This window comes from Oncorhynchus mykiss, chromosome 29 (assembly GCF_057628025.1).
Source record: "Oncorhynchus mykiss isolate SJ-2025 chromosome 29, ASM5762802v1, whole genome shotgun sequence".
NCBI classification, from domain to species: domain Eukaryota; kingdom Metazoa; phylum Chordata; class Actinopteri; order Salmoniformes; family Salmonidae; genus Oncorhynchus; species Oncorhynchus mykiss.
In genome coordinates, this window is record NC_143050.1 from 32628682 (window position 1) to 33112593 (window position 483912).

The 483912-nt window shown below is 42.7% G+C and overlaps 2 protein-coding genes, 3 long non-coding RNA genes, 1 other non-coding gene and 1 pseudogene across 10 annotated transcripts; 3 read left to right on the forward strand and 4 right to left on the reverse strand.

The window, feature by feature from the left end:
• Positions 1-17156: 17156 nt before the first annotated feature.
• Positions 17157-27984, reverse strand: LOC149970428 (uncharacterized). Of its 2 annotated transcripts, XR_016493452.1 has the most exons (3): positions 27620-27984; positions 19277-19440; positions 17157-19065 (listed from the first exon to the last, which is right to left on the reverse strand). It is a non-coding gene; the product is annotated as an uncharacterized LOC149970428 (long non-coding RNA). The 2 variants fall into 2 exon arrangements; XR_016493453.1 differs by lacking the exon at positions 19277-19440.
• A 28128-nt stretch (positions 27985-56112) lies between these two features.
• LOC110509703 (netrin receptor UNC5D) lies at positions 56113-378964 on the forward strand. 4 transcript variants are annotated; one of them, XM_036967782.2, is made up of 17 exons: positions 56113-56455; positions 279317-279523; positions 290610-290753; positions 292091-292194; positions 315554-315728; positions 318998-319165; positions 321848-322012; positions 323283-323315; positions 327460-327645; positions 344356-344763; positions 345386-345473; positions 351753-351927; positions 354589-354819; positions 360697-360846; positions 371559-371723; positions 372075-372253; positions 376164-378964. In XM_036967782.2, the coding sequence occupies exons 1-17, from the start codon at positions 56368-56370 to the stop codon at positions 376405-376407; spliced, it is 2910 nt and encodes a 969-aa protein (XP_036823677.1). In that variant the 5' UTR covers positions 56113-56367; the 3' UTR covers positions 376408-378964. The 4 variants fall into 4 exon arrangements, with proteins under 4 accessions (XP_036823677.1, XP_036823678.1, XP_036823679.1 ...); XM_036967783.2 differs by having other exon boundaries at positions 56161-56455; positions 351756-351927; XM_036967784.2 differs by lacking the exon at positions 323283-323315 and having other exon boundaries at positions 56161-56455.
• On the forward strand, positions 200197-203442 carry LOC149970429 (uncharacterized). The gene is made up of 3 exons (XR_016493470.1): positions 200197-200925; positions 201294-201651; positions 203291-203442. It is a non-coding gene; the product is annotated as an uncharacterized LOC149970429 (long non-coding RNA).
• On the reverse strand, positions 333853-334346 carry LOC110509704 (uncharacterized). The gene is made up of 3 exons (XR_002471473.3): positions 334271-334346; positions 334084-334170; positions 333853-333958 (listed from the first exon to the last, which is right to left on the reverse strand). It is a non-coding gene; the product is annotated as an uncharacterized LOC110509704 (long non-coding RNA).
• Positions 378965-387376: 8412 nt separating the features above from the next.
• LOC149970430 (uncharacterized) lies at positions 387377-388500 on the reverse strand (annotated as a pseudogene).
• Positions 388501-407886: 19386 nt separating this feature from the next.
• LOC110509702 (tumor necrosis factor receptor superfamily member 10B) lies at positions 407887-446113 on the forward strand. Its single transcript, XM_021590749.3, has 10 exons — positions 407887-408176; positions 427618-427789; positions 429100-429231; positions 432578-432689; positions 437657-437790; positions 438871-438963; positions 439068-439126; positions 441059-441364; positions 441807-441843; positions 443263-446113. Exons 1-10 carry the CDS (start codon positions 408144-408146, stop codon positions 443562-443564), a joined length of 1380 nt encoding a protein of 459 aa, XP_021446424.2. The 5' UTR covers positions 407887-408143; the 3' UTR covers positions 443565-446113.
• An 8712-nt stretch (positions 446114-454825) lies between these two features.
• On the reverse strand, positions 454826-454897 carry trnaa-ugc (transfer RNA alanine (anticodon UGC)). The gene has a single exon. It is a non-coding gene; the product is annotated as a tRNA-Ala (tRNA).
• Between the last annotated feature and the right edge of the window lie 29015 nt (positions 454898-483912).

Below are 483912 nucleotides of genomic sequence, written 5' to 3' on the forward strand. Positions count from 1 at the left end.
TGCGCTTAGTGGGACTATCATTTCTATTTCTACAGAACAAGGACCCAAACCACATCTACAGGCTGTGTAAGGGCTATCTGACCAAGGAGAGTGATGGAGAGCTGCGTTAGATGACCTGGCCTCCACAATCACTTGACCTCAACCCAATTGAGATGGTTTGGGATGAGTTGGACTGCAGAGTAAAGGTTAAGCAGCCAACAAATGCCCAGCATATGTGAGAAGACTGTTGGAAAAGCATTCCTCAAGAAGCTGATTGCTAAGCTGTCATCAAGGCAAAGGGTGGCTACTTTGAAGAATCTCAAATATAACATTTGTTTTAAAAAATTGGTTACTACATGATTCCATATATGTTATTTCATAGTTTTGATGTCATCACTATCATTATACAATTTAGGAAATAGTACAAATAAAGAACACTTGAATGAGTAGGTGTGTCCAAACTTTTGACTGGTACTGTACATGACATATGTTTACTTATACAGTAACTATGATTCAGCGTCCTTACCTGTTGTTTGAACTCACAACCTCTTGGTTTACTATAGCATCCCAATCTTCCTGCTACACTACCATGTCTGTGCCAGCATCTGATGTCACCTGTAATCCTACACTTTGGACATCAAAGTAAATCTCAGCTTTGCAAAAAATACACAAAATGAAACAATAATATTTATCATAGTAATTCAGGAGTAACATTTGAACAGAATAATATGCCCCACCAACATAGGCAACTTAACAGAAAACCCTCAAATTGCTGAAATAAGTCATTGAAATCAATGATGAGAGAACAGTCAGAATAACTGATAACTAAAATAGCAGTGCAGATGGCATTCTTCTTCAAAGTGTAGAAATGCATTATAGATACTGAATGTTTAGGGGAATGTTACAGACTTTGTGGCACAGCAGAAAGATCAGCACAGCTCAGTTCCATGTCACATATGAAGAGTTCCAGAAACACGTTTTCACATTATTTCACATGTGAAACGTCACGTGTAGTGTTCCAAAACTACACTGTGACCAAAGTATGTGGAAACCTGCTTGTCCAACATCTTGTTCTAAAATCCTAGGCATTACTATGGAGTTGGTCCCCCCCTTTGCCTCCACACTTCTGGGAAGGCTTTCCACTAGATGTTGGAACATTGCTGCGGGGACTTGCTTCCATTCAGCCCCAAGAGCATTAGTGAGGTCGGGCACTGATGTTGGGTGATTAGGCCTGGCTCGCAGTCGGCATTCCAATTCATCCCAAAAGTGTTCGATGGGGTTGAGCTTGGGGCTCTGTGCAGGCCAGTCAAGTTCTTTCACACCGATTTCTACAAACCATTTCTGTATGGACCTCATTTTTTGCACGAGGCCATTGTCATGCTGAAACAGGAAAGGGCCTTCCCCAACTGTTGCCACAAAGTTGGAAGCACAGAATCATCTAGAATGCATGCTGTAGCACTAAGATTTCCCTTCACTGGAACCCAAGAAGGCAAAGGTAACTGAACTAAATGACTATCGCCCTGTAGCACTCACTTCTGTCACCATGAGGTGCTTTGAAAGGCTAGTCAAGGATCATATCACCTCCACCTTACCTGTCAACCTAGACCCACATCAATTTGCTTACCGACCCAATAGGTCCACAGACGATGCAATCGCCATAACACTGCACACTGCCCTATCCCATCTGGACAAGAGGAATACCCATGTAAGAATGTTGTTCATTGACTATAGCTCAGCATTCAACACCATAGTACCCTCCAAGCTCATCATTATGCTTGAGGCCCTGGGTCTCAACCCCGCCCTGTGTGATTGGGTCCTGGACTTCCTGACGGGCCGCCCCCAGGTGCTGAAAGTAGGAAACAACATCTCCACTTCGCTAATCCTCAACACTGGATCCCCACAAGGGTGCATGCTCAGCCCCCTCCTGTACTCCATGTTCACCCATGACTGCGTGGTCATGCACGCCTCCAACTCAATCATTAAGTTTGCAGACGACACAACAGTAGTAGGCTTGATTACCAACAATGACGAGACAGCCTACAGAGAGGAGATGAGGACACTTGTAGTGTGGTGTCAGCAAAACAACCTCTCAGTCAACATCAACAAAACCAAGGACATAATTGTAGACTTCAGGAAAAAGCAGAAGGAGCACCCCCCTATCCACATCGACGGGACCACAGTGGAGAAGGTGGAAAGCTTCAAGTTCCTCGGCGTACACATCACTGACAAACTGAAATAGTCCACCCACACAGATAGTGTGGTGAAGAAGACACAACATCCATATATTTATATGTATATTTTCTTATTCCATTCCTTTACTTAGATTTGTGTCTACAAGGTAGTTGTTGCGGAATTGTTAGATGACATGTTAGATATTGCTGCACTGTCGGAACTAGAAGCACAAGCATTTTGCTACACACGCAATAACATCTTCTAACCATGTGTATGTGACCAATAAAATGTGATCTGATTTGATTTGATCTAAGGGGCCCAAACAATGAAAAACAGCCCCAGACCGTTATTCCTCCTCCACGTTTCAGTTGGCACTATACATTCGGGCAGGTAGCACTCTCTTGGCATCTGCCAAACCCAGATTTGTCTGTCGGACTGCTGATGGTGAAGGGTGACTCATCACTCTAGAGAATGCGTTTTGACTGCTCCAGAATCCAATGGCGGCAAGATTTACACCACTCCAGCCAACTGTTGGCATTGCACATGGTGATCTTAGGCTTGTGTGTGGCTGATCGGCCATTGAAACCCATTTCATGAAGCTCCCGACGAACAGTTATTGTGTTGACGTTGCTTGCAGAGGCAGTTTGGAACTCAGTAGTGAATGTTGCAACTGAGGACAGACATGTTATTCTGTGACCTTGAGTGGTCTACTACTTCGCGGCTGAGACTTTGTTGCTTGTAGACGTTTCCACTTCACAATAACAGCACATACAGTTGACCGGGGCAACACTAGCAGGGCAGAAATTTGACCAACTGACTTGTTGGAAAGTTGGCATCCTATGTAAGGGAATACCCCCCTGATTTGGACAAAAACAAATGGCGGTATATTGGCATTGGACAAACCATATACACGATGGTCAATACCACCCAATTTGGCGTTGATTCATGCAAAGTATATTGCAAATGCCATATGGCAATTGCCAATTGTAACACTTCAAAATTCCAATAGGGGGCGTGTGCGTTCCACCGGGGCATTTCATATTGCAAATGGCACCCAAGTCAACATCCAAAAGCCAAATTTTGAAAAATGAATTTAAAAAAAAAAAACTTAAAACCCCTTAAAAAAGTGCTTTCTGGACCTTTGTTCGAAATTCTTTCGAGTTTTTTGTCAATTACACATGTGTAAGTACTGTATGAGTAAACTTTTGTCATCATATATATATATTTTTTAAGTACATGCGCATAAGGCATATGTTTTGTCCATTTGCAATATGATTTCATAGGAAGTCAAAAGTCAAAAGTCAAAAATGTCAAAATTTGGTAAAAAACTTTCTGCTTTCTGGACCTTTTTTCAAAATTCTTTCGATTTTTGTGTCAATTACACATGTATAAGAACTTTATCAACATACTTTAGTCATACTTTATTATCATATATATATATTTTTTTTTACTTGTGCATAAGGCATATGTTTTCTCCATTTGGAATATGATTTCATAGGAAGTCAAAAGTCAAAAGTCAAAAATGTCAAAATTTGGTAAAAAACTTCATACATCCTTAAAAAAGTGCTTTCTTGACCTTTTTTCAAAATTCTTTCGATTTTTGTGTCAATAACACATGTATAAGAACTTTATCAACATACTTTAGTCATGCTTTATTATCATCTTTTTTTTACTTGTGCATAAGGCATATGTTTTCTCCATTTGCAATATGATGTCATAGGAAGTCAAAAGTCAAAGTCAAAAGTAACGATTTTCCTCCGTGCAACTGATGATCTAAAATGTGCAACAAATTTTTTTTGATTTTTTTTGTTTATGTTTCCTTACTTTTTCAAAGTCACTGTGCATTTGCAATATGTTTTAATGGGCAGATACCATCACGAATTTGTCATGCTCAAAATTCAAACTTTACTTTGTTCAAACTATACCTTGGTCAACTTGTATTACATATTTATTTTTGTTTTACTTGTGCATAAGGCATATGTTTTCTCCATTTGCAATATGATGTCATAGGAAGTCAAAAGTCAAAGTCAAAAGTAAATATTTTCCTCCGTGCACCTGGTGATCTGAAATGTGCACCTGGTGACCTGAAATGTGCACCTGGTGATCTAAAATATGCAACTGGTAACCCAAAAAAAAATGTTTGGGATGTTTTTTTGTTTATGTTTCCTTACTTTTTCAAAGTCACTGTGCATTTGCAATATGTTTTAATGGGCAGGTACCATCACGAATTTGTCATGCTCAAAATTCAAACTTTACTTTGCTCAAACTATACCTTGGTCAACTTGTATTACATATTTCTTTTTGTTTTACTTGTGCATAAGGCATATGTTTTCTCCATTTGCAATATGATGTCATAGGAAGTCAAAAGTCAAAGTCAAAAGTAAATATTTTCCTCCGTGCACCTGGTGATCTGAAATGTGCACCTGGTGATCTGAAATGTGCACCTGGTGACCTGAAATGTGCACCTGGTGATCTAAAATATGCAACTGGTAACCCAAAAAAAAAAATTTGGGATGTTTTTTTGTTTATGTTTCCTTACTTTTTCAAAGTCACTGTGCATTTGCAATATGTTTTAATGGGCAGGTACCATCACGAATTTGTCATGCTCAAAATTCAAGCTTGTGATCTAAAATATGCAGCTGGTTACCCAACATTTTTTGGGATGTTTTTTTGTTTATGTTTCCTTACTTTTTCAAAGTCACTGTGCATTTGCAATATGTTTTAATGGGCAGGTACCATCACGAATTTGTTTATCAAATTTGTTTATGTTTCCTTACTTTTTCAAAGTCACTGTGCATTTGCAATATGTTTCAATGGGCAGGTACCATCACGAATTTGTCATGCTCAAAATTTTTTAGATGTATTTTTTTTTGTTTCCTTACTTTTTCAAAGTCACTGTGCATTTGGAATATGTTTTAATGGGCAGGTACCATCACAAATTTGTTTATCGAATTTGTTTATGTTTCCTTACTTTTTCAAAGTCACTGTGCATTTGCAATATGTTTCAATGGGCAGGTACCATCACGAATTTGTCATGCTCAAAATTTTTTAGATGTATTTTTTTTTGTTTCTTACTTTTTCAAAGTCACTGTGCATTTGGAATATGTTTTAATGGGCAGGTACCATCACGAATTTGTTTATCGAATTTGTTTATGTTTCCTTACTTTTTCAAAGTCACTGTGCATTTGCAATATGTTTCAATGGGCAGGTACCATCACGAATTTGTCATGCTCAAAAAATTTTAGATGTATTTTTTTTTGTTTCTTACTTTTTCAAAGTCACTGTGCATTTGGAATATGTTTTAATGGGCAGGTACCATCACGAATTTGTTTATCGAATTTGTTTATGTTTCCTTACTTTTTCAAAGTCACTGTGCATTTGCAATATGTTTCAATGGGCAGGTACCATCACGAATTTGTCATGCTCAAAATTTTTTAGATGTATTTTTTTTTGTTTCCTTACTTTTTCAAAGTCACTGTGCATTTGGAATATGTTTTAATGGGCAGGTACCATCACGAATTTGTTTATCGAATTTGTTTATGTTTCCTTACTTTTTCAAAGTCACTGTGCATTTGCAATATGTTTTAAAGGGCAGGTACCATCACGAATTTGTCATGCTATAAAAATCTTGCAGGAATGTGAAATTGACTGGCCCGATGAACTCGGGATGGCTTTGCAGTGATTCTGGGTCATCTCAATCGCTCGTTTGGGTTGATTTCAGAATGTCGCTTTTGGTGATGTTTTTTCACTATAGGATCATATTGCAAATGTACAAGAGTCAAGTGGACAAGAGCCCATCAGTCAATTAGATATCATTCTGACCACCAAACTGATACAAACTGACACCAAACCCACTTTTTCCAACTCGTTTAGTAGCCAACTATTACATACTTCAGAGCTGGCCCAAAATTCACAACGCCTTCGGTTCAAACCATAAAAAAACCATAAAACACGTAGTTACGTTCTAGCTGCGGGTCCATTTCTTATGTTATGTGTTGGCCTAGCTGAGGCGACCCCGAATCCCAAGTTTCGGCTCGATAGGTCATTTGGTGTCCGAGAAAAACCCTAATTGGTGCTGAAAATCCACTATTTTCCATGACTTGCTACGGGGTCCTTGAATGAGCTATCGGACAGAAACGTTGGGGTCTGTCTATATGGGCCGAGACGTTCGCAATGCACCTAGTCTTGCGACTCTGGGACATTTCTAAATGTCGTCATTTTCGTGATGCAAAAATGAATTGAAGTTATTTCAAATGTACGAGGCTGTTTCTCGGTCCGAGAACCTTCTAGAGCCACGTAACTCACCACGCACCATCTACGGGAGGTCTAGAACAGGTTTCTAAAGTTTCGGAACTCTAGGTCCGACGGTTCTTTTTTAGCTCCAACAAAGCTAACTATTGGAGCCACTGTCTGTCTCTACGCACCCCAATACGTCCCTCCATCCAAGTTGTGTTTTAGTGCAATTTTTTTTTCCTTTGATTTTTTTTGGGAAAAATGACTGATTTACAGTTCATGGGGGTTGCCTAATCACACATATGAAGTTTTGAAAAGATCAGACTTTTTTAACCCTTCGAAACAGCCCCTGAGACACCAATTATGGCACTTCCGGTTGGCACAGGAAGTTATAAATCAACACATATCCTCATTGGGGTATGCTGTTACAGAATCCTGAGTTTTAAGTCCTTACGTTAAGAATTGACTGATCTACACAGGGTTGAATGCACTATGTCTATCAAACTGCATGCATTGTATGGGTAAACACTTTTAGGGGCATTTTAACCACTTCCGGTTGGTCCAGGAAGCTTAGAATCGACACAGGTAGACCTCATAGTGGCCTGATGGACTGGTACCGAAGACAGGTTCATACGGCATTCATAACCCACATAGGCCTCAGGTTGAAATTAGGGGTGCAGGCAATGTATTCCTATGGGGAGAGATGACACTGTAATCTGTGAGATCAAAAAACACTGTTTTACTGTGAAGGGTTAATGCCACACGGTCAAGGTTAGGCTTGTTGAGATCGGGAGGACCTTAGGAACATTCAAGTGGTGGAATTTTTCTTCTCACCCTAACGGTTCTCTCACTGTCACTCAAAAGCAAATGACATTGTGGTGCAGGCTTCATTTTGGGCCTTCTATTCTAATGGTTGCTGCGCCTAGACCGAGCGAGCTACGGTCAAGCGGGATAGCTCGTTGAACTCAGAACAGTCTGGAGACTATGGTGATGCCATTTTTTGTGTTGATTTCAGAATGCCATTTTGGTGATGGTCCCTCTCCGTTTAAACATATTGCAAATGTACAAAAGTCAACTAGCAAGTCAGTGTCCATCAGTCAATTAGATGTCATTATGACACCAAATGGATATCAATTGACACCAAACCCACTTTTTCCTACTCATTTAGTAGCCAACTATCACATATGTCAGAGCAGGCCCATAATTCACAGCGCCTCTAGTTGAAAACATAATAAAAAGGTAAAACACATAGTTACGTTCTAGCTGCGGGTCCAGTTCGGACATTATGTGAAGTCCTATGTGAGGCGACCCCGAATCCCGAGTTTCGGCTTGATAGGTCATTTGGTGTCCGAGAAAAACCCTAATTGGTGCTGAAAATCCACTATTTTCCATGACTTGCTACGGGGTCCTTGAATGAGCTATCGGACAGAAACGTTGGGGTCTGTCTATATGGGCCGAGACGTTCGCAATGCACCTAGTCTTGCGACTCTGGGACATTTCTAAATGTCGTCATTTTCGTGATGCAAAAATGAATTGAAGTTATTTCAAATGTACGAGGCTGTTTCTCGGTCCGAGAACCGTCTAGAGCCACGTAACTCACCACGCACCATGGCCCGGAGGTCTAGAACAGGTTTCTAAAGTTTCGGAACTCTAGGTCCGACCGTTCTTTTTTAGCTCCAACAAAGCTAACTATTGCGGCCACTGTCTGTCTCTACGCACCCCAATACGTCCCTCCATCCAAGTTGTGTTTTAGTGCAATTTTTTTTTCCTTTGATTTTTTTGGGGAAAAATGACTGATTTACAGTTCATGGGGGTTGCCTAATCACATATATGAAGTTTTGGACAGATCTGACTTTTTTAACCCTTCGAAACAGCCCCTGAGACACCAATTATGGCACTTCCGGTTGGCACAGGAAGCTATAAATCACCACATGTCTTGATTGACATGGCCACTTACAGAATCCCGAGTTTTAAGTCTTTACGTTAAGAATTGACTGATCTACACAGGGTTGAATGCACTATGTCTATCAAACTGCATGCAATGTATGGGTAAACACTTTTAGGGTGATTTGAACCACTTCCGGTTGGTCCAGGAAGCTTAGAATCAACACAGGTAGACCTCATAGTGGCCTGATGGACTGGTACCGAAGACAGGTTCATACGGCATTCATAACCCACATAGGCCTCAGGTTGAATTTTGTGGTGCAGGCTATGTATTCCTATGGGGAGAGATGACACTGTAATCTGTGAGATCAAAAAACACTGTTTTACTGTTAAGGGTTAATGCCACACGGTCAAGGTTAGGCTTGTTCAGATCGGGAGGACCTTAGGAACATTCCTATGGTGGAATTTTTCTTCTCACCCTAACGGTTCTCTCACTGTCACTCAAAAGCAAATGACATTGTGGGGCAGGCTTCATTTTGGGCCTAATATTCTAATGGTTGCTGCGCCTAGACCGAGCGAGCTACGGTCAAGCGGGATAGCTCGTTGAACTCAGCACAGTCTGGAGACTATGGTGATGCCATTTTTTGTGTTGATTTCAGAATGCCATTTTGGTGATGGTCCCTCTCTGTTTAAACATATTGCAAATGTACAAAAGTCAACTAGCAAGTCAGTGTCCATCAGTCAATTAGATGTCATTATGACACCAAACCCACTGTTTCCTACTCATTTAGATGCCAACTATCATATATGTCAGAGCAGTCCCATAATTCACAGCGCCTCTAGTTTAAAACATAATAAAAAGGTAAAACACATAGTTACGTTCTAGCTGCGGGTCCAGTTCGGACATTATGCGAAGTCCTATGTGAGGCGACCCCGAATCCCGAGTTTCGGCTCGATAGGTCATTTGGTGTCCGAGAAAAACCCTAATTGGTGCTGAAAATCCACTTATTTCCATGCCTTGCTACGGGGTCCTTGAACGAGCTATCGGACAGAAACTTTGGGGTCCGTCTCTATGGGCCGAGCCGGTTTCAACGCACCTAGCCTTGCGTCTCTGAGACTTTTCTAAACGTCGTCATTTTCGTGATGCAAAAATGAATTGAAGTTATTGCGAATGTACGAGGCTGTTTCTCGGTCCGAGAACCATCTAGAGCCACGTAACTCGCCACGCACCATGGCCCGGAGGTCTAGAACAGGTTTCTAAAGTTTCGGAACTCTAGGTCCGACCGTTCTTTTTTAGCTCCAACAAAGCTAACTATTGCGGCCAATGTCTGTCTCTACGCACCCCAATACGTCCCTCCATCCAAGTTGTGTTTTAGTGCAATTTTTTTTTCCTTTGATTTTTTTTGGGAAAAATGACTGATTTACAGTTCATGGGGGTTGCCTAATCACATATATGAAGTTTTGGACAGATCTGAATTTTTTAACCCTTCGAAACAGCCCCTGAGACACCAATTATGGCACTTCCGGTTGGCACAGGAAGCTATAAGTCACCACATATCCTCATTGGGGTATGCTGTTACAGAATCCTGAGTTTTAAGTCCTTACGTTAAGAATTGACTGATCTACACAGGGTTGAATGCACTATGTCTATCAAACTGCATGCAGTGTATGGGTAAACACTTTTAGGGGCATTTTAACCACTTCCGGTTGGTCCAGGAAGCTTAGAATCGACACAGGTAGACCTCATAGTGGCCTGATGGACTGGTACCGAAGACAGGTTCATACGGCATTCATAACCCACATAGGCCTCAGGTTGAAATTAGGGGTGCAGGCAATGTATTCCTATGGGGAGAGATGACACTGTAATCTGTGAGATCAAAAAACCCTGTTTTACTGTGAAGGGTTAATGCCACACGGTCAAGGTTAGGCTTGTTGAGATCGGGAGGACCTTAGGAACATTCATGTGGTGGAATTGTTCTTCTCACCCTAACGGTTCTCTCACTGTCACTCAAAAGCAAATGACATTGTGGGGCAGGCTTCATTTTGGGCCTACTATTCTAATGGTCGGTTATTGTGTTATTTCAGAAAATCATAGAAAATCACAGAAATGTCGCAGAGCTCCGCAGCACACTTTAAAAAGATTCGTATGAACACCCTGCAACTGGATCTGTAACCGTTGAAAAAAAAAAACGCCTATTTGTGACCATCACCAATTTGTCATTGTTCCGTTTCTCTTAAATGACGATAGATAAATGGCTGGTTCTTTTTTTATTGACACCGGAGGCTCCTTGGCTTTGACCCGAAGTGGAAAAATAATTTCTCTACTTCCATTTTAAGCCTTTAATCCCAGAAAAATGGCCGTAGCTCAAAAACCGTCGAGGCCTAGACGCCATCCCGTTCGGGGCCAACTGCCCCTTGAGCCAAACCTACGCTCGCCAAGTTTCGGCTTCGAAATATTTTCAGTTTTTGAGATAAGGCCCCGTCGCGATTCGTGATGTTTTGCCAAATTGCCATATGATTCCGTATGCCATCTGGTGGGAGTGTCCGGGACGGCGGAAAAACGGTCCGAAACTTGTTTTTTTTTAAAAACGGGAACCGAAAGTCCGACAAAGTTCATTCGACGACTTCCCGGTAGGTCCGGCCCTACCGCACGTCCCGACGCCGACCGCGAATTTTACAAACGATTTCGGACGTCGGGTAAGGGACCGTACATTTGCAATATGGACTTTCTCACTGATCATACACGAAATGCCGAAATGTTCCCTTAAGGTATGACAGTGCCATGTTGAAAGCCACTGAGTAAGTAAGGCCATTCTACTGCCAATGTTTGTCTATGGAGATTGCATGGCTGTGTGGTCAATTTTGTACAGTACACCTGTCAGCAGCAGCTGAATCCACTATTTTGAAGGAGTGTCCACATACTTTTGTATATATATATTGTATATATGGATCAGACAATGTCGGTTTTTAAATCTGTAGTTGTCAGTGTCAGCAGAGTAAGCTACCCTGTAATATTTGTCATGTTTCTTTTTTAAATGCTAATGTCTACAGTTATAGGAAGTGTAGTAGAACTGCATGAAATGTTTTTGTAAAAGGCTAACATTGTCCTTTACAAAGAAAATACACAAAATGTATCTGATATACAGCTTGATATATAGCTGCATTGAGCAGTCTTTTTTGAAAACAGTGATTGAGTTATATTATTAGCCTAAATTATGACCATGCAATTTAATCATGACATTAGGAATAGCAGGCATACATATCTTACGTACAATGCATTCGGAAAGTATTCAGACCAGTTGACTTTTTCCACATTTTCTTACGTTAGTCTTTTTCTAATATGGATATATATTTTTTTATTCCCTCATCAATCTACACACAACTCCCCATAATGATAAAGCGAAAACAGGTTTTTAGAAACGTGTGCAAATGGATAAAAAAATACTCAACTGAAATATTACATTTACATAAGTATTCAGACCCATTACTCTGTACTCTGTATTTTTGGGTATGACGCTACAAGCTAGGCACACCTGTATTTGGGGAGTTTCTCCCATTCTTCTCTTCAGATCCTCTCAAGCTCTGGCTGGGCCACTCAAGGAAGTTCAGAGACTTATCTCAAAGCCTCTCCTGCATTGTCTTGGCTGTGTGCTAGGGTCATTGTCCTGTTGGAAGGTGAACCTTCACCCCTGTCTGAGGTCCTGTGTGCTCTGGAGCAGGTTTTCAACAATGATCTTTCTGTACTTTGCGCCGTTCATCTTTCCCTCAATCCTGACTAGTCTCCCAGTCCCTGAAAAACATCCCCATAGCATGATGCTAACACCACCATGCTTCACCGTAGGGATGGTGCCAGTTTTCCTACAGATGTGACGCTTGGTATTCAGGCCAAAGAGTTCAATCTTCGTTTCATAAGACCAGAGAATGTTCTTTCTCATGGTCTGAGAGTCTTTAGGTGCCTTTTGGCAAACTACAAGCTGGCTGTCATGTGCCTTTTGCTTCCATCTGGCCATTCTACCATAAAGGCCTGATTGGTGGAGTGCTGCTGATGGTTGTCCTTCTGGAAGTTTCTCCAATCTCCACAGAGGAACTGGAGCTCTGTCAGCGTGACCATCAGGTTCATGGTCACCTTCCTGACCAAGGCCCTTCTCCCCCGATTGTTCAGTTTGGCCAGGCGGCCAGCTCTAGGAAGAGTCTTGGCGGTTCCAAACTTCTTCCATTTAAGAATGATGGAGGCCGGGCTTCCGGTTGAGCGATGTAGAAAGAAGTCGCACGGGGTATCTCCTCCGACAAATATTTGTAAATAATCGTAAATTTCGCCTAAATTCATACTTCCCATGACCTCAAAATGTATTTCAAGTACCCAGTAATAGAGTGTACCTAAATTAACATGAGCAAACCAGTCACATGCTTTGGAAAATCGCTGAAAGAAAATGATAACTCTTCCAAATCAACTTGATCTAAAATAGCTACCATCCCACCTTCATTGAACGGTAATCAATGAATCAACGGATGCTGAGTAAGAGAGAATTCCTGCTGCTCGTCTCTTCATAATGACGAGTTTAGGATTTGTATTTTTCCTTTTTTTCCTAGAATGGTATTGTACTATCACTTTTTATTTTATTTTTGTGAATGTTCGGGGTGGTTGGGGGTTATGTTGGCATTCAAAGATTCTTGTGCTCTGTTTCTGTTTCTCAAAGGGATTTTAGTTTTATTTCATGCTGCTCCTCTCTCTATCTTTTTCTCTTTCTTCTACATTTGACTTCTCTAATAAGGATTAATGTCTAGTTTAACAACAAACCAGGGTGGTATTTTGGGGCTTCAAGTCAGACTGGTGACATAGAACATTTGTGGTTGTGGAGGGCAAATTAAGCGCCCCAGAGTATTTTCATATCTGAAGAGCCTGAATACTGATATCGTATTTCTTCAAGAAACGCACTTACAGTATATATATAAAAAATATCAAATTAAATAACAAATAAAGAACGGTGAAGGCCACTGTGTTTTTGAGGACCTTCAAGGCTGCAGAGATTTTTTGGTACATTTCCCCAGATCTGTATCTCGACACAATCCTGTCTCGGAGCTCTACGGACAATTCCTTCGATCTCATGGTTTTTCAGGATGCACCCGAGCTCAATTTTGAGTCTCATAGTAAAGAGTCTAAATACTTATGTAAATAAGGTATTTCTGTTTTTAATTTTGAATGCATTTGCAAACATTTCTAAAAATCTCTTTTCACTTTGTCATTATGGGGTATTGTGTGTAGATGGATGAGGAAAACATTGTATTTAATATGTTTTAGTCGATGGTGAGGTGAGGAGAGGTGAGAGGAAGACCATCAGACTGTGCTGAACCTTTCTGTGCCCTTGTATGTGGAGAATGCCCAAGTATCGATAGCAGAAAATGCTGCCTTAGAGCCTCTCCCAGGGGTCTTATTACCACCATTGGCCCCTGGCCCTGTCACTGAGAGCAGAGGAGGGCTGGGGCTGGCCATCACTCCAGAACACACACATATTGGTGCACAGTCGGATGCACACACACACACATGTATGTAAGACACACACGTGCACAGATGGATGTACACACACACAGAGAATGGCACTGGAATTTACAGCTGCCGTTTTACAGGATTCTGATATTTTGTGTGGGTTTTTTTGCTCTGATCTTAACTTTGTTTGTTAAATAATGTTTCCGCAATGGCCGAAAAGAGCTTTTGGACATCAGAACAGTGATCACTGACCTTTGGATGAAGATGTCTACTTCAACGAGTCGGCAGCGCAGGACATACTGCTCACATCGGACCAAGCCGGGATGGGCATTCTTTTTAATCCCCGAGACTCGGGAAGAGAAAATGACAGGAGCAAGAGAGGCCGATGTTCAGGCACCCTGACAAAACTACGGTGGCAGGTAAATAAACTACCTCCACCCTCCCGAGTTGGTGAACAAGAACAAACTGGATGAGCTCCATTCAAGACTATCCTATCAACGGGACCTGAAGAACTGTAATATCTTATGATTCTCGGAATCGTGGCTTTACAAGGACATGGATAATATACATTTAGCCGGGTTTTCTATGCATCGGCAGGACAGAATGGCAGCTTCGGGTATGCTCAAGGAGGGAGGTGTGTGTCTCTTTGTTAACAACAGCTGTTGAGTGATCTCTAATATTACGGAAGTCTTGAGGTTCTGCTCGCCCAAGTTAAAATACCTCATAGTAAGCTGTAGACCATACTATTGACCAAGATAGTTTACATCTATATTTTTCATATCTGTCTATTTACCACCACAAATCGATGCTGGCACTAAGACCACACCTAATGAGCTGTACAAGGTCATACACAAACTAGAAACACGTTTTCTTCCTTTTGCTTCTGTTTAAGAAACATTTTCCAACAGAATCGGTGGAATGAATACACCCCTGATCACATGAAAACACAGATCACTTTCATAGCAGCCATATACAAACAGCATGATCCATTTGATCATTGTGTAATTCCTTCTCGCTTCTACGCGCTCTCCTCCTCTCACCTTTTCTGTCACGCCCTGATCTGTTTCACCTGTTCCTGTTATTGTCTCCACCCCCTCCAGGTGTCGCTTATTTTCCCAATGTATTTATCCTTGTGTTTCCTGTCTCTCTGTGCCAGTTTGTCTTGTATGTTTCCAAGTCAACCAGCGTTTTTCCCGTTCTCCTGCTTTTGCATTCTCCTTTTTCTAGTCCTCCCGGTTTTGACCCTTGCCTGTTTCTGGACTTTGTACCCACCTGCCTGACCATTCTACATGCCTTGACCATGAGCCTGTCTGCCACTTTGTACCTCCTGGACTCTGATCTGCTTTTGACCTTTTTGCCTGTCCACAACCATTCTCTTGCCTACCCCTTTGGATTAATAAACGTTGTAAGACTTCAACCATCTGCCTCCTGTCTGCATTTGGGTCTCGCCTTGTGCCTTGATACTTTTCCCTTTGCTTGTGGACTTCAGTGCACAAAACATCAGCTGTCTGTGACCAGGCGAAAAAACCTTTCCAAGCCAAACCTTCATATCATAACCGTTAACTGCTACACAAAGCCTATATTGTTGTCACCATATTAGCTAATGTCATAATGAACATAGCTAATAGAACTAATGCCTTAGTAAACCAACTACAATCATGCAATTATTGTTGGGAGAGGGAGTGAGAGAGGCAGTGTGTGAGAGTGCCATAATTTAAGTCTTAGCAGTGTACAGTCAGCAAGCAGTTTAGCAGTCACACCTGTGGGCCTCTGTGGCAATAAATTAATTCAACCAAAAGCTCACCTTGACTTGGAAGAGTTCCAGTGTTGGATATTAGCCATAGCCAGCTAGCTAACATAGCATCCCTCTCTGTTTGAGCCAGGTGTTTGAATAGGCTAAACTCCATTCTCTAACTAAGTGAAAGTGAATACAAAATATATATGGCTATCTCACTCTTGCTCCTCGTTCATTTTTAAAGAAATGAATTTGTTTAAAGATGTTCAACTATTGTCTTTCTCTCTCGTTGAGTCAATTACTCCCCACATGTTATGCAATGCAGTGCTAGCTAGCTGTAGCTTATGCTTCCAGTACCAGATTAATTTCCTGATCCTTTGATTGTGTGGACAACATGTCAGTTCATGTTGCAAGAGCTTTGATAGGTTGGAGGACATCCTCTGGAAATTGTAATAATTACTGTGTAAGTCTATGAAAGGGGGTAAGAACCACGAGCCTCCTAGGTTTTGTATTGAAGTCAATGTACCCAGAGGAGGACAGAAACTAGCTGTCCTCTGGTGCTACCCTACAGAGTGCTGTTGGGGCTACGGAAGACCTTAATTGCAAAACAGTGTGTTTTAATCAATTATTTGGTGACGTGAATGTATTTACAATATTTTTATCTAAAAAGGATAACTTTTTCACTAATAATTTTTTTTGAAATTCAGTGAGGAGGATGGTCCTCCTCTGAGGAGCCTCCACTGGATTATATGTATGACCTCAACCCAATAAGCTGTTCAATATTTGGTGTGTGTGCTGCCCAAATTCCGTCAGTGTTAAGAAACGAGTAATTATATAATTTTGGAAACATGATTTCAATTTATCAGGGAGTGCTGCAGCAACTTCAGCACCCCTACTTCCCATGGCTATGCTATAGGGAGGAGGTTGGAGACTTGACAGTGTGGTGCCAGGACAACAACCTCTCCCTCAACATCAGCAAGACAAAGGAGCTGAAAGTGGGTTACAGGAAACAGAGGGCTGAGCACGCCCCCATTCACATCGATGGGGATGTAGTGGAGTGGGTCGAGAGCTTCAAGTTCCGCTGTGTCCACATCACTAAGGCGCTATCAGTGCTGGAAAATGTATCCAATTGACATATGAGTAAAAAAGGATACCTTAAAAGAAGATGACTCAAGTAAAAGTGAAAGTCACCCAATAAAATACTACTTGTGTCAAAGTCCAAAAGTATTTTGTTTTAAATATACTTAAAGATGAACTATCACTATTTCCTGGTTGCTAAAATTCTAATAGTTCAGTTAATTTCCGTTTATGTGACAAAACAAGCAAGTATAGTGTAGAGGATCATTATACCATCTAAACCACTATGAACTATATTTTACAATAGCTGAAAATACAATATTTTGGGTGTTTGAAGCTGGTGTACAAAACCGAAAGTAAAAGATGCAAAAACAAAACATAAGAATGGGAAGCATAGAAATAGCACACAGAACAGATCTAGCACTTGTTAGACTTGCTTTCATTGATAATAACAGATCTATAAAAACATGTGAATGTGTTCGGGTCGCCCAAAAAGTTAGACATTGCAGCTTTAGTTATCAAAAGTAAATGTAATAGTTAAAATATACACAAGTTTCAAAAGTAAAAGTATAAATAATTTCAAATTCCATATATTAAGCAAACCAGACGGCAGAAGGTTTTTTATTTTTTTGTGGATAGCCAGGGGCACGCTCCAAAACATAATTTACAAATGAAGCATTTTTATTTAGTGAGTTCGCCACGTCAGAGGTTGTAGGGATAACCAGGAATGTTCTCTTGATATGTGTGTGAATTGGACAATGTTCCTGTCCTGCTAAGCATTCAAAATGTAACGAGTACTTTTTTGGTGTCAGGGTAATGTTACATTATTTTTCATTAGGAATGTAGTGAAGTAAAAGTACAAATCTAAATATTAAAGTGTATATATACCCCAACAAGTACTACTTAAGTACTTTACACCACTTGGATCTATAATGGCTCACACACACCAACACACCCATGAAGGGGGCACGACAACACCTCATCCCCCACAAAAGGCTAATAAGATTTGTCATGGGACCTCAGATCCACAAAAAGTTATACAGCAGCACCATTGAGAGCATCTTGACCGGCTGCATCACCGCTTGGTATGACAACTGCGGTGTGTGGGTAAAATTAATGGGGAATCTCAGCCAGGAAAAAATTGTCATATTTGACAACCCATATGTTGTCAAAATTGCGTTGTTTGGTCTATATATCCTTTTAGTTCATATGCCTTGCCACCGTGATTGTAGCGTATATGCCAAGAGTCAGAAAGCAGGTGCAGAAAGTGAGTTTAATACTGGACAGATACAAAAGAACAAACATGGGAAGCGTACTGAATGTGAGAGAGAACCAATAACACCTACGGGCTGATGACAACTGAGGGCTAAAAAAAGGGGGTGTACTCAGGGTATTGATAAAGTCTAGGTGTAGTCTAGGTGTACCAAATTATGGGACGCAGGTGTGCGTAATGATGGTTGCCAGGTGTGTGTTATGATGGTTTCCCAGGACTGGTGGTTAGTAAACCACAGATATTGCGCACCGGAGTGGTGGAGCGGGATTAGACGTGGCAGTACATTCCCTGACGTGCGGCTCCAGCCACAGGACAGCCCTGAGGGCGAGGAGCGGGCCGGTCTGGATGGCGAAGGTGGAAATCTCGGATGATGTTGGGATCTATAATGTCATCCACCGGAACCCAACACCGCTCCTCTGGACCATACCCCTCCCAGTTCACCAGGTACTGTAGCCGACCCCCACAACGTTGGGAGTCCAGGAGGGATCTGATGGCATAGGTGAAGCTTCCCTCGTTGTCCAAGGGTGGCGGAGGGTGTCATGAGGGACAGCATCAGCCAGGGGACCAGGAAAAACCAACCTGAGGACCAGGAAACACCAACCAACGAGAAACAAGGGTAAGATCCGGTAGTCAGTGGGGAGCTGTAATCGGTAGGGTACCTTATTGACCCTCCTTTGAAAAGCCTCACAAACCGGGGGCTCAGCTTCCAGCAGGGCAGGCGTAGCGGGATGTTACTGGTCGTTTGGAACACGGGAACCTCACTGCGGTAGCGGTTTGCCTGCTCCTTCTGTCAGCAGACGGCAAGTTGGAGCTTCACGTGGGCAACGCTCCAGACCTCCTTTGCGCACCGGAACCACTCATCCACCACAGGGTCTAGCTCGGGGTCCACGGGGCCAGGGCCAGCTGGTACCCCAGGAAGCACTGGAAGGGAGACAACCCAGTGGAGGAGTTACAAAGTGAGTTTTGGGCGTACTCCGCCCAGAGAAGGAACCGGGCCCACTCCCCCTGCCGGTCCTGACAGTGACTCCGAAGGAACCTCCCCAGCTCCTGGTTGGTCCTCTCCACCTGCCCGCTGGGCTGAAGCCAATATCCGGATGTAAGGCTGACCCCCAACTTCTCCTTGAAGGCTCACCATACCCGCTGCGTGAATTGCGGGCCACAGTCGGAGACGATGTCCTCCAGAAGGCCATAGTGCTGGAAAACCTGCTGGAACAGTGCCTCAGTGACCTGGAGGGTGGTAGGGAGACCAGAGAGAGGGATAAAATGGCAGGATTTGGAGAATCTGTTCACAACAACCATAACAGTGGTAAAACCATCAGACGGGGGAAGATCAGTAACAAAATCTATGGACAGATGTGACCAAGGCCGAAGTAGTTTCCCTGCTGGAGAAAGATGGGGAGACTTGGATTGTGTACATATGGAGCATGAGTTGACATACTGGGTGTCCAGCGGCGAGGGATGTATGTGCCCTGGTCAACAGTCGATATCTCACCCCAATGGGGACATATATGTGTTCTGGATGGCAGGTCGCAGGAGCAGGTTCCCTCTCCAGAGCCTGCAGATGTCCACATCTAGGTACACTTCAACTGTGAGAGACAGAATCTAAAACAAAAATCCAGAAAATCACATTGTATGATTTTGAAGTAATTAATTTGCATTTTATTGCATGACATAAGTATTTGATATATCAGAAAAGCAGAACTTAATATTTGGTACAGAAACGTTTGTTTGCAGTTACAGAGATCATACGTTTCCTGTAGTTCTTGACCAGGTTTGCACACACAGCAGCAGGGATTTTGCCCCACTCCTCCATACAGACCTTCTTCAGATCCTTCACGTTTCGGGGCTGTCGCTGGGCAATACGGACTTTCAGCTCCCTCCAAAGATTTTCTATTGGGTTCAGGTCTGGAGACTGGCTAGGCCACTCCAGGACCTTGAGATGCTTCTTACGGAGCCACTCCTTAATTGCCCTGGCTGTGTGTTTCGGGTCGTAGCCACGACCCATCTTCAATGCTCTTACTGAGGGAAGGAGGTTGTTGGCCAAGATCTCACGATACATGGCCCCATCCATCCTCCCCTCAATACGGTGCAGTCGTCCTGTCCCCTTTACAGAAAAGCATCCCCAAAGAATGATGTGTCCACCTCCATGCTTCACGGTTGGGATGGTGTCCTTGGGGATGTACTCATCCTTCTTCTTCCTCCAAACACAGCGAGTGGAGTTTAGACCAAAAAGCTCTATTTTTGTCTCATCAGACCATATGACCTTCTCCCATTCCTCCTCTGGATCATCCAGATGGTCATTGGCAAACTTCAGACGGGCCTGGACATGCGCTGGCTTGAGCAGGGGGACCTTAGGTGCACTGCAGGATTTTAATCCATGACGGCGTAGTGTGTTACTAATGGTTTCCTTTGAGACTGTGGTCCCAGCTCTCTTCAGGTCATTGACCAAGTCCTGCCGTGTAGTTCTGGGCTGATCCCTCACCTTCCTCATGATCATTGATGACCCACAAGGTGAGATCTTGCATGGAGGCCCAGACCGTGGGTGATTGACCGTCTTCTTGAACTTCTTCCATTTTCTAATAATTGCGCCAGCAGTTGTTGCCTTCTCACCAAGCTGCTTGCCTATTGTCCTGTAGCCCATCCCAGCTTTGTGCAGGTCTACAATTTTATCCTTGATGTCCTTACACAGCTCTCTGGTCTTGGCCATTGTGGAGAAGTTAGAGTCTGTTTGATTGAGTGTGTAGACAGGTGCCTTTTATACAGGTAACAAGTTCAAACAGGTGCAGTTAATATAGGTAATGAGTGGAGAACAGGAGGGCTTCTTAAAAAAAAACTAACAGGTCTGTGAGAGCCGGAATTCTTACTGGTTGGCAGGTGATCAAATACTTATGTCATGGAATAAAATGCAAATTAATTACTTAAAAATCATACAAATGTGATTTTCTGGATTTTTATTTTAGATTCAGTCTCTCACAGTTGAAGTGTACCTATGATAAAGATGACAGACCTCTACATGCTTTGTAAGTAGGAAAACCTGCACAATTGGCAGTGTATCAAATACTTGTTCTCCCCACTGTATACCGTATATACACTGAGTATACCAAACATTAGGAACACCTTCCTAATATTGAGTTAGGAATATTATGCCCTCAGAACAGTCTCAATTTCATTCGGGGCATGGACTACACAAGGTGTTGAAAGTATTCCACATGGATGCTGGCCCATGTTGACTCCAATGCTTCCCACAGTTGTGTTAAGTTGGCTGAATGTCCTTTGGGGGTGGACCACACAGGATACTGAGTGTGGAAAAACTCAGCAGCTTTGCAATTCTTGACTCAAACCAGTGAGCCTAGCACCTACTACCATACTCCGTTCAAAGGCACTAAAGTCTTTTTTCTTGCCCATTCACACTCTGAATGGCACACACACACTCCATGTCTCAAGACTTATTTAAGTGCCTTAAAGTGACTTCTCATTCTTTAACCTGACTCCTCCCATTCATCTACACTGATTGAAGTGGATTTACCAAGTTACATAAATAAGAGATCATAGACTGTTCAGGTGAATCCAGGTGAAAGCTATGTAAATGGAAAGAGCAAAGAGTTTCGTATACTCAGATATATATATATATATATAGTGCCTTGCGAAAGTATTCGGCCCCCTTGAACTTTGCGACATTTTGCCACATTTCAGGCTTCAAACATAAAGATATAAAACTGTATTTTTTTGTGAAGAATCAACAACAAGTGGGACACAATCATGAAGTGGAACGACATTTATTGGATATTTCAAACTTTTTTTTACAAATCAAAAACTGAAAAATTGGGCGTGCAAAATTATTCAGCCCCTTTACTTTCAGTGCAGCAAACTCTCTCCAGAAGTTCAGTGAGGATCTCTGAATGATCCAATGTTGACCTAAATGACTAATGATGATAAATACAATCCACCTGTGTGTAATCAAGTCTCCGTATAAATGCACCTGCACTGTGATAGTCTCAGAGGTCCGTTAAAAGCGCAGAGAGCATCATGAAGAACAAGGAACACACCAGGCAGGTCCGAGATACTGTTGTGAAAAACTTTAAAGCCAGATTTGGATACAAAAAGATTTCCCAAGCTTTAAACATCCCAAGGAGCAAGCGATAATATTGAAATGGAAGGAGTATCAGACCACTGCAAATCTACCAAGACCTGGCCGTCCCTCTAAACTTTCAGCTCATACAAGGAGAAGACTGATCAGAGATGCAGCCAAGAGGCCCATGATCACTCTGGATGAACTGCAGAGATCTACAGCTGAGGTGGGAGACTCTGTCCATAGGACAACAATCAGTCGTATATTGCACAAATCTGGCCTTAATGGAAGAGTGGAAAGAAGAAAGCCATTTCTTAAAGATATCCATAAAAAGTGTAGTTTAAAGTTTGCCACAAGCCACCTGGGAGACACACCAAACATGTGGAAGAAGGTGCTCTGGTCAGATGAAACCAAAATTGAAATTTTTGGCAACAATGCAAAACGTTATGTTTGGCGTAAAAGCAACACAGCTGAACACACCATCCCCACTGTCAAACATGGTGGTGGCAGCATCATGGTTTGGGCCTGCTTTTCTTCAGCAGGGACAGGGAAGATGGTTAAAATTGATGGGAAGATGGATGGAGCCAAATACAGGACCATTCTGGAAGAAAACCTGATGGAGTCTGCAAAAGACCTGAGACTGGGACGGAGATTTGTCTTCCAACAAGACAATGATCCAAAACATAAAGGAAAATCTACAATGGAATGGTTAAAAAATAAACATATCCAGGTGTTAGAATGGCCAAGTCAAAGTCCAGACCTGAATCCAATCGAGAATCTGTGGAAAGAACTGAAAACTGCTGTTCACAAATGCTCTCCATCCAACCTCACTGAGCTCGAGCTTTTTTGCAAGGAGGAATGGGAAAAAATGTCAGTCTCTCGATGTGCAAAACTGATAGACATACCCCAAGCGACTTACAGCTGTAATCGCAGCAAAAGGTGGCGCTACAAAGATTTAACTTAAGGGGGCTGAATAATTTTGCACGCCCAATTTTTCAGTTTTTGATTTGTTAAAAAAGTTTGAAATATCCAATAAATGTCGTTCCACTTCATGATTGTGTCCCACTTGTTGTTGATTCTTCACAAAAAAATACAGTTTTATATCTTTATGTTTGAAGCCTGAAATGTGGCAAAAGGTCGCAAAGTTCAAGGGGGCCGAATACTTTCGCAAGGCACTGATATACATATATATATATATATATAATGTGTATAAGTGTGTGTTTTTGGGGGGGTGGGGGTGAAGGCCCCCTGAGCCCATGGGCCCACCTGCCTTGCCTGGGGTGTGGTACACCAGTACTCCGGTTACAGATCTTAAAGCTTGTAATATGAACTCACCGATGCACAGCCTCTACAGAGAAATGCATTGTTTTCGTCTGTGAGCGAGTCGTTTGCAATCGCCAAGCAGTAATCAAGTTATAGAGGGAGAAGACAGAGGAAGAAGGTGGTGGAGAAGGAAAGAGGGATAGAGATGGAAGGAAACCAAATTATTTTCCCCACAGAGAGGATCATCTATCTGTATCTTATTTAGCTGGGTCACTCACTACTCCCCTGGTCCTGATTACAAAATTTCAGCTCACATTACCAAAGCTATTATTAATTTACTACCATACAGAGAGAGCAACAGATCATTACTTCTTTGTGTGTTGGGAGTGGGAGTGTGTGCGTTTGTGTGTGTGTATGCATGTGCATGTGCGTCAAGCGTGCTTATGTGTACTCTCGTGCGTGTATATGTTGATGCGTGGAAGAGGGACAAAGAGAGAAAAGGAGAGACGTGTGTGTATATAGCGTCTGTGTATTTAGGCCTATACATTTTTTTTTAAAAGGTGCCAAGTAGGACCATATAGGGGAATATAACCCTCTGTGTAGGGTTTTTAATATAACCCCCTGTGAAGGGTTCTACCTAGAACCCTCTATAAATGGTTCCACCAGCCCTATTAGCCTTTAAAATTAAACTCTTTATGACAATACATTACATACAAGGCCTTTCTTTGAGTGACTAGTTATACTCTAGCACTAGTCACACTTTCGTGGGCGGCAGGTACCCTAGTGTTTAGAGCGTTGGGCCAGTAACCAAAAGGTTACTGGATTGAATCCCCGAGCTGACAAGGTAAAAATCTGTCGTTCTTCCCCTGAACAAGGCAGTTAACCCACTGTTCCCCAGTAGACCGTCATTGTAAAGAAGAATTTGTTCTTATCCGACTTTCCTGGTAAAATAAAAAAAAATACGGAGTTTGTGAACTGCTTGTTTTCAGGCCTGCAAGTCAAATTACGTTGGGCTCCCGATTGGTGCAGCGGTCTAAGTTACTGCATCTGCGCTAAGAGGTGTCACTACAGTCCCTGGTTCAAACCCAGGCTGTATCACGTCCGGCAGTGATTGGGAGTCCTATAGGACAGTTGGCCGTCATTGTAAAGAAGAATTTGTTCTTAACTGACTTGCCTAAATAAATAAAACAAATGTGGATTTGTGAAGTGACATGTAATTCCTATATGAATCCAGCCAGAGTGAGGCTATCCAACAATTGGAACTTTTAAACATCCAGAATGTCTGCCAAGGCAATTGAGACTACCATCTTAACTGGAACTACTAACAGATTTGATTGTATGTTATATATCTTTGTGTAGCATAAGATCAATCAAATAATGTATATGCAAAAACACAGATATCTAAACAAACAATTCTAAAAATCAACCTGCTAATAGAGCATGCTGGAAAATATATAAATATATAAATATGGGGCGGCAGGGTAGCCTAGTGGTTAGAGCGTTGGACTAGTAACCGGAAGGTTGCGAGTTCAAACCCCCCCTCTGTCGTTCTGCCCCTGAACAGACAGTTAACCCACTGTTCCCAGGCCGTCATTGAAAATAAGAATTTGTTCTTAGCTGACTTGCCTGGTAAAATAAAAATATGATAATTAATGATGGGTGTGGTTTTGAGTGTTTTACTCTACCATTTGGAAAAAATATATTTATATTTTTCAGATAAATTAGCCAAATAATGCATTTTCTATGCATTTGTAAATGTGTTTGGAATACATACATTTGTATGGAAATATGTCATTTGGCATTTTTATTTATATTTTACCATGTTTGGTGTGGGCAGAGTAAAAATTACACAATCACACTCACTTTGGATATTAACAGCAACACTTGGGTTATTTTACACCACTGAGTGTTTGACCTTAGAGTTAATTTCATTCCTGAATCAACTAGAAACATTACACTGAAAGATCTAGGTGACTAGGTAACTGGCTAATTTGATGTGTACAAATATTCCTATATAGGTACAGTTTAAATAATTCTCACACCTATCACTTTAAACTCTAGAGGATCAAAGTTAAAACACTGAGGTAAACACTAATGCCCAGGCAATATTTAAAATAAAACATCTCTAAAAAAGCTTATTCAGATTCTTCCAAAAACGGTTCTTAGGATGAGAAAGTTTCAGGTTGAATTATTTGCTTTACAAAGAACCCTTTTGGAACCTTTTTCTAAGTACTAGCACCGACACAGAATTGCAAGGGTTACTTTAATATACACTAAATATACGAAAGTATGAGGACAACCCTTCAAATTAGTGGATTCGGCTATTTCAGTCAAACCCATTGCTGACAGGTGTATAAAATGTAGGACATGCAATCTCACTGACATGCAATCTCCATAGATAAAGGCCCCTTAGTTCCAGTGAAGGGAAATCTTTTTAAAATTATTTTTTATTTTATTTCACCTTTATTTAACCAGGTTGGCAAGTTGAAAACAAGTTCTCATTTACATTTGCGACCTGGCCAAGATAAAGCAAAGCAGTCCGACACAAAAAACAACAGAGTTACACATGGAGTAAAACAAACATACAGTCAATAATACAGTAGAAAAAGTCTAGATACAATGTGAACAAATGAGGTGAGATAAGGGAGGGAAAGGCAAAAAAGGCCATGGTGGCAAAGTAAATACAATATAGCAAGTAAAACACTGGAATGGTAGATTTGCAGTGGAAGAATGTGTGAAATAGAAATAATAGGGTGCAAAGGAGCTAAATAAATAAATACAGTAGGGGAAGAGGTAGTTATTTGGGCTAAATTATAGATGGGCTATGTATAGGTGCAGTAATCTGTGAGCTGCTCTGACAGCTGGTGCTTAAAGCTAGTGAGGGAGATAAGTGTTTCCAGTTTCAGAGATTTTTGTAGTTCGTTCCAGTCATTGGCAGCAGAGAACTGGAAGGAGAGGGCAGGTGCAGGCAGCGATCTGTTGAAGAGCATGCATTTAGTTTTACTTGTATGTAAAAGCAGTTGGATGCCACGGAAGGAGAGTTGTATGGCACTGAAGCTTGCCTGGAGGATTGTCCGAAGAAGGGCCAGAAGTATACAGAATAGTGTCGTCTGCGTAGAAGTGGATCAGAGACTCACCAGCAGCAATAGCGACATCATTGATGTATACAGAGAAGAGAGTCGGCCCAAGAATTGAACCCTGTGGCACCCCCATAGAGACTGCCAGAGGCCCGGACAACAGGCCCTCTGATTTGACACACTGAACTCTATCAGAGAAGTAGTTGGTGAACCAGGTGAGGCAATCATTTGAGAAACCAAGGCTATCGAGTCTGCCGATGAGGATGTGGTGATTGACAGAGCCTTGGCCAGGTCAACGAATACAGGTGCACAGTATTGTTTCTCATCGATGGCGGTTAAGATATCGGTTAGGACCTTGAGCGTGGCTGAGGTGCACCCATGACCAGCTCTGAAACCAGATTGCATAGCGGAGAAGAGATTTGAAATGGTCGGTAATCTGTTTGTTGACTTGGCTTTCGAAGACCTTAGAAAGGCAGGTTAGGATAGATATAGGTCTATAGCAGTTTGGATCAAGAGTGTCCTCCCCTTTGAAGAGGGGGATGACCGCAGCTGCTTTCCAGTCTTTGGGAATCTCAGACGACACGAAATAGAGGTTTAACAGGCTAGTAATAGGGGTTGCAACAATTTCGGCAGATAATTTTAGAAAGAGAGGGTCCAGATTGTCTAGCCCGGATGATTTGTAGGGGTCCAGATTTTGCAGCTCTTTCAGAACATCAGCTGACTGGATTTGGGAGAAGGAGAAATGTGGAAGGCTTAGGGGAGTTGCTGTGGGGGTGTACAGTGCTGTTGACCGGGGTAGGGGTAGCCAGGTGGAAAGCACGGCCAGCCGTAGAAAAATGCTTATTGAAATTCTCAATTATAGTGGATTTATCGGTGGTGACAGAGTTTCCTATCGTCAGTGCAGTGGGCAGCTGGGAGGAGGTGTTCTTATTCTCCATGGACTTTATGGTGTCCCAGAACTTTTTTGAGTTTGTGTTGCAGGAAGCAAATTTCTGCTTGAAAAAGCTAGCCTTGGCCTTTCTAACTGCCTGTGTATATTGGTTTCTAACTTCCCTGAAAAGTTGCATATCAAGGGGGCTATTTGATGCTAATGCAGAACGCCACAGGATGTTTTTGTGTTGGTTAAGCGCAGTCAGGTCTGGAGAGAACCAAGGGCTATATCTCTTCCTGGTTCTACATTTATTGAATGGGGCATGCTTATTTAAGATGGATGATATATATATATATATATATATAGAAAAGATATGCAAAAAAAATATGTAAATATATATTGTGGCAAACCTCTTCAAGGTTAGGAGCGTTTGTCACAAATTAAGTGGTAAACTGTCACCAAATCACCCAAGAATGAGAGTTATTTCGAACAGGATAGTACCTGTGTGTTTGTTTCTCCGTCCTGGTCCACCCAGGCTGTAGGCGAGGTCAAGGATAGCAGGGTTCGGTACACGAATCGGGTTCTCGGTAGGTCCAGGTCCAAACGCCAACAGGTAAATCCAAAACAATCCAGCTCATACACGGTAAATCCAGCCAATCTATATTGTCTCTTTCTCTATTGTTCATAGATCCTTCCAGCACTCTCTCTCCCTCTTCCTGGTTTTTCTTGACCCTTTATCTGTGTGTCGGCTCCACCTTCTGAGGGTTCCCCTTGCTTCTGGGACTTGTAGTTTTGGCGGTCGGCCATTTTGTGATCTGTAGTTCTGACAGGGGTGGCCATTTTAGTGATCGGGCAGAGCCCGTTTATTAGTTATGCTCACATATCTGCCATTTATCACTCGACCCCCTTCTTTGCCACAATATATACACGGGACACGACAAGTCGAGGACAAAGGACGTCTGACTGCTATGCCATCTTGGGTCGAAAAAATTTGAAAATCTTAACACTACAGCAATACAATTACATTCTAGACGACTCTCAAATCAAATCACAGTTTATTTGTCACGTGCACCGAATACAACAGTGAAATGCTTGCTTACAGGCTCTAACCTATAGTGCAAAAAAGGTGTTAGGTGAATAAAAGGTAAGAAAATAAATAAAACAACAATAAAAAGACAGACTATGTACAGTAGCGAGGATATAAAAGTAGCGAGGCTACATACAGACACCGGTTAGTCAGGCTGATTGAGGGAGTGTGTACATGTAGATATGGTTAAAGTGACTATGCATATATGATGAACAGAGAGTAGCAGTAGCGTAAAAGAGTGGTTGGCGGGTGGTGGGACACAATGCAGATAGCCTTGTTAGCCAATGTGCGGGAGCACTGGTTGGTCTGCCCAATTTAGGTAGTATGTACATGAAGGTATAGTTAAAGTGACTATGTATATATGATAAACTCTGCTTACAACTTTGTGGCAAGAGTTTGGGGAAGGCCCTTTCCTGTTTCACCATGACAATGCCCCCGTGCACAAAACGAGGTCAATACAGAATATGGTTTGTCGGGATCGGTGTGGAAGAACTTGACAGACCTGCACAGAGCCCTGACGTCAACCCCATTGAACACCTTTGGGATGAATTGGAACACCGACTGTGAGCCTAATTGCCCAAAATCAGTGCCCGACCTCAATAATGCTCTTGTGGCTGAATGGAAGTAAATCCCCGCAGCAATGTTTCATCATCTAGTGGAAAGCCTTCCCAGAAGAGTGGAGGGTGTTATAACAGCAAAGGAGGGACCAACTCCATATTAATGCCCATGATTTTGAAATGAGATGTTCGATGAGCAAGTGTCCACATACTTTTGGTCATGTAGTGTATTCTGTTGGCATGTAAATTGATTAATCAACCTTTGAGAGGGTAATTAAAAAAAGGCACTTATAGAGCACACATCAGAGCTGAGTGCCCTTCACTATGGATGAGTAGGGATATCTGGGAGAGGTTTGCCTCTTGAAACGGTATATGAATAGGTTACCCTTTGACCCTCCATAAAATTATTAGAATGCAAGCCAAGGTAAACATTATCCTGGATGTTTTTAAATAACATCAAAATGTGAAATTCAACAACTTACAGTGCCTTGCATTATTCATCCCCATTGGTGTTTTTCCTATTCTGTTGTATTACAACCTTAGTAAATAGATTTTTATTTGGATTTCATGTAATGGACATACACAAAATATTCCACATTTTGGGAAGTTAAATGAAAAAAAAACTTCTTTTTTTTATACAAAAAACAGAAAAGTGTTGAGTGCATATGTATGCACCCCCTTTGCTATGAATCCCCTAAATAAGATCTGGTGCAACCAATTACCTTAATTAAGAAGTCACATAATTAGTTAAATAAAGTCCACCGTGTGTAATCTAAGTGTCACATGATCTGTCAAATGATCTCAGTATATATACACCTGTTCTAAAAGCTGCCAGAGTCTGTAACACCACTAAGCAAGGGGCACCACCAAGAAAGCGGCACCATGAAGACCAAGGAGCTCTCCAAACAGGTCAGGGACAAAGTTATGGAGAAGTACAGATCAGGGTTGGGTTATAAAAAAATATCAGAAACTTTGAACATCCCACAGAGCACCGTTAAATCCATTATTAAAAAATAGAAAGAATATGGCACCACAACAAACTTGCCAAGAGAGGGCCGTCTGGTGCAAACCCAACACCTCTCAACACATTGAGAACACCATCCCCACATTGAAGCATGGTGGTGGCAGCATCATGCTGTGGGGATTTTTTTCATTGGCAGGGACTGGGAACTGGTCAGAATTGAAGGAATGATGGATTGTGCTAAATACAGTCTTCCAGAGATTTGAGACTGGGAAGGAGGTTCACCTCCCAGCAGGACAATGACCCTAAGCATACTGCTAAAGCAACACTTGAATGGTTTAAGGGGAAACATTTAAATGTCTTGGAATGGCCTCGTCAAAGCCCAGACCTCAATCCAATTGAGAATCTGTGGTATGACAAAGATTGCTGCACAACAGCGGAACCCAGCCAACTTGAAGGAGCTGGAGCAGTTTTGCCTTGAAGAACGGGCAATAATCCCAGTGGCTGGATGTGTCAAGCTTATAGAGACATACCCCAAGAGACTTGCAGCTGTAATTGCTGCAAACGGTGGCTCTACTAAGTATTGACTTTGGGGGGGGGGGGGGGGGGGGGGGGTGTGAATAGTTATGCACGCTCAAGTTTTCAGTTTTTTTGCCTTATTTCTTGTTTGTTTCACGATTTAAACAAACATTTGCATCTTCAAAGTGGTAGGCATGTTGTGTAAATCAAATGACACAAACCCCCAAAAATCCATTTTAATTCCAGGTTGTAAGGCAACAAAATAGGAAAAATGGTGAATACTTTCACAGGCCACTGTACCACCCCTGTATCATCCCTTAAAAAGTCATATTTTTTTAATTTCCTGAACAAATCCTGAAGCAGTTTGTCATGAAAAGTGTATTTTAGGTTTTGTGATTGGCACTGGTAGAATGACCCTGTGAGTCAAGGACGTTGCCGACGTGCAGACGTTGGTCTCAACTGTGAATGGAACTCCTTAATCTCCCTCTTGACCTCAATTATACCTCCACCATGCATTGTGCAGAGCAGTGAAACTAGTTCTGCTTCCTGTGTTTTTTTTTCAGAATAAAGACTTATGAATGTGTCTTCCCAATTTTGTCAAAGATGTTTATACCATGAATCCTTCAGCAAGAAAAAGAAAGTGAAAGATAGATACTGGTGAAAGATAATGTTACCTTTGTTTAACTTTAAGAAGTCACTTCCTCAAGTGCCAAAAGTCAACTCGACTTCTCTATTTTGGAGCGTTTTAGGGAAACTAACCTTATATTCAAATGAATACTGTTCATGTGAAATAAAATACTGTGGCTGTACTATTACAGTCACAGTACAAGAGTGATTAAGATCTTACCACATTAATCTTGGGAAGCAGAGACTCTTAAATCCTGTCAAAGACCTCAAAGTCCTTCATTTCTCCTCTGTTTTATAACCACTAGTCCACGCTTTCTGATAATGTTTTGCAAATTAAATGCTGGGAGTGAATTAAAAACAAAGTCCACTGGACATTCCTAATCCACGAGACGAGACTGCTAAACAGCTACAGGAGAAAGTGACATTTTAGCAAAAACAAGACAAAAATATGTTGTGAATAACAAGATGTGCAGGGAAAGGAAGGGGCGGGGCTAGGTGTTGTGGCGGATCAAGCCGCATACTGTATCTCAAAGTAAACAGGTAGCACCCAGATGCAGGTCCCCCAGTGATTGTAGAGAATGTGTTTCTGTGTGTGTGTTTATTTGTTTTTTTTGTATGTGCTGAACGTCCATGTGTGTGTGCATGCATGTGTGGAGAATAGGGGAGTGTGAGTGTGTGTGTGTGTGAACGCTCACTCATTAGCAGAGGGAGACATGCCGATAGATACACAACCAATTTGAATTATCATGGTGACTGCTGCACGCACCAGGCAGAACCCTGCTGTTTGCTGAACTTCTGATAACCCTTATCGCTGACAAGCCAGAGCAATGAATCAACACCATGCTATCAACACTATGTTAAAGGAAAGATTCCTGTTCGCAGATGAATACTTTTTTATGAATTTCAAAAGAAAAATACAGTGCCTTCAGAAATCATTCACACCCCATAGATTTTTCCACATTTTGTTGTGTTACAAAGTGGGATTATAATGGATTTAATTGTAATTTTTTTGTCAACGATCCACACAACATACTCTGTAATGTCGATGTGTAAGAAAAATTTTGACATTTGTGAAAAATGTATGAAAATAAAACCCTCATTTATCTTTAAACACGTTTGAATCACCGTTGGCAGCGATTACAGCTGTGAGTCTTTCTGGGTAAATCTCTAAGATCTTTCCACACCTGGATTGTGCAACATTTGCCCATTATTCGTTGCTAGACAACCATTTCCAAGTCTTTCCATAGATTTTCAAGTAGATTAAGGTCAAAGCTATAACTCGACCACTCAGGAATATTCACTGTCTTCTTGGTAAGCAACCAGTGTAGATTCGGCCTTGTGTTTTGGGTTATTGTCCTGCTGAAAGGTGAATTCATCTCCCAGTGTCCGGTGGAAAGGAGATTTATCCAGGTTTTCCTATAGGACTTTGCCTGTGCTTAGCTCTATTCTTTTTCTTTTTATCCCAAAAAACTCCCCGGTCCTTGCCGATGGCAAGTATAAACATAACGTAATGCAGCCACCACCACGCTTGAAAATATGAAAAGTGGTATGCAGTGATGTGTTGGATTTGCCCCAAACATAATGCTTTGTATTCAGGACAAAAGTAAATTTCTTTGCCACATTTTTTTCAGGATTACTTTAGTGCCTTATTGCAAAAAAAGGATACATGTTTTGGAATATTTCTATTCTGTACAGACTTCTTTCTTTTCATTCTGTAGTTTAGGTTAGTATTGTTGAGTGACTACAATGTTGTTGATCCTTCCTCAGTTTTCTCCTATCACAGCAATTTAACTCTGTAACTAGTTTAAAATAATCATTGATTGGCCTCATGGTTTTATCCCTGAGCAGTTTCCTTCCTCTCCGTCAACTGAGTTAGGAAGGACACCTGTATTTTCGTAGTGACTAGGTGTAGTAGTGACTACACCATCCATAGTGTAATTAATAACTTCACCATGCTCAAAGGGATATTCAATGTCTGCTTTTTAAATATTTACCCATCTACCAATAGGTGCCCTTCTTTGTAAGGCATTGGAAAATCTCCCTGGTCTTTGTGGTTGAATCTGTGTTTGAAATTCACTGCTCGACTGAGGGACCTTACAGATAATGGTACTGTATGTGTGGGGTACAAAGATTGCATAGTCATATTTTTTTTTCTTAATCACCATTATTGAATACAGTGTTAGTCCTTGCAATGTATTATTGTCAAGCACATTTTTACTCCTGAAGTTATTTAGGTTTGCCATAACGAAGGGTTGAATATTTATTGTCTCGAGACATTTAAACTTTTCAATTTTTATTAATTTGTAAAAATTTATAAAAACGTAATTCCACTTTCACATTATGGGGTTTTGTGTGTAGATCAGTGACACAAACTAAATTTAATCCATTTTAAATTCAGGTTGTAACAAAATGTGGGAAAAGTCAAGGGGTTGAATACTTTCTGAAGGCACTGTAAGTGGGTCTTGATTGTGAATTGGTATGACTCAAAAGTTCCACAACTATTCAGTACATCAGAACAACACCATTGTGATTCATCAAACTTCTCCAACACCTCTGTTAAGTTTGTCTTTAAAGGGGGAATGTATACCACCACTACCTTGTCACAACATAACTGATTGGCTCAAACGCGTTAAAAAGGAAAGAAATCCCACAAATTAACTTTTAACAAGGCACACCTGTTAATTGAAATGCATTCCAGGTGACTACCTCATGAAGATGGTTTAGAGAATACCAAGAGTGTGCAAAGCTGTTGTCATGACGTTGCCCTGCATTCAAGAGGAAAGTTATTAGAAGTCATGAACCATGATCACACCAAGTACGACTCAATTCAGTGCTTAGAGAGTACTTCCGTTGTGAGGTTAGCTCCTCCGTGGATAACATAGCTATGAAATAGACTTCCTCATACCTACGGGACTTGTAGTAAAACCACTACAGACTCCTTCGACACCAATTCTGACTGACCTCCAGGCATTGACCTGAAAATGACCTGATTATGTCAGACTCATTCTGAACAAGTTGTAGTCTACCAGGATACTTGGTTTTCTTCCCTTGACATGTGCACTTGTGTAAGTATAAACACACATGTACAACGGAACATCCAATTAGGATTTATGCTAGGATCACTTAAGGGTTCGAGCAAAATACCAGCCTTAGTAAAGTTGAACATTTACTTTGAGTCCTTTGACTCTACAGCTACAGTACTCACCAGTTTTCTTCCCAGAAGTCCCTGTAGACTGCCCAAAACTAGTGCCTTACAGCTGTAGACTTATCATTTAGTTATCAACTGAGGATAGTGCCCTAAGCAACACACCACAAATTAGGAAAGCCCTAGAAATGACATTAGACAATGCCATGATAGGGTCATTTTGCCAAGACCATGGACGTATATAGAACAGTCCAATTAGATGATTAAGGTGGCATAACTATATTTTGTTTTGTGTATGCTTTCATTCATTTTGTTTCACTTTCTTCGACACTTAGAAAGTGATACGGCCATAAACAACTTCCCCATACAACCATCAGTTAGTGCCACAACATGGCTTATTTGGGAGGAAATGTAATGATATATTTCATGAGTGTGTGTGTGTTGTTAACATCTGCCTAAGTTACTGCCCAGATCTTCCAGTCTGGACGACCAAACGACGGGTCTGGAACGGCGATCCCAATCCGGACATCCGCTGCCCAGCCATGGAGCGGACTTCTTCATTTGCAGACATCCTACCCGGGTCGACCACCAGAGGGGGAATGCAATGGCGATTCCTCAACCCGGACATCCCCTGGCCATTCCTGTGATGCTTTGCAGCTTCAAAAATCCTACCAAGGTAGACCACCAGAGGGGGGGGACTGCAACAGCGATCACCAACTGGACATCTGCTGCCCAGCATTGGAGCGGACTTCTTCATTGGCAGAAACCCGACCCGGGTCAACCACCAGAGGGGAACCACAAAGATGGTCCACAACCAGGACAACCCACAGTAATTGTTATGTTGGTTTGCAACGTGCAGGTTAATCGCAAGATCAAACCCAACAAGGGGGGACTGTCATGACGTTGACATGAATACCTTTCCCCCTTTTCACTCTCTACTCTACAGATTGGACTCTTGGAAAGCCCTTTGTTAACATAGAGAGTCTGGTAACATCAAAAAGTTGGGAACGGAATCATATTTCGGTAATCCAACCAGTTGAAAATCAGTTGGTACTTAAAGAATATGATGTCAGATCAGTTGTCATCTGAGACATCATTACTGAGGATAATCAGTTTCACATGGAATTGCTGTGCAATTTAAATGTTAAATGTGAAACTCTTTGTGAAAATATTAAATGTAATTTTAGCTTCTAAATGAGAGAATTGTTTTCATAAGTGAACTATGCTCACTCGGTGGCCCCACCCAGGCATTGGTTGTGAACTATGAAACACGCCCTTCTCTCCCCCACTAAAAAAGCCCATTGATGAAAATCAACCTCTTGTGTTCCCAATAGGTGAGGACTGCTGTCCATATGTTTAAAAGGGCTAATATCAACTACAGAACTAAGCCAACCTCAGCGTGAGCTCTGGTTGTGAATGGTTGAACGACTACAACCTAACAAAATTAACATTGTGTTCCTGATGACATGAGGACTGATGTCCATACATTTCAAAGGGCGAATTTCAATGTGGAGGTGACGATCGACACGCTGGAAGGATGAATTTTGACTATACCAGCCAGAATATAGCGTGAGCTTATAGTATGGCAACTTGGTATAAACTTTTAACTCTTATTCACTAAAGAAGTGATCCATCCTGGGCGTCGAGTTATCAGCAGCAGCTGTGGACGTGCGTTGCCTGGGAACGGACTAAGCATCTCTTCGGAACGACAGGGTGCTACATCGTATTCATTCTACCACCAGACAACAGGGTACTAAAAAATATCCGTTCAACCACCAGACGACAGGGCACTACAACGTATCCGTTCTACCATATTCTTCAAAGGACAGGGGAGATCTCTGCTGGGCAACCCAGCCTTCCATCTTTGACCAATCTATCGAAGCACAGCTCAGAGTAAATATATTTATTGCATTTTCCTTTTCCGAATTGGCAGTTATTTAGAATGCATAAGATTCTGTATTTACGATAGCATAGCTTTATAAGTTCCGATAGAAAACCAATCCTTTTGTTCCTCAGTCTTCCCGCTCTTTCATCCAAACCCAACCACCTTTCTTTGTGTAACCACCCATCATATTGGTTTCGTCCGCTAGGGACATTTTCTTTTATGACATAATGAGTAATCAATGTATGATCAATCCTGTGTATATGTAATTCTGTGTGAATATTTAGTAAATTAGTAATTAAACCAAATGTTGTATTGCTGATTCAACTTGTTGGGTTCGTGAAGATAACCAAGAATATTATGACGTTCAGATGAGACTGAATATTCTGACGATTAATAATGGACTGCTATTGATATAAAAGATTACCAGGTCTTTAAGAGTTTATTCGGAAGGCAACCGCTCTATAAACATTCTTCCGTTTTGCCCCAAATTCCTAGTTAATTACATTTACATGATAAGTAATCAGGTAATATTAATTAAAGAGAATTGATTTGATAAAATAGCATGTCATATATCACGTAATCCATAGTAAAGACACGACACTGTCATCAAGACAAAGGATGGCTACTTTGAAGAATCTGAAATATAAAATATATTTTTGGGCTACTACACTTTTTGGCTACTACATGATTCCATAAGTTATTATTTAATATTTGTTATTTCATAGTTTCAATGTCTTCACTATTATTCTACAATGTAGAAAATAGTAAAGAATAAATTTAAAATAAACCCTTGAATGAGTAGGTGTGTCCTAACCTTTGACTGGTACTGTATGTTGTAACCATATCTGAACAATACATGTCTTGTTTGCATCAATGATTGTGAAAGATGTCCTCAATGATCACACATGGGATAGAAGAAAAAATGTTGATGCTTAAATTTCGATGGATAATGCAAATGTATAGCCTAATTTTGAAACATGCGCATTGCATTTTTGGGGGCTATTTGATTTAACTGGTTGTTAAAATAATATTTTTTATTTATTTCACCTTTATTTAACCAGGTAAATTAGTTGAGAACAAGTTCTCATTTACAACTGTGACCTTGCCAAGATAAAGCAAAGCAGTGCGACACAAACAACAACACAGAGTTACACATGGAATAAACAAGCGTACAGTCAATAACACAATAGAATAAAAAGAAAGTCTATATTTAGTGTGCAAATGGCTTGAGGAGGTAGGCAATAATAGGCAATAGTCGCAAAGTAATTACAATTTAGCAGATTAACACTGGAGTGATAGATGAGCAATTGATGATGTGCAAGTAGAGATACTGGTGTGCAAAAGAGCAGAAAAGCAAATAAAAAACAATATGGGGATGAGGTAGGTAGATTGGGTGGGCTATTTACCGATGGACTATGTACAGCTGCAGTGATCAGTAGGCTGCTCAGATAGCTGATGTTTAAAGTTAGAGAGGGAAATATAAGTTTCCAGCTTCAGTGATTTTTGCAATTTGTTCCAGTCATAGGCAGCAGAGAACTGGAAGGAAAGGAGGCCAAAGGAAGTGTTGGCTTTGGGGATGACCAGTGAGATATACCTGCTGGAGCGCGTGCTATGGGTGGGTGTTGTTATCATGACCAGTGAGATGGGATAAGGCGGAGCTTTAGCTAGCATAGACTTATAGATGACCTGGAGCTAGTGGGTCTGGCGACGAATATGTAGCGAGGGCCAGCCGACTAAAGCATACAGGTTGCAGTGGTGGGTGGTATAAGAGGCGTTGGTAACAAAACGGATGGCACTGTGATAGACTGCATCCAGTTTACTGAATAGAGTATTGGAAGCTATTTTGTAGATGACATCGCCGAAGTCGAGAATCGGAAGGATAGTCAGTTTTACCAGGGTAAATTTGGCAGCGTGAGCAGAGGAGGCTTTGTTGTGAAATAGAAAGCAGATTCTAGATTTGATTTTGGATTGGAGATGTTTGATATGACTCTGGAAGGAGAGTTTACAGTCTAGCCAGACACCTAGGTATTTGTAGTTGTCCACATATTCTCGGACAGAACCGTCCAGAGTAGTGATGCTAGTCGGGCGGGCGGGTGCGGGCAGCAAACGGTTGAAAAGCATGCATTTGGTTTTACTTGCGTTTAAGAGCAGTTGGAGGCCACGGAAGGAGTGTTGTATGGCATTGAAGCTTGTTTGGAGGTTAGTTAGCACAGTGTCTAAAGAAGTGCCAAATGTATATAGAATGATGTCGTCTGCATAGAGGTGGATCAGGGAATCACCCGCAGCAAGAGCGACATCGTTGATATATACAGAGAAAAGAGTCGACCCGAGAATTGAACCCTGTGGTACCCCCATAGAGACTGCCAGAGGTCCGGACAACCAGGTGAGGCAGTCATTTGAGAAACCAAGGCTATTGAGTCTGCCGATAAGAATATGGTGATTGACGGAGTCGAAAGCCTTTGCCAGGTCAATGAAGACGGCTGCACAGTACTGTCTTTTATCAATGGCGGTTATGATATCGTTTAGTACCTTGAGTGTGGCTGAGGTGCACCCATGACCATCTGGGAAACCGGATTGCACAGCGGAGAAGATACGGTGGGATTCAAAATGGTCAGTAATCTGTTTATTAACTTGGCTTTCGAAGAGTTTAGAAAGGCAGGGCAGGATGGATATAGGTCTACAGTTTGGGTCACCCCCTTTGAAGTGGGGGATGACCGCGGCAGCTTTCTAATCTTTAGGGATCTTGGACAGTATGGAAGAGGTTGAACAGACTGGCAATAGGGGTTGCAACAATGGAGGTGGAAAATATTTAGAAAGAGAGGGTCCAAATTGTCTAGCCCAGCTGATTTGTCCAGGTTTTTCAGCTCTTTCAGAACATCGGCCGTCTGAATTTGGTTGAAGGAGAAGCTGGGGAGGCTCAGGCAAGTAGCTGCGGGCGGTGCGGAGCTGTTGGCCGGGGTTCGGGTAGCCAGGAGGAAAGCATGGCCAGCCGTAGAGAAATGCTTATTGACATTTTTGCTTATCATGGATTTATCGGTGGTGACAATGTTACCTAGCCTCAGTGCAGTGGGCAGCTGGAAGGAGGTGCTCTTGTTCTCCAGTGACTTTACAGTGTCCCAAAACTTTTTGGAGTTAGAGCTACAGGATGCAAATTTCTGTTTGAAATAGCTAGCCTTTGCTTTCCTAAGTGACTGTGTGTATTGGTTCCTGACTTCCCTGAACAGTTGCATATCGTGGGGAATTTTCAATGCTATTGCAGTCCGCAACAGGATGTTTTTGTGCTGGTCAAGGGCAGTCAAGTCTAGTTCTTCTACATTTCTTGAAAGGGGCATGCTTATTTAAGATGGTGAGGCAATTACCTTTACAGAACAACCAGGGATCCACGATTAACGGAATGAGGAATGAGGTCAATATTCTTCCAGGATACCCGGGCTAGGTCGATTGGAAAGGCCTGCTTGCAGAAGTGTTTTAGGGAGCGTTTGACCCATAGCGGATGCAGGCAATGAGGCAGTGATTGCTGAGATCCTGATTGAAAACAGCAGAGGTGTATTTGGAGGGCAAGTTTATCAGGATAATATCTATGAGAGTGCCCATGTTTACAGATTTATGGTTGTACCTGGTGGGTTCCTTGATAATTTGTGTGAGACTAAGGTCATCAAGCTTAGATTGTAGGAGTGCTGGGGTTCCTCTTGGGGCTAGGGGGCAGAATTTTCACTTTTGGATAAATAGCGTGCCCAATTTCAACTTCCTGCTACTCATGCCAAGACTATAAGATATGCATATTATTCATAGATTTGGAGAGAAAACACTCTGAAGTTTCTAAAACTGTTTGAATCATGTCTGTGAGTATAATATAAATTATGGAGCAGGCAAAACCCTGAGGACTAACCGTTCAGGATAATTTTTTTTGAGGTCTTTGTCTGTTCAGTGCGTTCTCGTTGGAAAACGATATTTCATTGGAACTGGTTTTCAGTTCCTACCGCTTCCACTGGATGTCACCAGTCTTTTGAATTTGGTTGAGGTTATTCCTTTGTGCAATGAAGAACTCGGAACTGGGTAACACTGTTGAGAGTTGAGCCAGACGTGAAAAGTGGCGCTGGTTTGTTTTCATTCCTGTATTGAAAACAGATTGCCCCGTCTACAATTTGATCGATTATTAACGGTTAAAAATAACTAAAGTTGTATTACAAAAGTAGTTTGAAATATTTTGGCAAAGTTTATAGGCAACTTTTGAAATATTTTGTAGTGACGTTGCGATTTTTGGAAGCTGTTTTTTTCTGGTCAAACGCGCTTTATAAATGGACATTTTGGATATATATGGACGGAATAAATTGAACAAAAGGACCATTTGTGATGTTTATGGGACATATTGGAGTGCCAACAAAAGAAGCTTGTCAAAGGTAATGCATGTTTTATATTTTATATCTGCATTTTGTGTAGCGCCTGCAGGGCTGAAATATGCTAACCCCTTTGCTTACTGCTGGTGCTATCATCAGATAATAGCTTCTTATGCTTTCGCCGAAAAGCATTTTTTAAATCTGACATGTTGGCTGGATTCACAACGAGTGTTGCTTTAATTGAGTATCTTACATGTGTGATTTAATGAAAGTTTGATTTTATATAATTTTTTTATATTTGCCGCACTGCATTTTCCCTGTTTTTTGCCCAAGCGGGACGCAACTGTCCTGCCTATCCGTAAAAAGATTAAGCATATCCCAGTTTAGGTCACCTAACAGCACAAACTCTGAAGATAGATTAGGGGCCATCAATTCACATATGGTGTCCAGGGCAAAGCTGGGAGCTGAGGGGGGTCTATAACAGTGAGAGACTTATTTATGGAGAGATTCATTTTATTTCTGGAGAGATTCATTTTTAAAATTAGAAGCTCGAACTGTTTGGGCATAGACCTGGAAAGTTTGACAGAACTTTGCAAGCTATCTCTGCAGTAGATTGCAACTCCTACCCCTTTGGCAGTTCAACCTTGACAGAAAATGTTGTTGTTGGGTATGGAAATCTCCTAATTTTTGGTGGCCTTCCTAAGCCAGGATTCAGACACGGCAAGGACATCAGGGTTGGCGGAGTGTGCTAGAGCAGTGAATAAAGCAAATTTAGGGAGGAGGCTTCTAAAGTTAACATGCATGAAACCAAGGCGTTTTCGATTACAGAAGTCAACAAATGAGAGTGCCTGGGGACACGAAGGGCCTGGGAGTAGGATGAGGGTACGGCTAAAGGCTATCAAATCTGGTCTTCTAGTGCGTTGGGGACAGAGAATAAAAGGATCAGATTTCTGGGCGTGGTAGAATAGATTCAGGGCATAATGTGCAGACATGGGTATGGTGGGGTGCAGGTGGAGGTAATGTCACGGCTGGCTGAAGGACCGGACCAAAGTGCAGCATGGTAAGCATACATTTTGTCTTCATTCAAAAATGCCGCTGACAAAACGAAGAACAAAAACCAAACCGTGAAGCTTTGGGATATGTGCCCTGAACAAAGACAAAGTTAACTTCCCACAAAACAGGTGGGGGAAAAGGGTACCTAATTATGGTTCTCAATCAGAGACAACGATAGACAGCTGCCTCTGATTGAGAACCAAACCCGGCCAAGCACATAGAAATAGAAAATCATAGAACATAGACTGTCCCCCAAATCACACCCTGACCAATCCAAAATAGAGACATAAAACACTCTCTACGGTCAGGGTGTGACAGGTAAGCCCAGGATCTGAGTGATGATAAGAACAGATAGGACAGATTTTTACCTTGTCAGCTCGGGGATTCAATCTTGCAACCTTACAGTTAACTAGTCCAATGCTCTAACCACCTGCCTCTCATTGCACTCCACGAGGAGCCTGCCTGTTACGCGAATGCAGTAAGCCAAGGTAAGTTGCTAGCTAGCATTAAACTTATCTTATATAAAACAATCAATCAATGATTCATAATCACTAGTTAACTACACATGTTTGATGATAATACTACTTTATCTAGCGTGTCCTGCGTTGTATATAATCCATGCGGTGCGTATTCGTGAAAAAGGACTGTCGTTGCTCCAACGTGTACCTCACCATAAACATAAATGCCTTTCTTAAAATCAATACACTGAAGTATATATTTTTAAACCTGCATATTAAGCTAAAAGAAATCCAGGCTGGCAGGCAATATTAACCAGGTGAAACTGTGTCACTTCTCTTGCGTTCATTGCACGCAGAGTCAGTGTATATGCAACAGTTTGCGCGGCCTAATTTGCCAGAATTTTACGTAATTATGACATAACATTGAAGGTTGTGCAATGTAACAGGAATATTTAGACTTAGGGATGCCACCCGTTAGATAAAATATGGAACGGTTCCGTATTTCATTGAAAGAATAAACGTCTTGTTTTCGAGATGATAGCTTCCAGATTTGACCATTTTATTGACCTAAGGCTCATATTTCTGTGTGTTATTATGTTATAATTAAGTCTATGATTTGATAGAGAAGTCTTACTGAGTGGTGGTAGGCACCAGCAGGCTTGTAAGCATTCATTCAAACAGCACTTTTGTGCGTTTTGCCAGCAGCTCTTCGCTGTGCTTCAAGCATTGAGCTGTTTATGACTTCAAGCCTATCAACTCCCGAGATTAGGCTGGTGAAACCAATGTGAAATGGCTAGCTAGTTAGCGGGGTGCACGCTAATAGCGTTTCAAAAGTCACTCGCTCTGAGACTTGGAGTGGTTGTTCCCCTTGCTCTGCATGGGTAACGCTGCTTCGAGGGTGGCTGTTGTCGATGTGTTTCTGGTTCGAGCCCAGGGAGGAGCGAGGAGAGGGACGGAAGCTATACTGTTACACTGGCAATACTAAAGTGCCTATAAGAACATCCAATAGTCAAAGGTTAATGAAATACAAATGGTATAGAGAGAAATAGTCCTATAATTCCTATAATAACTACAACTTAAAACGTCTTATCTGGGAATATTGAAGACTCATGTTAAAAGGAACCACCAGCTTTCATATGTTCTCATGTTCTGAGCAAGGAACTTAAACGTTAGCTTTCTTACATGGCACATATTGCACTTTTACTTTCTACTCCAACACTTTGTTTTTGCATTATTTAAACCAAATTGAACATGTTTCATTATTTATTTGAGGCTAAATTGATTTTATTGATGTATTATATTAAGTTAAAATAAGTGTTCATTCAGTATTGTTGTAATTGTCATTATTACAAATAAATAAAAATCGTCCGATTAATCGGTATCGGCTTTTTTTGGTCCTCCAATAATCGGTATCGGCGTTGAAAAATCATAATCGGTCGACCTCTAATCTCTGGACACGCTGGTTATACTGGGTGAGGTCACAGCATGTGTGGGAGGTGGGGCAAAGGATGTATCTGAGGGGTGTAGAGTGGGACTAGGGGCTCTACAGTAAACTAAAACAATGATAACTATCCTAAACAACACTATACAAGGCATATTGACATTTGAGAGAGACATAAAGTGAGGCATAAAGCAATCACAGGTGTTCATTGGGAGAGCTAGCTAAGACAATGGGTAAGACAACAACAGCTAATCAGCAAAGACAACAACAACAGGTAAAATGGCGATAAATGGGCAGAGAGGGTCGGTTAACTACACACAGGGCCTGAGTTCGGGGCTAGGGCCGACAGATAAACAAAAAGGAGTACTGTGATAAATGAACAGTCCAGCAGACATCAGCTATGTAGCCAAGTGAACATAGGGTCCAGTGAACAGCAATAGGTGGAACAGGGAAGCCGCGGGGTAGTCGTTACTACGCTAGCACGCGGGAGACACAGCGTTTAAAGTTAGCAGGCCGGAGTAAGTAGAATCGTCTGCTCCAACGTCCTGCAAAGGCCGGTTGAGGGCACAGTGGATGGAATTACGTCTGCGGACCAGTTGTGGTGGTACGGCGGGGCGCCATGGCGACAAATGGTCCGGGCCAGATGGAAAAAGGTGTTGTAGTAATTTTGTTTGCTAGCCGGGAGATGCGCCTGGCTCGCGGCTAACTTGTGCTAGCTTCGGGGCAGGGGCATTAGCCACTATAGCCACTCGGTAGCAGCTAGCTAGTAACGATGATCTGATGCCAAGCTCCAGAACTTACTGCAAGTATCTGGTGGAGTAGTGGATTGGGGGAAGAGTCCGGGAGGCATCGGCTAAGTAGCCGGATGATCACAGAGTAGACCGGGAGGTGGGCCTGGCTCAGGGCTAGCTTCGGGGCTGGGTCACTCGGTGGCAGCTAGCTAGCTGTGATGATCAGGAGTAATGGTCCAGGGTTTACGGCAGGATTCCGGCGTTGTAGTGGAGAAAAACAGTCCGAGGCTGGCAGGTATTATCCAGGCTAAAGAAATGGCTGGTGCCAGTGCAGAAGGTAAAGGCCGTTAGCGGTGGCTAATAATGACTAAATAGCTAATAGCTAATAAGCTGGTTAGCCTCTGATGGCTAGCCTCTGATGGAGGTTCTGGCTATAAGGTCTAAAAAATATCATTTATAAAGCGGATCCGTGTCACATTGAGTGAGGCGAGTTACCGGAAGGTATATTTCATTTAAAAGAGATTGAAAAATACATTGAAATGTATACAAAAAAGACAACAAAGACAAAAAGTAAACGAGAGGACGACAAACCACGTCTGCACTGCTACGCCATCTTGGATTTTTTTTTTTACTAAATTGAGCAAATATCATCAGTATCCCCCCAGGAGTCTTAACACGTTCGATACCAATGTATCTCAGAGAGCTTATTTGACGAGCCTCCATGAAATGCGCAGCCACAGGGTTTCTGGTCAAGAGTCCTGATATTACTCCTGTGTTCTTTATCCTTGTTTTCAGAGCACGTTTCGTTTCTCCTACATACTGTAGCATAGACCACAAATACACTTGATCAGGTAAACCACATTTTGTGTGGAACACGTAATGATGCCCTGAATCTTAATGGAATTGCCCGTGACAGCTTGATTCAACATTGTGCATTTGTTTGTCAAGTTACACTGGGTACATTGGCCACATCTGTAATTACCATCCGGCACATTGTCTACAGTAGGAAGGTGCTCCGTCACCACCAGACTTCACCACTTGAGGCGCAATTGTGCATTGAATCGTTTCCACACCCACCATGCGTCATATGCATAATGGTCATGTGAGGTGAAATGTGTATATTTTTGGATGTCAGCACAAGATCTATTGAAACGTAGTCAATAAAGCAGTGAATTGGGAGCTTAAACATACCTTCCAGTATTTCATTTTCAACCACATAAAATATGCATTGAAGACAAACTCAAATACTATCAGAAACTTGTCGGATTGTTTTCACAGCTTTTCATTTCCTTTAAACCGGTCCAACTGATGTCATTTGGAAATCTCCCTGGTCCCTTAATGTCCGTGAGAAAAGCAGAAATAGAGAGAAAACTTTACCCATGTCAACTAGATTGTTGCCATTATTCTGGTGAGCAAGGCTTTTCTTTAGGCTTTATGACTGGTTTAGTTTATGCCACATTAAAAGGTAAGCTAATGCATTTTAAAAGTTAAAGGACAAATCTTTACTATTAGGCCCAAAAAGATCCTATTAAAGGAATAGGGATTCTATATGTAATTCTAGGAACACCCAAAAAATTGTAAATCGCGTGCACACATAAGAGGAACCCGTACCGGGAAGAAATTCAATTGACTTTTACCCCTTCTTACTCCCCTAGAATAAAAGCAACAACCCTACTACTGGGCTACTTAATCTAGACATTGAACACCTCCCTAGCTATTCCCATAAGGGCTTTGTCTCAATGTAATTCTCAGTTTTTACTTTATTTGTTCGACTGCCGTAGCCTTGAGGCTAGCGGTAGCTCGTGCGAGAGAGAAGCCAGGACATGTTGGCTAAACGTTTCTATCACGTCTTCGTCATAATCGCTTTGTGTTCACAAGGACAGAGCGTTTGCAGATAACCTGCTGTGCTCGCCGTGTGGGTTTGCTACCTTATTGAAATGGGTTTGGCCTCTCTCTCTCTCTCTCTAACACACATGCCTGTGGTGATACTTTCAGGAAGCACAGTAAGATCTAAAAAGCAGTATATTTTGAGCATTATGATGCGACACCATACATTTGCACTATAAACATGTGTCATGTGTCTATAGTGCATTACATGTGTTGTCACAGGTGCTGGACATCCTCATTAAATCAAACCAATGCTTGTGTCAAGTTATATTGTCCCTATAAAGGTGCTATAACCATTCTAAGCCTGATGTACCCTTTCAAATTCACACTTCAAAATTGAATCCCATTTTCATATGGAGTTCACAGCCATTTGTTCTTCCCCCTAAGTGGTGTTTTTCTCCCATACAGTGCCTACTCAACTCATATACCCACCCTCTCTCTTTACATGTAGAGGTAAGCCAATACTGCTCACACAGTATTTATCGAACAATCCTAACGCTACTTGCCGTCCTTGCATTGTAATAATTGAAAAAGACATTCACACATTGAGTGGTGGGGAGAGTGCTTTTTAATGGAGTGTTAAATGGTGCAATAGAAGGCACATAAATTGTGGCCGTAAAGAGACTCAAGGAGACGTAATTAGAGGTCATATGATATCAAAGTAATTAAAAAGGGCAAAGAAAGAATAAAGAAAATACAATTGTCGCATTCTCTTGGTTTCAGTTTCTTGCTCATAGTGCAGTTCATAAAATTTACTCAAATTATTTTATTTTACACTGAACACAAATATAAATGCAACATGTAAAGTCTTGGTTCCATGAGCTGAAATAAAAGATCTCTGACATTTTCCATATGTACAAAAAGTTTATTTCTCAAGTTGTTTTTGTGCACAAATTTGTTTACATCCCTGATAGTGAGCATTTCTCCTTTGCCAAGATAATCCATCCACCTGACAGGTGTGGCATATCAAGAAGCTGATTAAACAGCATAATCATTACACAATAAAAGCAATAACAGGGGTAAATTTAGATCCCAAGGGGTAAAAGATCGCATAATTTCAAAACCCTTTTTTTAATCCCTCTGAAATTTGGGACTTTGTCAAGCAACTAGTTACTGACAAAGAAAAACACGTAATTTACCACGATTTCTATGTTAAAATGGAGGAATGAGAAATAATTTATCTTGTGTTACGTCCGTCGTCGGAATGAGACCAAAGCACAGCATGGAAAGTGTACATCTTTCTTTATTTTCTAATGAACATCAAAAACCAACAAAATATCAATGAACGTAAAGTTCTTAACGCCAGCACCTTTCTCCGGAATTTTGCGTCAAGCTACTCACTCGACTCCCTGACTGGCTCTGGTTCACCCCTCGGCTCTGCCGCCCACTCCATGTGCCCCTACCCCCAAAATGTTTTGGGGGCTGCCTCTCGTGCGTCGTGTCCTAGCTTCCTGATCTCGTTGCCGTTCCTCCCTCGCTGCATCCACCTGCTTCCATGGCAGGGTCTTGTCCATTACCTTCTCCCAGGTCCTGGATGTTCTCCACTTCTGGGCATGCGCTTGGTCACTTGGTGGTGGGATCTTCTGATACATCCGTCGTCGGAATGAGACCAAACCGCAGTGTAGAAAGTGTACATCTTCCTTGATTTTTTGATGAACACCAAAAACCAACAAAAGATCAACGAACGTAAAGTTCTGCAGGGCTATACAGCAACTGTGCAAAAACAAGATCCCACAAACTAGGGTGGAAAACAGGCTGCCTAAGTATGATTCCCATTCAGAGATAACGATAGACAGCTGCCTATGATTGGGAACCATACCTGACCAACAAAGAAATAGAAAACTAAAATGCCCACCCAAATCACACCCTGACCTAACCAAATAGAGAAATAAAAAGGCTCTCTAAGGTCAGGGCGTGACATGTGTATAGCAGTTGTGCTGAAAATGTCAATGGAAAGAGGCTGCAGCTGAGCTCAATTTTGAGACTCTCCCCAATTTTGATCGTGTCTCATCGCTGCAACTCCCCAACGGGCTCAGGAGAGGCGAAGGTGGAGTCATACGTCCTCCAAAACATGACCTTCCTAACCGCGCTCCTTAACACCCGCCAGCTTAACCCGGAAGCCAGCCACACCAATGTGTCGGAGGAAACACCGAGTCAGCCTGCAGACACTGGCCCCCCACAAGGAGACACTAGAGCACCGTCATATAGGACTCCCGGCCACGGCCGGTTGTGGCACAGCCGGGAAATTAACCTGGGTCTGTAGTAACATTAGACAGCTGCGTCACAACGTTAGACAGCTGCGTCACTCGGGAGGCCCAGGTTTTATCAAATCAATTTTACAATAAGGCTGTAACGTAACAAAATGTGGAAAACGTCAAGGGGTCTGAATACTTTCTGAATGCAGCGTATATATACACTACCGTTCAAAGGTTTGGGGTCACTTAGAAATGTCATTGTTTTTTAAAGAAATTCCCCCAAAAAATCAATTTAAATAACATCAAATTGATCCGAAATACAGTGTAGACAATGTTAATGTGGTAAATGACTATTGTAGTTGGAAGCGGCAGCTATATCTATATAGACGTACAGAGGCCCATTATCATTAACCACCACTCCTGTGTTCCAATGGCACATTGTGTTAGCTACTCCAAGTTTATAATTTAAAAAGGCTAATTGATCATCAGAAAACCCTTTTGCAATGAATTATGTTAGCACAGCTGAAAACTGTTTGTGGGTTCGATTACAGGCTCAAAATGGCTAGAAACAAAGAACTTTCTTCTGAAACTCGTCAGTCTATTCTTGTTCTGAGAAATTAAGGCTATTCCATGCGAGAAATTGCCAAGAAACTGAAGATCTTGTACAACGCTGTGTACTACTCCCTTCACAGAACAGCGCAAACTGTCTCTCACCAGAATAGAAGAGTGGGAGGCTCCGGTGCACAACTGAGCAAGAGGACAAGTACATTAGACTGTCTAGTTTGAGAAACAGACACCTGACAAGTCCTCAACTGGCAGCTTCATTAAATAGAACCCGCAAAACACCAGTCTCGATGTCGACAGTGAAGGGGCGTCTCCGGGATGCTGGCCTTCTAGGCAGCTGGGCAGTTTGCTACAGTATATCACCGTGTTTCTCAATCCATTCCTCTACTGCAGCACCTTGAGCATTTTCAGGTAAACGACAAATTATCCTATTGATCTCACATATGGCATATTTTTTAAACTTTTGCTTTGATCTAGATGTAGCATGAAATTATTGAAGATGTACAGTAAAATAACTGCTGTGAAAATAACTTGGAGACAGCTAATATTACATAATTCTGGAAGCCAAGATAAACGTTTCTATCTTGTTCAGTCCTAAAAATTTCTGATTTGCACTGGACCCCGACATGAATACGGGCCTTATTTGAGCGTGAGCACAGGTTGTCTCACTCGTCTTTTAAAATAGATAATTTCCCAGTGTGTTGAGAGGCAATCAGCACCTGTCTTTGTTTCATCACACAACATCTCCGCTATCAAAGTGCGAGGGTTCTTATGTTCCATCTGGCGGAAAAGTGATGCCTCAGATCATCTCCAAAGTGTTTCTGTTGCAGGTGTGTCTTCACAGATAAATTGTAAAGCTTCAGCTCCAAATTAACCATGAGAGAGAGGCGTCTGGCTTATTAGCCACACCTAACACAACACTGAGAGCCCTCCGTGAGAGCCTGTTCTGGCCTCTATGGAGGCTGCAGTGCATTTAAAGGAACATTGTGAATCCATATTCAAGGCTGGAAAGAAAATTTAAGCTGAGGCCTTGGGTCTCTCAAACAAAACGTAGTTCTTCTAAACATGGGAGCCCACCGAAAAAATTGCAATGAGATATGCAGTAGAAGACTCAATGCACCGCTTGCACAATAGGCACTCGGAATGAGTGAGGAGTTTGTTTTGGATGTGGGCAAAGGACAAATAACTTAGACTATGTGTTATGAGTACTCTGATAATGGCTATAACCCCACTTTCTCAGAAGACTATAGGCCTATAGGTGTGGCACAAAGGATGAGTGGGTTAGAGAAACACTACAACCACCAACTAGTTAAGTGCATCCTAGGAACCTTTGTAAATAATGTCTTAGTTAAAAGTCAATGACACATTTCAATGGATGCTTTACATTGATTCCAAATCACACTTTACTGTCTGTACATATTAAGCCGTAAAGGATCAAGCTTATTTTTTTAAGTTGGGTCCAAACGCTAATGATAAGCAGAAATAAGTTGTTGCACAAGTATAGCTAATAGGACAGGATACTCCAATTACCAGACCCACTCTAGTTAATTATGGTTGTCAGGACCCGCCTAGCATCTACTTGAAAGAGTTCCCCGACCAACCAATGGAGGACATTTTTTTTTAAAGACTTCAATCACACTTTCATCTTTCCTTCATGGGAAAATAATTACTTAATCACAGACCAGATCACCATGCTATTCAGTTATCCACTAGTAGACAATGTTGCTTCGTGTTGATTGGCCTAACCAAAGCAAACTGTCTGCAATGCATTGTGTCAATTACATACGGCACTTTGGGCGGTATCATGCTTTATGATGATAAGCGATCTATGCTATCTGTAGAGATTTTCTAACTAAATGCTCTAAGTACAATTAAAATAATCCCCTAAAATATGCACGCAATAACACACTGTTATAACTGAGTGTTGACGGGAATAACCGCACACTTCCCGTGATGTGAGAAGCCACATTATACAACCTTATTAGTATATTGGTGAAACTAGTGGTTTGTTTACATCTTTATATATAGATCCTGTTGTTTTGTTGCCTATGGTGACTATGTCAACATTACTTATTTTGATAGGCCTATCTACCAGAGGGTTGTTTAAACCAACAAAGTTCTCAGGCTGACAGAAAGAGTAGCTCACATCCACTCAAAGGCCCCTTCTAGGGGTATACAGTCTTTCCACATCCATTTGGAAGAAACTGGTGTTTTTCTCAACAGGGTGCACGCATTAAGGTCCTGCCAAACAGCTTTGACAAGGCTGTGTCACCAACTTCCTCGTTTCCTTATTTTTAAAATATTTTTTTCACCTGCTTTTGCTGTTAGAAATCACATAAAATGGAACATTAACAAATGTGTTATCTGATGTTATTATCCTGCTGAGTCTGAAAGGACTGCCAGGCTGAACCCACGGAAAGAGTTTGACACTGACCAGAGGGAGTGAGAGGGAGATGTGCAGGGGAGAATGGTAGATGCAGAGGTGAGGTGGGAGCCTTTCAAAAACACATGTGAAATTTGTAGTTTCAGATGTGAAATCTTATTTTCACATGTGAAATAGCCTTTTCACATGTGAGTTGAAAAACATGTTTTCACCTATTGTGAATTGCAGTTTCAAGGGAAATGTGCAGTTTCACATGTTAAAAGCGTTCACATGTGAAAATCAGATATGCAGTTTCACGTGAAAAACATTCACATGTAAAAATCTAATTTTCACATGTGAAAGTGAGATTTTCACATTTTTAACACGTGAAATCGCAAATAATGTTATTCTCCTCAAATGTGAAAACATGTTGCAGTAGCAATGTTTCCACCGGTGGAATTAGGGTGACCACATCTAAAAAGCCCAAATTTGTCAGTGCTTGCATCCATAGGGCAGTCTATGGGTGGGTGGTTACATTTCTCCAGCCCCATCGCTTAGCTTTTTACCAAAACTGGCATGGAGAATGTTTGTGGATGTTTCAATTAAAGATTGCTGCTTTAAACATCTTTAATAGAGTAATTGTGTTGTTATACAATGCAATCCTTTAGTGAGTCAGTTCGTTTTGTGCCATTAATATCAAGCCAAAAATTGAAAACAAAATTCTTAGTATTGCAAAAAAGTAAAATTTGGGGGGGTGTAATTTTACCCCTATTTCGTGACATCCAATTGGTAGTTAGTCTTGTTCCATTTCCCCTACAGACTTGGGTGAGACGAAGGTCGAGAGCCATGAATCCTCCGAAACTGTCACGCCCTAACCATAGAGAGCTTTTATTCTCTATGTTGGTTAGGTCGGGATGTGACAAGGGTGGGTCATCTAGGTCATTATATTTCTATGTTGGCCTGGTATGGCTCCCAATCAGAGGCAGCTGTTTATTGTTGTCTCTGATTGGGGATCATATTTAGGCAGCCATTTCCCTTTTGTGTTTTGTGGGATCTTGTTTATGTTTAGTGGCTGGTTAGCACTGCATTGTTGTCACGGTTCGTTTATTCTTTATTTTGTTTTGTATTTGCTTAAAGTTGGCCTTGGTCCGACCATTATTATTACGAACATCGTGACAGAAACACCACCCTGCCAAGCCGCTCTGCTTCTTGACACACTGCTCGCTTAACCCGGAAGCCAGCCACACCAATGTGTCGGAAGAAACACTGTCCAGCTGGTGACCGTCGCCAGCTTGTAGGGGCCCGGCCACCACAAGGAGGGCCAAGGAAATGGGACAAGAAAATCCCTGCCGGCCAAACCCTCCCCTAACCTTCCCCTAAAATCCTCCCCTAAAACATCAACCCAAAGGGTTAAACAAAATATTGTAAGGAAATAATTTTGAGATTTCACGTGAAAGTTTTTAACATGTGAAACTGCAATTAATCTAATCTTAAGTGAAAACATTTTATTCTCCTCATATGTGAAAAGGTGGTGTTAAACTCTAAATTGAATGCATGTGAAAATATGGTTTCATGTTTAAAATTTAAGTTCAATATGTGAAAACGGCTATTGCAAATTTGACATGTTTTTTTGTAATGGAGATGCCTGCAGTATGTCGTTCTGATAGCAGCTTGCCATCTCTGGCCCTATCCTCAGCGTCAGGCTAGAAGCGATGTTTACAGCACCAGTTACGCCTCACTTGAGCAACGTTGTCAAGCACTTAACCCCACCTAACAGGCTGACCTCCGATGAGGACCCTGGGAAATAAACTATTGAATCTTCACTGAATAGGGTAATTGTGCCTGAGAAGTCAACTCACATTGATTTACATGTAATACAGATGCGGTAGGTTCTCTATGGTATTTAGGTTCTCTGTGTCATTGTTGTTTTTGTTGCTGCTATAGGAAATTGTATACATCTCTAGGCTAATGTTGAACATTTCACATTATCATAGCTATTCAATGTCAATCCACTCTGTGGAGCATTAGTCCATGAAGCGGATGGGAGATGTTTGAGATGTGAGAGAGGCTGACGACGTATTGTATTCTGCACAATGCTGTGTACTACTGTATATACACCAATTACCGCTGTATATACCAATGCTCAATCAAAGTGGTATGTTAACACATAATCATATAATCGATGGTGTGTCTAGTAGGTGTGCCCAAGGGCTAGCGGATACATACACACACCCACATGCACACACACACATACACACACATGTATATAGATAGACATGCGCTAGTGATGCTCGGGTAAGCTGTTTGTTCACTCACACATGCCCACAATTGTTAATAACCCATCAGCAACCGCCTGATTATGTGTGATGAAGTGAAAATCTGAGGCCTGCACCTGACCATAACCAGCAAATATAGAAAATGAGCAGTAGGCTACAGTCAGAGACAGCAGAATTATTTTTTGCCTCATTTAGATATGTTTCTGCTTATAATTTCAGATATTTTGTAAGGCCATTTGTTAATCAACTGGTTCAAAATTAGATACATGCAGCTTCTCTTCTGTCATTATGTGTTCCCCTAGAAGACTAAAGAAACCCATGCTCACCAGAATACATTAATACATCGATAGAATGAATGCTTTAATCGAGTTGACATCAGTAAAGTTTTCTTCTACATTTCTGCTTGTTTTGCAGATAAAATGTGTTTAGGGAGAGGAGAGAAAATTCAATAACAAAAAAAAATGTGAAAAGGTGAAATTTTCTGCACAAAATTGCCAACTGACATTAGTTTGACCAGTTGTAAGGAAATACAAAACGGTGAAATCGACCCAAAATGTTTCCGATAAGATTTCAGTTCAGCTTGGATGCATATTTTATGTGGTTGAAATACTATCTGCTTTTATGATGCTGGTAAAGATAGCACCTATACAGACCGTCCCTAACTGCCAGTAGCAGTGCATGGATAAAATCACTGAGGAAGCCAAGCCAGAAAAAAAAGCATATTACAACCTATGTGTTGTGATAATTGTGTTGTTTGCTCTATCACCTGTTAGTTCATATAACTTGCCACTGTGCTATAAAGGCCTAAGGCAGAGACAACAAGAGACAGAGTGGCAGAATACATTTGACCACGCCTTTATTTCAGAGAGTAACCTCTGTCTGGTGAAGTCCACAAAGCATATTGCTTGTAACAAGCAGTTACATGTCCTACAGCACGGTCAAGCAAGTTAATGTTTCTGACATTTTTGGACCACTGAACAAATATTGATTTAGAACCACAGAGAGTTACCACAAGTTCCAAAGAAAACAGGAGCTGCCTCCACTATTTCAACTTCAACATTTCAACATCATTAAATCAACTATGCTTAGTCTAATACAGTGACAATCAATGTGTGCTAAATATAATGTGTGTGTGTGTGTGTGTGTGTGTGTGGTGTGTGTGTGTGGTGTGTGTGTGTGGTGTGTGTGTGTGTGTGTGCATGCTTCTGCATTGCTTTCTGTTTGGGGTTTTAGGCTGGGTTTCTGTACAGCACTTTGTGACATTGGCTGATGTAAAAAGGGGATTATAAATACATTTGATTGATTGATTGATTTTTTTAAAAACATGTTGAAATGCCAATATCTTCCTCCTCCTCTCTTTCATGTTGACAAAACTGTATATGACTCTGTCATACAGTACACGCTTTTAGATTTTTGTTGTCCTAGGCTACCCGGCTAAATTTCTTGCTCACTAGCCTAACTTCCTTTCACAGGCAACGATGAGCCAGCTAGTTAACATTAGCCCACTACATCTAGCTACATATTGAACTTCCATTCTCTCAGGCCAGGAGAACAATGCATGAGTTTATGGTTAGATCAGAATCTATGTTATAATCATTGGCCAGTACAGAGAAGTAAAACTCCAAATCTGAATCTCTATCTCCATCCATTGATAATTTAGGAAAGGGACACTTTTTGCTAGCAAGATAGCCACCGGAGAACAACACAAAGTTGTCAATGACATTTCACTTTTGATGTGATGTGATTGGTGTGAAGCCAAATCCAAACTGGCTTCCCTTTACTCTTTTTTTTTGGTGCACCAGGACCATTCATAGTTGAGCTCACTCAGTTTAGCTTAATGATGATTGGCTATTGTTTTATACATTTTTTTATCAAGGGAGGACAAATGTTTGCTACACATACAAAGACAGAGGGGCACTGTTTCACTCGCTCAGATGCTATCTCTGGTGAGAAATTCCACCTCTTGTGAATTGAAGGAAAATTATGAATCAGAGAGACGAAAGATAAATGATTGTATTTGTTTTTTTTCTTGGTCAATGTTTTGTCGAAACCTGGCTTCCCTTGGCATCCATGAATACACCCCACAGCTAACTGCAGACTCGCATTCTCTCAAGATGCTGAAAAAATTTATCATATTTCTCCACTCCTGTTTCCGAGTGTATCATTTGGTGTATCATTTTACTGCAAGAAATGCTTAATTCTGACAGTTGGCTACAGTTCCCTTGAAGTGCTACATTTGAAGGCCTATTTGAAGTCTCCATATTGTGACTGTCGAATTTGTAGCCTATAGCTCCTCAGAATCATCAGTCTGCCACCGCCTCTGCCTCGGCGGACGAAGGCGGCATTATGCTTCACATTCGATTTGACCACTTCAACAAATCTTTACCAAATATTACTTTTCTGGCCCTTCTCTTTATTTTATTTCTTTATATATATATATTATTTCACTTCCTTCTTTTCTTCCTTTGACAATAAACTAAATCATGCATAGACAAAAATAACACACAGCTTAACATTTACATACATACAGTACACCTCCACAAACACAAATGGACTCTTTTTAATTTCAACTCTCCATTTCGCAGCTTTCTCTTAACTGATTTTTTTCTGCAAGTTCCCAAAAGCAGTTGGTGATTGGTGTGGTGAGCATACCGTTAGGCCCCGAAGACCTAAAGTTTAGGCTTACACACTAATGACAGATAGCCTAAAAAATAATAAAGGAAACACCTCAATGTAGCCTATATATAGATATTCCACAATTATACATGTATGGATTTTATAATGCATTGTTTTATCTTTATTCAACCCACCTGAACACAATATTTAATGACCTTAGAAGCCCATCCCGCGCGAGTTATGAGTCAACCCGCGCTAGTGCATGTCTCTCTCTCTCTTTCATTCTCTGCCCCAAAGCTGAGAGCTATTGGCTTGCGCGCCTTAATTATTTCACTCTCTCTCACACAGTTTGCCCGACCACCGACACACAGACACCGCGCTCCATCTGTCTGTATTGTGAAGCAGAGATGCAGTCGCTGCTCGCCATCCTCCGCGACAGACTGGCCCTGTGTAAACGTTACCAGTGCAGGGTAACCTGTTACTGGTGACAGTCTACGACGACAAATGCAGCATACCCGGGTCAGATTGGTAGGAAGACGAACGGCGCAATGATGGGACAGTTTTCGGGGGTATGCTACCGGAGTTTGGTCATCCTCTTGTTTCTCGGTTTGCAGTTCCCGGCCACGGCGGCACGAGGTAAGAACAGTTCAGAATTTGTTATTCTTGTTTTTGCCAGAACAGCTGTGTGTTGTGCAAGTGCAGGAATTTGCACTTGCACTATAGATTAGTCATGGTGTGTTCTATGGTATCCAATCGCACAAACTAACTGTACTATGCTTAACTTTGTCAATATTATTTTTGGTATTGTAAACATATTTTAAATGCTTTCCCTTCTTTCGTCAACGTCCGCAAATATAGGACACCTATCGAATGCAAAAGAGTTAAAGGCTACAAATGTATCGTCATCTGACCCTGGGCTAATTATTTTAGAAAAAATGGTTCCAAAAGGGTGATTTTGCTGTCCCCATAGAACCCTTTTTGGTTCCAATTAGAACCATTTTTGTTTCCATGTAGAACCTTCTGTAGAAACGACGGTTCTACATGGAACCCAAAACGATTCTACCTGTAACCAATAAGGGTTCTTCAAAGGGTTCTAGATAGTATTCTGTCGGCCCACACCGAAGAAGGCAGACGCGAAAATAAATCATACAACAATATTCAAGATACTACTGACTGGTTGTTGGTCATGATCCAAATGTTTCTCAGCGATAGACGCCTTTTGGCTTTTGAATTAAAACACATTGATTGTGCACAGCGGGGGAACCGCTCGGCCAGTTCTTCCATGCGTTGACATGTGTTGCTGTGATGGTCTCTCCGGGAGAATGATGGGTTCACATCCCAAAACACTGCTCTTTGAAGTAATGCATAGTCGATAGTGACAGCTCAGACATATAGGCTTGAGACGTGTGCTGTTGGGGTGTGCAGGAAGCCTAGTGGTTAGCGCGTTGGGTCAATAACCAAAAAGTTGCTGGATCGAATCCTCGAGCTGACAAGGGGGAAAAAACTGTCGTTCTCCCTCTGAACAAGGCAGTTAACCCACTGTTCCCCGCTAGGCTGTTGTAAAAAGAGAGTTTGTTCTTAACTGACTTGCCTAGTTAGATGAAGGTTATATTTGAAAAAACAACACCTCTTTGGATAACTACATTATGTGCTTCTTATTTTTATTATGAAAAGATTACATGAAATAGGCAACACATTGAAAACAATACTATTCGGGTAGTTAGGCTGTTAGGGACGATTCAACTCCTGCTATAGGTCTCACTATGGACCCCATCACATGCTCTCCTCCCTACCTTGACCTCTTGACACCCACTTAACTTCTAGCCTATCATGTCTTACCGTGAGTCATTTGCAAATCAATGACCAAATTAGCCATAAGGATTTTATTATTGCATATCAAGTATGGAAAGAAACTGTACCTGAGTAATATAAATATTAGATTAGGGCTCTATTCAGCTTCAGTGGTTTAGCTTTTTGAGGCTGATAGTTGAGATAGTGTGAGGTATTCTACTGTGTATTGGGAGACAGAAGTTCATTAATAAGGAATTGGGCCCATCCTTTTAAGCTTGTAAATAACCCTTATTGTCGTTTTCACTCTTCCCTCCTCTGTCGTTTTTCTCCTCATTCTTACTCTCTTGGCACCAGAAGCTTCAGAAACCTAATGAATTTTGTTGTTCTACATCCCAATAGAGGACATTGATATCTCCAGACCATTGATAATCTGATCAGATCCTATGTATGCTCACCCAGCCTTGGGTGATAATATCCTAATGCCGGTTCCCGACCGTGTGATATTGTTCTGTTATGTGTACTTATTTCATGATCCACTATATCAGAGACACAATTGAGACATAGCCTGCAGGTGTATAGTAAATTGAGTGATCTGAGTATTGGGGTTGAGGAGAGAAAAGAGAGACAGACACACAGCACCAGCGGCAGGTTTGACAGTGCCGTTTGATGTTTCAGTTGCGACTCTCGCCATCTGATATGGAGAGAGAAAGAGAGAGAGGAGGGAGAAAGTGAGGGGCAGTGAGATAGAGAGAGATATGAATAAAGGGCTACAGATAGGAGTTGTCTGTGGGAGAACCCATGTATCCCAAATATGTCAACTCGTCTCTCCAGCCACCTCTTTGATTTAACTGACATTTAACATGAGAGGAATTCATGAGCTCAATATGGAGAGGATGCATGGGATTATCCAGGATTTTTTCTCTTCTCCTTTTTTTGAGAATGCCAAATCAAATTTTATTTGCCACTTGCACCGAATACTATTGGTGTAGATAATAATAAGAGTATGAATAAAGAACAGAGTAGCAGCATATGATGAGAGTGAAAGTGTGTGTGTGTATGTAGTGTATGTGAATTAGAGGTCGACCGATTAATCAGAATGGCCGATTAATTAGGGGCGATTTCAAGTTTTCATAACAATCGGAAATCAATATTTTTGGACACCGATTTTAACTTTTTAATTTTTTGTATATTTTTAACACCTTTATCTAATCTTTATTTAACTAGGCAAGTCAGTTAAGAACACATTCTTATTTTCAATGACGGCCTAGGAACGGTGGGTTAACTGCCTTGTTCAGGGGCAGAACAACAGATTTTTACCTTGTCAGCTCAGGGATTCAATCTTGCAACCTTACAGTTAACTAGTCCAAGGCTCTAACCACCTGCCTCTCATTGCACTCCACGAGGAGCCTGCCTGTTACGCGATTGCAGTAAGCCAAGGTAAGTAGCTAGCTAGCATTAAACTTATCTTATAAAAAACAATCAATCAATCAATCATAATCACATGTTAAAAGGAACCACCAGCTTTCATATGTTCTCATGTTCTGAGCAAGGAACTTAAACGTTAGCTTTCTTACATGGCACATATTGCACTTTTACTTTCTTCTCCAACACTTTGTTTTTTCATTATTTAAACCAAATTACTTCCAGACACAAATGAGAGAACAGCTCACTGACCATTTTACTCGCCATAGCTAGGCTGTTTTTATATTATGCATAGCATTGGTGACTGTAACTGTGCTGCCGGCATCAATTTACGCTTTTTTGCCAACGTTTACTGACACCGGCCATATTCAATGGGGGTTGAGCGTTCGTAAATCCGTCAGTTATTCTGCGCTCTAGCACACTCAGACAAGAGTGCTCTGAAATTGCAGTAGATAGAGAGAGCGAATTTACCAGCCACTTCTATCAACAGTTGTCGCAGTGACAATCTATTGAAATGGTTACTTGTATAGTGGAGTCTTTTGTTAAGATATGTAGTTAGCTAGCTAGGTAAACAATTAACCATAATTCTTGCTCATTACTACCCTGCATTAGGCTATAACTAGCAAAGCAAATGGCTCTGAGATACAAATAATAAGATCATACACGCAACGTTAGCTAGCGAGCCAGCCAGCTAACGTTAGCTAGCTAACATTACACTTGGGGTAACTTGAAATTAAAATTACTTTCTGTCAAAATTAGTAACATGTAATATCTGAAAATGTAGCTAGCTAGAATGCCTTACCCATTGTCACGTGTGCTCCATCTACGGACTCTAGGTCACCAGGCTGCTCATTATGGCGCACACCTGTCACCATTGTTACGCTCACCTGCGTGTCGTCAGATTCACCTGGGCTCCATCACTTCCCTGATTACCTTCCCTATATATGTCACTCCCGTTGGTTCCTTCCCCAGGCATCATTGTTTCTGTGTCATGTCTGTGCGTTGTTCGTGTTTCTTGTTTTGTATTTAGTTGCATTTATTTATTAAAAGACTCACTCCCTGAACTTGCATCCTGACTCTCAGCGCACTCGTTACACCCATATACATCATGGAGGGACGCTTCTCCCTCTCACGGATGCCATGATTGCCCTGTGGTTAAAGATGTAATCCGGAGACAGGTGTTTTCTCCTCTCCTTAGCTATCATACTCTAATTCCACTGATTTCAAAACTCGGTCCTCCAGAAAGTGGAGAGCAACACTTACAGTGGCTTTAGAAAGTATTCGCCCCCCTTGGCATTTTTCCTATTTTGTTGCCTTACAACCTGGAATTAAAATAGATTTTTTGGGGGTTTGTATCATTTGATTTAACAACACTTTGAAGATGCAAATGATTTTTTATAGTGAAACAAAAAAGAAATAACTTGAGCGTGCATAATACTTTCAAAACTGCTCCAGCTCCTTCAAGTCGGATGGGTTCCGCTGGTGTACAGCAATCTTTAAGACATACCACAGATCCTCAATTGGATTGAGGTCTGGGTTTTGACTTGGCCATTCCAAGACATTTAAATGTTTCCCCTTAAACCACTTGAGTGTTGCTTTAGCAGTATGCTTAAGGTCATTGTCCTGCTGGAAGGTGAACCTCCGTCCCAGTCTCATATCTCTGGAAGACTGAAACAGGTTTCCCTCAAGAATTTCCCTGTATTTAGCACCATCCTTCATTCCTTATTTTTCAACCAGTTTCCCAGTCCCTGCCAATGAAAAACATACCCACAGCATGATGCTGCCTCCACCATGCTTCACTGTGGGGATGTTGTTCACGGGGTGATTGAGAGGTGTTGGGTTTGTGCCAGACATAGCGTTTTCCTTGATGGCCAAAAAGCTAAATGTTAGTCTCTTCTGCACAGAGTACCTTCTTCCATATGTTTGGGGAGTCTCCCACATGCCTTTTGGCGAACACCAAACATGTTTGCTTATATTTTATTTAAGCAATGTTTTTTTCTGGCCACTTCTCCGTAGAAGCCCAGCTCTGTGGAGTGTACGGCTTAAAGTGGTTCTATGGACAGATACTCCAATCTCACGTGGAGCTTTGCAGCTCCTTCAGGGTTCTCTTTGGTCTCTTTGTTGCCTCTCTGATTAATGCCCTCCTTGCCTGGTCCGTGAGTTTTGGTGGTTAGACCTCTCTTGGCAGGTATGTTGTGGTGCCATATTCTTTCAATTTTTTAATCATGGATTTAATGGTGCTCAGTGGGATGTTCAAAGTTTCTGATATTTTTTTATAACCCAACCCTGATCTGTACTTCTCCAAAACTTTGTCCCTGACCTGTTTGGAGAGCTCCTTAGTCTTCATGGTGCCACTTGCTTGGTGTTGCCGCTTGCTTAGTGGTGTTGCAGACTCTGGGGCCTTTCGGAACAGGTGTATATATACTGAGATCATGTGACAATTAGATTGCACACAGGTGGATTTTATTTAACTAATTATGTGACCTCTTAAGGTAATTGGTTGCACCAGATCTTATTTAGGGCCTTCATAGCAAAGGGGCTGAATACATATGCACTCACTACTTTTCCGTTAAATAGTTATTTTTTAAATTTCGCTTTACCAATTTGGACTATTTTGTATGTCCATTTCATGAAATCCAAATAAAAATCAATTTAAATTACAGATGGTAATGCAGCAAAATAGGAAAAATTCCAAGGGGGATTAATACTTTTGCAAGGGACTGTACACAATCCATGTCTTATTTGCCTCGAGGCTTAAAAGTCCTTCTTTAACCTGTCTCCTCCCCTTCGTTCTACACAGATTGAAGTGGATTTAACATCAATAAGGGATTGTAGCTTTCACCTGGATTCACCTGGTTAGTATATGTCATGGAAAGAGCGGGTGTTCCTTAATGTTTTGTACACTCATAAAGGGAATACAATAAAATTGGAAAATTATTTAATTCCAACTCTCACAATTTCACGCATTTTCAACATATACTGTATTTTCCCCATTCTACGCTTGACAAGCAGTTAACTTATTCCACCACTTGGCACTGCTGTTGTCCCCTCTTCACGACTGTGCAGGTGTGTGTGGACCATGTTAAGACTTAGTGATGTGGACGCCAAGGAACTTGAAGCTCTCGACCTGCTCCACTACAGCCCTGTCGATGTGGATGGGGATGTGCTCTCCCCTCTTTCTCCTGTAGTCGTCGATCAGCTCCTTGGTCTTACTGACGTTTAGGGAGAGGTTGTTGTTCTGGCACCACACTGCCAAGTCTCTGACCTCCTCCCTGTAGGCTGTTTCATCGCCGTTGGTGATTAGGCCTACCACCGTCTTGTCATCAGCAAACTTGTTGATGGTGTTGGAGTTGTGTGTGGCCACCTAGTTGTGGGTGAACATGAAGTACAGGAGGGGACTAAGCACACACCCCTGAGGGTACCCCGTGTTGAGGGTCAGTGTGGAGGAGGTGTTGTTGCCTACTCTCAGCACCGAGGGCCGGCCCGTCAGGAAGTCCAGGATTCAGTTGCAGAGGGAGGTGTTCAGTCCCAGAGTCCCAAGCTTGGTGATGAGCTTGGAGAGGAATATGTTGATGAATTGAGTTGTAGTCTATGAACAGCATTCTCACAAAGTTATTTCCCCTCTTCTACAGGTGGGAGAGGGCAGTGTGGAGTCCAATAGAGATTGCGTAATCTATGGATCGGTAGGGCAGTATGCGAATTGGAGTGACACCAGGGTTGGGATGATAGTGTCAATGTGTGTCATTACCAGCCTTTCAAAGCACTTCATCATTACAGATGTGAGTGCTACAAGGCGATAGTCATTTAGGTATGTTACCTTGGTTCTTGGGAACAGGGACAATGGTGGTCATCTTGAAACATGTTGGGATTACCGAATGGGACAAGGAGAGATTGAATATGTCAGCCAAAACAATTGTCTGCTGGTCTGCGCATACTCTGAGAACGTGGTCAGGTTTTCCCCTTGGCCTCGCATCTGCTTCATCGGACCACTTCCGTGTTGAGCGTGTCACTGGTATTCCTGGTTGAACTTTTGTATGTAAACAGAAAGCAGGAAAATAGCGTAATGGTCTGATTTTCCGAAGGGAGTTCTGTATTCAGAATGTGGAGTATATACACTATATATATATATATATATATATATATATATATATATATATATATATATATATACAAAAGTATGTGGACACCCCTTCAAATGAGTGAATTCCGCTATTTCAGCCACAACCGTTGCTGATGGGTATATTATATCGAGCACACAGCCATGCAATCTCCATAGACACACATTGGCAGTAGAATAGCCTTACTGAAGAGCTCAGTGACACGTGGCACCGTCACAGGATGCCTCCTTTCCAACAAGTCAGTTAGTCAAATTTCTGCCCTGCTTGAGCTGTCCATGTCAACTGGAAGTGCTGTTATTGTGAAGTGAAAACGTCTAGGAGCAACAAAGGCTCAGCCGCGAAGTGGTAGGCCACACAAGCTCACAGAATGGGACTGCCGAATGCTGAAGCGCGTAGAATGTAAAAAAATTATCTGTCCTCGTTTGCAACACTCACTACCGGGTTCCAAACAGCCTCTGGAAGCAACGTCAGAACAAGAACTGTTCGTTGGGAGCTTCATGAAATGGTTTTCCATGGCCGAGCAGCCACAAACAAGCCTAAGATCACCATGCACAATGCCAAGTGTCGGCTGGAGTAGTGTAAAACTCTCCGGCAATGAACTCAGGAGCAGTGAAAACATGTATTCTGGAGTGATGAATCATGCTTCACCATCTGGCAGTCAGACGGACGAATCTGGGTTTGGCGATGCCAGTTAGAACGCTACCAGCCCGAATGCATAGGGCCAAATGTAAAGTTTGGTGGAGGAGGAATAATGGTCTGGGGCTGTTTTTCATGGTTCGGGCTAGGCCCCTTAGTTGCAGGGAAGGGAAACGTTAACGCTACAGCAATCAATGACATTCTAGACAATTCTGTGCTTACAACTTTGTGGGAAACAGTTTTGGGAAGGCCCTTTCCTGTTTCAACATGACAATGCCCCGTGCACAAAACGCGGTGCATACAGAAAAGTTTTTTGTTGAGATTGTTGTGGAAGAACTTGACTGGCCTGCACAGAGCCCTGACCTCAACCTCATTTGGGATGAATTGGCACGCCGACTGCAAGCCAGGCCTAGTTGCCCAACATCCGTGCCCGACCTCACTAATACTCTTGTGACTGAATGGAAGCAAGTCGTCGCAGCAATGTTCCACAATCTAGTGGAAAGCCTTCTTAGAAGATTGGAGGCTGGTATAGCAGCAAAGGGGGGGGGGGGGGGGGGGTACCAACTACATATTAATGTCCATGATTTTGGAATGAGATTTTCGACAAGCAGGTGTCCACATAGTTCTGGCCATGTACTGTATGTGGAGCAATCATGACACAATTTTCTGTATTGCATGCTTTCAGGGGCACTATTTTGGGGGAATTGTGTCTCTCCTGTCCCCATATGCCTCTCTCTGCCACATTTCTTGAATATGGCCAAGCTTGGCAATTGCGACAAAGCAATAGCGTTGTGACAATGCAGCTCTGATTTAATTACTTTCCATGAGTATGAACATTTTACATGGAAAGTCAGCCAAACCCCTCAAATTAAACTAATCTAATCAAAGATATGACTCACTCGGGGTGAATTGGATTGAAACACGTTGGAGAAAGGTTCCCATTCATTATGGTAGGAATAATATGTACAGATGCAATATGTAGATACTGTATCAACCTGTTGTTTTCCAATTTAGATCCACACATTTTTAAACCCCCAATTTCATTACTTGAGAAGAGTCCTATTCTTTACCAGCGGGACACCAACCACAGTACAGTACACAAAATAATACAAGGCCTACTCAGTACCATCATGATAAGATGATGGACTCCATTCAGGTCCAGCTTTAGAGATTTTACTCAGTTACCGCAAAAACATCATAATGAGCCATACAATCTCCTTTTGAAATATATGTCAGGCAGTTACATTATTAGTATTGATTAATTTCAAGATGAGGTTGTAGTTTACACCCTGATATTAGGCTAATTATATACTCTATAGGCAGTTTTTAAAGCAGTGTGTGAGTGAAGGGTGTTTCCATGAAATAAACAGTAATTACATATATTAACACAAACCTGAAATTAGTCTTTCCATATTCTGATGTTGACACAAAACATCCTAGAACCAAATTGCACAAGAACGTGTGTGTGTGTGTGTGTGGTCTTCCCTGGTTCCATTGGCATGGGATTGAATGTACTGTTGCAGAATATTCTGTGAGGATATTGAGGTGGAATGACAATAGGATTCAGTGTGTGTGGATTAATACAGAATCTTGTTTGTCGTTGGATTTGTTTCTCCGTGGGGTTTCTTTGAAGGCTTAGAGGAGCTGTTGTCATTACAAACCTCTGCTGTGACCCACCTCCTCACTGTTTTGGTTTGTGTTTTGTGTGTGTGCACTCCATTAATGATCATTTCAATGTAGTTTACCTCAATTAGTTGACTGGTTGATGGTTTGGTCGTTAGGCTGTTGGTCGACCGATAGTCGAGCAGTAACAAATATATATATACACTGTGGGCCTAGACTAAAAGACCATTTATGCTTGATCTGAAAATGGGTTTGGAGGCTCCATCTGGAGGGTGTGACGCAATTGTCGAGTTTCCAGTGGCATGCAGAGGCCAAATCGAGCGCCATACCGCATCGCCATGTGCCTACCAAATTGTGTAACAATGTGGAGGGCTCTATATAGCTAATTGACATGATTGGTTGATGGTAGGTGGGGGCAGTACATCCTTTATAAACACAAACTCACTTCCTTGACAACAGCTCTGCACTGCTCCGCAAAGCGCAATAAGTATGAATGCCCTGACTTCTGCTGAGGCCAGATCACGGTAAATATTGCATGGCCAATGCAGAAGTCAGATTGACCAATGCAGTTCTCTCCAGAATCTCCCGCCAATTGTGTGAATTGTTTGTGTTTGATTGTTAGTGTATTTCAATTCCCCATTACATACAACACCAGTTTTACATGTACTGTTAATTCCTATCATTTCTAATATACAATGTTTGTTACTTTGGTTACGGTAATTTCTGTTAATACATTCAATATTATTATTCCAGTCTTCCCGTTGGAGTGGACACATTGTTTGCAGAGTGCCCAACCTATGCTACACTTGTGAGTAACAAGTGTTTGTTTATGTCATTCCATTTACGAGTTTTGTCAATTTAGTCATTGTCTTTTGTTTGGGGCACTCCTGTCATTGTTGAGTAAGTACGTGCACGCATAGAAGTAGGCCAATAGGCTACCTGGCCTGCGCGCAAATGTAGGCATACAAATCCACCCATTTGGGGATCTGATAGTATTTCTGATTGGCTTAACTCACCACCACTAATGACCTGTGGTCATTTTTTTGTTGTTTTGTTTTTAGTTTCTTTCACCCCCCTCCCCCCCCCCCCCCCCAATTTTGGGAAAGGTGAAGGTCGAGAGCCGTGCATCCTCCGAAACACGACCCTGCCAAGCTGCACTGCTTCTTGATACAGTGCTCGCTTTACCCGAAAACTAGCTGCACCAATGTGTCGGAGGAAACACTGTACACCTGGCTACCGTGTCAGCGTGCATACACCCGGCCCGCCACAGGATTCGCTAGAGCGCGATGGGACAAGGACATCCCAGCCGGCCAAACCCTCCCCTAACCAGGACGACGCAGGGCCAATTGTGTGCCACCTCATGGGCGATGCAGTGCCTTAGACCGCTGCGCCACTCAGGAGGCCCAGTATGTTTTTACATTCATTGAGAATTACAGTAGTTCCTCAATGTATTTGAAAAATCTTTCCAGTTCTTTCCCTTTCGATAACCACTCAGCGTGAAATGGAAAAATGTCATGCTCTGATCCAGTGGAAAAGTCATAAAATAGGCTTACATGATTACTTCTTCTCAGTGCTTGACTTGGACTGAAATAAGTTCTGGTACTCACTTTGGGTGCTGATAATGTTTATATTTAGGTGCGGGAGCTCCACAATACTTTTTAGCTAATATTCTATAAGAGGAACAGGAGCTCAAGCAGTACAAAATTGGAGGTGCCGGTATTTGGCTCCGGTGAGCTCCTGCCCAAGTCAAGCATTGTTTCTCATCCCTTGCACAAATAACCAACAACTGTGTCTGGCCAGAGCTCACTGGCACTGGAAACTCTGAGGGGCCAGAATATTTAATACAATTTTGCAAGTTCGCTGGTGCAAGCCTAAGGCCAGACCCAAGTTAATAGTTGATACAATGTTTCAAGTTCATTGATTTATGGGATATTTATTTTTATCAGGATATTTTCTACCTGCAGGCTGCAATGTTTTTATTTGTTGGCTTTTTTTTACATTAGTAGTTGGCAATGGCTGTAGAAGTTACTTTTTAGGTTTGTATAATTTTCATTTAGATTTGAAATGAAGTCTGATTTACCACATGATAATGCTAAATGTAATTTCACGGAAAATGGCATTAGAAAACCATAACTGGCACCCGTATCTGTAGAAATGGTAAGATAAATTGGCATTCCACATGAAAAAGGTTGCCGACTCCTCGTGTAGCCTATTACTGGCAACTTCAGGAGAGTAATGGCACAATCTACGAAGGCCAGCAGTATCGGGAATAGTTGGGCCAGGTAAATATTTTTGTTCTTCTGGTTATCTAGATATCTTGAGGGATTTGTCTTATTTCATCAAACCTTAACACCTTGATCACACCGACAGCGTCATTGCGCAAAATGGTACGCAGCATCATCTAGATATGCGTGCAACAAAAGTTCAACATTCACCTTCTGCTACCATTTCTGTCAAGCCATCTACGCATACAGTTTGACGTATGCAGCTCACAGAATTCCCTACAATTGCCTCTGCAACGCAATGCTGCAAGGCAAATGTAGCGTTTCATTGGAAATGAATGTACTTCTGGTGTACGAAAATGCAATGACGCTGTCGGTGTGATCGAGGCAGATGCTTAAAGCATCAGACAAGCTCAATGCATATAGTTGATTTTATTAAAACACATAGGGTGTGTGTAGTGGCATGTATCCTAGTGGTTAGAGCGTTGGACCAGTAATTGAAAGGTTGCAAGATCAAAACCCTGAGCTGACAAGGTAAACATTTGTTGTTCTACCCCTGAACAAGACAGTTAACCCACTGTTCCTAGGCTCTCATTGAAAAAAATAAGTTATTCTTAACTGACTTGCCTAGTTAAATAAATATATGAAAAAATACACATTTAAACATTTCAAACAATGGATTGGTCAAAAGGACATACAACTTCAATGTCAAGCCCTTAAAATTCTCCTCTCCACATTCATACTCTTTTTACCGGTCTCTCTCTCTTTCTCTTTCTCTCTACTTCTACTCCTCTCTCTCACTCTCTCCTTACCTCTATGCCCCCCTCTATGCCCCCCTCCGCCAGTGGGAAACGCTTAACTGTCCAGAAAGCTTTCATTTCATAAATATATCCTCCCTTTCTCCTCCGTGTTTTTTTCTCTCCCTCCCTCGCAGCTTCTGTCAGTGTAATTTGGTTTCAGCAGATTGTTGCTGTGACAAATGCTTAGGCTCTGGAGCCATTCCTCAGCTCACCTGATGGAGGGAGGAAGACAGAGTGGGATAGAGGGACGGATGGAAAGATAAGAGGACTCGGCAGAGGGGAAGGCAGGAGGTTTGGAGAGTGGCATGCCGGGGTATCTGATGTTATCCCTCATTGCCACGGCAGCATTCATCAATACCAGCAACCATCTGTCATCATGCTCCCTGACAAATACATTTGGAGAGTAATCAAAAGCAAATAGAAATGTGATGACTTTGAGGGCTGAGAAGGGAAAGAGGTGTGTGTTTGGAAAGGTTTTGATCCCGGGAAGGGAGAAAGTAAAGATTGGTGCCTGGATGAATCAATGAGAATGCACTTTGACAACATTGATACCTTTCAAATCAAATATAATTTTATTTGTCACATGCTTGTAAACAACAGATGTAGACTAATAATGAAATGGTTACTTACGAGAAAAAAAGACAAATAATAGAAAAATAGTAACACATGGAATAACAATAACTTTGCTATATACACGGGGTACCAGTACCGGGTCGATGTACAGGGGTACGAGGTAATTGATGTAGATATGCACATATAGGTAGGGATAAAATTACTAGGCAACAGGATAGATAAACAGTAACAGCAGTGTATGTGATCGAGTCAAAAGATTTAGTGCAAAAAGGGTCAATGCGGATAGTCGGTGTTAACTATTTGGTTGACTATTTAACTACCTGTCTAACAGTCCTATGGCTTGGTGGTAGAAGCTGTTCAGGGTCCTGTTGGTTCCAGGCTTGGTGCATCGGTACCGCTTGCCGTGCTTGTGAATGCTTAATGCTTGTAACACATCCATCTAATATGAAAGATAAACACATAACAATTTATGCATCAATACTTTGCGCTGCTTACTGTATATAAAACAACAATATAAGCTTTGCCATAAACCTTATTATATGAAAGTAGTTTGATGCAATGTGTAGTAATAGGTCAGTGAATTACCTTGACAGTTCAAGTTAGCAAGGACAAGTTTTCAGAGGATCAACTGTATTTTGAAAACTAAAACATTTGATTTACTGATACAACTCAGTCTAGCAATTTATGGATGTAGCTAAATGGTGGACCAGTTCATACATATTTCATAGTGCCTTTGCCCTGTCTGTCTGTCCATCTGTCTTGTCCTCCCAGCCTGATTGGAGCGTTTGTCAGTGAGGTGCAGCATGAGGGATTTGACATCACACAGGTGTGATCATTCTACAGTGGTCCCTGCAGTGTACGCTCAAACCGGTGTGATTAGAACGCTTATTTAGAACGTCCAGTTATGATTGATGCAATAGTCAGCGTTTGAGCTGGCCACACTTTTTTCACAGTAACATTTTGCACAAACAGTCCTTACAATGTTATGTCCTGAAAATGACCAGTTTATTTTTGGATGCAATGTTCAGACGGAAAATGTAGGCTACATTAGTCCTAGCGCTAACTGAGGAAAGATTGATGTAACACAAGAGGTCATATTTAGCTAACTCTTGGCTGACAGAAACCATAATATGAATTAGCTAATAGCAATTACTATTTACAATTCATCACATCACAGATAAGCTTACCACTGTTCAAAATAGAGTAAAACACTTTTCAAAAATGTCAAGTAATCCGACGATACGTAGTTTGTGCGTGCCTACATGTTTGTTTTTTTGCGTCAAAGATAAGAGGCAAGATGAGTTTGGTCTGTTTGCAGTATGCATGTTCAAGGGGGTGTGTCATCTACCATCATTCACTTCTGAAAGTTTACTTGAAAGATCAGCCATCACCCAGAATGCATTGTAGGATGTCAACAAACATGGCGGCACACATAAGCTGGCAAATAGCTTAGGATTAGCTCATCATAATCAGTACAACCTTAAAAATATATATTTTACACACATCATTTGTGTCCATTATAATTTATGCAAGAATCGGAATGCATGCTTTTTCACCAGTACTTGAAAACATGAATAGAACAGTAAATACATTATGATCCATACATACGGTATGCTACAGTAGAAATGACAACACAATATACAGAAAATAAGGCTGTCAAGGGCGTCGTAAGAAGTAGACCAAAGCGCAGCGTGGTGAGCGTACATTTCCTTTTATTTAAGATAATGTCGCCAACAATACAAAACGACCGTGAAGCTTAACAGGGCATTAGTGCCACTAACAGAGATAACTACCCACACTGAAAGGAGGGAAAAAAGGGCTACCTAAGTATGATTCCCAATCAGAGACAACGATAGACAGCTGTCCCTAATTGAGAACCATTCCCGGCCAACACATAGAAACACAAATCATAGAAATAAAGGACATAGAATATCCACCCAAATCACACCCTGACCAAACCAAAAAGAGACATAAAAAAGGCTCTCTAAGGTCAGGGTGTGACAAAGGCACTTAATTTGATTAGAACGCACATGCCCAAAGTTATTATTTGTAAGGAAAACAACAATGAAGGCAATGCGGGTGCCAGCTGGAAAATGTGCCAGGGGGAAAAGTTTGTGCAAGGCCTGTTCTGACTGGAGATGTGCAAATCTCTGCATACTTGATCTGAGGAAGTGCTTGGGCTTTTGTCAAAGACAGAAGTTTGTACGGCTCAGTAAACCCTCAAACATAAATTGTCCACAACATTGAAATTGGCTACTTCTATGTGAATTAGGTGGAACACATCTCAATTAAAACTCTTGTCAGAAAATGAAACTTGTTAGAAAATAATATGAAATTGACAAGTTGAAACATAACCTATAGATTATTAACAGGCGGTGTGCCTTGGTTTGAGGGCCTGTTGCGTAACAATCACATTTTGGAAATGCATTCTGACATCACATAAAAAACTCATGCTGGTGCGACCGTTAGAGATATTTGGAACTCACCGGTGAAAAGAGTCCCCGCTCGACGAATGAACCTTGCCTCATTCCCTCTGTCGTCAGGCACCGTGGCTTGAAAAACCAGCAAAGCACTTGCTTACTTACAATAACATTTCCAAAGCCCTTTGAAGATCTCCCCTACGCTCTCTTTTTAATAGCCAAATCAGAAATGCTCAACTGCAGAATATGCTTTAATGCAATATTAGCACTCAACATCAGCCTTGAACTGAACTGTTCAGAAGGCTTATAGGTTATTCTGGGCAATCATAACTTTAGCTTCCTGTCGAAGGGTTCACGTAATAATCGCTCAATTAAATTCCTATTATTCATCAACACAAAAACATCCTTATTCTAACAACTTACTCTAACTACTTAAAACATTGTCACACTTTCTTTAATTATTTAATTCACCATGTTACAACCTGTATTACTGTAGGTGATATGGCCCCTGCAGAGCCAGGCACTTTCTTCTTTGAGCTGTGTTTTTCTTCCCAGAGTGGGTTTTGCCTTTGTCAGAGTATTTCAGTGGATGGGTGTATAACAGCAAGCCTCCTGCTGTTCTGCTGTGGTGAGAGACAGAGCACTACGGGACTGAGAGGCACACCTGCGTATGTAGCAGCTGGTGGAGACCGCCCCACGAATCATCGCAAACCTGTCCCCACACTTCCTACCCCCCTCCCTTTCTACCTCCCTCTAGGTAACGCTCTCTGACTCCCTCTCCCCATCTCCCTATCGCTGTATACTATTTCCTCCTTTCTCTCTCTCTCTCTCTCTCTCTCTCTCTCTCTCTGATGTGCTATGCTGCTGTGCCGGTGTCTACGACAGAAAGGCATTATGGGTTTAATCGGCATACAAAAACTATTTTGCTATGGCACAATAGCAACGGAACTTCAAATGGAAAGGGGGTAGGGCAGGGGCGGGGGTTGCCATCCATGAGAAGACACAACTGCACTTGTCTGTCTACCCCTGGAGTTCACCCACCGCACATCAGCTTGTTGTTTTCTCCCCGGCGGTCAGTAAGTGGGTGGTCCAGGGCCCTCCGGTGCTCAGGGTTGGTGGGTGGACGAGTCGGTTTACTCTGCCGATGACTGTCAACGTAATACCATTTGCTCCCCCTCATTTACATTTAAATGAAAACAAATGACAATTCATTTAAAAGTTAAATATGAGCGAGCGCGGTAACACGAGCCCCCCCTCTCTTTGAATTCTTCCTCTCTTCCTTCCTGTCTATAGGCAGAGGGGATATTGAGTTGAACAGCGTAATCTAAATCTGTTTATCCATTGGGATACTGTTGTAGGTAATGTTTCCTTTCGATGCATTTGAGCAACAAGGCCGTGGCAAGGTTACGCAGCATTGAGTAAAGAGGGAACTTTGATGAGTGTCTCCTTCAACCCAAGGACTTCTGTCCACCATTAAGACTGATAACATCTGTTGTTTTCATCAATGCGGAGTTCGTGGACCGCATTCATCTAAGGCCACCTTTGTTTTGCAACACAGGCAGGTAGAATCGATAAAGAGCCGTGACTATCTCTGTTTAATTTAATCTCATGCGTTTTAAAGCACTCGCTGCTCTTCCTTCATAGTAGAGGACAAACCAGCCTCGGGCCACAGCGCCCTGCATGACTCTCATAATGTATGTACACATTATTATGGCTAGAGAGAGATTAGTGAAGGAGAAAAGCAGAGAATGACCTCTGCATAAGTTAACATTTACACTCTGGTGCCCTTAAATTGAGATTTTGTCTTCTTATCCCTCTGCTGTGCTCTGTGATCTCTGCTGTTTGAGTGACATGTCCTCATATTGCGCCTAGTCACAGCCTGAATACATATTTGTTAAAAATATTTATACTAGCAACTGATGAGGTTACCAGCGATGTCAAATGGCCACTGGCGAATGTGCGGTATCTAACAGCCCTAGCTCTGCAGTCAAGAACTGGTGCGATTGAGCGTTACAAAACGCTGAGTATAAGATAAGTGCCAGTTTGATACCCTACTCAAAACAGAGTGGCTACACGTGTCCTGACAAAGCCTGTGTTCACCGCAATAAAGCGAACAAACACATCTCAAATTGAAATGTCAAGTTGAACAGCCCTCGAATTGAAATGCGGAAATTGAAAAGAGTGACCAGCACCAGCAGACTTGATACAGTAACATCGCTTGTGTGGCTGCCTCCACAGGCATAACCAGGCCAGTATCCCACTGGGCACAAACTGGTTGAATCAACGTTGTTTCAATGTAATTTGTCACCGTATTGTGAGGTGGAATCTATGTGTAAAATACATTGGATTTGCAAAAAGTCATCAACAGTTGTTTGAGGGTGAAATTTCCACCACAGGATGTGGTCACCTTGGTAACCGATTTTCAAAATAGACAACGCCTGTTTAAAATATGTTACATTTGTACCTCTGAAACAACATCAGACCTTCAACGTTATGTCCACTAAAATAACAAAAAAAATGCCTGGGCAGCACCTCCTACTGGAGAATTGATCTATATACGGCAGAGTTTTCCAACCTTGTTCCTGTAGAGCTACTGTCCTGTAGGTTATCACTCCAACCCCAATCAAGCACATCTGATTCTAATAATCAGCTGGTTGATAAGCTGAATCAGGGGAGCTACTATTGGGTTGGTGCAAAAACCTACAGAGGGCAGTGATGTAAATTATTTAAGTAAAAATACTTTAAAGCACTACTTTGGTCGTTTTTGGGGGTATCTGTACTTTACCATTTGTATTTTTGACAACTTTTACTTTACTACATTCCTAAATGGGCTAATGTACTTTTTACTCCATTAATTTTCCCTGACACCCAAAAGTACTCGTTACATTTTGAATGCTTAGCAGGATATGAAATGGTCCAATTCACGCACTTATCAAGAGAACATCGCTTGTCATCCGTACTGCCTCTGTCTGGAGGACTCACTTAACACAAATGCTTCGTTTGTAAATTATGTTGGAGTGTTGGAGTGTACCTCTGGCTATCCATAAATAAATAAAAAACAAGAAAATTGTGCCGTCTGGTTTGCTTAATATAAGGAATTTGAAAAAAAATATTTAAAACCATATACTTTAACTGAAGGAGTATTTTACTGGGTGACATCATTTTCTATTAAGGTACACTATATATACAAAAGTATGTGGACATGCCTTCAAATTAGTTTATTTGGCTATTTCAGGCACAGGTATTGCTGACAGGTGTATAAAATTGAGCACACAGGCTTGCAATCTCATAGACAAACATTGGCTGTAGAATGGCCTTACTGCAGAGCTCAGTGACTTTCAATGTGGCACCGTCATAGGATGCCACCTTTCGAACAAGTCAGTTCGTCAAAATTCTGCCCTGCTAGAGCTGCCCCGGTCAACTGTAAGTGCTGTTATTGTCAAGTTGAAACTTCTAGGAGCAACAACATGAAGTGGTAGGCCACATAAGCTCACAGAATGGGACCGCCGAGTGCTGAGGTGTGTAGCGTGTAAAAATTCTGTCCTTGGTTGCAACACTCTACCAAGTTCAAAACTGCCTCTAGAAGCAACATCAGAAATAGCCGAACTGTTCGTCGGGAGCTTCATGAAATGGTTTTCCATGGCTGAGCAGTCGCAATGCCAAGTGTCGGCTGAAGTGGTGTAAAGCTTGCCATCATTGGACTCTGAAGCAGTGGAAACACATTCTCTAGAGTGATGAATCATGCTTCACCATCTGGCAGTCCGACGGACTATTCTGGGTTTGGCTGATTGCCAGGAGAACTCTACCTGCCCGAATGCATAGTGCCAACTGTAAAGTTTGATGGAGGAGGAATAATGGCCTGGGGCTGTTTTTCAAGATTCGGGCTAGGCCCCTTAGTTGCAGTGAAGGGAAATGTTAACGCTACAGCATACAATTACATTTTAGACGATTCTGCGCTTCCAACTTTCTGGCAACAATTTGGGGAAGGCCCTTTCCTGTTTCAACATGACAATGCCCCCGTGCACAAAGCAAGGTTCTTACAGAAATGGTTTGTCGAGATTGTTGTGGAAGAACTTGACTAGTCTGCACAGAGCCCTGACATCAACCCCATCAGTGCCCGACCTCACAAATACTCTTGTGACTGAATGGAAGCAAGTCCCCACAACAATGTTCCAACATCATACTAATGGCCATGATTTTGGAATGAGATGTTCAATGAGCAGGTGTCCACATACTTTTGGTCATGTCTTGTATCTTTACTTTTACTCAAGTATGACAATTGGGTACTTTTTCCCACCTCTCGAGGAGGGTAACTCTCCAGGAACAGGGTTAGAGGGCACTAATCTACAACTATACCTTTGGTCTCCAGTCCAGGTTTGTAACCAAGCCAAGCTTAGCTTTGATATGTCATTGACTATTGCCACTGTGCTATTGTGAGAATGATTGTTGAGAGATCTCCACTTAAAAATGAAATAGATTCAATGCTGCTGTCGAAAACCTACCCTTTGGAATGACTAACAGAACAAATGAAATGTACCCATACTTTATCAGTCATATAATGTCATACTAATGTCATAGTAATGTCATACTTTCCAGGTCCATACCCAAACAGTTCGAACTTCTAATTTTAAAAATGAATCTCTCCAGAAATAAGTCTCTCACTGTTGCCGCCTGCTACCGATCCCCCCTCAGCTCCCAGCTGTGCCCTGGACACATTTGTGAATTGATCGCTCCCCATCTAGCTTCAGAGTTTGTTCTGTTAGGTGACCTAAACTGGGATATGCTTAACACCCCGGCAGTCCTACAATCTAAGCTAGATGCCCTCAATCTCACACAAAGGAACCCACCAGGTACAACCCTAAATCTGTAAACAAGGGCACCCTCATAGACGTTATCCTGACCAACTGGCCCTCCAAATACACCTCCAAATACACCTCCGCTGTCTTCAATCAGGATCTCAGCGATCACTGCCTCATTTAGATCCAAGATGGCGTAGCAGTAAGTCGTCCTGTCCTGTCGTGTCCCTTGTATACATCGTTTCTTTTTCGTTTTTTTACATATTTTTTCTAAGCATATCTCTTTAAAAACATTTTGCTAAACCTAAGCTTCCAATACTCTCCTGCAACCCGCCTCACCCAACGTAGCTATTTTTCTTAAAGTATTTATATTTACTTCGGAACCGGAACCCCTCAACTGAAGCTAGCCAGCTAACCACCAGCTGTGCTAGCGGTCTTCAGCTAACCGGTCATCAGCTAACCTTTAGCTCGGAAAGCTCTCGCCAGTTCGAACAACGCGACTCTAACCAGAGCACAACGGATCTATTTATTTTTTTCATCCCCGGATTCCCACCGCAAACGGAACATTTCTCAGCTGGATCTTCACAACTAGCTATCTAGCTAAACCGCAACCCCGGATGATTGCTCCTGGCTAGCGTTTCCACCCACTTAGCTTGAAGCTAGCCCGGCCAGCGCACCTGTGCTACCACCGTAGCATACTCCTGGGCTACAATACCCGGGCCCATGACCGGTCTATCGATGTCACCGCATGAAGAGGAATAAACAGACTCACCCCATCGCGAAGTCCCCCAAAGGCTAACTCTCTAGCCCTCGCTATCTCCCTGCTTGCTAATTAGGCCTGCTAACTGCTAGCTTGTCCAGCTCCGGTCCGCTAACTGCTACCTTGTTTACCCCGGGCCTACAAACTGTTAGCTTGTTAGCACAGGCCTGCTAACCGTCTGAATCGCCGCGTCCCAAACACTCACTGGATCCATATTTACTTTCTATCTCTTTTTGATTTTTAACTTGTTTATACCTTCCGGAAACCTGCCTCACCCAATGTGATACGGAATCGCTATTATTTTTAATTTTTAGTACACACTCAAGAACCCCCAGAAGCTAACCAGCTAACTAGCTACAAGCTATTTAGTCATTGTTAGTTTTTAACCTGGATAACCCTCGCCAGTCCAGCTTCCCTGCCCCATCCACCGCTGCCCCCTGGACACTGATCTCTTGGCTACATAGCTGATGCACGCTGGACTGTCCATTAATCACGGTACTCCATTCTGCTTGTTTGTTTTATCTGTTGGCCCCGTTGCCTAGTCAACGCCATTTTACCTGCTGTTGTTGTGCTAGCTGATTAGCTGTTGTCTCACCTACTGTCTAGCTAGCTTTCCCAACTCAACACCTGTGATTACTGTATGCCTCGCTGTATGTCTCTCTCAAGTGTCAATATGCCTTGTATACTGTTGTTCAGGTTAGTTATCATTGTTTTAGTTCACAATGGAGCCCCTAGTTCCACTCTTCAAACCCCTGATAACTCCTTTGTCCCACCTCCCACACATGCGGTGACCTCACCCATTACAACCAGCATGTCCAGAGATACAACCTCTCTCATCATCACCCAGTGCCTGGGCTTACCTCCGCTGTACCCGCACCCCACCATACCCCTGTCTGCGCATTATGCCCTGAATATATTCTACCATGCCCAGAAACCTGCTCCTCTTATTCTCTGTCCCCACCGCTCTAGGCGACCAGTTTTGATAGCCTTTAGCCGCACTCTCATACTACTCCTTCTCTGTTCCGCGGGTGATGTGGAGGTAAACCCAGGCCCTGCATGTCCCCAGGCACCCTCATTTGTTGACTTCTGTGATCGAAAAAGCCTTGGTTTCATGCATGTCAACATCAGAAGCCTCCTCCCTAAGTTTGTTTTACTCACTGCTCTAGCACACTCTGCTAACCCTGATGTCCTTGCTGTGTCTGAATCCTGGCTCAGGAAGGCCACCAAAAATTCAGAGATTTCCATACCCAACTATAACATCTTCCGTCAAGATAGAACTGCCAAAGGGGGAGGAGTTGCAGTCTACTGCAGAGATAGCCTGCAAAGTAATGTCATACTTTCCAGGTCCATACCCAAACAGTTCGAACTACTAATTTTGAAAATTACTCTCTCCAGAAATAAGTCTCTCACTGTTGCCGCCTGCTACCGACCTCCCTCAGCTCCCAGCTGTGCCCTGGACACCATTTGTGAATTGATCGCCCCCCATCTAGCTTCAGAGTTTGTTCTGTTAGGTGACCTAAACTGGGATATGCTTAACACCCTGGCAGTCCTACAATCTAAGCTAGATGCCCTCAATCTCACACAAATCATCAAGGAACCCACCAGGTACAACCCTAACTCTGTAAACAAGGGCACCCTCATAGACGCCATCCTGACCAACTGGCCCTCCAAATACACCTCCGCTGTCTTCAACCAGGATCTCATTGCCTGTATCCGCTACGGAGCCGCAGTCAAACGACCACCCCTCATCACTGTCAAACGCTCCCTAAAACACTTCTGTGAGCAGGCCTTCCTAATCGACCTGGCCCGGGTATCCTGGAAGGACATTGACCTCATCCCGTCAGTTGAGGATGCCTGGTCATTCTTTAAAAGTAACTTCCTCACCATTTTAGATAAGCATGCTCCGTTCAAAAAATGCAGAACTAAGAACAGATACAGCCCTTGGTTCACCCCAGACCTGACTGCCCTCGACCAGCACAAAAACATCCTGTGGCGGACTGCAATAGCATCGAATAGTCCCCGTGATATGCAACTGTTCAGGGAAGTCCGGAACCAATACACGCAGTCAGTCAGGAAAGCTAAGGCCAGCTTCTTCAGGCAGAAGTTTGCATCCTGTAGCTCCAACTCCAAAAAGTTCTGGGACACTGTGAAGTCAATGGAGAACAAGAGCACCTCCTCCCAGCTGCCCACTGCACTGAGGCTAGGTAACACGGTCACCACCGATAAATCCATGATTATCAAAACTTCAATGAGCATTTCTCAACGGCTGGCCATGCCTTCCTGGCCATGCCTTCCGTTTTTCGGATGACTGCCTTGCCTGGTTCACCAATTACTTTGCAGACAGAGTTCAGTGTGTCAAATCGGAGGGCATGCTGTCCGGTCCTCTGGCAGTCTCTATGGGGGTGCCACAGGGTTCAATTCTCGGGCCGACTCTTTTCTCTGTATACATCAATGATGTTGCTCTTGCTGCGGGCGATTCCCTGATCCACCTCTACGCAGACGACACCATTCTATATACTTTCGGCCCGTCATTGGACACTGTGCTATCTAACCTCCAAACAAGCTTCAATGCCATACAACACTCCTTCCGTGGCCTCCGACTGCTCTTAAACGCTAGTAAAACCAAATGCATGCTTTTCAACCGATCGCTGCCTGCACCGGCATCCCCGCCTAGCATCACCACCCTGGATGGTTCCGACCTAGAATATGTGGACATCTATAAGTACCTAGGTGTCTGGCTAGACTGCAAACTCTCCTTCCAGACTCATATCAAACATCTCCAATCGAAAATCAAATCAAGAGTCGGCTTTCTATTCCGCAACAAAGCCTCCTTCACTCACGCCGCCAAGCTTACCCTAGTAAAACTGACTATCCTACCGATCCTCGACTTCGGCGATGTCATCTACAAAATGGCTTCCAACACTCTACTCAGCAAACTGGATGCAGTCTATCACAGTGCCATCCGTTTTGTCACTAAAGCACCTTATACCACCCACCACTGCGACTTGTATGCTCTAGTCGGCTGGCCCTCGCTACATATTCGTCGCCAGACCCACTGGCTCCAGGTCATCTACAAGTCCATGCTAGGTAAAGCTCCGCCTTATCTCAGCTCACTGGTCACGATGGCAACACCCATCCGTAGCACGCGCTCCAGCAGGTGTATCTCACTGATCATCCCTAAAGCCAACACCTCATTTGGCCGCCTTTCGTTCCAGTACTCTGCTGCCTGTGACTGGAACGAATTGCAAAAATCGCTGAAGTTGGAGACTTTTATCTCCCTCACCAACTTCAAACATCAGCTATCTGAGCAGCTAACCGATCGCTGCAGCTGTACATAGTCTATTGGTAAATAGCCCACCCATTTTCACCTACCTCATCCCCATATGGGGCGGCAGGGTAGCCTAGTGGTTAGAGCGTTGAACTAGTAACCGGAAGGTTGTGAGTTCAAACCCCCGAGCTGACAAGGTCAGCATGTATTAACTATGTTTTTTCTCACCCATCTACACACTAAAACCCATAATGACAAAGTAAAAAACATGTTTTTATATTTAGCTATTTTATTGAAAACGAAATACAGAAATAACTTTGCTGTGACACTCCAAATTGAGGACAGCTGCATCCAATTTCCTTTGATCAACCTTGAGACGGCACTACAACTTGATTGGAGTCCACCTGTGGCCAATTCAATTGTTTGGACTTGATTTAAAAAGAAACATACCTGTCTATATAAGGTCCCACAGTTGACAGTTCATGTCAGAGCAGAAACTATACAACAAAGTCCAAGGAAATGGCTGTAGATTGCCAAGGTAGAATTGTGACGAGGCATATCCGGGGAAGGGTAAAAAACCTTTTCTAAAGTGTTGAAAGATTCCAAGAGCATAGTGGTCTCCACCATTGGGAAATGGAAAAAATATGGAACTACCCAGACTCTGGCTAGAGCTGGCCGTTCGACCAAACTGAGCAACTGGGCAAGATGGACCATGGTCGAGGAGGTGACCCAAGAACCCAAAAACCACTGACAGAACTACAGAGTTCCTTGGCTGAGATGGGAGAACCTGCCAGAAGGACAACAATTTCTACAGCACTTTTCCAGACGGAAAGACCAGGTACAGCTCATCACTCGTCTTAACACCATCCCTACCGTGAATCAAGGTGGGGGCAGCCAGGGATGGTAAAAAATGGCAAAATACAATTACAAAATACCATGAAAGTCAATGTATCAAAATAAACTATAAACTATATACATGTTTTAAGATACATTTGCAAGTAGTTGGCCTGAACAGCAACAAGAGTGTCTGCTAAATGACCAAAACCTATATGTGAAAATGAACATACCAAAATGAACTGCAAAGTACACTGGGGTATTATTATTGGGCTTACGGGAGCGTTTTGCCTGGGGGGGCTTTACTTGGCATATTGCGCGCTAGCTACTCCTTGTGGCGGGCCGGGTGCCTGCAGGCTGACTTCAGTCATCAGTTGAACGTAGTTTCCAACCGACACATTGGTGCGGCTGGCTTCTGGGTTAAGCGGCGGGTGTTTTGGAGGACGCATGACACCACCGTTGCCTCTTCTGAGCCTGTTGGGGAGTTGCAGCGATGAGACAAGATCGGAATATGCAAAAAAAGGAAGGAAGAATGGGAGAAAATCCCCAAATCCAGATGTGCAAAGCTGATACAGACATACCCAAGATGGCTCAAGCTGTATTCTTCTCCCAAAGTTGCTTATGCAAAGTATTGACTCAGGAGTGTGAATACTTATGTAAATTAGATATTTATGTATTTAATTTACAATAATTGTGCTAAAATTTCTAAAAACATGTTTTCACTTTGTCATTATGTTTGTGTGTAGATGGGTGAATTCAGGCTGTAACACAACAAAATCTGGAATAAGTCAAGGGGTATCAATACTTAATGAAGGCACTGTAAATGTTATGTGGTTGCATTGTCAACCAAACACAATTCAATATTACTTTTTTTTATACAGTAATAGCCTAAAATTAAGGCTTACAAACTAATGTACCAGTATTTAGTAAACATGAAGACAAAACACATCCACAGAGGAGCCTCTTAAATAAGTTACAGGTCTGTGAGAGCCAGAAATCTTGCTTGTTTGTAGGTGACCAAATACTTATTTTTCACCATAATTTGCAAATAAATTCATTAAAAATCCTACAATGTGATTTTCTGGATTTTTTTTCTTCTCATTTTGTCTGTCATAGTTGAAGTGTACCTATGATGAAAATTACAGGCCTCTCTCATCTTTTTAAGTTGGAGAACTTGCACAATTGGTGGCTGACTAAATACTTTTTTGCCCCACTGTACATACAGTTGAAGTTGATGTTTACATACACTGAGTTTGGAGTCATTAAAACTCGTTTTTCAACCACTACAATTTTCTTGTTAACAGAATATACGTAGTTTCGGCAAGTTGGTTAGGACATCTACTTTGTGCATGGCACAAGTAATTTTTCCAACAATTGTTTACAGACAGATTATTTCACTTATAATTCACTATCACAATTCCAGTGCGTAAGAAGTTTAACCTCTAGCGTCGAGCAATCCCGTATCCGGGAGCGTAATCATAGCCTCAAGCTCATTACCATAACGCAACGTTTCCTATTCATGAAAATCGCTAATTAAATGAAATAAATATATTCAAACACAAGCTTAGCCTTTTGTTAACAACACTGTCATCTCAGATTTTCAAAATATGCTTTAACCAAAGCTACACAAGCATTTGTGTAAGAGTATTGATAGCCTAGCATAGCATTAAGCCTAGCATTCAGCAGGCAACATTTTCACAAAAACAAGAAAAGCATCCAAATAAAATAATTTACCTTTGAAGAACTTCGAATATTTTCAATGACGAGACTCTCAGTTAGATAGCAAATGTTCATTTTTTCCAAAAAGATTATTTGTGTAAGAGAAATAACTCAGTTTTGTTCATCACGTTTGGCTAAGAAACAAAAACGAAAATGCAGTCAACACAACGCCAAACTTTTTTCCAAATTAGCTCCATAATATCGACGAAACATGGCAAACGTTGTTTAGAATCAATCCTCAAGGGGTTTCTCACAATTCTATTCGATGAAAAATCATTCCTGGCAGTCGGTTTCTCATCAAAGGCAAACGGAAAAATACTTCAGCTGGAGATTACGCAATAATTGCGACGGAGGACACCAAGCGACCACCTGGTAGATGTAGTCTCTAATGGTCAATCTTCCAATGATATGCCTACAAATACGTCACAATGCTGCAGACACCTTGGGGAAAACGTAAGCTGACTCCTAGCTCCTCCACAGCCATATAAGGAGTCATTGAAATGAGGCGGTTTAAAAAAATGCAGCACTTCCTGATTCATTTTTTTATCTGGGTTTCGCCTGTTAACATCAGTTCTGTGGCACTCACAGACAATATCGTTTCAGTTTTGGAAATGTCATAGTGTTTTCTTTCCAAAGCTGTCAATTATATGCATAGTTGCATCTTTTCGTGACGAAATATCTTGTTTAAAACGGGAACGTTTTTCATCCAAAAATTAAAAGAGCGCCCCCTATATCGAAGTTAAATACACTACGTCGACTGCCTTTAAACAACTTGGAAAATTACAGAAAAAGATATCATGGCTTTAGAAGCTTTTGATAGGCTAATTGACATAATTTGGGTCAATTGGAGGTGTACCTGTGACTGTACTGCAAGGCCTACCTTCCAACTCCGTGCCTCTTCGCTTGACATAATGGGAAAATCAAAAGAAATCAACCAAAAAATGTAGACCTTTACAAGTCTGGTTCATCCTTGGGAGCAATTTCCAAACGCCTGAAGGTACCACGTTCATCTGTACAAACAATAGTACGCAAGTGTAAACACCATGGGACCACGCAGACGTCATACTGCTCAGGAAGGAGACGCATTCTGTCTCCTAGAGATGAACGTACTTTGGTGCGAAAAGTGCAAATCAATACCAGAACAACAGCAAAGGACCTTGTGAAGATGCTGGAGGAAACATGTACAAAAGTATCTATATCCACAGTAAAATGAGCCCTATATCGACATAACCTGAAAGGCCACTCAGCAAGGAAGAAGCCACTGTTTGCAACTGCACATGATGACAAATATCGTACTTTTTGGAGAAATGGGCTCTGGCCTGATGGAACCAAAAGAGAACTGTTTGGCCATAATGACCATCGTTATGTTAGGAGGGAAAAGGGGGATGCTTGCAAGCCGAAGAACACCATCTCAACCGTGAAAAACGGGGGTGTCAGCATCATGTTGTGGGAGTGCTTTGCTGCAGGAGGGACTGGTGCACTTCACAAAATAGATGGCATCATGAGGGAGGAAAATTATGTGGATATATTGAAGTAACATCTCAAGACATCAGTTAAAGCTTGGTCGCAAATGAGTCTTCCAAATGGACAGTGACCCCAAGCATACTTCCAAAGTTGTTGCAAAATGGCTTAAGGACAGCAAAGTTAATGTATTGGAGTGGCCATCATCAAAGCCCTGACCTCATTCCCATAGAAAAATTGTGGGCAGAACTGTAAAAATGTGTTTAAGCAAGGAGGCCTACAAACCTGACTCAGTTACACCAGCTCTGTCAGGAGGAATGGGCCAAAATTCACCCAACTTGTTGTGGGAAGCTTGTGGAAGGCTACCCGACGCGTTTGACCCAAGTGAAACAGGTTAAAGGCAATGCTACCAAATTCTAATTGAGTGTATGTAAACGTCTGACCCACTGGGAATGTGATGAAAGAAATAAAAGCTGAAATCAATCAATCATTCTCTCTAGTATTATTCTGACATTTCACATTCTTAAAATAAAGTGGTGATTATAACTGACCTAAGACAGGGAATTTTTACTAGGATTGAATGTCAGGAATTGTGAAAAACTGATTTTAAATGTATTTGGCTAAGGTGTATGTAAACATCCGACTTCACCTGTGTGTATATATAACACCGGAAGATCATGTTTTTGATTGCACTACCTCATTAACAATTGATGTAAGGATAAACAATCCTTGGGCTAACATGGCTAAATCATCAAGAGAGGCTTGACTTGAGAGTTTGTGGTTAGAGCTACCTTATCACTGTAATAAACAACACATACCACCATAACTACTGAATGGTAGTCATGCTAACCAACTTCCATTCTGCCACTTCATTGTGACAACAGTCCATCCCTCTAAAGCAATGAACGATACTGCAATCTACCAGCACCCTTGTAAAATTTTCTCTTCTAAAATCTGTATGTTAGATATCAGTCATCCAAAACAAGACGCTGAAAAAAGAGGGTGATAAACCCCAATCGCCCGGCAGGCATGCTGAGTCACCGCCCTCCTCCCTTTTGTTCTAGCCATTTTCTCCGTTCCTCCGTCTCATCCATCACTTTATCTATCTCTACCTGTGTGGTTTACCCAAAGAGTGAACGGACTGACCGTCAGAGCTGATTGCAATCTTTAGAAAGAACGAAGAGAAAAAATAGAAGGTAAAGTAATAGTGAGTGAATCGATAGGGCGATGGAGAGGAGAGGGAGACGTGGAACTCCAGCAGAGGACACTAGGGGAATCTCTTTTCTCGGCAGTGTAATCTGGCTGTGCAAGGAGAAGAGGAGGACGAGTGGTGTGTGAGGCAGGCGCTTGGGGGCCTAATTAAAGAAAGGTTGTCGTAGAGCCGGAACCTGATCCGCTGCTCCTCTCCTCACCATACCGAAGCAGAGTTGACACGATCCATATCCCGGTCAATACAACCAGGCCTACCCAGTCAAACCCAATGAGTGTGTATCTGAGCATGGTCCCACAGGAAGTGAAAACAAAAGACTACTATTGTTCACAGGTAGTTCCATTTGGGAGGTGTAGGCTACCATTAATTCTACCTCTGTGTCTTAATTACAAATCAGATTTTTATCGTCAGTTTCTTTGGTCAATGTGTTATTGATTTGTTATTTATGGAAAACTGGGTGTGGGCTGAAGGAGGAAACTGCCCTTTAAGCAGTGTTACAGGTTTTGTTTTTTCTATATATATTTTGAGGTAGCACGTTAGCGCATAGGGTGCATCGATTGATGTCACAACTGTGCTGGCTTTCCCATCTCGGTAGTCGGAAGGTGTCTCATCTGTGTTAGTCCAGGTGATATTTAAGAGTGGCTGGCCCAGTGCTCCAGTTGCGCTTGAGAAATGATGGGAGAGCTACAATTCACGTCGGCTGAGGTGTGATTTCGAGCTCAACCTATATAAGTTTGAAAGAAGACAGTATTTTGTTTTGATCTGCTTTATTTTTACCTCTCATCCTAAGTTTATTTATTTATTTTTTATTTAGTTTGTCTTTTCGGAGGAATACCTAGTGGACATCCATGGTTGGTGTCTTTTAGAATCCCTTACTAGTGGCTTTGCCAACTTTCAGTGGAATGGATGCCTTTCAGGATGCCTTTCAGAACCCCTTTTGAACCTCTTTTTGTTTTGTTTTGGTTGTTAGTGATTTTCCTTGTTAGTTCCCTTATTGTGAGCGCCATTTTGAGTTTGTCATGTGGGAACGTAACAGAATGGAGAATCGACCGGGATAATTGTTTCCCATGAGTATGATAGTTGCTCTAATCACCACATTTGAAGATCTGCTGTGCCCAGATATTTGTGCGTTCAGAATACACTTTTGTGGTAGAGTTTCTGACTCTGACATCCACCCAAAGGGGTTATAAGATTGGAATAATTGTGAAAGTTGCATGAAGACATTCTTATAAATTAAAAACCATTAACTTTAAGTTAATAGGAAGCATTTGTGGAAAATCTTACATGGGAGATGCTAGATCAATGTACAAAGGCAAATCTGCTCGTCATTGCAAAGCATTATGACATCGAAGTTGCACATGCTGATTGAAAAGCAGTAATTAAAGATTTAGTCTATACTGCTTTGGTGGAGGAGCAAATCCTTCCGGAGAGGGAGGATGATGACCAGGGTCCTACAGGTGGTAGAGTACACCCCATAGACATACAACTGTGAGAGGTAGAACTAAAGGCAAAATAGGAACATAAATTAGAGCTTGAGCACAAGGAAAAGGAAAGAGAACGTGCGACCAGACTAGCAAAAAGAAGCATGCCATTCAATTGAAAAAGTAATCGATCTGGAAGTACTCTGAATCCAGGCAGGCCATCCTGCAACCTCAACAGAGTTTGATCTTTGTCGGAACAGCAAGCTTGTACAGCATTTTTTTGTTGTTGTGTTTTGTCCCCCCTATTTTTTTTCTCCCCAATTTCGATCTTCTCCCCAATTTCAAGTTACTCCGAAACATGACCCGCCTAACTGCGCTCCTTAACACCTGCAGGCTTAACCTGGAAGCCTGCCACACCAATTTGTCGGAGGAAAAACCACCCAACTGGTGACCAGGATCAGCTTCCAGGCACCCAGCCCACCACAAGGAGTCGCTAGAGCGCTAGAGCCAAGTAAAGCCCCCCTGGCCAAACCCTCCCCTAACATGGACGGCGCTGGGCCAATTGTGCACCGTCCTAAGGGACTCCCGGCCACGGCCGGTTGTGGCACAGCCCGGGAATGAACCTGGGTCTGTAGTAACGCCTCTAGCATTGTGATGCAGTGCCTACAACTGCTGCGCCATTCGCGAGGCCCATCTTGTACTGCATTTAAACTAAAAAGAGGTGGATGTATATTTTACTGTGTTTGAGCTGATTGCCACATCCCTAAAATGGCTGTGAGACATTGGGTCGCTGCTCCCCCAAAGGGTTCTTTGAGGAAAAGCTCAGAAAGTGTACGCCATTTTATCTCTTGACCAGAGGTCAGATTATAACACTCTTAAAGCTGTTATCCTTTGGGCTTACGAGTTGTTCCGATGCATACAGACAACAGTTCTGTAAATTAGAAAAGACAGAATCACAAAGCCATGTTGAGTTCGCAAGGGAACAAGCATGTCCTTTTGATCAGTGGTGTGGTTTTCAAGAGGTCAAGAACCTTGAGGATTTGAAGACACTCCTCCTTCTTGGGCAGTTCAAGAATTGCCTTCATAAAAGGGTTGCTACCTACATTCATTAGCACAATGATCTCACTTTTGAGAAAGCTGCAGTTCTGGCAGATTAGTTTGTTGTCACATAAAACTACATTTAACATCAAAGCACCCAGTAGTTATCCCTACACAAAAGCAGTCCAGAGAAGTCATCTCCTACTGGGAGGTTTCAGTCCTTTTCTACAGTGCCCAAAGATAAAGATTGACAGAAAACTGTTTTTTCTTTTCCACCAGTTTTTCATTACTGCCGTGAGAAAGGGCACATTGTCTCTCAGTGTCCTAAGTTGAAACAGAACAATAAGATGGAGAAAAAGCTATTTCTTCTTGTGGTAGCACTCCAGCCCATTAAGTCTTTGGTTTGGACTGATGTATCTCCTAAACAAGATTTTGGATCAGATGTGTATGAACCCTTTGTTTCAGACGGGTTTGTGTCTCTGCAGAGTGGGAATGTTAAGCAGCTGGTGAACGTACTGCGAGACACTGGGGCAGCCCAATCCCTCATTTTGGAGGGTGTTTTGCCATTGTTTGGTACTTCAGCATCTGATTACAGTGTGTTAGTACAAGGCATGGAGATGGGTTGCATGGAAGTTCCTTTGTATAATATGAAATTCGAGTTGGATCTTGTTTCTGGTTCCGCTGTTGTTGGATTGAGGCCTAGCCTACCAGTGAAGAGGGCTCATTCATTTTTGGAAACAATTTGGCTGGAGGGAAGGTTGTGGCAAGTCCTGTTTGTAAGGAACCCAGAGTAGAGGAACCCAATGGGTTATCAGAAAAGTACCCTAGAGTGTTCCCAGAATGTGATGTTACATGTGCTATGTCTAAGAAGATTACTGGGATCAAGTCTAGTGTTGAGGAGGATGTCAGCGATCCCACCATTGTCGATTTGTCTGAGACTTTTATGGGTGATCCTGATTTTGGTAAACCTCCTGATTTTACGTCTCCTTTGAAAACCCCAGCGAGTTTGTAGGACCACGGAAGGAAGGGTTCCTACAGTTGACACTTCGATGTCTAGGAAGCAGCTGACTGCTGAACAGAGTAAAGATATTTCCCTCTCCACTCATTTACCTGAGATACTGTATGTCTAGAGGAGGAGTTTGATGAAGTTTGTGTGGGTTACTTTGACAGAGATGGTGTTCTAATGAGGAAATGGCGTTCTCGCGCCACTTCTGGGCAAGACGATTAGCCCAATGTATCCGAAATTGTCGCTCCAGTTAGTCTTTGACAAGAGATAGTAAGGTTGGGTCACGATGGTAGTATGGTAGGCCATTTTGGGGTCAACAAGATGTATGACCCTATCTTGCATAAATCTACTTCTGGCCTAGTCTGAAACAGGATGTTGTGGCTTAATCCTGTCATTTTTTTCCAGCCGACAGGTAAACCAAATAATTTTTTATTTTTTTTACCTTTATTTAACTAGGCAAGTCAGTTACCCTCTCTGGGATATGTGGGACGCTAGCGTCAAAGAGAAAGCATATTTCAACCCTGCAGGCGCGACACAAAACGCAGAAATAAAAATATAAATCATGCCTTACATTTTTGCGAGCTTCTTTTGTTGGCACTCCAATATGTCCCATAAACATCACAAATGGTCCTTTTTGTTCGATTAATTCCGTCGATATCCAAAATGTCAATTTATTTGGCGCTTTGGATCCAGAAAAACACCGGTTCCAACTTGCGCAACGTGACTACAAAATATCTCAAAAGTTACCTGTAAACTTTGCCAAAACATTTCAAACTACTTTTGTAATACAACTTTAGGTATTTTGTTAAAGTAAATAATCGATCAAATTGAAGACGGGATGATATGTGTTCAATACAGGAAGAAAACAAACTGACGCTACCTTTCTGGTCACGAGTCTCTATCTAATAGTACACTTGAAGTGACCCTCGTTTTGAACAGGACTACTTCTTCATTACACAAAGGAGAAACCTCAACCAATTTCTAAAGACTGGTGACATCCAGTGGAAGCGGTAGGAACTGCAAGAAGGTCCCTTAGAAATCTGGATTCCCAATGAAAACACATTGACAAGAGTGACCTCAATAAAATAAAAATCAGAATGGTTTGTCCTCGGGGTTTCGCCTGCTACATAAGTTATGTTATACTCACAGACATGATTCAAACAGTTTTAGAAACTTCAGTGTTTTCTATCCAAATCTAATAATCTAATAATAATATGCTTATCTTCTGGGGATGAGTAGCAGGCAGTTGAATTTGGGCATGCATTTCATCCTGACGTGAAAATACTGCCCCCTGTCACAAAAGTTAAGAACAAATTCTTATTTACAATGACTGCCTAGGATCAGTGGGTTAACTGCCTTGTTCAGGGGCAGTACAAAAGATTTTTACCTTGTCAGCTCGGGGATTCGATCTAGCAGCCTTCCGGTGACTGGCCCAACACTCTAACCACTAGGCTACCTGCCACCCCCAATCTGTACCGGGTTGCACCTTTGCAGCCTATTCCTGCTTTTGACTAACCTTTCAGCAGTGTTTTGGTAGACTGTGTTGGTCCTTTGCCCAAAGCAAAGAGTAGTAATAATTTTCTCTTGATTATTACAGTATGTGTGCGCCCATTCCACTGAAGAAAATCATGGCTCCCAGTATTGTTAAGGCACTGGTGAAATAAATGTCAACCTTTTCGATTCCCGCGGGTCGTGCTATCAGACATATAGAAAGTGCTACAACAATTGGGTGTTACCCATTGCCCTTCTATTGCCTACCACCCAGAGTCTTAAGGTTCTCTTGAGAGATTTCATCAGGCTTTGAAGTCTATGTTGAGAGTTTACTGCTTTGAGTTTGAGAAAGACTGGAATGAAGGGGTTTCTCTTGTGCTGTTTGCAGCATGGGAGGTTTTTCAGTAATCTCTCGGCATTAGTCTGAATGAGCATCTCAAAGGTCCTTTGAGCTTGCTGAGAGAGGTTGGCAACACCTTAAAGAGAGAGGCAACACCTTAAACACAAAAACAAATTTGTTGTCGCACGTTAGCACTTTTCGATACAGATTGCACCATGCCTGTGAGTTTGCCAGTGAGAATCTGGAAAAGGCGCAAACAAAAATAAACTTTTGGTATGATCAAATCTGGGTTATTTATTTGCCATACCAGTACAGGAAAAAACCCTGGCTGTGTTGAACATGTTGAAGCTATGATTTGGTGGAGAAGTCGGTGGAAACCTGTAGTGATGTTCTACCTGTGGCCATTGACTAGAGTCTTCTTCAAGAGCATAAAGAAAGCCCAATACAGAATGAGATGCTCGCTTTGGTACTGGCTCTTCAGTACTTCAAGGTTTATGTATCGGTCTTTACACCTCTGGTGGTCTATACCGATCATAACCCCAATATGGAGTCTCATATTGCAGGAGTTGTCCCTTGAAATCAGACATATCCGTGGTAAGGAAAACTTGGTTGTTGATTGTCTTTCAAGGGTGGGCAGTCAATAAGTTTTGTGTTTTGTATTTAGCCAGTGTGTTGCCCTGGCTCACAATTTATTTTGACTGCACATTTTGACATTTTGTAGAAGTTTTATTTGGTTGTGTTCTTTGCAAGGGGATTACATTATTTTACCCTTGTTTCTCAATACTTTTTTGTCTTGTATAATTGTTGACAGCCAGTAGACGCCATGTTTTTATTGGAGAAAGCGACACACATAATTAACAACACATTTAAGTTAATTATGTTATGAAGTTAATGTTTTCTGTTGGTGGTGAACATACTTGACCATCAAAAATATAGGATATATTTGTTGTCTTAAGGGGGAAGGTGTTACAGGTTTTGGTTTTTCCATTTATATTTTGAGGTAGCACGTTAGCACGTAGGGTGCACCGATTTGTCACCTCGTTAGTAAGTATGTATTACACCTGTGCTAGCTTGTCGATCTCATTAGTCGGATGGAGTTTCACCTTTGCTAGCCTAGGTGCTATTTAACCTTTTCACGTGTGAGTTCCAAATATCTTGAACAGTCTAACAGTTAAAAAAAATAATAATTATGCGCATGAATGTCAGAACGCACTCACTGTTCCAAAATCGGATTGTTACGCAACAGGACAGTTAACAAGCTCTGCCCTCAAACCAAGTCACACTGCCTGCTAATTACTGTATCTAAAGGCTATGTTTCATTTGTCAATTTCAAATTATTTTCTAACAAGTTTTATTTTCTAAAAACAGTTTGGATTGAGGTGTGTTCCGCCTCCTTTAATTCACATAAGAACTAGCCCATTTCACTGTTGCGGACAATTTATGTTTGAGGTTTTACTGAGCCGGACAAACTTCTCTCTTCAATGAGAGCCCAAGTGTTTCCCCAGATCAATAACTTCTTCTCCGGCACATTTTATGGCTTGCGCCCGCATTACCTTCATTGTTGTTTTCCTTCCAAATTGGACTTTGGACATGTGTGGGTTCCAATCTAAGTAACTGCCTTATTTTCTGTACATTGTGTTGTCGTTTCTACTGTAGCATACTGTTGTATGTATGGATCATAATGTATTTACTGTTATTCACATGTTTTCATGTCCTGGTGACAAATCAAATCCGATTGTTGCATAGCTTGTAATGGAAACATATGATCTGTGTAAAATACTTTTTTGAATGTTGTACTGATTATGATGAGATAATGCTAAGCTATTTGCCAGCTATGTGTTGCGCCATGTTTGTTGACATCATACAATGCATTCTGGTTGTCACGTAAGCGTCTGTCAGACCAAAGATGTTATAACAAGTGATAGTTCACTCAACTGTCTTATGGTGCTTTCAAGACAACTGGGAAAAAAATATAAAAACTGGGAAAAATATATGTCAGTGATCTTCAGATCGGAAGGTCGGAGCTCTAGAAAGAGTCCCGAGTTCCCAGTTGTCTGGAACGCACTGAAGTCAGAGATTTCCAAGTTCCCAGTTGTTTTGAACGCGGCATCAGACTGTAACTATGGTATCTCAGGGTTGCCAGCTCAGACCCCCATTTCCAGTTTTTTAAATTTTATTTAGCGTATAAACATCTCCTGTGTTGGCCCCCCATTTATTGATAAATCCCCCATCATAGTCATATTTCTTACCCTCACGATACCTTCCCCCATTTCAACCTCCCATGGAGTTGAAAACCCCCCACAACCCCCCCTAAAATCACGCTATGGTTAGGCTAGGCAGTAGGCTTGTATTTGGGGTGATGATCTGTAAGGTTATAACATTTTATGAGCCTTGTGATTGGTCAAAACAGTAAACGACTTCTCAAGTCATGTGCTGCAGTTCTTGTATACACTGTAACATGTACATCGAAGATTTGTAATAGGAAAAGTGGCCAAACTAAGTTAATATTTTTCAGCCAATGGGTGCAGCCATCTTTGACTTTGTTTATTTGCGTCTTATAGTGAATTACATTTTGGGATTAGGGAGATTTTCCTTTTCAAACATAAACAAACATGGCTGCCATCATAAAGAATTTAGCTGCTGTTAGCTTAGCTGACACGCATCTCTTTTCTAAACAGTATGACATTTCTCCCTTCTCCCTTGTTCTCAACAGAGATGTGGTGCATTGTAAACAAGTCTATCTGTTAAGTTGCTAACTTGTGTTTTTGTTTTTTTTCAACGCAACTTGTTATTTAGACTGGTTTATTGAATTAGTGTGGGTGTGTTCTGTGTGATCAATCAATCAAATGTATTTATAAAGCCCTTCTTACATCATCCAATGTCACAAAGTGCTGTTCAGAAACTGAGCCTAAAACCCCAAACAGCAAGCAATGCAGATGTAGAAGCACAGTGGCTAGTAAGGCCAGAACCTAAGAAGAAACCTGGAGAGGAAACAGGCTCTGAGGGGTGGCCAGTCCTCTTCTGGCTGTGCCAGTTGGAGATTATAACAGAACATGGCCTAGATGTTCAAACGTTCATAGATGACCAGCAGGATCAGATAATAATAATAATAATAATAATAATAATAATAATAATAATAATAATAATCACAGTGGTTGGAGAGAGCAACAGGTCAGCACCTCAAGAGTTAATAATGTCAGTTGGCTTTTCATAGCCGATCATTCAGAGTTAGAGACTGCAGGTACGGTAGAGAGAGAGTCCAAAACAGCAGGTCCTGGACAAGGTAGTACGTCCAGGGAACAGGTCAGGGTTCCATAGCCACAGGCAGAACAGTTGAAACTTGAGCAGCAGCATGAGCAGGTGGACTGGGGACAACAAGGAGTCATCAGGCCAGGTAGTCCTGAGGCATGGTCTTAGGGCTCAGGTCCTCCGAGAGAAAGAGAGAGAGAGAGGGAATTAGAGGGAGCATACTTAAATTCACACAGGACACCGGATAAGACAAGGAGAAATACTCCAGATTTAACAGATTGACCCTAGCCCCCTGACACATAAACTGCAGCATAAATACTGGAGGCTGAGACAGGAGGGGTCGGGAGACAATGTGGCCCTATCTGACGATACCCCCAGACAGGGCAAACAGTGTCTCACATGGATAGGCAGACCAATCCATAAAATGTTGGGCTGATGTTTGGACAATGAGGTTGGCATTCATCTTTTACAATAAAAGGTGAAATTGAGGAACAAGGTTGTGAAGATCGTTTTTTCCTATCAGTCCAAAACATTGTTTAGATGCTTTTCATACAACAATGCTGTTTAGACGTGTTTGTTGCATTGTACGTTCTGTGCTACTGTTCCAATCACATATTTTTAATGGCACGCTGCAGTGACTACTCAACTGATCGTAAATATGTGATTGTACGCATCAAAGGGTTAAGAGTCGCTGGCCCAGTGCTCCAGTTGAGCAGTTGAGTTCAGAGATGTTAGGAGAGCGACACTTCACGTCAGCTGAGGTGCGATTTCGAGCACAACCTACTTAAGTTTGAAAGAAGCCTGATATTTCCCCTGTTTATTTTTAATCTGCTTTCTTTTTACTCCCTATCCTAAGTTGTTGTGGGTTTTTCTTTTAGTTTGTCTTTTTGGAGGCTAACCTAGTGGGCATCCATGGTTGGTGTCTTATCTTTTTAAAACCCCTTAATAGTGGATTTGCCAACTTTCAGTGGGCAACCACATGGATGCTTTTCAGAACACCTTTTGAACCCCTTTCTGTTTTATAATTTGGTTGTCAGTGATTTTTCTAGTAAGTACCCTTTGTTGTGAGAAACATTTTGAGTTTGTCGTGTGGGAATGTAACAGCACGCAGATAGGATGAGGTATCCCAGCCAGCCCAAGCTAGCCAGCCCAGCTACGCTTTGCATACTGTAGTCCATCAGAGTGTAGAACAGCACCACGGGAAATGTACATTTGGCAGAGCTGCCTCACAGAGAATACAGGCTACTTGATGAACATGTGAGTGTGTGTGCGTTTCTCCTTATCTCCCTGTGCATGTTTTATGTCCTTATGTCCTCCTTGTCCGATAATCACTGTGTTTATTATAGTCCTCACATTATCACGCCAACCGGTTTTTGACATTTGGCCCTCTCCTTGCAGACCCGGCGTTTCTCCAAAGTGTTTAATAACCCAACAACGCTCTGTTTAAAAATGCCAGAAAGACACAGGTAAAACACTGACACAATGACTCGCCTCAGGGGGAATACTTACGCTCCCGATTTGAGCATTTTTCCCCTCCATGCTCCCCTTTGTCCAAGGAGGTCAAAGGTCCCCTCACTCTCCGGCAAGAGGGTGGTGGAGAGTTCATCCACTCATCTCAACTGTTGCTCTGCAATTCACTGGTTTGAAGAGTATGTTCAAAAGCCTTGGCACTTTCATAGAAAGACAATCAGTGTACTCGAATATACTGTATGATACTATACAGTGTAGGCTTGGGCGGTATACCCGGGTATTTGCCACGGGATGGTTTTTCAATACATTTTAATATCTGTAGCTATTTTTTTTTTTAAAGTAAATACCTGCAGTCAACTTGTGCAATGTGTTAGGAGATAAAGTGTGTGTTCTTATTTCACCTGCCACATTATTTTACCTTATGAAGCTTACTAAGTTCCCCAGCACAGTTGAGCCAGGCACTGTTTGTTTGTAAATAGCACAACAGGAGAAAGCGGGAGCAGGTGGGTCCAGCTGTGTATTGACAGGGGTCACATTTTATATTTAAAGTTGTGTTTTTTTTTCTTCTTCAATGGACTGATCAGGGACATGCAACTATAGTTTTCCTTCAAATGAAATATATTAGTGCAACACATTCAACATAAAACATTTTCATCAGATGACAACAGAAGTGCAACGCTATTTGGCTGGCAGGCTGGCAGTTTACAATGAAAAAGCAAGGTATATTTTGCAAAAACGATGTTTAGACCTATCATAGAAAGAATGTAGCCAGCTACATTTTCAAATGTTTTCCTTAAAGATAGGCTGACTTCACCTAAAAAATGACTGGAGAAAAGAAGCTACACCATCAGTCGGAGCGCTGTCTGCTCATAGAATCCCAGCTCTTGAATTCTCATCAGAGTTTCGAAGTGCAGCTGAAGCACAAAATTATTCTGACGCCGAGTAGAAATTACAATAAGTAGCATTTTAGATCTGTTTTTACAAAATGCAGCAAGAGTTTTCTTATGCGTTTTATCTTTTTTTCCTGCGTGAAAAATAATTATGCGTTTACACGACCCTGACTTTAACTTGCTATCTAAGTAAGTGGCTGACTTAATAAGGTGATAGCTTTCTGCTGTGTTTGAGAAGGCAAAGCCCTTTGGATTAGTTATTTGTACAGCTGCCACTGCTATCTTGATTTCCTTTCCGTTCTCAGCCGGTCTGCTCCTTCCCCCGAGCAGAGCTGGCAGGTCCGTTGCCCTAGCGACTCCAGACTCCACACAGACACAGCATGTAGACATGCTGCTGAAGAGACAGTACTGCATGTGTCAAAACTTTGTTCATTTGTACAGTACAATGTCTCTCGTTTGCTTGTAAATGTACAAACTCACCAAAAATGACATTCGGTTGCTCCTACCTACAGTATCAAATTTCACCTTACAGTGAAATGCTTACTTACAAGCCCTTAACCAACATTGCAGTAAAGAAATTGCCTAAAGTAAGACATAAGAATAACAAATAATGAAAGAGCAGCAGTAAAATAACAATAGCGGGGCTATATATAGGGGGTACCCGGTACCGAGTCAATGTGCGGGGGCACCGGTGTCGAGGTAATTGAGGTAATATGTACAGGTAGGTAGAGTTATTAAAGTGACTATGCATAGATAATAACAGAGTAGCAGCAGCTTAGAATGGGGGGGGGGGGGGCAATGCAAATAGTGTGGGTAGCCATTTGATTAGATGTTCAGGAGTCTTATGGCTTGGGGGTAGAAGCTGTTTAGAAGCCTCTTGGACCTAGACTTTGCCGTGTGGTAGCAGAGAGAACAGTCTATGACTAGGGTGGCTGAAGACTGACAATTTTTAGGCTCTTCCTCTGACACCGCCTGGTATATACAGTGGGGCAAAAAAGTATTTAGTCAGCCACCAATTGTGCAAGTTCTCCCACTTAAAAGATGAGAGGCCTGTAATTTTCATCATAGGTACACTTCAACTATGACAGACAAAATTAGAAAAGAAAATCACATTGTAGGATTTTTTTATGAATTTATTTGCAAATTATGGTGCAAAATAAGTATTTGGTCACCTACAAACAAGCAAGATTCTTCTTTAAGAGGCTCCTCTGTCCTCCACTCGTTACCTGTATTAATGGCACCTGTTTGAACTTGTTATCAGTATAAAAATACCTGTCTACAACCTCAAACAGTCAAAGAACACCAGAAACAAAATTGTAGACCTGCACCAGGCTGGGAAGACTGAATCTGCAATAGGTAAGCAGCTCGGTTTGAAGAAATCAACTGTGGGAGCAATTATTAGGAAATGGAAGACTTACAAGACCACTGATAATCTCCCTCGATCTGGGGCTCCACGCAAGATCTCACCCCATGGGTTCAAAATGATCACAAGAACGGTGAGCAAAAATCCCAGAACCACACGGGGGGACCTAGTGAATGACCTGCAGAGAGCTGGGACCATCTGAAGTTTGCTAGAGAGCATTTGGATGATCCAGAAGAAGATTGGGAGAATGTCATATGGTCAGATGAAAACAAAATATAACTTTTTGGTAACTCAACTCGCCGTCTTTGGATGCAACTCATCATTCTTTGTCCTCCAAACAACACCATATCTACTGTGAAGCATGGGGGTGGAAACATCATGCTTTGGGGCTGTTTTTCTGCAAAGGGACCAGGACGACTGATCCGTGTAAAGGAAAGAATGAATGGGGCCATGTATCGTGAGATTTTGAGTGAAAACCTCCCATCAGCAAGGACATTGAAGATGAAACGTGGCTGGGTCTTTCAGCATGACAATGATCCCAAACACACCGCCCCGGGCAACGAAGGAATGGCTTCGTAAGAAGCATTTCAAGGTCCTGGAGTGGCCTAGCCAGTCTCCAGATCTCAACCCCATAGAAAATCTTTGGAGGGAGTTGAAAGTCCGTGTTGCCCAGCAACAGCCCCAAAACATCACTGCTCTAGAGGAGATCTGCATGGAGGAATGGGCCAAAATACCAGCAACAGTGTGTGAAAATCTTGAGAAGACTTACAGAAAACGTTTGACCTCTGTCATTGCCAACAAAGGGTATATAACAAAGTATTGAGATGAACTTATTTTCCACCATAATTTGCAAATACATTTATTAAAAATCCTACAATGTGATTTTGTGGATTTTTTTCTTCTCATTTTGTTTGTCATAGTTGAAGTGTACCTATGATGAAAATTACAGGCCTCTCTCATCTTTTTAAGTGGGATAACTTGCACAATTGGTGGCTGACTAAATACTTTTTTCCCCCTATGTAGGTATCCTGGGTGGCAGGAAGCTTGGCCCTGGTGAGGTACTGCGCCGTATGCACTAGAGGTTGACCGATTTCTGATTTTTCAACGCCGAAACCGATTTATTGGAGGACCAAAAAAAGCCGATCCCGATCAATCGGACGACTTTTATTTATTTATAATGATGACAATTACAATAATACTGAATGAACACTTATTTTAACTTAATATAATACATCAATAAAATCAATTTAGATTCAAATAAATAATGAAACATGTTCAATTTGATTTAGATAATGCAAAAACAAAGTGTTGGAGAAGAAAGTAAAAGTGCAATATGTGCCATGTAAAAAAAGCTAACGTTTAAGTTCCTTGCTCAGAACATGAGAACATATGAAAGCTGGTGGTTCCTTTTAACATGAGTCTTCAATATTCCCAGGTAAGAGGTTTTAGGTTGGTTATTATAGGAATTATATGACTATTTCTCTCTACCATTTGTATTTCATATACCTTTGACTATTGGAAGTTCTTCTAGGCACTTTAGTATTGCCAGTGTAACAGTATAGCTTCCATCCCTCTCCTCGCCCCTACCTGGGCTCAAACCAGGAACACATCGACAACAGCCACCCTCGAAGCATCTTTACCCATCTCTCCACAAAAGCCGCGGCCCTTGCAGAGGGAAACACCTACTTCAAGGTCTCAGAGCGAGTGACGTCACCGATTGAAACGCTATTAGCGCACACCCCGCTAACTAGCTAGCCATTTCACATTGGTTACACCAGCTTAATCTCAGGAGTTGATAGGCTTGAAGTCCTTAACAGCTCAATGCTTGAAGCACAGCGAAGAGCTGTTGGCAAACGCACGAAAGTGCTTTTTGAATGAATGCTTATGAGCCTGCTGGTGCCTACCACCGCTCAGACTGCTCTATCAAATATCAAATCATAGACTTAATTATAACATAACACACAGAAATACAAGCATTAATATGGTCAAATCCGGAAACTATCATTTCGAAAACAAAACGTTTATTCTTTCAGTGAAATACAGAACCGTTCTGTTTTTTTATCTAACGGGTGGCATCCCTAAGTCTAAATATTGCTGTTACATTGTACAACCTTCAATGTTATGTCATAATTATGTACAATTCTGGCAAATTAATTACGGTCTTTGTTAGGAATAAATGATCTTCACACAGTTCAGGCTTTTTCAACAGTCTTGAAGGAGTTCCCACATATGCTGAGCACTTGTTGGTAAAAAGAAAGAAAAACCCTGGAATGAGTAGGTGTGTCCCAAATGTTGACTGGTACTGTAAATATTTATAACTTTATGAGCTGGATTGCCTGTCTTTTCAATTTGTTTATTTTTCATTTGCGCTCATTAGCATTTTAGCTAGCAGCCGCCATGCAAGTTTGCTATTACTTGTGCAAATGTTGTTAGCTTTCTGGTAATAAACACCCAATGGGCTTTTTAGCATTTTGTTGGCGCCCACTTGTGTACTAAACCGGTAATAGTGCTTCTGTGCTTTTTACACACAACAGTATCTAGGGTTTCCCTAGAATGTTGCAACAAACAAAAAACATCCAGTAAGCGGCAGTCCTGTGGGCAACAACAAGCTGTTTATGAGAGAGGTCGAAGGAAAATGGCAAGAATTGTGCAATCTCACATGCAGGCCACAAACAAATAATGGCGCAGTACAACAGTGGTATGCGGAACACCATCTTGGAATGCACAACTCGTCGGTGCATTCACAGGTGTCACAGATGGGCTATTTCAGCAGATGACCACACCGGGTTCCACTCCTAAAAACAAGAAGAAGCAGCTCCAGTGGGCACACGATCACCAACACTGGACAATTGAGGAATGGAAAAATATTGCCTGGCTGAATCCTAGTTCCTCTTGTATCATGCTGATGGCAGTCAGGATTGGCATAATCAGCATTAGTCCATGTCAACGGTACAGACTGGTGGCGGTGGTGTACTGCCATACAATCTGCAGCAGCTGCATGATGCCATCGCGTCAGCATGGACCAACATCCCTGTGGAACATTTCTGACTCGTAGAATCCATACCCCAAATAATTCAGGCTGTTCTGGAAGCAAAGGGGGATCCGACCCAGTATTAGATGGGTGTACCTAATAAACTGACTAAGTGTAAAGACATTATAGCCAGTTGCCACCTTATTGTGGTATAGTTTCATAATGGCGGTACTGTGTGCATTTTGCTCCAATGACCTGCGCCATTCCACCCAGGGCCTATAGGCTCCTTCCCTTCTTCTGTGCCCTCTTATCACCCTGACCCAGGATCATTTCACCTGATTCAATCAGCCCGGGGAAGGAGATAATGTCCCTCAGCTGATCCGTCCTGGCCTTCTGTGATCCCTAACAAGGAATAAGGTTTACATGATAAGGGCTAAGGATCCCCGTGCCACACTTCCTCACGCTTCCCTTAATTCCACATTAGGCTAATGGGCACCTATTCCCGCTCCCTGTTCGTTCCGGCATTCCATGGCATGGAGCTGGGATGGGGAAGGTAATGACATGCTGCTCGCTGCCACAACGGCCCAATTATTTCCAAAATGAGATTCTGCCTTTCTCCCTCTTTCCCTCTGTCTATGTTTTTTAATGACCATGGGAGTCTCGTTTTGGTGTCTTGCGCCTCATTTGAGTGTTTAGATGTGGACGCTTAGGTCATAGGTGAAGTCCTCAATAGAGTTGTTGATGTGTGTGTTTTAAGAAGGGGTGGTGTGTGGGTGTACGGCGTTAGTAGGGATTGTGTGAGTTGTTGTGTGTGCGTGCATGTATGTGTGTAGGTGCATATTCTGTGCTCCTCTGAAGGGTACTATGCAGAGGCCAAAAGATCCCATGTGGTCTTATTAAGGTTTTAGACAATATTAATTTCTATCTCTCGCTCTACCCACTTTGTCACACCGATCTACCTTATCTGTCACTATTCTCTCTTTTACATCATCACTTTAATAATTTCATCAATATTGATTTTACTGGATGTTAGATATTTGATCTAACAGCTTGTTAGATATTTGTATTCATATATTTAGATAAAAAATAACAGAAATTCCAGTATTTGTCTACCACTACATGTCTTTGCATCTGCTCGTTCAAACCCCATAGAGCGGTATATGCACCTGTGTTTACCAACATTGAGTAAATAGAACACCTGGCAAATATTGGTGTTTATCCAGCATCAACACACCAAATATTGATGTTCAGGATCATCGCTTCCTCATGGTGGACGTATGCATCTATTCCATTCTCCATTTGACACTGGCCCGTGTTGATTCTCTATCTCATTCTCCATCTCTTCTCTGACACAGAGCTGTTTCTATGTTGTCACCAACCCCTCTGAGGCCCTGCCTATGCAACGCTACCTTAGGTATGTTGTATGAACTGCATCACCAAACAGCTGACTCGATGCCAACTTGGCTTCATGGTGTATACTGATTACAAGATGAAAGTCATGATGGGAGAGCATGGCACCCTGTTGTAAAGTGGTGGGAGGGCGCTTGGTTGTTAGAAGCACATGCTTTATGGTTCACTGCTTCCACACTGTGCAGGTCTCATACATTTTACAAGAGGGGAGATTTCAGATTGACTCCACATAAACCAACCAAGCCATATATAGTTAGTAGCCCTCATCCAAAGAGAGGTCAATTTATGGCAATAGTCATTTTTATAACACTAGGCACTAAGCCAGGGTTCCCCAACTGCCGGCCCACGTACTGAATTTGGCTCACGGGTGGTTTTTATTTGTCCCCCATGTTTTCTGAGCAAAAAAAAAGAAGTTTGGTTTGGGATTTTCACATAAAAGACTGTAAAAAGAACACCAGGAAATCAGCGATGGCCAGCATCCCGGAGTCGCCTCTTCGCTGTTGACGTTGAGACCAGTGTTTTGCGGGTACTATTTAATGAAGCTGCTAGTTGAGGGCTTGTGAGGTGTCTGTTTCTCAAACTAGACACTCAAATGTACTTGCCCTCTTGCTCAGTTGTGCACATGGGCCTCCAACTCCTCTTTCTCTTCTGGTTAGAGACAGTTTGCGCTGTTCTGTGAAGAATAGTACACAGCGTTGTACGAGATCTTCAGTTTCTTGGCAATTTCTCGCATGGAATAGCCTTCATTTCTCAGAACAAGAACAGACTGACGAGTTTCAGAAGAAAGGTCTTTAATTCTGGCCATTTTGAGCCTGTAATCAAACCCACAAATGCTGATGCTCCAGATACTCAACTAGTCTAAAGAAGGCCAGTTTTATTGCTTCTTTAATCAGAACAACAGTTTTCAGCTGTGCTAACATAATTGCAAAAGGGTTTTCTAATAATCAATTAGCCTTTTAAAATGATAATCTTGGCTTAGCTAACAGAATGTGCCATTGGAACACAGCAGTGATGGTTGCTGATAATGGGCCTCTGTATCACTATGTAGATATTCCATATAAAATCATCCGTTTCCTGCTACAATAGTAATTTACGTCATTAACAATGTCTACACTGTATTTCTGATCAATTTTATGTTATTTTAATGGACAAAAAATGTGCTTTTCTTTCAAAAACAAGGACATTTCTAAGTGACCCCAAACTTTTGAACGGTAGTGTAATTGTATGAGTCTATTTATCTAGCTGCCAACTGTCCCTGTAATGTAGTTTTGATTGAGTATGTGCTGCAATCGCTGCATTGTCTGAGTACCAATAGCTCTGCCTCTCGATATTTTCAAACCAACAGCTGCTATGATTGTTCTCTATTTGGCTGGGATAAGCTCATTTATCCACATTTCAACGTATAGATGTTCTTGTAGAGAATTATGTTCTTTATACAAGCTCACATGAATTGCTGTATCGCTGTTTGGAAAGAGGACACTTCTGTGTTCGATCTGTTTGTTTGTGTGTTTTGTTCACCTAATTTTTATATTCTGTCATAAAGAGCATATGGTTAATATGTATAAAGATATTCTCCTGTACTTTAAGATACTTTTTAGCCAGTAGTTCTGAAAGTAGTGCCCACGAGCCAAAAGTGGTCCCCGGAATTTGCATACTATGTCACAAAGTTGCAGATATGTGCATCATGCTTTCTCTTTTGCTCTAGTGTGTGTGTGTGTGTGTGTTTGTGTGTGCTTTCGTGGCCAATTCAGGTAAGACAGTAAATCTACTCATAGATTATGCATGTATGAACTAGAAAAAGTTGACACATCCACCCCAAAGTGGGAGGTGTAAAAAAGACTTAATATTCGCTAAAATACCGGAGCATGTCTTTAATAAAAAAACATTTTCCCATCTCGAGGTTAAATAAAATTACTATAGTAAGTGCTTATTGAGTGCCAAATAAAGTAACAAGGTTCACCGTTCAGCCATAAATACCCTTGTGACAGAGGGAATGGAAGCTTGTTATTTTCACCGGGGAGGGGTAATTGAATGGAAGCTCCACAAATGTTTCATTTATTGTTAAAATATTTCTAGTCTGTCTATCTATGGGTAACAGGGTTGACAGGTTATTCTCGACCCGCTCAGTTTTCAACCACAAAACACCAGAAAATATCCAAAACATTTTGCACAAACACCATTTTTACAAACATTATGTCCTCAATGTAAGCAGTTTATTTTTGGATGCAATGTTCAGACATTCACAGAGGTAGAGAAAGCATAACACAATTGTCATCCAAACCGGAAAACATAAGCTACGTAGGCGCTGAGAAAAGAGTGACATAACACAAGCGGTCATATTTAACTCTCGGATGACAGAAACCATCATTTGAATTAGCTAATAGCAATTACTATTTACAATTCATAACATCATGGGTGACTTCACCAGTGATCAAAATAATTGTGTAAAACACTTTCTAAAATTCCAAAGTAATCTGATGATGCGTAGTTTGTGTGCGCTGCCATGTTTTGTTGTTGTTGAGTCAACCAAAGACAAGATGGGTTGGGTCTGTTTGCAATATGCATGTTGAAGGGGTTGTGTCGTCTTCCACCATTAACTTCCGGGAGTTTACTTGAAAGATGATTAAAACATCCCTTCACCTCGTTTTGTTATAACATTTTTGGTCTGACAGACATTTACATACAACCAGAATGCATTGTAGGATGTCAACAAACATGGCACCACATATAGCTGGCAATTAGCTTAGCATTAGCTTATCATAATATGTACAACCTTCAAAAAAGTGTTTTACAGACATCATACGGTACCTTCTGAATGTATTCACACCCATTAATTTTTTCCACGTTTTGTTATGTTACAGCCTTATTCAAAGATGTATTAAATTTTAAAAAATCCTCATCAATCTACACGCAATACCCGATAATGACAAAGCATAAATGGGTTGTTTTGAAATTTGTGCTAATTTATTCAAAGGAAAAAACGGATACCTTATTTACATAAGTATTCAGACCCTTTGCTATGAGTCTCAAAATTGAGCTCCGGTACATCCTGTTTCCATTGATTATCCTTGATGTTTCTACAACTTGATCGGAGTACATCTGATTTGTAAAAACACGCACCTGTCTATATAAGGTCCCGCAGCAAAAATCAAGCCATGAGGTTGAAGGAATTGTCCATAGAGCTCCGAGACAGGATTGTGTCGAGGCACAGATCTGGGGAGGGGTACGAAAACATTTCTGCAGCATTGAGATCCCCAAGAAAACAGTGGCCTCCATCATTCTTAAATGGAAAAAGTTTGGAACCGCCAAGACTCTTCCTAGAGTTGGCCACCTGGCCAAACTGAGCAATCGGTGGAGAAGGGCCTTGGTCAGGAAGGTGACCAAGAACCAGATGCTCACTCTGACAGAGGTCTAAAGTTCCTCTGTGGAGATCGGAGAACCTTCCAGAATGACAACCATCTCTGCAACAGTCCACCAATCAGGCCTTTATGGGAGAGTGGCCAGACGGAAGCCACTCTTCAGTAAAAGGCACATGACAGCCTGTTTGGAGATTGCCAAAAGGCAACTAAAGATTCTCAGACCATGAGAAACAAGATTGTCTGCTCTGATGAAACCAAGATTGAACTCTTTGGCCTGAATGCCAAGCACCACATCTGGAGGAAACCTGGCACCATCCCTACGGTGAAGCATGGCTGTGGCAACATCATGCTGTGGGGATGTTTTTCAGCGGTAGGGACTGGGAGACTAGTCAGGATCAAGGGAAAGATAAATAGAGCAAAGTAGAGAGAGATCCTTGATGAAAACCTGCTCCAGAGCACTCAGGACCTCAGACTGGGGCGACGGTTCACCTTCCAACAGGACAACAACCCTAAGCACACAGCCAAGACAACGCAGGAGTGGCTTCGGGACAAGCCTCTGAATGTCCTTGAGTGGCCCAGCCAAAGCCCGGACTTCTCTGGAGAGACCTGAAAATAGCTGTACAGCGACCCTCCCCATCCAACCTGACAAGGCTTGAGTGAATCTGCAGAGGAACGCACAGATGCACAGATGTCAAAAGTTGTTATTATTAGTAGGGAAGGCAGTGCAGGTGCCAGCCAGAAAATGTGCCAGGGAGGAAAACATTTGTTCTTGGGCTCTCATCAAAGAGAAGTTTGTCCAGCTCACTAATGCCTCAAACGTAAATTGGCCGCCACAGTGAAATGGGTACTTCTATTTGAATTAAAGAGGAAGCGGAAAACACCTCAATTCAAACTGTTAGAAAATAAAACTTGTTAGAAAATAATTAGAAATTGACAGGTTGAGACATAGCCTACAGATTATTAGCAGGCAGCGTGCTTTGTTTTGAGGGCAGAATGGGTTAGCTGTCCTGTAGCATAACAATCACATTTTGGACATTTTAATGCATTCTGACATCACGCTCATAAAAGAACTCACGCTGGGGCGACCATTAGAGATATCTGAAATTGACGTGTGAAAAGGTTAAGCGGCTACTACATAACCCCGGTTCTATGAACCCAAGCACAATTTATTTCCCAGCGTTTCTCTCACAAACCCATTTTCAAATCAGGCGTGACCCCTAGTTTGGGAAATGCTGCTCTAGCTATTGGGAATGCATCCCAAAAAGTCCATCCCTTTGAGCCCCCCGGTTCGATAGTTTCATCTCCCTCCCTTCCTCTCTCGCTCCCTCCGTCCCTCTCCTCTGTAGGTAGTAGAACATTAACCTTTAGCCAATGACTCTTTAATGAGGGCTGGGATTTAGGGGGTTGAGGGGACTAAGGAAGCATGGGGCCTCCCCTGGCCTCTCCGGTCCTCTGGTTCCTGGCCCTGTGAACCCTGCTCACACTCCTAGAGAAGAGGCAGTGGCATAGCGGATAGCTTTTGATCTGCCAGGGCCCCTCCCCAGCCACCCTGGGCCTGAAGCCTCTTAGCATCACCATCAGAGTGTGTAAACTGAATAACGTGTGCTAGCACGCTATGAGTTGTGTGGACCTGGCTGTAGCCTAGATGCAAGGAGAGCATGGGGAAATGTCTGACAAAGACCCAAGGACCTTTGGCCTCTCTTTGTTCTACTATCGAAGTGGCCCAGTTACGATCACCACGTCCACAATTTGAACCCGCAGAAGGGTGCATAAGTGGGTCTATAAGAGGAATGCAGTAATTTATATGCAAGCGTTTGAGTTACTTCACCAATTAGCGATGTAAAGTAACGCTAACAGTCGTTGTGATTTGCATAAATGTTCTTGGCATTGAGTCAAAGCGCATTTTGCTAATTCAGCCACCACAAATCCTGGATTTCACTGAGTTTAATGTGGTTTATGAGCAACTGAAAACTATGGAAATTAAAGTGTAATGATTGAAACAGAAGGTAACAGTATCTGACTAATTCACTGTTACGGTCTATTTGATCTCAACTGAATCCCAGCCATTAGGCCAGTAATTAACACAGTATTTATTCATCTCATATTACTGAACTTAAGTGTCTGAGGTTGCTTCCTTTGTACTGTACTCAAGTCTGTTTTTAACCGTGCATTTAGGATCTGACGATGTTAGTATCTCTTCTTGTTTCATACTGTAGTGTAGGGCTTTCATGTTATCCTGACCTCCTGCTACGGAACAGGGGGAAGTTTCCTGAAAGCTCCATGACATTAAGATAATTTTCTTCCATTGCCCACAATGGACTTAATTTTAAGTTACAAAGCTTTTGGGAACCTCACCCCATACCTGTTTCTCTATCTCCACTTCAGCTAGTCAGTCAGTTTTGTTCACGTTACACAGCAACAGTAAATCAAATCAAATTGTATTTGTCACATGCTCCAAATACAACAGGTGTAGTAGACCTTACAGTGAAATACTTACTTACAAGTCCTTAACCAACAATGCAGTTTTAAGAAAATACCCTCCACAAAGTAAGAGACAAATAATTAAAGAGCAGCAGTAAATCACAATTGCAGGGCTTTATACAGGGGGTACAGTCAATGTGCGGGGCACCAGTGTTGAGGTAATTGAGGTAATATGTACATGTAGGTAGATTTATTAAAGTGACTATGCATAGATAATAACAGAGAGTAGCAGCAGCATAGAAAGGGGGTGGGCAATTCAAATAGTCTAGGTAGCCATTTGATTAGCTATTCAGGAGTCTTATGGTTTGGGGGTAGAAGCTGTTTAGAAGCCTCTAGACTTGGCGCTCCGGTACCACTTGCCGTGCGGTAGCAGAGAGAGCAGTCTATGACTAGGGTGGCTGTAGTCTTTGACCATTTTTAGGGCCTTCCTCTGACACCGCCTGGTATAGAGGTCCTGGATAGCAGCAGTATGTGCAGTATGTGTTCATATGGCGCCTTGGTATATCCTTAGTGAGAAATACAGGAGCTCAGTGAGGATATCGCCCTGCTATATTGTCCTCACACTCACTGAGCGCCATAACGCTTGGTGCAATATCACTTCAATGTGGGATATCTTAGGATCTAGCTTCATAGCCCTATATTTAACTGGTCACTGGAGATTGTATACGATTTAATGGAAAGTAGCACAGTTTATATTTCAAAGGAGGGTAGATGGGGCACGGGATATTGCTGCTGAACCCCAAATGAGGTCTGTATATCTAAATAAATGCCAGAATAAAAACCCTGCATTTGGAATGGTTTCTAAGAGAAATGGAGCTGTTTTTAGTGGCAGTGATGGGAACCGAGGGGCAGTGTGTAGAGAACAGCCATGCTAATACTGTATCTGAGATTTAAAAAAAATATGAAATTGAGCTAGCTAGCACCTTTAGCCATCTGCTATCTCTCTATTTCAGGCTGGATCTGGGGCTTCTCTTTGACACACATTTAAGTGAGCTGACCGGTATTGAGTGTGACAGTCCCAGTTTTCTAACCTTTAAGAAAAGGCTAAGAATAAACAGAGCATCTATTTTATGATGGCTGACAAGCTGTGTAGGTCTGGCTACCTGGTCATCTAGAAAGCCCCCAGGTGCTGAACGGTTGCTCTCCCCAACACATGCGGATAATTGGACCACAAATAACACCTTTAATGTTTATCATGCAATGTTGGTCCTCTCTCATAACGTATACAAGGTACCGCAACCTTCCACCTGTATACAGAGGTATTGTCCAATTATTGTGTCTGTTTACCTACTGTAAGTGTGTCTCTCAAGGTAGATGATATGTCAATTTTTTTGCCTGTTCCTGTCTTCCTGTCTCCTCACAATGTTATTGTTTTGCATGCATTAAGTGAAAGCAACCATTGCAATCTTTTTGATATTGAGCTGTTTTATAACAGTACATTATACGACTCTTGTAGGCCACTTGTCATATTGTGCAAGTTATGGGCCATTGATTCCCTGTTTTCTGTAACTACACAGCATACAAATATTTATAGTCATCAGTTTCTAAAAATGGAGGATGAGTAGCCCGCCCACAAAGAGATGTCGTGCTCAACCCTCTGTTCCATTGGGAACTGAAATTTATGTCACCATACATCTATTCCCTGTGCTTTGTTTATGAATTTCTTTACTTTTGATGGATGGCGATGATGTGCGGTTACGGCATTCGCCTCTCGCGCCTCTCCCAGTCCACTGCCTGTGGTCGATGCAAAAAAAAACACCTCCTTATTGATTTTCCTGCGGCTACCTCAATGTCAGAACATCAGTGGAAATATGTTATGTTTGCGTGGCGGCAGGGAGGCAGGGGTGTTTCTGTTTTGTCACTATGGCGGTGGCGACGAGAGCAAGGCCATCAATTAGTGAGTCATATCTGTCTCTATTGCCTAGACCAGGTGTGGCCTTGTCATTCGGAGGGATGGTAAGGGATGATTGTGTACCTCCCTGTCCTGTCCCTTCCGTGACACGCTCTAGCTCCTTCATTACAACAAGCAGGGTCGGGCACACCATGACTGACAAACACTGGAAATGAATGATCCCAGCTATCAGACACAGAGTGCTTTGCCTACTCAGAATTTCGAGGAGCCATTTGAAAATGCATTCCATAGATTCATATCTGTCCTATTGGTGTGAAATAAACCACTCACATCTTAAAATGTGAGATGAGGCTGTGTTTGGGATGCTCCATCCAACCTCTAGCTGTCAATCGGGTTGTTGTTATTGATGGTTTGTACTTTGCATTGTTTTGATGAGATGTGATGAAACAGATAAGCCAAGGGTGTTTTAGTGTTGTAGGGTTGATCACTTTAATAAGGGAAGCACAGGACCACCATAAACAGGGAATGGACTGAGCCTATCAAAGTAGTATTAAATGGGATCAAATGAAAACCAACCAGTATGAGTTTACTTTTCACTGTTTTTACCCTGGTTTGATTGACATACTACTAGTCGAAGGACCATATTTGATTTACTATTACTAATTACCCAAACGAACCAAATTCCCTTGTCTATTTCCCAGCTGTGTAAACCCTTCACTATTTGCTAATTAGGCATCTCTTTACATCCTAATCAGAACCTCCTTTGCAGCAATTCCACTCCCTCGGTTTCTAGTTTAGGGATCTGTGATGTTATTTACTCGTATGGGGGTGGGAAATGGGAGTTCACAGGGAAATGCCAACGCCTCGGGGAAATGTCAAGCTCTGATCCACATTCCAGGGCGTTTATCGATCCAACTGCGTGCGCCTGCTGCCAGCTAGCCTAGAGTGGGAGGCCTGCACCCCGTGAGGTGCCCTCTCCTCCACCACTCTCTCCATTCTGTCTTTCCCAACTCCTTTTTTGTTCTTTTTTGATCGGTGGGATGAGTAAGAGGACTTGTGTCCTGGAAGCATTTTCATGCACTCTCCAGACCTCCTCCAAGCCTCCTCTTTAATGCCTCTCTTACTCGGTTCGTTTTTTTCAGCTTGCATTTTCCCGAGCCTCTTTTCCTTATTTAAATTCTGGTACCAGAGTTCTTGGCGCTCTGCTCCGTGGAAGTTTGCACCTTGCCTGAAAGTGAAGCCTCACTGTTTTCATCCAGTTTCCCGAGGTAGCACAGGAAAGCAAAGAGCAGCTTTTGTTGATTTTAGCTCCCTCGCACCTACGCCACCGAGCAACTAATTCTTGCTGTTTGAAATCCCTGCTCTGGCTCGTGAGTTGGGATACAGGAGTTTGGAAGAGAAGAAGAGAGAGAGGAGGAAGTGTGACAGGGTAACTTTTCAAATCTCTTTGTCAACAGCACAAAGGAAGATAAAAACATCTGGGGATTTGAGTCCAACGGCCGCTGCTAAATAGTAAAATTGACATTTTGGCCGTCGAGACAGAATGTCTAATTTTTCATAATCAGGTATACGCTGGCTTATATCGGTGGTCTCATGGCATTTCAAATATGGTGAATGAGGGTAGGCTCAATTATGTTTTCCCATCAGGAAGTTGGAGAGAATAGCTTTTACAGTAAACATTTATTTTTATTTTTTATATCCTACCACATTCTCTCTGAAGATCAATACGCCTTCCCCTGGGTCGTAGGTGTGATTTCTCAATGACAACGAGAGCTGTGTGAGATAGTGGAATTATATGAAAGGTGTTGATAAAGTTTCTCCTGAAGCAGTAGTGATTACATCACTCTTGGAGCTGTGCGTTGACTTTGAAGAAACAGATGTATAGTATGTGTGTAAAAAGTTTGGACACAATGTACACAGTCAATGGTTTTTCTTTATCTGTACGATTTTCTATGTTGTAACAGTGAAGACATCAAAACTATGAAATAACTCATATGGAATCATGTAGTAACCAAAGAAAGTGTTAAACAAATCTAAATATATTTAACTTGATGACAGCTTTGCACACTCTTGGCATTCTCTCAACCAGATTCATGAGGTAGTCACCTGGAATGCAATTCAATTAACAGGTGTGCCTTGTTAAAAGTTAATTTGTGGAATTTCTATCCTTTTTAATGCGTTTGAGCCAATCAGTTGTGTTGTGACAAGGTAGTGTTGATATACAGAAGATAGCCCTATTTATTAAAAGACCATATTATGGCAAGAACAGCTCAAATAAGCAAAGAGAAATGACAGTCCATCATTACTTTGACTGACCTTCATGTCTTAATCTGGAAAATGTCAAGAACTTTGAAAGTTTCTTCAAGTGCAGTTGCAAAAACCATTAAGCGCTATGATTAAATTGGTTCTCATGAGGACTGCCACAGGAAAGGAAGACCCAGAGTTACCTCTGCTGCATAGGATAAGTTCAATATCAGCCTCAGAAATTGCAGCGCAAATAAATGCTCCACAGAGTTCAAGTAACAGACACATCTCAACATTAACTGTTCAGAGGAGACTTTGTGAATCAGGCCTTCATGGCCAAATTGCTGCGAAGAAACCATTACTAAAGGTCAACAATAATAAGAAAACACTTGCTTGGGCCAAGAAACACGAGCAATGGACATTAGACCCGTGCAAATCTGTCATTTGGTCTAATGAGTCCAAATGTGAGATTTTTGGTTCCAACCGACGTGCCATTTGTGAGATGCATAGTAGGTGAACGGATGATCTCTGCATGTGTTGTTCCCATTGTGAAGCATGGAGGAGGTGGTATGGGGGTGCTTTTCTGGTGACACTGTCAATGATTTATTTCAAATCCAAGGCAAACTTAACCAGCATGGCTACCACAGCATTCTGCAGTGATACGCCATTCCATCTGGTTTGCGCTTAGTGGGACAGTCATTTGTTTTTCAACAGGACAATGACCCAACACACCTCCAGACTGTGTAATGGCTATTTGACCAAGAAGGAGAGTAATGGAGTGCTGCATCAGATGACCTGGCCTCCACAATCACCTGACCTCAACCCAATTAAGATGGTTTGGGATGAGTTGGACAGCAGAGTGAAGGAAAATCATCCAACAAGTGCCCTGCATCTGTAGAAGTTTGTGAGGGTCTTAAGGGACAAGCCAAGAGGCACCGTTGCGCCTTCCTTCCCACAGTGTCTGTGTGGGCGGACCATTTCAGATTGTCAGTGACGTGTACGCTATGGATCTTAAAGCTTTTCACCTTCTCGGCGGTGGCCCCATCGATGTGGAGGGGGGCATGTTCCCTATACTGTCTCCTGAAATCTAGGATCAGCTCCTTTGTTCTGTTGACGTTGGGCGAGAGGTTGCTACTATTATTCTGACATTTCACATTCTTAAAATAAAGTGGTGATCATAAGTGACCTACGACAGGGAATGTTTACTAAGATTAAATGTCAGAAATTGTGAAAAACTGAGTTCAAATGTATTTGGCTAAGGTGTATGTAAACTTCCGTCTTCAACTGTAGGTATTCGTCTTGTCCAGATGGGATTGGGCAGTGTGCTGTGCATTGGTGATTGCATAATCTGTGGATATATAGAGGCGGTATGCAAATGGCAGTGGGTCTTTGGTGTTGGGTAAGGTGGAGGTGATATGATCCCTAACTAGCCTCTCAAAGCACTTCAGGACAGAAGTGAGTGCTACGGGGCAATAGTAATTTAGTTCAGTTTCCTTTGCTTTCTTGAGTACAGGAACAATGGTGGACATCTTGAAGCAACAGACTGGGATAGGGAGACATTGAATATGTTCGTAAACACTCCAGCCAGCTGTTCTTCGCATGCTCTGGGTAGGGGTAGGGTAGGGATACCGTCTGGACCAGCAGCCTTGCGAGGCTTAACACTTATAAATGTCTGACTGTTTAGGTTGTCAAGGAGCAAGACGTCGGTGTCCGTGACGTGGCTGGTTTTCCCTTTATAATTGGTGACTGGCCACATACGTCTCTGTCTGAGCGGTTGAATTGTGACTCCACTTTGACTGTTTGTTTGCCTTATGAAGTGCATAACTAGATAGTTTGTGAAACCATATTCCCAGTCACCTTGCCGTGGTTAAATGCGGTGGTACACATTTTCAGTTTTGCGCGAATGCTGCCATCTATCCACAGTTTTTGTTTTGGATAATTCTTAATCATCACAGTGGGAAAAACATCCCCTATACACTTCCTGATTAACTCACTCACCATGTCAGTGTATACATAAATGTTATTCTCAGAGGCAACCCGGAACATTTCCCTGTCCGCGTGATCAAAACAATGTTGAAGAATGGATTCCGATTGGTCAGACCAGCGTTGAACAGTCCTTACCATGGTAGTTCCTGTTTGAGTTTCTGCATATAAGAAGGGAGGAGCAGGATGGAGATGTGATCTGATTTGCAGCAGGGAGGGCGGGAGAGGGCCTTGTAGCTGTCCCGGAAGTGAGAGTGGCAATGGTCAAAAGTTTTTGATGCATGTGTGGCGCAGGCAATGTGTTGATAAAACTTTGGTAGTGTTTTTCTAAAATTTGCTTTATTAAAGTACAAAAAGGATGCGTTTTCCAGTTTGCTCAAATCAAATCTCATTTATTTATGTAGCCCTTTGTACATCAGCTGATATCTCAAAGTGCTGTACAGAAACCCAGTCTAAAACCCCAAACAGCAAGCAATGCAGGTGTAGAAGCACAGTGGCTAGGAAGAACTCCCTAGAAAGGCCAAAACCTAGGAAGAAACCTAGAGAGGAACCAGGCTATGAGGTGTGGCCAGTCCTCTTCTGGATGAGGGGTGGCCAGTCCTCTTCTGGATGAGGGGTGGCCAGTCCTCTTCTGGATGAGGGGTAGCCAGTTCTCTTCTGGACGAGGGGTGGCCAGTCCTCTTCTGGCTGTGCCGGGTGGAGATTATAACAGAACATGGCCAAGATGATCAAATGTTCATAAATGACCAGCATGGTCAAATAATAATAATCACAGTGGTTATTGAGGGCGCAGCAAGTCAGCACCTCAGGAGTAAATGTCAGTTGGCTTTTCATATCCAATCATTAAGAGTATCTCTACCACTCCTGCTGTCTCTAGAGAGTTGAAAACAGCAGGCCTGGGACAGGTAGCACCTCCGGTGACAGGTCAGGATTCCATAGCCGCAGGCAGAACAGTTGAAACTGGAGCAGCAGCACGGCCAGGTGGACTGGGGACAGCAAGGAGTCATCATGCCACGTAGTCCTGAGACATGGACCTAGGGCTCAGGTCCCCCGAGAGAGAGAAAGAAAGAGAGAATTAGAGAGCATGCTTAAATTCATACAGGACACCGGATAAGACAGGAGAAGTACTCCAGATATAACAAACTGACCCTAGCCCCCCGACACATAAACTACTGCAGCATAAATACTGGAGGCTGAGACAGGAGGGATCAGGAGACATTGGCCCCATCCGATGATACCCCCGGACAGGGCCAAACAGGAAGGATATAACCCCTCCCACTTTGCCAAAGCACAGCCCCCCACACGACTAGAGGGATATCTTCAACCACCAACTTACCATCCTAAGACAAGGCCGAGTATAGCCCGCAAAGATCTCCGCCACGGCACAACCCAAGGGGGGGCGCCAACCCAGACAGGAAGATCACGTCAGGGACTCAACCCACTCAAGTGACGCACCCCTCCTAGGGACGGCATGAAAGAGCACCAGTAATCCAGTGACTCAGCCCCTGTAATAGGGTAAGAGGCAGAGAATCCCAGTGGAAAGAGGAGAACCGGCCAGGCAGAGACAGCAAGGGCGGTTCGTTGCTTCAGAGCCTTTCCGTTCACCTTCACACTCCTGGGCCAGACTATAGTCAATCATATGACCCACTGAAGAGATGAGTCTTCAGTAAAGACTTAAAGGTTGAGACCGAGTCTGCGTCTCTCACATGGGTAGGCAGACCATTCCATAAAAATTGAGCTCTATAGGAGAAAGCCCTGCCTCCAGCTGTTTGCTTAGAAATTCTAGGGACAATTAGGAGGCCTGCGTCTTGTGACCGTAGCGTACGTGTAGGTATGTACGGCAGGACCAAATCAGAAAGATAGGTAGGAGCAAGCTCACGTAATGCTTTGTAGGTTAGCAGTAAAACCTTGAAATAAGTACTTGCTTTAACAGGAAGCCAGTGTAGGGAGGCTAGCACTTGGATTAAAATGATCCAATTTGTTGGTTCTAGTCAGGATTCTAGCAGCCGTATTTAGCACTAACTGAAGTTTATTTAGTGCTTTATCCGGGTAGCCGGAAAGTAGATCATTGCAGTAGTCTAACCTAGAAGTAACAAAAGAATGGATACATTTTTCTGCATCATTTTTGGACAGAAAGTTTCAGATTTTTGCAATGTTACGTAGATGGAAAAAAGCTGTCCATGAAACAGTCTTGATATGTTTGTCAAAAGACAGATCAGGGTCCAGAGTAACGCCGAGGTTCTTCACGGTTTTATTTGAGACGACTGTACAACCATCAAGATTAATTGTCAGATTCAACAGAAGATATCTTTGTTTCTTGGGACCTAGAACAAGCATCTCTGTTTTGTCTGAGTTTAAAAGTAGAAAGTTTGCAGCCATCCACTTCCTTATGTCAGAAACACATGCTTCTAGCGAGGGCAATTTTGGGGCTTCACCATGTTTCATTGAAATGTACAGCTGTGTGTCATCCTCATAGCAGTGAAAGTTAACAGTATATTTTCGAATGACATCCCCAAGAGGTAAAATATATAGTGAAAACAATAGTGGGTCTAAAACGGAAATTTGAGGAACACTGAAATTTACAGTTGATTTGTCAGAGGACCAACCATTCACAGAGACAAACTGATATCTTTCCGACAGATAAGATCTTAACCAGAACTTGTCCGTGTAGACCAATTTGGGTTTCCAATCTCTCCAAAAGAATGTGTGGATCGATGTTATCAAAAGCAGCACTAAGGTCTAAGAGCACGAGGACAGATGCAGAGCCTCGGTCTGATGCCATTAAAAGGTAATTTACCGCCTTCACAAGTGCAGTCTCAGTGCTATGATGGGGTCTAAAACCAGACTGAAGCATTTCGTATACATTGTTTGTCTTCGGTAAGGCAGTGAGTAGCTGTGCAAAAGCTTTTTCTAACATTTTTGAGAGGAATGAAAGATTCGATATAGGCCGATAGTTTTTTAAATATTTTCTGGGTCCAGGTTTGGCTTTTTTGAAAGAGGTTTTATTACTGCCACTTTTAGTGAGTTTGGTACACATCCGGAGGATAGAGAGCCGTTTATTATGTTCAACATAGGAGGACCAAGCACAGGAAGCAGCTCTTTCAGTAGTTTAGTTGGAATAGGGTCCAGTATGCAGCTTGAAGGTTTAGAGGCCATGATTATTTTCATAATTGAGTCAAGAGATATAGTACTAAAACACTTGAGTGTCTCTCTTGATCCTAGGTCCTGGCAGAGTTGTGCAGACTTAGGACAACTGAGTTTTGAAGGAATACGCAGATTTAAAGAGGAGTCTGTAATTTGCTTTCTAATAATCATGATATTTTCCCCAGAGAAGTTCATGAATTTATTACTGCTGAAGTGAAAGCCATCCTCACTTGAGGAATGCTGCTTTTTAGTTAGCTTTGCGACAGTATCAAAAATACATTTTGGATTGTTCTCATTTTCCTCAATTAAGTTGGAAAAATAGGATGATCGAGCAGCAGTGAGGGCTCTTCGATACTGCAAGGTACTGTCTTTCCAAGTTAATCGAAAGACTTCCAGTTTGGTGTGGCGCCATTTCCGTTCCAATTTTCTGGAAGCTTGCTTCAGAGCTCGGGTATTTTCTGTATACCAGGGAGCTAGTGTCGTATGACAAATGTTTTTATGGGTGCAACTGCATCTAGGGTATTGTGCAAGGTTAAATTTAGTTCCTCAGTTAGGTGGTTAACTGATTTTTGTCTTCTGATGTACTTGGGTAGGCAAAGGGAGTCTGGAAGGGCATCAAGGAATCTTTGTGTTGTCTGTGAATTTATAGCACGACTTTTGATGCTCCTTGGTTGGGGTCTGAGCAGATTATTTGTTGCAATTGCAAACGTAATAAAATGGTGGTCCGATAGTCCAGGATTATGAGGAAAAACATTAAGATCCACAACATTTATTCCATGGGACAAAACTAGGTCCAGAGTATGACTGTGACAGTGAGTAGGTCCAGCGACATGTTGGACAAAACCCACTGAGTCGATGATGGCTCCAAAAGCCTTTTGGAGTGGGTCTGTGGACTTTTCCATGTGAATATTAAAGTCACCAAAAATTTGAATATTATCTGCTATGACTACAAAGTCCGATAGGAATTCAGGGAACTCAATGAGGAATGCTGTATATTGCCCAGGAGGCCTGTAAACAGTAGCTATAAAAAGTGATTGTGTAGGCTGCATAGATTTCATGACTAGAAGCTCAAAAGATGAAAACGTAATTTTTCTTTTCTAATTTGAAATTTGCTATCGTAAATGTTAGCAACACCTCCGCCTTTGCGGGATGCACGGGGGATATGGTCTCCAGTGTAACCAGGAGGTGAGGCCTCATTTAACACAGTAAATTCATCAGGCTTAAGCCATGTTTCAGTCAGGCCAATCACATCAAGATTATGATCAGTGATTAGTTCATTGACTATAACTGCCTTTGAAGTGAGGGATCTAACATTAAGTAGCCCTATTTTGAGATGTAAGGTATCACGATCTCTTTCAATAATGGCAGGAATGGAGGTGGTCTTTATCCTAGTGAGATTTCTAAGGCGAACACAAAGTCCAGTGTAGTTCCTTGAGAGTCGTCATGGTATTGCTTGAGGGGGGATATACACGGCTGTGACAATGACCGAAGATGATTCTCTTTGGAGGTAATGCGGTTGTCAGTATTCTAGGTCGGGTGAACAAAAGGACTTGAGTTCCTGTATGTTACCACAATCACACCTTGAGCAGTTAATTAATGAAACATACACCTCTGCCTTTCTTCTTCCCAGATAGTTATTTATTCCTGTCTGCGCGATGTACTGAGAACCCAGCTAGTTGTATGGACGAGGACAGTTTTTCCGTAGAGAGCCATGATTCAAGGGATTGAACATTAGTGAGTAGTATACTCTGAAGCGGTGGATGGTATGCATGCCTCTTGAGTCAGACTAAAAGTCCACTCCGAAAAAAAAGTTTTCTCCGCCGGCGGCTTCTTCGAGCAGTCTCTGGGATAAGTGGAATTGCCTTGGGGGTTACGAACAAAGAGGCCAATTCAGGAAGTCGTGTTTCTGGTTATAATGCTGGTGAGTTACCACCTCTCTAATATCCCAAAGTTATTTGATTGCTGTATGTAATGGTGCAACAGTCGTTCTGAGCTAATATTGTGAAAAATAACGCACCAAAAAATACTGCATGGCCTCCCGGGTGGCACAGTGGTCTAAGGCACTGCATCGCAGTGCTAGCTGTGCCACTAGAGATTCTGGGTTCGAGTCCAGGCTCTGTCGCAGCTGGCCACGACCGGGAGGCCCATGGGGCAGCACACAATTGGCCCAGCGTTGTCCAGGTTAGGGAGAGTTTGGCCGGCAGGAATATTCTTGTCTCATCGCATGCTAGTGACTCCTGTGGCGGGCCAGGCAGAGTGCACGCTGACACGGTCGCCAGGTGTACGGTGTTTCCTCCGACATTAGTGCGGCTGGCTTTCGAGTTGGATGGGCATTGTGTCAAGAAGCAGTACGGCTTGGTTGGGTTGTGTTTCGGAGGACGCATGGCTCTCGACCTTCGCCTCTCCCGAGTCCATACGGGAGTTGCAGCGATGAGACAAGACTGTAACTACTAACAATTCGATACCACGAAATTGGGGAGAAAAAAGGGGTGAAAACATATAATAAATAAATACTGTAAAGTTGCTTAGGAGCCATGAACAGGGAGACCATGTCTATCAGCACCAACTTACTGCCAACTCTATTAGCCAACATGTTACAAGATGCTAGTCAAAATGATAACCAGCATGACCGCATCCCGTACGACATTCTCAGACAATTCCTTGGGGTCAAAACCATTATGGACATTATGACACAATCTAGCGTGACAGACATCAGACACAGCTTGATCATCCTGATTACTCATAACGGTGGTGCTATGACAAAATAGCCACCCTGTTAGCGTTATGTGACTCGTAGCATTGACCATCTGCCCTCTGTTGCCCTGAAATATCAGTGTGGGGCCAACAGTGACCCTCTGATTCAAACGCCAAACATCAGTCAGCAATCCAATCAGCTGGGGCAGGGTGAAGAGCTCCTGGCGGTCTGTGTCATCCACTCTCCACTGTATGACCGCTACAGAAAACCATGGTTGCCCATTGTTTCAGAATACCATAACAACCTGTTGGATAGTGCTGGGAGTGATGGATATAACATAACTGGAAGGTCGAGGGTATAACTGGTGTTATTTCTGTAATTTAAAAAAAATGGGTTCAAATAAATAAATAATTGAATATATTTGAAATATCAGGGGGATAATAATCCTACAGCACATCATTAGACACATACCTGCATAGATTGGTTGGATAGAATGGGTGTCTGTGTTCAAAAATGTAGAACGATATTTCAGATATTGATCCGTATGATTTGAATAGATAGATTAGGTAGATACTGTAAGGCTCCAATGATAAGGTGGGGTTATTGGTTTGCTATGCATTTTCAAACGTTCAATAGCAGTATGACGTTTCATTTGTTCCCCCTCAGATGCTAAGGGTTTTAGTAGCTATTGATTACGTACATTTAGATTGGTATAATCGATTGAGTAAAATTTCTCAATCAATATTACCATAGATATAAAGTCGATATTTCCATTTACTTTATATATCTGTGTTCCTTTTACACTCACATTACCTCTTTTTTTTTTAAGCTTCTGGAAAATTCAGCCCTATATCCTTAGAGCTAGTGTTCCTTTTTGTCATTGCGTATTAAACAAGGAATTGGCACACAATCTGCGGTCGTTGTGTCGTGTGGGTTTTGAAATAGTCTGAATCCACTGGGAGCTTCTGAAACGTCTAAATATACATTTCTGCTGCCATTACTGTCCTTGTCTCCTATGCCTCCTTTTGTCTACCACTGAAAATATGATACAGGTGGATTCAAAGGGCTTGATCCCAAGTCGCCCTTCATTTGATATCGGTCTAGAATAGACCACTGTGTTCTTGCCAGGTTTATTAATTCATGAATCAGTTGTTGATGGCACACAGCATATTGCAGGCAGGATGAAACACTGCTGCAGCAGTCAACGTAGGGTTAAGAGTGTTTTGTGTGTGTGTGTATGCGTGTGTGTGCGTGCGTTTTTGTGTGTGTGAGGACATCTCCACATGACAGCGCCAATCCCTTGGGTGGGGGCAGCGATTCAATTACTGGATGAATCTTTTTTTTCTTGCATCCATCCTTTTTATCTTTCTTTTTTTTTCTCTCAAGGAGTTTAGAAGAGTCTAAACCCTAATGGTCTATACTATTTAAATCAATGAATGTGTTGAAGGACAGGTATATTTCTCTCATTCGCTCAATAACTCTCCACATTATCCTCTCACTCCCCCTTTCACCTGTCTATTTCTATCATCCACCCCTTTCTTCCCCTCCCATCATTCCTCCTCTTTCGTCTTTCTGAAATCCACCGCTCTAAAGCGGAAATCTCAACCTCCATTATCTCTTCTTCCGTGTCATCCACTCTCCTTCCTTCCTTCCTTCCTTCCTTCCTTCCTTCCTTCCTTCCTTCCTTCCTTCCTTCCTTCCTTCCTTCCTTCCTTCCTTCCTTCCTTCCTTCCTTCCTTCCTTCCTTCCTTCCTTCCTTCCTTCCTTCCTCCCTACCCATTTTGCCACATTTCTCTTTTTCTCTTATCCCTTACCACACTCCCTCTTTCTCTTTGTCTCTCATTTCCCCCTTTTTCTTACTATCTCTTATCCCTTACTCCTTCCTGTCCCCCCTCTCTCTTTCCTTCCCCTCTCCTGTCATCATCCACCCACCCTCCGTCCTGTCTTCCCTTTACCTCCGGTGAGGTGGCTGGTGTTGCATGCCCAGGGCGTGCTGCTCTCTCCCAGGCTGAGGTGGCTGAGGTGTGAGGGCACTGTTGGAGCCAACAGTGAGCTTACATGTCTGTCATGTCATCAGTGGAGGGAGGGTCACAGCGCTCTCTCCTTCTATGGTTCATATTTTCTCTTGCTGTCACTCTCACACATTCTCTCTCTCACATTCTTTCTTTCTTTCCCATCGTAAGATTCTCACTGACACTGTTTCTCGCTCTCTCTCTCTGTCCCCCTGTGTCTACCTTTCTTTTTTACTGGTATTTGTAAAGAAAACATGACCACGAGAGGACCTTGCCTTGCTCCTTCTTTCTACAGGGTGTGACAGCCTTTCCCACCAAATCCTCAGTATAAACGTCGCCTTTCATCTTACCATCTTTGGCACGCATTAAATCATGAAGCTTTTACATTTGACATTTTAGTCGTTTAGCAGACGCTCTTATACAGAGTGACTTACAATTGGTGCATTCATCTTAAGACAGCTAGGTGAGACAACAACACATCGTATCACATTTTCCCTCAACAAAGTATTTATCAACAAAGTCAGTGCTAGTAGGAGAAGGCAAGTGCCTTTCTTTCTTTATTTGTTGATAATGGTAGAAACAACAATGTTGAATGTATCTTGCTCCTTGCCGGGTAAAGCAATGGCTATATTAAAGGCTAATGCCAACAAGAAAGACGTAATAAATTGGGCTGTTTGAAAGGGGATTATATAAACATTGCCCAATTGTTTTTGCAGGCAACATACCATGCATTCTATGTGACTGGAGTATTTGTATTTCTCTCTGTCTCTCGCATTCTCTCTCTGTGGGTCTGCATTCACATCTCATTTCCCTCTCTCCACTCTCCTGTATCTCTCTCTCTCTCTCTCTCTCTCCTCTCTCTCTCTCTCTCTCTCTCTCACACGCTTCGCCTCTCTCTCTCTCTCTCTCTCTCTCTCTCTCTCTCTCACGCTTCGCCTCTCTCTCTCTCTCCCCCTTCTCTCGGTCTGTAATTGGGCACCCCTGGTTCAAGGATCATTAGCCAGCAGAAATTAGGAAGTGTCATAGTGTTTACAACATCGGTCCCGGGCATCAATAATTCAGACAAAGCTGCACATAAAGCCATTCGGATAATTGTCGTAACCCCAAGACATTCTAACCTCCCCTATTATTGATACTGGTGAGATGTCACGAATCATTCAGGATTATCCGTAATCATAGTAGCATCCACATGAACACAATGAGTCCCACCATAGCGGCGGCATGATTCAGGTCTTCTAGCCCCTTTTAAGGATTGTGTTTTTGAGCTACAGACTTCGTCTATTTCTTCCGCATCCATTGGTACCAACCATTAGTATGTGTGATTAACGTGAGCTAAAGCTGTGCTTGTGCGACAAGGGCGGATCCCGAAGGGGGACCCGGGGCCGGGTCTGAAAAAATAAAACATCTGTGGAGTCCGAATGATTTGCACTACAAACTAATAAAAGCTACCTATGAAAGTCTCACACAGTCTCACGAAAACGCACGTGTAACATGTTTTGTTCTATGACGCTCACATGCTACGCAATAGTTGTTAGAAGGTAAGGGGTTCTTCTACATAGACGATCATAGGACACCTCAGGACGTAGTGTCTATAATGCTGTAATAACATGGTTGATGTCCCAAGCTCCAAACTCCACACAGTTGTCACTGACAATTTGGATATTCATTTCTGTACCTACAGAATAATGAGTGCAACTGTTTATGTGAAATTGTTTTGTGTAGCCCTGGTTGTCCTGAAAAGAAAATGGTAAAGCACTTCATTGTGAGGCTAAATATAAGGGCTGGACATGCAGATAAATGATAGTCAGATAAATGGGATCTCGGGACTGATAGGGTTATTGATATCGATGTGTTTAGACACATATTCTGTTCTTATTTAAAATGAAAGTGACTCCAAAATGACACAATACATTATTAACCATATATTTATATACAAATGCTTCCAACAAGTTTGTAGTTGCAGCCAACAATTCTGTAGAGTCACAAGCCAACATATTGACTCAACGTTAGCCACTTTAATAATGGACAAATTGATGTAATTAATGTATCACTAGCCACTTTAAACAATGCCACTTTATATAATGTTTACATACCCTACATTACTCATCTCATATGTACAGTGGGGAGAAAAAGTATTTGATTATTTTTATCATAGGTACACTTCAACTGTGAGAGACGGAATCTAAAACAAAAATCCAGAAAATCACATTGTATGATTTTTAAGTAATTAATTTGCATTTTAATTACTGGCTCTCACAGACCTGTTAGTTTTTCTTTAAGAAGTCCTCCTGTTCTCCACTCATTACCTGTATTAACTGCACCTGTTTGAACACGTTACCTGTATAAAAGACACCTGTCCACACACTCAATCGAACAGACTCCAACCTCTCCACAATGTCCAAGACCAGGGAGCTGTGTAAGGACATCAGGTTTAAAATTGTAGACCTGCACAAGGCTGGGATGGGCTAGAGGACAATAGGCAGGCAGCTTGGTGAGAAGGCAACTACTGTTGGCGCAATTATTAGAAAATGGAAGAAGTTCAAGATGACGGTCAATCATCCTCGGTCTGGGGCTCCATGCAAGATCTCACCTCGTGGGGCATCAATGATTATGAGGAAGGTGAGGGATCAGCCCAGAACTACACGGCAGGACCTGGTCAATGACCTGAAGAGAGCTGGGACCACAGTCTCAAAGAAAACCATTAGTAACACACTACGCCGTCATGGATTAAAATCCTGCAGTGCACGTAAGGTCCCCCTGCTCAAGCCAGCGCATGTCCAGGCCCGTCTGAAGTTTGCCAATGACCATCTGGATGATCCAGAGGAGGAATGGGAGAAGGTCATGTGGTCTGATGAGACAAAAATAGAGCTTTCTGGTCTAAACTCCACTCGCTGTGTTTGGAGGAAGAAGAAGGATGAGTACAACCCCAAGAACACCATCCCAACCGTGAAGCATGGAGGTGGAAACATCATTCTTTAGGGATGCTTTTCTGCAAAGGGGACAGGACGACTGCACCGTATTGAGGGGAGGATGGATGGATGGATGGATGGATGGATGGATGGGGCCATGTATCGCGAGATCTTGGCCAACAACCTCCTTCCCTCAGTAAGAGCATTGAAGATCGGTCGTGGCTGGGTCTTCCAGCATGACAACGACCCGAAACACACAGCCAGGGCAACTAAGGAGTGGCTCCGTAAGAAGCATCTCAAGGTCCTGGAGTGGCCTAGCCAGTCTCCAGACCTGAACCCAATAGAAAATCTTTGGAGGGAGCTGAAAGTCCGTATTGCCCAGCGACAGCCCAAAATCTGAAGGATCTGGAGATGGTCTGTATGAAGGAGTGGGCCAAAATCCCTGCTGCAGTGTGTGCAAACCTGGTCAAGAACTACATGGAACGTATGAACTCTAATTGCAAACACAGGTTTCTGTACCAAATATTATGTTCTGCTTTTCTGATGTATCAAATACTTATGTCATGGAATAAAATGCAAATTAATTACTTAAAAATCATACAATGTGATTTTCTGGATTTTTGTTTTAGATTCCGTCTCTCACAGTTGAAGTGTACCTATGATAAAAAATTACAGACCTCTACATGCTTTGTAAGTAGGAAAACCTGCAAAATCGGCTGTGTATCAAATACTTGTTCTCCCCACTGTATATACTGTACTCTATGCCATCTACTGCATCTTGCCTATGCTGTTCGGCCATCACTCATTCATATATTTTTATGTACATATTCTTATTCATTCCTTTACACTTGTGTGTATAAGTTAGTTGTTGTAGAATTGTTAGGTTAGATTACTTGTTAGATATTACTGCATGGTCGGAACTAGAAGCACAAGCATTTCGCTACACTCGCATTAACATCTGCTAACCATGTGTATGTGACAAATAAAATGTGATTTGAAGCTTGATGTAGTCAATGGGTGCTAGGAATATGGGACCAAATACCAAACTTTTGACTTTATTTATAGGAATCTTTAGAGGTGTCAATAATTTTGACCCCTACCTTTTTGAGGAAAAAAATGTTACTTGTTGTTTAACACTATATATTTCTCTGAGCAATTTTATTAGGATAAAATAATATAATTTCCCAAAATGTTTTTGCATACAATATAGCTCAGTATTTAAATTATTTATTTTATACAGTCATTATTACTCATCGTTATCAAGGGTGTGTACATACAGTGCCTTGCGAAAGTATTCGGCCCCCTTGAACTTTGCGACCTTTTGCCACATTTCAGGCTTCAAACATAAAGATATAAAACTGTACTTTTTTGTGAAGAATCAACAACAAGTGGGACACAATCATGAAGTGGAACGACATTTATTGGATATTTCAAACTTTTTTAACAAATCAAAAACTGAAAAATTGGGCGTGCAAAATTATTCAGCCCCCTTAAGTTAATACTTTGTAGCGCCACCTTTTGCTGCGATTACAGCTGTAAGTCGCTTGGGGTATGTCTCTATCAGTTTTGCACATCGAGAGACTGAAATATTTTCCCATTCCTCCTTGCAAAACAGCTCGAGCTCAGTGAGGTTGGATGGAGAGCATTTGTGAACAGCAGTTTTCAGTTCTTTCCACAGATTCTCGATTGGATTCAGGTCTGGACTTTGACTTGGCCATTCTAACACCTGGATATGTTTATTTTTGAACCATTCCATTGTAGATTTTGCTTTATGTTTTGGATCATTGTCTTGTTGGAAGACAAATCACCGTCCCAGTCTCAGGTCTTTTGCAGACTCCATCAGGTTTTCTTCCAGAATGGTCCTGTATTTGGCTCCATCCATCTTCCCATCAATTTTAACCATCTTCCCTGTCCCTGCTGAAGAAAAGCAGGCCCAAACCATGATGCTGCCACCACCATGTTTGACAGTGGGGATGGTGTGTTGCTTTTACGCCAAACATACCGTTTTGCATTGTTGCCAAAAAGTTCAATTTTGGTTTCATCTGACCAGAGCACCTTCTTCCACGTTTGGTGTGTCTCCCAGGTGGCTTGTGGCAAACTTTAACCGACACTTTTTATGGATATCTTTAAGAAATGGCTTTCTTCTTGCCACTCTTCCATAAAGCCCAGATTTGTGCAATATACGACTGATTGTTGTCCTATGGACAGAGTCTCCCACCTCAGCTGTAGATCTCTGCAGTTCATCCAGAGTGATCATGGGCCTCTTGGCTGCATCTCTGATCAGTCTTCTCCTTGTATGAGCTGAAAGTTTAGAGGGACGGCCAGGTCTTGGTAGATTTGCAGTGGTCTGATACTCCTTCTATTTCAATATTATCGCTTGCACAGTTCTCCTTGGGATGTTTAAAGCTTGGGAAATCTTTTTGTATCCAAATCCGGCTTTAAACTTCTTCACAACAGTATCTCGGACCTGCCTGGTGTGTTCCTTGTTCTTCATGATGCTCTCTGCGCTTTTAACGGACCTCTGAGACTATCACAGTGCAGGTGCATTTATACGGAGACTTGATTACACACAGGTGGATTGTATTTATCATCATTAGTCATTTAGGTCAACATTGGATCATTCAGAGATCCTCACTGAACTTCTGGAGAGAGTTTGCTGCACTGAAAGTAAAGGGGCTGAATAATTTTGCACGCCCAATTTTTCAGTTTTTGATTTGTTAAAGAAGTTTGAAATATCCAATAAACGTCGTTCCACTTCATGATTGTGTCCCACTTGTTGTTGATTCTTCACAAAAAAATACAGTTTTATATCTTTATGTTTGAAGCCTGAAATGTGGCAAAAGGTCGCAAAGTTCAAGGGGGCCGAATACTTTCGCAAGGCACTGTACACTGCAGAGAAATTGCATGTACTTTTTCAGACTTATTTTTCAGACTGTGGACTGGGGATGGGAATTTGACTTTCTGAGATATAGGGTTCAGCAGGAATGTCTAAAACCGATATATTGATGATGGTGATGCTAATGTTCTCTTGAATTAATGGGCCAGCATTCAGACATCATAATGGATCAGGGCAATGTGAGCGAGCGGAGCACAGAGCAGAGTCTGGCTTCTATTGAATTGATAATCTGCTCCGCCACTGCTGTAGGTGAGAGAGGGAGAAAGAGAGAAAGAAAAGGAGGGTGGGTGGGGAGGGAGGGTAGAGAGAAAGTAAAGTAGAGAGTGTGGGAAATGGGGTGAGGGAAGTAGAGATAGAATAAGAGGGGAGAGAAAAACACCCTCTGGGCACACCACTTCATTTCAACTAAATTCCAACTAAAAAACTATGTCAGATTTTTGGTTTAGTTGTCAACCAAATGTCTATCACTGCACCTTCAACCATGTAAAAGCACAGCAAAGTTGAAATGGGATTACAATGCCAGATATTTTTTTATTTATACAACAGATTAATGTATTACATATCACTGTGCGTAATCTAATAGCTGAACCAAATGACCTGGATTGCAGGTGAGAGTACATGGTGCAAGGTATTCGAGATTCTGCGCAGATTATTTCAGCAATTGTGAATACTTCCACAGACCTGCGACGACCTATACATTCTATCTGGAACATGCGCGCTTTAAATGATTACATAAAAATACATTGTATAGTTACAGTAACCTCAAAATGTGGCCATGGATGTGTTACTCATTTTAAGGTTGAACGTTACATTAGTTTGTAAGATAACCTTAACTTAAGGCTATTTACCCTATTACAAAAGCAATATTGACTTGTGTTTTGTTTGTCAACACAACCAAATATCAACATTTTGAGGGAGATGTATCTTCTGATTGGATAGTTCCATCTGTGACATTGCCTGGCTTTCATTCCAGTTTGTCTGCAAAGAATTAGTTTGTAACTGACTTGCCTAAAGGTTAAATGGAGAAAAAAATCACGAATAATCAATATGTTAGATTTATGTCTACATCTCAACCAAAAATCCAAGTTAAAGAATAGTACTAAATCCGTGAATCCAACATATCCATTTTTCATTTGAAAACATTCAAGGCGGACTATCAGTTGCACAGATGGAACTATCCAAGCAGAAGATCTCCTTCAAATGTTGATATTTGGTTGCGTTCACAATTAAACGCAATTCAGCATCACTATCATTCAACTGGAAATCAACCAGAAATCAACCAGAGCTTGAAACCCTTGGCCAATACATAGTGCCTATTTTTTTAGTTGAATCCTGGGTTGAATTGAAACAACAGCTGTTGATGACTTTGCAAATGCTATATAGTCTTAAATAGCATCATTGATGATATACTGTATGAATGACAGAGTATGATCCCATTTCATTTGCTCTATTAAACCTACCCTTTTGGAATGACTGCAATGGCAACAGTAAATGTATTAGTTGAAGTGGAGATTGCGCAATAATCATTCTCACGATAGCACATTGGTAAAAGTCAGTGACGAGTATCATAGCTAAGCAGGACTGGCCTTGGTTACGAACCTGAATGGGAGGACAAAGGGCAGCTGTAGATGGATCCAGTAGGACGTGCTGCCTTGGCCCAGCCTGTTGTTTTTTCTGATGGTGGATATAACATTGTACAAATTCTACATAATATATACAAGGTATGACTATGTTGATCTTTGGTCACCATGATGACATAATCCTGTGGTTCAAAATGTACCCTCAAAACAACAGTTTACGTTGATGACTTTTTTCAAAGCCAATGCGTTTTCCATGTAGATACCACTTCACAATACACTGACAAATTACTTTGAAACAACGTTGATTCAACCAGTTTGTGCTCAGTGAGTAGTCTTGATTGATTTACTCTCTCTTTGTGAAACACAGAGGTCATTAATTGTTCTTCAGCAAAGGGCACAGGGTCTGTCTGTCCGTCCGCCCGACCATACTATCTGCCTGTATCTGTCTGTCTATCAGTCTGTCTGCCCCTCCCGTTCTGCCTCTATCCATCTACTGTATATCTATTCTGCCAGTCAGATCTGTCTATATAATAATAGTTTGTCGTATCTCTTCGTACCAAAGTGGTTAACTGGAGTGGATAAGTCCCTTGGCTGTGGCAGACTGATACTGATGGTGACACTCTGAGAACAGTTGGTTGGAAGCAGAGTTTGGATATTTGTTCAGGGCTTTAGTGCATTATCAGAGCCAGAATGTGTCTCTAGTCTAATCTACTGTAAACAATGTTCTATAACCTGTCACTGTGCTCCTCTCTATGCCCTTACCGGCTCTTTACATAACCATTTTGGAAACAGTTGAATATGCTGCATTGAAACAGGCTCTTTCAAAGGTTGAAGAAGAACACAGTCAATTTCTATCTCAGTTGTACCTCACACTTGGAATTTGAAGAAGAGGATTGGGTCATTCCACCAGTTCGGTGGCCTTTTGAGAAGTGTAACTTGGTAAAAAAAAACAACAACTTTGATTTCACCTAATAATCGCCTGCACACGTTTCCACCACAAAACACAAGAAAATGCCCAAAACGAGTAGAACCACCTCACCTGCTATTACACTGATTTGACTATTAGATGTTAGATGTTTCTTTTGAAAAATATATTAATAATGGAATAGTTTCACTATATTAAAATTCAGTTCAGTTCACGTAACAGGGTTGACCTTAAAAGGTGGGACAGATGTAAATTAATCACTAATCACATAAAATAAATCATTTTCAGAAATGACTTTGTCAATGCCACAAGATAACTACAGTGATGTTGAGAACTTTTGGGGGTTAAGTGGGTTAAAATCTTCCTAGAAGTCACAGATGGTGCACGGAGAGACATGTCAAAATGCTGAATTTTGGCACTTTAGCCAGTCTTTATTCAGATTGAAAATCTGATTAATTGAATTCTCCATATTGTATAAATTATAGGGCACTTCTTTTAATAAAACAGGCCTTTAAAATTCAATTCTGGTGCACAATGTCTACTTAAAATATCAAAGAGACGCAAAAAGCACTCTTCATTTAACGACCTGACCACTTGAATGAAAAACAAAGAGAAAGTTGTTGAATACATGAACCCTATATTTGCAGAAAAGAGCAGTTGATTATATTGAAACATGTTTCTTTCAAAGGCTAAACAACTAGATTTTCATCTCCGTTATGGTTGCTTCTCTCTACCTCCCGTTCTCCCGTACCTCGATCTTCCATGATGACCCGTAATGAGACATTTTTCTTTTATTTCCTTCCCCCGAAGCCCCACATGCTAGCTGGTTCCACCATTAACTTGCATCATGTATCCTCCTTGCCATTCTCCCCTAGCTCCAAGCCATTCCCTGTCAAGAAGACCGAGGCTGTGGCGTGTCACTTTTAATCCTGCTGGTCTGTTCTTGGCCATGTTCCTGTGTGTGTAAAGGGCTGCTATGCCTGGACAATGATGGCCAGCTTTACAACTAGGCCCATGTTCATTTTAATTGGACCCAATTTATCATGTATCTGAACTCCGACCTCACTCAACTGTGTACAGTATTAGTGTACGGCTGGCTAGTGCACTGCCTGTTTTAGTTGGTTTGTTTTGTTTCTTCTCTCCCTCTCTTGTTGCGTTCTGGTTTGTGTTCTGTAGCTTTAGATATTTTTGTCAGCTATTGGAGATACAGTAGCCTAACAGTGTCTTGTGACAGATTGAGTCGTGGAAGAGATGAAGGGAGCAGAGGCTCGGGCGTTTGTTATTTTGAGATTCACTTGTGGAGACGCGATTGATTTCCATGTGACCGACAAGGGACCTGCTCAACTTTTTCAAAAGGGGGCCTCATGACTTATTCACCGACTGATTCCGGTTGCCTGTCAGTTAGTCTCTCTGCGGGAGAGAGCAGGAGGGAAACGCATGAGTTTCAACTTGCAGACAAAATGAAATAAATAAGGTGAACGAAAGCACTCTTTTTTTTCTTCTCCTTTTTTTCCTTCTCACTTATTTTTTGTGTTTTGCTGTTTTTGATTTGGTTGTCAGTTATTTTTTGTGCTCTGCCATTTTTCTATTTTCTATCCACATTATGTCAGCTTAGTAAAGCTTGTAGCCAGAGATTTTGGGAGGCGCACAAGGAGGTTTTGAGACCTCGTCATAGACAAGCACAGGGGCTTTCATGTGCTTTTCCACATTCATGTGCTTTGTTTCTTTCTGTCACCTGTGGACAGTCAGTTGATAAGGGGGTTCAGTACCTAAGTAACCCGGTGCAATGTAGAGCAGAGAGATTGTGTGTGTGTAGAGGCAGAGTTTAAGAGGGAACTGATTTTCAGTATTTCACTGAAGTTGGACAATGCAGCTTGTTCACAATTTTTGTAGCAATCACTCTACTGTGTCGTCTGAACAAAGAGGAGAATGCCAAAAATGCATGCCTCTCTCTACTACAATCAACCTCTTACATCAGAACTTCTTTTGGAGCTTTTTCCCATTCTCCTATCTACCAGACTCAACTGTATCCACAGAACACAGAACTGCCGACCCGACACTGTAAACAACTCTTACCTTATCAGACCCAGGCAATCCCTAGGTGAAAAAAGAGAAATGCACTGCTTTCATTTATCTGCTTCTCTGCCCTCATATTTAGACTCACGTTGAAGTTTTTTTGTGTTTTCTTTTCAGGACAACCAGGGCTACAAGTAGAACAAAAAAAACAATTTGAAAGTAAACAGTTGCATTCATGAGTTTTATTGACAAATGTAAATTTTAAAAAACAAGGTCCGCCAAGCAAAAACCAAATCGAAAATGTATTTATAGAATGGGGCGGTAGGTAGCCTAGTGGTTAGAGCGATGGACCAGTAATCAAAAGGTTGCAAGATTGAATCCCCGAGCTGACAAGGTCAAAATCTGTCGTTCTGCCCCTGAACAAGGTAGTTAACCCTCTGTTCCTAGGCCGTCATTGAAAATAAGAATTTGTTTTTAACTGACTTGCCTAGTTAAATAAAGGTAAAACAAACAAAAAAGAAAATGCTGTAAGTACATAAATTGTTTGCTTAGTTGGAAATATCCAACTAGTCAGTGACAACTGTTTGGAGTTTGTGACAGCAACTATGTGCGCTTATTACAGTATTATAGACACTATGTCCCGGGATATCCAATGATCTTCAATATAGAAGAACCATTACCTTCTAATGACTCTTGTGACTCTTGTAGCTCAAACCGTTCAGACTTTACAGATTTTTTTGTAAGAAGAACCGTTTTTAGTATCAGCCCTTGTCTCGCAAACACCGCTCTAGCTCAGCCCCAGTTAATTGCACAGACAAATGGTTGGTATCCACGGATGCAGAAGAAATAGACAAATCCAATGCAAGCAGCAGTCTGTAGCTCAGATATAAAATAAAAAAAAGTTCACCCATCAAAATATGGGCCTGTGTGTTTCTCATCCCTGCAGTGAGTCAGGAGTGCCCATGGCGTTAAACTCCTAGTTGACCCAGGACAGACCAGGATGGATAACCCAGGGTAAAATCACCAGAACTCGTTTTTTGAGTCACTGTTGCATGGACTGGACTGGCTTTAAAGGAAAAGCATTGCTAGGAAAGCAGTTTTTTGTCCACACACATTTACGGGTTTGGCTGTGCTATATCTGGGTTTGGAGGTACTCTTTTTTTTCTTCTTTTTCGTTAAAATAAAATGGGAATGTCTGTAAATGCAGTTTATAAAAGAGGACAAGATACTGAGCAATATCATAAACCACGATTGAAATTCAATAACTCTGGTCTGCAACTATTAGTTCTGCTCCGAAAAACCTGCTCCGTGTTAATTTAAGTGATTAATTACGACAACAAGAAAGCGTTCACCCTTGGAAGACACTGCAGTGCGCTAATTATTTTTGCGTTCGCTCAACAAAAAATGCAACTGTTCAAATCTGTGTTTTTTCTTCATAATTTGTTCCTTTTTTGAAAAGGCACTGAAATGGACGACTTTCCTTGTCTCTTCGGTCTTCAGCAGGGGCCTGAACAGATGATTAGACTAGACCAGAGTAACCTTCATGTTCTAAGTCCGTCCAGTGAAACGCTGATGGTAGCAGACACACTGCTTTATGATGAGGAAATAGTGCCGTCCTTTCATATTTTCCGTAATCTCGTCTGTATTAGCCCTGGTGTTTCCAATAAAGCCCCACACCGTGAATTGTGCTGACGGGAACGCTTTGCTAGTTGCGAAAATCCAGGATGAAATTCCAACGGAAAAATAGCAACTCCTAAACCCTCTCATCTTCTACCTGTTGACAGACATTTACTGTAGCTCCTCTCTGTCTCCAAGCCTCTCTAACATGCTTTGAGGCTTTTCCCATTTTTGAAAGCTTGGGCTATTTACTGTTTTTCATTTGTTCCCATACTTTCTTGTTTTGTCAATGTTTTGGTTTTCCTTTTCCTTGGCTTGCTTCTAGCTGCTTGTGCTGATAGTTTGTTCTCCACTATAGTCTGCCTCTACTGCTTCCACTAACCCTCCTCTTTTAAGAGACAGCATCATCCTTCTGTTTGTAACAGACATGAGACCATGAGTCAGTTTGTCAAACCTGACTTCTTTGCCATTATATAACAAAAAAGATTAAGAAGAGCTAATAAACTGTAGTTGCTAATAGCTCCTAATATGGAGATTACCTTGTGTTGCACTATGCAGCATCTGTCTGAAATGTGTAATTAATTATGACTTGAACACAAAGTTCGGGGTGCCCCAGGGTACTGTTGATATCTGTGCCTACAACCAGCCAGGTTTTTCATCTCCTCTCAGACTGAATTAAAATAAATAATCATGTTTTATTGTCACATTCACCAGATAGGTGCAGTGAAATGTGTTGTTTTACAGGGTCAGCCATAGTAGTACAGTGCCCCTGGGCCAAATTAGGGTTCAGTGCCTTGCTCAAGGAGACATCAACAGATATTTTTCCTTGTCCACTCAGATGTACAAATCAGCAACCTTTCGGTTACTGGCCCAATGCTCTAACCATTAGGCTACCTGCCGATCTTTGAATCACTTCACCTTTGATCTTATCTTGGCTGTTGTTGATTCACTCTCCCTCTTTGCCTGCCTGCCCTCTCTTTCTCCCTCTCTGTTTCTCTCCTTCATGATCTCGCTCTCTCTCCCTCTCTATCCCTCACTCTCTCTCTCGCTTTCTCTCTCTCTCACTCTCTCTCTTCTTGCTCTCTCGCTCTCCCTCATCCTCTCCCCAACACATAAATATCACTACACTTATATAAAGAGATGGGCAACCTTGCCACCAGCTCAGACGAGCAGAGAGAGAGGCGGTCGACTTGGTACACTGCACCACAGGGCTCCACCAATGTAGGCTGTGCAGGTTGGGGGCAACATCTAGTGTCATATAAGGAGATGTGTTTTGTGGGGATGTGTGTGTCTACATGTGTGTTCTCTTTATTACTTTTTAATGGTGTCTGATTATCCAGTGTTCCTGTGGGCGGGTCTCGACCTCTCGCTGTCATTGCCGCCCACTCTCTCCATGGCTACCAGCATGCTTCTCCGCTTCTCCGTCTCCGCGCCTAGCAACACCGAACCCAACTCGGGGGGGGGGGGGGGGGGGGGGGAGTTTAATGACCACGAATGCGCTCGCCCACCGCGGTCACGAAACTAAACTGCCAATAGCCTTCTCCTAACATTCTCTTCTTCATCATCGCTGGGACGCAACACAGCTCTCTTAAGCTCTCTTTACTTCCTATTCCTTTTTTCATTAAGTGCTGAAATCCTATCTGGAGGCGTTGAAACCTTCTAGTGTGAAGTCACAGGTGTCTGGTAGAATACAATAGACCTGTTATGTGAAATGAAGGAACACACTGTCATTGGTTCCAAAAGTGAATATGCAAAGCTGTCAAAGTCAGCATTAACTGCCTCTATCAGCTTGTAGCAGCGTTAGCAGTTTGCAGATATGGGCACCATTTTCTGCCTTGATTTACCTTTGAGGAAAGCAGGTACCGCAGCTCAACCTTATAAAACGAAAATAATCTTTGGTAGGCGCGTACAACCAATAGTCCAAGATGAAGGGTGGTGCTTCGATTTATCTGTCTAGAAAGAATCCACAGCAAAAGTGGCACGAGGAAACTCACCATTAACAGTCTCAGATACTTCTCCAAGCGTTTGGGAGGAAAGCATAAAGTGGAGTAGAGTATGTCTCTGGCTTGGTAATGAAGGAATTTAGAACTCAGGTGTTTGAGGTTTTCCCTTTAAAGGCCTTCAGTAATTGGAGTGTCAGTACTGAAGGAATACACATCAAATACACATCAGACTCCCCCGCTCCCTCACATCCTTCAGTGGGAGAGAGGAGAGGAGAAAGAGTGAAGGGAGGGAGAGGTAGAGGTGGCTTGAGACAGTAATTACATTTCACTATCACCGAGTAGGCAGCAGTTAAGCCTTGTTCAGTGGCAGTTATTTTCACAGTGTCAGTTATTTTTTTGCATGTCTGACAGCCAAAAACCACATGTAATCAGATATTTCAAGACACATTTCTGATCTGATTCCTGGCCATGCCACTTGTTTGTTAACGGTCAAATCTGGTGTATTTGCCCTCAAGTGGTTTTTGGACTGTTATTTGGCATATCTTGTTGCTTGCTAGCTACTCTGTTGACCGTTTGACAAGAACATGTGGCTAACTAGCTTGTTAATTGTTTACAAACACATTAGTGAATGTGCTAGAACGCTAAACAGCTACCTAGCTAGCTAGTTGACTACTGTGGCCAAAAAGGACTCGTTTTGAAAGTTGTATCATCTTTTCCTTTGAGGCTTTAAAAGTGTTCATACACTATGATTTTGAACATTCAAAGCAACTGGGAAATGTCCATAGCAGGGATTGTTGTCACCTTAGTTTGCTACATAACTTCTGAAGTAATAGGACGCATGAACACCACCACCAATCAGCCTACACCGCTGCTCACACACCCGCTGTTACTATGACAACTAGCGTAGCCATGTTAACGAATGACACACAAATCTGATTTAGTCACTTGCAACTTGCTGTTTGGACAGTCAGTATTCCAAAACGATTTGAAAAACCAATCTGATTTGAGCATTAAGGCCTGCAGTGTGAACAAGGCTCAAGACCAATTTCACATACAGACCAATGAGTTTCATCACGTCACGTGTTGTCGAACAAAGTCTGTGTGTGTGTGTCTTTGTGTGTGTGTGTGTGTGTGTGTGTCTTTGTGTGTGTGTGTGTGTGTGTGTGTGTCTTTGTGTGTGTGTCTTTGTGTGTCTTTGTGTGTGTGTGTGTGTGTGTGTGTGTGTGTGTGTGTGTGTGTGTGTGTGTCTTTGTGTGTGTGTGTCTTTGTGTGTGTGTCTTTGTGTGTGTGTCTTTGTGTGTGTGTCTGTGTGTGTGTCGTGTGTGTGTGTGTGTGTGTCTTTGTGTGTGTGTGTCTTTGTGTGTGTGTGTGTGTGTGTGTGTGTGTGTGTGTGTGTGTGTGTGTGTGTCTTTGTGTGTGTGTGTGTCTTTGTGTGTGTGTCTTTGTGTGTGTGTCTTTGTGTGTGTGTCTTTGTGTGTGCGTGTCTTTGTGTGTGTGTGTGTGTGTGTGTCTTTGTGTGTGTCTTTGTGTGTGTGTGTGTGTGTGTGTGTGTCTTTGTGTGTGTGTGTGTGTGTGTGTGTGTGTGTGTGTGTGTGTCTTTGTGTGTGTGTCTGTGTGTGTGTCGTGTGTGTGTGTGTGTGTGTGTGTGTGTGTGTGTGTGTGTGTCTTTGTGTGTGTGTCTGTGTGTGTGTCGTGTGTGTGTGTGTGTGTGTCTTTGTGTGTGTGTCTTTGTGTGTGTGTGTGTGTGTGTGTCTGTGTGTGTGTGTGTGTGTCTGTGTGTGTGTGTGTCTTTGTGTGTGTGTCTTTGTGTGTCTTTGTGTGTGTGTGTGTGTGTGTGTCTTTGTGAGTGTGTGTGTCTTTGTGAGTGTGTGTGTCTTTGTGAGTGTGTGTGTCTTTGTGAGTGTGTGTGTCTTTGTGTGTGTGTGTGTCTTTGCGTGTCTGTGTGTGTCTTTGTGTGTCTTTGTGTGTGTCTTTGTGTGTGTGTGTGTGTGTGTCTTTGTGTGTGTGTGTGTGTGTGTGTGTGTGTGTGTGTGTGTGTGTGTGTGTGTGTGTGTGTGTGTGTGTGTGTGTGTGTGTGTCTTTGTGTGTGTGTCTTTGTGTGTGTGTGTGTGTGTGTGTGTGTGTGTGTGTGTGTGTGTGTGTCTTTGTGTGTGTGTGTCTTTGTGTGTGTGTCTTTGTGTGTGTGTCTTTGTGTGTGTGTGTCTTTTTGTGTCTTTGTGTGTGTGTGTGTGTGTGTGTGTGTGTGTGTGTGTGTGTGTGTGTGTGTGTGTGTGTTTTTGTGCATATGTATTAGAATGTATTAGAGCAGACAACAAAGATAACTGAGTGCGGCAGCCTGTGTGCGTGCATGTATGTGTGTGTAGGAGATGCCAGTCAGTCTGTGCTAGGAAGTAAGGTGGGGGGAAAGGCAGTAGGTAGATGTTTTTACGTTAGGCAGTTATTACTGGCCTGGGAGATTGGCCTCTATACTGTTCTCTCTCTCTCTCTCTCTCTTTCTGTTTTGTAATTCATCACACCGCAGAACAACCATCAGCGCTCTTCAGGGAGTGTTTTGTTCAGTCCTGCAAACGCCTTCACTGTATATATCTGGCCTGCCTCTTTGAATAGTAAAACGTAGAGGGAAAATATACCCTGCAGGATGAATGGCATACTACTACAGTGCTGCTCAGGGTTTTAGTGATGGAATGTGCTGATCGGAAATTTTTTGCTATTTTGTGTTTTTTCACGATGCTAGCACTAAGACCTTACAAAACGAGCTGTATAAGGCCATAAGCAAACAAAAAAATGCTCATCCAAAGGCGGTGATCCTAGTGGCCGGGGACTTTAATGCAGGGAAACTTAAATTAGTTTTACCTCATTTCTACCAGCATGTTAAATGTGCTTACAAAGGGGAAAAACCGCCACCTTTACTCCACACACAGAGACTCTCTCCCTCGCCCTCCATTTAGCAAATCTGACCACAAGTCTATCCTTCCAATTCCTGCTTACAAGCAAAAACTAAAGCAGGAGGTACGGAAGTACCAGTGACTCGCTCAATACGGAAGTGGTCAGATGATGCAGATGCTAAGCTACATGACTGTTTTGCTAGCTCAGACTGGAATATGTTCCCGCACTCATCCGATGGCATTGAGGAGTATACTACATCAGTCACCGGGTTCATCAATAAGTGCATCGATGTCGTTGTCCCCACAGTCACTGTACGTACATACCCGAACCAGAAGTCATGGATTATAAGAAATCCCACTATGCCCTCAGACGAACCGTCAAACAGGCAAAGGGTAAATACATGACTAAGATTGAATCCTACTACACCGGCTCCGACACTCGTCGGATGTGGCAGGGCTTGCAAAGTGTTACGGACTACAAAGGGAAGCCCAGCCACGAGCTTTCCAGTGACACAAGCCTACCAGATGAGCTAAACAACTTCTATGCTCACTTCGAGGCAAGCAACACTGAAGCATGCATGAGAGCACCGGCTGTTCCAGACGACTGTGTGATCATACTCACTGTATCCGGGATGCTCGCCTTCTAGGCAGAGTTCCTCTGTTCAGTGTCTGTTCTTTTGCCCATCTTAATCTTTTCTTTTTATTGGCCAGTCTGAGATATGGCTTTTTCTTTGCAACTCTGCCTAGAAGGCCAGCATTTCAGAGTTTCCTCTTCACTGTTGACGTTGAGGCCGGTGTTTTGCGGGTAGTATTTAATGAAGCTGCCAGTTGAGGACTTGGGAGTTGTCTGTTTCTCAAACTAGACACTCTAAGGTACTTGTCCTCTTGCTCAGTTGTGCACCGGGGCCTCCCACTCCTCTTTCTATTCTGGTTAGAGACAGTTTGCGCTGTTCTGTGAAGGGAGTAGTACACAGCTTTGTACGAGATCTTCAGTTTCTTGGCAATATCTTGCTTGGAATAGCCTTCGTTTCTCAGAACAAGAATAGACTGACGAATTTCAGAAGAAAGTTCTTTGTTTCTAGCTATTTTGAGCCTGTAATCGAACCCACAAACGCTGATGCTCCAGATACTCAACGAGTCTAAAGAAGGCCAGTTTTATTGCTTATTTTATCAGCACAACAGTTTTCAGCTGTGCCAACATAATTGCAAAAGGGTTTTCTAAAGATCATTTAGCCTTTTAAATGATAAACTTGGATTAGCTAACACAATGTGCCATTGGAACACAGGAGTGATGGTTGCTGATAATGGGCCTCTGTACAACTTTGTAGATATTCCAATAAAAATAATCAGTTTCCAGCTACAATAGTAATTTACAACATTAACAATGTCTACACTGTATTTCCGATCAATTTTATATTATTCCAATGGACAAAAAAATGCTGTTCTTTCAAAAACAAGGTCATTTCTAAGTGAACCCAAACTTTTGAACGGTAGTGTGTGAGAATGCTATTCATTTACTACAGCTCAGCATTCAACACCATAGTGCTCTCAAAGCTCATCTCTAAGCTATGGACCCTGGGACTTAACACCTACCTCTGCAACTGTATCCTGGACTTCCTTACGGGCCGCCCTCCGGTGGTAAGGATAGGCAACAACACATCTGCCACGCTGATGCTCAACACGGGGGCTCTTCAGGGGTGCGTGCTTAGTCCCCTCTTGTACTCCTTGTTCACCCATGACTGCGTGGGCAAGCACGACTCCAACACCATCATTAAGTTTGCAGACGACACAACGGTGGAAGCCCTGATCACCGACAACGATGACACAGCCTATAGGGAGGAGGTCAGAGACCTACAAAAAACTATCTCTCAACATGATCAATACGCATCCATTCTCATCGACGGGGCTGTAGTGGAGCAGGTTGAGAGCTTCAAGTTCCTTGGTGTCCCCATCACCAACAGACTAACATGGTCCAAGCACACCAAGACAGTCGTGAAGAGGGCACGACAACGCCCTTCAGAAGACTGAAAAGATTTGGCATGGGATTTGGCTCAGATCCTCAAAAGGTTCTACAGCTGCACCATCGAGAGCATCCTGGCTGATTGCATCACCGCCTGGTATGGCAACTGCTTGGCCTCCGACCGCAAGGTGCTACAGAGGGTAGAATGTAAGGCCTAGTACATCACTGGGGCCAAGCCATCCTAGTAAGACTTTTTCTAGACTCCAGCCATCCTAGGTCCAAAAGGCTTCTTCACAGCTTCTACCCCCATGCCATAAGACTGCTGAACAGCTAATCAAATGGCTACCCAGACTATTTGCATTGACCCCCCCCCCCCCCCCCGGTTTGTTTTTCTACGCTGCTGCTACTCGCTGTTTATAATCTATGCATAGTCACTTAATCCCTACCTACATGTACATATTACCTCAATTATCTAATCTAACCTGTACTCCCGCACATTGACTCAGTGCCAGTATCCCCTGTATATAGCCTCATTATTGTTATTTTATTGTTGCTATTTTATTTTTACTTAACTCTTATTTTTCTTGAAAACTGCATTGTTGGTTAAAGTAGGCATTTCACCTGTTGTATTCCACAAATGTGATCTATAAAATGTGATTTAATGATGTTGATGACTATGATTATTACGATGACAAGGACAATAACGATGATGGCAATTAGGGCTAGACTTAAATAGTCAAACTACTTCACTTTCAAGAGCCACCAAGGTCAAAGAGGACTGACTGGGGCTCGAGTGAGGTCTCTAGAGCCACATCTTGTAATTGTGTCCTTACGTATTTGACAACTTGTATAAAAAAGTCTAATGAACTTCGTCCTCCATGGAGCCTATTTAAAATGGTGTTGGGGTAATCACGCATTCTATTGTTCCACCTTCATCTGATACTGTAAGTGGGTCACCATCTCCCCGACTGGACCCAGGCATCACACACACGCATGCACACAGCCATGCACACAGCCATGCACACAGCCATGCACACACACACACACACACACACACACACACACACACAGTAACATGTATACACACACACACACACACACACAGTAACGTGTACACACACACACACAGTAACGTGTACACACACACACATACACACAGTAACATGTACACACACACACAGTAACATGTACACATACACACACAGTAGCATAATGCATGGCCAATTCATTAGGTCAGAATTGCCTGAATGGGGCTTGTCTCACACACTACAGAGCAGTATGTAACGTCCCTTATAGCTCCCGTCTTGAACATCCTACCACTCGAACAGAGGTCAATACACACTGCATCAGCCTTTCCTACGAGTCTGTGGCGTGTTACACTACATGATGTTTAAGGACTTAATTTGTGAAGATTTTACTCACTGAAGGGTTTTGTATATGCCGATGATAGGCGCTTAGTTAAAAGTAGTAAGTGCAATATGAAGCTTTTCCACCGGGATTTCTTTGCTTGAATGTCATCACAAGCTGAGGATAGAATTGAATTTAAATTCACTTCTGGGCAGAGTGCATATGAGGTAGCAGGTAGAATGCATACTAAGTAGTGTGCCCTTCAGTGAAGTGCTATGCAGTAGGCGGTCAGGGAGGATTAAGTTTCTCTGACTTGGAGGTGTTATATAGTGAAACTAATGAGTCTATGAGTCTAATGGCTCCTTTTTGTGCGAGGGCCCCGACATTTGTCTTTTTAACAGTGTTCTCTGCCTTTTCTTCTTCCCTCTGCTCTCTTCCCTCACTCTTCTTTTTTGGTCCTTCGATGGAGGCTTCACGTATTCCTTTAGGTTTCGTATCCCTTTCTTGTGAAAGGAACACATTCAATAATTAAATAAATTAAAGCTCCTCTTAATGTTTTATGAATGGTGTGCTCATTTCGTTCCAGCGAGCTTCACTGCCTGTGTTTTCGGTCTCACTGATCGGGCTTAGTTGAAGATAGTGTGTGGCGCCGGCATTACTTTTCAGGTGAACTGATTAGCTCAAGACTGATCATGGCCTGAAGTCTTGTTGGAGAGACCTGTCTGTTTCAATGGTGTCCGAAGGGACTTGAATTATGGGTCAGCCCATGGAAATCGAATTGGTAGAATAGTTTTTTTTTTTTTAACACTAAGAAAGCCAGAGTGTTAATGTGATTAATGATGCATTCAATTGATCGAGAATTTCAAACCCACCCAGTAGTGCTGCCATGTGTCATTTCAGTCCAGTTGGAATAGAGTGCTTTTTTGTACATTTCTCGCCATATCCCTTTCTTTGTCTCTCTTTCTCTCCCTCCCACCATGATATTATAACCGTCTTTCTACTCATAGTGCATTTCCCCCCTCTCAACAAACCTCTCACTGTTTCGAGTTGGGCCAGGATGTGCAATGTTTCAGGACTGCTTCGTTTGCCAATTCCTATCTATCCCCTTTCAAGAAAATACATGAAAAAATCACATGAAAAAAATAAAGTACCTATACGAAGGTGTTTTATCGGTGGATGACGCACACACGCATGTTCTCTAACCTTGAGTGTGAGCTATAGCCCAGCACATCACACAACTAGTGGCTAATGTGTTTGCCCGGCCCATTATGGCTCTTGCCTCCTCTTCCTGTTGGTCTGCCACTTCTCTTTTGATGAGGAAATATTGAGTGGAGGCTGGTAAACCCCTGGGTGGTGTCTCAGCTGCTCACACCAGCGATGTGCTCGGACTGCGAAAACGGGGGAAGGGAGGAGGGGAAGGAGAGGAGGGGACTGGGTGAGAGGGTTTGCAGGCAGGTGGAATTGCTCTCCATCTGTTGGGCTGGAAAACCTGCCTGAGGAAAGAGAAGATGTGTGGGAGGTGAGACGGAGGAGCAGCAAGACGTGGTAATGCACTGTGTGAATGAACAGCGTGCAGAATGCACTGAAGAAAGTTTATCCACAATTCCGGCATGGTCCACACAGTCAATGTGATGGCATAGCAAGGCATCACAACATTGATGCCAACAGTTAATCCTGAGAGCTGGTAATCAATGTAATCAATGGGAAAAACAGTAATATACTATACGTTTCCCATCAGGACATATGGCTTGGGAAACTACTGTAATATACGGTCATAGGCCTTTACCGATTTACCATGAATAAATATGGCCTGGGAAAATAAGACGTTTATAGTTACAGAGATTCTCTGGTACTTTATAGCCAATAGTTCTGAAAGTAGGGCTCACAAGCCAAAAGTAGTCCCTGAAAATTGCGTACTATGTCATACAGAATGTGCAGATATGTGCTCCACTTCATTGCTCTCGCTCTCTCTCTCACTCTGCTGTGGGTGCATTATGTGCATCTTGCTAGCTGTCACTCAAATTGCTAAAGGGCTGGCCTACGTGGGTGAAAATGTAGCCCCGTCGATGCTCCTTCATGTTACTGATGTTGAGAGAGAGAGAGAGGTTGTTGTCCTGGCACCACACTGCCAGGTCACTGACCTCCTCCCTGCAGGCTGTCTCATCATCGCCGGTGTTCGGGTTTACCACCGTCGTGTCGTCAGAAAAGTTGATGATGGTGTTGGAGTCATGCATGGCCACGCAGTCATGGGTAAACAGGGAGTACAAGAGGAGACTAAGCACACATCCCTGTTGTGCCCCCGTGTTGAGGGTCAGTGTGGCGGAGGTAATGTTGCCGACCTTCACCACCTGGGATCGGCCCATCAGGATGTCTAGGATCCAGTTGCAGAGGGAGGTGTTCAATCCCAGGGTTCCAAGCTTGGTGACGAGCTTGGAGAGGACTATGCTTTTGAATGCTGATCTGCAGTCAATGAACAACATTCTCACATATATATATGTATTCCTATTATTTAGGTCAGTGAGGGCAGTGTGGAGTGCAATTGAGATTTCATTGTCGTTGGATCTGTTGGGGCAGTATGCAAATTGGAGTGGGTCTAGGGTGTCTGGGATGATAGCATTGACCTGTGCCATAACCAGCCTTTCAAAGCACTTCATGATTACAGATGTGAGTGCTACAGTGAGGACGGTGGTCATTGGCAGGTAACCTTAGAGTTCCTGAAAACAGAAATGATGGTGGTCAGCTTGAGACGTGGGGATTATAGACTGGGACATGGAGAGGTTGAAAATGACTGAATATGCCTGCCAGCTGTTCGGCACATGCTCTGATAATGCACCCTGGAATACTGTCCGGACCCGGGGCCTTACGGGTGTTGACCTGATTTAAAAACCTTTCTCACGTCAGCCTCGGAAAGCGAGATCACCCAGTGCCCTGGGTCAGTGGGGGCCCTTGTGCACGGCTCTGTGTTATTTTTGTCGAAGCGTGCATAAAATGTCACGATCGTCCTCCTCTTCGTCTGAAGAGGAGAGGCGAGAAGGATCAGAGGACCAATATGCGGCGTGGTAAGTGTCCATGGTGAATCTTTAATAAAGAAAGACTGAACACTATGCAAAAGAGTAACGAAAACAATAAACCAAATACGACCGTGAAGCTACAAAATGAGACCTGTGCTGACACAAGCCACTAACATAGACAATCACCCACAAACAAACAGTGCAACCCAGGCTACCTAAGTATGATTCTCAATCAGAGACAACTAATGACACCTGCCTCTGATTGAGAACCATACTAGGCCGAAAACATAGAAATGCCCCAAAACATAGAAAAACAAACATAGACTGCCCACCCAACTCACGCCCTGACCATACTAAATAAATACAAAACAACGGAAATAAAGGTCAGAACGTGACATAAAATGCATTGAGTTCGTTTGGTAGAGATGCATCGTTGGGCAGATCACGTCTTGGTCTTCCTTTGTAATCTGTAATGGACTGTAGCCCCTGCCACATGCATCAGGTGTCTCCACCTTATTTTTATATATTCATTTGCTTGTTTGATAGCTCTGCGGAGGCCGTAGCAGGACATCTTGTACTTGTTTGTGTCCTCAGTCGAAGCCGCGGGGTTGGCTGCGATCGCCCTGTGTGTTGTAGCTTTAAGCTAAAGTGTTTAGCACCACCTCAGTGTTAATCCAGAGAAACTTCACGTCGGCGATGCAATTCCTTATTTTAAATGTTTACTTTTTTCTACCCCAGTTACGATCTTGTCCCAGGATGGTAAGTGCCGATCTGATGATCGAAAGTTCTTGTCTATCATAACAAATAATCATGGACACATTTAATGCAACAAAAAAAAGGAATGATAAATGCAAAACAAATCACAAAAATCCCCCCCCAAACACACACAGGCCTAGGCTCACTCTAATATGCATAAGGATGTAAGAGATCCATGAATAAGGCAGAGCGGTTGGCTCACTTAGAGCTGTATCACATGGCAGTGGAGTGTGTCGGAGCAGAGCGCTGCCGTCAACAGCCCAACATAATGGATGGCTGTGGTCGGAGCCCTGAGAGCCCAGGTGTTTCACTGCCACACACACACACACACACACACACACACACACACACACACACACACACATATACATAACCATGGACACTCATATGCTAGCACACGCACATTGGCACACACATTGTTTCCACGTCATGAAGGACCCTGTTAGGTTTTAGATAGCACCTTTTTTTCGAAGAGTGTACAGTTATGTGCATATCTGCATAAACACGCAAACACAGATACCAGTTCCTGCTCATGATGCTTGTGGTTATTTCAAGCGGGCTGCCACCTTAGATGATCAATTTGTTGTAAGCTTTGAGCTGTTATTTAAAAAATGTATCAGTGCAGAAACCCTTAGCCTTAAATCTACATGATGAAATACTATCTACAGCCTACACTAGGAATACATAAATAAATGACGTGTAGTTATTTATCAAATATAAAATGCTATATTGTGTAAAAACACTGCGATCATTTTAACTGTAACGCATGTATGCAGGCAGAGCTGTGTGCGTGCGTATGACATGAGTAAACATGAGAGCTCACTTATTGTGCCATGTTGTTTCACTTCAGTGGTTTTCAATAAGCTGCATTAAGGTCATTGCAGATGTGTATGGGTTGGTGACTGGTTATTGTAGAACTCCCAGACCTATACTGTATAATGAAATCGATTGTTAAGCAGACTCTGTGTGCGAAGGTATTGTGACGTCACTGCTTCTTTTCTTCTCTCTATATTACAACAATAGTATAGCAGTCATTTGTTTGCTCTTTCTTTCTCCTCTCTTCTTCGGTGTCCCTTATTTCGATGTCTAGCCTCTCGCTCCCTTCTCCCTCTCTCTCTCTCTCTCTTTTGTGTTTCTCTCCCCGCTCTCAGAGTATAGATTACCATTGTGTTTGGTCTTTTTTCAGTCTCGTTCGTTCAGGGCACGGTAACGCAGCCTGCTGCCTGTGGTAATTGCGTTTCAAAGCGCCGGGATTAAGGTGACTTTACGCCAGTAAAACAGGAATAAGAGACAAACAACGTTTCAAATGGGTCACACAGATTCGATTCTCTCTACCGGCGAAAGAATAAACCTCTCAGTCCAGGAGGAAAAACGTTTTTTTTATGCAATTTCCTCTTCAATTGGGAATCTGATGAATAGGAGGAAACTACCTCTTCGGGCCTCCAGATGCCGCTTGGAGAAATGCTTCCCTATTAAATTGCACAGACGAGAAGACCCCAACTCAATTTAACATGATGGCGATGGACCCGAACGATTTAAAGCGGTGTATAATGAAGACCGATTGCCTAGTCATCTTCCTTATTGTCCAAAGACAGACCCATTCGAGAACTTTTTTTTTTTTTGTTTTTACACAGGAAATGTTTGTTCATGTAACAATACATAGGAAGTAAGTGTCGCCTGCTGGGAGAAAGTTGTTTTTGTGCTGAGTCGTGGAGAGAGCGAGAGAGAGCGAGTTATGGCTTGGAAACAACGATGGGAATAAATTGCAGTGCAGATAACAGAGCCTCAAACCTTACTGTGTACAGCCATAAGAAACTACATTTACAATAAACCCTGATGCCTCGCTGTGTAAGGCCATAAGAAAGTACATTACCCTTTAACCCCAGCATCTATATGTGTAGTGATGTCTGTAAGAAACTACATTTCCCATAAACCTGGGTAGTAGTGACACTTGGGACACACACTGTAGGTGGTCATGGGCTATGCCAGTTAAATATACTGTATATTTTCTGATATATTTTGAGGCAGTTTGTGAGTCTCTCCTATGACTGCTCTGTGATATGAGCTGGGCAGAAAACAGAAAATACAAAGGGAGAGAAAGGGTGGAGGGATGGAGGAAGAGAGAGAAGAAATATGTCTGTGAGTGCTTGCTTTTGCGTGTGTCTCACTGGGCGAAAAGGGTCAGTATCAGGGGATATCTTTCTCTAGATATATCTGACATTTTATTATATATAAGTAGACATGCTCCTGATACTCATGTCCTTAATTTCTTATATTGAGCTAGGATATTTTCTGTAATGGGACAGTTTCTACATGCATCCAATCCAGACCTCAGAAATCTCCCTGCTACCAAATGAGTCCAGGGAGATATCTGGGATGAGATCACTTCAAGACACTCCCCTGATGCGCGTGCACCCGCTTCCACATTTGTCTAATATTTTAACTCTGGAAAGGGTATGTGTCAATATGCTGACATATCTAAGTCTTTATACTAAGGCATGAACGAATCCACATGCTTTTAGAAATGTATCATATCTGTAGTACTTACCTGATCATTTATGTATCCGTATTCCTTACATGATATGAAATTTTCATCCTCATATGTCTGATTGAAAAGGAGCTAAATCTGACACGTGATCAACGTCCAGCACCCAAAATGATTTACCTGTTTAGGCACCAAAAATCATTGTGCTTCTTAACATGAAGGTGACATAACTGAGCATTTGAACTACAGTGAATCCTCCTTTAGAAGTTGCGAGCTTATGCCACGGGACTTAGAGGTAATATGTGGTTTAGTATGGTACCCCGCGTCACCACTTCATTGCTCCAGACCAGTGCAAGGGGGAGTTAGATCACTGATTATGCTTTGGCTCCTACTGTGTCTCTAACTGACATTGAATGGGCGACATAAGCCGAAATAGAAACTGATAATTGTGCACGACTTCAGTATTACTTACTTACTAAAACTTTTGAAAACACTAACGTTTTCACTATTTAATTTTGTTAGGATTATTTTTCTCTTACTGTTTTAATGTAGGCCACTCCCGACCAGTCACATTGTACAGCACCTGAGTGGCGCAATGGTTCAAGACACTGCGCAGCAGTGCAAGCTGTGTTTCTACAGATGTAGGTTCAATACCCGGGGCAGCCTCAACTGTGAGACCCATAAGATGACTGTAGGTTTTTGGTTTTTCTCACTCTAAAAACAAAAATAAATAATTCCAAACAACAAACTGGCTTTATTTATAAATTAGTAATAATGTCTCACACCATGTTCAATAATGGCCTTTTTCCTCGCTCATTTTACATAATTTGAAAACAAAATAATCCCCAAAATATGTAAGGGGCATTGCACTAATAATGGCGCTGACTAGGGAAACTTTCCTAATATTCTGTTCTTAGTGCCAGTCTGCACATTCAAACGAAAACAATGTAACTAATAATGCCATCTTTATGCTTTAATTAATAAAATAGTGATAAAAATACTCTTTCAAAATCTGATGTATATTTAGTTATGTATCCATAATGAATTACTATGGGAATAAATATCACTGAATTACAGAAATATCCTCATAATCCTATATATGCAATGTATTCTATGCTTAAGTACTCTGAAGTGTTACATTTCTAACTCAAAACAGTGTTTCTTCATCAACCTCTTGATGCTTTTGTTAATATTTTATTTTATTTATTTCACCTTTATTTAACCAGGTAGGCTAGTTGAGAACAAGTTCTCATTTACAACTGCGACCTGGCCAAGATAAAGCGTAGCAATTCGACACATACAACAACACAGAGTTACACATGGAATAAACAAAACATACAGTCAATAATACAGTAGAACAAAAGAAAACAAAAAGTCTATATACAGTGAGTGCAAATGAGGTAAGTTAAGGAAATAAATAGGCCATGGTGGCGAAGTAATTACAATATAGCAATTAAACACTGGAATGGTAGATCGGCAGAAGATCAATGTGCAGGTAGAGATACTGGGGTGCAAAGGAGCAAAATAAATACATAAATAAATACCAGTATGGGGATGAGGTAGGTGTTTACAGATGGGCTAACTGTTTACAGATGGGCTATGTATATATGTATAATTAATAATGATAAAAATACTCTTTAAAAAGGCTGATGTTTATTTAGTTACGGATCCATAACAAATTACTATGGAAAAAAATATCAAACAAATTGTTGCTTACTGGAAAATACTCTTTCAAACACACGGTCACGTTGTACAGCGCCATTATGGCTATAAGCAGGGATATATTTGGGCCTTTATGGGTGGCGCACAATTGGCCCAGCGTTTCTCTCTGTCTAAAAACAGAAATAAATGTTTTGGCCTTTACTCAGATTACAATCGCTCTCTTTTGTTTAATAAAAAAGAAATAACATCCAAAATGTAATTATATATTATCAAGTTGATGACACAGTCATATAGCCGGCACCTAAATAAAGCTAAGTGATTTACTCATTCATGGCTTTGGATCAAAATAAATTAGTACCAACATTAAATAAAGAAATGTTTTGGTTATCCTGACCTGGACACCATGTACAGTATTATAATAGCCATTATGAACTATTAGCAGAAGAGTATACCTTTACCAACACCTCTCTGTATTTTGATACTTTGTGGATGGGGGCACTAGAGTGAATGGGGGCTCCCACAGTGCAAAATGCGTTGCTACAGATGCAGGTTCGATACCTGTGCCGGCCGCCATCGGGAGACTCGGGAGGCTTTTGGTTTTAATTTAGAATCCTCCAATCCTCTATATGTAATTATTGACAGAGTCATGTCTTGTTTTTCGATATAAGCCTTCCGTAGGCGACATGAGTCTCACTAGTGTTGAGGTATGTGCTGTTAAAAGTGGTGTAGGTCTTACTTATTTAAAGAGCATATTGAAGTTAGAAGCAATAGGATTTGAAGTAAGAGCCTACAACTTTTTTAGCACCGTTTCACGCTGCTCTCAGGCAAGCATGGGGACTGGTCTTGTTAAATCAAGAGAAAAAAAAATCAAGAGATTTTTATTTGCACTTAATCTCCGTTTGGCTATTGGTTAAACTACAGTTAGAAAATTAGGGTGCAGAAATGTTACGCTCTTAGTGTAAACTTTTTTTAACTAGGCAAGTCAGTTAAAAACAATTTCTTATTTACAAGGACAGTCTACTCCTTCCTCCCCATCAGGGAATTGATCCCCGGTCTCTCACATGCCCTGCCTGCACGACACAGGAATTCTTTAGCTAAATAGCCCAGTACTGTACTCCCGACCAACACGTTGTACAGCACCATATTTTCCATTCAATCCTAAAGGAAACCCACAGGGTTTTTTGTTTTTCTTCGGAATGAAAGCACCATAATATTAATCAAATTAATTAAGCAAGTACCAGTAAAAAGTTGACACACCGACTCATTCCAGGGCTTTTGTTTATTTTTACTCTTTTCTACATTGTAGAATAATAGTGAGGACATCACAACTATGAAATAACACATATGGAATCCGTTGTTATTTACAAGGACAGCCTACTCCTTCCTCCCTGTCAGAGGATTGAACCCCAGTCTCCCGCGTGCCTGCGTTCTGTAGTGCATCCGTTATTGAAGGATGTCAAATGCTTCTCAAAGATGCAGCACTAACTAGCATGAATGGTACCAGTGGTTCACATTTAAATAACGTGCCATAGAATTCTGCGGCAACATGCAAGCTGCGCCATAGTACGCTGCAACTTTTAAAGGAGGAACCACTGTATATTCAGTAGTAGGCTACAAGGAATGGAAAAGCAAACATTGTAAAATGTCTACCAAAACATATCTCTGCTATTTCTTTCAAAATGGCAGCATAGCAAATCCAGAGCTCCAATCACAACACATTTTCTGTAAAGATGCAAACGTAGGCCAATGCTAGAAATGTATTTTATTATTTAACAAAAAATAAAAGTTGCACACCCAATACCCCTGCCTGCCCTGTTTGTTATGGACGATGGATGTAGATTGAGTCATTAGCGGAGCAGGCGGTGGTCCCTTGCAGTCCAGACCCAACGTGTTGGTCTGTGATCCACTCTAAACTATCAATGCATAAATCATGAATCAAAATTGTGTTGTCATTGCAAGATAATATTGTAATTTTACCACAAGGTAGCTAGCTAACCGGAACAGCTAACTGGAACAAGCTAGATAGCCAAGTTGCTAGTTAGCTAGCTAGCTAAGTTAGTTAGCTAACGTTAGCAATCTTATATTTACCAGTAATACAAAATATGCCCAAGCGTTTTAAAACATTAGCTGTCACCATGAGGCTTGATATTGGGTAAAAAAATGTATTCCTGAAAGGAAGAAAATGTTATTTGTTAGCTAGCTTTTATCCCATTATCAAGCCTAACTAGCTGAAAATATACCCCAGGGGTACGCGCAATGCCGTCTGGGGTAGAGGTCGACCGATAAATTAGGGTATTAGGGTAAATTAGGGTATTTTTGGGCGCTGATTTGCCGATTTTTTTAAAATGATTTTTATTTAACTAGGCAAGTCCATTAAGAACACATTCTTATTTTCAATGACTGCCAAGGCACGGTGGGTTAACTGCCTTGTTCAGGGGCAGAACGACAGATTTTCACCTTGTCAGCTCGGGGGACCCAATCTTGCAACCTTACAGTTAACTAGTCCAACGCAATATCGACCTGCCTGTCTCTCGGTGCACTCCACAAGGAGACTGCCTGTTACGCAAATGCAGTAAGCCAAGGTAAGTTGCTAGCTAGCATTAAACTTATCTTATAAAAAACAATCAATCACAATCACTAGTTAACTACACATGGTTGATGATATTACTAGATATTATCTAGCGTGTCCTGCGTTGCATATAATCTGACTGAGCATACAAGCATACAAGTATCTGACTGAGCGGTGGTAGGCAGAAGCAGGCGCGTAAACATTAATTCAAACAGCACTTTCGGGCTTTTTGCCAGCAGCTCTTCGTTGTGCGTCAAGCATTGCGCTGTTTATGACTTCAAGCCTATCAACTCCAGAGATGAGGCTGGTGTAACCGAAGTGAAATAGCTAGCTAGTTAGCGCGCCCTAATAGCGTTTCAAACGTCACTCGCTCTGAGCATTCTAGCAGTTGTTCCCCTTGCTCTGCATGGGTAACGCTGCTTCGATGGTGGCTGTTGTCGTTGTGTTAATGGTTCGAGCCCAGGGAGGAACGAGGAGAGGGACGGAAGCTATACTGTTACACGGGCAATACTAAAGTTCCTATAAGAACATCCAATAGTCAAAGGTTAATGAAATACAAATGGTAAAGAGGGAAATAGTCCTATAATTCCTATAATAACTACAACCTAAAACTTCTTACCTGGGAATATTAAAGACTCATGTTAAGAGGAACCGCCAGCTTTCATATGTTCTCATGTTCTGAGTAAGGAACTGAAACGTTAGCATCTTGCATAGCACATATTGCACTTTTACTTTCTTCTCCGTCACTTTGTTTCTGCATTATTTAAACCAAATTGAACATGTTTCATTATTTACTTGAGGCTAAATTGATTTTATTGATGTATTATATTAAGTTAAAATAAGTTAATTCAGTATTGTTGTAATTGTCATTATTAAAAAAACAAATTAAAAATTAAAAAACACGGCCAATTAATTGGTATCGGCTTTTTTGGTCTTGGCGTTGTAAAATCATAATCGGTCGACCTTTAGTCTGGGATACGCCAATTGAAAATGTGATTCACATTTTAAAGTACATTATTATTTTCCAACGGGGCTATACATTTGGGTGAGGTTCTGTTCTCGCCTGAAAAGCCTTGTGGCGGGCCTGGCACTGCTCCTGACATATGTCCATTACGTTTATGGGGGTCAATTAAGGAAGAGATCCTTTTCTGGAAACCAGGACAACATGAGAGGATATTTTTAAAGTACTGGACAGCTTTGTGACAACAAATGGACTTTGGTGGTCAAAATGTGTTGATATCTGTACTGATGGCGCAAAAGCCATGACAGGGAGACATAGTGGAGTGGTAATGCACGTGCAAGCAGTTGCTCTTCACACCACTTGAGTAAACTGCAGCATCCACCGAGAGGCTCTTGCTGCCAAGGGAATGCCTGACACATTGAAAGACGTTTTGGACACTACAGTGAAAATGGTTAACTTTGTTAAAAGTAAGGCCCCTGAACTCTTGTGTATTTTCTGCATTATGCAATAATATGGGCAGCGACCATGTAACGCTTTTACAACATACAGAAGTGTGCTGGTTATCAAGGGGCAAATTATTGACACGCTTTAAAAAAAAAGATAGACAATCTTAAAGTTTTCTTTACTGACCATAATTTTCACTTGTCTGACCGCCTGCATGATGACGTGAATCTCACACGACTGGCCTATCTGGGTGATGTTTTTTTCTCGCCTGAATGATCTGATCTGATCTGTTAGCTACTTGAGATGTACTCTTGATGGAAGCTTGGGAGGTGTGAGAATGGTCAATAAAGTGCTAGGGAAGGTTAAATCCAGGACGAAGTTTTTGGCTAGAAAGTCCAAGCTGCTTGATAAGGACTCCATGAAAGTGCTAGCTACTGCCCTCATTCAATGCCATTTTGACTATGCTAGTACTTCCTGGTTTGGGGTCTTATCTAAACTTATGAAGGGGAATTTCAAGATAGCCCAGAATAAGCTGATCAGGGTAGTATTGAAGGTGAGTCCACATACTCACATAGGCAGGAGATGCTTTCAGGAACTAAACTGGCTGCCTGTTGAGGCTAGGGTATCCCAGATTAGACTAGGTTTGGTTTACAAGAGCATTTATGGTCCTGCGCCCAGATATCTAAGTGATTACTTTCCTCGTGTTAGGGATGCACACAATCATAGCACCAGATCAGGTGTTGCTGATGTGTGCTTATATAGGTTCAGGAGTAATGCTGGGAAAGGTACTTTCTTGTATACTGGAGCCTCAGAATGGAATGAGTTGCCTCTGTCCATAAAAACAACGTCCTCTCTGGGCAGCTTTAAAAATAAAGTAAAAATATGTTTGATGTCTTCTGTGCACCTATCAATAACCCCTATGATGTAACTGGAATGATGAGATAGATGTTCTTCTTCTCTGTTTTTGTTTTATTATTTCACTGCCATACTGTGTTCGATCTTGTCTAGCCATCTTGTCTCAAGAGAACCACAATGGAAATAAATCCCATACTTTATTGTGTTATTCTCAATGATTTTTATGGCTTTTTCAAGTTTTATGTGTGCTTGTTTTTTCAAAATGGTCGAAATTAATAAACTAAACTAAAACTGAATCTAGGATTACAGGGACTACCCGCAACTACAGTTGAAGTTGGAAGTTGGAGTCATTCAAACTGGTTGGAGTCATTCAAACTGGTTTTTCAACCACTCCACAAATGTCTTGTTAGCAAACTATAGTTTTGGCAAGTCGGTTAGGACATCTACTTTGTGCATGACCCAAGTCATTTTTCCATCAATTGCTTACAGACAGATTATTTAACTGTATCACAATTCCAGTTTGTCAGAAGTTTACATACACTGAGTTGACTGTGCCTTTAAACAGCTTGGAAAATTCCAGGAAATTATGTCATGGCTTTAGAAGCTTCTGATATGCTAATATGTATAATTTGAGTAAATTGGAGGTGTATCTGTGGATGTATTTCAAGGCCTACCTTCAAACTCAGTGCTTCTTTGCTTGACATCATGTGAAAATCAAAATGAATCAGCCAAGACCCCAGAAAAAATATTGTATACCTCCACAAGTCTGGTTCATCCTTGGGAGCAATTTCCAAACCCCTGAAGGTAACACGTTCATCTGTACAAACAATAGCACTCAAGTATAAACACCATGGGACCATGCAGCCATCATACCGCTCAGGAAGGAGAAGCATTCTGTCTCCTAGAGATGAACGTACTTTGGTGCGAAAAGTGCAAATCAATCCCAGAATAACAGCAAAGGACCTTGTGAAGATGCTGGAGGAAACTGGTACAAAAGTATCTATATCCACAGTAAAAACGAGTCCTATATCGACATAACCTGAAAGGCCTCTCAGCAAGGAAGAGGCCACTGCTCCAAAACCGCCATAAAAAAACAGACTATGGTTTGCAACTGGACATGGGGACAAAGATCGTACTTTTTGGAGAAATGTCCTCTGGTCTGATGAAACTGTTTGGCCATAATGACCATCGTTAGGTTTGGAGGAAAAAGGGGGAGGCTTGCAAGCCGAAGAACACCATCCCAACCGTGAAGCACAGGAGGGACTGGTGCACTTCACAAAATAGATGGCGTCATGAGGATAGAAAATTATGTGGATATATTGAAGCACCATCTCAAGGCATCAGTCAAATGGACAATGACCCCAAGCATACTTCATAAGGTTGTGGCAAAAAGGTATTGGAGTGGCCATCACAAAGCCCTGACCTCAATCCCATAGACAATTTGTGGGCAGAATTGAAAAAGTGTGTGCGAGCAAGGAGGCCTACAAACCTGGCTCATTTACACCAGTTCTGTCAAGAGGAATGGGCCAAAATTCACCCAACTTACTGTGGTAAGCTTGTGGAAGGCTACCCGAAACATTTGACCCAAGTTAAACAATTTAAAGGCAATGCTACCAAATACTAATTGAGTGTATGTAAACTTCTGACCCACTGGGAATGTGATGAAAGAAATAAAAGCTGAAATCAATCAATCATTCTCTCTAGTATTATTCTGACATTTCACATTCTAATAAAGTGGTGATCCTAACTGACCAAAGACAGAGAATTTTTACTGGGAATTGTGAAAAACTGACTTTACATTTATTTGGCTAAGGTGTATGTAAACTTTCGATTTCAACTGTATATTCAATGTGGGGGACAATTTTTTTTTTTGCGTGCAAATGAACTCAAACTTACGGACAATGTCAAATGTGATATAGCAAAGCACCTGAGTGAGCTGGGTGCGCAATTACGCAGGTACTTTCCCGAAACGGATGACACAACCAACTGGATTTGTTATCCCTTTCATGCCCTGCCTCTTGTCCACTTACCGGTGGACAAGAGGGCCTCATCGAAATTGCAACAAATGGTTCCTGAAAATGTTATTTAAATCAGAAGCCACTGTTAGAGTTTCTTGCCTTGGCAAATCGCACTGTTAAGACACTGATGCCCTTTCCAACCACGTACCTATGTGAGAGTGGATTCTCGGCCCTCACTAGCATGAAAACTAAATACACAGACTGTGTGTGGAAAATGATTTAAGACTTAGACTCTCTCCAATGCAACCCAACATTGCAGAGTTACAGGGGGGCAAAAAAGTATTTAGTCAGCCACCAATTGTGCAAGTTCTCCCACTTAAAAAGATGAGAGGCCTGTAATTTTCATCATAGGTACACTTCAACTATGCCAGACAAAATGAGAAAAAAAAAATCCAGAAAATCACATTGTAGGATTTTTTATGAATTTATTTGCAAATTATGGTGGAAAATAAGTATTTGGTCAATAACAAAAGTTAATCTCAATACTTTGTTAAATACCCTTTTTTGGCAATAGCAGAGGTCAAACTTTTTCTGTAAGTCTTCTCAAGGTTTTCACACACTGTTGCTGGTATTTTGGCCCATTCCTCCATGCAGATCTCCTCTAGAGCAGTGATGTTTTGGGGCTGTTGCTGGGCAACACGGACTTTCAACTCCCTCCAAAAATGTTCTATGGGGTTGAGATCTGGAGACTGGCTAGGCCACTCCAGGACCTTGAAATGCTTCTTACGAAGCCACTCCTTTGTTGCCCGGGCGGTGTGTTTGGGATCATTGTCATGCTGAAAGACCCAGCCACGTTTCATCTTCAATGCCCTTGCTGATGGAAGGAGGTTTTCACTCAAAATCTCACGATACATGGCCCCATTCATTCTTTCCTTTACACGGATCAGTCGTCCTGGTCCCTTTGCAAAAAAACAGCCCCAAAGCATGATGTTTCCACCCCCATGCTTCACAGTAGGTATGGTGTTCTTTGGATGCAACTCAGCATTCTTTGTCCTCCAAACACGACGAGATGAGTTTTTACCAAAAAGTTATATTTTGGTTTCATCTGACCATATGACATTCTCCCAATCTTCTTCTGGGTCATCCAAATGCTCTCTAGCAAACTTCAGACGGGCCTGGACATGTACTGACTTAAGCAGGGGGACACATTTGGCACTGCAGGATTTGAGTCCCTGGCGGCGTAGTGTGTCACTGATGGTAGGCTTTGTTACTTTAGTCCCAGCTCTCTGCAGGTCATTCACTAGATCCCCCCGTGTGGTTCTGGGATTTTTGCTCACCGTTCTTGTGATCATTTTGACCCTCACGGGGTGAGATCTTGCGTGGAGCCCCAGATCGAGGGAGAATATCAGTGGTCTTGTATGTCTTCCATTTCCTAATAATTGCTCTCACAGTTGATTTCTTCAAACCAAGCTGCTTACCTATTGCAGATTCAGTCTTCCCAGCCTGGTGCAGGTCTACAATTTTGTTTCTGGTGTCCTTTGACAGCTCTTTGGTCTTGGCCATAGTGGAGTTTGGAGTGTGACTGTTTGCGGTTGTGGACAGGTGTCTTTTTATACTGATAACAAGTTCAAACAGGTGCCATTAATACAGGTAACGAGTGGACAGAGGAGCCTCTTAAAGAAGAAGTTACAGGTCTGTGAGAGCCAGAAATATTGTTTGTAGGTGACCAAATACTTATTTTCCACCATAATTTGTAAATAAATTCATAAAAAATCCTACAATGTGATTTTCTGTATTTTTTTTCTCATTTTGTCTGTCATAGTTGAAGTGTACCTATGATGAAAATTACAGGCCTCTCATCTTTTTAGGTGGGAGAAATTGCACAATTGGTGGCTGACTAAATACTTTTTTCCCCCACTATGTGCATCTTTTCAAGCACACCCTTCTCATTAACCTGTGGTGAGTTATTCACAATTTTTGATGAACAAATAAGCTTTTATATGCAAGATGGCTCAATAAAGAGCAAAATTATTTATATATTATTATTTTTATTATTTGTGCCCTGGTCCTATAAGAGCTCTTTGTCACTTCCCACGAGCCCGGTTGTGACAAACTCACACTAATTCTTACATTTAATAAATGTATTGTATAGTGTGTGTGTGTGTGGCAGGCTTTCAATGATGGCAAAAAACAACATTTGAGATTGCGCTGACTCTGGTGCTAGAGGGGGTACTCAGCTGGAGGTTGAATGTTTGAAGGGGTACGGTAAAATAAAAAGTTTGGAAACTACTGATATAGAGAAAATAAGATTTCCACATAGGCCTTTCAGGAGAACGTAATGAGTCATTAACCGGCCATAAAATGTATGATATCCAGAAGGAATCCAAAAATTATTTGTGCATGAAGAAAAACATGGATTTCACGTTTGACAAATTATTGAGCATGTACTGAAAACTCTGAAATGCATCAGAAATCGTCCTTATTTTCAACATATCAAAAAGCATATCAAGATCTGGATATGAGCCTCAGCCAAGAGAACCATATCAGGAAACAATATAGCTTAATATCTTGAATGTGCTGAGAAAACACATATGTGATGAATACAGTCAGTAGTTGTCAACATGAAGAGAGAAAATAGGATGTCACACATCTCAGGAAATATCCATGTGTGATATTCGGAGTAATTCCAATATCATATATGTTTAAAAGACACATCTGGATTCAGAATGTGTCAGAATATGTTGCAAATCTACAAAACTCAAATATGCATTGGAAATGGTCTGTATGCTGTAAAATATAAAAATTTGTCATGTAAAGATATCCCTTTTCGCCCATTGCCTGTGCATGTGTGCTTGTTTGTGCATTCGTGTGAGTGTGTGTGTGTGTGTGTGTGTGTGTGTGTGTGTGTGTGTGTGCACGTGTGTGTATGATGTCTATGATGAGTGTTTCCTATGGTGTGGAGGACATAAGCAGGTCACACACACACACATATACATATGCCTCATTCCTGTCGCAGCAGACCCAGAGGATTAATTTAACGAGCTGTCGAACGCTTATCCTTGACAGCCCTCGTTACGAGCGTCATGTAGAAGAATCTCCATTTGACTGCCGCCTGCCGTAACTAATTGACTTATTTTGCCTGTCTAAGCAGTACTGAAAGCTCTCATATTTCATATTCATTTATTTTCTAAGGGAAACGTCAGAAAACTTCAATGATAAGACATAAGAGTGATGCGTCCTCAGAATACCAGCTGGGGGGACGATACTTCCGAGACTATTACGTCCAGTGGATTCAATGTCCCCAATGCCAAATGTGCCACCATTTTAACTTAATTTACTGCTTTAGTTAGCAACTCTTACAACTTTAATAGCTCGAGACAGAGCTTATGTACGATTTGCGCACAGAATGTTATCCTGTAACTGAGATATCTCTTCATCTCATTCTAACTACATTATATTTTATCAAGATTGAAGAGGTCATCTTATTTCCCTCTCAGGTCCCCCTCCCCTGCTCGCCTGGCGCAGTAATGAATGCATCAATCTGGCTTTAGCTCGATGCTATGCTTATACCCAAACAGATCGGCCTGTTTGTGTTTTGACTGTAGTCCCTCTGCCATAATTACCAATGTTGTCTGACACTGTATTAGACTGTGTCAGACTCTATTAGACTATCAGACTTTGAGACTATATTGGACTGTGTTAGACTGTGTTAGACTGTGCGAGAGTTTGTTAGACTGTGTTAGACTGTGCGAGACTGTGTTAGACTGTGCGAGACTGTGTTAGATTATGCTGTGATAGACTGTGCGAGACTGTGTTAGATTATGCTGTGATAGACTGTGTGAGACCGTGCGAGATTGTGCAAGATTGTGCGAGACTGTGTTGGACCGTGTTGGACTTTGTTCTACTTTGTTTGACCTTTTTAGACCATTCTAGACTGTGTTAGACTCTGTTATGCCATGTTAGACTGTGTTAGACTACACTACATTACTCTGTAAGTATGAGACTGTGCTAGGTGGTGCAAGACTGCGAGTACACATCCACACACACTTTCCCCTCTGCGACCTCCCTCACATAAAAGCAGCCGTATTGACTTGAGTGCAGTTTAATTTGTCTCCTGGAAATGAGAAACAATGCCAGAACGCTGCACTCTCGCCCACATCCAGCTTAATTTAAGGAGGAACCTCAGCCAGTTGTCTTTGTTAGAGAGGAAAAGTCTCTCTCTCACTCACTCACTCACTCACTCACTCACTCACTCACTCACTCACTCACTCACACACACACACACACACACACACACACACACACACACATGTAACATTGTTTCAACTGAACCCTCACGGTTTCCCTCACCAATGAGCTCAGGGCAGACAGACAGCTGTATTTGCGTCCTTTTCAGGTGTCCCGACTTTTCTTTCTACAAAAAAGGTAAATTACACTTTTTGGTGTTTTGTAATAGATCATCTTTCCATTCATCATCTGGCGCGTGCACAGTCCACTGTTTGGATGGTGGAATTATTTTTGGAGTGGACGAACGTGCACAGGTAGCATACTTTTTTATGTGATTTGTTTTGAAATCAGATGAAACCTCATGACTGGCTGTGTTCATGCCACATTAAAACGTACATTTTTACAGTTAAAATACACGTTTTTACTATTATTCCCATGAAAAAAAAATGTATGGGCCTAATAGCGCGTGCACAAATAGGAAGTCCTGTGAAAGAAATAGAGCCCCCCGAATGTCACAGTAAAATTCACACTTTGGCCTGGAGGGATGACAGACATGAGGACAAAGTACACATGCGCACACGTACAAAGACAGATATAAGCACACACAAACACACGCATGCAGACTCACACAGGCACACACACACACTCTCGGTCCCACACACATTCACATGGACAAGCCCCCCCCCCCCCCTTATGTAGCGGTTAGGGAGTGGTGATGGATTGACAGGATAATTGAAGTGAAGCTGGGCTGTGTTCCCTGTGCTAGATGGAGTACTACAAATGAAAGGCACACAGGCAAAACCGATACAGTAGAGGGCAAGAGGGCTGGACACACGCCCACTCACTCAACCATACTATCCCTACAACCCCACCAGAGGAGGAAGAGAGGAGAGATGGGGGACTAAGAGAGGGGGAAGAGTGGAGAGACTGATGAAGGGGAGGAGAGGTGGTGGGGTTGAGAGATTGAGAGGGGGAGAAGAGGTGCGTGGGTGGAGGGAATGAAATAGAGGGAGAGAGAGAGAGATGGAGGTGCGTGTGAGAGCTTGATGGTGAGGGGAGGGAGAGACCGAGGAGACTCTTTGAGAGGAGGAGCAGAGAGACAGATTTTGTGAGAGGAGAGATGGGCGGGACCTCGTTAAGACTCCTCGCTCATGTTGGAGCAGCAGGCCGTCCTGTGTTTGTGTGTTGGGGGGGTAGTGTGTCTTTGTGTGGTGCGGAGGGATGGTAGTGTGTGTGATAGATTAACCTTGCACATGTTTGTGAGAGAGACAGAGAGATAATCCCCCAACATGTTTTCCATAATGTGTATGTTGTATTTGATGTTTGGTGTGACATGGTGCTTTTATTGTATTGCAGAGCTCTCCCAGAAATAAGGGAATTTATCTCAGTGATTTATCAGTTAGATGGACATGTCTAATTCTTTTGTATCCTCTATTCTCTTCCATGTGCTGTGGACCTTTGCCACCACCAACTTGCACTGGTATAGGTAAGAAAGTCATTTTAGCTTTCTCTCTACTTTTTGCATCTGTTTGTGTTTTTGCATGCCTGCATGTGTGTGCATACCCAAACGCATACGTGCGTGCCTGCATGCTCATCTCTGTATGCATGTGTGTATCTGAGAGACAGCCAGAGTCTGGTAAGGGCTTGTGCTCCCCAGCATGTTGACAGTGAACATGGCAGTTCATTAATCCGCCTAAATCCAAAGTTATTCAAGTGTGGATTCTATTTTCACATTCCCTATTGGTTCCTCTTTGTGGATTAAGCAGTAGTTCAAGAGCGAGTGGCAAGCTCTTGCCCATTGCCCAGTACATCTTATAACTATAATTGGCTTGTAATGGATTTGGGGTCGCCTTTGCATCAGTGATACGGCTGGGTCTGAGGGCGAAAAGATGACTGCTTTTGAGCCTCTCTTGTTTTTTTTTATTGTTTTTTTTATCCAGCACATGTTGGAGCCTCTGGTTTTTGGATAATTCCTCTATTCTCGACACAATGTCATTTTTATCCCTGTGGTGGTACGGGGTGGAGGAGGAACGTGTCGGGGCTGGAGATTCAACATGTCATGTGTCAGCCAGGCTTAAGGCCTCTGTCACCACCTATGTCGCTACCGCCAAGAACCCCACTCTCTCTATCTAGTTGAGGCCATGTGGAGGGCTCTGTCCTTACTTATTTTCTTGATTATTTCCTTTCAAGTTGTCTTTTTCATGGTGGAGGGTTTATGGACTGTTAGTTTAGCGGTACCCACTTTTTTTTCAAAGTTAGGGAGGAAGAGGACAGAGTTTTAGTTTCCTGGGGGTTTTGAACGGTGTGGTGTGCGCGGTGGCTTCGCAGCCTAGCGCGGAGGAGGCGCTGTCATTACGGCATGGGTTCAGGTATGTTCCTGAGGTTGGAGTTAAGGTGGAGAAGGTTCTGCTTGCAGTCGGCGAACAGGTAAGAGCTGAATTTATACATTCCACATCCAGAATGATCCAAGCTGTGGTTGTGTTCATGAACAGAGTAAATTTGGTGGGTAGGCTCATTGCCAGTGGAATATTTGTAAGCAACTAGGGTGGTAGTTGCGAATCTGCCTTCGTTTATTGCGGATGATCAAATCTGTGAAGAGCTCGTAAAGAGTCCGTTTGGTAAGTTTGCTAGCAGTTTTCGTGTACTGTCGGGAGGTTTTCATGCAGAGGCCGTTAAGCTTGTTGTTTTGTTCCGGAGGAAAGTGTTAATGTTTCTGAATAACAATGAGCAACAGTTAAAAGTGAGGCATGGGGGGGGCTCTACGTTGGGTTTGCCAGCACAGACACTCTACGGTGCTTTGAGTGTGGGGATTTGGGGCATAAGAGCTTTGCATGCCCACAAAGGCCGTAAACAAGGTGAGGGTAAAAGCGCCATATGGGGACATCGAGGTCAACGTGCAAGGGGCCATGAGACTCAGTCAGCAGAGGCTGGGCCTAGTCATGCTATAACTGGTGGTGTAGATGAGACTGGGCCTAGTCATGCTAGAAATGGTGGTGTAGCTGAGGCTGGGCCTAGTCAGGTTATGCCAGTGGGTGAGTATAGTGGGGAAGGGCAAGTGACTAGGGGAGGTGGTGGAGGGTGTCAAGCGGAAGACGAAAAAGGAGGAGAAGAAAGAAGCTGTGAGGGGCGAGGCTGGTGTAGTCAAAATCACTAAGGGACCTTTGCCTGGTGCTGGGGGGAAGGCCCCGACTAGTGAGAAAGGGCAGGTGGTCAGTATGAGAGATGGAGATGAGAAGGAGGAAGGTGAGTCTGAGGAAGAGGACGGTGAGGAGGCTTTCTTTTCAGACTCCTCCTAAATGGGTCCAGTCAGGCAGTGGTCAAAGTACACAGTGAGGGAACTGTTAAGGTTCCTGAATGAGACTAAAGGGAAAAAGGTTCATCTTTAAGCTTTTTTTTTGCGATCTGGGAAAGTTTGTAAGATCAGTACAACACGGTATGAAAATTGAAGGGCATGGTGTCCTCTCAAGCAGGAAACGTTTTACGTTGAGGAAGTGGGTTACAACCATGTGTAAGGGTCTACCTTCAGATGCTGTTTACATTTTTTTTTCTGGCACTGGGGCTTTTTGAGCTTTGCTATTGGTCTCTTTCTTTGCTGGCTTTTCTCCCACTTCCTATGGAGACTCATCGGGCAGGCTCGCTTAATATAAATGGCACAAGAGATACAGGAAAGAGGAGTCTGTTGGGTGAATATGTAAAATAAACAAAGGTGTTGTTTCTGCAGGAGACTCATAGTGATGTGGTGAATGAAGATGATTGGGGGCTCTGGTGGAAAGGGGCAAATGTTCTGAGCCATGGAACAAATGTTAGTGCAGGGCTGGCGGTCTTTTATGCACCTGGTTTGGCCGTAAAACAAATGCTCCTCAAAGGAGGTGTGTAGGGGTAGACTGCTTGTAGTAAAAGCAGAAATTAACAACTGGGTTTTGTCCTTATAAATGTGTATGAACTCAAGCGTAGTATCAGTGAAGTGGTTGTAGAGCTGGTGGGGCAAGGCAATGTAAGTCCCCGGGCTAATTTAGCTGAATTACATAGGGACCCAGGTTAAAGCAAAGGGAGCAGTGGTAAGAGCTAGGTTCTCCATGCTCAAGGAGATGGATGCTCCCAGCTCCTTCCTCTTTGGTTTGGAAAGACAGAGCGGTGGAGCCAAGGGTACGCATTGTCCACGGCTGTCGGATAGGCGGGTGACCTCTGTGGTGGGGGAGATGCGGGACTGGACTGTGGAGTTTAATGCTGAGTTGTATAGGCCAGAACTGTGTGATCCTATGTGTGCTCAGGTTTTGTTTGCACAACTCTCTAAGCTCTCTCTGCCACTGAGGGATAAAATGGACATTCCCCTGTTGTCCCATGAACTGGCAGATGCCGTAACCCAGATATCCCCCACCCGTGCACCGGGGATGAATGGACTCCCAGTGTAGTTTATAAAAAATTCTGGGGAATTATTTAGACAAATTGTATTTAACCTTTATTTAACCAGGAAGAGATTGAGATTTGAAATCTCTTTTTCAAGAGCGTCCTGGCCAAGATAGGCAGCACCAAGTCATTACACAATTACAGACAGACAACATGAAAAACTACAGGTAATCTAGTAAAAACAAGAATATTACAGAATCATAAAACGGCAAATTTAAAACATTGACAGGTGAAGGATTTTGAGGCTGATTCCTTCACCTGTCAATGTTTTAAATTTACATTTTAAATCAATGTTTTAAATTTGCCTGATTTAAAAGCATCAATCATCAACCAGTTTAAAAGTATTTTGTAAGGCCTTCCAAGACGATGGTACAGAGGACATAAAAGCCCTTTTACCAAATAATTAGAATAACTGGACTGGACTTCTTCTGCGTGTTGCGTGAGTGCGTCGGGGTAGGAGAGTTGCCAATGAGGTGTCTTCGGGTGGCTCTGACTTTCCTGCCCAAAAAGGGGACTTGTGTGAACTTAAGAACTGGAGGCCTGTGGCATTGCTCTGTGCAGACTACAAGAAAAAGAAGGTCCTTGCTAACAGACTGAAGTCCCATCTGGACTCTATAGTGCACAAGGACCAGACGTATTGTGTACCAGGATGCTCAATCACAGACAACTTGTTCTTAATCAGGGACATGTTGGACTTGTTGAGAGTTTCTAATTTGAACTTTATACTGGTTTATACTCATAAACACTCTTAAACCTCTGCATTAAGGTGAGGAACATTAGGAGCCTAACAGGAGTGAAGTCACATCAGTGGCAGGGGTACATGGGGTGGAGAGTACAGTGGGTTTTAGATAGAGGGGACTCTATAAACTCCCAGTACCAAAGAGGTCAGGGGACCTCCAGTGGAGGGTTCTACATGGAGCCCTGGCCACTAATAGCTGGTTGGCACGGGTCGACCTGGGAGTCAGACAGGGGTGTCCTTTCTGTGTCATGAGTGAAACTGTGCATCGTGTGTTTTCTGTGTGCACCAGGTTAATGCCATTCATGTCTCTGTTGGAATGTCTGTGTGAGAGGTTGTGTAATTACAATGACGGCCTACCCCAGCCAAACCCTAACAACGCTAGGCCAATTGTGTGCCGCTCTGTGGGACTCCCAATCACATCCGGTTGTGATACTGCCTGGAATTGAACCAAGGTCTGTAGTGACACTTCTAGGATTATGATGTAGTGCCTTACACCACTGCGCCACTCCAGGTGGAGTGTAATGTCAGGATGTTTATAATGGGGTACATGTATTCGAATACAAATGGAAAAAAAATACTAAATGTGTGTTGTTGAATTTTCTGTTTGCTCAGGCAAAGTTTGCTATTTGGATAGCAAGGAGGAACAGGGTCAAAGGTAACAGACCCTTTACCATTATTTAATGGGATGGTCTCTGCTCGCTTTAGGGTGTAATTTGAGTTCCATCAAATTATAAAAAGTATGGAGATGTTTCAGGAGATATGGTGTGTCGGGGAGGCCATCTGTATAGCTGGGGAAGATGGGTTGGATATACGGTAGTAGAAGTGGTGGGGTTTTGGTTATTGGGATGTGTGATGTTCTAGAAGTGGTGGGGTTTTGGTTATTGGGATGTGTGATGTTTTGTATCGTGGGGTAGAGGGCAATGTGAGTATACAGCACAGGGGATTTTAGTTTTTTAAAGTGGGGTCGGGTAGGGTGGGGGGTGGTGTTGAGGTTTTAAAGAAATGGCGATGCATCATTAAAGACAAAAAGTCAAGTCTCTCTCTCTCCTATTTCTTGCCCTCTGCTCTTTCTTTCTCTCTCTCTCTATTTTGTCTTTACAAACATATTTTTCTGTCTCTCTCTCAGGAATTCAATATGCAATATTGAACGGTACCTACAGTGGTATTCAACAGCATACATACAGCACATGTTACTAATAGGCTTGCATAGGTGTGAAACACTTGCCACCTCTAAGGCTGAGTTCACTAATTGTTTTTTTTGACCAATCAGATCAGCTCTGAAAAAGAGCTGATGTGATAATAGCTGATGTGATTGGTCAGAAGACCAATTAGTGGAAAATAGGTCAGAATTGGGCTGCCTGTGTAAACGCAGCCATACACACACACACACATAGCACTGTAATTAAAATTACGACTCTCTTGCCACTGCTAGACAGATACAACATAACACACAATAGACACACAACACACACTTATGTTTAAGGTCAGAGGGTAATGGCAATACAGTTTCCACCTACATGACTTTGTGTGACAGAAGAGTTCTCAAACTTCACGGAATGTTGCTAATCGAAATGTAGCATACCAGCTTCTGTATGGTTCATTTACATTCTGGCACACCTCATAACGTAACGTATTGAAGTACACACACACACACACACACACACACACACACACACACACACACACACACACACACACACACACACACACACACACACACACACACACACACACACACACACCAGGGTGTAATGGCCCAGCCCAAACTAACGAGACTGGAGTGTGCTACCTCGTTTTCATCCCAGAGTCTGATGGTCCATGGCCAATTATCACTTGGGCTAACGAGCTGGTCAATTAAGGATGCTCACTTATGTTCATTTAAGATGCAACGCCATAGAAGATGCCTGCGTGCAAATGATGGAAAGACACTCACACGGTAGGACAGAGAGTGGTGCAGCGAAACAAGATGCTGAAGGGACAGAGTGTGTTTTCTGTGTTACACTCTATGCCCCCTGTGGTTTGTGTGTATGTTTTGCACATACTGAATGTCTCTGTGTTTTTGTTTGCTCTCCAAACCATCTGTGCATTGTAATATGATCTAAAATTATGTCTTGTGATGTTTTTTGTTTGTGTTACGAAATTAATCTGTGCAATATGCGTGTTAGAGTCTGGCCTGGTTCGGGGTGAGATCTGAGTGATCTCTATTTGCGGTGGTGAGCCTCCCCAGTGTCACTCAGTCACGGTCCAGTTGAACGCGTGACCAACCCTTTGATCTCCTCTTCTTGTTTTCTGCCTTCTCTCTCTCTCTCACGTACACAGACACACTCACTTTCTCCTTCTTATTGACCCATCAATAAGGGTCCATGTGGACTGAAGCTCACACTCACTGTTCATCTGTAATGGCTGCTCTGAATAGACAGAATGCATTAAAAATCCCCACTGGGCAATAATGATGGCACAAAATGAAATACCATCCCACTGGGCACACAACTTCATTTCAACGTGGATAATTGTGTAATATTTGTTGAGACATTTGTCAATGAAATTACAACCTATATTCACACAATCACTATGCTTTCAACCATCTAAAAGCACAACCAAATTCCAATGGAAAAACAATGTCTGATTTTTGGTTAAGTTTACATTTACATTTAATAACTTAGCAGACACTCTTATCCAGATCGACTTACAATTAGTGCATTCATCTTAAGATAGCTAGGTGAGTTATGTCATCATGGACATCAACCACCCGAGCCAAGGCCTGTTCACCCCGCTATCACCCAGAAGGCGAGGTCAGTACAGGTGCATCAAAGCTGCCACTGGGAGACTGAATAACAGCTTCTATCTGAAGGCCACCAGACTGTTACAGTGCCTTGCGAAAGTATTCGGCCCCCTTGACCTTTGCGACCTTTTGCCACATTTCAGGCTTCAAACATAAAGATATAAAACTGTATTTTTTTGTGAAGAATCAACAAGTGGGACACAATCATGAAGTGGAACGACATTTATTGGATATTTCAAACTTTTTTAACAAATCAAAAACTGAAAAATTGGGCGTGCAAAATTATTCAGCCCCCTTAAGTTAATACTTTGTAGCGCCACCTTTTGCTGCGATTACAGCTGTAAGTCGCTTGGGGTATGTCTCTATCAGTTTTGCACATCAAGAGACTGACATTTTTTCCCATTCCTCCTTGCAAAACAGCTCGAGCTCAGTGAGGTTGGATGGAGAGCATTTGTGAAGAGCAGTTTTCAGTTCTTTCCACAGATTCTCGATTGGATTCAGGTCTGGACTTTGACTTGGCCATTCTAACACCTGGATATGTTTATTTTTGAACCATTCCATTGTAGATTTTGCTTTATGTTTTGGATCATTGTCTTGTTGGAAGACAAATCTCTGTCCCAGTCTCATGTCTTTTGCAGACTCCATCAGGTTTTCTTCCAGAATGGTCCTGTATTTGGCTTCATCCATCTTCCCATCAATTTTAACCATCTTCCCTGTCCCTGCTGAAGAAAAGCAGGCCCAAACCATGATGCTGCCACCACCATGTTTGACAGTGGGGATGGTGTGTTCAGGGTGATGAGCTGTGTTGCTTTTACTCCAAACATAACGTTTTGCATTGTTGCCAAAAAGTTCAATTTTGGTTTCATCTAACCAGAGCACCTTCTTCCACATGTTTGGTGTGTCTCCCAGGTGGCTTGTGGCAAACTTTAAACAACACTTTTTATGGATATCTTTAAGAAATGGCTTTCTTCTTGCCACTCTTCCATAAAGGCCAGATTTGTGCAATATACGACTGATTGTTGTCCTATGGACAGAGTCTCCCACCTCAGCTGTAGATCTCTGCAGTTCATCCAGAGTGATCATGGGCCTCTTGGCTGCATCTCTGATCAGTCTTCTCCTTGTATGAGCTGAAAGTTTAGAGGGACGGCCAGGTCTTGGTAGATTTGCAGTGGTCTGATACTCCTTCCATTTCAATATTATCGCTTGCACAGTGCTCCTTGGGATGTTTAAAGCTTGGGAAATCTTTTTGTATCCAAATCCGGTACAACAGTATCTCGGACCTGCCTGGTGTGTTCCTTGTTCTTCATGATGCTCTCTGCGCTTTTAACGGACCTCTGAGACTATCACAGTGCAGGTGCATTTATACAGAGACTTGATTACACACAGGTGGATTGTATTTATCATCATTAGTCATTTAGGTCAACATTGGATCATTCAGAGATCCTCACTGAACTTCTGGAGAGAGTTTGCTGCACTGAAAGTAAAGGGGCTGAATAATTTTGCACGCCCAATTTTTCAGTTTTTGGTTTGTTAAAAAAGTTTGAAATATCCAATAAATGTCGTTCCACTTCATGATTGTGTCCCACTTGTTGTTGATTCTTCACAAAAAAATACAGTTTTATATCTTTATGTTTGAAGCCTGAAATGTGGCAAAAGGTCGCAAAGTTCAAAGGGGCCGAATACTTTCGCAAGGCACTGTAAATAGCCATCACTAGCCATCACTAGCCAGCTACCACCCGGTTACTCAACCCTGCATCTTAGAAACTGCTGGCCTATCTACATAGACATGGAATCACTGGTCACTTTAATATTGTTTACATACTGTTTTACTAATTGTATATGTATATACTGTGTTCTACTGTATTTTAGTCAATGCCACTGCGACATTGCTCGTCCTAACATTTATATATTTCTTAAATCCATTCTTTACTTTGAGATGTGTGTGTATTGTTGTGAATCATTAGATACTACTGCACTGTTGGAGCTAGGAACACCAGCATTTTGCTACACCCACAGTAACATCTGATAAATATGTCTATGTGACCAATGAAATGTAATTTGATTGGATTTGAGACAACAACGCATCACAATCGTATCAAGTACATTTTTCCTCAACAAAGTATTTATCAGCAAAGTCAGTCCTAGTTGTAAAAGACGTGTTTTATTATTGAAATTTTAGATTCACATCTCCAACTCAATAGAATAGGACAAAATCAAATCAAACTTTAAATGCACTGCAAATAACATGGGATTTGATTTAATTGAGATGGAGAGCCACCAAATGCGTTTTGTATTTGTAGACAAACTGGGATTAAAGCCAGACTAAATCAATGGCACAGATGGAACTATTCAAGCAGACCATACATCTCCTTCAAATGTTGATATTTGGTTGTGTTGACAACCAAACACAATTCAATATTATTAAATATAATTTAATTTGAATTCAACCAGAACTTGAAACCCTAGGACTATTCCATTGTCAATTATTTTTTATTCTGTGTTGAACTCAAACATTTGCTGTTGATGACTTTATACATGCTATATAGGCCTACATAGCATCATTGATGATTGACAAAGTATGGTCACATTTAATTTGCTCTGCTAAACCTACCCTTTGGAATGATATAAGAAAAGTGAATATATTTAGTTAAGTGGAGATCTCTGTTATCATTCTCATGATATCACATTGGTAATAGTCAGTGACAAATATCATAGCTAGGTTTGGTAATAACCAGCAGCATACCACCACTGCTGGCTTGCTTCTGAAGCTAAGTAGGGTTGGTCCTGGTTAGTCGCTGGATGGGAGACCAGATGCTGCTGGAAGTGGTGTTGGAGGACCAGTAGGAGGCACTCTTTCCCCCAGTCTAAAAAATATCCCAATGCCCCATGGCAGTGATTGGGGACACTGCCCTGTGTAGGGTGCTGTCTTTCAGATGGGATGTTAAACGGGTGTCCTGACTCTCTGAGGTCATTAAAGATCCCATGGCACTTATTGTAGGGGTGTTAACCCTGGTGTCCTGTCTAAATTCCCAATCTGGCCCTCAAACCATCACGGTCACCTAATAATCAACAGTTAACAATTGGCTCACTCATCCCTCTCCTTTCCCCTGTAACTATTCCCCAGGTCGTTGCTTGTTCTCAGTCAGCTTACCTGGTAAAATAAACCATGGATTGGAGACCAAAGGGTAGCTGTAGATAGATCAATTCTCCAGTAGGAGGTGCTGCACAGACAACAACAAAAATATTCTGATAGTGGATATAATGTAGAGAATATGATGTTGTTTTAAAGATATAAATTCAACATATTTTATACAAGCTTTGTATATGTTGACATTTGGTTACCATAATCCTGTGGGGTATAGTTTCACTCTCAAATCCAATGTATTTTCCATGTAGATTCCTCATCATAATACGTTGACAAATTACGTCGAAACAATATTTCAACCCTTTTCAACCATTTGTGGCCAGTTGGATATCCTTTGGGGAAAAGTTTAACTATTAGTATCAGATTACTTTTTTGTACTTAAAGGCCCAGTGCAGTCAAAAACATGATTTCCTGTGTTTAATATATATTTACACACTATGGGGTTGGAATAATACTGTGAAATTATGAAAATGAGGATAATGCCCTTGTTCCGCCTATTTTGGTGGGATGGAGTTTTGGCCTTCCATGGTAACATCACCATGCAGTAAATTAGTTAATTGACCAATAAAAAAGAGTTCCAAACCTCTCTACCAATAACAGCTAATTTTATATTTTCTGTTCCCCGCTCAAACCACTCCCAGATAATTCTTGCTTGAGAAAATACCATTTGCTAAGAAGCTATTTTTTGTTTCTTTTCAACCAATTTAATTGAAAACAACACAGTAAGGTATTGAATTGTTACCCAGAAATGATTTCATATTGAGATAAAAACTTTGGTCCTTTAATATTATTATTCACGTAGTCATTAATGTGTATGATGAACACTGGTTTATATTTATTTTATTTTTGCATGCATAACAATGAATGAGTATTTCATTGAGTGCTTACCTGTTCGGTGTGTGAGAGGAATAAAGCAGTAGACAGAGCCATCTCTAATGGACATCTCACCTTTGCCCCCTGTAGATAATTTAATAATCCAATCATGTGGCCAGTATCTATCTGTGACCATGACAACGGAATATTAACACACCTCAGAGTCTTAGTCCTTGACATATAATAATACATTTTTAAACCCATAGTGATATTCAGTTATGTGGTAGAATGGTAATCACTCTCTTCCCATCAGTAATTTAAGAGCAGGGTAGGCCGATGGCCAGTCTTTCCTGCAAAGGGCCGACGTGGCTCTGGGCGCAGATTCAACTTATCAACGTCTATAATGCGATATTAATTAAATCAGTAGTGTTGCTGCTGGGCTGGAACCAAAGTTGGCACCCACACCACACCAGCCGTTTGAGGATAACATTGGCCAGAGTCTCATAACACTGTTATGACATTGCCCCACATAGCTCTTGATGGCCAGTGTCACACCTCCCCCCTCAACCTCCTCCAACTCTCTCTGTTTTCCTCTTTAAGTGAGACTGCCTGCCTGGCGTAGCCTAAGTAAATGAACTCCTTCTTTTTAACACCCCAAGAGAGAGCCCATTATGATATGTACTGACTCTCCCTTTCCCCCCATTGTCCCCCTAATTTCTATACACACTGTGATTTAGGCTCAAATCACTTTAGCTCCCATTAGCACCATCCAACCTCCTCCTGCCTTAGATTGGTGAAGCACAGTGGTGTGCTAACGCTAATGCTACCGCTAATACGCTAGTCTCCTCCAACGCACTGCGGCAGCCATATTGTGTTGCAAATGAAGAGCCACGGCATTATGATGAATGACCCGTTTGATAGCGGCTACATTAAAGCTACATTAGCTCACCCCCCCTTCACCACCACCCCTCCATCTTTCTATCTATCATATTCCTCATGCTCCTATTCCCCCTCTCTGCATCAAACAAAACTGCCAACTGTTATAGTTCATCATTTATTTATGCATGGCATTTATTGTTGTGTTTTTATTTGGGCCTCCTATTAATCACTTGCTTAAAGGCAGGAGATTGTCGCCTCGCACTCTAGTGCACCGTCTCTCTCTCTAACTTTTACTCTTTTGCCCTTCCTTTTCTCATTTTCTCTCCCATTCAACCTCTCTCTTTCTCTCTCATCCTCCTCCTCTCCTCCGGTGGATAAAGGGGAAAGGACTTTGAAGGGAAAATTAATGAAGGAACCCCAGGTCCTCGGTGCAGTAGTTTTTTGCAGAGCAGTGATTATCATATGATTATTAGTGATGGACAATTGGCCTCCCAGATCTTCCATTATGAAGGCGCTCTCAGGGATCTCATTAGCTGTCTCAGTGTAAAGGAGAAAGAGCCGGGATGTACGTCGTTCTGTTCAGGCCTAGTCCACTATCCGCTCTTATTCTGCTCTGATCTATATAGACTCTAGGGAATTACGTTCGATCACTAGGGCCTCACTTAGCAAGGCTGGACTAAAACACTGTGAGGATGCATAGAAAAAGTGTATGAATTAGTAAGAGTGCTGCAATGTGTTCAGCCTTATAGTGTGTAAGAGGATAGGCTTTTTGATTGCACTAAAGCACTGTGAAGCTACATCGGAAAAGTGACTTAGTAAGAGTTCTGCAATATGTTTAAATCTGCATTATGTAAAAATATGGTTTTTGTTTATATTTTCATTGCATTTTATTGCAACAAATAACATTAGCAGCGTCGAATCTGGAGGCGATTATTATTGACGTTCAAGGGAAGATTTCTAGCCTCTGATGTTGTTTGCATTTGTTTTTCTCTCCGTCCGACAGGTGCATCCATCATCAAAATGCAATTTCATTTTTTTCTACCTCTCCTCCTTGCCATTGATAAAGTTGCTGACTTGCACCAATCCTCCAGGTGGGATCGATACCCTGTTTGCGGTAATAACGGCCTGAATGCACAGTACCCCTGCTGCTTGAGGTGACACCCTCCAAGGACGAGGACTGCGGCGCGTTACAAGAGGCCTGCGCTGTTGAGCATAGGACGCATGTTTGCCTTATTCACACTATAGGGCCAAACTGAGGCCTATAGTGTGAATCCGGCATCTGTGTGTATGTACCTGGCTCCTCTACATCCATTGACAACTTAAGGAATATGATGGCTCCCAGGATGTGGATGTGGCCTCCCAGGCCACATCCAAAGAGGTTATTAAGTTAGAAAGTACAGGAATAAATATTGGATTGTTGTAAAATAGCTTCGCTAATTTAATTGAAGACTGCTGCGTGTTTTTGACCTCTCGGATTAGTTTGGAACTCATTTGGCTTGAGGTAGTTCTTACCCAGCAAGGTTCTTACTAGATTCATCCTTAGTCTAAGGAGTTACAGGTTTAGGTAGATACCGTACACATAAACCAATAAAGTGAGCCACAACAAATGGATGTGACCAAAAAATGTTTTGTCGTTCAGTCTCGTACAGGGCTTTTTTTGTTGTACAGTGTATCAATAAAGTCTTATGTCCTACTTCTTCTCTTGACCTTGTCTGCTATCATTGTTAATTTAGAGCTAACATCACACATTAAAATATACTGGCCCTTGGGGTTGAAATGATCTTTCTGACAAGAATCTTTGTCCTTGGATGATAACTTCTGATTTTTTTGGGCAGGCAACTGAAATGTCTCAATATACTTCACAGTTGACTCCTAATAAGTGCACTTTGGGTAAGTGAACTCTGCTGGTGATATCCATGCCCCATTTTAGTGCACATTGTCACAACAGGCCCACAGCATTGCATTCATCAATCGACTGTATATCAATTTATCAATCGCGTGTCAGACGTCTCAAGATGCCATTGTGCCCTAAAACAGAAAGTCTGAATAACTCAACATCGCCGAGCAGGATAAAGATGTAAGATAGACAGGCAGTCGGGCCCCAGCTATAGCTGCTTCTTGCGAGCGTCATTTGTTTTTCACGTGGGCGGAAAAGATTAGCCGAGTGAGTGATGGAGGCAACCTTGATCAGCCCTTTCGCTGGATCCGGACGTATATCAGATCCCACTGCCACTCCCGCACAACCATCAACCAATCACCGGCCCGGAACGTGCATATTTACCCTGGGTAAACACCCCTGTTTTTCACCCCGCCGTCAGCGCGCGGTGACGAGACTATATGAGGCATCGTTCGCCATACGTTCACTGTAATTGCCAAGCGGGATGATGACTGGGGGTAGTTCCCCCCCCCCCGGCCTAAAAACGACAAGGAGCCATTCCCGAGGAGAGAGAGAGCGAGAAGGAGGAGAAGAGGGGGAGTGGGTCGGTAGAAGATAAATTCTGCTGCTTTTCTTTCTTTTTTTCATTACGGCTTGCCCTTATTAAACTGCCAGGGTTTGAGTTGTTTGAATTCATCAAGTCGATCCGAATTAGCTGCAAGTCATTTTGCCGAAACGGGCAAAACCGGAAGCGCTTGCGGAGATGGAGAGGGTGAATCAGTTGACTGAGCAGGGAATGGAGGGAATGGAGCAAGGAGCTGAGTGGAAGGATACAAGGGGATAGGGAAATCTGCTAGTCTCATTAGTTGTACTAATGATCATAGGGACAAAATGCACATATCACTACTGCTTTTATAATGGGGGCTGGGGATAAAGTCATATGGCACGGTCCAATTGAGATTACATGGAGGAGTGAATTATAAACCCTGAAGGTTCTACTCTATGGTTTCTATACTGAACAAAAATATAAACGCAACATGTAAAGTGTTGGTCCCATTTTTAATAAGCTGCTAGAAATATCCCAGAAATGCTCCATACGCACAAAAAGCTTATTTCTCTCAGACTTTGCCCACAGACTTTATTACATCCCTGTTAGTGAGCATTTCTCCTTTGCTAAGATAATCCATCCACCTGACAGGTGTGGCGTATCAAGAAGCTGATTAAACAGCATGATCATTATGTAGGTGCACCTTGTGCTGGGGACATTAAAAGTGCAGTTTTGTCACACAGATGTTTTGTCACACAGATGTCTTGAGTTTTGCACACTCCCTCCACCAGAGATGTTGCCAGATCATTGAATGTTTGTTTTAGAGCCCATAGTTTTAGAGAATTTGGCAGTACGTCCAACCGGCCTCACCACTGCAGACAAGGTGTAACCACGCGAGCCCAGGACCGCCACATCCGGCTTCTTCACCTGCGGGACTGTCTGAGACAAGCCACCCAGACAGCTGATGAAACTCTGGGTTTGCACAACCAAATAATTTTTGCACAAACTGTCAGAAACCATCTCAGGGAAGCTCATCTGCGTGCTCATCTTCCTCACCAGGGTCTTGACCTGACTGCTGTTCGGCATCGTAACTGACTTCAGTGGGCAAATGCTACCTTTGATGGCCACTGGCACACTGGAGAAGTGTGCTCTTCACGGATTAATCCCAGTTTCAACTGTACTGGGCAGATGGCAGACAGCATGTATGGCGTTGTATGGGCAAGCGGTTTGCTGATAATGTTGTGAACAGTCTGCCACTGTAACGGTTGTCTGTTGTGGAAGAAGGTGAGGACCAATGCGCAGCGTGGTAAGTATACATTATGCCTTTTAATGAAAACGAATACTCGAACAAAACAACAAAAACGATAAACGACACAGTTCTGGATGGTGAACATACACTACAGAAAATAATCACCCACAACTCAAAAGTGAAACCAGGCTAACTAAGTATGGTTCTCAATCAGGGACAACGATTGACAGCTACCTCTGATTGAGAACCATACCAGGCCAAACACAGAAATCCCAAATCATAGAAAAAAGAACATAGACAACCCACCCAACTCACGCCCTGACCATACTAAAACAAAGACATAACAAAATAACTAAGGTCAGAACGTGGGGTTATGGTATGGGCAAGCATAAGCTACGGACAACAAACACAATTCTATTTTATCAAAGGCAATTTGAATGCACAGAGATACCGTGACGAGATCCTGAGGCCAATTGTTGCTTCATTCATCCTCCGCCATCCCCTCATGTTTCAGCATGATAATGTGCGGCCCCATGTCACGATCTGTACACAATTCCTGGAAGATGAAAATGTCCCCAGTTCTACCATGACCAGCATACTCACCAGACATGTCACCCATTGAGCATGTTTGGGATACTCTGGATCGATGTGTAAGACAGCTTGTCTTTGCAGCCATTGAAGAGGAGTGGGACAACATTACACAGGCCACAATCACAGCCTGATCAACTCTATGCGAAGGAGATGTGTGTCCATGTATGCTGATGATTCAACCATATATGCATCAGCAACCACAGCTAATGAAGTCACTGAAACCCTTAACAAAGAGTTGCAGTCTGTTTGGGAATGGGTGGCCAGTAATAAACTGGTCCTGAACGTCTCTAAAACTAAGAGCATTGTATTTGGTATAAATCATTCTGTAAGTTCTAGACCTCAGCTGAATCTGGTAATGAATGGTGTGGCTGTTGAAAAAGTTGTGGAGACTAAATTACTTGGTGTTACCTTAGATTGTAAACTGTCATGGTCAAAACATATAGATTATATGGCGTTTTTGACGCCACACTCCAAAAAGCAAATCCTGCAGGCTCTAGTTTTGTCTTATCTTGATTATTGTCAAGTCGGGTGATCGAGTGCTGCAAGGAAAGACCTAGTTAAGTTGCAGCTGACCCAGAACAGAGCGGCACGTCTTGCTCTTCATTGAAATCATTGTAATTCAAAAAACAGATAAAGCAACACCTCACAACACCTCTCCCATATTTGACCTATATAGTGTTTATGTATTAATATGTATGCTACGTGTGCCTTTTGAAAAAATGGATGTAGTTCTGTCCTTGAGCTGTTCTGGTCTTTTCATGTTCTGTATTATGTCATGTTTTACCCCTTATTATCCTCAATTTCGTGGTATCCAATTGGTAATTACAGTCTTTTCCATTGCTGCAACTCCCTTACGGACTCGGGAGAGGCGATGGTCGAGAGCCATATGTCCTCTGAAACGCGACCCTGCCAAGCCGCACTGCTAGTCACCATGAGGGTAAGGGTTATTACCCCCAGAGTCCACGCAACATGGGACACACTTTTTAGATGAAAAGGAGGTGCATCCTATTTGCTTCGCCCGTGCGCCTCTCACGGTTAGGTTCTCATACGTTATAGCCCCTCTCTTTACAAACTCTAGAGGGTATGGTCCTGTCTCATAGGCCTGTTTAGCTTGATGGCCCTCCAACCTGCACTTGCTTGATGGTCCTCCGACCTGCAATAATTTTTTGCAGGTATATATGTGTTGCCTTTCTTTTAGTGTATTGCCTGTTTTACTATCATCCTGAGCTCAGGTCTCCTTAAGAGAGTCATAGTTAAAGACCGCCGTTTACCTGCGCGTCATTGAATTTCTTCACTTTGACACTGGGCAGAAATCACATTGTGTCAACATTTACCTCGGGCCTTTGTGATGCTTTGTTTTAATTAAACAGTCGGATTCCCCTGGTCCGCACCATTTCTAAGTCGGCTGCTAGGCGCCGGCCGGAGACCCTACGTGAACGGTGCTGGCGAGCACCGTAGCTAGGGAAATCAGTGAAAAGGGCCCAGCACGCTTCCAGAGTCACCGCCACCGACCGCCGGACCCAACCTCCCACCAGCCCACCAGCGGACACCGAAACCCCACGAGAGCCCTCGAGACAGGCCGAACAATGAACTTCCAATGGTGTCTAGAGGAGGGCGATGGAGCGACTGCTCCCCCAGCCGTGGCTCGAGCCCCGCTGCGCACCCCTGCTTCGGCCCCAGCCCGACCGATCCTGCCCTTAGAGCCAATCCTTATCCTGAAGTTACAGATCTGAGTTGCCGACCTGCCTTACCTACATTGTTCTAACATGCCAGAGGCTGTTCACCTTGGAGTTCTGCTGCGGATATGGAGAAAACACAGTCCAACTGACGACCAAAGTCCACTTGCAGGCGCCCGGCCCACCACAAGGAATCGCTAGAGCATGATGAGACAAGGAAATCCCGGCTGGCCAAACCCTCCCCTAACCCGGACAACGCTGGGCCAATTGTGCACCGTCTCATTGGTCTCCAGGTCACGGCGGCTGTGACACCTCCTGGGATTGAACCCAATGCTGTAGTGACACCCCGCTGCACTAGTTGGGAGGCCCCCATGTTTCATGTTTTGTATGGACCGCAGGAAGAGTAGCTGCTGCTATCGCAACAGCTAAGGATGGTCCTAATACCCCCCACCCCCACCAAAAAAAAAGAAAAGATCTGTCGCACTGCAGTCACACCAGATACTGACTGATTTTCGGATCCATGCTCCTACTTTTTTTTAAAGGTAGAGTATCAGTGACAAACAGAGGCATATCTGTGTTCCCAGTGATGTGAAATCCATAGATTATTGACTCATTTATTTATTTATTTAAATTGACTGATTTCTTTATAAATTAACTTTGACTCAGTAAAATATGACATTTTTGCATGATATGTTTATATTTTTTTTCAGTGTATCGTTTGATTTACACAAGATGCCTACCACACTTTTTTTGTGTGTGAAACAAACAAGAAATAAGACAAAAAACAGAACTTGAGCATGCCTAACAATTCACCCCCCCAAGTCAATACTTTGAAGAGTCACCTTTTGCAGCAATTACAGCTGCAAGTCTCTTGGGGTATGTCTCTATAAGCTTGGCACATCTAGCCACTGGGATTTTTGCCCATTCTTCAAGGCAAAACTGCTCCAGCTTCTTCAAGTTGCATGGGTTCCACTGGTCTACAATATTCAAGTGTTGCTTTAGCAGAATGCTTAGGGCTATTGTCCTGCTGGAAGGTGAACCTTCGCCCCAGTCTCAAATCTCTGGAAGACTGAAACAGGTATCCCCTCAAGAATTTCCCTGTATTTAGCGCCATCCATCATTCCTTCAATTCTGACCAGTTTCCCAGTCCCTGCCGATGAAAAACATCCCCAAAGCTTGATGCTACCACCACCATGCTTCACTGTGGGGATGGTATTCTCGGGGGGATTGAGAGGTGTTTGGTTTGCTCCAGAATTGGTGTTTTCCTTGATGGACAAAAAGCTCAATTTTAGTCTCATCTGACCAGAGTACCTTCTTCCATATGTTTCCCACTTGCGTTTTTCTTTTCTTTAAGCAAATGGATTTAATGGTGCTCTGTGGGATGTTCAAAGTTTCTGATATTTTTTTATACCCCAACCCTGATCTGTATTTCTCCACAACTTTGTCCCTGACCTGTTTGGAGATCATGGACCTATCATGTGACACTTAGATTGCACACAGGTGGACTTTATTTAAGTTATTTTTTTCATTTCACTTCATCACTTTAAACTATTTTGTCTAAGTCCATTGCATTAAATCCAATTCAAAACCAATTTAAATTACAGGTTGTAATGCAACAAAATAGGAAAAACGCCAAGGGGGATGAATACTTTTGCAAGACACTGTAGGTACTTCAACTTTGTATTTTAGCCTTCCAGATTGGTTGTGTATAGCGGGGAAGAATAATATTCCATTGTGATTGGAGGGATTGTGAGTGATGTCACAGTTGGTGTGAAATGCACTAGGTGAAAAATGTCAATATTAGGGTTTATCTTTATCTATATACAGTGCATTCAGAAAGTATTCAGACCCCTTTTTCCACATTTTGCTACATTACAGCCTTATTTTAAAATTGATTAAAATATTTACTTTGATCCATCTACACACAATACCCCATAATGACAAAGCAAGTCATAAATGTAAAAAAAAAAAAAAAAATAGAAATACCCTATTTACATAATTATTCAGACCCTTTGCTATAAGACTTGAAATCGAGCTCAGGTGCATCCTGTTTCCATTGATCGTCCTTGAAATGTTTCTACAGCTTTATTGGAGTCCACCTGTGGTAAATTCAGTTGATTGGACATGATTTGGAAAGGCACACATCTGTCTATATAAGGTCCCACAGTTGACAGTGCATGTCAGAGCAAAACCTAAGAAATGGGGTTGAAGGAATTGTCTGTAGAGATCCGATTGTTAGGATTGTGTTGAGGCACAGATCAGGGGATGGGTACCAACAAATGTCTGCAGCATTGAAGGTCCCCAAGAACACAGTGGCCTCCGTCATTGTTTTATTTTTTATTTTATTTCACCTTTATTTAACCAGGTAGGCACGTTGAGAACAATTTCTCATTTACAATTGCGACCTGGCCAAGATATAGCAAAGCAGGTCGGCAATACAACAGCACAGAGTTACACATGGAGTAAAACAAACATAGTCAATAATACAGTAGAAAAATAAGTCTATATACGATGTGAGCAAATGAGGTGAGATAAGGGAGGTAAAGGCCATGGTGGCGAAATAAATACAATATAGTAAGTAAAACACTGGAATGGTAGATTTGTAGTGGAAGAATGTGCAAAGTAGAAGTAAAAATAATGGGGTGCAAAGGAGCAAAATAATCGGGGGAGAAGGGCCTTGGTCAGGGAGGTGACCCAAGAGTCAGATGGTCACTCTGAAAGAGCTGAAGAGTTCCTCTGTGGAGATCGGAGAACCTTCCACTAGGACAAATATGTCTGAAGCACTACACCAATCGGGGCTTTACGGTATAGTGGCCAGACAGCAGCCAATCCTCAGTAAATGGCACATGAGAACCCGCTTGGAGTTTGCCAAAAGTCACCTAAAGACTCTTAGACCATGAGAAACAATATTCTCTGGTTTGATTAAATCAATATTGGTTTCTTTGGCCTGAATGCCAAGCGTCACGTCTGGAGGAAACCTGGCACCATCCCTACGGTCAAGCATGTTGGTGGCAACATCATGCTGTGGGGATGTTTTTCAGCGGCAGGGACTAGTCAGGATCGAGGGAAATATGAACAGAACAAAATAACACTGTTCCGCTAGCGGAACCCCCCAGCAACGGCCAGTGAAACATTTAAAATATAAAATTCTCGTTAATCCAGCCACAGTGTCTGATTTCAAAAAGGATTTACAGAGAAATCACCACAAATGATTATGTTAGGTCACCACCAAGCCACAGAAAAACACAGCCATTTTTCCAGCCAAAGAGAGGGGTCACAAAAAGCAGAAATAGAGAAAATTAATTCATCACTAACCTTTGTTGATCTTCATCAGATGACACTCATAGGACTTTATGTTACACAATACATGTATGTTTTGTTTGATAAAGTTCATATTTATATAAAAAAATCTGAGTTTACATTGGCACGTAACGTTCAGTAGTTCTAAAACATGCGGTGATTGTGCAGAGAGCCACATCAATTTACAGAAATACTCATAATAAACAATGATAAAGATACGACTATTATACATGGAACTTTAGATAAACTTCTCCTTAATGCAATCGCTGTGTCAGATTTTAAAAAAACTTTACGGAGAAAGCAAACCATGCAATAATATGAGTACAGCCTTTATACAACAAAACAGCCAAAAAGATATCCGCCATATTGTGAAGTCAACCTTTCTCAGAAATAGCATTTTAAATATTCACTTAGCTTTGATTATCTTCATCAGAATGCACTCCCAGGAATCCCAGTTTCACCATAAATGTTTGATTTGTTCGATAATGTCCATCAGTTATGTCCAAATATTTTCTTTTGTTAGGGCGTTTGGTTAAACAAATCCAAAAGCGCGTTCAGGTCATGCCGAACGTTGGACGAAAAGTTCAAAAAGTTCCGTTTCCGTAGAAACATGCCAATCTAAGTATGGAATCAATCTTTGGGATGTTTTTAACATAAAACTTAATTAATGTTCCAACCGGACAATTCCTTTGTCTGTACAAATGAAGTGGAACGTAGCTACCTTTCACGTGAGCGCGCCAGACCGAGGCTGTGGCACTCTGCCAGACCGCTCACTCAAAGAGCTCTTATGAGCGTTTTCTATCCAAATGTACTAATTATATGCATATTCTAGCTTTTACGGCTGAGTAGCAGGCAGCTTAATTTGGGCAAGTTTTTCATCCAAGCTACCCAATACTGCCCCCTAACCCAAAGTTAACTTTCAAAAATCTATGTACTGCCTTGTAATTAGGCAGCATCCCATTGAATCAAGCTTAGGCTGTGCCATTTTGGGCACCTGTCACGTTACACTCAGCAATTACAGACTTGCGCCAAATGAGGTAGCTAGTTAGCTAGCAAACATAGTGGCACATAACCAGGAAACATGGCATAGCTAATAAGCACATTTTACAAAAGATACTTCAGAATGTTTTTTTAGCACATATGATGCCCAAATCCTTATGTTTAAGCAACTAACGTAAACTCTCTCACTTTTGTACATCGCCTTGGTCCGTACAATTGACCTTATTTTAGCGCCCCAAAAATACTTTCAGATCAACTGTAATGTCATTACCATTGTAAAGCACAATTTCTCCACTTTCCAACAGAATCAATTACATGAACTCCACGCTGCCCGTTTCTGCATGATTCAAGAAGGCAACGAGCTCCGTCGGGTCTTTTTAAAAATGGCAGGTGGGGAAGCGAATCTAATGCGTGGTAGTGAGAAGGAGAGATGTGTGTGGCAAAACTGCTTTTTTTCACTTGATCTGTCCAACTTATCACCTTATCGCCTCTAAAATGTAAATAAAACACTATAAAGAGTTTATATAATGTGTCATTACATACCTATTTGAAAGTCTGTGTCGAATTTGAATCGGGTTTTTAGAGCGGTGCTAAAGTGATCTTCAGAAGCAAACAGCGGCTTTGAGAGTCATGATGCTTGCAGTGATGATGCAAAAATGCGTCACTGTCCATTTCTTGTTTTTAAACCATGAGAGAAGTGCTACACCTGGTGGAGAGAGATTGTAAGACAGAAATAGTTGCTTTATGTGTGCTGTATGTTACGGCATGACACGTCACAATGTAACGCAGGGTCAGTTTTTTAAACTTTTCTCCAATACTATAGAGCCATTACCATGTCGATCAACGCTTGAATAGAAACATAGTTCACACCCCTGATTTTGAAGTCAACACAGTTGACGACACAGCCTCGTTTGAATGTCGCGGTTGCGCACATTTGTACGGAATTGGGTGAGTTTACTTTAGCTAGTTAACGTTATCCATCAACACTTTTTTACAGCGCGTTGGTAAGTTAACTCGCTAGCTAACGTGTTTGGAACGTTTTAAAATTCAGATAGGGATCTTGAGAATGGATATATTCTCCAAAGAAACACTACCACACAAATGATGTTCAAACATTAAATGTATAGCTACCGTTATCCTTTGAAGCAAAGTAATTAACTTACCGTGTGAACCCTATGTATCCCTACGTTACTTCCCCACCACCGGCATTTTCAAATCATACTATCTAACATTAGCTAGCTAGCTTTAGCCAGCTAACCTATCTGGCGCCTAGCTAACTAGCTAACGTTAGCCCTGCCTAGCACTTGCCAGTTAACCAGATTGCTAGCTTGACTGATATCCATTCGAAGTTCGACAAATCATACACGCACGATACAGTTAATAATCATTAATACATCTTTACCATTAAGAAATGATCCGCCATGTTGGAAAGATTTTGAAATGCCACATGCATGCCTTTGAACGTAGACGTATATGACATCAGACGTAATCAAGGTCAAACCTGACAGATATGTGTGCCTGTCAATCTATCATCAGAAGTCCTTTTTAAATAAACACTCCGATACATTTCATCTGAATAAAAAAATACCAGTCTCACGAAAACAAAAGTCAGGTGCATGTTATGGGAATCTTACACAGTTACGTTACTACAACGTTTTCACATATATTATGTTTACAGAACTTAATCCAATTATTGAATAGTACTGTTCGGGTTTACATTGTAGCTTCTCACTCTAACGTTAACTTCTTTGAGTTATTTTCTGAACAGCTTTTCACTCCTTTGTTTCTCCAGTTGTCAGTTCGACCAAATAAAAAAATTACAGTTGGAACTCCCCAGCAGAAAATATGGGATTCTTCTTGCTATAAGCCAATATCCGGCCATACCATATATGATATCCAGAGGGAAATTCAAAAATGATTTGTGATTGAAAGAAAAGAGAAGCGTATCTGGAATCAATATAGCTTCATATCTTGAATGTGCTGAGAAAACACATATGTGATGTATACAGACAGTATTTGTCAACTTGAAGAAAATTCAGAATTTGATTCAGAATTTGTCAGGATATGGTTGATATCCACAAAACTAAAAATATGCATTGGAAATGGTCTGTGTTTTCTGGAGTATCAAAAGTATCCCCTGATATGGACACTTTTCGCCCAGTGGCGGTTGAGGAAACGTTAATGTTATTCAACGTTAATTGGTTGAAGTCATCAGGCGTGTGATACAGGGCCTGTAGAGAAATGGATGGCCTTGTGGGTTTCCTAGTGTGGTTTTCCTGTTCTGTGAGAGATTCCTTATACCCCAACCAGGTTTCTTTCAAGGGCACACACAGCACGTGCACGGCACGGCACATGCGTGGTGCGAATATACACACGCACACACACATAGTTATGCTGTATACTCCTCTGTGCTCTCCCTAAGCCTATTCTGTTTGGGAATCCCTGTGTATAGAATGCTGATGTTGTTTGGATATCCTCCACTGTAAGGTTAGCCCAGGCCAACTTACTATTCTCCAGCACACTAAGGAGCAGAGGGAAAAACACTACTGGAGAATTTAAACAAGGATATATATTAGCCTTTTTTTACTGGGCCTCATTTGAATAAAATGGTCTTTATTCTACAGAAAAAGGAGGCTTCTGAGCCACATGGTTCCGATTTTTTTTTTTCATGGATTGTTACAGTGAGAAGGATGACGACTTGACCTACACTTGATTTGCGTTTTGCATTAATTGACTCATTCAAATAACGCTTTGATAGTTAGAATTGCAGCATCGCAGATAGAGAAAGAGTATATAACTAATGAAGCTTTTAAAACGGTTGACTTTTGATATCTGACTTTAACCTTTGATGTAAATTTAAAAGCTGACTGAACAAATTAATTGTTAGATTTAAAGCACTCACATCCTAATTCTGCAGAGAGTGGGTAGCGTACTGCATGTTAATTGGTGAAACACAGTGTCCCATCCCACTTTACTATGGTTACATTGAAATACATAAATACCACTTTATATTATGACTAGAGGTCGACCGGTTATGATTTTTCAACGTCGATACCGGTTATTGGAGGACCCAAAAAAAGCCAGTATAGCTTCCGTCCCTCTACTCGCTCCTACCTGGGCTCGAACCAGGAACACATCGACAACAGCCACACTCGAAGCAGCGTTACCCATCGCTCCATAAAAGCTGCGGCCCTTGCAGAGCAAGGGGAACAACTACTCCAAGTCTCAGAGCGAGTGACGTTTGAAACGCTATTAGCGCGCACCCTGCTAACTAGCCATTTCACATTGGTTACACCAGCCTAATCTCGGGGGTTGATGGGCTTGAAGTCATAAACAGTGCAATGGTTGAATCACAGGGAAGAGCTGCTGGCAAAATGCACAAAAGTGCTGTTTGAATGAATTGTTACGAGCCTGCTGGTGCCTACCATCACTCAGTCAGACTGCTCTATCAAATCATAGACTTAACCTTTCTGATCTCCCCATCCCGGATCCGGGATCGTGAATACAGACTCAAGCTCATTACCATAACGCAACGTTAACTATTCATGAAAATCGCAAATGAAATGAAATAAATATGCCATCTCTCAAGCTTAGCCTTTTGTAAACAACACTGTCATCTCAGATTTTCAAAATATGCTTCTCAACCATAGGAAAACAATCATTTGTGTAAAAGTAGCTAGCTAGCGTAGCATTTAGCGTTAGCATTAGCGTTAGCATCCAGCACTCAACATTTCAACAAAAACATAAAAGCCTTCAAATAAAATAATTTACCTTTGAAGAACTTCTGATGTTTTCAATGAGGAGACTCTCAGTTAGATAGCAGATGCTCAGTTCTTTCAAAAAGATTCTTTGTGTATTAGAAATAGCTCCGTTTTGTACATCACATTTGGCTACCAAAAAAAACCGAAAATTCAGTCCTCAAAACGCGAACTTTTTTTCAAATGAACTCCATAATATCGACTGAAAACATGGCAAACGTTGTTTAGAATCAATCCTCAAGGTGTTTTTCACATATCTCTTCGATGATATATCGTTCGTGGAAGTGTGCTTTCTCTCCTGAATCCCAGGAGAAAATGCCCGCACCTGAAGATTACGCACAAATTTAGACAAAGGACACCGGGCGGACCCCTGGAAAATGTAGTCTCTTATGGCCAATCTTCCAATGATATGCCTACAAATACGTCACAATGCTGCCGACATCTTGGGGAAACGGCAGAAGGTCTAAGCTTATTCCTGTCGCATTCACAGCCATATAAGGAGACATTAGAAAACAGAGCTTCAGAAATTCTGCTCATTTCCTGTTTGACGTATCATCTTGGTTTCGCCTGTAGAATGAGTTCTGGGGCACTTACAGACAAAATCTTTGCAGATTCTGAAACTTCAGAGTGTTTTCTTTCCAAAACTGTGCATAGTCGAGCATCTTTTCGTGACAAAATATCGCGCTTAAAACGTTTTTTATCCAAAAATGAAATAGCGCCCCTAGAGATGCAACTGGTTAATTATAATATAATAACACACAGAAATACGAGCCTTAGGTCATTAATACGGAACCGTTCCGTATTTTATCTAACGGGTGGCATCCATAAGTCTAAATATTCCTGTTGCATTGCACAACCTTCAATGTTATGTCATAATTACGTAAAATTCTGGCAAATTAGTTCGCAACGAGCCAGGCGGCCCAAACTGTTGCAAATACCCTGACTCTGCGTGCAATGAACGCAAGAGAAATAACACAATTTCACCTGGTTAATATTGCCTGCAAACCTGGATTTATTTTAGCTAAATATGCAGGCTTATAAATATATACTTCTGTGTATTGATTTTAAGGCATTGATGTTTATGGTTAGGGACAGTCGTGCAACGATTGTGCTTTTTTCCGCACCGTGCTTTTGTTAAATCATCCCCCATTTGGCGAACAAAGCTGTCTTTGTTAGGAAGAAATAGTCTTCACACAGTTCGCAACGAGCCAGGCAGCCTAAACTGCTGCATATATCCTGACTCTGTTGCAAGAGATGTGACACAATTTCCCTAGTTAAAATATATGAATGTTAGCATGAAATAATCACTAAATATGCAGGTTTAAAAATATATACTTGTGTATTGATTTTAAGAAAGGCATTGATGTTTATGGTTAGGTACACGTTGGAGCAACGACAGTCCTTTTTCGCGAATGCGCACCACATCGATTATATGTTGCATATAATCGATGTGGTGCGCATTCGCGAAAGAGGACATGCTAGATAAACTAGTAATATCATCAACCATGTGTAGTTAACTAGTGATTATGATTAATTGATTGATTGTTTTTTAGAAGATACGTTTAATGCTAGCTAGCAACTTACCTTGGCTTGTTACTGCATTCGCATAACTGGCACGCTCCTCGTGGAGTGCAATGTTAAGCAGGTGGTTAGAGCTTTTGACTAGTTTGAATCCCCGAGCTGACAAGGTAAAAATCATTCGTTCTGCCTCTGAACAAGGCAGTTAACCCACCGTTCCTAGGCATTGAAAGTAAGAATGTGTTCTTAAATAATTGACTTGCCTAGTTAAATAAAGGTGTACATTTTTATTTTATTTTTTTAATCGGTGTCCAAAAATACCGATTTCCGTTTGTTATGAAAACTTGAAATCGGCCCTAATAATCGGCCATTCCGATTAATTGGTCGACCTCTAATTATGACCACATCGTATACTCACGGGTCATTGGTCAGTACTGTTTATTGTTTGCTGAGCCTCATGGTACACAGTAAAAATAGCACTTACCCATATCCATAAGTGAACAATAGGATAATGTCTGGGGCAGAGATGCACAGCTTCGGTCCTAGAGAGGTGCTGGCGTGCAGGCTTTTGTTTCAGCCAAGCAGTAACACACCTGTTTCAACTTTTTGTGGTCCAGATTGCAGACCATTATTACTTCATTGAACACAAACTGGTTGAATCAACCAATTTCAACGTAATTTGTCAGTGTATTGTGATGTTGAATATGCGTGGAAATTATGTTGCATTTGAAAACAGTAATCAATGCTAACTGTTGTTTTGAGGGTGACATTTAAACCACAGGATTATGTCATCATAGTAACCAAATTTCAACATAGACAAACCTTGTATAAAATATGTTGAATTTGTACCTTTAAAACAACATCACATCTTGAACGTTATCCACTGTCAGAAAAAAAACTATAGTCTGGCCAGTTGTTTGTCACTGACTATTACCAATGTAATGTCTTTAGAATGATTGAGAATGATTGAACGACAACTACAAATACCTAGGTGTCTCTCCTTCCAGACTCACATTAAGCATTTCCAATCCAAAATGAAATCTAGAATCGGCTTCCTATTTCGCAACAAAGCATCTTTCACTCATGCTGCCAAACATACCCTCGTAAAACTGACCATCCTACCGATCCTTGACTTTGGCGATGTCATTTACAAAATAAAATAGCCTCCAACACTCTACTCAGCAAATTGGATATAGTCTATCACAGTGCCATCAGTTTTGTCACCAAAGCCCCATATACTACCCACCACTGCAACCTGCATGCTCTCGTTGGCTGGCTCTCGCTTCATATTCGTCGCCAAACCCACTGGCTCCAGGTCATCTATAAGTCTTTGCTAGGTAAAGACCCACCTTATCTCTTCTCATTGGTCACCATAGCAACACCCACCCATAGCACACGCTCCAGCAGGTATATTTCACTGGTCATCCCCAAAGCCAACTCCTCTTTTGACCGCCTTTCCTTCCAGTTCTCTGCTGCCAATGACTGGAACGAATTGCAAATATTAACGAAGCTGGAGTCTTACTAACTTTAAGCATCAGCTGTCCGAGCATTGCACCTGTGTAAATAGCCCACCCACCTACCTCATCCCCATAATGTTATTTATTTTTTTGCTCCTTTGCACCACAGTGCCTGTACGTTTGTTTATCCCATGTGTAACTCTGTGTTTGTGTCGCTTTGCTTTATCTTGACCAGTTGTAAATGAGAACTTGTTCTCAACTGGGCTACCTGGTTAAATAAAGTTGGAAAAAAATGTTATAAAAAAATTGTTGAGATATCTACAGTGCCTTACAAAAGTATTCATCCCCCTTGGCGTTCTTCCTATTTTGTTGCATTACAACCTGTAAATTGATTTTTATTTGGATTTAATGTAATGGACATGCACAAAATAGTTTAAACTGGTGAAGTGAAATAGAAAAAAAATCACTTCAAAAAACAACATACAAAAAAAGTATGTGGTGTGTGCATATGTATTCACCCCCTTTGCTATGAAGCCCCTAAATAAGACCTGTGCAACCAATTACCTTCATAAGTCATATAATTAATTAATTAGATAAATAATATCCACCTGTGTGCAATCTAAATGTCACATGATCTCAGTATATATACACCTGTTCTGAAAAGCCCCAGAGTATGCTACACCACTAAGCAAGGGACACCACCAAGCAAAGGGCACCATGAAGACCACAAAGCTCTCCAAACAGGTCAGGGACAGTACAGATCAGATAAAAAAATATCAGAAACTTTGAACATCCAACAGAGCACCATTAAATCCATGATTAAAAAATTGAAAGGATATGGCACCACAACAAACCTGCCAAGAGAGGGCCGCCCACCAAAACTCACAGACCAGGCAAGGAGGGCATTAATCAGAGGCAACGAAGAGACCAAAGATAACCTTGAAGGAGCTGCAAAGCTCCACAGCGGCGATTGGAGTATCTGTCCATAGGACCACTTTAAGCCGTACACTCCACACAGCTGGGCTTTACGGAAGCCTTTACTTAAAGAAGAAAATAAGCAAACGTGTTTGGTGTTCGCCAAAAGGCATGTGGGAGACTTCCCAAACAAATGGAAGAAGGTACTCTGGTCAGATGAGACTAAAATTCAGCTTTTTGTCCATCAAGGAAAATGCTATTTCTGGCGCAAACCCAACACCTCTCATCACCCCGAGAATACCATCCCCACAGTGAAGAATGGTGGTGGCAGCATCAAGCTGTGGGGATGTTTTTCATCGGGAGGGTCTGGGAAACTGGTCAGATTTGAAGGAATGATGGGTGGCGCTAAATACATGGAAATTCTTGAGGGGAAACCTGTTTCAGTCTTCAAGAGATTTGAGACTGGGACGGAGGTTCACCTTCCAGCAGGACACTGACCCTAAGCATACTGCTGAAGCAACACTCGAATGGCTGAAGGGGAAACATTTAAATGTCTTGGAATGGCAAGGCCCAGATCTCATTCCAATTGAGAATCTGTGATATGACAGAGATTTGCTGTACACTAGCGGAACCCATCCAACTTGAAGGAGCTGGAGCAGTTTTGCCTTGAAGAATGGGCAAAAATCCCAGTGGCTAGATGTGCCAAGCTTATAGAGACATACCCCAAGAGACTTGCAGCTGTAATTGCTGCAAAAGGTGACTCTACAAAGTATTAATTTTGGGGGGGTGAATAGTTATGCATGCTCAAGTTCAATTTTTTTGTCTTATTTCTTGTTTGTTTCACAAACAAGTGGTAAGCATGTGGTAAGCATGTTGTGTAAATCAAATGATACAACCCCCCCAAAATCTATTTTAATTCCAGGTTGTAAGGCAACAAAATGGTAAAAATGTCAAGGGGGTTGAATACTTTCGACAATCACTGTACACCTAAAAACTAATTATATTCAATACAATAAGCCTAGTGATGTTGAATTGTGTTTGGTTGTCAACACAAACAAATATCAACACTGCTTGGATAGTTTCATCTGTGCCACTGACATAGTCTGTCTTTAATTCCAGTTTGCCTACACATTTATAATAGATATGTTGGATTCACGTCTCCATCTCATCCAAGAATCTAAGTTAAACAATAGGATTTAAAGTTTGATTTAGTTGTATTCTTGTAACTTTCAACCTTAAAATGATTAACACAGCCATGGCCACATTTTGTATTCAGTGTACTTAAGGTAGCCTAGTAAAATACATTTAAAAAAATAAAGATAGCATACATAGGTCTAAGGAGATCTTCACAAATACTGTAAACATTTGCGCAGGGTCTTCACACCAAGTGTTTCCATTACCCATTCAGACAAATTACGCATTAATAAATTGGCGACAGCCTGTATGCCAGCTTTTCCCAAAATCAGTCCTTGGGACACCACTCTTTAGTTTTTGCCCTAACACTACACAGCTGATTCAAATCTTCATGATTAGTTGATTATTTGAATCAGCTGTGAAGTGCTAGGGCAAAAAACAAAATGGACCGAGTTTGGGAAACCGTGCTGTATGCGAAAGCCAGCATGGATAGAATGTAGTAATTGACTAATAGTTGCCATATTCTAATAATTCCCATGTGCCAACGTATTGCCACGGCTATAGTTAAAAAAAATATTTTGCAAGCAGTAGACATTTATAATTAAATGTGGAGTGGAGCTTTATAGTTATGCGGTGACACCACGTAACTTCAAAATCATTTGGCAATCGTGGTTTATTTGAAAAACAGCATTTTCATCATCATTTGTCGCAATATAGAAAGTTCGACTCAAGAAAAATCCACCCCGTTGAATGGATAAAAATGTTGCCGATTTCTGCTATGTCGCTATGATTTTATTTACAACGGACCACCAGTCCTTTTGCATAGCAACTATGCAAAAATAATTAACGACTGGGTCGCATCTGTAGCAACATGACCAAAATAACAAACAAAAAATATTTTGCTCCGGACTTTTTATTATCTTCTGGCGGATGAATGAAATCGTATGAATTTACTTATCAAAATGAAGTTGTAATGGAAATATGTAATTCATTGTTGCTGCCTCATTATTACTGCCTCTTGCCTTATTATTTAACTGTAATACATGTCATTTGGTTATTCTATTAGAATAAACACAGTGATAACACTTTAATCTGTTGTATAAATAAACAAAATATCTGACAGTTTATTCCAATAAGAATTTTGCTGTGCTTTTAAATGGTTGAAAACACGGCGATAGACATTTGAAATTCAGCAAACTTTTGGCTGTCTTTTTTGAGTGAGTAGGTGAATATGTAATCTAATTGATTGACGATGCAATCAAATATTACCCAATTATTTACGTTAAAATTACGTGGTGTGCCTAGTGGGTTGATTGTTTGAAACCGCTGTAGTAGTGCAGGGTTGAAACAAAATCCTGCACACCCACGAGCTTCCCATGTACATGGAGTTGGAGATTCCTGGGTTTTTACACAGCATATGGTAGATCTCTTTGAGAGGTTTGGTCAGGTTTCATGTTTCGGAGAGTTATGATCTCTGTGAGCAACATGAATATAAATTGGTGTAAAAGTCACAGCGATGGTTTTCCACACGTTAAAGACAACCTCTTGACTGGACAGGCTCAGAAAATTGGTTTTCTGTCTCAACTCTCACATGACTCCGGCAACAGCCCAACAATTAAATATTCAATCGGATTCTCAAAGCTTCAAAATTATCCTAGAGTTTTTGATTAGTGTTGCCTTTTTGTGGATTGCTTTTTAACGACCAGAAAATTGAATTCGTGAGTATGCCATATTCTCTCATAGTATGATTACATTTAGCCTATCACCATGAAATGTAGAATATTTCTTCCGGAGAACCTTTTCAGTCATCAAGCATGATTTTAGAAAAATGGATCCAATTAACCCCAGTGATGATTATATAACACACAATGTATTCAGAACAAGAAAGGCCACGGATTGATTTACCTTGCTAGAGGTCAACAACGGTACAAATAAATATATATATATGAAAACGACTTGCAGATATTCAAACTATGTGCAAGATACATCATAATTACATCATATTACAATATGAAACTGTAGATAATATGATACAGTGAAGCTATTGTTAACATTGACATGAATGTAAGAAAATGATGCCGTGTTTAGCAGCACTGACATTAATAGTAAGAAATGCTGCAGTGTTTACTACCAAAACATGACAGAACTGCCTGCCAAGGTAATGTGGCAACCAACCTGGATGACTTGTCTTAGCAACATGGTTTATAGTGCATTTGACGCAAAGCTATGTTCATGTTGTTTTACTTCGAGACGATTCAAGTACTTGAATAATTAAATATGAGAAATTCCACAATGCCAAAGATGCTCTTCTTCAATTACATGCTGTTGGGTTTGGTGGAGAGATTATTATTTTGATGAATACATTTGGTAATGGTGGCTTTTCCCCAATCTGGTGATATGAAATATGAAGTTTAATGAGTCAATTCTCAGATCCATGACTGCAAATTCACCCGATTTGATCCCACCTCTGCTATAGTGATATCAAAATGGGATGTGAATTTCACACAATAAACTCAGCAAAAAAATAAACGTCCTTTTTATCAAGACCCTATCTTTCAAAGATAATTCGTAAAAATCCAAATAACTTCACAGATCTTCATTGTAAAAAGTTTAAACACTGTTTCCCATGCTTGTTCAATGAACCATGAACAATTAATGAACATGCACCTGTGGAACGGTCTTACAGATTACAGATGCAATTAAGGTCATGAAAACTTAGGACACTAAAGAGGTCTTTCTACTGACTCAAAAACACAAAAATAAATATTCCCCGGGTCCCTGCTCATCTGCGTGAACGTGCCTTAGGCATGCTGCAAGGAGGCATGAGGACTGTAGATGTGGCCAGGGCAATAAATTGCAATGTCCGTACTGTGAGACGCCTAATACAGCGCTACAGGGAGACAGGATGGACAGCTGATCGTAATAACACCTGCACAGGATGGGTACATCTGAACATCACACCTGCAGGACAGGTACAGGATGGCAACAACAACTGCCTGAGTTACACCAGGAATGCACAATCCCTCCATCAGTGCTCAGACTGTCCTCAATAGACTGAGAGAGGTTGGACTGAGGGCTTGTAGGCCTGTTGTAAGACAGGTCCTCACCAGACGTCACCGGCAACAACGTCGCCTATGGGCACAAACCCACTGTCGCTGAACCAGGCAAGACTGGCAAAAAGTGCTCTTCACTAACGAGTCGCGGTTTTGTCTCACCAGGGGTGATTGTCGGATTCACATTTATCTTCGAAGAAATGAGCGTTACACCGAGGCCTGTACTCAGGATCGATTTGGAGGTGGAGGGTCCGTCATGGTCTGAGGCGGTGTGTCACAGCATCCTCAGACTGAGCTTGTTGTCATTGCAGGCAATCTCAATGCTGTGCGTTACAGGGAAGACATCCTCCCTCATGTGGTACCCTTCCTGCAGGCTCATCCTGACATGACCCTCCAGCATGTCAATGCCACCAGCCATACTGCTCGTTCTGTGCGTGATTTCCTGCAAGACAGGTATTTCAGTGTTCTGCCATGGCCAGCGAAGAGCCCGGCTCTCAATCCCATTGAGCACGTCTGGGACCTGTTGGATCGGAGGGTAAAGGCTAGGGCCATTCCCCTCAGAAATGTCCAGGAACTTGCAGGTGCCTTGGTGGAAGAATGGCGTAACATCTCACAGCAAGAACTGGCAAATATGGTGCAGTCCATGAGGAGGAGATACACTGCAATACTTAATGCAGCTGGTGGCCACACCAGATACTGACTGTTACTTTTGATTTTGACCCCCCCCCCCCCCCCCCCCTTTGTTCAGGAGCACATTATTCAATTCCTGTTAGCCACATGTCTGTGGAACTTGTTCAGTTTATGTCCGAGTTGTTGAATCTTGTTATGTTCATACAAATATTTACACATTTTGCGTTGGTCATAACCACCAGATCCAATTACCCTCAACTGCATTGGTAGAAAACAACAATTGTCATTGTAAGACTTGATCCTACAGCCACTTGTGCACTTTTTGAAAAGCACAAAATAAACAGATTGAAGGCATACAGTATACGCCAACACTGCATAATGTCACGTAAGTCAGTGAGGAACGAGCGAGACATATTTATTGTTTATTTTTCTGTGTTGCTTCTTTTATTCATTCGTGACTTGGCTGCCTCATTTGCTCTATCACTTGTAATCAGGCATTCAGTTTGACAGCTAGCTCAGGGACTCCCAGGACCCAGGGAGGCTTTTTGTTGAGGATTTATGCAGGTGTGTGTTAATCCGTTGGCAAACCTGGCAGTTGTACACTATTTGCAGTATTGTCAGTCTGACAAGCGATGATCCCACATAGGACCACAGTAAACTGAGAGAGCCACAGACTATCCACCCAGCTTAGCCACGGCAGTCTCAACAGTGGGGATAAACAGAGACACAGAGAGAGAGTTGAAGAGAGAGAGATGAGTGAAGGCTGCGGAAGGGTGTAGAGAGGGCGGAGTGAGATGGAAAGAGTTCATAGAGAGAGATGAAGTGAAAGAGACATATGAGGGAATACTGAGAGGGAGGAGAGAGAGAGTGTGTGTTGGGAGACACAGGGAGAGAGAAGAGAGGTGGAAAGATCAGGAAAGCTAACCTATGAAATGTAACAGACTTCGAGAACGGCAGAGAAGTCAGGCTGAGAAGTACCGCAGGAGAGGAGGAGGAGAGGGAGAAAGGGAGGGAGAGAGGGAAGGAAGGAGGGAGAGGTAATGAATAGCAAATCAGCTTCTTTATAAAACTCCTGCCTTCAGTGTTCAATCAGGCCGCCCCATATTGGCAATTTTCCTCAGGCACAATGGAGCAGGCCCTAGAGGACCCTGGCGCTGACTCTAGCAAGGAGAGAGAGAGTGAGAGGCGTGGGTGTACCTCGACGAGGTGGTGTCCCCGTGGTCTTTCAAGCGTGGTGGATGGATATGTGCGCAGGAGGTGCGGTGGCAGGCGGTTGTGGGGGCAATTTGCTCTTTGTCCTCGCTTTTGTTTCATCTTTATTCCTTCTCCTCTGTAATGTGACAGGTAATGAAATGGCGTGCCGGGGAGAATCAAGCCCACTTCCTGACCCACCTGATTTGCATAGCGGGATTTCCTCTCCCCCACTGTGGCAGGAAATAGGCTCTGGGATGGCAGAGGTGATTGGCTGGGGTGTTGTACAGTGTTCCTGGTTGGGGTCAATGACGTAGAGTTGTTGTGTATTCTAGACTGAACTGAGGACTTTACTGTTGCTCCAGCTAACCCCACTTCCTCCCTGGGCTCTTTCCATCACTTCACACACACAGCCTTCTATGTCAGATCTAATACACTTATACAGATTAACACATACAATAGCTAAGCATTGAACATGCACTTTACACAGTAGTAAAGTAAAAATATGGCAATGACTAAAATGTGACGGAGGTGATGGAGGTGGTGGTGATGATGATCATCATCCCCCCCACCATCATCATCATCATCAATCAAAATGTATAAATATATTTACATCAGCAGTTGTCACAAAGTGCTTATACAGAATCCCATCCTAAAACCCCAAAGAGCAAGCAGTGCAGATGTAGAAGCACAGTTGCTGGGAAAAACTCTCTAGAAATGCAAGAACCTAGGAAGAAACCTAGAGAGGAACCAGGCTCTGAGGGTTGGCCAGTCCTCTTCTGGCTGTGCCGGGGGAGATTATAAGAGTACATGGTCAATAAGGCCAGATCGTTCTTCAAGATGTTCAAACAGTGGTTATAGAGGGAGCAACAGGTCAGTACATCAGAAGTAACTGTCAGTTGGCTTTTCATAGCCGAGCATTCAGAGGTTGAGACAGCAGGAGCGGTAGAGAGAGACCTGCATAGCGTCATCATCAGTGGTAACGTGTCATTCATGCGTTATTTCATAGTTTCGATGTCTTCACTATTATTCTACAATGTAGAAAATAGTAAAAATAAAGAAAAACCCTTCAATCACAAGGTGTGTCCAAACTTTTGACTGGTACTGCAAGTATTCAGACCCTTTGCTATGAGACTCGAAATTGAGCTCAGATGCATCCTGTTTCCACTGATCATCCTTGAGAGTTGAGTTTCTTCAACTTGATTGGAATCCACATGTGGTAAATTCAATTGATTGGACATGAATTAGAAAGGGACACACCTGTCTCTATAAGATCCCACAGCTGACAGTGCATGTCAGAGCAAAAACGAAATCATGAGGTCGAAAGAATTGTCTGTAGGTTTCCAAGACATGATTGTGTGGAGGCACATATCTGGGGAAGGGTACCAAAAAATGTCTGCGGCATTGAATGTCCCCAAGAACACAGTGGCCTCCATCATTCTTAAATGGAAAAAGGTTGGAACCATCAAGACTCTTCCTAGAGCTGGCCACCCGGCCAAACTGAACAAGTCGTGGAGCAAATCAAATGATCAAATCAAATTTTATTGGTCACATACGGGTGTAGCGGGTGTAGTGAAATGCTTGTGTTTCAAGCTCTGACAGTGCAGTAATATCTAACAATTACACAACATATACCCAATACACACAAATCTAAGTAAAGGAATGCAATTAGAATATATAAACATATGGACGAGTAATGTCAGAGCGGCATTGTCTAAGATACAGTAGAATAGTATAGAATACAGTATATACATATGAGATGAGTAATGCAAGATATGTGTACATTACCAAAGTGACTAGTGTTCCATTTATTAAAGTGGCTAGTGATTTCAAAGCTATGTATATAGACAGCAGCCTCTAATGTGCTGGTGATGGCTATTTAACAGTCTAATGGCCTTGAGATAGATGCTGCTTTTCAGTCTCTCGGTCCCAGCTCTGATGCACCTGTACTGACCTCGCCTTCTGGATGATAGTGAACAGGCAGTGGCTCGGTGGTTGTTGTCCTTGATGATCTTTTTGGCTTTCCTGTGACATTGGGTGATGTAGGTGTTCTGAAGGTTAGGTAGTTTGCCCCTGGTGATGCGTTGGGCAGACCGCACCACCCTCTGGAGTGCCCTGTGTTTGCGGGCGGTGCAATTGCCGTACCAAGCGGTGATACAGCCTGACAGGATGCTCTCAATTGTGTATCTGTAAAAGTTTGTGAGGGTTTTAGATGCCAAGCCACACTTCTTCAGGCTCTGACAGGTGCTGTTGTGCCTTCTTCACCACGCTATCTGTGTGGGTGGACCATTTTAGTTTGTCAGTGATGTGTAAGCCGAGGAACTTGAAGCTTTCCACCTTCTCCACTGCGGTTCCGTCGATGTGGATAGGGGGGTTCTCCCTCTGCTGTTTCCTGAAGTCCACGATCATCTCCTTTGTTTTGTTGATGTTGAGTGATAGGTTATTGGTCAGGAAGGTGACCAAGACCCGATGGTCACTCTGACAGGGCACTAGAGTTCTTCTGTTGAGATGGCAGAAACTTCAAGAAGGACAACCATATCTGCTGCACTGGCCTTTATGGGAGATTGGCCAGACGGAAGCCACTCGACAGTAAAAGGCACATGCTTGTTGTATGCCAAAAGGCACCTTAACCTGTTAGAGCTCTAGGGGCGCTATTTCATTTTTGGATAAAAAACGTTCCCGTTTTAAGCGCGATATTTTGTCACGAAAAGATGCTCGACTATGCATATTCTTGACAGTTTTGGAAAGAAAACACTCTGAAGTTTCAGAATCTGCAAAGATTTTGTCTGTAAGTGCCCCAGAACTCATTCTACAGGCGAAACCAAGATGATGCATCACCCAGGAATTAGCAGAATTTCTGAAGCTCTGTTTTCCATTCTCTCCTTATATGGCTGTGATTGCGCAACGAATGAGCCTACACTTTCTGTCGTTCGCCCAAGGTCTTAGCAGCATTGTGACGTATTTGTAGGCATATCATTGGAAGATTGACCATAAGAGACTACATTTCCCAAGTGTCCGCCTGGTGTCCTGCGTCGAATTCGGTGCGCAATTGCCAGCTGCTTCCACTTTACCATTTGATTCAGGGGAGAAAGCATGTGTCCAAGAACGATGTATCAATGAAGAGATATGTGAAAAACACCTTGATGATTGATTCTAAACAACGTTTGCCATGTTTTCAGTCGATATTATGGAGTTAATTTGGAAAAAAGTTTGCGTTTTGAGGACTGAATTTATGGATTTTTTTTGGTGGCCAAATGTGATGTATAAAACGGAGCTATTTCTAATACACAAGGAATCTTTTTGGAAAAACTGAGCATCTGCTATCTAACTGAGAGTATCCTCATTGAAAACATCAGAAGTTCTTCAAAGGTAAATGATTTTATTTGAAGGCTTTTATGTTTTTGTTAATGTTGCGTGCTGGATGCTAACGCTAATGCTAACGCTAAATGCTAACGCGAAATGCTAACTCTAGCTAGCTACTTTTACACAAATTATTGTTTTCCTATGGTTGAGAAGCATATTTTGAAAATCTGAGATGACAGTGTTGTTTACAAAAGGCTAAGCTTGAGAGATGGCATATTTATTTCATTTCATTTGCGATTTTCATAAATAGTTAACGTTGTGTTATGCTAATGAGCTTGCTGATAGATTTACACAATCCTGGATACAGGGTTTTTTTCATAGCTAAACGTGACGCAGAAAACGGAGCGATTTGTCCTAAACAAATAATCTTTCAGGAAAAACTGAACATTTGCTATCTGAGAGTCTCCTCATTGAAAACATCTGAAGTTCTTCAAAGGTAAATGATTTTTTTGAATGCTTTTCTGTTTTTTTGTGTAAATGTTGCCAGCTGAATGTTAATGCTAAATGCTACGTTAGCCATCAATACTGTTACACAAATGCTTGTTTTGCAATGGTTGAGAAGCATATTTTGAAAATCTGAGATGACAGTGTTGTTAACAAAAGGCTAAGCTTGAGAGCTAGCATATTTATTTCATTTCATTTGCGATTTTCATGAATAGTTAACGTTGCGTTATGGTAATGAGCTTGAGTCTGTATTCACGAACCCGGATCCGGGATGGGGAGATCAGAAAGGTTAAGTCTCTCAGATCTGATGAAACCAAGATTGAACTCTTAGGCCTAAATGCCAAACATCACGTCTGGAGTAGTGTGCAAAGCTGTCATCAAGGAAAAAGGTGGCTATTTGAAGAATCTCAAATTTGAAATATATTTTGATTTGTTTAACACTTTTTTGGTTACTACATGATTCCATATGTGCTATTTCATAGTTTTGATGTCTTCACATGATTCTACAATGTAGAAAATAGTAAAAAAATAAAGAAACTCTTGAATGAGTAGGTGTTCTAAAACTTTTGACCGGTAGTGTATATTATGATTAGTTTGCTTGTTTTGCATGTTATTTTGGCATTAATACGTGTCAGATATCAGTTTACAAACAATGTAAAAAATAAATCGGTTAATAAATCTGCATACAAATATGGTCTCTTTTTTTGAGTAAGGCAGCTCCAAATTGCAGGTGTTTCAGCTTAGCTCAGTGATTTCTGTGGTTTTTTATTTTATTTTTTTATTTCACCTTTATTTAACCAGGTAGGCTAGTTGAGAACAAGTTCTCATTTGCAACTGCGACCTGGCCAAGATAAAGCAAAGCAGTGTGAACAGACAACACAGAGTTACACATGGAGTAAACAATTAACAAGTCAATAAAAAAAGAGAAAAAAAGACAGTCTATATACGTTGTGTGCAAAAGGCATGAGGAGGTAGGCGAATAATTAACATTTTGCAGATTAACACTGGAGTGATAAATGATCAGATGGTCATGTACAGGTAGAGATATTGGTGTGCAAAAGAGCAGAAAAGTAAATAAATATAAACAGTATGGGGAAGAGGTAGGTAAAATTGGGTGGGCTATTTACCGATAGACTATGTACAGCTGCAGCGATCGGTTAGCTGCTCAGATAGCAGATGTTTGAAGTTGGTGAGGGAGATAAAAGTCTCAAACTTCAGCGATTTTTGCAATTCGTTCCAGTCACAGGCAGCAGAGAACTGGAACGAAAGGCGGCCAAATGAGGTGTTGGCTTTAGGGATGATCAGTGAGATTCACCTGCTGGAGCGCGTGCTACGGGTGGGTGTTACCATCGTGACCAGTGAACTGAGATAAGGCGGAGCTTTACCTAGCATGGACTTGTAGATGACCTGGAGCCAGTGGGTCTGGCGACGAATATGTAGCGAGGGCCAGCCGACTAGAGCATACAGGTCGCAGTGGTGGGTAGTATAAGGTGCTTTAGTAACAAAACGGATGGCACTGTGATAAACTTCATCCAGTTTGCTGAGTAGAGTGTTGGAAGCTATTTTGTAGATGACATCACCGAAGTCGAGGATCGGTAGGATAGTCAGTTTTACTAGGGTAAGTTTGGCGGCGTGAGTGAAGGAGGCTTTGTTGCGGAATAGAAAGCCGACTCTGGATTTGATTTTAGATTGGAGATGATATGAGTCTGGAAGCAGAGTTTGCAGAAAGTTTACAGTCTAGCCAGACACCTAGGTACTTATAGGTGTCCACATATTCTAGGTCGGAACCATCCAGGGTGGTGATGCTAGTCGGGCGTGCGGGTGCAGTCAGCAAACGGTTGAACAGCATGCATTTGGTTTTACTAGCGTTTAAGAGCAGTTGGAGGCCACGGAAGGAGCGTTGTATGGCATTGAAGCTCGTTTGGAGGTTAGATAGCACAGTGTCCAGGGACGGGACGGAAGTATACAGAATGGTGTAGTCTGCGTAGAGGTGGATCAGGGAATCGCCCGCAGCAAGAGCAACATCATTGATGTATACAGAGAAAAGAGTCGGCCCGAGAATTGAACCCTGTGGCACCCCCATAGAGACTGCCAGAGGACCGGACAGCATGCCCTCCGATTTGACACACTGAACTCTGTCTGCAAATCGATGGCGGTTATGATATCATTTAGTACCTTGAGCGTGGCTGAGGTGCACCCGTGACCGGCTTGGAAACCAGATTGCACAGCGGAGAAGGTACGGTGGGATTCGAGATGTTCAGTGACCTGTTTGTTGACTTGGCTTTCGAAGACCTTAGATAGGCAGGGCAGGATGGATATAGGTCTGTAACAGTTTGGGTCCAGGGTGTCTCCCCCTTTGAAGAGGGGGATGACTGCGGCAGCTTTCCAATCCTTGGGGATCTCAGACGATATGGAAGAGAGGTTGAACAGGCTGGTAATAGGGGTTGCGACAATGGCAGCGGATTGTTTCAGAAATAGAGGGTCCAGATTGTCAAGCCCAGCTGATTTGTACGGGTCCAGGTTTTGCAGCTCTTTCAGAACATCTGCTATCTGGATTTGGGTAAAGGAGAACCTGGAGAGGCTTGGGCAAGTAGCTGCGGGGGGGGGCGGAGCTGTTGGCCGAGGTTGGAGTAGCCAAGAGGAAGGCATGGCCAGCCGTAGAGAAATGCTTGTTGAAGTTTTCAAATCATGTATTTATCGGTGGTGACCGTGTTACCTAGCCTCAGTGCAGTGGGCAGCTGGGAGGAGGTGCTCTTGTTCTCCATGGACTTCACAGTGTCCCAGAACTTTTTGGAGTTAGAGCTACAGGATGTACATTTCTGTCTGAAGAAGCTGGCCTTTGCTTTCCTGACTGACTGCGTGTATTGGTTCCTGACTTCCCTGAACAGTTGCATATCGCGGGGACTATTCGATGCTATTGCAGTCCGCCACAGGATGTTTTTGTGCTGGTCGAGGGCAGTCAGGTCTGGAGTGAACCAAGGGTTATATCTGTTCTTAGTTCTGCCTTTTTTGAATGGAGCATGCTTATCTAAGCTGGTGAGGAAGTTACTTTTAAAGAATGACCAGGCATCCTCAACTGACGGGATGAGGTCAATGTCCTTCTAGGATATCCGGGCCAGGTCGATTAGAAAGGCCTGCTCACAGAAGTGTTTTAGGGAGCGTTTGACAGTGATGAGGGGTGGTCGTTTGACTGCGGATCCGTAGTAGATACAGGCAATGAGGCAGTGATCCCTGAGATCCTGGATGAAGACAGCGGAGGTGTATTTGGAGGGCCAGTTGGTCAGGATGACGTCTATGAGGGTGCCCTTGTTTACAGATTTAGGGTTGTACCTGGTGGGTTCCTTTATGATTTGTGTGAGATTGAGGGCATCTAGCTTAGATTGTAGGACTGCCGGGGTGTTAAGCATATCCCAGTTTAGGTCACCTAACAGAACAAACTCTGAAGCTAGATGGGGGGCCATCAATTCACAAATGGTGTCCAGGGCACAGCTGGGAGCTGAGGGGGGTCGGTAGCAGGCGGCAACAGTGAGAGACTTATTTCTGGAGAGAGTAGTTTTTGAAATTAGTAGTTCGAACTGTTTGGGTATGGACCTGGAAAGTATGACATTACTTTGCAGGCTATCTCTGCAGTAGACTGCAACTCCTCCCCCTTTGGCAGTTCTATCTTGACGGAAAATGTTATAGTTGGGTATGGAAATCTCAGAATTTTTGGTGGCCTTCCTGAGCCAGGATTCAGACACGGCAAAGACATCAGGGTTAGCAGAGTGTGCTAAAGCAGTGAGTAAAACAAACTTAGGGAGGAGGCTTCTGATGTTGACATGCATGAAACCAAGGCTTTTTCAATCACAGACGTCAACAAATGAGGGTGCCTGGGGACATGCAGGGCCTGGGTTTACCTCCACATCACCCGCGGAACAGAGGAGGAGTAGTATGAGGGTGCGGCTAAAGGCTATCAAAACTGGTCGCCTAGTGCGTTGGGGACAAAGAATAAAAGGAGCAGATTTCTGGGCATGGTAGAATATATTCAGGGCATAATGCGCAGACAGGGGTATGGTGGGGTGCGGGTACAGCAGAGGTAAGCCCAGGCACTGGGTGATGATAAGAGAGGTTATATCTCTGGACATGTTGGTTGTAATGGGTGAGGTCACCGCATGTGTGGGAGGTGGGACAAAGGAGGCATCAGGGGTATGAAGAGTGGAACTAGGGGCTCCATTGTAAACTAAATCAATGATATCTAACCTGAACAACAGTATACAAGGCATATTGACATTTGAGAGAGACATACAGCAATCACAGGTGTTGATTGGGAGAGCTAGCTAAACCAGTGGTTGAGACAACAGAGAGGGTCGACAGATCCTCTAGGCAGAGAGGGTCGGAATAACTACACACAGAGCCTGAGTGCGGCTGGGGCCGACAGATAAAACATAAACAAACAGAATGGAGTACCGTGATTAATGGACAGTCCAGCAGGCATCAGCTATGTAGCCAAGTGATCACAGTGTCCAGGGGGCAGCGGTGGATGGGACAGGGAAGCTAGACTGGCGAGTATTATCCAAGCTAAAAAAACTGGCTGGCTGTGCAGAAGGTAAAGCCGCTAGCAGTGGCTAACAATGACTAAATAGCTTGTAGCTAGTTAGCTGGTTGGCTTCTGGAGGTTCTTGAATGTGTTCTAAAAATTTAAAATAATAGCGATTCCGTATCACATTGGGTGAGGCAGGTTACAGGAAGGTATAATCGAATTAAAAATCGAAAACACATTGAAAGTAAAAATGGGTCCAGTGAGTGGATGGGCTGGCTGTGGACGCGGCGATTCAGACAGTTAACAGGCCTGTGCTAACAAGCTAACAGTTAGTAGGCCTGGGCTAAACAAGCTAGCAGTTATCAGGCCGAATTAGCAAGCAAGCAGATAGCAAGGGCTAGAAAGTTAGCTTTTGGGGGAAGTCGCGATGGGGGTTAAGTCTGTTTATGCCTCTTCATGCGGTGACATTGATAGACCGGTCGTGGGTCCGGATATTGTAGCCCAGGAGTATGCTTCGGTGGTAGCACAGGAGCTCTGGCTGGGCTAGCTTCAAGCTAAGTGGATGGAAACGCTAGGAGTAGTCATCCGGGGTTGCGGTTAGCTAGTTAGCTAGTTGTGAAGATCCAGATGAAAAAAGTTCAGTTTGCGGTGGGAATCCGGGGTGGTGGGGTAGCCAGCAGAAAATACATAGCAAACCTACTGGCAATCTACTGGCAAATCCTTTTCAATCCTTGTCATATCAATTGAAATTATAGCTAAAACCTATCGGTGCTCATCAGCCATTAACATTACACAACGAGTTGGAAATCGCAAAGGGGTTTGGAAGGTAACAGTGACTAACTGCAAGTATTGCAAAGCAATCACTAGCCTGCTATTCAGTGGAGTGGGTGTGTGGTTCAAGTTTGGGTATCGTGGTATCCAATTGGTAGTAGTTACTGTCTTGTCTCAACGCTGCAACTCCCGTACGGACTCAGGAGAGGCAAAGGTCAAGAGCCATGCGTCCTCCAAAACACAACCCAACCAAGTCAGCCATATCAGCTATGTTTTTTTTTAAAGGCAGTAAATGAGGCTGAATGAACTGTTTCGCTGCCAGACAAGGATCTGCTGATAGCCAGGTGTAGCGGTGGTAAGGATTCACTCCATGGTGCTGCTTCTTGACACAACGCACATCCAACCCAGAAGCGAGCTGCACCAATGTGTCAGAGTAAACACCCTACACCTAGCGACCTGGTCAGCGTGCACTGCACCCGGCCCGCCACAGGCGTCACTGGTGCGAGATGAGACAAGTATATCCCTACCGGCCAAACCTTCCCTAACAGTGCTGGGCCAATTGTGCGCCGCCCCATGAGCCTCCTGGTCGCAGTCAGTTGCGGCAGAGCCTGGGCTCGAACCCAGAATCTCTGGTGGCACAGCTAGTACTGCGATGTAGGGAGGCCCTTCTTTTCCAAGTTTAAATGGATAAACATTCAAATGCCATGGGCCAGAAAAGGTTGAATACATTGACCAAGCTGTCAGTCCAGCATGACTTCTTACGCGTTCAAAACAACTGGAAACTTGGAACTGGAGAATCTCAGATTTCAGTGAGTTCAAGACAACTGGGAACTCTGGAAAAAAAAAAGCTCAGACTGGGAAAATACATTTTGAACAGTCATCCAACTCGAAATTCCAGGTCGGGAACTCTGCCCTCTTTCTAGAGCTCCTACCTGAAGATCACTGACATCATGATTAAACCTTGTTTTTTTCCGAGTTCCCAGTTGTCTTGAAAGCACCATAAGTTTGATAAGGACCGCCGCGCCACCTTCCTGTTCAAATGAGCACAGAACAACAAGGTGAGTCCAAAAATGTATTGTATGCTGCTGCATACTGATGTAATATGCCAGGGAGATTTGTATACTGTAGGTAAGAAAGTCATACTTTTTGTATGTTATGTAGTAAGCTGTTAGTTGCCCATGTGCCTCACCCTAATAATGTGGTCCCTTTCCCCCTCTTAATTTAGCCTACTGTTCTGACATGGTGGTGCTCATTTTGCCTTTAGCCTGTTTAAGAGAAATGTGATCATTGAATATTGTGACAGTTTCATTGTCTGCTTATATGCCCCCTTTATTTATCCATGGTTCTGACTTGGTGTACAGGGAGAATATTGTAAGAACGGCCCATGTTATGAATTCAGTCGCTGTACATTTCAACCGTGCTGAACAAATAGTTATATTGACTATATCCGTCCTAGCTCGCTCATTAATGTCTTAATCGAAATTACGGATTGCCTCTTATGCGCTGATCGTTCCCTTATGCCATAGTTTGTACATCTCAAATGTCAGTAGAAACCACATTTGTTTAAGCAAGTCAGCCATATCAGCTATGTTTTTTTTTAGAGGCAGTAAATGAGGCTGAATGAACTGTTTCGCTGCCAGACAAGGATCTGCTGATAGCCAGGTGTAGCGGTGGTAAGGATTCACTCCATGGTGCTGTAAAGAAAGCTCTGCAGTTGGGACAGCTTTATATAGGCCATATAGGCCACCGTTTGTCACTGTTTTAATGCAATTAATGTAATGCTTAGTGTTGTGTTGTGTGGTGGCTTTGTTAGCATACTGTGCATCTAAAAAAGAATTGGGAGAGTTTACCCCACCAAGATTTACATGTTAAGATCGCTCCTGGTCATCATCGCTATCACAACAACAATGGTGTGGATGAGTTTCATAAACCAGCTATCAGTCCTTCCACAGATCATTGATCCTGATGAGATGACCCGCTTCTCTCTTTTGTCTGACTGCAATTGGTTTTGTGTCATGTCAACAGACATTTTCAAATAAAATTGCTCATTAAAAAGTGAAGTGAGCGTGAGAGAAACACAGTCACACATAACTAATTTAGCCAGGCCTAATAGGACACTTGATCATGGCCGCTTGAGCATTTATGTTATTAATTTGGCCGGGCACAGTTTCCCCTCCTTCAAACTGTGGTGGTTACATAAAGGAGGGAAACAAAAAGAGCATGCTAATTGGCTCTGTGAATGTGTGATGAAATGTTGATCAGCCTGCCTTACAAACATAAATGTTAAATGCCTTTGTTCACTCACCAAATACAGTACACATTCACTCTTCCTCTTTCTCGCACACACACACACACGCACAAATAATACACAAACTATTTTACCTAATGTAGCCACAATTCAATATACAGTACAACACACACTCACACACCCATCGAGAATCTCCTTCACACACACACTCTCAAATACACACACACCCACAAACACACAGCCAATGTGATGGACAGTAGGGGTACTCAAAGGAGGTAATTACACTGGGGAGTGGTGGAGCTGACTCCAGATGGGCTTGGCAGGGCCCTACTGAAACCTGCTGAGTGTACACATCTCCCACCTCACAGCAACACACACAAACACACACACACACCAGCCCAGCCTAAAAAAAAATACACATTCCCCTGCATTAGGCAATGTGGAGCTGGGCAGCAATCTGGAGCGATGGCTCCTAGCTACGCAAGCTGACATTTTTTATCATTTTTTAAATTTAATCTTTATTCAACCAGTTAGGCCAGTTGAGAACAAGTTCACATCTACAATTGCGACCTGGCCAAGACAAATCAAAGCAGTGCAACAAAAACAACACAGAGTTACACATAAACAAACGTACAGTCAATAACACAATAAAAAGATCTATGTACAGTGTGTGCAAATGTAGAAGAGTAGGGAGGTAAGGCAATAAAGAGGCAAAATAATTACAGTTTAGCATTAACACTGGGGCGATAGATGTGCAGATGATGATGTGCAAGTAGAGATACTGTGGTGCAGAAGAGCAAGAAGATAAATAACAATATGGGGATGAGGTATTTGGGTGTGCTATTTACAGATTGGCTGTGGACAGGTACAGTGATGGAGCTGCTCTGACAGCTGATGCTTAAAGTTGGAGAGGGAGATATGTTTCCAGTCACTGGCAGCAGAGAACTGGAAGGAAAGGTGGCCAAAGGTGGTGTTGCTATGGTGACCAGTGAGCTGAGATAAGGCGGGGCTTTACCTAGCAAAGACTTATAGATGACCTGGAGCCAGTGGGTTTGGCGGCGAATATGAAGCGAGGGCCAGCCAACGAGAGCATACAGGTTGCAGTGGTGGGTAGTATATGGGGCTTTGGTAACAAAACGGATGACACTGTGATCCAGTTTGCTGAGTAGAGTGTTGGAGGCTATTTTGTAAAATACATCGCCGAAGTGAAGGATCGGTAGGATGGTCAGTTTTACAAGGTTATGTTTGGCAGCATGAGTGAACAACAGACCCTCCGATTTGACACCATGAACTCTATCGGAGAAGTAGTTGATGAAACCAAGGCTATTAAGTCTGCCGAAAGAATGCGGTGATTGACAGAGTCGAAAGCCTTGGTCAGGTCGATGAAGACTGCTGCACAGTACTGTCTTTTATCGATGGTGGTTATGATATCGTTTAGGACCTTGAGCGTGGCTGAGGTGCACCCATGACCAGCTCGGAAACCAGATTGTATAGTGGAGAAGGTACGGCGGGATTCGAAATGGTCGGTGATCTGCTTGTTAACTTGGCTTTCAAATTTTTGGATGGATATAGGGTCTATATTAGTTTGGGTCTAGAGTGTTTCCCCCTTTGAAGAGGGGGATGACCGCATCAGCTTTACAATCTTTGGGGATCTCAGACGATACGTAAGAGAGGTTAAACTGGTTAGTAATGTGGGGTTGCAACTATTTTGGCGGATAATTTTAAAAAGAGAGGGTCCAGATTGTCTAGCCCAGCTGATTTGTAGGGATCCAGATTTGTAGCTCTTTCAGAACATCAGCTGTCAGGATTTGGTTGAAGGAGAAGCGGGGAGGGGGGCTTGGGCAAGTTGCTGCGGGGGGTGCAGAGCTGTTTGCAGTGGTAGGGGTAGCTAGGTGGAAAGGGATTGATTATTGTAGATTTATTGGTGGTGACAGTGTTTCCTAGCCTCATTGCAGTTGGCAGCTGGGAGGAGGTGCTCCTTATTCTCCATGAACCTTAGAGTGTCCCGAAACTTTTTGGAATTAGTGCTACAGGATGCACATTTCTACTTGAAAGAGCTATCCTTAGCTTTCCTAACTGACTGTGTGTGCTGATTCCTGACTTTCCTGAAAAGTTGCATATCACGGGGGCTATTCGATGCTAATGCAGAACGCCACAAGATGTTTTTCTGCTGGTCAAGGGCAGTCAAGTCTGGGGTGAACCAAGGACTATATTTGTTCTTAGATCTACATTTTTTGAATGGGGCATACATATTTAAGATGTTGAGGAAAGCACTTTTAAAGAGCAACCAGGCATCCTCTACTGATGGGATGAGGTCAATATCCTTCCAGGATAGCCGGGCCAAATCGATTAGAAAGGCCTGCTCTCTGAAGTATTTTAGGGAGCGTTTGACAGTGATGAGGGGTGGTCGTTTGGCCGCGGACCCATTACGGACGCAGGCATTGAGGCGGTGATGAGATCCTGGTTGAAGACAGTAGAGGTGTATTTAGAGTGCAAGTTTGCCAGGATGATATCTATGGTTATGAATTTAGGGTTGTACCTGGTAGGTTCCATGATCATTTGTGTGAGATTGAGGGCATCTAGCTTAGATTGTAGGATGGCTGGGGTGTTAAGCATATCCCAATTTAGGTCACCTAACAGTACGAACTCTGAAGATAGATGGGTGGCAATCAATATACCATATCACATATGGTGTCCAGGGCACAGCTGGGGCCTGAGGGGGGTTTATAACAAGCGGCAATGGTGAGATACTTGTTTCTGGAAAGGTGGATTTTTAAAAGTAGAAGCTCAAATTGTTTGGGCATAGACCAGGATGGTATGACAGAACTCTGCAGGCTATCTCTGTAGTAGAGTTACAACTCTGCCCTTTTTGGCATTTCTATCTTGTCGAAAATGTTGTAGTTGGGAATGGAAATTTCAGGATTTTTGGTGGCCTTCCTAAGTCAGGATCGGGACTCGGCTAGGACATCCGGGTTGGCGGAATGTGCTAAAGCAGTGAATAAAACAATCTAGGGAGGAAGCTTCTGATGTTAACATGCATGAAACCAATGCTTTTACAGTTACAGAAGTCAACAAATGAGAGCGTCTGAGGAATGGGAGTGGTGCTGGGGGCTGCAGGCCCTGGGTTAACCTCTACATCACCAGAGGAGGAGTAGGATGAGTGTACGGCTAAAGGCTATAAGGACTGGTCGTCTAGTTCGTTAGGAACAGTGAGTAAAAGGAGCAGATATCTGGGCGTGGAAGAATAGATTCAAGGCATAATGTACAGACAAGGGTATGGTAGGATGTGAGTACAGTGGAGGTAAAACTAGGCATTGAATGACGATGAGAAAGGTTTGGTTCTCTAGAGGCACCAGTTAAGCCAGGTAAGGTATGTGTGTGGGGGGGAGGCAAAGGGCTATCTAAGGCATATTGGGCAGGGCTGGGGACTCTACGGTGAAATAAGACAATAATCACAAACCAAAACAGCAATAGACAAGGTATATTGACATTAGGGAGAGGCATGTGTAGCCGAGTGATCATATGGTCCAATGAGTAGCAATAGATGACTCAGGGAGCCTATTCAGTAGTCGTTGCTACGCTAGGCGAGCTGGAGACACGGCGATTCAGACAGCTAGCTGGCCAGGGCTAGCAGATGGGCCTTCGGCATCATGGCAACGGAAGGACCTGTTGAAACCACCTTGGAGAATTACATTGGCAGACCAGTCGTGATGGATCGGCGGGGCTTCGTGTCGGCAGTTGGCAAAAGCGGTATTGTAGCCCAATAATTACCTGGTGGACCTCTTCGGCTAGCCGGGAGATGGGCCTAGCTCGAGGCTAGGTCAAGGCTAACTGGTGCTTGCTTCAGGACAGAGACGTTAGCCAGGAGCTAGCTAGCTGCAATGATCCGGTGTAAAGGTTCAGAGCTTGCAGTAGGAATTTGGAGATGTGGTAGAGAAAAAGCAGTCCGATATGCTCTGGGTTGATATCGCGCTGTGCAGGCTGGCAGGTATTGACCGAGCTGAGGCTGGCTGGAGTCTGAGTTAACGGTGAAGACCGCTAGCAGTGGTTAACTGACTACTAGCTAGTAGCTAGTTAGCTGGGGCTTAGATGGGGGTTCTGGTTCTAAAGTATAAAAATAGCAGATCCGTACCACATTGGGTGAGGCGGGTTGCAGGAGAGTATATTCAGTCTGTATATGGAAAGTGAGATTAAAATATATATGAAATATATACGAAAAACGAGGAAAACAACATTTTCACGGGACAAGACAAAACACACGTCTGACTGCTTCGCCATCTAGGATAGGACATGGGCAGCAGTTCAGGAGAAGGAGAGGAAGGGAGAGAGAAAAAGCACGGGGAGGGCAAGAAGGGATAGAAATAGTAGGATGGAGTGCACTGCGTAAAGGAAGAACAGAGAGGGAATGAAGAAGGAAGAGGTAGTATCAAAGTGCATATATACAGTGCCTTGCAAAAGTATTCGGCCCCCTTGAACTTTGCGACCTTTTGCCACATTTCAGGCTTCAAACATTAAGATATAAAACTGTATTTTTTGTGAAGAATCAACAACAAGTGGGACACAATCATGAAGTGCAACAACATTTATTGGATATTTCAAACTTTTTTAACAAATCAAAAACTGAAAAATTGGGCGTGCAAAATTATTCAGCCCCCTTAAGTTAATACTTTGTAGCGCCACCTTTTGCTGCGATTACAGCTGTAAGTCGCTTGGGGTATGTCTCTATCAGTTTTGCACATCGAGAGACTGAAATGTTTTCCCATTCCTCCTTGCAAAACAGCTCGAGCTCAGTGAGGTTGGTTGGAGAGCATTTGTCAACAGCAGTTTTCAGTTCTTTCCACAGATTCTCGATTGGATTCAGGTCTGGACTTTGACTTGGCCATTCTAACACCTGGATATGTTTATTTTTGAACCATTCCATTGTAGATTTTGCTTTATGTTTTGGATCATTGTCTTGTTGGAAGACAAATCTCCGTCCCAGTCTCAGGTCTTTTGCAGACTCCATCAGGTTTTCTTCCAGAATGGTCCTGTATTTGGCTCCATCCATCTTCCCATCAATTTTAACCATCTTCCCTGTCCCTGCTGAAGAAAAGCAGGCCCAAACCATGATGCTGCCACCACCATGTTTGACAGTGGGGATGGTGTGTTCAGCTGTGTTGCTTTTACGCCAAACATAACGTTTTGCATTGTTGCCAAAAAGTTCAATTTTGGTTTCATCTGACCAGAGCACCTTCTTCCACATGCTTGGTGTGTCTCCCAGGTGGCTTGTGGCAAACTTTAAACGACACTTTTTATGGATATCTTTAAGAAATGGCTTTCTTCTTGCCACTCTTCCATAAAGGCCAGATTTGTGCAATATACGACTGATTGTTGTCCTATGGACAGAGTCTCCCACCTCAGCTGTAGATCTCTGCAGTTCATCCAGAGTGATCATGGGCCTCTTGGCTGCATCTCTGATCAGTCTTCTCCTTGTATGAGCTGAAAGTTTTGAGGGGCGGCCAGGTCTTGGTAGATTTGCAGTGGTCTGATACTCCTTCCATTTCAATATTATCGCTTGCACAGTGCTCCTTGGGATGTTTAAAGCTTGGGAAATCTTTTTGTATCCATATCCGGCTTTAAACTTCTTCACAACAGTATCTCGGACCTGCCTGGTGTGTTCCTTGTTCTTCATGATGCTCTCTGCGCTTTTAACGGACCTCTGAGACTATCACAGTGCAGGTGCATTTATACGGAGACTTGATTACACACAGGTGGATTGTATTTATCATCATTAGTAATTTAGGTCAACATTGGATCATTCAGAGATCCTCACTGAACTTCTGGAGAGAGTTTGCTGCACTGAAAGTAAAGGGGCTGAATAATTTTGCACGCCCAATTTTTCAGTTTTTGATTTGTTACAAAAGTTTGAAATATCCAATAAATGTCGTTCCACTTCATGATTGTGTCCCACTTGTTGTTGATTCTTCACAAAAAAAATACAGTTTTATATCTTTATGTTTGAAGCCTAAAATGTGGCAAAAGGTCGCAAAGTTCAGGGGGGCCGAATACTTTCGCAAGGCACTGTAATCAAAGAAGAGAGACCAGGACAAGACATTTTAAGAGAAGGACAGAGTGAATAGGGAAGACGGAGAGGAGAGGAAAAGAAAGAGGGAAAGAATTGAGTAGACAACAGGTATTATATACAGTAAAGATTTGGGCCAGAATAGAGGGGAAAAGCAAGAAGAGGGCACTTTACAGTTACAGGTACAGTATGAGGGAATGGAAAGGGAGGAAGGATTTCCCAGAAAGACTGCATAATCAAGATATGACAGCATTCTGTTAGTGTATTACATTTTTTTTAAACATACATTGCTACCACCTGGTTTGAAAAAAGGGTTTGATTTAGCTATATAGGCCTCCAGATTTGAGCTTACGATTATTTGATAAATGAGGGCCTTTTTTATTGTATCCCAGATTGCCAGTCGAAAATTAATGATTTGGAGCCTTTCAGAGGCTCTCTGAGAGCTTTTCCCAAGGTTTCAGCCTGAATACCTGTCAATGGAACACTGCTGGGCATTGATGTGCTCTTTGTTATCGCAAATAATTTATATTTGATGTTTGAAGTATTACATAGCTTTTATTCTATTACTGAGCTCTCGGGAAATAAGGGAACATTTCAAACATCTCAATTATGTATTCATGTCTGTGTGTTAGATGGACATGTGTAATTATTGAGTATCTCTATTCTCTTTCGTGCACTGTGGACCTTTGCCACCATAAATCTGTGCTGATTTAGGTAAGAGTAGAATTTTTTTGTTGTGTGTGTTTGATCAATATACTTGAGCCCAGGGAGTCTTTTCAGCTTTGCTTCTGGAGATAATGGATTTTAGGTTTGTTTTGTTGTGTGCTGTTGTTCCTTAATAATGTCTATCTAACACTGCTCTATACGCTCTTAACAGTATGAGTGAAGGTTGAGATGCCTGACTTCAGAGATGCATAGCGTTAATCCTTTAGTTGGAGGTGGTAATGGCTATTTCATGTCTGTACAGAACCATGCGTTCTAAACATCTCAGACATTTTAATGGCAGCTACCCTTGGTATGGCTTCTGTTTCCCTCCATTCACCTCTCCTCCTGGTGCTGAGGCCTAGTTTGCAGGCGTCATGTGGCGCTTCCACGTTTAGGCATTGACCACGTTTGGCCACATGCAGTTGGCCTGCTTTCAGTGGTCTAGCAGCGTGCCCCATGCGGCCCCCACGAGGACAGACACACAGATGGCCACAGTGGGGGTCCGCATGATGGGCAGCCTGGCTACCAGACCACCCTGGCATCCCAGCATCTTTCTCTCCGGATGACAGTGCTCCAGCGCCGCAGAGCAGCAACATCAGAGCCCCAACGTGTTGCGATTCACGCATTAGCACTGAGATGATCTAAATGCTAATGTAGCCTCTCTTTTTATTTGCTCCAGATAATATGTTGTTGTTCGTAGGCTAATGGACATCTAGGCTTGATGGATCTGTGGATATGACCCCTCCCCCTTCATCCCCCTCAGTTCAGGCTGCGAGGGATGTTATTACAATGACGAGTCAATCATTAAAATTGTAGCTACCTTATGATGGGCGAGCACAGCATCAGAATATGATTAACCACAACAATGTTCAGCGGTAAACAGTTGCCGTGCCTTGTTATTTGTTTAGTTAGTTTGCATTAATCAGTATTAATTTTACAACATGTGCCCGCAACAAGGTTTTTTCTTCTCCAATGAGGCTTGTGTAGTTAAATTATTAAGCTCCCAGTTTTTAAAGGTACATGGTTTTAAAAAAAGCGAGGAAATTAACACAAATTCTGAATCTAAGCGGCTACAGAAATCGAGGGATCCAATTCCATCTCGAAAAGCGAGCTTGAAGATCAAAGCCGTGACTTTATCTCCAAACTAAGTCAGAAAACATTTAAAGAAGAAAGCAGAGAAAAGGTTATCAGTGAAGAGCATGTCATTTAGTTGGCTCTTTCTAAACTGATCCCTCGGATAAAGGGATGATTTAGGGAGAGAGACTTTGGCTTTCTAGGCCTGGCGAGCAAAAATACTTTTGTTTTTAAAACTTTCATCTCCAATGATTGTCGTATTTGTACTTTATATTCTAGCTTTTCAGTGCGGCATCGCTTATAACATTCCATGTAACTATAATCAAAGCCTGTCAACATCTTTGAGAGCCTAGGCGGTGGAATCTGCGATAATCCACCACTCCAGCAACACTGCAATTACCAGTAACTGACACAGTTTGATGTTTGACAGGTAATTATTATTGTGAATTATGTTGAAATGGCAAATCACAGCGTTTCTTTGATGGCGTCTCATAATGGTTTCTCCATTAAATCAATGGGGTTTGTGGACATAATGTTCTCAGCTGGTCTTCAAGTTCTATGAGATTTCACTACAGGAACATTGCTTCATAATATTTGTGAAAAGGAGACGTCTTCCAAATATAGACTAATGTATAACCCAAGAAGATAGAATATAGGAAAATGGCTAATGAGTGTTATTTTATGCTGCTGTACAGAGTCAAATATGATGCATTGTATTACACCGGAGTGTACAGAACGTACAAACTTTTAAGCAAGAATGTGAGACGCAAGCTTAATTGATGCAGGGAGGGGAAAATGACACTTATTGTGTGTCTCGAATGACTAGGTGGAGTGATGGGTGAAGTGCTTCTTTGGAAGCATTAAAAGCCATCAAGCTCTCGCTGGAATGATCAAGTGGCAGATGAGATGTCTCCAGGTTAATTAACATCATCATGACTGAGTTCTTAATTGAGTTTGAGAGCTGCTTTCTCATCAATCTTCTTTAGAGTGCCACAAATCACTCTCAAATAGTCGCCAGGGAGTTATACATGTTTAAAGTATGTTTATTTACATTACTGGAGCATTAACGTGGTAATTCACTACAAAATCAAAGTTTGTCAGACATTTTCAAACGTCTGATGTTGAGATGAGTTGATGGTGCATTTATTTCCCATTCATTGGGGTTGAGCCATATAGCTGGGATGGGATGTGTACTCTTCTCAACTTTAGACCACTTTTGAGGTGAACTATCACTTTACAATTGAATGCAATGATAAAGTATGATCAATAGTAATTTCAGTATAAAAAAGGTAACGGTACTAGGATAAATCCAGTGGGGTGTCAGTGTGATAAAACCCATGCTTCTTATTAGTTTGCTAATTAGGCAGACTATTATGTCAAACTAAATAGAATTAGTCAAATGTTTGCCTTTAGATCATTGCTGCAGTCAAGTTTGGACATGAACACAGTGTTTTTTAAAGGTGTTCTAAACCAAGATCTGGAAACAGAAACTATTCTATTCTGTCACCTTAGCAGTGCTACTTAGGCTCAACATTATTGAAGGTTCAATTTAGTTAAATCCAATACCTTGATGACGTTCTGTGGTCTTGAAAATATTGTTAAGCAACACACATCTTAACGCAATCTCTACCTTGTAATGAACTCCCTTAATGTACTGAGCAAACATTAAATTGGGAATTGATTTGGTTGGAGATGTGTATTTGTCAGACAGACCAGTATGTCTATGCTTTAGTCTAAAACTCAGCCTCCCTAGCCTCTATCTCTACTGTGATTAGAAATTAGGTGCCGTATGCTGTACATGTCCTCTGTGCTTCATTGGCTATGCAATTTACTGTTCGTTTTAGGTGAAAAAGCACTCTGGAGTCTAATTCCGCATGTTGTTGTGAAACCGTAATCATTTATTTATTTTCCGACCCGAATATTCATTAGCGTTTTGATGTATAGGTAGGTATATTAATTTACTTCCCATTTTGTTGTTAGGAGACCAGACATTTTTGCATATTTTGTGTGTAATTAACTCAAGGCGTGGTGTTGACAAAAGGTTTGGCTGCATTATGGGGGATGGATGATGCCGTAATTATCTCTTAATTTATCCTAACAATGCCAGACTAATCAAAAGCCCCTTTAATTTCCTTATTGTGGCCTTGATTTAAAATGGATGCCTTATACCCACAGCATCCATCACCCGACACGGGAAACAAGCAAGAAGGGGATGATTTGGTTAATGCCTCATTATGACAATGTCTCAAGCCGCTGGTGAAATTGATAGGGGTAGTTTCATCCACTGTCAGTGGCATAGATCGCATATTACCCTGGCATACTAGGCTAATTGTTGGCTAGTCATGTCACTACTCTGTAGCTAGAGAGTGCCTCACTCTCTAATGTCTCCCTGGTCTCTACATTGGTCTGTAGAGTGTGCCCATTAATACCTCATTCTTCTTTCTCTCTCTGCTCTCAAATATCTCTATTGATTGCTGGTTAAGAGTGACCATCTCTGCCTCAGTCTCATATCTCTCTTTCTCTCTGGTCTCTTATCTTGTCGTTGGTCTGTAGTAGTAGGGACAGTCGCCTTGGTCCCTGTACTCTCTCCTCTAACGAGGCCAGTGTTTGGCATTGAGATGGAGAGCATCCCCAGGTGGCAGGGGACAGGGATCGGACCTCTGATAATTAGCAAAGGCACCTGGATCGTCAGGAGAGGAAAGGCACTGACATTCATTGCTCTTAATAGTGTTTCCTGAGCCTCGACCACCTCTCTGTCTCTCTCTCTCTCTCTCTCTCTCTAATCTCTCATCTCTCTGTTTTTTCCCTCTCTGTGTGCTCTGTCTCTCTCTCTCTGTCACACATACAGTACACACGCTTTCTCCCTCCCACTCTTTCTCTATATTGTTCCCTCACTCTCTGTCCTTCTCTCTCTCTCTGCGGGTCACCGTCCTCTGTTTCCCTGACGTTGTTATCCTTGGCACCTGAGAGATAAAGTCACTCGCGATGACTGATGACCACCGGCCCCTGCAGAGCCACCTCAGAGAAAGCATAATGATACAGACATGCTGTGTATTATGGCTCCTCAAGGCTATGTCTAGAAAGCCATATCAGGGCAGTGGCTGGGCATCAGCCGTAGCATTAGCAAGTCCATCGTAAATGTCCTGGTAAATAAAGCAAATGTTCGTTCAACCAATGTCCCAATATGGCAGCAAAGGCCTTGAAACAGGTTGACTGTTAAGTGTGAGTATAAGCAGCTTTATTAGACATGGTGGGCCATACAAACCGGGAGCGCACAGGGTCTTTGAAAGAAGCGCACAGGGTCTTTGAAAGAGCTGTTCATGATTCTGCGGTGATGGTGTGTTCATAATCACCAGCTGTGGTCACCTCTCTGATGCAGCGTCTCGGGAATCTCTCTGGAACACTGAAGGAGCTCATTATGACAAGTTCCAGATGTCACCTCTGCCTCTAGTGAGGCCTTGCTGACGTCATGTTGGCTGCCAATCCTAGCTGTGTGTATGTGTTTGTGTCCATGGCGACGCTCTGCTGGCCTGACAACCTGGCCAACGGTCAGGGCCAATGGGCTGATTGTTGCTGAGGGCCAAGTTTTCACGTTCTGTATGTTGCTCACTCTCACTGTCACTTACTCTCACTCTGTTTTCACTGCCTGCTCTACCTTCATGCTTCGCTATTTCTCATTCTCATAGATCATCTCTCTCCTTTTCACTCTCTTTCTTTCTCATCTTTCCCCCCCTTACTCCCTCTGTCGTGCTCTCTCTCGTTCTCTCTTTTTTAACGCACTGTCCTATACCGAGTCCCAACACTTACACATCACCCACCATGCATCCTGTTTGCAGCCTTAGGTAGTGTGGGCAGGGTTGATGAACTGAGATTATGTAGGCCGGCCTTGACTCACTACACAGGTGGCTATAATGAAATATAGAATATACACAGAAAGAGAATACTGTATGTGAATCCACACCACTCTTATTCCTCATATGCAGGTGTAGGATCTTAATTTGACCACTCTGTTGTTCCTGAGAATTCTCACAGAAATGTTGGCCAGCTAATAGTCTAACCACCGATCAAGCAACATTACATCGTCGGAAAAATGCAAATGGACTAAACGTTTAAATCCTGTTGCTCCAGGATTATTTTGCTGCGACAATAATGGTCAAATTAAGATTCTATCTGTAGGAGGCAATGAAACCATTTTATCACTTAAATTAACCTCTTTAAACCACCTAGTTCTACCTACACTGTGTCATGTAAGGAGAGATAGTATGTTGGGTGTCTCTTAAGTTATTTACATTCCAAGCTTAGAATTTATTGATTAGAATATGCATGAGCCATTATCTCGCTATATTTCCAGCCCAAAGACAATCTAAGGAAATTGTCAGATAGCACTAACGCAGAGGCCACTTGCACTTTGTTGCACTAACTGCGTAATCACACTCAAAATGATTGTAATTGCATCCTAGCAATGAGACAAAGATTATACTTTAATGGATTGAGACTCGGTCAGATTCAAAGCTATTTTCTCTGACATTTACACGCAATCTAACTGTCGCATAGTCAACCCTACAAAACTGTAATGGCAAATATAGCACTGTTATTTAAGTATTTACTTTATGGAATAACTAGAGTGTCATAAATGTGCATAAATGTTTCCTTAAATGGCTTTTTGTACTTTCCTTCCAGTGAGGGGTGGCCTATATTCCTGCTCTGATTGGACTGATACGATCTGAGACTGAGATATAGAATGGCGCTAACACTATTTGCCTAATGTTTAGCCCACTGATGAAGGATGTGAAAACATGAACTAGTTTCTGGCAATGTGCCTAAAAAAAAATAGAACTTAAAGTATTTCGTAACAAACCATTTTGTTTTTTAATTACCAAAAAGTTGTACTGGTAATGTTATTGTCACGTGTGCTCCCTATCCGGCCTCTAGGTTACCAGGCTGCTCGTTATGATGCACACCTGTTACCAGCGTTACGTGCATAATGAACCTCACCTGGACTCCATCACCTCCTTGATTACCTGCCCTTTATATGTCACTCCCTTTGGTTTCTTCCCCAGTCGTTGTTGTTTCTGTGTCATGTTGGTGCGCTGTTCGTTTATTTATTACATGTATTCACTCTCTGAACTTTCTTCCCAACTCTCCAACTCTTTGTTCTTAACTGACTTGCCTAGTTAAATAAAAAAAAATGAAATGGTTTTGGAGGCAGCTTTGCAGAGTGGTCACTAGCTGGCACAGCCACAAAGTCATAAAATCTGATTTTAAACCTAACGTTAACCACACTGCTAACCCTAATTCCAAACCCTTACCTTTTTACAAAATAACCAATTTTGACTTTGCAGCTGGCCCATCTAGCAGAAATCACTCAGTTTTGCCTCAAGGTCATGACTCATTGCGTTTGTTTTGAACATCAACCTGCTTCTGTCTTCGGCATGCATGGCTGATCTAGAGCAGTAACTACATGTATGAATGAGTTAGGCTGTTGTATTAGCTGCTGTGTGTGTGGGGTTGGGAGATATCCACATTTTCATATTTCCAATTTGCCCTCATGAGGAACAATATCACATATACAGTGGGGCAAAAAAGTATTTAGTCAGCCACCAATTGTGCAAGTTCTCCCACTTAAAAAGTGGAGCTCTGCATGGAGGAATGGGCCAAAATACCAGCAACAGTGTGTGAGAACCTTGTGAAGACCTACAGAAAACATTTGACCTCTGTCATTGTCAACAAAGGGTATATAACAAAGTATTGAGATAAACTTTTGTTATTGATAATGCTTATTTTCCACCATTTGCAAATAAATTCATAAAAAATCCTACAATGTGATTTTCTGGATTTGTTCCCCTCATTTTGTCTGTCATAGTTGAAGTGTACCTATGATGAAAATTACAGGCCTCTCTCATCTTTTTAAGTGGGAGAACTTGCGCAATTGGTGGCTAACTAAATACTTTTGCGTGTGTGCATATGTTATATACTGGTCTTCTTATTAAAGAGCAACGGAACACGTCCATTTGTACGTGTGTTTTTAGAAAAACGAGATTTCAGTCTTGGATGTGTGTTTCCTGACCTATTCCGCGTTTGGTTAATGATGTTTGTTCTCCATGGAACACTATTTCACTTCCTCGAAATCCCCGTATTGAATCTAAGATAACTCTATTATTAATTCTCAAGTTTTTGCTGAGGATGTTTTAGTTGCGCAAGTTTACATCTAACTAAGGTGTTTGGTGCAGTAATTCTACAAAAACATTTTTTTTAAATGCACGACGTGTTGTCTTACTGTATGTAAACAAAGTCGTAGTTGCTGGACAGGTCTGTCTCACTGTCTATGCTATTGGATAGAGAATAATCACCGCAGCTGTTCATTCCATGTTAGTGGGAAAATGGACATCAAATCAAAACCCAACCTGTATTTACCCGTTGTGACCCACGGATCTTCCAATCTCTGTTTTATACGAGACAGACCTTATGACCAAAAGTATCCTATTTATACTTTGTAGAGTATTTTAACCCTAGAATAACTGTTTCTGACTCATATTGATGCCGACATTCGTTGATTTTAAAGGCAGTCGCTCTTTAAAGACGTATCTGTAAGTATGTCTCCCCTAGCCCGGCTTGAGCTATACAAGAGGACCCAGTTCATGACTGTTTCCCACAGGACTCATTTGAGTGCAGAGAGAAGCACTCAGATATCAGTAGCAGTGATGTTCACCAATTAGCCCCGAGAGCCATGATCACACAGATGATCAAAGCGTTTGTGCCACTTTGTGTGTGTGTACATGCGTGCGCATGTGTTATCCTTTGACCTGCAGAGTTGGTTGTTGTGCTTTCACCGAACACACACTTTCTCTCTCTCTATTCAACTTAAGGGGCTTTATTGGCATGGCAAACACATGTTCACATTGTCAAAGCAAGTGATATAGATAATAAACAAAAGTGAAATAAACAATAAAAAAATGCATAGTAAACATTACACTCACAAAAGTTCCAAAAGCATAAAGACATTTAAAATATCATGCAATGTTGTAATGATGTGCAAGTAGTTAAAGTACAAAAGGGAAAATAAATAAACATAAATATGGGTTGTATTTACAATGTTGTTTTTTCTTCACTGGTTGCCCTTTCTGTCATGCCTGCTCCTGCTCCTTATCCTGCTCCACCAGGCTGCCCATCATTACGCCCACTTGTCACCATCATTACGCCCACCTGTCACCATCATTACGCCCACCTGTCACCATCATTACGCCCACCTGTCAGCATTATTACGGCCACCTGTCACCATCATAACGGCCACCTGTCACCATCATTACGGCCACCTGTCACCATCATTACGCCCACCTGTCACCATCATTACGCCCACCTGTCACCATCATTACGCGCACCTGTCACCATCATTACACGCACCTGTCACCATCATTACGCGCGTCAGCGCTTCATTGGACTCGCATGGACTCCATCACTTTATTGATTGCCTCCCCTTTATCTGTCTATTCCTCAGTTTCATCCCCGTGTCAGCATTGATGTCGTTATGTTTCCCTTGTCCAGGCTGTCCGTGTTGATGTCCGTGTTGTGTTTCATGTCTGTTTTATTTATTAAATATTCACTCCCTGTACTTGCGTCTCGTCTCCCAGCATCTATCCTCACATTTTCAGGTCACAAATCTTGCTGCTGTGATTGCACACTGTGGTATTTCACCCAATATGGGAGTTTATCAAAATTGGGTTTGTTTTGAAATTCTTTATGGATCTGTGTAATCTGAGGGAAATATGTGTCTCTAATATGGTCATACATTTGGCAGGAGGTTAGGAAGTGCATCTCAGTTTCCACCTCATTTTGTGGGCAGTGTGCACATAGCCCCTCTCAATAGCAAGGCTATGCTCACTGAGTCTTGACATAGTTTTTAATTCATTTTGGGTCTGTCACAGTGGTCAGATATTCTGCCACTGTGTACTCTCTGTTTAGGGAAAAATATCATTCTAGTTTGCTCTGTTTTTGTATTAATTATTTCCAATGTGTCAAGTAATTATCTTTTTGTTTTCTCATGACTTGGTTGGGTCTAATTGTGTTGCTGTCCTGGGGATCTGTGGGGTCTGTTTGTGTTTGTGTCCAGGTTCATCTCTCTGTAGGTGATGGCTTTGTAATGGAAGGTTCGGGAATCTCTTCCTTTTAGGTGGTTGTAGAATTTAATGGCTCTTTTCTTGATTTTGATAATTAGTGGGTATCGGCCTAATTCTGCTCTGTGTGCATTATTATTTTGTTGTACACAGAGGATATTGTTTTAGAATTATGCATGCATAATCTCAATTTGGTGTTTGTCCCATTTTGTGAATTATTGATTGGGGAGTGGACCCCAGACCTCACAACCATAAAGGGCATTGGGTTCTGTAACTGATTGAAGTATTTTTTGCCAGATCCTAATTGTTATGTCGAATGTTTTGTTCCTTTTGATAACATAGAAGGACCTTCTTGCCTTGTCTCAGATTGTTCACCACTTTGTGGAAGTTACCTGTGGCGCTGATGTTTAGGTCGAGGTGTATATTGTTTTTTGTGTGCTCTAGGGCAACAGTGCCTAGATGGAATTTGAATTTGTGGTGCTGGCAACTGGACCTCTTTTGGAACAACATTATTTTTGTTTACTGAGATTTACTGTCAGGGACCAGGTCTGACATAATCTGTGCAGAAGATCTAGGTGCTGCTGTAGGCCCTCCTTGGTTGGGGAGAAAGCACCAGATCATCAGAAAACAGTAGACATTTGACTTCAGATTCTCGTAAGGTTCTAGTGTCCTCGACAAAAATATATGTTTTTTTGACAGTTTTAACTGCACACTATGTTTTCCGCCAACACCATTTTCCATCAATTTGACCCTCATGCCAAACTGAGTCAAAAGCTTTTTTTTAAGTCTACAGAGCATCTCTCTCTCTCACACACACACACACACATACACACACACACACACACACACACACACACACACACACACACACACACACACACACACACACAGACACAGAGACACAACACAAATCGTCAGCACTTCAAGCACAGTCAATGACACTTAACATTTGAAAAGCTGTGAAACTCGAGCTGCCGGATCTATAGAGGGCAGGAGGGTCATAGTTCCTGCCTCGCCCCGGTTATATCCCCTCTGCTGGGTTAGCTGATGGGGGCTCGGCTAACTGCTTCAATTCATACCTGGTGTTCCTGTCTCATTGGTCTGCTAGCCTAGTAGAGCCTGTTGGCTTCAGAACAGAACTTTAATGAGGAGAGATTCAGTGTGTGTGTGTGTGTGTGTGTGTGTGTGTGTGAGAGAGAGTGAGAGAGTATACATTCAGTACTAGCCAAAAGTTTGGACACACCTACTCATTCAAGGGATTTTCTTTATTTTAACTATTTTATACTACGTAGAATAATAGTGAAGACATGAGCACCATTAAATAACACATGAAATCATATAGTAACCAAAAAAGTGTTAAACAAATCAAAATATATTTTATATTTGAGATTCTTCAAGTAGCCACCCTTTGCTTGATGACAGCTTTGCACACTCTTGGCATTCTCTCAACCAGCTTCATGAGGTAGTCACCTGGAATGCATTTCAATTAACAGGTGTGCCTTGATGAAACTGGCTCTCGTGAGGACCGCCACAGGAAAGGAAGACCCAAAGTTACCTCTGCTGCAGAGGATAAGTTCATTAGAGTTACCAGCCTCAGAAATTGCAGCCCAAATAAATGCTTCACAAAGTTAAAATAACAGACACATCTCAAAATCAACTGTTCAGAGGAGACTGCGTGAATCAGGCCTACATGGTTGAATTGCTGCTAAGAAATTACTACTAAAGGACACCAATAATAAGAAGAGACTTGCTTGGGCCAAGAAACACGATCTATGGACATTAGACCGGTGTAAATCTGTCCTTTTTGTCTGGTGAGTTCAAATTTGAGATTTTTGGTTCCAGCCGCCTTGTTTTTGTGATACGCAGAGTAGGTGAACGGATGATCTCCACGTGTGGTTCCCACTGTGAAGCAGGGAGGAGGAGGTGTGATGTTGTTGGGGTGCTTTGCTGGTGACACTGTGATTTATTTAGAATTTAAGGAACACTTAACCAGCATGGCTACCACAGCATTCTAAAGTGAAACACCATCCCATTTGACCAAGAAGGAGAGTGATGGAGTGCTACATCAGATGACCTGGCCTCCACAATCACCCGACCTCAACCCAATTGAGATGTTTTGAGATTAATTGGACTGCAAAGTGAAGGAAAAGCAGCCAACAAGTGCTCAGCATATGTGGGAACTCCATCAAGACTGTTGGGAAAGCATTTCAGGTGAATCTGGTTGTGAGAAGGCCACGAGTGTGCAAAGCTGTCATCAAGGCAAATGGTGGATACTTTGAAGAATCTAAAATCTAAAATCTATTTAGATTTGTTACACATTTTCATGGTTACTACATGATTCCATATGTGTTGTTTCATAGTTGTGATGTCTTAACTATTATTCTACAATGTAGAAAATAGTAAAAATAAAGAAAAACCCTTGAATGAGTAGGTGTGCCCAAACTTTTGATTGGTACTGCACGTGGGTGTGTATATGGGAAATTCAAGCCACGAACATAATTCTGCATTATTTCAACCTTTCCTCAAACTGCTGTTTAACTCTTAACAAAAAGCAGAGTTTGGCAATGACCTGCTAGGTCTGTCAGGGAGCATAAGGCCAAATCTAGTGTTCCATAAGACAGCTACACTACAATCATCTATCAAATGAATTGAATGTAAAGAAGATTTCATAGTAAAGATTCATAATTGCACCATTCACTGCAGAAGAATGTGGGAGCTGTCAGAGAGGTGAGGACTGGAAGGTCAGAGATATTATCCTCTGACAGGGGAATAGGAGAGGTGTGACAGAGATGGAGGGAGAGAGATAGACCAAGAGAGGTAAAGGGAAATAAGAGCGGTAGAGAGAGAAGAGAGAGCGAGAGATAGAGAGAGGGTGGGAGAGAGGTAGAAGTAAAGGGAAATATGAGAGATATGAAAGAGAGAGAGGGAGGGAGATAGAAGGAGTTAGAGAGAGAGGCATCGGTAAAGGGAATAGGAGAGGAATAGCAGGAATACACGCAGTATATTTCATGTGTAGGAAATGACATGACACAGAGAGTATTGAAAATGCCCCCTGAGCCTCTTGCTCTCTCAGTCGTGAAACAATCCTCCCATTTTTACCTCTCCTGCCTCCACTCCTGCTTTATTCTCCTCTCCCTCTCCCTGATATTACCCGTGGCTAGGGATGGACACACTGAGAACGATTTTGAATTAAAATGACAAAATGGAGATCATCATCATCTCCCCAAGATCAAGTGAAAGGAAATGGCCCATGAAAAAGGCCTACGCATGCTAGTGTGGGTTTTATGAGCATGTGTGTGCACGCTTGTTCTTGTGTGTGTGTGTGTACTTGTGCGTTCGCATGTGTTTGTATGCGTGCACGTGTAGGTGTTTGTTTGTGTGTGTGTATTAATATGTGTTTATTTGGGTGTGTATCGTCATATGACAGAAGCCCACCTTTGTGTGTGATGTGAGGCATCAGAGATTGGGTTCCACTCAGATGGATCGTGGGTAATGTAGCGTATCAAAGGGCGGTGGGACGGTTTGGTCCACTCGTTTCTCCTATTGCCATCACATCTAGTATGCACCCACACTCAGGACGGCTACCTCAATTCCCCTCGTAGTGATGTCAGCAGTTTTGGCTGTTGGACATATACTTGCATCCTACATGTAGCGTCCCCCGATCCCCGATATTCATGGTCCCTAATTAGTATTCCACTTAGACTCTCCCCAAATACTTTGGAGGCGAATGTTCAGTTTGAACTTGGTTGTGATTAGGCTTGCAAAGGGAGTGTATATTACTCAAAACCTTTTCTCCCCAATTGGTAGTTACAGTCTTGTCCCATCACTGCAATTCCCGTACGGATTCGGGAGAGGCAAAGGTCAAGAGCCATGCATCTTCCGAAACACAACCCAGCCAAGCCGCACTGCTTCTTGACACAATGCCCGCTTAACCCAGAAGCCAGCCACACCAATGTGTCAGAGTCAGCGTGCATTGTGCCCGGCCCGCCACAGGAGTCACTAGTGCACGACGGGACAAGGACATCCCTGTTGGCCAAACCCTCCCCTAACCCGGACGACGCTGGGCCAATTGTGTGCCACCCCATGGGTCTCCCGGTCTCGGCCAGCTGCGACAGAGCCTGGACTCAAACCAGAATCTCTAGTGGCATGGCTAGCACTGCGATACAGGACCTTAGACCACTGCGGCACTCGGGAGGCCCAGGGCTGAATATTTTAACAACAGAATAAAACAATGCATAAAAGTCCCATGATGGTAGTGATTGCCCATTACAGCTTATCACTTATTAACCATTATTTATACACATTACTTTACTTTAAGAAAATATATACATTTGTTTTAGTTGATGACTTTATTATTTCATTACATTTCATCATCTCATCTCGATAGAGCTGCTGCCTTTGCTGTCTGACAAAATCACTATTTTAATCGTTCTTCAAAGTAAATAAGGCATATATTTATGACTGCTGAATACCAACTATTAATCACTTAGATTGTGTATTTGCAGGTAGAGATACCTCAGGAAGCAACAGCAGCTCTCTATATCCCCTCATGATCACATTCTTCTGTCTCTTCCGTAGGATGCGTAAAAGAACACAGACCGGACAAGTAGATGTGCAAAGGATTATGGTCACTTTAGTTAATTACCAAGTTTTATGCTCTAAACTATGTATAATATTGTACTTTTGTCTGTTGGAAACTATACTGAGTGTGCAAAAGATTAAGAACACCTTCCTAATATTGATTTTCACCCCCCCCCTTTTGACCTCAGAACAGCCTCAATTCATCGGGGCATGGACCCTACAAGGTGTCGAAAGCGTTCCACAGGGATGCTGGCTTATGTTGCCTTAAATGCTTCCCACAGTTGTGTCCAGTTGGCTGGATGTCCTTTGGGTGTTGGACCATTATTGATACACACAAGAAACTGTTGAGTGTGAAAACCCAGCAGCGTTGCAGTTCTTGACACAAATCGGTGCACCTGGCACCTACTACCATACTCCGTTCAAAGGCACTTCAATATTTTGTCTTGCCCCTTCACCCTCTGAATGACACACATACACAATCCATGTCTCAATTCCTTCTTTAACCTGTCTCCTCCCCTTCATCTACACTGATTAAAGTGGATTTAACAAGTGACATCAATAAGGGATCAAAGCCTTCACCTGGATTCACCTGTTCAGTCTATGTCATGGAAAGAGCATGTTGTTTTGTACATTCAGTGAGTGGCACACCGGTCTAAGGCACTGCATCTCAGTGCTACAGACCCTGGTCACTACAGACCCTGGTTTGATCCCGTGCTGTATCACAACCAGCCGTGATCGGGAGTCCCATAGGGCGGCGCATAATTGGTCCATTGTCTTCCGGGTTAGGGGAGAGTATTGGCCCTGGGTAGGCCGCCATTGTAAAATAAGAATTTGTTCTTAACTGACTTGCCTAGTTATATAAAGGTAAAAAAAACTAACTGAAATAGAATTCAAATCATTTAACCAACGTTGGTCGTTTAGTTGTTTAAAAACCGAAAAATAACACATTTCAGTTAATTGCTCAGCACGAATAAGATAATAGAAAAATAGGCTCTAAAACATTATCCGAAATATAAACCATCGACATAGTGAATACCATTGGTGTTTAATATGAGGGTTCAGCATGAAATATCCTTTAGATTTTTGACACACTTATTTAGATGCATTTTTTATTAATTAGGCTATTGAACCATACAGTCTATCCACTGGAAACTCATGGACAATTAAGGACACATACAGTATATAGAAAAATGTATAATATATATGCATTTTGTTTTTGTTATTCAAGTAGAAAAGTGACCATAAATGACTGAAGATTCCGGTAACTTTGGTAAATTGCCGTTTGATTTGCAACCCTGGTTGTGATACAGGGAATTACTGTTATTCTCTGTCGTGTGTTTTTCTATTTATTTTAGCTTTCACTGTCTGTGTCTTCCTTCTTGTTAAAAGAGATGGTCTATTAAAGTTGAACATTGTTTTTTGGAAAGCACAAACCTAAGGCCATTGAGATCTGGTTTTTAGAATTGGCTTAATGACACAACATTTAACAATGGTGTAAAATGCACAGTATATTCCCACATAATCAGACACTACCCACTGGGCACAAACAACATTTCAACATTTATTTTGATTTAGATTTGGTTGTTTTTTTAACTAACGTGAATTCAACATGAAATCAACCAAATATATATTTCACATTGGATTTAGGTTAAACGTTGGATGAAAACATTTTCTTACATTGATGACTTTTTCTCAGTCCAAGCTGTTTTCCATCATATTGAATTTGAAATGATGTGGGAACAACGTTGATTCAAGCAGTGTTTGCCCAGAGGGTATATTCCACAATCCATGTCTGAATGCTATCCAAAAAATGTCTTCATTCTAAATAGTATGCTATTGTGGAAATTGGGGGTGCTCATCTCAACTGTTTCCCACTCCAGGCGGTCACTGCCATCCATCCCCACCCTCATCTTTAATTACACTGTAGTCAGAGCAGCCAGACAGACAGACTGACACCTCCCAGACGCCAGGCTGATCAATACGTGGACAGGCTCCAACACCATCACATCCCTGGGAGGAATATGATCATGGAGCGAGAGTGAAAAAGAGAGAGAGAGAGAGAGAGAGAGAGGTGCATGGGAGAGAGACAATGAGAAAGTGGGAGGAGTGAGATAGAGGGAGAGGGAGAGCAGAGTGGAAGGGGGGGAAAGAGCGGGAAATTAGAGAGAGAGAGTGTGAGAGTGGGGAATAAAGAGACAGAGAGAAAGAGGAAGGAAGAGAGAGAATGTGAGAGAGGGGAATAAAAAGAGAGAGAGAGGGGAATAAAGAGAGAGAGAGAGGGGAAGAAGGGGAGAGAGTGAGAGAGGGGAATAAAGAGAGAGAGGGGAATAAAGAGAGAGAGGAAGGAAGAGAGAGGGTGAGAGAGGAAGAAAGAGAGAGTGTGAGAGAGAGGAATAAAGAGAGAGAGAGAGGAAGAAAGAGAGAGTGTGAGAGAGGGGAATAAAGAGACAGAGAGAGGAAGAAAGAGAGAGAGTGTGAGAGGGAAATAAAGAGACAGAGAGAGAGTGTGAGAGAGGGGAATAAAGAGAGAGAGAGAGAGAGAGAGAGGAAGAAAGAGAGAGAGAGGGTGAGAGGCCTACGTCTCGTTACCATAGTAAATACACTGCATTTCCTCAGCAGCACCTAAGGAACTAGCTACCACTTTTATCTCATTTAGTACCTGGCCCTCATCCTCTTGCTCCTCCTCCTCCTTTTCCTGCCTTTCATCATCTTCACAAAGAACAAGATCCCTCGCTTTGTTTCAGCACCAGAGTGGAGGGATGTACTTTATAATACAGGATACGGCTCCACAAATGCATTAGCCTCTTTCTAAAGAGAGTGGTGGTGGGAGGCATTTTTCTCCCTACAGAGCTACTCACAAATAGTTAAATAGCTCCTCCATATAAAAGACATCCCCGGGTGGATTGTTTGTGTGCCCGGCTCCATATCTGGAAATTAACATAGAGACCACTCAACCACAGATCTCTTTGCAGGGGAATATGTTGCACATGGTGACTGTAGAGAAGGCTGAAGCAGAGACAGAGAGAGGTAGAGGGTCCAACGTTACTTTTGAGAATATGTATTCTGATATTCAGATGTAAACACTCTGGGGAGGCTGCCGAGAGGAGTCACAGAGGCATAAGAAGGAAAGGAGAGAAGGAGGAATGGAGGGCTGAGTGAGTCATTAGAGCTTACCACATGCCCAGAGAGAGAGGAAAGAGTGGGAAAGAGTGGTAAAATGAGTTAAAGAGAGAGAGGGGGTAGAGAAAGGTAAAAGAGAAGTAGAGAGAGGTAAATTGACGCAAAAGAAGAGAGAAAGAGTTGGCGGGAGGGGCGATAAAAAGAGTGTCAGAGAGAGGCAGAGACATAAATGTGGGTGATTTACAGAACAAGGTGGGGAGAGAAAGAAAGAAAGATGAGATGGAGGGAGAGACGTAAAGAGGCCGAGTCAGGGCTACAGTGTAGAGGAGGCGTCAGCGTCAAGGGTGTCTCAATGAGAACACATAAAACACTCCCTCATTCTGTCTGCTGTCAGCACTCAGACACTGGCCCACAAATAGGGGAGTGACACACACAGAGACACGTACACACACACACACACACACACACACACAAGCAGGAATACACTGATGTTTGAAATAGGAACACCACAAATCATCAAAGTGCATACTGACTGTATGAGATACAGTATATCTGTTGGTACCCCTGCTACGCTGTTATTACACAACCACCCACATTAACAGGCCCAATTTTGTAAACATACACTTTAATATAAAGTATGGTGCTATAGTAGACAGTCAAGCTGGCAGGTGAGAACAACCCAACTGAGGGAGTAGAAACACAAAGGCCAAGTCCCCTTTTAAAGTCCACAGTTAGAGGCATCCCATTGCCTGTACTGTATGTCAAAGAGGACCTGAGTTGTGCGCCTTTCACTCAGGTTCCACTTATGAAGTGAGGGCTGAGGACAGAGGATTGTGTGAGCAGGCAGCACAGTGCATGTGTGTGAGTGTCGCTGCCAGGGAGAGGAAAAGGTCAATGAGGCTGCTGAAGTGACATACTCAGGCTCAATAGCCCTAATTGACATGTTAGAGAATGGAGACGTGGAACATAACTTCTTAGTAAACACATCCTAGTGATGACAGGGAAAGGTGCGTGCGTGCGTGCGTGTGTGAGTGAGTGTGTTAGAGCTGGTGCGATATGAATGAAAAAGTAATATCGTAATAAAATGAACTATTTTGCTGGACAGTTACTTTACATTAGCGGCATGGCACTGATCTATACATTTTTTCCCCAGTGCCAAGTAAGACGACTGAGATGGTAGCCTATGATTCAAAAGGTAACATATTTGATCTAACATATCCAGGGAATGCACAATTGATATTTTGATGTGGAACCTGTCAGAATAGGATCCAGAATGATCCGATTCTTTGGGGGCTCTTCAGAGAATTTGCTGACATCTTTGTGCATATTGGCCTGTAGGCTACATTACTCACCACCTGAGGAAGTGGGAACTCAAAACACTAAGCTAGATTGCTAACTCTAAATATGATATCATTGGTACAGTATATAGCCATGTAGGCTAATTAATGAATCTATCCGCTCCGCGGGAGCATCAAAACCATACTACAGCCTACTTGGGTTGTAAAGTGGTGCCATTAACTCAATATTAAGAGGTAAGAAATCAATTATATACAAACAGAAAGCTGTGACCTTCCTCTCTGTAACTATAACATTAGTTGCATTTAAAACTGTATTTTTTCCTGCAATTCCATTTTGAGCGACGGTCATAATGTTTGTGCTTCTCAGAATGTATCTCTTCCTCGTCTGTGCGCACAGTGGGGAGAGGGAGTGAAAGGGGCTTGCTCACACAGCAGCCGAGAGTGAAAAAGGGACAGGCAGATATTTTCATAGCAGGAATCAACATAATGCATAGTGGTTTTAGAATAATCTACAGGATCATTGTGTAGCAAAATTACAGAAAATTACCCACATACTCAACAGGCAATGAAATGTTGATGTAGGTCATTTCATCACAGCTTGTCCCAGCTCGTGTTGTACAGTATACCGAAACTTACTTTTTCAATACTAGAACATGAAAACGGTTCAGTACTATAATTTTTGTTACTTTTGGTACTTGTGTAAAATGTCATTTTTTAAGGGGGCAGTAGCTAGTCAGGCTACTTGCACATGCAGGTGACACAGTGTAAGCCACTTTTAAGAAGCAAGCGAGGGGAGAGAGAAAATGCTGACAGCATCGCTTCTTCTAACGAAAACATCATACCTCTAAGCCCGCGCCTTGTTGACAAAACTGTCTGCAGAAGCGAACTAGGGAATACTTTGCTTGCAGAGCAGATGAGGGCCAGCCCTCCGAAATAGCTAAGCAAAAGGTGTTACAAAGCAGTGCATTGCAAGGGAGGTTTAGTTCCAAAATGACAAACTATTTTACACATGACATTTGCATTGTAATGTTAGTCTACAAGAAACAAAATGTGAATTATTTTTGAGTGACAATGACATGAACACACATTCAGTATGACATTCATGTGAGCATTATAATATGATTAGAGCCCAAAAGTAATGTGAAATGCATTCATAACAATATTATCAGGTTTGAAGGCAAGACCCAGATGCAGACTCCCGAGAAGGTGGAGTGGCCAATGAGACGGTGCTGCTAGCAGCTGGGTTACTGAGGGGCTGTGGGGTTACCACCGTGGTAGGCTGCCTCCCAGACAACCTGCGGAATTTCTCCAGCAAACTGTCCAATGCCCGGTCGTGGCTTTCCGCCAACGTTTGGAACCCGTCCATAAGACCACGAAGCAGTTCCTCGTGCCTACCGATGGTGGCTCCTTGGGAGGAGATGGCGTCACGCAGCTGGCCTGGGTCTGCTGGGTCAGTCATGGCCAGTTCATACTATCACGTTTGAAGGTAAGACCCAGATGCAGACTGTGTCGGAGTAAAAATGTTTATTACAGCAACAGGGCAGGCAAACGACAGGTCAAGTCAGGCAGGGGCCGATAACCAGAGTAGTGGGGGAAAGGTACAGGACGGCAGGCAGGCTCTGGGGCAGGCAGAGTGGTCAGGCTCAGAGACAGCACAGGCAAGGGTCAAATCCATGAGGGCGAAAAAAAATTAGACTGGGGAAGACTTGGCAAACAAGACGAACTGGCAACAGACAAACAGGTATAAATACACAGGGGATGATGGAGAAGATGGGCGACACCTGGAGGGGGGTGGAGACAATCACAAGGACAGGTGAAACAGATCAGGGTGTGACAAATATATTTATACTACTACGCGTTTGCCTGGGCTTGCTAGCAGTAGCCAGCGAGCAGCCCTGGGGTGAGCATTGCACCCTGGGAAGTGAAATGCACTCTGGGATTTGTAGTATGCGGTGTTAAATCCATTGTATTTCTATGGTGTGTCGACTATTGCAATATCAAATCAAATCAAATCAAATGTATTTATATAGCCCGTACATCAGCTTATATCTCAAAGTGCTGTACAGAAACCCAGCCTAAAACCCCAAACAGCAAGCAATGCAGGTGTAGAAGCACGGTGGCTAGGAAAAACTCCCTAGAAAGGGCAAAACCTAGGAAGAAACCTAGAGAGGAACCAGGCTATGTGGGGTGGCCAGTCCTCTTCTGGCTGTGCCGGGTGGAGATTATAACAGAACATGGTCAAGATGTTCAAATGTTCATAAATGACCAGCATGGTCGAATAATAATAAGGCAGAACAGTTGAAACTGGAGCAGCAGCACAGTCAGGTGGACTGGGGACAGCAAGGAGTCATCATGTCAGGTATTCCTGGGGCATGGTCCTAGGGCTCAGGTCCTCCGAGAGAGAGAAAGAAAGAAAGAATTAGAGAGAGCATATGTGGGATGGCCAGTTCTCTTCTGGCTGTGCCGGGTGGAGATTATAACAGAACATGGCCAAGATGTTCAAATGTTCATAAATGACCAGCATGGTCGAATAATAATAAGGCAGAACAGTTGAAACTGGAGCAGCAGCACGGCCAGGTGGACTGGGGACAGCAAGGAGTCATCATGTCAGGTAGTCCTGGGGCATGGTCCTAGGGCTCAGGTCCTCCGAGAGAGAGAAAGAGAGAAGGAGAGAATTAGAGAATGCACACTTAGATTCACACAGGACACCGAATAGGACAGGAGAAGTACTCCAGATATAACAAACTGACCCTAGCCCCCCGACACAAACTACTGCAGCATAAATACTGGAGGCTGAGACAGGAGGGGTCAGAAGACACTGTGGCCCCATCCGAGGACACCCCCGGAATATACACTCAGTGTACAAACATCGTAATATTGAGTTCAAATCAAATCCAATTTTATTAGTCACATGCGCCGAATACAATACACCTTACAGTGAAATGCTTACTTACAAGCCCCTAACGAACAATGCAGTTTAAAAAATATGGATAAGAATAAAGACAGAAAAGGAACAAGTAATTAATGAGCAGCAGTAAAATAACAATAGCAAGACTATATACAGGGGGGTACCGGTACAGAGTCAATGTGCGGGGGCACCGGTTACTTGAGGTACATGTACATGTAGGTAGATTTATTAAAGTGACTATGCATAGATGATAACAACAAAGAGTAGGGTGGCTACCCTCTGTAGTGCCTTGCGGTCGGAGGCCGAGCAGTTGCCATACCAGGCAGTGATGCTACCATGCTCTCAATGGTGCAGCTCTAGAACCTTTTGAGGATCTGAGGACCCATGCCAAAACTTTTCAGTCTCCTGAGGGGGAATAGGTTTTGTTGTGCCCTCTTCACGGCTGTCTTGGTGAGCTTGGACCATGTTAGTTCGTTGGTGATGTGGAGACCAAGCAACTTGAGGCTTAACCTGCTCCGCTGCAGCCCCGTCGATGAGAATGTGGGCATGCTCGGTCATCTTTTTACTGTAGTCCACAATCATCTCCTTTGTCTTGATCACGTTGAGGGAGAGGTTGTTGTCCAGGCACCACACGGCCAGGTCTCTGACCTCCTCTGTATAGGCTGTCTCGTCGTTGTCGGTGATCAGGCCTACCACTGTTGTGTCATCGGCAAACTTAATGATGGTGTTGGAGTCGTACCTGGCCGTGCAGTCATGGGTGAACAGGGAGTACAGGAAGGGATTGAGAACGCACACCTGAGGATCCCCGTGTTGAGGATCAGCGTGGCGGATGTGTTGTTACCTACCCTTACCATCTAGGGACGGCCCGCCAATAATTCCAGGATCCAGTTTCAGAGGGAGGTGTTTAGTCCCAGGGTCCTTAGCTTATTGATGAGCTTTGAAGGCACTATGGTGTTGAACACTTAGCTGTAGTCAATGAATAGCATTCTCACATAGGTGTTCCTTTTGTCCAGGTGGGAAAGGGCAGTGTAAAGTGCAATAGAGATTGTATCATCTGTGGATCTGTTGGGGCGGTATGCAAATTGGAGTGTGTCTAGGGTTTCTGGGATAATGGTGTTGATGTGACCCATGACCAGCCTTTCAAAGCACTTCATGGCTACAGATGTGAGTGCTACGGGTCTGTAGTCATTTAGGCAGGTTACCTTAGTGTTCTTGGGCACAAGCACTATGCTGGTCTGCTTAAAACATGTTGGTATTACAGACCCAGATAGGGAGAGGTTGAAAATATCATTGAAGACACTTGCCAAGTCGGTAAGCGCATGCTCGCAGTACACGTCCTGGTAATCCGTCTGGGCTTGTGGCCTTGTGAATGTTGACCTGTTTAAAGGTCTTACTCACATCAGCTGCGGAGAGCGTGATCACACAGTCTTCCGGAACAGCTGAATGTTTCGGTGTTATTTGCCTCGACGCGAGAATAGAAGTAGTTTAGCTCATCTGGTAGGCTCTTGTCATTGGGCAGCTCTCTTCTGTGCTTCCCTTTGTAGTCTGTAATGGTTTGCAGGCCCTGCCACATCTGACGAGTGTCAGTCGGTGTAGTATGTTTTGATCTTAGTCCTGTATTGATGCTTTGCCTGTTTGATGGTTTGTCGGAGGACATAGCAGGAATTCTTATAAGCTTCCGGGTTAGAGTCATTGTGGGGACGACGTCATTGATGCACTTATAGATGAAGCCAATGATTGATGTGGTGTACTCCTCAATGCCATCGGAGGAATCCCGGAACATATTCCATTCTGTACTAGCAAAACAGTCCTGTAGCTTAGCATCTGTTTCATCTGACAGCCTTTTTACTGATCTAGTCACTGGTGCGTCCTGCTTTAATTTTAGCTTGTAAGCAGGAATCAGGAGGATAGAATTATTGTCAGATTTGCCAAATGGAGGGCGAGGGAGAGCTTTTTATACGTCTCTGTGTGTGGAGTTGAAGTGGTCCAGAGTTTTTTATCCCTCTGGTTGCACATTTAACATGCTGATAGAAATTTGGTAAAACGGATTTATGTTCCTGTGCATTAAAGTCCCCAGCTACTAGGAGCACCGCCTCTGGGTGAGCATTTTCTTGTTTGCTTATGGCGGAATACAGCTCATTCAATGCTGTCTTGGTGCCAGCCTCTGACTGTGGTGGTATGTAAACAACTACGAAAAATACAGGTGAAAACTCTCTAGGTAGGTAATGTGGTCTACAGCTTATCATGAGATACTGTACCTCAGACGAGCAATAGCTCAAGACTTCCTTAGATATCGTGCACCAGCTGTTATTTACAAAAAAATACAGTTGAAGTCGGAATACATTTAAACCCAGTTTTTCACAAATCCTGACATTTAATCCTAGTAAAAATTCCCTGTCTTAGGCCAGTTAGGATCACCACTTTATTTTAAGAATGTGAAATGTCAGAATAATAGTGGAGAGAATGATTTGTTTCAGCTTTTATTTCTTTCATCACATTCCCAGTGGGTCAGAAGTTTACATACACTCAATTAGTATTTGGTAGCATTGCCTTTAAATTGTTTAACTTGGGTCAAACATTTCAGGTAGCCTTCCACAAGCTTCCCACAATAAGTTGGGTGAATTTTGGCCCATTCCTCCTAACAGATTTGGTGTAACTGAGTCAGGTTTGTAGGCCTACTGACTCGCACACACTTTTTCAGTTCTGCCCACACATTTTCTATGGGATTGAGGTCAGGGCTTTGTGATGGCCACTCCAATACCTTGACTTTGCTGTCCTTAAGCCATTTTGCCACAACTTTGGAAGTATGCTTGGGGTCATTGTCCATTTGGAAGACCCATTTGCGACCAAGCTTTAACTGATGTCTTGAGATGTTACTTCAATATATCCACATAATTTTCCACCCTCATAATGCCATCTATTTTGTGAAGTGCACCAGTCCCTCCTGCAGCAAAGCACCCCCACAACATGATGCTGCCACCCCCGTGCTTCACGGTTGGGATGGTGTTCTTTGGTTTGCAAGCCTCCCTCTTTTTCCTCCAAACATAACAATGGTCATTATGACCAAACAGTTCTATTTTTGTTTTATCAAACCAGAAGACATTTCTCCAAAAAGTAGGATCTTTGTCCCCATGTGCAGTTGCAAATCGTAGTCAGGCTTTTTATGGCGTTTTGAAGCAGTGGCTTCTTCCTTGCTGAGCGGCCTTTCAGGTTATGTCGATATAGGAGTCTTTTTACTGTGGATATAGATACTTTTGTACCTGTTTCCTCCAGCATCTTCACAAGGTCCTTTGTTGTTGTTCTGGGATTGATTTGCACTTTTCGCACCAAATAATGTTTATCTCTAGGACACAGAACAGTCTCCTTCCTGAGCGGTATGATGGCTGCATGGTGGCTAGCGATATGATGGCTGCATGGTCCCATGGTGTTTATACTTGCGTACTATTGTTTGTGCAGATGAATGTGGTACCTTCAGGCATTTGGAAAAATGCTTCCAAGGATGAACCAGACTTGTAGAGGTCTTCAAAAAAAGATTCTGAGGTCTTCGCTGATTTCTTTTTATTTTCCCATGATGTCAAGCAAAGAGGCACTGAGTTTGAAGAAGGCCTTGAAATACAATTGACTCAAATGATGTCAATTAGCCTATTAGAAGCTTCTAAAGCCATGACATAATTTTCGGGAATTGTCCAAGCTGTTTAAAGGCACAGTCAACTTAGTGTATGTAAACTTCTGACCCACTGGAATTGTGATCTGTCTGTAAACAATACACAAAGTAGATATCCTAACCGACTTGCCAAAACTATAGTTTGTTAACAAGACATTTGTGGGGTGGTTGAAAAACACGTTTTAATGACTCCAACTTAAGTGTAAGTAAACTTTCCGACTTCAACTGTACGTGTGCACTCATGTCAATTTATCTAAGCTCACATCAAGCGCAGTTTTGTAGATATTATTTTAACATTTCCCAAACTCTAAAAACCTGTTTAGAGTAGTTTCTCTGATACTATACTTCTCATTAATGTCGGTCTTCGAAATTAGCTGATATTTCCTCTCAGTAGAGTACATACCACCTACCAGCTGCTGAATAGACAGATTCCTATTAGAAAGAAAGCAATTCCCTTCACCATTTGGGCCACCTTGTTGACCATTACTCTGGTACTGCAGAGTGTAGTAATGTAAACGGTCATGTTGGGTAGTTTTCAGGGTTGTATACCAAGTCTGGCACAGTTTCGTCTTGTTATTGCTTCATACTCTTTTTTGTTAACTTGTGTTTTATGGGACTTTTAATAATGGGGAATGCATGGGAATGTGCTGTTTAAGGGGGAGTAGGTTGCTGACTAGTGTGAGCTCCAGGGGTAGCTGAGTGTGCATATAGAAGTAAATTCATCTGGGTCGGAAGGACAACTCCAAGCTATCCCCCAAAGGTTTCTTTACGTGGTCATACATGCACACACACACACTCTTAAACTCTCCCTCAAGATCCATTCTGCCAGCGTCACACACATACCGACACACAAACAACCATCTTACAGGCCATCCATTTGCTTAATGTCCTTAGGCTGTGAACATGAAGAGGGTTGAAGGAGAATTTTAGGAGACAAGGTATCATGTCCTTTTTCGTCTCAAGGGTGATTTAGTCTGTCGCCAGGCAGGAGAGGAGGGCAGGGAGAAGGAATTTGTGAGCGGACTGCCGGCGGTCTAAAGCCGATGTGTCTGATTGATGTCTGGACCTGGCCCGTCAGACTGACCTGTAGGTTGAGCCTGTAATTTAGGTTTCACTACAGCGAGAGTGGAACACACTACCTCACACACACACACCCACACCCACATTCACACACACACACTCGTTGCTGAGTCCATTTCACCTCCATCAGCAGTGCCCGACACTGACCATTTAGTTAACCAATCACTCTAAATGCACTTATAAACTGACGATGGCTGTGTCTTATCTCTCAAGACAAGGAAGAAAGAAGGGAAGGAAGGGGTGTTGAGAGGAAGAAATGAAAGGGACGAGGGATGGCTGTTTGAGGTGTAAGTGATAGCCCGCATTGGCAAAAGAAATTGAAGGACTATTCAACGCTGGTTTGACCAATCGGAATCCACGCTTCAAGATTGTTTTGATCACGCGGACTTGGATATGTTCAGGGTAACCTCAGAGAATAATATCGACCTACAGTGCCTTGCGAAAGTATTCGGCCCCCTTGAACTTTGCGACCTTTTGCCACATTTCAGGTTTCAAACATAAAGATATAAAACTGTATTTTTTTGTGAAGAATCAACAACAAGTGGGACACAATCATGAAGTGGAACGACATTTATTGGATATTTCAAACTTTTTTAACAAATCAAAAACTGAAAAATTGGGCGTGCAAAATTATTCAGCCCCCTTAAGTTAATACTTTGTAGCGCCACCTTTTGCTGCGATTACAGCTGTAAGTCGCTTGGGGTATGTCTCTATCAGTTTTGCACATCGAGAGACTGACATTTTTTCCCATTCCTCCTTGCAAAACAGCTCGAGCTCAGTGAGGTTGGATGGAGAGCATTTGTGAACAGCAGTTTTCAGTTCTTTCCACAGATTCTCGATTGGATTCAGGTCTGGACTTTGACTTGGCCATTCTAACACCTGGATATGTTTATTTTTGAACCATTCCATTGTAGATTTTGCTCTATGTTTTGGATCATTGTCTTGTTGGAAGACAAATCACCGTCCCAGTCTCAGGTCTTTTGCAGACTCCATCAGGTTTTCTTCCAGAATGGTCCTGTATTTGGCTCCATCCATCTTCCCATCAATTTTAACCATCTTCCCTGTCCCTGCTGAAGAAAAGCAGGCCCAAACCATGATGCTGCCACCACCATGTTTGACAGTGGGGATGGTGTGTTCAGGGTGATGAGCTGTGTTGCTTTCACGCCAAACATAACGTTTTGCATTGTTGCCAAAAAGTCGTTTCATCTGACCAGAGCACCTTCTTCCACATGTTTGGTGTGTCTCCCAGGTGGCTTGTGGCAAACTTTAAACGACACTTTTTATGGATATCTTTAAGAAATGGCTTTCTTCTTGCCACTCTTCCATAAAGGCCAGATTTGTGCAATATACGACTGATTGTTGTCCTATGGACAGAGTCTCCCACCTCAGCTGTAGATCTCTGCAGTTCATCCAGAGTGATCATGGGCCTCTTGGCTGCATCTCTGATCAGTCTTCTCCTTGTATGAGCTGAAAGTTTAGAGGGACGGCCAGGTCTTGGTAGATTTGCAGTGGTCTGATACTCCTTCCATTTCAATATTATCGCTTGCACAGTGCTCCTTGGGATGTTTAAAGCTTGGGAAATCTTTTTGTATCCAAATCCGGCTTTAAACTTCTCCACAACAGTATCTCGGACCTGCCTGGTGTGTTCCTTGTTCTTCATGATGCTCGCTGCGCTTTTAACGGACCTCTGAGACTATCACAGTGCAGGTGCATTTATACGGAGACTTGATTACACACAGGTGGATTGTATTTATCATCATTAGTCATTTAGGTCAACATTGGATCATTCAGAGATCCTCACTGAACTTCTGGAGAGAGTTTGCTGCACTGAAAGTAAAGGGGCTGAATAATTTTGCACGCCCAATTTTTCAGTTTTTGATTTGTTAAGAAAGTTTGAAATATCCAATAAATGTCGTTCCACTTCATGATTGTGTCCCACTTGTTTTTGATTCTTCACAAAACAATACAGTTTTATATCTTTATGTTTGAAGCCTGAAATGTGGCAAAAGGTCGCAAAGTTCAAGGGGGCCGAATACTTTCGCAAGGCACTGTATACGCTGATTCGGTGAATGAGTTTATAAGGAAGTGTATAGGAGATGTTGTATCCACTGTGACTATTAAAACCTACCCTATCCAGAAATCATGGATAGATGGCAGTATTTGTGCAAAACTGAATGCGCAAACCACCGTATTTAACCATGGAAAGGTGACTGGTAATATGGCCGGATACAAACAGTGTAGTTATTCCCTCCGCAAGGCAATCAAACAAGCAAAATGCCAGTATAGAGACAAACGTCTCAGACACGAAACGTATGTTGCAGGGTCTATCACGGATTACAAAAGGAAAACCAGCCACGTCACGGATACCGACGTCTTGCTTCCAGACAAACTAAACAGCTTCTTTGCCCGCTCTGAGGATAGTTCAGTGCCACCGACCCAGCCCGCTACCAAGGACTGTGGGCTCTCATTCTCCGTGGCCGACGTGAGTAAGACATTTAAACGTGTTAACCCTCGCAAGGTTGCCGGCCCAGATGGCATCTCTAGCCGCATCCTCAGAGCATGCGCAGACCAGCTGGTTGGTGTGTTTATAGACATATTAAATCGTTTCCTATCCCAGTCTGCTGTCCCCACATGCTTCAAGATGGCAACCATTGATCCTGTACCCAAGAAGGCAAATATAACAGCCCCGTCGATGAGAATGGGGACGTGCTCGGTGCTCCTTTTCCTGTAGTCCACAATCATCTCCTTAGTCTTGGTTACGTTGAGGGATAGGTTGTTATTCTGGCACCACCCGGCCAGGTCTCTGACCTCCTCTGTATAGGCTGTCAGGCCTACCACTGTTGTGTCGTCAGCAAATTAATGATGGTGTTGGAGTCGTGCCTGGCCATGCAGTCGTGGGTGAACAGGGAGTACAGGAGGGGACTGAGCATGCACCCCTGGGGAGCTCCAGTGTTGAGGATCAGCGTGGCAGATGTGTTGCTACCTACCCTCACCACCTGGGGGCGGCCTGTCAGGAAGTCCAGGATCCAGTTGCAGAGGGAGGTGTTTAGTCCCATGTTTAGCTATGAGGGTACTATGGTGTTGAACGCTGAGCTTAACTCAATCAACAGCATTCTCACATAGGTTTTCCTTTTGTCCAGGTGGGAAAGGGCAGTGTGGAAAGGGCAGTGTGGAGTGCAATAGAGATTGCATCATCTGTGGATCTGTTTGGGCGGTATGCAAATTGGAGTGTGTCTAGGGTTTCTTGGATAATGGTGAGCCATTACCAGCCTTTCAAAGCACTTCATCGCTACGGACGTGAGTGCTACAGGTCTGTAGTCATTTAGGCAGGTTGCCTTTGTGTACTTGGGCACAAGAACTATGGTGGTCTGCTTGAAGCATGTTGGTATTACAGACTCAGTCCGGGACATGTTGAAAATGTCAGTCAAGACACCTGCCAGTTTTTCAGCACATGCCCGGAGCACACGTCCTGGTAATCCGTCTTGCCCCGCAGCCTTGTGTATGTTGACCTGTTTAAAGGTCTTACTCACGTCGGCAATGGAGAGCGTGATCACACATTCGTCCAGAACAGCTGATGCTCTCATGCATGCCTCAGTGTTGCTTGCCTCGAAGCGAGCATAGAAGTGATTTAGCTCATCTGGTAGGGTTAAGTCACTGGGCAGCTTGCGGCTGTGCTTCCCTTTGTTGACTGTAATAGTTTGCAAGCCCTGCCACATCCGACGAACGTCGGAGCCGGTGTAGTATGATTCAATCTTAGCCCTGTATTGATGCTTTGCCTGTTTGTTGGTTTGTCGCAGAGCATAGCAGGATTTCTTGTAAACTTCCCGGGTTAGACTCCCGCACCTTGAAAGCGGCAGCTCTACCCTTTAGCTCAGTGTGAATGCTGCCTCTAATCCATGGCTTCTGGTTGGGGTATGTACGTACAGTCACTATGGGGACAACTTCCTCAATGCACTTATTGATAAAGCCAGTGACTGATGTGGTGTATTCCTCAATGTCATCGGAAGAATCCCGGAACATGTTCCAGTCTGTGATAGCAAAGCAGACCTGTAGTTTAGCATCTGCTTCATCTGACCATTTTTTTATGGACCGAGTCACTTGTGCTTCCTGCATTAATTTTAGCTTGTAAGCAGGAATCAGGAGGATAGAGTTGTGGTCGGCTTTACCAAATGGAGGGCGAGGGAGAGCTTTGTACGCGTCTCTTTGTGTGATCTATAATTTTTTTCCCTCTGGTTGCACATTTAACATGTTGATAGAGATTTGGTAGAACTGATTTAAGTTTCCCTGCATTCAATTCTCCGGCCACTAGGAGCGCCGCCTCTGGGTGGTTTCCTGTTTGCTAATTTCCTTATACAGCTGACTGAGTGCGGTCTTAGTACCAGCATATGTCTGTGGTGGTAAATAAACAGCCATGAAAAATATAGCTGAGAACTCTCTAGGCAAGTAGTGTGGCCTGCAGTTTATCACAATATACTCTACTTCGGGCGAGCAAAATCTAGAGACTTCCATAGATTTCGTGCACCAGCTGTTATTTACAAATATGCACAGACCGCCCCCCCTCATCTTACCGGAGTGTGCTGTTCTATCCTGCCGGTGCAGCGTGTATCACGGTGGTAACACCCACCCGTAGAACGCGCTCCAGCAGGTGAATCTCACTGATCATCCCTAAAGCCAACACCTAATTTGGCCGCCTTTCGTTCCAGTTCTCTGCTGCCTGTGACTGGAACGAATTGCAAAAATCGTTGAAGTTGGAGACTTTTATCTCCCTCACCAACTTTAAACATCTGCTATCTGAGCAGCTAACTGATCGCTGCAGCTGTACATAGTCCATTGTTAAATAGCCCACCCAATTTACCTACCTCATCCCCATACTGTTTTTATTTATTTACTTTTCTGCTCTTTTGCTCACCAGTATCTCTACCTGCACATGACCATCTGATCATTTATCACTCCAGTGTTAATCTGCTAAAATTGTAATTATTCGCCTACCTCCTCATGCCTTTTGCACACAATGTATATAGACTCCTTTTTTCTTTTTTTTTCTTTTTTTCTACTGTGTTATTGACTTGTTTATTGTTTACTCCATGTGTAACTCTGTGTTGCTGTCTGTTCACACTGCTATGCTTTATCTTGGCCAGGTCGCAGTTGTAAATGAGAACTTGTTCTCAACTAGCCTACCTGGTTAAATAAAGGTTAAATACAATTTAAAAAATAGAAAATATCCAGCTAGCTGAATATCTATGTCGTCATACAGCCACAATTCCGTGAAGCATAGGATATTACAGTTTTTGATGTCCCGTTCGTAGGATATTCGTGATCTTACCGCGTCTAGTTTATTGTCCAATGTTTGCACGTCGGCGAGTAATATTGACGGTAACGGCAGCTTTCCTAGTCGTCTTCTGTGGACCAGACGAGGCATCCGGCTCTTCGTCCTCTGCGTCGCTTCCTTTTGCGAATAATTGGGATGTCTGCCCTGTGGGGTGTTTGGTGAATATCGTGTGAGTCATGCTTGCTGCTGTTATTGTTGAAAAAATCTTCGTCAAATCCGAGGTGAGTGATCGCTGTCCTGATATCCAGAAGCTATTTTCTTCCGTAAGATACGGTTGCAGAAACATTATGTACAAAATCATTTACAAATATCGCAACAAAAAAACCCACATAATAGCACAATTGGTTAGGAGACCGTAAAACGGCGGCTATCTCCTCCGGCGCCATTTTCAGAACAGGAATCTTACTGCTCCGTAGCACTCACTTCTGTCATCATGAAGATTCAAAAATCATATCACCTCCACCTTACCTGCCACCCTAGACCCACTTCAGTTTGCATACCGCCCCAACAGGTCCACAGACGGACAAGTGGAATACCTACGTAAGATTGCTGTTCATTGACTTCATTAAGCTTGAAGCCTTGGGTCTCACCCCTGCCCTGTGCAATTGGGTCCTGGATTTCCTGATGTACCGCCCCCAGGTGGTGAAGGTAGGAAATATCATCACTTTGCTGATCCTCAACACTGGGGCCCCACAAGGGTGCGTGCTCAGCCCCCTCCTGTACTCTCTGTTCACCCATGACTGCGTGGCCATGCATGCCTCCAACTCAATCATCAGGCGACAACAGTAGTAGGCTTGATTGCCAACAACGACGGGACAGCCCACAAGGAGGAGGTGAGAGCTCTCGGAGTGTGGTGTCAGAAAAACAACCTATTACTTTATGTTAACAAAACAAAGGAGATGATCGTGGACTTCAGAAAACAGCAGAGGGAGCACCCCCTATCCACATCGTCGGGACAGCAGTGGAGAAAGTGGAACGTTTTAAGTTCCTCGGCGTATATATCACAGACAAACTGAAATGGTCCACCCACACAGACAGTGTGGTGAAGAAGGCGCAACAGGAGGCTGAAGAAATGTGGCTTGTCACCTAAAACCCTCACAAACTTTTACAGATGCACAATTAAGAGCATCCTGTCGGGCTGTATCACTGCCTGGTAAGGCAACTGCACCGCCCACAACCGCAGGGCTCTTTCAGAGGGTGGTGCGGTCTGCACAACTCATCACCGGGGGCAAACTACCTAACCTTCAGGACACCTACAACACCCGATGTCACAGGAAGGCCAAAAAGATCAATAAGGACAAAAAACACCCGAGGTCAGTACAGGTACTTCAAAGTTGGGACCGAGAGACTGAAGAACAGCTTCTATCTCAAGGCCATCAGACTGTTAAACAGCAATCACTAACTCAGAAAGGCTGCTGCCTACATGCAGACTTGAAGTCATTGGCCACTATAATAAATGGATCACTAGTCGCTTTAATTATGCCACTTTAATAGTGTTTACATATCTTGCATTACTCATCTCATGTATATACTGTATTTTATACCATCTATTGCATCTTGCCTATGCTGCTCTGTATTTGCTCATACATATATTTATATTTATATATTCTTATTCTGTTCCTTTACTTAGATTTGTGTCTATTAGGTAGTTGTTGTGGAATTGTTAGATAACTTGTTTGATATTGCTGCACTGTCGGAACTAGAACCACAAGCATTTCGCTACACTCGCAACATCTGCTAACCATGTGTATGTGACCAATAACATTTGATTTGATTTGAAATGGTTCGGAAGATAATGCTTCGTCAAGCAGCCAACCGGCCAGGCATGAATTTAATCTTCTGCAGTGTCCTGGATTTGACCATGTCACTGGCAGATTGAAAAGCTTAAGTGGGTGTTGGGGGTGCATTCACTCGCCTGAGATCACTACAGCGCAATGCTCCTAATGGGGCCCAGATTGGCCCTAAACGCTGGAGGGAAGAGACAGGATTTGAAGAACATTTCAGGACGGCAGGCAGAACTGGTCCCCTCAGGACTGCTAACGATCAGGTGAAGCCACACAAACACACAGAGGCAAGAACCGACACACACAGTCACACATACTGTACACAGACACATCCACACAGACATACAGTACAAACAGGTGAAGCCACATAGACAACACACAGAAATGCAGGCACATACACAAGTGCATATGTGCTCACACACACGTTCACACCCACACACACACACACGCGCACACAACACACACGCGCACACACGCACACACACGCTATTGACTTTTGCATGGCTTAGTTTGGTCTCATAACACCCAAGTAGATCCTCTCAGCTCCTAGACCATCGATTTACATCTAATGAATATGCTAATATGTCTCAGGGAGCTCACGGTGGTTACCTGTGTGTGAGGACTAAGCGTCTGATTAGGTCCGATAGATTTTAATGTGGCGTGAGGATTAAGCGTTGCTGTGATGTTTATGTGTAGGAGGGAGAAATTGCCACCTACCCCCATAAAAAAAACTTAAAAGTTGCTTTAATTAAAAGTATATATTTTTAGATTTAGCCCCTCCTCGTGTTGCATTCTGGGATGCGTCAATGTCCGGGATTAGCAGTAAGCCTGGGTGTTTGGTGAATGCATTCGTTAATTGAGACACACACGCAGACAAGCACACACTCTTAGACCCTCAGTCAATGACTGCCACATATATTTAGTTAGGCACACAGTTAATCCACAAACACACGCACACACACACATTTGTACACACTCACACACTTGTCTCTTTCTCTCAAACACACACACACATCTGACAGCCAGCAGGATGAATAAACAGGAGCCACCCAGGTGTAATTATGGTCCACCACGGACCTATGTCTCATGTTTATAAGATGAGGTTGTGGTCTCTCCTTGACCTGCTGTAACTTTGACATTGTTTGGTATGCCACTAGGGCGCCCAGGACTACCATTAGGAAGCATATTTGTCCAAGGCCATCAAAATAATATTAATTTATAACTATTTTATGGTGATTACTTATTCCCATCTCTCATTAATACGCACAAGACCCACTTTGGAGAGCTTTGTTTATACCTTTACAGTTCATTTAAATGTGCACACACATAAGGGATAGGGACTAGGGCAAGGGACTAGGGGTGATTTTTGGACCAGCCTTAGCTTTTAGAAATACGTAAAGTATCAGCATCATCCCCTACGTAAATGGTGCTGTTTGTGAGGAGAGCTCTTTGGAATTTAAGGTTATTAGTAGAGAAATGGCTCAGCGTTGGAACCACAGCTAGCAGTGGGCAGACATAGTTGATTGTTCTGTCCACAGTCAATCAAGACCATGTAATGGGAGCTTTATTGCCTGTGATAGCTGGGTTTTGCAGGAGGTTCATAGCGGCTGTCACCTCTTAATTAAAGTACAATAATATCTCTAATGAGGAGAGATCAGGGGCTTCTGTCAGCGGCCATTACTCATATGACACTCCATTTACCATATAGTGCTACTTTTGACCAGAGAGCCCTACATATATGCTATTTTAATTTGACCAGTTTCTCACAGCAGGAAAATAACCCTGCAGAAACAGGAAATGTGAATTATTATGTGGATTATAATAAAAGAGATTCTCTAGTACTTTTGTATACTTTTTAGCCAAAAGTGGTCTCTGAAAATGGTGTACTAACAACACAGCCACAGATGGGTGGTTGATATGTCTCCGCTGAATGCTTTCAAATGACACTGTCAGCTGTCACTTCTCTCTTTCATCTTGATCCCGGGGATGTGCTGGCTTTTGTGTGTGCTGGCTTTTGTTCCAGACCATCACTAACAAACCTGATTCAACTAGTCAATGGTTTGATAATTAGTTGATTAGCTTGTGTGTAAGTGCTGACCATGGTGGAGGAACAGGAAGAACACTGCTTTCAGACAACTTTATTTTCTCCCTGTATCCCTTTGTCCCTCACCTTAAACAACCTTGTGCTGAGACAAGCAAACAGCAAACCGTGACTCTGCTGCACCGCACAGGTGTTCCTCAATGGAATAGTCAGGCAGGCGGGAGACACTGAGCAATGACTGTGACTTTCTTATTTGTGTTTGTCATGGGCATTTGTGTATAGTGTGTACTGCACTGCACACATAACCAGGTTACGTAAGTCGCGCCTGGAACACAGTGTGACCAAGAAGTTAAAAGGAGCATACTGTGATGCACCACAAGGCTCCCCTATGGTCATTCCACCCCACCCCCTCAACAGTCTTTACTCTGCCTCCTCCCCAATGGACATGTATATATTCATCACTGCCACAGCTATTATGATGTCTATAGTGCTATTTCTATTTCTGTTGTTTTTCTTACCATTTTCATAGTTCTATTTCACTAATCCTGCATGTTGGAGCTCGAAGACTAAGATTTTCACTGTACCCTGCAATCCCACCTGCAACCTATGTGACTATTAAACAATCTGAATCTGATCTGAATCTCTACCCCCCTCTCTACCTCCTCCACCCTCTGTAAGGGGAAGGGGGAGGCCTGTGTGTGAAACAAGCCGAGAGCGATTTTTAACATGCCCTTGTGTCAGAGCCTGAGAAATGGGTGTAACCATCCTTGAAAGATCATACACATCTTGTTGTTGTTGTTGTTTCATGAGGCGACATCAGAGCGTACTTAATAGTTGGGGGCATCTGAGGCGATCAAGAATGAATTGGGGAAATTTTACATTAGTAATGTACAGTAGAGTGAGTGGTTTCTGTTGTGGAGCTGTTTGTGATGGGGTTGACACGAAACAGTTGAATCTCAGAGTACATTTCAGGGCTGACTGGCTGTAAATTGAAACACCACATTTCTACTCCATTGGTTAGAGATGTACGATCGTAATTTGAGCCAGGTTGGTACAGCAGGAAAATAACCCTGCAGAAACAGGAAAATATAATTATTATGGGGATTATAACTAATGGACATTTTTGTAGGGGTTGATACATTTGTCTTAAGGGAAGTCTTGAATTTCTAAGTGGAATTTACAAACTTCAAGTTTGAAATTTCCTGCATTGCAGGACATTTCTCCTGCAACAGAGTGATCAAATTAAGATCCTACATCTGTAATTGCTGATAAATGTAGGTATAACTGTTTCTTCTTCTTCTTTCTGGGTTCCACTTTTTGGTTTCAAACCGTACCACCAAAGATGCTTTAGTATGAAGATGCCTAGACACTTCTCCAATAGAAATCCCGGATCAAGAAGGTGATGTCATGGCAACGTTAGCTAGCCATGCTAATACGCAGGAACACGTAATTGGGTCTAATGGTTGTGTCGCTCTGAACTGCGCATGTGCATGCTGTCAGATCAAAGCACTCCGTCAATACAAAGTTGTCTTTGAAGAAAATGAAAACGTGTCAGTTTGCTACTTTCACGAGGTTGAAGTAGTAACATGTAACGGCTTCAATCTAGGTCGTGCCGTTAGAAATAGAGAAAATGAACAACTAAGGAAGATTTTTTTCATTTATGTCATTGACTTCCCGGAAGTATCGCAATGTTGGGTCTCTGGGTTTGGAAACTCTGTGGTACCACCATGTCTACAACAGTACAGCATGCGCGTACTTGCTGACATAAACACTAGTCTCATTCCTCTCAATGTATCCGCTCCTCTTCCTTTAGTGAGCAAGAGGTCTGATTCCGACACGGCCTTGTGTCTCAACCCTGTGTCTCCTCTCTATTATTCATGCAGTACCCATTTAAAAGTCTTCTCAGTTTACTGTTGATGTTTTTTGGTTTGGCTAATGTCACCACCAACCACTCAGGTCAGATTACCAGACTGGTTAAAAGTAATGTTCAGAGCCCTCCACTGGGATTCAAAATGGAGGACCGGTTGCCCTGGCCCAATGTGCGCCAGCGACTACTGCTCAGCCCACACATAAAGACACGCTTGAGTGGAAATGAGAATGGATCTGCAGGGGAGAGTAGAGGTGAGATTTTTTCCATATCTCTTGGCTTTCATGAGAAGGACTGAGGAGATGCACTGCAGATGAAAGTGGCATGTGTGAAGTATTGTGCTCTTTATTTATTCAAAGACACTGTGAAGTAGGGTATGGGGACATATAAGAGCTGGAGCATGACTGTCTTATTATTACATTTTAATATTTACTCCATCCTACTAGGTTTTGTTAGTAGTAGGGATTAGAGGTCGACCGATTATGATTTTTCAACTCCGATACCGATTTAAAAAGCAGATACAGAATTTGGTTTAAATAATACAAAAACAAAGTGTTGGAGAAGAAAGTAAAAGTGCAATATGTGCCATGTAAGAAAGCTAATGTTTAAGTTCCTTGCTCAGAACATGAGAACATATGAAAGCTGGTTGTTCCTTTTAGCATGAGTCTTCAATATTCCAACTTAAGAAGTTTTAGGTTGTAGTTATTATAGGAATTATAGGACTATTTCTCTCTATACCATTTGTATTTCATATACCTTTGACTATTGGATGTTCTTATAGTGTAACGGCTGTTGGAAGGAGAGGACCAAGGTGCAGCGTGGTATGAGTCCACATTTATTTAATGAACACAGAAATAAAAAAAATAACAAAGAGAATGACCAAAACAGTTCTGGCTGGTGCAGACACACAACAGAAAATAACTACCCACAAATCATAGTGGGAACACAGGCTACCTAAGTATGGTTCTCAATCAGAGACAACGATTGACAGCTGCCTCTTATTGGGAACCATACCAGGCCAAAAGCAGAAATAGAAAACATAGAACAAAAACATAGAATGCCCACCCCAACTCACGCCCTGACCAAACTGAAATAGAGACATAAAAAAGGAACTAAGGTCAGGACGTGACATATAGGCACTTTAGTATTGCCAGTTTAACAGTATAGCTTCAATCCCTCTCCTTGCCGCTACCTGGGCTCGAACCAGGAACACATCGACAGAAACACATCGACAACAGCCACCCTCGAAGCAGCGTTACCCATGCAGAGCAAGGGGAACAACCACTCCAAGTCTCAGAGAGAGTGACGTTTGAAACGCTATTAGCGCGCACCCCGCTGACTAGCTAGCCATTTCACATCGGTTACACCAGCCCAATCTCGGGAGTTGATAGGCTTGAAGTCATAAACAGCTCAATGCTTGAAGCACAGCGAAGAGCTGCTGGCAAAATGCACGAAAGTGCTGTTTGAATGAATGCTTACGAGCCTGCTGCTGCTTACCATCGCTCAGTCAGACTGCTCTATCAATATCAAATCAAAGACTTAATTATACCATAATAACACACTGAAATACGATCCTTAGGTCATTAATATGGTCGAATCCGGAAACTATATCATTTCGAAAACAAAACGTTTATTCTTTCAGTGAAATACGGAACCGTTCCATATTTTATCTAACAGATGGCATCCCTAAGTCTAAATATTGCTGTTACATTGCACAACCTTTCAATGTTATGTCATAATTCTGGCAAATTAGTTTGCATTGAGAGAGGCGGCCCAAACTGTTGCATATACCCTGACTCTGCATGCAATGAACGCAAGAGAAGTGACACAATTTCACCTTGTTAATATTGCCTGCTTTCTTTTAGCTAAATATGCAGGTTTAAAAAAAACATATACTTCTGTGTATTGATTTTAAGAAAGGCATTGATGTTTATGGTTAGGTACACATTGGAGCAAGGACAGTCCTTTTTCGCGAATACGCACCGCATCGATTATATGCAACGCAGGACATGCTAGATAAACTAGTAATATCATCAACTAGTGATTATGGTTGATTGATAGTTTTTTATAAGATAAGTATAATGTTAGCTAGCAACTTACCTTGACTTCTTACTGCATTCGCGTAACAGGCAGGCTCCTCGTGAGGCAGGGGGTTAGAGCGTTGCACTAGTTAACTGTAAGGTTGCCAGATTGAATCCCTGAGCTGATAAGGTAAAAATCTGTCTTTCTGCCCCTGAACAAGGCAGTTAACCCACCGTTCCTAGGCCGTCATTGAAAATAAGAATGTGTTCTTAACTGACTTACCTCGTTAAATAAAGTTGTACATTTTTTTATCTGCTAAATCTGCTTCCAAAAATACCGATTTATGAAAACTTGAAATCGGCCCTAATTAATCGGCCATTCCGATTAATCGGTCGACCTCTAGTAGGGAAGGTAGTGGTAGTGTATAGCATGCATGACATTGGTTGGAGTTGTAATAGTAGAAGTGGTGCCAGTAGCGTAAGGAATAGGCCCATTCATATCTGTGACATTTGCATTTCATTCATTCAGCAGACCCTCTGACACTTTATATACAAAAGTTTGTGGATTAGTGGATGTGGCTATTTCAGCCACACCCGTTGCTGACAGGTGAATAAAATCGAGAACACAGCCATGCAATCTCCATAGACACACATTGGCATTAGAATGGCCTTACTGAAGAGCTCAGTGACTTTCAACGTGACACTGTCATAGGATGCCAGCTTTCCAACAAGTCAGTTGTTGGAAAGGGGCTGCCCCGGTCAACTGAACTGTAAGTGCTAATATTTTGACGTGGAAAAGTCTTGGAGCAACAACAGCTCAGCCGTGAAGTGGTAGACCAAACAAGAACAGAACAGGACTGTCGAGTGCTGAAGTGCGTAGGTTGTAAAAAAAAAACTTCTGACACACGCCTGAAATTACCATGCGCAATACCAAGCGTCGGCTGGAGTAGTGTAAAGCTCGCCGCCATTGGACTAGCATTGGAAACATGTTCTCTGGAGTGATTAATCACACTTCCCCATCTGGCAGTCCGATGGATGAATCTGTGTTTGGTGGATGCCAGAGAATGCTACCTGCCCAATGCATAGGGCCAACTGTAAAGTTTGGTGGAGGAGAACAAATGGTCTGGGGCTGTTTTTCATGGTTTGGGCTAGGTCCCTTAGTTCCAGTGAAGGGAAATCTTAATACTACAGCATACAATGACTTTCTAGACAATGATGCACTTCCAAGTTTGCGGCAACAGTTTGGGGAAGGCCCTTTCCTGTTCCAGCATGACAATACCCCGTGCACAAAGCGTGGTCCATACAGAAATGGTTTGTCAAGATTGGTGTGGAAAAACTTGACTGGCCTGCACAGAGCACTGACCTCAACCTCATTGAACACCTTTGGAATGAATTGGAACGTCGACTACGAGCCAGGCTTCATCGCCCAACATCAGTGCCGACCTGACTAGTGCTCTTGTGGCTGAATGGAAGCAAGTTCCCACAGTAATGTTCCAACATATAGTGGAAAGCCTTTCCAGAAGAATGTGGGCTGTTATAGCTGGAGGAACCAACTCCATATGAATGCCTATGATTACCAAGATTACTTTTTGGAAGGAGATTTGACGAGCTGGTGTCCACTTACTTTTGGTCATGTGGTGTCTGTCTGTACTGTATATGTAAAATGATTTAGGGAATACCAGATACATGCACAAATACCCATGTATCGGTACAGTTTAAATCATTCTGTTTTTTATTAACTCAGCAGATTACTCAAACTCCTGATGTTAAAGTTTAAACATTTAGGTAAACACATGCTCAGGCACTATTTCAAATAAAGAAAATCTGATTGCAATGAAATAGCGTATTCAAATTCAGAAGGGTTCTTGCCTTCCAAAGAATCCTTTTTGCCTCCCAAAGAATCATCAAAGAACCATTTTTTTCCAAAAACCTTAGGATGTTAATAGTTCTAGGTAGAACACTTTGCCTTACAAAGAGCCCTGGTCTTCCAAAAAGAGTTCTTCAGATGAAAATGATTCTTGGTAGAACCCTATCCCTCTGCAAATAACCATTTTAGAACCCTTCTTTTCTAAGTGTGCCATTCATTCACTCTGCAAATGCATCCAACAAATTTGTAGAGTCACAAGCTTTTTGTAGTCATTGCGTGCTAGGAATATGGAACCAAGTACTACTACTTTAATACTACGGGTGACCCCATTTAGTCGACTGGTCAATTGTTTGGTTGATAGGCTGTTTGTCATCCAAGAATTCTTTAGTCTAGCAGTAGCAGTAAAATACACCTGTCTGTGGACTAATCAATTGTGGAGGCCGTGGGGATGGCACAGTCCATCACTCTAAGATGTGCTACTGAAATAGTATATGGTTGTATTACATAAGAGCAATGGTGCAACACTAATAAAAAAGTATATTATTTTTATAACAAATGCACATTCTCCCGCGTTGGAAAGCGGTCCCTGTTCTGAAACATCAGTGCGCTGTTGAATTGCAGCCTTCTTAGACCATGTTGCTATGTGCATAATAGCAAAGTCAACTTTGGTGTTGAGGACAATGTGGTGGAAGCAGAAGTGAAGACAGGAGACAAGAAAACAGCCCTTGCCTTCATTGTCTAAGACAAGTGAAGAGAGAGGAATTGTGCTTGGCTTTATGAATCATCCATATATATCGACAGAAACAAGACAGATCCTGCTTCTGTGACCTGTTTGAGTGTTTGTTTAATAGCCGACAGATTCCCGAGCACCAAGCCTCATGCAACCACATGTCGGATAAACAATTTCACAAATTCAACTGTTTTTTATCTTTGCTATGCTGTAATAAAGGCTTTATACTTTTTTCCCCGTTAGAACAGCCACTCTGGTATTACTTATAATTGAATTAGTGTTGTTTACACTGTTCCAAATTGTCAGAAAAACTCTATTTACAATAATAATAAAAACCCAAATTCTTCTTAATCTCCTTCTTATTGTTTTTATTACTATTATTATTATGATCATAATTATAATAAGTCATGTCATTATCATTAGTAGGCTTAGTATAGCAGCCTTGTATATTCACCGTCGAGATGTATGCCTAAGAGCGCATCCTGTCTAACTTACTAAAATACTTATATAGGCTACTGTATGAATCAATCATTCATTCATTCATGTCATCACACAGCATATCAATCAATCAATCAATCACATTTCTTTATAAAGCCCTTCTTACAACAGCTGATGTCGCAAAGTGCTGTACCGAAACCCGGCCTGAAACCCCGAACGGCAAGCAATGCAGGTGTAGAAGCACGGCATTGGAGTCATTCATGACTTGAAATGCAATCAAGAATTTTAGTTGTAAAATAAAATAACAAAGCTACCCTTGAATAATTTGAATAATTAGCGTAAACAATAAATAAACATGTCGGCAATTGCATTCATGAATGCGTACGACTGTTTTTAGTCTTTGTTGACAGCAAATTAGAGTTGTATTAACAACATGGCCAACTTAGCTAGCTAATACGTCTCTTAATATTATTGGTGTCCTTTAGTAGTGGTTCGTTTGCAGCAATTTGACAATGAAGGCCTGATACACACAGTGTCCTCTGAACAGTTGATGTTAATTGTCTGTTACTTGAACTCTGTAAAGAGTTTATTTGGGCTGCAATTTCTGAGGCTGGTAACTTATCCTCTGCAGCATAGGTATCTCTGGGTCTTCCATTCCTGTGGCGGTCTTCATGAGTGCCAGTTTCATCATAGCGCTTGATGGTTTTTGCGAGTGCACTTGAAGAAAAGTTATTGAAATTTTCGGCATTGACTGACCTTCATGTCTTAAAGTAATGATGGACTGTCGTTTCTCTTTGCTTATTTGATCTGTTCTTGCCATAATATGGATTTGGTATTTTACCAAATAGGACTATCTTCTGTATACCAACCCTACCTTGTCACAACACAACTGATTGACTCAAACACATTAAGAAGGGAAGAAATTCCACTATTTAACTTTTAACAAGGCACACCTGTTAATTGAAATGCATTCCAGGTGACTACCTCATGAAGCTAGTTGAGAGAATGCCAAGAGTGTGCATAGTTGTCATCAAGGCAAAGGGTTGCTACTTTGAAGATCCTCAAATATAAAATATATTTTGACTTGTTTAACACTTTTTTGATTACTACATGACTCCATATCTGTTGTTTCATATCTTTGATGTCTTCTATTATTCTATATTGTAGAAAATAGTTACAATTATAGAAAAACCCTTGAGTGAGTAGGTGTGTCCTAACATTTCTAGAAAACAAGTTATATTAAGTTGTAGCTAGCTAGTATTAGCAACGTTTGGTGGTCAATGAGACTGAGAGCTAGCTAACCAGCTGAGCTAGCAAACAAGGTAACAAAAGTATCATTTCAGATTAAAAATAGTACATCAACAGGCTCTGCATTTCATGAATCACAGTAGCAAGTTCCTCTCATGCACTGTTCAATTATTTAAACATTTAAACAATTAAGCACTTTTATGTTTTTCCCAATGCCCTCACTGGCTATTATGTGTTTCAAACATGAGCTTGTCTGAGGTGTCGGAACTCGACGACATTTGCTATCATTTGGATTTCTGTGATTGGTTGCACAAAATTCTAGGGTGGGGCTTAGCGAAGGGTCAATTACACCCTCACTTTCTTTCCCTCCATATCATCTTTGATCTGTTACGTCTGCTTCTCCGTCATAGGACAGACAGGGATATAATTAAAAGCATTGTGTGGAAGAAATATACAATCTGAGCGGCAATCACACTCTGGCAACCAGACAGCTCACTTGGCTAATGCAATGAGAACTCTATTATTAAAATGATTTATGAATATATTAACTTTTTTTGTCGCTCGCCGACGTTAAGACAGGTTTAGGATATTGAAAGGATAAAATAAATCTTAAAAGTTTTCGTTTTGTCATTTCATTAAATGTCTGGCAGAGAAGTAGAATGGGACTCAATAAGAAAAGTTAATATCCTGAGAAAATAATGTCAGCGGATCGTTCTGGCGAATATATTAATATCATTACTCATCTGTCATCGTGCGCGAGGAAGACTATGTGGGGAAAGTGTCACTCTTGGAGCCCCCCCCCCCCCCAATAAACATATCTCCTCTGGCTAAATTCATTCCATTGGAGCACCATAAAACAGTGACCAGTCACATCGCTCAACCACAGAACAGCGCAGTCATGATAAAGACAAAATATTGGGCTATTTCCTAGTGTTCAATGGTTACACTTCTCCAATCCCATCCTTCAGCTTTATACCAAACCAAGTGGCGGGTTTACGTTAGGGATTGAAACACAATTTCAGGATTGTGCCTTTAATTAAGGCCATCATTTCAAATGATCACCATATGTGTCAAGAATAATAAATAAAGACAATGTCCTTCAAAATAAGCCTTAAAAAAGTCACAGTAAGACAGTATGAGACAGAGGCAGAAAGAGAAATGTAGTATCAGAATATATAATCTCTCCATCTGTCTGTGTGTGTCACCCTCGCGGCTACAGCCGCTAAGACCCATACCTTTCTATCCCCAGGCCCAAATGTCACACCTACAGCAGGAGATTAAGAGATCGTCCGAGGCTTAAGTTCAGCTTTAAGGCATCATGAAAAAGTTGGACACGTTCAAAGCCCCATCTTTCATGTGAAAGGCCTCTTCCTAATATACAGACAGGAGATATAAAGGTGTTAACTGCCACTGTCTATCGGCCTGATTCGTCCTGCAGCTCTACATTCTCCACTTTCTTCTTCTGCCTAACAGGCAAACGTTGGACATGATGGCCCAGCGTCTTAGTAAAATACAGTAGCTACGCGGCTCTGAGATCACTGTCCGTGGGGGATGCGCAGCCCGACCGCTTACCTCCCCAAAATTCCTAACCAGCGCAGTTCCACATACGCATCTTCTATTCATTTGGATAGGGTGATGGAGACATTTCTGGAGCCTGGCTGAGAATCTAAAAAGTATGAAAGCCAATGATCCAATATTCTCAAAAACTGATGTGCGTACCCTTACACGCTTTTGGACTCTGATAAGCGCTTTACACCCACCAGCCGACAGCATATTACACACAACCATCCCCAAATAAGCACCGAAAGCAAAAAGTTGAATTTACTCACTCACTTCTCCAACTCCCCATTTTCCCCATCTATGAGTTAGGAAAAAAGCTCCTCTGAGATCCCTGTGAATTTCCTGACATATTGGATGCGAGAGATGGATGCAAATGAGGGTGGTTTGAGGGATTTATTTAGGTGCATTGTTCGGCAGGATGTTAATGTGAGTCTATGAGAGGGGAGCTTCAGGAGTCGGGGCTGATGGGATGGAGATGGGAGGCTCTTTGTCAGTTTGACATCCAGGTAACCCACTTTTACTTTGCCGCTTCTTACACTTTGATTGCGAGAAGAGCTGAGGGAAGCACTATCTCCCTACCTGTCAAGCTGAGGCTGGATGAGGCTGGCATGCTGTCACCTAGGTGGATACACAAACCCTCTGAAGATGCACACATATATACACATACACACAAGGATGCACACACTCTCTGAAGTTTTGGGATGGAAAGATACACAACCTCTATGAAGTATGCAGGACACACACACACCTCCCGTGACATTTCGGAGAACACACATGTCCATTTTGGGATGGGGCGATTGTTCTGGCAATTCTCACATAGAAACTTAATTGTGAGGAAGGATGTTTGACATGCTTTTTACAAATATATCACAAACAATTTATTTTGAACCTCTAAGGTTCTATTTCACATATGTCAAAAATGAGTTAGTAACATATAATTGATCTTTAGATGTTTCTTCATATGTTTGAAGTTACATTTTAATTGAAAGAAATTAAGTTATACAGTGTGGAGAACAAGTATTTGATACACTGCTATTTTTGCAGGTTTTCCTACTTACAAAGCATGTAGAGGTCTGTAATTTTTATCATAGGTACACTTCAACTTTGAGAGACGGAATCTAAAAGAAATCTAAAAAAAATCACATTGTATGATTTTTAAGTAATTAATTTGCATTGTATTGCATGACATGAGTATTTGATACATCAGAAAAGCAGAACTTAATATTTGGTACAGAAACCTTTGTTTGCAGTTACAGAGATCATACATTTCCTGTAGTTCTTGACCAGGTTTGCACACACTGCAGCAGGGATTTTGGCCCACTCCTCCATACAGACCTTCTCCAGATCCTTCAGGTTTTGGGGCTGTCGCTGGGCAATACGGACTTTCAGCTCCCTCCAAAGATTTTCTATTGGTTTCAGGTCTGGAGACTGGCTAGGCCACTCCAGGACCTTGAGATGCTTCTTACGGAGCCACTCCTTAGTTGCCCTGGCTGTGTGTTTCGGGTCGTTGTCATGCTGGAAGACCCAGCCACGACCTGTCTTCAATGCTCTTACTGAGGGAAGGAGATTGTTGGCCAAGATCTCGCGATACATGGCCCCATCCATCCTCCGCTCAATACTATGCACAATGATGTTCCCACCTCCATGCTTCACGGTTGGGATGGTGTTCTTGGGGTTGTACTCATCCTTCTTCTTCCTCCAAATACGGCGAGTGGAGTTTAGACCAAAAAGCTCTATTTTTGTCTCATCAGACCACATGACCTTCTCCCATTCCTCATCTGGATCATCCAGCTGGTCATTGGCAAACTTCAGAAGGGCCTGGACATGCGCTGGCTTGAGCAGGGGGACCTTGCGTGCGCTGCAGGATTTTAATCCATGACGGCTTAGTGTGTTACTAATGGTATTCTTTGAGACTGTGGTGCCAGCTCTCTTCAGGTCATTGACCAGGTCCTGACATGTAGTTCTGGGCTGATCCCTCACCCTCCTCATTATCGTTGATGCCCAAAGAGGTGAGATCTTGCATGGAGCCCCAGACCGAGGGTGCTTGTCTATTGTCCTCTAGCCCATCCCAGCCTTGTGCAGGTCTACAATTTTATCCCTGATGTCCTTACACAGCTCTCTGGTCTTGGCCATTGTGGAGAGTCTGTTTGATTGAGTGTGTGGACAGGTGTCTTTTATACAGGTAACAAGTTCAAAGAGGTGCAGTTAATACAGGTAATGAGTGGAGAACAGGAGGGCTTCTTAAGGAAAAACTAACAGGTCTGTGAGAGCCGGAATTCTTACTGGTTGGTAGGTGATCAAATACTTGTGTCATGCAATAAAATGCAAATTAATTACTTAAAAATCATATTTTCTGGATTTTGTTTTAGATTCTGTCTCTCACAGTTGAAGTGTACCTATGATAAAAAAAAAGTACAGACCTCTAAATGCTTTGTAAGTAGGAAAACCTGCAAAATTGGCAGTGTATCAAATACTTGTTCTCCCCACTGTATATGCATAAGCACATTTTAACTTTTCTATCTGCAATCCAATCGCAAGGCTGGACAAATACAGACAGACCAATTAGAACACGTCTTTGCCATCTCTCTTTAAGTATAGTCTAGGCTAGCCTGGCCAGCAATAATGGCATACAAGCAAAGAAACAACACTGTCAGAAATCCTAAAATATGAGTATCTCAAATGTAGCCCTGTTGTTTATTTTAAGACAAATCATTTGGAACAATATACCATACAAGTACATAACATTTCCAGAAAAGGCTCTCTGCTAATTCTGAATTTCTGATACATTTTATGAGCATGACCAACACAGTGAAAGGTAAATTGATTCAAAGGAAACTCCCTCTGCTGGATATTTGCTGAATGTGAAATCCTAAAGGAGGGCTGTGATTGGTTAATGACCTATAACCTCAATTTATATTTATTAAATGGGTCATATCATTAAAAGTACCAGAGAGCCCATTCTGGAAATTGGACGTGTTACGAAACTACATATATTTTTTATTTCACCTTTATTTAACCAGGTAGGCTAGTTGAGAACAAGTTCTCATTTACAACTGCGACCTGGCCAAGATAAAGCATAGCAGTGCGACACAAACAACAACACAGAGTTACACATGTAATAAACAAACATAGTCAATAATACAAGAGAAAAAGTGCATACAGTGTGTGCAAATGAGGTAGGATAAGGGAAGTAAGGCAATAGATAGGCCATAGTGGCGAAATAATTACAATATAGCAATTAAACACTGGAGTGATAGATGTGCAGAAGATGAGTGTGCAAGTAGAGATATTGGGGTGCAAAGGAGCAAAATAAATAACAGAATGGGGTGAGGTAGTTGGATGGGCTATTTACAGATGGGCTATGTACAGGTGCAGTGATCTGTGAGCTGCTCTGACAGCTGGTGCTTAAAGTTAGTGAGGGAGATATGAGTCTCCAGCTTCAGTGATTTTTGCAGTTCGTTCAAGTCATTGGCAGCAGAGAACTGTAAGGAAAGGCGGGCAAAGGGGGAATTGGCTTTGGGGGTGACCAGTGAAATATACCTGCTGGAGCGCGTGCTACGGGTGGGTGCTGCTATGGTGACCAGTGAGCTGAGATAAAGCGGTGCTTTACCTAGCAAAGACATATAGATGACCTGGAGCCAGTGGGTTTGTCGACGAATATGAAGCAAGGGCCAGCCAACGAGAGCATACAGGTCGCAGTGGTGGGTAGTATATGGGGCTTTGGTCACAAAACTGATGTCACTGTGATAAACTGCATCCAATTTGCTGAGTAGAGTGTTGGAGGCTATTTTGTAAATGACATCGCCGAAGTCAAGGATCGGTAGGATAGTCAGTTTTACGAGGGTATGTTTGGCAGCATGAGTAAAGGAGGCTTTGTTGCGAAATAGGTAGCTGATTCTAGATTTAATTTTGGATTGGAGATGCTCAATGTGAGTCTGGAAGGAGAGTTTACAGTCTAACCAGACACCTAGGTATTTGTAGTTGTCCACATATTCTAAGTCAGAACCGTCCAGAGTAGTGATGATGGACGAGCGGGCAGGTGTGGGCAGCGATCGGTTGAAGAGCATGGATTTAGTTTTACTTGCATTGAAGAGCAGTTGGAGGCCATGGAAGGGGAGTTGTATGGCATTGAAGCTCGTCTGGAGGTTAGTTAACAGTGTCCAAAGGAGTGCCAGAAGTATACAGAATGGTGTCGTCTGCATAGAGGTGGATCAGAGAATCACCAGCAGCAAGAGTGACATCATTGATGTATACAGATGAAAGAGTCATTCCGAGAATTGAACCCTGTGACACCCCCATAGAGACTGCCAGAGGTCCGGACAACAGGCCCTCCAATTTGACACACTGAACTCTGTCTCAGAAGTAGTTGGTGAACCAGGCCAGACAATCATTTGAGAAACCAAGGCTGTTGAGTCTGCCAATAAGAATGTGGTGATTAACAGAGTCGAAAGCCTTGGCCAGGTCGATGAATACAGCTGCACAGTATTGTCTCTTAGTATTGGCTGTTATGATATTGTTTAGGAGCGTGGCTGAGGTGCACCCATGACCAGCTCGGAAACCAGATTGCATAGCAGAGAAGGTACGGTGGGATTCGAAATGGTCGGTGATCTGTTTGTTAACTTGGCTTTCGAAGACGTTAGAAAGGCAGGGTAGGATAGATATAGGTCTGTAGCAGTTTGGGTCTTGAAGAGGGGGATGACCGCGGCAGCTTTCCAATCTTTGGGGATCTCAGACAATACGAAAGAGAGGTTGAACAGGCTAGTAATAGTGGTTGCAACAATTTCGGCGGATAATTTTAGAAATAGAGGGTCCAGATTGTCTAGCCCAGCTGATTTGTAAGGGTCCAGATTTTGCAGCTCTTTTAGAACATCAGCTGACTGGGTTTGGGTGAAGGAGAAATGGGGGAGGCTTGGGCGAGTTGCTGTGGGGGGTGCAGGGCAGTTGACCGGGGTAGGGATAGCCAGGTGGAAAGCATGGCCAGCCGTAGAAATTCTCAATTTCCACGGATTTATCAGTGGTGACAGTGTTTCCTAGCCTCAGTGCAGTGGGCAGCTGGGAGGAGGTGCACTTATTCTCAATGGACTTTACAGTGTCCCAGAACTTTTTGGAGTTTGTGCTACAGGATGCAACTTTCTGTTTGAAAAAGCTAACTTTCCTAACTGTCTGTGTATATTGGTTCCTAACTTCCCTGAAAAGGGTTGGTATTTGGTTTCAAATATACTTAAGTATCAATTTGTCATTTGAATGCCAGGCACACCGGCTTGTATGTGTCAAGAACTGCAACGCTGCTGTGTTTTTCACGCTCAAAATTTTCCTGTGTGTTTCAAGAACATTCCACCACCTAAAGGACATCCAGCCTATGTCAGGCCAGTGGTCAAAAACCGCTCATTGATGAAAGAGGACAAAAGATGCTGACACAAATTGTGCAGAGTGTCACGTTCTGACCTTGATTTTCCGTTGTTTTGTATTTATTTAGTATGGTCAGGGCGTGAGTTGGGTGGGCAGTCTGTTTGTTTTTCTATGTTTTGGGGCATTTCTATGTTTTCGGCCTAGTATGGTTCTCAATCAGAGGCAGGTGTCATTAGTTGTCTCTGATTGAGAATCATACTTAGGTAGCCTGGGTTTCACTGTGTGTTTGTGGGTGATTGTTCCTGTCACTGTGTTTGTTGTCACAGGATAGGACTGTTTTGCGGTTTCACATTTCTTGTTTTTGTTAGTTTGTTCATGTGAAGTTATTTATTAAAACATGAATCAAAACAACCACGCTGCGCTTTGGTCCGCCTCTCGTACAGACGAACGTCGTTACAGAATCACCCACCACAACAGGACCAAGCGGCGTGGTAACGGGCAACAGCGGCACAAGGAGGAATGGACTTGGGACGATGTGTTGGACGGCAAGGGTTGCTACACATGGGAGGAGATCCTGGCGGGAAAGGATTGCCTTCCATGGGAACAGGTGGAGGCAGCGAGGAGAGCAGAGGCAGCCGGAGAGAGGAGCCGGCGATATGAGGGAACACGGTTGGCAAGGAAGCCCGGGAGTCAGCCCCAAAAATGTATTGGGGGGGGGCAAACAGGGAGTATGGCTACGCCAGGTAGGAGACCTGAGCCAACTTCCTGTGGTTACCGGGGGGCTAGAGAGACCGGGCAGGCACCGTGTTATGCTGTGGAGCGCACGGTGTCGCCAGTGCGGGTGCACAGCCCGGTGCGGTACATTCCAGCTCCGCGTATCGGCCGGGCTAGAGTGGGCATCGAGCCAAGTGCCATGAAGCCGGCTCTACGCATCTGGTCTCCAGTGCGTCTCCTTGGGCCGGCTTACATGGCACCAGCCTTGCGCACGGTGTCCCCGGTTCGCCTGCATAGCCCAGTGCGGGCTATTCCACCTCGCCGCACTGGCAGGGCGACCGGGACCATTCAACCGGGTAAGGTTGGGCAGGCTCGGTGCTCAAGAGCTCCAGTGCGCCTGCACGGCCCGGTCTATCCGTCACCACCTCCACGCACCAGCCCTCCGGTGGCAGCCCCCCGTACCAGGCTGTCTCTCCGGCCCATCCTTACAGGGGCTCCCTCCTGTCCAGCGCTGCCGGAGTCTCCCGCCTCTCCGGCGCTACCAGAGCCTTCCTCCTGTCCAGCGCTGCCGGAGTCTCCCGCCTGTCCGGCGCCGCTGCCGGAGTCTCCCGCCTGTCCGGCGCCGCTGCCGGAGTCTCCCGCCTGTCCGGCGCCGCTGCCGGAGTCTCCCGCCTGTCCGGCGCCGCTGCCGGAGTCTCCCGCCTGTCCGGCGCCGCTGCCGGAGCCTCCCGCCTGTCCGGCGCCTCTGCCGGAGCCTCCCGCCTGTCCGGCGCCTCTGCCGGAGCCTCCCGCCTGTCCGGCGCCTCTGCCGGAGCCTCCCGCCTGTCCGGCGCCTCTGCCGGAGCCTCCCGCCTGTCCGGCGCCGCTGCCGGAGCCCCTCTGTCCCGAGCAGCTGCCCCTCTGTCCCGAGCAGCTGCCCCACCTCTGTCCCGAGCAGCTGCCCCACCTCTGTCCCGAGCTGCCCCTCTGTCCCAAGCAGCCCCTCTGTCCAGTGGGGTCATTAAGTAGGGTGGCCATGGTGAGAAAGCCACGGAGGCGGACAATAAGGCGGACTAAGACAATGATGAAGTGGAGTCCGCGTCCCGCGCCAGAGCCGCCACCGCGGACAGACGCCCACCCAGACCCTCCCCTATAGGTCAAGGTTTTGCGGCCGGAGTCCGCACCTTTGGGGGGGGGGGGGGGTACTGTCACGTTCTGACCTTGATTTTCCGTTGTTTTGTATTTATTTAGTATGGTCAGGGCGTGAGTTGGGTGGGCAGTCTGTTTGTTTTTCTATGTTTTGGGGCATTTCTATGTTTTCGGCCTAGTATGGTTCTCAATCAGAGGCAGGTGTCATTAGTTGTCTCTGATTGAGAATCATACTTAGGTAGCCTGGGTTTCACTGTGTGTTTGTGGGTGATTGTTCCTGTCACTGTGTTTGTTGTCACAGGATAGGACTGTTTTGCGGTTTCACATTTCTTGTTTTTGTTAGTTTGTTCATGTGAAGTTATTTATTAAAACATGAATCAAAACAACCACGCTGCGCTTTGGTCCGCCTCTCGTACAGACGAACGTCATTACACAGAGCAACAGACAGGCTACAGTTAGTCAACTGAACTACTAGTACAAGACCCATAAAATAATTCACAACTCGTTGTACCTTGACATGAATGGGGTATGGCAGCCGATGACCTTATGGAGTTCCACTTCTTTCAGCAAAAAAACAAGAATCTGCGGTTGCAGTGAGCTAAGGAACAAAAACACTGGACACTGGAGAATTGAAAAAACATTGCCTGGTCTGATAAATCCCGGATCCTGCTGTTCCACGCTGATGGGAGGACTAGGTTATGGAGAAAACCACATGAATACATGCATCCATCATGCCATGTGTCAACATTGCAGGATGGTGGTGGTGGTGTGATGGTGTGGGGTGTGTTTTCATGGATTGGGCCCCTTTATTAATAGCGGGACAACATTTGAATGCCACAGTATATCAGGTGCATCCCCTCATGGCAGCAGTGTATCCATTTATGAATATATTTTTTTCAGCAGGATAATGCCCCATGCCACAAGGCTAGAATTGTTCATGAACGGTTCCATTAATATTACAGTGGATTCAGCTTACTGCACTGGCCTGCCCAATCACCAGATCTCAATCCAATTGAGCATCTGTGGGATGAGATGGAACATGCTATTCGGAGTAGAGGTCCACTACCAGCCAACTTGACACAACTGTGGGAAGCATTGGAGTCAACATGGGCCAGCATCCCGGTGTAATGCTTTCGACACCCTGTAGGGTTCATGCCCCACCGAATTGAGGCTGTTCTGAGGGCAAAAGGGGGTGAAACTCAATATTAGGAAGGTGTTCCTAATCTTTTGTACACTTGGTGTATATTTGCATTCTAATCTAGAACTCAGGGCATGTATTCTGATTTCGAACACAGGCCATACTTTCTGATCTAGAACTCAGGCCATATCTGCATTCTGAACTAGAATTGTGAGGTGTTGGACAATCCATATTTTACACCCTTGATTTAACCTGAGGACATACTGAATCCTCTTCCATAGCAGTTCGCAGCAAACATCTGCATTGTTTCCCAGCTGTGTGTTTCAGTGTGTGCTCTGTTGCTGCTCTGTAGCCTGTCACGTACCACAGCAGCACACCTCGGGCACTACATCATCTGTGTTGATGTGTTTGGAAATTGTTGTGGAAATAGTATTGTAGGCAATACGCTGCCCCAGCCAGTGCCTCTGCAGGACTTTGATGGCAATCACGACTCCATGGCGCCCTCTCCATCTTCCATTGTGTTTCTGAAAATCCCCCAGTCGGAGATGGATCCAGGAATCTCATCTCCTACTTCCCTCCTCTCTTCCAGTCCTCCTCCTCCTCCACTCCTTCCTGATGGAATACACTGCCCTACCTGTCAATCATCCACCAGAGAACTGGCCTCCTGCTCCCAATGCAGCCCGCATGTGTGTCCGTGTGTATGCGTGCGTCTGTGCGTGCGCATATGTGTGGACAGTATGTATTTCCCCCATCGGGTGAAATAATTGATGCCTTGTTGACTATTGACAAGCTGTGTTTCTCTACGTGTTTACAGAGACACATGGCCTGTGTAAGTAGCTGTGTGCACAGATAAAGGCAGATTTGACAGGAAGTAAAAAATGGTGTGATGTGTTCTTGTCCGTAAGATGAGACGAGGAAGAGACACAGAAAGTTAATGGGCTTTCTGTGCCTTATGCCTCAACCCTGTTCTCAAATGTCAACACGGTCATGTGTTAGTAATTAACAGATTATTATTCCGCTTTCCTACTTAATTAGCAAACAAAGAATTCATTAGAAAATGTGTTTGTTAATTTATGACTAAGCAGCCGGCTCCCGGCGGCATTAATACTGTATGTTGTGCAAAGCGTAATGATATGCTATCTGATTGGCTCGAGCAAGAGGAATTATTATTATTTTTTTCTGTTTCATCAATTTTTTCAAGCTCTGGTTGTACTCAGGCCCAGTTAGTGGTTAGGAAGAGAGAGTGGAGTAATTCAGCCGTACATGTCTCTGTGAAGGTAATTAAAGGATAGTTGAGTTTGTCTTCTGAAACAATGACCCTGAAAATTACATTTTTATCATGCTATATGCCATGTTCTATCTCTTTCTCGCTTTCTCTCCCTCTTTTCCCTCCCACTCCTCATTCCCTCCTTTGTTTTACTATCTTTTCCTCTCTATATCCATCTCACTCTCTCCCTTCTCCCTCTCATTCTCTCGCTCACTTTCTCAGTCTGTCTCCCTCACTTACTCACTTAGTTTCCTCACTCACTGTCTTTCTCTTTCGCTCTCTCACTCTCTTTTTCTCTCTCCACTCTTGTTCCTGAGTCAAAATGTACATGTGGGCCTCCTGAGTGGTGCAGTGGACAAAGGCACTGCATTGCAGTGATAGCTGTGTCACTAGAGATTCTGGGTTCGAGTCCAGGCTCTGTCGCAGCCGGCCGCGACCGGGAGAACCATGGGGCGGTGCACAATTGGCCCAGTGTTGTCCGGGTTAGGGGAGTGTTTGGCCGGCAGGGATGTCCTTGTCCAATCGCACACAAGCGGCTCCTGTGACGGGCCGGGCACAGTGCACGCTGACACGGTCGCCAGTTGTACAGTGTTTCCTCCGACACATTGGTATATAGCCTATAGATATGAATTGCACAAGAATTATAGGCAACATATATGGATTTTTGACACCTACCCGCCCTTCATCCACGCAATATTTCATGACCCTAAACCCGCCCGAGGATTTAACTGTGGGTACTGCAGGTTGTGAGTCAACCCGCGCACCACTAACACACACAAACACACACACACACACACACACACACACACACAAACAGAGAGCCTGTTTTCTGTGTCTGCAGTCGGCTCTTTCTGTGTGAACAGCCTGTCTATGACTCCCAAAATAACTCAGTCAGATCAGGACTCCCTCCATCGATACTTTTTACTCTCCTTCAAAATGTTCATTAACCCCATGTACCGTGCATTCGGAGAATATTAAGGCCCCTTGACTTTTTCCACATTTTCAGAAATACCTTAAGTTTTCAGACCCTTTTATATGAGACTCGAAATTGAGCTCAAATGCATCCTGTTTCCATTGATCATCCTTGAGATGTTTCTACAACTTGATTGGAGTCCACCTGTGGTAAATTCAATTCATTGGACATGATTTGGAAAGACACACACCTGTCTGTATAAGGTCCCACAGTTCACAGTGCATGTCAGAGCAAAAACCAAGTCATGAGGTCGAAGGAATTGTCTGTAGAGCTCCGAGACAGGATTGTGTAGAAGCACAGATCTGGGGAAGGGTACCAAAGTAATCGGGGGAGAAGGGCCTTGGTCAGGGAGGTGACCAAGAATCCAATGCTCACTCTGACAGAGCTCCAGAGTTCATCTGTGGAGATGGGAGAACCTTTCAGAATGACAACCATCTCAGCTACACTCTACCAGTCAGGCCTTTATGATAGAGTGGCCAGACAGAAGCCTCTCCTCAGTAAAAGGCACATAACAGCCCCACTTGGAGTTTGCCAAAAGTCACCTAAAGACTCTCAGACCGTGAGAAACAACATTCTCTGTGTATCTGATATAATATATTGGTTTATGGTGTTATGTAGTTTATTCTGCTTGGTCACCTTTATTTGGGCAATCCATGCTGTTCTGTGATAGACCATTCTTTGTGTAGGTCCTTCCGGGTTGTTGCTGTGACACGCGCACTGCATCAGCAGATTGTGTCTGCTCCAGAATGTTTGTGTGTGTGATAGAGCCATCACTCACCCCCATGGCAGTGACATCTTGTTTTCCTCTCACGCTGTGTGTGATGTATCTGTGGCCCCTTTGCGTTTTTGCCGGGGTGGCCCTTCGGTCATAGATCAACGTGGAAACGCTGCGTAGCGAGACGGGCGTGGCAGTCTCCCCTGACAGCGGCGGAGTGGATTGAGTGTGTGTGTGTGTGTGTGTGTGTCGGCTCTCTCAGCCCTCTGGTCTCACACAAACACAGACACAAATACACACTGACCATATGATTCACAGACACACACACACACACACACATACACTGACCACATGATTCGGATGACACACACATACATACTGACCACATGATTCACAGACGCACACACACACACTTACCACATGATTCGGATGACCCTTGTTAATGGCTGTCTGTACGGCAGACTGGAGAGCCATGACATCAGCAGTCAAAGGGCTAAAGCCTTGCCACCTCTCCCTCTAACAGACACTATCAGACGCTGGCCCTAACCACAGACATATAATCAGATGACTTCTTTTTACTAGGTGATGTTCTAGCTATCAAATGACAGGAGAATAGCAGCTGTAAATTGGTTGTTTATCCACATCTGATTACTGAGTCCTGAGGTCTATTAAAAAAACAGAAGTCCTCACAAGGATAGTAAAACAAGTACAATATGTGACTTTTTGCCGGTCCCCACAAGGAAAAGGGCTATTTTAGGCTTAGTGGTTAGGCTTAGGGTAAGAATTAGGGTTAGGGTAAGAGTTAGGGTTAGAATTAGGGTTAGGAGTTAGGGTTAAGCTTAGGTATAGGTTAAGGAATAGGTGTAGGGGTTAAAGGAAAATAGAATTTTGAATGGGAATAAATGATTTGTCCCCACAAGGATAGTAAAACAAACGTGTGTGTGTGCGTGCGTGTGCGCTTCCATGTGCGCATCCACACCGGCAGTCATGAGTCATGACCGCAGTAAAATTCCACATGACTGTTGAGTCATGGTAATCTCCTTTGATGCACTCTGGAGATGCTTTGGTTGTACCCAACTTGCTAACTACCATCAGGTCCTAATAGCCTGGTACTCAGGGCTCTATTGTCCCTCTAACCACTTATCGAGAATCACATCAAACACTTATCATCAAAACAGTATCGTGATTTTATAACTCACCTCACTGTGATTGATCAACTTGAAGAAAGGAGTTCAGTAACAGGTTGAACCTGAGTGGAAAACATGGTCCTTTTGGATGTTGTATCAAAGCCTAGCACATTGAAATGGACAGAGCTTTCTAACATGCTGACCACAAAATAAATGTACACGTACATGTTATTCAGTCATTGCACTCGCACTGCTCACGCGCCGCCAACGAGTGTCTGCGTTGCCAAGCGCTAACATAGAAGTCAGGTTGTATTTGTGACGCTGAGCGCGGTGCAAGTCCTGCCTCTCTCATCTCCTCATTGGTTTATAGAAGCATATGCCCACGTGCCATCTTCTAATTGTTTATAACCACGTGGGTGATTGAAAGATGAACTGAGGTTGGTCGGTCAGCTGTGGTAATACACCTTGTTTTGAAAGTTAAATGCCAATCACCATATAAAGTCCAAAGAAGAAAAAGACGGGACGGAGGAGAGATGACTAGAAACGATTTGGTTGACCGTTTTATGTGTGGATTAATTGTCGGAGTAGAGGACCTTAAAATGACAACTCAACGTTTAGATCTCAGGACAAATTAGCTAGCAACAGCAAGCTAGCTAAATAGGACAAATTAGCTAGCAACTGCAAAGCTAGCTAGCTAACTTGCCATAAATGTTTAATGCTTTTTGAACTGTCTCCAAATTAATATAATTGGTTCAGAGTTTGTTTTGATATTTCAAGCTGCGTGTCGTGATCGCGTTTGGTGTGGGGGGACAAAATTAATTTGCGCACGATGGCATCCGGTTTGGGTATGGTGTAAGGTGATGACTAATTCAAAACACCCATACACATAATGGAACTTATGCAAAAGCATAGGCATATGTGCAATATGAGCCCAAGCCCACCCCCCCCAAAAACGTAATTAATATAATGATCGTGCCGTTATACAATACATAGCCTACCGCATATTATGCATGGCAGAAAAACATACAAGAAAACTCATTGAAGATATCTTTGGTACATAATTGGTCTAGCCTATACTCCAAAAATAAACCAATTATATTAATCGCCTTTGAGTGTGGACTGTATTATTACGCACAATGGATGGACTGGTAACCTTATGATACACACCAAACTTTCTATCCATGAGTCTCGGAGAGAAGGTATAGGCCTAGGCGTTGCTTTTGGTTCATTGATTGTGCGGGGCGGCTTACAGAGTTAGCCTACAATTATAGTGAATTTGTATTTGATTTAGAATATCGTAGAAATAGGGACTTTTTAAATATTTTAATAATTAATAGGCTGACACATTACCTTTAGCTACATAATCTCTCCCCACAGTGTGTTTCCATCTCCTCCTCTTTCTCCTTTACTTTCTCGAGACTAAAGATGACAAATAACTCTAAATCAAGCATATAGGACCTGTTTCAAATGATCACTTTCCTGCTCACTTCATATGCGCACTTGCTCCGGAATGGAAAAAATATCCTTTCTATTTATTCAGTTCAATTAAAATAATATAACAAATAATGGCACGGGACTTAAAAGCATATTTGGTGCTGCTAAATGATCAAGCCTGTAGCCTATGGCATGGAGCATAGCCAGATAGGCTAACATACGGTACAAATAAATAATAGTTTTACTGTGATGGTGTATATTACATTTATTTATTCGACTTTTTTAAATGTAGATGTTCCAAAGGCTCACATCAGCAGCTTGTATGAGTGGAGGCCTAGAGATTCTGCAAGGGATTATGTTTATTAATGGTCAATTACCATGAGACTGGCAGTCTTTTGCATGACAATAACCGGCTGACAAAATGTCATGACCGCCACAGCCCTACAGTATGTGTGTGTATGTCTCTCTGTCAGTGTGTGGGCGTGTGCTGGCGTTGTAAGGTTTTGTCGCTATCCAAACACAATTAATGCATGTCACCTCTCCACGCACCAACAAATTGGAGTGCTCCAGGCAAGAAGAGATAGCTAGCCCAGGGGCTAGTCATTCTAGTTATTTCTAAATGAAAAGGATGTCTCTTTTGTTCAGTTCCACGAACCAGAGAGAGAGAGCGTAGTGGTGTGGGTAGGAGAAAGGTAGCTGCCAGTGAGAGCTGTAATTTTCACAGCCAGAAATCGCACACACAGACACAGTCAGAATATCAAACACACACACACACACACACATACACACACACGTTAGAAAATCAATTATACACACACACCAGGGCTTGACATTAACTTTTTTAGTTGGACTGATATTTTACTTGTCCGAAAGTTCAAGTCACTTGTGTGTGTGTGTGTGTGTGTGTGTCCACCATGGGCCAAAAAGGTGATAGAAAAGTATGTTGTATGATGCAAGCAGCCACTTCACAAAAAAACGTTCATTATTATTACTGATAATGGGAGGCTGCTGGTCTCTGATCCCATGAATTATACAGTATCTCCTGACTTTGTGGCCTTGAGCAAGGCTTTTGATCCAACCCTGCTCAAACGCACCAGATTCAGCTTATCAAGGCCCTGTTGGGCAGCTGATTGTTTTTACAGTGTGGTGTGTTCGAGCAGGGCTGGAGCAAAAGCCTGCACACCAGTTGCACTCCTGGACTCTCTTGGAGGATGGTTGGCCACCATGCAACATTACAATTACAACCAAATAGTTTTTGTCTTTTAAAATAATTCCCTCATTCAATGAACCAGGGATCAAATTGCTAAGGTGGGCGAGGTAGCTAACTAAGATGTTTATCTACACTGAACAAAAATATAAATGCAACATGTAAAGTGTTGGTCCCATGTTTCATGAGCTGAAAAAAAAAGTTCCCGGAAATTGTCCATACGCACAAACAGCTTATTTCTCTCATGTTTTGTGCACAAATTTGTTTACATCCCTATTGGTGACAATTTCTCCTTTCCAAGATAATCCATCCACCTGACAGGTGTGGCATATCAAGAAGCTGATTAAACAGCATAACCATTACACAGGTGCACTTAAATGTGCAGTATTGTCACACAACACAATGCCACAGATGTCTTAAGTTTTGACGGAGCGCGCAATTGGCATGCTGACTGCAGGAATGTCCACGAGAGCTGTTGCCAGAGAATTGAATGTTAATTTCTCTACCATAAGCCAATTCCAACATAATTTTAGGGAATTTGGCAGTACGTCCAGTCGGCCTCAAACCGCAGACCTTGTGTATGGCGTCGTGTGGGCGAGCGGGTTGCTGATGTCAACGTTGTGTACAGAGTGCCCCATGGTGGAGGTGGGGTTGTGGTATGGGCAGGCACAAGCTACGGACAACGAACGCAATCGCGTTTTATCGATGGAAATTTGAATGCACAGAGATACTGTGATGAGATCCTGAGGCCCGTTGCTCGTGCCATTCATCCGCCACCATCACCTCATGTTTCAGCATAATAGTGCAAGGCCCCATGTCTCAAGAATCTGAACACAAATTTGGGAAGCTGAAAATCTCCTACTTCTTCCATGGCCTGAATACACACCAGACATATCACCCATTGAGCATGTGCGGGATGCTCTGGATTGACTTGCATGACAGCATGTTCCAGTTCACGCCAATATTCAGCAACTTCACACAGCCATGGAAAAGGAGTGGGACAACATTCCACAGGCCACAATCAACACCCGGATCAACACTATGCAAAGGAGATGTGTCGTGCTGCATGAGGCAAATGGTGGTCACACCAGATACGGACTGATTTTCTGATCCACGCCCTTACAATTTTTTTTTTAAGGTATCTGTGATTTACAGATGCATATCTGTATTCCCAGTCATGTGAAATCCATAGATAACGGCCTAATTTAGCTATTTCAATTGACTGATTTCCTTATATGAAATGTGACTCAGTAAAATCTTTGAAATAGTTATATTTATATTTTTGTTCAGTATGTTTGTAAGGTAAAAATATCCAGTGTTCAGTGGAGATATTGACAGCATAGGAGTTACTGGTCAATTAGGCTATTCTAATGATATTTGTTTACTTTACATAGCTGGTATTTAAAAAAAAAAATGTATTTAACCTTTATTTAACTTTGAACTATTGAGTAGAGGAGAATCCTAGCCAATTTGGAGCGCTAGAGAGGTTTTACATTCGGAGGAGGCAGCATTGGTTTCATCCACTGTGTACCTGTATCAACTGCGTGTCGGCCAATTGAGGTTTTACGCGAGTGCCGGTGGTAAGTTATTTTAGGATATTGGACATGGAAAGGAGATTAATACATGCTAATAGCTAAATAGTTAACTAGCGAGATAACCAGCAAAACTACACTATGTTTTGAGCTCTCGAGTTTGTCTGTTGTACATCATTATTTTACCTGCTGCTCAAATGTTTCTCTCTCGTTCTCGCCTTCTCTCGCTCTCTCCTTCTCTCGCTCTCTCCTTCTCTCGCTCTCTCCTTCTCTCGCTCTCCTTCTCTCGCTCTTCTCTCGCTCTCTCCTTCTCTCGCTCTCTCCTTCTCTCGCTCTCGCCTTCTCTCGCTCTCTCCTTCTCTCGCTCTCTCCTTCTCTCGCTCTCGCCTTCTCTCGCTCTCTCCTCTCGCTCTCGCCTTCTCTCGCTCTCTCCTTCTCTAGCTCTCTCCTTCTCTCGCTCTCTCCTTCTCTCGCTCTCTCCTTCTCTCGCTCTCTCCTTCTCTCGCTCTCGCCTTCTCTCGTTCTCTCGTTCTCTCGTTCTCTCGTTCTCTCGCTCTCGCCTTCTCTCGCTCTCTCCTTCTCTCGCTCTCTCCTTCTCTCGCTCTCTCCGTCTCTCGCTCTCTCCTTCTCTCGCTCTCTCCTTCTCTCGTTCTCTCCTTCTCTCGCTCTCTCCTTCTCTTGCTCTCGCCTTCTCTCGCTCTCGCCTTCTCTCGCTCTCTCCTCTGGCAATGGCCCACTGGCACACGCAGACTTTTCCAGGGTTTTCATTGCTGACCAAAAATAAGCTAGAACTGGGCAAACATTTCAGGTACTAGCAATGAATATCAATAAATGTGCAGATGCGACTCGCTTTAATCTCAATAATGCATCTTGCGACTGCATGATTGAAAGACCGCTCGTGTCTGTCAATGCAGGCCTACAATAATTATACTCCGATGTGCTCTGCAGAGATTGGGAGGACAGTGTGCAACGCAATGCATCCAGAGGCCACTGATCCAATTATGATCGAAGTAGCCTAATTGTTTGATATTGTACATTCTTTTTGTCCCGCACAAGCGGAACACCGTTAATGTCGAGCCCTGCACACACAGATACTCAAACACACAGCCAGAACATAGCAGACACATTTATTAATCTATCTCCTTCAATCGGTAGTCTTCCTCCTGCAGGAGAGCTTCTGTAGTGAGGTAGAGGGATTAGATGCTGGACAGACTTGGTTAACTATAATCCTGGAGATGGAGTTGGAGAATGCGTCCCCGCTACCTATAAAAAAACATACACACAGGGGACGTTCAGCTCTTCAAACCTCTCGATCACATACACATACATACACACACACACTCACACATTTATACATATTCACACACACTCTCACATTCACACACACTTACAGGTGTTTTCACATTTAGAAAACCCTCACACATACACAAGCACACAAACCTCCCTAAATCTCCCTAAACCCCCTCAGACGACACACAGGCGAGGTTCCAGGACGAAAGCTGAGGGATTTAGTTTGAGTGTAATTACACCTGATAGGCTTCACATCCTTCATAACAAGCACCGGCTGCGACACACACACACACACACATACTGATTACTGTGTGAGTCAGACAGAAGAAATGTGGTAGTTAATTATTGTTACCAAATCACTCCCTGAAATGAGCGGATTGTGAAGGGCTTGGCTTTTGAAAGATCAAAGAGTGTCAATGAAGTGTAGCCTGTCGTCATATTGAGGTGGTTAAGCAGCATCTATTGTGGGAGTGTTTTCTACGGGAATGTGGGAAGGCCTGGGTGTCATCGTCACTCAGACTCTCCTGATTCTTTATACATTGTTGCAGATGTTTTGTTGTGGATTAAGGTCTGTGGATTAGATTTTCTAAGTAATTCAGTTGCCTGTGGTGAACTTTTGAGATGTTGGGATATTAGCGATATTTGTGGAATGTTACTGATATTCTACTCTACTTTACCTTACTCTACTCTGCTCTACGGCAGGCGGCAGGTAGCCTAGTGGTTAGAGCATTGGGCTAGTAACCAAAATGTTTCTGGTTTGAGTCCCCGAGCTGACAAGGTAAAAATCTGTTGTTCTGCCCCTGAACAAGGCAGTTAACCCACAATTCCCCAGTAGGCCATCATTGTAAATATGAGTTTGTTCTTAACTGTCCTGCCTAGTTAAATAAAATAAAAAATATACATGTTTTTTAATACTCTTACTCTCCTCAAACATTGTCCCGATCCCTGTGTCTCCCCAGGTTCCAGGAGTGATGCTCTGCAGCTTGGCCATTCAGTCATTCGACTTTATTCTACTGTGCTCTACTCTGTTTAATGTTATGTTCTTTGTCCCCAGGTTCCAGGAGTGATGCTCTGCAGCATGGCACATCAGGGACCCTCCCCCACTTCCTGCAGGAGCCCGATGATGCCTACATCATCAAGAGCAACCCCATCAAGCTCAAATGCCGGGCTCGCCCCGCCCTGCAGATCTTCTTCAAGTGCAATGGGGAGTGGGTCCACCAGAGCCAGCACCAGTCTCAGGAACACACCGACCAGGGCACAGGTGAGACACACACTGACGTGGAACATAGAGACACACACTCACGTGCTAATGCAGGCTCACACACAAATGCACTCACAAAAACCTGCATGCACAGATATACACACTTTTATGGATGTACACACACATGCTCATGTACTTACATGCACACGCATATACACACATACATTATACAAAACTTCCAATCGCCCCATAGGCTCTCAATTCATTTGGAGTGATAAAATGGTGCTCATAACGTAAAATGTGAAGGCCATTGGAGGTTTAAAGGAAACCTATTGACTGTGCCCAAGACTAGGTCCAACTCGTCAAATACTGTTGCCTTGCCACGTTAGCGTACATCTCACACTTGATCCAAACTAATATGACATCATTGAGAGATTTGACTTTGATCTCTTGACTGTGGAGAGGATTGTCTTTTTCTGATGCAACTTGAACAAATACAGAATATTGTGTTTTTATTCAACTTGCGGAGAACTAGAGAAAACCCCTGGGCTGTCACTCCTGTACTTTCTCTCTTTCTTTCTCTCTCTCTCCCTCCTTCTCTCTCAGTCTCTATCTCAGCAGACTCTCAAAACTTTAGCTCTATGCTACTCCCCACTGTGACATTGAATTATCTTATTATTTTCCAACGTCCTCATTAAGCTGTGACGGACAATAGACTTACAGTGGTAAAATGTTCAAAATCAACGGCAAAGTAACAGCGTTGTTCAGCGTTAAATACTTTGTCATTAGACAGAGTCAGATCTCTCCTTCATCTGTGTTCTCACTTCTAGATGCCAGTCACACACACACACACACGCACGCACGCACACACACACACAAATACACACAAATGAAGGTCACGTTGATTCTTCACTTTAAATACACACGCACACACACACACACACAATCAGTGAATCAACACAGGACATTATCTTCCACACAGTTACAATCGAGCTCCTGCCGTCTCTTTATTGCCTGGTGTCTGCTTTTGCCGAGTTACCTCCCCATCTGGCTCCTTATCAGGGTTCATATGTCTGATGTGTGCTTGTGTGGCTGTGCTTGCGTGTGCGCGCGCATGTATGCGTACCTACCTGCGCCTGTGTGTGTGTGTGTGAACCTTAACAGTCCACCTGTGCCATGCAGAGGGCAATAAAACAGCAGCCTGGCTGGCTGCATCAGAGGCTTGGTTAATAGACAGAGCTGAGTGTGAGGGTCTGGAGGCCTGGTTGACAGAAACATGGGACTGTAAACACTTGGATGTGTCTGAGCGGATATTTGCATACAACGCACTGTGAAAGTGTAGACAGAAAAATAAAAATATAAAAAATAAACAAGAAATTCATTAATATCAGAACAAGCAATATCACAACAAGCAATGTCAGAGTCCAGAATAGAAATACTTGGTGTGTATGGACAATATTTAAGTAGGACCAAGGTACAGTATGTGCAGAGGTAGTTATATAGGATGAGTTATGTTGAGAATACAGTATGTACATATAAAGTGATTTGATTTGATTTGATCAATTAGCTTAATTTCTCAGAGCTCAAATAACATTTCAACAGAACAACATTGCAGGAATGCTACTCTTATCTGTTCTGCAAAGGGAGTACACCGCGTTGTACAAGATCTTAATTTTCTTGGCAATTTCTCGCATGGAATAGCCTTCATTTCTCAGAACAAGACTAGATTGACGAGTTTCAGAAGAAAGTTCTTTGTTTCTGGACATTTTGAGCCTGTAATCAAACCCACAAATGCTGATGCTCCAGATACTCTAGTCTAAAGAAGGCCAGTTTTACTGCTTCTTTAATCAGGACAACAGTTTTTAGCTGTGCTAACATAATTGCAAAAGGGTTTTCTAATGATCAATTAGCCTTTAAAATGATGAACTTGGATTAGCTAACACAATGTGCCATTGGAACACAGGAGCGATGGTTGCAGATAATGCGCCTCTGTAGATATTCCATAAAAAATCTGTTGTTTCCAGCTACAATAGTCACAATAGTTCAAACCAACCAATAGACATGAATATTCAGTAAAGATAAGTGCAGTGAGTGTTCATTCCCAACAGATCACATAATTGAAGTGTGTGTGCATGTGTGTCAAATCAAATCAAACTTTATTTGTCACATGCCCCAAAAACAACAGGTAGACCTTACCGTGAAATGCTTACTTACAAGCCCTTAACCAACAGTGCAGTGTACCTGTGTGTGCGTGTCCCTGTGTGTACGTGTGTGCCTGTGTGTACGTGTGTGCCTGTGTGTACGTGTGTGCCTGTTTGTACGTGTGTGCCTGTGTGTACACGTGTGTGTGTGTACACGTATGTGTGTGTGTGTGTATGCGAGTCTATGCATGGTTATGTGTATAATAGCATGTAGGTGGCATCTTATTTCCCCTTTGTATGAATGTTTTTAACCTGCTGCAGATGCTGTGATGTTGTGTTGTCGCTAACAAAAACACAATGCCTAGCGTGATTAGTATCAAGGCTAGGCCCTGATGCTGCGTGCAGTTCTACCTTATAGGTAAACAGGCCACAGAAAACATGAAGCGTGAGTCTGATGGAGGTTGACAGTCGCGCTGCAACACTTCCCCTAAAAGCAAAGTGAAAGTCTTCTCCGCAGGGAACAAGTCTGACTGCAATCTGAACCCACTGTCAACTCTGTCTGCGGCGTGGGGTTAATGTTTCATTGTGTCTGTGGGGGGAGGGGAGGAGTGTATGTGTGTGTGAGAGGGTTTATGCCTGCCTGTGTACGCCACACGTGTGCCTGAGAAAATATCTAGGGACTCACACAGGGAGATAATAGCGGGCCACTGATTAAAGGATTATGGAACATCGCCAAGATGAACATTCCCCTTCCGTGTTCCAATCTCTCCTCTGCTGTACCTTCCATGTTCAATCTCCACTTCCGTGTTCGAAAATCTTTGTTTCCATGTTTCTCCAGAAATCCCATGTTTCTCTATATTCCCTAAGCTTTCATGCACTGAGAGCACAACATACTTCAAGCTCAGTTTACAGGCTATTGAAAAGAACAAGGTGCAAAGAGCAGAATGCCGCAGCAACAACATGAAAGTTACAGTTCTGAGGATGTTCATGTGGCAGCACATTTCTCCTCCTCTCATTCATTTATCCCTCTACAAGTTTCCCTCAGTCTTTTGATGTTGCAGATCAGAACAGTCTTAGACGCAAAGTTGGTAGGATTGCTTGTGTAATCGTTGCTTACCAGATTGAGCTTCCATAGCAGAATGCTATGACGCTGATAAACTTAACCCGGGAGGTTTTAGGAATGGTATCAGTTCTGTTCAGGTACAGTATTATAGAGGATCACTCCTACTGGATTTGGAAATATTATAAGGTACTCAGATGAGGTAGCAGAATTGGGTCCATAAAGCATTAGGAATAAACCCAAAAGTGCAGCTCTTAGGCCTGATTCCAAACCCATGTCTGGATAAGGAGGGACTTGAAAGAATGGCAGTCAACAAAGAGGACGAGTGACCATGTTGCTGATATCTATCTTATCTATCTATCTGCAAGGAAAGGGTAAGGGGCCTATGGAGAGGAGACAGGCATTGGTTTGGAATTGGGTCTTTGCATGTGGGAATGGAGACAGGTGTATTGCAGGCCATGGTCCCAGATATACATTGGTATTGGAGTGGAGAAATGGTTGAGTAGGTTGAGAGACATGGAGAGAAAGAATGAAAGGAGAGGAAGGAAAGGAGAAGGGAGGTTATTTGTCCCTGACGGTATCTTTGACTGGGAGACAGTTGATACCCAGATGAAGATGTCGAGATAAAGAGAGATGGAAAATTGAGAGAGAGGGGGAAGGATAGAATATCCGTTCCACTGCTCCCTATGATGGAAAGATGGCAGTGATAGTCAAAGAGGGAGAGGAGGGAAGAAAAGAAGGAGGGAGGGGAAGCAGAGGACAAGAGGAGAGGCCATCAGTTCCCCCAAAGTCTTTGTTGAAGAGATATTTGAGGAGGAGAGGGGGGAGAGAGAGGCAGGAGGAGAGAGGAAGGGATAGATGGCTCTGTTTCTGAGGAGGTCCATCATTTTGTATGAGGATCACAGTCGACCTGCAGAGACATCATCTACCTCCCACCAGGCAGGGGCTCAGAGAGAGAGAGAGAGAGAGGCAGAGGATGAATACTCAGTCATCAAGAGGAGCAGAGAGAGAGAAGATGAGAGATATGGATACAGAGATACAGAGATACAGACACAGTAGCAGAAGTAATACTCCACTATGGAGACAGAGAGACAGAAAAATATAATTGACAAGTAAACGAGAAAGGAGCAAGACGTAATTTGTACGTATTGTTTTCTAACTACAGATGCCATATCTTAATTTGAGTGAGGAAAGCAGGAAAAAAATCCTGCAGCAACAGGAAATGTGAATTGTTATGTGGATTATAATTAATGGACATTTTTGTTAATACATTTTTCGTTAGGACAAATCATGTCTGATAATTTTAAAGTGGAAATTACACATTTTAGAAGCCTTTTAAAACCTCAAATGCATAGCAGGAAAAATTCCTACAACAACAGAATGATCAAATTAAGATATGTCATCTGTACAGGGGTCCTAAAATACAACATCAAATAGCTAGATGGTCCATTTTATTAATATCCAAACAATTCCATATGTCAAGTTAGTAGATTTCTTATAAAAGGGTATTTGACCTACAGGGGTATGACTACTACTCACAAGCTTATTTACATGTGGGTTAATCAGACAATGTGGAGACGCCATGAACACACGTGACTTCCAGCGTTTTAAATGGCTGAATTATCATGCCTTAATGCATGCGTCCCTTTGGTTCTGGGATGAAGTGTGACACACAGCTGGGATCAGACTGAAGATGTTGCTGGGAGCATGTTCCAATGTTCCACTTGTCTGCTAGGGTTCATCTCGTGTCTGGCCCTCAGCCAGCCAACCACCATCCCCCCCAATGTCACATCGCACAAACGTTTCCCTGAAGCAGCGTTCAGAAACAGCAAATTAGTCATACGCTCCCCCTGAAGCTACCCGCCAGTCGCAGCGACCCCTAACCACGCCACGTTGACAACAAGCCTCGCCTGTGTCTACGTCCATGTGCGCGTCTGCCTCGTGAGCATCTCTAGTGTCTAGGAAGAAATAGCATTTGGTCATGATGCTAAGTATGACAGAGACATCCAGGGCCGAGCGGAGCACTCACACACACAAACACTAAACCACACATACACGCACGCGCACGCACACGCACATGCACACGCACACACACACACACACACACACACACGCACACATACTCTCACAATCACATACGCACACACAAAATACACACGGTGTTCTGCCAAGCTGTGCTGGGTGGATCAGGAGGCACGTGTAGCTGGCGCAGGGCTACTCCACGCGGTGCCTCTCCACAGACCCAGCCAGAATCCAGACAATGGCACAGAGAACCAGAGAGAGCTCACAGCACAGGATCACTGCCGGGGAGAGGGATGTAGGGAAGAGAGGAGGATGGAGGGAATGGGGAGTGGTAGAATGAGGGTGTTGTGTCACGTCTGCTCCCGCCCTCCCCCCCCCGGCATGTGAGGGCGCCAGGCTGCCCTGCATCATGCACTCCTTCCATACATTACGGACACCTGCCTTCCCTCGTCACGTGGATCAACGATATTGGACTCACCTGTACTCACTCATTATCTGTTTATTTCCTCCCCTATATTTATCAGTTCCCTTGCTCTGTTCCCGGCTGCTGCATGAATTGTCTTTTGTTTGTGCTACCTGTTTGTTGACGCTGTTCCTGTCTCGTTCCATGTCCGTTATTTATTAAATGTTTTACTGCTTCATCTCTCCAGTGTCATTCCATGTGACAGAGGGGTGCAGGGAGAGCGGGGGAGAAGGGAAAGAAGGAGAAGGGGAGGAGAGAGGGAGGGGAAAAGAGCAGCATTATCCATGCCACCTTTAGAAGGAGAGGGTAAAGGGAAAAGAAAAGACATGGAGAGAGAACAAGGGTGGAGGAAAGAGAACAAGGGATGCTCTACTCCTCCTCAGGGTCTGTTGTCAAGGCGTCATGGCACTCTGTCAAGAGCCATTGGCAAGACCTAAGACACAAGAAAAGTCATGAGCCACAGGGAAAGACCTGAGCCACAGGGAAAGACCTGAGCCACAGGGAAAGACCTGAGCCACAGGGAAAGACCTGAGCCACAGGGAAAGACCTGAGACACAAGGAAAGACCTGAGACACAAGGAAAGTCATGAGCCACAAGGAAAGTCATGAGCCACAAGGAAAGACCTGAGCCACAGGGAAAGACCCGAGCCACAAGGAAAGAGAGGGAGAGACATGGGCAAAGAGGTACAGGAAGAGAGGAAAGATAGAAAATAGGGGAGAGAGGGATGGAGATGTACAGAAAGAGGGGAGGTAAGACAGGAATGGAGATGTACTGGGATTGACACACACACACACTAAATCCATTTAGAAGCACACAAAGAAAGCAAATGAGGGGAAAACGGTTAAATAGTGGAATACCAGGTCACTGATACTGCGCCTAAGCTTTTTGATCTGCACACAGTGTGGAGGATTCTTGGAGAGAGTGTGACTTCCTGATTTTCTCTTACTCCATCTCCCCCTTCAGCCAGCCCCTCACACTGGCACTCACTCAATAAGACATTAGTTTGGGAGGATTATTTGATACCATTAGTCATGGATTTCCTTGTTTGGGCCACAAATTCATTCTTGGATGCACACTCACACACACATACACATACAGGCCGACAGACAGACAAACACACAGCACAGCACACACACACACACACACACACATTGCTCCTTTATGCCCCTTTGCAGAAATGACGATCTATGTTGCTGTTCGAAATCTACCCAAACCGCATTTTGCTTGTATTTTTCTCTATTGAGAGAGAATCGATTTTCTCTGAGAAACATGGATGTGCCCCTTAGTTGTGGCACATGCAGACGTTTAATGTGTCTCCACAGCACCAGTGCACAGAGTGCGTCCGGATACTTTTTGAAAGAAAAACTACTGCGCACAGTGGACTTCTGAATGTTCTGACTATTATTCTGTGGAATAAAGCAGAATTCAAAAAGCATATTAAAGATGATAATCGCGTCGTGATGACTAAATCTGCATCCCAAATGGCACCTTATTCCCTTTATAGCCCTATGAGCCCCGGTCAAAAGTAATGCAATGTTGGGAATAGGGTGCCGTTTTGGGACACAGGATAAAACATAGGTAAAGTAAATTAACTAAAACAGAGTGCCTAACCACACAATTTTATGGCCTTGTCAGCATTCACTCGCAGTTCTACAATATCTTACATTGCTTCATAGTGAATAAAGATGAAGCACTTCTCCCAATGGACAGGGAGTCATTGTGATTTAAAAGATAGCTGAACCCAAATCCCCCTTTAGACGTCTTATTGTATTTAAATCATAAACTAAGTCGCTTGTCAGTAAGCACTTAAACTAGAGATTACAGAATCAATGGCATCAGTATGAAGCTTTTAGACAGACAGACAGACAGACAGACAGACAGACAGACAGACAGACAGACACAGGCCTTAATATGAACCCAAGAGGGGGCTCAAACTGAAATCTCAAGACTAACGAATGTCAAATGCACTTGAAAAGGATCTACCGTTTTAATGTTGTACTTTATAACAGTAATTTTTCTGGTGATGGTGCTCCCCTGGGCTATTCAGCTTATCTTATGACAGGTGTGTACAACACAGGCCCTTAGGTTCCACAGTTGTGTTGGTTTTCGTCTCTCCTTGGTACTTGATGCTTCTGAACGGCTGTAGTGTGGACACACCTGCTTTAACTAGTAGAAATCAGTGTCAAGGATGAAAATCTGCAGGATTGCAGCACTCTGTGTACCCTTGTCTTATGACTTCCATATTTCTGTTTATCTGTCTCAATAAATATCTCCCCAAACACATCTCTATCAAACAGGTATGACCTACAACTGACAGCAAGTTTCAATTTTGTCTCAACCCATTTGTGGTCCTGTCTGTCTGTCTGTCTGTCTGTCTGATGGTCCTGTCTGATGCATATTGTGGATAAAGAGCTACCTGTCTAACAGAACACAGAGGTTGTTCTTTAATGGAAGCCTTTCCAACATAATCCAGGTAGAATCAGGAATTCCCTAGGGCAGCTGTCTAGGCCCCTTACTTTTTTCAATTTTTACTAACGACATGTCACTGGCTTTGAATACTACAGCGATTGAAATGACTGCAACACTTAACAAAGAGCTGCAGTTAGTTTCAGAATGGGTGGCAAGGAAGAAGTTGGTGCTAAATATTTCAAAAACTAAAAGCATTGTATTTGGGAAAAATTGTTCACTAAACCCTAAACCTCAACTAAATATTGTACTGAATAATGTGGAAATTGAGCAAGTTATGGTGACTACAACACTAGCTAAAATGGGGAAAAGTCTGTCCATAATAATGCGCTGCTCTGCCTTCTTGACAGCACTATAAACAAGGCAGGTCCTACAGGCCCTAGTTTTGTCGCACCTGGGCTACTGTTCAGTCATGTGGTCAGGTGCCAGAAGGGGGGACTTAGGAAAATTGCAATTGGCTCAGAACAGGACAGCACGGCTGGCCCTTGGATGTACACAGAGAGCTAATATTAATAATATGCATGTCAATCTCCTGGCTCAAAGTGGAGGAGAGATTGACTTCATCACTACTGGTATTTGTGAAAGTGCACCGAGCTGTCTGTTTGAACTACTGGCAAACAGCTCGGACACCCATGCATACCCCACAAGACATGTCACAGTTCCCAAGTCCAGAACAGACTATGTAAGGCGCACAGTACAACATAGAGCCATGACTACATGGAACTCTATTCCACATCAAGTAACTCATGCAAGCAGTAAAATTTCATTTAAAAAAAACTGATAAAAATAGACGTTATGGAACAGCAGGGACCGTGAAGAGACACAGGCACAGACACATGCATACACACACACAATAACATACGCACACGTACATATTGATTTTGTGTTGTAGATATGTGATAGTAGAGTAGTGGCCTGAAGGCACACACTTAATGTGTTGTGAAATCTGTTGTGAATATATTGTAATGTTTTTAAAATTGTATTACTGCCTTCATTTTGCTGTACCCCAGGAAGAGTAGCTCCTGCCTTGGCAGCAGCTAATGGGGATCCATAATAAATACAAATACAAAATGCATGCTGGGAGTGGCCCGCTGAGAGGACTCTTGGAGCCGAAAACACACACACGTCACGTGTACAGACACACAAACACACTCTCTCACTAACCCCCAACCGTGATGGGCAAGTTTGGAACAGTCTGTGAAATTAGCTTTATATAGCAGGCAGGGAGAATAAAGTTATCATAGACAGAGCTGCTTTCCCCTTTGGAGAGCGGCCCTGAAATAGTTTTGAAAACTGTTCTTTCTATGATATCCAGCAGAGCTTCCCTATTATGCATTAATGTTCCAATATGGTCTCATATAGTTTTTTGTATACGTACAGTCTTGTCGCTGTTGGAGAGACTTACAAAATAAAACAACCAATTCCGTACCAACCACATATTTGTTCATGATTATGGATTGAATCACAGCTTGAGATATGCATAAATAAATTGAGGTTCAGAGCAAATCGTACACACACTATGGTTTCTGTACATCAAGTTAAAAGGATAATCCACTAAAAAAAAAATATTTAGGAATTATTTGTATTAGTCCAATGTTGATACAGTCTCAAAATGCATGATTGCATGTCAGAGAAAAGATACATAACTTTCAAAAAGCAAATTGTAACTTGCCACATCATCATGATGATGCGTTTTACATAATATGATTGAGATTGAGTCTTTTCAATACCGGGGTGTTGACGAATCACAACGCACCTTGTTGTGAATAACCGTTTTGGAACCATTTTTTCTAATGTACTGTATCCATAGAAATAATGTGAGGATACAATGCAGGTGGCAGACGTCCAATATACCATATCCATTTGAAACCATTTCCTCCCATTTAGTCTCTTGATAATCTGCAGAGATGTATTAAGGCATTAGTAGAACTGAGTAATCAAAAGAGGGTCAAAAACAATCCCTATCTCATTGGCATCATCATATGTCCTCCCTATTGCCAGTCTGAAATAGATTACAGTGGTTTGTGAAAGTATTCACCCTATTGGCATTGTTCCTATTTTGTTGCCTTACAACCTGGAATTAAAATGGATTTTGGGGGGGTTGTGTCATTTGATTATTATTTTTCCACCATAATTTGCAAATAAATTCATTAAAAATCCTACAATGTGTTTCTCTGGATTTTTATTTCTCATTTTGTCTGTCATAGTTGAAGTGTACCTATGATGAAAATTGCAGGCCTCTCTCATCTTTTTAAGAACTTGCACAATTGGTGGCTGACTAAATACTTTTTTTTTGCCCCACTGTATATACTGAGATCATGTGACAGATCATGTGACACAGATTGCACACAGATGGACTTTATTTAACTAATTATGTGACTACTGAAGGTAATTGGTTGCACCAGATCATATTTAGGGGCTTCATAGCAAAGGTGGTGAATACATATGCACATATACATGTGCACGCACCACTCAATTTTTTTATTTTTTTAAACAAGTAATTTTTTCCATTTCACTTCACCAATTTGGACTATTTTGTGTATGCCCATTACATGAAATCCTAATAAAAATCCATTAAATTACAGGTTGTAATGCAACAAAATAGGAAAAACGCCAAGGGGGATGAATACTTTTGCAAGACACTGTATCTGAGTGATAGTCAAAATGATGATAATAAGAAAATGTCTTTATATAGATTTGTCAGGCTTCAGAGTAATCATCTGTGGATAATAATATGACAGACACTCATCTCTCTGCACACCTCTTCATCTGTTTGGGACTGATAATCTCTTATCGCCTGGATATTTAATCTCTTCTCGCCTGGATATTTAGTATTTTACGTCTCACCAAGTCTTCTGATTACGTTGTGTGATAATCAGTTTTGATAATTTTAGCGATTCAAGTTTCTGATCATCTGGGATATATTCGGATTATGTAATCTGTGATGGTAAACTGTGTTGGTAATCTGAGATTATAATCTGTGTGTTCCTGCAGGGCTGAAGATCCGGGAAGTGATGATCAACGTGTCCCGTCAGCAGGTGGAGGACTTCCATGGCCCTGAGGACTACTGGTGTCTGTGTGTGGCCTGGAGCCACCTGGGCACCTCCAAGAGCCGCAAAGCCACTGTACGCATCGCCTGTGAGTAGCAGAACCATACCAACAGGGGGGGCGGGGAGACGTGAGTGGGGGAAGATGAAAGAGAGAGAGAAAGTGAGTGTGGGAGAAAGAGAGAATTTGTGAATTTCTATTTGATTTTAAATAGCCAAGTAATAGGTAGTATCTATACAGAATATCTCATCACCATGCGTTTCCATCTCCTCCTCTCTCTCCTTTATTCCTTTCATGCAGATTGGCTGTCAACAGTTTCGTGATATATGTTTTGTTGTGAAAACATGTTAGGAGGAAATGGTGGTGAGATATTCTGAATAGCTAAAGGTAATGTGTCAACCAATCAATTATTAACATTTAAAAAATTCCCTATTGAAAATGTAATAGAAATACTGTATGCTGCCCTGCACAATCAATGAACCAACCGCATCGCCTAGGGCTATACTTTCTCTCACAGACTAGCATAAGGTAACCAGTCCATCCAGTATGCATAATAACACAGTCCACACTCAAAGGCAATTACTCAAATTTGTTTGATTTTGGAGTATAGGCTAGACCAATTATGTGCCAAAGACATTTTAAATCACTCTTGTTTTGTGTATTGTAAAATGGCACAATCATCATTTTAAGGTTTTTCCATTCGGCTGGAGCTCATGAATCTATGCATGTGCATAAGCACTAATATGCGTATGGCTGTTTTTAATGAATCGTTACCTTTTTATTACACCCAAATTACGGTGTGCCGTGTAAAGGCACGGGGACGAAGACCAAACAAACACGATATAAAACACAGGGTTGAAACCCAAACAAAAGAGTGAGGAGTACCTCGAAGAAATAACACACACGCACAGTGAGACCTGTAATCATCTGCGCAATCCACAATGACACGAAAGCCAAAACACACAGCACAAGTACTCACACGCACCAACGGACATTGTAACCATAATCGACAGGACTCTCGTAAACCAAGGGCACACTTATACCATTACTAATCACTGGGAATAGGGGCCAGGTGTGCATAATGAATGTTCCAGAGGGATCCGTGACACAGTGAGGCGAGTTTTAAAAGTACTGTAGGACTACTGTTTTGAGGATAAGTGTTTGATGTGATTTTCTATTGTATTTGCATTGACCTCAGAGTGGTTAGAGGGACAATAGAGCCCTGAGTGCCAGGTCATTAGGACCCGATGGTAGTTAGCAAATTGGGTACTACCAAAGCATGTCCAGAGAGCATAAAAGGAGATTATCGTGACTCAACGGTCACATGGAATTTTACTGCGGTCATGACTCATCACTGCCAGTGTGGCGGTAATACGGTCACCGCAACAGCCCTAATCCTGTCTCCCTGTATCCCTCCTCTCTCCCAGACCTGAGGAAGAACTTTGAGCAGGACCCCCAGGGGAGGGAGGTGCCCATTAAAGGCATGATTGTGCTGCACTGCCGTCCACCAGAGGGAGTGCCTGTCGCAGAGGTAAGGCCTGCATGTTTTAACTCACAGTATATACCGATTTTTATAAGGCTTTTCTTATGGAAAGTGTTATAATGCATTATAGCAGCATCAAGTCGTTTTTTTGTTGCCCACAAAGCATTTGTCAGTTACATGTATTTGTCATATTTGGATATGTCTACTCCAGGTTTACAGCATCCAAAGGCACATCCTCATTTCTCTGTGAAGAGATGATTGTTCCCATTTGAACTGTTTCCACTACTAGCCCCATTCCCTTCGGCATCTGAGTGACTGGCTCTTGTTATGTGTTTACCTCAGAGTGGAGATGGTGATATAGGCCTGCTGTATGCTTCAGGCCATATCTATCTACTCGCATCCCTACGTTGTATTGTGAAGGGATGTAGAGTTATGACTTATTAAGGTGCCATGGATATTATTTGTGTGGCTGCTCCTCTCCGTTCTCATGTCGCTTTCATCTTCAGGGTGAATAAGAAATCAGGTTTTCACCGGCATGTTTACTTTCAGTGGTATGAATGTGTGTCCAACCATGTGTGTCTTGTACATTTGCATGTTTATTGGATTGCCTTGGATTGGTGTGTGTGTGTGTGTGCCTGCCTGCTTGCCGGCGTATGTTTGTGGTGTTAATGTGTGTTCACACCTTCCTGCCACTGGCTTAACGCAGTTTCTCTGGACACCTCCCACAAGGTCAGAGCCCCCCCCCCCCCCCCCCCCCCTAAATCTAATGAGTCATCCAGACAGCCACTCACAAAGAATTGACTACCGATTGCTGTCCATGGTGCTGAAATTGCAACGTGTATATGCAAAGCAATGATAGGCTTTCTGTGGTGCCAGAGCATGTTGCCTATAGCTTTGCTTTAGCTAATGAATACATCTTTATTTGTACGCCTATTTGGTTGTAATTTTCACATGTTAAGCCTGACATTTCACAAAGTTATACACGGTGTTGCAAGGCTGCCATGCTGGGTGGTTCGATACAATCGCATACTAATCACCATACTAATCAGCAACCAATAGATATTTGTTGAATAAACAACTGCCCTGTGCAGCCTACTTGAACCTGCATGACATGAGCCATCCTCACGCTCTCTCCCAGCTTGGATAGAAAGTTGTTGTGTGTTAAACCAGTCTAATAATGCAATCAGTCCACCCTCAAAACACGAGCTTACCTTGGATTGTTTCATTATGCAGTCGAGCCTACTATCTTAAGCTGTATACAGTGTTTAGCTGCTATTTAGAAACTTGTTATAAAAATTACACATCAAATAGCCTAACAATGAGGAAAAAAGTAGTTGGCTTTGGAAAATTTTTACCATTATTGTTGAACCTCAGGAGGTTTTGTCTGGCTAATAGCCTAAACAAATGGGCTGCAATTAAGGTACATTCAGTTAAATCAAATTTGAGAGCCTCCCCTGTCTTCTCAAGTCCTCTTTCTGCTTCTCTCTCTCTCTCTCTCTTTCTCTTAGAAAAAAATCCTCTGTGTCTGGGCTTTTTTTTAAACATAGAGGCCTATAGTAGCTACAGTATGCGACTGCGTCATCTTGCATTTTTGTGTGTAAATGTTTTCACCAAGGGCTGTAGGGCCAGGTTGCGGGCCCAATTGTTTTCTTTACCGAGTATTGACAACCCAGACAGTCTTTCCTGAGACATTTTGCATTATATGCCCATTGCTCTGCCCATAATTGAAATGTAGTCTTGAATGATGCATGGCAAGATATACCAGAGATAAGGGACAGTTGATATTGCAACCACACAACTCAAACCACTTTTTTTTGTTTGAGCCCTCAAGAACTGTTGTCCGCTATAAATTATATTCTGTTTGCATCTGCCAATTTATTGGCTGTCCAGTATCCAGACGACCTGTCCCAGCGCTTCCTATCCACAGGGTTGGGGAGAAACAGATGACGTGTAATCCGTTACCTTGTAAGGGCGTTCGTCTATAGGAGGAAGAGAAGCGGACCAAAGCGCAGCGTGGTGGTTATTCATGTTTTAATAAATCACTACACATGAACAAACTAACAAAAACAAGAAATGTGAAAACGCAAAACAGTCCTATCCTGTGACAACAAACACAGTGACAGGAACAATCACCCACCAACACACAGTGAAACCCAGGCTACCTAAGTATGATTCTCAATCAGAGACAACTAATGACACCTGCCTCTGATTGAGAACCATACTAGGCCGAAAACATAGAAATACCCCAAAACATAGAAAAACAAACATAGACTGCCCACCCAACTCACGCCCTGACCATACTAAATAAATACAAAACAGAAATAGAGGTCAGAACGTGACAGTACCCCCCCCCAAAGGTGCGGACTCCGGCCGCAAAACCTTGACCTATAGGGGAGGGTCTGGGTGGGCGTCTGTCCGCGGTGGCGGCTCTGGCGCGGGACGCGGACCCCACTTCACCATTGTCTTAGTCCGCCTTATTGTCCGCCTCCCTGGCTTACTCACCATGACCACCCCTCTCAATGACCCCACTGGACAGAGGGGCTGCTCGGGACAGAGGGGCAGCTCGGGACAGAGGTGAAGCAGCTGCTCGGGACAGAGGGACAACTGCTCGGGACAGAGGGGCAGCTGCTCGGGACAGAGGGGCGATAGCAGCTCGGGACAGAGGGGCGATAGCAGCTCGGGACAGAGGGGCGGCAGCTGCTCGGGACAGAGGGGCAGCAGCAGCTTGGGACAGAGGGGCGACAGCTGCTCTGGACAGAGGGGCAGCTGCTCGGGCGGCCCCTGGCTGACTGACGGCACTGGCGGCCCCTGGCTTACTGGCGGCACTGGCGGCCCCTGGCTGACTGGCGGCACTGGCGGCCCCTGGCTGACTGGCGGCACTGGCGGCCCCTGGCTGACTGGCGGCCCCTGGCTGACTGGCGGCACCTGGCTGACGGGCGGCACTGGCGGCCCCTGGCTGACGGGCGGCACTGGCGGCCCCTGGCTGACGGGCGGCACTGGCGGCCCCTGGCTGACGGGCGGCACTGGCGGCCCCTGGCTGACGGGCGGCACTGGCGGCCCCTGGCAGACGGGCGGCACTGGCGGCTCCTGGCAGACGGGCGGCGTTGGCGGCTCCTGGCAGACGGGCGGCGTTGGCGGCTCCTGGCAGACGGGCGGCGTTGGCGGCTCCTGGCAGACGGGCGGCGTTGGCGGCGCTGGGCAGACGGACGGCGCTGGCGCCGCTGGGCAGACGGGAAGCTCAGCTGGCGCTGGGCAGACGGGAAGCTCAGCTGGCGCTGGGCAGACGGGAAGCTCAGCTGGCGCTGGGCAGACGGGAAGCTCAGCTGGCGCTGGGCAGACGGGAAGCTCAGCTGGCGCTGGGCAGACGGGAAGCTCAGCTGGCGCTGGGCAGACGGGAAGCTCCGGCAACGCTGGAGAAGAGGAAGGCCCTGGTAGCGCCGGAGAGGCGGGAGACTCCGGCAGCGGCGCCGGACAGGCGGGAGGCTCCGGCAGCGGCGCCGGACAGGCGGGAGGCTCCGGCAGCGGCGCCGGACAGGCGGGAGGCTCCGGCAGCGGCGCCGGACAGGCGGGAGGCTCCGGCAGAGGCGCCGGACAGGCGGGACGCTCCGGCAGAGGCGCCGGACAGGCGGGACGCTCCGGCAGAGGCGCCGGACAGGCGGGACGCTCCGGCAGCGGCGCCGGACAGGCGGGAGGCTCCGGCAGCGGCGCCGGACAGGCGGGAGGCTCCGGCAGAGGCGCCGGACAGGCGGGAGGCTCCGGCAGCGGCGCCGGACAGGCGAGAGGCTCCGGCAGCGGCGCCGGACAGGTGGGAGGCTCCGGCAGCGCTGGAGAGGAGGAAGCCCCTGTAAGGATGGGCCGGAGAGACAGCCTGGTACGGGGGGCTGCCACCGGAGGGCTGGTGCGTGGAGGTGGTGACGGATAGACCGGGCCGTGAAGGCGTACTGGAGATCTTGAGAGCAGGGCTGGCACCAACCGCCCTGGCTGGATCTTCACCCTAGCCCGGCAGATGTGGGGAGCTGGGATGTAGCGCACCGGGCTAAGCACGCGTACTGGGGACACCGTGCGCACAACTGCATAACACGGTGCCTGACCAGCACCACGCCCGCCACAGTTAGCACTGCTAGGAGCACTGTAGTGCTGAGATGGCACAGGACGTGCAAGGCTAGGGAGATGCACAGGAGGCCTGGTGCGTGAGGCTGGCACAGTCTTCACCAGACCCCTCGCACGCACCTCAGGATGAGTATGGAGAGCTGACCCCGGTGCCATTAAATCCCTGACACGCTCCGTCGGGCGAATGTCGTGCCTCATGCACCAAACCAGCAAGTCCCTCATATCACTCTCCTCCAATTTCCCCATTAACTCCTTCACAGTCTCTGCTTCGCTCACCTCCAACACCAGCTCTGGTTCTGAGCTCCTCCTTGGCTCCTCACGATAAACGGGGGGAGTTGGCTCAGGTCTGACTCCTGACTCTGCCACACTCCCCCTGTGCCCCCCCCCCAAGAAATGTTTGGGGGTGACTCTCGGGCTTCCGTCCGCGCCGCCGTGCTTGCTTCTCAGAATGCCGCCTCTCTGCATTTGCTGCCTCCAGCTCGGCCTTGGGGCGGCAATATTCTCCTGGCTTAGCCCAGGGTCCTCTCCCGTCGAGGATTTCCTCCCATGTCCAGAATTCCTTACTACGTATCTCCTGCAGCCGCTGTTGCTTCTCCTGCTGCTCCTGCCTGTTGACACGCTGCTTGGTCCTGTTGTGGTGGGTGATTCTGTAAGGGCGTTCGTCTGTAGGAGGAAGAGAAGCGGACCAAAGCGCAGCGTGGTGGTTATTCATGTTTTAATAAATCACTACACATGAACAAACTAACAAAAACAAGAAATGTGAAAACGCAAAACAGTCCTATCCTGTGACAACAAACACAGTGACAGGAACAATCACCCACCAACACACAGTGAAACCCAGGCTACCTAAGTATGATTCTCAATCAGAGACAACTAATGACACCTGCCTCTGATTGAGAACCATACTAGGCCGAAAACATAGAAATACCCCAAAACATAGAAAAACAAACATAGACTGCCCACCCAACTCACGCCCTGACCATACTAAATAAATACAAAACAACAGAAATAGAGGTCAGAACGTGACATACCTGTAACTGATTACAAAAAAAACTGTAACAGTAATCTGTTACGTTACCAGTAAAAATGTTGTAATCAAATTACAGGTACTTTGAAAAACTAGATGATTATTTCTAGGATTACTTTTAAATTCAGAAAGCATACTTTGTGGCATCTTTCTATGTTTTGACATTCAACATGTAAAAAAGGCAAGTTTAAGTTTGTTCCGCCTATAGGGAGTCTGACCACAAGTCAGAGACCACTATGACGACACACCAAATACTCGTGATGGATTGCGGGAAAAGAGCAGGCATACGTTTTTTTGTAGGCTTGTGCAAGCTACAGTGCCATTGAAAAGTATTTGCCCCATTTCTGATTTTCTCTATTTTTGCATATTTTTAATACTGAGTGTTTTCAGATCTTCTCCAAAACCTAATATTAGATAAAGGGAACCTGAGTGAACAAATAACACAACAATTACACTACCGGTCAAACGATTTAAGACAACTACTCATATATTTTATATTTGTGATTTTTTAGCTTTGATGACAGCTTTGCACACTCTTGGCATTCTCTAAACCAGCTTCACCTGGAATGCTTTTCCAACAGTCTTGAAGAAGTTCCCATATATGCTGAGCAATTGTTGGCTGCTTTTCCTTCACTCTGCTGTCTGACTCATCCCAAACCATCTCAATTTGGTTGAGATCAGGGGATTGTGGAGGCCAGGTCATCTGATGCAGCACTCCATCACTCTCCTTCTTGGTAAAATAGCCCTTACACAGCCTGGAGGTGTGTTGGGTCACTGTCCTGTCCAAGATGGCGTAGCAGTGAAGACGTGTTGTGTTTTGTTCGTGTCTCGTGTATTTTTGTATTTTTCGTATTTATATTTCAACTTTATTTTCAATCTCCTTTCGATGTTTAATTCGATTATACCTTCCGGTAACCTGCCTCACCCAATGACATACTTTATCGCTATTATTATTATTTTTTTTACTTTAGAACACATTCTAGAACCTCCAGAAGCTAACCAGCTAATTAGCTACAAGCTATTTATTAGTCATTGTTAGCCACTGCTGGCGGCTTTTACCTTCTGCACAGATACCAGCCCTGTTTTTAGCCTGGATAATACTCGCCAGTCTACCAGTATCGGACTATCTCTCCACAACAACGCCGGATTCCTGCCGTAATCCCTGGACCACTACTTCTGATCACAGCTTGCAGCTAGCTAGCTCACAGCTAGTTTGCACACACCGTGGCACCCAGTATCAAAGCTATCCCTGAGGCCAACCTCCCGGCCTACTCAGCTGTTCACCCGAACCCCACTCATACACGGCTAGAGCCCAATACTCCACCGGATCCTTGCTGTATACTCTGGCACCGGTTCACCGCTGCTACCGATTGGCTATAGTGGCTAACGCCACTGCCACAAAGCTATCACCAGTTAGCCGTGAGCCAGGCGCATCTCCCGGCTAGCAAACTAAATTCTACAATACCTCTTTCGCCATCTGGCTTGGATTCTCTGTCGACACGGCGCCCCGCCGCACCACCACGACTGGTCTGCCGACGAATACTCCATCCGCTGTGCCTTCATCCAACCTCCGTCGGAGCAGACGCTACTAACTTTAAACGCCGTGTCGCCCGAGTGTTAGCGTAGTGGCGTCTCCCCTGTTCCATCTACTGCTGCCCTCTGGACACTATGATCACTTGGCCACATAGCTGATGCCTGCTGGACTGTCTATTAATCACGGTTCTCCATTCTGTTTATTTATTTTTTATCTGTCGGCCCCAGCCGCGAACTCAGGCTCTGTGTGTAGTTAATCCGACCCTCTCTGCCTAGTCATCGCCATTTTACCTGCTGTTGTTGTGTTAGCTGATTAGCTGTTGTTGTCTCACCTGCTTTTTTAGCTAGCACTCCCAATCAACACCTGCGATTACTTTATGCCTCGCTGTATGTCTCTCTCAAATGTCAATATGCCTTGTATACTGTTGTTCAGGTTAGTTTATCATTGTTTTAGTTTACAATGGACCCCCTAGTTCCACTCTTCATACCTCTGATACCTCCTTTGTCCCACCTCCCACACATGAGGTGACCTCACCCATTACAACCAGCATGTCCAGAGATACAACCTCTCTTATCATCAGCCAGTGCCTGGGCTTACCTCCGCTGTACCCGCACCCCACCATACCCCTGTCTATGCATTATGCCCTAAATATATTCTACCATGCCCAGAAATCTGCTCCTTTTATTCTTTGTCCCCAACGCTCTAGGCAACCAGTTTTGATAGCCTTTAGCCGCACTCTCATACTACTCCTCCTTTGTTCCGCGGGTAATGTGGAGGTAAACCCAGGCCCTGCATGTCCCCAGGCACCCTCATTTGTTGACTTCTGTGATCGAAAAAGCCTTGGTTTCATGCATGTCAACATCAGAAGCCTCCTCCCTAAGTTTGTTTTACTCACTGCTTTAGCACACTCTGCCAACCCTGATGTCCTTGCCGTGTCTGAATCCTGGCTTAGGAAGGCCACCAAAAATTCTGAGATTTCCATACCAAACTATAACATTTTCCGTCAAGATAGAACTGCCAAAGGGGGCGGAGTTGCAGTCTACTGCAGAGATAGCCTGCAAAGTAATATCATACTTTCCAGGTCCATACCCAAACAGTTCAAACTACTAATTTTAAAAACTACTCTCTCCAGAAATAAGTCTCTCACTGTTGCCGCCTGCTACCGACACCCCTCAGCTCCCAGCTGTGCCCTGGACACATTTGTGAATTGATCGCCACCCCATCTAGCTTCAGAGTTTGTTCTGTTAGGTGACCTAAACTGGGATATGCTTAACACCCCGGCAGTCCTACAATCTAAGCTAGATGCCCTCAATCTCACACAAATCATCAAGGAACCCACCAGGTACAACCCTAAATCTGTAAACAATGGCACCCTCATAGACGTTATCCTGACCAACTGGCCCTCCAAATACACCTCCACTGTCTTCAATCAGGATCTCAGCGATCACTGCCTCATTGCCTGCATCCGCTACGGATCCGCAGTCAAACGACCACCCCTAATCACTGTCAAACGCTCCCTTCTGCGAGCAGGCCTTTCTAATCGACCTGGCCCGGGTATCCTGGAAGGATATTGACCTCATCCCGTCAGTTGAGGATGCTTGGTCATTCTTTAAAAGTAACTTCCTCACCATCTTATATAAGCATGCTCCGTTCAAAAAAGGCAGAACTAAGAACAGATATAGCCCTTGGTTCACTCCAGACCTGACTGCCCTCGACCAGCATAAAAACATCCTGCGGACTGCAATAGCGTCGACTAGTCCCCGCGATATGCAACTGTTCAGGGAAGTCAGGAACCAATACACGCAGTCAGTCAGGAAAGCAAAGGCCAGCTTTTTCAAGCAGAAATTTGCATCCTGTAGCTCTAACTCCAAAAAGTTCTGGAACACTGTAAAGTCCATGGAGACCAAGAGCACCTCCTCCCAGCTGCCCACTGCACTGAGGCTAGGTAACACAGTCACCACTGATAAATCCATGATAATCGATAACTTCAACAATTATTTCTCAACGGCTGGTCATGCCTTCCTCCTGGCCACTCCTACCTCGGCCAACAGCTCCGCCCCCTCCCCGCAGCTACTCGCCCACGCCTCCCCAGCTTCTCCTTTACCCAAATCCAGATAGCAGATGTTCTGAAAGAGCTTCAAAACCTGGACCCGTACAAATCAGCTGGTCTTGACAATCTGGACCCTCTATTTCTGAAACTATCCGCCGCCATTGTCGCAACCCCTATTACCAACCTGTTCAACCTCTCTTTCATATCATCTGAGATCCCCAAGGATTGGAAAGCTACCGCAGTCATCCCCCTCTTCGGAAACACTGGACCCACTCCAATTTGCCTACCGCTCCTACAGATCCACGGAAAATGCCATTTCCATTGCTATTGACATGGCCGTAACGCAACTGGACAAGCAAGAGAACACCTACAGTATGTGAGAATGCTGTTCATTGGGTACAGTGCAGCATTCAACACCAGCTCCTCTGTCAGCTCAGTGTAGGCCAATGCAAGGTTCACTCTGCACAGGAGGGACAATAGTTGATCATCTTCCAATGCTAGGTCTGCGTTACAAATGGCACCCTTTTCCCAAGACGGGGTGTCAGTGTAAACATGTTTGATAGTTTACTTTACTAGTGCATACAGTACCGACTCATTCACTGACTCATTCAAGGGTATTTCTTTATTTTTACTATTTTCTACATTGTATAATAATAGTGAAGACATCAAAACTATGAAATAACATAATAATAATTTGTTTGAGATTTTTCAAAGTAGCCAACCTTTGCCTTGATGGCATTCTCTCAACCAGCTTCAGCATATGTGGGACCTCCTTCAAGACTGTTTGAAAATGCTTTTCAAACAGTCTTGAAGGAGGTCCCACATATGCTGAGCACTTGTTGGCTGCTTTTCCTTCACTCTGCTGTCCAACTCATCCCAAACCATCTCAATTGGGTTGAGGTCGGGGGATTGTGGAGGCCAGGTCATCTGATGCAGCACCCCATCATTCTCCTTCTTGGTCAAATAGCCCTTACACGGCCTGGAGGTGTGTTGGGTCAGTGTCCTGTTGAAAAACAAATGATAGTCCCACTATGCGCAAACACAATGGGATGGCGCATCACTGCATAATGCTGTGGTAGCCATGCTAGTGTGCCTTGAATTCTAAATAAATCACTGACTGTGTCAGCAGTAAAACACCCCCACATCATCACAACCTCATTCTCCATGCGTCTCGTTCGGAACCAGACATGTGGAGATCATCCGTTCACTTACTCTGCGTCTCACAAACACATGATTCATCAGACGAAAGGACAGATTTCCACCTGTCTAATGTCCATTGCTCATGTTTATAGGCCTAAGCAAGTCTCTTCTTATTGGTGTGATTCACACAGTCTGCTCCGAACAGTTGATGTTGAGATGTGTCTGTTTTACTTGAACTCTCTGAAGAATTTATTTGGGCTGTAATTTCTGAGGCTGGTAACTAATGAACTCATCCTCTGCAGCAGAGGTAACTCTGGGTCTTCCTTTCCATGAGAGACAGTTTAATCAAAGCGCTTGATGTTTTTTGCGACTGCACTTGAAGAAACGTTCAAAGTTCTTGAAATTTTCAGCATTGATTGGCCTTCATGTCTTAAAGTAATGATGGACTGTCATATCTTTTTGCTTATTTGAGCTGTTCCTGCCATAATATGGACTTGCTCTTTTACCAAATAGGGCTATGTTCTATATCCCACCCCTACCTTGTCACAACACAACCGATTGGCTCAAAGAAGGAAGAAATTCCACAAATTAACTTTAAAAAATGCACACCTGTTAATTCAAATGCATTCCTCATGAAGCTGATTGAGAGAATGCCAAGAGTGTGCAAAGCTGTCATCAAGACAAAGTGTGGCTACTTTGAAGAATCTCAAATCTAAAATATATTTGGATTTGTTTAACACTTTTTTGGTTACTACATGATTCCATATGTGTTATTTCATAGTGTTGATGTCTTCACTATTATTCTACAATGTAAAAAATAAAGAAAAACCCTTGAATGAGTCGGTGTGTCCAAACGTTTGACTGGTACTGTATGTCCTCAATGATTCACACTAACTGGAGTGTCACAACCTAAAGCAATGTACCAAAGCCAATTATTTCTAGAATAGTCCTCCAGTACACTGAAGATTCACTCTTTCTGTTCTGACAATCAGCCAAATGTTAGTGTGGTCTTCGATCAGATTGTGCCATATAGTCAACTCCTATAGAAACATGGCATGACAATAATTTGGCTGGTGGGGCTTTCCATGGCTCATCATGCTCTAGCAACTTCTTGTGACAGAGCCGGGAGCCTTCAAGCTGACTCCGGTCGTCAGTCGAACTGTGTTTCCTCTGACACATTGGTGTGGCTGACATCCGGGTTGTTAGCGAGCAGTGTGAGAAGAAGTAGGCGGCCAGGCAGGTCATATTTCGGGGGATGTATGAATCAACCTTCGCCTCTCCCGAGCCCAATGAGGAGTTGCAGAGATGAGCCAAGTGACCTAATTCAAGGAGGGAAAAAAATGGCTTGTGGTAGTACCACCCTGAACTCGCCTGTTCAGGATCGTGTCTGGTTAGTAACGGGACCAGAGACGGACTGGGAATACCAGATGCCGTAAGCAAAAAAATACACTGCTCAAAAAATTAAAGGGAACACTAAAATAACACATCCTAGATCTGAATGAATGAAATATTCTTATTAAATACTTTTTTATTTACATAGTTGAATGTGCTGACAACAAAATCACACAAAAATGATCAATGGAAATCAAATTTATCAACCCATGGAGGTCTGGATTTGGAGTCACACTCAAAATTAAAGTGGAAAACCACACTACAGGCTGATCCAACTTTGATGTAATGTCCTTAAAACAAGTCAAAATTAGGCTCAGTATTGTGTGTGGCCTCCACGTGCCTGTATGACCTCCCTACAACGCCTGGGCATGCATGCTCCTGATGAGGTGGCGGATGGTCTCCTGAGGGATCTCCTCCCAGACCTGGACTAAAGCATCCGCCAACTCCTGGACAGTCTGTGGTGCAACGTGGCGTTGGTGGATGGAGCGAGACATGATGTCCCAGATGTGCTCAATTGGATTCAGGTCTGGGGAACGGCGGGCCAGTCCATAGCATCAATGCCTTCCTCTTGCAGGAACTGCTGACACACTCCAGCCACATGAGGTCTAGCATTGTCTTGCATTAGGAGGAACCCAGGGCCAACCGCACCAGCATATGGTCTCACAAGGGGTCTGAGGATCTCATCTCGGTACCTAATGGCAGTCAGGCTACCTCTGGCGAGAACATGGAGGGCTGTGCGGCCCCCCAAAGAAATGCCACCCCACACCATGACTGACCCACCGCCAAACCGGTCATGCTGGAGGATGCTGCTGGCAGCAGAACGTTCTCCACGGCGTCTCCAGACTGTCACGTCTGTCACATGTGCTCAATGTGAACCTGCTTTCATCTGTGAAGAGCACAGGGCGCCAGTGGCGAATTTGCCAATCTTGGTGTTCTCAGGCAAATGCCAAACGTCCTGCACAGTGTTGGGCTGTAAGCACAACCCCCACCTGTGGACGTCGGGCCCTCATACCACCCTCATGGAGTCTGTTTATGACCATTTGAGCAGACATGCACATTTGTGGCCTGCAGGAGGTCATTTTGCAGGGCTCTGGCAGTGCTCCTCCTGCTCTTCCTTGCACAAAGGCGGAGGTAGTGGTCTTGCTGCTGGGTTGTTGCCCTCCACATCTCCTGATGTACTGGCCTGTCTCCTGGTAGCGCCTCCATGCTCTAGACACTACGCTGACAGAAACAGCAAACCTTCTTGCCACAGCTCGCACATTGATGTGCCATCCTGGATGAGCTGCACTACCTGAGCCTCTTGTGTGGGTTGTAGACTCCGTCTCATGCTACCACTAGAGTGAAAGCACCGCCAGCATTCAAAAGTGACCAAAACATCAGCCAGGGACCATAGGAACTGAGATGTGGTCTGTGGTTATCACCTGCAGAACCACTCCTTTATTGGGGGTGTCTTGCTAATTGCCTATAATTTCCACCTGTTGTCTATTCCATTTGCACAACAGCATGTGAAATTTATTGTCAATCAGTGTTACTTCCTAAGTGGACAGTTTGATTTCACAGAAATGTGATTGACTTGGAGTTACATTGTGTTGTTTAAGTGTTCCCTTTATTTTTTTGAGTAGTGTATATAAAAAGTGTTTTAAATAAATCAGGAGTTGGCAAGACAGCATAAACAGATCTGGGACCAGGCCAGTCAAATGTTGACTCTCTGCCAGTCAATGTTCGCCTGCCTGTCCTGTGTGTGTGTGTCCTCTTACCCTGGCCTATCGTAGTGTGCTCATCTGGGCTGCGAGGGTGTGTCCTGTGAGGGTGTGATTGTCCCTCAGCTCTGTCTGCTACCTCAGCAGCATGTAGTCCAGTCTCCCCAGTCTCTGCCTGTCCTTGTCACCGTAGGGACAGCTTCTACAGTGTCCTCCACACGAAGGTCTGAGAGCCGACAGTCCACCACACTGTCCTACAGAGAGAGAGAGAGAGAGAGAGAGAGAGTGAAAAGATACACTGAGTGTACAAAACATTAGGAACATGTTCCTAATGTTGAGTTGCACCGCCTTTTGCCCTCAGAATAGCCTCAATTAATCTGGGCTTGGACTCAAGGTGTCGAAAGGTGTCGAAAGCGTGTCGAATGCGTTCCACATGGATGTAGGCCCATTTTGACTCCAATGCTTCCCACAGTTGTGTCAAGCTGGCTGGATGTCCTTTGGGCGGTGGACCATTTTTGATACACACGGGAAACATTTGAGCATGAAAAACCCAGCAGCGTTGCAGTTCTTGACACACTCAAACCGGTGCGCCTGGCACCTTCTACCATAATACATTCAAAGGCACTTAAATCTTCTGTCCTGCCCATTCACCATCTCAATGGCACACACACAATCCATGTCTCAATTGTCACAATGCTTAAAAATCCTTCTTCGACCTGTCTCCTTACCTGTATCTACACTGATTGAAGTGGATTTAACAAGTGACATCAATAAGGGACCATAGATTTCACCTGGATTCACCTAGTTACGTAGTCTATGTCATGGAAAGAGCAGGTGTCCTAAATGTTTTGTGCACTCAGTGTATTCCTGCTACACACACATCACAACTGCTACTCCTAGACTCTTATTTTGATTGCTAAATACTGTAGAATTTAAACTCTTGCCCTCAATCCTCCCTTCCACAAAACACATGTAAACATTGGTCTATAAATTGTGCATTCCTGTATTGTACTTATGCTCAAATCTTTCATCTATTCCACTAAGCCATGTACCTTATGTTCACCATTCTTATCTTTTATTGTTTCTTATTGTTGTTGCATTGTCCAGAAGTAACGTGCAAGTAAGAATTTCAGCGGAGAGTGTTTACCATGTGTATCCCGTATATACGGCTAACAAGACTTGAGACTATCCATCATTTTTGGAATGTTCTATGGTCCCCTAACTGTCTAGCTTTCATTTTGCCGATTATTAGCAAGCTGGACACGGTCAAGAAACTGTCATTTTAAACTATTTTGAGTTAGTTTACACATTCATGAATGTGACTCTAGTGAAGGAAGACAGTGGTTAAAGAATACATAGAAGTCCAGCCGTTTCTCCAACATGGCTCTCAACCAAGGAGATATCCTCATCTACAGTGGAAATGTAACCATCTGAACATCTCCACGTGAATCTGGGGAATAACTATAACTCCTCTAACCAAACATCACTTAAAGTGGAACTGACAGCGTTTGAACTACTTTGCATATATGAAACAATCAGACATCATATACTTTATAAGAGGTTTTAAAAATAGGTTTTATTTGACTGCAAATTCCATGACATAGAGTAAGGCTTTGTTGGCAGAATATATGGATGCAGTTCAATGCAGTGGAAAAGCATTCTCTGGAGTAATGAATCACGCTTCACCATCTGGTAGTGAGATGGATACCAGTCCGATTGCATAGTGCCAACTGTAAAGTTTGGTGGAGAAGGAATAATGTTCTGGGGCTTTTTTCATGGTTCGAGCTAGGCCTACAATGACATTGTAGACTATTCTGTTCTTCCAACTTTGTGGAAACAGTTTGGGGGACGCCCTTTCCTGTTTCAGCATGACAATGCCCCCGTGCACAATGCGAGCTCTATACAGAAATCATTTGTCGAGATTGGTATGTTAGAACTTGACTGGCCTGTACAGAGCCCTGACCTCAACCCCATCAAACACCTTTGGGATGAATTGGAATGCTGACTGAGAGCCAGGACTAATCACCCAACATCAGTGCCCGACCTCTCTAATACTCTTGTGGCTGAATGGAAGCAAGTCCCTGCAGCAATTTTACAACATCTAGTGGAAGCTGTTATAGCACCAAAGGGGGGACCAACTCCATATTAATGGCCATGATTTTGGAATGAGATGGTCGACAAGCAGGTGTCCAAATACTTTTGGTCATGTTGTGTACCTTATTCACCAATACATATTGATATCAGGATGTAAACCTCATTGTTTGCTGCCTCCAGCACTTCGAGATGCCCTGTTTAAGTCAGTCATAACGTGGCTAATAGGTTAGCTTATCTATTTATGTCGCTATTTATTTAGAAAGTTAATTATATGGATCCTAACATTAGCTAGCTAGCTGCTGGGAAGGTGACATGTCATTGGAGGAGTGGGTGAGTGGACGACTTTTCCGCCATATCGTATTTCGGTGGCTACAGCTAGAGATGCAGGTGTCATTTGGTTATCTAGCAAAGATTGTGAATCACCTTGCCATCTAGCTATGTTGTTAGCATATCTTTTAGGTGTCAATCAAATGTATTTGGCATCAATCAAATGGGAGGGCAGGCAGGCAAGTTCCCATTCAGTTGTCGAAACATGGGTTGGGACAAGCATGTATTGGCAGGCAAGCTACAGAAGGGTGAGCAGGCTACTATTCCCCATCGTTTATCATTGCAATTTTGATGGTCAACTACAAGTTTAAAAAGTTTGAGAGGGTTTATCTACTATTTCCTCATTAGATTTTTAGCTCATCTGGCTCTGGCTAACATTGATTAGTTGCTGATCTCTTTGTTGTTGTTGATGTGCATAGTTAACTGAGGGAGAGAGAGCCTACATGTTCATGGTTGTTTGACCAATAGGACTGTAAAGTTCCCACATGTAAGTGGACTCCCATGGTATTTACATATTTACAGAAATCCATAGAAGTGTATTTTGTGTATTTTGGTAAATGCTTTCTAATGATCTAAAGTCGTGCTGTTGTTACTGCCTGTAAGCACACAGTCCAGTTCAAAGGTAATGATGGCAGGCCCATTTGGCAAATGGCTTATTTGCATATAGGCCTACTGTAGCTCTGATTGGTTATGGTGCACCGTTCTGTGTCGAGTCCGGTCCTGATGTGCGTTCAGTTCGCTTGAACGGTTGCTGCGTTGCGGAACAGTTTGTACTGAACGACACGTTTTCCAAAATCATTATTTTATGTTCTTGAATGGACTTTGAGGTATGTTTTCTCCCATTAGGTTTTATTTACTGCAGGGTCTATCAATTGTACAAACACACGGCTGCTTTCCCACTCTGTATTGCTATAGAATATTCACAAATGCCTCACTCTATGTCATTCCCAAGCATTCTATGAAAGTATGAAAATGTGAACATATCCATATCTAAGTGCTTGCTTCCCAGTTAATGTAAAAAAAAAAGAAGTGTCATCTTCTTCCTGGGGGAGTATGTGAACAGATTATAATATGATTTCATGTTGCTAAAACGCTGTCAGTTCCACTTTAATGGACTTTACCACCCCTGTTGTGAATGTAGCTCGGAAGACATTTTGGATCAGAGAAAGGTTCAGAAACTGTTTAGAGTTGATCAGCTGACCTACTGTGTTTTTTGGGCTGCCACGACTTAATTTACTTTGGTCATGCTGTTTATTTGAATGCTGTGTCACATTTTGATGCAATTTGCATCGTGTTATGATTTCATGAAAACACATTATTGCTGAGCTAATACAAGCAGTGCACAGATGAATCAACATTTGACTCAACATTAACTAACTTGCCGACAGTTCACCCGATTTATCTATGCATATGTAATGGTTGTGATTGTCCATACTGTTTGAAAGCAATGCACCATATATCATCACAGCATCCTCTCTATTTCTTTGTTGTGTTCGCTCAGACAATGTCAACAATGGTGTGGTGCTGTTTTGTTAGGTACTTTAACGCCCCCCAAAAAATGTAAATAGTGTTATAATTTCTCAATCAATGTTTGTACTGACAGATTATCGTTTAGCATTTTAGAATATGCGTAAAATGCATCCTTAAGTTCTCCTGTGTGACACAGTGGTCTAAGGCACTGCATCATAGTGCTAGAGGCGTCACTACGGCCCCGGGTTCAATCCCAGGCTGTGTCACAGCTGGCCGTAACCGGGAGACCCATGAGGCAGTGCACAATTGGCCCAGCATCGTCTGGGTTAGGGAAGGGTTTGGCCTGCTGGGATTTTCTCGTCCCATCGCTCTAGCAACTCCTTGTGGTGGACCGGGCGCCTGCAAGCTGACTTTGGTTGCCAGTTGGACGGTGTTTCCTCTGACACATTGGTGCTGCTGGCTTCTGGGTTAAGGGAGCAGTGGGTCAAGTAGCAGAGCGGCTTGGCAGGTTCGTGTTTTGGAGGACGCATGGCTCTCGGCCTTCCCCTCTCCCAAGTCCATAGGGGATATGCAGAGATTGGACAAGACTGTAACTACCATTTGGGGAGAAAAAATAAGTACATTTTTTAAAATGCATCCCAAATGCAACATCTGCTTATACCCACAAATATTATCTGAAGAAATGTTTTGACACCAAATTAGGCATACTTAATCTGTAGATCGTGAATAATAAAGTATTGTTTTACTGATGATCATTTGATATCAATCAGTTTCATGGGAATATGCATTTAGATCTTGAATTATCTCGGTTTCGTGAGCGAATTAGAGCAGATGGTGGTGACCAGAGATGGGCAGTATTGTTAAATGTATTTAAAATATAGTATTTTGTCACTTGTATTACACTGGTCTTAACTACTCTCCAATGTCTTTTGTATTTTGTACGTACAAACTACTGTAATTTGTATTTTCAAAATACTTTTCTACACCCTTTTTTTGTGGTTCACATTTTGTTGCCCCCGTTTCACCGTGCATTGGTATCAGAAGTCTGATAGCACTATGGTGTGATAAGAGCATCTGTTAAATGAACTATATATAAATGTACATGTCAAAAATCTTGATAAATACTTTGTTGAGGGATAATGAACTTGATATGATTGTGATATGTTGTTGTGTCACCAACTGTAGCTATCTTAAGATGAATGCACTAAGTCGCTCTGGATAAGAGCATCTGCTGAAATGGCAATGTAAAATTTAACAATTGTAAATCATGTTGAGTATTACTCTAATGGACTTCGCCCTGAAACAAAGCCAATAATAATACCCAGTGTGCTTTGCAGTTCATTTTGGTATGTTCATTTAAGCATTTACATTTAGCAGACACTCTTATCCGGAGTGACTTGATCAACTAAGGTAGATAAACAACAACATATCACAGTCATAGCAAGAAACACATTTTTTGTCACCGTTACTGAGAATGTTGATGCTGTTCTTGCACATTTATTGTTGTATTTTACAATACAAAATACATGTATTTTATTTAAATAATTACAAATACAAGTATTTTGTAGTTTATTTTATACTTTGACTTTTATGGTATTTCAAATCTGTATTTTGACGTTTTTGCCCGTGCCTGGTGGTAACAAATAGCATAGCTAGGCCTACTTTTATATTGTTTCAATCAAAGCACATATTTTGCCTAGTGATGCCGTGGCACGCGCACACTGTTGGCTTTTAGCCACGTGAGACAAATAATGTGACCACTCAGCTAATCATCCTAAAATCTCATAAGAAATAAAGTGGTGTTTTTGGTCTTAACGGTATCGTTATACTTTGCTATTCTATTCGGTTACGTTGTGTGGAATACTAAATAGTATATGACTTTGCAGACATTGATTCAGCTTTGATCTAACTTAGTAAACAAGCACCACTGTGAGAAGTGGCGGAGCGAGGCTCTGGTGCGCTCCGGCAGCACTACACCCCTGAATGTCACTCCATCTGGCTCAGTAGTAATGGAGCCAAAATGGCAAAGTCAGTCGCTGCTTGTGTCCCAGAGTACAGCTGGTGGGGACTGTGACTGGAGCAGACACATCTGAACTAGATGCTTGATGGCGCTATCTACACTCCCCTCTGTATGTATTTGGACAGTAAAGTTAACATTTTGAATTTGGCTCTATACTCCAGCATTTTGGATTTGAGATAAAATGTTTCATACCAGGTGACAGTACAGAATGTCACCTTTTATTTGTGGGTATTTACATACATATCTGTTTTACCTTTTAGAAATGAAAGCACTTTATTACCTACTGTCCCCATTGGAAGAAGTCATAAGTATTTAAACAAATTCACTTATTGTGTAATAAAGTGGTCAAAGGTTTAGTATTTGGTCCCATATTCCGTGATCAAGTTGTTGGATGCATTTAAAAGCTTGTTTTGCTTGTGTTTCGGGTTATGTTTGCCCAGTAGGAATTGCATTTTCTTAAAATGATTGTGTACTTTTGGAGTCACTTTGATAGTAAGTAAGAATATAAGATGTCTGTGAACACTTCTAGATGAATATGGATGCTACCGTGATTATGGATAATCATAAATGAGTCATGAATGATGATGAGTGAGAAAGTTACAGAGGGATAAAGATCATACCCCCAACAAATGCTACCCTACCTGTCACGCCCTGACCTTAGAGAGACTTTTTATTTCTCTATTTGGTTAGGTCAGGGTGTGATTTGGGTGGGCATTCTAGTTTGTCTGTTTCTTTGTTGGCCGGGTATGGTTCCCAATCAGAGGCAGCTGTCTATCGTTGTCTCTGATTGGGAATCATACTTAGGCAGCCTTTTTTCTCCACGTGTTTGTGGGTAATTATTTATTTTCTGTGCGTTTTTGTGTGCGCAACGGTTGCGTCACGGGCGGTTTCTGTTAACCTGTTTTTTGGGAAGGTTTCACTTCGATTAAAGATGTGGAATTACATGCACGCTGTGCCTTGGCTCATTTATGACAGGAAGTTTGAGAAGACAGTGAACGTGACACTACTCCGTCATAGGTAATGGTGAGAGGTTAGTATGTTCTTTTTGTAGCCTCTAACTTTGTAGCCTCTCACTCATCATTATTCATGATTAATTTATGATTTTTATTAATCATGGCATTATCAGGATTCATTTACATGTAGAAGTGTTCAGAAACATCATATAAACTGACTTAGAAAGTAAATGACTCCAGTCATTATTCACCGTTCAAATCCAATTGGGCAAAACATAACCCAAAACAAACTGTAAATGCATCCAACGAGTTTGTAGAGCTTGATGTAGTAATTGTGTGCTATTGGACCAAATGCTAAACTTTTCACGACTTTAATACACTATAAGTGAATTAGTCCAAATACTTATGACTTCTAAATCAGATACCGTATGTTTGGAAATATCCTCAAATTAAAGGTGACATTCTGTACTGTTGTGTCATATGAAACATTTGATTTGAAATACAAAATCCTGTAGTATAGAGCCAAACAAATCAATAAATAGCATCACTGTCCAAATACATGCGGAGGGAAGTGTATAAACACCTGGCTGTTTTGTTGAAAGTGAAAAGCAAGAACCTAGAGCTACAATGGGGTTCCTATCCGAGCCAAGATGGTTCCACTGTGCACCTGGTTTATTGATAGATCTGTCAGAAAATAAAATATTTTTGTCATGTTTAATTGTGTTGCAAATGTAGCGCGATAGGAAGTGAAGGATCATCTCTGGTAAATGATGAAAGTAGCATAATGAAAACACAATTACAGTATCAGCCACAATGAAAGGCCCATATTAACTGTCACGAAGATGATCACGCAGATTACTCAAGGCAATAAAGGAAAAAACTTTGAAGATGTGGAGAGGAAAAAAATACTTTTCAATAACTTTGGGAGGAACATTTTTTACTTCACAATCATTAGGCTTCGTATTAAGCAACCAATCTTCCACCACCAAATTGTAATTAATCATTAAGTCGGCTGATCCAAAGTAATTTACAGTGCTTAAAATGTCATTATTCACTGATAAACATAACATTTCCAAACGACGGCGAGGTAAGACAAGGACACACCGAAGGTTTAGTGCACAGCCTCCACCACAGCGTAATGTCACTGTCACATTCCGAAAGCTCATTTGTTTAATGTGATTTCTCCAAAAGTCACCGGAGCGTCGATGGGGAAAAGGCTGGACATGATTGAGGGAGGAGGGGATGGAGAGGAAGGAGTGATGGAGGAGGCGTAAGGGGCTTGTTAATGAAACTCATAGTTAATTGAGTTGGATGGAAGGAAACGGGCAAATGCCGCAATGTTTGGTAATTGCCTTGTTGTCGCTTTCACTTCCACTGTAAATGAATGTAAATGTGGCGGCCGGTTACTTTTTTGTTTCAGAGTGATTAGTTATTACACCTGATTTTTATGTATGGGCTGATTGGAATGACCTGATTGGCGCTTAGCTTTGTTGTTGAGTCAAGGTTAGGAAGTAGTAGCTATGGCTCCTTTGGCTAATTCTCTGCAAATGAGGGGCGCTGCCACGGATGTCAACTTTTTCATCTCTGCAATTTCGAGCAGCTTCAAACCGTCACAATAAATATCAATGCCTCCATACCGCTCCCACCGTGGGCGTGCCAGTCTCCCCGCTCCCTGCTGGCTCGCTCCTGTCATGACACCAGTAGATATGGCACAACCCTGTACCATGACACACTTGAGGACAATCTGACCAGTCAAACGAGATGGGTTATCAAGACAGACTGCCACACTGTCAGTATCAGTTTGTCCAGACGGAACAGACACAGGAGTAACAGATGGTTGTGGGAGACCGAGGCCATGAAAAGCCCTGTGCTTCTCATTTGTGGAATAACTTTTAATTAATGTATAAAGCATTTCCATTACATATGTGTGTTCTATTTTGTTTGCGCCTTCAGCTTAAGACATGTGCTTCACCAATTAAAATGTTTTGTAACGGTTTAAGAACAAATCAACTTGGGGAGACGGCATCAGACACTTAACACACACACACACACACACACAAACCTTCATTATGTGCAATCACTCGATCACACACTTCATATACACACACACCTCAGAGTGGACATGGCTCAACCCAGTGCTACTTGATGCCTTCTAATTGGAACAAATGTGGCAAATGACTGTAAACAAATCCATGTCCCACCCTCCCCAAGCTTTATGCCCCTACGTCCTTATCACAGTCTCCGTATCCTCCACTCCCAACCAACCCCAACAGCCAGACTCCGGGACTGCCACCACAGAATGCAAATCACTGCCCACACACACACACACACACACACACAGAGACAGACAGAGAGAGAGAAATTAAACAATAAAGCAGAAACATTAGAGAGATGGAGAGAGTGGGGAGGAGGAAGAGGAAGTCTGGATGAGCAACAACACAAAAATGTCATCATTAGACAGTGAGAAATAATACATGACAAGTAAAGACAAATGGTGTGATGGTGAAAATAAGTTGAATAACCCGGTTTTATGTGTGAATAAATACATCCACAATTGGGGGTGGGGGGGTGGGGGGGAATCATAAACAATATGGCTTCCTTTTTTGGAGGTTTGACCCCCTCTGTTGAGTACATGTCGTTGGTAGCAGTGCTGGAGAAAGTAGTTGGAAAGGCAACGTGGGGGTTGATTAGTCATTAAAGGCCAGGAACGATTGTGTGGAGAGAAAGGAAGAGAAGGGCCACCAGCTTAGTTTCTCTTGGCGCTCTGGAGCAGAACTGTGAAAAGAGTGAAATTAAAAGCACATGATGAAAGACTTCTCTGGCCATCAAAGGGAGAGAAAAAAAGCCACTTGTGACATGACTGGTGATTTATGGATTTCTCTGCTCGCATTTGTCTATTGGGGGCATTACCAAAGAGCAAAGCAATCTCTGAGGTTGTCTGTTATTGGTGGTTCTGGTATTCCACTGGCAAATGGACACACACACCAACAGGGCTCCCAGTGGGGTGGGGAGAATTGTTTTTGTCGTCAAACACACAGTCATAAATCAAGCTTTGCTCCCAAATGCCCTGGCTAGTCGCTCTCATTGAGCACCTCCACCCAAAGGCACATTCATTTCAATTTACTGGGCCAGCCATGCGATATAGGGAAGCATCAGTGGAGCGTTAGTTTAGTTTGTAATTCCTAATTACTTTCGCTCGCAACATGGCTTCTGAATTGCTAATGGTTGGAGTGTGTGACCCTGCTGAGAGCTTTGCTTTGATTGGTTGAGGGGGGGGGCTGGGAATCCCTCTGATTGGTTGAAGGGAGGCTGGGAGTTGCTTACATAGGCTGATTCTAATAGTGAGGGTTGGAACGCCTACTTCGGGCCAGTGAATTATATATATATATGTAGTGATCGATAGAGCATTGACATTAAATTCAGGGTGAGTCATTAGGAAATATTTAGTTTACAATGTTACTCCAAACCTGTGCAAGAATTGTTTCAAATGTACCTTTTTAGCAGCTTCACTCCCATTCTTCATTCTGATTGGTGGATTTCTGATTTTGACCAATGGCAGCCTCACTCCTTATTAATCTCTGTTGTTCTAGGTGGAGTGGTTGAAGAATGAGGAGGCGGTGGGCTCGGATGGGAATATCGACACGCGAGCGGACCACAACCTGATCATCCAGAAGGCGCGTTTGTCTGACTCGGGAAACTACACATGTCTGGCCAGCAACATCGTGGCCAAGAGACGCAGCCTCACCGCCACTGTGGTCGTATTTGGTAAGACAACTGGATTGTATTCATTAGGACACACCGTAGCAAAATATTTCAAAACATTGTGCAATTAGCGTTTCTTATTGGACAACTTCAGGTAGCCCGTCCTTGCTTCAGTCTGCTTTATTCTATTTCGTACCTAATGAATACTACCTTTCCCTATGCAGCAGACCTTATATAGCAAACCCTTTATTTCGATTACTTTGAGCATTTGATTGAGTCAGTCTTGAGAGACAGCATTTTCACTTTTGGGAGCATTCTTTTTTGAATTTCCCCCCTTTTTCTCCCTAATTTCGTGGTATCCAATTGTTTTTAGTAGCTACTATCTTGTCTCATCGCTACAACTCCCGTACGGGCTCGGGGAGAGACGAAGGTTGAAAGTCATGCGTCCTCCGATACACAACCCAACCAGCCGCACTTCTTCTTAACACAGCGCGCATCCAACCCAGAAGCCAGCCACACCAACGTTTTGGAGGAAACACCGTGCACCTGGCAACCTTGGTTAGCGCGCACTGCGCTTGGCCCGCCACAGGAGTCGCCGGTTACGACAGAGCCTGAGCGCGAACCCAGAGTCTCTGATGGCACAGCTGGCGCTGCAGTACAGCGCCCATAACCACTGCGCCACCCGGGAGGCCCCTTTTGGGACTATTCTAAATAGGTCCATTGCACAAAGGCAAGCTCAATCAAGAGCAGCTTCATTTTGAGGGGTGCTCAATTGTTTCACTAAGTCACAGTGTAGTCAGACACAAAGTACAACAAATAAACCATACAGAGTTGTGAGAATTTTCCTTGCAAACAACATCCCTTGTATTCTCTCTCCTATTTTACATTCAGCCTTTGTATTTTTCCGTCATTCGCCGTAGCCTGTCACATCACATGTAATTGTCTTCCTCTTTCTTCTAATGTACCTGCATAGGTACGCTCCACATCCATTTTCACATTGTTAGCATCTCCTTTCTCTTGACATGTATCTGAAGAAGATGTTTTCTGGCCTTCTGTCAATTCATTTACTCCAATCAGTCTCTCATAGGCAGCAGACAGCAGTAGGTGTTAATAGCAGTCAGAAGCTGACATGTCTTGGTGTTATGTTCCATCTTGTGTCGGGAATGTGATGAGCAACTTCCTGGTTGAGCTTAAACACGACGAGACGTTTCAAGACATCGGGAAGGCTTTGAGATAAGCTGTCAACTCCACAGCTGCGTGCCTGCTAGCTACCTGGAGGCTAGGATTCTCTGTTGCTTGTGCTTTCGCAGGCTCGTACTGTAGGAAGGAAGGAAAGAGTGATAGGAACCGAATAGCACCTATCATATCGCCACAGGACTGTGTGAACAGAAAGACAACGATAAAATCGAATTAATTAAACCTCATGAAACATCTCTGAATATTATTTTTTTCCTCTTCTCTTATTTTTTCAATCCCTCTCGCAAACCCACTTTGCTAGTTCAAAACCTCCTCCTCTGTGTCAATGACACCAAATCACCACACTGACAGTCATTTAAGACAGCTGGAAATCCAGCTACTGTTTTTGTCTATACACAGAACCTGTTGAGGTCTATCAGTCATCTGTGTAGCTAAACTACTTGGCCAAAAGGTTGTCAAACATCTCATTCCAAAATCATGGGCATTAATATGGAGTTGGTCTGCCCTTTGCTGCTAGAACAGCCTCCACTCTTCTTGGAAGGCTTTCCTCTAGATGTTGGAACATTGCTGCGAGGACTTGCTTCCATTCAGCCATGAGTTTTAGTGAGGTCGGGCACTGATGTTGGACGATTACGCCTGGCTCGCAGTCTGTGTTCCAATTCATCCTAAAGGTTGTTTGATGGGGTTAAGGTCAGTGCTCTGTGTAGGCCAGTCAAGTTCTTCCACGCCGATCTCGACAAACTATTTTTGTATGGACCATGCTGAAACAAGAAAGGGCCATCCCCAAACTGTTGCCACAAAGTTGGAAGCCAAGAAACGTCTAAAATGTCATTGTATGCTGTAGCATTAAGATTTACCTTCACTTGAACTAAGGGGCCTAGCCCGAACCATGAAAAACGGCCCCAGACTATTATTCCTCCTCCACCAAACTATACAGTTGGCATTATGCATTGGGGCAGGTAGCATTCTCCTGGCATCCGCCAAACCCAGATTCTTCCGTCGGACTGCCAGATAGGGAAGCGTGAGTCATCACTCCAGAGAACATGTTTTCATTGCTCCAGAGTCCAATGGCGGTGAGCTTTACACCACACCAGCGACGCTTGGCATTGTGCATGGTGATCTTAGGCTTGTGTGAGGCTGCTCAGTCATGGAACCCCATTTCATGAAGCTCCAGACAAACAGTTATTGGGCTGACGTTGCTTCCAGAGGCCGGTTGGAACTCGGTAGTGAGTGTTGCAACCGAGGACAGACAATTTTTACACGCTTCAGCACTCGGTGGTCCCGTTCTGCAAGTTTGTGTGGCCTAACACTTTACTGCTGAGCCGTTGTTGCTCCTAGACATTTTCACTTCACAATAGCAGCACTTACAGTTGACCGGGGCAGCTCTAGCAGGGCAAAATTTGATGAACTGACTTGTTGGAAAGGGGACGAAGCCATGTTCAAAGTCACTGAGCTCTTCAGTAAGGCCATTCTACTGCCAATGTTTGTCTATGGAGATTGCATAGCTGTGTGCTCTACTTTATACACCTGTCAGCAATGGGTGTGGCTGAAATAGTTGAATCCACTAATTTTAATTGGTGTCCACATACATTTGTATATATAGTGCCTGACTGCCTGTCATGTTAATGATGAGCCTGGAGGCCCTGCTGGGAGAGAGAGCCTACAGACAGACAGACAGATGTAGTGGAGTAATGTGTTCTCACACTGACATTTGTTTCCTGTCTGACGATGAATGATGATCAATGGACTCATAATCAGTCAATCACTCAGCTGCTTTTGAGCCTCGCACATCAGAGAGAGAGAGAGAGAGAGAGAGAGCGAGAGAGAGTGAGAGAGAGAGAGAGAGAGAGAGAGAGAGCTCTCTGACATGCCTTTGGTTTCTTGGCCTGTCACACTCCAGTGTTTTAGGCAGTTAGCCTGTGTGTGTGGAGGTTTTTTACTCTTCCCTCCCAATACTCTGCTTTCATGTTACATTTTACATGCTTCTCTCCTTTTCCCCCCCTCTCTTTTTCTCTCCCTGTTCTTCTCTCTCTCCTTCTATCCTTTTCCTTCGACCTCCTTCCCATCTCCTTTGCCTATTTTCCATCTCTCCCTCTACTTCCTCCCTCCTTCTACACCTTTGTCCATCTCTCCAGTGAACGGAGGGTGGTCATTGTGGACAGACTGGTCCGCCTGTAATGTGCGCTGTGGGCGAGGGGTCCAGAAACGCTCCCGTACCTGCACCAACCCCGCCCCTCTCAATGGGGGCACCTTCTGCGAGGGCATGTCTGTCCAGAAGAGTACCTGTAATGCCCTCTGCCCAGGTCTGTTTGTCTATCTGGCTGGCTATCTGTCTGTCTATCTGTTCTCATTCTATCCAACTGTCTTGACAGTCTGGGAGGGGGGATATGTTTGTTGTAAGGTTGCATTATTTGCCAAAGCAATCTGTATTATGACAGCACTCCTCTCCAAGGAGGAGGTGGGCTCCCCTGCTGCTGTTAGGATCATTTCCCTACAAACCGCTTTCATAAACCGCTTTCATCATCTGACCCCATTTCTCCCCTCCAAGAGAGCGAGAGAGAGCGAGAGAGAGAGAGAGAGAGAGCGAGAGAGAGAGAGAGAGAGAGAGAGAGAGAGAGAGAGAGAGAGAGAGAGAGAAGATTAGAAGAGTGTGAACATGGATAAAGAATATCATGCGGTATGAAAGGAAAGAACCAGAAAAAGACTCCAGCCACCCAAGCCATAGACTATTCTCTCTGCTTCCGCACGGCCAACGGTACCGGAGCAACAAGTCTGACACCAACAGGCTTCTGAACAGCTTCTATCCCCAAGACATAAGACTGCAAATTGCTAACAAAATGTCTAAACGGACTATCTGCATTGACCCTGATATATACACCACCGTTCAAAAGTCACTTAGAAATGTCCTTGATTTTGAAAGAAAAGCACATTTTTTGTCCATTAAAATAACATCAAATTGATCCGAAATACAGTGTAGACATTTTGTAAATGACTATTGTAGCTGGAAACGGCTGAATTTTAGTGGAATAATCAGCAACCATCACTGCTGTGTTCCAATGGCACATTCTGTTAGCTAAGCCAAGATTATCATTTTAAAAGGCTAATTGATCATTAGAAAACCCTTTTGCAATTATGTTAGCACAGCTGACAACTGTTGTTCTGATTAAAGAAGCAGTGAAACTGGCCTTTAGACTAGTTGAGTATCTGGAGCATCAGCATTTGTGGGTTCGATTACAGGCTCAAAATGGCCAGAAACAAAGAACTTTCTTCTGAACCTCGTCAGTCTATTCTTGTTCTGAGAAATTAAGCCTATTCCATGCAAATTTTCCAAGCTTTTAAAGGCACAGTCAATTTAGTGTAGGTAAACTTCTGACCCACTGGAATATAGTGAATTATAAGTGAAATAATCTGTCTGAAAACAATTGTTGGAAAAATTACTTGTGTCATGCACAAAGTAGATGTCCGAACCGACTTGCCAAAACTAGAGTTTGTTAGCAAGAAATTTGTGGAGTGGTTGAAAAACAAGTTTTAATGACTCCAACCTAAGTGTATGTAAACTTCCGACTTCAACTGTATATGTTGATGCCTAATCACCATACACCTAGACATATTTACCCCTACCCTTCCAGTATCCCTGTACAATGTAAATTTAAATATGGTATTGGCTGTGACCCTGGAACTGACCCTGTGTATAGCTTACTTACTTTCTTGTGTTCTTCTTATTTCTATTTCTCGTGTGTTTTTGTTCTACTTGAATGTATTGTACTACTGACATTGAGTACTGCATTGTTGGGAAAGAGCTTGCAAGAAAGGCTTGTGCATGTGACAATAGAACTTAAAACTTGAAAAGAAAAGGATAAGAAAAAGTGAAGCAGAGAGAAAGAGAAAAGGGAGAAAGAGAAAAGGAACTTGAGTGCAGGATAGTTAACAACAGAAGGGTTTAGAATAGCCCTTACAGAGCAAGTGAAAGAAAGAAAGACAGAGCAAGAGAGAGGGAGTGTTGCTCGTTATCAGAGCATCTGTCTAATCAGCGCTGTCCAAGTGTTCCTCTACATGCGGTGAAATGTATGGTTTCAGACCACCATACCAATCACCAGGGAAACGTGTTGGAGAAAATGGAAAAAGTTATCTGGCGAGGGCAACACTACCGCCAACACAATCTCAATTCATCTCAACCACTTCTCTCTCTCCTCCTCCCTCTCATTCTCTCCCTCTCTTATTCTCTCTCTCTCTCGCTCTCTCTCTCGCTCTCTCTCTCTCTTTCTGTCTCTTTCCTCTCTTTCTCTTCCATAAGCCTCTCTCTTTTTCTCTCTTTTTCTCTCTCTCGTCCTCTCTCTTGTTCTCTCTCTTCCCCTTTCTCTCAACTCTCTCTCTCTCTCTTCCACAAGACTTTCTCCCCCTGTGAGTCCCAGCCAGTGTGCAAACACAGCATTTGCATTTAGATTAGCGAGGCAAAGGGAAACCTTGAAAACCTATGGAATTGGTAAGGTGGTAAAGGAGACTTGATGGAACAAGACAAAAAAGAAAACTGTCTTTTGTGGCTTGAGTCAGCACCAGGATAGGACATAACATGGTATTATTTCTAATGCCGACCCTGGAGAGAAAGAAGAGGGGGTTTTGTTTGGTGGGCTATAGGGCTGGTCCATTGTATGTGCTCTATCGGTAAGTTCCATATGGGGGTGCAGTTATGTTCCGCTCAGCTGTTTGCTAACTCTAGGAATTTATGATATGTGTTGGGTCTAAGGCTCTGTGTGTTTCTCTCTCTTTCTTTCTCTCTCTCTGTGTTTGTGCGCGCGTGTGTGTGTGTGTGTGTGTGTGTGTGTGTGTGTGTGTGTGTGTGTGTGTGTGTGTGTGTGTGTGTGTGTGTGTGTGTGTGTGTGTGTGTGTGTGTGTGTGTGTGTGTGTGTGTGTGTGTGTGTGTGTGTGTGTCTACATGCCTGTATTAAGCGTGTATGTTTTTTTTTTAACCCTACCTTCCCTCTCAGTGGATGGTGGCTGGGGAGAGTGGACAGATTGGACGGTGTGCAGTGCGGAGTGTGCGAGGCAGCGCAGCAGAGAATGTACAGCCCCGGAGCCTAAACATGGAGGCAGGCTGTGCGACGGGGCCGCCCTGGGAACAGATAACTGCACCGGGGGCCTCTGCACCCAGAGTGAGTAACGTCACATGCAGCTTCACCTGGTAGATATTGTCATCATTCAAATCTTCATTATAATCTTCACCATCATCGTCTTTGTGATCGGCAGAATGTTCCTCTTAGGGATCATCATCATTATCGTCATCATCATCGTCAATGCCACACTTATTTTGTTGAGAATTAAAACATTGCCAAAGATAAAGTAGTCTTCTATTGGCTGGCTCGTTTCCAATTGCAACACCAGCAGTGCTGTGGACAAATCCATCCTTAGTTCCTTAGTGCTGCCATAAGCAGTGACCCACATACAGTGGTTTGGCAGCATGGGATGAAAGCAGAGTTTCAATTATATCGTGACATTCGAGGGCTTTTTTTTCAGGGGACTTAGTATTTTTATTTTGTATTTAAAATAAAAAACTATTAAAATGTTTTATGGGCCTTAAGACGTGTATTTTAACAGTAAGAAGGTCTTACCTTTTATTGTGGCATGAACCCAACCAGTCATGTTGATTGTCATCTGAATGTCACTTCAAAAAGTAGGCTACCTGCGCACGTTCATAATACAGTCCACTCCCAAATAATTCCAGCATCCAAACAGTGCACATTAGTTATAAAACACCAAACAGTGTAATGACATTGAGGGATGTTCATTAAGCCTACACTCCATTAGCCTGAATTAATGTATGGGTTTGGGCTGACAAATTGACCTTTTTTGTCAAAAGAAAAGTCAGAACACCTGAAAACAGGCTGAAATATTGGACGCAAATACAAATGAGAAAATAGGAGAATGATTAACGTAGAGCCCCCCCCCCCCCCCCCCGTAATCCACACACTGGATGGAAGTCCATACTTATTTCTTAATTCTTCTGCTGCCCATATTTTCTCAAGTCCTTTTTTAACCCTCCATCCATTCTCATCCTCCCTAAGGGAGACGCGGAAAGACAATCAGCCTGATGTTCGTCACGCCAATATCCACACGCACTCACACATCCCCGGGTGATGGAAAATCCTATCACCCGAGGCGATCTCACTACCTACCGTAAAACACACACATTGTGATCATGATCACATTTGGGCATGTACACACGTGCGCGCACACACATACACTCCCCGTGTCATAAAGAGTCTGGGCCAACCTCACTACCACGACAAACTCACACACACACACACACACATTGTGTACATGCGCACACTTAAGGGTGCTCATTGTAAAACGACTGCAGGTCACATCCTGTATTATTCCATCCAAGTAGAAGTGAAATGACACGGTTCCTCTGTGTCTTTGCAGATCGAAAGCTGCTACACGACGCCAAGCCAGAGGGTGAGTTCTCCCCAACCACCATCCTGCTTTAGAGCACAACGTAGCACACTAAAACCACTATGGCTACTCTGCTCTAACAGCCATTATATGTTGTCATGCCACCTCTCACAGACACAACTCTCCAACCCAGGGCTCCAACATCATGATCCAGATCCATTATTCCCACAAGCATGATCATGTCAACCAATATTGAACATTATCTTTCCACCAGCATCATTATCCTATCGTTATTAACTACACCGTCAATGTAGTTTCCTCAATTAAAATGGGTCTACTTACCACTATGTTCAGCCAACTGCACAAAGTTTCTACCGGTAGCTTGTAAACATTACCAGCTAAGAAACAGTACATCCTCAAACGCGCCCTTCTGCTGCTTGACAGGCAGAGCCCACAAAGGATGGGAAATAACCTAAACCATAGTTGTCAGGTATAGTTCATTTGATTTTATATCATTTAAATGTCCAGTTAATGGTGGCCAATATTGAGCGATATTGTCAGGCTACCTCACGTATCTGAAGTGACATGATCAATTGATGCAGTTACTGCTGTATAACTCTGATGATAGAGCGACTGTAAATGTGCGCAATTGTCTTGCATGGAATAATCGGAACTGTCTATTTCTGATTTATGCTTTTCGAGAGGTGATGATATTACAACCAAATATGATTATTCTTTTAAATTATTTATTCAATTAAAAAAATTGACCCCTTTTTTCTCCCCAATTTCGTGGTATCCAATTACGTTGGACATACCAAGTACGGACTCGGGAGAGGCGAAGGTCGAGAGACCTGTGCTTCCTCCGAAACACAACCCGGCCAAGGCACACTGCTTCTTGACACAGTGCCCACCCAACCCGGAAACCAGCCGCACCAATCTGTCGGAGGAAACACCGTACACCTGGCGACCGTGTCAGCATCCACTGTGCCCGGCCCGCCACACGAGTCGCTAGTGCGCGATGGGACAAGGACATCCCTGCCGGTCAAACCTTCCCCTAACACGGACGACGCTGGGCCAATTGTGCGCCGCCCCATGGGTCTCCCCGTCACGGCCGGCTGTGGCAGAGCCTGGACCCAGAATCTCTATTGGCACAGCTAGCACTGCGAGGCAGGGCCTTTGGGAGGTCTACAACCAAATAGTTAACATTTATTAAACAATCCTTTGAAGATGGCATGCAGTTGTGAATGGTTTTAGCAGAGCTGGGATCTCCTTGTCCCCCAGCAGGCAAATCGAACGCTCTGCACCTTATTGTGTCTTTTTATTGATAACAACCTATACAAGAAACCTTATTGTCATGATGAACACCATCAAAATAATGATCTTAATCATAAAATGCTATTTTAATGCCAATTACTTGTGACACCACAGCTGTCCCATTTTTACTTGTGACACCACAACTGTCACAGTTTTAGTTTTATTTTCTTCTTCGTGGGAGTGAGGGAAAAAGACGCAGCCAGTCTGCCAAAACTTAGCGAGCCCCCAATTAACCTGCCACTTTTAGCTGCTAATGCCTCTTTTGCATATTTTGGCAAATGCTCCTTTTCTTGGAGCTTCAGTCTACTTAGTGATTTTCTCAGTTCTGTTCCTGTGCAGATCTCATTATCTTTGGAGAACAAGCTAAGCCAGCAGTGTTTCCCTTTACACACAAACAAACTTTTTTTTAAAATCTGTTGTGGTGTACTGGTGAGACCAGATACAGCATAATCATTGCAGATGAACTCATTTAATGAACTGGTCTTGTCACAATATAGGGTGTTCACCCATAAAATCATTAATTCATTCAAGGTTTATACAAATCAATAGAGAATTACGTCAGAAAAACAATAGTTCAAACCCTGTCTCTACCACACCTGTCAAAAGTTTGAACACACCTACTCATTCAAGGGTTTTTCTTTATTTTTACTATTTTCTACATTGTAGAATAATAGGGAAGACATCAAAACTATGAAATAACACATATGGAAACATGTAGTAACCAAAACATTTTTACAGTATTGAAATTCTTCAAAGTAGCCACCCTTTGCCTTGATGACAGCTTTGCACACTCTTGGCATTCTCTCAACCAGCTTCATGAGGTAGTCACCTGGAATGCATATGAGCCAATCAGTTGTGTTGTGACAAGGTAGGGGTGGTATACAGCACAGCCCTATTTGGTAAAAGACCAAGTCCATATTATGGCAAGAACAGCTCAGATAAGCAAAGAGAAACGACAGTCCATCATTACATCAAGAGATGAAGGTCAGTCAATGTGGAACATTTTGAGAACTTTTAAAGTTTCTTCAAGTGCAGTCGCAAAAAAACATCAAGCGCTATGATGAAACTGGCCCCTCTCAACGTATATTGATCGCCAATATACTGTAGCCAATGTAAGTCAATGAAAAGCCGAGGATCTGGAGATGAAAATGGCAGAGGGAACATGATTATTTCGGAAACAACTCCACATCTCCAACGCCAAATATGAAGAGCTACAACCATGAGCGGCAACGGTCACAGCAAATTAATGTTCTTATTTCATCAACACTGTCAAGTACAAGTATATTAAGGTAATTTTGCAGAGAACAATAGAAAGATGAATGCTATAATATTTATAATGACATTGGTGCAAAGAAAATGTTTTGACATAAATGTCATAGATGCCTCTTGAATTGCCCAGTCTTTCTCTATATTCTAGAGCAGTGAGTGAACGCCCTACACAATATCCCAGTAGAGCGCTAAGGGCCTTCAGAGTGATGCCAGAGCGAAACAGCCCTTTGAGATGACAGTCAGGTGCTGGGCTTGATTAGAATCCTAGTTGTGTGCATGTGCATACAGTGGGGCAAAAAAGTATTTAGTCAGCCACCAATTGTGCAAGTTCTCCCACTTAAAAAGATGAGAGAAGCCTGTAATGTTTATCATAGGTACACTTCAATTATGACAGACAAAATGAGAAAAAAAATCCAGAAAATCACATTGTAGGATTTTTTATGGATTTATTTGCAAATTATGGTGGAAAATAAGTATTTGGTCACCTACAAACAAGCAAGATTTCTGGCTCTCACAGACCTGTAACTTCTTCTTTAAGAGGCTCCTCTGTCCTCCACTCGTTACCTGTATTAATGGCACCTGTTAGAACTTATCAGTATAAAAGACACCTGTCCACAACCTCAAACAGTCACACTCCAAACTCCACTATGGCCAAGACCAAAGAGCTGTCAAAGGACACCAGAAACTAAATTGTAGACCTGCACCAGGCTGGGAAGACTGAATCTGCAATAGGTAAGCAGCTTGGTTTGAAGAAATCAACAGTGGGAGCAATTATTAGGAAATGGAAGACATACAAGACCACTGATAATCTCCCTCGATCTGGGGCTCCACGCAAGATCTCACCCCGTGGGGTCAAAATGATCACAAGAACGGTGAGCAAAAATTCCAGAACCACACGGGGGGACCTAGTGAATGACCTGCAGAGAGCTGGGACCAAAGTAACAAAGCCTACCATCAGTAACACACTACGCCGCCAGGGACTCAAATCCTGCAGGCCTCTCTCATCTTTTTAAGTGGGAGAACTTGCACAATTGGTGGCTGACTAAATACTTTTTTGCCCCACTGTATGTGTGTGTGCATATATGTTTGTGTCTGACACACCAGTCAGGTGCTGGGGTGATTAGGACGACTTTCTTAGCAAGCTTCCTCATTAGTGCATTAACTGGATGCAGTGGGGGGAAATACCGCACCACCGCGGAGTGAGGAGACAGGAAATGGAGAACAATAAGCCACAGAAGGAAGCAGGTTGAAACCTGGAATGGTTCTGCCCAAAAATAACTCCTGCTAGAAACTTTTCAGTAGTACCTTAGAAGTTTTCAGGAGAAGCGCATTTAGAGAGGTTACTGTGAAAGTTTGGGGTGAACATGACTTTACTGTGCCTCTCCCAAAGCGTTTTAATTCAACATATTTTAAAATGAGGTGGAAACTTTGTGCAGCAGCGAAAGCTGTGTTGGTCTGGCCAGTATAGCAAGAAATATAGATGCCACTTGACTTGACCCTACCATCATTAGGCCCATATAACACTATTATAATATGACCTTCTGAATATAGCTCTGAGTTGATACCTTGCCTTTTTCTCTGATGTTTATACTTTGATTAAAGTATCTCTCGCTCTCTCTCCCAGGTCTGGAGGTTAGCAGTGACGTAGCACTGTATTCGGGCCTGGCGGCAGGGGTGGTGACTGTGGTGGTGTTGATTGTGGCAGTGACCCTCTACCGGAGGAACCAGAGCGAGTACGGTGTGGACGTCATTGACTCCTCCGCCCTCACTGGGGGCTTTCAGTCCTTTAGCTTCAAGACCGCCTGCCAAGGTGAGCTCGGAGAACACAAACAGACAGACAGACAGACACACATATACACACACAGACACACAGAGACAATAACACACAGCTGAACACACATGAACTTTGGATAAGATGAGCCAGGGAGGGGCACACATACACATACACACACACACACATACACACGCCAAGTTGAAGCAGAAAGACACACACACTTACACTGCTCAAGACACACCTTGCTGTGGTCCAACAGAAGCTCAGTGTGTGTGACTGACTGTCCTTGGTGGGTACTTTGCGCTCCATTCAATCGATGTATGTTTAATTACTTCATTTAAAAAAGTCCTTGTGTCCAACAGCAAGGTTGTGTTTGGTTTGCTCAGTAACACAGTAGGGTGGTGTCAGCACTGTCTAACTTATCTGTCTCTCTCTCGCTATCGTTCTCCCTCTCTCTCTATCTCTCCCTCTTGCTTTTGCTCTCTTTTTGTCTCTGTCTTTCTCTCTCTCTCATCCTGTCTGGAGTGGAGTGGAGCAGAGACCAGACACAGCTCTCATTTCTCATGATCTTGTCTCTCTCTTCCAGACAATCTCTCTCTCTCTCTCTCTCTCAAACACACACAAACACACCTCCCCCCAACTGTTCAGCACCCCCATGGTGTTGATGATGGGGGAAAACGCTGTCCCAGGTGCCGCTCCAGAATCTCCCATAAGTGTTCAATTGGGTTGAGATCTGGTGATTGAGACGGCCATGGCATATGGTTTACATCGTTTCAATGCTCATCAAACCATTCAGTGACCACTAGTTCCCAGTGGATATGGGCATTGTCATCCTATGGGAGCATGGTAGCCAAAATAATGGCCTACCCAGCATTTGTATACATAACCCTGAACATGATAGGATGTTAATTGATGAATTAACTCAGGAACCACACTTGTGTGGAAGCACCTGTTTTCAATATAATTTGAACCCCTCATTCACTCAAGTGTTTCCATTATTTTGGAAGTTACCTATATATATCTGCTCTACACTGAGTGTATAAAACATGAGGAACTCTTTCAATGACATAGACTGACCAGATGAATCCAGGTGAAAGCTACAGTGCCTTGCGAAAGTATTCGGCCCTCTTGAACTTTGTGACCTTTTGCCACATTTCAGGCTTCAAACATAAAGATATAAAACTGTATTTTTTTGTGAAGAATCAACAACAAGTGGGACACAATCATGAAGTGGAACGACATTTCTTGGATATTTCAAACTTTTTTAACAAATCAAAACCTGAAAAATTGGGCGTGCAAAATTATTCAGCCCCTTTACTTTCAGTGCAGCAAACTCTCTCCAGAAGTTCAGTGAGGATCTCTGAATGATCCAATGTTGACCTAAATGACTAATGATGATAAATACAATCCACCTGTGTGTAATCAAGTCTCCGTATAAATGCACCTGCACTGTGATAGTCTCAGAGGTCCGTCAAAAGCGCAGAGAGCATCATGAAGAACAAGGAACACACAAGGCAGGTCCGAGATACTGTTGTGAAGAAGTTTAAAGCCGGATTTGGATACAAAAAGATTTCCCAAGCTTTAAACATCCCAAGGAGCACTGTGCAAGCGATAATATTGAAATGGAAGGAGTATCAGACCACTGCAAATCTACCAAGACCTGGCCGTCCCTCTAAACTTTCAGCTCATACAAGGAGGAGACTGATCAGAGATGCAGCCAAGAGGCCCATGATCACTCTGGATGAAATGCAGAGATCTACAGCTGAGGTGGGAGACTCTGTCCATAGGACAACAATCAGTCATATATTGCACAAATCTGGCCTTTATGGAAGAGGGGCAAGAAGAAAGCCATTTCTTAAAGATATCCATAAAAAGTGTTGTTTAAAGTTTGCCACAAGCCACCTGGGAGACACACCAAACATGTGGAAGAAGGTGCTCTGGTCAGATGAAACCAAAATTGAACTTTTTTGGCAACAATGCAAAACGTTATGTTTGGCGTAAAAGCAACACAGCTGAACACACCATCCCCACTGTCAAACATGGTGGTGGCAGCATCATGGTTTGGGCCTGCTTTTCTTCAGCAGGGACAGGGAAGATGGTTCAAATTGATGGGAAGATGGATGGAGCCAAATACAGGACCATTCTGGAAGAAAACCTGATGGAGTCTGCAAAAGACCTGAGACTGGGACTGAGATTTGTCTTCCGACAAGACAATGATCCAAAACATAAAGCAAAATCTACAATGGAATGGTTCAAAAAGAAACATATCCAGGTGTTAGAATGGCCAAGTCAAAGTCCAGACCTGAATCCAATCGAGAATCTGTGGAAAGAACTGAAAACTGCTGTTCACAAATGCTCTCCATCCAACCTCACTGAGCTCGAGCTGTTTTGCAAGGAGGAATGGGAAAAAATGTCAGTCTCTCGATGTGCAAAACTGATAGAGACATACCCCAAGCGACTTACAGCTGTAATCGCAGCAAAAGGTGGCGCTACAAAGTATTAACTTAAGGGGGCTGAATAATTTTGGACGCCCAATTTTTCAGTTTTTGATTTGTTAAAAAAGTTTGAAATATCCAATAAATGTCGTTCCACTTCATGATTGTGTCCCACTTGTTGTTGATTCTTCACAAAAAAAATACAGTTTAATATCTTTATGTTTGAAGCCTGAAATGTGGCAAAAGGTCGCAAAGTTCAAGGGGGCCGAATACTTTCGCAAGGCACTGTAAGACCCCTTATTTGGGCCTCCGTCCTCCCAGAGAATTGGAGTAATACACACACACACACACTGTAAAAAGTAACTGCCTATCTCTTTAAAGAAATTGAGTAGTGGCTACTCAACCATGGTCAGTAGACACTGGCGGTGAGGTTCCCCCGGAGGTTGGGCCCCCCAAAAAGTATATGAACCATGAATTACTTGATTTTTATTACAGGAAATTGGCTTGAATGTCAGGACAATCGTTGTCCGGCAGGGAAACATAATTTTTCTAGTTGAAAAAAAATATTATGTTGCATTATTTGAGTTTAAAATGTACATTTAGGGGAATTTTATATGGAAAATATATTTTTTTTTAAATTTTCAAAATACTAATAATATTAATTTCCATGTCGGCTTTATGCCTTTATGCTCCATGACTCCATGATTTCAGAGAATCCAAAATGAATCAGGACTGAGCAGGGTCAGCTATACCATAAGGACCCCTTATTCATGTCCTCAGTACATGAAGCACAACAAGACCACTCATGGTCTGGAAAGTTCTCTACATTTGATAGATGTAAACAAATTATATTGGAATCACTAATAGAATATGAATTTTGGTTAAAATATGTTACATTTAATTAGGTTTAAGAGTCATAAAGCAACTGAAGAAAAACTAAATTGCTACTGTGTATGCCACAGATAAGAAAAATCTACATAAAACATCAACTCAGATTTTTGTCTAACGTCCACTCCGTCAGAGTGAAAGATCTGATAGTTATGTTTTTATTAAGGATTTACAAATGTATAGTTTTCCATATTTTACAAATGTTTGTATTGAACTTTTATTTTTAGAGGCAAAAATATGTCTGTTTCGAGTATCTGTTGTCAACGCTGTCAGTGGCTTGTCAACTAAACTCAGCAAAGAAAGAAACGTCCCTTTTTCAGGACCCTGACTTTCAAAGATAATTTGTAAAAATCCAAATAACTTCACAGATCTTCATTGTAAAGGGTTTAAACACTGTTTCCCATGCTTGTTCAATGAGCCATAAACAATTAATGAACATGCACCCGTGGAACGGTTGTTAAGACACTAACAGTTTACAGACGGTAGGCAATTAAGGTCACAGTTACAAAAACTTAGGACAGTAAAGAGGCCTTTCTACTGACTCTGAAAAACACCAAAAGAAAGATGCCCAGTGTCCCTGCTCATCTGTGTGAACTTGCTTTAGGCATGCTGCAAGGAGGCATGACGACTGCAGATGTGGCCAGGGCAATAAATTGCAATGTCCGTACGTACTGTGAGGCGCCTAAGACAGAACTACAGAGAGACAGGATGGACAGCTGATCGTCCTCACAGTGGCAGACCACGTGACACCTGCATAGGATCGGTACATCCGAACATCACACCTGCGGGACAGGTACAGGATGGCAACAACAACTGCCCGAGTTACACCAGGAACGCACAATCCCTCCATCAGTGCTCAGACTGTCCGCAATAGGCTGAGAGAGGCTGGACTCAGGGCTTGTAGGCCTGTTGTAAGGCAGGTCCTCACCAGACATCACCGGCAACAATTTGTCCGATTTGCGTTTATCGTCGAACGAATGTTACACCGAGACCTGTACTCTGTAGTGGGATCGATTTGGAGGTGGAGGGTCCGTCATGGTCTGTGGCGGTGTGTCACAACATCATTGGGCTGAGCTTGTTGTCATTGCAGGCAATCTCAACGCTGTGCGCTACAGGGAAGACATCCTCCTCTCTCATGTGGTACCCTTCCTGCAGGCTCATCCTGACATGACCCTCATGCATGACAATGCCACCAGCCATACTGCTCGTTCTGTGCGTGATTTCCTGCAAGACAGGATGTCAGTGTTCTGCAATGGCCAGCGAAGAGCCCGGATCTCAATCCTATTGAGCACGTCTGGGACCTGTTGGATTGGAGGCCACACCAGATACTGTTACTTTTGATTTTGACCCCCCTTTTGTTCAGGGACACATTATTCAATTTCTGTTAGTCATGTCTGTGGAACTTGTTCAGTTTATGTCTGTTGTTGAATCTTATGTTCATACAAATATTTACACTTTAGGTTTGCTGAACATAAACGCAGTTGACAGTGAGAGGACGTTTACATCACTGATCTAGGGTCCCACCAAGCCTCAGTTTTCCCATCTGATCAACCATTTGGCTCCCGAGTGGCACAGTGGTCTAAGGCACTGCATCTTAGTGCAAGAGGAGTCACTACAGACCCTAGTTTGAGTCCAGACTGTATCACAACCGGCTGTGATTGGGAGTCCCATAGGGCGGCGCGCAATTGGCCCAGCGTCGTCCGGTTTAGGGTTTGGCTGAGGTAGGCCGTAATTGTAAATAAGAATTTATTAACTGTCTTGCCTAGTTAAAGGTTCAATAAATAAAACCATTTACCCAGCTTTGGTGCACAAGTTTGTCTATTCTTAGTAGCTTTAAGTCTCATGTAGTAGTCCAACTCACTAAGAAACACGTTGGAATCAAAGCTTAAAGTTTTAAAGAATCTCTCAATTAAAACACACAAAAAATCTCATTAGCTCATTTCGCACTCTTGGCCATTAGCGGGGAGTTTTATGCAGATAGTTGTTGCTATGGAGGGGTGTTTGTTACACCTCTATTGCAGTGACAAGTACATGGAGGCACTTCCCGTTTGTCATGGTGAGGTGTTTTTAGCATCAGTTTCCATGGTGAAGAGATTGTGTTAAACAACTTCCTGGTCTCGATGACAACAATCACAATTTGTAAACAGGTGTGGACTAACAGTGAAATGCTTACTTTCAGGTCCTTCCCAACAATGTAGAGAAGGAAAATAATTATTTTTTATCTCACATTGCTCATTGGTACACCCTTGTGGTTGAATATATATGTATCTATTATAGGTCCAAGGATACAACAATGAATAATGTGGAACAAATAAATACCACCAAAGGATACCGTACAACTTACTATTATGAACACCCTGTGAAACAGCTGTGAAAACCAACCTGGCAATATTTAAGATTTTAATACAAACTTCAATATTTTTTGGCACTGTTGTGACATTTATTTTCACAGATTTTTGTACACTCACATGGCAATCAGACTAAAATACAGAATTCTGGTGTGTGGAATATTGAGGAGGTGGTTGCTGTGTGAGTTGGAGGTTCTGCCTGTCACTTGTTCTCAACAGGCAGCCAGTCTCAGAAGGGGGACTTGAAGAGGGAGACTGCAAAGTCCAGGCACTGCTGCTCTCTTTGTTCTGAGTGTTTGCAGTGCATCTGTGTATCTCACATTATGTAGAGCAAGGAAACTCTTAGCAGATAATGACAATAACAGTAGATGTAAATGAAAAGTTGGTTGGTAATGGAGGATCAGGTGGATCCACATCTGGGTGTTAGGCAGAACTCCTAGGGTAGGAGACAGACAAACACACAGGTTACACTTTACAGTGAGAACATGTGATAGATTAGTGCAGTGTTATAAATGGGAGACTTCAACACTTTTGTACATAATCAAACCCATTTCAATATCTTGCATTGCCTACCTCAAGCTGGTCCCCCTCCGGCTCAGGGCACAGAGAATCAGACTGATCCGAACTCACTGGTTCTGGTGGATGGGATACATCCTGGGGGGCTCGGCCAGTCTGGTCCTAAAGTCATTTGGAGAGGTAGATTTTTTTTAATATTCACCTTAAGATGGTGACCCCAGCTAAGAGCAGCGAGGTTTCCCAGGTCTCACCTTCCTTTTGTCCTTCTTCCAAACCAAGTAACTTACCCGGATGTAGTAGCACTTGGTCCCCTTCTTGATTCTGTTCCAGTCGCTCTCCTGTTTCTCCTGCACCTTGTCGATGTTCAGTCTCACCTTGATTGATAACAGGAATAAATGCAATTACATTTCATATTACAAATACATCTCTTGGGAGGGCCAGAAAATAAATTAAACAGCAGACAATCATTTTTACCTAGTCAAACCTCCACATCCTTCTCAGCCCGTGCCTGAAGGTGGTCCTTGAAGGCGTTCTGATCTGGTTCAACAACTTCCACCACATCAGGTGGAGTTTCAGTGATCTGAAAGTAAGTTTGACAAAAAATAGCAACATCACTAAGTCAATCGCACATTTGAAAGACTACAGTATATGGAATAATTGTATATACAAATTGCATTGTTTACCTCAGTCAACTGCTGCGGTTCCCGTCCATAATCGGTGGAGGCCTGGAAGCTGTTGCTGTGTGCAAAGAGAATTACCTTCAGGTTGTTCTCCCACCCTTTCTGCTACCAATCAAGGGACTTGCCCATGGCAGTCTTGAGGCTCTAGTTGATCCATTCACCAAACCTGGAGGAGGGGTAGGAAGCGATATCTATTGACAATGTAAGATATTGAAATATGTTTGATTATGTACAATGGAAAAACAAGACAAACTAATTGTAAAAAATAAATAATTGGTGACCGAATATAATATAAGATCCGTACCTTGTTCCAGTGTTCATGACCTCGGTCACTCAAGATGACCTCAGGAGAACCGTGTGTATAAGATGTCTGTCATCGCCTTGGAGGTGGCCTCGCCAGTTTTGTCTTTGATGGGTATCATACAAAACAAAAATCGATTTTTGGTTCCAAGCACCCTTTTTTAAGGGTTACAGAAGGGAATATAGAGTTAAGCACGTACTCCTCCTTTACTGACTTTAATGGGTATTGCCTCCATCCACTTGGTAAAGTGATCGGTTGCCATCAGACACCAGCTGTTGCCATGCCTAGATTTCGTGAAGTGTCCGATGAGGTCCACCCCTAACATTTAATGTGTTAGAGAGATGACTTTATTCTTACCCTTTTCTGTGTCATACAGAATGTAGATTTTCATATTTGTAAGGATACTGATACACACACAATAATATTGAACTCTGCTGTGGTCAAATAAAGCAACCATTACAAATGACTTATCAGGGCAACATTTTAATTGGGACACTTACCGATCATGTCACATGGTGAAACAACTTTGATGGGCTTCAATTCCGGTGCCACAGTCGTCGCCCTCTCAAACTTCTGACAGGCTAGAAAGGGTGCTGACCTTTAAGCAAAACATTTCAAATTGAAACATTGTGTGCTCTCTGATATAACATTAATTTAAATCATAATTTCAGATATAGAATGTGTTTCATAAACAAAAGGTTATTTCAATTGCCCAGCTGTCCACCTCCTTTACAATTCTCTGTCAGAATAAGTGTATGTTGATTTTGGCAATCATGCGCTTCACTCCAAAATGGCCAGCATGTATCTCAGTCAGCACGGCCCCCCTTCTCCTCCTTAGTAAAAATCACCCTCCTGTCTGGCTGGCCACCCTTCCCCCGTAGGTACGTTTGATTGTCCAACAAGTTGGAAGAGAAGAGTTGTTGAAATACTCAAGTCTAAGTACATTTGCACTGCTGTCTTTCTGTCGGTCTTCCACGCTCGGTCTGTCTAGCGAAGACACCTCGTTAAAGGGCATTTTGAATTACCATAATTGCTTACACCGATCCATTTAACTGGTCACGGTTAACTTATAGCTAGATACCTCAATATGACAGACATAACTATATCAGTGGAGGCTGATGAAGGGGGGAGAGCTCATAATAATGCCTGGAATGGAGTCAATGGATTGGTATGAACCACATGGAAATCACATTCCATTTACTCCAATACAAACATTATGAGCCATCCTCACCTCTGCCGCCCCCACTGAAGTATATGAATAACTAGCAACATGTAGATGACAAACTAGCTAGATGATAAATGGTTGTCCATAGTGTGGCGGTTTTGGCGCCATGATCTTGGTAAGGCAGGGTTTACGCATACAAACACCACCAGTCCACGTGAAGGGTTTACGTGGTTATTTTTTAATCAGGTACCAGCAGTTTTCCTGATGTACAAAACTCAAACAAAGTAAATACGTCGTCACCAGTGGAAGGTCCACCACTCTGCGTCTTTGGGGGTTCACTCCGTGTTGAAATCTTCAGTTCCCTTATTCCGGTAAACCTCCTTCTCCACCTTATGTTCAGTCGCTCCAATAGCCTCCTCCTCGTTCACCTGCTGGGGTCAAGGGACAGACCCAGAAAGCAAACCCAGGGCGCAGTTAAGTAGAGGCCCCTGATTGGTTTCACCTGTCTGCCGTTTAGTCTCTAATTACAGCTGGAGACAGGTGTGGCTGTTCTGCTGCAGTCTGGCAGTTTCCCCTGAGCTGTCCATAGTCCTGCCTCTGGGGAATACTTCCCATTGCTGTCCGTGGCCCTGGCAGTCAGAAAACACAGAAACCTCGCAGGCACATACCGCCCATCCACCATACAACCCCTGAAACTACTACATACCTTCCCCCTCAGCGTTGACTCTGTGGTCAGAGCGGTCAAAGAAAACATGGCATGCATACGGGACATGGCATCAGCATTACCATGTTTAGAACCCGAACGGTGGACGATCCGATAGTGGAACGGCTGCAGGCTGAGGAGCCACCAGCTTTAGTGTCCTTCTGCTTCATCCAGGTAAGGGGATCGTGATCTGTCATCAACACAAACTTGCAGCCCAGAACATATCATTTCAAGGACTTCAGAGCCCATTTGATTGCCAAACACTCTTTTTCCACTGTTGCATATTTGGTTTTACGGGGGATCAACTTACAGCTAATGTACATCACAGGATGTTCCTCTCCCTCCACTTCTTGCGAGAGTACAGCTCCAATTCCAGTGTCCGATGCATCTGTCTGTACAATCAGAGGTTTCTAGAAACCTCTGATTGAATACAACACAGGCCATGCATAAGGCCGTTTTCAATTTCTGAAATGCCTCTTCGGCCGCAGTGTTCCACAGTACCATGGCAAGTTTGGCCTTCCGGGTCAGGTCACACAGGGGTCCTGCAATGATTGATCAAACGTCTGTAACAACCAGTTATTCCCAGGAAAGCCCTTACCTGTTTCTTGTTCACTGGTTGAGGCCAATCCTGGATCGCAGCAACCTTCTTCTCTTGTGGTTTGATCAACCCTAGCCCTATGGAATAGCCCAGATTCTTGCTTCACTTACCCCCAGCATGCATTTTTTTGGGTTGGCTGTGAGTCCTGCTTGTCGAAGGTCGTTAGTACACTGTTAGTCGTATTAGGTGCTCTTCCCACGTGACTGTGGATTATCACATCGTCCAGCTAGGCTGCAGCATAGGATTGATGTGGCCGCAAATTGCGGTCCATCAGACTTTGACACATTGCAGGGGCTCCATGAAGTCCAAAGGGCAGTCTCACATATTGGAACAGCCCGTCTGGAGTGGAGAATGCCGTCTTCTCAAGAGCTGCCGGGGTCAGAGGAACCTGACAATACCCCTTGGTTAGATCAAGTGTACTGAGGAACCGGGCATTTCCCAGTCTTTCAATCAACTCTTCTATTTTCGGCATGGGATAAGCATCAAATTCCAAAATAGCATTCAACTTATGGAAGTCATTACAGAATCGTTGTTGTTGTTGCCTACCCATCACCACCTGAGGGTGTCCCATCAGGAAGTCCAGGATCCAGTTGTAGGTGTTCAGTCTCAGGGTCCTTAGCTTAGTGATGAGTGGAGAGCACTATGGTGTTGAACGCTGAGCTGTAAACAATAAACAGCATTCTCACAGAGGTTTTCCTTTTGCAAAGTGGAAAAGAGAAGTGTGGAGTGCAATAGAGATTGCGTCATCTGTGGATCTGTTGGGGCGATATGCAAATTGGAGTGGATCCAATGTGTCTGGGATGATGGCGTTGATGTAAGCCATGACCAGACTTTCAAAGCATTTCATGGCTACAGATGTGAGTGCTATGGGCCGATAGTAATTTAGACAAGTTACTTTGGCGTTCTTGGGCACAGGGACTTGACATTTTCATCATGTTCTTGAAGTTTTCCGTATTGACTGACCATGTCTTAAAGTAATGATGGACTGTCGTTTCTCTTTGCTTATTTGAGATGTTCTTGCCGTAATATGGACTTGGTCTTTTACCAAATAGGGCTATCTTCTGTATATCAACCCTACCTTGTCACAACACAACTGATTGGCTCAAACGCATTTACTTTTAACTTCTCTAGGGTAGGGGGCAGCATTCGGAATTTTGGATGAAAAGCATGCCCAAATTAAACGGCCTGCTACTCGGGCCCAGAAGAGATGATATGCGTATAACTGGTAAATTTGGATAGAAAACACTCTAAAGTTCCCAAAACCGTTAAAATAGTGTCTGTGAGTATAACAGAACTGATTTGGCAGGTGAAAACCTGAGTATAATCCATTCAGGAAGTAGTTTTTTTTGCTGGTTTTGTAGTTTTCTATTCAATGCCATTACAGTATCCATTGACTTAGGACTCAAATTGCAGTTCCTATGCCTTCCACTAGATGTCAACAGTCTTTAGAAATTGTTTCAGGCTTGTATTCTGATAAATGAGGGAGTAGGACCAGTCTAAATGAGTGGACCCTGACATGTCACAGAGCATTTTCATGCGCAATCCCGAGAGAGTGTATTTCTTGTTTACCTTTTATATTGACAAGTTATTGTCCGGTTGAAATATTATAGACCATTTAGGCTAAAAAACAACCTGAGGATTGAATATAAACATCTTTGACATGTTTCTATGAACTTTACGGATACAATTAGGATTTTTTTGTCTGCCTGTTTTGACTGTGTTTGAGCTTGTGGATTACTGAAGAAAACGTGCAAACAAAATGGAGGTTTTTGGATATAAAGAGACTATCGAACAAAAGGAACATTTATTAAATGAATGTCTTCTGAGTGCAACCATATGAAGATCATCAAATGTAAGGGATTAATTTTTTCTCTATTTCTGAGTTTTGTAACTCTTCTGCTTGGCTGGTTACTGTTTGTTATGATTTGTCAACTGGGCTATGTTCTCAAATAATCGTAAGGTATGCTGTCGCCGTAAAGCACTTTTTAAATCTGACACCGTGGTTGGATTCACAAGAAGTTAATCTTTAAACCTATGTAAAATATGTTTTGTTTTCTGAATTTTTATAATGAGTATTTCTGGATTTGAATTTGGCGCTCTGCAATCTCACTGGATGTTGGCCAGATGGGACACTAGCATCCCACATACCCTAGAGAGGTTAACAAGGCACACCCTTTCACACGTACCTTCACACAGGTGTGAACATTCTACAGTGGTCCCTGAAGCGTACGATCACACCCGGCCAGTTTCGAATGACGCAACAATCAGCATTTGAGCGGCCACTCTGTTTTTTCAGAAACTATTTACACAAACACAGACTTCCCCATTAAGCTGGTTGAGAGAATGCCAATAATGTGCAAAGCTGTCATCAAAGCAAAGGGTGGCTATTTGAAGAATCTCAAATATAAAATATATTTTGGTTTGCTTAACACTTTTGGGCACTACATGATTCCATGTGTTATTTCATAGTTCTTCACTGTCTTCACTATTATTCTACAATGTAGAAAATAGTAAAAAAAATAGTAGAAGTAGTAGAAGACTGAAAATGAACAAAAAATGACATAGAAACACTGGATTTTCAGTTATATTTTTTTATTATTTAAAAAAATATATATTATTTTTCTCCCCCTTTTTTCTCCCCAATTTCGTAGTATCCAATTGTTAGTAGTTACTGTCTTGTCTCATCGCTACAACTCCCGTATGGGCTCGGGAGAGACGAAGGTTGAGAGTCATGCGTCCTCCGAAACACAACCCAACCAAGCCGCACTGCTTCTTACCACAGCGCGCATGCAACCTGGAAGCCAGCCGCACCAATGTGTCAGAGGAAGCACTATGCACCTAGCGACAGGCAGCAAGATGTATAAAAATCTCCACTGTTGAAAACTAAATGTTGGTCTTAAAGAAATGTGAGATCGTGTCTAGATGCTTTTTATAGTGGAGATCAAGTTTATAAATTGCCTCGCTGGGCTGATGAGACAGTGGATTGCGCAGTCAGATGGAACAGAGTAAATAGGCATTTCAATGTCTTAGATTTAGCCGGTGGTAACTTGTGGAATAGACACCGGCTGGAATGTTCAAAAAAGTTACGATCACCACAAAAAAACAGGAGCCTGTAAAACGGCCACTATACACTGAGTCTACAAAACACAACACCTTCCTAATATTGAGTTGCACTCCCTTTTTCCATTAGAACAGCCTCAATTCGTTGGGGGCATGGAATCTACTTGGTGTCGAAAGCATTCCACAGGGATGCTGGCTAATGTTGACTCCAATGCTTCCCACCGGTGACACTTCCCACAAGTGTCAAGTTGGCTGGATGTGCTTTAGGTGGTGGACCATTCTTGATACACACAGGAAACTGTTGAGCATGAAAAACGTAGCAGAATTGCAGTTCTTGACACAATCAAACTGGTGTGCCTGGCACCTACTCCCATACCCCATTCAAAGGCACTTAAATATTTTGTCTACTGCACCACTCGGGAGGCCATGTCCCTTAATGTTGATGATGTGGTTGTTACTGACAAGGAGCACATGGCTGAGCTCTTTAATCACCACTTCATTAAGTCAGGATTCCTATTTGAATCAGCCATGCCTCATTGTCCGCCCAACATTTCCTCATCACCATCACCCTTCTAATGCGACTAGCCCCGATGCTCCTCCCTCTTATTCCCCTGCTCCGCTACAAAGTTTCTCCCTACAGGCGGTCACTGAGTCGGAGGTGCTAAAGAAGCACCTTAAACTTGACCCCCAAAAAAACATCTGGGTCAGATAGTTTACATCCTTTCTTCTTTGAGGTTTCAGCCCTTATCATCGCTAAGCCTATCTCTGACCTTTTTAACCCGTCTCTTCTCTCTGGGGAGGTTCCCATTGCTTGGAAGGCAGCCACAGTGCATCCGTTATTTAAAGGGGGAGATTAAACTGATCCTAACTGTTCTTGGCCCATTTCTATTTTGCCCTGTTTATCAAAAGTGTTGAAAAAAAACCTCAATAATCAACTGACTGGCTTTATTGATGTTTATAGTATTCTCTCTGGTATGCAATCTGGTTTCTGCTCAGGTTATGGATGTATCACTGCAACCTTATAGGTCCTAAGTGATGTCACTATTGCCCTTGATTCTAAGCAATGTTGTGCTGCTGTTTTTATTGACTTGGCCAAAGCTTCTGATACGGTAAACCATTCCATTCTTGTGGGCCGGCTAATGAGTATTGGTGTTTCTGAGATGTTTGGCCTAGTTTGCTAACTACCTCTCTCAAAGAGTGCAGTGTATGAAGTTAGAACATCTGCTGTCTCAGCCACTGCCTGTCACCAAGGGAGTGGCTCAAGGCTCGATCCTAGGCCCCACGCTCTTCTCAATTTACATCAACAACATAGCTCAGGCAGTAGGAAGCTCTCATCCATTTATATGCAGATGATACAGCTGGCCCCTCCCCGGATTTTGTGTTAAACGCTCTACAACAACGCTTTCTTAGTGTCCAACAAGCTTTCTCTGCCCTTAACCTTGTTCTGAACCCCTCCAAAACAAAGGTCATGTGGTTTGGTAAGAAGAATGCCCCTCTCCCCACAGGTGTGATTACTACTTTTGAGGGTTTAGAGCTTGAGGAAGTCACCTCATACATGTACTTGGGAGTATGGCTAGATGGTACACTGTTCTTCTCTCAGCACATATCAAAGCTGCAGGCTAAGGTTAAATCTAGACTTGGTTTCCTCTATCGTAATTGCTCCTCTTTCACCTCAGCTGCCAAACTAACCCTGATTCACATGACCATCCCACCCATGCTAGATTACGGAGATGTTCTTTACCATACGGCCGTCTTATAGGACACATCACTGCACTCTATACTCCTCTGTAAACGGGTTATCTCTGTATACCCGTTGCAAGAGCCATTGGTTTATGCTTATTTATAAAACCCTCTTAAGGCCTCACTCACCCTCACTCACACTATCTGAGATATCTACTGCAGCTCTCATCCTCCATATACAATACCCGTTCTGGTGGTCACATTGTGTTAAAGGGCCGCAAAGCACACACATCACTGGGTTGCTCCTCTTTTCAGTTTGCTGCAGCTAGCCACTGGAACGAGCTGCAAAAAACACACCATCTCTTCATTCAAACACTCAATCATGGACATTCTTACTGACAGTGGTGGCTGCTTCACGTGATGTATAGTTGTCTCTACCTTCTTGCCTTTGTGCTGTTGTCTGTGCCCAATAATGTTTGTATCATGTTTTGTGCTTCTACCATGTGCTACTGCCATGTTGTGTTGCTACCAGGCTGTGTTGTCATGTGTTGCTGCCATGCTATGTTGTTGTCTTAAGTCTCTCTTTGTGTATTGTTGTGGTTTCTCTCTTGTTGTCACGTCCTGACCATAGAAAGCCTTTATTTTCTATGGTAGAGTAGGTCAGGGCGTGACTAGGGGTTAGTCTAGTTTATTATTTCTATGTGGGGTTCTAGGGTTGTTTTTCTATGTTGGTGTTTGTGTATGATTCCCAATTAGAGGCAGCTGGTAATCGTTGTCTCTAATTGGGGATCATATTTACGTAGCTGTTTTTCTCACCTGTGGTTATGGGATATTGTTTTGAGTTAGTGCACGTAGCATCTCTGTCGTCACGGTTCGTTGTTAGTTTATTTGTTTTATGTTTTTGTTCCGTTTCACTTTATCATTATGTGGAACTCAACATACGCTGTGCCTTGGTCCGACATTCATTATAACGAACGTGACACTTGTTGTGATGTGGGTTTTGTCCTATATATGTATATATATTTTTTTTATCCTATCCCTTTTGCCTCTTGGTAGGCCGTCATTGTAAATAAGAATTTGTTCTTAACTGACTTACCTAGTTAAATAAAGGTTAAATCTATTGAAAAAAAAAAATTAACAGATGACATCAATAAGGTATCATAGCTTTCACCTGGATTCCAGCGCCATTCTTCTTTCAGGCAAGCCAATATCAGAACTGTGTCCAATGCCGCTAGTAGCACAGTACACCAACCATGGGTAACCAATAGTTGGCATGCTGCTGTCAGCTACCCCCACAAAAATACTATAGTATACTATGGTATTAAAACCCATGTTGAAGTGTTGTATACACAACCAGTCTGTTAAGCAGATGTGTTTTCTTGGGTTTTCTGGGACAGTATCTGAAACCTCTGGACCTTCTCTTTCCAGGGCTCTCTTTCTTAAATCTCAGTCCTATAGTATCGAGCTCCAAACATCCGCCTGATACGATAGATTACGTTTTCCATATGCTACATATCCTTTGTCATGAACACAGAGATTCAGCTGCATTGATCCAAAACATTTTGTATTATTTTTATTATTTCACCTTTATTTAACCAGGTAGGCCAGTTGAGAACAAGTTCTCATTTATAACTGCGACCTGGCCAAGATAAAGCAAAGCAGTGCGACAAAAACAACACAGAGTTACACGTGGTATAAACAAACGTACAGTCAATAACACAATAGAAACATCTGTATACAGTGTGTGCAAATTAAAAAGGGGTTAAGGCAATAAATAGGCCAATAGTGGTGAAGTAATTACAATTTAGCAATTTACAGTGGTGTGATATATGTGCCGATGAGGATGTGCTAGTAGAAATACTGGTGTGCAAAAGAGCAGAAAAACAAATATGGGCATGAGGTAGGTGTGTTGGATGGGCTATTTACTGACGGTCTGTGTACAGCTGCAGCGATCGGTAAGCTGCTCTGACAGCTGACGCTTAAAGTTAGCGAGGGAGATATGTCTCCAACTTCAGTGATTTTTGCAATTTGTTCCATTCATTGTCAGCAGAGAACTGGAAGAAAAGGCTGCCAAATGAGGTGTTGGCTTTGGAAACAGAACATCTCCGTTATACTATGTACACTATATTTTTTGTTTAGTTTAGTTTTTAGTTACACTTTTTAGTTACACTTTATTGCAATTTAAGATTATATTTATTAGTCAATCCAGTCCTTTCAGAGCCACTGGGGGACATCAGTGATGATAGCTAGGAATCAGTTTGTGACTAATCACATTGTCCATATCTTTTTGTCTGTCAGTTAACTAATCAACCAACCAATCATCCAACAAATAAATTAACCAATCAATCAATCATGTATTCTCTCTTTTCCAGGCAACCCCCTGTTGATCAACTCATCCCAGCAGCCGGACCTAACGGTGTCACGGACCTACACCAGCCCCATCTGCTTCCAGGACTCAATGGATAAAGAACTCATATCTCAGGAGCCTTCGCTCTTCGACCCCCTGCCCGACCTCAAGGTCAAAGTTCACTCCTCTTTCATGGTGTCCCTGGGCGTGTCAGAGAGGGGGGCCGAGTACCACATCCAGAAAGCCCACCCCCAGACCTTCCCCCGGGGACTGGCGCCCGACTACAGCGGTGTGGGTTTGGAGGGGACGCTGAGAGGAAGGAGGGAGAAGACCCTCATCGGCCCCCTTGCCCCGTCTACGCCATCCAGGCCCCCACTCAGGACGGCCGGGGTGTTCGGACACGCGGGAGGGAGGCTGGTGGTGCCCAATACAGGTGAGGGTTGTGGTTTGTAAAGGCAATGTACCACACACATGTACACATGCAAACGCAAGCGTGCACATACACAGGCATGGAGGCTTCCACACACACAGGTCCACATACCACATACATAGAGGCACACACACGCACAGAGGAGAGGATCACAAGATGCATACATACACGCGTGCGCACGTACGCACACACACTGCTGGGTGTCAGGTCTATTTAGTGCAGGTGACAGTCAGAGAGGCCAGTCAGGGTCTCTGGGGCTCTCAAATCAATGTTGCCAACAGTGTACCACACACACACACACTACCACCAACACTGGAGCCCACAAACAATTCCTAGAGTGCTAATCTAACTTGCCAGTAGATTAAAGTGTCACAAAGGACAGGAGACAGCTGTGTGTGTGTGTGTGTGTGTGTGTGTGTGTGTGTGTGTGTGTGTGTGTGTGTGTGTGTGTGTGTGTGTGTGTGTGTGTGTGTGTGTGTGTGTGTGTGTGTGTGTGTGTGTGTGTGTGTGTGTGTGTGTGTGTGTGTGTGTGTGTGCGCGCGTGCGTGCACATATGTGTGCAAGCGTGTGCGTGTGTCTCGTGATAATCTCCTCTGTTCCTCTCTCTTTCTCTCGCTGTCTGTAGGCGTGAGTCTGTTGGTGCCCCATGGGGGGATAGCTGTGGACACTACCTGGGAAATGTACATGGTCATCAACCAGGAGGACAGCAGCAGGTATAACACGACACACAGATATGGCACAGAGAATCAGGCTGCCTGCCTCCCTCCCTACCTCTTATCGCTCTCTCTTTCATTCTACCACTTCATCTCACTCCATCTCTCATCCTGTTTTCCATATTTCTCACACTCTCTCTCCCACTTATTTACACCCACACGCACGGGTGTATGCAAGCTCACTCACTCACTCACTCACTCACTCACTCACTCACTCACTCACTCACTCACTCACTCACTCACTGTCACAGACACACACACACACACACACACACATTCCAACATACAAACACACACACACAAACACACCCACATATAGTGGTTCCTCAATTAGAAGTTGCTTCATACTATGGTATAGGATGCGGTGTGCTGTGGTATGGTACAGTGTGTTACAGTGCTTACCGTTAATGCCCACCAGAGGGCATCTTTGAGAACATCTACACTTCATGATTACAATTTAATTCTATATTTCATTGTAGGCCGATAGGAAGAAAAAAAGGAAGAAGGTCAAGCAAGCCCGAATTTCAATATTGGCAGAATATTGTATGAAATACAATTGGGCATTTAAATGCAATTCAATCTGGTAGTTTCAATTCAAATGTGACTCGTTCCGTTCTCTATTCTCTTGTTGATATAATATCCTGGACTTTATGATTATTTACATTCTCCGGTTCACAGCACTGTATTGGTTTTGACTGACAGCTGTTATAATCTTGAGCTCCGCACGCGACTAGAAGATGCCCCTATCCCTCCCGCTAATTGGGCTTTTGCACATTTGTAGTCTGAATCAGGGAAATGCTGTAAATCGATAGTAGTCGATGTGTTTTGACCTTAGAGTTGAATGCGATTATTTTAGTTTTAAAGCCACCAGATGCTTCTTTCTATTGTTGTTATTTATTCGGTAATGAGTTAAGCACACAGACTCAGCCATAAATTAGTGAGTCTGTGTGCCTGCTTGAGTGGATGAGCTGAACTCTTCAGAAACCAACGACAAAGTTACTATTGAAGGCTTGGCCTATTTAGAAGGCTATTTTGCATGTTTTAATTGGTTCAGATAGAATCTAGATTCGGGCCTACTACCAATTAAACCAATTTATTTATTTCTCTGTGCCCCTCACTGCATCTAGACCCGAATTGTCTGCTTTATATGAGGCTTTCATTTAGCAAGGTCATAAAAAACACGATACTAAGATAAGGTATTTCAAAAGAACAGAATAGCATGTTTTGAGTTTTATTTATCTGTGCTTAGTAGCCGAGGCTATATGGCTGCGCCATTCTTCATCCTTACCATTCAGTTAATTCAAATGCAATGTTTACAATGATCCGTTTCTGTCTGGTTTCTATCTACCCATTCATCAATTCATCAAGAGACACATTAGCGCCTGGGTAGAAATGATTTACACCGAACCTAAAAGCATAACCAGCATTCTAACTCCCCCTTGCGGTGACGCAATATACCGTACTATATACCATAATATACCTCAATGCACTGCGGCGTAACCTGGAAACTTTTAATTCAGGAACCACTATATACACCGCCCAGCATGCAGCCTTAGCTCATCTTGCACACTCTACAGGGGAGGACTTGATGTGTCAGGAAGAGGCTGGCAGTTGCAGACACGGCCCTGCAGATTGCAGCATAGCCCTGAGCGACTGGCTCAGCAACTGGCTCAGCCCCCTCCTTCCTGTGTGACTAGTTAAGGCTGTGAATGTTAAAGTCTTCAGTGTTAAGGGTATCTGCCATCATTTGTCAGATAGAACAAGACAGACTCTAGGTAACTATTGCCTGCTATGGAGAGCCCATTGCCATGACTTAGCTGTCAAGACTTTCACAAGGCTATTACTCAAGGCGAAAATGGCAAGACAGTTAAAAGACATTCACAAGAAATGTAATACTGTTGACTTTTCTCTGAGAGGCTTCAAGAAGTTATCTCACCACCATGAGTCAGTCTTTTTGGATCATTTTGTTTGTGATTGCTTTGCAGACCAAAAATGTGTAATATCTCGAACACATCTGGATGAAACCATCCCAAAAACGTATCACCCACCCCTGACAACCTGGTTAACAGGTTGGCCCCATCAATGAAATTACATTTCGACTTCTCAAGGAGTTTAAATATGTGACATTGATTGTCAAATGTGTCAAATGTGGCTGTAATCCATGTCATCCCTCCTCCCTCGTCCACCTCCCTCCTCCTCAGAGCACCCCAGAGGCTTCTGGGTAGCGAGGGTAAAGATAAGGATCAAAGGTCACCTATAGTTTACGCCTCAGAGCTTAGGGGTGGACTGCCTGTGTCTGTCCCGTGAGGTGTGCGCTACTCTAAACACTCCTTGATCTCCCTGAGCCCACACCTTTAGGTTTCTGCCTGGTCCCGATAACGTTGTTTTCTGTTTACTTCCTGCCTGGCATTAGAGGGAGTCTGGAGGGCAGCGCACCATTGAGCTGTCAATCAGAGTCTTTTGACAAGCGCATAGAGAGACCCTGGGAGAAATTAAATGTTTTCCTCCTATTCAGACTTCAGGACGAATCCAACTACCTGAGGCGGTTTGGCGGTGGATCTCCACTTGGCTGCAGGATAGGAATCGATCAGCTCAGCCTTGGTGGCTCCAGGGCTGCCGTATGGAGACGGAGATGAGAGGCTTTTCCTCACTAGGGAAGTCTTCACACTGCAGTCTAGAGGTCTTGGTGGGGGTTATTAGATATTACTGAGAGATCAGGAGAACAGTTAACCGTCTAAGTTAGCGGTGTTGAGTTGGGGAGCCTTATGCTGAACAAACACAGAAAAGTGTGTCCGTTCTTCAGTGTTTTTAATGTCACGTGCTTGTAACAGAGGCAGTTCCTGGCGCTAGCCTCATCTAATGTGTTAAAGCCTTGGCTTCGACTCAGCGAGCTAACGAGGTCTTGTTGTGCACTGAAAAGCTTGAAACTCCGTAGGGAACAGTATCCAAGGTTGTTACAATGTTTTTTTTCTAAATGAAACAATAAAATCCCCACGGGGTGTTAGTGCCTTGAAGTGCAGTTATTGTTTGATCCTTGTCAGGCCATCACGGTATAGCCTGTGGCCTTAACACGAGGTCAGGAGATCTCTGTAGAGATCCGATCAGTGACCAAGTGTGAATGAGAGATCGAGTGGAAGGGAGTGAAAAGGGAAAGTGTGGCTGACGAAGAATGGAAGTGTGAGAGGGAGACTGCGAGGTTGTTAGGGGGAGTTGCAATAGAGGGATGAACGATCGAGAGTGAGAGAAGGAGTGTTGATTAGGGCTTACTTCCGGTGGCCTTCAGTCAAACCTCTCTCTGTTTGCAATCATGTTACTATTCACTTGACCTTTTTATCTTGTTTACGGAGCTAATTTATGCGTAGACAAATGGTCGTCTATTTGTTAGCATGTTTTCAGAATAAGAGTTTCGGTGGATCATAGAATATCATTCAGCATCACAATGCCAGTCAAAGCATTCCAACATGAAAACACTCCAATCCATTATTAAAACATCAACAACCCAAAGTCACCCTACCTGATCCACCTCTCAAACTAATTCCATTGAACAAATCATTTCAATTTGTTCCCGAGATACTCAAGACAGAACCATGAAACATTTCTAGTTTTTCATCTTGTCATCATGTTTTCTATTCTCCTCTCTTCAGGCTAATTATCAGAGTCTGATCTGCAGGTAACCTTGATGTTCCTCTAACAAGTGGGCCTAATTACCATAGCGCACAAAGAGACACACATATATACACTGCTCAAAAAAATAAAGGGAACACTTAAACAACACAATGTAACTCCAAGTCAATCACACTTCTGTGAAATCAAACTGTCCACTTAGGAAGCAACACTGATTGACAATAAATTTCACATGCTGTTGTGCAAATGGAATAGACAAACAGGTGGAAATTATAGGCAATTAGCAAGACACCCCCAATAAAGGAGTGGTTCTACAGGTGATAACCACAGACCACTTCTCAGTTCCTATGCTTCCTGTCTGATGTTTTGGTCACTTTTGAATGCTGGCGGTGCTTTCACTCTAGTGGTAGCATGAGACGGAGTCTACAACCCACACAAGTGGCTCAGGTAGTGCAGCTCATCCAGGATGGCACATCAATGCGAGCTGTGGCAAGAAGGTTTGCTGTGTCTGTCAGCGTAGTGTCCAGAGCATGGAGGAGCTACCAGGAGATAGGCCAGTACATCAGGAGACGTGGAGGAGGCCGTAGGAGGGCAACAACCCAGCAGCAGGACCGCTACCTCCGCCTTTGTGCAAGGAGGAGCACTGCCAGAGCCCTGCAAAATGACCTCCAGCAGGCCATAAATGTGCATGTGTCTGCTCAAACGGTCAGAAACAGACTCCATGAGGGTGGTATGAGGGCCCTACGTCCACATGGGGGGGTTGTGCTTACAGCCCAACACTGCAGGACGTTTTTCATTTGCCAGAGAACACCAAGATTGGCAAATTCGCCACTGTGCTCTTCACAGATGAAAGCAGGTTCACACTGAGCACATGTGACAGACGTGACAGTCTGGAGACGCCATTGAGAACGTTCTGCTGCCTGCAACATCCTCCAGCATGACTGGTTTGGCGGTGGGTCAGTCATGGTGTGGGGTGGCATTTCTTTGGGGGGGCCGCACCGTCCTCCATGTGCTCGCCAGAGGTAGCCTGACTGCCATTAGGTACCGAGATGAGATCCTCAGACCCCTTGTGAGACCATATGCTGGTGCGGTTGGCCCTGGGTTCCTCCTAATGCAAGACAATGCTAGACCTCATGTGGCTGGAGTGTGTCAGCAGTTCCTGCAAGAGGAAGGCATTGATGCTATGGACTGGCCCGCCCGTTCCCCAGACCTGAATCCAATTGAGCACATCTGGAACATCATGTCTCGCTCCATCCACCAACGCCACGTTGCACCACAGACTGTCCAGGAGTTGGCGGATGCTTTAGTCCAGGTCTGGGAGGAGATCCCTCAGGAGACCACCCGCCACCTCATCAGGAGCATGCCCAGGCGTTGTAGGGAGGTCATACAGGCACGTGGAGGCCACACACACTACTGAGCCTCGTTTTGACTTGTTTTAAGGACATTACATCAAAGTTGGATCAGCCTGTTGTGTGGTTTTCCACTTTAATTTTGAGTGTGACTCCAAATCCAGACCTCCATGGGTTGATAGAGTTGATTTCCAATGATATTTTTTGTGTGATTTTGTTGTCAGCACATTCAACTATGTAAATAAAAAAGTATTTAATAAGAATATTTCATTCATTCAGATCTAGGACGTGTTATTTTAGTGTTCCCTTAATTTTTTTGAGCAGTGTATATACATATATATATATATATATATATATACACAGACAAACAAACAAACATACACACAAACATGCGTGCTCACATGAACACACATACATGCAGCACAGCTGCAGGCTTTCACCACTGTTGGCTTATTTATTCTGTATTTTTAGACGAGAGATCATAACCAATGTTATGCTGCTGATTGCTTTCATTTGAACAATGGAGACACATTTAACACAATAGGCACTGATAATTATCTGAAAAATAAATAACGATAAAGCAGAGTGAAAATCCTGTGGCGAGGTTGATCTCACTTTGTTCACCCCATATCGTGTTCAACTGATGTTTCAGAAAACAATATAACACAGGCATATGCTTGCATATGTTTTTATTCTCCGTTGATGGTTAGCCTACCCTACACAGTAGAATGCTAGCCTACTTGTTTCCTCCTAAAAGAAAAAAGGTTGTGTACCCAAACAGACCTATTCCAGCCAGTCAGTATTTGGATGTTTGTGATGTTTCACTCAACACCAACCAACAGTGGTCCTGATCCCTTCGTTAGAGTGTCCAGTTAATCAGTTTAGCGGAAATCACTCCTCTGACTCTGCCTCTGGTCGCTAGTCGGACCTGTCACTCAGGCTTAGGCGGGGGGGGGGGGGCAGCTTGGCCCTGTGACAGCAGGGGATAGCAGGGCCATTCTACCCACAGTGAGATTGACCCCCAGGACTGACGGTTGAGGCTCAAATAGTACGAAGTCAAGCAGACATCACTTTTCATTGAGCGCTGGGCTGTAAAAAATATGTGTAGTAGTGCAGGCCCTTTTGGACTCATGGCAGCCTCATCAAAGTTTCTGTGTTCGCAAGAATGGGCCAATGTTTCTTTTTCCCCTCTTGCTCTTGCTCATGTAAAGCCCACTGTTTAAGAAACATGCCCTATTCATGTACGCTGTCTGTGGAGAGTTTGGAGTCTAAATCCATCCTGATGTTTTTGTATGTGTGTTTTCAGCAGCACACTATCAGAAGAGAGACAGGAGGTCCTGCTGAGTCCAGAGGTCACGTACGGTCCGCTGGGCCTTGACCTCTCCTGTCCCGTCGCCATGACGATATCCCACTGCGCTGAGGTTGCCGCCGATAACTGGAGCATCCGCCTCAAGAGGCAGACACAGGATAACAAGTGGGAGGTGAGATTATCCTGAAAACATTTCAGAACATTAAGAGGAACAGTGTGGCATTTTCTCTCTCAGAACCTAACTGTGTAAAAGACTCTGTATAATTCACAATTGATATTGTAACTTTCCTTTTATAATATCCATGAGTTTATGTAACCTGAGTTCAAGTAAACAACATTCAAATGCGTTCCAGACGATGCAAATGCCTGCCACTGTAATCAAATCAAATTAAAACTGGCCCAGATTATTTTTTTTATTTGACCTTTATTTTACCAGGCAAATCAGTAAGGAACAAATTCTTATTTTCAATGATGGCCTAGGAACAGTGAGTTAACTGCCTTGTTCAGGGGCAGAACGACAGATTTTTACCTTGTCAGCTCGGTGATTCGGTTATTTTCTACAACTTTGCTTTCTTCGTGGGCCATTAATGTGCAAGGAAAATGTCACCAAATATGCTCACATCCAATGAAACATTTCCATATGCTAGATTGAGATAAGTTGATTTCGATTTCTTTGTTCCTTACAAAAAAGCAGGAATGTTCAGTGTTCACCTTGTCTTTTTCCCTAAAACTGAGAATAAGATTCAATCACATAATCTAAATTCCACATATTCTGTTCTTCATACTGACTTCTCAACCTCTATTCCACTGAGGTTCATTGAGCTGCCAGTTAAGAGGAACTATTTCACTCACTCATGTTAGCATGGACTTCTTTGAAAAGTAGTGAAAGCTCAAGTCCAACCTCTCAAAAAAAAAAACTCTGCCTCTTATAACATCCCAGCTGTCTTTCTCGGAGGGACTCCATCGTTCTCTCAAGCTCTTTGCTCCGACATCAATCCACACCCTCCATTTTTCTCCATCCATCCACCCGTCTATCCAGCCCAGCAGACGTATCAGCAATGTTCTTTTGAAGGCCCAATGCAGTAAAAAACGTGATTGTCCTGTGTTTTATATTTCCACGCTATGAGGTTGGAATAATATGTTGTAATTGTGAAAAATAAACAAATGCCTTTTTACTGTATGAGCTGTTTGAAAAGACTGGCTGAGAGGGGACCGGCGTGTGGGTGGAACCCCATCATTACAGAAGCATCCCTTTCCACCACAATCCCTTCATCAGATTAATTTCCTCCATCAACCATCCCTTCTACTTCCTCTGTGGTCACATCAAAGAGCAGGGACAGCAGCAGGGGACCAGAACTATATTCTCCACACACACACACACACACACACACACACACAAAAAAAAAAATATATATATATATATATATATATATATATATATATACTGTGAAATTGTGAAAATTATGATAATGCCCTTTTAGTGTAAGAGCTGTTTTAAAAAAACACCTACAATTTCTGCCTGTTTTGGTGAGATGGAGTTAGTGAGATGGAGTCATCGCCAGGCGGTAAATTAGTCAATAGACCAATAAGAAAGAGCGTTCCAAATCTCTTTGCCAATAACAGTTTGTTTTCAGTTTTTCCCTCCTCACTCAGACCACTTCCAGACAGTCCTAGCAATATTCTTGCTTGAGAAATTGTTCTTTGCTAACAAGGAATTTTTTATTTCATAATTTTGATTCAAAACAAACACAGTAAGGTACTTGATTGTTGCCCAGAAATGATTTAATATTGCTACATTGGAACTTTAATGTTTAACTTACTTCATCAAAGGAGTGTTGGAGAGTGACCGGTAGCTCACCTAGGCATAGTTGACCCCGGAGCTCAGAGCTCCTTGTGCCTTGCGTGAGAGGGAGAGCAGGGGGAAGAGGAAAAGATAAAAGGAGGGATAAATAAGAAAGAGAGAGAGAGAAATGTTTAAAGGCAGATAGAGAGAATGGGAGAGAGAAGGTGAAGAGGGAGAGAGAAATTGGTAATTGAATTTAAATAAATTGAGAAAGACCGAGATGAGAGAGAGGCCACCCTCGTCTTGCCCATGTGAAGGAGCCGTGGCGCAACCTGTCTCCTTTACTGTGAAATAATGAGCCCTTTATCTCAGGCAGAATGCCAGGCCAGCCTCTTCAAATGTGAACCATCGCTGGAATTAGTGACATTACCAGAGATGGAAGGCATCTCTCTCCCGCTCCCTCTCAATCTCTCTCTCTCGCTCTCTCTCGCTTTCTCTCTCCCCTTATCTCCCATCCCCACTGTCTCTCTCTCTCTCTCTCTGCCCCCACCTCCTCACCTTCTTTCTCCCTCCTCTCTTTCTTCCTCACATTTTCCCTTAATGCTGCTAAGCTTTTGGGGCGTTTGACTCCATCATTTTCTTCCCCTGCCTGCCTGGCTGGCTGTCTGGTGAGGATGAGGTATATAGAAAGTAGATTCCTTATGTCTGCTGCAGAGCTAATGGGCCAGGTGTTGCATCTAGGCCAGTGGATTACATTACTATATTATGCAGCCTGGCTTTATAGGGTTTAACCATGCCTTATAAGCTTAGTACAGAGGGCCACAGGGTCACTGGGATGGTGCAGTAGGTGATTTAGGAGGGGAATTGAGCACAGAATGAAGGAGAATTTACCTATGCATACGGTGTGGTAATCACGTTGCTGTTCATGATGCCCAATGTGCTGATTGCGTCTTTATCCATCCCCAGGCTTTTTTCCACATTAAAAACCATTAGATTATGGCCCCAACCCGCACCTAACTCCTTATTTTTTTCTCTCTTCCTCTCACACAGGAAGTAATGTCGGTGGAGGAGGAGAGCACTTCCTGCTACTGTCTGCTGGAGGCTCAGTGCTGCCACCTGCTGTTGGAGCATCCAGGGCGCTACGCCCTGGTGGGGGAGCCTCTGAGCCAGGAGGCTGTGAAGAGGCTGAGGTTGGCCGTGTTCGGTAGTGCAGACAACACCAATCCACTGGGATACAGCCTCAGAGTGTACTGTGTCGACGACACCCCCTACGCATTCCAGGTATGGAGAAGGTGAATGGATGGATGGATGGCTTGATGGGTGAATGGATGGGTGGCCAACAAGATCGCATAGTTTCCCTTCGAAATTCGACATATTATGGATGAATGTGTATTTTTTATGCATTAATTCTGTGTGGTTACAGGGTTAAAACAAAAACAACTCAAAGGGTTAAGTTTAGGATAGATGGGTAAAGGTTAGAGCTATGGGTTGGGGAAGGCTTAAAACAAAATAATTTTAAAACGACACGCTATTACCATCAGGTATCATCAGCATTCACACGGCTTGCAAGAGCATTGTGAACTGGTATTTCACAGTGGTCTGAGCAGTGCTCTCCAGCTTCTAGCATCCCAGTGCTGGGCAATCGTTTTTATTTTTAAAAAATTGGTGCGCACCGAGGAAGGCATACTGTATATCGACGTTCTCAGGACCATTTCAATCATCCCAAATAAAAGTGTGTTGCTAGTGATCAGTCTGGGGTGGCTACTTCGCTGGCTAACTAACTAACTGATTGGCTGACTGCTTGAGTGACTGACTGACGGACGGATGGATGGATGGATGGATGGATATATTGACTGCCTATCACACTAGTTTAGGCTGAGAGTAATTTGTGAGAGGACAAGATGTCAGTAACCCTTGTCTAACAGCTAGCCTACAGTAATAGGTTTCAACTGACAGGAAGTACTATGCAAAGGTTATACTGTACACAGGACAGTTTGCTAGAAGTGTGTGTGTGTGTGTGTGTGTGTGTGTGTGTGTGTGTGTGTGTGTGTGTGTGTGTGTGTGTGTGTGTGTGTGTGTGTGTGCATATCTGTCGTCACGCCTCAACATTGTGACTTTCTTTCTTCCGTCAGATTTTCACGCTCTTCCGGAGATGAGAGAGAGAATAATGCAAAATACACCAAATAATGCAGCAGAGCAGAGTTAGGCCAACCCGCTAATTATGTACAACCACCTAAAAGGAAGCTATTCCCAAACCTTCCATAACAAAGCCATCACCTACAGAGAGATGAACCTGGAGAAGAGTCCCCTAAGCAAGCTGGTCCTGGGGCTCTGTTCACAAACACAAACAGACCCCACAGAGCCCCAGGACAGCAACACAATTAGACCCAACCAAATCATGAGAAAACAAAAAGAATTAACAAAAAAAAACTGAGTAAACTACTGTTTGGCCCTAAACAGAGAGTACACTGTGGCAGAATACCTGACCACTGTGACTGACCCAAACTTAAAGAAAGGTTTGACTGTGTACAGACTCAGTGAGCATTGCTATTGAGAAAGGCCGCCGTAGGCAGACCTGGCTCTCAAGAGAAGACAGGCTATGTGCACACTGCCCACAAAATGAGGTGGAAACTGAGCTGCACTTCCTAATCTCCTGCCAAATGTATGACCATATTAGAGACGCATATTTTCCTCAGATTATACAGATCCACAAAGAACATCGAGAACAAACCCAATTTTGATAAACTCCCGTATCTACTGGGTGAAATACCATAGTGTGCCATCACAGCAGCAAGATTTGTGACCTGTTGCCACAAGAAAAGGGCAACCAGTGAAGAACAAACACTATTGTAAATACAACCCATATTTATGTTTTTATTTTCCTTTTTGTACTTTAACTATTTGCACATCGTTACAACACTGTATATATTGGGGCGGCAGGGTAGCCTAGTGATTAGAGTGTTTGACTGACTAGTAACCGAAAGGTTGCAAGTTTAAATCCCCAAGCTGACAAGGTACAAATCTGACGTGCCCCTGAACAGGCAGTTAACCCACTGTTCCTAGGCCGTCATTGAAAATAAGAATTTGTTCTTAACTGACTTGCCTAGTTAAATAAAGGTAAAATAAAAAATATACATATTTTGACATTTCTTTATTCTCTTGGAACTTCTGTGAGTGTAATGTTTACTGTTCATTTTTATTGCCCTTAAATTGAATTGAGAGAGAGACAGAGAGAGAGAGAGAGATAGAGACTGTTCGACAACTAGGCGTCAAGGAGGGACTTTTAATTACAAAGACAAGAGACATCGTTGCAATGTTTCGTCCCCTGTCTTCTTTCTGGGGCTTAATTGAATATTTGCAGTGTGTTAATTAAATGTTTTTTTAGCATTCCATTCCGAAAGATGAACCTGGCAAGGGAGCACACACATTACAGAAAGAGGGTGGATAAAGAGAAAGAGAGATAGTTAGGGAGAGAGTGTGTGTGTGCATTCTCTCTTTAGTTCTGTAAAGAGATGATGTATGGATCGTATTCGATGAAGAGTATCTACTGCCTTGTCACACAAACTAATTTCAATCACGCTCTCATTCTCTCTCATATCGACACCCATTATCCTCTTTCTGCCTCGTTCACACAAAAAGACAAACACACACACACCTACACACACACACACACACACACACACACACACACACATGCACACACCTCTGACAGCAGCCAGTTGCTTTAAATCTGTGTGTTATTCTCCAGAGAGGTTGTGATTTGACAGATCTTGGCTCATTGGAGCAGATTCAGTTATGGACGCATCAGTCAGAGGGGAGCCTTGCATGGTGAATAGAGAGAAATTGCATTTGGGGAACCCACCAACCAATTTTCTCTGTCTCTGTCACTCTGCCCTTTTTATTTGTCCTGTTTTGGTGGGGGTTTTTGGGCTTCATACAATGAATGATTTCCCTTGTGATGCCCAGCAGGGTTGCGATTTTTCCATTTCCTAAGCTCGGTCCTGGGTACCCCAAGGGGTGCACGATTTGGTTTTTCCCTTAGCACTACACAGCTTATTCAAATAATCAAAGCTTAATCGTGAGTTGATTATTTGAATCAGCTGTGTAGTGCTTGGGCAAAAACCAAAATGTGGACCGAGTTTGGGAAACACAGACAGACAGACAGACAGGCAGACAGTACATGCGTACGCACAGACACACACAAAGACACATACACACTCACTAATGCTCCCGGTCTCCCTAGAGAATCACACAACAATACCCACGGATGAGAACCCAAAAAGCGTGAAATCACCAAAGTCCTTTCATCAATAGGAAATGCTATTCTGGAAGATTAGGCTTGATTTCTGTCTCTTTGTGTGGCTTCTCATGTGATGTCAATGAATTCAACTGAAACAGCATTTTAGGGGAATTGTGCTGCCTGATCTTTATTTATTGGACGTTTTGATGCCAGGATTTGTTTATTTGTTTCATTGTGTGTTTGGGAGGTTTCATTCTACGCGTGACATGATTATGGAATTCTTTCTAAATGAAGAAAAATGCCTTTTAAGCAATTATTCCACTTGCTTTCTCTTGCAAAGGGGGCTAACTGAATACCTAATCTGCCCATGAGCTGTTTAATGCAACTGGTTAGAGCTGTTTAGATATTCAGGGGGAGCTAGTTGTTCAGAGCTAGGGTTGCAAGGGAGGGTATATTCCTGGAAACCTTTTAAGTTTACCAGTAAACTACCAGAATTTCGTATCTTTCAAGGTTGTTATGTAATCTGTCACAATACATCTAGTGGCCCTTTTGGGGACTTCACATTATCCCAGGTGTCTCTGGCCCTCCGTGTGGCCTTATCACATGTTAAATATATGAAATAATTAAATAAGATGATTTAAAAATAAAACATAGAATGACAAAGCTGTAAAACATTTTCCTAAATCTAAACCATCAATTTAGGGAATACCATTGGTATTTAATATGAGTTTTTCAGCATGAAATATCCTTTAGATTTATTTACACACTATGTATTTGTTGTCAAGGTTTTGGCGGCAAACTGTTGGCAGTTGTGAAAAAAAGTCAATATTTGGATGAGTTGCAGAGGTAATTGTTGATTAGATGCTTTTTTCATTAATTAGGCTATTTTCTCTAGAACCATATAATCTATCTACTAAAAACTCACGGACAATACGGAGCAGATATAGTAAATTAATTCTATATACGGATTACATTTTTTTTGTAAATTATTCAAGTATAAATTAACAACGTTACGATAGTTTGCCATATACAGTGCCTTGCGAAAGTATTCGGCCCCCTTGAACTTTGCGACCTTTTGCCACATTTCAGGCTTCAAACATAAAGATATAAAACTGTATTTTTTTGTGTAGAATCAACAACAAGTGGGACACAATCATGAAGTGGAACGACATTTATTGGATATTTCAAACTTTTTTAACAAATCAAAAACTGAAAAATTGGGCGTGCAAAATTATTCAGCCCCTTTACTTTCAGTGCAGCAAACTCTCTCCAGAAGTTCAGTGAGGATCTCTGAATGATCCAATGTTGACCTAAATGACTAATGATGATAAATATAATCCACCTGTGTGTAATCAAGTCTCCGTATGAATGCACCTGCAGTGTGATAGTCTCAGAGGTCCGTTAAAAGCGCAGAGAGCATCATGAAGAACAAGGAACACACCAGGCAGGTCCGAGATACTGTTGTAAAGAAGTTTAAAGCCGGATTTGGATACAAAAAGATTTCCCAAGCTTTAAACATCCCAAGGAGCACTGTGCAAGCGATAATATTGAAATGGAAGGAGTATCAGACCACTGCAAATCTACCAAGACCTGGCCGTCCCTCTAAACTTTCAGCTCATACAAGGAGAAGACTGATCAGAGATGCAGCCAAGAGGCCCATGATCACTCTGGATGAACTGCAGAGATCTACAGCTGAGGTGGGAGACTCTGTCCATAGGACAACAATCAGTTGTATATTGCACAAATCTGGCCTTTATGGAAGAGTGGCAAGAAGAAAGACATTTCTTAAAGATATCCATAAAAAATGTTGTTTAAAGTTTGCCACAAGCCACCTGGGAGACACACCAAACATGTGGAAGAAGGTGCTCTGGTCAGATGAAACCAAAATTGAAATTTTTGGCAACAATGCAAAACGTTATGTTTGGCGTAAAAGCAACACAGCTCATCACCCTGAACACACCATCCCCACTGTCAAACATGGTGGTGGCAGCATCATGATTTGGGCCTGCTTTTCTTCAGCAGGGACAGGGAAGATGGTTAAAATTGATGGGAAGATGGATGGAGCCAAATACAGGACCATTCTGGAAGAAAACCTGATGGAGTCTGCAAAAGACCTGAGACTGGGACGGAGATTTGTCTTCCAACAAGACAATGATCCAAAACATAAAGCAAAATCTACAATGGAATGGTTCAAAAATAAACATATCCAGGTGTTAGAATGGCCAAGTCAAACTCCAGACCTGAATCCAATCGAGAATCTGTGGAAAGAACTGAAAACTGCTGTTCACAAATGCTCTCCATCCAACCTCACTGAGCTCGAGCTGTTTTGCAAGGAGGAATGGGGAAAAAATGTCAGTCTCTCGATGTGCAAAACTGATAGAGACATACCCCAAGCGACTTACAGCTGTAATCGCAGCAAAAGGTGGCGCTACAAAATATTAACTTAAGGGGGCTGAATAATTTTGCACGCCCAATTTTTCAGTTTTTGATTTGTTAAAAAAGTTTGAAATATCCAATAAATGTCGTTCCACTTCATGATTGTGTCCCACTTGTTGTTGATTCTTCACAAAAAAAATACAGTTTTATATCTTTATGTTTGAAGCCTGAAATGTGGCAAAAGGTCGCAAAGTTCAAGGGGGCCGAATACTTTCGCAAGGCCCTGTAGTTTCTGTTCATTACCAAAATTACCGAAGATTCCAGTAACTTTGGTAAATTACCGGTAGCTTTGCAACCCTATTCAGAGCACTGCTTCTCACTGCAGTCCATGGGGTTACAGATGAAGGAGAGGGGTTGTGGCTGAACAATATTGCTTTTCTATGTTCTGTAATCCATGTATACTATTCTGCAACGATGTAAACACACCCGGATTTAATGTAATTCTCACCCTTTTATCTCTCCTTCCCTCATCTCCCTATCAGGAAATGGCGTCGGCCGAGCGGGTGAGGGGTGGTTGTCTCCTGGAGGAGCCCAAGACGCTGCTGTTCAGGGGGAACTCCCTTAACCTGCAGCTTTCCATCCAGGACGTCCCCCAGTTCCTCTGGAGCATCAAGCCTTTCACCACCTGCCAGGTAGGGGATGGAGGAATGTGTTGGGAGCGGGTGTCGGGGGGTGTGTGGGAGGGGATTAGAGAGGGAGTGTGGGTGTGCATGGAACCCAATCATTACAGAAATCTCCCTTCCACCACAATCCCTTCATCAGAGTCATTTCCTCCATCAACCATCCCTTCTTCTTCCTCTGTGGTCACATCAAAGAGCAGAGACAGCAGCAGGGGACCAGAACTATATTATCCCCCCCCCCCCCCCCCCACAAACACACACACATAACATATTAATTGACTGGCTGTTTGTTTGTCATTGAAACTACACAGTATGTATTAACTGAATTGACTTTGAAGAATTGAATGTTAACATGCAAGTCATTTAAGACTGCCCACCTCCAATTCAGTTTTCTCATGGATACACAACCACATCCCCAAGAGGCTGCTGCCCTTCAATGATTAGCTGAAGTCTTTTAGTGGCTAAAGTGATCATTGATCTGGTCTGGTCTTAAAAGCCCAGTGCAGTCATTGCCGTGATTTTCCTGTGTTTTGTATATATTTCCACACTACGAGGATGGAATACTGTGATAATGCCCTTTTAGTGTAAGAGCTGTTTGAAAAGACCGCCTGAAATTTCAAGCTGTAAATTAGTTAATAGACCAATAAGAAATAAGAGTTCCAGACCTCTCTGCCAATAACAGCTCATTTTCAGTTTTCCCTTAACCACTCAGACCACTCCTAGACAGTCCTACAAAATTATTTCTTAATTAACCTCTTGAAGCTTGGGGGCACTATTTTTATTTTTGGGAAAATAACGTTCCCAAAGTAAATGGCCTATTTCTCAGGACCAGATGCTAGAATATGTATATAATTGACAACTTAGGATAGAAAACACTCTAAAGTTTCCCAAACTGTAATTATATTGTCTGTGAGTATAACATAATTGATATTGCAGGCGAAAGCCTGAGAAAAATCCAATCAGGAAGTGACTCTTATTTTGAAAGCTCTGTGTTCCTATGCATCCCTATTGACCATTGAAAGGGATATCAACCAGATTCCTTTTTCTATGGCTCCCCTAAGGTGTTTACAGCCTTTAGACATAGTTTCAGGCCCTTATTTTGAAGAATGAGCATGAACGACCACATTACATAAGTGGTCAGGTGGGGACTCTCAGAGTGATTTTTGCTCAAAAGAGAGAGGCGGCCATTGTTCCTCCCGGTCCTAGTGAAAAGCCAACTGTCCCAGTTGATATACGTATTATCAAATAGATATTTGAAAAACACCTTGAGGATTGATTATAAAAAACGTTTGCCATGTTTCTGTCGACATTATGGATATCATTTTGAATTTTTGTCTGCGTTGTTGTGACCGCTATTTCCGGTGGATTCCTGGGCATAACGCACCAAACTAACGGAGGTATTTGGATATAAAAAATATCTTTATGGAACAAAAGGAACATTTGCTGTCTAACTGGGAGTCTCGTGAGTGAAAACATCCGAAGATCATCAAAGGTAAACGGTTAATTTGATTGCTTTTCTGATTTTCGTGACCAAGCTTCCTGATGCTAAGTGTACATAATGCTATGCTAGGCTATCGCTAACTTACACAAACGCTTGTATTGCTTTCGCTGTAAAGCATAATTTCAAAATCTGAGACGACAGGGTGATTAACAAAAGGGTAGGCTGTGTTTCGCTATATTTCACTTGTGATTTCATGAATATGAATATTTTCTAGTAATATTTTTTGACTGTTGCGCTTTGCTATTCAGCGTTTGCTGATGATAAATATACCGGATCCACGATGGGTACTTCTAAGAGGTTAAGAAATCACTCTTTGCTAGGAAGCTTTTTTTGGACCTTTTAACTAGTAGTTGAAAGGTGAAATATAGGAAAGAGGGCAATGCAATTAGCTTGCATTCAGACATAGTGTTTAGCAAATCTTGTCATCCTGGACCTGTATTTAAAATGTGCCTCAGAGTAGAAGCTGAGGCACATGCTGATGTGCTGATGTAGGATCTGTTCATGTAATCGTATTAATTAGGATCTAAAAGGCCAAATTAATTATATATCACTACTCCTAATCTGAGACTATTTGTGAATTCGGGCCCAGAGCTAGATTAGGTCTATAGTTTAGAGCTGTCCCCGACTACAAAAAATCTTGGTCAACCGAGAGTCGTCTGTTCTTTCGACCAATCGATTGGTAGACATTTTTAAACATGTATTTTTCAATATATAGACAGATCCTACAGTATGTTTTAACAAATCAACTATATGTAGGCTGCTGAGCTTGTCTGATCCTTTAAGCACTGCGATTAAAAATGAAGACACAAAATACTAAAGAGGGAGCCAGAGATCGATATAATTAAATGGTAAATGTACTACTGGTGATACTGGTGTGCCATCCCACGGCCTCTGCAATGGATTAGTCCACTCAGTCAGGCATGAATCAGACAGGTGTCTCGTGTACTATATTTTTTTATATATATATATTTCCAACCCCTGCTCAACAACAAAAAATATTGGTCGACCAACAGCCTATTGACCAAACAATCGACCAGTTGTCTAAATGGGGTCAGCCGTACTAAAGGGTATTTAATATGTGACCGACCGCCTTGATTCAGTCTTATGTAGCAAAATTTGAAATTGTGTTTTTTACATTGGATAAAAGCAGGGACACAGAGCAACACAATGGTATATCATACATTGCATTTGAGGAACAATGGGTAAGTAATTTTGCTTTGAAAGTTGATAAACTTGTAACCTCACTTTTGAGAAAATGGCCTTTGAATGTTTTGGTACCTACTGGAGAGCTCTTCTTTGTCTACACCCATTCAGTATTGTTCACAGCCTCTTAAACTTTAGCCCCTCCCATCTCTTTAAGGGTTTATCTGAGCGTTCTGTCCTAACAATAGCAGTCAAGCACCCAAGCTAACTAACTAACGTTGGCTAGCTTGCTAGCTACTTCCAGACACAAATGAGAGAACAGCTCACTGACCATTTTACTTGCCCTAGCAGAGCTAGTTAGGCTGTTTCTATTAGTTAGTGCTAGTTTGACCACCAAGAGGGTATCTTTGAGAAGCATTTGATAGTCTTCAATATTGTCTATACTAGAGAATTTAAAACTTTTTTTAAGAACATAGTATATGGGATTGGTTATAAGAAATGTAGCTTAATTCATTTGATTCATATTATGGTGTTTCTATTCCAAGAAAAACAAAAAATGAAACCCTCAGGGTTGCCGTTAGGATGGAACGGAAAATATGGCGCGGTACAACGTGATGGTCAGGAGTAGGCTACAGTACTAAGAGCATAACATTTCCACACCCTAATTTGTAGTCTAACCGATACCCAAACGTAGATTCAGTGAAAATACACATCTCATTGATTTTTCAAGACCAGTCCCCATGCTTGTCTCAGAGTAGTGCTGTCTTGACCTCTGAATGATGTCTCTTCCATTAATTTTGAATGAGGATTTTCCAGTAAACAACTATTTGTTTACCTTCACTAGCTTACTTTGTTCCAATATTTCTGTCATTCAGTGATATTTATTCCCATTATTCCCAATTATTTATGGATCCATAAGGAAATTAACATCTGCATTTTGAAAGAATACTTTTATAATTATTTTATTAACGATAGCATAAAGATGCTGATGAAGAAATACTGTACAGTATATGCTTTATCTGACATTTTGCGGTTGCTTGAGGTCACCCACACACACTTTAAACATTTGGATAATAAAGTATTTAAAACATTTTAAAGATAGATGCCGCCTGCATTTGTTTACTAGGCCACTAGTTTGCAGACAGAGTTCAGTGTGTCAAATCGGAGGGCATGCTGTCCGGTTCTCTGGCAGTCTCTATGGGGGTGCCACAGGGTTCAATTCTCGGGCCGGCTCTTTTCTCTGTATATATCAATGATGTTGCTCTTGCTGCGGGCGATTCCCTGATCCACCTCTACGCAGACGACACCATTCTGTATACTTCCGGCCCGTCCTTGGACACTGTGCTATCTAACCTCCAAACGAGCTTCAATGCCATACAACACTCCTTCCGTGGCCTCCAACTGCTCTTAAACGCTAGTAAAACCAAATGCATGCTTTTCAACCGTTCGCTGCCTGCACCCGCACGCCCGACTAGCATCACCACCCTGGATGGTTCCGACCTAGAATATGTGGACATCTATAAGTACCTAGTTGTCTGGCTAGACTGTAAACTTTCCTTCCAGACTCATATCAAACATCTCCAATCGAAAATCAAATCTAGAGTCGGCTTTCTATTCCGCAACAAAGCCTCCTTCACTCCTTCACAAACTTATCCTAGTAAAACTGACTATCCTACCGATCCTCGACTTCGGCGATGTCATCTACAAAATAGCTTCCAATACTCTACTCAGCAAACTGGATGCAGTTTATCACAGTGCCATCCATTTTGTTACTAAAGCACCTTATACCACCCACCACTGCGACCTGTATGCTCTAGTCGGCTGGCCCTCGCTATATATTCGTCGCCAGACCCACTGGCTCCAGGTCATCTACAATCCATGCTAGGTAAAGCTCCGCCTTATCTCAGTTCACTGGTCACGATGGCAACACCCACCCGTAGCACGTGCTCCAGCAGGTGTATCTCACTGATCATCCCTAAAGCCAACACCTAATTTGGCCGCCTTTCGTTCCAGTTCTCTGCTGCCTGTGACTGGAACGAATTGCAAAAATCGCTGTAGTTGGAGACTTTTATCTCCCTCACCAACTTGAAACATCTGCTATCTGAGCAGCTAACCGATCGCTGCATCTGTACATAGTCTGTCGGTAAATAGCCCACCCAATTTTACCTACCTCATCCCCATATTGTTTATATTTATTTACTTTTCTGCTCTTTTGCACACCAATATCTCTACCTGTACATGACCATCTGATCATTTATCACTCCAGTGTTAATCTGCAAAATTGTAATTATTTGCCTACCTCCTCATGCCTTTTGCACACAATGTATATAGACTCTCTTTATTTTCTACTGTGTTATTGACTTGTTAATTGTTTACTCCATGTGTAACTCTGTGTTGTTGTCTGTTCACACTGCTATGCTTTATCTTGGCCAGGTCGCAGTTGCAAATGAGAACTTGTTCTCAACTAGCCTACCTGGTTAAATAATGGTGAAATAAAAAAAATATATATGCAGTCTGACAAGTAAACAGCCTACAGTACATACTATTGTAAACATGGTAAATTACTTATTTCCTTACATAAGGGAGAGCAGATCCTGTCCAGACTTTCTTGGGGATCTCAAGTACTCATTAACTCTGTCTTTAATGCTTTTTGGGGTGCATCAGTCATGGACAGAAACTTCTGAGACACAGTGGTAATGACAAACACCCGGAGGTTCACTGGTAAGCCACATTGCCCCAGGATCCATCCCAGTTGGTATTCTGTGTCCACATGTGGTATCACTCTTCAGTTACACATCCTTGGAATAGCAGGACAGCATAACGGTCCGGACAGCCCTTGCAGTGCCTGGTGAGCATTTGGTCAAGTTCTGTTGTCAGAAGGTGAATGGAAATGTTAGGGTGAACCGACAACCTGATGAACCCGCCAGGAATGTTGACTGCCTGTCGGAGGTGGAGTTCCAGAGCTCACAGGTGTGCCTGGCATGGATTGTGACTCCATCTCATTCCTCGCCCTCTTCAACGCGTCATCCTACACCAGACTCTTCGCCATAAGCGCCTGACTCTCTGCCAATGATGAGTGACTCTCTGCCAATACCGCCTGGCTCTGGAACAATGCATCAGCTGTCACCCGTATCTCTGCCAAAGTATCTATTGTCATGCTAATAGCCCATAATGGAGCTGTACAACATGACCGCTCGGGAGTAGGCTACAGTACTACAGTAAGAGCAAAATATTCCTAACATTTCCACATCCTAATTGTTGTCCAAGTTTATCTTCTAATAAATACCTTAGTGTAACAACAGTTTTAGTAAGTAATACTGTCGAGTAGTAACACAAAATATGTGTGCGCATGCAGGACAGAGGAATCGCAATTCTTAGACTATTGTGCTAAATTCAATGACCTTCATCCTCATCATTCAGTTCATTGAAATTCTATTTTGAAGTTGTGCACAATTATCAGTTTCTATTTGGTTTATGTTACCCATTCATTGTCAGTTAGCATAATCAGTGCTCTAACTCCCACATGTGCTGGTCTGGAGAAATGAAGTAGTGACGCAGGGTATTGTACTAAACTACAAATGACCTGCAGTATAAACTTTTAGTTGAGCTACCACTGTATTTAACCAACCGGGTTCAATGTTAGCTAGCTAACATTAGGCTATAACCAGCAACGCAAATGGCTCTGAAATACGAATAATAAGATCATACTGTAACGGCCGTTGGTGGAAGAAGGTGAGGACCAAAGCACAGCGTGTTCGAAATTTAACACAAAAATGCAAAACAACAAAGAGACAACCGAAACAGCTCCGTCAGGAGAAACAGAAATTAACTACCCACACCACACTGGTGGGAAAAGGCTACCTAAGTATGGTTCTCAATCAGAGACAACGATAGACAGCTGCCTTTGATTGAGAAGCACACCCGGCCAATCCACACAGAAATCCAAAACATAGAAAATGAACATAGAATGCCCACCTTAGTCACACCCTGGCATAACCAAGGACAGGACAGGCGGGCGACTCTGGCAGCGCCGGACAGGCGGGCGACTCTGGCAGCTCCGGACAGGCGGGCGACTCTGGCAGCGCCGGACAGGCGGGCAACTCTGGCAGCGCCGGACAGGCGGGACACTCTGGCAGAGCCGGACAGGCGGGACACTCTGGCAGCGCCGGACAGGCGGGAGACTCTGGCAGCGCCGGACAGGCGGGAGACTCTGGAGGGAGGAGACGGAGAGACAGCCTGGTCCTTGGAGGAGGCACAGGATAGACCGGGCCGTGGAGGTGCACTGGAGGTCTCGAACTAAGGGCCTGCACAACCCGTCCTGGCTGGATGGTGATTTTAGCAGACACACGGGAGACAGTGTGCAGCGCCGACGCAGGAAATCCTGGCCCGAGGAGACGGACTGGCTGGATCCTCAACCTAGCCCGGCAGATGCGGGGAGCTGAGATGTAGTGCACCGGGCAAAGAACGCGTACTGGAGACACCGTGCGCTCCACCGCATAACACGGTGCCTGACCAGTACGATGCCCGCCATGGTAAGCACGTCTTGGAGAGCTGTAGCGCCGAGCTGGCACAGGATGTGCAGGGCTAGGGAGGCGCACAGGAGGCCTGGTGCGTGGGGCTGGCACAGTGTTCACCAGACGGCTAGCACGCACCTCAGGACGAGTATGGAGAGCTGACTCAGGTGACATCAAATCCCGGACACGCTGCGTCGGGCGGATGTCGTGCCTCATGCACCAACACAGCAACTCCCTCGTTACTCTCTCCTCCAATCTCTCCATTAACCTCTAGTAACTCCCCATCCCGGGTCCGGGAGCGTAATCATCAACTGACACTAATTAGCATAACGCAACGGACATAAATATTCCTAGAAAATATTCATATTCATGAAAATCACAAGTGAAATATATTGAGACACAGCTTAGCCTTTTTTTAATCACCCTGTCATCTCAGATTTTCAAAATATGCTTTACAGCCAAAGCTAGACAAGCATTTGTGTAAGTTTATCGATAGCCTAGCATAGCATTTTGTCCAGCTAGCAGCAGGTAACTTGGTCACGGAAATCAGAAAAGAAATCAAATTAAATCGTTTACCTTTGATGAGCTTCGGATGTTTTCACTCAGGAGACTCCCAGTTAGATAGCCAATGTTAATTTTTTCCCAAAATATTATTTTTGTAGGCGAAATAGCTCCGTTTGTTCTTCACGTTTGGCTGAGAAATCAACCGGAAATTACGGTCACGAAAACGCCGAAAAATATTCCAAATTAGCTCCATAATATCGACGGAATCATGGCAAACGTTGTTTATAATCAATCTTCAAGGTGTTTTTCAAATATCTATTCGATAATATATCCACTGGGACAATTGGTTTTTCAGTAGGACCGATTGGAAAAATGGCTACCTCTGTTTCTTACGCGAGAATCACTCATGTAGCCGCTTACGGGTATTCTTCAACATAAATGCGTAAAACTACGTCACAATGCTGTAGACACCTTGGGGAATACGTAGAAAAAGTAATCTGGTTGATAGCCCATTCACTGCTCAATAGGGACGCATTGGAACGCAGCGCTTTCAAAACATGAGGCACTTCCGGATTGGATTTTTCTCAGGCTTTCGCCTGCAATATCAGATCTGTTATACTCACAGACAATATTTTTACAGTTTTGGAAACTTTAGAGTGTTTTCCATCCTAACTGTCAATTATATGCATATTCTAGCATCTTGTCCTGACAAAATATCCCATTTACTATGGGAACGTTATTTTTCCAAAAATGAAAATAATGCCCCCTAGTCACAAGGTTTTAACTGTCATTCTTCAATTCCATTGATTTCAAAACTTGATCCTCAATAATGTGGAGAGCAACACTTATGCAGATCTACAAAACAATATTTTTTTTAAGAATCCTGATTAGACAGGATTACCTTCACATACTGACCAGCTCAAATAGACAGAATCCTCTATATGGCAGACCAATCCGAACTCATCTCTCAGCATGTCCAACCCACTCATTATCTCTGCCAATCATGGCTAGCGATAAGGTTGCTTCTTTTTTTGTTGCTAAACCAACTACTGTAGGCTCATAATTTAACAATTGTATTCATATTTACAGATGGCATACCAATTAGTTATTAAGGCACATGAAAATTCACATGTTCCAGAAGGTATTTCTGCCCCCCCCAAAAAAAAAATTACATTGCCCCCCCCAACAAGTTTACATTTAAATGGCTCTCCTGTGAAGTAGTGACCCACGACATACGCCTAGTTTCCTGAAACAAGTCACATATGTTGATCTCTCTTTCACTTTCTCTCGCGCTCGCTCTCTCTCTCAATTCAATTCAAGAGATTTATTGGCATGGGAAACATATGTTAACATTGCCAAAGCAAGTGAAGTAGATAATAAACAAAGTGAAATGAACAGTAAACAATACATTCACAGAAGTTCCAAAAGAATAATGACATTTCAAATGCCATTATGTGTATATTTACAGTGTTGTAACAATGTTTAAATAGTGAAAGTACAAAAAGGAAAATAATAAAAAATAATTATTCGCTGGTTGTCCTTTTCTTGTGGCAACACTGTGGTAATTCACCCTGTAGATACGGGAGTTTATCAAAATTGGGTTTGTTCTCGATGTTCTTTGTGGATCTGTGTAATCTGAGGGAAATATGTGTCTCTAATATTGTCATAGATTTGGCAGGAGGTTAGGAAGTGCAGCTCAGTTTCCACCTAATTTTGTGGGCAGAGTGCACATAGCCTGTCTTCCCTTAAGAGCCAGTAGGTGATGGCTTTGTTAAGGAAGGTTTGGGAATCGCTTCCTTTTAGGTGGTTGTAGAATTTTACCGAGTCTCAATTTGGTGTTTGTCCCATTTTGTGAATTATTGGTTGGTGAGCGGATCCCAGACCTCACAACCACAAAGGGCAATGGGTTCTATAACTGATTAAAGTATTTTTAGCCAGATCCTAATTGGTATGTCGAATTTGATGTTACTTTTGATAGCATAAAAGGCCCTTCTTGCCTTGTCTCTCAGCTCGTTCACAGCTTTGTGGAAGCATCACCTAGATCTTCTGCACAGATTCTGACAGACCTGGGCCCTGACAGTAAAACTGACAGCAAGACAAAAAATAATGGTGTTCCAAAAAGGTCCAGTCGCTAGGACCCCAAATACAAATTCCATTTAGACACCGTTGCAAACAAAAAACTATACATACCTCAGCCTGTCCTAGCAATTGGACCTTTTTTGGAACACCATCATTTTTGTCTTGCTGAGTTTTACTGTCAGGGCCCAGGTCTGTCAGAATCTGTGCAGAAGATCTAGGTGATGCTGTAGGCCCTCCTTATTTGAGGACAGAAGCACCAGATCATCAGCAAACAGTAGACATTTGACTTCAGATTTTAGAAGGGTGAGGCCGGGTGCTTGCAGACTGTTCTAATGGCGTCGCCAATTAGTTGATATATATGTTGAAGGTGGGCGGGCTTAAGCTGCATCCCTGTCTCACCCCACGGCCCTGTGGAAAGACATTTTTTTTTGCCTATTTTTGTGTTCATGGATTTTATGTCCTATGTTTTTCCCCCAACACCACTTTCCATCAATGTGTATAGCAGACCCTCATACCAAATTGAGTCAAAGACTTTGCCTTTGTTTTGATTTGTTTATTTGTCATTTAGGATTGCAGGGTGAATATGTGGTCTGTCATACGGTAATTTGGTAAAAAGACAATTTGACATTTGCTCAGTACATTGTTTTCACTGAGGAAATGTAAGAGTCTGCTGTTAATGATAATGCAGAGGACTTTCCCAAGGTTGTTGTTGACGCATATCCCACGGTAGTTATTGGGGTTAGATTTGTCTCCACTTTTGTGGATTGGGGTGATCAGCCCTTGGTTCCACATATTGGGGAAGATGCCAAAGCTGAGGATAATGTTAAAGAGTTTAAGTATAGCCAATTGGAATTTGTTGTCTGTATATCTTATAATTTCATTGAGGATTCCATCAATACCACATGCCTTTTTGGGTTCTCACTCTCTCTTCTCTCTCCCCCCCTGCCCTTCCTCTCTCTCTCTCTGTCTCTCTCTTCCTCCAGGAGTTCTCATTCTCTCAGGTGTGGGCTAGTAACCAGCACCCCCTGCAGTGTGCCTTCTCATTGGAGCGTTACAGCCCCGCCTCCTCCCAGCTGTCCTGTAAGATCAGTGTGCGCCAGGTCAAAGGTCAGGAGCAAATCCTCCAGGTCTACACCTCTGTAGTCGAGGTAAGGGGAGGAGTGTGTGTGGGAGGAAGAGTGTGTGTGTGCACGTGTGGCCCTGTGTTTGTGAGTGTACGTCTTTGTGTGTGTGTGTGTGTGTGTGTGTGTGTGTGTGTGTGTGTGTGTGTGTGTGTGTAAACCCCAAATGGAGGTGATGCTGTTATACTAATAGGCTCTCTCATTAGAGTGAATGTCTCTGGATTTGACTGAAGAGCTTTTCTTAATGAAGCTCTCAGGGGGCTCTTGACTTGTATATTGCATCGGTTTAACTCTTTGAAGCCATATAATCCGCTGTTATCTGTAGAAATGCATTGAATTATGAAATAAAACTTATCCTGTAATGGTTTCTTCCTCCAGAGTGAAAAGGAGGTAGTCCCCTTCTTCACTCAGTCAGACTGTACCATCACATCACAGATGGGGTCCAGGGCTTTCAAGATCCCACTTTCCATCCGCCAGAGGATCTGTGCCACCTTCGACACAGCCAACGCCAAGGGCAAGGACTGGCAGCTGCTTGCACAGAAACTCTGCATAGACAGGTGAGATACCATACGCATGCACTTGCTCACACACACACACACACACACACACACACACGCTCATACACTCATACATACACACACACACACACATTCACACACAGAAACGCTTTCTGGTACTTTAAACAAAGAAACCCTGGTCCCCATCCTTAAATTCTAGTCCAACTGTTATACTGGCCCATGCAATGTTCATCATGTTTAAATTTGACTAGCAGCCATCTTGAGTACCACCCATTTAAGTCCATTTAATTTAGGTAGTCTACTAAGTTATATTGATTAATAATGATACTTCACGCTACAGAAATGTGTATAACGTCTACTTTGTTTGCTCTATTGGCTTGGTCAATATGACTCATCATGAAATGACAAAATTACAGAAATTATCAATCTTGACTGATTCAACTCTGTCTACCAATTGTCCCCATGGCTGTGCCCAGTTCATTTGCATACGGGTTGGTTTTTAGTCTGAACCTTTACCACCGTGGGAAAGGGAAAGGGGAAAATCTAGTCAGAACAACTGAATGCATTCAACTTCATTTTGATGCCAATCCTTATCTGCTATCACCAAGCAGCCCTACCAGAGACCAGGCACACATGGCTGATCTCATTATATCTGTACACACACACGCACACACACATACACAGACTGAGAGACATACACACACTGAGACACATACATACACAGAGACACATACATACATTTGGGTGAACTGCAGGAAGGTCTCAGGCCACCAGTTGCTCAGGCTGGAACTGTAAGAGAGAAATCGAGAGAACAAGTTTATAATTTGATGATAATATTATGAGGACATTTTTTTGAGACTGGTGTTTTGCGGGTACTATTTAATGAAGCTGCCAGTTGAGGACTTGTGAGGCATCTGATTCTAAAACTAGACAATCTAATGTACTTGTCCTCTTGCTCAGTTGTGCACCGGGGCCTCCCACTCCTCTTTCTGATTCCAAGATGGCGTAGCAGTCGGACGTCTTGTCGTGTCGTGTCCCTTGTATATATCGTATATATCGTTTTTTTTCTCGTATATATCGTTTTTTCAACATATTTTTCTTCGCATATCTTTTAAAACATTTTGCTAAACCTCAACTTCTAAATACTCTCCTGCAACCCGCCTCACCCAATGTAGCTATTTTTTTCTAAAGTACTTATATTTACTTCGGATCCGGATCCCCTCAACTGAAGCTAGCCAGCTAACTACCAGGGATCAGTCAGCAAACCATTGCTAGCGGTCTTCAGCTAACCGGTCATCAGCTAACCTTTAGCTCGGAAAGCTCTCGCCACTTCGAACAACGCGACTCTAACCAGAGCATAACGGACCTATATTTTTTTTATCCCCGGATTCCCACCGTAAACGGAACATCTTCAGCTGGATCTTCACAACTAGCTAACTAGCTAACCGCAACCCCGGATGATTACTCCTGGCTAGCGTTTCCACCCACTTAGCTTGAAGCTAGCCCGGCCAGAGCTCCTGTGCTACCACCGAAGCATACTCCTGGGCTACAATATCCGGACCCACGACCGGTCTATAGATGTCACCGCATGAAGAGACATAAACAGACTCACCCCATCGCGACGCCCCCCAAAGGCTAACTTTCTAGCATTTGCTATCTCCTTGCTTGCTAATTCGGCCTGCTAACTGCTAGCTTGTTTAGCCCCGGTCCGCTAACTGCTAGCTTGTTTAGCCCCGGTCCGCTAACTGCTACCTTGTTTAGCCCCGGCCTACTAACTGTTAGCTTGTTAGCACAGGCCTACTAACTGTTAGCTTGTTAGCACAGGCCTGCTAACCGTCTGAATCGCCGCGTCCCAAACACTCACTGGACCCATATTTACTTTCAATCTCTTTTCGATTTTTAATTTGTTTATACCTTCCGGTAACCTGCCTCACCCAATGTGATACGGAATTGCTATTATTTTTAATTTTTAGAACACACTCAAGAACCTCCAGAAGCTAACTAGCTACAAACTATTTAGTCATTGTTAGCCACTGCTAGCGGCTTTTACCTTACCTGGATAATACTCGCCAGTCCAGCTTCCCTGCCCCATCCACCGCTGCCCACTGGAAACTGATCACTTGGCTACATAGCTGATGCATGCTGGACTGTCCATTAATCACGGTACTCCATTCTGCTTGTTTATGTTTTATCTGTCGGCCCCAGCTGCACTCAGGCTCTAGGCACTCAGGTGTGTAGTTAATCCGACGCCCCCTGCCTAGTCAACGCCATTTTACCTGCTGTTGTTGTGCTAGCTGATTAGCTGTTGTTGTCTCACCTACTGTTTTAGCTACTGTTTTAGCTAGCTCTCCCAATTCAACACCTGTGACTACTGTATGCCTCGCTGTATGTCTCTCTCAAATGTCAATATGCCTTGTATACTGTTGTTCAGGTTAGTTATCTTAGTTGTCTTAGTTTACAATGGAGCCCCTAGTTCCACTCTTCATACCCCTGATACCTCCTTTGTCCCACCTCCCACACATGCGGTGACCTCACCCATTACAACCAGCATGTCCAGAGATACAACCTCTCTCATCATCACCCAGTACCTGGGCTTACCTCCGCTGTACCCGCACCCCACCATACCACTGTCGGCGCATTATGCCCTGAATATATTCTACCATGCCCAGAAATCCGATCCTTTTATTCTCTGTCCCCAACGCTCTAGGCGACCAGTTTTGATAGCCAGAAGTGATGGTTGCTACAATAGTCATTTACAACATTAACAATGTCTACACTGTATTTCGGTTCAATTTGATGTTATTTTAATGGACAAAATGTTTTGCTTTTCTTTCAAAAACAAGGACATTTCTAAGTGACCCCAAACTTTTGACCGGTAGTGTATGTCCCTCTCTCCCCCTTTCATTCCCTCCATCTCCTGTAGAAGTATTTCTGGGATATCTGCCAGAGCTTTATTTGCTTAGGATGTTGGGGATTTTAGCGGTTCGATATTGGGTGATCTCTATTCCCTCAGCAGAAGAAGAAACAGTCAATAATAGATGGCTCATTTTTTAGCCATCTTGGCTGTGTTTACCCAGGTAGCCCTATTCTGATCTTTATGTCACTAATTGGTATTTTTACCAATGCGATCAGATGTTTTGACCATAATTGGGCTGTCTGTATGAACATAGTCCTGGTGTCTTGTTTCCAGATAGCCTACCCTTTCCACCATTACTCTCTCTCTCTCCCTTTATCTCCTTGTCCTGCAACCCCCTCCCTCCCCTCTCTCTGATCTTCCATCTATCTTTTAGGAGTGTGGAAAAGGGGGGGGGGTAAAGTTTACTGAGTAGAAGGGTGACCTAAGCCGCGTGACATACACCAGAAAACTGTGCTGGTAAACAACATGAGGCATTTCAGGAATGGGAAAAGGATTTGGGGAGTATTTTCTAACCAGTGGAAGCCGTCAGCATCATTTAATGAGAATGTCTCTACCTTGTTAAGCATTTTTGCTATTATATATCTGGGTGTGTGGGAGCATCATCACCGTGAGAGTGAGAGTGAGAGTGAGAGTGAGAGTGAGAGTGAGAGAGAGAGAGAGAGAGAGAGAGAGAGAGAGAGAGAGAGAGAGAGAACTGTGATGAAACAGTGCCCTCTGGTGAATGTGAGTTAACAACAGCTATGCTGAATTTGATATTCAAGATAATAATATAAGAGATGCAATATACATGTATTTGTTTCCTTCTTCCTTTTCATCATCCACTCATTTTTCCCCTTATGCTTCTTGTCCAGTGTCCCCCAAACCTCTTCCTGAGTAACCGCAGCTATTACCTCTTGTTGGATCTATTCCAGTACAAGCATATCTGAATCATCTGGTCAACTACTCATCAAGCCCCAGTATTCGATATGAACTGTGTCCTCTCTATCTCTGTTTCTCTGCCCCTCCTCCCACTTCCCTCTCCCCTCCCTTTAGGAACCTGTGTTACTTTGCGCGTCAGGAGAGCCCATCGGCGGTGATCCTCAGCCTGTGGGAGGCCCAGCACCAGGACACAGGGGACCTGGACTCTCTGGCCAGCGCTCTGGAGGAGATCGGCAAGGTCCACTCCACCCACTCCACCTCCAATAGGACCAGCACGCAGACCACCACAGGGACCACCACAAGGACCACCGCTACCCTGGGCCGCAGCACTGAGGAGCTGGACGCTGAGTTCACCTAACCAGGGTAGGGATGAACGGATGAACTGGAGCCCCAGCAAAGGATCACAAGGCTGGGAATGAACTAGCCTAAACAGGGGAGGAATGGCTGGACCCTTACAGTGGAGGAGGTCATACAGAAGACTCCAGTCAGGGGAGGATTGGACAGAGAGCAGACATGACTAAGTACTACAGGGGAACTAATTAACTACTTTAACTAAAGTCAGACCACCAGGCTGAATGGAGGGGTAAGAGGGACAAGATGATAGGAGAACAAGAGATGCTGGAGGAGAAGGGTATAAGGGAGGGAATGAAAAGGGGTGAGGGGGACAATGGTTTGAGAGGGGAGGGGTGCAAGAAGAGATGGGGATAAGGGACAGGGGACAAGGGATAGTGGTGCAAGAGGAGAAGAGGTGCAAGGGAGAGAGGGAGAAGGGGACAAGCAAGCAGTGTAGTGGGTTCTAGAGGTCTGAAGGTCCTGCCACGAGAGGGCAGCTACTGTTGTTTAGGTAGAAACAGACGGAACTAATTACAGTAACCTAGGGACTACTCCACAACAGAGTCAAAAAGTGAACCACAACTGAACCACAAACCAACAAGTGGCATTCTTTCTAACCTGGACTATTAAGCCCCACCCCTCTAGTCATTCCCCTCAATAGCAAGAATTCTTTGTGTGACGTGAATATGTTGTTGTTTATTTTATATTTATAATATCTCTTTTCTTGTGTTTTTCCTTGCACATTGAAGGTGTGTTAATGCATCGGCCTACTGTGGAACCAGAGAGAAACAAGCTCTATCTAGGTATTGTTGACAACATGTTGTGAAAAACAGTCAGTATTGACGTCTGCCATATGACGTCACAAACATTTGGGTTACCCATACCTAGGGTTACCCATACACACACGAGCATACTACTTAGAATGAAGGAGTGTATTTGGGCATACATTCAGAGTGCAATGTATTGGGGCATACATTCAGAGTGGTGTGCTTTGTGGTATATGCTGATATTGGGACGTGGCCAATATGTCATTTTACTGAATGGCACTGAAAAAGTTCTGGTGTCACACTAAAGCAGTGACATTAATTAACAAATGGCTATCTGCAGATGAATTAAGGAGAATGTATGAGGGATGGTCGAAACATCCCAGGCTGTCACATGGGTAAGATCAACACCCACACACAAACAAGCAGAATGGCACTTTCCTATCAGGTGGATATTTTTTACCTAAATGTATTGGTCAGAAAATGAATTGAAGTGATTAGAGTATTTACGTGTGCTGTTAACCCTTAAACTCCCACTCCAGTCGTGCCGTAGGCCAAGTCAGGCTAACTAACTAACCCTTAGCCTACTACCAGGAAACACAAACCCAAATATTATTCAACTTCAAAAAGTTGCCCACCCACATACACACACAAAATAGGTCAAAATAAAAAAAGGTTAACTGTGAGAAACAGTGTGTAGAACTGTCATGGTGTTGTTTCATGGAATTTACAGTGTTTTTACATGCTAGTACCTAACTATAGTAAGCTGTCCAGTCTCCTCTACCTAAAGTGTGGGAGACACCAGGCACGTGGCAGAGGTGCTCCCAACGTTGTTACAGCATTTAAACCCATCACACACGATAGCAGGAGCTGCAGCTTGGAGATGATTAACTCACACACACTGAACTGATCTGAAATATACACACACACACACACACACACACACACACACACACACACACACACACACACACACACACACACACACACACACACACACACACACACACACACTCTCTGGGCACATGCATACACAGTTCTCCAATGTGGTGAGAGGTGCATGCCTAACTGAATATCTGGAAGGCAAAAAATAAGCCGACGCAAAGAGCTATCTATAGACATCAGTTTGTGGGTGCATGTGTGCGCACCTGGACGTGTGTTTGTGTGTCATGAATTTGAAGATCTGGCTTTGTCCCTTTGGAGAATCCAGCCTAGTGCTAGTATTTGAGTTCAGTCTGATGTGTGAATCTCTCACAAGCTACTGTCTTTAGATCGGTATTCCTTTGGAGAAAAATAAAGAAACAGTACTGATTTGAGTAAAACGATATCTATGTCAGACGTACTGAGACATTAGTCTGACAATTTATCGCTTTTATTTATCGCTGCTGTTTTTCCATAATCTGCCCTTCCTTATTAGGAAGAAATCTAAGAGAAATCGAAGAGATCCTTCCTAGTTCTCATACTGCAATTATTATATTTTTGGTTAGAGTAAAACGTAACTATTAAAAATAGTTGAATGATGATTTTATGCTGAAAATATTATTATGCATACAGTGAGAGGCATTTATAATTAATTCAATGCAATTAAGCCATGAACGTTCTTTATACACACTCTATAATCACATTTGATTGACTTAGCTATGTTTTACAACGCTATACATTTTCAATGTTAAGCAGGTGAATAGTACGATGATTATTATGCTGCTTATCACTGTTTGATGTGTATTTTTGCTGATTTATCTTCTTTTTTTTCCCTCAACATGATTTGCAAATGTATATACTCTGTCATGTTTTGAAATAAATACGCAGTGAAATTCACTTGTTTTCTTTGTTCTGAAAATGCCGTTGTAATTCACCTTGGGCCGGGGTTCAATTAACATTGTGCCTTCTAGAGGTCATTTTCGCTTGAGCCATTTGCCGTGTTTACCATCAATGCAATCTCCTTTTAAGTATTGTCGGCTGTCAAGTGCAATGCTCTATAACATGCCTTGGATTGAATACTGGCCTTAGGTTTATTACAACAACTAGGGTGTCCACCCACTCTGCCCAGATTGGGTGAAAACGTGCTTTGGTGATGAAATGTCACTTCTTTCTGTTAAAAAAAAATAAACAGTAGCGGTGCGTGGGTAAAATCACTGAGGAAGGAAAAAAAATCATACTACAACCTACTGTATAGCACCAGTCAAATGTTTGGACACACCTACTCATTCCAGGGTTTTTCTTTATTTTCTTTCTATTTTCTGCATTGTAGAATAATAGTTAAGACATCAAAACTATGAAATAACACATATGGAATCATGTAATAACCAAAAGTGTTCAACAAATATTTTACATTTTAGATTCTTCAAAGTAGCCACCCTTTGCCTTGATGACTGCTTTGCACACTCTTGTAAGTTGACCTTATTTATAGTGGCAATCACCAGACCATTAACAAATGAGTTACCAACATTTATAACTGCTGAAAACATACCTTTAAAGAAAGTGGAAACCTACTGACCATTTATCAATGAGTTAGGCCTACCAATATGTATACCTTATGTTCCTTGCATTCAATCCTACGGGCAGCAACAATGTCATACACTTGTTTGACCAGACAGCATCAGATAGATGGCCTGCACATACTGAGACAGAGGGAAGCTTTTTTGCTCGCTCGGATGCCTTCTCCAATGAGATGCATTCAGCCTCTTGTGAATTGAAGGAAAATTATGAAACACAGAGAGACGAAAGATAAATGATTTTTAAAAAGTATTAAAGATTGTTAAAGATCTTCTTTGCAGATCCTCTCAAGCTTTGTCAGGTTGAATGGGGAGTGTCGCTTCACAGCTATTTTGAGGTCTCTCCGGAGATGTTCGATTGGGTTCAAGTCCGGGCTCTGGCTGGGCCACTGAAGGTAGCTAGCTAGCTAGCAAAGGTAGCTACACACAATAATACCAAAGACAATATCAGCATGTAACGTAGCTAGTTAGCTGTAACATTGCCTAAACAAACTGCACTATCAATTTAGGATTCTACAATTTCACCATGTTCAACCTGCAGATCGATGTGCCTCACAGAGTGGAGTTTAACATTCGCAACAGCAGATATCCTTTTGAGATAGGAAATGTTGCCTATGCTACAACAATTTTAAGGAGTGAATGGGAGTCTATTGGGCGCTAGTTTAAAAACACATTAGCACAAATTTCATTAACAAGTACAACATTACAAATCTTTTCCGAGATTAGATAATTAACTTGCTATCTGTAATATCGTATAGCTTTGGAATCGTGATATTACGTACCAGAGGTGGGACCAAGTCACTGTCATTCCAGTCACAAGCAAGTCACAAGGTCCGTGTTTCAATTCGAGTTCCAAGAAGGGGTCAAGACTCGAGTCAAGACCAAGTCATGCATTCTAAGAGCATGTCACGTGTGCTCCCTCTCCGGCCTCTAGGTCACCAGGCTGCTCGTTATGGCGCACACCTGTCACCATCGTTAGACTCACCTCACACTCAATCACTTCCTTGATTACGTTCCCTATATATGTCACTCCCTTTGGTTCCTTCCTCAGGCGTCATTGTTTCTGTTTCAGGTCTGTGCGTTGTTTGAGGTTCTTGTTTTGTATTATGTTGCGTTTTTTTTAAAACACTCACTCCCTGAACTTGCTTCCCGACTCTCAGCGCACATCGGTACAGAATGACTCCTCACTTAAGGGAAGCATCAGGGATTGTTTTGTTTTTTTTGGTTAGGTGGGAATGACGTTGGGTCCGGGAGCTGCTACAGGCTCTCATGCCTCAGCCGGATCGGCAGGCTCCCCTGCTTCCACTGACTCGTCAGGCTCTCATTCCTCAACCGGATTGCCAGGCTCCCCTGCTTCCACTGACTCGTCAGGCTCTTATTCCTCAACCGGATCGCCAGGCTCCCCTGCCTCAGCCGGTCTATCAGGTTCCCGCGTCCCAGCCGGCAACAGGTCCCCGCGCATCAGAAGGGGTGACCGGTCCGCTCCTAATCCCCGGGATCGTCCCTTGGGTTGGCGTCCTGTAGCTGGAGTCGAACGCGCCGGGGAGGGGGTACCGTCAGTTATGTTTTCTCTCCGGTGCTCTAGGTCGCCATGCTCCTGCATCTCAGCCGGATTGACGAGTTTCCTGCGCCTCTGCAGAGGTGAACGGTCCGCTCCTGTTCCCCAAGATTTTGGTCGGCGTCCTGCGGCTGGGGCCACGCGTCGGGGAGGGAGTACTGTCACGTGTGCTCCTTCTCCAGCCTCTGCGCCACCAGGCTGCTCGTTTTGGCACACACCTGTCACCATTGTTACGCTCAACTGCGCGTCATGAGACTCACCGGACTCCATCACTTCCTTGATTACCTTCCCTATATATGTCACTCCCTTTGGTTCCTTCCTCAGGTGTCATTGTTTCTGTTTCATGTCTGTGCGTTGTTTGAGGTTCTTGTTTTGTATTATGTTGTGTTTATTTTATTAAAACACTCACTCCCTGAACTTGTTTCCCGACTCTCAGCACACATCGTTACAAAAGTCGAGTCACAAGTTTTCAAGTCTCAAGTAAAAAAAAAAAAATCTTTACATGCAACGACTTGTTCAACTACAAATCATTGTCTATTTGTTGAGGCTACCAGACAGCCCTTTTCATTATTTTGTCTACAACACATTTTGATTAGCCTATGTAGAGTAATTGTAAAATAGGGTCCTTGTAGCAGGTTGACATGCTCGGAGGGTGTAGATTTATTTACAGGTCTTGCGCCGATGGTTTAAGCGCCATATCGTACAAAATGCCAAATATGCTCGGGCAATAGCCCAAAAGAAATAGCCTCTGTATCAGGCTTTACCTTACCTATCTAAATGAACACAGGTAGAGGGCAAGACTGTGTAGCCTCCCCTTGAGAAAACAAATTGAATCTGTCTAACAGGAGCTCAAACAGTTAGGCCTACATAATATAAGCACTTGGCCCCTAGGCCCATACAATTACCCACTTGGCAATTACAACCAATAACCTAGTTCTGCAATGCAAAAGGCAATTTCCACATCCATTGTTAAATTGGTACATTCGTCTTAATCAGACATAATTATTTTGTATGATATTTCAACACCACGCATACATGGAAGTATCATTTTCTCTTATTCAATGTTCTTACTCCAAAGCATTCTATGCGCACTGAGGCACACACACTCCTGAGGCGCACAACAACAATGACAGAGACATAGGACACAGACACATTGAACGCCAACAGAACCCGGGAAATATGAAGAAATTGTTGTCTAAATGAAAATGTGTTGTAGGCCTATCAAGCATGACATTTAAATATTTTTGCTCATACACTAGCTAGCTAGTAAGTCTTAAAATTTGAACCACTAGTTTTCTAACCAAGGATGCTATCTAGCTAACTTACAGTACCTGAGTTTACAGGTTATATAACTAGCTAGCTAGAGTGCTAATCCAAAAAAGCTAGCTAATCAAATTGGAAATTCTGTCATGGTGATGTTAGTTAACACTTTTCCCTATATATTTTGCATATTGCGACATTCAAACAAGGCTACAATGAAAACTAATGGGACTGTAGCGACTGTGTTGGTGTAATAATGTACGCTGAGAATCGGGAAACAAGTTCAGGGAGTGAGTGTTTTAATAAATAAACACAACATAATACAAAATAAGAAACACGGATGGAAGCTAAATTGCCAGCAAACGTGATATACTTAGCTAGCTAACTATATCATGCCAAATAACATCTTGTGCTAAATTTTCCAGCAGAACTTCTATTTTCAAAAATAAGTTTTAGGTTTTACTTAATGCTAGTTAGCCAAAGTTTCCTAGATAATAAGTAGGACATAGCAAAGGTGCGAGCAAACTTCTTCTTCTTCTATGGTGTATTGTTGTTTGCACAATTTTGTGTGCATCATGCAACCTACTGTGTGGGATGGAAAACAGGATTCCCAAAAAAATGTAACAAACTACTAAAAACAATCCCAAATGTTTTTTTAAAATAAACTAAACTAAATCAATAAACTTTTCTGTTAAAAAATAAAACAGATCTGATCCTTACACAGACTCAAGGGGAGCCTAGAAGGGTGGGCCGTTTACTGGCGTCTTCAAATATAAAATCCTTAATTTCCAAAAACTTTTCTGCCGCAGCCACAATAATATCCAGTTTCATTGACATCTTTGAGACTTGAGCCGTACAATTTTTAACTGTGGCAATGAACGCCACAAAATCCACCCTTTTAACACACAGTGTATCTTTTGACTGATAGAAAACATTTACTACAGGCTGTGGTACACCCACTATCATAACTCTTTTAATTGCATCCGCATGGGCATAGTACTTGTAAATCTGTGACACTGACATTGTTATGATATGTTACCTTTGGCATGGTTATATAAGACAGATGGTTACATAAAGCAAAAACTAAAGTAGGATGGTTGGTTGGGGTGGATGGGTAGGTGATATAACGTCTAGCAACCCAAAGTTCGCAAGTTTGAATATCATCACTGACAACTTTAATGATCAACTTTTCAATTACTTAATAATTTTTTGCTACTTTGCAATTACTTAGCATGTTAGCTAACCTTTCCCCAAGCCTGACCTTAACTTCTCATGGCTGAGGGCAGTATTGAGTAGCTTGGATGAATAAGGTGCCCAGAGATGCCCAGAGTAAACTGCCTGCTACTCATTCCCATATAATATATGCATATTATTAGTATATTTGTAAAGAAAACACCCTGAAGTTTCTAAAACTGTTTGAATGATGTCTGTGAGTATAACATAACTCTTATGGCAGGCAAAAACCTGAGAAAAAATCCAACCAGGAAGTGGGCAATCTGAGGTTGGTCATTTTTCAACTCAATCCCTATTGAAGATACAGTGGGATATTGGTCATGTTGCACTTCCTACTTCCACTAGGTGTCAACAGTCTTCAGAACCTTGTTTGATGCTTCTACTGTAAAGGAGGGGCTCATTGAGTCAGTGGTCTGTGGCAGAGTGCCACAAGCTCGTGACGCTCGTTCACGTGAGAGTTAGCTCACGTTCCATTGCATTTCGGAAGACAAAGAAATTCTCCGGTTGGAACATTATTGAAGATTTATGTTAAAAACATCCTGAAGATTGATTCTATACATCGTTTGACATGTTTCTACGGACTGTAACGGAACTTTTTGACATTTAGTCTGCTCCTAGTGGACGCGCTTCGTGAGTTTGGATTTGTTTACAAAATGCACTAACAAAAGTAGCTATTTGGACATAAATGATGGACATTATCGAAAAAAACAAACAGTTATTGTGGAACTGGGATTCCTGGGAGTGCATTTTGATGAAAATCATCAAAGGTAAGTGAATATTTATAATGTTATTTCTGACTTCAGTTGACTGCACAATATGGCGGATATATTTTTGGCTTGTTTGGTCTATGAGCGCCTTACTCAGATTATTGCATGGTTTGCTTTTTCCGTAAAGCTTTTTTGAAATCTGACACAGTGGTTGCATTAAGGAGAAGTGTATCTAAAGTTCCATGCATAACACTTGTATTTTCATCATTTATTATGAGAATTTCTGTAAATTGATGTGGCTCTCTGCAAAATCACCGGATGTTTTTGGAACTACTGAACATAACGCGCCAATGTATACTGAGATTTTTTTTATATAAATATGAACTTTATCGAACAACACATACATGTATTGTGTAACATGAAGTCCTATGAGTGTCATCTGATGAAGATCATCAAAGGTCATCAAATATTAATTTTATCTCTATTTCTGATTTTTGTGACTCCTCTCTTTGGCTAGAGAAATGGCTGTGTTTTTCTGTGACTTGGCTCTGACCTAACATAATCGTTTGTGGTGCTTTTGCCGTAAAGCCTATTGGAAATCGGACACTGTGGTGGGATTAACAAGAAGTGTATATTTAAAATGGTGTGAAATACTTCTATGTTTGAGGAATTTAAATTATGGGATTTCTGTTGTTTTGAAATTGGCGCCATGCACTTTCACTGGCTGTTGTCATATCGATCCCGTTAGCGGGATCTCAGCCTTAAGAAGTTTTAACCGGGTGATTCTCACAGAATCTTTCCAAACATGAAAACTTTACAAAGACTTGCATCAACAAATCTCCTTTTTAGGCATTAATAACAAGGTCTGAAGTATTTGAGCTTTAATTTAAAAACATTTACTAACAATTTAACACCCTTTTGACAATTTTTTCCAAAACAAGTCCTTAAAAATCTCATTAGCGCAACGTTCTGAAAACATAAAGACAATTAGGAAACCTAACACTTTTTATTTTTTTTTATTTTTATAAATGTATTATTAACAGTCATGCACAGTTACTTGAAAGTATTTTTTAAATTAAAAATTTTACTTGATTTTGACTGATTTCTCTCATTATCTTACGCAATCTACAACCTAATATTTTTGATATTTTATTGAAACCTGAAAGAACATAACGTATAGAGTCTGCGCATGCATTTCAAAGCAAACTACTATTTTTCCATTCATTAAATTAATATTAAATGAACACCTATCGCGGTAATGATTCGTAGGTTTCATAAATGAGGTTGATCATTTCGGTAATGATAATAGTATACTAAAACTGGGGTGTGGTTTAAAACATTATTACATTTAATGTAGAAATTTAACAAGGTAATATTGGCACAATCATGGATTCAAGTTAAATTAATTTAATGTTGCAGTGCTTCAAAAGTACATAAAATACATAGGGTAAAAACAGAGAACATATAAAAACAACACAGACAGAAACATTAGAACAGTGCTAAACAGGGCAACATTAGAACATATGACACAAAACATGTAACCCATTTTACAACGGCTCTGAAAAATTACAGACCACCTAGGGTGAATACCCCATTCTGATTTCTCAATACTTGTCATGTGGGGGTACATTAATTCTGAACAACCATGCTAACAAGAACAGGTGTGGAATGTGCGCACAGCTAAAATATCAGACAAATATAAATTCACGTACCATACTGTGCACACCACAAACTTCTAATTCATGGAAGTCGTCCAGTTCATTCGGGAGCAGGTACTATTTTTTCCCCCAATGTTGATTGGTTGTGTCTCGTATACATTTGTTTCTGAACTTCAAAACGATTGTGAATGAATTACTTTGGCAAGGTAGCTGTGGTATAAGCAGGATATTGCACTAGTAGAAAATCAGTTAACTGGGATGATGGCTTTTATGTCGTCCAAGTAGTGCCAGACTTATTCTCCCTCAAAACTGATGGATGGAATTAAAAATGTGTTCGCTCCAGCACAACTCATAGTGTTGACCTCGTATTGACCATTGCCAATCTGGAAAGGAAGTAAAACAAAAATACTTAATAGGACTCAGGATTTATCGTCAACAACATGACGTGTCCATACCACCAAATATTTCTACATACCTGTGTGATGGCGCCAGGGAACAGTTCTCCGTCATATTGTACGAGGACCCACTTTCCCATTTCCAAAACTGGCTCAGCATTCTCATTTTCTGACTCCACATTGTCACAGAAGTCAAATTCCTTTGGACTGAAGCATCAACAGGCAAAATCACAAAAGAAGGACACTACTCAGTTGTGGATAAGGCCTGGTTTTGTCAATGTCAGCTTAAGGAGAAAAAAATAGTAATTTTAGGTGAAATTCAACTTCGCAATTAAACTCAGACATACACATCATCCATTATTTGATATTAGTATAACATACTGAACGCTAAAATAAGTCACAAGTAGAGAATGATGCTCAAGGCTCAATATGATGCAACATCTAATGCCTGTATAAAGACATAGTCTGTATTCTCTATCATTGAAACACTGTTTTGCATGGATCTTTACACTCGCATCACATACTGACGAAACTTCTAGAATCCAATTATCCAATATCTTTCCATCTTAAACCATCCCTCTTTTAGAGTTGTAGGATATTTCCTCCAGGAACCCAGGTAAGTATATAAGTTTCTCTCTTTTTAGTTACATACAATATACATTCATAGCGTGAACAGTAATGAACTACATTTCAATACTCAATTTACTTCAGTTTAAAACCATCTCTTGTTTACAGTTTACAGGATATTTCCTCCAGGAACCCAGGTAAGTATAAAGATTTTTTTTAAACTTACTTTCAGTTAAACACTCACCTGATGAATTCTCATCGTCCCAGGTACTGCCTTCAGGTACGGCGGAACTAATTAGCCACTTGTTTTGATGTCCTCCTCTGTTATTTTGAAGAGCCTCACAGATTAATTGAGATTCAGCTGCTCAAAGAGAATGTAGGCATCTGGTATGCTGGTACCACAGGACACAGGGCGCCACCCACTCCATCAGGAGCACTCTTTCCATGGGACGCCTCTGTGAAATTCCATGTTACAAGCTTAAATCCTCGCACGAACGGCACTGTTGAGACTAGGTAAAAGGTGGTTCTATTCCCATCTGAGATGAAGTGGATGATCCTGGCATTTGGATGCTCCTCTCGTATGCTCCTCAGTACTGGGTCAAGGTGAGCCCATGTGGCTGTGGCGTTGTGCTGAAGACAGGCTGACAGTGAAGCGAATGACTCCACCCCTGCCCCCACCAAGATAGATAACTCCGGTATGGAGGGTGTGAGGTCCACCAGCTGTTCAATGGAGGTATGCCTCTCCTCAAGAAACACATTCCTCACTTCCTTCTCTTCGGTGGACCCATCTTTGCATTTCTTTGTTACTGGTACAGATTTAGTGACCCACTCCTCCCATACAATGATGTTTCCTTTCGTTGAAGGATCCAGTGTTGTGTGAAATGTCTTATGCTTGCAATTGCTGCATGTCCTGTACACTACACACACTACACACACTGGCCTGTACAGTGTCCCTTGGGGATGATGTTTCTATGACCGCAAGCTGGTGCAGCTTCTTCAACTTCAAGCCAAGGTTTTCATGCATTTTGCAAACACATGTTTCTCTGTCTGTGACTCTTCACTGGCCAATCCAAATTGGCTTAAGTTTAAAGAATTGAGCCTTGGAAAGGTTGTGCCTTGGATTCTCAGACAGAAAAATTATATTCATCTTGATGAGGGAAGCGGCTAACAAGTGTGCGCATTAGTCTTCTCTGGCTGTTATTGGGTAATGTTCTCTGATGACCACTCTGTAGTTTTCTTCTGGACCTCTCTGCCTTCCTTGTTGACAATTACCTGCTTCCTCTTGGCCATCATCTCAAGTCTGTTCAGTCTTTTCTTTAGGTTGACCATCTCTTTGGTCCTCTCCAGAAGCTTCTCTTCTGTGTAGTTCAACTTTGACCTCCATTTTGATAGTGTTTTCTTTCTTCTGTTCCTCTTTTTTGGGTGATTCCTTTGGGTTAGATGTCTTCATTGGTCCTAGTGTCTGCAGAGATGTCTCTCTTCTTTTAGGAGTTGAGTTGATGGCAGGGACATTGACCTGCTGAGGTGAGAATAACTGTTCTCTTGGAGAGGATGTGTCTTGAAGATTTTGAATAAGTTCTTCATTTGCTTTTTGAACATGTTGAAGTGTATCATCTTCCTGGCTTGATGGTGTTATGTCAAATACAGCTTTTAGCTGTTTCTTTCTTCTGTAATACCTTTTTGAGTTTTCCTGTCACTGTTTTTTCTTCTTTTCATGTTGCTTCTTTGTCGGAGCTTGAGATTTCTTGATTTTACAATTTTGCTTTTGTTTCTGATATTTGGAAATGGAAAGGAAGCATGACATGAAATGAGCATGTCTCAAAACGTGTGTGTGTGTGTGTGTGTGTGTGTGTGTGTGCTTACAGACTGTGTGTGGACATCCTATAGTACAAACTAAATGGCTTACTGATTGTGTGTGTGTGTGAGCGTGCGCGTGTGTGGTGGACATGTGCGCGCGCATGTGTAGACTTCATAACACTGTAGGGTATTGACATCCTATAGACACTCTGAGTTTTGTCAGCCTTCGCTAAAGCTTTCTTTTTGTCACTTGCTGACTGTCTGCAATTAAACAGGACATAAAGCAAAATATCAACAGTTAGTAAATAATATTTAAATTAATAGTTAATTATATATATTTAAAAATACAGTCTGTATGATTAAATTCCCATTACCGAAACAGAAGTTCTCTCTACCGCAACTGGCCTTAAATTGCAGCGGTAAGTGAGAATGGTGTTGCGGAAGATGAGGCACCTTAGCATGTTTTGCTAACAATAGAGAAGCCACGATGACTAAGCACATTTTTACTCAATGTACATAATTAGACATTAATTAATTATATTTTCATAGAAAAATTGAAATCTAACGTTTTTCTAAATGTGGAAAACTACCTGTATTGGTAATGATAATCAATACTGTCATGTATGCATTCTGACAAGAGAATGTTTAACTGGATGTGTTTAACTGGAGAAATATGAAGATATATGCTTACCTGGTAGCCATCCTGAAGGTACTGGCAGATGTGTTGCTTAATTCAAAATCAGACTTTATTTAAAATTCTCTGTGTGTGTTTAAACAGTCCTTCAAAAATGTTGCGGAGGATGAGAACATTAGTCATGGAACGTTCGTTTTCCACTATTTATTTTCATTGTTATTACACATGAATACAGTTAATAATGTTTCTGTCATTTCAAAACATCTCGTAGAACATCCATGTATTTTTTCAGAATATTTTAATTTTACTCTCTTTTACTTTAAATTACAACATAACATACGTTCAGACAGAACTGGACGCGTTGCGGCAATGAGAATTGAATCAGAAAATGCAATAAAATACAACAATAATTAATTCCTATGTTGAAATTACTCTTTGTGCAAGGTAGAGAACACTTATCTTTATTATGACATTTTGCTATATTACTAAATTACATGTTTTATATTTAAAATCATTACTGCCATGGTATGTTAACGGTTTCATGAGAATAACACAATCATTTTAACTAACCCTAATCTTAACTCTTTTAGCTAATCCCAACTTTAACCCTTTAACCTAACTCCTAAACTTAACCCTAACCTTAACCATAACCCCTAGCCTAGCTAACGTTAGCAAGCTAGCTTACGTTAGCCACCTAGCTAGAATTCGTTTAGAAAATGTGTAACATATTTTACATTTTGCACATTTATAACATATAATACAAATTGTAATTTGTAACATATCATACGAAATGGTGATGGGCATCGACAAATTAATACATACTATATGAAACTTGAGTGTATTTATGTACAAAATAATACGAAATGCTCTGAGATCAGGTTGTCTCTTCAGGTATTCAACCTGAACATCCATCGTCACCCCTGTGATGACTCCTTTGACTGGTGCTCTGCTCCAAAGTTCAACACACAATACTTCTGTTGTCCTGATTATTTAGAGGCCCACTAAAATCTTCCTCTGTTCTTCAGACATACAATGAATCAAAATAAAACCACTCCTGGTCACTCTGATAGACTCCACTTTTCCCAGCACATACAGTTGAAGTTGGAAGGTTACATACACTTAGGTTGGAGTCATTCAAACTCGTTTTTCAACCACTCCACAAATTTCTTTTGAACAAACATTAGTTTTGGCAAGTCGGTTAGGACATCTACTTTGTGCATGACACAACTCATTTTTCCAACAATTGTTACCAGACAGATTATTTCACTTATAATTCACTGCATCACAATTCCAGTGGGTCAGAAATGTACAGTGCCTTGCGAAAGTATTCGGCCCCCTTGAACTTTGCGACCTTTTGCCACATTTCAGGCTTCAAACATAAAGATATAAAACTGTATTTTTTTGTGAAGAATCAACAACAAGTGGGACACAATCATGAAGTGGAACGACATTTATTGGATATTTCAAACTTTTTTAACAAATCAAAAACTGAAAAATTGGGCGTGCAAAATTATTCAGCCCCCTTAAGTTAATACTTTGTAGCGCCACCTTTTGCTGCGATTACAGCTGTAAGTTGCTTGGGGTATGTCTCTATCAGTTTTGCACATCGAGAGACTGACATTTTTTCCCATTCCTCCTTGCAAAACAGCTCGAGCTCAGTGAGGTTGGATGGAGAGCATTTGTGAACAGCAGTTTTCAGTTCTTTCCACAGATTCTCGATTGGATTCAAGTCTGGACTTTGACTTGGCCATTCTAACACCTGGATATGTTTATTTTTGAACCATTCCATTGTAGATTTTGCTTTATGTTTTGGATTATTGTCTTGTTGGAAGACAAATCTCCGTCCCAGTCTCAGGTCTTTTGCAGACTCCATCAGGTTTTCTTCCAGAATGGTCCTGTATTTGGCTCCATCCATCTTCCCATCAATTTTAACCATCTTCCCTGTCCCTGCTGAAGAAAAGCAGGCCCAAACCATGATGCTGCCACCACCATGTTTGTCAGCTGTGTTGCTTTTACACCAAACATAACGTTTTGCATTGTTGCCAAAAAGTTCAATTTTGGTTTCATCTGACCAGAGCACCTTCTTCCACATGTTTGGTGTGTCTCCCAGGTGGCTTGTGGCAAACTTTAAACAACACTTTTTATGGATATCTTTAAGAAATGGCTTTCTTCTTGCCACTCTTCCATAAAGGCCAGATTTGTGCAATATACGACTGATTGTTGTCCTATGGACAGTGTCTCCCACCTCAGCTGTAGATCTCTGCAGTTCATCCAAAAAGGGGCTGAATAATTTTGCACGCCCTATTTTTCAGTTTTTGATTTGTTAAAAAAGTTTGAAATATCCAATAAATGTCGTTCCACTTCATGATTGTGTCCCACTTGTTGTTGATTCTTCACAAAAAAATACAGTTTTATATCTTTATGTTTGAATCCTGAAATGTGGCAAAAGGTTGCAAAGTTCAAGGGGGCCGAATACTTTCGCAAGGCACTGTACATACACTAAGTTGACTGTGCCTTAAAACAGCTTGGAAAATTCCAGAAAATTATGTCATGGCTTTAGAAGCTTCTGATAGGATAATTGACATAATTTGAGTCAATTAGAGGTGTCCCTGTGGATGTATTTCAAGGCCTACCTTCAAACTCAGTGCCTCTTTGCTTAACATGGGAAAATCAAAAGAATCATCCAAGATCTCAGAAAACAAATTGTAGACCACTACAAGTCTGGTTCATCCTTGGGAACAAGTTCCAAATGCCTGAAGGTACCGCGTTCATCTGTCCAAACAATAATACGCAAGTATAAACACCATGGGACCACGCAGCTGTCATACCGCTCAGGAAGGAGACGATTTCTGTCTTCTAGAGATGAACATACTTTGGTGCGAAAAGTGCAAATCAATCCCAGAACAACAGCCAAGAACATTGTGAAGATGCTGGAGGAAACAGGTACAAAAGCATCTATAGCCACAGTAAAATGAGCCCGACATCGACATAACCTGAAAGGCCGCTCACCAAGGAAGAAACCACTGCTCCAAAACCGCCATAAAAAAGCCAGACTATGGTTTGCAACTGCACTTGGGGACAAAGATCCTACTTTTTGGAGAAATGTCCTCTGATCTGATGAAACAAAAATAGAACTGTTTGGCCATACTGACCATCGTTATGTTTGAAGGAAAAAGAGGGATGCTTGCAAGCTGAAGAACACCATCCCAACCGTGAAGCACAGGGGTGGCAGTATCATGTTGTGGTGGTGCTTTGCTGCAGGAGGGACTGGTGCACTTCACAAAATAGATGGCATTATGAGGGTGGAAAATTATGTGGATATATTGAAGCAACATCTCAAGACATTCGTCAGGAAATTTAAGCTTGGTCGCAAATGGGTCTTCCAAATGGACAATGACCCCAAGCATACTTCCAAAGTTGTGGCAAAATGGCTTAAGGACAACAAAGTCACGGTATTGGAGTGGCCATCACAAAGCCCTGACCTCAATCCCATGGAAAATGTGTGGGCAGAACTGAAAAAGCGTGTGCGAGCAAGGAGGCCTACAAACCTGATTCAGTTACACCAGCTCTGTCAGGAGGAATGGATTAAAATTCACCCAACTTATTGTGGGAAGCTTGTGGAAGAATACCCAAAACGTTTGACCCAAGTTAAACACTTTAAAGGCAATGCTACCAAATACTAATTGAGTGTATGTAAACTTCTGACCCACTAGGAATGTGATGAAAGAAATAAAAGCTGAAATAAATCATTCTCTCTACTATTATTCTGACATTTCACATTCTTAAAATAAAGTTGTGATCCTAACTGACCTGAGACGGGACATTTTTACTAGTATTAAATGTCAGGAATTGTGAAAAACTGAGTTTACATGTATTTGGCTAAGGTGTACGAAAACGTCTGACTTCAACTATACTTCACCATTTTCAACACCTCAGACAGGTCTCCCACATACACATCCTTACTCAACAAACACATCCCAACAAGAAACGAGTCATTATTGTTCATACATACAGACGGTTTCCTTTTATTTGTCCGTTCAGGACATTAATCGGCACCAATTTCGCAGTTCTGCCATATCTCCTCACCATAGTCTCCAATCCTGATTCTTCACGACGCACTGTCACATAATGTCAGAGCCAACACAAAAATCCTGGGCACGTTTCAGTTTGTCTTTATTTCAAACGCGTTTCACAGATGGGCAGATCAAACAAAGTCGGAAGAATGTCTCCAAAAATTAGCGAATCACACCAATCACACCGATCTTCAGATGAGGCCTTCATTCTTGGAATAAATAAGTGTACCAATATATCATCAGGCAAGACACATCATGTGAGTTGACCATTGGTCTGAAAACCAACCATTCTGTTCCTGGGACAGAGGGACAATGCATCATACCCAAAAAGCATAAATAACTATTGTTTAACTGTGCAACTGAAATAAGGTTGCATAATGATACATAAGGGTTTAATAGTATAAAATACTATTTTTAAGTGCATTTATAAATGGTTAATAAATAGCTGGAGGTAAATAGTGACTCACGATTTGGCAAGCACTTACTGTCAATCGCACTATTTTGACCAATTTGTTTTAACCCATTTATTAATGGTTTATAATGCGTTTATCCCATTTTTAATAACCATTAATGATGTAATTATAACCCCTTTATAAACCCTTTACAAATGTAACCTTACTGTAAAGTGTTACCGTCTTATGTCCTCCAAATTTGAGAAGAAAGATGACGAGTTCAACTGTGAGCCTGTCAGTAAGCCTTAATTCATCCAGCCTGGCTGACGCAATGCTATTTTCAATTTTTTTTCCATTCTTTTTTCCCTGGCCTCCATTGATTTAGTCACCCTGATTTTGGCCATCCTACAAGGGTAAAAACTCCAATAACAGATTATGATAGAGACTCAAGGTGTGGACCATTGGTTTTCTTAGAGGAATATCGACACAACTAACACGTTTTTTTCTACTCATCGGTCAAAAGATGCGTTTTTGATTGGACACCCTACAAGTGCATGGTAAGTCTGCATCATTATCAAACCAATATTGTTTATCTCCTTGAAATCAAATCACTGTCCTCAGTACAGTGTCTCTAGAAAATATTCACACCCCTTGACTTTTTACACATTTTGTTGTGTTACATAGTGGGATGAAAATGGATTTAATTGTCAAGATTTTGTCAACGATCTACACACAATTTCTCTGTAATGTCAAAGTGGAAAATTCTAACATTTGGGAAAGATTAATGAAAAATGAAACACTAACATATCTTGATTAGATATGTATTCAACCCCCTGAGTCAATACATTTTACATTTACATTTGAGTCATTTATCAGATGCTCTTATTCAGAGCGACGGCGTTTCAGATGTTTTCGGAAGATGGGCAGTGACTCTGATGTCCTAGCTTCAGGGGGAAGATGGTTCCACTATTGGGCTGCCAGTACAGAGAAGAGCTTGGACTAGGCTTTGCGGGAGCTGCCCTCCCATAGGGGTGGGATATCCAAGAGACCAGAGGTTGCAGAACAGAGTACTCAGGTTCAAATCAAATTGTATTTGTCACATGCACCAAATACAACAGGGGACCTTACCATGAAATGCTTACTTACAAGCCCTTAACCAACAATGCAGTTTTTAGAAAGATAAGAGTTAAGAAAATATTTCCTAAATCAACTAAAGTCAAAACTGGAACTCGGCCACTCAGGAACATTCACTGTATTCTTGGTAAGCAGCTCCGATGTAGATTTGGCCTTGTGTTTTAGGTTACTGTCTTTCTGAAAGGTGAATTAATCTCCCAGTGCCTGATGGAAAGCAGACTGAACCAGGTTTTCCTCTAGGATTATGCCTGTGTTTAGCTTAATTCCTTTCCTTTTATATCCTGAAAAACTCTGCAGTCCTTAACAATGACAAGCATACACATAACGTGATGCAGCCACCACTATGATTGAACATATGGAGAGTGGAACTCAGTAATATGTTTAGTTGGATTTGTCCCAAACATAACACTTTGTATTCAGGACAAAAACTGAATTGCTTTGCCACGTTTTTTTGCAGTATAACTTTAGCGCCTTGTTGCAAACAGGATACATGTTTTGGAATATTTTTATTCTGTACAAACGTCCTTCTTTTCACTCTGTCATTTGGGTTAGTATTTCGCAGTAACTACAATGTTGTTGATCCATCCAAATGTTTCTCTTATCACAGCAGTTTCCTTCCTCTTCGCCAACTGAGTTAGGAAGGATGCCTTTATCTTTGTAGTGACTGGCTGTATTGATACACCATCCGAAGTGTAATTAATAACTTCACCATGCTCAAAGGGATATTCTACCTCTGCTTTTGTTTTTTCACCCATCTACCAATAGGTGCCTTTCTTTGCGAGGCATTGGAAACCCTCCCTGGATTCTGTGGTTGAATCTATGTTTGAAATTCACTACTCGACTGAGGGACCTTACAGATAATTGTACGTGTGGGGTACAGAGATGAGGTAGTCTTTCAAAAATCATGTTATGCATTATTATTGCACACAGAGTGAGTCCATGCAACTTATAATGTGGCTTGTTAAGCACATTTTTACTCCTGAACTTGCCATAACTTGCCATAAGAAAAATGTTGAATAGTTATTGACTCAAGACATTTCAGCTTTTCATTTTTTATGAATTGACATAATGGGGTATTGTGTGTAGGCAAGTGACAAAAAAAATCTAAATTTAATTCATTTTAAATTCAGGCTGCAACACAACCAAATATGAAAAGTCAAGGGGTGTGACTACCTTCTGAAGCCACTTTATAGTGCAGTATATGTAATTGACCACTCGATGGCAGTATATGCAAGACCTATGTTTTCCCCAGTCGAAAATTGTGAATAGGCATATCCAGACATCTATCTTCATGTTATTAAGCTTTATATGGTACGTAGTTTCCAGGACATATAATGCAGCCTCACATTCTGGTACAGTATGTGTAGCCCTTTAAATCTCTGTGTAATGTCTCAGTTTACCATGGCACCATGTGCAGCTAACTACACCCTGTCAGATCATGACTGAAGCCTCTCAGCACATGAACAGGGGACAGCTCATAGAAGTACAATTAAAAGAACAACAAACATCCCCAACCGCTCATATAATTAGAATGAGTAGAACGAACATTCCCATTCAAAAAATGTTCTGTGCAATGGAAAGAAAAGTGTTCCCAAATGTGCTGCAACCCAGCTTGAACAAAAAGGGAATCAGGCTAAGGAACTTGAAAATCCCCAAAATATACCTTACCCCAGGACACTTCAACGGGTGACTGTCCAGTAAATTGAAGAAAAATAAGCACTCTGTTTCTGCATAGACCTGATGATTTATTGACTAGAGATACAAACAGGCTTGCATGTTCTGTACACAGAATCATAATACATGATGCTGAAATGCAGAACTTTCCCTGTTTTATGACCTACAGATATATTGGATTTATGCTTATAGCAACAGACTTAGAATTTCAAAAATTTGGATTAAGATTTAAAATTGTATACTCATCACGCCTTCTCTCAGAATCGAATGCCTTTCTCAGACAGCTCTCTACACATGATGCAACAATGACTATCTCTACATGCTAGCCATGCCATGGGGCGGCAGGTAGCCTGGTGGTTAGAGCGTTGGACTAGTAACCGAAAGGTTGCGAGGTTGAATCCCTGAGCTGACAAGGTCAAAATATGTTGTTCATCCCCTGAACAAGTCAGTCAACGCACTGTTCTTAGGCTGTCATTGAAAATAAGAATTTGTTCTTAACTGACTTGCCTAGTTAAATAAATATGAAGTGTCTCTCTCTCTCCCAGGCCGGCAGAACTTATGTGTCCCAGGGCCAGCTACAGTGAGGCCAGCCAGACCATGCCTCCTACCCTTCCAGACGCTACACATCCATTGGTAAACCCAGACCTCCACCCCCTCCTTCCCCCCCAACATACCCTAATACTCTCTCCCACTTCACCCCCCCCCCCCTGCCTGCCCCTGAACAACTGCTCTGACTCAATCAACGGATTAAAGATGACTCTCTTCTTTCTCTCTCTCTTTTTTTTCATTCTCTCTCTTGACTTTTCTTTTCTTTCCATGCCGGATGAAAGGGCTCCCAGACACCCACTCCATACGCATACCATTCGGGCCGGGACACACAGGAAGTCTGTGTGCTCACTGCTGCACAGAGGGGAGGGGTCAGGGGGGGAGGGGGGGTTCAGGAGGGGGAGGGGGGAACAGAGTACAGAGGGAGAAAGTGGGAGAGTAAATAGAGAGAGAGGGGGACTAGAGAGAGAGGGGTAAATGCAAGTCATGTGAACCTCATGAGCGCAAACTTTTACAAAAGTCCAAATGTTGTTTTCTCGCTCACCAACTGGACTTGTTTTGGAGTGCAATCTTTTATTACCCTTCTTTTCTCACTGTCTTTCACTCTCTCCCTTTTATGCTGTTGTGTGTTGTAGTTGGGACCAAACTCATTTGTGTTTGTTGAGTTGACCTATATTGCTATATGTTCCTGCATACAATCAGATATGTAGGCCTGTCTTTAATTGACTTGGAATAACGTTAAATCTGATTTCCACACTACTGACATATTTTGTAGTACCATCTTTACGATGTAGTAACATGTTTGTGCTGCTATCATGTGTTGCTACCATGCTGTGTTGTTGTCTTAGGTCTCTCTTTATGTAGTTTTGTGGTGTCTCTTGTCGTGGTGTGTGTTTTGTCTTACATTTGTATTTTTAATCCCAGCCCCGTCCCCGCAGGAGGCATTTTGCCTCTTGGTTGGTCGTCATTGTAAATAAGAATTTGTTCTTAACTGACTTGCCTAGTTAAATAAAGTTGAAATAAACAAATACAGAATGAAAATTAGTCTGGGTAGTACATGATAGCATCATAATGTTGTCTCTCTGAGGATCCTTGGGGTTTTGTGGATGCAGCAGATAGTATAGCTAGCTATAGCACCTACAGTACCACTCAAACGTTTGGACACACCTACTCATTAAAAGGTTTTTTCTATATTTTACTATTTTCTACATTATAGGATAATAGTGAAGACATCAAAACTATTACATAACACATATGGAATAATGTAGTAACCAAAAAAGTGTTAAACAAATCAAAATATATTTATATTTGAGATTCTTCAAAGTAGCCACCCTTTTCCTTGGTGACAGCTTTGCACACTATTGGCATTCTCTCAACCATTTCTTTCCTCCTTGATGAGTTTGAGCCAATCAGTTGTGTTGAGTCAGAATACAGTCCTATTTGGAAAAAGACCAAGTCCATATTATTTCAAGAACAGTTCAAATTAGGAAAGAGAAATGACAGTCTGTCATTACTTTAAGACATGAAGGTCAGTCAATCCGGAAAATGTCAAGAACTTCGAAAGTTTCTTCAAGTGCAGTCGCAAAAACCATCACGCGCTATGACTAAACTGGCTCTCATGAGGACCGCCACAGGACAGGAAGACCCAGAGTTACATCTGCTGCAGAGGATAAGTTCACTAGAGTTAACTGCACCTCATATTGCAGCCCAAATAAATACTTTACAGAGTTCAAGTAACAGACACATCTCAACATCAACTGTTCAGAGGAGACTGTGTGAATCACGCCTTCATTGTCGAATTGCTGCAAAGAAACCACCACTAAAGGACACCAATAAGAAGAAGAGACTTGCTTGGGCCAAGAAACATGACCAATGGACATCTTGGTTACTACATGATTCCATGTGTGTTATTTCATAGCTTTGAGGTCTTCACTATTATTCTACAATTTAGAAAATAGTAAAAATGAAGATAAATTAGATATGTTCAAACTTTTGACTGGTACTGTATAAAGTATATACGTTGCTATATAAAAAGTCAGTGAAGCCATTTGAAATAAATTGTTTTTCTTCAAGGTGCCTAGCATTGGTAAGGAAAATAGCTTTAGTATGCATATTCTATGGAAATTGAAATAATTGCAGTTACGTGTGTGTGTAACCACACATCTGCCACTCCCAAGGACCGGCGTCAAGTCGCACACTTTGAATCACTGTACATTTGTGCCTGGTAGAGAGCCAACTGCCTCTCGCTGGATCAGACAGCGGATGACGCACGGTTCCTCCTCCAATGTCTCTGTTTCTCTCTCACACACTTTCTCACTTTCTCTTCCCTATTTTTCCTTTTCCTCGTTATCACCCTCTCTTAAAAGGTTTCATTTTGTTCTTTTTCTCTTTCACACTTTCTTTCTCCCTTTCTCTGCCCTCGTTTTCCTTCTCTGTTCCTTCTCTCTCTCACTCTCCAAATTGTTCTCTTGTCTCTCCAATAAACACTCACATACTGTACATCTACGTACTACGTGCACACACCCGAGAACAGGCTCATTTCCCGCTGTATTCATGGTGTTAATCCTGTGGTGAGCTGAGGCAGCCTCCCACTCCTCTGATAGGTTTGGTTAGGGAAAAAGTGTCAGGTGACTAATCAGGCCACATTACAATAATGTTTGATCATGACCTCCTGACTGCCTAGCTCTGAGCGTGTGTGTGTGTGTGTGTGTGTGTGTGTGTGTGTGGCTGGCTGGCTCCTTCCATGGAATCTGCAGAGGTGCCAGGGAAACACCATGATGTCACCGGCCTGCTCCAGGACACATTTACTCAGACACATTCCTCTCTGTCAGATCTGAGCCTTCACCATGTTAACACTGACTGTGCTGCACCGACCGACTGCAGCCAGACTGAACCAGTCAGGAGTCTCCCTCTTACATTCCTGCTCTCTCTCTCTCTGTCTCTCTCTCGCTCTGTCTCTCTCTCTCTCTGTCTCTCTCTCTCTCTCTCTTTCTTTTACCAGGCCCCAACCCACTTACACACGCTTGCCTGCTTTAGATCTACCGCTTCTGTGTGTGTGTGTGTATGTGCACGCGCTTTCCCCTAACCCGGTGAGCAGCAGAAAGATAAGCAGTAATCCCTGCCTTTCCGGCCTTGACCTCCATCTCAACAGAACACACACCCCGACGATCCCTGACCTTTGACTGTAAACAGACAGGTCAGCTTATCCGGTTGTTGCCCTTAAGCTATCTCACTCTGCAGGCACTCCTTGCAGCTCTTAAAGCACCCCTGTCCTTAAAAAAAAACACTTTGTTGAATTCCCAATGAGTGTTTGTGAGATAGTCAAGAGAAGAGCTCCTCTAAAACCGTTGTATTGAATTACTAAATGTGTGTTACATATTCAAGAAAAAGGCCCCTTCAAAGGAATAATTCAAGATTTTGGGAATGAAGCCCATTATCTACTTCCCCAGGGTTAGATGAACTCGTAAATGTAATGTTGATGTCTTGCGCTAAGCTAGTTAGCATTGGCTTGCAAAACTACTTCTAACTTCATAAAAACATAACATTTTTATCCACTAGTACATTTGATTCTGGGGAAGTAGATAAATGGCTTCATTGCCAAAATCACGAATTATCCCTTTAAACATTGAATTCCCAATGTGTGTTTTGTTAGATAATGAAATTCTTCTTCCGTATGCTTGTTCTAATGTTGCCAAGAATTGCAGCACTACAAGAGTGTGGAATGTGGCGGCTGGCTTCCGGGTTAAGCGGGCATTGCGTCAAGAAGCAGTGCGGCTTGGTTGGGTCGTGTTTCGGAGGACGCATGGCTCTTGACCTTTGCCTCTCCCGAGTCTGTACGGGAGTTGCAGCGATGAGACAAGAACTGTAACTACCAAATTGATACCACGAAATTGGGGAGAAAAAAAAAATAATAATAATAATTTTTTAAAGTGTGGAGTGTGTGTGTACCACAGGAGGTTGGTGGCAACTTAATTGGGGAGGACGGTCTCGTGGTATTGGCTGGAGCGGAATAGGTGAAATGGTATCAAATACATCAGGTTTCCATGTGTTTGATGCCATTCCATTTACTCTGTTCCAGGCATTATTATGAGCCGTCCTCCCCTCAGCAGCCTCCACTGGTGTGCACACTGACCTCTGTAGTCTGTACTGCAGGGACATGTACAGTTTCTATGGCTGTATTGTTCTGTGTATGTCAGGGTGTTGACAGCCGAAATGCTGTGAATGCATGGGTCATGTGGGTGGAGGCTGGCGTGCACAACTGCTGTGTACAAAGTCATGATCCCACTGTCTGGTTTGCCAGTTTGTCTCTGCCATCAATTAGTGTCGTTGAACAACTCACTCTCACCCAGTGTCAACCCACCCTGACATAGTTTGACAAGATAAACTGGAGGTTACTTATCAACATTGTCATCCTTTCCTGGTGCCTATAAGGTCATTACAATGCTGCATAGGGAGACAACCATATATACAAATGTTCCTGTCTAAGTCAAGTCTGTCAGCTAATGCTTTGGGTGCTGTAGTAGTGGTTACACTTCTGAGAAGGTTACTGTTAGTTTGTGCAGATTGTTGCATCATAATTTGAACCCCAAAAAATGTCATTGTGTACCGGGCACACGTGTTACCACTTAGTGTCTTTTAAAGATAAATCCAAAGGGGATTTAGAAACTAGGGCTAATGTGTCGATCGAAGAACATGATGGAAGTGATCCGATGTTTAGCATTCATGAGGATAAGACAGTTGTGTCCAATACAGGGAACACTGTAAAAGAGCAAATCAAAGTCTTTCAACTCAGTCTGTTGGAAGAGCAGAGCAGATGTAGTCAGGGGCAATATCATATTTTCACAGAACTGCACAGCCGGTTGTTGATTAGCCCTTGGATACTGTAGAGTACCACACCCTAGCAATTAACATGCGATTACTGCCACATTATCATGTTTAGTGCAACATGAGACATCTCTATATCTGTCTGTTCAATCTGCACAGTAAAGTATTTAATGCAGTAATTCATGCATTTGATGTAGTAGTTAACGCTCAGTAAAACAGAGTATGTGGTGTAGTCTTTCATGACATAGTTCATGCACATTAAAACAGAGTACTTTCAAGCATGAGAGCACTGAACCACATGAGGTCTCCCCTGGAAGTGAATTTCTAAGTGAGTCCTCCAGCCAGGTGCAAACAAACCCCCCCCCCCCCCCCACCCCCACCCCGTTCTCAACAGGCACACTGGGCATTATACCAACATCTCCCGTCCAAGCTCAACAGCCCGAAGAAACAATACGCTGCAGGCGTCACAAGATAAGTTGTTGACGCTCAGGAAGGTTTTCCTTCCCTTTATTTTTGGTCCCCTTTCCCTCCACAGGTCAGTGCTGGTGTAACAGCCAACCCCGCTCCCCTCCTCCAAGTGGAGTCCTCCTCTATCTGACTTCCCATCCGCCCACACAGGAAACACAAGGTTACCACGTCAACTAATGAATCTAATGGAATCACTGTATGAAAATGGTATTTATTCACGAAATTGAGGTAGATAAGAGGTTGGAAAGGTCTATTACTGTTCAATAGCAGACAATAATGGATGAAACTAGTCAGTGTGTAACAACAACTTCAAGCTCTATCAGGAGAGGCCAGAGAGGCTTGTAAACAAGCCTATCACAACACTTCCTGTTGTTGAGCACGTCGTCAAATGGCCTCACCAGCAGAACCAGAAGCAACACAGGAAGTGATCCGAGTGGAAGAAGTGGTCGCCAATTATTTCCTAGATAGTACAAAAGCTGAAACACATGTTTATTTTATGTGAAATGTTTTGAATGGGGATGATGCATCTGTTATTTAACTTGAACTCTTTTGCCATGCCAAAATTGTGTTTGGTTCCGTCATGTTTATATCTTTAATCAAACTATGGTAGTGAGACATGAGGGATTTGGCAGAGAGTTTAGACCTAAGAGAACTAATGATGGAAAAATATTATTTTCAACACTTCCTTTTAGTATTATGCTGTGAATGGACGCAGTGCACATTATTACTATTTTCTCTTTCCCTCTGAATTGCAGTGTGGATTTCATTACTAAAGCCAAATAAAGCGGTAGTGTGAGTAAACTGCATCTCTATGTATAGAATGAGATGTTTAAATTCGCCAGGATTAGGGTTTCCAATGGCAAGCCACAAGAATGAGTCACGGTCCCGTGTCAAGCCCTCTACAGTTTGATGGTTACCCACAAGTCTCACTACAGTGGCACTTAAATGTTTTTCTACTTTGTTCCTTTTCACAACAGAGGTCAAAATCAACTAAAAGGTATTGGTCAAGTACACAGATTTAACAGATGTTATAGCGTGCGCAGCTAAAGGATTTTGTTAATAGCTCCTAACAGTGCAGCAAAAATGGCAAACAAGTACACAAATAATAATCAAAAACAACAAACAAGAAAACAAGACTGTCAGAATGAATACAGTTGACAACCCAAACAACAATGTGTCAGTAATCCAAAATGCAATCTGTATGTAAATACACCAAAAAGATACACTTGATATGTACAGCAGTAGATGTATTACAGTGAGCTATGTCGAGAATCCATTGTATAAATTTACAGTGTACCAAAATGCAAAGTACAGTAGTAGATACATTACATTACCAAAAGTATGTGGACACCTGCTCGTCAAACATCTCATTTCAAAGACATGGGCATTAATATGGAGTTGGTCCCCCCTTTGCTGCTATAACAGCCTCCACTCTTCTGTGAAGGCTTTCCACTAGATGTTGTAACATTGCTGCAGGGACGTGCTTCCGTTCAGCCACAACAGCATTAGTGAGGTCGGGCACTGATGTTGGGGAATTAGGCCTGGCTCGCAGTCAGCACTCCAATTCATCCCAAAGGTGTTCGATGGGGTTGAGGTCAGTGCTCTGTGCAGGCCAGTCAAGTTCTTCCACACTGATCTCAACAAACCGTTTCTGTATGGACCTCGCTTTGTGCACGGAGGCGTTGTCATGCTAAACAGGAAAAGGCCTTCCCAAAACTGTTTCCACAAAGTTGGAAGTGCAGAATTGTCTATAATGTCATTGTATGCTGGTGCGTTAAGATTTCCCGAACCATGAAAAACTGCCACAGACCATTATTCCTCCTCCACCAAACTTTACAGTTGGCACTATACATTGGGGCAGGTAGCGGTCTCCTGGCATCCGCCAAACCCAGATTTGTTTGTCGGATTACCAGATGGTGAAGCTTGATTCACCACTCAAGAGAGCTTGTTTCCACTGCTCCAGAGTCCATTGGCGGCGAGCTTTACAACACTCCAGCTGACACTTGGCATGGTGATTTTAGGCTTGTATGCGTGAAGCTCCCTACGAACAGTTATTGTGCTGACATTGCTTCCAGAGGCAGTTAGGATCTTGGTGGAGAGTATTGCAACCTGAAATAGCCAAATCCAGTCATTTGAAGGGGTGTCTGTCCACATACATTTGTATATATGGTGTACAGTACATTAGAATGAGCTATGTGGAGAATACAGTATATAAATACACATTGTGAAAAACAGTATAAAAGAAACGGTCTAGTGTCTTATGTCTCTATATACATGGGGCAGCAATGCTGTGTGTGTGTGTGTGTGTGTGTGTGTGTGTGTGTGTGTGTGTGTGTGTGTGTGTGTGTGTGTGTGTGTGTGTGTGTGTGTTGGCATTGATGCACTTGTACTGTCTCTTTCTGCTAGATGGTAGTGGAGTGAACAGACCGTGACTCGGGTGGTCCTTGATGATCTTCTTGGCCTTCCTGTGACACTGAGAGCTTTAAATGTTCTGGAGGACAGGCAGCATGCTACCATTGATGCGTTGGGCTGACTGCAACACCCTCTGTAGAGCCATTCGATTGAGGGCTGTGCAGTTGTCGTACCAGGCAGTGATGTAGCCCAACAGAATGCTCTCAATGGTGCATCTGTAGAAGTTTGTGAGGGTCTTAGGGGCCATGCCAAATTTCTTCATCCGCCTGAGGTTCTTCACCATGGTGTCGGTGTGGTGGAACCATTTCAGGGCCTAAGTGATGTGCACTCTGAGGAACTTGAAGCTTTTGACCCTCTTCACTGCAGCCCCATCAATGTGGATGGGCTCCCTCTTCTGTCTCCTGTGGTCCACAGTCTGTTCCATTGTTTATTTTACATTGAAGGAGAGGTGCCAGGGCTCTAAGGGCTCTAAGCCAGGGCTCTAAGCTCCTCCCTGTAGGCTGTCTCGTCGCTGTTGGTAATCAGGCCTACCACTGTCATGGTTAAAATGGAGTATAAGAGGGGGCTGAACACACACCCCTGGGGGCCTACGTGTTGAGGATCAGCGTGGCGGAAGTGTTGTTGCCTACCATGACCACCTGGGGTCAGCCTGTCAGGACGTCAAGGACCCAGTTGCACAGGGATGAGTTCAGACCCAGTGATAAGCTTGGAGGGCACTAAGGTATTGAAGGCAGAGCTTTAGTCGATGAACAGCATTCTCACATGGGTATTCCTCTTGTCCAGGTGGGATAGGGCAGTGTGCAGTGCAAAGGCGACTGCGTGACTCTCAAAGCACTTCATGATGACAGAGGTGAGTGCTACCGGGCACTAGTAGTCATTTAGTTCAGTTTCCTTAGCTTTCTTGGGTACGTGAACAGTGCTGGACATCTTGAAGCAAGTGGGGACAACAGACTGAGATAGGGAGAGGTTGCAAATGTCAGTGATGGCCATATTTTACCAAAGAGAACCGTTTTAGTCAGAGACGTATAAGTGGTCTTAGTTTGTGTAGTGGGTAACAGGACATTCCTTCACTCTCTCCATGTCTTTTGTCTATGGAGCATTTCCCTAGCATAGTTGGCATACCAGTTGTCAGCATGGACCCAGACACACTCATACATATGCTGCACAACTCAGGCAAAACTGCATGCTACATTAAATACGATGATCAAGCAGCAATATAGTCTTGTTCACCATCTGGTTAAGTTATCATAGAGAACCTAGCCTAGCAAGGGAGGATGTCAATGTGACCAATATTAACTCTGTAGACCTGTTGCATCTGGTCATTCACATAGGAGTGAAGTTTGGAGCCTACAGTGTTCTAATCATACCTACAGATGTGGCATTACCTGTGGAACTACAGCTAATTTGCATCTTGGGTTCTGCATCTTGACTAAGCCTTTACCTTATTTGACACCCAAAACACATGTCCAATGGAAGCCAGAGTTTATCCAATGGTATTGAATTATACAATTACACCATTCTGGAGATGGACTGTAGATCTACATTTAATTGAGAGTCGTAGTAAGTCCTGCCGGTGTAAAGTTTCACACAGAAAGGGCGATTCAGTGCTGTGCTGTTGTTTTTTTTCCAGCCGTGCAGTGCCAAAGCCTGGCACTTTAAATATGGTCTCAGAAAACCTGAAACACTTTACCTTGACACTAAATATGAGAAATTCATAGACATAAATAGGTTGGAATTGTTTTTAAATATGTGACGATTTGCAATATCAACCAATTTTGAGAGTCTTTCTCATGGAAATATTGTTCAAACAGATTCATTTAAATTACTGTAAATTAAGTTTCACTTCTTTTATTTTATGGTCAAAAATACTTCACAGACAGATAAAAGGGAAGTAGGCATAGGCTAGCCAGTGAACTGACCTAGTAATTCCTAATTCTTTAGCTGTACTTGAGTAAAGTCACAGGTTTGCTGATTGCACAATATCACTGTTGCCTCACTGTCTGGCACTGGCAGAATGGATCCTACGATATAAAGGAACTATCCAGTGAACGTCTCACTTTCAAAAGTTCATATTCTGTTAACTCATACCAAATTAATGTTGTTGACTCATCCTATACTCGTAATTGTGGCCAAAGCCTGAATTGGAGAAAAAGCATTTTTTTTTAATCCCACCTCAAACAGAGCATTTCAAAAATGCTTGCTACTTCCTCATAGAGGACAATGTCGTCCTCCTGACGAGGATGAGCTGGTCAATCAGCGGTCGACACACGTGAATATTTTTGATGACCAGTATACGCCCACACCATTGTTGCTGGGGTACGGTCACACCATTCCAAAACAGAAAAGCTGATTTTTAACGTACATGTACTTAATACAAATAATATGGAAGGAAAACAATTTCACTCATATTGTACTTAATTATTGATCATATTTTGTTTACGCCTCATGAATCAGGTGATCCGAGAGCCGTATATATGGCTTATTCAGGTAGGCCTACGTTACAGAAGGTTCAGATGTAGTACACTTGATATTATCGCCAAACATTGTGATCCGCAATATATCTAACACAAAATGTTGAAATGAATGAAGTACATGGCAGGTAGCCTCATGGTTAAGAGTGTTGGGCCAGTGATTAAAAGTTAGCAGGTTTTAATCCCTGAGCCGATTTGGGGGAAAATCTGTTGATGTGCCCTTGAGCCAGGCACTTAACCATTATTGCACCTGTAAATTGTTCTGGATCGGGGCGTCTGCAAATGATTCAAATGTGAAGATGAAAAAATACTATATCCAACGTGCATAAAATATTATATTTATTGATGTCAACCTACTTCTAAATTAACTCTTGGGAGTGACATTCTTGTTTTTTTCACTCCAAATGAAGTTATGTGATTGGTGTATGGGCATGACGTCAATGAGTATAGAGGACTGACTTTGAAAGAAGTATGCCATTGGTCGTGGGACTGTCCCAAGTGAGAGTGCTCAAGGCTGACACCTCTTCAGTGTCTTTTTTTAAATGTATAACTAAATGCATGGAAACAACCGGATGTTTTAATAGCAGATGTTTTATTTACAATGTTTTTATTTTGTAAGTAGTCGTGTTTTGAGGAAGTTTTAGATTTCATAACGAGGTTGAATTTTGGATGATAGTCGCTTGAGTTCGGAGTTCCAAGATGAACTTCAATCTGACGTTCATCAAAAGTCCGGTAAGAAAATAAAATATTGTACAGTGCCACATAGTAAACTATCTTGTTCTATTATGTTTTGATAACACCGAAATGTGTGAGACGTGTAATCACTATATTCGAGATGTGTGTCGCCGATAATTGCAGCCTATAGCCTGTCAAGACCACTGGTTTAAGTGATTAGTTGAAGTATGAACGATACAAAGTCTTCTTTTTTTTTACTCCGGCTGAAATAGTAGCCAATGGCGCGATGCTATGGAGATTAAATACTTTATATAACCTGTTACAAACGAAGATTTACGTTTACCCGAAGTGTATAACCTGTTACAAACGAAGAATTAAGTTTACCCGAAGTGTATAACTTGCTCTCGGGCAAGGGGCCACGCTCAGGCAGCTGCTGATCAAGAGAAGCAATAGGCTACTGCAATCTCAGCACTCCATTAGATAACATTTCTCAAGACTTATTGGTTAAACTATAACTTTCGGGAAGTGTCTCAAGTTGTAGCCCACGTGGAGTTGAACACCATGGCGTGATAACTGCTGCGCATTTGAAGTGGTGTGTGTTTGTTTACTGGGACACAGTATTGGAAGTTTATACTGTAGGCTACTCTACTGTACATGTGTATAATTTCGAACCCTTCCCCCATTGACAACAGTCACCATCTGGTGCCGAACATGATCCCACGCTATTAATTCAGCCCCCAGGCATCAGCACTGTCTTGGACATTGGGTCAAACAAACCAGACCCTGCTGGCATCTTCTTAATTGGTGTCTTATAACAGTTTGAAACATTGGCTAAATGGCTGTCATGATTTAATTATATGATTGTATATTATATTTTTTATATTCATGTATCGGCTAGTTATTACCTTGCTGTCACTGGGGGTACGCCTACTTACGACTTAGACAGCTAACTACAGTATAGCCGAAGCCTACCTTTCAATGTAAGCCACCATGTCGATCAAAACATGGTTTACCACCTCTCTATTGGAAGTCTCAAAGTATACAGAGCCCTTGGTATGCAGAGAAATGTGGTCTGCAAAACATCACAGCTTCAATATTCATGAATACATTGCGGAAAATGAATTTGAACTGTCCTAGATTCCTAGGTCACACATGCACACACACACACACACACACACACACACACACACACACACACACACACACACACACACACACACACACACACACAAACACATGCCTATATATTTAATTTAGAGTTGTAGTAAGTCCTGCCAGTGTAAAGTTTATTCCACACAAAAAGGGCCATTCATTGCTGTGCTGTTGTATTTTCCAGCCGTGCAGTGCCAAAGCCTGACACTATAAATATGGCCTCAGTAAAACCTGAAACACTTTACCTTGGATAAAATACCATTTGGGTTTGACACTAAATATGAGAAATTCATAGACATCAATACGTTGGGATTGTTTTTAAATGTGTGATGATTTGGAATATCAACCAATTTGTGTGTAATGTTCATGGAAATACCATTCAAACAGAGTAATTTATTGCCACACAACCATAGGTTGGTGGTATTTGCTATTTTATTGTCAGTTGGTTAATGGTTATTGTCAGTTGGGTAGGGGTAGGCAACACAAAAGGACATCACTTTTCCATTCCTACAAGTCAGCACCAGGGGTTGTTTTGGACAGAATAGCCTAATCGCCAGATCCAAGTTTGAAGTCATGCATTGCTCCGCTACTTAGAGCAAATGACTTTGCTTTCTGGTGTGGCGATGTCATTGTTTATCTTTCCTGTAAACTACAGAAACTTCTGGAGTCTTCTCACCAGTCAGTGCTTGTTGCTAGGGGACTATGGCGGAGGACTTTCAAACCCCCTAACCCCTCTCCATTGCAAATGACTGCAGTGTATGTGCATGTCCCTTTAGTAAATACCGATTTACGGATGATCAGTGGCATCAATCTAGTCGTGCCCAGCCCACACTCTTTTACACAAGATGTTATCTGGGTGTGGGTTCACACAGGAAATCTCTGAGGTCAACAACAAAAGAAGACAACCATCAAGGAGTTATAGGCCTACCTACTACTTCTATATTAGTAGAAGAACAAGTTCAAAAGTGTTGCTTAGGTTATTGGTCAACAGAGTGATTGTTTCTGCTACTTCACGGTAGATATTGGTCACGTGGAAAACATAGGCCTATTCTCTAGAACCGCATTTTAGAATATGTCTCTTTAACACGAGAACCGCTGGGCCTAGAGGGACCCCCCCCCCTTCAAGCTAATGAGCAGTCATTCTGACTGCGAAAATTCTAAGAGTGTAATAAATGTTATATATACTGTGGCAAAAATAATCATTTGGTTGTGTTTCTAAAGGTAACACAAAAGCATTTAAGGATTGTATTTTTGAATATCATCTCTGGTATAGTGAAATAGAATGGTACCAGGCTGGCACCTCTTACATTCCACTGCAAACACCTGCATGGATAAAGTAGGGAAGTCACATGCAGACTACAGCCTACATTACGATGCAACCCCAGTGCAAGCATTGTAATAAGAAGGCAGGTGTCAACATTCACTCACACGTCTCTCTGTTCTGTTGTCAATTAGAGTTCATATCAAACCTCAGAAAGTAAGAGGAAGGATGTGGGGAACAGCTGTGACGGTGTCAAATGTAATTTCACACTATCATTTCTTTCACCAAGGACCAGAACAAAGGAAGTGATGCTTTAATATTTACGCCATTGAAGAGACATTCTACGTACTTTGAAATTCATTCTACGTACTTTGAAATTCATTCTACGTACTTTGAAATTCATTCTACGTTACTCAAAATTCCTAATTCAAAGGTGTTGATAAGGAGTAGTGAAGGTGACATGTTCCTTTATTGACTCAACCACGGGTTCCAGGCCGTCAAAGATCTCAGCCACTTAATAGCCTTTGACAAATACTTGTTTATCTGTTGTAAATGTTAGATTGACGTCATGTGGTCACCAAGATTTATCAGGAAATACACCTGTTGCCCACACCTTATGTATGACTCAGTTTCCTGTGTACTGTAGCTCCTGTAGACACATAGAGCAAGAGAGACAGACGGACGGACGGACGGACGGACGGACGGACAGACAGTATGATGTAGTTGAAGTTGCTCTTATATTCTAAAATTGCCTTCACTACAGTAGACCGATTTGTTTGATGCAGTTGTCATCCACCAATGAATGACCTGTTACTCAGGATACATACACTGGCCAATTTATTAGGTACACTCATCTAGTACCGGGCCGGACCCCCCTTTGCCTCCAGAACAACCTGAATTATTTGGGGCATGGAAACGTTGCTCAATCAAGGTAACTAACGTGTGCCAGGAAAACGTTCCCCCATACCATTACACCACCGCCACCAGCCTGTACCGTTGACACCAGGCAGGATGGGACCATGGACTCATGCTGCTTACGTCAAATCCTGATTCTGCCATCAGCATGACGCAACAGGAACCGGGATTCGTCTTGCCATTCTCTACCTCTCTCATCAACGAGCTGTTTTTGCCCAGAGGACTGCCACTAACTGGATGTTTTTTGTTTGTCGCGCCATTCTCAGTAAACCTTAGACACTGTCATGCGTGAAAAACCCAGGATGCCAGCCATTTCTGAGATACTGGAACCCTGCGAGCCTGGCACCGACAATCATGCCACGCTCATAGTCGCTTAGGTCACTCGTTTTGCCCATTCTAACATTCAATCTAATAGTAACTGAATGCCTCAATGCCTGTCTGCCTGCTTTATATAGCAACCAAGGCCACGTGACTCACTATCTCGAGTAGCGAACCATTTTCGAGAACGGGATGGTGTCCCTAATAAACTGGCCACTTAGCGTAGTTAGTGAACCTTGTACTTTATTTCATGGTACATCAGTTACCAGGTATTTATTAATAAATGACATAGTCAAATGGAAACTACGTGGTTTGTTTCTTTGGGGATTCATTTACCATCACCGTGCTTTACAGTGTAAAGAACACATTTCTCTGACTGTATTAGTAAAGTATAGATCTACTGAACTAGTAAAGTAGCCTACTAGTTCAACTAGAGCTGAATTCAAGAAAACTCAGTTTGTGATGTCAGAATTATCACCAGTCTGAATTGAACACAGACATCCGTGACTGGGAGGGCATATGCTATCATTGACAGTGGCCACACTTCTGTTTAAAATTTGAGTTCAAACTGTCTCAAAGGTGTCTCGCAACACTGCCATAGTTCTCTGTATTTTTCCCTCCTAGATCTTAGACCCCAAAAATGCTCAAATGTTCAGAGGATGTTGAACGAGACCCAACCTTTGTTCATAGGTTGGGATAGTGTTTACAAAGACATAAATCACACGTTGAGATAGTCACTTAGGCCCTGTAGATCTGTTGGCCCAGACACATAGTCTGAATTTTTCCTGTGATGTGTTTATGAAGAAGAATATAAAGTGTCCAGGGGCTTCAAATAGCTTTTTACTTGGAGACACCCCTGTTAAGGAGCTACTGTGATTGTCTTTGGAACAAGTTAATGGATTCGGGATTCTCTAAAGAGATTTGTGAGTGAGTCACTCTTCTCTTTCTCTCCGTCTTCCCATCTCTCTCTCTCTCGCGCCACACTTTCAACAGCCTACCTATATCTGTGTCATTCCTTTCTAACTCAGGCAAATTTGATATTACACGAGTTAAAAAGAACATAACTCTGCTCTAAAATGAAGGCAAAAAAGGGTCAACTCAGTCTAATAGGTTGAGTTGGTAAGTAAGCATGGTGTTACCGCGAAGCTAGTTTCACAGAAAGTCCAACTCTTTGTCCGTAAAGAGTAGTTAACTCTATGGAACACCTGTTTGAGTCTCCTTACCACAACTCTTAGACATTACAGTGTACTTCTTTCTCACACTTCATCGAGTCAGACTTTTTGTGGTCACTCAGAGTCTCATTGTCAGTCATGTCACCAACCACAAGTGTTTGGCTTTGAGCAGGAATTTCGTCATAACTAACGTCACAAAGGTTGTTGTTTACACCTCGTACTGAGGTGAAAGCCAACTAACCAACTAACCTAACCTGTCACTCACTGTAACCCAGCGTCACACACACCCAGCGTCACACACAGGCACGCACACACAAACACAATGTGCTATGGTACAGTAATCAATGAACCCTACCCCCATGAGAAAACTGTGTGTGTGTGTGTGTGTGTGTGTGTGTGTGTGTCTTCCCTGAGTATAAATAACTGCCGGAGCGGATACGGCCCAGTGGCTCTCGGGCCCGGCCTTGACTAGAAGGACTAGAGAGAGGGAGAAAGAGGGAAAGAGAGAGAGGAGCTGAACCCGGCATGAAGCCTCTGCATTGTCTGGGCCTTCCTGTACTCCCTGGGAGGAGGGGGCCCCACCGTTTCACACGCTCCCTACTGATACGCTGTGCGTGTGACTGGGGAAACTGAATGTGTGTCATTGTATTTTGGCGGCTTCGTGTCGTGTTTTTTGTGTGTGTGTGTGCAACAACGTGTGTTGTGGTTATTGTTGTGTCTTTTTGGTAGCTTTATGTACTGCTCCATATTTGTCTGTGCTGTTTCTCATATAACAAAGTCAAACTCTCACCCCCCCCATATGTCTTTGTTACACTCTTAGAAAAAAGGTGCTATCTAGAACCCAAAAGGGTTCTTTGGCTGTCCCCATAGGAGAACCCTTTGAATAACCTGGTTCTACATGGAACCACAGACGGTTCTACATGGAACCCAAAAGAGTTCAATCTGGAACCAAAACGGGTTCTTCTATGGGTCAAAGAACCATTTTGGATCCCTGTTTTCTAAGTGTCTGATGAAGAATAGCTATGGTGGATGAGTAACTTGTTCTTAATGATACAAGCTGTGATGTACCATACCCCAGACCCCTACCACAGAAGAGGTAACGCATACAGAATGTCACCTGGTTTAGTACTGAAAGACATAACCAGAGCATGTCTTCTCCTCCCAGCTTTAAAAGAAAAGCAGGATTTATATCTCAAGTAGAAGACCAGTTGACTTTCAGCATCTTGCCAGGGTTATCTATGTGGGTTTGAATGGCAAAGTAGTTTAGTGTGAGCTTACTCAGAGTGACATGAGTCAATTAAATACACTCACATTCAGGAATTTCCAGATTTAAAGGAGGAGAGAAACTAAAGTAAAGGAGTGGTGTGTCATCAAAACATGAATGGATGAATGTCTTAATTATACACTGCCATGAGAAATGTTGCTAGTATACGTGTGTTGTCAGTCAAACGTGTAATTGATCTACGGTATTGTACATTTGGCTACAAGGCAGTGTTTTGTAATGGTGTTGAAGGTTACCTAATGTTTCCATGCATTTATAGGTAGAAAAAAATAAGAGAGCAAGGGTCTGAACTAGAGGTCGACCGATTATGATTTTTCAACGCAGATACTGATTATTGGAGGACCAAAAAAGCCGATACCGATTAATCTGCCGATTTAAAAAAAAAAAAAAAAAAAAAAAAATTGTAAAAATGACAATTACAACAATACTGAATGAACACTTATTTTAACTTAATAAATACATATAAAATAAAATAAATTTAGCCTCAAGTAAATAATGAAACATGTTCAATTTGGTTTAAATAATAACAAAGTGACGAAGAAGAAAGTAATAAAAAAAAGCAATATGTGCCATGTAAGAAAGCTAACGTTTCAGTTCCTTGCTCAGAACATAAGAACATATGAAAGCTGGTGGTTCCTTTTAACATGAGTCTTCAATATTCCCAGGTAAGAAGTTTTAGGTTGTAGTTATTATAGGAATTATAGGACAAATATCATCAACCATGTGTAGTTAACTAGTGATTATGATTGTTTTTTATAAGATAAGTTTAATGCTACCTAGCAACTTACCTTGGCTTACTGCATTCGCGTAACAGGCAGTCTCCTTGTGGAGTGCAACGAGAGAGAGGGAGGTTGTTGTTGTGCTGGACTAGTTAACTGTAAAGTTGCAAGATTGGATCCCCCGAGCCGACAAGGTGAAAATCTGTTGTTCTGCCCCTGAACGAGGCAGTTAACCCACCATTCCTAGGCCATGATTGAAAATAAGAATGTGTTCTTAACTGACTTGCCTAGTTAAATAAAGGTATACAAAAATATATATTAAAATAATTTTTAAAATCTGCAAATCGGCGCCCCAAAATACCGATTTGTTATGAAAACTTGAAATCGGCCGTAATTAATTGGCCATTCCGATGAATTGGTCGACCTCTAGTCTGAACAGACTAAGAACAAGATGTGGTTTGTGTCCTGAAGAACAGTCAAACTGAAAACCCGCAACAAATACCTTGTTTTTTGTTGTTGCCTTTTAGTTTTGGTCTTTCAGTAATTCAAGACACAAACCACGAAGGGTCTTGTTCTTAGCCAGGTACTTTGTTTAGGGGTGACTGGGATGAGTAATAGTTGAACGTTGACTTATAAGACTTATAATATAGGTCCCCAGGAAGTTGGAAAACTGGCCTAATACAGTGATTATAAGCAATTGACCCACAAGACACCATCCCTCATCTATTGGCACATTTACAATGGATAAGGGACTGTTTCTGTCCAACTATATCGCAACCCTAAATAAATGGGGGTAAAATAGACACTGAATGAAATTAGGGAATTTAGACAGTTCTTATTCGTTTGCTATTAGGACATAAAATATGGCATGGGACGCAAACTCCTGTTGACATCACCCCGTAGCACTCACTTCTGTCAACATGAAGTGCTTTGAGAGACGAGTCAAGGACACCTCTGCCTTACCTGTCACCCTAGACCCACTTCAATTTGCTTACCGCCCATGCAAATGAATTACTTAAAAATCATACAATGTGATTTTCTGGATTTCTGTTTTAGATTCCGTCGCTCACAGTTGAAGTGTACCTATGATAACAATTACAGACCTAAACCTGCAAAATCGGCAGTGTATCAAATACTTGTTCTCTCTCCCCCCTGGACATAGACTTGAAATCACTGGCCACTTTAATATATGGAACACTAGTCACTTTAAAATTGTTTACGTATCTTACATTACTCATCTCATATGTATATACTGTATTCTATACTATTCTACGGTATCTTAGTCTACGCCGCTCTGACATTGCTCATCCATATACATTCTTAATTCCATTCCTTACTTAGATTTGTGTGTATTGGGTATATGTTGTGAAATTGTTAGAAATTACTTGTTCGATATTACTGCACTGTCGGAGCTAGAATCACAAGCATTTTGCTACACCCACAATAACATCTGCTAAACACGTGTATGTGACCCATACAATTTGATTTGATTTGACATCGACTTTTGCGATTTCGAAACATCTGTCAAACAATAATTTCCATGCGAAGTGTCCCTTTAAGTGTCTCTCCACTTTCTGTGTCTCTTCATCTCAGCCTACCTTCCTCTTAGCAATACTTTCCTTGACTAATCGGAACCTCCGTAACAGGGCCTGTTTCCTCCATCCGCCTGTCCAGTTAATCTGAGCGGATGGGTGTTCCGTATTCCCACTGTCACGTATTTCCCTCCCAGATAATAGATGAGAGAATAGGCGAGGCTAATGGGAAAGGCATGATTGGGATACGGAGGAGGGTCAGGGTCCCAAATCTCCCACTCTCCGGATCCAGGGGCGTAATGAGGTACAGCGTGCTGCTCCTTATATCAGATACGGCGATGATTGAAATCATCTGTCCTGTATCAAATAAAGTACATTCTCCCTTGGCCATTCTACTTTGAGTGCATGTGTGTGTACACTGTGCTCACTTGTGTGTGTGTGTGCGTACGTGTGTGTCTTTCCCTCGCTCTCCCTGAGATAATGAGGCTCACTGTACGACCCACAGGAGGGGAATTAAACCCCTGTAAATGCCACATTGATAACTTGCTCCACTGAAAGGGGGTCCTGTCATTCAGCAATAAATACAATCTCAGTGTACACGGTGGCATGTGTTGAATGTGCCAGGGCAATTTGGAAGTACCCGAATGCAGTGACAGGAACTGGTTGAGAGTGCGGCTCAATGATGCTCAGATAGGCTACAGTCCATTCATTTTCTCTCTCTCTCTCTCTCTCTCTCTCTCTCTCTCTCTCTCTCTCGCGCTCTGTCTGCCATGTGCAGGGCAGGATGTCTGCTGTACTGTACAACACTAGAGTATTTAGTATTGGTGGGCTGCCAGAGGCAAGGGATTGTGGCTTTAGGACTTGGAGGGCTCTCTCTCAACACTGAGGTTGAGGTGGCCACTCTGGTCCTCTTCCTTACGAAACATATACCACATTGTGTGTGTGTGTGTGTGTGTGTGTGTGTGTGTGTGTGTGTGTGTGTGTGTGTGTGTGTAACAGAGAGAGAGAATGTGGTGGAGGGGTCATTGGTGTGTGTGCTGTCTAGTGTTTAGATAAGTGAATGGTGAGGGATAATGTCTTCTGCAGCACTTAGCATTATTAGCCATTATACCAGGGTACTGTAACTACAAGGAAGTAACCAGTGTGATATGAAAAACACAAAAAGATGTGTGTAAAGTGGTAAGGCCTGTAGGAAAGAATAGCTTTGTAGCTGTAATGTTGGTCGATCAGGTTTTGATGTCTGCATTTAGGACTTGATGTACTTACTGTACAACTGTCTACTCAGTTTCATACCAAGTGCTTACTGTACTTGTACAGAAGTGATTTTGTGCAGAATACAGATGTTTTCCAGTGGTGTAAAGTACTTAAAAATACTTTAAAGTACTACTTAGTTTTTGGGGGTATCTCTACTTTTCTATTTATATTTCTGACTACTTTCATTTTTACTTCACTACATATTCATAAAGAGAATACTCCATCCATTTTCCTTGACACCCAAAAGTACTCGTTACATTTGGAATGCTAAGCAGGATATGAAAGTGGTCCAAGTAGCCTAGTGGTTGGAGCGTTGGACTAGTAACCGAGAAGTTCCAAGATCGTATCCCTGAGCTGACAAGGTACACATCTGTCGTTCTGCCCCTGAACAAGACAGTTAACCCACTGTTCCTAGGCTGTCATTGAAAATAAGAATGTGTTCTTAACTGACTTGCCTTGTTAAATAAAGGTAACATAAAAAAGAATTCCCGCACTTATCAACAGATCATCCCTATTGCCTCTGATCTGGCAGACTCACTAAACACACATGCTTCATTTGTAAGTAATGTTGGAGCGTAACTCTGGCTATCCGTAAATTAAGAAAATAAGAAAATGATTTTGTCTGGTTAGCTTAATATAATGCACCTGAATTTAACATTATTTTTACTTTTACTTTTACTTTTGAGACTTAAGTACATTTTAAACCAAATATAGACTTTTACTCAGTTAGTATTTTAGGCATTTTCTATGAAGGTATCTTTACTTTTACTCAAGTATGACAATTGGGTCCTTTTTCACCACTGCTTTTCCCCAATTCAACACTTGAGCAGCACACCTTAGACACAAAATAAACTCTCACTCTCTGATGGCCATGGCTCAATGGGAAAATTCCATTGTTAGATATTCCTCCTCCCCATAAAGTGAACTTTCCCCTCTGTGGGGCGCCTATAAACTGCTGAGAGAAGAACAGGTTTGTCTGTGAGGATGGGATGGCTGCTGAATGGCGGAATCTAGTAATCCACAGGCCCAAGAATGCACCCAGACAGGAAATGATGTCACCGTTCAGCAGCCCTGTGTGTGTGTGTGTGTTCTTTCCAGTATAGACAGGCCACCTGGCTTTTGATTGGGCACATAACCATGGTTACCCTTCTAAGCAAGCCTGATTACTGTCTGTGGGATTCGCCATGGTTACACTACTTCTTTTTATATGATGTGGTTCCAATGCATGGCTCAAGCTCTCCTCTCCTTCCCTGGTTGTGTTTTTCTCCTTTTTTCCTTCTTTCCCTCTCACAAATTTCAGAAAATGAACACATACTTGCACACTGTCATTTCCCCTGCGTACCTTCTTTTTCACACGGCCTCAGTCACACACCCAACTCTTTTACTCCCTCTATACAATCTTACAAGCTGTTACAATCCTCTCTCCCCCTCTCGCTTGTTCTCTGTTTGTGCCTGCAATCTCTCTCGCTCTCTCGCCCTTCTCTCTTTGGCTCTTCTCTCTCACAATAGCCCTATTCCCACTGCGAGATATGAAGAAGAGTCTGTGGAGTGGAGTGGTGAAAGAGATTCCCCCCACCACTCTGGGACCTGTGGTGCCACCTCTGAAATCATCATACATTGTTACAACATATCCTATTTCTATGATCTACATTTGACATGTTTTTGGTGGGGATGGGCTTCCTATAGTTTTACGTGGTTCAGTGTAGCCGGCAGCTACTGTAGCAATTTCAGAATGTAACAGACTGTTACTGCAATTTCGGGTAAAAACTCAATAAAACAAGTCTTGAATGTTTGGAAAATGTCAACATTTCAGCTATTTCAAAAACATTGCTCTGCTGTGACCATTTATACTGTAGGAGTGTTGGCTCAACGAGACAATTCTTTTCACAGTGCCCTGCTCCAAAGCAAACTCCGGAGGTAGTGACCGATGCCTAGCAAGTATGCAAGTTTACATTTGAGTAATATGTGCAGTTGACGGTATTTATAGGAAAAGTGTAGTAAGTGTGAAGAGGCTCTGTGTTTGGATAAAGCTAAAGGGTGTGATTGTGAGTGCTCTGCTGGTCGTCGGCCCCTCCGCTCTGCCTCCCTGTGTCTGTGGAAAGTCTGACATGAGCAAATAGAACGGGGAGAGTAGGTGGAAGGGGGAGAAGGAGAGAGCCATCAAGAGGCGTGATGGCTGCACAGTAGGGCTGCACCGGCCAGGAAACTCCCTGTGAACAACAAGACATGACCACTTTCCAGAGAACCAAGTGAGGAGCGACAGGAGCTTAGTCAGGAGTCAACTCTGTTGTCAACATCAGCCTGTCAGTCAGGAGTCAACCTCAGTCTGACAAGAAGCAACTCCAGTCTGTTATTCAGAAGTCAACTCCAGTCTGTTAGTCAGGGGTCAAAACCCACTAGTGTTCCAGGAATGCCCCTGGTTCACCCAGAGAAGATTGACCCCAAGAAACACATGTAAGAATTGGTGTGTTGTGATGAGCTTCTGTTAGTTGTCATAGACGAAGTGGAGTTTTTATAATACCATTGCAACCGTTGCTACACACAGGAAAAACAAGTGTCGCCTAAAAGGGTTCTTTAGCTGTCTCCATAGGAGAACCCTTTGAATAACCCTTGTTGGTTCCAAGTAGAACTGTTTTGGGTTCCATGTAGAACACAGGGTTCTACATGGAACCAAAAAAGGTTGTCCTATGGGGACAGCCAAAGAACCCGCTTGGAACCCTTTTTTCTAAGAGTGTATGTTTCTCCAGCATCTTCGTTTACCAGCTACTGCCCGTGCACACACAGACTTATTCAGAAAACGCTAACTCTACCTTTTGAGGAAAGTCTACCTACTATTGGTACTATACATTTTTTTTTTATAGTACCCACAATTGTATGTTTACATGCACACTGATAATTCAATATTAAACTGATTATGGCAGTAGGCCGAGAATGGAAATAGTCATGTAAACACCTCACATAGCTAATCTTCATCGGCATACGGTCAAAATCAAAGTAAGCTCATGCCGATTAAAATTCCTGGTTTTCGAAACAATCGTTCAAATTATTAGGAGATATAAACAGTTTAAATGGTGTTCCAGTGGTGTATTTGATCTGCACCTGTGCCACACCGGCAGCACAAGTCTCCCTGTTATGCGAAAATTAAGTAAGTTTAGAAAAACTGAAAGTATGCATCTTAGAAATAGTTTTCACACAGAAACTTTATATGTCCGATCTCAGAATCAAATAGGCTTCACAAAAATAACATGGTCACTGTGGTAGAAAGTTTATTTTGATTAGGCGATTTTCTGCATTAACAAACGTTTTTTGATATCAGACCATGTCCATGTAAACAGGATTATTAGGGAAATTGTTATTCTTAAAAAGCACGTAACCATTTTAAACAAACTATTAGATTAATCTGACTATCCACAATAATTCAATTATTCTGTGCATGTATCTGTGCTCTGTGACTTCCATATATACAGTGCCTTGCGAAAGTATTCGGCCCCCTTGAACTTTGCGACCTTTTGCCACATTTCAGGCTTCAAACATAAAGATATAAAACTGTATTTTTTGTGAAGAATCAACAACAAGTGGGACACAATCATGAAGTGGAACGACATTTATTGGATATTTCAAACTTTTTTAACAAATCAAAAACTGAAAAATTGGGCGTGCAAAATTATTCAGCCCCCTTAAGTTAATACTTTGTAGCGCCACCTTTTGCTGCGATTACAGCTGTAAGTCACTTGGGGTATGTCTCTATCAGTTTTGCACATCGAGAGACTGACATTTTTTGCCATTCCTCCTTGCAAAACAGCTCGAGCTCAGTGAGGTTGGATGGAGAGCATTTGTGAACAGCAGTTTTCAGTTCTTTCCACAGATTCTCGATTGGATTCAGGTCTGGACTTTGACTTGGCCATTCTAACACCTGGATATGTTTATTTTTGAACCATTCCATTGTAGATTTTGCTTTATGTTTTGGATCATTGTCTTGTTGGAAGACAAATCTCCGTCCCAGTCTCAGGTCTTTTGCAGACTCCATCAGGTTTTCTTCCAGAATGGTCCTGTATTTGGCTCCATCCATCTTCCCATCAATTTTAACCATCTTCCCTGTCCCTGCTGAAGAAAAGCAGGCCCAAACCATGATGCTGCCACCACCATGTTTGTCAGCTGTGTTGCTTTTACACCAAACATAACGTTTTGCATTGTTGCCAAAAAGTTCAATTTTGGTTTCATCTGACCAGAGCACCTTCTTCCACATGTTTGGTGTGTCTCCCAGGTGGCTTGTGGCAAACTTTAAACAACACTTTTTATGGATATCTTTAAGAAATGGCTTTCTTCTTGCCACTCTTCCATAAAGGCCAGATTTGTGCAATATACGACTGATTGTTGTCCTATGGACAGAGTCTCCCACCTCAGCTGTAGATCTCTGCAGTTCATCCAGAGTGATCATGGGCCTCTTGGCTGCATCTCTGATCAGTCTTCTCCTTGTATGAGCTGAAAGTTTAGAGGGACGGCCAGGTCTTGGTAGATTTGCAGTGGTCTGATACTCCTTCCATTTCAATATTATCGCTTGCACAGTGCTCCTTGGGATGTTTAAAGCTTGGGAAATCTTTTTGTATCCAAATCCGGCTTTAAACTTCTTCACAACAGTATCTCGGACCTGCCTGGTGTGTTCCTTGTTCTTCATGATGCTCTCTGCGCTTTTAACGGACCTCTGAGACTATCACAGTGCAGGTGCATTTATACGGAGACTTAATTACACACAGGTGGATTGTATTTATCATCATTAGTCATTTAGGTCAACATTGGATCATTCAGAGATCCTCACTGAACTTCTGGAGAGAGTTTGCTGCACAGAAAGTAAAGGGGCTGAATAATTTTGCACGCCCAATTTTTCAATTTTCGATTTGTTAAAAAAGTTTGAAATATCCAATAAATGTTGTTCCACTTCATGATTGTGTCCCACTTGTTGTTGATTCTTCACAAAAAAATACAGTTTTATATCTTTATGTTTGAAGCCTGAAATGTGGCAAAAGGTCGCAAAGTTCAAGGGGGCCGAATACTTTCGCAAGGCACTGTATCTGTGATTTAATTTGACCATGGGAAAAATAAAAGAGCTATTGTGTAAAAATGATGTGTTTGATTAAACTGAGCCCTGTGTGCGAGGTATGGGGGTCGGAGGGAGGGTGGTTGGATAAGGCGGGGTACAAGAGAGCCAAAACTAGGCCGCTCATTTACATGGGAAGGTTCGCGTTACGTCCGAGGCGGTTCGTGGTGGTGTCGCATGTCAGCCCAGTCAAAGAGCCCGGCTTTAAGAATGTGGGTCATTTGAAGTACAGGGACTAAAGCGTGTTGTTCGGCCGTGAATAGGGCCTTCTCACAATGACACGATGAAAAGGTGTGTGAACAAACACCCGTGCCCGGGGGACACGCTAAAGACCTCTGCCCTGTTATTATCTAGCACATGAATGGATTTACTGGGATGATGGGAATCAATCTGTTATCGGCAGCAACGTGCTGGCTTTAGCTATAAGATATCTTATCTCCTTACTAGGGAGGATCATGGTCGTCCAAGACAATATTGGTTATAATAATAATAATGGTTTAACCAATATGATATTTTGAATAGGTTGAAATGGTTTGGATGAGCTTTGAACTCTCATAAGCGTCTGTTTGACTCTTCGGGGAAAAAAATATTGGTGCAGGAAGCAACATTGTGACAAATGCAATCTGTTTTTAACTCCCTTCATGTCTTTAACCCTTGGATCTTCTCTGAACACCAGAACAGTGATGCCACCTGGCCATTCAACATTGCCAGAATCCTACTTCAACTGTACTGAATGACTCATGCACTCCGCACTCCACACCTTAATTTAAGACCAGTAAATCAAATCAAATCAAATTTAATTATATAGCCCTTCGTACATCAGCTGATATCTCAAAGTGCTGTACAGAAACCCAGCCTAAAACCCCAAACAGCAAGCAATGCAGGTGTAGAAGCACGGTACATGGTGTAAACCTGTATACTAAGGCTGACCCCAATTATTCAACTGGTCGACTGTTTGGTCGTTAGGCAGTTGGTCGACTGAGATTATTTTAATTGAGCTGTAACAAATATACAGTTGAAGTCAGAAGTTTACATACACTTAGGTTGGAGTCATTAAAACTCATTTTTCAACCACTCCACACATTACTTGTTAACAAACTATAGTTTTGGCAAGTGTTTACAGACAGATTATTCCATTTATAATTCACTGTTTCAGAAATTCCAGTGGGTCAGAAGTTGACTGGAAAATTCCCAAAAAATATGGCATGGCTTTAGAAGTGGGCTAATTGACATCATTTGAGTCAATTGGGGGTGTACCTGTGGCTGTATTTCAAGGCCTACCTTCAAACTCAGTGCCTCTTTGCTTGACATCATGGGAAAATCAAAAGAAATCAGCCAATCAACCTCAGAAAAAAAATTGTAGACCTCCACAAGTCTGGTGCATCCATGGGAGCTATTTCCAAACTCCTGAAGGTACCACGTTCATATGTACAAACAATAGTACGCAAGTATAAAAACAATGGGACCGCACAACCATCATACCGCTCAGGAAGGAGATGCATTCTGTCTCCTAGAGATTAACGTACTGTGGTAAGAAAAGTACAAATCAATCCCAGAACAACAGCAAAGGACCTTGTGAAGATGCTGGAGGAAACAGGTACAAAAGTATCCATATCCACAGTAAAACGAGTCCTATATTGACATAACCTGGAATGCCGCTCAGCAAGGAAGAAGCAACTGCTCCAAAACCGGCATAAAAAAGCCAGAATACGGTTTGCAACTGCACATGGGGACAAAGATTGTACTTTTTTGAGAAATGTCCTCTGGTCTGATGAAACAAAAATAAAACTGTTTGGCCATAATGACCATCATTATGTTTGGAGGAAAAGGGGGGAGGCTTGCAAACCAAAGAACACCATCCCAACCGTGGAGCACGGGGGCGACAGCATCATGTTGTGGGGGTGCTTTGCTGCAGGAGGGACTGGTGCACTTCACAAAATAGATGACATCATGAGGGTGGAAAATTATGTGGATATATTGAAGCAACATCTCAAGACATCAGTTAAAGTTAAAGCTTGGTCGCAAATGGGTCTTCCAAATGGACAATGACCCCAAGCATACTTCCAAAGTTGTGGCAAAATGGATTAAGGACAACAAAGTCAAGGTATTGGAGTGGCCATCACAAAGCCCTGACCTCAATCCCATAGAAAATGTGTGGGCAGAACTGAAAAAAGTGTGTGCGAGCAAGGAGGCCTACAAACCTGACTCAGTTACACCAGCTCTGTCAGGAGGAATGGGCCAAAATTCACCCAACTTATTGTGGGAAGCTTGTGGAAGGCTACCCAAAATGTTTGACCCAAGTTAAACAATTTAAAGGCAATGCTACCAAATACTAATAGAGTATGTAAATGTCTGACCCACTGGGAATGTGATGAAAGAAATAAAAGCTGAAATAAATCATTCTCTCTACTATTATTCTGACATTTCACATTCTTAAAATAAAGTGGTGATCCTAACTGACCTGAGACAGGGAATTTTTACTAGGATTAAATGTCAGGAATTGTGAAAAACTGAATTGAAATGTATTTGGCTAAGGTCTATGTAAACTTCTGACTTCAACTGTATATACACATTTGCGCTCATCTCAGTAAATGAATCCATTGCGCAGGCCTAGACTAAAAGCCATTGTATGCTTGATCCGAAAATGTGGATCGGAGGCAGAGGCATACAGAGGCATACAGAGGCATACCGAGGCATACAGAGGCATACCGAGGCATACCGAGGCATACCGAGGCATACAGAGGCATACAGAGGCCAAATCGAGCGCTGTACCGCATCGCCATGCTCCTCCCAAATTTTATAAACATAATTTCTAATCTACAATGTTTGTTATATTGGTTACGGTAATTTCTGTTAATACAATCAGTATTATAATTCCAGTCTTCCCATTATCATTGTCGGAGTGGACATGTTGTTTTGCAGAGTGCACAACCTATGCTACACTTGTGAGACATAAGTTTTGGTTTATGTAATTCCATTCATGAGTTTTGGCAATTTTGCCATTGTCTTTTATTTGGAGGACTCCTGTCAATGTTGAGTAAGGATGTGCATGTATAGAAGTAGACCTATAGGCTACCTAGCCTGCGCGCAAATGTAAATATATAATTGTGCCCATTTGGGGATCTGATAGTATTTCTGATTGGTTTAACGCACCACCACTAATGACTTGTGGAGCTTCTCAAAGTAAGGTTTTCTTTACCTCAAACTGCAAGAAAATATCTGTTTTTACATTCATTGCGAATTAAAATATCTGTTTTTACATTCATTGGGAATTAAAATATCTCCTCAATGTTTTTGAAAAACCTTTCCAGCTCTCTTCCTTTCGATAACCACTCGGGGTGAAAGGGAAAAATGTCATGCCCCGATCCAGTGGAAACGTCATAAAATAGGCCTACCTTATTACTTCTTATCAGTACTTGACTTGGACATAAATAGGTTCCGGTACTCATTTTGGGTGCTGGTGCTGTTAATATTTAGGTGCAGGAGCTCAAGCAGTAGAATATTTGAGGTGCCGGTACTCAGCTCCAGTGAGCTTCTGCCTGAGTCAAGCACCGCGTCTTATTCCTTGCACAAATAGCCTACAGCTGTGTCTGTCCCGAGGTCACTGGGTGGAAAACTCTTGAGGGCCCAGAATATTTTATACAATGTTGCAAGTTCGCTAGGCAAGCTTTGGCTGTACCCAATATAATAGTTGAGACAATGTTTCAAGTTCATTGCAGACAGGCCATGTGTAGCCAATGTGATTTATAGGATATTTATTTTTATCAGGATATTTTCTACCTGAAGGCGCCAGTGTTTTTATTTGTTGGCATTATGTAGGCTATTTTTGCACAGTTGGCAATGGCAATAGAAGTAACATTTTCGGTTTGTATCATTTTCATTTAGATTTGGATAGAATTTTGATTAACCACATGACAATGGTTTTGAGATATTCTAAATTAAATTAAACTTTTTCACAAAAATGTGCATTTGAAAACCATAACTGACACGCAGATCGGTAGAAATGGTAAGATAAATTGGAATTCCACACGAGAAAGGTTGCCGACTCCTGGTGTAGCCTATTACTGCCAACTTCAGGAGAGTAATGGCAGAATCTGCGAAAGCCAGCAGGAGAGGGAGTAGTTGGGTCAGGTATCTAGATCTCTGGCAGTGTCTTGAGGCATTTGTCTTATTTCATCAAACTGTAGCTTAAAGCATTAGATAAGCTCAATGCATATAGTTGATTTAATTAAAACACATAGGGTGTGTCTATATATGGAAAAATACAAGTTTAAAAATGTAGACCAATCGATTGGTTGAAAGAACAGAAGACTTCGGTCGCCCACGATTTTCTGTTGTCAGGGACAGCCCTACTGTGTACATACATATGTTATGTTGTTCTGTCTCTGTTTTCTAACTCCGGCTGGCTCTCCTAATTGGCTTTCCTGTACAGATGTTCAGATCAGATAGTTCAAACAAGGTTTCTTACGAGAACATATACAGTCCTCTCTCCTCCCGCTCTCTGAATGTGGGTGGGTGGGTGAGTGTGAACCTGGCAATGTGAACCCCTCCCTCCCTCCCTCCTGTTCTCTCTCTCTTTCTCTCTCTCTCACTTTCTCTCTCACTTTCTCTCTCTCTCTTGCTGCACTGGCAATCACCTCTTTCCAGGCCATCATTGTAAATAAGAATGTGTTCTTAATTGACTTACCTGGTTAACTAAAGGTTAAATAAATCAATTCAATTCTCCCCTGTCTCCCCCCTCCATCTCTTATCCACCTCTTTCTCCCACAATCCCCTTCTCTCTCCCTCTCTTGTCTAGGTGGTGGTGTTCCTGCTGTGCTCTTGGCTGGTGTGCTGTGGGGCAGAGCTGAATGGCGTGGTGGCGACCCAGTGGTCCGGCGATGACAGGAACCGGACGCTGCAACACAAAAACTGTGTGGAGAACCAGCAGTACCTCCACCAGGGCCTCTGCTGTCTCAACTGCCAGGCTGGTAAGGATAACCCAGTCCCAAAACCTGATCTAGAACCCAAGTGAGAATGTTGGTCTTATACACTGCCAGGCTATCAGTCAAGGCCAGACGAATCTGAGTTTCTAAAACCTGAGCCCGGAACCAGAACTAGAACCACCCCTTATGAACAGATCCCAATATAGAACCGGTCCTTATGATAAATTATAAGCAGGCATTCCAGAGAGAAGGTAACTCAGACTGGGTTTACAGCTCTTTCACATGGTTCCTATTAGAGTCTGTGCCTTAGGACAGGGTCTTATAGAGTCAGAGTAATGCCAAATATGTGAGGATAGCAAAGCAGAACCCATGCCCAAGCTATTATAGAGTCAGAGTAATGCCAAATATGTGAGGATAGCAAAGCAGAACCCATGCCCAAGCTAGCAGCTGGGAACCCAATCCATGCTTTTTAACTAAACCCAGTAGTAAACATTCAAGGAGTAGGGTTTGTTTTAAAAGTGGAAGTAGTCCCATTAAAACTGAACCACTGCCTTACTGCTGCCAGCGCCTTGGAATGAGCCACGGACATTATATTCTTGCTATTGCTAGGAAGCTATTGCTAACAAGCTATTACTATTGCTAGCATTAGCAAGCTAGCGAATACTTTTCTGATTAGATGACCTGTTTTGACCTTTTGGGTCAGTCAGATAAGAACAGGCAGACAGACAGATAGAGAAAGAAAGAGACAGGCCTAGGTGTAGAGATACACCCACAGTTGAAATATGTGCTCTAGTAAATTAGCTGCAATGAGATAGCATTTTGTCGCTAACTGCGCTGCCTCTATCTGTAGCTAGTTAGTCAGAAATGCCAATTACCTTTTCAAGCTTTCCTCTGTATATTTCTCACGCTCCCTCATTCCCTCTTTCACTCTCTTTCCCTCTCTTTCTGGTGTGATAGTATATTTTCTCTGAACACATGAGGTGCCTAAAGCATTGCATGCATGAACAGAGCACAAAAAATGAAAATGTTACATTACAACCAAGAAAGTAGACACAAAACCACTACCGTAGTATTTAGTTTACATATGCCATGCCAGTTAGCAAACACACACACACACACACACACACACACACACACACACACACACACACACACACACACACACACACACACACACTACCATCTCAACACACACATACATAAACACACCACCCTCTGTGTTACTCGAAGAAATACTACAGGCTAAATGTGTCCTAAATTTGGTTAAAGGTTAAATAAAACAATTAAAAAGGCGATATCAGAGTATTTGTATTTGTGTAAATTTTTTATTAATTGATTGGTTTATTGGTCGACAGGTACATTCATGCTGAGGGCGTGCGACAGGGACATGGAGCAAGGGACGTGCATGCCCTGCGAACATGGCTTGTCCTACACAGAACACTCCAACGGGATGAACCGCTGCCTGCCCTGCACCCACTGTCGCATGGGTAATGGAGTCCTCTGACTTTTATTTGTAGTCCTGTAACTGTTGTTTGTTGTTTTACCTTTTATCTGCCCTCTTTAGCTGTCCTTAAAATATTGTGTGGTTGTAAGAAGAGACTCTCCATTTCACATGAAGTTAGCTATTTCTGGTCAATCAAGCAGAGTGACCCTCTCTTTTGTCTGTTGCCAATTCATAAACTATTAACCAAGGTAGACAACCATTCCAGAAGTCTTTTCATGGAGCATTGGGCAATCACAGTTTAACTTGATAGACTTTTGTTCCAGAGAGGGCAGAATAATACATTGTGGCTTTCTCCCTGTATGGTAATATGATCCAGTGGTATTACATGGCATATGTGGGTGGGTCTTTGTTGTTTTGTTTCACACACACTGAAAGCAGATTGTTTGTTACCTGTCTCAGGAGAGTCATGTGTGTGGTTGCGTTACCTTGCACAGCAGTTGGATGTGGTTGTGTTGTATTGTCTCCCACACCATGTGTCTTTGTGCCAAATGAAAGGCCTGACCCAAAGAAAAGAGACTATGGTGACTACTGTTACAGGAGATTGACATGTTTTGTTCTTCCCCACTGGGCAAAAACTAGTTGAAGCAACGTTGTTTCCATGTTATTTCAACGCTAAAAATCAATGTGATGGTGTGGAAAACTAATTGGATTTGCAAAACGTAATCAACGTAAGGGCATTTAGTCATTTTTCCACTCAACTTTTAACCTAAATCCAATTACGTGGAATTTGTCTGTCGATTTCATGTTGAATTCACGTTAGTTGACAACTCAACCAAATGTAAATCAAAACTAGACGTGAACTAACGTCTGTGCCCAGTGGCTAGTCACTGAGGTGTTGAGAAAGAGCATTATTATGTGAGTGCATCAGTGCATACACACATCAGAGTCCACACTGTGTAAACAGACAAATCTTTGTCTTAAAACTCTCGCTCAAAAGCACAATTGTATAAAGTGGTGGTGTAAAAAATGATGTTTCAGAAGGCTTTCATCAAATAGTCTCTCACGCCGTATACAGAGAGAGCATCTAAGAAAAGATCGATTTTAAATCAAACTAAGAAAATGTATCCCCCAGCTACTATATCATCTTGTTAGTCTTTTTCTTTAGCCAGCTATATTACAAAGTTACTTTCTGCCGGATTACTTAGAATTCATTTTCTTATCATTCACATGTTGTGAAATTGTTTTTTATGGTTCTTGTTGGGTCATTGTTTTAAAAGATTTTATGAGCGCACTATAATCTTTTGAGTAACGCAGTCAATTTAGTGGCTATTTTTGACCTTGGCATCGGTTTAGTTTATCGGTTTAGTTTATTGGTCCGACTCATGTAAAACAGTACCCTAAATACCTGGTGTTTATTTTTCAAAATGCCTGATAAGGATATTGCAAGGTAATTAAATAAGAATAACTTAGTGATATATAGTGCCTTCGAAAAGTATTCAGACCCCTATTCAGACTTTTTCCACATTTTGCTAGGTTACAGCCATAAATAGTTTTTTCCCATCATCCATCTACCCATAATGACAAAGCAAAAACAGGTTTGTAGAAATTTTTGCTAATACGTTTTTTGTTGTTGAAATATCACAAATATCAATAAGTATTCAGACCCTTTACTCAGTACTTTGTTTTTAAATATATGTTTTTTAAATCGTTAGTTTTACCCCCTTTTTCTTATTGGTAGTTACAGTCTTGTCTCATCGCTGCAACTCCGGTATGGACTCGGGGGAGGCAGAGAGCTGTGCGTCCTCCGAAACACAACCTAACCAAGCTGCACTGCTTCTTGACACAGTGCCCACTTAACCCATAAACTGTATGTGTCGGAGGAAACACCATGCACGTGGCAACTGTGTCAGCGTGCACTGTGCCCGGCGCACCACAGGAGCCACTAGTGCGCTATGGGACAAGGACATCCAGACCCTACCCTAACGACGCAAGGCCAATTGTGCACCCACCCCATGGGTCTCCCGGTTGCGGCCGGCTGCAACAGAGCCTGGACTCGAACCCAGAATCTCTAGTGGCACAACTAGCACTACGATGCAGTGCCTTAGACCACTTTGCCACTCGGGAGGCCATTACTTTGTTGAAGCACCTTTGGCAGTGATTATGGCCTCGAGTTTTCTTGGGTATGACGTGACAAGCTTGGCACATCTGTATTTGGGGAGTTTCTCCCATTCTTCTCTGCAGATCCTCAAGCTCTGTCAGGTTGGATGGGGAGCGTTGCTGCAGAGCTATTTTCAAATATTTTCAGAGATGTTCAATCGGGTTCACGTCGGGGCTCTGGCTGGGCCACTCAAGGACATTCAGAGACTTGTTCCAAAGCCACTCCTACTTTGTCTTGGCTGTGTGCTTAGGGTCGCTGTCCTGTTGGAAGGTTGAACCGTCACCCCGGTCTGAGGTCCTGAGCGCTCTGGAGCAGGTTTTCATCAAGGATCTCTCTGTACTTTGCTCTGTTCATCTTTGCTTCGATCCTGACTAGTCTCCCAGTCCTTGCAGCAGAAAAACATCCCCGCAGCATGATGCTGCCACCACCATGCTTCACCGTAGGGATGGTGCCAGGTTTCCTCCAGACTTGACGCTTGGCATTGGCATTCAGGCCAGAGAATCCTGTTTCTCATGGTCTGGAGGAAGAATCCTGTTTCTCATGGTCACTCCATGCAGGCTGTCGTGTGCATTTTACTGAGGAGTGGCTTCCGTCTTGCCACTATCATAAAGGCCTGATTGCAGCAGTCCACCAGAGACGGCTGTCGTTCTGGAAGGTTCTCCCATCTCCACAGAGGAACTCTGGAGCTCTGTCAGAGTGACCATCGGGTTCTTGGTCACCTCCCTGACCAAGGCCCTTCTCCCCCGATTGCTCAGTTTGGCGGGCGGCCAGCTCTAGGAAGAGTCTTGGTGGTTCCAAGAGTGAGACCTTCTATAGACAGGTGTGTGCATTTCCAAATCATGTCCAATCAATTGAATGTACAACCGATGTACTCCAATAAAGTTGTAAAAACATCTCAAGGAAGATTGGTAGAAACAGGATGCACCTGAGCTCAATTTCGAGTCTCATAGCAAAGGGTCTGAATACCTATGTAAATAAGGTATTTATTGATTTTTTTATACAAATTAAAAACCTGTTTTTGCTTTTTCATTATGGGGTATTGTGTTTAGATTGCTGAGGACATTGTTTTATTTAATCCATTTAAAAATAAGGCTGTAACGTAACAAGATGTTGAAAAAGTCAAGGGATCTGAATACTTTCCGAAGGCACTGTATACCAGCTGAAAATAAACTGCTACCTGTATTATTGAATGTAGAATATATTAGTACTCTCTCCCTCTCTCCCTTCACAGACCAGAGCCAGACAGTGCCCTGTACCAGTACAGCAGACACCCAGTGCCAGTGTCAAGCGGGCACCTTCTGTGTGCCAGAGCAGGCCTGTGAGGTCTGCAAGAGATGTGCCAAGTGAGTGCCAGCTTAAACATTTACACCCAGGCCTCTAAATAAAAACAAATCCAAGTTAGGCACACAACATAACATTTAGGACCACATGAAATTGTACAAAATTGATTGAGATACAGGTTATATTGGGCCTATAAGAATTCCAGCTACTTTTGAAGCACGTTTTAGAAGCGAATATGTAATGAATACGTCTGTAAAGACGTGTTTATTATAAAGCTGTTGATACAAATACCTGTCATAGAAATTACAGTCATTTTTGGAATACTGTGTACACACTGTTTCTTTAATATAGTCAAGCTAGTGAGTGAGTGAAGACATGCAAGAGATCTGTCAGAAGCTTCTTTCTGTTCCCCATAATGTTTGGATATGCTGGTAAATTACCAGATTGTTAGCTACCTAGCTAATGAGGTATCATGACTGAACAAGTTGTAAACAAATGGTTAATGTTTCCGTGAGTAGTTTTAGAACGGTTTATGAATGTAATATCGGCCGCCTAAAGCGTGATGGAAGAAAAAAAACGTAGTGCTGGTAATATGGGTAGAACTTTTGAACGGTTTGGACTAGGAAACAAGAAGTTTTCTCAGGCTGGGCGGCGAAACCATATTTTACTATACACTGAGTGTACAAAACATTAGCAACATTTTCCTACTATTGCGTTACACCCCCTTTTGCCCTCAGAACAGCCTCATTTGTCGGGGCATGAACTCGAATAGCTGTCGGAAGGGATGCTGGCTCCAATGCTTGCCACAGTTGTGTCAAGTTGGCTGGATGTCCTTTGGGTGGTGGATCATTCTTGATACACACAGGTAACTGTTGAGTGTGAAAAACCCAGCAGCGTTGCCGTTCTTGAGACACTCAAACTGGCACTTACTACCATACCCCGTACAAAGGCTTTTGTCTTGCCCATTCAACTTCTGAATGGCACACATACACAATCCATGTCTCAATTGTCTCAAGGCTTAAACATCCTTCTTTAACCTGTCTTCTCCCCTTCATTTACATTAATTGAAGTGGATTTAACAGGTGACATCAATAAGGGATCATAGCTTTCACCCGGATTCACCTGGTCAGTCGATGTCACAGAAAGAGCAGTGTTTTGTACACTCAGTGTATTGCCCTTACGAAAAAAGATTGCAAAAATAAGATGAAAAGCCAAGAAGCTAGGATATGCATATAATTGGTAGATTTGGATAGAAAACACTCTAAAGTTGCCAAAACTGTTAAAATAATGCCTGTGAATATAACAGAACTGATATGGCAGGTGAAAACCTGAGGAAAATCCATCAATGAAGTGCTTTTATTTTGAAATTGTGGTTTTCCATTGAAATCCGATTGTTTTTGTCATAAATAATCATTCATATTTCAATCTGAGGATTGATTATAAATATCGTTTGACATGTTTCAACAAACCTTTATGGTACTTTTTTTGATTTTTTGTCTGTCTGTTGTTCCAATGGGTTACTGAACAAAACGCACCAACAAAACGGATGTTTTTGAATATAAAGAGGGACTTGATCAAACAAAACAAACATTTATTGTGTAATATGGAGTCTTGGGAGTGCAATCATATGAAGATCATCAAAGGTAAGTGATACATTTGAATGCTATTTCTGACTTTTGTTACTCCTCTTATTTCTGCTAACTGTTTGTAATGATTTGTCTACTGGGCGCTGTTCTCAGATAATTGCATGGTTTGCTTTCGCCGTAAGGCCTTTTTGAAATCTGACACAGCGGTTGGATCAACAAGAAGTTTATCTTTAAGCTGGTGTATAACATTTGTATCTTTTATGTAAGTTTATTATGAGAATTCCTGTTTTGTTGAGTTTCACGCTCTGCAATTTCACCGGATGTTGTTTGACAGTGTTTTACTGAACAAAACATGCTGGCAAAACGGAGGTTTTTGGATATAAAGAGGGACTAAATCGAGCAAAACAAACATTTATTGGGTAACTGGGAGTTTTGTGAGTGTAACCATATGAAGATCATCAAAGGTAAGTGATTAATTGTATCGCTATTTCTGACTTTTGTTACTTGTCTACTTGGCTGGTTACTGTTTGTAATGATTTGTCTGCTGGGCGCTGTTGTCAGATAATCGCTTCCACCGTAAAGTCTTTTTGAAATCTGACACCGTGGTTGGATTAACAAGAAGTTAATCTTTAAAAGATGTATACGTATGTTTCATGAATTTTTCTAATGAGTATTTCTGTTTTAAATAAATAATAAAACTTGTTCAATTTGGTTTAAATAATGCAAAAACAAAGTGTTGGAGAAGAAAGTGAAAGTGCAATATGTCCCATGTAAAAAAAGTTCACGTTTAAGTTCCTTGCTCAGAACATGAGAACAAATGAAAGCTGGTGGTTCCTTTTAACATGAGTCTTCAATATTCCCAGTTAAGAAGTTTTAGGTTGTAGTTATTATATTATATTATTGCTAGCCTAATCTTGGGAGTTTATTGGCTTGAAGTCATAAACAGCGCTGCGCATCAAGCATTGCTAAGAGCTGCTGACAAACGCAGGAAAGTGCTGTTTGAATGAATGCTTATGAGCCTGCTGCTGCCCACCACCTCTCAGTCAGACTGCGCTATCAAATATCAAATCATAGACTTAATTATAATATAATAAACACATGGAAATACAAGCCTTAGGTCATTTAATGTGGTCAAATCTGGAAACTATCATTTTGAAAACAAAACGTTTATTCTTTCAGTGAAATACGGAACCGCTCCGTATTTTATCCAATGGGTGGCAACCCTAAGTCTAAATATTGCTGTTACATTACAACCTTCAATGTTATGTCATAATTATGTAAAATTCTGGTAACTTAATTTCGGTCTTTGTTAGGAAGAAAGGGTCTTCACACAGTTCGCAACGAGCCAGGCGGCCCAAACTGCTGCATATACCCTACCCTGACTCTGCTTGCAGTGAGCACAAGAGAAGGGACACATTTTCCCTAGTTAATATTGCCTGCTAACATGAATTTCTTTTAACTAAATATGCAGGTTTAAAAATATATACTTGTGTATTGATTTTAAGAAAGGCATTGATGTTAATGTGAATGCGCTTTTGGTAAATCATCACCCGTTTGGCAAAGTTGAAGTAGGCTGTGATTCGATGATAAATTAACAGGCACCGCATTGATTATATGCAACACAGGACAAGCTAGTTAAACTAGTAATATCATCAACCATGTGTAGTTAACTAGTGATTATGTTAAGATTGATTGTTTTGTATAAGATAAGTTTACTGCTAGCTCGCAACTTACCGTGGCTCCTTGCAGCCACAAGGTCCTTTTGATGCTGCGCTCGCGTAACAGGTGGTCAGCCTGCCACGCAGTCTCCTCGTGGATTGCAATTTAATTTGCCATAATCGGCGTCCAAAAAAAACTTGAAATCGGCCCAGATTAATCGGTCAACCTTCAGTTATTCTGCAATTACTGCATTCAAAATACCACAGTCGACTGCAATTACTGCAGTTTCAAAACTGCTATCTTTTTTTGTAAGGGTGATGATTTTTTAACCTTTATTTAACTAGGCAAGTCAGTTAAGAACAAATTCTGTGGGTATGTTCAGGGGTAGAACGACAGATTTGTACCTTGTCAGCTCGGGGGATTTGAACTTGCAACCTTTCGGTTACTAGTCAAACGCTCTAACCACTAGGCTACCCTGCCGCCCCATGATGTATGAACCGGTTGAGATTTTTTGACTTTACTTTACATAACGGTATTTAAATGTCTGGTTTGTTTAATATTATATACAGTGGGGCAAAAAAGTATTTAGTCAGCCACCAATTGTGCAAGTTCTCCCACTTAAAAAGATGAGGGGCCTGTAATTTTCATCATAGGTACACTTCAACTATGACAGACAAAATGAGAAAAGAAAATCCAGAAAATCACATTGTAGGATTTTTAATTAATTTATTTGCAAATTATGGTGGAAAATAAGTATTTGCACAATTGGTGGCTGACTAAATACTTTTTTTGCCCCACTGTAGATGTAGTAACTGAGTGATGAAACTCTAAATAGTACTAGACTGGTAACAGTTGAGAACTGCTAATTATTTTACGAGAGCTTCGGGTTTAGCACATGTACTTTTCTTTCTATGAATATTGCCTTTGAGGCAGCACTGGCACACTAGAAATCAGTCCCTTGTGGCTAAAGTAGGAACTGCCATTGAATCCATTGAAAATACATGGTTATAAATGAGAATAATAAATAATAAAAAGGAAGAAAAAAGTGACTAATAGAGGCATACAAATAGAGGCATACAAAGACAAAACAGATGTGGTACAGTGTGGGAATTATAACAAATGAATGAAGGAAATCCAGAAATGTTAAAAGTTATTTTGGGTTCAAGTTTGATTGAACAGTATAAAAAACAGAGAGAAAACCACTTACAATGTATTTGTTGTCCACCCTAGGATCATGCACTACTCATTAAGCATATTTAGAGCTTGTATTATTCAAAAACATAAAATACTGTCAAATATCATCATCCCGTAAAAAATGAGAAAAATATTGTGATATGATATCTGGCCATATCGCCCAGACATATATTCTCTGCAGTATAGTAATGGTGCAATCATGACGGTCACGAATCTGCGCTCGCTTTTTTCTCTAGGGCACTTGGAAATAGTGGTACAGCGACAGACAAATAAAAATTCCAGGTCGCACAGAAAAATATTTAGGAGCATATACAACCACAATTGTCACAATTTAGAGCCCTGTTTACACCTCCAGACCCCAGTCCAGAGATCACACCACTAGGCATACTTAACAGTAGTCTAGTCCCATATCTGTTTGTGCTGTATAGCCAACTTCTATGGTCATTGGCATGACCATAGGAGTTGGCAAGACCACACAAACAGATCTGAGATCAGCACTGTCATATTTGAACTAATTCTCTACTGAAGTAACACTAACCCCATCAAAGAATAAAATACTAATTCCTCTATCTCTTTTCTTGTCTTCCCAGGTGTAAAGCGGGGGAGGAGGAGGTGAAGAAATGCACCCCCATCTCCAACACTGCGTGTAGGAAACGAGACATCTCCACTACCCTCCACCCGATTGCCATCCCCACCCCCGCCCCCATCTCTGCAGAGACCATAGGTAGGTCTACATAAGCAGTGGTGGAAAAAGGATTCAAAGCCATACTTGAGTTTGAAGTAAAGATACCTTAATAGAAAATGAAATACTAAAGTATTTCATTTTAAATATACTTAAGTATCAAACGTAAAAGTATGAATCATTTCAAATTCCTAATATTATGCAAACCAGACAGCACAAATTGTATTTATTTCTTATTTACGGATAGTCAGGGGCACACTCCAACACTAAGAAATTAATTTACAAATGAAGCATTTGTGTTTAGTGAGTCCGCCAGATCAGAGGCAGTAGGGATGCCCAGGTATGTTCTCTTGATAAGTGGATGAATTGGACCGTTTTCCTGTCAAAATGTAACAAGTACTTTTGGGTGTTAGGGAGAATATATGCAGTAAAAAGTACATTATTTTCTTTAGTAATGTATTGAAGTAAAAGTAAAAGTTGTCAAAAATATAAATAGTCAAGTAAAGTACAGATACCCCAAAAAACTACTTAAGTAGTACTTTAAAGTAGTAGTTTACTCCACTGTACATAAGTCTTTATCGCTCTGTTTTATAGGCTCTGAATCATTTTTATTGAGGACCAATCAAATAAAGAGAATGAACAGCATACAATTGATGTCATATGCTCATCATGATGAGACATGATTCTAAATCGGTGGTATTCAAACTCGGGGTTGCGACCACTAGTGGAGTCTCGGGGGAATTGCAGTGGGGTCGCCCCAAACATATTTGTATTATTTTATGTACACCAAATTAAGAGTACATATTATTGTATGGGATAATATGCAAACGTTTTTGAGAAAGATAATTTGAAAAATACAATTATATTGAGTCAATGTATTTATTGTTTTCTTTTCATTTTGATAAGAGATAAAAATGCAATGAATTGAAGGTCATTTGTTGATTTAAAAATCTGAATATACAGATTTAAAGTTGTGTCATTAGATTTGGGGTGGGGTCGCAAGAAATTCTTGTCGAAAAAATGGGGTCCCCAGAATTCTGGCGGAAAAAATGGGGTCCCCGCTGAAAATGTTTGAATACCAATGTTCTAAATGGTTGTTTCCTCATTTCCCCTTCCCAAAAGTTACGCCATTGGTCATTCTGCTCTTGCTCTTCCTCCTCTTCATCGGGATTGGTGTGTGGCTTTGGATCAAGAGGCCATGTACATTTCGGCCAGGTGAGTAACCAAAATAAATGTTCCTTGCCACTCCTGTGTATTGAAATACATATTGATTCAAAATATTGTAGATTGGTTCTCTAATAGTTCTCTTTGTGTTTTAGTTTGTCTCTCAGGTTCAGACAGTCGCTGTGACTCCAGTGACATTGTGAAGATTGCCATTGTAAGTTTTCCCATCTCTATCCCTTTATGCTATTGGGGTTATGTTATATATCGTCAGTGTAGATCAATATACAGTGCCTTGCGAAAGTATTCGGCCCCCTTGAACTTTGCGACCTTTTGCCACATTTCAGGCTTCAAACATAAAGATATAAAACTGTATTTTTTTGTGAAGAATCAACAAGTGGGACACAATCATGAAGTGGAACAACATTTATTGGATATTTCAAACTTTTTTAACAAATCAAAAACTGAAAAATTGGGCGTGCAAAATTATTCAGCCCCCTTAAGTTAATACTTTGTAGCGCCACCTTTTGCTGCGATTACAGCTGTAAGTCGCTTGGGGTATGTCTCTATCAGTTTTGCACATCGAGAGACTGACATTTTTCCCATTCCTCCTTGCAAAACAGCTCGAGCTCAGTGAGGTTGGATGGAGAGCATTTGTGAACAGCAGTTTTCAGTTCTTTCCACAGATTCTCGATTGGATTCAGGTCTGGACTTTGACTTGGCCATTCTAACACCTGGATATGTTTATTTTTGAACCATTCCATTGTAGATTTTGCTTTATGTTTTGGATCATTGTCTTGTTGGAAGACAAATCTCCGTCCCAGTCTCAGGTCTTTTGCAGACTCCATCAGGTTTTCTTCCAGAATGGTCCTGTATTTGGCTCCATCCATCTTCCCATCAATTTTAACCATCTTCCCTGTCCCTGCTGAAGAAAAGCAGGCCCAAACCATGATGCTGCCACCACCATGTTTGACAGTGGGGATGGTGTGTTCAGCTGTGTTGCTTTTACGCCAAACATAACGTTTTGCATTGTTGCCAAAACAAAAAGTTCAATTTTGGTTTCATCTGACCAGAGCACCTTCTTCCACATGTTTGGTGTGTCTCCCAGGTAGCTTGTGGCAAACTTTAAACAACACTTTTTATGGATATCTTTAAGAAATGGCTTTCTTCTTGCCACTCTTCCATAAAGGCCAGATTTGTGCAATATACGACTGATTGTTGCCCTATGGACAGAGTCTCCCACCTCAGCTGTAGATCTCTGCAGTTCATCCAGAGTGATCATGGGCCTCTTGGCTGCATCTCTGATCAGTCTTCTCCTTGTATGAGCTGAAAGTTTAGAGGGGCGGCCAGGTCTTGGTAGATTTGCAGTGGTCTGATACTCCTTCCATTTAAATATTATCGCTTGCACAGTGCTCCTTGGGATGTTTAAAGCTTGGGAAATCTTTTTGTATCCAAATCCGGCTTTAAACTTCTTCACAACAGTATCTCGGACCTGCCTGGTGTGTTCCTTGTTCTTCATGATGCTCTCTGCGCTTTTGACGGACCTCTGAGACTATCACAGTGCAGGTGCATTTATACGGAGACTTGATTACACACAGGTGGATTGTATTTATCATCATTAGTCATTTAGGTCAACATTGGATCATTCAGAGATCCTCACTGAACTTCTGGAGAGAGTTTGCTGCACTGAAAGTAAAGGGGCTGAATAATTTTGCACGCCCAATTTTTCAGTTTTTGATTTGTTAAAAAAGTTTGAAATATCCAATAAATGTCGTTCCACTTCATGATTGTGTCCCACTTGTTGTTGATTCTTCACAAAAAAATACAGTTTTATATCTTTATGTTTGAAGCCTGAAATGTGGCAAAAGGTCGCAAAGTTCAAGGGGGCCGAATACTTTCGCAAGGCACTGTATGTCTGTTGGATTGATATGAATCTCTGGTGGTGAATTTTTTAAATTTGTCGTCTCAGAGTGTACTTTGATCTGCTAAGTGAACTTCCATGCTTCACACTCGCTCTCCATGCCGTCTCCTTATCTCCCTCACCACCTCTCTCTCTCTCTCTCTCTCTCTCTCTCTGTCTCGTCCTCTCTTTCTCGCGTGCTCTATCTCTCGCTCTCTTACTCCCTCTCTTTATTTATCTCTCCCTCAGGGTGAGAGTGGACCCACAGCAGAGGAGAGACAGAACAGCCAGAATGCTGGCCTGGAGGGGGAGGAGGGGGAGGAGGTCCGTCCCGAGTCACGTCCCCTGCTGCAGGAGACCCAGGGCGGCCTGATCAAGGCCTCCCCTCCCCTGGGATTGGGGGAGGACGAGGACCGGGGCCTGGGTGACAGCCTGCCCAACACCACCAGCTCCTCCCAGACCAGCCTGTCGGCCCTGCCCACCGCCGGGGCAGCCTCGTCGGGCAGCTCCCCCCGACACAGCCCCTCCGCCCAGAGACTGCAGCCCACAGCCAGGGTGAGTGAGGCAGGGGTGATGGTTGGGGGTTGTGAGGTAGGAGAGCTTGAGGGATATGGGGGCAGAGGAGGTTAGACGAGGACCAGAGCCAGAGAGGGGGGAATGTAGGGGATACAGTTATAGCAGGAGGGGGGGACAGAGGGCAGGGACCCTGTGGCTAGGTTTGGCCTAGGACACAAAACCACACAAACCCTACGTGCACCAGATCATGTGAGCACAACTTCAGTTCTAGAGGGCAGAGACTGGAGTTGTGCATTCCTGCAACAGACACGTCCTAAGAAGTGGAATAACATTATCAAAGTTTTCAGTATTTTAACCAAGGCAGACTTTCATAATACTGTTTGACATATTTCTAAACGGATAACAGATTTGTCCCTGGTGGCCCCTGGTGGTCTTAGAAGGGCTGTGGTTAACTCTTGTTTTTCCTTCTGTTGCGTTTCAGGATGATCCTCTGCAGAAGAGACTGGTGTCCCTGATAGGTAAGAGACCCCACACAGAGCTGGAGGGTGGGCCGGGTCCTAGTAGGGAGGGGTTCCATATACACACCATAAACAACACATTCATGGGGTCTGTTTAGAAGAGAGAATTTTTACTGAACGGTCAGATAGAAATCTATTGGGTAGAACAAATACTGTGTGATTGTCAAGTAAATAGGGTGTACTAGTTTACATTTCTATATGCACGTTTTGGAGCGTTTCACCTCACTGAATACACCCCATAGAGATGGAATACCGTTGAGTTAAAGTCAGGCCTCAGAAAATCAAAACAATCATGAATTTGATCCATTATTTAATTATGAATTTTATATGTGGTCCTTTCATCCTACGATTTTAATTTGATGAATAGAGACTCCTATAAGGTATTTAACTAGTAGAGTGTGTGCTACTGAACTATATTAGTATGTAGTCAATGTAGCTTGGCTTTGTTTGTTTCTCTCCCTGAAGTAAATTCTGTGTGTCTAGCGCTTATTTACTAACGGCTCCACGTTTCGTTTAAACCTCGTTACCTTGTGTTCAGTGGTTGATTGCTTTATGAGTTAACTCTCCGGCACTATAAGGTTAGCAACAATTTACAATTTGGACCCTAACAAGGAGCTCTATTGTAAGGCTGAGAAAATGGACAAAATGTGACAGGGGAAGCACACTGCCTGAACAGACCCCTACAGATTTAAAAAAAAAAAAGTTTTTTATTTAACTAGGCAAGTTAGTTAAGAACAAATTCTTATTTACAATGACAGCCTACCCCGGCCAAACCCAGACAACGCTGGGCCAATTGTGCACCGCCCTATGGGACTACCAATCACAGCTGGTTATGATACAGCCTGGATTTGAACAAGTGTGTCTGTAGTGACGCCTCTAGCGCTAAGATGCAGTGTCTTAGACCACTGTGCCACTCAGGACCCCAATACACAAATGTACAGATAAAAAAGACAACTAACATTCCACAAACATAGACCCAAAACTAGACATGACATTGGCTGGGACCAAACTTCAACATAAAGAAAAAAGACGAATAAAGACAAAACCACCAATTTACATACATTTCAACAAACATTATTGACCGCCACAGATTCTTAAATAGATAATAGTTGATGCGGAGCACCATTAAATCAGTGGCAGTGACATGTTTGTCTATAGAAATCTCTCTTATTGTTGTTTTTGCTGCTTACCTTTTTGTAAATGTATTATTTAAAGTGCAATAATAATTCAAAGGAAATGTCATGATAAAGAGTTATGTTTTCTAAGACAATGGGTGGTTCAGGAAAAAACTTTGAACCTTAGTTAGTGTCTATAACTAGAGCCCATATTTTCTTGGTGGTCAGGAAAAGAGGAAAAACTCCCCTATTTCTGATATCAGCAACAATGAACCAAGGTACCATTTCTCCTTTCTCTCCCCAGGGGATGAGACGTCCCTGAAGAAGAGCTTTGACCTCTTCGATGAGTGCCTGGACGTGCGGATCCACAACAAGTTTTTTCGCTACATCGGCGTCCATGACAACCACATCAAGATGGCGGAGAGTGACCCCCCTAGCGACAAGGTGTATGACCTGCTGAAGAACTGGATGCAGAAGGAGGGCCTGAAAGCGGACATCAACTCCCTGCTCCAGGCCCTTCTCAGTCTGGACCAGAGGCGCTCCGCTGAGAGCATTGCCTTCGCTGCCATCCAGAAGGGCTACTACAAACATGCAGACATGCCCTGACACCCCCAGCCCACTGGGGGGCTCTGCCTCAGAGACATGTGTGGATTGAGATTAAATAAAAAAACATTGATGAAAGACAACGTCAACTCTTATCGGCCTAATTGGCCTGATGTATTCTGCCTATATGCCTGTGCCTCTAAAACAACACCAATGGAGGAGTTGGAGATAAACAATGTTGTCTTTTGAATATCTGCCAATATGGTCTGGTGTATTTGGCCTAAAGGCCCGTGCTTTCTAAAACAAAATATAAAAAAACAAAATGGAGGATTTGGGGATAAACCTTGTTTTCTTTTGAAGATAGCATTATCGGCCTGGTGTTCTAAAACAAAAACATAAAATGGTAGAAGAGTTGGATGATGTTGATGTTTTCCAGTGGGTGGATCTGGAGCTCAGCTTTGACCTCCATGATTTTACGCCCCACCCCTTCTCTCTGAGCGACTGACATGGCTTATAAGCCAATACCGAACCCTGGGACAGGGACATACACTGGTTTGTAGGAGTGGCATTAGCTTGCGCGTTCCTATGCCCAGGCGTTGCTGACGCCTGCCAGATATTACAATGCCTGGATAGGTATTTTAAGTATCGGCAAATCACAAGATATGTTATACCAATCTGTCAGTCGATGACACAGTTGATGGCGTGGCACGCAACCATTGGTTGGTGCATGTAACGTCTGAGCAAGGGAACGCAACCACTATGTCACTGATACTGCGTCTACTTGATGCACTGGCCTCTGGCACGTGTAGGGTTTTGAGATACAGGTAACAAATGCCCATATTAGGCAAAAGGTTATATGTTTGAAGTACAGGTAGAGATAGGCCATTTAAGCATAATTCTGTTAAAAATTACAGTAAAATACAGACCATATTGTATTATGTTAGTTTAAAATGCAGGTTGGTATGATTTTAATATTTGCATATTTGGGTGTAAATATGTTTTATACGGTAGTCCATTACTGTTACTGTTTTGTTTTTTGAAGTATCAGAATTCGTGCCATAGGCTCATTTAAAGTGTATAAGTGCAGGCAAGGGCGAAGATTATTTTTTTTTAAATGCATAAGTGACTAAACTGAATGTTTTATAGACTGCGTTTTTAGTTATTTTGTTTTTCATTGTTGATGCGTTCTCACACTGCACTTGTTGGGAGGAGTTTCCGTAACTATTTCTTTTGTTAGTCAAATGTTTCTCAAACATTTCCCACAAACACTCAGAGCCCTCAAGGTTTCATAGCTGTTTTATTTATTGACATATTTATTTTAAACGGATGATAATTACGTTTCATTATTTATTCAATTACCAACACAGCAACCCTGGAAAACTAAACAGGGCAGTAATGTGTTGCTACGTTATCATGACTACATTTACCTAGAGGGCAACATGACTGAGATCAAATAGACAGACAGGAGTGGCTGACCTGCATTTGGGGTTCATCCTGTCCTGATCGATGGCGCCCCACTGATCAAAGACTATGTTCGGTCAGTGCACATACTGTCAAAGAAGTTCATAGTTACAGTATATATGCCATTTCTGCACATAGAGTTTCTTATTCAGTCAAGGTGGTCATCATAAGGTCACTTTTGTAATTATGCTTAACTCAACATTTGTGGACTATTGAAAAACGTTTCTCTCTCTGCTTGATTCACACTGTACTTTTCACATTGTCCAGTATAGCTCTGCTCGGATTTGGCTCAGTAGTGTGAAAAGGGTAATAATGTATTGATAAAAAGTTGGACTCCTTTATACATGTCATCAAAGACATGAATATACAGGTACGCAAAGCACGTTGTTTCTCATTGTTTGGCTCTGTCAAGAAGATGAAGGAAAGCTTTTCTGGATATTTAAGTCCAAGTTCTTTTTTTTTTTTTGAAAAGTCCAAGTTTATTTCCTGTAGCATCCTTTGTACATACATTACCAAGAGTGGTTTTATGTGCTTCACATTATATATATATATATATATATATATAGAGAGAGAGAGAGAGTTTTATTAACAAAAAAGAAAAGCCTTAAAGCTGAAGGAATACTAGTATATGATTACTAAGTATGAGCACATTAAACTTGGTTTAGCCCCTTTTTCCCTCTAGTCTAGTGGCTACACTTATGTAAAAGAGCGAAGAAATCTTTTTTTTTTATAGCTGACAGATTTGAAACTACAGTGCTGGCACTGCCATCTATTGACGGACAATGAAAAAACAGCCTGCATCAATTTCTATGAACCTTTATTTTTTCTAATTCTTCATAATGCTTTTCTACCAACATTTTTTAACACACCTCTTCCATTATAATATTACCTTTGAGACGGCTTTTGGCTCTTTTTTTTCATGAACTTTTAGGAGTTAGGATTATACATTGGAGTTCATATCATGTTTGCGCTGTGGCGGTCTCACACCTCACTTCTGTTTATTTAGTTGCAAAGCTCAAAAACTTTTTTCTTATTTAATTTTCTCCCTTCGACAATTGTTTGCTAGTGTCTGGATTTCAGATAAGAATGTGTCAAAGCCATTGTGTTTGTTTAATGTCCGTTTGAAATAAACATTTTGTACAAATATCCCATCTTTGCCTTATGTATTGAATCTTGTATTAAAGGGATAGTTTACTCAAATTATAAAATGACACATTGGTTTCCTTACCTTATAAGCATAAGGTATAACAGCAATTCATGCTTTGGTTTAGTTTCCCTGGCAATATTTCCGCATGCTAACATTTTAGCATTTGTGGCACAAATCCCATTCAAGTCATTGGACTGATATTAGCAGTTTTTTTGTTGCATCATGTCCAAATAATCTAAAAGTATCTAAAATGTATTGTGAAGCTCCACAAAGTCACTTATACAGGACATAATTTGAACACGATGTGCGAAAAATGTTAATATCACTTCAATGGGATTTGTGCCACAAATGCTAAACCATTAGCATGTGGAGACAGTGCCAGGGAAGCTAAACCAAGGCATGGATTGCTGTCATACCTTGTCCATAGCCTGCTTACAGGGTAAGGAAACCAACATGTAATTTTGTAATTTGCATATTTTGTATTTCAAAACTGAATAACTTGAATAATTAATTCCAAATTATTTTAATACTGCACTCAGTGGTTTTGTATATTATACAACAATGTGTGAAAGAATGGCGTATTATTAAGTATTTAAGAATATTGTTATATACTGAGAATTGATGAACTATTTGTTTCATAATTTCAATAAACTAGCTGGCAGCACAAGCAACACTGGTTAACATAATGTCCTGGACCAGAGCTAGTGTGCCAAAGAGTGCATTGAGATGGTGGGCAGATAAGATTGTCCCTTGACTAATATATATATATATTTTGTTTGTGTGTGTGTGTGTGTGTGTGTGTGTGTGTGTGTGTGTGTGTGTGTGTGTGTGTGTGTGTGTGTGTGTGTGTGTGTGTGTGTGTGTGTGTGTGTGTGTGTGTGTGTGTGTGTGTGTGTGTGTGTGTGTGTGTGTGTGTGTGTAACCCCTCCCCCCCAAAAAAGCAAATACCTTACTGTTGTACTTTAAGACATGGTCAGTCAATCCGGAAAATTTCAAGAACTTTGAAAGTTTCTTCAAGTGCAGTCGCAAAAACCAGCCCAAATAAATGCTTCACAGAGTTCAAGTAACATACATATCTCAACTGTTGTTTTTATTTAATTTAATTAGGCAAGTCAGTTGAGAACAGATTCTTATTTACAATGACGGCCTACCCAGGACAACACTGGGCCAATTGCACACCGTCTTATGGGACTCCCAATCACAGCCAGATGTGATACAGCCTGGATTTGACCCAGGGCTAGTAGTGGCACCTCTTGAACTGAGAAGCTGTGCCTTGGACCGCTGCACCATTCAGGAGCCTGTTCAGCAGAGACTGCGTGAATCAGGCCTACATGGTTGAATTGCTGCAAAGAAACCACTACTAAAGGACACCAATAATAAGAAGAGACTTGCTTGGGCCAAAAAACACGAGCAGTGGACATTAGACCAGTGTAAATCTGTCCTTTGGTCTGATGAGTCCAAATTGGAGATTTTTGGTTCCAACCGCTGTGTCTTTGTGAGATGCAGAGTAGGTGAACGGATGATCTCTGCATGTGTCGTTCCCACCTTGAAGCATGGAGGAGGAGGTGTGATGGTGTGGGAGTGTCTTTGTGAGACGCAGAGTAGTCGTCCAGAGTTTATATAGGGCCACTCAGTGTTAATTTAACACTTTTGTTAGTGTTCATATTGAAGTGTTATTAAAATATAACACGTCAGATGTTGTTCAAATGATCCATGGAAGTGTTTTTTCAACACCCTCAGTATTAAGCATCAACACCTTTCAGTGTTCAGGATCAACTTTAAGGAATGCATCCGGTAGCTGAATTGATACCAGGAAGTGCTCAATATTCACACTAGAAAATAACATATTTTTTGTCTGGTTCTCTCCCGCTCATAAATCAAGCCTGCATGTTGTAAGTGACTTAAACATGAGCAATAAAGGAGTCCTTACAAGAGTAGTAACTCTGCTTTGCTTCTTTATTTAGACCAAAGTGAAAACATTATCACAGGTACATTAAAATGAAAACGGTGCATCACAGGCCCATCAAAATGAAAACAGTGCATCACATATAGTACACGTACCGAGGCACTCATCACAGTGAAAACAATGCATCACAGCCGTGTTAAATTGAAAACAGTGCATCACAGGCGCCTCAGTACATGTACTATATGAGAACAAGAGCATTTGGAGAGTTGCTATTTAACACAAGTGGAAGTACTCCTAAGACTAGGTATGCAATTTTCTTGACAAAGTTGCCAATAAACTGACTACTGCTCTATCATGTCAAACAAAGGAACAACATAAAGGCTCTCATCAGCACCATAAGCACTTTGAAGGACAAAAGGCTTATAACATTTCAGATCATCAACATTGACAACAACTTTGTCATCAACACCATCAAACACAGTGAATGCATGGTAATGTTCACTGAAATTATCCGTATGCAACTTGTCCAGCAATAGGTATACAATATTGTCAACCACAATGATCTCATCTCTTACTGCAAACTAACAGTCCCTCTCTGTACTCCGGGCTATCCATCTTAACCTAGCTGGTAGAGTAAATGGCTTACTGCATAATGAACTGAAGTGATGCTGACAGCTCATCACCACCAGTATATATTCAGTATGTCGCAATGGTGATGTCTCCCAGTGATGGTCTACAGCAAATTGGTGTTTTTTGGCAAGGGACTTAGTAAGTTTGAGGGTGTTCTTAAAGAGTTTGTGCGTCGCCTCAAACCTCATGATCTACATATTTAATGAAGAACCGATTTGTCTTATGCATGCTGGGTAATGTATCATAAAGTTATGTTTGGGTAACACGTTTTTATGCGGGTACAACTGTTTAAAAAGTGTGTGACGTTCAATTATAAAATGATTTAGATCCACAGTCATAGAGTTTGTTCTCTAGGTTGACTTTAGTTGGACACTTTTCGCGCTCCAAGTACCCATAGTCAAATGAGCAGATTCAAGAGCGCAGCGCACGTTTCAAAATGAAATTTTCAGAGACCTATTCAAACAGTTTTAACTCAAAGTGAGCCACCCCTTATTACAAACATGGAAGTGCTGCAAACAATTTAGTTTGGTATTCTTTACACCATACACAGATGGGAGCTGTGGGTCTGATTGCAACGGATTAAAATGCATTTCAAATTTATCTTTACCACGCAAGACAATCTTAGGGTCATCCTCACTGTAAACAGTCTGAGCATTAGACTCTTCAATCAAACAGAACAGTTCATCAAATGCACACAGACCACTAGTTGCCTGGCAGGGAACAAGCCTTTTGTCCACCACGATGTAGTAGTTGTCAAATCTTGCTCCGTCTTCTTCCGACGGCAAAGAGGTATGGCTGTCGACCATGACTCCCATCAAGATGGTCTACAATGCTGCAGCATGACTGCAACACAACGGGTTTTTTAAAGTCCCTCTCCACATGTTAAGACAAAGAGACAACCCAAAATAATGAATTACACACCAATTACTGTATCATCTTACCTTATGAAAGTGCACTAGCCTGCCCACAGCATCACTGGCACTGATCTTAGTCCTCTTCCCTCCTGCTGGTGGTGGGAGGAGATGAAGCAGCAGCAGCAGGGAGGACATATTATTGTTCCAGAAACCTGGACATGAAACTGGTCACCAAACTGTTCCTGGATTGTTGGGAGAAGTTGCTCTCGGAGGATGTGTTGGTACCATTCTTTATTCATGGCTGTGTTCTTAGGCAAAATTGTGAGTGAGCCCACTCCCTTGGCTGAGAAGCAACCCCACACATGAATGGTCTCAGGACGTTTTACTGTTGGCATGACACAGGACTGATGGTAGCGCTCACCTTGTCTTCTCTGGACAAGCTTTTTTCCGGATGCCTCAAACGATCGGTAAGGGGATTCATCAGAGAAAATGACTTTACCCCAGTCCTCAGGAGTCCAATCCATGTACCTTTTGCAGAATATCAGTCTGTCCCTGATGGTTTTCCTAGAGACAAGTGGCTTCTTTGCTGCCCTTCTTGACACCAGGCCATCCTCCAAAAGTCTTTGCCTCACTGTGCGTGCAGATGCACTCACACCTGCCTGCTGCCATTCCTGAGCAAGCTCTGTACTGGTGGTGCCCCGATCCCGCAGCTGAATCAACTTTAGGAGATGGTCCTGGCGCTTGCTGCACTTTCTTGGGCACCCTGAAGCCTTCTTCACAACAATTGAACTGCTCTCCTTGAAGTTCTTGATGGTCCGATAAATGGTTGATTTAGGTGCAATCTTACTGGCAGCAATATCCTTGCCTGTGAAGCCCTTTTTGTGCAAAGCAATGATGACGGCACATGTTTCCTTGCAGGTAACCATGGTTGACAGAGGAAGAACAATGATTCCAAGCACCACTCTCCTTTGAAAGCTTCCACTCTGTTATTTGAACTCAATCAGCATGACAGAGGGATCTCCAGCCTTGTCCCCGTCAACACTCACACCTGTGTTAACGAGAGAATCACTAACATGATGTCAGCTGATCATTTTGTGGCAGGGCTGAAATGCAGTGGAAATGTTTTCTTGGGATTCAGTTAATTTGCATGGCAAAGAGGGACTTAGCAATTAATTGCAATTCATCTGATCACTCTTCATAACATTCTACAGTGAGGCAAAAAAGTATTTAGTCAGCCACCAATTGTGCAAGTTATCTTGTGCAAGAGAGGCCTGTAATTTTCATCATAGGTACACTTCAACTATGACACAGCCTCTAGGTCCATCTGTGAAGAGACAAACGCATTTTAGAACATAAAGAGGGTTGATGGTAAAGAACATCATCAGAGGGTAGCCTACTCTCATGTTGAGTACGACACGTTATGAACAGCAGATCAACACTTTTTTTGACCAAGAACCTGGAGAGTGAGTGACGCACAATCTCTGTTTGTCGACAGCGTTACCACTAGATCCAACTTTGGTACAATTTGTCCTATGTAGTGTTCACCAACTTGATTGAGACTCATAGGAAGACCTCAGACCTCAGAGAATTTTCCTGTGTGGAACATTCAAACACCTAACTTTGGCACAAAATACCCTTTTTCAAATGTTGGAGAGGTGAAAATGTCTTGGAAATGACTAACATTATGTATCAAAATGAATCCTTCTCTCTAAAAATCAGAAATGTCATATAATTTGGTCAAAGTGGGTGGAGTTGTAATGTGCTAAATTGATTTTTTTCCAGACTCGTACTAAAATACCAATTGATGCACTGTGAATTAGGGGTAATTCACAATGAATATTGCAGCGATTCTGCAGGAGTGTGAGAGATGCCTGGGCGATATTCGAACACAGGGCGCCATGACCCAAAGGCAGTACGAAACAAATGCTTCAAGAAAGATGTCCCCCTTGGGGAAGTGGTCAACAGTCTTATCAACGGCAGTTTGATAACGATGACTGAACTTCTTTCAAGCCCCTTCACGCGCTCACCCAGGCTTCCATATGAGGTCATCCCACTGCTGACACAATTGCAGCAATTTGGAGGCAGAGTGTGAGACACCTGTGGCTAATGGTCTTATCAACGCCAAGCTCTCATCAACATACTGTTGCTCATAACAAACCATACTCATTGTCGTCATCACTGTCGTCGTTATCACCATCATCGTCACCATCATCGTCACCATCACTTTCTCAATTTATTAAGATCTCTCACCCAGGTCACTTCTAGACATGAGCCCATGTAACTGCCAGCCTATGTAACTTGTTCAAAAAATGAGGCGCGCAGGTTTTTCTTTTTGCAGATTCTCAATTTACTAAATGTTTAGCAACAGCAACAGGAAATGTGAATTATTATGTGGATTATAATTAATGGACATTTTTGTAGGGGTTGATATTTTTCATTAGGGAAAATCAAGTCTGAAATTTCAATGTGGAAACTTAAGAAGCCTTTTAAACCCCAGTACGACCAAGGAGCTGATCGTGGACTGCAGGAGAAAGAGGGGAGAGCACGGCTCCATCAACATCGACGGGGCTGTTGTGGAGCGGGTCAAGAGCTTCAAGTTCCCTGGCGTCCACACCACTAAGGACTTAACATGTTCCAAATACACCCGCACAGTCGTGAAGAGGGCACGGCAGCGCCTCTTCCCTCTCATGATGCTGAAAAAATACGTATAGCAAATGCACTGACCTTGACCGCAAAGCGCTACGGAGTGTGGTGCGGACAGCCTAGTACATCACTGGGGCCGATGTCCCTGCCATCCAGCACCTCTTTATCAGGCGGTTTCAGAGGAAGTCTTGAAAATTTGGCAAAGACTCAAGCCATAGACTGTTCACTCTGCTACCTTCCGGCAAACAACTTCTATTCGTAAGACTTCTAAGTAGCCATAAGACTGCAAAATAGTTAATTAAATTGATACCAGGACTATCTGCACTGACCCTTTCTTGCACATACACACTATATACACACTAAACTGACACTCACACAACCCCCCCACACACACACACGCAAACCAACACAACACAAACACATAAACACGCACACAGATACACACACACGTACACACACTTTTACACTCACCATATACTGCAGCTACTCTGTTATTTATTTTACTCTTATTATCTATCCTGATATCTATGTAGCACATGGGGATGTTTGAAACTTAAGTGTCTCCACTTGCGCCAGCGAATAGCTAGCTTTTGTGATGCTGAAGGAGGGCGGTCACGTGTGCTAGCAAGGCAGAGGTCCCGAGTTCGTGCCAGGTATAGGCCAAATTGGGAGTGGTACTCGCTAAGCAAGCAGCTTGACATCCTTTACCATGCCTTCATGTACATATCTACCTCAAAAGCCTTGTACCCTGCACATTGATCAGGTACTGATACCCCCTGTAAAGCTCCATTCTTGTGTATTTTATTTGGCGCATGTGACAGATAAAATTAGATTTGATTTAGTGTGTATATACCCTCTTAGAAAAAAGGGTTCCAAAAGGGTTCTTTGTGGAGGGATAGGATTCTACCAAGAACCGTTTTTATCTGAAGAACCCTTTTTGGAAGACAACCATTCTTTGTGAGGCAAAGAGTTCTACCTAGAAACTTTTTCATCCTAAGAACCGTTTTCATTTAATAATTGTTTGGAAGGCAAGAAGGATTATTTGGAAGGCGAGAAGGGTTCTACATAGAACATCAGGAGTTTGAGTAATCTGATCATTTTAAAAAGATAAGTGTGGGAATGTTTTAAACTGTACCTATGTACAAAGCGAAAACAAGTTTTTAGATTAAAAAAAATGGATTAAAAAAAATCCTTATTTACAGAAGTTAATATGTGAAAAAAGTCAAGGGGTCTGAATACTTTCCCAAATGCACTGTATATCTGGCATTGCCTTAATCATGTTACATATATAGTACAGACATAGCTGACATCTTTGCATAAAGAGTATTTTCCGTGATTTTATTGAGCCGAGAGTAGGAGAAAAGAAGGGAGTATGAACCAGCAGCATATTGTATATGGCACACAGCAAATTGGCCAGTTTTACCTAGTGTTGATTTTTCAGTGTAACTTATAATGTTGATTCAGGAGTTAAATGAAGTGGTGTACACTTAATGGTGTAAAATAACCCTAGTGTTGTTGTGTTGTTGTTAATAACCAGAGTTGAGTGTGATTGTGTCATTTTTACTCTTTGATTAGTAAAACGCTCAAAACCATGCCCTCATTAGCATATTTCCCAGCATGCTCTATTGCAGGTTGATTTTCAGAATTGTTTCAATATCTGTATTTTTTGCAGGTAATCATTGGTTGATTAATCTTATGCTACACAAAGATGAATAACATCAATTTTTCTAAACAAATCCAATCTGTTAGTAGTGAGACGTATTGCACCCGTTACTGAAATAGTTGTTCCAGTTGATTTAGATCATTCCATTAGTCAATATCCTTAACCTGGTAGTCATTCTGAATGCAGGTTGTGGGTGATTAAAAATGCTAATTGGATATCCTCAATCTGTCTGGATTCCAATAGGAATTACGCATAACTTTGCATCCAGCATAATGTGATTTGCAGGCCTGATGTCACCTGTAAAACCAGTAGTTTCCTAACACCGCTGTGTTAGGTTGTATCTAGGCCCTCAAAGAAATACCTTACAATCACAATGTTGTGTCATAAAGAGTTTAATTTTAAAGTCTAAATTGACTAATGGAAGATAAAAGGGTTCTCGGTAGAACCCATCATGGAGTGTTGTAGGTGCAAGATAGCGTCCATGCCTGCTCCTGCTCCCTCTGTTAAAACTGTATCATGATAATGTAGCCTACTATACACTATTACTCTCTTCGCTATGAAAATTGGTTGCGTTTTGTGAAACGTTTAATTAAGTTTAGTTGCCATATAAGGATAGCCCATGTGTCTTCATCAATCTCAGTGGTCTTTGTTTATGCAGAGAGGGAGCGGTGGTCACAATTGGACAATGCACAAGTAAATAAACAAAGCTGTGCGGGTTGTTTACATATTTTGTTGGCTAATAAAATGTATCAATGCTAATGCTGGGGGCGGCAGGTAACCTAGTGGTTAGAGCGGTTTTGTAGATCGAATCCCCGAGCTGACAAGGTAAACATTTGTCGTTCTTCCCCTGAACAAGGCAGTTCCAAGGCCGTCATTGTAAATATGAATTTGTTCTTAACTGACTTGCCTATTTAAATAAAGGTTAAATAAAAAATAAAACAATATTAAATGCACAATCGAAATACTATTTGCGAAATTATAAACAAAAGGAACCTTGTTTTTTTTCGGAGAAAATATTTATGGAGATGCCGGGGATTGAACCCGGGGCCTCATACATGCAAAGCATGCGCTCTACCACTGAGCTACATCCCCTTCCACGTAAATGTAAGGGAAATAAGGCAATACAAATATAAGCCCACAAATAGGTACACTAAAAGAACAATACGAATATCCAATAATCATTCAAACTGTATCGCTTTGCAGTTGCTATCCCCCCCCCCCCCCCCCCCCCACCCACACACACACACACACCCCTCCCAGAAATAGTTAGTTGCCTACGGACGGAAAACGGCAATTTTCCACAACCTTCTCCACAAGATGGCAGTAAGGCCGTTTTCTCCATACTAACGTTACATAACAACCTCAAAGCTTGATTTCACCAGATATTTTATATCACCAGAGAGACTGGATATCGGTGTTATCAAATATTTTTGGTTAAATCAAACTATGTTTCTCCTCTTCCTTTCTGATTATATATAACAAAAACGTAGTGTAGAAGGTGGGAAAGGTTTCTTTGATTATATCCCTTTTAGAATGTAGAAGCTATATGTTACCTAGTTGACAATTTTTACATCACATCAATCAGGCGGGAAATGCTTTGCTGAGTTCTAGAACGTGCACGGGTGACATCGAAGCTCAGGAGGAACCATCTGCTGCAAGAGGTATTCAAATATTTTGCTGCTCTAAACAGTCCAAATACTCCAAGAAATGAGTATACACGACTATATATCATTTTATGAAGAATCCTCTTTTTCATATGTTTACTGCTTTGTTTACACTTCTTGTAAAACACAAGATCAGGCAGTGTTTAGGCCCAACCAAACGGTCAGCAGAAATGGACTTCACTGAAGACCAGGGGCACTGATGAACCATTCACCATGAAGGAGATAACACGAGGTGCAGATATATTAGTCTACATGAAGACTAGCCTATTTGCATAATCACTAAGTGATTTATAAGCAAAGTCATACTAAGGATGGATGATATACTGTATATTATAGGTGATCTGGTGCTTTGCCAAACATTTATATTCGTACATTTTTTATTTAACTATTTAATTAAGTCAGATAATAACACAATCTTATTTATCATGATGGCCTACCAAAAGGCAAAAGGCCTCCTGTGGGGACGGGGCCTGGGATTCAAAATAAAAAATCAATACAATACTGTATAAATATAGGACAAAACACACATCACAACAAGAGAGACAACACAACACTACATAAAGAGAGACATAAGACAACAACATAGCAAGGCAGCAACACATGACAACACAGCATGGCAGCAGCACAAAACATGGTACAAACATTATTGGGCACATACAACAGCACAAAGGGCAAGAAGATAGAAAAAAAGCACCTATAACCACCTATTTACCATTTCAAGTTTAAAGTTTTAATGTCACATGCACAAGTACATTGAAATGCCTTTCTTGCAAACTCAAAACGCAACAATGCACCCCATATAGACATTTGCTTTTTTTTGTATATGGGTGTTATAAAGGATTTATGAAGGCTTCATTAAGTTTAGTTAGTGTAGTTTAAAATAGGATCATGAATTCAAAGGATTTCTTTCCAATCATAAAACTTCCACTGCTCTCACCAGAGCGTTATATGTTTCCATTCAGCCACAAGAGCATTAGTGAGGTAGGGCACTGATGTTTTGCAATTAGGCCTGGCTTGCAGTTGGCGTTCCAATTCATCCTAAAGGGATTCGATGGGGTTACGGTCAGGGTTCTGTGCAGGCTGTTACGGAGTCTAGTTGATAGGTAATCGACTCGCTGGGCTGTTCCCTGGACACCGTGTGTAGGGATTTGTACAATGCTTGAACAAGGCTATTGAACTTGACATTGGTGTCCTTATTATTTTATTCAACATATCAAACTGAAACATGGTGTGGGATATGATTCATCATTCCAGAGAACGCATTTTCAGTGCTGCAGAGTCCAGTGGTGGTGAGCTTTACAACCACTCCAGCTGACACTTGGCATTGCGCATGGTGATCTTAGGCTTGTGTGCGGCTGCTCAGCCATGGAAACCCATTTCATAAAGCTCCCGATGAACAGTCTGTGTGCTGACGTTGCTTCCAGAGGCAGTTTGGAACTCAGTAGTGAGTGTTAGCACTCAACGGACCCATTCTGTGCTACTTGGGTGACTGAGAGCTTCGCGGCTGAGCCGTTGTTTCTCCTAGACGTTTCCACTTCACAATAACAGCACTTACAGTTGACCGGGGCAGCTCTAGCAGGCAGAAATTTGACGAACTGACATGTTGGAAAAGTGACATCCTATGATGGTGCCACGTTGAAAGTCACTGAGCTCTTCAGTAAGGCCACTCTACAACATTGTTTGTCTATGGAGATTGCATGGCAGTGTGCTCGATTTTATACACCTGTCAGCAACTGGTGTGGCTAAAATGGCCGAATCCACTTATTTGAAGTGGTGTCCACATACTTTTGTATATATAGTGTAGCTAACGCTACTGGTCCCCCTCACACTTGTTCTCAGATCATCTCTGACCTAAAGAAGGACAACTTCAACCTCAGGCTCCGCATATTCTTTTATGAGGAGCTGCTGCAGCAGAGGTATGATGACTCTGTCGAGGTAATTTACAAAACAGTGAGTGATGCGGATCAGAGACAGATCTTAACAAAGTCATGTAACTTCTTTGAAGAAATACTGTACTGGTAGTCCTACTGTATAACTCCATGTACTTTTGTGTCAACACAGAACATTGACCTAAAGGTAGAAGTTGAAACACTGAAACAGGAAATGCGGCACTGCTGAGTGTCTCTGCCCTGTCACTGTAAGTTTGGTCAAGAATATTTCATTTTGACCGAATAGAAATACAATTGATTGGTATTGTAACTAATCTGCCTGCGTTTTGTATGATCTCGTAAAAATGACCCATAGCAGCTCAGAGAGTACGGCAACACCAAGATCCAGCTGCTGGAGAAGGTATCTGAAGAAAAAAAAACGGTTCAATCTTAGCATTTAGAATGAATTCATATTCCCAGTAGCTGCATTGTTTGCTCTATAACCTGTTAGTTCATATGCCTTGCCATCGTGATATATAGGCCTAAAGGTAGAGATAAATAAGAAGACACAATGGCAGAATAATTTTAGCCAAGCCTTTGTTTCATCACAAACCGGAGAGCAACATCTGTCCGGTGGAGTCCACAAAGCATATTGCATGTAGCAAACAGTTAAATGACCTACAGCATGGTCAATCAAGTTAATGTTTCCAACATTTTCGGACTTCTAAACAAACACCGGAGAGTTTCCCCAAGTTGCAAAGAAAACACTATTCAAGCACCATTTCAACTTGAGCATTTCAACATCATCAAACCTATGCTTAGTCTAATAGAGTGACGGCCTCCCGGGTGGCACAGTGCCATCAGAGACTCTGGGTTCGCGCCCAGGCTCTGTCGTAACCGGCCGCGACCGGGAGGTCCATGGGGCGACGCCAATTGGCCTAGCGTCGTCCGGGTTAGGGAGGGCTTGGTCGGTAGGGATGTCCTTGTCTCATCGTGCACCAGCGACTCCTGTGGTGGGCCGGGCGCAGTGCGTGCTAACCAAGGTTGCCAGGTGCACAGTGTTTCCTCCTTAACATTGGTGCGGCTGGCTTCCGGGTTGGATGCGCGCTGTGTTAAGAAGCAGTGCGGCTAGGTTGGGTTGTGTATCGGAGGACGCATGACTTTCAACCTTCGTCTCTCCTGAGCCCGTACGGGAGTTGTAGCGATGAGACAAGCTAGTAGCTACTACAACAATTGGACACCATGAAATTGGGGAGAAAAAGAGGTAAAAAAAAAAGTCTAATAGAGTGACAAAAATCACTCTATTAGAGTAAGCTAAATATCATGTGGCTGGCCATGGTACTTATTTGTGTGTGTGCATAAGTAGAAACAACATGTTGATTAACCCAACTTGTAGAGAAACGCCAATGCCGGAGCACCACAACGAGATGCAACAATTCAAGTTTTTTTCTGCCAGTGACATTTGGTTCACTTAGTTTAGCTCAATGTTGATTGGCTATTATTGTATTTTTTTTGTATCAAGGGAGGCCAAATGCTCGTTGGCTTCCCTTGCATTCAATGCTACGGGTGGCAACAATATCTTACTCTTATTGACCGGACAGCATCAGATAAATGGGCTACACATACAGAGACAGATGGGCGCTGCTTTGCTCGCTCGGATGCTTTCTATGGTGGGATTACATTCAGCCTCTTGCGAATTGAAGGAAAACTATGAAACACAGAGAGATGAAAGATCAATTATTTTATATGCATTATTTATTTTATATTTTTATGAGGGGGAAGCCTGTGTCATGAATTTGGCCTGGAGGTAGGTTTATGACAGTAATAAATACCTCTTCCCCCCATTTTCCTCCCTCTACCCTACTGATGTTACATTTGCAAACCCCTTTGGTTAACATAGAGATTCTGGGAACATCAGAAGGTGGGGGGAAATGAACTATATTCTGGTAATCCGACCAATTGAACATATGCAGTGGTACTTAATGAATATGATGTCAGTTCGGTTGTCATCTGAGACATTCTCATCAATGATAAGATGATATAAACTCTACAGTGGAAAGTCTACACATCAGAGTTATCGGATTCACATGGAATTGTTGTTCAATTTAAATGTTTGAATATGAAATGATTTGTGATGGGATGAAATGGGATTTTAGCTTCTAAAATGTTTTCATAAGTTTAGGGCTCTGCTCAATCAGTGGCCCGCCCCTGTGAAGGGACATGGGTTCTAAAACCTTTCAAATACGCCCTCCTCTCCCTTCCTATATAAAGCCTTGACGACAATATAACCTCCTGTTCCGAGGATGTGGGGACGACGGTCCGATGTCAGAATGGTTCAGATAATAACTACAGAACGAAGCCAACATCAGCGTGAGCTTTGGTTGCGAATGATATGAACTTTGAACTCTTATTCACTACAGAAGTGATACCTCCAAGCCGTTGAGTTAGCAACAGCCGCTACAAACGAGGGTTAGGAAGGAACAGACAGAGTATCCCGTCTATCACACAACGACGTTACTACAACGTATCCAATTGACAACTAGAGACATTTTTCAAAGGACAAAGGACTCGGTTGGACAACAAAGCCTTCCATCTACCACCAACCTACCGAAGCGCAGCTCAAAGTAAATATTTATTGCATTTTCCTTTTCCAAATGGGCGGTAATTTAGAATGCATAAGATACTGTATTTACGATAGCACAACTTCGCCCTTTGTTCCTCAGTCTTCCCGCCCTTTAATTTCAAACCCAGTCCCTTTTCTTTTATGTAACAAAAGGGCGAAGCCCGCTAGGGACGTTTTCCTTTATGATGTAATTTGTAATCAAGTTATGATTTAATTATGTGTATGTGTAATTCTGTGTGATTAGTTAGGTATTTAGTAAATAATATTGACTGCTATTGATGTAAAATATTACTAGGTCTTTAAGAGTTTCTTCGGAAGATAACAGCTCTATAAATATTATTTTGTGGTGCCCCGACTCTCTAGTTAATTATATTTACATGATTAGCTCAATCAGGTAATATTAATTACGGAGAAATTATTTTATAGAATAGCATGTCATATCACTTAATCCGGCATACCCAAAGACACGACACCTGGCTTCACTCGGCATCCGTCAATACACGCCGTATTTCATAACTAAGTGTTCTCCAGTGTCCTCCAATATTTGCTGAATATTGTTTCCATATATTTCCAGGATCTGGATTCGTCCAGAGTGGAGGGGGGAAAGGTTTAAAACTACACTGGTTGAGGCTTTGCAAGTAGATAATGGGGAAATGCCACTCTTAGAAGAATTAAGCTAGCCCTGGCATACTGGGCAAGACTGAAGGGTAGTACGGTAGATCATCCTACACTGACAGTATTGGAAGACTGCTGGAAATATGAACAATATCAAAAGAGGGGTTCTGGCCCAGAGATTGGAAATATGGTTGATGAACATGGACTCAGAGATATTGTTATAGGGCCATCTGTAGCAATAGTGCCACTGTGGTTTTAAACAAGACTATGTTGATCTGAGGTGATAGAAGAAAATAAAAGGATAGAGGAGGTGCAACCAAGAAGAGTGGTAATATCTTGGGACTCTGGAATGGAATGTAAGAACATGAGGATTTGTGGTTAGACATAATGATGCTGTTGTTGGGGTTACAAAGAAATTTTATTGAAATTCAGTTCTGTTGGATGCCGGCTCATACAGGTGTTTATGAAAATGATATAGTAGATATAATAGCAAAACGAGCAGTGAAAAAGAAAATTGTGGATATACAGGTGCAGTTAGAAGGGAAATTAAAACATAGAGTCTGAAAAATGGGTTAGATTGCTGACAGAGACAATGAGATGAAAGTAGTAAGGGCAGACATTTTTATAGTACAAGGAAATCTGTACAGGAGATAGTGTCATAAATGGTAACAGGAGGGATGAGGTTATGTTGTGTAGGATGAGATTAGGGCATATGGGATTTAATTAATCTTTGAAATTGATAGGGAAACATGGTACTGGATTGTGTAATTGCTGTATATAGATAGAGGAAACGGTTAACCATATTTTTGTGAAATGTATGAGGTAAAAAAGGGCCTCTCCCTTTTCGAATGGCGCCGAATACAGGCAAATCCTTGATGAGAACCTGCTTCAGAGTGCAAACGACCTTAAACTGGGATGACGATTTATGTACCAACAGGACAATGACCCAAAGCAATGCTGGAATGGCTTCAGAACAAGAATGTGAAAGTCAATGAATGACCCAGCCAAAGCCCAGACTTGAATCCCATTAAAAATCCGTGGAAAGATTTGAAGATTGCTGCTCACCGCCTCTCCCCATCTAACATAACAGGGCTTGAGAAAATCTGCAAGGAAGAATGGGAGAAAATCCCCAAATCCAGATGCGCAAAGCTGACACAGACATACCCAAGACGTCTAAAATCTGTAATCGCCGCCAAAGTTGCTTCTACAAAATATTGACTCAGGCTAGTGAATACTTATGTAAATTAGATTTCTGTATTTCATTCTCAAAACATTTGCGAACTTTTCTAAAAACATGTTTTCACTTTGTCATTATGGGGTATTGTGTGCAGACGGATGAGAAGAAAAATCGATCTTATCGATTTTGAATTCAGGCTGTAACAACAATGTGGCATAAGTCAAGGGTTATGACTACTTTCCAAAGGCACTGTTCTCCATTTGAACACTGAGCATAATATAGGCAAGCACAGTACCCTCTGGGAGTTTCTCCCATTTCTTCTCTGTAGATCTTCTCAAGCTTTGTCAGGTTGGATGGGGAGCGTCGCTGCACAGCTATTTTCAGGTCTATCCTGAGATGTTCGATCGGGTTCAAGTCCGGGCTCTGGCTGGGCCACTCTAGGACATTCAGAGACATGTCCCGAAGCCACTCCTGTATTGTCTTGGCTGTGTGCTTAGGGTTGCTGTCCTGTTGGAAGGTGAACCTTCGCCTCAGTCTTAGGTCCAAAGCGCTTTGGAGCAGGTTTTCATCAAAGGATCTCTCTGTACTTTACTCCGTTCATCTTTCCATCGATCATCCTGACTAGTCTCCCAGTCCCTGCCACTGAAAAACATCTGCCACCACCATGCTTCACCATAGGGGTGGTGCCAGGTTTCCTCCAGACATGACGCTTGCCATTCAGGCCAAAATAGTTAAATCTTGGCTTCATCAGACCAGATAATACATTTTTTCTCATGGTCTAAGAGTCCTTTAGGTGCCTTTTGGCAAACTCCAAGCAGAGTGGAGGAGGAGTGGCTTCCGTCTGGCTACTGTACAATAAAGGCCTGATTTGGTGGAAGGCTGCAGATATCGTTGTCCTTCTGGAAGGTTCTCCCATCTCCACAGAAGAACTCTGGAGCTCTGTCACAGTGACCATCCGGTTCTTGGTCACCTCCCTGACCAAGGCCATTCTCTCCCGATTGCTCAGTTTGGCTGGGCGGCCAGCTCGAGGAAGCGTCTTGGTGGCGCCAAACTTCTTCCATTTTAAGAACGATGGCGGCCACTGTTCTTGGGACCTTCAATGTTGCAGAAAGTTTTTGGTACCCTTCCCCAAATCTGTGCCTTGAGACAATCCTGTCTTGGAGCTCTACGGACAATTCCTTCGACCTCATGGCTTGGTTTTTGCTCTGACATGCACTGTCAACTGTGGGACCTTTTTGTGTAGACAGGTGTGTGCCTTTCCAAATCATGTCCAATCAATTGAATTTACCACAGGCGGACTCCATTTCAATTGTAGAAACATCTCATGGATGATCAATACTAACACAATGCACTTGAGCTCAAATGTGTCTCATAGAAAAGAGTCTGAATACATATGTAAATACATTTAGAAAAATGTCTCAACCTGTTTTCGCTCTGTATTGTGTGTAGGTTGATGAGGAAAAAATCTATTTAATCCATTTTAGAATTCTGGCTGTGATGTGGAAAAAAGGGAAGGGGTTTGAATAGTTTCTGAATGCACTGTATGTCTCATGATTTGTGGTGGGGTGATGTGGAGAGAGTGCGGCAGGTGTGCGGCAGGTGTGCACTGTATAGTGCACTGTGTAGTAGTCCGGTACTAGTGTGTGGGTGGGAGATGTGTTCATGTTGTATTATGCAACGTGTGTTACATGGCCTGTTGCTTTTGCTACCAAAGTTCTTATTGGTGCCACTGAATATTCTACAGCGGTAGTGCCACCGGTGCTAGAAAGGTTCACCTTGAGCCCAACACAGGAGGTGTACATGTCAAGTAACTTATGTCTGGTGATTGGTGCCTGCTCTGGTTGAAGGACAGTAGCGTGAACAGCAGGATCCTAGTGGTGGCCGAAGGGGAGGTGGGGCCTTCCCAGCATACCCTGGACCGGACCCAGACACTTTTCATGGACCCTGATGGACAAGGAGGCAACCTTATCTACGAGGAGGCGGCCAGCATTATCGCCGAACATTCACTTTTGTTGTGTAGGCAGTTTCTGCTATAGTACCCTTTTCTTGGAAGGATTAAGTGCTCTGTGTTGTCTGCATTGAGCTGTATGTTTGCTAATATCGTACCCAGCGGTCTAAAGTGTGACCATTGTGGTCAAAAATGCGCCTAAATATTTTTATTTTGGCAGCACCAGTGTGACTAGAATAATTGTTGAATAATAGTCACCCATAATAATTGTTATTATTAGTGGCTTGTTTCCATTTTAATATCGAGGAATATTTATATTGAGGAATATTTCACTTTCTCTCTAGTGAATTTGTGCATGAGGCAGAAATAATGCGACTCAAGTCTCACCATCAGCTGGAAGACATGTTCCCTCTTAGGCCACGGTCAGTGACGGAGGGATGGCGAGATGCGGACCCTCTGCTGCCCTCTCTCTACCTCCGCTGAAACTGACCTTCAGATGCAGGCACCATCAGTCCAGTAAAATAAAAAGCAAATGATTTCAATTGATTCTCACCCAGCTGTGCTTCACAACAATTAATCTATTATAGGGCCCTATAAAATCTGCGTTGCGGAGATCGCAGACGGAATCACGGAATCCAGACATCAACTAAATGTATTGAAGTTATTAGAACGCTTGTCATAAGACAAGAACAAAATTCATCAGTGATTCATATTGTCCTTCAACTTTCTGAAGAAGCAACACACAGAAATTCCCCTGTCTGTGTGTGCATGTTAGTGTACCATTTTGTGTAGCCATTAGAGATGAGGGCCTGCCCACCAATTAGGCGGTGGATTGAGGGTCACATTTTCTGAGCTAAACTGCCAAAGATGCACCTCCAACACCATAAAACCTCAAGTCTGCCCAAAAAACAATGACCATTTCTCTCAACCAGTGGCATGTGGGCTTTTTAGCTCTGATGCTGCTCTGTGATGAACAGCGCCCACTTTGTCAAAGGCAGGGGCACCAAATATTTAGCTTGTCCATTACCAGCGCGCCCCTCCAGGGCGCTATTGGAGAGACTCATCGCTGCGGCTCTCCACCCACATTCCGTCAGAAAATCATCTAACATAAATCATGCTGCAGATCGAGTATGTGGCCTTTTCTATAGCCAACAGGTTGGCGATAAAATGTAGGATCGTGTAATGAGGGACGCTTTTTGCATCACGCACTTTCGCCGGACAAATAGCCTAACCTAAATGGCGCCCAATCAAATAAAAAATGTGCTGACATGTTAACACCATATCCTAAAAACAGGAAAGGTCAAAGTAAAATGGATAATATGCAATGGACAATCAGGATACTCACGACTGTTGTCCAGGAGTTTCACCCTGTCGGCTAAATTGTCATGATCAGTGGTTAAGTTTGTATACGTATATTTTTTACGAGCTGATCACATCGAAAAAGAAAATAGCCTACTGCATTTCCCGTTGTGTAAACACATTGCAATGAGAATCAATAGGCTCAGGATAACTCCCATATGAAGTTGGGTGTCTGATATTCAGAACTTAAAGCTGCAAAATGTAACTTGTTGGGCATCCTGACCAAATTCACATAGAAATGTGAGTTATAGATCTCATTGAAAGAAAGTCTAAAAACAATCAACTTTTATTGGTCACATACACGTTTAGCAGATGTTATTGCGGGTTTTTACTGTTTTTACTGTTCTCTATTACCAGGGAAGGAGAGTTATGACAGGTTGAGTGGGACTCTGGCAAATAGTGTATATTTAAATGCTTGTTTCTAGTTCCAACAGTGCAGTAATATTTAACAATACACACAAACCTAAAAGTAAAATAATGGAGTTAAGGAATATATAAATATTAGGATGAACAATGTCGGAGTGGCATAGACTAAAATACAGTATATACAGTGCCTTGCGAAAGTATTCGACCCCTTGAACTTTGCGACCTTTTGCCACATTTCAGGCCTCAAACATAAAGATATAAAACTGTATTTTTTTGTGAAGAATCAACAACAAGTGGGACACAATCATGAAGTGGAACAACATTTATTGGATATTTCAAACTTTTTTAACAAATCAAAAACTGAAAAATTGGGCGTGCAAAATTATTCAGCCCCCTTAATACTTTGTAGCGCCACCGTTTGCAGCGATTACAGCTGTAAGTCGCTTGGGGTATGTCTCTATCAGTTTTGCACATCGAGAGACTGACATTTTTTCCCATTCCTCCTTGCAAAACAGCTCGAGCTCAGTGAGGTTGGATGGAGAGCATTTGTGAACAGCAGTTTTCAGTTCTTTCCACAGATTCTCGATTGGATTCAGGTCTGGACTTTGACTTGGCCATTCTAACACCTGGATATGTTTATTTTTGAACCATTCCATTGTAGATTTTGCTTTATGTTTTGGATCATTGTCTTGTTGGAAGACAAATCTCCGTCCCAGTCTCAGTTCTTTTGCAGACTCCATCAGGTTCTTCCAGAATGGTCCTGTATTTGGCTCCATCCATCTTCCCATCAATTTTAACCATCTTCCCTGTCCCTGCTGAAGAAAAGCAGGCCCAAACCATGATGCTGCCACCACCATGTTTGACAGTGGGGATGGTGTGTTCAGCTGTGTTGCTTTTACGCCAAACATAACGTTTTGCATTGTTGCCAAAAAGTTCAATTTTGGTTACATCTGACCAGTGCACCTTCTTCCACATGTTTGGTGTGTCTCCCAGGTGGCTTGTGGCAAACTTTAAACGACACTTTTTTTGGATATCTTTAAGAAATGGCTTTCTTCTTGCCACTCTTCCATAAAGGCCAGATTTGTGCAATATACGACTGATTGTTGTCCTATGGACAGTCTCCCACCTCAACTGTAGATCTCTGCAGTTCATCCAGAGTGATCATGGGCCTCTTGGCTGCATCTCTGATCAGTCTTCTCCTTGTATGAGCTGAAAGTTTAGAGGGACGGCCAGGTCTTGGTAGATTTGCAGTGGTCTGATACTCCTTCCATTTCAATATTATCGCTTGCACAGTGCTCCTTGGGATGTTTAAAGCTTGGGAAATCTTTTTGTATCCAAATCCGGCTTTAAACTTCTTCACAACAGTATCTCGGACCTGCCTGGTGTGTTCCTTGTTCTTCATGATGCTCTCTGCGCTTTTAACGGACCTCTGAGACTATCACAGTGCAGGTGCATTTATACGGAGACTTGATTACACACAGGTGGATTGTATTTATCATCATTAGTCATTTAGGTCAACATTGGATCATTCAGAGATCCTCACTGAACTTCTGGAGAGAGTTTTCTGCACTGAAAGTAAAGGGGCTGAATAATTTTGCACGCCCAATTTTTCAGTTTTTGATTTGTTAAAAAAGTTTGAAATATCCAATAAATGTCGTTCCACTTCATGATTGTGTCCCACTTGTTGTTGATTCTTCACAAAAAAATACAGTTTTATATCTTTATGTTTGAAGCCTGAAATGTGGCAAAAGGTCGCAAAGTTCAAGGGGGCCGAATACTTTCGCAAGGCACTGTACATATGAGATGAGTAAAGCAAAAACTTGTTAACATTAAAGTGACTAGTGTTTACTTATTAAAGTGGCCAGGGATTTCAAGTCTATGTATATAGGGCAGCAGCCTCTAAGGTGCAGGGTTACGTAACCGGGTGGAAGCCACCTAGTGATGGGAATTTAAGAGTGATGGCCTTGAGATAGAAGCTGTTTTTCAGTCTCTTGGTCCCAGCTTTGATGCATCTCTACTGACCTCGCCTTCTGGATGATAGCGGGGTAAACAGGCAGTGACTTGGGTGGTTGTTGTCCTTGATGATCTTTTTGGCCTTCCTGTGACATCGGGAGCTGTAGGTGTCCTGGAGGCAGTGATGTGTACGCCGAGGAACTTTAAGTTTTCCACCTGCTCCACTGCGATCCCGCCGATGTGGATAAGGGCGTGCTCCCTCTGCTGTTTCCTGAAGTCCACGATCAGCTCCTTTGTTTTGTTTACGTTGAGTGAGAGGTTATTTTCCTGGCACCACACTCCCAGGGCCCTCACCTCCTCCCTGTAGGCTGTCTCGTCATTGTTGGTAATCAGGCCTACTACTGTTGTGTTGATGATTGAGTTGAACAGGGAGTACTGGAGGTGGCTGAACACACACCCTTGTGGGGCCCCTGTGTTGAGAATCAGCGAAGTGGTGGTGTTTCCTACCTTCCACCTGGGGGCGGAACGTCAGGAAGTCCAGGACCCAGGGCCCCGAGCTTAATGATGAGCTTGGAGGGTACTATGGTGTTGAATACTGAGCTTTAGTCAATAAACAGCATTCTTACATAGGTATTCATCTTGTCCAGATGGGATAGGGTAGTGCGATGGTGATTGAATCATCTGTGGATCTATTGGGGTGGTAAGCAAATTGAAGTGCCTCTAGGGTGTCAGGTAAGTTAGGGGTGATATGATCCTTATTAACTAGCCTCTCATTTAGTTCAGTTACCTTTGCTTTCTTGGGTACAGGAACAATGGTGGACATTGTGAAGCAAGTGGGTACAGCAGACTGGGATAGGGAGAGGTTGAATATGTCCGTAAACACTCCAGCCTGCTGGTCTGTGCATGCTCAGAGGACGCGGCTAGGGATGCCGTCTGGGCCGGCAGCCTTGCGAGGGTTAACAGGCTTAAATGTCTTACTCACGTCTGCCACTGAGAAGGAGAGCCCACAGGGTAGGTTTTAAGGGTACAACACCTCCTATACACTTCCTGATAAACTCATTCACCGTATCCATCTATTTGTCAGTTATTCTCAGAGGCTACCCGGAACATATCCCGGTCCAAGTGATCAAAACAATCTTAAAGTGTGGCTTCCGATTGGTCAGACCAGCATTGAATAGTCCTTAGCACGGGTACTTCCTGTTTGAGTTTCTACCTATAGGAAGGGAGGAGCAAAATTGAGTCGTGATCAGATTTGCCGAAGGGAGGGCGGGGGAGGGCCTTGTAGGCATTCCAAAATGCTAAGTAGCAGTGGTCTGTTTTCTCATATTGAGTGCTACAGTCAATGTGTTAGTAGAACCTCAGTAGAGTTTTCCTTAAATTTGCTTTGTTAAAATCCCCAGCTACAATAAATGCGACCTCAGGATATATGGTTTCCAGTTTGCATAAAGTCCGGTGAAGTTCTTTGAGGGCCATCGTAGTATCTGCTTGAGGGGGAATATACACGGCTGTGACGATAACCGAAGATAATTATCTTGGGATGTAATAGGGTCGGAATTTGATTGTGAGTTATTCTAGGTCGGGTGACAAAAGGACTTGAGTTTCTGTATGTTATCACAATTACACCATAAGTCGTTAATCATGAAACATACACCCCTGCCATTCTACCCGGAGAGATATTTATTCTTGTTGGCGCAATGAACTGTGAATCCAGATGGCTGGACCGACTCCAACAGTATATCCTGGGAGAGCCATGTTTCCTTGAAACAGAGTATGTTACAATCCCTGATGTCTCTCTGGAAGGAGATTCTCACCCTGAGCTCGTCTTATTTATTATCTAGAGACTGAACATTAGTGAGTAATCTACTCGGAAGCAGTGGATGTCAATGAACTCCTGGATACCATTTTTATGCCCACTAAGTTAGAGGTAGTTTTGCAAGCCAATGCTAACTAGCGTTAGCGCAATGACTGAAAGTGAATGGGTATATGCTAGCATGCTAATGCAGTAGAAAAAGGGCCTCATTGACAAAATCCCGAAGTATCCTTTTAACGTCATTATTGCCAAAATCGAGAGGTATCCCTTTAACTCTTTCTGCCCATTCCCAAAAGCGTTTCGTGATTGGCGTGTTGGCTAAAGCTTAGGCTTACGCACTAATGCCAGATAGCCAAAAGATAATGAACGAAAAACCTCAACGTAACCTAAACAGTGGCCCGTTTATTAGGTACACCCATCTAGTTCCGGGTTGGACCCCTCTGTAGCCATGAAGGAATTCACCTGGTCAGCAACATTGTTCATATAATTTGTGGCATTAAAACGTTATCCAATTGGTATCAATGTGTGCCAGGAAAACATTCCCCACACCATTATACAGGCCACTAGCCTGTACCGTTGACACCAGGCAGGATGGGGCCATGCTGCTTACTGCAAATTCTGACTCTGCCATCAGCATGACTAAACAGGAACAGGGATTCGTCGGACCAGGCAAAGGTTTTCCACTCCCCAGTTGTCCAGTGTTGATGATCGCGTGCCCACTGGAGCTGCTGCTGCTTGTTTTTAGCAGATAGGAGTGGAACCTGGTGTGGTTGTCTGCTGCAATAGCCCATTCGTGACCAGGACCGATGAGTTGTGCATTCTGAAATGCCGTTCTGCACACCACTGTTGTACTATGCCATTATTTGCCTGTTTGTGGCCCGCCTGTTAGCTTGCACGATTCTTGCCATTTTCCTTCGACCTCTCATCAACCAGCTGTTTTCGCCCACAGGACTGCCGCTGACTGGATGTTTTTTGTTTGTCGCACCATTCTCGGTAAACTCTAGTATCTGATGTGCAGGAAAAGCCCAGGAGGTTGGCCATTTCTGAGATACTGGAACCGGCGTGCCTGGCACCGACGATCATACCACGCTCAAAGTAGCTTAGGTCACTCGTTTTTCCCATTCTAACGTTCAGTCAATTAACTGAATGCCTCAATGCCTGTCTGCCTGCTTTATATAGCAAGCCACGGCAAAGTGACTCGCTGTCTGTAGGAGCGAACAATTTTGTGGACGGGGTAGCCACTGAGTGTAAATTGCACAAGAACTATACATTTCTGTATTTTTTTTTTCAACCTGACAGTCACCCACCCCGCTATTCATCCACACAACCCTAAACCTGCCCACCCTGCGGACGTAACCGCGGAGACTGCGGGTTGAGTCAACCCGCCCATTCCTACAATATAAGCTTTATCTCAATCAAGCTAAAAGTCTGCTTTTCCGGGGCTCCTAAATTGTGTGATGTGCTAACTTTGGTAGCACCAGTGCTACCAATGAACATTATTTAATTTCGAGCCCAGCTATGGTTGTCTACTGCAGGGCAGGGAGGGCCTGGAGCAGACCCTGCAGATGGAGAAGCATCTGCTGGTGCTCCACCGGCAGAACGAGACCCTGCGGCAGGAGAAGGACGCCATGGAGAAGAGGCTGAGGGCCGAGATCCAGAGACTTAAAGAACAGGTACATTGACAGGAGACGTGAAGGCTGAGATACTTATAGACCATTGTCCTTATGTCAGGTGGCATCCCAGTGCGGTGCTTTTCCCTGGTCCCTCAATCACTGCAGACAGAGTAGTCGCGCTGTCTGATGTGAGAGAGCTTCCACCCTACCACTTTCCTGGCATTGCACTGACGTGTGTGTGTGACAGAGGGCTTAAATAACAAAAATATCTGGAAAATGAGTGGAAAATAAGACAATAAAATACTAACTATTCAGGTGTTTTACAATTTTCTCTATGTGAAAGATGCTCTACAGGGACAAAGTGGCCAGGTTAGTTGGTGAAGCAAAGTGGGAAGAGCTACAGAGACTCAGAAACCAGGTACACTGACCAGCACAGCAGCAAAGAGATGGTTAAAATAACATGATTGCTCATTTTGTGGAGGATAATTTCTCATAATTAGAATGTGTGAAAGATAAATGAATAGTAATCTATTTCAACATGTTATTGTTCATTTTAACATGTTTAAATCACTAACGTTCTCTTTTTGGTATCTGAGGGGGTCGGCCTGAACCCCCACCCATTCTTTCTTTAACATGTTTGGCTGTACGGAAAATAGACTATTCGCTGTCCATTCCAACTTGTTTCTGTACTTCTGACGTGGTCATGTTGATATGTCCCCTCCCCTGTGCTGTGGCGCCCCCCAGCTGGCCAGTGTGGTGCAGTCCAACGTCAAGATGTTTGACGAGCTGAAGCTGTACCGCTCTGCAGAAAACAGCAAGCAGAGAATCGATCAGCTGGTGAGTGGAAGATTTTAACTGCTACTGTAGTGATGATCCTAAGTGTTTGTTGAATACTCTCAAGGCTATGTAGGATATGTAAAGCCTCTTAGAAGAGCTATGCATTCTGTGTGATTAGTTAAAATTCATGAGCTTTAATAGGATTCACGAGCTGGAATGTCAAAGGGCTTTATTGCCCACTGAAACAAAGTGGTTTCTCGTTTAAAAGGAGCCATCCTTTTGTAAACCCACTGAACATCACACATCATTGAGGCTCATTGGATGATATAAGAGAGTCTTTGACAGCTGATGTTTCCTGTCTGTCACTCAGGTGAAGAGTTTGGAGAAGCAACACCGCATTCTCATCCACACCCAGCTAGCCTCCCTGAGGACAGAGCTTCTGCGCCTGGCAGGAACCGCAGCACCCATCAACGGCCACTCGGAGCTCACCGTCAGCCTCATCGGTGAGGAGGCCACTGGCCCTGGGGAGATGACTCTCCTGAAGGAGGAACCAAGTGAAACAAGAGTAGAGGGGGAGGGAGGAGTATTGACCATGGTGGTTGTTCAGATGGGCCCTGACCCAGGGGACTTGGTATCAATATCGGGTGATGTATGTTTGGTGGCTGGGCAGGAGGCGGAATCATCAGTTCCGGAGCTGTACAGTGTTGACTCTGAGGCAGAATTCTACTGAAGGCCTTGAAGACAAAGAGGGGGAGGAGCCATCTTTGTCAAGGAAACACTGACCCAAAGAGGAACTAGGGGGAGAGCGCGAAGCCAAACTCCAGTGCATCTGTTGAAACCGTGCTCTTTGTTCAAATCAAAATGTTTTTGTCACATGTAGCGAGTTCTTAGAAGCACTTAACCAACAATGCAGTTTACAGAAAAATACCTAAAACATTTTTATGAAAGTAACAAATAATTAAAGAGTAACAATAAAATAACAATAGCGAGGCTATATACAGAGTCAGTGTGCGAGGGCAATGGTTAGTTGAGGTAATTGAGGTAATATGTACATGTAGGTAGAGTTGTTAAAGTGACTGCATAGATAGAGAGTAGCAGCAGCGTAAAAGAGATAGGCGGGGGGCAATGCAAATAGTCTGGGTAGCAATTTGATTGGATGTTCAGGAGTCTTATGGCTTGGGGGTAGAAGCTGTTTAGAAGCCTCTTGGACCAAGACTTGGCACTCCGGTACCGCTTGCCATGCAGTAGCAGAGGGAACAGTCTATGACTAGTGTAGCTGGAGTCTTTGAAAATGTTTAGGGCCTTCCTCTGACTCCGCCTGGTATAGAGGTCCTGGATGGCAGGAAGCTTGGTCCCAGTGATGTACTGGGCCGTTCATACTACCCTCTGTAGTGTCTTGCGGTCGGAGGCCGAGCAGTTGCCATACCAGGCAGTGATTCAACCCGTAAGGATGCTCTCAATGGTGCAGCTGTAGAACCATTTGAGGATCTGAGGACCCATGCCAAATGTTTTCAGTCTCCCGAGGGGGAATAGGTTTTGTCGTGCCCTCTTCACGACTGTCTTGGTGTGCTTGGAACATTTTGTTTGTTGGTGATGTGGACACCAAGGAACTTGAAGCTCTCAACCTACTCCACTACAGCCCTGTCGATGAGAATGGGTGCGTGCTCGGTCCTCCTTTTCCTGTAGTCCACAATTATCTCCTTTGTCTTGATCACGTCGAGGGCGAGGTTGTTGTTCTGGCACCACACGGCCAGCTCTCATCTATCTGCCTTTCTCTCTCTCTCTCTCTAGTCTTTTCATGACAGTACTTGGGAGTATCTTTATAGGAGGGTACCTTTCCCATGAGGTGTTCTATAAGGCTGTCCAGACTGAGCCAGGCAAAGTGCAGCGGTGTGGGAAGAACTCAACTGAAACCACAGTCCCTAATGCGACTGTGAAAGTCGGAGCATCCTTCACTCCCAGCAGTTTGAGAGCTGTACTTGCATGTAACGCTAAACCTAATGACTTACTGTTTACCAGTCTGCTCTGTACTTGAGCTCTGTTTTTAGACGCTTCATGAAGGTCTACAGTAAATGTATTAAACATGCCTACTCAAAGAAAATAACCATGTTACTTTTTGTTCTGACTGTTCCAATGTTTTCATAAAGCTTGTTTGTTCAATTGTTCTAGTAAACATTGTATTTACAGACTGCCGGAAACTAACTAACCATCATGTCAGGTGCGTGAATGAGGACCCAAAAGCGAATTAACAAACAGAGTTTCTTTAATGATAAACACACGTGGGCTCAGACGGACAGGTAGATTCCGACAGGACAGGACAAGGTTGCAGCAAACACGATGATAGTCTGGTTCAGGCATGAGACACACAAACAAGAATCCGACAAGGACAGGAACAAAAACAGAGAGAGATATAGAGGACTAATCAGAGGGAAAAAGGGAACAGGTGGGAAAAGGGGTGACGAGGTAGTTAGGAGGAGACAAGGAACAGCTGGGGGAAAGCGGGGGAGAAAAGGTAACCTAATACGACCAGCAGAGGGAGACAGGGTGAAAGGAAAGGACAGAAAGACACAACATGACAATACATGACAGTACCCCCCCACTCACCGAGCGCCTCCTGGCGCACTCGAGGAGGAAACCTGGCGGCAACGGAGGAAATCCTCGATCAGCGCACGGTCCAGCACGTCCCGAGAGGGAACCCAACTCCTCTCCTCAGGACCGTACCCCTCCCAATCTACGAGGTACTGGTGACCACGGCCCCGAGGACGCATGTCCAAAATCCTGCGGACCCTGTAGATGGGTGCGCCCTCGACAAGGATGGGGGGGGGGGGGGGAAGACGAGCGGGGGCGCGAAGAACGGGCTTGATACAGGAGACATGGAAGACCGGGTGGACGCGACGAAGGTATCGCGGAAGAAGAAGTCGAACTGCGACAGGATTAATGACCCGAGAAATACGGAACGGACCAATGAACCGCGGGGTCAACTTGCGAGAAGCCGTCTTAAGGGGAAGGTTCTGAGTGGAGAGCCAAACTCTCTGACCGCGACAATATCTAGGACTCTTAGTTCTACGCTTATTAGCAGCCCTCACAGTCTGCGTCCTATAACGGCAAAGTGCAGACCTGACCCTCTTCCAGGTGCGCTCGCAACGTTGGACAAAAGCCTGAGCGGAGGGGACGCTGGACTCGGCGAACTGAGATGAGAACAGCGGAGGCTGGTACCCGAGGCTACTCTGAAAAGGAGATAGCCCGGTCGCAGACGAAGGAAGCGAGTTGTGGGCGTATTCTGCCCAGGGGAGCTGTTCTGACCAAGACGCAGGGTTGCGAAAAGAAAGACTGCGTAAGATGCGACCAATAGTCTGATTGGCCCGTTCTGCTTGACCGTTAGACTGGGGGTGAAAGCCGGAAGAGAAACTGACGGAAGCCCCAATCAAACGGCAAAACTCCCTCCAAAATTGAGACGTGAATTGCGGACCTCTGTCCGAAACGACGTCTGACGGAAGGCCATGAATTCTGAAAACATTCTCGATGATGATTTGTGCCGTCTCTTTAGCAGAAGGAAGCTTAGCAAGGGGAATGAAATGAGCCGCCTTAGAGAACCTATCGACAACCGTAAGAATAACAGTCTTCCCCGCTGACGAAGGCAGTCCGGTGACAAAATCTAAGGCGATGTGAGACCACGGTCGAGAGGGAATGGGAAGCGGCCTGAGACGGCCGGCAGGAGGAGAGTTACCGGACTTAGTCTGCGCGCAGACCGAACAAGCAGCCACGAAACGACGCGTGTCATGCTCCCGGGTGGGCCACCAAAAACGCTGGCGAATGGAAGCAAGCGTACCCCGAACGCCAGGGTGGCCGGCTAACTTGGCAGAGTGAGCCCACTGAAGAACGGCCAGACGAGTAGGAACGGGAACGAAAAGAAGGTTCCTAGGACAAGCGCGCGGCGACGGAGTGTGAGTGAGCGCTTGCTTTACCTGCCTCTCAATTCCCCAGACAGTCAACCCGACAACACGCCCCTCAGGGAGAATCCCCTCGGGGTCAGTGGAGGCTACTGAAGAACTGAAGAGACGAGATAAAGCATCAGGCTTGGTGTTCTTAGAGCCCGGACGATAAGAAATCACGAACTCGAAACGAGCGAAAAACAGCGCCCAACGCGCCTGACGCGCATTAAGTCGTTTGGCAGAACGGATGTACTCAAGGTTCCTATGGTCAGTCCAAACGACAAAAGGAACGGTCGCCCCCTCCAACCACTGTCGCCATTCGCCTAGGGCTAACCGGATGGCGAGCAGTTCGCGGTTTCCCACATCATAGTTACGTTCCGACGGCGACAGGCGATGAGAAAAATACGCGCATGGGTGGACCTTGTCGTCAGAGAGGGAGCGCTGAGAAAGAATGGCTCCCACGCCCACCTCTGACGCGTCAACCTCGACAACGAACTGTCTAGAGACGTCAGGTGTAACAAGGATAGGAGCGGATGTAAAACGATTCTTGAGGAGATCAAAAGCTCCCTGGGCGGAAACGGACCACTTAAAGCACGTCTTGACAGAAGTAAGGGCTGTGAGAGGAGCTGCCACCTGACCGAAATTACGGATGAAACGACGATAGAAGTTCGCGAAGCCGAGAAAGCGCTGCAGCTCGATGCGTGACTTAGGGGCGGGCCAATCAATGACAGCTTGGACCTTAGCGGGATCCATCTTAATGCCTTCAGCGGAAATAACAGAACCGAGAAATGTGACGGAGGAGGCATGAAAAGTGCACTTCTCAGCCTTCACAAAAAGACAATTCTCTAAAAGGCGCTGGAGGACACGTCGAACGTGCTGAACATGAATCTGGAGTGACGGTGAAAAAATCAGGATATCGTCAAGGTAAACGAAAACAAAGATGTTCAGCATGTCTCTCAGGACATCATTGACTAATGCCTGAAAGACAGCTGGAGCGTTAGCGAGGCCGAAAGGAAGAACCCGGTATTCAAAGTGCCCTAACGGAGTGTTAACCGCCGTCTTCCACTCGTCCCCCTCCCTGATGCGCACGAGATGGTAAGCGTTACGAAGGTCCAACTTAGTGAAAAACCTGGCTCCCTGCAGGATCTCGAAGGCTGAAGACATAAGAGGAAGCGGATAACGATTCTTCACTGTTATGTCATTCAGCCCTCGATAATCTATGCAGGGGCGCAGAGACCCGTCCTTCTTCTTGACAAAAAAAAACCCCGCTCCGGCGGGAGAGGAGGAGGGGACTATGGTACCGGCGTCAAGAGCTACAGACAAATAATCCTCGAGAGCCTTACGTTCGGGAGCCGACAGAGAGTATAGTCTACCCCGGGGGGGAGTGGTTCCCGGAAGGAGATCAATACTACAATCATACGACCGGTGTGGAGGAAGAGAGGTGGCCCTGGACCGACTGAACACCGTGCGCAGATCGTGATATTCCTCCGGCACCCCTGTCAAATCACCAGGCTCCTCCTGTGAAGAAGAGACAGAGGAAACAGGAGGGATAGCAGACATTAAACATTTCACATGACAAGAGACGTTCCAGGAGAGGATAGAATTACTAGACCAATTAATGGAAGGATTATGACAAACTAGCCAGGGATGGCCCAAAACAACAGGTGTAAAAGGTGAACGAAAAATTAAAAAAGAAATGGTTTCGCTATGATTACCAGAAACAGTGAGGGTTAAAGGTAGCGTCTCACGCTGAATCCTGGGGAGAGGACTACCATCCAGGGCGAACAAGGCCGTGGACTCCCTTAACTGTCTGAGAGGAATGTCATGTTCCCGAGCCCAGGTCTCGTCCATAAAACAGCCCTCCGCACCAGAGTCTATTAAGGCACTGCAGGAAGCTGACGAACCGGTCCAGCGTAGATGGACCGACAAGGTAGTGCAGGATCTTGAAGGAGAGACAGGAGTAGTAGCGCTCACCAGTAGCCCTCCGCTTACTGATGAGCTCTGGCTTTTACTGGACATGAAGTGACAAAATGACCAGCAGAACCGCAATAGAGACAGAGGCGGTTGGTGATTCTCCGTTCCCTCTCCTTAGTCGAGATGCGGATACCTCCCAGCTGCATAGGCTCAGCTCCCGAGCCGGCAGAGGAAGATGGTAGTGATGCGGAGAGGGGGGCAACGGAGAACGCGAGCTCCTTTCCACGAGCTCGGTGACGAAGATCAACCCGTCGCTCAATGCGAATAGCGAGTTCAATCAAGGAATCCACGCTGGAAGGAACCTCCCGGGAGAGAATCTCATCCTTTACCTCTGCGCGGAGACCCTCCAGAAGACGAGCGAGCAAAGCCGGCTCGTTCCAGCCACTGGAGGCAGCAAGAGTGCGAAACTCAATAGAGTAGTCTGTTATGGATCGATTGCCTTGACATAGGGAAGACAGGGCCCTGGAAGCCTCCTCCCCAAAAACAGATCGATCAAAAACCCGTATCATCTCCTCCTTAAAGTCCTGATACTGGTTAGTACACTCAGCCCTTGCCTCCCAGATTGCCGTGCCCCACTCACGAGCCCGTCCAATAAGGAGAGATATGACGTAGGCGACACGAGCAGTGCTCCTGGCGTAAGTGTTGGGCTGGAGAGAAAACACAATATCACACTGGGTGAGGAACGAGCGGCATTCAGTGGGCTCCCCAGAGTAACACGGCGGGTTATTGATTCTGGGCTCCGGAGATTCGAAAGCCCTGGAAGTGGCCGGTGGATCGAGGCGGAGATGGTGAACCTGTTCTGTGAGGTTGGAGACTTGGGTGGCCAGGGTCTCAACGGCATGTCGAGCAGCAGACAATTCCTGCTCGTGTCTGCCTAGCATCGCTCCCTGGATCTCGACGGCTGAGTGGAGAGGATCCGAAGTCGCTGGGTCCATTCTTGGTCGGATTCTTCTGTCAGGTGCGTGAATGAGGACCCAAAAGCGAATTAACAAACAGAGTTTCTTTAATGATAAACACACGTGGGCTCAGACGGACAGGTAGATTCCGACAGGACAGGACAAGGTTGCAGCAAACACGATGATAGTCTGGTTCAGGCATGAGACACACAAACAAGAATCCGACAAGGACAGGAACAAAAACAGAGAGAGATATAGAGGACTAATCAGAGGGAAAAAGGGAACAGGTGGGAAAAGGGGTGACGAGGTAGTTAGGAGGAGACAAGGAACAGCTGGGGGAAAGCGGGGGAGAAAAGGTAACCTAATACGACCAGCAGAGGGAGACAGGGTGAAAGGAAAGGACAGAAAGACACAACATGACAATACATGACACATCATCTGTCTTGACGAGACTGTCATGTCACACTATGCAATTGTAGTTTGTTGTTATACAATATGTTGCTTGCTAACTTGCATAAAATGTAGACCGTACATAGCATACAAATCAATACTGCTACAACCATCTATTTCATGCCTATGTCTTTTCCTTGTATGAGAAAACTACTAAACAAAGCTACTATGTAGTTTTCTGCTTACCAGTATTCATGCATTTATTTTTTTGCATCCCAAAAGTTGAAGACATGCCTTAGTGGTTGTGACAAATGAAAAGCATTCACTTTGCATGAACTTATAGTTGCTGAATAAAGAAAAGGAAATGGGATCCTTGCAATGTCACAACTCTGACATCACCCCATTGAAGTTGAAATGTAAAACAGTTAAGGGTTTAATCTTGATACTAGCCATCCCAGATCCGGGATCGTGAATACAGCCTCAAGCTCATTACCATAACGCAACGTTAACTATTCATGAAAATCGCAAATGAAATGAAATAAATATGCTAGCTCTCAAGCTTAGCCTTTTGCTAACAACACTGTCATCTCAGATTTTCAAAATATGCTTTTCAACCATAGCAAAACAAGCATTTGTGTAACAGTGTTGATAGCTAGCGTAGCATTTAGCGTAGCATTGAGCGGGCAACAATTTCACAAAAACAAGAAACATAAATAAAATCATTTACCTTTGAAGAACTTTGCATGTTTTCAATGAGGAGACTCTCAGTTAGATAGCAAATGTTCAGTTTTTCCAAAAAGATTCTTTGTGTATGAGAAATCGCTCCGTTTTGTTCAAACCTTTTTTCCAAATTAACTCCATAATATCGACTGAAACATGGCAAACGTTGTTTAGAATCAATCCTCAAGGTGTTTTTCACATATCTCTTCGATGATATAGCGTTCGTGGAAGTCTGCTCTCTCCTCTGAATCCCATGGAAGAATGCTTGCAGCTGAAGATTACGCACCAATTTCGACAAAGGACACCGTGCGGACACCTGGTAAATGTAGTCTCTTATGGCCAATCTTCCAATGATATGCCTACAAATACGTCACAATGCTGCAGACACCTTAGGGAAACGGCAGAAAGTGTAGGCTCGTTCCTGGCGCATTCACAGCCACATAAGGAGACAATGGAAAACAGCGCCTCAGAAATGTTGTTCACTTCCTGTTTGAAGTTTCATCTTGGTTTGTTATGAAGAAGAATGCTATTTGCATTTAAAGTATAACCTTTGAATGTATATAAACAAAGTACATAAATCGAACCATTCAAAACGAATGCAATCAAATGCATCATCCCACTTAACACATTAAGCATCTCCAATCCCAAATTAAATATAGAATCCCTTTCCTATTTCGCAACAAAGCATCCTTCACTCATGCTGCCAAACATACCCTCGTAAAAACTGACCATCCTACCGATCCTCGACTTCAGCGATGTCATCTAAAAAATAGCCTCCAACACTCTACTCAACAAATTGGATGCAGTCCATCAAAGTGCCATCCATTTTGTCACCAAAGCCCCATATATTACCCAACACTGCGACCTGTACGATCTCGTTGGCTGACCATCGCTTCATACTCGCCAATTCCTCCTTTGGCCGCCTTTCCGTCCAGTTCTCTGCTACCAATGACTGGAACGAATGCAAAAATCACTGAAGCTGGAGACCCATATCTCCCTCACCAATTACGTTCCAGCTGTCAGAGCAGCTCACAGATCACTGCACCTGTACATAGCCCATCTGTAAACAGCCCATCTAACTCCCTCATCCCCAAACTGTATGTATTTATTTATCTTGCTCCTTTGCTCCCCAGTATCTCTACTTGCACATTAATCTTCTGCACATCTACCATTCCAGTGTCTAATTGCTATATTGTAATTACTTCGCCACCATGGCCTATTTATTGCCTTTACCTCCCTCATCTTAACTCATTTGCACTCATTGTATATATATTTATTTTCCTACTGTATTATTGACTGTATGTTTGTTTATTCCATGTGTAACTCTGTGTTGTTGTATGTGTCGAACTGCTGTGCTATATTTTGGCCAGGTCGCAGTTGCAAACGAGAACTTGTTCTCAACTAGCCTACCTGGTTAAATAAAGGTAAAATATATATTTTTTTAACTGGTCCCGCTTTTCTCTCTCTTCTTTATTGCCATGTTATAACCAGCAGCACACAGCAATGCTGACCATATTTTGCTTTTATGAGAGATTTGCATTCAGAAATGCAAGCTGCCTCACTTGAGGGACTCATGCGGTTTCTTCTCTCAGTAATTATTTGTCCCGCTTTTGAGAAGACCCTCAGAGGGAATGAATGCGGCCACTATGCAGTCTCCCTGTCATGACTTTAGTAAGCCGTGGGTAGACTTTAGTTTTTCAGCACCTACTGTGCTCCTGTATTCCACAGCTGCTTTCACTTTGTCCACAGTGGGCTTCATCACCTTCAGAGCATCTCTTACAATCAGGTTGATTGTGTGGGCAAGATGTGAATGATGGGTCCATTTTAAAATGTTCATGGCTTTGGTTATGTTAGCTGCATTGTCGCTAACACAACCGACCACTTTTCCATCTACTTCCCATTCTCTGGCCACTCTCAACAGTTCCTCTGCCAAGTTCTCTGAGGTGCGTTTGTCGCTGAACTCAAAGCAGTCCAGAAGACAGCTAGACATTGAAAAATCTTCAATGAAGTGACATGTAACCGACATGTAAGAAGTGGTTACCCTTGATGTCCAGCAGTCAGTGGTGAGACAAACCGGTGGCAATCATTTTAGCCAATGCTATATTAATTTGGCCTTGTTTTGCTACAGACATAGACTTTGGCATAAACTGGTCCATAGAAGACTGCGTTGCTGTGGGTCGCGGAGTAGGCCTACTTGACTGGGTGGATACATCTCCACGTGTGGATGTGCTGGCTCCACCACTATCACTAGCAGGCCCGCTAGTTTCTCAAAGCTCCGCCACAGTTGGGTCCACAGTTCGCATATTTAAAAAAAAAATTGATTTATATTTATTTATTTAACCAGGTAGGCCAGTTGAGAACAAGTTCTCATTTACAACTGCGACCTGGCCAAGATAAAGCAAAGCAGTGCGACAAAAAACAACAACACAGAGTTACACATGGGATAAACAAAAGTACAGTCAATAACACAATAGAAAAATCAGTATACAGTGTGTGCAAATAGAGTAAGGAGGTAAGACAATAAATAGGCCAATAGTAGCGAAGTAATTACAATTTATCAAATTAACACTGGAGTGATAGATGTGCAGATGATGATGTATAAGTAGAAACACTGGTGTGCAAAAGAGCAAAAAAAGTAAAGAAAAACAATATGGGGACGAGGTAGGTAGTTGGATGGGCTATTTACATATGGGCTGTGTACAGCTGCAGCGATCTGTAAGCTGCTCAGTTAGCTGATGCTTAAAGTTAGTGAGGGAGATATAAGTCTCCAACTTCAGCGATTTTTGCAATTCGTTCCAGTCATTGGTAGCAGAGAACTGGAAGGAAAGGTGGCCAAAGTAGGTGTTGGGTTTGGAGATGACCAGTGAGGTATACCTGCTGGAGCACGTGCTATGGATGGGTATTGTTATGGTGACCAGTGAGCTGAGATAAGGGGGGACTTTACCTAGCAAAGACTTATTGATGACCTGGAGCCAGTGGGTCTGGCGACGAATATGTAGCGAGGGCCAGTCGATGAGAGCATACAAGTCGCAGTGGTGGGTGGTATATGGTGACAAAATGGATGGGACTGTGATAGACTGCATCCAGTTTGCTGAGTAGACTGTTGGAGGCTATTTTGTAAATTACATCGCCGAAGTCGGGATCGGTAGGATAGTCAGTTTTACTAGGGTATGTTTGGCAGCGTGAGTGAAGGAGGCTTTGTTGCGAAATAGGAAACCGATTCTAGAATTCATTTTGGATTGGAGATGCTTAATATGAGTCTGGAAGGAGAGTTTACAGTCTAACCAGACACCTACAGTTGATGTCGGAAGTTTACATACACCTTAGCCAAATACATTTAAACTCAGTTTCACAATTCATATTTAATCCTAGTAAAAATTCCCTGTTTTAGGTCAGTTAGGATCACCACTTTATTTTAAGAATGTGAAATGACAGAATAATAGTAGAGAGAGAGAATGATTTATTTCAGCTTTTATTTATTTCATAACGTTCCCAGTGGGTCAGAAGTTTACATACACTCAATTAGTATTTGGTAGGATTGCCTTTAAAGTGTTTAACTTGGGTCAAACATTTTGGGTACTCTTCCACAAGCTTCCCACAATAAGTTGGGTGAATTTTGCCCCATTCCTCCTGACAGAGCTGGTGTAACTGAGTCAGGTTTGTAGGCCTTGCTCGCACACACTTTTTCAGTTCTGCCCACACATTTTCTATGGGATTGAGGTCAGGGCTTTGTGATGGCCAATCCAATACCTTGACTTTGTTGTCCTTAAGGCATTTTGCCACAACTTTGGAAGCATGTTTAGGGTCATTGTCCATTTGGAAGACCCATTTGCGACCAAGCTTTAATAATCTGTCTGTAAACAATTGTTGTGAAAATTACTTGTGTCATGCACAAAGTAGATGTCCTAACCGACTTGAGTGGTTGAAAAGTGAGTTTTAATGACTACAACCTAGGTGTATGTAAACTTCCGAATTCAACTGTAGGTATTAATTGTTGTCTACATATTCTAAGTCAGAACCGTCCAAAGTAGTGATGCTTGTCGAGCGGGTGCGTGAAGAGTATGCATTTAGTTTTACTAGCGTTTGAGAGCAGTTGCAGGCCACGGAACGATTGTTGTACGGCATTGATGACTCATTTTCCAGCTGTTGTTTTCACAGCTGTGCTTCCTCTCTCCTCGGCTGCTAAGTGTGTGACTGTGAGTGAGTTGGCTCCGCCGTCCCTCACGCACGGTTGGTTCATTGGTTGACACTGCGTGTCTGATTGACAGGAACAACAACTGTTAGTCTGAGCTGACAGTCAGAACGAATGTGTGTGCGCTTGAGCATTTAGGCCTATATTATTATTATTTTTTTTTTTTCGTTCTTTGAATTAATGAATTATATTCATTTAAATATTTGTATTATTCATATCTTAATTTGTAT

Coding starts and splice junctions, on each gene's coding strand:
- LOC110509703 (XM_036967782.2), top strand. CDS start 56,368: ATGATGGGACAGTTTTCGGGGGTATGCTACCGGAGTTTGGTCATCCTC. Junction 292,195..315,553: donor AGGGAGTGCCTGTCGCAGAG/GTAAGGCCTGCA, acceptor CTGTTGTTCTAG/GTGGAGTGGTTGAAGAATGA. Junction 345,474..351,752: donor AACCAGGAGGACAGCAGCAG/GTATAACACGAC, acceptor GTGTGTTTTCAG/CAGCACACTATCAGAAGAGA.
- LOC110509702 (XM_021590749.3), top strand. CDS start 408,144: ATGAACTTCAATCTGACGTTCATCAAAAGTCCG. Junction 408,177..427,617: donor TGACGTTCATCAAAAGTCCG/GTAAGAAAATAA, acceptor TCTCTTGTCTAG/GTGGTGGTGTTCCTGCTGTG. Junction 441,844..443,262: donor GAGACTGGTGTCCCTGATAG/GTAAGAGACCCC, acceptor TTCTCTCCCCAG/GGGATGAGACGTCCCTGAAG.